General features: G+C 44.9%; 3 protein-coding genes across 7 annotated transcripts; 1 reads left to right on the top strand and 2 right to left on the bottom strand.

The window, feature by feature from the left end:
* Positions 1–12,659: 12,659 nt before the first annotated feature.
* On the bottom strand, positions 12,660–44,382 carry TMEM242 (transmembrane protein 242). The gene is made up of 4 exons (XM_046670057.1): positions 44,233–44,382; positions 43,611–43,711; positions 34,959–35,096; positions 12,660–13,211 (listed from the first exon to the last, which is right to left on the bottom strand). Exons 1-4 carry the CDS (start codon positions 44,318–44,320, stop codon positions 13,113–13,115), a joined length of 426 nt encoding a protein of 141 aa, XP_046526013.1. The 5' UTR covers positions 44,321–44,382; the 3' UTR covers positions 12,660–13,112.
* On the bottom strand, positions 18,096–21,580 carry LDHAL6B (lactate dehydrogenase A like 6B). The gene has a single exon (XM_046670056.1). The coding sequence runs from the start codon at positions 20,285–20,287 to the stop codon at positions 19,166–19,168; it is 1,122 nt and encodes a 373-aa protein (XP_046526012.1). The 5' UTR covers positions 20,288–21,580; the 3' UTR covers positions 18,096–19,165.
* Positions 44,383–88,170: 43,788 nt separating the features above from the next.
* ZDHHC14 (zinc finger DHHC-type palmitoyltransferase 14) lies at positions 88,171–372,158 on the top strand. Of its 5 annotated transcripts, XM_046670053.1 has the most exons (11): positions 152,051–152,425; positions 152,786–152,870; positions 171,123–171,566; positions 255,797–255,957; positions 297,400–297,558; positions 326,876–327,013; positions 330,790–330,838; positions 345,404–345,506; positions 346,640–346,749; positions 351,611–351,713; positions 370,882–372,158. In XM_046670053.1, exons 3-11 carry the CDS (start codon positions 171,520–171,522, stop codon positions 371,278–371,280), a joined length of 1,269 nt encoding a protein of 422 aa, XP_046526009.1. In that variant the 5' UTR covers positions 152,051–152,425; positions 152,786–152,870; positions 171,123–171,519; the 3' UTR covers positions 371,281–372,158. The 5 variants fall into 5 exon arrangements, with proteins under 5 accessions (XP_046526011.1, XP_046526008.1, XP_046526007.1 ...); XM_046670055.1 differs by lacking the exons at positions 152,051–152,425; positions 152,786–152,870 and adding an exon at positions 88,171–88,624; XM_046670054.1 differs by lacking the exons at positions 152,051–152,425; positions 152,786–152,870 and adding an exon at positions 94,772–94,893.
* Positions 372,159–485,443: the final 113,285 nt, after the last annotated feature.

The following is a 485,443-nucleotide window of genomic DNA, read 5'->3' as shown; positions in this document are numbered from 1 at the left end:
AATGGCTCACACATACGCATACACACCCCACAAACACATACAGAAACATTTGCACAATGGATTGACCATTTTTTATGTAAAAATCCCTGTCAAAGCGGAGCTTGAAGAAAGTGAAGAAATAAAATAAAACGGAGAGAGAAAAACATATTAAAATCGTTTAACCAGCTGGGAAACGTAGTGGGGTAATACAATGGGAGCCTAGGGATGTGAATTTGGAGAACTTACATAGAAAATAGGAAGTTTCGAGGTAAAAGAAACATAACCTACCCTAGGTGGGGCCGGAGCAATTCCAGAACAGCTGGAACATGGAGGCCAAACCGTGAATGAGCTGATCCACCGGACACGGAGCGGTTTCTGCCCAAGGGAAGGGGCTGAGGGATGAAGAGCTCAAGGGCAGAAAGCCAGCATGGGGCTTGTAGGCCGCGTTAGCAGCCTTACACAACGTTGATGCTGCCCACACCTGCTTTCAGACACAGCAAATGCCCCCAGGGAAGAGGCCAGCAGCCGAGAGGGGCAGCTGAGGCGGTGGGGGGCGAGGACCCGAGTCACAAGCCAGAGCTTGTTCCAACCAGCCCTGGCTGGGCCCCTCTGAGAGTCCGGCAGCCTCACCCACGAACTGCCAGCCTCGCGCGCGCCTGGCGGGGTGGTTGTGAGGATTGCATGAGATGAGACACGCTCAACTGCTCTGTGTGGCTCACAGTGCCTTCTCACTGAAGGACAAAAATGCAGGCGATATGGCCAACTCCAGGGAAGAAGAGACGGCCTGAAGTTTTATGTAGTTTGTTCCTTTGTCTCAGACTTGAGTCCTGATGGAAAGGTCATTCAAAAAAGTTAAGAAAACTTGGGAAAAGACGCATCAAACCCAAATGGCCAGAAACGCCGCTTGGATCACAAAGAGGCAGTGAGAGGTGGGCCCCTCCGTCGGGAGGAAGAGCCTGTAAGGGACGAGCTCAGGAGCGGCGGGCTGGACCGCGGCCTCGTCTAGGGGGACACAGAACCTCAGCCTTCGAGGGCCTCCGTGGGGGGCTGTCAGTCCCTGGGGCCTGGGGGGACGCGTTGGGGGTCCAGGAGGCGGACACGTCCCTGGGGCGCTGGGGGTGTGTGTGTGTGTGTGTGTGTGTGTGAGTGACAGTCTGCCCACGTGGTGTGGCCACGCCTCTAGGCCGCGGGGTCTGTGAGAGGTGCCGTGGGGTCCCCCAGGAGCCCTGGATGGCCGGGGGTCTAGGGAAGGAGGCGGAAGAAGGAAAGAAAGCAACGCCCCCGGGCGCACCCCGGTGGGGAGACTTCATTTCCGCCCATTTCGTGGACGAGCAAGCGCGGCTGGGGAGCCGGGCGCCCCGTCCCGGCTGCGACGATGCGGACCGTGGTGGCGCCGCCCCTCGCCCTGGCCCCCACGCCGGCGCCCCGATGCTCCCGGGCCCGTCCCTGCACAGACGGCCACGCGCGGCGGCCGAGGGACGCGGGCTCGGCCGCCCTCTGCTGGGCGAAGCGTGAATTGCAGCCTCCTGTCGGTCCCTCCGTGTCCGAGTCCGTCCCGTCCCGTCGCCCCCACCCCCAGCCACGCGCCAGAAATCTACCACAGAAACGTGGGAAATTGTGAAAGGGGGAAATGGTGGCAGTGTCGACTGATCTTAGAAGGAACGGGCCACGTGGTGCAGCAGAGCGCGGGAGAGGGTGACCTCCGCGTCCCATTGGGTCCCCGAGATGGGGACGTTGGCCTGGCATCTACCCCGTGCAGAGTGCTGAGTGCATAGGGGGCACAGGAGGCAGAGGAGCAAGACGTGATGAACCCAACGCCTCCAGGAGCTGGTGCGTTATGAGAGGGACAGTCGGGCAAACGAGTGATGCCACCGCCGCTCAATGGGAGGGGGGCCAGAAGCACAGGGGGCTTCACAAGAAAGGTGACAATGGAAGAGCAGACTCTGGGTCAGCAGGTGGGTGTGGGCAAACAAGAGCGTTGTACCAGTTTCCTGGGGCGGCTTCAAACAACGGAAATTTATTATCTCTCAGAGGAATTGATTCTGGAAGCCGGAAGTCCAAAATCAAGGTGTCAGCAGGGCCATGCTCCCTCAGAAGACCCCAGGAGAGAATCTGTCCCGTGTCTTTCTCTCAGTTTGTGATGTTCCTGAAACCTTTGGTGACACGGCTTGCAGACACGTCCCCCCCCAATCTCTGCCTCCGTGGTCACACGGCTGTCCTTCCCCTATGTGCCTGTGTCTCCTCTTCTTAAAAGGCCACCGGTCATATCTGATCACATCCACAAAGTCCCTATTTCCAAATAAGGTCACAGCCACAGGTTATCGGGTTAGGACTTCATCTTTTCGGGGCACAGGATTCCACCCAACCCCGCATGTTGGGGTGTGCAGGAAAGTTCACAGGGAGCTTTGGACTTCATTCCAGACGCAGAGAGAGCTGGAGAGATCTTGATGATGTAGTCTAGTCTAAGAGGCCCCAGCAGCCGGGACCCCTGGCTGGAGAAATCCACTAGGGTGGTGCGGGCTGTGATTCTGGAGACAGGCAGTGCGGGCATTTCTGCTTCTCCAGGAGGGGTCTTAGATCACCCAATATACTGTAGGCAATGGTTTTTATTCTCAGAATTAAAAAAGAAAATAACTCCATCTCTTTTTCTGGTTGGAAGAGTAATCCATGCTCATTGGAAAAAAAAATCAGAAGAATAAAAAGAAGATTTTAAAAATCACCCAAACCTCAGCACCCAGTGACAGCTGCGTGGAAATAGATGTGTGTATGTATATGTATATACATAAATGATTCGATGACACTGTTCACAGTGAGAATAATGCCTCATGGCCAACCTTTCTGGAGCTCTGACTTTGCTAGCACGTTATAAATTCAGTTTTGTAGATTTCTTTTAAGAGAGCTGTTCATCCCTCTGAATTTGACCTGCCTTTAGGACGTGTTGCCTCTGCAAACGGCACGTGCTGTGCACATGTGGCCCAGAAGACAAGGGAAGTCCTGTCTCCATAGAGGAGCCCTGGGGAGCTTGGTGGAAGGATGACCCATGACCAGGAGACCCCAGGGAGAAGCAGGAGACACAACCAGGGTGAATGACCAGGAGTGTTGCCAGCAGAACAAGCCTGTGGCTGAAGGAGACGGGGGCATTCTGAGCACAAAGTGTCCAGAAAGGACGGGGATGGGAAAAGCGACCCCAGGTCTAGAGGGTCAGAGGCAGGGCCGAGTTGCATGTGGACAACGGATAGAGGCGAGAGGGTCAGAGCAAAGCTCGTGCGTGACTCGTAAGCTCTGAGGTCCCTTTCCAGGTGTTAGGTGGTGGTCGGGACATGTTACAGGGGCAGCCAGGGGGCTGCAAGGAGCCAGGCGGGATGGGGGAGTTTGTGTGTGTGTGTGTGTGTGTTCCCTGCTTCTTTTGAACAACATTTCTCTTCTCTTCACTTCTCTTCTATTCCATTTCATCCCATATTTCTTTCTATTACAACTGCTAAATACTGACAGCATTAGGTAGTAAACTATCTAATCCCTTAGCCTAAAATTTCAAAAAATAAAGGCATGTAACAAAGACGTCCATCATCCCTTCCTCACCCTCCCCAGCCTTAGGTCAGAGGGTGCCTTTGTCCCGACCCTGGGTAGCTCAGGGGTCTCTGCTCAGTTAGAACCAGAACTCCCTTTAGAGTTAAACTAATTACAGAGGTAGTAGCCTCAGTTTACCTCTCTGCACTCTCTATCATATCAGCCAGGACGTCCTGTCTTCCTCTGGTCCCTCTTGCGGCGGAAAGAAAAGGAATGACACAGGAATCTCTGTGCTAAAGCGTAAATTCCCCGAGGCTGTTCTTCACCGAGCAGGACTGCCTCCCACTTCGGCTGTGCCCAGCTAGCTAAGAATAACCCCCAGGTTTTAAACAATGCTTGTTAAGGCTTAAGTGAGGCATTGCAAACAGCCACTGCAGGAAGGAACACTGTTTACAAATTGCTTTTCCTTGAAAAGTTTTCGGTTGTGAGTTCCAGCATTACACCGGCCCAGGATCTTTTACAGAAACAGAAATTTAAAAACGTGTCGGTGCACGAAATGTTTTGTGTTGACTTTATCACAAACGCCAAGTCAGGACTTCAGATAACTCCAGAAATAAGAAAGCCACAGTGGGAAGATTTGAACGGTATTTACTTTTATTTATAATTTATACGCCGTCAGCTTCTAAAAAGGATTGGAGGCAGCTTCCAGTAAAAGACATGTGCACATTAAGTTTGCTAAAATGGGAATAGAAACTTGGAAACTCATGCAGAAGGAGGAGGAAGCAGAGAAGCTGATAAAATTACTATGACGCAATGTTAAACTTCGTGCCGAGCTCTCTGGCAGCTAAAGCGAAGATGGAAACATGAAGACTTGCTGAAGTTTCATTATCTGAATAAAGAAAATGAAGTTGCAGGCAGTGTATTAGCTCTCCAAGGGACATCAGCGCATCTCTGGGACTGTGTTTTCTTTGGTGACAACTGCAAGGGCCTCTGAGGAAGGTGATGGGAGCCTGAAGCTAGAGGGGCAGGTACAAGGGGGACGCAGTGCACAGCTTCAAGAGTCGGGCACATGGGCTACAAGAGGCGACAGCTTGGGCCTGGCCTCCTCCCTGGGGCCACCCTGGCCGGAGAGGCCTCCCTGCAAATGCACGGATTTCAGGCTGAAATTGTCTTTCCCTCCCAGTCTGCGCCTTGACAGATGGAGGGGAGGCCGCTGTGTAAGTTGGATGTGCCTTTGAATCCTGGCTGGGACAGTCATTAGATGTGCGACCTTGGGCGGGTTATTTCTCCTAGTCTGAGTCTGAGTGACCTTGGGAAAAGTTCCTTCGCCTCTCCAGGCCCCAGTGTGCTCCTGTCTCCTGGGCTATTGTGAGGATCAAATGAGTTAATATAGGCAAGTCTTCAGAACAGTTCCTGACATACGGTAAATGCCACACGAGCGCCACTGTTATTATTATGTTTGGACCAGTGACTCTTCCTCCCTAAGTGGGTCTTATCTAACGCTCCCTCCCAAGGAGACCCCGGAATACGGGATCAGACCCCAGAAGTCTCCAGAGGGGGCTTGTGGGGCGGCTGCCAGCAGGACCTGACCCCACTGTCCCTGAACTCGAGTTGATTCCTGCCTTCTCTGATGCTGTTGACAGGAAGGTGGAGTGGCCTGTCCATCTCTCGCCGTCATACTAGGACCGGAGAATGGTGTCGGGGTGGATGCTACGCTCCCATCCACAGCCACCGTGCAGTTCAAACAACATCTCACCCTAGAGAGAGGCCGTGGTCCCGCTCAGTTACACCTCTGCCGTTCGCTCTCATTTTGTCTTGTGAAAAAAGAAAAGTTAGGGGGCTGGCCCTGTGGCCGAGTGGTTAAGTCCATGTGCTCCACTTCAGCGGCCCAGGGTTTTGCCGGTTCGGATCCTGGGCACGGACATGGCACCGCTCATCAGGCCATGCTGAGGCGGCGTCCCACGTAGCACAACTAGAAGGACCCACAACTAAAAATATGCAACTGTGTACCAGGGGGCTTTGGGGAGAAAAAGGGGAAAAAAAAGAAAAGAAAAGTTAGCACCAATGAGACCTATTAATATGCAACCCACAATCCACATTAAGCCATGCAGGGTGGGATCATACAGCTCAGCAATGTTTCCATGGGTGCTGTGTGATTGTGAAGAATTTTTAAATGTTTATAACAGGGTTTGTCGTGAGGGAGTTTGCGCTGCAGAGAAAATGTTCATTGGCGTATCATGGTACTGAATGGAGACTCTTAATAACAAGCGTGAACAAGGATGAGGTTTGGGAAATGACTGCCCCGGAGCCAGGAAGGAGGCTCCCAGCTGAGGAAAGGGCTCTGGGCAGAACTCATGGGCAGAACTTGTGTCCCAGAACACAAGCCTCCGAAGAGCAGACGACCCCTCGAGAACAAATCAAAGAATCTTCAGGACAGAGAAACGTGCCCTGAAGGTTGTTGGCACAGCATAAGAAGAGGTCACAAGATGGAATCAGACGCATTGCATTGCAAAATCACTCATCAACAGGTCCTTGTTCTGAAAGAAAAAAGCAAAAGCCGAGGCTGATTTCACCTGCCAGTCTGCGGCTCACTGAGTCTCCTTTTGGAGAGCTGGGGCTGGTCCTGAGGCAAGATCCGTGCACATGACCCCTGGAGAATGTGTGAAGAGTTTCTGCAGGCGCTGGTGCAGAGCACCCAGAGAAACATGAGAAGTCATCAAAACCCCAAGAACTATTATCCCTGCCTTGACCTGCCAGCCAAGAGGTTGGGAAGACATCCCCAGGCTGGAGGAAATGTTCCTTTGCTTATGAATAGGATTTTCCAGGCATTTGTGAAGAAGGAGGACCTGAAAGACAAAAAGGAGACGGAGAACATCTAGATGAGTCAGAGGACTGAGCCCAAGAGGGAGGTGTGGCATCATCTTCTGGCAGCCTCAGGGGAATGAAGGGGGTGGGGGAAGCTTGGGGAGGGCATGTGTGCTCCACATCAGAACCAGTGATGCTGCTTCTCAACTGGAGGTGCCTTGTGTTTAGCTGGAGTGCACCTGAAGCTGAACACAAGTGGTGTTAGGAATGTTTTGTGGGCCAGATCAAACACACACAGGCATTCAGAGCTACACACCTCCTGGGAGCTCCGCTTAACTCAGGAGTTGATCACTGTCCTTACTGGAGATGCTGCTGTCTTAGAGAAGGCGGCTGCCTCCTGGCCTGCCCTCTCACTGACCTCCACTGGATATGACCAGAGTGGGGTGGCCTAGCTCTCAGGCCGCCGAGCAGCAACTATGAGCGGGTGATTTAGAAGTTTGGAGCCACAGAGAATAAAGTCATTGCACCCGGTCAGGATGGCTCAGGGCCCGTAAGACTCTCAGCCCGTCATGCATTTGAGAGAGCTGTTTTTAATTTTAGTTCTTAAAGCCCAGGCACGGAGTGTGGCACCACACATTGATACCGGAAGGGAGGATATTAACCTGCCAGCCCGAACTTTTCTAATAACTCCCGCTGCCTCCTGGCAGACACAACCAGGGCAAACCAGCTGAGCTGAGGGCTTGTCATGCTAGGTAATTAATGTGTGATGGCACTCAGCTCCAAGTGATTTAGTGACGAGTGAAAGAGTAAGATGTAATGCTGAGGCTTACATCAAAGGCACAAATTGGGTAGATTAGGTAGAATTGTTGGACTTTTTCTAGGGCATGTTAGGTTCACAGGGAAGTGGACAGTGGGTTGGTTTCTGTCTAATTTCTTCAATGGACAGCTCTGTGCCCAGGTGACCCAAGCCCAGGGCTCTTTCTACTCCTCGGTACTCTGAGAGTAAAACTTCCGCTCAGGTTCTCTGGATACAAAATGAAACTCTCCACCCCCAGGGATGGGGAAGGAGCCTTATTTCTAGATGCTATTGACAATATAACAAATGAGAGGACAGTGAGGTTTCTAAAATGAAATGAGAACTGCCAGGAATTTTTTTTTTTTTTTTTTTTTTGAGATCTTGTTTTCAGGGAGAATGCTCCGCCATCGTACCTCTGGGAGCCTGACCAGGTCCTTCACAGCGAGACTGCCCCCTTCTCTTTGGCCGGACACAAGGTCACCCTGAGTAATATTTGTTTGCATGGATCTTCCTCTTACCTGTTTCTTCCTGCTCGGTAGGTCAGAGTTGGCGAATGCGTTAGGATCTGGCTTTTTAAAATTTTTTGGACTATCTACTCATCGGACTGAGAATTAGAAACCCCTGCAAGGGCCCAGGACCCACCTCAGAAACTAACTTTTCATTATTCTGATGTGATTTTTATCTTCTTCAGTTTTGGTGGCTGAGGTCAGTGTGGTCAGCATGGGTGACAAGGTAAATGTCAGTTTCACCAGGAGCCGGGGGTGTGGTCTTGGGCACGTGGATCCTCTTCTCAGTGAGACAGTCCCTCCCTCCTCCTCTCCCTCCCTCTTCTGGTCCTCCCTCTGCCCGCCTCTCCCTTCCTTTCCTCCCTCCCCTCTTTGCTTCCTTATTTCCATCTACACTCTCCCCTTCCCTCCCTATCTCCTTCCTTCTTTTCCTTCCTCCCTCTCACTTTCTCCCTATATTTACTAAGGGTTTATTATGGGCTTGGTCCCAAACCTGAAGAAACTATGCAGGGATGAATGCCCGCCTCTGTCAGCAGTGTGGGTGTTTCTCTAAGGTTTCACCTGACCCTGTGTTTTTAACCCAGCTCTTCACTCCCTGCTCCTTCAGTAACATTTGGAATCTCAGGCAGTTAAAGCTAACTCACTCCTGTGAAGAGTGTGGATTCCACCCCCAACTCATTATTAGTAGACATATCAGAGACGCCAAATTTGGACAACTCCCACGGGAACATCTTTGTGAGAGATATCTGGAAAGACACGGGAAAACCGGGACACAGGTTGATTTACTGAGCTGGAGCCCCACCTTGCAGGTTGAAGTGCCGTCCTCCTCCAGCTCTGGACACGCCTGAGGAAGGGACAGCGAGGCCACTTCCGTGCGTCCTCCACTGCTAGGGTTCAGCCTCTCTCCTCACTTACTACGCTGCAGAAGAGTCTCTCTCTTAAACAGGGAGTTGTTAGACTTGACAATGTGCTGTTTCTACAGACATTTTACCTCAATCATTATTAATAAGAATCTATGAAGAAAGAATCAGGCCTCCCCCACGAGCAAGCTCAGAGCACAGGGTTTCCCCAATCATTCAGGTCTTTTGACAAGAGGTCCTACTTTAGCTTTGCGTGAAATTTACTACACTAGAACTTTCTTAGCTTTGTAACCTCTATCCCAGCTGAAGGATCAGCCACTGAGTAGCGGCGGCCACTATGGACTGAAGACATGGAAGGGTCACAAGCCAGCGGCGGTGATGGCCCACTGTTGGTAACCACCCAATGTTTCCGGATGAGGATGTCTACCCTCTGGGCTTCACTCAGAATAGAAGACAAAGGGATTCAGCCTCTCCAACAGGAACAGTTGAAGAAGACAATAATAAAATAAAATAAACACATTCCCATCACCCAGGTTGGTAGAGCAAAGGGACTCTGCAGAGTTTGGCACAACTGGGTAAGGACTGTCCAGTCCAAGCTTTCTTTTATATTCAGTGCTGTCACCGTGTTCCCTTCAGACAGTGGACCCACGCGTGCAGGAGACCTGGGTCTGCAGGCGGAGCCTCGAGTGCCAGGCAGCCCCCTGCACGTGTCCCGTGGAGTGTCAGTCAGGCTGGAGACTTGGACCCCCACTCTAAGCCCAGGGCTGCAGGGCAGCGTGAAGATGAACTTGGGGAGCGTTTTCCGATGAGCAGGTAGTAGATGTTCTGTAAGTGTGCGAAGCTTCCTCAGTCTGCCTGAGGCGGCGTCTTAGGAGAGTCCATTAAGCATGACCTTGCCCTTCTGTCATTAACAGGCTTTCCTGCCTGTTTTTTACTATTGGTTTTCTTTTTTAGTTAGTGGTCATGCCTCATCAAATGCTAATGAGACTAACGGCCTGACGCAGCTTATGTAAAAAATATAAATTAAGGTCCTGACTCACTCTGCTAATACTGGGCAGAAAAGTAGAATTCTGTGTACTTCTTGGTAACTGTTATTCTAATTTTCTCCAAAACTGAGTTGTCTGCCATCAGACAAAATTTGCTAAAAGCCTCACTCATGATTACAGATTAATGTCACTGCTTGCAAGACATGCTTACCTTCCACTTCTATACTCACAAAAGCACACTCTTTGGATCAATCCTGATAAAACCAATACAGAGACCCAAATGCTTGACGTACTATTCAATGACTCCTGGCAGAAAGGAAAAACATCTCACTTGTCATGATAAAATACTATAAAAGTGTCTATTTTACTATCTTTCCTGAGAAATTTAACTATTTGCAGAAATAATTTTATATTTTATCTGGTTGATTTTCACTGGTACTTAACTATTTACTTCTAAAGAAGATACATGAAAATGAGGTGAAAATATACAACATTCTCCATGAACTAGACCTACAAGAGATTAAATTTTGCCCCAAGTGAAACAGCTAAATTCAGTGGATTTTAATTACTTTTGTCCCCATGGGCTTTTTTTTTTTCTCTTAATTTCTTACATTTTCCCATTAGGTTGCAATGATTAATTTGCAAGTTGAGTCCCATACTATCCACGAAACTAAGCAGAATGTATGACAGATGAGGTGATTAGGTGCCAACTTCTGACCGAGCAGGCCAGGAAAGGTTGTTTCCATCATGAGCCTGTGTCAGGGCGATGGTGTGGGGGTCACCTGTGGTCTCGCCTCAGCTCTGCTGGGCCTCACCAGCCGCTTGCTCCCCATATCGTTAGAATCCACAGTTCTTGTAGAGATAGGCTGCTGGGAATGTAGTTCCCCTGCCCTCGTCTTCATTCACAGGTTGTTCAGGAACCATATTTCATTGACTCTGAAAATAACAGCAACGCATGGAGAAATTTTTCAAGGGCAGCAGTAACTTAGGAGCATACGTGTTTTTTTCCTTCAATGGCACCTGAGGCCTTGGGAGCCGCCCCCTCCCTGCCCACCAGGTTTTCTCTGTATTGCTTTCTCTGATAGCTCTTTGGGGCACTGAGATTCTAAATGTAAAGCTTAACAGTCAGTGTAAGCAACATTCTCATGGAAAGCTGCCTTAATGTTAGCTTACACGTGAAATAGAAATGGCTTGTGTTATCCACCCTTTAAAAAATTTCTAGTGCTCAGCCTCCATGAAATGGATTGCTTATGGGGAGATAATGTCTGTTCTATTCCTTTTTAAGTCTGTGAAAAATGTCATCCTGGTTAATAGGGTGATTAAAACTCGTTATGCTCCAGGAGATAAATGTGATTATGTTTGTCATACTCTACCCAAGATAAAGACAGCAAAGAAGGCAAACTTGAAATTCCATAACATTTCCTCTCTTCCATATCCAGGAACATTCAGAACTCAATATACAGATGGTACTTCACATAAAGAATAACATTATCTGTTAAACATTTTTCCTTCCCATTAACCAATTTAACAATATGCCTCTGGTATAAAAGGAATAGACAAACGACTAAATCTTCCGATATCGGAGTTCCGACTGTAGAAAAATTCTTTAGTTATATTGTTTGTTTTCCTTTTAACTTTCATCCTTATTTCTTCATTTTTGCTTTTCAAATGCAAGTGGAGCCTATGCTTGGTGCCTATTCTACGAATCCGTCCCCATCAACCTTCCCTCAGCAGGTGCTTCACGATCATTCTTATGGGAGCCCCCTGCCATCCCTCAAGGACAAGGGACATGCATGGAAAGGGTGTTGTAGACATCAGGCACGCCACACAAATATTATGCAAACATTCATTTCCTCAGGCCTCCCATGTGGCAGGCCCTGTGGGAACAGGGCGCACCCCTATACCCCTAGACTCAGACTAATAATTGGACAACAATGTGATCAGTTGGGCCATCCTGCCCTTCCTTCCTTCATTTCATTCAAAGGCTGGAAATCTCTTCTTAGCAGGGATTTAGTTAAAAATGAGAGATGAGTGAAGTGCTGCTGCTACTCCACGTACCCTGAGAAATTTCACAATCCTTTCCTGTTTTTAGTCTTGGATTTTTAACAGGTTACATATGAATCCCGATGCTGACCACACCTGTTTCATTAATTAACAACACAGCGATTTTAACAGGGTAATACGGGCCAGAGAAAAATGTTACATTGTGCACTTGACATTTCATTTAAAAAATTTTCCTTAGCACTAAAAGGTTTCATTATAACAGATAAATTTCAAATGTGCTTTATTAAACCTGATTGCTAATTAGAGCCTAAGTAATTATAAAGAAATTGCACACCTGATATTCAACCAGAGGCTATTTTTCTGGACATACTGACATATTAAAGTAGTTTTCTTTAAAAATTTTAATCTCCAGTAAAAATAATTGCATGTAAATATTATTCTGTTTTCCATAAGAGATCATGGAGGACAGGGAAGGGTTGGGTGTATATATAAGAATTTATCAGTAGGGGCCGGCTCGGTGGCCGAGTGGTTAAATTCGTGCACTCCGCTGCGGCGGCCCAGGGTTCGGATCCTGGGCGCGGACATGGCACCGCTCGTCAGGCCACTTTGAGGCGGCATCCCACATCCCACAACTAGAAGGACTTGCAACTAAGATATACAACTATGTACGGGAGGTTTGGGAAGATAAAGCAGAAAAAAAAAAAAAAGATTGGCAACAGTTGTTAGCTCAGGTGCCAATCTTTAAAAAAAAAAAACAATTTACCAGTAGTAATTTCATCAGGAGGCAGTGCTAAATACTTCATATTGAGATTCAAGACTCAGGGCACCTTCTGGTTAAAATATTTTTTAAGATGGGTGATAACTGGGCTATTTTTATATTGACAACTAAGACAAAACTGCCAACTGTTAGTCAATGTTTAGGGACCCAAAACCAACTTCTCAAAAAACTACACTTTATACCCATTCTTATTATTTTAGCAGGACTGTACCTTTTCAAGTTATCATAATCTGTGACTGGCTTCTTGTCTAAGAATTTACAGGGCCTTAAGGTGAGGTCATCAGGTAAATAACTAGCACGTGTGAATCAAAGTGCATTCAGGACAGCCAAGCCACACGACAGCCCAACGCACAGGATTTACCTATTAACCGGTCACTACGGACTCTGCCTAACAGGAGCAAGTCTTTCAAGTTCTGACAATGACATACTGACAAGAAAGGCTGCTGAAACTGATTTAATTAGACACAGTGAAATACTACTGCTGTTCCAAGTCTGTTTATAAAGAGTTTCCATCATATGTTATTTTAAATTTTTTTCAGGTATAAAACTTGGTTTCAACTGTTAGAGCCGAAAACAGAAGTACTTCCCCTGGGATCTCCTCCACATAGAAAAGTTATCCATATAATTATTTTTAAGTAGTCTCCCTCACTTTGGGAAAACTTTACTCTCCCCCCAACACCCACTCACCCCCACACACCCACATCAATTTTAAAGAAAGCCTGTCTGTCAGCCTCCTGTGAGGACACTGAACACCATCCATCCCGCAGGTTCAGTCGACAGTCTGCACGCGCTCCTGAGGAGAAATCAGTTGAGTCCCTGTGCTGTTGTGGTTTGTCTCCAGAGCCACTCTTCCCATCACCATCACTGTGGACTTCCTCCACCACGCTCATCTCATTTGGATTTCAATGCTTCCTCCCACTCAACAGCCGATTCGGCGTTCTTGGGAATTGCTGGAAATATTGATTGCATTTTATTTCGAAAGTCTTTCATCTGAAAGAAGAAAAAAACAAGTCATCAAATGTTAAAGAGGGAAAGAGCCAAAGCAATTAGAGATGGACACCATTACTGATCGGATGAAAATGCATTGCTTATGGGTATGGAGCAAAGCAAGACCAATGAAAGCTAAGGACCGTGTTCTAGCTGCCTTGAAAGAAAATGAGATGCACTTGTTTTCTTCATCCGAGTATAAATCTATTGGGCCTAAAATAACATAAAACTCCACTCTGAATCTGGAAGGCAACATGCTGTAAGTTGTCAACCCCCTGTGACATTTATTCCCTACCAGAAGAACAGTATGTATTGTTGGCTTTCATATATAAAGACGCAGCTGAGAATGGGATTTCAACCCATCGGAATAAATGGATATACTGAGGCCATGCAAAGTTAGGATTTTGGAGCCAGAGGGAAGGAGTGGAGAGAAGAAACTTAGTAGGGGGTAATAAAGAATGAATCCATGAATGGCAGATAAACTAGAATGTTCTTCTGTGCCAGACAGTGCTTAAAGATCTATGCAGAGATTTTACCAGCACAGGTTGATTTGGAATCTGAGAGGCAGAGCGGGGGTCAGCGAGGAGCACCTGGCTCCAGCAAAGGTGTGTGCTGCCCTGAGGGAGGGAACGCTAATTTATGGGAGTTGGATAATCGCAGAGTATACTAATGTACAGTCTTTGGTTCATTCTTTTTAATCTCTACGGTCCTATTATGAAGATATTATTTCAGAAGCACTACAGCACAGAGACAATGTTCTCATGAGCCACATCTCAGCCATATAGCTCAAGGATGCAGCTATCCTCAGTCAAATTTGTGAAGCACCCTGGATTCATCAGCAACATCCAAGTCATCTCTGGAGTGGTTAATTGGAGAGTTGGCTAATCTTTCTTTTATATTGATGCCTACTTATTTCAATTTGAAGCTGAATCATTACCTTGTTTCCAAATTGGGAAATCTTTTTGGGACTTGTAAATTCCTAGGCATTTATCCAGTCATCGTAGCGCTGCTGTTAGCAGCACAGATTCTGGGTATCAGAGAACCTCTCTGTTCAAATTCTAACTCCACTACTTGGGAAAGCTGCTTATTCTAAGTGGTAGTTTCCACGTGTGTAGAATGGAGATAACTACCTGCTTACAGAGTTGTAAGGATTAAGTGAGATAATGCATATAAAGCACAGCACCTAACACACGGGAGTGTTCAATATACATCAGCTATTGTCATCACAGCATCATCAAAATATGTGTTGTGTTCCAAGAACAAAGCTTATAAGGATGTAAATATTATAGTATATTTGTTAAAGCATTATAGTTACATATCACTTGGGTTTAAATATTCTAACACTGGCAGAGACATATGGTTACCCATTATATGTAGTCTGTAGGAGGTCCATGCCAACGTTTGGGTCTCAGACACCAATCTTGACGACACACGTGTCCACGGCACATGTCTCTCCCCAACCCCCTCCTCCATGCAGCTCTGTAGTTGGTACTGTGATGACCCCTTCATGAGAGGTTCTCAACCCCAGGCAGAACTGCATCCCTGGGGAGGGACTGGTCATGCAGTTCCAAATAGCAGTTCTCAAATAGAGTGTCATGCCAACTTGGTGGTCACGACCACTGGTTGCATTTGGGGGGGTGGGGGCGGGGAGAGAACAAATGCTAAACGTCTAGGATGGCCCACAAAAAGAAATGCTTTGACTTGAGGAACCATGCACAGACTTTCTCAGTTGACCAACAGACATCCCTGGCCAGGGTGTGCAATGTGCTGCCTGGTTCTCTCGCTTCACTTTTCTGGTTGAACATCTGTTACAACTAAGCCTAAGCACAGAGTTTTCAAGTGGGGTGTCAGATAGCCAGGTCATGGACAGAACCATTTAGCATTCTGCCTTCTCAGTGACATAGAACATGGTTAGTCACTGAGAAGGGAGAGGCTGGGAAACGCAGACGAGGCCTGGGTAGGAGAGGAAAGGGTGCCTGCTCTTACTTCAGGACGGGGGGTTGTCTTCCCATTTCCTCTTCTTGGCCCAATTTTTTTCCCCTCTCATTTCCCAAGTATTGTATTATTTACTTGTTCCTAGTGTCATATATATTGTATTATTTACTTGTTCCTAGTGTCATAAGTAAGTAAGTGAACCACTAGAAGGGACCTTATCTGAAAAATAGCCAACTCAGAACAGACAGGCTTCAGAGCAAGGTAAAGGAAGGGAGGTAAGTGGGATAAAGACCACCACGTAGCCCTCTTCTGTAATTTCACAGCTGTGGAAATGGAAATGCAAAGTCTACACTGTTATCAACAGGGCCTCAAGTTGCATTAAACAATGGGGCTCCATAGAAGGTTTTTAAGCTTGTACAATTTATGTTATAGGGATAGGAAATGAAAACCTTTGGTTTTTTTCACCTGTGTCAATTTCTGATCTGCAGTTCAGAGGTGTTGGTCTTAGTGATTAGTGATACTCTATCACAGGCCAACAGAACATTTTCCTGCTTAAAAATGAGCTTGCAGAAAGATTTAGCAGTGGAGTATGTCTAAGCAAATTTGGTTATACAATAAATGTACTGAATTCCATGCTAACAATCACAGCTGTTGCCACAGAGCCATCCTCCTACCCTGTACCCCAAAAGTTTGGTGAAGATGGGGCAGGCTGGGAACGAGCATTTTCCAAACGCTGGGTCTCTTCCCTGCAGTCCTCCTCCTCCTCCTCCTCCCTTTCCTCCGACCAGGGAGCGTTTTTCCGGGGCTGTGGGTCACAGGGCCACTGTGCACTGCACAACTCCAGCGGCTGCTCTCCACGAAGACTAAGACACGAATGGCACTCCCTAGGCACCGAGCCCACTGCTCCAAGAACCTCATCCTTAATGCCCCACCAAGAACCTCCCAATGTTTGTGCCCAACCGTGCTGGGCTGTAACAGCATCAGGAAGTAGCACTGTCTAAGGCAGCGGTTCTCAAATAGCGCATCGTGACAACTGGGAAATGTATTACAAGTGATGTGTCACTCATATGGACATTCTGAAGACTGAATACGACTGACTTTTTAGATATTAGAACAGATTCAAGCTTATGTCTCCAATAATTTGACTCTCACTCACACTGCAACAGCCCTGTGAAGGGCCACGTAGCCAGTATGCCAGGAGTGAAACATGGGAGATATTGCTGCACACTTACCATGCGTGTCTTGGCAGGGGAAAAAACATGAAAACTTTTGGTCTAATATATGGTATGCTGAAAAATTACTTAAAAGCTCAGGATATGTCTTTAATTAATCTGAGAAAAGCCTTACAGCATCTATTCTAATAAATAGGCAGTTATTGGAATTAAAAGCTCCAAGTCTTAAAACGTCTTTGCCATTGACTAGCTCATTTGGCTTCAATTTCCTCACTGGCAGGTGCAGGTCTGCCGGCAGCTTTGGTGCTGGGTTAGAATGATGAAAGCTCTATGGGACCGACTGATGAGAAGGCTTCTGGATATATCAATAATTACAGCGCCAGCAGGAATTTTGAAGAACCTGAAAATTCAGCTTTTCATAAAATAAAAGAATAAGACTATAAACGTTACCTGAACAGGAGTAATAATGCCTTTTCAGATCACCTATGTGCCAGGCACTGTACTAAGCTTTAGGCTATTATTTAGTCTTCACAAGTCCATGTGGCAGAAATGAGGACTACCATTTACAAGTGAGGGACCCGAGGTCAGAGAGGTTAACCCATCCACGGTGACAGGGTTTATAAGGCTCTGTCCAGGGTTCTGTCCCCACACATGGCCACTCTGGTTGTGTGACCTGGAAAAACACAGTATCTCTATAACCTCTCCTCATCTACCAGCTTTCACTAAAAGTGACTTTAAAAGCTATAATATATCTCTCTTGCAATGGTGACCATTTTATTTAGAATGGACTGGCAGATTATTACCCACGTCCCCCAGTAGCCAGTACTCATCTACTTCTGGATACGGGGGTTATACTTCTCCACTCTTTTGAAGTCAGGTAACTACATGGCTAGTTCTGGCTAATGAAATGTGAGCAAAAGAAAGGGGCATCACTTCCAGAATGCAGGTGTTTGATTCTCCCAGCCTCTCTTCCCTTTCCATAGCAATCATGTGGGACATCAACATCAGAGCAACATGAGGTACAGAGCCAGCTTGCGGAGGACAGCGTCCCTAGAGAGTGGCGTAAACCCATAATGGATTTACCAGAGAAATCAAGCTTTGCTGTTTTAAGCCACACATCTGGAGATTGTTTTTTTACTGTTGCATAACCCGGCCTATCCCGACTGACACTGATGGTGAAGAGAATTACAAAATAGACATAAGGCATAGTCAGACCCCCTTCAATATTACACTGAATTTGGCTGAAACATGGCTGAATAAAAACTCAAGGGTTGGACAAAGGGGAAGAGGAACTCTGTGTAGTTCAGCTTAAAAAGTGCTTAGAACCACCTGGAACAACCGAACCACCACTCTTCCCACTTTCAGGGAGCTCCGCATACCAATCAGTCCCATTATATGACATTGCTTCCTGAGTAATCAGAACAGCTTCTAAATGTTTTCAATGAAATAGTACGGGAGCTCTGGTCAGCATGGAAAAGGGTCTTCTTGTGGGTGGACTGCTGTCCTGTCTCCTTGATAACATTCAGCTAAGCAGGACTGGCTGAACTTAGCAGATGCTGGCACCTGTCAATTGTGATTAGGCCTGTTGACATTCCCATGGATCCTGAGATGTGTTTGAACACACTGTATTATTTATTTGTCAATTGCATTAGGAAGGCTACCATGAATTTAAAAATCTCAGCTTCTCATTTTCTAAGTTACAGAATTACCATTTAGGTAAAACTCAGACAAGCACCTTCACTTTCTCCCTCACTGTACCACGTGCATAAGGTCTAGAATCTGCAGTAAAGTCAATCGACTTAGGAATAAAAAGTGAATGTGTAACTTTCTGAGAAATACAAGCCCTCAAGCACTCATTAAAATGGCCAATTTTTATGACAGTGATTAACAACAGGGCACAATTCAAAAGCAAAAGCTTTCTGTTGACGTGAAGTAAACTGAGCAACAGGGACGACCCTGGAGCACCTTAGGGCCAGGGCCCATTGTGCTGCTAAGACCCAGCCCAATAAGAGCAATTATGTGATTCTTGACTTCATGTGCCAACAGGTCAGGTTCTCAGAGGTGGTTCTACGATGATTTCACTCAGTCTTTATTTTTAGTAACTGCAAAATTTGGGGACATTTCCTTTCTCTGCCAAAATGACAGTAACTGTACCACCTCTGACTGTCAGGCATCTTTCTAAACGCTTGTATTTTTACTGCACGAAACAGTTTAAAACAGCTACCAACCAGATCAGTATTATTTTCACATTTTAGCCTAATGATCCTGCTTCACTCGTATGTGTGCATGAGTGTGTGCACATCCGTGCACACACGCCTCCCCCACTTGCAGCTCCCTTTCTGCCGCCTTTTTCAAGGCCCAGGTGAGGGACTGTCACCGGGAAATGAAGGCTCCATTACGAACAGTAACTGTGTGTACATTTATTTTTACATTGCACAGAAGCTTCCACTTGTAACAAAGAGTACACAAGCGAACATAGGTATAATCCAGCCAGAACAAAGAGTTAACAGGTACTTAATGAAAAGAATCAGAATTTCTATGGTAAAAGAAACACCTACATCCTCCATTCTTTTGGGCCCAACGGCAACTACATACATGTACAAAGTACTGGCACATCAGTGGTACAAAAACACCTCCTTTGATGCACTTCGGAATTGTAAAAAAAATAAGTATCATCCAGCATCTCGATGCTAAATAGAAGAGCTGGGGGCTAAACAAACAGGAGAGTCACTCTACCCCCCTTCCTGTCTCCAACTTTTATAAATTCAGGTTTATTAAAAATGTGACACATACCACCCCCTAACTACTTCTTCTTCTTCAGTAACTTCAGAAGGGCGGCTCCGCACAACTTCACAGCTCGAGCGCCTCCTGAATTTCCCAGAGCGTCTCTGCGCTCTTCTTCAGACGCGCCTCCTCCTCGGGCGTCAGCTTCACCTTCACGAGGTCGGTGATGCCGCGCTCGCCCAGGACACAGGGGACGCTGAGGAACACCTCCTCCGTGATTCCGTAGAGGCCCTTGACCACGGTGGAGACGGGGTGCACTCTCCGCAGATCCCTCAGGATGCTCTCGGACAGGTCGGCCACCGACAGCCCGATGGCCCAGGACGTGTAGCCCTTCCTTTTGATGATCTCGTAGGCGCTGGCGATCACGTCGCGGTGGACGTCTCTCCACTGCTCGGGGTCTCGGTCGGTCCCCACAGCGGGGTTCAGACCCCTCAGGGAGACACCGGCGACGTTCACGCCGCTCCACACGGGAACGCTGGAGTCCCCGTGCTCCCCCAGGACCCAGCCGTGACAGCTCTCGGGGTGGACGCCAAGCCTCTGCCCAATCAAGAAGCGGAAACGGGCGGTATCCAGGTTGCAACCGCTCCCGATGACGCGGTTCTGGGGAAATTCGCTCAACTTCCAGGCTACGTAACTTAAGATGTCCACCGGATTGGACACGACAATCAGTTTGCAGCCAGGGCTGTAGCGGATAACGTTGGAAATGACCAACTTAAAGATGCTCACGTTTCGCTGGACTAAATTGAGGCGTGACTCGCCCTTCTCCTGGCGCGCACCTGCGGTGACAATCACGAGGCTGGAGTTGGCGGTGACGACGTAGTCCTTGCTGGCCACGATGTGCGGCATCCTCAGGAAGGGGCTGCCGTGCTGAAGGTCCATCGTCTCCCCGCGCAGCCGGCCCTCGTCGAGGTCCACCAGGGCGAGCTCGTCACTCAGGCCCTTCAACAGGATGCTCACGGCACAGGCCATGCCCACCGCGCCGGTGCCCACCACCGAGACCTTGCTGCGGCGCACGGCCTCCTCCGACGAGAAGGGCTCCAGCAGCTCACGCTGGACGGTCGCCACCTTGGCCACGGGAGAGCCGCCTGCCGCCTGGCGGGGACAAGGCGCCATCCTGGGGGACAGGAAACTCGCTCTCGCAGCGTTCACGCTCTGGCCGGCCCGCAGGACGCCCACAGCCCAGCTCATGGCCACTCACTGAACCGGCGCTGGGAGGGAAAGGGGAAGGCGACACGCACACTCCGAGGCGCGAAGACAGGGAGCCCGCGACCGTTGGCCGCCTCCTCAGCCCGCTACTGCGTCTGCGCTAGGCCGGGAACTTTGGACGGCCCCGCGGCCAGCTACTGCGTCTGCGCGAGGCCAGGGACTTCGGCCGCAACCCCCAGCGCACTACTGCGGCTGCGTACGGCGGGCCCAGCTCGCGTGGCCTTGTGAGGGGCTCCACGAGGTCCGCCTCCTGTCTGACCAGCCTGGGGTGGTAAAAGGGCTTCTCTAGCAAATGAATTCTGGAGTTAAAGTTTTACAATCACAAATTCTCTTCAATATTTAACATGTGTCATGGGCCAACCCAGATCCCTGAGATTATTGATTTTCTATTTTTACTACATAATGCCAAGTAAAAATACTTCCATTAAGTACAGATGAAAATAAGGTTAAATTTTCCGAACTGTATCCCTGCTGGGAAGAAGCCGTGTGTGCTCTGTTTCCCAATGGCCTCCTGCACCGTCTCCCTGCATCCTGGGGAAGTGGGGCTTCTGTATTACGTTGCATACCGTTTGAGAACCTTCTATTTGGAAAGGATTTCATTGCTTTTTATGCCAGTCACTACCATGACCCACAAGTGTGGGGAAGTCACAGGAGGTTGACGGCAAGGGGAAGGGGCTGACGGTGAGCTAGTCCAACAGTGGAAACACACGGAGAGGCTGTTACTACTTTCTCATGCCAAAGGAAAGCTCATGATTGACAGGCCTGATTAAAAACGACCTCTCAAGCAGAAAGGTGGCGATGCAGCCTTCTGTTGAAATGAAGACACAGTCACATGTTGCTCAATGACAGAGACATTCTGAGAAATGCTTGTTAGGTGATCATGGTTGTGCAGACATCACAGAGTGTACTTACACAAACCTAGATGGTACATAGCCTACTACACACTAGGCTATATGGTACTAATCTCATGGGAGCACCTTATCTATGTGGTCTGGTGTTGACCGAAATGTTGTTATGTGGTGCATGACTGTGTCTTAAATGTCCTTAAAATGACAAATTTTGACCAACACACAAATCAGATTATTGATTAAAGCAGTAAAATATTAGCTTGTACAACATAACATCAGTATATCTCACCTTCCTCTGCATTTCTCTGGTCAGTCTTATGAACTTTCAAGTTTTCTTTTTCTTGCTGAGGAAGATTCACCCTGATCTAACACCTGTGCCAGTCTTCCTCTATTTTGTGGATGGGTTGCCACCACAGCATGGCTGTCAATAAGTGGCGTAGGTCGACACCTGGGAACTGAACCCGGGCTGCCGAAGTGGAGTGCGTCAAACTTAACCACTAGGCCATGGGGCCAGCCCCTCTTTCAAGTCTTTAAGGAAACAAAAACTTTTCAACTGATGAAATATATACCCTAATAAACCCAATTAACTACAAAAGTCCAAATAAAAATAATGGCACTTTCTCCCCAATTATAAACAGAGTTCTGACCATGTAATGAATCCTCAAAGCTCTCCTTTCCTTCTAAGAGAGCAATATGCTCTCCCCTAGTGGGGCTCTTGGTACATGCAGCCCCCTCACAGTCAGCAAAAAAAAAAAATTTTCAGTTTCAGAATACTGCTATCTTGACCAAATGAACATTTTATAATCAGAACTTGAAAAGCCATTCGTACTCTTCCTGCCTCTGAAATGCAGTCCAGGAAGAGAGGAACAACAAGCAAAGGAGTTGGTGAGGGGTGGGCAAGTGTGGCAAGTAGTGGCGCTTGGCAGTCCCGCTCCAGTGTGATGCGCTGGCGCTCCAGCAGGCACCAGGCACCCTGCGTAGATGCAGCGGAGCCACAAGCTCTGTGACTCACGAAATGATGACAGCGCCACAGGCATGAGTTCTCTCCATTCTGCTGGTCAGATTTATGGTACCCATTTTTCAAATTAAAAACTAGAATTTTTAAAATGTTCTTTGTTTAATAGAGGATCCTTTCAAAAGACTAACTTTGATAGCTATCATTTCTTTTATCCCAGTCGTGACTTGAAATGTTTCGGCCTGATGCCTGTTCCCACCTTCTTCCTCTGTTGCTTCCTTTGACTTATTTTCCAAGATAAGTGTTCTTGAGGATGAAATTCAAGGGCATAAAGACTCTTAGCTAGATGGCTTCTTTCTACAGTAATTTTCCTTCTAGAGTTTCAACCACTTCAGAAATACAATCTCCATGATAGCTGCCTCTTCAGTTTTTCAAACCCTTGGCTACAACTAAATCAATTTTGAGAAAAATAACTCTTCAAAATAAAAATACCTCAAACAAAGCAGCTTTTTATTTACAGTAAGTCTTGAGGTAAGAAGGAGAGAACTGAGAAAGACGAAGAGATGTTCATGACTCCAGAGCAGATTGAGGTCTACCCCAAGATGTGAAAAGCCAAATATAGCCAGACAGCTCCCTAATGACCTTCTATCTTAGGTGGCTCATTATTCCTTTGAATAGAAAACCTATCTCAAATTATCTATTCAAAATGCAGTATAATATTGCACCCGATGGCAGATTTATGCCAGAATACTTTTGGTTACACTACTTAGGAGGGAGGAAACAGGAAATGAAGATGACTAGCAGGTCTCTGGACCAAGCGTGGCCGCAACCAAGTCATTCTACTCCTTCCACCTGGACTCTCAGCCCCAGGCCCCCCTGCCCTTTTTCTATCTAGGAGTCCAGTTCAGATATTCCATCCTCTCCTAAGACTTCTACAATCACCCCAGAAAAACTGACTTTTTAAAAACCCTATGCCACCAGTGTACTTTGTACCTCTATCATAGGATTTATCACCCACAATTAAATATAATTACGAATTTGTTACTCCAAAGGGATCACCTTTTATTTCCCAGCATATCCCTATCCTTTAGAACACAGCTTGGGAAGTGAGCAAGGATTCAGTAAATGTTCGTGGTAGAAAAGTGTGAGTAAATAACTGTAGAACCGAGTTAAGTAAGGCTGGAGGGCTAAACGGTGAGAGAGACCGAAAGGCAGGCCTGGAGAATCCACCTGGAGCTGGAGTTCTGAACAAAGGAAAACGTGTAGGTGCCTGGTTGGAGTTTCTTAGCAAGGCTGATGCATAAATTTCAGATAGAGCTATGGATAAGCTAAAAGCTTAACTATTCCAAAGCCAATATCTACCTTTACCAAGTTAGAACATAGCAAAAAAAACAAACAAAAAGATAATTCTACAGTGCAAGAAACCCAGGAAAACAAATATGCAATGGTAGAAAGAATAGTTTTATCCTTTAAAGTTATTTAAACTGTTTTGTTTTTTTGGAAAGCTTTTAAAAAATAATCAGTGCATGAAACCCTTGATTTGAAAAAAAGAAGATGCAATGAAAGCAGTGTTAATAATATGATAAGCTATAAACTCACTAGCATGCAAAGAGAGCATTATATGAACACAATTATTTTATTTGTTTTTTTTCTTTGTTCTTTTGAGGAAGACTGGCCCTGAGCTAACTACTGCCAATCCTCCTCTTTTTGCTGAGGAAGACTGGCCCTGAGCTAACACTCAGCCCATCTTCCTCTACTTTATATGTGGGACACCTACCACAGCATGACTTTTGCCAAGCGGTGCCATGTCCACACCCAGGATCCGAACCAGAGAACCCCGGGGCAGTGAGAAGTGGAACGTGCGAACTTAACCACTGCGACACCGGGCCGGCCCCTGAACACAATTATTTTAAAAGTCTTCTTTGTGATTTAAAATTCATAAAATGCAAATTGTAGTTTTAAAACAATTTAGTGAGCTGTGATTCTATTGCTCATAGATATTAAAATCTCTATGACTTTGTTTTCCTGTGTGGGGACCTTTACAAATCCCAGCATCTGGAAGTACCGTCCTTTGTCACCAATACTGGGAATGCTGGGGAAGGACAATGCAGGGCCACAAAGGTTTGTCTCCTGAGAAGGCTAAAGGCAGAATGTCAATCCAAAAAGCAACACTGTGATCAACTTCCTATTTATGGTATTCGAATGTGAGAACAATGAATTGGCAAATTCTCCCAATAAATCCCTCAAATCTCATTTTTGTTCTTTAAAGGCATCACATAGTTTGCATGCACTGTAAAATAGCTGCATGTATTAATCATTGAACAGGAAGAAAAGCAAATACTTTAATGTGGGAGAAAACAGGAAAAACAAAAAAATTAAAATTCATTAGTTCGTGTTTAAACAGCCCAAATCATAATAACTGAGACAGTTTAACGCTACGGCTACAGGCTCTCACTGCATAGGTGGTTTTACTAATTCACCCCATTCACTCTCTGCGATTGGATTAATGGAAGTCATGCTGTAGTCCTCAGTAACAGCAGCTTTATTCATCTAAAAAATTGACATGAAAAATACATTTGTGTATGGAAGTTACTTTCAATTTGAGGTAGAAACATAAGTTATCTGTATAAACCCCAAACTGCCAAAACAGATTAACTCCATGTTGTAAAGGTTCAAAGTCAATCTGCCTCAGGACTCCATGGAGGCAGAGAAGAGAGTCAGCAGCGGGGAACAGAAGGCAGAGGAAGGAGGGCTCCGGGTGGGGGATCAGCAAGGACAAGGCTCAGAGGCTAGGAAGAACAGGGCCTTTCCACATGGCTGGGACTCTGAGTGTGACAAGGCTTATGAGAGAAATGGCTCAACTCTCAACTGTAGCACCACTGACATTCGGGACCAGATCATTCTTTGTGGGGGCTGTCTAGGCGTTGTCAGACGCTCAGCAGCATCCCTGGCCTCTACCAGATGCCAGCAGCACCCCGGCAGTTATGACAGGCAAAATGTCTCCAGACATCACCAAATATCTTTCTTCTGGGAAGAGGGGTGGTCAAAATTGTCCCCCGCTGAGACCCAGTGAGTTAAAGAACAAGCAGGGGCCAGATCCCAGAGGGACTCAAACCATTTCGGGAGCTTGGACTCTCTTCTCAAGGGAAGAGGGAGCCACTGAAATGGGAGAAGCAGAGCGGTCAGATTCCCTCCACGAGATGCTCACCAAACACCTCCTCTGCGCTGGGCACTGCTGCAGGAGCTGCGGCTACAAGGAACCAGATAAATGAGGTCTTGACTCTCTCAAAATTTATACTCTTTTTGCAAAGACAATAAAACATGAAAATGGTCAATATAATTTCATTTTGCAATAGCACTGCAAAGAAAAGAAAATAGGATAATGTCAGAGAGGAATGGAGTGGTGGGAGTCAAGAGGCTACTTTATTTTAGACCAGATGGCCTGGGGAAGCTTCTCTGAGGAGGTGAAATCAGTTTGGGGTGAAACTCTGGATGCCACCACAGAGCCAGCCATGTGACCATCTGGGGAGGAGTTTCCTGGGCAAAGCTAGAAGGCCCAAAGTAGGAATAAGCCTGGAGTGCTGAGGGAACAAGGCTGGGGGGTGTGGCCGGGTGAGGTGGGGTGGGGATTGGCATGGGAGGGGGACTGTGGTAGTTCAAGATGAGGTCAGCCAGGTAGGTGGGGCCACATCTTGTCAGACTTCTTCAGCTAGAGCCACTGGGTTTTAAATAAAGGAGTGACAAGATCTGACTTACATTTTAAAAATATCTTCAGCTGCTGTGTGGAGAAAACATTCTAGGGGAAGTAAAGGAGAGGCCAGGATATTAGACAGGAAACTGTTTCAACAGCAGAAGACGAATGGAGGTGGAGAGGGCTGAGAGGAGCCGGGCGGTGTTTAGCCGCAGAGCTAACAAGCAGGACTTGCTCGGGATTAGACGAAGGGAATGAAGGGAACCGAGAGAGTCTAAGATGATTTTCTGCTGGGTTTTTGGCTTGAACAACTCGGGGGATGACAGTGGCATTTACTGAAATGGGAAAGCCTAAGGGAGGAGCAAGTTGCGGCGGAGGTGAGGAAACCAAGAGCTCTGGTTAGGACATGGGCCACTGACACGCCTGGAAGACACACAAGTGAAGCTGTATGACATGCAGTTGCGAGGCAAATCTGAAGGCCAGGCTGGAGCTATACACTGGGGCATCATCAGATTGTCCAGATTGTTTTAAAATGCCAGGGACTAGATGAGAGCCCCGAGGGACTGAGACAGGTGGAGACCAGGAGAGTATGAAGCACTGGGCACTCTGGCGTTTAGAGGTCTGCCCGGGGAGGAGCCAGAAAAGGAGACAGGCAAAAATGGCCAGTGAGGTTGAGGGGACTAAAAGCCAAAACCCAGTGTTTCATGGCGGGGAGAATGCTCAGCTGTGTCAAACACTGCTGAGAGGTGAAGTAACAGAAGGATAAAGATAAGACCGGGATCTGGCAACAAGTAGCACTGGCGACCTGAAACTAGCAGTTTCAGGGGGTGCTGGGAAAGAAGCTGCAGTGAGGAGAGAAAGGGGAGCAAGTGGAGACAGTGACCACAGGCATCTCTTTCAGGAAATCTTTTCTATGAAGAGAAGCAGACAGATGAGCTGGTAGCCGGAGGAGGATGAGAAATATCGAGAGAACTTTGAGAGGTGAGAGAAACTAGAGCACGTCCGTACATGCTGCAGCACAGGGAAAAGCTGACATCAGCAAAGGCTGAGGAAAGTACGGGAGCCAGGTCCGTGGGCAGATACCGGGGGGAGGACTGAATGCCCAGGGGCAGGGGTGGGCCTCTGGGAGCACCGTGGACCCTTCACCCACGGTGACATGCAGAAAGGCAGAGGGAGTGGGGGAGATGCAGGTAGAGGGAAGACGAGGTCTGCGGAAGACGAAGGCCAGAGCACTCTTGCAGTCGTGTGGAGAAAGGACTGTAGAGAGGCAAGGGGGAGGCTGGGAGAAGGAGTGATTGTGATCATCTCGTGATAATAATAATGTGATAAAAAATTGTGATAATCTTGGGGCAGGAAGGTGCCCCAACTATAGTGGCTGTAGGGGTCAGGGAGAGTAAGACTTGGTGATTGATTAGATCCGGGGGTGAGAAAGAGTGCGGTCATGAAGAGAATCCAGCTTTTCTGTCTGGGCGGCTCTGTGGATGATGCTGCCATTCACTGTTAGTGATCCAGGAGCAGGCTGTGGGGTGGGGACAGGGTGGGGGGTAAATGATGGTTCAGGTGGGAACACACGTGATGCCTGCAGGACATCCGAGCATCAGTGTCCACAAGTGGGCCTATGAGCAAGGAGCTCAGGGGTCTGGGCTGGAGACACAGCCCTGGCAGCCTTCTGCATGTGGATGAAGCCTGTGAAGGAGAAAATATAAACGCAAAGGAAGGAACCTCATTATAACTGTGTGTAAAATAAAGCAGCAGTCTTTCAGAAGTAAATGGGAGAGTGGGAAGCAGAAAATAAGAGCCAAACTAGGAACAAGAAAAATTACCAAAAAGAAGAAAGAACTATAAAAAGCCCAGCATCTAATAGCACAAGAGGCAAACAATAACTGATACATCTGAGTCATCAAGAAAAAGCGAAATTATGTTCAGCATAATTTACATTGTGGAAAGATATATATATATAGATACATATATGTTTATAGCACATTAAAAAAATAAGATTTCTTCCTGAAATTGTTAGAAATATTTGTCAGAAAAATTCAATTTGAGAGAACACTGTTTTCTGATATACTGGCAAATGAATAATAATATATATAAATGTATCAACATATACATATAATAATTTTTCCACAGAATTTTAGATATTCCTAAGTGACTAGCCAATAATAGGCACCTTTTAAACAAAGCTTAAGGGGAAAGCATATGCTATCAGGTCTTCACTTCCCAATGCTTTTAGAGAGCTGCTCACGTGAGTCCAATTTTCTATGCTCAGTATGAGAAACAAGGACAGAGGAAGAGAGAACCCAAGTGAAAACAAGGATACCTCTCCTCCAGTGAAGTAAGGCTGGGAACATTCTTGAGGTGATTAAGCCTGATTTGTGTCAGGCCTTGAACAAGCAGGCTTTTATGGCAGAGCTTATCTTTCCTCATAATTGTTGCACATTCCCACTTTATAAAATGCTTGGGGCCCTATTTTATTTATAAAAGGAAACTGGTGGGTTTTTAAAGAGGTATCTTGGCAATATGCCAAAAAAGCTGATTCTCTCCCCCTGCCCCCTTAAAAAGTACACTGATCATTATCTCCGTTCTAAACTGAGCAAGTCCCTGCGATTTGGCCTCTCTGTCACCAAATTGCTCCTCCATATTTGCATGGATTGCTCCTCCCCACCTGGACGCCAAGCCCATTAGAGCTGCAGTGGAATGAGAAATAAGGGTTATAGAGATGTTCTTGTCACCTCAGACCCGAATTTAACTGATGCACAGTGCCACTTCCAATTAACTCACAAATGATTCTAGGAAAATACTCCGCTATGCTTAAGCTGTTTGAAGGCCTGGGAGTCTGACAGGCGAACTATCCCTGCAAGACAGGACGACTCTGTGTTCTGGGGGTTCTAGTGAGGACTACAGGACGAGGGAGCGAGGCTGGGTCTGCTGACGTATGGTGATCAGAATAAGAAAGCGAAGCTTGCTTCCTGGGGGCAGACGCTGGTAGAAGTCTCTGGAAGCACTGAAACCGGATCAGGCAAGAACGCAGAAGGGAAATGTTCCGGCCGCTTTCAGACTCCTGCAGATCACTCACAAGTGGCTATCATTAAACAATTTACCGGGAGACTCAGATTTGTTTTTAATCTGTGACCTAAGCCAATGACAGTATATAGCATAAAGTCTATTTCCTTCTTAGATATCTTGAAGTTAAAAACTTCTAAGCTTTTCCATAGTTTTATTTACATATGGGGTTCAAACATTCACTTACAATTTGTTTCATTTGAGATGAATGAGTAAAAACAGTGTAGAAAAAATTGTACTTAATACGAGATACATCAGAATGTTGGTAAAACTGAAATTAGCAAAAACTCCAAAGGAAGATTTGACTGTAACTAGCACAAACCCTCAAAGCTGGTCATAAATTAAGAAATAAGCCTACATGTTAACATAGAAAGTATACCTAGCAGTGGCTACAAAAAAGAGCTGGAGAAAGAAAATTTTATTTATGTGCATCCAATATTGTCCTAGCAGAAAGGTATAATATTACTTTTCAGGATCTTTCTTAGAATAGGAAAGTCAGATGCCAATTTTTAGAGAAATACTTAACATGAGTTTTGTTTACATGTTTTACTTTTTGCTTTTTAAAGAAAAGGAGGCCTGGACTCTTGAGAAGGAAGCAGATGAGGACGGAAGACTGGGCTGGAGAGGCAGGCGGACTCCAGTCCCGGATTATTTCCATGAAAGCCTTTACAGCAGCAGGGACTCAGAGAGCCGCAGGAAAGGAAGTGAGGGATCATCTTCCATCTATCGGACTGGCAGACATTTCAGAGTAACAGAAGCCACTAACAGCAAGGGCGCTGGGAAACTTTTTTGCATTGTTGATATCTTCTAAATTGTATACACTTTCCACTTAGCAACAGATATCAAAAACATCTGATTCAACAATAACATCTTCTGTCTTTAGTATAAATTTCTTGAGCAAAAAAAGCACAAAAAGATGTATGGCTACAGAGGCTCACTATGGTGTTTAATAGTGAAAAATTACAATCTAAATGCTACTGGCAGGAGACTGATTAAGTAAATTATAATAGAGTACCATGTAGCCATTAAAAGTGATGGAGATTTATATACTCTCCTGTGCAAAGACGTTCCCATGACTATTCAGTGAAAAAAGGTTCCAGAGTAGTATAATAAGCAACATTTACATAGTTATATGAATACTCCTATAGAAGAAGCTCTGACGGGATGTTTCTACTGTAATAAGTGATTACAACTCAGTAGGTTTCTGGTGCCTTTTGTTTCCTTTTTTGTACTTTCTACAGATTTTTTTTTAAAACAAGGAGTATGTATTTTTACAAAAAAAAAAGCCATCTTTGTTTTAAAAAAGATAGGTCCTAAATATATTTTTCTTTAAAAATAAACACCAATATGTAAATAAAAACAAATACCTTTTATCCCATGGTAAAAACAAACAAAACAAAACTTCCTCCATTTACAAGTTAATTTTTACATTTAAATCTCTGAACAATTTAAAGTGTTTCACGATAACTAAGAATGTTCATGGTTTTATTACTATTGAGGTTTTAGCTCCTTTGAGGTTAACAACAGTAAACTGTGTGTAAATTCTAACTCTACCAGGCATCATGAATATATTCTATTTCCAAGCCACAGTAAACACTAGCAATGGGCGATTCTGACCAGGAGTGTGAGACACACTCACCTCAAACAAATGTTGAACATGAGCCCACAGGCATAAAAAGCTAGAAAGTTTCCAATCATAGCAATTAGGAATTATTTATACATCTAATGTATTTCCTTCCAAGGGGAGAAAAAAACAAGATAGTCTAACTGTAAATATGCTCAACCTCTTGAGAAATCCTTTCAAGTATCAATACCTCCTATGAATAATAAAAGGTAAAAAAGTTAACAAGTCCTTGCTCTTGAGTAATATGTAAGTAACTGTGGGTGGCAGGGTTTTTTCTTTGATAATTGGAGAACCACCAGTTGGTATCACTAGAGATCCTTATTTACTCCCTGAAGAATATTTATTTCAACTGCTGTATTCTCTAAACTTAAAACATCTGCCCTAATAAAACAATCTAATCATACTGCCATGGTGAGCACTCACCTGGCCTGAACGTGTCAGTTTCCGAGGATCCTTTGCACAGCTGCATCAGGGGACCATAAACCCATAGTAAATGTTCATTCTTTTCACAGTTAAGTTACTGTGATAAAATTAATGCTGCCTCAGTCATAATCAGGTGATAAAATACCATAATTCAAAGTAACTGATGAACTCATAGTGAGCAATCAGGCCTTGCTTGCTGGCCCACAAGCTGGTCAGCAGGGTGGAGCTGGCGAGGCGATGCCAGGGTGAACCTGTACTGATTCCTACAGGAAGGCAGGCAGGGCCCCATCGTAAAGCCTGGGTGCACCTATCTGCTTTAGTCTGCTGACAAGATAGCTTCTACTAACTCTCCTTTTTCGAATCCTCTGATTAAATGACACACTATTGTGTAAAATTCAAATTTATATTTATATCTGATATATTATACATGTTCTATATGAAACGAAATTCCCTAATAACTATGAACAAAGAGTAAATCCAAAATATTTCTAAGAAACTGAAGGCCTCTGCTTTAAGCATTCTCAGCACGTTCCCTTTTAGGCCAGCAGATGGAGCTGTGAGCTAAAACAGGGAACGTGAGCTGCTCCAGGTCAGCCAGTAGATGGCACCCTTTTGTCTGAACTGGGTTTATGTTGGAGATTTCATACAATTCAAGGTAGTTACCAACAATCATTTGACACTGGAATTGATTTTGATTTACCTGCATTTATCTAGAATGAACATCTCAATTATTTATTGAGTGCAGAGACCTGGACCACTTCTGTTCAACATTTTCTGACTAAGACTGTTTTCCTTAGCCATAAAACGTTAACATTCCCAGTAAGAGGCAGTAAATAGTGGTAAGAGTTCATCCCCGGACAGGGCAACCTCACAGTTATCATCAAAGCTCTCTAAACGCAGGAACTCTCTAAATGCAGAGCTGAAATACACCACACTGCTCTCCACAAGCCTCAGAGCAGGGTCACATAATAAGAATTTCCTTAGAAAGTCTTAAGACCTAAGCCCCCCATAGTAACAGTCTACTGCGGAGCCCTGTCTTAGCACAGTGCCTGGCTCAGGGTGGGCCCACAAATGTCTTTTGAATGAACAAATTAATAAACACTACTGCTTTTAAAAGAAGTGCCCTTGAAAAACTATCAGTGGTTCATTTCTCTGTGAGACTTCTCAGACACGCAGATCAAACGGATGTGCCTTCAGGCAGGGAGAGAGCATCTGCATTCTCTCTTATTAGTTAAAGACATGAAGCTGAAATACAAAAGAATTCCAGATATGCTTATATTCAATAGTGCCAATCAGAAAAGAATTTTTCTCCCTGGAATATTTTATTTAGGCAATAATCCTCTTATCAGTGCCATAAAACAAAGAAGTTCACATTCTAGAAACTAAAATAGTATAGTCTAGTCCACAAAGCCCACGTTCTTGAACATATAATTTAAATAACCTAATTTTGTTGGTCAATGAAAGTTTGGATTGATTCATTATGACTCTTCTAAATCAAAGATTATTCATATTTTCAAATACCTTAAAATTTTACTACTCAGTTTATAGCCTCCATTACTAAACTCTGGGAACATCGCCTATCAATTCCATGCAGTCAATGTAAAGTGCTAATAGACCGTCATTTTTATAGGAACTAAAAGCTTAATAATTTCACTATTATGTATTTCATGCCCCCCACGTGGGTTTCATATGCAGTCAAGGAAGTTTTGTGAACTCCCAGGCAGCTGAGCTTCATTGTCAGCATAAAATCTAGGACTATTTTTTAAAAAGTAGTATTATTATTAAAGCAATATATATTTAAGAAACATAGAAAAGTAAAAAATTCACCCACACACCCATAATTCATTCACATATTTCTACCAGACACATTTCCTCCCAGTTTTTTTCATTTGTTTTCAAATAACTGCTCTCCTATTAATACAGATATGAATCCTGCTGTTCATTTACCATTACATCCTAAGCATTTTCCTGCTAATGAAAGCTAAAAGGAGGTCCTCTCTTTTATGAGAAAATTAAGAGGTTGGGAGATGAGGCCCACACTGAAGATACCCAGTAAAACCTGTCAAGTTTTCAGGAACCCTGTGGACTGCATCACAATCAAAACCAGATTCACTACTTCCTTGCCCTCACCCTGGCCCCTCCACATACTCCTTTCTTTTCCATCTTAGCTAAGGGAGGTAATGTTGGAAAAGCTTCCGAAGACGACCAGATTGGGTTTAATCTTGACTCTACCAATTACAAGCTGTGTGACCTTAGGCAAGTGACTCAACCTCTCTAGGTCCCAGTTTTCTAAGATGGGGAGAATAATATCTGCATCACAGTTATCGTGAAGACTGAGTAATCTGCTATGTCTAAAATGCCTGGTATAACGCCTGAAATGGAAGAAAAGATTTTATACTGATTAAAAGCAAAATTGAGGTAACAACAAAAATCATCTAAAACCTCCAGTCACGAGTTTTCTAACTTCTCCAAGTAATCTCTACTTTATCGTTATAAACAACGACAAATCAGCAAAGTTACTTTAAAAATAAAGGTTAGTCAGACTAGCAGAAAAGCAGTATACTGTCTATCAGTATATTTTGATGAAAAGTACAATGCCGATGTTTAGCTATAATTAAACCCAATGTGAAAAACTCCGTAATGCCTATAGCAATACTGGCAATAATAATAACACCTACTACTCCCCCCACCTCAATTTCCCCCTCTACTGAATCACTCCCATCAGCATTCGCACACGCTGTGTATTCTCCCAACTTAAGAAAAAGAGCTCTCTGACCCCATCCCATCTTCTAGCTAGGAGCCCATTCCTTTCTTTCCCTTTTCAGCAAAATGCAAGGCTTGCCCATACGTAGTGCCTCCAACCTCTCTCCTCCGTTCTCTTTTGCATCCACTCCACTCAGGCTTTTCCCACCAATGACCACAACATTGCTACTCAGTGAACTGTCCGTTCTTATCTTACGTGACCTAGCCCCAGCACACATGTCCTTGAAACTTTTTCTTCCCCTGGCATCCAAGTCACTACCTCCCTCTTCGGTAGGGAAATCTCCTTTGCTACTTTCTCCTCATTCCCCAACTTCTCAACCTTAGGAATGCCTAAAAGCGCCTTCCTTGGACCTCTTTTCTCTCTCCGTTCATTGCTCTGGTGAGCTCCTCTAGTCTCCTGGTTTAAATACTCTCTATATACTGATGAATCTCAAATTCATATCTTTACCTTATACCCTGAATTCAAATCTTCTACGTCTAACTGCTTATTTGACTCTCTGTGTGGCCATCTAACAGATATCTCAAACTCACAAGTCCCAGACTGAATATCTGACATTATCCTGACACCTGCTCCTCTCATGCTGGTCCCTACCCATCTTCTAGCTGCTCAGGTCAAAAGCCGTGGGGATCTTTGACTTTTTCTCTCACCTCTTGCATCCAATCTATGACAAATCCTTGTTGACTTCACTTTCAAAACAAATCCAAAACCTCCTTTCATCAACTCCACTGCGGCCAGCTATTCCAAACCACAATCAATTCTCACCTGTCACGAAGAGCCTGGTCCATTGAACTTTCTACCAGTAGTTTAAAAAAGCAGCAGCCAATCGTTCCAAATGTGTAGCTTTTTAGCTTGGGGTATAAATTATGTACACAAACACACATATGTAGGCTTTTAGGATTTTTTTCCCAGTAATATGTAAACACATTAATAATTTAAAAATGCTTACCTATTTTACAAAGACGTTTATATACATGGATGTCAAACAGCACAGACGGTTGTTCCAAATTAAATAATTTTACTCAACAAGTAGTTAACACCAATTTATACAGAACAAACATTTGCTATGAATTAGTCATTATTTAATATTTGAAATTTTTCAGTTATTTATATGATTTACTAGTAAAAAGAAGTAACCTAGTTATTACTAGGAATTTAGTCACATTCTGTGTCATCACTTCCCAAGACAGTGAACAAACCATATGCAAACTTGAAAGTCAGGAAGATTTAGACCACATACAGTAGAACGAACATTCCAGACACCCATGACAGGACTGCAGTTACTCACACTGTGAACTCCTAAGGCTTTCCAGACTGCGAAGCTGATCACGCCAACCCCACACCACGCGTAAAGGGAGCCCCAGCCCAGGGCTCGCAAGGCAAGGGAAGAGCCGCTCTCCGGTAAGGCGGCAGTGGCCACGCTTCCCTGTAATGAAGACAGGAAGGTTTGGGGGAAAACCATCAGTTTGGAAAGAATAAATATCTGGGAAGTACTTGAAATTAACGACTCTGTGTAAGCACCAAAATATTGGGAAGTCAGACCAACCCAAGTTCAAATGCCAACTTTGCTACTTAATAAATGCATAACTTAAGTCCCGCCTTCTCTGACTGATAGACACTGGAGTCCGCCAGACGCTGGGCCAGGAGCTCTGCTAGGTGCTGGAGAGACAAAGGGAAACAGCAACTTCTCTCTGACAGTAGACTTCAGTCTGGGGCGGAGACACAGACACGGAAAAGTTAACTGTGATTTAAAGGGGAGTGCAACAACAGAACTATCCATACGGGGCCTTATGGGCCCAGAGAAGGACACCTAATCTACTGCTGCAGGAAGGGGAAGCTTCAAGGAGGGGGTCCTGGAAGAGGTGGGCTAAATCTAAATTTGAGAAAAGATGTGATATAAGTCATTGTGAGGATTTTTCAATATATTTGCAAAATATCTGGCACATAGTAGAAATTCAGCTTATGGTAGCTATTAATGAGAAACTAGAAAATAAACAGTGACCCTCCTCCTGAGTTTCAAGGCACAATATTAAGGTAAAAATCTACAATTGTAATAAGTGAACAACTTTCAGACCATCCGCACACGAATTTGACTAGAGAAGAATAAGAATGCAGTGCATGCTTCAGAAAGGAACACCCACCACCACTGTGAGCACCGAGCTGGGCGGGGGAGGAGGAGAGGCTGTAAAAAGATAAAGACACTGGGAGGAATAGTGTACTAGAGTCCTCAAGTCTCTTCCAATTCTATGATTTGGTAAATTAAACTTTAACTTGGCAGTAAGCTGGTAGAGTATTTTTGTTTAAAAATTTAACTCTGAAGTGGAAAATAAACAGAGACTCCTCCATAACACCGGTCAGACACTCCTTAGAGGGCAGTATCTAGGGTTAGCATCCACTAAGGTAGATTAGAAGGAGCTCAGAATAACAAAGACGACAAAATAGTAAAGGTCTGACCAGCATGCAGGGAGTTAAATAAATTTTTCTTTAAGTCTGGTGATATTTTATGGATGTGGTGATATTTTTATTGTTTTATGAATAAAACTGCACAAGTGGGATTCATACTCTACATGTTTCTATTTACTGGTGACATCATGATTAAATTAGACTGATCATAAGGACTAAAGCCAAATACTTCCTTATTACACTGTTACGTGACCACTAATCTTATTTTCAAATAGATTAATCTTTTTTGTGCATGTGAGGAAGATTGGCCCTGAGCTAACATCTGTTGCCAGTCTTCCTCTTTTTGCTTGAAGAAGACTGTCGCTGAGCTAACATCTGTGCCAATCTTCCTCTGTTATGTGGGACGCTGACTCAGCATGGCTTGATAGGCGGTACTAGCTCTGCTCCCAGGATCTGAACCTGCGAACCCCGGGCTGCCAAAGTAGAGCACACGAACTTAACCACTACACCAGCAGGCTGGCCCTTAAACAGGTTACTCTTCAAGTGAGACTGCAGGACTACAATCTCCCAGAGACCCTACATTTCCAAGTACTCTAGCACAGTTAATAATTTATTATAATCTACTGCTCCCTTCCCATGTGACAAGCACTGTCCAAGCATTTTCCATGTATTAATCCATCTGACCTCACCCTGTGACACAGGGACTATTACTATCCTCATTTTACTAATGATGAAACGAATGCAGAGAGAGATGAAGCACCTTGCTCAAGGTGTCGCAGCTCGTAAAAGCTGGAGCACTTCAGCAGTCTGGCTTGACAACTAAGGGGAGGTCGCCATTCAGTCCTTTACCACATATGATTATAAATACAACACAATACAAAATGTAAATGAAAGCATCTTTTTCAATGGAAATGAATCCATGGTGTAAATGAGAATACAAACCATCATTACTTGGGATAATTCAAATACATACCCTACTGGAAGCAGAGAAAGAAGTGACAATACTTAAGGGCCTACGTGAAATTTTAACCTTACCAGATAACCAATTATGGGACATTCATTTAATTTCCATAGTTTGACCTGAATATGAAATGTAATTTATCTTTTTTCTAAAGAACCTGTAGAATTCATAAAATATGAGGAATTTATTATTTGTCCTGGTGAGCCCCTCTGCTAAAACACACTAAACATTGACAAAACAAAAATGCTCAGAAACAATAAAGAACTTAACTTCCTCAAAGGCTGAATCACATTTTTTTTTTCTGATTATAAATCACTGGAAAATTTGCTATGTATGAAGCAGTGTAAGAATGAATGAAAAAAACTCTCACTTTTATTACACAGTCAACCACGGTAAACATTTCGACATATTCTTTCGCTTTTCATTGCTTGTGGATGTTTTAAAAAGTTTAACACCATTTAAAACTTTTAAATTTTCAACATGCATCCTCTTATAACGTGAAGAACTCAAAACATTGTTTACTGGTTACACTGAAGTGATTTATCATAATTTACGTAGCCATTTGTTTTTACTAGCCAACGTATACTAGTTTCAACATTTTCTACATTAGAACCTTCTTTGTGCCTAACAGTTATCTGCAATTCCGACTGAATTCTCAGGAAAAACTCCTCAAAGTGGAATTACTGAGTGGAGAAGAAAGGACATGTTATAAACTGATATATACTCCCAAGCGTTTGTTCAAAAGGCTGTGCTAAGTTACAGCGATGTTTCTTGAGGACCATTTCAAGTTAGCCAGTATTATTAGACAGTCTCGGTTAAAAAAAAAGCAAACACACGAAACCAACCAAAAGGAAACCTTTGAAATTTATATAAAACTATTTATAACTTAGGCTTCTCTTGTTAGTGAGAATGAACATTTTCTCAAGTTAGCATGAGCTAAATGTTTACGCCTTTTGAATTGTATACTCATGTTATTTGCCAATTTAAAGTTTTCTTATTTGTATATTCTTGTTATATATGTTCTTTAGCCCTTATAGCTATCAAATGTGTTACCAAACTTTCCCAGTTTGGTTTACTTTTAATTTCTTTGATCTTGCCTTTTTTTCTTTGTTTTTGGTCAAAGATGCATTCCAATGCTGTCCAAAGTCATAGTCATTTCTCTTTCCTTTAGCTGTGTTTTAAAAATTTGTCTCTTCTTCTCACCCTAACGTTTTTAGGTCATCTGGTATTATTTTGGTTTTGATGGGAGCTGATGACTAAAGGGAGTGACCTCCCAGACAGCTTAGCGCCTGCCCCAGCACCCCTCTCGATTAGTGCCCCCCCCAATTTATCTGAGAAACTTACATAGAGAGAGGTTTCTAAGCTATTTTTGTACTACTAATTTACTATCTACTCTTTATGCCAGAATCACACAGATTTAATTATAGAATCATAACGTCTTCATATCCAGAAAGTACCTCATACTCATTATTTTTTTTTCAAAGTTGTCTTTGCTGTTTTTGCCTATTACTTCCTCCAGAAAAATCTGAGAACATTCTGTCAAGATTTCTCCAACCTTCATTCATTGGCATTTTCATTAGAATGACATAGCTAACCCAGTGATAGCAAATTTATAATGTCCTGTGTTCCACCTGGAAATATACTTCAATTTACCCAAGTCTTTTCTTTTTTAGAATAATTTTCATTATATGACAACTCATTTAATAGATTTTTTTAACGTGTGGATTTGTGATTGTGAATATTATTGGGGGCACACAGAAACATCTGTTTATCTGTATCCCCATGCCCACCACCATGCCGAGACCTAGCAGACACTCAGTATTTGCTGACTTACACTTTTTGTAGATATACCTTAGTCCCAACGAGATTTTTAAGAGAATTTTCTTCAGCTTTTTCTATGATTAAAACAGTATACTCTTATCTTACTCCTTTTCTCATGCTGCTATAATTTCAGAGTGGTTCCCTAGGTACCAGAGATCTTACATAAATGCACTCACTTCTAATTGGCCTGAATTTTCACCCAGAAGCAGTACCATTAACCAAATATTATTAAACTAAGGTTCATTTAAGTGCTTTGGCCTAAATTTTATTTTAGAAACTTAAATGAAAAATTCCTGATTTCCCTGGGAAGGAAAGAAATTATATATGTATTATATCTGTACATATATTTTTAAAAGTCACCTGAGCTTGCATCTTCCTCTGTTTATTCAAAGGACAAAGAAAAATGAACGTTCATTCAGCACTTACTATTGCCTTTCTACTCCCAGTTTTCTAGCATGAGATTCAGCTAACACAATTCAAATAAGACATTTAAGGCATAATGATCATCCTCCTGAATAACAGCAGTGTAGGCAGTCCCCAACTAAATGCTGATCATTTTAAAGTCCTTCTGGGTTGCAATCTGAATCTGTATTATAATTAAAACCTACAGTCCCAGGCTGGTGGACAGAAATCTACTTAAACAACAAATTGCTAAAAATAGTATTATTTATACCCTAGAAGTAATCAATGATGGAGAGAGTACCAGGATGAGCAAGTTGCTTAATCCATCTGTGCCTCAGGATTTTTTTGAGGAAGATTAGCCCTGAGCTAACATCTGCCACCAATCCTCTTTTTGCTGAGGAAGACTGGCCCTGAGCTAATGTCTGTGCCCATCTTCCTCTACTTTATATGTGGGATGCCTGCCACAGCATGGCTTGATACGTGGTGTGTAGGTCCATGCCCGGGATACGAACCAGCGAACCCTGGGCTGCATAAGCAGCATGGGCAAACCTAACCACTATGGCCCCTGGCCGGCCTCCATCTGTGCCTCAGTTTTAAGGGGACAACAGAACAAAAACAGAACCTAATAGGGCTGCGATGGGGTTAAATTAACTCTTACCTCACCCTACAGCAGCAGCAGCTAGCATATGGTAAGCACTTAAAGGTTAGGTGTTATTGTCACTATTAACGTTAGAGTACATGGCCTAAGTGGCATTCTTAAACTGGTGCTTGCTCAGTGTTATCTCATTAACTGCTCCATACCTCTGAGCTCCTCTACCAACCACTTTACCTCTCAGAGTCTGGAGCCGTGGTACTGCTCTAATTCACGTTTCCCCAGGGGCAAGGAACTTTACACAACAGTTAACCATCCAGTGGTTCTCAAACTTTCTGGTCTCAGGGCACATTTATACTTGGATCTCAAAGATTTCTGATCATATGGATTATATTAATCAATATTTAATGTATTAGAAATTAAAACATAGGAATTCTAGAATTGTACTTATTAATTCATTTTGAAAAAATGAACCCATCACAGATTAATATAAAGCTATTTTTATGAAAAATAACCTTACAAAATGAGAAAAAATTTAGTGCAGAGAGGTAGTGTTTTACATTTTTGTTAATCTTTTAAATGTCTGGCTTAATAAAAGACAGCTGGATTTTCATAAACGCTTCTGTTTTCAATCTCTTGCAATGTGCCTTTTGGCTGAAGTATCTGAATAATACTCAGCCTTACACAGATAATGTGGTTCGAAAAGGGAGAATTTTAATAGCCTTCCTTCTTTTTCTTGAGGCAGATTCACCCTGAGCTAACATCTGCCGCCAATCCTCCTCTTTTTGCTGAGGAAGACTGGCCCTGAGCTAACATCCATGCCCATCTTCTTCTACTTTATGTGAGGGACGCCTGCCACAATATGACTTAGTAAGCAGTGCACAGGTCTGCACCCGGGATCCAAACCAGTGAACCCTGGGCCCCAAACTTAATGAGTGAGCAAACTTCACTGCTACCACACGGGGCCAGCCCCCAGCCTTCCTTCCTTGATGTTACACCAAAACTTGACAGCCTTTTTTTTTTTTTTTAAGATTGGCAACTGAGCCAACATCTGTTGTGAGTCTTTTCTCAAATTTCTTCTTCTTCTTCCCCCAAAGCCCCCCAGTACATAGCTGTATATGCCAGTTGTAGGTCCTTCTAGTTGTGGCATGTGGGATACCGCCTCAGCATGGTCTAATGAGGGGTGCCATGTCTGCGCCCAGGATCCAAACCAGTGAAACCCTGGGCTGCCAAAGCAGAGCACGAGAACCCAACCACTCAGCCATGGGGCTGGCCCCAACAAACAGCTTCTTAAACGTTAGCTGCAATATGGAATCTGAAGTTGTATCAATGAATTTTTTGTACTTTCTTACATTAAAATCCACTAGTCTATTTTGCACTTTGAATAGAACTTTTATCCATGCATCATGATCGTTCAGAAAACATTTACGAAGTCATACAGATCTTTCAAACATTGACACCATTTATTAATTATCAAAGAATCACATCATTAATATCAATCCAATCTCATCAGAAAAGCTTGTGAGTACTGAGCAGCTGTCAAGCTCACAAGGGCAGATACAAGATTTCTAAAATCTAGTTTTCACTTGAAAGCTCAAATTTTATCATTGGCAACAAATACTGACAATTGCTTGCTTGCAGAAACAGGCTCATTTTGTTCATTTTGAAGAAAATGTCTGCCAAATACCCACTTTGGCATAACTATAGTTTGTCAGTTATTCTTTCAAGTAAAAATAATATTCTATGAAAAAAAAAATGGCTAGTGCACCGTGCAACTCAATCACATAACTGCTCTTCCTCGAGGAACATATCTTGTTTTGGTATAGAGCAGAAATGCTTTATGTGTACCTTCCATTTCTTCACACAGAATATTCGAGAGGTATATTCAAGGGACAAGATTTAATAAAATTAATAATTTTAGTGCTTCAAGGACATTCTTATCAATGATGGCGTTAGACAATCACTGCTAGGATAGTCTGGTGCCACTGCCCTGATTACACCAAGGCCTCACCAGTTTTACCCCTCATGCTTCTGTACCGTCAGTGCAAACATCTCAGTACTATGATGAAAACAGTTTTGACTTTACAGATCCCCCAAAGGGTCTCAAGGAGACCCAGGGTTCTGTGGACCACAGTTTGAAAGCCACTGTGTTAGAGCATAAAGGGCACGTGTGATAATCAAATCTCAGGTCCATAAAATAGAATGCAAAGTTGTGAATAGTACATGTGCTTTTTTTTTGAGAGATAATCCCTCACTTTCATGAGATTCTCAAAAAGATCTGTGATTCAAAGGTTAACACAGTACTTTAGGCTTAGAAATCAACCAAATTTCCACTGTTAAAGCACCACTGTCAGGCAGGTTTTACTGATTTCTGCCACAGGGTATATTTCTGCTCTGAAAACATTCTCTAATATAGACGGGAAATGACCATGAGGTTCATAGCAGTGAGCTTGTAACCTCCATATAAGCCCTGAGTATTTGGGGGGGGATCCAAACGCACTCTAAATGTGGTCTCTTTCCATGACGTGTTCATAAGGCTTAAGTGTGATTAGATTAATAAACACAAATATAAGTGGAAAGGGAATTCAACTGGTTTATTTTTCACATAACACTGTTCTCCCAAAGCAAACATCAAATAGTAATTATATAGTTATTTGTGTAAATACTTGTTTAATATCTGTCTCCTGCACCAGATGCTAGCTTCTCAAGGCACAGATATGTTTTACCCATTTGTGTATCTCTTGCACCTGCCTAGTACAGTGCCTGACGTATAAAAGATGCTGAGTTAACATTTGTTGAAGCAACGAAGTAATGGATAAATAAGTCATATGAGGCAAGAGGACAGAAACAGGACAATACATAAGAACAGGTAAATACAAGTAAATGTGAAGGAAATTTCCCATCAACTCGGGAAATGAGGTACACGTGAACACGACGGAGTGATTGCCCAATCTTGCACATGAAGTAAGGATTTCCTGCCTTAAGTAGGTTGTAGTCATTCAAGCCAAATTTACTGAGCACCTACTATGCTGCCAGGCACTTTTCCAGGAAGCAGGCTGCAGCAATGCACAAGCAACATATGGTCTCCAGGTTCAAGGAGCTGACCTATGCTTTTCATCAATACTAAGACACACTTTATTTCAACATTTTAACATCTCTGAGACAGAAATGCCTCTTGCAATCAGTGTTGTGTCAAGAATTTAATTGGCATCACTTTTTCTCAGTGACACATAAAATATTGGGGCCTCTTACAACTGAGAGTGAATTGCCTAGATTTAAAGTCACAGTGTGAAGAGGAAATGTACTGGATGAGCTTTCAGAGTCTTGTTCTGTTAACATTTAAGAAAGCACATAATTAAGTACTTCTTTTTAAAAGAAAATAAAGACCATTGATTAATTTGCACACATCTTGAATCTGAGATGAATATAGATTTACTTATTAAAACAATCTGAAAGGGGTTGGCTCTGTGGCCCAGTGGTTAAAAGTTTCACAGGCTCTGCTTCAGTGGCCCAGATTTGCAGGTTCAGATCCCAGGCGCCCACCCACACGGCTCAGCAAGCCAAGCTGTGGCGGTGACCCACATACAAAATAGAGGACGACTGGCACAGATGTTAGCTCAGGAGAATCTTCCCCAGCAAAAGAAAAACAAAAAACCTAATATGAAAGGGCACCAACATTTTCTTTACTTTCCCTTTGCAAAGGAGCTGCCATTGGTTGGTAAACAATAACAATGCTATGAGTGGATTTCAGCGGCACAAACCTTATTGAACCATTCAGGGCTTTTCTTTTTAGCCAATGACAACGTTGTTACAAATCCAGCCAGCATTCCCGCTGCAGCAACAGTACCAAGGAAAATTCCACCTGCCAAGAGTTTTAGGGGTGGGGGGGAGAGAGATTAAAGAAAAACAAAGGCTGAAGTTAAAAAGATGCATACAAGTTAAGTTTCAGATACGATTTAAATTACATTTTAAGCACTTCTGAAATCCCAGAAACGATAGCTAAGCAGCTCTTGCCAAGGGTAAATGAGAGCGGCTGTGAACCCCGCGTGACCTCACGACCTCTGGCACCTGAGATCATTCTGAGGAATGGTTCCCAAGCGTAGAGAAGGGGGCGCGGGGTCCCTGCTCCTCTTCCCCGGGGAGGAAAGACACCGTGGGAGCTAGAGAAGGGACAGCAGAGGGGCTGGGGGAAACGCAGCCCACTCGGAACAGCTCGCTGGCCCAACCCAGCCCATGGGCGACCCCACCCCGGGCCGCCCGACCCCCGGCTCACCCCAGGGCCCACCCACGCCCAGGGCTCCCAGGCCGAGCGCGGGAGAATGCCCCTCCAGCGCAGGCGAGGGCCCCGGGCGGGCTCGCCCCGACAGCCGCGCCTCACCACACCTTTCACCAGGAAAAGCCGGTCCTCGGCGGACCCCGGAGCCTCTAGGCGCGGGGCCGGCTCCCCACTCCCAGCACCCGCCGCCTCCATGTTTACACGCCTGCGCGGCTGCGTCCGGCGCCCACTGGGCCCGGGCGGAAGCGAGAGCGGGGCAGAGAAGAAAGGTTCCGCTGCCGTCTACCCCGTGCATCCTGAACACGGGTCCGGAGAATGGCCGGATCCCCAAGACCCACTCTCCTCCCTAGCCGTCGGGCGGGGAAGGTGTGGTGGCTGCACGCTGCGTCCCCAGCCCAGCCCTGCGGCCGAGGAGGTCTCCCTGGCAGATCCTTTTCCTGCTCCAAGGTGATGATCGCTGCTTTTGAATACTGCGTCTATTTGAAACAATGTCCAGCCCTGTCTCTAGGAGGCAGTGAGGGGTCGCACATCGCGCCAGGAGCCCAGTCCCAGCGGGTCTGAGACCCTGGAGCTCGGTTTCCTAATAAGTCTTACACCATGTCCAAGGGTTTGGCCAGCGCTAACATTTCACGATTCTAAAAGGCAAGCCTCAGTCTTTTCTCTGTACTTTGCTGGGAAATTGCCTAACAGTCGTCAGTTGGGGTGTAAGTAACAGGTTTTATCCCTGGAAGAAGGCCAGCCTACCAGCTCTGCGGTGATGCGCCTCCTTCCCCACGGTTTGATTGATCGGCCTACCGAGGGGAGTGGATGTCTAGCATGCTGAACTGAAGTGGATAACACAACCGCAGCGGGGAGACCCGAGGAGCACGCTAAGAGGTCTCCGACACAGAGCTTCAAGGCTGCCTGGAGCAGTTCCTGCGGGGAAGCGCTGGTGGCCAGCAGACAGGCCTGCTCTTCCGGCTGGGAGGCTGATTTGCAAACGGTGGTGGATTCTGCAAATGGCCATTCAAAGGAGGAGGCTGGTAGTCATAGAAAATCTTTTCAGCCTCCCAAACACAGACACATGACATCGTCTTTTAAAATGAGGCAATCTGTCTGCCATTTGTTCATTCTGAACATCAACAAAAAAAAGCCATGAATTTCTTGAGGTTGGAGATGGAGATCTTTATTCATTTTTATATTCCCTGGCTCTCAGCGTATTACTGGGTCGTGCATAATAAATAAATGCTGGTCAATGAGGAAATGAACGCATCCGTTTTCGCATCAGTTAAATGCAATTAATAGCTAGAAGCTGGGCTCAGGTCGTAAACCACTTCTCCGCTAAGTGAACTTGGTTTGGTTATTTAGGATCTCTATACTTCAGTTTCCTCCTCTATAAAAAAAGAAGCTGATAGTACCTACATCCTAGGGTTGTTGTGAGAATTAAATGAAGCAATGTAAACAAAGAACTTAGCATAGTGCCTGGCACGAATAAATACTCAGTACATGTTGGCTCTACCTTTTATCCTCTTTGATTCCAGGAGTTGTTTTACATCATTTGCCCACGGAGATGTAAAAAATTATAGATGCCCAGGGCCTACGACTGAAGATGATGGCTCTGGGAGTCCAGGCAGGGCAGTTTAAAAACTCCATGGTGGTTCTGATGATCAGCCAGGTTGAGAACTACAGCTCTGTTCAAATTTCTGTGTGGATGAAATCACGCAGAATTTATGTAAACTTTGGATTCCTAGGAAGCACAATGCCAGATTCTGCAAGGGCCCTTCAAACTGGTACATGCTGTGCTCATTTGTTGAGGGTCTTTAGGACTTGTCCTTTTTCCTTCCCTTCATAGGTAATGATGACCACAGCAGCCAACATTTATGGAGTGCTTTCTGTATGTCTGGCATTGTGCTAAATGCTTTGAATATATCTCACTTAATCTTCTCCATAAACTCAGAAAGAGTAACTTTCTTAACTTGTTATGGCACAAAATTGGGGTTCTCTTGCCCAAGACACATTAAAAAAGCCAATTATAACAGCATCAGCTTTTGGGAAAAGAAATGTAGCTTTATTTTTTGATATCGATCTGCAAGGAGACAGCAGGCATGTGCCCTCAGATCTGTCTCCCAGATCCAGGGCTTGGGGGACAATTTACGGGATGAAGGGCAGGGCAGTCTGATGTGTGGAGACAGATGATTGGAAGTAAAGAGAAGTGAGGCAATTGATGATCTGCACAAGCCTAGTCAAGCTTCATCCCTCTTAATAGGACCTGTGTTCACAAAATGGCAGCCTTACCATGATCTGAGGGTAGAGTTTTTAGCTTCTTGACGTCAAAAAGATCACTTACCCAGCACTTGCACAGGCCCACTTGATGGGTTGGTGATCTCAGCAGGCCTGAACTGGACAAGGGGTCTCGGTTCCTGAAAGACAACTCTTAATTACTCTGTTGATCAGCCGGGGTTGGTTGAACTGGTCCTGGAGGGCCCACCGTTACAGAACTCACATACATCTCAAGTGGCAGAGCCAGGATTTAAGAGCAGCTCTTTCAAGTCCTCATTCACTGCCCAGAGGTCCCCAAGCTCAGACTTGATCATTGGAATTACCTGGAAGGGCTTATGAACACGTTGCTGGGCCCCCATCCCGGAGTGTTTGGTTCAGCAGGGCTAAGGTGGGGCCTGAGAACTGGCACCTCTAACCAGTTCCCAGGTGGTGCTGATGCTGCTGGTTCCACTTGAGGAAGGTCTTCTCCCTGCCTTGCTCTCACAGTTTACACCTCTAAAATCCACACCATCCACTTTAACGCTTGGAATTCTGTTCTCCCGAGACTGCTTAGAGAAAAAGAGTGTGGTCGCCTTGATGCTCCTCGTCTTTGCTCTCCCCCTAAAAAGCACAGAAACTTTTTATTTGAAGGATTATGTTATTATTTACTGTAAGGAACAGAGGAGAGATAAAACGTCTGTAAACCTGGAGATGTCACAGCATCCCATACTCTAGAGCCTGTCTCCATTTTGAGACAGTAACTACAAACCCTGTCTGCTTTTATCCCTGAGGATGTAGCTCACAAACCTCTGTCCCCTTTCAAACTCCCAAAAGTAAAGGCCAGCTTTCCTCCTTCCTACATGAAAGCCCACTTTCCTGGTATACAGAAGGCAGAAGAGCAATTAAAGCAAACCAATGGGTGATCCACCCTGGAGAGATGGAACTGAGAGCTCCTTGGCCAAGGCCAGCTTGATTACAGCCCCATTCCTCACCGGCCCCAGGCGCCTGTGACTTGCTCTGTCCCAGGTCCTGGGAGCTGGTGATTCCAGAGCCTGGGAAACCTGCACGTCACAAGGACAGAGAGTCCCTGTCCCTGAGATTAGAACCACATTCCAGGCAGCCCAAATTAGAACGCTTAGAGAAAACATTCTGTAAAGACAATGTGACCCAAGGTCTCATCTCTCTTCGGTGCACACAATTAGGTATGTCAGGTGCAATCTGATTAACGGGCCGGCTCTAGGAACCCCCAAATCCCACCTAGACTGGTTTCTATGGGAACGCATGATGCAAGCTCCAAACAGGTGACTTGCAAACATTTGGAGCACAATGTCTTTGCAAGCCAGGGGCGCTAGTTCTAAATCTGCAAGACAGAGCTGGACCTTGGGCGCTCCGTGCAATGTGAGCAGGACTATCGTTTCAATGTAAGCATGATTCCCTTTTAGGAAAATGCAATAGAAATGTCTTCTAGGCAAAGGAGGCTTCTGGGAAAGCAAGTCCATCTGAGACAGACTGTTGCTATTTTGGTGTTTGTTTTAGTCAGCTGAAAGTCTGTACCAGCGATGCATCTGACCGCATTCTTATTTCCAACCTTTTGGCCCCTGTGTAGATTCTATTTCAAATTTCAACAGCTAGAAACCTGTAAGCATCGCAGTTCCCAGAATTTGGGTAGCTCTGGCTCTTGTGAGTTCCAAACGCTGATGGGCTTTTTTTTTCCCAACTATTTTAAAAATATTTCTTTGGAGCTTCAGTTTCTCCCTGTTTGAAGCATGAGTTTGAATTCTTTTAAAAAATCTGATAAAGGTCACATATTGGTCATTCTTCTCACTACTGCTTGATGTAAGATGGTTGTCAAAAGTATAGTACAGAGATCATTAAAAGTTACTGCCTAATTAAGTGTATGCATAGAAGAAAAGATCTGCTCGACTTTACACTGAGTTATTAACAGAGGTTACCTTAGGGAAAGGAGGGAGGTGAAATTTTCTAATTGTATTCCTTGTGCTTTCTACCTTAATAAGCAAAAAGCAGACCAAAGCAACATGTTTACATATTTCTATAATGTTTGAAAAATTTTTAACAAGGGACTTGTATTACTTTTATGAAACAGAAAGGTAAAAGGAAGGAAAACAATAAACGTACTTTAAAACTGTATCACCTTATTTAAAAGATGGATTTTTCTGTTTAAATAGAAATATTATGTAGGTTTCCAGAGTAACTCACCAAAGTCTCCAGCAGGCTATCCAGTGACAGCGCTCTTGGAAAGCCAGGAAACAGGAGCCAGAAGCACATGCCATAAGGAGGGACTCTGGGCTGGCTGAGAACCTACGTGGTGCTTGCGTCCCCCAGGATGCCACTCTCAGAGCCTCTTGAATTGGTCCCAATATCTGCCTGGATTCCCAGAGTCACAGCTACTTCGAAGTGCCCTGCAATCAATACAGTGCAATATAAACGGTAAGTATGGTAATAATTCCTCTTCAGTGAGCTGAAATTAGACTTCCAAAGCTTGAGTCTGATCACTCACTTCCAGTATCTCATTGACTTATCTCTGAGAATTGGATTCCATCACTGCCTCAGGTTGAATAATATGTCTGTCTTCATCACAGTAAATGAGTTGCCACTGTAGCTTCCTTCCTTTCAATTTTCCTTTATTGTTAAGAGAGTATCTTTTCCATCTCTCTCTATGCTATCGGTTGAATTGTTGCTGTTAGTGATAGACCAGAAATCTTTTTGAAAGCTGTCATATTTCGTAAGCCACTAGATATTTTCTTAAAAAGAGTGATGCATCTAAATTCCTTTAACTACGTTCCTCTATCTTCTTGTGGGGATCAAATATGATCACATATGTTCAAGCGTTTTGTAAATTGTCAAGTATTCTGGCAATACAAAGTATTATTATTTTTAGTCCTATGTGTATCCCGGTCATAGAAAAGCCCTTTAACACTGCCAAAAGTAAAATATATGTCCATTTATGCTTTATCATTTTGTCAGTATTTCATACGCAGGCACATATGTTTCCTTCACATTTACTATTTGGATCCATGATATCAACCACTTGTGTCGTTAATGCCTGTTATGTTTATTGTGTTTATTTTTACTAATTATTCTCTCCTATTCTGATGTATTAAAGATTATAAACTAAAAAATGACTAAAACCAGGTTCTATCACATGTATGATGAGTGACTATATAAACTAATGAAACCTTTCTTGATCAGATCCTGTGTTTAGATTGATCTTCGTTTCCATTCATTCACCAAGTATTAACTGAGTACCAAGTACTAAGTGAGCACCAAGTATTAACTGAGTACCCTTAGGTACTGGGTTTACTGTGATGAAGGGAAGAGGCACAGCCCTTGGCTCGTTGAAGCTTTTGGTTCTATGACTTAATTTTCTAAGCAAGTGAGAATTTCATTAAAGCGTCTTTTTATTTCAACCTTTGTGGTTGATATTCTTTCTAACTGTATTTCTTCTACTTTCCACCTTAATAAGTAAAATGTGGACCTAAACTACATTCTTATTTCTTGCTTACAAGATCTGCAGTGCTTCCAGTCACCCCTCTGAGTATCAACTGTTTTTGTACGTGTGGATCTGGAGGGCCCAGGAGACTGGGCTGCATCTGTGCTGAAGCTGGACTGTTGGGCCTGGGAATTCAGAGGGACTGTGGGCGAAGGGCTGGTTCCCAGAAGTAGGATCAGCAACTGAGTCTCTGGCAAATGACTCAGAAGCAAGTAGCCTTGTTCTGGGGGACAAAGCGCATGCCTAAGGGGTCATGGCAAGAGAGGTCTCCAGTCTGGGTGGTCTCGTGAGATGGAATAGAAGGATTTCTGAATAGATGACATGGCATCATGGAATCCAGGACAAGGGAGGGAGTTCAGAACTTTAGATGGAAGGCTGGCATCACCAAGAGATTTGTCCATGGATAATAGTGTCCCAACCCTGAGCAGAGCTGGAAACCTAGAAATGGTAACTGGTCATTGCAAGGTACAAACCCAGTTAAAATAGCAAGGGTATCAGAAAGAGACCATGGTCAGCAGCCCAGTATCAGACCTGGAGTGCTGTGAGAGGGTCAGCAAGGTGAGTTGAGGCCCGAGGTCTGTATACAGAGCCTGATTCAGGTCAGGGTGAAGGCTGGGTCTACAGGTGGGAACTGGTCCAGCCCTACAGGGGTTGAGGGCTGGAGGAGAGGGAGGGAAGCAGACAGGTCCCCTGCCTTTCATTGTGTGACTTATTCACTTGCATGAGGGCCTCCCTTTGGGGGGGCAGGTGGGCTGGGACCCAGCCTACATTCTGCTCATCAGGCCTTGTGCCCTCATGCAGGGCTGCGACTGTCCCCAGAAGGGGCACTTTTTTCTGGTTCATAAAAAGGTACCACATGGGCCAGTATTGGCTTTGGAAACTTGATATTCAGAGGCTAGAAATCAATTTAAAATATCCCAGATGATAGGTGTATATTTTGTACCTTAAGTGTATTAGGTAGAAAAAATTCTTGACAAAGCTTCCAAAGTACCCAGGACTAAGGTCTCAGAAACAATTCAATGGTTAAAGAAATGCTAAAATTCGTATAGATTCAAAGTGCCTTGGAATTGAGAATGAGTCAGAAAAATGTTGCTTCTGAAGAGTGTCAGCATGCTCAAACTCCTTGAATTTACACTATTAGAAAAAACATTTATGTGGTCTTTGGACAATTTTTTATCATTTTGGCCCTCCAACTATTGCTCTCTGTATTATGAGAGAAGTGTCTATTGTTACTTCTCACTGGGCACTAGTAACATATTTTAGTGAGATTTGACCCCTAGGATTTTCTCTTGCATATAAAAGTAATAACCTCTTAGAATGTGATTATCTAGCATGAGAAAATATTTCACTACATAGTAAATTACATGCCATTTAAAAAATAGCGTTTTATTTAGGTCAACTATACAGGGCCCAATGCCCTTTCTAAAACATTCAAAGTATCTGATGGATTCATTGCCGAGTGCACTATAAATAAACACAATCTCAAATGCCAGACAATGGAAATGTGCTAGGGGATACATCAAGGCTGCACCATTAATGATGCCTCTTTCCAGGTGATGGAAAGAGCCTGGACCAGTTGTCTGGAAGTGATGTTCTAGTTCTCAGTCCTGCTGATGGTGGCAGATGATTGTCTCCAGGTCTCTTAAGATGGGCTTCATTTTCCTCCTCTCAAAATGAGGGAAAGATTGAGTAAGTCAGCGTTCTTTAAAGTACGTTTCATGGCACATGCCATTTCCAGAAGATGTTGGATGTTACTTAGGGGGGAAAAAAGGGGTTTGTGATCAAATAAGTTTGACAAACAAACTATAACAGGTTTCTTTGCTTCGGGACTCTCAAAGTCACAAGAGGAGGACACAGAAAGCAGTGCTTCTGTAAGTTATGTGACCAAGGAACCCTTTATTTTGGAGCATCTCATGCACTTCAGACTGTAGTTTGAGAAATATTGAACTGGTGAGTCACTAGGATTCTTTCTACTCCTCCAAACTCTAGGATTCCAGCTGGGTTTGGAGAACTGAGGCTATTCTGTTTACAGGACAGACAGCAAGGCCTCTCCTTCCTCCTGCAGCTCAAGGTCAAATCTGAAATTTAATGTCTCCGCTCTGCAGCTAGTCTGAACCTAAAGGGCGGTCAGTGTGGGGAAGACCAGATTTCATGAAGGGGGCAAAACTTTAGTTCTCCTTAAGCCAAAAATAATATCTCCCTTTCCCACGTCACATTTAGAGCTATTCTTCACATTCTAAGAGAGAAGAAAGAGAGCTATTTGTTGGTGGAGGAAAAGCCAAAATGGTCATGAATAATCTACTTCATTCCAATCAATTAGGAAGAAAAATGCAGTTCCCAAAGCACATTCTGAATTGGTACAGTTGAGAAACCAAAATAGACCGACTTACAGTAGAATTAGATTTACTATTTCAAGCATCCTATATATTTATCCTTATTTGGTTGCTTTTCACGGAGTCGCATGACTATGGAAATGGGAGTGACCTTCAGAGGTCATGTAGCAGAGCATCTTGTATCCAGGAAGGACTTCGCTCAAATTCTTCTAATTACAGCTTCAGCAGCAGATCCATCTTGACTCCTGATTGTAGAGCAACCACTTGGCTCAGGCATATCCTACCGTATACGTAATTTCTCTTAAAGGAACCAACTCAATGTACTTGTGGTTATGGAAGTAGTATGTACAGGAGAAATTCACTGATGGATGCCAGTCACATCCTTAGCTTCTTAGAAAAATGGCTGTAGGCTGTTCCACTTGCACAGGTTTCTATGTTTCATGTCATATGACCAAGTGGCCCTGAGCAAGCAGATTGGGCCAGGATCACCACCAGACCCAAAGACAGTCATCTGTAGGCCCACAACTGTCCCCACTAGGAGCCCGGTTTATTGCACGGTTCACCAGATCTGCAACATGTATTGTGACATATGTTTTGACTCCTCCCTCTTTCCTGCAACTCTGCTATTCTCTCTCCTCATGTCCTGAAGCTGTTCTTCAAGGACTCCTACTCAGCCCCCCTTCCTCTGTCTGCCATACTGTCATCCAAGTGATCTTTCATGGTGCTGTCACTAGCCGTTACGGCCTCTTTGCTAGAATTGGGAAAATGCACCCCTCTCTCACATACAACTGTTTTAGATTAGGAGATCATTGGACACCTGCACACATGTGCCACGTGCTTTCCCACCCACCCCCTCTCTGGAAGCCAAAGCCCACATGGACACCAGGAGCCGAGTGGCTGGCTATCCTTCCTATTATTACTTGCAGTGGGTTCGAAGACCCCCAACCCCACCCCCAGCCCATTGTGCATTTTACTCCAAGAGTCATACCTTATTCCAGGTCCTGGCTTTTCTCTGTTTGCCCTGCTCCACTGTAGCGCTGTGCCCATAATCGAGCACATCACTGATGGCTCAAACAGAACTCTGGGCAGTGCTGTACTCTTATTTCAGTAGACTTTCAACAAAGTCACTATCTTTATAACTTTATCGGTAAGGTTGGTTGTATTTGAAGCTGATTGAGTACCCATCCCAAAGAGTATTTATTTATGTATCTCCTAGAAGCAAACACTTGAGGCTATGCTGCAGGTCTTTCTCCTCAGCCCTGGCCATTTCAACATATGTGTAAGCAGCTTGCACCTAGACTCTAGAAGACATGCCTATAAAATTTTACAGAAGGTGCAAAATAGGAAAGTTTAATAATAAATGAGAGAAATGTCTCAAAATTACTTAGGCAGACTATAACAAAAGTCAAAAACAAATAAAGTGAACTTTAACTGGGATAAGTCAAATTTTCAGAAAATATACAAGTGCAAGATGGGAGAGATTTGGCCTAAAGCGCTGCCTGTGAAAAAGACACAGACCATTTAGTTGGCAATGATGCTGAGACAGTAAAGGTAGTTGTGTGCCTGCCTGTGAGAGGTCTGCCTGCCCAGCTCCATCACTTCTGGTCCATCTTTGAGGAAGCATCCTCAGAGAGCAGGGCAGGTGTGGCGGACGGTGACTGAGATGGTGGGATATCTTAACCGTGTAATCTACGAAAAAACAGTTGAAGGGAAGTGCTCAAGAAGAGGGTAGAATCTCCCAGAAAGCAGAAAGGAGAAGTTAGACTAGGCACATTTTGTCTGTAAATAAGAACCTTCTAAAAACTTGAAATGTCCCCAAAATGGAATTAGGTACTGTGAATTATGTCGTTTCCTGTCACTAGGACTTTCTGAGCAGAAGTTGGATTAGTATCTGATGGAGATGATGTAGAGGAAATTCCTGTCCTAGTGACAGTTAGAACTTCCAAGAAGGCTTATGTCACAGAACATGAGCCGACTCAGCTCTGCTGTCTCTGAAACTCAGTTTTGTCAGCAGAGCAAGAGCAGATTCATCTCTCGGGGAAGAATCCCATTAATCAGGCTCGTGGGTCTGAATGCCAGCTTAATACTGTGTAGAGAAAAATGTGGAGAGAACCATCAGTGGAAGCCAGAGGACAAGCAGAAAGTTGCATGTGACACCCCTCTTTCAAGCTCTGGCAGATTAAATAGATAATAACAAATCAGGTAAACTTTTCAAATGAATTGAGGGTTCAGTAAGGGGACCAGCGGTAAAGTCAATCTTATGAAAATCTTTGGTTTTCCTATATATTAGCTATAGCTGATTAAAACACAAAACAGAGAGGAAAGATCCCACTATGGGATGATCACAAAAGTCAACAGATACATGAAAGAAGACTTGATGACACCATATCTCTGGTTCAGAAAACTTAACTGTACAAGTTGTCGAGTCTTCTCAGCTTATGAATTTAATGCGATACCTGTTGAAATCCAAATAGGAACATTTTAAAAACTTGACAGAATGATTCAAAATTCATCTGAATAATAAACATTTCAAGAAAGGTCAAGAAATTTTTGAAAAAGCACTATCATGAGGATGCATCGTTGCGCTGCGTTGCCCCACAATGGTAAAACGCATGATAAGTTACATTAATTGCTTAGTGTGTACATAGCACACAAATTACATAGCACACAGCACATTAAATATTTAGCCATAGCACAGAAATAACTAACTAGATCCAGGGAACAGAACAGTAAGTACCAAAATGGATTAAGTGTCTCTAATAGCTTAGTAAACAATTAGGATATTTCAAATCAGCGGAGAAAATTCAGAGACGATTTTGAGACAACTGGCTGATCATCTGGAAAAAAGTTTGATTTCTAACTCATGTTACAATGAAACCATGAAAGTAATGAAAGATAATGTAGATGACTATCTTCTGGAATACATCCTTGAGTTGGGAAAGAACTTTCTAAGCATGAAACCAAAGAAATAAATATAGACCGATTTGACTATATAAACCTTAAAACTGTTCCATACACATGGCGGACAGTGTAAATTTTCTCACTTAATCCCATCTCCTCTTTGCTCCTGCCTGCCCCTCACTTGCTGCTAGGAGTGGCCATGTGACAAGTTCTGACCAATGGGCATAAGCAAGAGTCAGCCGGTGTTGTCTTTTCCTCCACCTCCTCCTTCTGCCTGGAACACAGACTTGATGGCTAGCACTGCAGCAGCCATTTAGTGGCCATAAGATGACAAGCAGGAGGAGGCCAAGAGGGGGCAGGAAAATGTGTGTCACTGTCAACCCTCTGAACCAGTTTCAGCAGCTTCCTCTCTATGAGGTGCTTGTTATGTAAGATAATAAGACCTCTTTATTTAAGTCAGTGGAGTTGGGTTTCCTGTAGCTTAAAAGGCAAATGCAGGTGTAGTGGTTAAGTTCACATGCTCCGCTTCAGTGGCCTGGGGTTCACGGGTTCGGATCCTGGTCATGGGCCTACATACTGCTCATTAAGCCATGCTGTGGCAGCGTCACACATACAAAATAGAGGAAGATTGCCACAAACGTTAGCTCAGTGAAAATCTTCCTCAAGCAAAAAGAAGAAGATTGGCAACAGATGTTAGCTCAGGGCCAATCTTCTTTACCGAAAAATAAAATAAAATAAAAAGTCAAATTCATTCCTAACTGAGTCTGAGCTTAAGGCAAAACACCATATTGCAAAAAAAGGCAAATGAACTGAGAAAAGTATTTGCAATACATATCACAAAAGTTAATATCCCCATTAATATAAATATCTCTATATTAAATAAAAGATAGATACTCTGATAAAAAATGGGCAAAGAATATGAGTAGGGAGATAAAAAATTCAAATGTCTAATAAATTCATGGAAAAATTTTCAGCTTTACTAGTAATCAGAAAAATACAAATTAAAATAATAACCTAATGATTTATCACCTATGAAAATTGGCAAAAACTGCAACAATTATAATATTTTCTGGAAAGTAACCTGGCAAATGTATCGAAAGTCTTGGAATGTCCATGCCCTTTTGGGAATTCACGCAGAGAAATGGTTAATGAAGTGCAAAGATTTGCTATAAGGATGTCTCCTGCAGCATTGTTGGTAATTGCAAAATGATGGAAATGGCAGAAATGTACAATAATAGAGCTCTGGTTAAATAAATAATGGGATTTCCCACTTAAAAAATATATGTATCCATTAACCTTCTCTAGTAGAGGTATATTAGTTGACACAGAGATGTGCATTATTCATTTTTAAGTGAAGAGCAAATTGAAGAACATCTCAATAAGGATGAAACATTTCTATTCTTGTTAATATGTATGTTTGCATACTTATGTGTGTGAAAATGGCATGGAAGAAAATATATCAAGGCATTAACGCCGTCCCTGGGCTTGGTCCACATTTTCTCGTTATTTCCGTAATAAACATGTATTGCTTTTGAAATAAGAAAATCGTTACTATAAAAATGTTTCTTGATAAGCACAGAGTTGACACATGGGGAGTTAGAAGAATCGATTATTTAATGGCATGTGGCTGAGATAAGCTGAGGTGTTTGTCTCACTATAAGAATATTTTGGGTTATTCAAGCTTGTTCTTCTGCAAGGTAATTCATCGAGCACCGTGGATGTGTGTTTCTGCGACCTGCCTTTTGCTGGCCTCTTCTGACTGACGTACTTTTGCTTTAGATAGTTTAATGCATTCAGTCCAGCTAAAGCCAAGCCTTACAGTTCTAAGGGTCTTTCTGCTTTCAAGGTGACTTTGCCTTTCTCTGTTGTGATCCAGTAGAAGTGATTTAAAGTTGAACTCTCCAAGAGTAATCTTATTTCCCTGATTTCCAAGAACCAGAGGGGCGGATGGTAGAAAGAGACGTGGGTATGCCTCATGTAGCCCCTAAATATCGGCTGAGGGGTAAGTATTGGATTCCTATGGAAAGATAATCAGTACTTTGCCTTAAATGGAAAGAGCAGTGAGGAGGCAAATGAGCAATAACAAAATGAGCTTTTGATAGCTCGACTCTGGGAACTCTCATGCTGACTTTGAACTTCCCACTTGCCATATTTCTTAATGCATCAAGCTATGAGCAAGGATTGTATTTTCTTTACTGTATTTCTCAATCTTACTTCCAAGTTATACTAAAAATGACTGTTTCCCTTCAGGCAATTATCATCATGACCTTGCAAAAGCTACGTGTGCCAGTTGGAAATTCTCCAGAATTTCTTTTTCAGTGATGGAAAATATTTTATTAAACTAAGAGCCTGACTGATAGGGAAGTAGATTGCATGGAAAAATATTGAAATTTATTATAACTACATCTATCAACCAGGGTCTCAGCAGGAGATAGAAAACCTCGCAGGTGGCTCAACAGAACATTCTTTAATGAAGGGACTCCTCACAGAGGAGTGGGCAAGGTTAAGGAGACCAATAAGAGAGGCGAGGCGCCCAGACTACAACAGTGGGCAGCTGTTATAAACCCCGGGCCTGAAGGGAAACGGGGGCCCTCTGAGATTCGGAGTCAGGCAGAAGGCGCTCTCCCTGGCAGGAGTTGTAAGTTGTGGGAGACTGTCGTCCCAGAACCAGGCACCAAAGCATGAAGGGAACAGGGAGAAACTCCCCTACTTTCTGCCATGGAACGTCCTCTGGCGCTTCCATTGGCCAAATCATAACAGGAATCAGCTGAAGGGGACCCCCCGCCAGAGCTCTTTGGAGCACGGAGAAAGGCAGGGATGGGGAGGAATTGATCTGAGGGCCCAAGTGGAGAACGAGCAGCTCACTCCCTGAAGGAATGTTCTGCTGTTTGAAAAGAGATAACACATGGAGGACAATTTGGGCAGTGGCTAGCTGTGCTTCCTCAAGGTTCATCTATGTGTGGGTTTCAGGAATGTATCATTTTCAAGAGATAATAAAAAAATCGAGCCCAGTGGAGTCTCAGAGAAACGGACTGGATGTTTGTGTCTCCCCAAAATTCATGTTGGGCCCTAACTGCCAATGTGATGGTACATGGAGGTGAGGCCTGTGGGAGGTGATTAGGTATTTAGGTGGGGCCCTCAGGATGGGATTGGTGTCCTTATAGGAAGAGGAAGAGATCAGAACTTGCTCTCTCTTTTGTCATGTAAGGACACAGTGAGAGGGTAGCCGTCTAAAAACCAGGAAGGGAGGCCTCTCCAGAACCTGACCCTGCCGGCACCCTGATCTTGGACTTCCAGCCTTCAGAACTATGAGAAATAAATTCTCGTTGTTTAAGCCACTCAGTTTGTGGTTTTCTATTACGGCAGCCCGAGCTAAGACACATACTTAATATTTAAAAATGCATATATTGAAGGGGCTGGCCCTGTGGCATAGTGGTTAAGTCCTGCATGTTCCACTTTGGCAGCCTATGTTTGCAAATTTGGATCCTGGGCGGGGAGCTATACCACTGTCAAGCTATGCTGTGGTGGCAACCCACATACAAAATAGAGGAGGACTGGCACAGATGTTGGCTCAGGGCTAATCTTCCTCAAGCAAAAAAAAAAAAAGAGGAAGATTGGCAACAGATGTTAGCTCAGAGCAAATCTTCCTCACCAAAAAACAAAAAAAGCATATATTGAAGACAGTACTAGCTATCATATGGACATGCTTGGTGCCAGGCACCATGCCAAGAGCTTTACCTGCATGAGCTCATTTAAACCCCACACCTGTGGGTAGGTACTAGTGTCTCCACTTGACACAGGAGGAAGCTGTTGTCCATGGAGTTGTGCATCTCTTGCTCCAGGTCACAGAGCCAGCCAGGGCTTTCTATCTCTGGAGGGCAAACCTTTGGAACCAGTGGCAGGTGCTGCCACAAAGTGGGCCCCACTGTGCACACGCCCAGGGTACAGAGGGCAGCTGTTGGGGTCCTCAGCCACAGGAGGGCGGTGTGGATCTGAGCAATGAGGCAGGGTCCAGTGGTTTGCCTGCTTATCATCTGGTTCTTCTCACTGGATGATGGGAGGAACTTGGTGGGTCACGTTCATCACTCTATCCACACTCCCTGGCATACAATAAGTGCTCCATCATGTTTGTGAAATGAATACATGACTGGCACCTGATAGAATCAATGTTTGTAACTTGCATTCTTTCACCCGATCACTCTGTGGTCACTTTCATCGATGGGAAGCCTACCTAACTGTCTTTAGAGCGGTGGTTTGGAGGTGTTTTAAACACAGAGAGGTTGCCACTTCTGGTCTGGATTACTAAGGTCAGCCATCCACTAGGGGAGGCTCTGCCAGGGCGCTGTGAAGGGACACTGGTGCAGCGGGGCCAGCATCATCAGCACGATGACAGCCGGACAATGGCATGAAACATGTGCAGAACCAATCAGGTGTCATCTAAGTGTCTGTAAGAGGTGTGGCCTGACCACACAGGAAGATGGAAAGAATCCAAATTCAAACAGGTGGTGAGAGACTGGAGAAGGTTAACTGAAATCTTAATGGGATGCAGGTTTCCACTGCACTCCATCAGGCAGTAACGAAGAAAAAGTTTTGGAAGATTAGGTCTTGCTACCACTTGAAGCCAGGTGGCAAGGGCTTCAAGATGAACACCCTCCGCGAGGTGAGAACTTGGAGTCCCCCATTGTCCGACTACGAGAAAGGCTCACAGGTCCACCGTTGCTGCAGGTGGGATCGCCCGGGACGAAGGCAGGCTCAGACAAATGCAATCTCCTCTAAGTCTCGGCTGCCCGGCCAATGAGCAATTCCAACACCCTGGGAAGACAACCCAGGTTTCTCGGGGGTGACGAAATTATTCTCTCATTGGGGGAACTGTATTTCTGGCCCTGGGAAAGTTTACAATTAGCCACGGAGATGCTGAAGTAAATCAGATCCTAATATTCATACTTCTGTGCAGTTTGGGAAGACATCTGAAATCACTGAGAAAATCTGAGTGTACTTGGATTTCGTTGTTTGTAATAGAGAATTGGATGTATTAGAACACAGTCTAGTCCTGTGGGTCCAATTTAATGAGTAATTAAGTGACTGATTTTAGACTTGTGATTTAAATTAAGTACAAAAATTTGATTAAATTTATAAACAATATTGGAATGTTTAAGAGAACTTGAGAGTCACAGTATTTATAGGATTAATTTACTAGATTTATTACAGTTGTTTAAGTACTCAGAAAGACTATGCTGCTTAGGATAGGCATTTGAAGTAGTTCAAAAGAAAATTGAATCCATTAAATTTATAACTGCAGTTTAACATATTTGAGGGAATTTAATTAACAAAGATGTAAATGGGAGCGATTGTTTAAGGGAGTTTAGTCTGTTCGACTTGATATAATTGGTCATAAACGAAAGAAAAAGTGAAATTAATTATTGTTGTTTTACTAGATGTATAAGCAGAGTAAGAGCTGTAATTTGAAACCGGAGACGCAAGGAAAACTCAGTTTGAAGATCTGGCATGCCTTCCTCCTTCCTAGCTCCCTAAAGCCTTTCCCCAAGAGGCTCAGGGGTCCTTGTGGCTTTATGAGATTAGTGGAGGGGCTGCCTAAATGGCCTTGGGGACAAGCAGTGGGTGTGCCGCTGCCCCTCTTGAAGGCATCAGGGATTACACTGCCCATAGGGTCAAAAGGAGGTCTGGCTCTGCTTCTGGGGCAGGTGCATTATGAGAAAGCCACACACACTCTTCCTAAAAAGCAATGCCCTTAGTAACAGAGGCCAACATCGGATGGAACCAGACCACACGTGGCAGAGCCCAGGATGGCACCTCCATCCCAAACTCGCCCACTTGATGCTTTTGCCTAGAATGGAAGCTGGTCCTAGAGTAATATCAGTGATTACTATTAGTCCAGTGCTAGACAGACACCATTACCACTTACCTCTACCTCAAGTTCATATGGTAGCTGGTCTAAAGGAACAATAATTCGTGTTTTAAAGATGATAAGCATTACTCAGCTTTCAATAATGCATAGATCTGGGGCCTGGCAGGACAAACAGAAGGTGCACTTATCTGGCTGGCAGTAATTAGAAATGGAATGGCACATTTTGAGCCAAAGAATTAAGTAGCCCCCAAAGAGAAGAGTCAGTACTGTAAGAACAACACACTGGCTGTATCTCCATCATTTACTGGAGTCTCCAGCTACGCTCAAACCTGGATACGTAAACTACAAGCAGCATCTCCAAACAAAGACCCACCACAAGACAGAGGACAAGCATGACATCGATGTGATAGGTACCCAATAAGAAACTCTTGACTCTCATAGACACCCAGAGGTTACATCTGGTGTCTCCGAGCTGACTAGTGATGAAGCAAGCACGATGCCCTTTTTACAGTGATTTTAGTTAAGCTGAGCAAAGGTAAAACCGAAATTATGTGGATTCCATTTAAATGGGATTAGGACTCAGTAAAAGATGCTTTACTCCATGGATAATATGATTTATTCTGGACCAATTGTGTAAACAAAATTGGAGTGGTAAAATTAATATGCATATGAACAGATTTTCCAAAACATGCTCATATCCTTTAGAAGCACCACCTTGCTGTAATTGATATGGAAAGTATCTGTAATTTTCAAAGCTAATCTGAGGATTTCCCATTGTTAGCTTAATTTCTGAAAAATGTTCTTAACAGTAAAAAAAAAAATCTATTAGTGAGACCATTTTTTTCTAACTTAAATTGACCTTTAACTACTAAGACTCATGAGAGAGTTCTTTCACGAGATTTTGATTAAGATGGAAAGGAAGATTTATTTCAGGCAAAGCAAATATGATCAAAGACTCAGAAGTACATTGGGGCCTTTTCTGGGAAAGTTCCCTTATTCCCCCAGGTTAAGATAGAAGCATCTTTTCCAGATTCCCCAAGTGCAGTGTGCACATCTGTGCCACAGCCCTCCCCGACATCATGTGATCATTGGTTGGTATGTTTCTTTCTCTTTCTAGACCAAGAGCACCTCGAGGACAGGAACTATGTCTTTCTTTGTATTCCTGGCATCTAGCTCAATCCCAGGTGCTCAGCAGACACTGAGTAGATATGTGCTGTATGACTGAGGGGATGGTCCAGTTGCGAGAGACAATGGGCTTGTATTATGTGGAAGGACTGTGCGGCGGACAGGGTGAATCGACCCTCAGTACTTATTCCAATCTCCTCTACAGACTTTCCTGTACTGCAGAGGCTAGAAAGTCGAAAGCCACATTCCCAGACCCCCGTGCAGCCAACATTCTGTATGTGAATTACATTCTACCAATTAGATGCACTTTACTGAAATTTGGAAGTGGGAAGTGAGATGGGGGTCATCTTTTCTTACGTTGATTGATGCTGTGGGCAAGCAAGGTTGTGGAGAGACTGGGTTGATCCCCAAGTGTCCAGTCACTCATGTTACAAGTTTTGAGTGCCTGTAGGGTGGCTGAGTAGCTCCCTGATATCTGGATTGCAGCTGTGATGGGGTGTTTTTGAACCCAACACTTGCAGCTGCAGGCTCCTCCCGTCCACCTGCCTGATGGTGACAGACATAGAACTCCACTGGAGATCCAGTTTGGTGGTCTTGCTTTGGGGGTCATTCCTGGAGCTCAGCTTGAAGAATGCGCCTTCAGCCTCCCAATAATTCTGTAAGCCCTGACTTCCCTGTATCAAATCTCTTTCGGCTTAAGATAACTGGGGTGGTCTCTGTCTCTTGCCTCTGAAGTCTGACTGACATAGTGGAAAGAAGAAAGGGAGCCAGTTGAAAGAAAATTCAAAGGAAGACTTGATATGACTTGACAACATGATGTGGAGAACAAGGGAGATAATGCAGGAGAGGTGCCAGACAAGGTGCTTGGAAATGAGAAGCACCACAAACCCTAGTATGTGGGGCAGGAGGGGTTCATTCAGTTGTAGACTTTGCGTTCACCATGTTAATGGATCACGTAAGCACAGATGCCTGCCGAAGGACAGGAGAGCAATAGGGCCTGCAGATAGAGACTTAAGTCCTCAGCAAAAATCTAGAAACTAAAAGTAGGTGGGGTAGATAAGCCTCCTGAAGAAGTCATTGTAGGGAACAGAACTGAGAACCATTTCTTCTTAGTTATTATGCTTTTAAAATAGAAGGATAGTATACAGTAAAGGGTGCATACCTTTAGTACTCAGTTCAATGAATTTTTACAGAGGAAACACGATTGAGTAGATCAAGATATAACATTACCAGCACTAGAAACCTCCCTCATGCTTCGTCCTAGCCAAAAACCTTTCCAAAGGTAACCATTATTCTGATTTGCTGTCGCTGCAGTTTTCCTAGTTTTTGGAATTTATATACATGAAATCGTGCAGTATGTATTCTTTTGTGTCAATGTCTGGGTGTTTTTTTAAACTTAACATGGTATTTGTGAGATTTATCCATGCTAAGCATTTACCAATAGTTCGTTCATATTCATTGCTATATAGTATTCCATTGCATGACTATTCCACTATTTATTTATGTATTCTATTCTTTATTTTTCTTCCCAAAGGCCCCCAGTCCATAGTTGTATATTCTAGTTGTGAGTACCTCTGGTTCTGCTATGTGGGACGCTGCCTCAGCATGGCCTGATGAGTGGTGCCATGTCTGCACCCAGGATCCGAACCCACAAAACCCTGGCCCACTGAAGCAGAGCATGCGAACTTAACCACTTGGCCACAGGGCTGACCCCTATGTATTCTATTCTTTATGGATATTTGTGTTATTTTTAGTTTGGGCTATTGTGAATAGTGCTAAAATGCACAGTGTTCTTGTACATGTCTTTTGACGCATTTCTGTTGGGTATATACCTAAGAGTGGAAATGTTGGATAACAATGTATGTGTTTAGCAGATTCTGCCAGTTTTCCAAAGTGGTTTTTTCAGTTAGCTTTTGCTGCATAACAAACCACCTGAAAATGTAGTGGCTTAAAATAATACCTAGTTGTTCTCTGGATCAGCCTAGTGCACAGGACTTATCTGAGATAGCTTGTCTGTGTTCATGTGTGTGAGCTGGGCTCAGTCCTGTATTTGCAGTCCGCTGGCGGCTGATGGCCTCATTCACTTGTCTGGCAGTTGACTGGTTATCAGAAGGAGTGATGGAGCCGACTAAGTAGTGGGTCATCCATCATCTGGCAAGCTGGCCTGGGCTCATTCACATGGTGGTGGTGGCAGCGTTGCCAAGGGCAGCACAAGAGAGCAACCTCCAACATATCACTCTTTTCAAGCTTCTTCTGATGTCACATTTGCTAATGTCCTATTGACCAGAGCATACCACATGGCCAAGCCCAGATTCAAGGAATGGAGACATAGACCTTTTAGAGGGAGAAACTTCAGAGGCAATTGCAAATTATGTGTATCAGTCACAAAACACTCACACAGATGAGAAGAATTTGTGGCCATTTTTAAATTTGCCACAGTATTTGTACCAATGTACATTCTTACCAGCAATGGTGAGAGACCAATTGCGCATGTCCTCACCGATACTTAGCATTTGTCAGTCCTTTTCACTTCGGCCGTTCTGCTGGGTGAGTGGTGGTGTTTTACTGTGTTCTGAATTTTCATTTTCCTGGTGACTAAGGATATCAAACACCTTTCATGTGCCGATTGCCCATGTGGATGCACTTTTTTCTGAAGAGCCTATTCAAACCTTTTGTCTATTTTTAAATTGGATCATTGACCTCAATTATTTATAGGACACACACATACACATACATATATATTCGTTATTTATGTATTCTCACACTTCGTCGCTTGTCTTTTCATTATTTTCATTATTTTAATGGTGTCTTTTTGATAAACAGAAGTTCTTAATTTTAATAAAGTTCAGTTTTCCACCTTCTCTTTCACATTTAGGGCTTTTTTGTGTCCTGTTTAAGAACTCTTTGCCTACCCCAGGTTATGATGATATTGTCCTAGCTTATCTTCTGTATTATTCTACCTCTCACATTTAGGTCTATGATCCATTTGGAATTGATTTTGGGGTATAGGTAGGGGATTAAGGTTAATTTTTTTCCCATATTGATCCATCACCATCTATTGAAAAGACCACCCTTTTTTTCTGGACTCTCTGTTATATTCCAGTGACCTGTTTTATTTCCTCTCACCGATACCACAGTAATTTAATTTAGATTTCTAATGAATTTTGGTATCTGGTAGTGTAAGTCTTCCAATTTTTTCTTCTTTGTCAAGATTATTTTCACTTTTCTTGGCCCTTTGCATTTCCATATACATTTTAAAATCAATTTGTCAATTTCCAATATCTCAGCGACCTATAGGCATTTGTTAAAATTGGGATTGCATTGAATCTATTGATTTGGGTAGAATTAACCCTTAAAATATTGGGTCTTCTAACCTTTGAACCTGGAATATTCTTTCATTTATTTGGGACTATTTAAAATCCTCTCAGGAATGTTTTGTAGTGCTCAGCAAAGAGAACTTGAACATCATCAATTCAATTTATTCCTATCTATTTGATGATGTTTGCTATTACTGTAAATCTAAATCATTTTCTAATTTTTTTTTTTTGCTAGCATACAGAAATATGGTGTTTGCATCAGAGTTGTCTCATCATTGCCCTTTTGAGGGTAATATGTCTTTTTTCTCTATTTACTATTAGGATTTTTTCCCCTTTTACCCCTGGTTTTCAGTAATCTTACTAGGATGTGCCTAGGTGCTGCTTACTTTAGTATTTATCTCGCTGAGGGGTCACAGAACTTCTTGAATCTGTGGCTTGATGTCTTTTGTCAGTTTTGGGAAATAGTTTCTGCCCCATTCTTTCTCCTCTCCTGGAGTTTTAATTACACATGTTGGAATTTTCCAGCACATCCCAAATAGCTCTTTCACTCTTTTCTCGGTTTTTTTCCCTCTGTGCTTCAATCTGGATTTTTGGACTGACTTATCTCCCAGTTTCTAATTCTCTCTTCCACTCTTAATCTATCATTAAATCCAGTTTTTGAATACTCAGTTCGGTTACTGTATTTTTCAGTTCTCAAATTGCTATTTAATACTTTTTAAATACGCTCCAGTTCTTGGCATAATTCTCCATATTTTTATCTATTTCCACGACCATTTCGATTGTAGTTATTTTAAAGTCTAAGTCTGAGAAGCTCAACACCTGGATCACACGTGATTCTCTTCCTTTTATCTTGGCTTTTATTTCGCTCTTGAATTTTGGTCCTTGGTCATATTTTCTGTCCTCCCTGTTCATGTGGATTGAATGATGGACCTTGTGTATAAAAAATTATAAAGACTTCAGATGACGATTACCTTCCTACGGAGAGGACTCAATTTTATTTCAGCAAGTTGCTCACCTTGATCCAACCAGGGACTGAGCTGGCTGGAGCTGTCTCAGGTTTTGTAAGGGCTATTCTTTCTCCGAGTTATTCACCCTTACTGCTCGGGTGTGGCCCTGCAAACTGTCACCTGAGACAGTTTGGAGTGGGTACCAGGACTCCACATTTTGGGAGGGTCCTGAACTCCCAAGTTTTGTCTTCCTAGCACCATGAGACCAGTAAATCTCTGGTGACCCTTTGAGTCTGAGAAGCTGTCTGTTGTCCGGTTGCTTGGTTTCTTCCTCCTGGACCGTGCCTGCATAGTTTGGGAATAGGTCAATCCTTTGCGGGGGGAAATTGCACAGAGAATGTGGGGCTCCCTTCTGTGGGATGCTGACCTCTCAAGTCCTTTTGGTTTGATACCCCTGAATTCTACTTTTTGTCTCCCCTGTCCAGGAAGACTCCTGAAGCACTAGATTATTTATTTATTAGTTTGTCTGCTTATTTCTCTATCTGTCTGGCCTCTCCACCTCAGCAGATTCCCTGGGGAAAATGGCAATGGCAACTATCTGGTTCACCTCAATGCGTTTCTCTCTCTAGGACCTTGACTCCTTAAGTCCTAGCTCTTTTCGTTACTCTCCGTTGTTTTAGTGGCTGTTTTATTTGGAGGGGGTGTTTTTTATAGCTTTTTGGTGGGAGAGTTAGTCTGATACAAGCTACTCATTTATAGGTACCATAGAAGTTTCCCATTTCTTGGTGTTTAAAGAAGAATAAGACATCATCAGAAATATGCATTATGCGAAGGGAAAGTTCTTTCGCTCGTGTGCAAGCGCGGAAGGCTTCTTGCGATGTTTATGCGTCTTCTGAGCCTCATTGCTTTATTTGACACTTGACCTCAAGCAGATTTGGAGAGTTCTGACAATTTGGTCACAGCTTCTGTAACTTTCCATTAGTCCCAGAGGACCTGAAGTTCCTCAAACTGATCTCTGGGGAAACAGAATGGTTTTTCTTGGCTGCTTCGCAGCTGGGAGTGTGGCTATGGCAGCTGAGATGATTTTCCAAGAGTGAGCAGGAACTGGCTTGCAGAATCCACAGGGATAAAATATGAGTTTGTGTCATCCAATGCTCAACAAGGGAAACCGGCTTAAATAAATAAGTCCCTGTTAAGATATGGTCGCTGCCATGCCTAGGGAAATGGTTTCCATAGAAAACAGTAATAAAAATAGCATTATATATAAACTGGGAAGAAACGACATTAAGGAAATGTTTGAAGATTCAACTATTTTAGTTTTACGGCATCCTTGCTGCATTCTTTAGATTACATTACCTGGGACCACAAAGTGGGTTGTACCTCAAGTGTTCATTTAATGCATTGTAGGAAGGTTGGAATTAAGGATTGTGAGTGGGTGGGTGGTGGTCCATTCTACTCTTAGGAACAATTAAAGCTACAATCATTTTAGTATCTTTTTTTTAAAAAAGATTTGATTTTTCCCTTTTCTCCCCAAAGACCCCGGTACGTAGTTGTGTATTTCTAGTCGTGGGTCCTTCTAGTTGTGGCATGTGGGACGCACCTACGAGCGGTGCCATGTCCACGCGCAGGATCGGAACCAGCGAAACCCTGGGCCGCCGGAGCAGAGCGCACGAACTTAACCACTCGGCCACAGGGCCGGCCCCCCATTTTAGTATCGGATTGCATAATCATAATTCTAGAGATAAGGGTTTTTTTCCAGGTATGTAATCTAAACTGTTCTTAAAACTAAACTCCGCTTCTGAAGAGGTGGAGAAGAGGTGGTTCCTCACATCCTGCACGTGTTTGAAAAAGGTACTGAAACATCTTCAGCCTTTTCTATGGGTTAAAAACGAGAAACTCTGGCACTCCAATCAAATGTTTCAATTTTTTGTCTATTGAGAGCTTGTCTTTTCTTAAGTCAGCAGACTGAGTTATCAACCGTCATGAGCTTTTCTTCCTATAAGAAATAATTTGTTTTTGATAAGAACAAATGACTCTTTCCAATTTTTGCTCAGTATCTTTGAGCTATGTGTATTCAGAAATTACTCCTCGGCTTAAAAAACATTTCTAAAAACATGTCTTCTTCCTTCCGATCACGGAATTGCAGACATCTAATTGTGAGTGATGTGAAAAGTGTTAATATTTTAAAAATTGATTGATTTTAACAATTACTTTCTGCTTTCTGGTGGAGCAACTCAGCCAATTAGAGACGGATTTGGAGCAAGCAAGGTTGATATGGGTACTAGAGCATGCTGGGAGAACGTCGTCCAGACAACGGACTTTCCCATCGAGGCTCATGTCGCAGCCTCACAGATCTGAAACTCACCACTCAGTTCCTCTATCCTCCAACTTTAAAGAGACAAACAATTTTAGAACTTTATTTAACAGACAACAATTAAAGGTAAATTCAAATAACACCTTCCTCATGGGACAGAGCTGTGCTCAGAAATGCTTCCAGGGAGAATCTGACAGCCTCAGACCATGCCTCCCCCAGAAGCTGGTCCACACAGCCTTCAGAGGTACCTGTCCCAAGGGAAGTGCTATTGTCCTTTACCGAAGTCCCTGTAACCAGGTTATCCTTGCCACAGCTGTTTAGCAGTTGGCATTGAGCATCTGAGCATGCCCAGCTCTGTCTGCTATCGCTAAGGAATTTCAGTGATCCTGAAGGAAATACAGGATGATGGGGATCAAAAGATGGTGGTGCTAGCGATGGCTTGCTGTGTAGGGACGGCTTGAAAGGAGCTGGAAAGGAATAACACAAAGAAAGAAAGGTAGAAAAACAGATGTTGTTTTGACTTTGTGGGAAAAGGAATCTCCACTTATGAAAATTCCTCCCACCCTTCAAAGCCAACGTTTCAAGCTACCTCCTTTCATGAATGAACACCTGGCCCCTCTCCTGCAGCATCTGTAAATTGCTTTTAAGTCAGGTTAACTCTGGACGTGCCAAATTTGTTTTAGGAGGCTGCAGGTTCCTCAAAGGGAGACAGAATGTCTAAAGTCACTTTGTGCCCTCCAAGGTAGCCAGGAAATGACCTTAAATCAAATAGTTTGTGTGATCTCAAGCAAGTCACATAACTTTTCTAAGTCTTAGTTTCCTCATCTATAAAAAGGAGTTAATAACAATACCTACCTAATTGGGATTGTGTAAAAATTGAGTAAAATAATTCAAGTAAACTGTGTAGCATGCTGCTTGGTCCTCAATACTCAAATACATATGTCAGTAAATGTATATATATATATATCTCTCTCATAACATTGATGATATCCTATCCAGAGCTGCCTGGCTAAGATGAAGGAAGAAAGAGCAGTGACTGGCACACTTTTAAACCCATGCCCTCTTCCTCTCTCTCTCCTCTCTCTATTTTGTTTTTATTGAGTCCTCAGCCCAAGGGAACCTGGCTAAGAGGTAAGGAAATTAGACAAGAAAGCATGTTCCCCATAGTGAAATGAGTTTATAAAAGCTTTCTTTTCACATTATGGAACCTTTCCAATGACAAATTATGCTGGTTGCTGCCATCACCTTTGTTGTTCCAAAGGGGCTATTAAGTGACTTCATTGTCAAGGCCTTTGGTTTATAGAAGCATCTTTCCCATTAAGAAAAGACTACAGGCTAATTGACAGATGACACTAGAATGGGTCCAAAAACATCTTAGGTGCCGTGCAGAATACAGCGGCTTGGTCCAGGTTGCTAAGGTACTCTTTTGGTTTCTAGGGTAGATGGCATCTCAACCTCCTGGGTTTGCATTCAGGCCATTCCAAGTATGATGATGACAGTATGCTTCTATACACCTGAAGGGCTGTAATTATTTTCACTATTCACGGCTTTGCTGCCTTCCTTCCTCACTGCCCGTTCTTTCCACAGATCTTTTGAAACTGGCCTCATCACTCCTGCAAATTGCTCTCAAAGGACAGCATGACCTCCTAGTTTGCAGATGCAATGCTCTCCTGCCAGACCCCACGTGGCTCTTCTCTGTAGCATTTAATACTGGGTAGCACCTGTTCCTTCTAAAACCTTGCCCTCCATTGGCTTCTCTGCAATTAGACTCCAGGCTTTTCTCCTCTCTGACCCATCGTTCTTCATAGCCTTCGCTCGCTCCCATCTTCTGTCGCTTAAATAACAGCGTTCCCCAAGGTTCTGCCCTGAGCTACATTCTGTGCTTGCTCTATATATTTATTCCCACTTGAATCCATCCACTCACATGCTTATTAAAATAATGGACCAATGCTGAAAAGTCTAATGGAGAAAGTAAAAAATCACACAAAACATCAGAGACAACATTTGTCATCTTTCTATCTATAGTTATGCATATAGTTGCATGATTTGATACAAAATGGATCATTGTATACATGTGTTTGATAGCCTGCTTTTTTTTAACTTGATAATATGGTTTGAATATTATAGGTCAACGCAGGATTTTTACCATCCTTTTCAGTGTACCATATTGTATTCGTTTGCCAGTGCTGCTGTTAACAATGTACCACAGACTGGGGTGCTGAAACAACAGAAATTTATTTTCTTACAAGTCTGGAGGCTAGAAGTCTGAGATCAAGGTGCCAGCAGGGTTGGTTTCTTCTGAGGTCTCTCTCCTTGGCTGGTAGATGGCCATCTTTTCTCCATGTCTTCACATAATCTTCCTCTGTGTGTGTCTGTGAAAACGGATTAGGGCCCACCATCTTTAAGGGCCCGATCTCCAAATACAGTCACATTCTGAGGCAGCGGGGTTCAGGACTGCAACATATGAATTTGAGGGGGAACGGGACATTTCAGCTCATAACACATATTTTTAAAAATAATTCTTCATTCATGCCCTTTTTTCAAATATTTAAACAATGCTGTGATGGTTGTCTTTCATCTTTGGTTTTGGAATTTTCTTTTCATCCCTTTGACTTAGGATGAGTAGAGTTTCAGTAAAGCTCCAGATGAAAGGCCAGCTTCCCTGTGAAACTGTTCACAATAAGTTATTCTTTCATCTGTGGCCCTCTGCTTTATCATGTGCACCATCATTGTGGCAATTATCTGCCCTGTGGGAGTGTCCTTAGTTACCTTTTGGTCACTACAATTAACATCAGAGACTAGTCCTAACTCATCTTTGCATCCGTATAGTCTATAGCACATGCCTGGGTCTCCGTGGATGCATGCATGAGATATAGTTCATCGACATTACTCAACTTTACCTTGGGTACCCAACACTTTTAAGGTTCAAACCTTACATTTTTTAGTATAATTTAGACTCCTTTGCTCTTCTTTTTCCTTCTCAGTTCCCCCCTTGCATAGTCTTTTTCTCAGCCTACAAGAGATTTTTCAAAGCTTTGCTTCAAGCTCACTGAACACCTGTGTTAATTTGAACAGTTAGATTGATTTCACTTTTAAGATACCAAAGCTTAGAAAGTGGAATTTTTATTATCCACTTTCTCCTTTGCTGAGGGGATAGTAAATATTTATCAGAGAAGAGCTGGTTGAGATCAAGTACCATGGTAAACTTTTACTGTGATGATGGTTTCACACGTAGACCGAGTCATCATGGGGCTCCGGCAACATTAATGTCTTAACTTAGCACTTGACCTTATTTGCGTTTTTCTAGTAAATTAAACACGCCTTTCTTCTTTTCTCGGTATTGCTTTTAACCTGTGCTTGATAGCACCCGTGTTTTGCCTAAACCTCAACATTAAACCTTCCTAATAAAGTGCTGTTCTGTGTCTTACTATGCGGACGTCCCTCATCAAGAGAGGACAAGGCCAGAAAAAGAACCACTATGATAGCATAGGAAATGTCAGAAGGGAAACTCCTGGACATTTGGTGGTTTCCAGAGGGTAGACTTTTATTTGAGAAAATACATTGTTTGAAAATGACTTTGTTCATTTCTAAGCAAATTGGGGTAAGGAAATGAAAAGTAATCTTATTCTTCCAAAAACTATTAAGAAATACTGCAGAGGTACAAAAAGATTTAGATAATAATATAACAAAAATATAATAATCTCCCTTGTATCAACTATACAACTTAAACTCTTGATCCTCTTTATCTTCCTTCCTTCCTCCTTCCCTTGCAGAAAGTATAAATATCCTGAATTTTGTGTTTAGCATCCCTTTGAATTTTTTTTTGGAATTTTAGTATACATGTATACAACTATACATAATATATCCTGTTATAATTCATAGGAAAGATATCATATATATGTAACTTTCAGAAAATTTCTCTTTTCATTCAACATCATATTTTTTTGAAATTTATGTTTATTCTATGGTTCTAAATATTCCATTTCATTATCTAGTCTCTTACTAATGGACATACAGATTGTTTCAAGTTTTTATTCTTTTTACTATTAAAAAACCCAATGCTTCAGTGAATGCTTTTGTACCTGTCCTCTTCAGAATAATACCAAAGACCTGGATGGAGGCAGTAGATGAGAGTTCTGCTGTTTCACTTTGTCACCAGCATTTGGCATTTTTTCAAATGTGGGTTTTCATCATCATCAACATTTACTACTGAATGTTGTGCTAGGCAATGGGGAGGCGACTGGAGGACTCTAATCTAAACCCAAGACTGCTTAAATTTCATCTTTAAGTAGGTATTAAAAGACTCAAATATTTAATTATAGGTTTACATAATAAAAGGAATCTTGGCCAGCAGTTTTCTTTGAATGAGCATTGAATAAAAAATATAAACTCATTTTCTGTATTTAAGGCTACTCAACAAACTTTCCTCTTATTCATCTATGGAAGGATTGTAATTAAGTTGAGTTTGGTAGAAAAATGGCAATTTGAGTAAGTCTGCACTGTTCCCTTCCTATTTCAGTTTAACTATCAACTTCTGCTTCTAAGCTGGACACAATAAACTGCTGAGACTTAGTGAATGAGCTAGCCTCTGACCTTGCCAGTGTCCAGACAGGAAGCCAGCATAAGGCTCTTCTCTGGGTGGGAGAGTCTGAAGATCAGGGGTGGAGAACCTGGATGAGCATCAGGAAGGTCCTCCTGGAAGGGGCATGGTCTGAGGAAACCCAGTGATCCATGGGAGAAATGGCAGTCCTGTACTGCATTCATTTCCCTGGTAGGACACAGCTGAGCCTGCATCCACAGAACATTTATAAGAAGCTATCATGAGATTTCCACTACAGGACATGAAAGAGCAATGGGTACCTAACTGACCCTCTCTCCATAAATGGTTAGAGAACTGGTCAAAATATCTGTCAGCTCTTTTTGGATGTTGGACAACAGGCAGAAGGAGGCCACACTACTTTAGTAGTCTGTGGAGGCAGAGAATCTATCTATGGTCTATGTGTATATCATAGATCTAGTGACCTACGGAGGCAGAGGATAGAGTTCAGGGCTGCCAGGGAGCTGGAGTTTGTGGAGCATGGTATCAGAATGAAGGCAGCTGTGCATAAAAGGAGCTCCAAAACCCTGCTTAGAGATCTCCTCACCTCTTTGCTCATATTTTGAACTGTAAATGGAAGGACAAGACCCTACTAGGTCTGGAGGTTTCACAGTCCTGAGAGACATAGGAATTCCAACCATCCACAGTGCAGAGACCTCACTGAGCATCCTGGGCACTCAACATTCCAAAAAGTCAACATTCTATGGATAGGGTTATTCTAACCGTAGAGTGAAGCCTACTCTAGATCACATTACAAAACTTAAAAGCAAACTTTGAAAAGCTCAAGCTGCTCTGTCAGCAAATTAACTGTCTAAAAAAAAAAAATCTAAACTAAGATAACAAAATCCATGCTCTCAACAAAGTAGAATTTACAATGTCCAGCAACAATAAAAAAATACCAGACCTGTGAAGAAGAAAGAAAATGTGACCCATGAAGAAGAAGAAAAGTAAATGAATAGAAACCAACCATGAGATAAGTCAGATGTTGGAATTGGCAAACAAGGACTTTAAGAGTATTTGTAAAAGTGTTGAAGAACTTAAAGGAAAATATGATCATAGTATATCAACAAATGGACAAAGCTCAGCAAGAAAAGAAAACTCTAAAAAGGAACCAAATAGAAATTCCAGGACTGAAATATAAAATAACTGAAACAAAAAATGCATTGGAGAGGTTTAACGGCAATTGGAGATGGCAAAAGAAAGGGTCAGTGAACTTGAAGACGGGTCAATAGAAGTTATCTGATTGAAGAACACACAGGAAAAAGACTTTTTAAAAAGTAAATACACAGAGCCTCATTACCCTGTGGGACAATATCAAGCGGTTTGACATACGTGGAATTGGAGTCCCCGAAGGAGAGGAGGGAGAGAGAGAATGGACCATATAAAAATGTTTGAAAAAATAATGATCAAAATTTTCCCAAATTGTGTGAAGAATGTAAACTTACAGATCTAAGAAGCTCTGAAACTTAAGCAAGATAAATGAAAACAACACTTGGGCACATCACAATCAAATTGAAAAAAGTCTTAAGAGTAGCACTTTTTATGATGTATCACACATTGGGGAACAATAGCACAAATGACAGCTCGCTTCTCATCAGAAACAACAGATACCAGAAGACAATGGAATCACACCTTTATTTTTTTATTTTTTATTGCAGTAACACTGGTTTATAACATTATGTAAATTTCAGGTGTATATCATTATATTTTGATTTCTGTGTAGATTACATCAGGTTTACCACCTAAAGACTAATGACAGTCCATCATCACACACATACGCCTAATCAGCCCTTTGCCTTCCTCTGGTAACCACCAATCCAATTTTTGTCTCTATGTGTTTGTTGTTGTTATCTTCTATTTATGAGTGAGATCATATGATATTTGACTTTCTCCCTCTGATTTATTTCATTTAGCATAATACCCTCAAGGTCCATCCATGTTGTTACAAATGTCCAGATTTCATCCTTTTTTGTGGCTGAGTAGTATTCCATTGTGTATATACCAAATCTTCTTTATCCATTCATCCCTTGATGGGCACTTAGGTTGCTTCCAAGTCTTGGCTACTGTGAATAATGCTGCAGTGCACATAGGGGTGCTTATATCTTTATGCATTCATGTTTTCATGTTCTTTGGATAAATATCCAGCAGTGGAATAGCTGGATGGTATGGTAGTTCTCTTATTAATTTTTTGAGGAATCTCCATACTGTTTTCCACAGTGGCTGTACCAGTTTGCACTCCCACCAGCAGTGTATGAGATTTCCCTCAGCTCCACATCTTCTCCAACATTTATTATTTCCTGTCTTGTTAAGTATAGTCATTCTGATGGCTGTGAGGTGATATCTCATTGTAGTTTTGATTTACATTTCTCTAATGATTAGTGATGTTGGACATCTTTTCATGTGCCTGTTGGCCATCTGTGTATCTTCTTTGGAGAAATGTCTGTTCAGATCTTTTGCTGATTTTTTAATTGGGTTGTTAGTACTTTTGTTATTGAGAAGTATGAGTTCTTTATATATTTTGGATATTAAACCCTATCAGATATATGGCTTGTAAATATCTTCTCCCAATTTTTAGGCTGTCTTTTCATTTTGTTGATGGTTTCCTTTGCTGTGCAGAGGACTTTTAGTTTGATGCAGTCCCATTTGTTTATTTTTCTATTGTTTCCCTTGCCCGGTCAGATGTTGTACTTGAAAATATGCTGTGAAGACTGATGTCAAAGAGTGTATGGCCTGTTTTCCTCTAAAGTTTCATGGTTTCAGGTCTTACATTCAAGTCTTTAATCCATTTTGAGGGTTTTTGTTTGTTTGTTTGCGGGTTTTTTTTGTGAGGAAGATTGTTGCTGAGCCAACATCTGTGCCAATCTTCCTCTATTTTATGTGGGACGCCTGACACAGTACAGCTTGATGAGCGGTGCTAGGTCTGCGCCCAGGATCTGAACCAGTAAACCCCGGGCCGCCAAAGTGGAGCACATGAACTTAACAACTATGCCACTGGGCCAGCCCCATTTTGAGTTAATTTTTTTGTACAGTGTAAGATAATGGTTTGCTTTCATTCTTTTGCATGTGGCTGTCCAGTTTTCCCAACACCATTCGTTGAAGAGGCTTTTCTTTCTCCATTGGATGTTCTAGGCTCCCTTGTCAAAAATTAGCTGTTGACAGATGTGTGGGTTTATTTCTGGGCTATCAATTCTGTTCCATTGATCTGTGTGTCTGTTTTTGTGCCAGTACCATGCTGTTTTGGTTACTATAGCTTTGTAGTATATTTTGAAATCAGGGAGTGTGATATCTCCAGCTTAGTTCTTTTTTCTCAGGATTCCTTTGGCTATTCGGGGTCTTTTGTTGTTCCATATAAATTTAGGATTCTTTGTTCTAGTTCTGTGAAAAATGTCATTGGAACTTTGACAGGCATTGCACTGAATCTATAGATTGCTTTAGGAAGTATGGACATTTTAGCTATGTTAATTCCTCCAATCCAAGAGCACAGAATATCTTTCCATTTCTTAGTGTCTTCTTCAATTTCTTTTAACAATGTTTTATAGTTTTCAATGTACAGGTCTTTCACCTCTTTGGTTGTTTATTCCTAGGTGCTTTATTCTTTTTGTTGCAATTGTAAATGGGATTGTATTCTTAATTTCTCTTTCTGCTACTTCATTGTTAGTGTATAGAAACACAACTGATTTTTGTATGTTGATTTTGTATCCGACAACTTTACGGTCTTCATTTATTATGTCTAATAGTTTTTTGATGGATTCATTAGGGTTTTCCATATATGAAATCATGTCATCTGCAAATAGTGACAGTTTCACTTCTTCCTTTCCAATTTGGATCTCTTTTATTTCTTTTTCTTGTCTGACTGCTCTGGCTAGGACTTCCAATACTATGCTAAACAAGAGTGGTGAAAGTGGGCATCCTTGTCTGGTTCCTGTTCTTAGAGGGATAGCTTTCAGTTTTTCTCCACTGAGAATGACATTAGCTATGGGTTTGTCATATATGGCCTTTATTATGTTGAAGCACTTTCCTTCTATACACATTTTATTCAGTTTTTATCATAAATGGATGATGTATCTTGTTAAGTGCTTTCTCCACATCTATTGAGATGATCGTGTGATTTTTTTTTTTTTGAGGAAGATTAGTCCTGAGCTAACATCCGTGCCCATCTTCCTCCACTTTATATGTGGGACGCCTACCACAGCATGGCTTGCCAAGCGGTGCCATGTCCACACCCGGGATCTGAACCGGTGAACCCCAGGCCGCTGAAGCGGAACATGTGCACTTAACCACTGCACCACTGGGCTGGCCCCTGATCGTGTGACTTTTATTCTTCATTTTGTTAATGTGGTGTATCACATTGATTGATTTGCAGATGTTGAACCATCCCTGCATCTCTGGAATAAATCCCACTTGATCATGGTGTATGACCTTTTTAATGTATTGTTATATTCGATTTGCTAGTATTTTGTTGAGGACTTTTGCACCGATATTCATCAGTGATATTGGCCTGTAATTTTCTTTTTTGTGTTGTCCTTGTCTGGTTTTGGTATCAGGGTAATGTTGGCTTCATAGAACGTGTTCGGAAGCCTCCCCTCCTCTTCAATTTCTGGAAGAGTTTGAGAAGGATAGGTATTAAGTCTTCTTTGAAGGCTTGCTGGAATTCACCAGCAAAGCTGTCTGGTCCTGGACTTTTATTTTTTGGGAGGTTTTTCATTACTGTTTTGATCTCCTTACTGGTGACTGGTCTATTCAAATTCTCTATTTCTTCTTGATTCAGTTTTGGAAGGTTGTATGATTTTAAGAACTTATCCATTTCTTCTAGATTATCCAATTTGTTGGCATATAGCTTTTCATGGTTATTCTCTTATAATCTTTCACATTTCTGAGGTGTCTGTTGCAATATCTCCTCTTTCATTTCTGATTTCATTTATTTGAACCTTCTCTCTTTTTTCCTTGGTGAGTCTAACTAAAGGTTTCTCAATTTTGTTTATCTTTTCAAAGAACCAGCTCTTAGTTTCATTGACTTTTTTCTATTGTTCTTTTAGTCTCTATTTCATTTACTTTGCTCCAATTTTTTTATTTCCCTCCTTATACTGATTTTGGGCTTTGTTTGTTCTTCTTTTTCCAGTTCCTTTAGGTGCACTATTAGATTGCTTATTTGAGATTTTTTTCTTGTTTGCTGAAGTAGGCATGTATTGCTATAAACTTCCCTCTTAGAATGACTTTTGCTGTATCCCATAAATTTTGGCCTGTCATATTCTCATTTTCTTTTTGTCTCTAGATATGTTTTGATTTCTCCTTTGATTTCTTTTTGACCCCATCGTTGTTCAGTAGCATTTTGTTTAATCTCCATATATTCATGGCTTATCTTATTTTCTTCATGTAGTTGATTTCTAGTTTCATACCGGTGTGGTCAGAAATGATGCTTGGTATTATTTCAATCTTCTTAAATTTATTGAGACTTGTTTTGTGGCCTAATTTGTGATCTATCCTGGAGAATGTTCCATGTGCATTTGAAAAGAATGTGTATTCTGTGGTTTTTGATGGAGTGTTTCGTATTTATCTACTAAGTCCATCTGGTCTATGGTGTCATTTAAAGCCAATGTTTCCTTATTTATCTTCTGTATGGATGATCTATCCATTGGTGTAAGTGGAGTGTTAAAGTCCCTTACTATTATTGGGTTGCTGCATATTCACCCCCTTTATGTTAATAATTGCTTTATATATTTAGGTGCTCCTATGCTGGGTGCATAGATATTTACAAGTGTTATATCCTCTTGTTGGATTGTTCCCTTTATCATTATGTAGTGCCCTTCTTTGTCTCTTGTTACAGTTTTTGTTTTAAAGTCTATTTTGTCTGATATAAGTATTGCTACCCTCACTTTCTTTTCTTTGCCATTTGCATGGAGCAACTTTTTTCATCCCTTCACTTAGTTTGTGAGTGTCTTTAGGTCTGAAGTGTGTCTCTTGTATGCAGTATATACATGGGTCTTGTTTTTTTATCCGATTGGCGACCTCTGCATTTTGAGTGGAGCATTTAGTCCATTGACATTTAAAATAGCTATAGATAAGAATGTACTTATTGCCATTTTGTTACTTTTTTCTGGGTGTTTTAGTAGTTCTTCTCTATTCCTTTCTTGTTCTCTTCCCTTGTGGTTTGATGGCTTTAGTATTACGTTTGGGCTCCTTTCTCCTAATTTTTTGTGTATTTATTAGAGGTTTCCTGTTTGTGATTGCAATCTATACTAAGTTGATGCTGTCTTTAGTTTGATCTCTTGCTAAAAGCTCTATTCTTTTACTCCCCTCCTCTCACATTTTATATTTTTGATATCATATCTAACCTCTTTTTTGGTGCATGTGTATCTGCTTCTCTCTTATTATGGAAATAGATAATTTTAGTACATTTTTCTTTTGATCTTCTTATTAGCTTCATAGGTGGTTGATCTGCTACTTTTACTGTATATTTGCCTTTACCTGTGATTTTATTGCTTTTTTTCTTTTTGATAATTTTCTTATTCCTATTTGTGGTCTTCTCTTTTCCACTTAAATAAGTCCTTTTAGCATTTCTTGTAAAGCAGGTTACTTGGTGACAAACTCCTTTAGTTTTTGCTTGTCTGGGAAACTCTTTATCTCTCCTTCCATTCTGACTGATAACCTTGCCAGGTAGAGTATTCTTGACTGTAGGTTTTTTTCCTTTAGCACTTTAAATATACCGTGTCATTCCCTTCTAGCCTGTAAGGTTTCTGCTGATGAATCCGACAGCCTTATGGGGTTTCCTTTGTATGTAACTTGTTGCCTTCCTCTTGCAGCTTTTAGATTTCTTTCTTTATCATTAATTCTTCACATTTTAATTATAATGTGTCTTTGTGTGGGCCTCTTTGGGTTTATCTTGTTTGGTGCTCTCTGGGCTTCCTGTACCTGAATGTCTGTTTCCTTCCTTAGGTTAGGAACATTTTCAGCTATTATTTCTTCAAATAGATTCTCTGCCCCTTTGTCTCTCTCTTCTCCTTCTGGGACACCTATAATACAGATGTTAGTGTGCTTGATGTTGTCCCTGAGGTCCCTTAGGCTGTCCTCATTCTTTTAAATTCTTTTTTCTTTTATCTTTTCAGCTTGGGTGATTTCCTCTAGTCTTTTGTCCAGCTCACTTATCCATTCTTCTTTATCATCTACTCTGCAATTGAGTCCCTCTAGTGAATTTTTCATTTCTGTATTCTTCATTTTTGATTCTTTTTTATATTTTTGAATTCTTTGTTGAAGTTCTCACTGAGTTTATCCATTCTTCTCCCAAGATCAGTGAGCAGCCCTATGACTATTAGTTTGTACTCTTTGTCAGATAGATTGTTTATCTCTGTTTCACTTAGCTCTTTTTCTGGGGTTTTGTTCTGTTCCCTTACTTGGAATGTATTCCTTTGTCTCCTCATTTTGCCTCTTTCTCTGTGTGTATATCTATATATTAGTTAGGTCAGCTACATCTCCTGATTTTGAAGAGGTGGCCTTATGTAAGAGATGGCTTATGAGTCCCAGCAGTGTGCTTCCCTCTTGTCACCAGTTCCAAATGTTCCAGAAGTATTCCCTGTGTGGGCTATGTGTATCCCTCTCTTGTGGCAGGGTTGCTCTTGTTGCAGGTGCCTGGGGGAGGTTAGGCTGTCCTCCTGCCAGCTGGTTGTAATGCTCAGCTGTGTGTGGCTACCATGGACCCTTCAGTCACTTTATTGGGCTTGGGGAGCCCAATCACAGTTGGCTGCAAGGTCTAACAGCACATTCATGCTGCAGCTTTTCTGTTATGTGAGTAGACCCCCAGCATGGCTGGTTGCTATACTCAGGGGCTTAAAATTGCTATATGCCTCCAGCCTGCAAGGCTGTCTCAGGATTGCAGATCAGTGGGGCTGGTCCCAGGCACAGGAGCACCCATTTCTTTCAGGCTTTGGAAGGTGGGGCTGATCCCCTATGTGGCTGTTTGAGAAGCACAAAGCTGCTGCAGCTGATAAGCCCCAGTGCCTGCAGGGCCACCCATCCTGTCAACACAGACCTGCCCCATGTGTGCATCCCAACCCGCTGAAGCGGACTCAGTCACCCCACTGCAGAGACCCCACACACTCCACCAATGCAGGCCTGCTCCTAGCACATGCCTGCCCTACAGAGGTGGCCCCACCCACCTCGCTGCAGAGGTTCCAGGCACCTCGCCTATGTGGGCCCACAAGTTGCCCAAGGCTTGTTGTTGGGTGGCGCCAGTCTTTAGGGTGGGCTGCCTGCCCTGGCTGAGTTGGATTAAGTCAGTGCACTAGTGGGTGGGGCAGACATCTGGGCTAACAGGCCAGGGGAAGAACTCCAATGGCTTCTGCCAGCATCTATGTCAGCACACCTGTACTAGGTCACAATAATAGCTGCCACCAAAGTCTCAGTCCCTGGGGAGGTCTCACCTCTCACCAAGATGCACCCAGAGCCTATCAAGTGAGTCTCTTTTCACCAAAGGACTCTTCACCTTTCTTCCTGGTGATTTTAGGTTGCTTTCTGAAACAAGTGAATTTGTGCATGGGCCCTTTAAAAGCAAGCTTTCTCTTCCCTTATGTCTGATAGCTTTTCTGGAGGTATTCTCCATTGTTGTTAATAGCCAGCAAAGCCAGATATTATGACACTTGTCTCAGTTTTGCTGAGTCCAAAAGCTGCTTATTGTGGTAACACTCCCCCGCTCAGATACCCCACTCCTCCAAGGAAGGCTTCATACCTTAAGAATGCTCCCAGTCAGGTGTGAAGTGCTGTGGGTCAAAGGTGGCATTTTTCTCTCCAGAAAGGAATTTCTGCCTCTTCCACCTCAGTCAGCACTGTCCCTTGTTGTTGGGATTCATTACACTCAGTTTTTGGTTCTCTCTCAGGGGTAATTGTTCCAAGAGTAGTTGTAAATTGGTTGCGTCCATGGGAGAAGGTGAGTTCAGAGTCCACCTATGCTGCCATCTTGACACTGTCTCTGGAATAACACCTTTAAACTACTCAGGAAAAACCACCTACTAACCCAGAATTCAAAATCCAATCAAGATATCCTTAGAAAATGAAAGTAAACTAAGATAATTTCAGATAAAGTAAAGCTGTCTTTAGCAATTCTTTAAGAAAGTGACATCAAGTGGAAATGCAGATCTACAGAAAGGAATAAATAGAGTCTATTTACTATTATTATTAACAGGAATGTTAAGTATGTGGCTGAATATAAAAGACTATTTTTTCTTCTCTTAATATCTTCACATAACATATGATTATTTAAAGCAAAAATTATGTCACTATATTTTTGTGGTTTGTAATACATGTGGTTATATGAGATCAATTGCACAAAAACAGAGGTAAATATAACTATAATATTTCAGGACTTAAAAATTTATACTATATTAACTGTAAATACTGTGACAAGTTAAGTATGCATCTTTCAATCCCTAGAGAAACCACTAAAAAATAAGGAAAAGAGGTATAGTTGAAAAGCCAGTAGAGGAGTTAAAATGAAATATAAATTTTTTTTGAAAAAATCAAAAGAAGGCAGGAAAGGAGTAATAAAGAACTGAAATATCAGATGAGACAAATAGAAAACAAATAAAATGGTAGACCTAAATCCAATCATGTCAATAATTACATTAAATGTAAACGTACTAAATACTCCAATTAAAAACAGAGATTGTCAGACTAGATAAAAAAGCAAGACCTAACTACATGCTGTTTGAAAGAGTTACCCTTGTGTAAAGTATCAGAGGGGTTAAAGGTCAAATAATGGAAAAAGATATACCATGCAAGGAGCACACATTAGAAAGCTGGGCTTGCTAAAATAATACTAGACAAAATTGACTTCAAGACAAGGAATATAAGCAGAGAAAAGAAGAACATTTATAATAATAAAATGGCCAATTCATTGGGCATACACAACAATTACGTAATCATAAATGTGTATGCTCCTAATAACAGGGTTTCAAAAACATGAAGCCAAAACTGACAGAACTAAAGGGAAAAGAGACAAACCCCTAGTCATAGTTGGAGATTTTAACACCTTTCCCTCAGTAACTGATAGAACAACTAGAGGAAAAATTAGTAAGGATATAAAAGACCTGGCAAAATTATCAACCAGCTTGACCTAAGTGACATTTAAAGAACACCACATGCAAGAAGTACAGAAACACGTTCCTTCCAAGGGTACTGGGACCCATGACAGACCAAGTCTATGCTTGAAAAGATAAGTTTTAATAAACTGAAAATAATTGAAATCTTACAGAATATGTTCTCTGACCACAAAATAATTAAATTAGAAATCTGGAATTAATTAAATAACTATAAGATATGTAGAAATTAAACAACTCACTTGTAAATAAAACATGGATAAAAGAAGAAATCACAAGAAAAATCAGAAAATATTTTGAACTCTGATAATGAAGATACAACACATCAAAATTTGTGGGATGCAGCTAAGGTGGTCCATAGAGGGACAGTGGTAGTTTTAAATACTTATATTAAAAAAGAAAAAAGGTTTAAAATCAACCTAAGATTATACCTTAAGAATCTAGAAAAAGATGAGCAAATTCAACTCAAAGTAAATATACGGAAGGTAATTATAAACATGACAGCAGATATCAATGAAATAGAAAATAAGTATCTCAACTAGAAGGACCTACAACTAGAATATACAACTATTTACTGGGGGGCTTTGGGGAGAAGGAAAAAAAAAGAAAAGAAAAGAAGCAATTGCTTAAATTAACAAGGCAAGAAGTTGGTTTTCTGAAAAAATTAATAAATTGATAAACCCTTAGCAAGACTAATTGCAAAAATTGACAATATCCACAATAAATGGTCTTCTAGACATTAAATGGATAATAATAGAATATTATGAACAACTTGAAGCCAACACATCCACCAACTTAAATGAAATAGAAAAATTCCTTGAAAAATATAACTTACCCAAAATGACACAAGATGAAATAGAAAATAATAGTTATATATCTTTTGAAGACATTGAATTTGATATCACAAAGTTTTCCTCAAATAGAACTCCAGGACCAAATCATTGACTGGTGAATTCTATCAAACATGTGATAAAGAAATAATATCAACTATACAAAACTCTCTCAGAAAAACAGACGAAGGAACAGTTCCCATCTCGTTTTATGAGGTCAGGAGAATCCTGACACCAAAACCCAAGAGAAACGTGACCAAAAAAACAGAAAATCTCTAAGCAATAACCCTTGTGAAGATAGATGTAAATTTTTTCACAAAATATTAGTAATTTAAATCCAGCAATATATGAAAAGGACAATTCATTCTGACCAAGTGGGGATTATCTCAGAAATGTGTATTTTTTTTTAGCATTCAATTATCAATTAATATAATAGATCATATTAACACAATAAAGAAAAAAAACCTAAGCATTTCAATAGGTGCAGAAAGAACATCTTACAAAATTCAACATCCATATACATAAAAACTTTCAGCAAACTGGAAATAGAAGGAAACCTCCTTAACCTGATAAAGGGCATCTATAAAAATCCTAAGGGTAACTTCATACTTAATGATGAAATATTTGATGCTTTCCTCCCAAGGTTAGGAACACAGCAAGGCTGTCCACTCTCTCTCTCTTTTTATTTTAAATTATATAAAATTAAAAAGAAAGAGCTTGTAGAGACCTGCCCAGTGGTGCAGTGGTAAAGTTCGCACACTCTGCTTCGGCAGCCCAGGGTTCACTGGTTCAGGTTCTGGGTGGGGACCTGTGCACCGCTTATCAAGCCATGCTGTGGCAGGCATCCCACATATAAAGTAGAGGGAGACGGACACAGATGTTAGCTCAGGGCCAGTCTTCCTCAGCAAAAAGAGGAGGATTGGTGGTGGACGGTAGCTCAGGGCTAATCTTCCTCGGGGGACAAAAAAAAAGGAAAGAACTGTAAATAATTATTTAACTCTAGTTTGCAGGTTTGCTTTTCCTGGTGCCATAAGTTAGCAATTCTGAAATTTTTTTTGTATTTTAGGCTTGAGGAAATGAATAAATGTATTGAGGATAATGGGAGAAAGGTACTACAGACATGGAAAGAGAGAAGCATGCACTATAGCCTGCAGGTTTTGATTAAAATTGCATGCCTCAGTTTAAAAACATGGTTTTTAACATTGAGAAAGATAAATACACGTCTATGTTTTTACAAAGATAGAAATAAAGCTGTAGAAACACATATATATTTTCCACTAAAAGGAACTAGGACCCCTTAGAGAACTGATGGATTCTAGGGCTGGGATGGGGAAGCGCAAAAGGAGCCTGGAACATCTGATTGAGTCAGTTACTGGGGAGGCAAGTGCTCCGAAATGACTGAATCATGTCCAACCACATAGGAGTCAGTCTGAAGGCGCTCTTGATAGCCAAATCTGAAACAATTTGAATACCAAAATAACTATTGATAATAATAGATTATAACCCATGGAATAAGCATCTATGAAGCCATACTGATATAAATAAACCAGTGAATAGATACATAAATGGGGAAGACGGTAAGCTCTCCTCACCCTCATATGCCAAGAAAGGAGGGAGGAACAGAGAGGGAGAGAGAGAGAGAGACAGAGAGAGAGGGAGAGAAAGAGAGAGAGAGGAAGGGGAAAGAAGGGAGGAAGATAGAATTAAGAAATCAATAGATACTAAAATCAGTGGATGAGAGTTTGATAAAGAGCAAGATATTTATAGTCTTTGTATTTATTAATTACAAAAGAAAATAACAACTTCATATTGGGAAAACTGGGGGAACCATCTTACCCTTATGATCCAAACGAACATCACCAATATCGGGACAAAGCAGCATCCTTGACCTTTTGACCTGATGCTGAGAAAGACACAGCGTCACTTCACTGATACTCCTACCAAAAATGCATGACCTGATTTTTTTTCAATGTATCTAAATGACCTAAATAGAAGGGTTGCAAACAATCCTCACTTATTAAAAAAGCTTGCATCTATGTTGTTTCCGAAAAGACACAAAATAGCTAACGTATAAATTACTATGTTATGTTTTGAAATAATTTTAAACCCAGAAATAAGTTGTACTAGAACTAATAAATCTCTTAAGGTGAAATGTTATTATAGGAACAACAGCAAGTTATAAAAATGAGAATTTCTAGAAAATATATTTGTACTCTTTATCTTATTGAATCATTTATAATTAAGAATATCTGAGATTTTTATACGCAAAATAGGAATAGTCCCTAGATTTTACTAATGCATAGCTATGTACATGTTTGTGGGAGAGCAAGGACACACAGTTTTTCTGACGTAGCGATCAGGCTGTTGACTCCCAGAAGAAATCTTCATAAGCAGACACACTCATGAAGGTCTCAATTTCCTTTTGGAAGAAAATGATATAAATAGTGAAGATGGCTGAGAAAAGGGAAAAAGAGTAGAATACAATTAATGGAATTTACTATTTACAAGGTACTTTCATATATTTTTCTGATCTCATAACAACCTTCGAGGTAGGTAGGTTTCAGTTATTCATTCCAATGAGGTTTTTATTTCCCAGAAATGCCAAGGATGCCAAAAAAAGCTTGTTCTTGGATCTGGTTTCCATGCACTCAGAGAATAAAGAAAAGTCAAACAAGTTGTTTCATTGACTAGCTTTAGTTCAGAAATAGCATTGGACATTTCTTGAAATCCATTCTTTACAGAGGAGACAAGAAATTTCTGACATCCACTTTGGATTCTCTTGGAATTCCTTCTGAGTAAGCAGCATTTTCAGCTGAGAGAAGTGTTCCTTTGTTTTACTCATATCCTTTGAGGCGCAAACGGGTGTTGACTGGCCAGATGTAGGTGTTCCGAGAACCAAGGTGGCGCCCTTGCCATTGGAAGCTGACTTGCAGAACTCAGAGCTCTAGTATCCTGTTCTTCCTGCAGTTTAATCTTTGGAGTGGTAGCATTGCTTCTCCTCACTCACAGGAAGTTTCTCCTTTTACCATTATTTTACTGTCTACTGTTCTGTTGCACATTTTACAAGTGATCAACAAAATAGTCCTGGAGCCTTTGCACCTCTTCATAATTTTTGCTTCTTGAAATCGGAGTGCCTACTTTTTTTTGCTTCTCAGTTAACAAGTATCCGTATTCGGGTGTCAGTTTTGGCCTGAGGCACATTCCAGCTTGATCCAGCACCTGCAGCTGGAGGCGGTACAGACTTGCTTCTTCAAAGCCGTGTGAGGAACGGAGAAGCAGCAGCCGTGGATTCGACCCAGGCAGGTGTCTTGTAGATTCAGCAACGCTGCCCGTGTGCACCTGGCTGAAAGCTGGTGAGGGCTCTATCCTGGATTTGATTGTGAAGAAACGCCAGACAATCCCAAATTGAGAGACATCGTACAAAATAAATGGCCCATATGCTTCTAAAAGGTCAAGATCAAGAAACTAAAAGAAAGAATGTGGACTGTTCCACATAGAAGGCAACTCAAGAGACCTGATGACTAAGCATCATTTATGATCCTGGGCTGGATCCTGAACTGGGAAAAATCAACCATAAACGGCATTATTAGACCAATTGATGAAATGTTGTAATACGGGCTGTATACATGTGTGTCTATAATTATTTGAGCCTAGAGAAGGATATATACTAAGTTGTTAACACTGGTTACCTGCGAAAAAGTAGGGATTGGGGATGAAAGGGGAAATTCAACAATCTTAAAAAAGCTTGCATGATATGATTCCATTTTTGTTAAATGCTCTAGATGTATGAGTGTGTGTATACATGTATAAAATGAATTATACAAGGATGGTCAACAAAAGGTTAATGATTGTTATCTTAAGGTGATGGGAATTTGAACAACTTTTACATTTTTCCTATTTACATGTAATATAATTTTTCTTTCTTGTAATATAATTTTTTTCAATGCATACGTGTTATTTTTTATAAAAATACTAAAAAGTAGCATTTTTAGTGTTAAAAAAGGCAAGAAAAAGTCACTTGGGGAAAATTTTGGATTAATTTTTTTCTGTCTCATCCAATTTTTTCTTGTAGCGCTGAGTTTATTACCGTACTTGAAACATTTTACGCGTTTTGACACAAGTCGCTCCCAGATGTGCTGAGCGCGTGTAAAAATGCGAGCAAACTCTGGGTTGGAAGGAATTAGGGTGTTTGATTTTTCTGAACAACTGTTTGGTGTGGGAGCTTTAGCAGGTACTTCCTGCCATCCTAGAACTGTCAAAAGAAATCCTTTCCTAATGATTTCAAATTTCCCCTTCTAGGACCGTGTCCTTTTGACCAGACTGGGTGCATACTGATCCTGGCCCCAAAGGTAAATAAATCATAGAATGCCGTGGGACCTGAATGTCTTCCCCTTTCACCGTGGATGAGACCATTCTGCCTCCTGGCTGCCTGAAGGTATTTTGAGAATTACCGAGGTGGTTTTAGTGGAATGCTTTGAGCTGCTCAGATGAAAGGAACAAAGCTCTAATTTTGTTAATAACATAACCCGTGTTGTCAGCGGACCCACCGAGTCAGATGAGAACAGGGAAAGGAGGCTGGAATCAAAGATACCACCAACAATCAAAGAGGGCCAGTTCAGTGCCCTAAGCGCTCATGGCAGTGATGGCTGTGGTAGGCGGCCTTAGGCGGGTGGTCAAATGTAAAAAAGATAAAGAGTTACTGCTCCCAGAAGGAGCTCTCAACTGATAACAGATGGGCTGGTGGATAAAGTTCAGCTTCCTCGCCCCTCAGGTCGGGTAACTGCAGGCAGGTTCCCTGGAGGATCAGAGCCCACAGTGGTAACCTGCTTCAAAATGCATGTTTTATTCGCTTCTTGCTCCCCCTGTCTCACTTTCTCTCTATCGTAGAGGGGTTTTCTGGAAACCCCTCCCAGGGGAAACGACTTGCTCTTGAATCCTTGTGGATTCTACTCCAACTAGAAAGCTCGTATGTTTTCCCACCATTCCCATTTCCCAGGGATCCTAATCCCTTTTCTTCTGCCTGTCCAAATCCTCAGTCCTGGGGTCCCACTTTGCTACAGTCTAGGCTTTAGAGAGTTCTCTTTCCTCTGAAGTCAAGATCCTCTTCTCTCCTCGGTTGGCAGTTCATGAGACACGATATACTCTTTCCATTGTGTAGTGGGCTGGAATACAAAAGCTGGAATCAGACATACATAGCTGGCCTTGAATTCTGACTCCATCACTCACTAGCTGTGAAATCTCGGTCCAACTTTTAACTTTTCTGACTTTGTTTCCTCCTCTGCGAAATAAATAATCCTTCCTCGTCAGGTTGTCCTCTGGATTTAATGAGCTAGATGTATAAAGTATTAGAATAAAGTATAAGAAGATACTCCAGAAAAGTTACTTGTATTATATTATTTTCTTTCATTATTTACTTTCTCATGTGTGTCCTTTTTTTGCTGAACTAGATCGTAACTTCTTGGCCATATTCAACCTCTTTACCACATATTGCACATGACAGGCGCGAAATAATTATCTGTTATCAGTTTTCTAAAGCCTTAAATTACAGAACGCACTCTCTCAATTCAAGATTCATTTCTGGATTATTTGTTATAGAGAGAGGCATTCTTAAGGAATTCTTGGCAGGTCACTGCTTTTCTGGGCCTCAGTTTCCTCATATGCAAAATGAGGGTCCTGGTCTATAATTCTAGATGGGCTGAGGTCCTCTTAGCATTAAAGTTTGGAATCTGTATCTTCCTTGAGGGCAAGTACTGTATGTTACTCTTCTTTATGATCCCTCAACACTTACTACAATGGTGGCCACAGATAAGTGACTTTCCAGTGCATGCAGAATCAATTCCAGACACCTCACCAGTCATGGTCATGCCACCTCCCAGTCTCAGCTCTTACCACTCACCCTGTCCCTCACACCGTTCCAGCCAGGCTGTCTTTTCTTTATACTCCTAGAGTTTTCCAGGCTTGATCTGCCTTGAGCCCTTTGCGCTTGCAGTTTCTCATAATTTGGTTCTCTGCTCAACTGTCTCCTCCACAGAGGTGTCTCACCCCACCCCAGTCTCTCCGTCCCACAACCCTGCTGTTTTTTCATTCTTGTAATTGCATTCTGAAATTGTCTTATCCTTTAGTCATTTATTTGCTTTTATTGTTTGCACTTTATTTGCATTTATCGTTTGTTCTCTCTACCTCTCCCTCTAGTCTCCAAATGTGAACTTTTATCTTGGATCTTTTTATATCCCTGCCACTAAAATAGTACTTAGCATAAACTAGGCCCTAAATAAAGAATTGTGGAGTGAACGAAGAAATGAACTCTACCGCACCTTATAGAGTAGTTTTTAGGTGGTGAGCTAAAATCCATGGCTGTCATTCCAGGTTCTAGTGAACTTCAAGTATGCATTCTAAGTGAATTAACTGCCATAAGGTCTGAGTAAACATGCAGTGGGAAGAAACAAGGAATTCTTATAAGACAACGGCAAGCAATCCTATCAGCTTATCTAGAAACTTACTTGCAATGGGAAATTTAGATAGAATTTTAAAAGAAATGATTCATTTCTTTTTATTATGAAAAATTTCAAACATAAACATAAGTAGATGTGGCAGATAAGATAATGGACCATCCTGCACACTGTGGTGGACAGATCCTAGGCTGGTCATCCTCCTGTTCACATTCTTGTATAATCCTCTGCCCTGTGTGTACAAAATTAGTGACTTGCTTTTTAACCAATAGAATATGAAACATTTGATGTCACTCCTGTGTGATTACTTTATGTTATATAACAATCCAACTTGCTAGCAGACTCACTCTGGGGGGGGGGGGGGTCTCCTTGCTGGTTTGATGAACTAAGTGGTGGTGTTTGGAAAGCCCCCATGACAATGAACTTCAGGTGCCCTCTAGGAGCTGAGGGCAGTCCCCAGTTGACAGCTAGCAAAAAGCCAGGGTCTTCGGTCCCATACAAGGAAATGAATTCTGCCAGCAACCTGAGTGAGTGTGGATGCTGATTCTTCTCCAGGTGAGCCTCTAAATGAGAATGCAGCCTAGCTGGCACCTTGATGGCTGGTGTGACACCCTAAGCAGAGGACCCCAGGTGCCTAGACACCTGATCCACAGAAGCTGAGATAAATCTGTGTGGATTTAAGCCACTACGTTTGTGGTAATTTTCAGCAACAGATAACTAATACAGATATATTACCCAACGTCAACAATTTTCAACACTTTGCCAATATCATTTCATTTATACTCTCATATTTTTTGAGGGTGGATGGGCTGGAGTATCATGAAGCACATGCAAATACTTTAGTATGTATCTCTACCAGAGAAGCACTTTTTAAAAACATAACCATGATGCCAGAAAAAGTAGGTCTTAACTGAGAACAAGAGTGGGAGTCTTTTTTAAAGCCATCACGTCTATGGAGCTAGTATATTAATGAGACACTCCGAGAAAAGGTGCTTGCAATAAATCAAATAAATATATTTATGCACCCCTATGTTCATTATTCACAATAGCCAAGACGTGGAAGCAACCCAAGTGCCCATCACCAGATGAATGGATAAAGACGATGTGGTATATATACACAATGAAATACTACTCAGCCATAAAAAAGACAAAATTGTTCCATTTCTAACAACAAATGATGGTATTATGCTAAGCAAAATAAGCCAGACAGAGAAAGACAAATACTGTATGATTTCACTCATATGTGGAAGATAAACAAACACATGGATAACAGATTAGTGGTTACCGGAGAGGGGGGTGGGCGGAGGGCGAGAGGGGTAAAGGGGCACATATGTACGGTGATGGATAAAAGCTAGACTATTGGTGGTGAACATGATACAGTCTATAAACTGATATATAACAACGTACACCTGAAATTTATGTTATAAGCCAGCATGACTTAAAAAAAAAAGAAAAAGAATATCCCGTTGATCCCATCAAGGTAAAGGACCGGAAAGCATATGAAAGCTTTCACTTGAAACGTTTGAGTCTTGACGGTAGGTTTTTTAAAAACTGTGCAGCCACAAAGTATTTAACTGTCTCTATCATATGCTCATCTGTCACATAATACCCTAACACCATTGGAACTCGATACTAACCGTATGTTTAAGATCCTACCCATTCCCCTAACCTGTTTTGGAATGGCCCCTGGTAAATTCCATTTTTATTCATAACTTCTTATAAATTCGTATCATACTCTAATTGCCATCCCCACCACTTTCCCCTTACTCCAGGAAGCTCTTCCCAATCGCTTGCTCTTTTTCTCTCCTGGATAAACCAACCTCTCTTCCCTTGACATTGCTCACCCAGGCAGCGCTTTGTAAGGGGAATTCTCCGCGCTCTGGGTTTAATCCTCTCTCTGCCACTGGGGCGCTCTGTGATCTCTGGCAAGTAGCTGAGCGTTCTCTAAGCTGGATACAACTGTGCCTCGCAGGGTTGTTCGGAAGATTAGATAAAGAACGTGCGCAAGGTGTAAAGCGCCCAGCACAGAGAAAGCACGGCTGATCCCCACCATTCCCTTTGTTAGTTCCCATCCCCGATCACCCAGCATCGAACGCCCAGCACCGCGCCTCTCCCGCGCTTGCCGCAAGGAATGCAGGGATTTGCAGTTTTTTGGTCCCCAAGTCGTGGTTCTTCTCCGAGCCGGAAGGCGAGAGGAAGAACTACACATCCCAGTGGGCCGTGAAAGGAAAGTGGGGCTCGGAAAACCGAGCGTCCCCGCCTGGCCACCTCCGCTTTCGGCTGCCCACCAGCTGCGCCCACAACCCGAGGGCTCAGACCCCGCAGCAACGGCAGGGCCGAGCGCACGAGCGGGTCGGCCGGGACTGTTGGGCGGCGTGGGGATGGGAGACGCGGGCGGTCCCCCTGCTGCCGCGGGGAAATAAAGCGAGCAAATTGTGAGCGCCCGTGTCGGAGAAGTAGGAAGAAAGGGCCAGGGAGGCAGCAACCCATGCAGAGCCTGGCCGCCACGAGGCTTGTCCTCTGGGAAGGAGGCAGGGGCCGGGGCCGGGAGACCCAGATCGCTCCCCTCTCCGCGGGAAACCCGGAACCCGGCCGGGCCAGGCCCCGAGACCCCTGCCCGCAGCCCCCCTCCCGGGGTTCGGCCTGCCTCGTGCCCTCCCTCCCCATCCTGTCGCCGGGGCATCCTCACCCCATTCCCGGACAGCAGTAGAGCCCCTCGCAACTCGACCACGCGCCCCGCTGGGGGAGGAAGAGCAGGGGCAGGGCGGCGAGGGTCACCTCTCCGCGCCGCTTCCTCAGGTCCCCGGGAGTCGCAAGAATGGGTTTGCGGGTGGGCAGTGTGAATGTGTGTCCCGAGGCGGCCGCTGTTGCCGGGAATAAACCCGGAGCAGAAACCGGGAGGCGGACAGAAGTCTGTTGGAGAGCGCGCAACGCCGCGAGGCCGCGGGCGCCTGACCCGAGCCGTCCCCGGGCGATGCCAGAGGACTCCAGCACCTTCCCCGGGGCCGCACGGGCCCGCCGGGAGGGGACTGGGGCGGGGGCCCTGCCGAGCATCGCCGGCGAGGAGGAGGAGCCGGAGGAGGAGCCCGGCCCGCGAGGCGCGGGCCACCGCCCACCCGGCCGGGAGGAGGCGGACCTGCTCGGAGCGCCGCGCGCGCGCCGGGCTGAGCCTTGCAAACAAGTGTCTGTGGCGCTCGCCCCGCGGCCCTGAGACGCGCTCCGCCGCCCCCGGCGGCCCTCCTCGCCCGGGCCTGGCTCCTATGGGGCAGGAGGGAGCGGGGAGCCCCCGGCCGCGCAGCCCGCGAGCCGCCCCGCGCCCCTCGGCCCGGGCGGCCCCGGCAGCCTCGCGCGGGGGCTGCGGACTCGGTTCGGCTGCCAGGCGCGCCGGCGCGGGGTCGCAGCGCCCGGGCTGTCGCCGAGCCCGCTCCCGACAGAATAACGTGCTCGGTTTCCCCACCCCTGGGAGGGGTTGCCGGGGCCGCGAGCTGCCTCCCAGTTTCCATCGCTCTCTCCTGGGGAGGATCCGGCGCCCGGAGGAAGGATTAGAATAAACCTGGCCGAGGCGCAGAAGTGGTTCCAGAGGAAGCCGGCGCCGGGGCCGCCGCCTCGTGTCCCCTCGGGGCGCAGCGCTCGGGGGTCGGCGGGGCCGATCGAGCCGCTGTGCGAGGGGGCGGGCGCGCGGCGAGCCGGGGGGCGGCCGGGCGGCCCCCTGCGCCCCGCGGGGCCCCGGAGCCCCGGCACCCGGGCTGGAAGCGACTGAAGACCGGCGCCGCGGGCTGCGGGCAAGCACCGTCCCTCTAGGAAGGGGATCGGGCTATGACAGCTGGGCTCCCCAAAGGGTTAACCTGGGGGTCCTCGGCAAAGTTGTCGCCGACCCAGGAGCCCGCTTAGTGGCCGCGGCGCCAAGGCTCGGGGGGCGGCCGGGCGGCCGGCGGCGGTCGTGGCTCGGCGGGACCCGCACGGCCGGGGGGCTTCTGGGGGTGTGCGCCCCCAGCCGGCTGCCCTCGTGGATGCCTCCCGGCGGCGGCGGGCCCATGAAAGACTGCGAGTACAGTCAGATCAGCACCCACAGCTCCTCCCCCATGGAGTCGCCCCACAAGAAGAAGAAAATCGCGGCCCGGAGGAAATGGGAGGTTTTCCCGGGAAGAAACAAGTTCTTCTGCAACGGGAGGATCATGATGGCCCGGCAGACGGGCGTCTTCTACCTGACTCTCATCCTCATCCTGGTCACTAGCGGACTCTTCTTCGCCTTCGAGTAAGTGGCGGCGAAAGCTCCCCGACGCCGGGCTCCCCCCGCCTCCCCCGACCCCTGGCCCTGCTCTCGCTACTTTCGTTTTCTGGAAGCCTTATCTACTATTGTTATATAATAGACGCCCGCTCTCCCTCTTTTTCTTGGAAAGGTCTGTTTGCTTTTCGGTCCCCAGAGATAATGCAGTTCTGGGTCGGGCTGTGGGCGTAGAGGAGAGGGGACCCTTGTGAGGTGTGCCGGCCTTGCTGTTTCCGGGGGTTGGGTGGCTCCTCGCAGGTGACTCATTCTTGGCGCTGTCTCTTTTGAGTTTGGAGACTAGCAAACCAGCCCCGATGTAGCTTTCTGTGGGAAGGGGGATAGGCAGATTCCAGAGTCAGGGAGAAATAGAATCGCCTCTTTTTCTTGCTCACAAGCTGTAGAGCATCTTAAACTCAGTTTACTGTATCTTCTACATACCTTCGCTGGATGATGAAGAATCTTGGTTATTTTAGGTTTCAAAGTGTAGGCCACCACCCAATGTGGCCTGGAAAGATAATTTCATTTTTCGTTTTCCTTTAGGTTTTCCCTCTTGATCAACAATTTCTGATTTACCATGAAGTTTCTAAAGTCTTCACTTTTAAAAAAGTTTCCATAAAAAATGTTCCAAACAAAGTCTTTCCCCTCCCCCCCAAATATTGGGGAACAGGTGAAAGGAGACTTTAGGCCTGTTGAGGAAAAGTATGACGCTGCGTGCTAACTTTGGATTCCAGAAACAATACCTTGGGAATTTAGAGTTTTTATCTGGGAAAAAGTGCACACAAGTCTTCCCCATTTTCAGGAAAATCAGATTGGCCAGTTGCAACTATCTTCCTGCCAGCTAATGAAAGATCTTATTTACTAATAGTATTAGACAAAGTAGTTTAACCACATTCCAGAATCAATTTCAATTGCTCTTATTGGGCCCAACATTTGCAATGCAGCTTCTTATGTAATTCTTGGTACCTTATGCTCAATGAATATTGTAGCTACTTGATTCTCCACCACCCCCCCCCCCCCCCCCGCCCAAATTTAACAAAAAAGCAGTATATTTATTGGGAGTTCTTTGTGCTTCTGATATCCTGGTTATTATGGGGCGTGATACTCTTTCAGGCTCCATCTGCTTCTTTTGGGTAGGGTTAATTAAATCTTTTGATAAGTATTAATAGGCTCTGATTTTGTGCCTAGCGTTTGATATTCCAAATGCTGTCTCAATCAGAAATGAATGATCTTCCAACAGTGTGATGCTTTTCACTTAAAGCCCTCTGACTCTGGGGGGAAACATCTTTGTATCTGAACATTGTGCTGTGATGAGCAACTTTGACAGGATTGGGTTAGAACAGGTGAGGAGCGACCTCTCAGATCCCACCCAGCCCCTCCGCTTCTATGTGAAATTAATTCTAGGTCTTTCCTAGAAGTTTAACTTTTGTGCACATCTGAGACCAGTTGGTGGAATCTCTTGGGGCACCTGGGGATGGGAGGGGAAGGGTGTAAAGAGGCTTATTGGAATGACGGGAGAAACGCTCTGGTCTTCCTCCTGCTCCCTTTGTCCCCATCCAGGGCCAGCCTCTTGTCCTTACAGTGCTGGGGAACTGGAGGAAGGGGCCCCAGGTTCCGGGTGAGTTTGCATTCTGAGTCATTGCAAATTCAGGCACTGGAATGATGATGCCATATGGTTGAACAGAAATGCCAGCCTTCTAATGGTGGCTTTCATTACAGCTGGTCCTCTAGACAGAGAGTATGCGCTATGTCCTAATGTTAAAAAAGTTTCAAACTGATCTCTATTGGCATCTTTGTTCTTTTTAACAATTTCGAGAGTGGAGAAAAATGGGTTAATTTTGTGATTATGTTGCAGAGCTTCAGCCACAAGTGTGTTTTGTGTGGGAAGACGACTCTTTCATTTTCTATATCCAGCCACATCCCACTGTGTGGTTAGGGGCCCCCCTCCGGTTATTACTTACCATCTTTTGTTTTCTTCTTTCAAACATTGCTTTTAACCAACCACCATAAATTCATTTTCACCTCTTGATCTCTGTGTGTGTTTCTTCCAAGAGTTCCCCAAAGTCCTCACTAGCAGGCTGTTAGGGATCTCTTTCTGCATCAGCATTGTGTTAACTGATGGCCGTAGGAATAAACACGTGCACTGGGATTTTGTTAGCTACTATTGGAAGCTTCATTTGTAGTTCAGCTCTGTGTGTGTGTGTGTGTGTGTGTGTGTGTGTGTGTATGTATGTGTGTGTGTGGTCTCCATGAGTGTTGCTTCAATTACGCAATTTGAAATTTCAAGAAAATAGGCCCATCCTAGCAAGATGCCTCAGTTGAGAAAAATCATAGGGCTGTTCAAACTATAGCATATTATGACCTGGCTAAGAATATTTGTCACTGTGCTGCCTTTCGTTTCTTTATTGTTGCTAATGACAGAGTGAAATTAAATAACATTGGCTAAATTAATTTGATAGAGACTCAGAGAACCAATTAGTTATATGCATAGGAAATGAAATACAACAGACTAAGAGAAATCCAGAGGAAATGCCGGTTTTGTCTGCCTACTGCCTGCCTGCCTTCTGCCCTCCCTTTAGTTCTTTATTGAGCACATACTATGTAGTTGTCTATTTTGGTTCATTTCATGTCTAGATAAATTTAATAGTAGTAGAATTCATTTTCAAACATCAGAGTCCATGTTTCCACATACATTTACACAAAGGCAAATTCAAAATTTAAGATGACCTGTAACTTCTAAACTTAGTTTTAGACCTCCTTTCCTGCAACTCTTCTGCCACCTCGCTTCCCCTTCCCGACCTTGAACAGATGGACAAAGAACTTTGTCCGTGAGAAGTGGACTTCCTGGCACCCACCGACAGGTGCCAATACTGTCTTTTGGGAGCAACGCAGGCTAGAAATTATTATTCCCACATTGAAGTCGAAGTGACAAAGCCTTGGAAAGGTCAAGTGGTCATCTGAGATCACGAACTCAGGATGACAGGGTTTCTGACCACAAAGCCGTGCCGCCTTCTCACCCACTGTGCTGGCTCTTCCTCCGAATATGGAAAAGTGGTTAAAGGTGTGGATTTTGGAAGGACAGACATCAAGACTCTTACCAGCAAATTATTTGACTTTTCTAAGCCTCAGTTTACCGATCTCTAAAATGGGGTTAATAATATCTACCTTTCAATGTTGTGAAGATTAAATGAAAAAGTATGTTTAATACAGTGTCTGATACATAGCAAGTATAGTTAATGTTAGAACAAAGCTTGGAAAGAGGCTTCCAAGTTCCCTGTTTTCTGAGAGCCTTTGAAGGAGGGAGTAGGTCGGGTAATAAGCAAGTGTGATGATGATAGCATGTTAGGGCTGAAAAGATGCAAAACAGAGACCTTTGTATGAATCTGAGGAGCGGCCTCCCTCTTGCCTCTTCAGGGTGGGAGTCCTGCAGGGATGTCCAGACCCCGAGCAGGAGCACTGAGGAAGCCTCCAGGAAGCAGGGACTGGATTTCATTTCCATTTTTGGAGCCACCATCCCAGAACCATGAAGATGGTAAAGAAAGTTCCCGGAAGCAGCTCAGTGCAACCCTATATTCTCTTTCGAGTGGGGTGGGGCTGGTTGTTATCTTTTTGTCTCTCTTATGTTGACATATGCAGTACTGATGCAACGTGACAGCATTTCTTAGCTGTATTTATGAGGGAAGGGAGGAAGCTGGTTGCAAGTGCCGTTGAGGCATCTCCCTGCTCCTTGCAGTTGCTGAGGGGCTGGCGCATCAATGACTCACTGCAAAGTCCTCATTCTCGCATGCCCAGAATTGCAATTTGAAAAGATGAGCGCACATTATCAATTTCTTTCTCTGTGACAAACATACACATACAGCCTGCTTTTGTTTAGAGGTGAAATTTTGAAAGATAAAAAGTCCTTGGCCCTGAAATATTGACATTTCATAGTCTCTTGATCACACGGGCAGAAAGGAGATGAACTGAGAGGTCAGACGGGTTCACGTCTTCAGTAGTATCCCATGAAGTCAGGGGAGGCCAGCTCAGATCTTGGACTTGACTGTCTCCCAATTCTGTGCTATCACCGCAGACAGTTCGGAGCTGTTACTGGGCCTGACACACTTGAGAATGTGGGAACATCCTTAAATTTCTCATCACTAGAAGTCCATTGATGATAAAAAAAAAAAAAAAAAGCCCTGTATTTTCTTCTCTCTTGTCCTCCCCGCTTCCTTCCTCTCTCCTTCCTTCCTTTCATTTCTTCTTCTTCCTCTTCCTCCTCCTTATTTCTTTGGCTTTGGCTAGTTCACTCTGAAATGCTTGATGAATAATTGATACTAGTGGAACTGGGGTCATGTTTGCCTTGAAGATAGAACAAGAGACTGTCCCAAGTAAACAAAAGTACCATTTCCAATAGTAACTTCTCTCTTATAGATTGGCAATCCTGTATTATCTAGTAGAAGGTACTGCCCTTATAACATAGGAGGACCCCATCTTTTCTCAACTGTCCTATTCGGAACTGCATCAGGTTCCCCACCATCTCGAAAACATCTGGAAAATGTCCCATCTTCTTTTGGCCAAATGCTGGCCGTGGTGTGCATCGTGGAACACCATGGATATATAGGTGATCATTGGGACTTTATACTGACATTCCCTATTAACATAGTAAATGGCATCAAGGACACTTTATAACCCACTATGGCTCCACAAGAATTTTAGGTGGCTTCAAAACCTTACTAATGACTTCTTGACATGAGCCTACTTTTGTGTGCATCATCAACACATGTAAGTTCCATGAGGGTCGGGCCTCTCCTTCTTATGTTCTCTGCTGTATTCCTCAGCTCCTAGAGTAGTACCTGGTACATGGAAGCCTATCAGTAAATATTTGTTGTTTAATGAGATAATGGTAGTATTGAAACACTCTGAAAAATAACTTCTTGTGCTTCAGTTTTTCATTTTGTAAAGTTGTGAACATTAATGAAATTTATAATGAATAATGTCTTATAGAACATATTTGCCTGAGAGGCTTTGATTATTTAATATAATTCCTCTGAATTCAGAATCAAGTATCATCCCTCTTCATTTGATTGAAGGAGAGGAAATGAAAGATTTTCTTAGTTACTTAGAAAAGTAGCAGTAGACCTGGGCTGTTCTCTTGGCTAACAAAGACTTCTTTCTAGTTTTTTTTTTTTACTTTTTGACTGAATGCTTTAAGCAAACAGAGTTCTCTGCAGTATATATGAATGTCACCTAGTAACCATCAGCACCTAGAATAATTTTGCATTTTATAGGTTCTTGACTTCGGATACTTGAATTTATCTAATAAATCTCTTCAGGTTACTGTTGGCTACTTACGTTTTATGGCATCCTCTCTCAGCTAGTGGCAAGTGATACCAAATTATGCAGAAAGGACTCCTGTAGCTTCCTATAATAGAGTAGTGATGGTCAATTATTTAATTGACCGTATCTGCATAACCTGGAGATTTTTCTTTTGCAGTACAATGTTACACGTGATTTATTCATGGCAGAATTATTATCTTAGTAAGAGAATTTAAATTAAGGGTTTCAAGCAAGTGTGTTGATTCTTTTGTAGTTTCTTAGGAAGGAGAAAACAGTGGTGGTCAGTAGATACTTAAAATTAGTTACATCCAGGAATTTGGATCTAATAAAATGTCAGTTCAGATAAGGGTTGGGGGCCATCTTAAGTCTTTTATTTAGTTCTTCACTAAATGTAAAAGTTGGTCCCAATTCAAACTGATTTTTATAAACTGGATGATCTTCTATCTATCTCCTCAGTTTCCCCCCCTTTATTGGGTTCATTCAGAAGATTGTATGTAACACATATGCAAATTTTGGAATAAAATACTCCGAAGAGCACCCATGAAACATGAAACTGCCACCAAACTCAAGGACCCCATCAATGCCACAGCTTTTGAATCTGCGTACATCCTCTGTGCGTCAGCCCTGCCCCACCTCCCAGCCCCCCCTGAGGTCAGCACCCCCTCAGCTTAGTCATTATTACTGTGTTGACTTTCTCCTCAAGGTTTTTGAATGCATGCATTCCCAAAGAATAGATTGTTTAGTTTGGCTTATTTTTCTATGTAAAAAAAGTATAAAGAAAATTTTCCTATGTATATAAGAAAATAAATCTTTTATAAAAAATCTCTCCATCTCCTTCCGCTCTCTCTCCCGGAACCATTGAAGAATAAGTTGCAGACATCGTGCCCCTTTATATCCAAGTTTTTCAGCATGTAATTTTTAAGAAAAAGGATGTTATCTTATTTAAACACAGTAATGGTATCGATTTCAGGAAATTTAACATGGATATAAGAGTCCATATTCACATTTTGCTGTTTGTCCCAATATTGTTGGGTTTGAAGTTTGTCATCTTAATATTTGTTTTCTATTTATCTAATATGCATTTTCTCTTTTCCTCCTTCTTGCCTTCTTTTAGGTGAATTGCACATTTTTAGTATTCAGTTTTATTTCCATAAAAGAATTTTAGGCTGTTTCTTTGTATTTTGTTTTAGTAGTTGCTTAAGAAGTTAGAATATGCATCTTTACCCTATTATTGTTGACCTCCAAATTGTAATGTTGTACTTCACAAATAATGTGAGAAACCTAAAACATTATAATTCACTTACTTCTCCCATCCTTTGGACTCTCATTGTCATATATTATATAACTGTATATGCTATAAACCCAGTAATGTTGTTCTTTTAAAGCAGTCAATGGTATTTAAAAGAATTGTAAATATAAATACGTATGTAAAGTAGGCATACATTAAAATAAAACATATACACATATATAAAATCTAAAACACATACATTTGTACATATAAAAATAGAGATAATTTGTGGTGGAGTTTTATATTTATCCTCACATATTTACCATTTCTGGTCATCTTCATTTCTTCCATCTGAGGCATTTCCCTTTGGTCTAAAGTACTTCTTTTAGCATTTCTTGTATGCAGGTCTGCTGGTGACGAGTTCTCTCAGTTTTTGCTTTTTCTGAAAATCTTTATTTTGCCTTCATTTTTAAAGGATATTTTCACTGGATGTAGAATTCTAGTTTGACAGTTTCTTTTCTATCAGAACTTTGAAGATGTTGGCCTGTTGTCTTCTGGCCTCTTTTGTTTCTAATGAGAAGTTAGCTCTTATTTTTAGCATTTCCTCTGGCAGGTAATGGGTGAATTTCCTTCCAGCTGATTTTCTCTTTATCTTTTATGTTTCATTTTCAACAGCTGGACAAGAACAGACCAAGGTGTGGTTTTTTTTTGATACTGATCTAGCAAGGGATTTGCTAAGGCTTCTTGGGTCTGTGGCTTGATATCTCTCATTGGTTTTGGAAAAATTTCATCCATTATTTCTTTTCTCCCCTTTTCTCTCCTCTTCTGGAACTCCATTTATTTGTGTATGAAACCATTGTGTATAGTCTCATGCATCTTGGGTACTTACTCCTTTTTTCTTTTTATAAACCTCTCAACTCTCCTGCCCTGTCTCCAGCCTTGGGTGTACTCTTTCTGTGTGTTTGGTGAAGATCCGTGGGAAAGAGTTGGCTGGTCTGTGGCTGGGGCTCCTTGGAATTCTAATCCATATGGCAGTCCACATGTGGCCATTAAACTTGGTTAGAAATTTACCTGGTTCTCCTGACTCCCATCTATGGTGGATTCCTGTTCTTCCTGCCACTCTGCTAGGAATGAAAGCAGCTATTGGCCTTTTGTTCTCTTAGGAAGGACTTGACATGTTCAGGCTTCTTTGCCTCCTCAGCTCCCTGATATATTTTAAAAACTGTGCTTTTGTAGCTAATCTGGCTTGTTCTCATTGTTAGAGTGGGAGTGATCGCTCTTTACAACTTTCAACTTGTGATTTTTTTAAACTTAATTTTGTGTTTCTCAGATTCGTTTCTGTTGTTGCACATGTATGTAATTAGTTTTTATTGCTATAATATTTTATGTGTGTAAATATGCCCAATTTATTCCTCAGACTCTTCCTAATCTTTCTTTCTTTGACTTTTCACTGATTCTTGGCATTTGCTATCATTTTATAGGGTAGAAGATGAAAGCTGCCTCTTCATAGGTTTTGATTTCATCTTAAGTGTGTCTTCGCAATGACTATGACATCCAGACCCAAATGCTTAGGTCTGGGTAACTGAGAGAGAATTAGCATGGAATTTTAATCCATTATGCTTTTACATGATGATAAAATAGTTGTCCAAATGATAAATCCTGACTATCAACTAGTCATTGAAGTTGTATACAATTAAGAACAAGATTTAAAGAAATACATATCCTTACGATGAGTGAGGTACTTGATTGCAAATTTCATCTTCATCTTCATAGTTGAGTTGGATGCTACTTTTCCATTGATTTTAAAAGAAAGCTTTAACTTTATCCCCCCTCACTTACAATAGTTTGGGGAGCTCTCCTCTGATCTCATGCCTTGCTTAGATACAGCCCTTGACAGTACTTGTAATTAGGGTTCTGTTGCTGACCTCTTCTCGTGTAGCTGGCTTAAGTTGACAGTCCTGATAGAAGGGATTTCTGATGGAACCAGCCAGCCCCCAACTCCTGTAGACTCTTTAGTCTCTCTGGTGCTCTGTGTCAGAGAGAAGATCCCTCTGCCATAATCAGGTCCAGAATGAAGAGAAAGGTGACAGCTCTGTGTGTGTGTGTGTGTGCGTGCGTGTCCATCTTCCTCAGCTCCATCTTTCCGGTCTGTACAAGTTGTACCACCCTTAATTTAGGCCCATTTTTGCCTCTGCCTCCTGGCCCTTCACAGCTGAGAGCCAACAGACCATTGGAATAAACTTCTGTGTTCCTTCTAGAGATTTTTGAAGTAGGCTTGCTTTCAACTGTAAGGAGACGTTTTTCTTTTAGAATAGTTTAAGCCTATTTGGACAGAACTCACCATTTAAAAACAGGAATACGGTAATTTACCTGCCTCTTCAAACTAAGCTTTAGAAACTGCTGACTTCAAAGTCCGTGGGAACTAGTCTTGCTGTTGAGAGCCATCAGAATGTGACAGGGCTGGTCAAGGTGGCTGATAGGGGAGAGCGCAGCCAACGGCCCTCTGGGGCTGGATGTGGTTGCCTTGAGATAGTCCTATCAGTGGTGGAATGGTGGTCTAGCTTGCTTGGGAAGGAATGTGAGCTCCATGGGTCTGCTGTTGGTGGTTTTCAGGCACTTCTCACGCATGCAGAGAAACAGCTTATTTGAACACAAAACACTGGAGTCTGCTAGAGGCCTTCGTTCTACTTGCTGAGATGAGGAATTATTGCCTTTCCTTGTACAATACTAGAAATAAAATGAGTCCCCAAAATATGAGCTCCTGGTGACTTCCCTGACAAAATCCAGTGTCCGTTTTTTTCAGGGTTTGTTTTTCCTTTAGTCTCAGTGGTATAAGAGACTGCAACTACTTTCTCTTTATTTGAAACTTTTTCTTCCTTTAGCTTCTAGGATGTTTGTCTTCTGCCTGCTTTAGTTATTGTTTCTCCTGTGTTGCATCTGTTCTCTCCTCTCTGCCCTCCATTAACTTGCTCATTGCCCTTCTGCCTTGCTTCCTATCCCAGGCAAGTTTGCATCATCGTGGTGGTCAGTCTTGTCTTTCCAGTGTGACTTTCATCTCTCTCTCTCTCCCCTGCTTGGAGCCCCTGCCCTCTAGTCTTGCATTTCCTCTTGCTTGTGGCAGTCTCTACCCAGGTGTCCTCTGATGCCCAGAAAGCGAGTCACTGAAAACTGAATATGTTTTTCATGGCTCCGCCACTCTCAGTAAAGACAACGCGCTCCTTGTCCCCAGAGTTCATCCTGAAATATTCTCCCTTCTCACCCTTTCTCATATACTTTCAGTGATCACACTCTACTAAGCCTTTTCTTAATGTCTCCTAGACTGTATTCTTCTCTGTTTCCATACCTAATGTGGTGGTTTTCAAATATTCACAAAACCTTTAACCCTATTCCCGTAAAAAAAGATGGAGTGTAATTCTTCTCCTCTTGAATATGGGCCAGCCTTAGCGACCCAGTTCTAAAGAGGAGAACATGGCAGAAGTGTTGCTGTGTGATTTCTGAGGTTAGATTAGAAAATGTGATAGAGCTTCCCCCTGGTACATGGGCTCTAGGTTAGAAAATGTGATAGAGCTTCTGCCTGGTACATGGGCTCTAGGTTAGAATATGTGATAGAGCTTCCGCCTGGTACACGGGCTCTAGGTTAGAAAATGCACTGAAGCTTCCCTCTGGTGCAGGGGTTTTCTTTCTCTCTCTTACATGAGACATACACCTTTGGAGCCCTGAGCCGCCACATAAGAAGTCTAACTACATAATACAGAGACCACGTAGAGAGAGTCTGGGCCACACAGAGATAGAGGTGCCCACGGATCTCCCCACTATCCTAGCCTCCAGCTGTTTAAGTCTTGGTGGCCCAGAAGCCAGGGACATGAGTGGGTGAGCCCACGCAGGATTCCATTCCCTTACCTCCCCCAGTGTTTGAGCCACGCCATTCAAAGCTGAATGGTGCTGTCCCTGACACCAGCTGTCCCTGCTGAGCTCTGTCCACATTGCAGATTTGTGAACAAAATAGTGTTATTGTTTTAAGCCACAACGTTTTAGGGAGGTTTATTAGACAGCCATTACCAGAAATTTGCGAACGAAGGGTTGAGACTGGTTTCAAGTACGCAGCAGTTAGCGTGTGGCTAGCAACGCTAAAGGTATAGTGCTGAGGTGGAAGCATTTTTAAAAGAATTACGGTAGATTCAGGTTAGCTCTGCTCACTCCCCGCTTCCATTCCAGTGTGTCCTTGAGTAGGAAGGAAAGGAGGTGCACCTAGGTAAGGCGTCCACAATTGTGCCAAACCCCAGGTCTCCCTTGGAAGAAGTGTCCTTTGTCACGTGTCCTGGTAGGAAGGTAGCTTGAGTCCCCATGGCCTGCGTCCTCATCACCCCACGCCGGGACCACAGTCCCAGCTTCCTTTCTCAGGTTCCCTTCCTGGCTGTGTTTGTTTATATTTGTAGTGATGGACTCACACACCCAGTGTGTGGAAAAGTAAATCCACACAAAACTCTTAAAATCTGGTGATCAAGACCTTTCTGTTTTTCTCACGATTTATTAGGAGTGATAGAGGAGAACCTCTCATTTCTTAGATCTTGGTGCAGAGCAGTTTCGTCTGTTGATTTTGGGGAGAGTAGAATGTGGACATACAGCCCTGGTCAGGATGCCTCCTGGACACTGCTGTGGACGAGGATGTTCACTCTTTCCTGGGTCATTGGGAAGGTCAGGGGTCTGGCTCACCTGCCCAGCACGCCTCTGACCCACCGAAGCCTTTCCAATAACAGCCTAGGGTGGCCTTGTGTCTGCAGAGGCAGGCTGCCCCAGGAGTGGGCACCAGGACAACTGATGGCTGCCAGTGATCTCGTCCTCCGAGGGCTCCTCAGATCTTTTATAATCAATGCAATCTGTCTTCCTGAATGGTACTATTTTGGGGTCTTTTAATGCCATGAATTTCCCATACACACATTCTTGATGGCGATAAGGGTGTTTTTGAACACATAAGCCAAAGTCAAGTTCAATTCTGCAGCTCTATCTAGTCTATTTGTCTTTCTAACCAGGAAGAAGAATTTGTTCCTCAGATTATCTCACACTTACTAACTTGATATAAATTTTCCTGCTGCTCTTTAAGATAGCAACCCATGCAAATTAAATTCCGGAATGGTCCCAGCAACACACATATTCAAATGGTGATTACTAACTCTGTTTAGGAGACATAGTGAGTTTGCGTTTGTGTTCCTATTCCATTAGCTGTAAGCGTATTTTGCACAGACATTTCAAAAGGTGCGCTCTGGTCTTTTGAAAGGTAAATAGATACTAAAAGTTAGAGAAGCCTCTTCTTTGCCATCAAATTATTATTTAGTTAGGATTAACATTGAATAACGTTATATAAACAGAAACGATTTCTTCTTTGGCTCAAAAGAAAAAACAAAAGGTAAGAGGCATTATTTTTAAGCTTATGCCTTTCCTGAGCTAGGGAACTATTAACATTCTTTTTTTATTTAGAAGTTGAAATGGCAACAAAGCAAAGAATCCCACTCATTTATAATTAAACTCTTCTGCCACTTGGCTATGGCCAGTTAGAATAAGACAAGAAATGATGGAGCAGGAAAATGTCTCCTAGAACATGAGGTTAATATTCTTCTTCATTCTTTTTTTTTTTTTTTTTTGAGGAAGATTAGCCCTGAGCTAACATCTGCTGCCAGTCCTCCTCTTTTTCTGCTGAGGAAGCCTGACCCTAAGCTAACATCCATGCCCATCTTCCTCTACTTTCTATGTGGGACGCCTACCACAGCATGGCCTGCCAAGTGGTGCCCTGTCTGCACCCGGGATCCGAACCAGCGAACCCCGGGCCGCTGAGAAGCGGAACGTGCGAACTTAGGAACTGGGCCAGCCCCTCTTCTTCATTCTAAAGAGGATGTGCAATTGTTGATTTTAGAACGTTGTGTGTGTTTGTTCCTATGTTGGGGTTTTCTGGAAAGATCTCGAACTTTCCTGAATGCGAGCCCCAATCAAGCTTAAAAGGGGAGAGTTAAAGTGTGGAAATGAATGAAGAGTTGTTTTCCTTTCTCCTCATTCTCTCTTTCCCCTGGATTAGTTTTATATTGCTGCCATTGCAGACTTCCACACACTTAGTGGCTTAAAATAACATGAACTCATTATGTTATAATGCCATAGGTTAGAAGTTGGACACGGGTCTCCCTGGACTAAAACCCTGCTGTCGGCAGGGCTGCGTTCTCTCCTGGCAGCTCTGGGGGAGAATCCGTTCCCTGGCATTTTCCAGCTTCTAGAGTTGACGTGTGGCCCCCTCTCTTTGTCTTCAAAGCCAGCAACCTTCCTTCTCTCTGGGCCTTTCTTCCATAGTCACATCTCCCTCTGACATAGCCGGGAAAGGCTCTGTCTGCCTTTAAGAACCCATGTGACTAGATAGGGCCTGCCCAGGTCACCCAGGATCATCCCCCATTTCGGGGTCTTTAATTTAATCACAGCCACAATGTTTCTTTTTCAATGTAAGGTCACATGCTCACAAGTTCCAGGGATCGGCATGTGGCCGTCTTTGGGTGGCTGTTATTCTGTCTACCATTCCCCCAATCCTGATAGTTCTCCTTATTAAACTGGATGAAATGCTGAAGACTTTTTCCAGCCCTTTGAGAAGGGCCTGTGCATCAGACATCATAAAATGGGTGCACCAAACGGACCCCTCAGTTATCTGTGGAATTCCAAGGAATCCAGAATGAGATGAGGCAGAGCACCTCAGGCAGAGACTGGACGTGCCTCACCTGCTTAATGTCAGGGGCAGGGGCCCCCGGGAAGCTGACTCTGGACAGAGGGTTGCCTGTAGGACGTTTACCAGAGAGCGCCAGTGGGTCAACACCTGTCGGGGAGTGAAGGGAGCAGCGTTGGGCAGGTGCAGGCACAGTAAAGTCTCTTGCCGATCTGCCAGCAGGTGAAGGAGCAAGCCTTTATACCCCTGCACTAACCAGCCATTGAATGCAGGCTGCCCCAGGAAGGGGGCCACACCTTGAGAAGGCGACTCTCCAATTACGGACAGTTTCCTGGGAGGGACTCAGCTGAAAGCTGGCAGATGCCAACATTCCAGCAGCTGGGGGAGCGAATGCTTCCGTTCTGAAAGAACAGGTGGTGGGCTGGGGGTGGGAGGGCTTATCTCTCTGGCTGATGACAGCGTCCACTACAGTTAGCGGCCAGTGAACGTTGCAGATGGATCAGCTGCCCATTGGGATGACCCGGGCTTGGTGGGGACAAACCAACTGCAGGGAGAGAGAGAGAATCCAGCGTGGCAGGCAACAGAAGGGATCAGGGTGGCCCAGTGACTTAATCTGGTAGAGTTTGGAAACAGACAGGTGTGTCAGTAGAGGGTCTCAGGCCCAAGACTGAGGTTCAGCAAGAAGCTTTGCACCTAGAGGGCTGGGTGGGCCTGAGGTGCCAGGCAAGGCTCCATTCTGGAGGGTTGCAGAACAGGGCCTCAAGCACAGGGAAGCTGTGGAATTCAGGGCAGGGATGTGCTCCTGGGACTAGAGGTGGCATCACGGTGGAGCAGTAGCTTCCTGGCCAGTGGAGAGTCCCTGACGGTTGGGCTATGGCTGCTCTGCCACCTGTGGGTCTGCGTCTTAGGGCCGGCTGAGCCAGCCTGCATTTGCCAGGAGGAAAGAGAAGGCGAGGCTGGAAACCAGGCTGGACCTGACGTCTAACTAAATTTCCTTCGCAGTGCGTGATAGACCCTTCTCCCCTAAAGAAGATTTTAAAATATTTCGTCATTTTCCTCCCCTGTCTCCACCTAAGACAGAATAATGGGAGTAATTAGCGATGCTCTAGAAAAAGCTTGAAGAAGTACTCTCTCTTCTGACTCAGGAAGACTGTGGAGACGTTTTACAGGAACACAGGAGATTGTCTCAAATTAAAATATTTCTTCTTTATTTTAGAGCAAACATTGTCATTCTTGTTTATTTTCCATTTTTTTGGTTTGAGAAAGGCATTGTGTAGTTGTAATGATTCTTCTACCATTAAGGCTGCTCTTGGCATCTCCACTGACCAGCACAAAGAGAGAGGAGAAGCTCTGACTATGTGTCTGTGCAATAAACACCAAGTGCGGCTTTGGCACAGAGCATGCTTGTTTCCACAATATCCACAGTCAGTGAGGGTAATTCAGCCTCCGAAGGAAAATGACTTTACTTGACGTGTCTGGTCTAATACACTGAAAAAAAGAATTAGACATTGATGAACTTTTGCAGTATTCTGGAGGGAACCTGATTGATCTGGTTGACCAGACCTTCCTGCCCTGCCTACAGCACTGAGACAAACGGGTAAAGTCAGCCCCCTGAGCAGGAGCCCCTTTCCCATTCCTTCAGTCCACCTATTTTTTCCACATCTTTCACTCCTTTTTTACTTTTGCTAGTATTTCTTGGTCTCTGTACTCAAGAAATATTTGTTGAGTATTTATTGCGTGCCAAGCACAAGGTGCCATGTATTGGAGATGCAATATATATCAGACACCTCAGTGCTGGGTAAATCGGGGAGCTGTTATTTATGGTCAGGGCCAAGGTCAGTACTTCTGAGCCTCTGAATAAGCACCATGCCATGAGACAAAGGAAGGGTGTTGGCATCACCTCTCATGTATATGCCCTTTCTTCAGATACTCTTAGATCTCATCATTTGCGCCTTTTCCCTCTTACGATTCTTGTTTCAAAGGTACATAAGCGGTTGCTGTTATTGTCACTCATGGGAAGAAATCAGACCCCCCCCTCCCCCCCCCCCCCCCCCCGAAGGTTAATGGGTTCGTGAAGAAGAAAGATCTCGGCTTTAATGCGCTTCCCGCTCCTGGAGCAGGGCTCCCTGCCAGGCTGGAGCCAGCCCAGACAGTGGCTCTTCCATGTGCTCGTTCCTTGCATGTTACAACTTTTTGGAGGCCGTGGTCTGCTCTTCCCTATCCTCCGTGGATCCCTTCCCAGGGTGTCTGATGGCCCTGATCCTGGTGCCACATACCGTGCTCACTGTAGGTACAGGCCCAGGGTGGGCGCCAAGCAAATACTGGTCAGGTTTCTTTGAAAAGGGACAGCGACGGTGACGTTTGGTGCAAGGAGAGTTTTGCTCAGAATCAATTGTATTGGCACCATTAGGGCTGGATTAAAGGCTTTCAAAAGCTGTAAACATTAAGAACTTTACGTGGCTCCCCCTCTTTCCACCACCAAGTGTAATTTATAGACTAAAATAAATGTAAGACACGAACCTTACCTTTTTCCAATTGCAAAATTCTGAATGAGCTCGTTGAAGCTGAACTTTTCTCATTTTTCATGCTCTTGCCCTACAGATGTCCCAGACCGCTGTGTGGTCTGCCCCGGAGGTAGTTCATGGAGGTCTCACTCTAGATGGTTGTTGGCATAAAGCCACAGTGCCAGCCACAGCCTTGAGCCCTGTCTGTGTCCTCCCCCAGGGCTAGTCCAGCTGTCACCACTCTCGTCCGTAGGTGGCTGGAAGGTGGCTTTGGGGATGATGACTGGATAGCTCCTTTTGCGCCTGACCCCCTGAATAGTCTTTTTCAGACTTTGAGAAAATGACCTACACCAAACAGTACATCACTGAGGTCCAGGACACACACACACACACGTACAAATAGAAATGAAAATTTCAAGGAGCAGCATTTCTCTAACCACGTGCAATGAGCTCTATTCTATTCAACTCTATTGTTCTGTTCTAAAGTATTTCACTTAAAAATGTTTCTGACCCACTAAATTGTTCATGACCCACAACTTGCAAACTGAGAAACACTGAACCATAGTCTAGCACCCTAGACCCTGCTGCTGCCCACGGATGCCATGTCCCCACACCTCCTGTCTTCACCCCTGCTGTGTCTTCTGCCCGAACTCCTTCTCCCACTTCCAACCGTGCACCTAGGAGATGCACGCAAACCCATCTTTCCTGGTCTTACTCAAGTGTGCATGTTTCATGAAGCCTTCTTGACACCCCACGTGGTGACCCAGTGGTGTTCTCATGGCATCTCTTCCTGTGTCTCTGGTGCTTGCTGTGTGCCAGAGCTCATGGTGCATCCTTTCTCATCCACTGGCTCTGAGCTCACTGAGTGCATGGCCTGTCCTACTATTCTTTGGCTCCTGGGCATCTGGTACTAATGTGTGGCACACAGTGGGCACTTAATCAATGCTGCTGGAACTGCTTTAAAACAGTGATGCCCTTGAGTGGAGGGGCCAGCCCAAACCTGCCTTTCAAGCCGCACATCCATTTCCAGGTCCCCACGCATGTGGTGTTTGCCTTCTTCATCCTTTTATCCGTCAGATGCGAAAGCCTTTCTAGGAGAGGCATGAAAATAGCTGTTATCAGTAACCCAATGTTTAGACGTAGAGGTCAAAGACTGATGGAAACATGGGTGTTTCAAATAATGGGTTTCTGAAAACTTTTTTTAGAAGCACAAAAATGTAAAAATAGGTGCTTTTCAAAATAATGCTTTTATCATGACTGGTGTGGACTCTAGTCAATCTCTTGGCAAACGGTATTCTACAATTTTACTAGCTACATATGGGGATCTTTTTCTTTTACTTCTGATCATATAATCGTGGAACTAGTAAAAATTCTCCCATTTTCCAGATGAAGAAACGGAGGCCCAGGAGGCTGGGTGACTTACACAAGGTCACACAGAGGCATACCAGCAGGGGCAGGGTGAGAATGTGCATCGTCTCATTGCTACTCTTGGGTTCTCCCCGCTGCCTCATCCCTTCTTTTTTCTTTAAAGTATACTTTTTTTTTTTTTTGGTGAGGAAGATTGGCCCTGAGCGAACATCTGTTGCCAATCTTCCTCTTTTTTTTTTTTTTTGCCCAAAGTCCTACTACATACTTGTATATCCAAGTTGTAGGTCATTCTAGTTCTTCTGTGTGGGATGCTGCCACAGCATGGGCTGATGAGCGGTGTGTAGGTCCATGCCCAGGATCCAAACCCGTGAACCCCATGTCACTGAAACCAAACATGCGAACTTAACCATTCTGCCACGGGGCCAGCTCCTCATCCCTTCCTAATGTAGGAAAGGTAATGCAGGTAGCGAAGTGGGGTGTAATGTTCCCCATGCTCATAACTGTCAACAAAACTTGTCTTTAGTCTAAATTCTTTTGATAATTTCTTGTTTTAAGCTTATATTTCTTCCTTGGGAAAAGCAATGAGCAGGCTGCTATTTCATCCTTCATGTGAAGATATTAATATTCTCAGACTGCAGATGTGTATATACTACTGCTTTCTGAACTTGTTGCGTCGTCAATAAAAACTACTGTTAATCTCCACCTGAGTTTGTAGGTTTGGCTTTCTTTTAGAGCGCCTGCTTTCATTAAAGATTTTAGGACGTACAAAAATGCAAATAGAATTCCTTTTAAGTACTTTTGCACGGAAAAGCAGTTTTCATAAAATTTCTTTGGTTTGTCCCCTTCAGCAAATACCATTTTGATCTGTCATAAGCTGTAGTGAAAGTAAATAATCTTCTAGGTGATGAAGCAAAGAGTATATTTTGTGAAATTTGTGGTCATTTAATTTGGTTAGAAGGGAATAGTCGCTGATACTTCTTTTCTTTTCTTTTTTCCACTTGGGACCCTCAGCCAGCGTGAGCACCTAGGAGGGAGAGGAAAGGCAATTTCTTTCTTCCCTGCTCCTCGGACCCTCAGCGACGAGGACCCAGAACTCCTGCACTACTGTTCCCTCCCTGCCTTGAGGAATAAAAAGGGTGTGGGGCTGGCCTGAGAACTCTGCCTTCATTCATCACGTTATTTCTGCGGGAAAATGCATTCTCAGTTTCCAAGAACCAACATGCGAATTAACTTTGGGGGCTGCCCATTCACCAAAAAAAGAAAGCTCGTTTCTGTGGACTTGATTAGCTCAGCGGAGCTCATTAGCTTAGCTTAGTTTAGCAAGTATGATCTCATTAGCTAATGTGACACCATAACATAGACACCCTCAGCCACCAGCCTCGGGGGAGTGGAAGGAGGCCAAGGAAGGCTGCAGGCCCGTCAGAGGCCCGCAGAGCTCCCGGTCCTGGGCTCCTGCTAGCCCAGCCCCAGCATGCACCCAGACAGGTGCCACACAGAGCGGGCACACAGGTGTGGGGACATCGCCAGTGCGGTCTGCCTGTAACTGTCAGGTGCCTGTGAAGGGCTTTCGTGCGTTATCCTGCTACATCCTCACACAGCTTCTGTAGTATGTACTCTTATTAGTCCCATTTTACAGATGAGAAAACAGATTAAGTTGTATATCATAAGAACCAGTTGTCCATAAAAATGGTATTTGCTGAAAGTGGCAAAGGAGTGTTTTCTAAAAAAAAGGTTTTTTTTAAGGTATGTTTTTTGGTGAGGGAGATTGGCCCTGAGCTAACATCAGTTGTCGATCTTCCTCTTCCTTTTTTTTTTTCCCCTAAAGCCAAGTAAGTAGCTGTATATCCGAGTTGTAGGTCCTTGCAGCTCTTCTATGTGGGACGCTGCCCCAGCATGGCCTGATGAGCGCTGTGTAGGTCTGTGTTCAGGATCCGAACTGGTGAACCCTGGGCAGCTGAAGCAGAACGAGTGAACTCAACCGCTATGCCACCCAGCTGGCCCCTAAAAAATGTTTATTATCCTCCTAAACTAATTAGTAGGTCCATTATCCACTATTCCTTGCTTTGTTGAGATTCCCTAACGCTGACAGAAGCCTTAGGGGATGTTTGTGAGTTGCTTTACTGACAATCTCCCCATTTCCTTCAAAAGCACAGCTGTCTGAGCCTCAGTTTTCTGCTCTAAAAATGGGATCCTAGTAGCTTCCAGCAGTTTCTTGGCAGCAATATGAGGAGAGGACGTACCTGGAGCATTTAGCAGTTTGCTTGGCTCATAGACACTAATTGGAGGTTGGGTCCTTTTCTTTGGTTAGATAGCTTCTTTTTAAATAAACTTTTTTTTAAAGATTTTTAATTTTTTTTCCTTTTTCTCCCCAAATTCCCCCAGTACATAGTTGTATATTCTTAGTTGTGGGTCCTTGTAGTTGTGGCATGTGGGACGCTGCCTCAGCATGGCTTGATGAGTGGTGCCATGTCTGCGCCCAGGATCCAAACTGGCAAAACCCTGGGCCGCCAAAGCAGAGTGCAAGAACTTAACCACTCAGCCACGGGGCCGGCCCCTAAATAAACTTTTAATTTTAGGATATTTTAAATTTACAGAAAAATGGTGAAAATAGGTCGCTTATTACTTTGCTTGTTCATATTTCCCCTCTTCCTCGGAGACTTTTTAGCCATTGGTAGATTTTTCTCATCAGGAATTAAGAGTCAATGACTGAATTCCTTCTGCACTACTGACATTTCAGAAAAAAAGATATAAAGTAAATTAGAAGCAGTGGGTGAAAAAACCGGTTGTCCCAAGTCGGTCGACGCAGTGCGTTTACACTTATGCCATCAGGAGCGGTGTTGGTGAGTGAAGAGCGATGAAGCTGAATCTCCTCTGTTGTTTGTTTATTTTCCCGGCTTATTAAAATAATTTATTTTTTAAATCCATTCATTAAAAATATTCATTTATTAAAAAATAGCTCAGGAATCTATGATCTTAGAGTCTGAATCCAGAAACATGGAACAAGAGAGAAACTCATCTGGGAACATTTTTACATCACCAAGATCCAGCGCAAAACCTTCTTCCAGTAGACTCAAAAATGTTATTTTTTAATTAAAAAAAATTTTTAATGTTCTTTCCTCTTTAGGAGTGTGGAAATTTGGTCAGTAAACCTCTCCAAGAGTCTATGTTAGTGATGATGATGATGATACAGTGGAAAGTATGCTGTCTTGTTAATAATCACAGTACATATTTGCATAAAGAACTGAATTGTGAGCAATGATTTACTCAAATATGAATGATTCTTTATTATGATAGCCTAGCAGTACTTCCAGTTTATAAGTGAGGCTTGGATATAATGACCTGAAGAATAAAACACTGTACCAGCAAAGAAATTTTGCCATGATTTGGCAATAATTCAGTGTCACGGACAGAGGTGTGTGTTGCTACATGAAGATGAAGTCTTAGATGGGGTATCAACCAAGAATTCTGGGTAATGATTCCCCAGCCCCACGCCTACTCTGACCACCCCAATCTTTTCCTCTTTCTTCCTCCTTCTAATGGGGACAGTGCCACCCTTGGTGTCATTTGTTGAGGTAAGCCTTCTCCTTTTGAGGGCATGCTCTTTTAAATATTAATTCCCAGTGGGAGAGGTAGTCCGTTAAGTTGGTATCATACCAGCTCCCCAGTATGGTTTGCTTCTCATCTTATTGCAAGGCCTGAGGCTCTGACCAGGAAGCTGCTGTTGGGGATGCGAGGGGTGCTGCAGAGCTTGGGATCTGGGAGGGAAGGGCGCTGGTAGGTGCACAGAAAGGAGAAAGAAGGTTGAAAGGATTCCAAAGTCAATGGACCCATGTGCCTCTCTGGCCAGTCCTGACCCTGTGATGGGTCACAGGTGTTGCTATAAGCGGGCACATAGTTATCATGTCGAGTTTTTGATGCTGACAGACTACAGCATTGAATTAATATGCCTTTGGTTGACTATGATTTCAGAAAACTTTTGCCCCAAGAGTTGGGTGGAATTTGGCTTACTGAGTTAGTGGAGGGAAGGCTTCCATACTCAGAAAGAGTATCTCTTTAAGCCAGGGGTTCCCCAGCAGAGTCCCGATTGCTCCAACGCTAACTTATGTGGCACCTTTGTGTAAATTTGAGGAAGTCAAATTTCATTCCTTCTTCAAGATGATTCATTTCCAGCTGTCAGAAACTTACCGTGATATAAATATTTTTATTAAAATATGACATTTTGTTCTACTGGAAAATTGTCGAAATAAAGATATAATTCTATGATGTCTACAATGTAGATAGTGCCCCTTGATTGTAATGTCCTTGTTCAGTGCACGAACTGTGCAACCAAACTTTCAGCCCTGCTTCACTTTTCTCCAGTCCTCCCCTCTCTCCATTTCTTCAGGAGTGCTGAGTCCCCACCGAGCTAACTACCTGAAGTGCAGAAGAGCCTGTGCCCGTCTGCAGGTCAGAAAGGAGGCAGGGAGAAGGGAGATGGGGTCTTGCTCATTGGATACCCGGCTATCAGGCGTTAATGTGTGCATTGGCTTTTCATTTTAGCAACGCCATTCCCAACCTTGTGTTAGAAGTGCTCTGGATATATTTCCATAAATGTAATTGGCACCTATCAGAATAGGCCAAAAATTTTGATACATATCACTAGTCGTTACAACCAATGGCCCTATAATATAGGCAGTTCTTGCGGCTCAGAGAGGGTGGGCAAGTAGCCCATAGCCACCCAGCTAGTAAGTGGCAGAACTAAGATGTGGACTTTGGCCAGGGGGCTGCAGAACTGCTCTCACCCCTTGAGGACCTCACCACTCCAAGCCAGCGCCACAAGTCTGGGCTGCCCTGAAGCCCCTCCCCAGGTCTGGGGTGGTGCCTTACCTTCCTCTTTCCTGCATCGCCACTGTGTCCAGGCAGCAGCCCAGGGGTGGTCTCTGGATGGGGAACCTTCTGCCTTATAGGAGTCATTTGGGATAAAGATTCCAGCCATTGTATGTTCTTCCTAGATTTTGCTGGCCTGATTTCCCTTTGTGAAGCCAAAATTTACTGGATGCAGGAAGACGTCCCAGCAAACCCTTAGGAGGAAGACCAACTGTTAGTGTTCTTCCCATGATGAGATTAAATTCCCCAAATCATTGTTTAAGACTGCTCAGACCGAGTCATGCTGCACCCGGGAAGATGCAGTGGCTGTCTCATTCCAAAAGTAAAAGCCAAAAAGATAGTGGATTCTTCTGAAAATGACTGTGGGTGCTTTGGCCACACGGTGATAAAATTGGTGCATCTCATCTTCAAGAAGGGCCCTGGGTGCATGTGTGTTCATTTAATTATGGTTTGATGGGACAGACACTTATTGCCTGTCCCCGGGTTCCATATTTATTTCAGGCTGTTTAGGATGGCATGTGAAGTTAGAATGAAATAAACTTTGGTTGGGTAGGTGGCCTGGCTAGATAAACTCACCATTTACTTCTCAGAAATCGAATAATCAGGAAGCAGCTTGTTTGTGGGTGAACCCTCTGTTCTCTCGTAAGTACTGCCCTGTTGCTAGCAAATCTGGAACTCTTTGCTCAGGAAATGGTAAAGGCCAAATGTAGAAAGAGGCCCAAGAAGGAGTCAGATATGTTAATGATGACCAACCTTTCAGAAGTCAATTTGTTGGTAGGACATGATATTTGCGGTACACCTCTGTTTCATACATCTGTTTCAGCTAGGATTAGGTTTGCCAGAGATAATAGAAAACCCCCAAATAACAGTGGCTTAATCAACATAAAAGTTTGTTTTTCTCCCACATGAAGCGTCAGAGGTTGGCAGTGCAGGCTGGCTTGGTGGCTTTGTCCCACAAGGTCTTCAGAGACCCTGGCTCCTCCTTGCTCATCTTTTCCTTATTCCCTTGGATATGACCCTTGTTCTTGTGGTCAGGGTGGCAGCCAGTGCACTGGCTATTGCATCTGAATTCCGGGCTCCAGGATGGGAAAGAGAAGAAGACAAAGGAGCAAAGAGGACCCTCCAGCTGCCTCCTTAGGAGCTGCTGCATGGCTTTCCCGCTTGCATTCCTTTTGTCAGATCTTAGTCACCGCGGCCTCTGTAGCTGTAAAGGCAGTTGGGAAACGAGTCTTTGTTCAGTACTTCTGAGTGTTCTGCTGTTATTATGGAAGAATTGTATTCTATTCTGTTCTATTATGGAAGAGTTCTATTATTATGGAAGAAGAGGCCAAAAGACCATGAGGAGCAGCCAGCACTTTCTGCCTCTGTGTCCTGGGGGAAGTGGATGTGTTGAATCCACATGGGGGCAAGGGTGCCACGGTCTGCGGCTGGGGCTGGGTGGGACATGGGGTGGGCCCCCTGTGGCATTAATGTGTCAGCTCATCAGGTGTCAGCTTTTGGAAGCTCTGATTGGATCCTGCCTTCTGGAGGTGAGGTAGCAGAGAGTGTCCCACTCTGTGGCTGGGGCAGGCAGCTCTGCTCCCCTCGGGCTTCTCGGCAGAAGCAGTACAGGTGGCATTCTCTGAGGCGACCTTCTTTTATCCTCTGGTGTTTGTCAGGGGACCTGACTGCCCCCTTACGTGCTGGATAGATGTGTTCCTCAATAGATATTCTTTGGGACACCAACCGTAAGTCAAGCCCTGGAGTACAGCGGGGAGGATAGCCCATGTATGGGGCTGACATTCCCGTGAGGAGATTCCGTAATTCATGACCTGGAAGAACGAGTGAGTGAATTGCCCTCAGCCTTTTCATTTCTTCCTTCCTGTTCCTCACGTTCTCCTCACCCCGTGGAAGTGCTTCTCTGTGGTTCCCGTTTCCTCTAAGGGCCGGGTGGCGGCCCCACCGGGCGAGGTTTGTCATCCCCTCCCTGGCAGCTGGTCTAAGAGGGCTTCAAGGCCTTCCCAGGCTGCACTGCACTGGTGGCTTCTGTTTGTGACCAGAGCCTGCCCAGAGCTAGTGGCATCTGTTTTCCATGGCTCCCCTATGTCCCCAAGGTCAGCCGTGCTGTAGTCAAGGATTATATTGTACTTATTTTGTAATCACCTGTCACTGAAGGTGGGAAAACAAGACAGAATGTGCTACATCATGTTAGTGCTTTTTGGGCACAAAGGATACTTGTCTAGTAAAATTGGCTGGATTTATCGTAGTGCATTTTATTTGAAAAGGTGATTTCTGAATGAAAAAGAAAGAATTTATGGATAAAAGCTTGGAGTCCTTGGAGCCAGAAATAATTCTGGAAAGAACCCATCACAAAGTCAATTATTAGGCCCCTAGGAAAGAACAGGCCTTGAAGTAATAGCTTGTGCGACTTTGTAAGGAGTAGTCACGTCAGACTAATCCAGTCCCCTTGGAAGCCCTGTAGGATGTGGCAGATGAAGGAAGTGGCAGATGTAATGTTACCTGCCTTTAGGAAGATATCTGATTCCATCTTTAACACCACAGGCATCCGTTAGCTGGGAGGAAATGGTCCAGGCCAGTGGCCCATACATTGCAGTTGATAAAGATTCCCCAGGAACCTTTTTAAAATGCCGTCTTTTGGGTCCTGCCTTAGACTTAGTGAATCAGAATCCTGGAGTTTGGGTTGGGGTGGTGGGAATCGTGACAAAACTCAGGAGATGCTGTTTATTAAATCCTTCAATGAGTGAAAAAGTTATTTCCAAAATCTCTAAAGGTTATAGACTGTGTGATGCCATTTACATAACATTCTCAAAGTGACAACATTGTCAAGATGGAAAACAGACAAGTAGTTGCCCGAGGTTAAGGATGGGGAGGGAAAGGGAGATTGTATAGGGGAGGAGTTGGGGTTCCTTTGTGTTGGTAGGACAATTCTGTATCTTGATTAATCTACACATGATAAAATGTCATAAAATTATACACAAAGACATAGCAAATAAACCAGTGCATGCGAAAGCTGGTGGAATCCAAGTAAGGTCTATAGTCTGGTTTATGGTACTGTGCCAGCTGACTTCCTTTTGTTCTGTAAGATGTCACTGTTGGGGCAAGTTGGGTGATGGGTACTTTCTTACAGATAAAATAAGATCTGTGAAAAGAAGGTTAAGGTTGAGGAAAATAAGAAAAGGAAGGAAGAGAGGAATGACAGGATTGAGTGCTCTGCACTGTTTTTACAATGTCTTGTGAGTCCACAATTATTTCAAAATGAAAAGTTAGAAAGAACTTTCTAGGTGCCTCTGATTTGCAGTCATTGGATGTGTGTTTTCTTGGTGCCTGTCCATGGTTTAGTGTGAAGCTGGGGAGGAGAGTAGGAAGATTCTCCTTGGACTTGAAGTTTGTTGAGTATTTTGTCAGTGACTGTGTAATGGAATAGGTGGGAACTGTCTTAGCTTGGAGTGGTCATTGCCTTCAAAATTAAGATGAAAATGATGATCCAACTCAAGTGGCTTTGGTCATCTGGAGAGCGCGGAAGCACCATATTTCAGCTGAGGAGGCACAAGAGTCCAGCTAGATACACACGCAGGTTAGCATCAAGGCGAAATAACTTGTCAAATTTTGGACAGTTCTGGGTCTAAGTTTGAAGGAGAACACCAGTGATCATAAAGAGTTGGAAAATAGGTCTATAGGAAAGAAAAAAGGTGACAGAAATTAGTATTTTTGCCCCAGAGGTTACAGACATAACAGCTTTCAAATATACGTGTTTGAGAGAGCTAGTGGGGTGAGCTGTTTGGGATCATCACCCAAGCAAAAGGAGGTTAGTTCACACTACTGAATGATGGATTGAAGTGAGACTTCAGGAATAAAGTCTTGGAAGTGAGGGAGAAAGTGAACGAGGCGGGGGAGATAATCCTTTCCTGTAAAAGTGTCTAAAATGCCAAGAACCATGCATGGAAAAGAGCAGAGACTCATTAAATGTTTGTAGAAGCAGTGGTTATGTGGGGCGCTCCTAGGAGGCTAGGGACAGCCAGGTGGCTGTCCTGGTTTTCTCTGCCTGTCAACTCAAGTCTTCCTCTTTATGACACCAAACATCTGGATGTAAACATCTGAAATACAGAGGTTTTGCTTATGAGATGCCAGCAAAGATTTATATGCAGAGCAAGAACTGATGAGCAACTCGTGTTCTCCTCTCATCGTTTGATATCTTATGGGCGGATACAGTTTCTCTGAGTCTGTTTTACCAATACTCAAAGGTGTGATGTCACTGCCTCAGACAATTTGCCTCAGGAAGGGGAATTTCTTATTTCATAGTTTTAAAATTACCTGAAATAGCATACAATGTTCTCTCAGAATGATGGCTTTTCTTCTTTTTTAGATATCTCTCTTTTAAAGCATTTTTTTAAAGTCAGAAGGCAGCCAAAAATTTCGCACATTCAGATACTTAGTGGGAAGGGTGTGTGGGTGCTGAAAAGCTTTCTACACTGCACTTTCTAAAATGTCTTTTTCTGTCTAAAGCATATCTCCATGGAACCTCAACACGCTTCTCTACCCACAAATTATTCTTTTCTTTCTCTGGGAATTTTGTGCCTGTACTCAGACTTCCATCAATGGTGGTTTCTCATGGATGATCCACTTGCTATGGGGTGCAAGTTTTCTGTCTATTAAATGCCACTGTATTCCTTTCTCTCTGGAAAGGCAAGGAAGTGCTGGCAGGGTGGAATGACACCACGAAGGTTACCCAACGCATTTCTTTTGTACTTACTTACTATTCATAGAAGTTAACACATCACTCACGTTGCAGTGTGACGAATGGATTGGATTCCACTGTAACTCCCTGCCAGTGACTTGGGAACTTGCCCCAACTCAGTGATTACCTTGAGAATTGACTCTCATTTTGTGTACATGTGTGTGGCACCAAGTAAAGGGCGTAAGATCGACAAGAGATTTTGGATGTCTGTATTCTAGGCTCCTTCAAGATGGACATATTAATTGATTAACTAATTAATCCCACAAATATGCATTTGATGTTACTGCATTAGGTGTTGGAAACTTACCGGCAACCCAAACAGACAAGGTTCTTGCACTCCTAGTGGTTGTCCTTTGAGGGTTGTGTTAGTCTGGGTCCTTGGAGAAGCAGGTGCAGAGGGATAAAATGTGCAAGGATTTTGTTAGGGGAGATGCCCTAATAGGGGAGAAAATAGGGAGGAAGCTGGAAACTGGGGAAGAAATTAGACCAGGCAAGGCTGAGCCCCAGTGAAGGTGAGAAGGAGAGAAGTTTGTGTAGAAGCGTCCTGTGTGGTCTAGGGAGGTTTTGAAAGCGTTGAGGGGTCCTTGAGTCAAAGTCAAAGGACAGGGGGTCCCAGGTCTCCCAGGAAAGGGACTGTCTTGGTATTTTCATTGCATTCAGTCATTGTCTGGGGAGCCCCCTAGGTGCTATGGCCTCCAGTGTGCACACACTGAGATGGATTTCCAGGGGTGGCAGCTGGAGCTTTTCTTGGTTCATTATGCTCCTGTAATAGGAGGTGTGGGAGGTGCATTCCCAAGGCTTCCATGGGAGTGGGGATGGGCAAAGATTAAGCAAAAAAATCGCATGAAAAAATGTAAAGTTAGAGCTGTGATGAACTCTAATAAAAGCGAAGTATACAGTGCTAGGACAGTGCAGTGGGCCTATCTCATCAGCTGCTGGTGTTGTGGGGGTGATGGCAGGGTGGGCTTCCCCCAGCAAGCTGAGGTCTGAAGGACTAGGAGGAGTTAACCTGGCAGAGTTGGGGAGAACGTCCCCTGTGGCACTTTGGAGGGACTGAAAGAATGTGGGCCAGCAGGCCTGGAAGATGAACGATAGGAAGCTATCAGATGGGGAGTGTAGAATGCTATCAAAAGTGTGCTTTGAAATAATAACTCAGGCTTAAGTGTGGGGAGCTGATAGAAGGGGCAGGCGTGGAGGCAGGGAGAGAATTAGGAGGCTGTTAAGGAAAACCAAGTGTGGTATGGACCAGGTGTGGCAGAGGAGATGGAGAGAAGTGGGTGGATGTGAGACATCTTGGAGAAGGTAGAGTTGACTGGGCTTGGGTTGGGCATCGGGATGGCGGTGAAGGAGACGGAGGGGCCATGGGTGACTCCAGGTTCCTGGTTTGCAGTGTTGAATGGATGGTGGTGGGAATAAGAGAGAGAGCGTTTGCACTTGGTGAGTTTGAGCTGCTTTTGTTTGACTTGTGAGTTATCTGTCTAGGACAGGTGGTGATTGCATCCAAGGAGAAAGTCGAGGTTGAGCAGGGGAAGACATCACAGATACTGAGAAGCGGCAGAGAGGGAGGAGGAGGCTAAGGAGAGGCTGCTGTTGGGGCTGGGACAAGGGAAGACGATGTTTCAGGGAAGGGATGGTCCATGGAATTGACTGTCATGGCTAAAAACGACTGCCGGGTTTGGAGACGTGGAGGTCACTGGTGACCTTAACAGGGGCTCTTTTGGTGGAATAGTGGTGGGGACACCAGATTGGAGTGGGCTGAGGAATTAGTGGGAGGCAGGAAGCAGGCGGGTCTGGAAAAGTTTGGCCATAAAGGTAGAATAGTGATAGGCCAGCAGCTGGATGGGGGTATGAGGTTAGAGGCTTTTTCGTTTTTTTAAAAAATAATAGTAGAGATTTAAGTAAATGTAAAAGGATCCAGTTGACTCTAAGAGAAAGGGTCGGTTCCTTTGACAGGGCGGGGTTCCTGAGATGGCAGGAGGGGTGGGATCCAGAGCCAGAGAAGGGCTGCGCCTTGGGAAGAGGGATGCTGCTCGTGCACCTGCAGGAGAAGACTGGAGGAAGGAATGTTCTCAGTGTGGAAGTCCGGAGCGTAGCTGACCTTGGTCAAAAGGTTTACTTTAAAATTCCAGTGACGTTCTCCTTTGTCCTCTCTGACGCAGTACGTTTACCTCAGTTTTTAGCCTGGATGATGATAACGGCATTTCATATTTAGTACCGTCGGCCCCGCTGCATATGAGGAAATTATCCTCTGCTTTTTTGGGGACTTCTGTAAATAAACAGTATTTCCTGAAGCATTTAACATTGGCGATGATGCATCAGACAAAATTAAAACTCCAGAGCTATATCTGTAAATACTAAATGCCAATAGTGTTTACCAAAGAAGGGAGAGGTAAGAAAAAGGAGAAAAAAAGGAATGTGGTCAACCATTTCAATGACTGACCGGAGCAGAGAGCAGAGACACCGAGGAACAGCGTCCATTTTCATCCCATTGCTCTTTTAACCCCACCTGCCTGGTTTCAAGCAAGCGGAGTCTGCAGGTGGGAGTGACTATCGAACTTTAAATGAACCTGAGGCCAAGGCTGAATTTCCCTCGCACCTTCTAGAAACTTCTACGGGGAATGAATTCTCTGCACGTTCTCGACAGAGTGGCAGCCAGGCACCGTCATCGGCCTTTGGCGAGGGCCTTTTTGGTGGAAGCTGAGCTGGTATTCTTGTTTGCCTGGGCTGGCTTGACGGCATGAAGAAAAGCCATCACCGGCGATAGAAACTTCCAGTTGCCTTGATCAGCCCATGGATTTCCAAGACCCGAAGACCTGGGCTCGTGAACATGACAGAACTTTGAGCTGGGCCTCTTGCTGTTCTTTCAAAAGTAAGGCAAAAGGTCTGGAGGTTATTTGATAAGCTGGCATGGCAGGCAGTGTGCATGGAACGTTGAGCGTTTGGCTTGTTTCTCTAAGAATAAAATATAAAGCGACTTTAGACACTCAGTTGTATAAACCATCATAGGTTCATGGAGGGAGCTCTGGCTTCTAGTCCTGGCTCTGCTGCTGTCCCACTGTGTGCCCATCGCCAGCTCCCTTCCCATCTGGGCTTCCGTCTCTTCATCTGTAAAAATTACTGAGTGGTCTTTAAGCTTTCTTCCAGCCCCAACCATCTGAGAATCTATAAAACTGGGCCGGCTAACATCCTTGATTATTAGAACCGGTTCCTCATAGTGCCAGATTTCCCTCTCCCACCTTTAAAATGAAACCAAAATGGATATTCTGCATTGGTTCACACTGTGCTAGGGAGGTAGAGAATCTTGCAGGAAGTGCTGGTACTCTACGTTGAGGTTCCCGGGAGGACAATATGTGACCGTGAGAAGCTGATCATCTTGGCTGGGCTGTGGCTGCAGCCTGAGATTTCTGTCCAGGCTGAGAAATCCATCGGCTGTCTATGGACAGGATCATTCTCCTCAAGCCACCGATGGACACGTGGAGCCCTGTGTATTTTCTCTGTGATGTCAGAGAATACTCAACGTCCATACCATACAGTTGTTGGTGATTTTTTCTGAGTTCAAGTGACAGTCTTATGAAATGAAACTCTTTCACAACTTCTTTTCTATTTTTTTTCCTTTGAGGAAGATTGTCACTGAGCTAACATCTGTGCCAATCTTGCTCTATCTTATGTGGGATGCCGCCACAGCGTGGCTTGAGTAGTGGTGCTAGGTCCACGCCCGGGATCTGAACCCACAAACCCTGGGCTACCAAAGCAGAGCGTGTGAACTTGACCACTATGCCACCAGGCCGGCCCCTCTTTCCATTTTTAATGTTTTATTTGAGAAAACTCAATTCTCTACCCTCTTGTTCAAGTTTGCAACTTTTTTACAAATCTCTTACCTCCTGACTGAATCCTGAATTCTTTTCATTCTTCTTGTCTGCCTGAACCACAAGTTTTCTAGATATCTTAATAACATTTGATTGTTTCCCATATATCTTATACCTTCGTTTGGCTCTCTAGTTAACAGCACTAAAGTCACTCTTATGGGCATTCAAGGACTTTAATGGGCCAGACTTCATAGAGAGGATAATAGGAGGATGTTGGCAGGGAAGATGGGGTGCTGGGCTGGTCACTTACTCTCAAGGGAACTGTACCAGTAATATTTTGGACTCATCCAGCTTTTCAGTCAATACAACATTGATAAATCAATGAATTACTACTTTTTTTTTGAAGTTCCTTCTATGTTCTTGGCTGTGCTAGGGTCTAAATAGCTGTTAAGTAATACTACTAAATAATATCATTGTAACAATTCATTGATACTGTCTTTATTGCCAGTTTATCAAAGAGCTTTGCGAAGGGTAGGAAAGTATTATAAAAATCACCACTCTCAGATGAATGGATAGAGCTGGGAAGAACAGGGCAGTGTTGTGTAAGGAATGAACAGAACCATCCGACGTACTTATTGAATAAAGAATGGGAATTGGGTAATATGAGGGCTTTTCTAGAACAGGTGGGATGTGCCCTCTTGAGAGAAAAGCTTTTCGGAAAAGAGCTTTTCAGAATTATGATCTCCATTTTTAAAAATCCTCCAAAGGAGGTATAATTTTCTAACCTGAAAAAAATACCAAAGACAATGTATTCCCTCCGTCCGTGGTTCTGATGACAAGCCAGGCCACGAGGCAGTCCTGGTCCTCAGGGAGCTTGCATCCAGGAGACAAAAAGCCATGAGTATGGGGTCTGAAATTTTAGGCCTCGCCAAAGCAGATGACATTATGGTTTAAAAAAAGTGCATTTTGCTATTTCTTTTCCCTCTTTCCAATTCCTCTTCCCGTCTTTAACATTCAAAATGGTCCTGTTTCCTTGGGAGATTTTTCCCCTTGCATATATTCAGGCACACATTTTCAGTTTTTCAGAACTGCTTATTTTTTGCATCACTCAGGGGTGCTCCGAGCAGTCATGTGATCGCTCTGTACAGTGAACCTGTACAAAGCCGTCAAGTAGGTCACGCTTGCATGTCAGGCACAGCTCTGCCTGCCTTTTCTCAGTTATGGAAATAGCTGATTCCGAATGACCCAAGTGGAGTGTTAAGAATTGCTCCTTCTATTTCTAAAGACCCTATAAGTTAAATAATTTCACCTGGATGGGAGATGGTGCGATAGGAGAGGCAAAGGCTTTAAGTGAAGGAGCTTTTCAAATGAGCTTCTTCCAGGCCTGTGCACATTTCTTTGACTAATGCTAGAGACACAGTTCTTGCCTGTCAGGATGTGGACTCTAAAACCAAGGAAAGGAAAACCAGAACCTGTGCTGAGCCACATGCAAAGCAGGATGCATGGTCCAGGGAACGCGGATCTCTTTGCAGTCGCCCTTCCTCCCTCTCTGTACGGGTCCCCAAAGCCCGCACAAGACACGCTGCTTCCAAGGCGGAGACTAGAACTGCACAGGTGGATACGGTGTGACAGACAGTGTATTATGCAGAATTTAGGGGCTTCAGTATGGATGAGCAGGAAGTCATTTACTTATCATGTGGCCAGGACTGTTTGTTTAAGGAATCTTCAGACTGAACTTGATGTTATATGATGGAACCAGTGGCTGATAGTGGAGCCCAGCTATCTGGGATAACAAGGCGATTCAGCCCAATGAATTCATTGAACATCTATTATTATCTTCATTATTGCCTTTACTACTACTACTGTCACCACCACGGGGACCAACTGTAAACAATGTTGATTACTTCCGTTTGGCAAATGGGGACACCCTGGCTCAGAGTCATGCAGGAACTCATCCAAAGTTACTTGGGCTGTGTTAGGGGCAGAATCAGAGCCCTGTTATAGATTTCTCTCTCTCCAAAATGCCAGACGCTGTGCCAGGTTCCAGGGACACCACAGGGAACAAAACAAGCCCCAGCCCCCCGTGGAGCAGTGTGGGGGTAGAGAAGGTGGGTGGGGACGCAGACAAATGAGCAGTGCAATTCTAGAGATCTAAAAGAGGTGGGGTCAGAGGGAGAGTCTCCTGGGGTGACGGTCTGAAGTCAAAGGAAGTGAGAGAAATTCTCATGATCCAGGAGGCCGATGAGAAAGCCTCAGTCAGGAAAGTTCCCTACGAAGTGGGGACCACAGCCCCAGGAAAGCACAGTGTCTCTGCAATGTTATCACACATTGGGACAGGACTATTTTTTGGGTAGTGAGGTGAACCACTAATAACTAATAACTACACTGGAGCATAATTCAAAACTGGTGTCTGTGCTGAGCAACTGTAGTTATAAATGCCCTGTCTATAAGCTGGCCCTGAAAGTCAATCTGGAAAACCAAATAAAACCTGGATTTTCTTCAAGTTATCCTGAAAGAATTCTAGGCAGCTCTCGTTTCGTGGCAGGTGATAGGGGTGTGGAGTATCAGGAAAAGTTGCATTTGGCTTTGGGATACGTATGAGTGCCTTTAGACTACATCTTTTAAGTTTTATTTTGCTCAGGCTATCTGAAAATTAGTTTGTAGTTCCCTAATCCATACTGACCGTAAGTAGGTAGAAAGATTGTAAGATTTTGGAGTTAAAGGAACAAGAGGGCTAAAAAGCCAACATTTTTCTGTGACTAACCTTTGAATGCATGCGTGAAGTCTGATTTTGGATGAATTTACAGGCAGTAATTTTTTTATATGTATATTTCCCATTTGAACTTCTGTGAATTGGCTGAATGAGTCCTTTGGTCTTTTTGGAAGTATTTTTCATCTTGACTTAAGAAATTGTAAGAGGGGTACATGCTACGGTAAAAAAATCAAATAGTACGAAGGCTATTAGATAACAACTAGCTCAGTTCCCATTTGTTGCTCTTCCCCCGGTTATAACCATTAGCAGTTTTACAGTGTCTTTCCAGAAACATAGGTAAGTGTGTGTACATGCATGTATATGAAAGCATATGTATGTGTATATGTGATGCAAATGAAATCACACCATTCATAGTGTTCTGTACCTTGTTTTTTGTCAGCTAGTCATATACCTTAGGTATCTTTCCATATTGTCACATCTCAAGCCCCTCTCTCTTTTTAGGGGCTGTATAGCATTCCATAGAATGGGTGGACCATAATTTATTTAGCCAGGATGGACTTTTAAGTTTCTAAGTTTTAGCTCTTATTAACTAGGCTGCAGTACACATTCTTGTACATACATGTTGACACGTATGTGTGACTTTATCTGTAGGATTGTATCAGATGACTTCAGCTGCAAGTTACAGAAAATGATGATTAAGAGATTTATTTTCTCCCCAAGAAGCAGCTCAGGATCAGGCAGGCTCTGGGATGTGTTGGTGCATCAGCTCAGTGATGTCTCAAGGGCTCCAGCTCTTTCCTCCTCTGCCCTCCCTCTCTGCGTGCTCCCAGGATGGCCATACTGAGTCCTGGGGACATATCCCGACCCGACAACATCCAGGGGAAAAGTGAGACCATCACTTCCAGAATGTCCTTTGCAGGAGTGAGGAAGCCTTTCCCAGAAGATGCTGCAGCCTGTCCCATTACTCCTTCTTAAACCACTCATGGGCCAGAGGTGGAATGTAGGTTGAGAGATCAACGTTCATACACGCTAAAAGGATAAAGTCCCACATGTGGAATTACTGGATCAGCAAGTTTAAAGCTAAAAGTTAAAATTTGCAGTATATTCCCAAATTGCCTTATGAAGATGTGGCACCAGTTTATATCTCTATGGGTATGAATGGGAGAGAATGAGGGTTACGTGGTTGTTCAGGAAATGATTTATAGGGCTGAGTGTGCTGTGCTTTGCTTTTTGGAGCATGTGTATGAAACATGACATGTTTTTATTAACTGTTTATTATCAAGAGTGTGTGCCCTTTATCTGAAAAGGATGGCCGAAGCAGTGGGGAAAATGATAGAGTTAAAAAATGTAGGACTGAAAACATGGGTGGACAAGACTTGTTTGTATTTTGAGGGCAGAAAGAGTCCTTTCAATTATTAAATTTCTTCATGACTTTGAGGGCACAATGAAAAGGAGATAACTAGATCCTGCTCTCACCTGCTCCCCCATCTCTCAGCATAAAAACAGTTTAGTATTCCAGAAACATCTTAGTGAGAGAATGCACTGCCAAACTTCTTCAAAGAGGCGTATTTCCCAATAATTCACCAGGTGTATGTTTCCTTGTCATTCAGAGTCTCACACATATGGTCCAAGATAAGAGTTCCTAGACTGAGTATGGATGCAGGGGGAACCTTAGTGGCGAGATGATTACATTGGACTATTGAATTTGAGTAATTGAACTATAAAATGCTAGGATGTCATACATAGTATAGTCCTGGTGCTAAATTTAAAATGTTCTCACGGGCTTGGAGGTCATTTTTTGGAGCATCAGGCTGGAAATTCAAGTATTTCTCTGTAGTAGAGGATGTGGGCTCCCCATGTGGGCAAAAATGAGGAGCTTTAATTTTCTAGCTTCTTCCTCCTGAATTGTCCCTCCAGTCTTTGGCCCTGATGACAGTGTGGTTACTACTGGTTACAACTGATCAACTGATTACACTGTTACACTGATAACAACTGATCAACCTATATTGATACATTATTTTTAATAATGTATCAACTGATTAGACTGTTACATAGTTACAACTGATCAACTGGTCAACCTATATTGATACATTATTTTTAACTAAACTCCATAGTTTATGTTAGGGTTCACCCTTTGTGTTGTACAGCTCAATGGGTTGTCACAAGTGCATCATGTCAAACACTCACCATTATAGCCTCAGACTGTTGTTGCTACTGTTATTGCCCAGCCCAGAATAGAAAGGAAGACTGCGTCCCAAGAACTTGGAGTCTAAAAGTTTTCTATAAACCAAGATACAAGCAAGCTGCCTGCTCAGTGGACTGTGGATTATTGGAGTATTTTGGGTTTTGACAGCCTTGATGGAAAAGTATTAAAAGAGTAATGAGAAATAACATTTGGATTGTGTGTTTGACATCATTATCTCATCTGAAAATTCATTCATTCTTTAATTTAGCATTTATTGAACCCCTGCTAGGTTTCAGGAGCCTTGTGACAACTCTCAGGGGCAAGGAACTTACCTCCATTGTGCAGGTGAGAAGACCGATGAGAACAAGGAGGGACTTGAACCCACATGTCTGACTCTCAGTACACAGCCCTTTCCAATGGGCCCCACCGCAGCCTCCAGATTCTGGGCATTCAGCTTAATTAAAGGGGTTGCAGTAGCATAGGAAGATGGGTTGAGGGTAGAACATCAGAAAACTCTCCATGTTGTTAAGATAAATGTGGACGTTGGTCCAAGTGTTCCGATCTGAGAGGCAATGCAAAGTGCATTTTTTTCTCTGCCAGATGTTTCCCATATCTATCCAATGAATGTTCCAGATTTTTTCTTTAACTCCATTTCCATTTCTGGATTCTGCACCTCCATCCCGCCCATCCCAGATTTAAATGAATCGAAGGGGACCAGTCTACTCTTGTGGAGCTAAACTCACTTAGCCTCCTGTGTGGTGTTACCCAGGGAGGCAATTAGCTCTGATTATATGGTGGGAAGACGATCAGTGAAAGGTTACTAGTCTTAATAAAACCCAACTTAATTGAAAACTTCTCATGGGTCATTAATATTTGAGCATACTATGAGTTATATTTTTATTTAATGAGTTTTAAAGATATCTCATGTTTTTCAGTGATTTCCCCCTATTATCAGGGGGAATGCCCTATTCGTGATAACCAGGATGAGGAAAAGATAGTATGTAAAAGGCATTTTCATAGACCTATTCTGTGCTTTTTTTGGGGTATTTTGTATTTTTAAATTTTGTAACTTTTTATTCTGTATTTTGCACATTTCCTTGCAAAACGGGGTAGCTCTTTCCACTTGGCCTTTTGTACGCAGGAGCATGGATCTGTGTAGTTATAGGAAAAACAGCTGAAATGTGTGCACCTATCTTCCCCTCCTTTTAAAAAGCAGTTAATTCAGTCTTTCTTATCCTTTCTACTTTTCAGTTGATAAGGAAAATGTTTTCAAGGCCAAACAACTAGGCTGTGAGATTATGTGTTTGTCAAGAGACACACATACCTTCTCTCAGGCAGCTGGTATTTGAGTGGGTAGAATTTACTGTCATTGACATTCCTTAGCTTAACAAGGTCCCGACAATGGCACTGACCTTGACTTCTACTGACTTTTCCTGTGACTTTAGGCCTTAGTTTTACTACCTCAAAAACGGGTTAAATGAAGCCCACAGACTGGAAAGGTTTCTTATAAATGAACTGACAGTGATATTTAGGTTTTGGAGGCTTTTTATTTTAAATGCAGGAGGACATTTAAAATAAAAATGTTAATAAAATAATATTAAGTAAAATTGTATTAAATAAAATTTTAATAAAAATTAAATTCTGTTTCCTTTTATTTGGAATTTGCGGTAATTCATATAGTGGCTGAGAAGACACAGATTTCTCATTCTTTCATAGACAGCATAAATGAAATAGCATCAACATGGTCCATTGGGAAGTGTATGAAATATTTAAAAGAGCAAACTATTTTTCAAACTCCTGAAGGTTGCTTACCCTGGGAAATTGAAATTCATAAGCCTGATTATATTTTGTTGTTGTTGTTGAGGAAGATTGTTGCTGAGCTAACATCTGTGCCAGTCTTCCTCTATTTTGTATGTGGGTCACCACCACAGTGTGGCTGATGAGTGGTGTAGGTCTGCGCCCAGGATCTGAACCCACAAACCTGGGCCGGCAAAGTGGAGTGTGTGAACTTAACCACTACACCATGGGGCCAGTCCCCGATAAGCCTAATTATATTTTTAAAATTTCATAGTTAAAGCGTCCCTTTTATTTAATCCAAATTGGTGGGGCTTTCCTAAATATTGCAGGATTTTCAAGGTGTAAACCTTTTAGCAAATATAACGTCTAAGTTAGTTTGGGATGGGGTAGTCTGACCTCCAGGTATTTGAAGTCTGAAGAGACTTTAAAACATTCACTTGTTACATCTGAGGTTCTTTGATGTAAGATAGTGGCAGAGTTTCTTTTTTGTGCATCAGGAGAATGAGCCCCAATCTGCAGTGAACCTCTTGGGAAATGTAGCTTCTGAGTTACTGAGCCCATCTCAACTTTTTTTTTTTTTTAAGGAAGATTAGCTCTGAGCTAACATCTGCTGCCAATCCTCCTTTCTTTGCTGAGGAAGATTGGCCCTGAGCTAACATGAGTGCCCATCTTCCTCTGCTTTATATGTGGGACGCCTGCCAAAGCATGGCTTGAGAAGTGGTGCATAGGTCCGTGCCTGGGATCCGAACCGGGGAACCCTGCGCCGCCAGAGTGGAGCGTGCAAACTTAATCACTATGCCACCAGGCCGGCCCCCCATCTCAATTCTTGTTGCTCCAAATGCCATCTTGGCATTTGTGGATTTGTAAGAAGGCTTTACCTTAGAGCTCATTAGAAATGCAGACTCTGAAGTGCCACCCTAGATGTGCAGATTCAGAATCTGCACTTACTAAGACGCCCAGGTGATCTGTGTGCTTGGTCAGCCACCTTGTTAATGCTGTTTGCAGATCCTGGAGAAAGCCCGACCTGATAGACATTTGAGGCAAGCTGGGTCTACACTTGCCTCAGCTCAAGGATTGGCTTATTTCACCGGCATTTTAAGAGACACATGCCTTGTACCCCAAACAAATACACTACTTTTTCATATCAAACAACACATTCGCTACAGTAATTCCCATAGACGTTAGAGAAGCGACCACTGCCTGATATATTTAAACTCACTTTGTTCTGTTTGAAAATGTGTCAGAAAGAGTTCTGAAGAGGAGGGGAAAGGAAGCCTTAAACTGCAGACAGAAGGACAGACTGGGGGAGGGGAGGAGCTGTGTTGAACCCTGAGGATTTATTTGTTTATTAAATAGGAAGAATAAGGGTATTTCAGAGATTTTGTCCAGCCCCAGCTAAAGTAAACACTGAGTCTGATGAGGTCAAACTCAAACAGAATCACTGCCCTATTTTTTTCTAGCACAATTTTGAATCACAAGAGGAAAGAAAAGCACAGAGAGGGAAAGAACTTGGGTCAGCCGGCGCTCTGAGGCTGGAGCTGTTTCCGTCCACCAGAGAGCTACGCCGCGCACCTCATTAACCGAGTCAGAAAGCGAGTGGGGGGCTTCACTTTGCTGTGAACAAATGAGTCAAGAAGCTTTCTGGAGGGCCCTGTTAGATCTGTTGCTAGGCCCGAGGCCCAGAAACACCGCCACGAGCAGTGATTGTAGTAAAAAGGGGCCACGCTGGCAGGAGATTTGATTAATTACCAAATCGGCAAACCTGAAACCAGGAGTCACCACTGGACATCTCTCTCCCGCCTCCCATGTCCAATCAATCACCAGGTCCTATGGATTTCACCAAGTAAATATCTCTTAAATACACCCCCTCCGCTGCGTTCCACCCCCAGGCCCAGCTTTCTTCAGCTGTCACTGAGAACACTGCAAGGTCAAGCTCAAGGTCAACCCCCATCCACTCTCCCCTTTAATGCACAGCCACACTAGAGCCAGAGGGACCATTTCATAAAAACTCTAAAATCATGTTGTTCTAAATTTTTAACAAATCCCATTACTTTTAATGGGTTTGCATGATGTTTAAGGATTAATTTTGGAAGAATTGGCATTGTTATGTTGTCGAATCTTCCTGTCCACAGGCTTTTCAAGTCTTCTTCTGCATCCTCCGGGTTAATTTAACTTCTCTTCATATGGCTCTTGTCTAATTACATGTATTCTTGGGAATTTCCCTCTGTTGTTTCTATCATAAATGGAGGCCTTTGCTTCCAATAACTCTTCTAACTGGTTATTGTTTGTTCACAAGCAAATTAGGGATTGGCTCCTGCCATCTTGCTGAATTCTCTTGTGGTTTGAATACTTTCTTGTGGATTCTTTTGGGGTTTTTAGCTATCTGAGAATATCATATACAATAGTGATAATTTTACCTCTTTTTTCCTGATTTTTAAATCTCTAATTTCTTTCTCTGAAGTGTTTAGCCAGCTCCTCACAGAACAATGATAGTGGACATTTTGTCTGTTTCTGAGCAGTGAAATGCTGCTAGTATTCCCTTCTAGATGCCGGTTTCAGGTTGAGATAGATATATTTTATCATGTTAGGGAGGAATCCATCATTACCTCATTAATTAAGTGCTTTTATAGAGGAATCTTTGAAAACTTCAGACCTGATCATGTCGCTGCCCTGCTTCTCATTGCCCTGAAGAGGAAACTGTTCTCACCTGCATCCCAAGGCCCTGGGCCATCTGGCCCCTGGTCCTCACGAGCCTCATCTAAGCAGATGCTCCATTTTGCTCTCTGGCTCCAGCCACATTGGCTGCCTTACAGCTTCTAAAGCATGCCACGCCCCTTCCAACCTTAGGACGCTTGGGCACCTGTTCCTTCTGCTGGAAGGTTCACCACTCTGCTCCCCACGCCGCCCCAAATTTCTTTGCTTGGACAGCTCCTGCTGTCTTCCTGAGCTCATCTCAATTCTCACTCTCTAATGGGAGGCTCCAAGCAGACTGGATCTCAAGCTAGTGCCCTGCCTTCTTCCAAGAGAGGCAGTCAGAGTCAGATTATGCGGTGCATCTGAGGTGGCCAAACCAGGGTTAGGAGGTCCAAAGGGGGCCATCGTGCTGGCTCACCTTCAAATGATGAGAGCTGGGCAGCAGGTGACGGTCCTGGGGATGGAAGGAGGGAACAGACATGAGAGACATTAAGAAGGTAGAAGCTATATGACTTCACCACTGAATGGAGGCAGGAGTGGGGGACAGAAAAGGGACACCTAGGGTGCCCTGAGGTCTCTTCTTGCGTGATTTGATGATGTCATTCGTTGAGATGGGGATTCCAAGAAGAGGAGCAGGTTTGAGGGAAAAAGCAGTGAATTTGGTTTGGAACATTCATTCAGCAATCTTTTATGAAATGCCTACAATGTGCCAGTCTCTTTGTTAGGGTCTCAGTTTTCAGTGTGACACACAAGACCAACACGGAGCTCTTGACCTGTTGAGTCTGAGGGGCCTGTAGGACTACCCTGGAGAGGAGAACACCGAGTTGTTCATTGTATGGGTCTGGAGCTGAGGAGAGAGTGCGGCTGGGGCTTCAGAGTGGGGAATCCCCCTCTGTGGGTTTGAATGGGGAGAATCCAGGGAGAGTGCAGAAGAGCCAATCAAAAGAGAATTTTGGAGGAAAGCAGCTTTTCAGGTGAAAGAGGAGAAACAGCCTGCAAATGGGACTGGGAAGGACCGGTGAGGAGAGAGGAGGAGAATGAAGAGGATGGGGACCCAGAGACCATGTGAGCAGGGAGTTTCAAGAAGGGAGTGGAAACCAGAGTCAGGTCTTCCAGAGGGGGCAAGAGAAAAAAGGAGTGAAACAGGTCACTGCGTCGGGCGTTTGGAGGTCATCGGTTCCCTTAGGAAGAATATCTTCAGTGGAAATGGGGATGTCATTGTAGTGGGTTGAAGACTAAAAGTTGGGGGCTGAGGGTAGGAAGTGGCAGCATCTGCTGTAGTCTTACTGTTCATAAAAGGGAAGGAGAAATTTAAGACAAGATCTGGAGGGGAAAGGAGGGGAAGAGCCAGTCTGGAGGAAAAGGTAGAAGAAACAGGTGAGAAAGGGAATAATAGCTAGAGATCGAGGGCCCCAAGGAAGAAAGAGAGAGGAGAGGAAAGTGGACAAAGCAAAATGTGTGGGAGTATTAGCTTCAGCCAGGGGCAGGGCCATCCCTGCCCTGAGACAAGAGGAAAGGGAGAAAAGAGAATGGATGGTGGAAGGGCCGTTGAGGGGTGTTCCCGTCTAATGACCTTGAGCTTCTAGTTGTTATCAGAGGCCAAGTGAGAAGAGATGTGAGAGTCAAGGGTTCAAAGTTTGGAAGCGTCACTCAGTGAAATAGGAAGAGAGCTTTACAGAAGTGTGGCAGGATTCCTGGGCCTCTAGGATTGCACACCCTTCATGTTCTGGGGAATCTGCTCCCTGCTCTGATTTTCCCCAGCAGAGCATAGGAGCTTGAGGTTGGTGTGTAGATGGGGCTGGACGATTTAGCAGAGAAAATGCAGGACCAGGAGGCTGGAAAGCCAAAGACAATGGCAAAAGAAAAACCAAAGTGATGAACCATGGTGTCCAGGCCGGCAGAGGGAAGTGAGGAGAACAGAGGGGTCCACAGGCCTGGGGAGGATGTGTATTGAGATCTCAGAGTATAAACTGAATTGGATTTTGCTTCAGAGATAGCAGACGTGCCAGGGTTATTAATCCCCCAGGAGTGAGAATCAGAAATATAATAGGAAATTGACGCACCTTCCATTAAAATGTGGAAACACCTTTTAATCAGGATCCTGTTTGTGACGTTATAGCCCCTAAGGACCATGAATAGTGGGGCTCTAGTCTTCATCTTTTCTCAGGAGTAGTGTAAAGGATGAATCTAATAAAACACTCCCGGGGGCCATGGTGATTAGAGGAACACTGAGTTCCTTCCTAGGGGGTTGTTCCGTCATCAGTGTGCACTGTTTTCAGCACCCTGCTAGAAAACTGTTAAGAAGATGAAGAGACCTCTGCAAGGACAATGTTCTCACGTGACCAGACCCTGAAATAGCCACCGTGGTGTTTGTTTCCTCCCCTTTGAGGGTGGCACAAACACAGTGGGAAGGCTGCACCCCTGCCATGGACGTGGCCCCTCCCACCTCTAGTGCCTCTGGCCCTGCCAGCTCTTCTGTCACAGGGATCTGTAGGGGCAGTGGACTGGATTTGCAAAGCAGGGCAGTGTTTTTCTAAACTAGTGATCTGTGAACCGGTATGAGTCTAAAATTAGCCTGTGAAAAGACGAGCTTTCATACGTGTCATTAGGTGGAATGACAAGTAATTGAGAGTGAAATTTCCCATTTTCTAAAAAATCTCTATGCCAATCAGGCAGTCTTACGTAAAAGGGGGCCGTGACTTTCTCAGCCTCTCTTTATGGCGTGCCCTCTGAAGCTAAGGGCAATGGCACCTAGGGGCGAGCACAGGGAGAGGTCATCCTGCTTAACTTGTTGCCATCAGGACAGGCTGGCCGAGGATGGAGACCAGATCTTCTGCATATTCACTAGGAACCTTCTGGAATGTACTGGGTGATTCCTGAAGTTAATCATAGCACAGTTTTAGTCATTTGGTGTTCTGCTCAAATGTTCTGGGGTTTCTCCTCACACCAAGTCTCGTCTCCTTGCCTCAGTTCCGTCCGAACATCAGAAGTCTCTTTTCAGGCACCATCTTCATTGCCCTGAGCCCTTTGCTATGATGTCGCTAGAGTGACATTTATAGTCACGTACCTGGCTGACAGGAACAGTGAGTCATGGTTTTCCAAACTCAGTGCCTTTCATTCCTTCCCTTCAAGGTGTGATAAGATTGTGTGTGTGTGCCTGAGAGTGGGGTGGGAGAGGTGGTGAGGTTATCATGAAATGAGTGCAATCCACATAGGAGTCTGAGTCATCTCACCCTGTGTGGACGGTGATGGGCAGGGGAGAGGGACGGTCTGGGGTTGACTAATACCTTGAGCAAGTTTCTGAAGTCTCTCCTCCTTGGCTCTCTGCATAGTGAGCATCTAGGCACAGGGATCAAGACTTCTAGGTCACATTTTCCAACTGAGAGGTGTAATCCAAAATTGGGTCATGAAAGCCGTTTAATAGGTTGCTGGTCAGAATTAAGAATAGAATAGAAGAGGGGGCCGGCCCCGTGGCCATGGGGTTAAGTTCGCGCGCTCCGCTTCAGTGGTCCAGGGTTTCACCGGTTCAGATCCTGGGCACAAACCTAGCCTTGCCCATCAGGTCGTGCTGAGGTGGCGTTCCACATAGCAAAGCCAGAGACACCTACATCTAGCATATACGACTATGTACTTGGGGCTTTGGGGAGAAGAAGAAGAAGAAAAAAAGATCAGCAACAGATGTTAGCTCAGGTGCCAATCTTTAAAAAAAAAAAAAAAGAATAGACTAGAATAGAAAAGAAAATAGAGTACATCTGCTTTGGTAAGGGTCAGTATTGTTTTGTAAAATTTTTGTTTCCATTTTGTGTATGTATGTGTTAGACTGGGATGTAATGATGCATTTATTGCTATGGGTAGGGGTCCTAAAAGTTTGAAATCACTGCTCTAGATGGATGGTAAGTCTTCAACGAGCTCCTTGGATAAGGATTGAGGATTGTTTATTCAGTCTTGTATTCCCTTGCTTCTAGCAGTATGTAGCATATATTGGGTACTCAATAACTATTTGAGGAAGGAGGGAAGGCAAGAAGGAAGGCAGCTCTGATTTTAGGGTCTGGAATGAGGTGGACCTGGAGATCCCAGGATCTCAGCAACCATCTCTCTTCTCCTCCCTTTTCAAAACAACTTCCTGAGTGATCTGGAAAGTGACTCGATGAAGACTCCCCTAGAGATGGATAAAGGGAACCAGCTTCAACCCAAAAGCTGAAGATCAGAAGAGTAGAGAATCATCAGGGGTCAAGGAGACTGTCTAAGATGCTCTCACTAAGGGTTTACCTAATCTCTGCTTGAGAGATCTTGATTGGGTGATCCGTGCATTTAGTTTCTTATTGCTGCTACAACAAATTGCCACAAATTTAGTAGCTTAAAACAGCAGAAACTTATTATCTTACACTTCTAGAGGTCAGAAGTTCCAAATGGGCCCTATGGGCTAAAATCAAGATGTCGGCAGGCTGCCTTCCTCCTGGAACCCCAAAGGGAGAATTGTTTTCTTGCCCTTCCCAGCACCCGAAGGCTACTACATTCCTTGGCTTGTAGCTCCTTCTCTGTTTTCAAAGCCATTGACATTGGACTGAATCCTTCTCATTCTGCCTTCTCTCTGGCTTTCTCTTCCAATTTTCTCTTCCATTTTTAAGGACCCTTGAGGTTACATTGGACCCATTGGAATAATCCAAGATAGTCTCTTTATTTTAAGATCAGCTGATTAGCAACCTTAATTCTATCGGCAACTTTCATTCCCCTTTGCCATGTACCTAACATATTCAGAACTCCGGGGGTTAGGATGTGGACATCTTGTGGGGGCCATCATTCTGCCTAGCATGCACAGTTCATCCTCAGACTGGCAATCATTGGTGGCCCCTGCCAAAGCTTTGTATTTATGTGGAGTACAATCGGCTGGGCATGTGTGCTGTGAGCATCTCAGGGATATGATAAATAGTTCCATGCATCCAGAGCTGGCTGGTTGTCCCAGGGGAAAGACTGATTGACAGCTGGTTTGGCTGGGTTCACTGTACAGCCAGGTTGCGATATGCTCTTGTGGAATGCTTTTGCAGAGCTGTTGTAGTGTTGCTGATCTGCTCGATGAAGTTGTCTGTAAATAGCAGCTGTCTTCATCTGGCTCACCTACTCCCATCTGCCAGATTGTATATGGAACTCAGGGTGAAAGGAGAGTGAGCATGGGTAGTAGTAACTGAGTGCCTTCATCAGGCTCTGTGCAGTCTTATTTGAATTTAATCTTCTGAACAGTGGTCAGAGGTGGGTGCCATTACTATCCCTATTTAGAGATGAGCCAAGTGAGGCTTGAGGGGGCTAGTAGTTCATCCAAGAGATGACTCAGCTGGTCTGAGTGGCAGGGCCTGGATTCCAGCCCCAAAATTCTCCTCTCAGGAAGTACACAGAGAGGGGAGATGAGTGCTAGAGTCCTAGCACTGGACAGGAATCTTCGTTGGGCCAACTGGTAGTCAAGTTTCCCACCTCCGTAATGAGGATGATGGTACCGGAATCTACATCCAATGCAAGGGAGTGTGTCAGTGATGGGAGAGAGTGAAAGAGCTGCTCCGTGGACAAGAAGTCTGTTTTGATGGCTGAGGATTATGACCTTAGAATATTGGATGGGCGAGCAAGTTTCTACATTATCGCTAGTGTGGGTCATGTTGAAATCTCTTCCCTGTTGAGGATATGCAGGTTTAGTCTGAACTGATGGTCACAATAAAGCAAACAAGTTACCTGACATTTTCCCTTTTGGTTTTGTCATGAATTGTTGCTTTAATTTTTTCCCCCCGGACTCTTGGAAGTACTCAGCTGGTCACCAGCCACTGAAGTAAGGGGGTCTGTGAGTTGGCCTCATAGAAGGCCATGGGAAGAAGCAGAGTTCGCTCGCAATTTCTTTATACTTGTGGTGAAATTTGTGTAAAGTGCAGTTTGCGGCTTCTTGTGCTGCATAGATTTGATTTTTAAAATAAATGGAAAACACTTAGGGCAAACAAAAGAACCTCATCTTACTCATCTTTATATCTCTGGTACTTGACAGAGTGAATGCTCTACAACTGTGTCGAATGAATAAACACATTATTCATTCCTTTATTGATAAAATATCATTTGAGTAAGAGACTGTGTGGGACAAAGGAGAACAGGGTAGAGCCTTGCTGCGAGGAGCTTCCTGTCTAAGGCAGATGTATTTGCCCAAGGCTTTTTCTAAGGACGTTAGTGGTTGCATAGAAAGTGTAAAGCTATGGAAGTGCTCATGAGTCAACTGAGCTTTGCCTGCATCACTGCTTTCCTGAGCAATTTATTTTCCTTCTCTGGTAGCCATCCAATAGGAGGTGGTTTCTTGGATAATTTCCATTGTAATTTAATTTTCAATTTGACTTCCTGCGAGATAGAATAAAAGGTGTTAACGCTGCATAGAGGCAACCTGTTTTGTACTAGAAATCGAATTAGAGTTATTCACGCATGATTTTATGAATGGCAAAATGGCTTTCATGCCGCTTAAGCCACTGCCGTGAGCCAACTGTTTCAACCGATGGTGACGACTAAAGTAATGTGGAAAAATGAAACAGGAAAAGCAGCTTTCCCGTGCTTCTTGAAGTTGCCGTATACTCTTGACATTTAAGCATGTGCAGATTTTTGGGACCATTTTTATGTTTGGGAATCCAGATGGTTGTTCCAAAAGCAGTGCTTGTCCCTGCTGATCAAGTGGGAACTAAAGAAAAAAGTTTCCTTCTGCATTAAAATCCACAGGAGGGCAGGTCTACTGTGGTTGTCATGCGCCTCCCAAGACGCAGTGTGTCTGTTCCTAATCAAGATTTTAAATGGCCTGTGGTCACTTTTCTTTGAAAATCTTGTCATGTGCCTTAGCAGATGGCAAGTTTGCATTTGGGCATGAAATCAAGCACACGGCTGGCATGATCGCTCCATTTCTTGAGAATTATTTGGGTAATAGGAATTTATAATTGAATTAGGTTGGCCCTTATAACTAATTATTTTAATTTTATGTGGGCCCATGTTTACAAGCCGAATACCAAATACCATTGTGTGTCTTTCCTGATCATGGAAGGAGGGTGGTCTTTGAATAATTATAGTCCCCTGTTGGAGAGTACTTTTTATTTGCCCCAGTGCAGAAACTCACAGATGTTCCTTAAATAAAGGAAGAAAGGTTGCAAAAGTGGCGACTGAGATAAAACCAGAGGCTTAGGGCTCTAGGGGTCTGGCCCGGGGAGAGATGTTGTCTAATTGTAGACTCCTGGGCAACCACCTATCTCCATGGGACTGTTTTGTCCTAGTTACGCTGGGGGCCGTGGCCCCGTGAGCTCCACATGTCTTCCAGCTCTCAAGAGTCTCCGATTGCCTGACTGTGCCACTTGGAAGTTTTGGTAACAGCAGTGGGACAGAGTGGCGTGTGTAAACATGTGCCCAGATGCACCGGCTCGTGATCCAGAGCACAGCTGGTGGCCCTCAGTGAACTTGACAAGCATCCTTTTCCAATGGAGATATTAACAAACTCAGACGTGACATGTGCTGTGAAAATGGAGGATGCTTTCATGTCTTCCAGTTGGCTGGGTTACATCTTTCCCGAAGGAGCACTGGACTTTCGTGCAAAGGAAATAGCTGCAACTGGGGAAAAAGAGATCCACTCCCCTCCACACACACACTTCTTCCCTGGTAACTGCATCAGTATGTGAGTTCACCAAGTGTTGGCATCGTCAACAGCTGTAAGCCCCTGTAATGCCAGAGACAGTGCCTCCAAATGTGGTTTTTGACACTGCCAAGTGGTATGATAGAGGATTTTCGAGAAATCCAGCTCGAGATTATACTAGCTCCAACAACAAAAAGAAAATAGGAAAGAAAAACAGTATTATATCGAATATATAATTAACGGGTGATAATCTAAAAATAAGAGAGGCTAACTTATAAAATATAGATTTATAGGGTGGCGTAGCGGTTAAGTTCACACGTTCTGCTTTGGTGGTCTGGGGTTCTCCGGTTCGGATCCCGGGTGCGGACATGGCACCACTTGTCAAGCCATGCTGTGGTAGGCGTCCCACGTATAAAGTAGAGGACGATGGGCATGGATGTTAGCTCAGGGCCAGCCTTCATCTGCAAAAAGAGAAGGATTGGTGGCAGATGTTAGCTCAGGGCTAATCTTCTTCTTCAAAAACATTTATATATATATTTATAAATTACATATGATTCTATTCTATTTTGAGTTCAGGGTCACGGAGCTATTCTGATGTTCTGGGTAGACTGAGGCCAGGGGAGTGCGGAGTCAGGGCATGGCTAGTCCTTCCTGTTGGGGCCCCCTTGTGGGGTGAGGACCCCCTTGAGAACCAAGGCTTGTTTACACCGGGCTGGCGGGTGTTTCATATCACCCAGACCACGTCTGGGGCGGCCCCAGCCTTCTCGTTTCTTCCGCTCCGTAAGTCTCTCGGAGGACTTGATCTGATAAAATGATTTCACCTCTGCCGCCATTTCCCACTGGTTCCTCATGTAATGCTCCTAAGTGCCCTGAAACATTGTATTTGGGTCACTGAAAACACAAATCTGTGAATTATTTATCCACAGTAATAGCTGCAGCGGGGCTTTCTTTTACTATCCTCTGGATAGTTTCGAAATGGATCTTTCACCCAGTTTTATTCAGTTTATCAAATTTTTGTCAGTGTGGATTGGCCCCTGTGAAGACAAGCACTCAAGAAACTTTACGTTATAGGGAAGAGCCAGGTTTAAAATAAGAGGTGACTCTGCTCTCCTCCCCTCCTTTATGGTGCCCGTGGAGCTATTTGCTTAATGAAACTGGACCTGCTCCTTGACGGAGAGAATCCTTGCGTGACAGGTTTCGTAATCGCCCTGCCTGCGCTGGATCCAGTCTCGGGAGAGGGGACCTGCCCAGGGTTTCCATTCCTGGACTGCCAGCAAAGCCTTTTGAGAATGAGCTTCCTGGGTTTCTCCAGCCGTTTATTTGTTTTGACCTTCACAGAGAGAAATACTGCACGTCATTCGTGGCATCGCTGAACACAGCGGATCTCTGCCATTGTGCGTGTAGGAGTTCCTGTTCATATGGACGAATTGCCGTGTCAGGTCCTGGGGTGTTACGTACGTTTATGTTGCTTCATCCTCATACTGATCTTAAGAGCTTTACAGATGTGGAAACTGAGGCTCTGTGAAGTCACGAGGTAGTAAGAGGTAGGTCTAGGGTTTGAATACATACGCCCCACCCACAGGGAGCTTGCCTCCGGGGAGCTTAGGTAAGGATATAAATGGGGAAGAAGGCAGGAGTAATGGCACTCCAGGGAAAATGCTAGCACGTGTGGAGATGTGAGTGAGAGAGGAGAGGGAAGGGGTGCTTCAGAAAGCTTTCATGGAGTAGATGGTACTGGGGAGAACCTTGAGGAAAGGCTAGGATGTGAGTGAATATGTGCTTGCTTTTTGTTTTGTTTTGTTTTTGCGAGGAAGAGTGGCCCTGAGCTAACATCTGTTGTCAATCTTCCTCTTTTTTTTCCCCTCCCCAAAGCCTGAAGACGTAGTTGTATATCCTAGTTGTAAGTCCTTCTAGTTCTTCTGTGTGGGACACCGCCACAGCATGGCCTGAGGAGTGGTATGTAGGTCGGAGCCCAGGATTCAAACTGGTGAACCTCGGGCCGCCAAAGCGAAGTGTGCAAACTTAACCACTACGCCACCGGGCCGGCCAATATGCACTTTCCTGACCAATGTCTGTCTCTGGCCTTAGACTATAAGTTTAGTAGGGCAGGGGCACTCCCTCCGCCCTCCTTCCATTCCTTCTTTCCTTTCTGCCCTGTAGCCCAAGGGCCTGGAAGAGTGGCAGAGAGCCTGGCACCCCATGGGGGAGTGCTCAGTGTGGACTGTCTGGGTGGATGGTTGGGAGGAATGTGGGCATGGAGGATAGCTTAGGCAGAGAGAAGAGCGTGGGCTTGCAGAACTGGGGCAGAGACTGGTTTATTTTTCCCAGTGTCTTGGGCAAGAAGAGGGCACTGAGTGCTAACTGATGAGGCCGGACCAGGAGGTTGACGTCACACTGTGGGAGGCCATTGGATGCCAAGGGAAATGGTCTGTAGAGAGCAGTTCTCAGAGTCCTGCCAGGTGCTCGCTGTGGGGCCTTGGATAACTTCTTGAGTGTTTCTGATCCTCCATTTCTTCCTTATTTGTGAAATGGAGATAATGAAGGTACAGCCTCATTGTTTGGAAGATTCAATAACGTCAGACCTGTCCAGTGGTTAGCGCCGTGTTGACACACAGTGAAGTAAGCGCTTGATGACGGTTAGCTATGATTTTTATGCTTAATTCACTCCCTAATGCTTTCCTGTGGCAAGGGATAGGATTGGGGCTGGGCTTCAGGTAAACGAGTCTGGCAGCAGTAGGATGGTTTGGATTGGAGGCAGAGACCCCTCAGGAGACGCCAGGATGAGTCAGGGACTGGAGAGGTCCAGGTGAGAAGTCATGGGGACTTGAATTGGGGGGTTGTGAGAAGAATGTAGTGTCAGGTGCAGGTGCGACACACTCGGGGAGGCTGAGTCGGCAGGACTTGGCGACTCCCTAAGGGTGCGGGGGAAGGTTTACCTGAATCCCTGGGGGATGATGATCCTGTTCGTGGAAAGTGGGGATCCGGGCAGGTCTGCTTTGGAAAGATGATGCATTCAGTCTGGGTCATGTTGATTCCATGGTGCCTGTGGGATTTCCAGATGCGGCAGTTCTAGCAAATTAGGACACGCCATTCTAGAACGCTGGAGGGACGTCTAGCGGGCGAGTCCACAGGGAAATCATTTGTATAGAGCTGTCTGGAGGGAGTACCGAGGGGGTGCTGAGGACAGGCCCAAGCTCCCAAGAAGGGGCTGGAGGGGCAGGCGTTGGGGACAAGGGAGCAGAGGAGCCCTTCGTCTGCCAAGTGGGGTTATAAGTGGGGGGGATAATGAGACTCGGCTGCTGCTGAGAAAGGGCAGGGGCTGTGGTTGTGCATGTGACACGGTGACAACAACTGGCCCTGTTTGTATGGGCCTGGCCTGTGACCACAGGTCTTCCCAATGCAACCCTGGCCTTTCCCATGATCGGTGTGGCTTAAAAGAGGGCAATGGGCCTGGGGCGCTGCAGCGGGAACCTCGCCAAGTGCCTTTTGCTGAAGGGTGGCTGTTTTCCGGTCCCATGAAGCTTTACGCTGGACGGCACATTTTCATTTTCAGATGCACCCACGGAGACAATGCGGGAACACCAAATTAGGTTAATGGCTGTGTCCTTCCTTAAGGAGGCCATTTCCCCTCCAGAGGATGCCTAGATTCTCTTTATAATGGTCTCGTGAAAGTGAACAGTGTGCGCTGAGCTGTGCTCATGAGCATCCTGGACAAGCCCTCATTCCATTCCTTCCCCGACCTTGAGAGGGTTTGTCTCTGCCATGAGGTTCTTTTGTTTTGTTTTGTTTAACATCTGGGACTGTCTTCTCGGGCTACAGTCGTTCCTAAAGATACTTGCACTTCCCAGAAAGTTGAAATATTATCCAGTCAATGAAGTAGAAGCAGGTGCTTAGGGAGGTCCTCATAAGTGCTTGCTGAGTGATTAAACCCAAATGGGGTTTGATGCATCTGCTTTGAAGGTTATAGGTCAGACTTTACCATTTACAATTTGTTTTTCAGAAAACGTCTGCTCTAGCAAGAGATGGACCTGAAAGAACACCAGTGCTCATTATTTATACCGACAGAAAAATTAAACAAAGGGAAAGAAAGTTTGGAGGTGGAATTAACAATGAGATTCCTAAGCCCAGCCAGAGATGTGGCGCATGGCTTGTTGTCCTGCGTTTAGGTCAAGTTGACCAGATGGTCCCTCTGATCTACAGTGAAATGAACAGATACTATCAAATGACCTATACTTTAATAAACATTAATGGTTTTCTTATCTTAAAAACGGCAATGCTAATATAATAAGCTCTCCCAGATGTTGAAAAAGCATTCCCAACAGAATATGAAAGAACAATTATATAAGTACAGAGTTTAATGGAACAGAATAGTTATTTATTATCTTTTAATGAATGTGCAATTCCTGGCAGTGTTAACTGCCACCCTTTCTTTCATTTCCCTTTAAAAACTATATGGGAATTTGAGTGACCCATGGAGAGTGAGGTCACGGATAGTCTCAACTCCTTTCCAATGTTTTGTTAGAAGGAAAACTCTGTATGCCCTCTGCAGCTCAAATATTACTTGTTAACTCATAAATTGCTGCACTTTCCCCATGGCTTTTGACATATCTTGGTGCTTTCACACACCCCTGATGGAGAATTGCTGATGCAGGGCAACGTGCAGAGGGAAGTGGCCCAGGTGACAGGGTACTGGCGCCAGGAGCACCTGGGGAAAAGGTCTCTGGGAGAACAGATCGTAATTCACAGCTGTAATTTACGGTTCACATCCATGCGGTTCACATCACAAGGCCTGGTCCTCTTATCGCCACTCACATCACCCAAAACAGGAAGGAGGGGAATTTTCACTTTTGCTTGTGAGGATGGCATTTGAGGAACCACTCCCCACCATCAGTATTACCTTTTCTACTTTTAAATAAAGAGTTTATTTAAAATAAAGCAAAAAACCCCAATTTACAAATTTCTCTCACTCCCCACCCCCCACCTCTTGCAACCATCAATCTATTCTTACTTTTTTAAAAGGGTCAGGTTCTTAATCTTTTTGAAAGGAAGCAATGAGCCCTCTTCCCAGAAAAATTCCTGCCTGTTCCTATATAGAGCACTTGGATCCACTCAGTGGGGTCACGGATCCCTGAAGACCCCAGTTTAAGAATCCTTCCCTTAAAGGCTGGGCCTCAGCATTTTCTTGTTCCTGATAAAATGACCTTCTACATCAGGGTAAAATATGCTTTAATATGTATTATGGAAGGCTACTAACTCTTCGAGGCCTCTATATTGTTGATTGCTGTGGGATCATGAATTTGTATATTTAAAACTGGGGGAAACAGTTCTGTGAATTCTATGATTCATTCTTCCCCGTATGGAATTATGGGGTCACATAGGTCAGATTTTGGTAGAAGAAGGGAAAGCACAAGTTGGTTAAATTTATAGACCTCACTGCTTCTATGGGATGATGGAGTGAAAAAATACATCCAGGTCTGCTTACTCTTTATTTTATAAATTACTTGATTTTCTAAATAGGGACTAAGCGAGCTACAAGTTATGTGTACTGACCTATCATGTCACTTTTTTATTGCAGTAAAATATGCATAACATAAAATTTACCATTTTAACTGTTTTTAAGCGAACACTTCAGTGACATTAAGGATCTCAGGTAATTTTAATTAATCCTGTTGTGAAAATTTTCTAAATCTTCAAAAAGAAATGAGAAAGTGGAAGAGAGTGTAAGAAAGTCTTTACCTGGAAAAATATACTTCTTGAGCTGAATGCGAAGGTGTCACAAATTTGGGCTTTCCTGGGCAAGAAGAAAGCAAGCATTGACGATAAGAGTGCTTTACGGAAAGTTCTCAGAGATTCTAGAAATAGGGTTGTTTTTTATATAGAGTGATTATTTCTATTTTGTCAGAGAAATAAGGAAATCTCTAAGCCAAATTAAGAGAATTTTAGAGATTGTAAGATTAATCTCTTTGAGTTGCATTTGGAAGTACAGAAAATTAGCGAAACTCTTGAAAACAAATGTCAGGTGTAGACAACTGTTTTTCATCAACTGAAGTTAACACATTATCTTCACAGTTATCTAAGTAGAGCACAATGCTCAAATCCCATGTGCGTTTGCGAATGTGAGAATCGCCATAGTAACAGCTATATTAAACTACATTTCAACAGCATTAGCAGAAGAAGCCTGTACCTTTATAAAAGGACTTTCTCAGGGAATAAAAGAAAGTTTTCCTTCTCTCGTACCACAGGATGTTCCTCCCTGATCCCAGGCATTGTTTTCGAGATCCGAAAGTCTGGATGTCACATTGGAAGCAGCCAAAATGTTAGTGTTTGTGTCAGGAAGTTAGAATACTGTTCCAATCACGGTTTGAGCCAAAGCTGTGGAGGTTATGGATGTATCTGGCGATGGGCGGAGTAAGGAAAGCTTAGGACAAATGTATTTTATAAGTGATAAATTCAGGGCATTGTCTAGACTTTAGTGTGTTCCAAGAGCTGAATTCATCTAGAATTGAGCAATCGTGCTGAGTTAGCTGCTTCACTGCTTAAAGAATCGTATTGCCAACAAAGAGTCTTTATGGCAGTGAATTGCAAGGGTCACTGAGTGACTTTTCTTTAACACCCTGTTGCTTAGCGTTGGTGCAGTTCCCTATCCAAAGAATGTTATCTTCCCCATCTAGCGTAGCCATTTACATCTCTTACTTCCTGCTAAAGATTTCCTTTCTTCAGTCTCAAAATATCTTAGGGCCTTAAGAAAATGGTAACTACAATTGCAGAGCATTAGAAGTTAATTTTAAGACTTTGTAGAAGATATGGGGAGTTTTCTAAAGATGGGAGAAGGACTGATTCTAAAATCTCTCTTATTAAAAAGAAAGGATGGGTCAGCCCCAGCAGGCTAGTGGTTATGTTTGGCACGCTCCACTTCAGCCACCCAGTTTGGTTCCCCAGGCGCGGACCTAGCACCACTCATCTATCAGTGGCCATGTTGTAGCTGTGGCTCACATACAAAAGGAAGAAGATTGGCAACAGATGCTAGCTCAGGGTGAATCTTCCTCAGCAAAAAAAAAAAAAAAAGAAGAAGAAGAAGAAGAAAGAAAGAAAAAAAGAGTAGTCTCAGTAGGTATTGATTTATGGCTTAACTTTATTTGGGAAGGCACCAAATTAGATAAATAAGCCATTTGCACACAAGCGCTAAGAAATGCCCAGAGTCCTGAGAGGTAACCACTGGGCCTCCAGGAAGAGATGAATGCGCCAACCTAATGGAGCATCTCCTAGGAGAGTCATGCCGTTTCACTAGAGTCTGAAAATGCTCCTCACTGGACTAAATCCTGTGGAAGGAGCAGGAAGAGGAAAGCACAGTTTTTTCCTAGTCCACTCAAGGAACCATTTTAGAAGACAAGGTATTCGAATCTACTTGGGGTTCGTTAGATCTTTTTAGTCTTCAGAGAGGCAAGATGCGTAGTAGCCAGGAGCATGAGCTCTCCAGCCAGGCTGCCTGGGTTCAAATCCCCGACCCTACCACTTACCAGCTGTGTGACCTCAGGTGAACTACTTAACCTCTCTGGGCCTTAGTTTCCCCATCTTTAAAATGGAGATGGTAAGACCTACCTGAGAGATATCTTGAGGGATGACATTATGTAATAAATATAAAGTGCTCCACTCACAGTATGTGATATATAAATGTTTGCTATAATTATACTTATTCTGTAACCTAATCATGTTCATCAAGAAATCCTGACGACCCACCTAAGAGCCCCTGTTACTAGGAATGTGTTTAGCTTATTGGACTTCAGGGTTCGGTGGCTTCTCCCAGAAAACCTCTGCAAAGCTTGGAGCCAAGTGGAATCAGGAGCCCTGGGAGACTGCCCATCACTCGGAGGGGTCTGGAATTTCTCCATGAAGATTTGCTCCCCCCAACCCTGCATTTGCCACATACCTGTCCTTTCCTTTCTTGAGGGATATTTTCTTACACCTCAAATTTGTGCAAAGGAGGAGCTATTGGAGCAGGCAATCTGATCGGAATCAGAGAGACGGTGTCCCTGTTCTTCCCTCCATATTTTCTTTCCAGTCCCCCTCCACAAGTGTGTAACGTGGTGGGTAATAAAAGTGTGGGTTCTAGAATTCCACTGATTCCTAGCTGTGTGGCCTGGGGCGAGTTATCTCACTTCTTAGGTCTAACTAAGGAAACGCCTTAGTTTCCTCATCAGTCCGTTGGGGCTGATAATGATATTTACCTCATAAATGTGGTTGAAAAAGATGAAGCTGACAGAGACTGGGCGACACTGGGTGAAGGGTGCATGGGACCTCTCTGTACTATTTTTGCAACTTCCTGTGAGTCTGTAATTATTTCAAAATAACGGGTTAAAAAAAATAAGCATGCAAAGAGCTTAGCATTGGTTTTGGTCCACAAATGCTGAGAAATTTATTGAGCATGTGTACAAATTTAATGAGGATGGATATACTGTACTAAATATTTCCTGTGTATTAACTCATTTCGTCCTCAGATCAGCCCTAGGAGGTAGGTACGAGAGTTATCCTCATTTTGGAGATAGGAAATCTGAGTCAAAGAAAGACCAAGCCACTTATCCAAGGTCACACTGAAGTCGGTGGCAGAGCTGGTGGTCTCCCGCGGAGCGCACCTGTTGACCTCTGTGCTGTGTTCCTCTTCCGGCAGAACACAGAAAGGTGAGCTCCTCTGATGCTGGGAGAGCCCTCTCTTTCAGAGGCTGTGGGTGCTTCTTTAGTTTGCACTTCCTGCTGGGAAGACAGCCTTTTCACGTGTCCTGGAATCTGAATGTGCATTAATAGCTATGTTATTTAGTACGTTTTCGGGAACCTGGCTGAAAAAAGGTGAGCATGTTTATAACATTTACGTATCACACAAATTTGGTGGATTTGTTAATATCTTGCAAGAGGGGAGTAGGGTTCCAAGTGGCCTTGAAATCTATGTATTAGAAACGATCCATCAGAACAGCAGAGGCTTGACCAAGACTGGTTCAAACACAGCTCCTATGCAGGGAAAGACGGGCATGGTCATAGGCAAATATGCTCCAAAAGATCTGGGCGTCTTTCTGGATGCCCAAGGAAGTGCTGTGGCGTTTCTTTGAAGCGTATGTACTCCAGTGTATTAATAGCAGCATGACGTGGCTGGATCAGCGACTTGTCTTCCCTCGGGCCATTTATCAGAACCATATCAGAATACTGTGTTCAGGTGTGGCGTTCCATTTCAAAGGTAAAAGGAAGTTGTCTGGAGAAGAGCAGTAAAACAGACTGCGGCTGTGTTCCAGCCTCACAACTGGGGACTCCGAGACCCGTGGGTGCCCCACGCCCCTGCTCGTACCCTGGGTGTCTGAGGATTTCTTCTTTTTCACTTAGTGGCTCGAGCTTTCCTTTAAAGAGCATCTTACTGTTGGCAACGCTGCCTCCTGAGTTACAGTCATCTGAAGCTTGTGCTCAGCGAGAGCCTCCGCGTTTCTCACGGCTGTTTATCAGGCTGCTCTGTCTGGGAAGAATGTGGGTTGTCTAAGGGAGTCATCTCTAGTCGCCCCTGCGTGTCCTCGGCGGCCCGTGGTCATCGTCAGGTCTGATGGCTGTTGTTATGATTGTCCCTGCTTTATAAATGAGGACGTGGGTTCTCCGGGGCTCAGCAACCCTTTCCCTGCTTCTGCATGCTGGCTTCCCAGGGCCTCAGCGCTGAAGCACTTTGTTCCCAGCTCTGGAGAGTGATGGCCCTTGGTCATCCCCCCCGTGCGGCCTTCCTGTTTCACCCTGTGTCAGAGACGTGCGCTTGGATGTGGCTGGACGTGATTCACCCCCTCGGTGGCAGCCTTGCGCCCAGACCTCGATCATTTCCTCCTGCTGGGTCTCCCGCTCCCGCCAGCCCATCTCCAGCCTGTTCTCGACACAGCGACAAGAATGATCTTTTAACACAGAAGTCGGATGAGGTTGCTCCTCTGCTCAGAGTCGTCAGAGCCCTCATGATGGCCGGGACATCTCTGTGTGAGCTTCCCTGGGTGACCTGCCCCGGTCACCTCAGCCCCACCCCTCTCCTCATGCCCATGTGCTCCAGCCACCCCACACCCAGCCGCTTTCCCACATGGTCTGGGCACTGGCTGTTCCCTTTGCTGGGAACTCTTTCCCCTAGATGTACACATGGCTTCTTCCTTCTTTTCCTTCAAGTGTTTACTCAAATGTCACCTTCTGTTGTTCCCCCCTCCCCATGGCCGCCTTATCTAAAGTGGAAATCCCCCTACCCTTCCGGTCCCCCTTTCCTACTTCATTTTTAACCCTTCCTTCTGATCACTATCTAATATAATATGTTTTACTTTTTAATCTTGCTTATTACTTTTTTCTTTCCAGTAAAACGTATCCTTCTCAAGGACAAAATTTTTAAGTCTTTTATTTTCTACTGAATCTTCAGAATCAAGACTTGAGCCTAGGAATGGTAGGTGCTCAATAAACATTTGTCGAATGAATGATTGATTGGTAATACTGTTCATCATCAGTATAAGTCCCCTGAAGGCAGCTTCATGAAGGATTAATGAGACTCACACATTTTTATATCTCTTGCAGAACCTGGCACAATGCCTAGCACGTAGCATGTCCTCAATAAATATTTGGTATCCTCAACCTGCAAAAAGGACTCCTGTTTGAGAAGTTGAGCTGTTTGCAGAGAGGGCAGTGGGCCGTGGGACTTACTGGGTCTTTTCTGGTTCAAGGGTCTTTGACCGTTTCAGTGCTAACCCAGAGTAAACCTAACACTTCCCCATATTTCTCTTTCTGCTCCTTTTTTGGGTCGACAAGTAAGTCACTAGTGGAAGCTGAAAAGAGGGAAGGCCTAGCATGCCTTCTAGGAGGTGATAGATCATGGCAGAGACGGGAAATAGACGGAGCATTTTGTCTGGAAGGATTGCTCGTGGCTCGGATCTTTCTGGGCTTTCCAAATCCTGCATTCTGTTCCAGCAGGTTTTTTCTGATATTTGAGAAGAGAGCTCTTCAACTGGAAGTTGTTTCCAGGCGGACACCAAACACTTGTTCTTATTTCCCAATTTCTGTTAATTTGGTTATTTGTTCTCTGAGGCTGTGGCCTGCTCCTCGCTCACTGCTTCTGCAAGTGTTAGATTGGCAGATGTGTCGTGTGGGAGGAAGGAAGGAAAATTTCCTATGTTAATGTCTCTCTGACAAGCACATGTGCAAATCCAGACACAGCCTCTTGTATAAAAAAGTAAAGGATAAAAGAAGGAAAAAGAAAAAAGTTTCCATTTTCTAGTGTGTGTACGTGTGCCATGTCCATATAGAGAAGATCTCATGTTTCATGGAAACCTATGTTCAAAACATGTATGGGCTTCATTTCCTTCTTCCTCATATGTTGGATTTAATTACGAAAAGATCTCAGTATCTCAACTGCCTTAATGTATTCATTAATGGAGAACATTGGGAGAAGTAAAATTGTTAAGTGAAAAATAAGATGGAATAGCTCTACTATGACCATGGGTACAGAACTAATAATGGTCAATAATAGATAACGAATTCTTACACAATGCCAGGACCTGTGCCTGAAGCTTTCTCTGCGTTTCTCATTCATTCCTCATGACAAGCCAGGGGGAGATGCTCTTACGGATGCAGAAACCGGGCTTAGAGAGGCCTCTGCTCAAGGTCATACAGCCACGTGTTTCAACTGGCTGTCTGATTTCAGAGGCTGTGTTCTTACTACTGTACTAACCGGCCTCCCCAGGAAGTAGAGGAAAGACTGTTAGTGATGTGAAAAAGTATTCTGCAGTTAACACCTCTCCTCCCCGGCCTGCTGGACCACTCTGCACACCTAAAGGCACATTGTACCATTGACTTTGCAACAAATGAAAATAACCTGTGCCTACAGTGAAATGTGTGTATCTTACAGCAATGAAATAGCCTAGCCCAGTTCCTGGCACATAGGTGGTACCTGGTGTGTACTTACGGAAAGAATTTCTGTATGTAAAAGGTTTGTGATGATGACGCCCAGAATGTCCAGGTTAAACTAGAAAGGAAGCGTGGAGAATTCCATTCTGCTTAGCACAAATCAGCCCCAATGATGCAGCAGTGCACCTGTTTAAAGAATATGTCACATCCAACTTTTTAATAATAAATTCCACCAGCTGTTGGCAGTCACTAGTCCTGGTGAGCATCCAGTTGTCTAGGTCATAGAAAATAGCTCAAGGATGTTGGGTGTCACTGTTGGTCACCTGAGCCCTTCCAGTGAGACCTAGCAGGACCACACTGGTGCGGGTGCAAGGAAGTTGAAGATGGAACTCATAAGTCATGTGACCCAGATGACTTAGGGCAATGTATTAGTTGAATTTGCTACTGTAATGCACAATTGCAATGGTTCCGTGGCTTTCAACGACAAATGCTTATTTCTTGCTCCTGTAACACAGGGCTGCAGGTGCCTGCGTGGGTCTTCTCATTCCAGCAGCAGCATTGTCTGGACATACCATTCTTAGGGCAGAGGGCAGAAGGAAGACGCCACACTGACCACAACGTTGAATTTAAAGCTTCTTCTTTGATATGGCAGGTGTCACATTTGTTCACATTCTCTTGGCCAAGGGAAGTCCCATGGCCGGTCTGGACAGTGGGGCTGGAGGTATATGCTATTACCAGCATGCATTTCAGGTCACATGACAAAGGGTGTGGATGTGCATTCTTATTGGGGATGGGGACAGCGGGAGCTGTGTCTATCCCTGGAGAATCCGGCAGTCTGCGCCTTGTCTTTGCCCGTGTAAGGGCGTGATCTGCACTGGCGTCCCCACTGTGGTTTGGGTATTTGATCTTGGCTTGTCAATGTGCTCTGTGCAACTCAGTTTGTAGTTCTTTGCTTTCACTTCCAGATCTGGTCTCTCCTTGAGAACCACTTTAGGAACTGTAAGGAACAGCAAAGTGATGATCTTCAGGTCTCTTGTGTACAAAGCTCTGAGAACTGTCTTGATTTGAGAAGTGTGACCAGGACTTTCCAGATACTTGCAGCCCATGTTTTTGGATAAGTGTGCTCTCACACCATCCTGAGGCATCACGTGGCCCTGGACCAAGAGAGACCCAGAGCTTGGGTAAGGGGAGGTGGGCGTGGCTTGACAAGAGGGAAGCAGGTGGCTGCAGAGCAGCGCCTGGAGCTGTGACTCACGATCTCTGTGTCTCAGTCAGGGTACTGGAGTTACTCGGGTCAACCGGTAGCCAAAGGATGAAACAGGGAAAGTGGGAAGTGAACTCAGCCAGGACATCACAGCTCCGGTGTGTAGATTTTGGCTGCAACCTTCTTTGGGAATAAAGTCATCAGGCACATTCCCATTTAACCTCAGATAAATTTTTCAGAGATATCTGGAGCCAACTTCTTATTTAGAAGAATGTAAATAGCATTATTTATTCATTTATTCAACAGGCACAGCACTCATAATGTTCAAAATTCAAAAGGGATAAAAGAATTGTCAATGGAAAGCTCCCTTCTCTCCCGGTCTCCCAACTTCCTTCAGTTCCACTCACGGGGCCATTACTAGTTTCTCGTGAATCTGTCCTTCCAGAAGCCCTTCATGCATATGCATAAGAAGTGCTCTTTGTTGCTTGAGAAACTTCCTACAGAACAAAAATCACATTAGAAATTAATTGTGCTACACACTTTATTTTGGATCTTCCAACAGGCGTTACATTTGAATCTGTTTCTTACGACGAAGATTTTATTGCTCAATATGCTATAGGAAAAGTATTTTGTGTCAATATGAATAAGTCTTTGCTCTCAAGTTGAATAATATAAGAAAACAAAGTTTATAAAAAGAGGTGGTACAGGCCCAGTGCTGAGTATAGAAAGTTTAGCATTAGCGTTACGGTTAACTCATGATATAAATCTTGTATCCTCTTGGTTCCTCCGCTTTATTAACTGTAAAACTGATGTAGTGATGTTCCTTTTCCAGCCTCGGAATAGTAGAGGCAGCGCTCTGCTGAAGACACCCCTAATATTCATAGAGTTATTTGAAAACATCCTCATGCTGCCTTCACATCTGAGGCAGGAACTATGGCTGTTGTGACGGAATCCATTTGGGAGACGATAAGTGGGTTAGTAATGGCGTACCGGAGCCCTCTGTCCCCTGGCTTTCAAACCCCTCATAGGTTTCTAAGTCCCTTTCTCCTCGCGTGCCTGTTTGTCAGTGGCAAAGTAAATATTATTTCCATTAACTAAAGAGAAGAAAAATGTTTGCACTACGTCATTTCCTGGCGTTTCGCCCAGGGCCCTTTTATCTTGATGTCGAGAGCGTTCCCTGGAGCCCAGGGAACAATGTGCCTTTGTCGCCCTGCAGAAGAAGCTCAAGTCACCCAGGCCCGGAGCCCTCCCGCCAGATGCCTCCCGAGGGGCCATTCGTTCCTCTCTTTCTGGCTTTTGCTCGGCAGGGCACTCGTAGGGGCATCCTCTGCGGCTGCCGTGCTCCTGGTGTTTTCTTTTAAAACAACAATACCAAGACTCTTGCAAGGAAGATTTATCCAGAACTTGGTGAAAGAGTATCAATGGGCAAACGTGAGGTAGTCCTTTCCTCTGTTACTAGTTTGAAGGCAACTCAGGTAACTTTCCACAGGTCGCTCAGGTTAGGGTCCCGCTGCCAGAGTGACGGGAATGCTGTCCCTATGGTCATCTCTTGCTAACCCCACTCCCTCTGCTCTGCTCCCGTCCCTCGTGCCTCAGCCTCGGCATTCACTTGAGGGAGAGGAACATAGAATTTAAAGAAACCAGATTGCGGACTTTTAATATGACCAGGGACCCACGAGAACTGTTCTTCACCGGCCCACAGTGGCTGCTATCAGCAATGGAGAAACCCGTCAATACGGAGAGGATTAACACAGGTCCAGCTTTAATATGAACGACTGAAAGACTTTTCCATCCCAGCACGCTAAGACGAATTAGCTACACATGCATGTTTATGGCTTCCACTGATCTGATAACACTATGACCGATTGCCAGCATATCCCAGTTCTGCCTCTTACTAGCTGTGTGACTTTGGGCAGTGCCCTGACCTCTCTGGGCCCCAGTTATCCTCCTCTGTAAAGTGGAGATGCCTGCCTTTTAGGGTTGTGTATGAGATTAAGTATCTTAATGTAGGTAAAGCTTTTAAAACAGTGCCTGGTATATTGTGAGCGTGCAATAAATGAATATTATTATCTTTCAGAGTCAGCAAACATTTCTAAATGCCTTCTGTGTGCTAGGGCTTTGTCTTCATATAGTATTTCATTTATTCTTCACAAGGATCTCATGAGCTTTATATATATATATCTTCTTCTCCCCAAAGCCCCCAATACATAGTTGTATGTTCTGGTTGTAGGTCCCTCTAGCTCTGCTGTGTGGGACGCCACCCCAGCATGGCCTGAGGAGCAGTGCTAGGTCTGCGCCCAGGATCTGAGCCGGTGAAACCCTGGGTCACTGAAGGGGAGCGTGCAAATGGAACCACTCGGCCACGGGGCCGGCCCCTGAGCTTTATATTTTATAAGTGAGGAAATTGAGGACCAGGAGGTCATGGAACTTACCCAAAGGCAAACAGTTAATAAGTGGCAGAGTGAAGGTTTTAATTTGTCTATCTGACTCCATCTTCCATTATATTCCAAAATATTGTTACAGACAGATTACACATCCACAATGGGACCCACCATTACTGAGTGTGACCTCGCTGACAGTGGAATCTTGGGTACAAGTTTCCATTTCTGCCTTTTGTCATGGGATGGAGTATTTGCTTGTGGGGGTACCGGGAAACTGTTGAGTTAAGTGATGAGAATGGAAGAAGCTCTGAGGTAACCCTCCAGTGAGAAGATGTATTTTTTCCCCGTCTAAATCCAGGAAGGTCAGTGAAAATTCTCCCACCTCAGTTGCAGAAGGCATTTTGTGGGCGGTCTTTGGTAAAAAGGCCTTCACAGGCCATCATTTCCCCGTTGAGAGGCTGGGACTAAAGCAGTGGAGGAAGAGCTGGTGGTCAGAGAAGGGTCTGGCAGGAGGCTGAGTGGAAGGACCGAGGCAAGGTTCTAAAGTGAACACGTGGCCAGAAGCTGGGTCCAACACAGAGGGAACAAGGACCCCAGTGGGAGGAGTCCCTGTGGAGGCCAGAGTTGAGGGCAGCGATTCTGAGCAAGTCAACAGAGGCGGGCTTTGCGGTGGGGACCAGGGGGCAGTCCCAGTGACTCCTAGCAAACGGTATTAGCATTGCTGATACACACACACACACACACACAGAGTTTATATACATTGTTTATATATGTAAAACCATTGAAAATAATAACTCCAAATTCCTGGAGATAAATTACTATCACCCAGAGCGATGGAGGGACTCTAAGAGTTAATTTTGCCTCTGTCTTGTGCCAGTTTCTTGCAGCGTTTTTGATTAGACAGGGGCCATCAGAGTTTATCAAAAATAAACAAAACCAAGCTGGGCCAGAAATAGATGAAACCTTGGTCCATTTGTCTTGCCCCTGTCTTCTTCCTGTTGCAGCTCCATTTCACGCAGTTGTCTGGCCAAAACAGTTTCTATTTTTAAAGCAACAGAGCATGCCTTTGGGCTCAGGTTAGAGAGGGCAGCGCTGGTGTCGGGGTGCAGCGCCCCGCTTTGGCCAGACGCCTCCTCCTGGGGAGTCTCAAGCCCCCTGCGCCATCTTGGGATGGTGAGCGGACCACAGAGGTACAGGGCACCATGCATGGGGATGGAGAGATGTTCTTTTAAGCCTAATGTCCTGTGGAAATTATTTGGGAAGTCTATTAAAATAAAAGTCTGATCTGAAGATGAAACATCTCCCTTCTACTCTTTTTTACCAGGCCCTTAATGTTATTGTTTTTTAAAAACTATATTTAGATGCAGAAAAAAAATTAGTGAGGCAAGATGGTTTTAGTTTGGAAAAAGCTTGAGAGAGAGAGAAGCAGTGGTGGGGGATGGTTAGGGTGTAAACTTCAATGCTGCCAAATGCCTGGAGTTTAATAGTTATGAAACCAAGACATCAAACTTAATATCCTTCTTCCAGCAGTGGCTCCAGCACAGAGCCATCTCTGGGGCAGGCATCTTTTCACCAGCTCAGGCACCGCCCACAGCATTGACCCCGAAGCGTGAGTCAGTTGGGGTGGGAGTGAATTAGGGAGATTGTAGGGTTATTTCGATCTGGTCATACCTCTTGGTTTATAACCTTCTTCCAACATGAATTTCAAGTGGCCATACTTCCCTTTACTTCCTGGAACCCAGCCTGTGTTTAATGATATTTATTATGTTCGGGACGCATGGCGTCTGCCTCGGCCCTTCCTGGATCTAGGTCATCGAGATACCACGTCTGGAAAAAACTCACCTTTTATGCCCTAATGTGCACACTGTGTTCACACTCAGCTTTACAGTTGCCATTTGTCCCCCTTGAGCCTTCTCCACATCTGTCCTTCCTAAAAACCCAGCTCCAGCCCTACCTCATCCCAAATGTTTTTCTTGACCCTTCAGTGGGTATATCTCTTCCTTTTCTCACTCCGTGACATATTGTCTGTATTACGTAATTAGCGACTTGCTGTATCAGAATTATATACTGATCTCTTTGTGTCTCTGTGTATATGTATATAGACACACACATAGATAGATATTTTCATAAATATGTGTTGTCTGAATATAATCCTGTTCTATCTGCTGAAGGTTTTATTTGTGCATGTAGTGTCCAGTATGGGCAAGAAGCGGCCTTGCTCAGGACTGTCTGTTGGTGTCTGTCTCCCCACAGGGTCAGGAAGCTGAGGGCCAAATGGGCGCATCTTCCCATCTTATAGACCACACTCCGGGTACCCAGGACCTGGAATTCCTTGTCCACATGACCTTGAACGACTTACAGAGGCCATGGAGTCCCTTCCCCGTGCTGCGTGGGGCTCTGCACCCCTAGGACTGGCGGGTGGGCCGGGTGGCAGGTGGGGTGAAGAGCTTGGACATGCAGGCTGGACTGTCCCCCCGAGACAGATAGGGAACGGAACCACGGTGGGAAGGAGGATGAGAAAGGCCAGGGCCGGGCGCTGCATGAGCAATGCCTAGGGGTCCAAGAACCCTGCATTGGAACTTGGCCTTCCAGGTCCTGGGGAAATACATTTGTCAAAGGAGGAGGATGGACCCCTTTCCTTAAGTCTCTTCCTTTGATTTGTGACATTTACATGTTTAGGTACAGGGTGAATGGGCCTCTTTTGACTTTTATCCAACATGCCACAAATATTGGGACTTTCCCCCAATGAAACTATAAACTTTTGTCAGCAGTGTTTAAAATTTTTTTTTTTGGAGGATGATTAGCCCTGAGCTAACTGCTGCCAATCCTCCTCTTTTTGCTGAGGAAGCCTCGCCCTGAGCTAACATCTGTGCCCATCTTCCTCTACTGTATATCTGGGAAGCCTACCACAGCATGGCTTGACAAGCAGTGCCATGTCCTCACCCGGGATCCAAACCGGTGAACCCTGGGCCGCCAAAGTGGAACCAGCACACTTAACCACTGCGCTATCAGGCCAGCCCCTAAAAAATATTTTTATTTGATGTCTTTGTAATGATGATGCTTAGATCTGACTTTAAGTAACTGAAAGGATATATTTGGGATAATTGCAGAGCAAAACTTTGTTCTACCATGAATATTTACCTCCACCAAATGAATGTTTTTCCTGCCTAGAGTGTGTGTGTGGGGGATAAAAGTCACTCTATCTGTTAAATATCTGAGTTGAATATGGCAACCTCACAAATAACCATAAAAAATCATTTTGCTCCATATTCGCTTCATTTCAACAAATGATAGTTTTTAAAATCTATGTTGCTTTCGCCTCTACTTGACATACCGATCCTATCCTTTTTCTCTCGGGTTATCATCTTTTACCGGTGATAACCCAGAAATCACTATTAAGTGTGCTGAGCAGGTAACCAGGCACAGTGAACAATACAGGGGGTCCCTTCTCAAATTCTGGTTGTGTGCTTGGAACGATGAGAGGACGAATAAGAAACTTAATAAACTTTAGATTTTATGACTTCAACCATAGAGGCTACAGTAGGCTAGACTGTCAGTTTCTTGAACAGACTATCTTCTTATTTTTGAAAAATGAGACATTTTTAACATATTGAAATAATCAAAATGAAAGTCCTTTTATTTATAATTCACCACTTAGTTCTCATAAACCTTATCCTCATTTTATAAAGGAGAAAATTTAGACTCAGAGAAGTTTAGTGACTTGCCTAAGTTCACACAGCTGTGATGCAGAAGGGCCAGACCAAGAGTAAAAGCCATCTGACTTTGAGGGCGGGCCCCTTTGCATATACCGCCTACCTCTTAGGTGCCCAGGACCACAATCTTATCATAAACGGTCACAAACATTTGTCATCAGTGAAAGATAAATTTCCAATGGGGTGAAGTCAGATTCATAAAGAAATGGGAAGCCTCAAACTCTGAAAGCTTTGGTTCTTCAAATACATTCGAGAGTTTCCCACCAAACATAGGTTTACCTGAAAGTTAGATTAAAAAGTGAATGGAACGAGTATCCATTGTATGTTATATGAATATTATTCAATTTCCTTTTAAGCACACTTAAAAAAAAATCAGATTTATAGAGGTGTAATTTACATAAAATTCACCCATTTTAAGTGTACAGTTGGATGAGTTTGACAAATATCTTCCATTGTGAAAACAGCCCCACAGCTGGGGCTGGCCTGGTGGCGTAGTGGTTAAGTTCACACGCTCTGCTTTGGTGGCCCGGGGTTCAGGGGTTTAGATCCTGGGTGGGGACCTACACAGCGCTCATCAAGCCATGCTGTGGCGGCATCCCACATACAAAATAGAGGAAGACTAGCACAGATGTTAGCTCAGCGACAATCTTCCTCAAGCAAAAAGAAGAAGATTGGCAATGGATGTTAGCTCAGGGCCAATCTTCCTCACCAAAAAAATAAATAAATAAATAACAAAACCAGCTCCACAGTTATAATAAAAAATTTCTATCATCCTTCTATCATCTCTTGTGCCCCTTTGAAGTCCATCCCTTCCCCCGCCTCCTGGCAACCACAGATCTGCTGTCACTATAGTTTTGCCTTTTCAAGAATTTCATACAATGGAATCATACCATCCATAGGCTTTTCTGTCTGGCTTCTTTTACTTACTTTGAGCCCACTTTTAATTGTTTTCATTTATACGCTTAGAGTCCTCGGGGCACATGAACTAACTTTACTCTCCAAGTGGAGTCAGACAGTGCCATAATCCCTTCTGACTTATTATTGATGGGAAAATTCACTCAAAGATGTAGGCACCTCGGGCAAACCACTACTTTGAAATTTTTCCCCTGTGCATTGATGAGCTTTGACATCAGGCAGATTTATGGCTTAAACTGCAGCTTCTCCACTTTCCAGCCATGTGATCTTGAGCAGCTTTCGTTTCTCTGGGCCCTGGTGGTCTCACCTCTGAAGGGGGGATAGCCATGGTATATCTTCATAGGACTGTTTTGAGGACTAAGTGAGATTTTACGTATAAAGCACATAGCAGTGTCTGGCGTATCATAAGAATTAATGAGTATGATGATTCTTTAGGCCCGGCTGTCACATCTGCTTTCTGTCTAATGAGAGGCCCATGCTAGGGACTGACGAGGTGAGATGAAGGAAATTACCCATTTATGGTATTTCTCAATCCAAACTAAGTTGTAGATTTTTCCGTAACACTCATGAGCTTCATCTGATGGTGCTATTGAGACACCTGGCAACAACTTTGGTAAATATTTATAAATGTTAGCAAATAAATGTATTTGAAGAGGAATAGTTCCGAGTCCATGAAATACACCGAGTTAAGCACTAAAGAAAGAAGCAATCACCAGACTGTTTCCCAAACTTCGGGAATTCCTGATCCCTCGGTATTCTTCTCCTTTCATTCTTATGTAGAATATTTTCTTGGCAAACTGAAGGGTCTGGAACTAAGCAGCCCTTGAATGGATCAATCTTATTGCTTCAAGAGGTACATAAAAAACCGAACCAATTTCTAAAAAAGTCCTGTCTTTACTGCAAATCTATTTATGCCTTTTCACAATTGGATTTCAACGCCCCTCCTTGCATCTGTAAACTGGACTCAGGGCAGCTAGTGCAGGTGTGCAAATAGCAGTAAAGAGGACAGCAGCTGTGCTTCCCGTAAATGTTATCCAGGGAGGATCTTCGTCTTAAGTCACATTCTTCAAGGCGCATAGCCATGTGCAGCATTTTATTTTACCCTGATTTTGACTTCGTGTAATATGGTGCATCTCTACATGCAGAAACATGTTAGTGTTTTTATGTAATGATTACCTTCAACTGTTGAGAGATGGTGATGTCAAAAATCTGTTCTTGTGTTTGTGTGTGTCTATAGAGATTGACCGCGTCCTTCTTTACAGGCGAGCTCTGCCTCCTGTCTGGGTGGGATGCTGAGATGGATGAACTAGAATGCCTTTGCCACGCTTCCAATTTCCAAAGAAACCGATTAACCTTTGCTGTGATCTTGACCTTCATCAGAGCTTACAAATGCTAATCCTTGGTGCATCTTCCTTTGGTAAATGTAGCCCAAATCAATATCAGAAATAATAACAGTTTTTGAGGTATTTGGAGAAGTGGCAAATGGAAGAACAATGACCTTGTCCATTTTCTAGGTCATTTGTTGTTGTCAAGGACAGAGAGGTGAAGTCTGGACCTGCTCCTTAATAATAAAAACAGAGTCAGTCTGTGAGTTGAACAATGAGCTCCCAAAGGGCAGTGCATCCCCAGTTGCTAGCACAGTGCCTGGTCCATTGACTTAATAAGTATCTGCTCATTCAGTCAGCATTCACTAATATGTGGAATGATGAAATAATGATTAATCTACTGCTAGACTACAGTAAAAAGAATTATTTAAGAGAGCATTTGGTTCAGGTAAACCAAACTCCATTCTTTACTATAGAAGCATTTCACAGAAATCAAAAAACAAAAAACCCACACTCAGATTATTTTCTGGAAGCCTTGGTTCTTGAATTATTGGAGATGGTATATACTTTTGAGGGGAAGCAAGAAAGCAGGATAAGGGAACAGAAGGTGCCTGCTGAAGTCCCAAGGGATGAATGGGGTCCCCGGAGCTGTGGGGGCCGGCAGAGAATGCTGACAGTCTTGGGGTCCTGCGAGCTCTGGTGGGCAGTCCAGAAAGTCGGGATGGCCCTGGTGGTGCTGGTCAGCGAGTTCTGAGGCTGAGCTCATGGTGCACCACTATCCCCTCCTTCCACCCAAACCTGCCCGTGGACGTGGACAGATTTCCAGTCTCTGACATGTTTTACCAGTATTTCCAAATGCCTACACCTGCACTCTTAATTTCTTAGTGCACTTAGTCTTTTTCTACAGATGGACTCACTTGTAGGGGTTAAGTGTGTCCATGTACCACTTAAACCATCTGCTTGATGAGTCACCTTCAGGAAACACTGGCTTCCCCATCTACAACCTGAAACATACCCCCTTTGCTTAAACTGCTCTGTCTCCAAGCGGTAATATCACTGAGGCAGGATTTCTTTTTGAAAAGTGTGTGTGTGCGTGTGCATGTTGGGTATGTTCCGGTATGGAAATTGCCTAACACAATTACGGATTTTTTTTTAAAGATTCACAGCCTTCTGCTAAATTTAAAATACGGTAGCCCCCACGTTCTGCTCAACTCTGCAATGTCAGCCTTTGCTTTTGGTAGAGTTTATGATGCCTTCATTTTCTGTTCTCTCCAGGAAATTTGGGCTTAGATTTTATAAAGTAAATTAAAAAGAAAAACGTTTGACAAATCTCATAAAGACCGCTGAAACGTGAGAAGTGTTCTTTTTAATAACAAAATGGCAGTTGAGCGGCTAGTGTGGAGGAATAAGCAAGATTCTTGTCTTCTGCATCTGTCTCCCGCTCCCTTTTCCGTTTGGTTTTTTCCATGGTAGAAATCTCCTATTCTGCGAAGCTTCGGTAATGGGCCGGATTGATTGAGCAGAGCAGGAGCTGTTGTTGAAGTTGGGATCTCCAGGATCTTAGGGGCGTTTTCTTCAGACAGGAATCGCACAGGGATCTCGACTTTTCATCTGTGTTCTTTTGATTCAAAAGAGATTCTGTCTGAGTGTTGATCTTTCATGTTTAAGCTTTATGAAATCTGAATGACAAGTAGCAACACACAGAAGCTTTGACAATCCTGAATTCCCTCTTCTCTGATCCCACAGACTCGAGCTTTCAATTCTCATGAACAGAAGTTATTCTGGGCTCTAGTGCCACGCTACCGTGAAACCGGGACCATCCAAGGGCTTTAATTCTAAGGCACGTTTTCACACAGACTTGAAGTTTTGTATTTTCTGATTTTGTTCTGTACTAAAAAGGATCCTCCAGTCGTTGGATCCCTGGGCTCAGATTGATTAGCAATCCTTGACTTCAATTTCTTTAATTCAGTAGAGATTTATTAAACATCTGCTGTGCCCAGACACGGTGTTAGATGTTGGAGGTACAGCATCGTTCCTTCAAAGACCAGGTGGTGACGAGGTGGTCCCCCTGGACTTCTGCTACATTTCATTCGTTTAAGGCTCTTGTTTTCTTTGCGGGGTAAGGGACCACAGGTGACCCCACATAGATACTTCTGGCGGCCGATGCGCTATTTTCAACTCTGGCTCTGAAAATAACCCTGCTTATTAGTTGGCAGCTGGTGTTCCAAATCTTATGCCTATCTCAAGGGCTAAATGTGGAGTATACAACTTAGGTTGGAGTTTGTCTGTGAGCAATAGAAGAAATATCGTCTGCTTAGACAAAACAAATCTTTAATTCTCTCGCATAGGCTAGGATTGGTGTGGCAGTGCTGCTCCTCGAAGTCCTCAAGTCCACAGACTCCTTTTTGTTGCTCGCTGTAGCTGGCTTACATTCCCAAGATTACCTCACAGTCCAAAATGGCTGCTTCAGCTCCAGTCATCATATTTGCATTTCAGCTACCCCAAAAGGGACAAAGAAAGAAAGTCAAAAGATACACATCAGCCATTTTTATGCATTGTCTACTTATTTTCCCTGCCATGACCTCAATCTTTGCTACTTGTGAATGCACTTTTCTTCTATTATCAAAGAGTAATTCTCTGTCATTTCTCTAAAACACTTATGATAGTGGGTCATGCTCTTTGGTTCTAGAAGATCCCTGGCTGTGAAATGTGTTTATCCATCAAATAAAGAAAAAAATGTAACATAATGTTACTGATTTTTAAAATACTTCGAATGCATCTTTAAACGTGAACTAATACAATTAAAAGCAGATAAAGATAAATGCTATTATTTTTCTTCCAGCACATTAAAAAGTCTCTGAAATTACTGATAGTTATCTCCATATTAATGAAGGAGTTATTCGATAGCACCTACAGGCCGACCTGGTGTTTTCTTTTGTTAATGCTATATTTGATGCTGACCTCGTGTTGAAATGCTCGCTAAGCCACAGCCTAAGCACAGTATTGATTTCAGTTGGACCAGAAAGCATCCTTCGCGAGTGCCTTTGACAGCCCTGGGAACCATGCCGTTGGTTACTTTGGGCTGAATACAGGCCTCAGTTTACGCATCACCCATTTAAACCATCTTATTTATCGCGGGTAGAAAAGCCTTGCCCGTGCCGTTCTTCTAGCTGAGTGTCTAGGGCCTCATGTTTCCTGGAAGGTGCTGCCAGGCCACTTTGAAAGGCAGCAAAAAGCTTTTAGAAGGGAACCGAGCAGGGCATTGACCGCAGTATCATTTTCTTCTGAAGTCCTCGAAGCGTTTGCCAGTCTGCGTTGTCAGGAGACGGGAGGACCACAGGGTTTCTGATGGCCCCTGATGCAGACAGTCGTGATCTTCCTAAAGAGGCATCCTCGACAGCAGAAGCGTGCCAGAGATGCCGTAGAGAAAACAGAGTGGTCCATCACCGTGTCGTAGGGGAGAAGGACTCAGGAACCCAAAAGGACAAAAGCGATGGAAGAGAGCATCTGGGCCTCGAAGGTCGCCTTGGTGTGGCGGGCTCACCCTGAGCTGACGCTCCTTTATATCCCCACCCTTCACCCTCCCAACAAAGCAGGTAACTCCCATGTGAAATCCCCTCCAAGCTGTTTGTAGAAAGGGCTTTTACTCCAGGGCTTTTTCCTAAACCTGGAGGCCCTGATAATGCTGGGCTGTTGGTTTTGTTTTCTGGATCTTAGAGTCACAGTGAGGTTGGCGGGGTCCCGCAGGGGGCGTGTAAGAGCTCACAGGAGTGGATACTCTTTTCTGTGGGACTCGGGCCCTGTAGGCCCCGTTGTCATTTTCTTCACGAGGAACAGAATGTAATCTTTCTTACAGTCAGCTGGGGATACAAGCGGCTCTTGTTAGAAAGAGGATGACTGGAACACGGCATTTTCACTCAGATAAAGCAGTTAGTTTTAGCCAGGGAACTAGAGAAACACGTCGGCCTATTGTGTGTCGGAGCAGCGCGCTCCCCAGCGCTTATCTCAGTGTCAAATGACTTGCTTTGATAGCTGCCGTGGACCAGTCCACACCCCCTTGATCTGACTCATCTGGAGGGCAAAGAGAATTAACCGCAGGCATCTGAGAAGCGGGAGTTTCGCTTTTTTGGCGCTGGCTTGGTTTCATTCGAGTTCACTATGTTTGCAGATCACGGCTGCTCTTGTGAAAACGCATCCCCTTCTTCTTCCGGATTTCTACTTCCCAAGGATGCTGCGCGGGCTCGTGGCCCTAGCTTCTGACCCAAGGTGCTGGATTAGGGCTTGAGCAAAGACTGTGCCAACTGTGTGTCTGTCCCATTAGCCTTTCGAGTGTGTAATCAATCTCAAGGGCCTAAAAATACTCTCTTGATATTTTCAGTTCATTTCTCTTAATGCAGGTGCCAATTTTGCAGGTTGTGGCCCAGGCAGCCCGCTCCTTGCTCATCCTGTAGTTGAAAGGGCACTGGGTGGGGTGTGGAGGCCTGGCCGTTAGCCCTGACTCTCCTGAGTCTGTGTGAATGACAATAGGTAAGGCCTCTGCCCTGTGGAACCTTGGCTTTTGCAAAGTGGAAAGGACCACAGCTGCCCAATGCAGTGCCCAGAGTTGTTAGGGGCATGGCATGACGTAACTGATCTGACAGCACTTTTAAAACTGTTGAGAATTAAATAAAGGCAAAGTATTGACATCCCTCCCCTTGGCAATTTATGCCTCTTCAGAGTACAGGTGTGGGTCGAGAAAGGAATTGATCCACGTCAACCTAACTCTTTTAATCACTTTTTTTTAAGTTTAGAAATTTGCCCGGAAAGGAGGAGCTTAAGAAGAGTTCTCCAGTTATTGAGGAGTTCATTTAACCATTTTGTCTGTGTCCATCTCTACTTTAAATTGCTGCGACACTGCGCGTTATCGTTAGTAATTCCGTTGAGGTGCTGGTAAGAACACTGAGTTGTCACCCATGCTGCGTCGGCGCCTGAGTTGGCCACAGATGGCAGGTGGTTGAGGTGTTCGGCATGACTCAGTGTTGGGCCCAGGGGCTTCGTGAGTTTGGTTCCTAGAGCTCAGGGGCAGGAATATTAGTCGGTGCCATAAAATCTGTTTTGTGGATTGGGTTGGTCAAGGTCGTCGTCACCGGAATATGAAATTGGCAATCGGCTCTAAGAATTCTGGGGGTGAACTAGCCTATAATGTTTCCAAATGGGCAAGAAAGCCTGCGCTCTTCTCCTTTTTGCCTTTGTCAGCGAGTAAGAATACATGGAAATTCAATAAAGATCTTACAATATTCGCTGAAATCTTTACCAATCACTTCAATGCTGTTTCCTTGCTTTTTTCATAAACTTGGAATTATGGAAATACGATTTTTTTTGTCAACTTCTAGTAGGTGATATTCATGTCAAAGAAGATGCCTGCAACTGAATTGCCCTTGGCACTGGGATCTTTTTGGGATCCAACTTGTAGATTCTGTATAGACTCTGTGTTCTTGGTTTTGTTATTCCGAGGGGGTCTCATCCAGTGGACACTGCTCGGCCCCTCCTGCTGCCCCCAAGAGGATGCCCCATTGAGAGAGGGTCCCCCAGCTTCCACCGCCATGCTGAGCTTTCATAGTTGTGGGCCTGGGGTTTTCTCTGTCTAAAGAAGAGCAAATTTGGACAAATTAAAACACATGACCGACGAAACCAACTCACAAGACACTTATGAGTACATCTGGCTTTGCAGGAAAGATGAATTCACAGCTGGTGTCTGACCCCAACCCCGCCCCCCATCACTTGAGGCTGTTTTTCCTCTTTCTGCAGTCAGTATATACGAGACTCTGGTTGTTGACATTTATTTAGCTTTAAGCCTGGAGGAGTGTTTTCGTGGGGGGAGAGACGGAGGGAGGACTATTCTGGGTAATTTTATGTGACTGCTAACAAAAGTCTTTTTTCCTCTTCATAGTTCCCATGGTGATTTTTTTCATCCGGCGTGGCATTGATCTTGCGAGTTTTAATTAGATTCTAATAGTCCTGAGGAGCAGACAGTGTTGTGATTCATTGTATCTCCTTTTAGTTAATGTTTGTTGATGATTAGACAACATAAAATGGCGGAAAGCCTGTTGATATCTCTTACATGGCTTGATACCATAACAGGAATCTAAGGGTGCCATGAAAGGAAAAAAAAAAACGCAGAGTAAATGATTTTGCTTTTGTTCCTCTTGAAAATGTCAGATCAAAATTCCTTTGAGATTACCTAGTAAAATTCTAGTTTTTAGAATTCGCAACAGTGGATAGACCACGGGGAGGCTGGGGGCGGCCAGGTGACTGCAGAGGGTCAAGAATCCAGGGTCATCTGTGATAATAAGTGGCATATACCTTATGAGTATATGTGTGTTATTATGTTTTTCCAAGTGCATGTAGCTCCTGTTGTTGCTACTCAAACATAAATTCAAAAGCATTACTAAATTCACAATGGCCTTCTCTAGTTACATATTTTCTCGATAATCGAAAGAGGTAAAATACAGCTACTACTGTATGAGGATGCACATAATTTTTTAACATGAAAAAATAGCCCCTATCCTTGAAATGGTCAGGAAGACTCTTTTGAACTATTTATCAGAGTAGTGTTGACCCATATGTAAACCTAGAGGTAAGTGGGATAAAGGTATCTCTCCAAAGGTGTCTGTGGAAGAACTTTCTGGAAAACAAATTGTTGACTTTCGTTATAATGTAGAACATGTGCCCTATTGCTCCCGCTGTTTCTGTCTAAATGACAGAACTCCAAATTACGGTGCGAAGCCTTATAAGCAGAGTAAGTTAGTCTCTCCTTGGCTTCCCCCTACAGCCCCTTCCCTACCAGCCTTTAAGCTTCTCCCAAGTGTCAGGAGGGAGATGAATTCCTTGTTTCTCTGGTGGTGGCTGGAAGTTTGGAACTTGGTTGGAGGGGTGATATGAGTTAGAGAACATGCGCGTTCCATTCTGCAATAGTGGAGCTTGACAAGCTTTTACTGCGTCTCGGCATCACTCACTGTTGAGTGCTGCCCATCAGCTATGTGGGAAGGATTGGGGTTTCTGGGGAGCAACTGGAGGCAACTGGACAGAGCCTCTGGACTGGATCTCCAGAATGAGCAAGCCTGGAGAACTGGCCTGTGCGTCCCTCAATGGGGTGCAGGGGTGGCTAGGAGAGGGGCCCAGTTAATGGGCTAGGCCTCCACTTCATTCTTCTGAATTGATCCATCAACATAGAACTGTGATGTCTTTGAAAGAAATGTCTTCCTGTGTCTGGTTTTCCAGAGATCACTGTTGATACTCACACAGCAATTCTTGGATTCCTACGTGGAGTTTTGAAGAAGCATGCATTTGAGGAATTAAAAAGTCAACTCTCTAAATTGGAAAAGGATCATTTAGATGTCATCTACTCCAATTTCCCACCCTGCGCAGGAATCCTTCTATAGAAAAGCTTCCTAGAAGTCTGGAATGTGTGTCATTGTAATCAAGATTTCCTGTCTTGCTTGCACACTTGAGTTATACGGAGGCAGAAAAGAACGTGACTAAAATGGGCCTGTGTGTGACTGTGTTCCACTTCCTTTCCCTGGGGATGCTTTAGAAAAACAAATGAAGAGGGGTTTCAAAGGAGAATGGCAGACGTGCACACTGCAGCCCGGAGAACTGGCCATGTGCCTTCTGACCAATGGTCTTCTGGTCAGTACTGCTAGCAGAAGTTGATGACAACAGGAGGTAAGTAAATAATTCTTGTATCTATTTTTTCCTGTTTGGGCCAATCAATAAAATGTGCATGTGGTCCAGAGGCTCCTCTTCCTGTTGGCCACAGTGATTGGCTTAGCAAGAAGCGAAGTAGGGCCTGGATAAAACGCACATGGTTTGTCGTGGAGAATCTGATGTCATTGCTGTGCACTTCTGTTTTGGAGTCTGAAATAACACACGCATTCTGGGGGCCTGGGAAATTCCCAGGTGGCCTCCGCCGTAAACACTATCTCGCTGAATCTTAGTGCACTGTGGCAAGGGTTCCTGGCTTTGAGTGACGGAAGGGAAAAGGGTCTCTATGGGGCAGGATGCCTTTAAAAGGCAGTCCACTGTGGGCGGGGGCTCCAGGGCCTCTGTGAATACATTTGATGTACATTTCTCTTCCTCTTTGTTGAATAATGGCTGTTACTAAAAATAGCTTTAAAAGGGACATCAGGACACAGCTGGAGCGAGACGTAGGAGTCGGGCAGATCGCTGCGGGGTTCAGAACTTTGCCTTCCTGAAGTCACTGTGTGTGCGGTTTGTTACCAGCCTGAGCCCCATTGCTCACGTCATTCCCAAAGGCAAAGACATTGGGATTGGTAAAAAGTATGCTCCTTAGTCATGCCTCCTAGTTATTCTGGAATAGCAGCTATAGTTTGGGTGAGGGTCCTTAAATTAGGGTCCCCTGATAGACGCATTCTCCTTCTGGAAATGAAATAAGAATACAAGGGTATCTGTTGTAGTTTGGGAGTGTGTGTACCAATGGGGGTGCTTATCCGAGGCCTAAGGGTGGGGCAGGGCGATGCTCACCACGGCTGGACACGTTCCCCCCTGCGAAAGGAGGGCAGAGGCAGAAGGCCAGAGAGGGACGGTGTTGGGTGGGGCAAGCAGGTATGTGGCCAGCCACATAGTGACACTCTCTTCCACCCTGTGAAGAGGACACTGGGAAGTTCAGTCCCAGCACTTTCCAGCCAGCCTCTTTGTGCATGGCCATAGTCAGGGCTTCCAGAGTTAGCAATTTATTACTCTTGGAAGCATCTCATGGGGGCACCTAGCCCCTGCCAGAGGAAGAGGGGTTCTGGGTCTTTAGATCCTCATATATTAAGAGTCTGCCACTAGAGGCTGGCCTGGTGGCGTAGTGGTTAAGTTTCCGCCCTCTGCTTCAGTGGCCCGGGGTTTGCAAGCCTGGATCCTGGGTGCAGATCTAGAACCACTTGTCAAACCATGCTGTGGCAGGTGTCCTACATATAAAGTAGAGGAAGATGGGCACGGATGTTAGTCAGGGCCAGTCTTCCTCAGCAAAAAGAGGAGGACTGGTGGCAAATATTAGCTTGGGGCTAATCTTCCTCAAAAAAAAAAAAATAGAGTCTGCTACTAATTTAGGATTATTTTCATGCTTTAGAAAAAATATTAAAAAGCGCTGTTTGGTTGGATCTTGGTCCAGCATGTGACATGGCACCAAGCGATGCCACGTGGTAGGCATTGAGCAGCCTCAATTCCCTTCATACAACTCCCACATTCGTCACGGCACTGCTCCCAATAGCCAAGATATGGAAACAACCTAAATGTCCATTGATGGATGGATGAATTAAAAAAATGTGGTACGTACATCCCATGGAATATTAGTTGGCCTTAAAAAAGAAGGAAATGCTGCCATATGCAACAGCATGGATGCAGCTGGAGAACATTATGCTAAGTGAATGTCAGCCACAGAAGGACAAACACTGTATATCTATCACTTATATGAGGAACCTAAAATAGTCAGACGCAGAGAAGCAGAGAGGAGAATGGTGGTTGCCAGGGGCTGGCGGGAGGGAAACGGGGAGTTGCTGTTCACTGGGTATAAAGTTTCAGTTATGTGAATGAATAAATTCTAGAGCGCCGTGTACAACATTGTGCCTGTAGTTGCCAATACTGTATTGTACACTTAAAAATTTGTTGAGAAGATATCTCACGTTGTGTTCTTACCATAACTAAAAAACAAAGTTAGAGCCAAATTAAAAAAAAAAAATGCAACTCACTATAGATCCCTGACTTTAAATCTCTGAGCCGACCTATGGTTTCTGCCTCTTCAATCTGTCGTGTGGTAAGGTTCACGGTTTTTCTACCACCATGTAAAGTCAGCTCTTCCTCCCATTTTTCTTAAATTTACCTCCTTTGGTTCAAAGTGGTCTCCTTGGCTCCGTGATGTCAGAGCTGCTGGGCACGCCTCGTGCACCCTTCCTCCGCTGTTCCTAGTATATTTCCTAGTGGTGTTCTCTTCGCTTTTCCGCAAAAGGATCTCTGATGCCGCGTGTACGGTTGCGAATCCTTTGTGAACTTCAATAGCAAAATTACCTCAAAGGCTCTGACTTGCAAGAAAGACTCTATTTTTCTTTCTCTTTGTTGTTGCTGCGCTGTCTTCTACCACATCGGGAACGAAAGCTGCACAGTCTCTTCTCAGAATCTTTATCAACAAGGCACAGATTCCCAGGGCTTTTTTCTTTTTTTTCCGTAAATGTCTGGCCCTTTTTGGTTGGGGAAAGAAGTTTTGTTTTCTCTGGCTTCTGAAGATCTTATCGAGAGAGAACTTCTCTGGAGGATTAAGCATAGCCTTGTTTTGCCGTGCATTATAAATCTCAGAAACAAAAATTATTGTGTTTATAAGTCTCCCTGTAGATTTATGGTCTGCTCTCCAAAGCTGCCCCTCACACAGTGGCAGAAGACGACGAGGCGCCAGGTTTAAAGTGCCTGGCCCAGAGCCCGCCAGCCCTGCCCTGCTTTCTCAGGGTGTCCCTCCTCCCTGTCATGCAGATTGGAGCTGAAGTCATTTACCGTGAGCTGTTAGATGAATACTGTACAGTACAGATTTGGTTAGTGTCGTTTAGTTGTTTACCTGTGACCCTCACACAATGACTAAGAAGAAAATGGTCCCATTTCATCACTATTGAAATTTCCTGAAAGCCGTAAATACAAACGCTGCTGGATAGCCATATCTTTTCCAGAAGGATTCTCGTGTCCGCTGAGTTCAAGTGGGTAGATGCACATTATAGGCTAGAACGTTTCTTAGTTGTTAGATATGCCAACACGTACTAGAGCATGTGAGAGAGCTGGAAACGAGACCCTTTGGTGGGAAGTGCTTAGTTTGGAAACTGGATACTTGAGAAAATAAGAAGTGTCACACGCTGCTGTTTCTGGTATCTCTCTGGTGTTTGGAATTTGGCCTAAGTAGGGATGTTGACAATTGAAAATTATTTCTCGCATCCACAGCCTTGCACTTAAATATTGATAGCAATGTTTATAGCTGTGCATTGATAGCCGTGTTTTTTTGTTTTGTTTTGTTTGTTTGTTTTTGGTAAGGAAGATTGGCCCTGAGCTAACATCCATTGCCAATCCTCCTCCTTTTGCTTGAGCAAGATTGTCCCTGAGCCAAGATCTGTGTCAGTCTCCCTCTATTTTGTATGTGGTATGCTGCCACAGCGTGGCTTGATGAGCAGTGTGTAGGTCTGCACCCGGTATCTGAACCCACGAACCCTGGGCCGCCAGAGCAGAGCGCACAAACTCAACTACTACACCACTGGGCCGGCCCCTTGATAGCAATGTTTTACTGAACTCCATCCAGCCCCTCAACACCTCACCAGAAGAAACAGTTACTGAGTCTAGAGGGAGAATCATCCAAAAAGAAAATAATCCAGTGGCTCCATCCAGTATTCCCACTCAAAGAAGGCCCTTCCAGGTGAAGATGGCCATAGTGAATTGATGCACTGCTAGATGGGCAGTAGTTCTCAGGGCCAGCAGACATTGCTGAAGCTTTGTCCCGCTCCCCACCCCCCACAGCCTCTATGGTCAGGTCTAAAAGATCACACTAATGATAAAACTTTCAAACATCGTAGTAAGCAAAGATAAAAGAATAAGCAGTCGTAGAAATTCAGTCCATGCTTAAATATTTCATGGTTACAGCCACAAGCATATGTGAAAAATCCTTGTCTAACCTGGAAGTTCTGAAGTTTCTAGAGATTGATCAGAATCGCTCCCTGCTCCTGAGAAGACTACAACCTGAAATATTCAGTTCGTGTGTCTGTTTTATCACATGTGCTTTCATAACTGTCTTCTTAATTATATATGCTGGATAATTCCTTTTGCCTTTGAAAGAATTCATTTCTTTACCTGTTTCTGCGTAGAGTTCGTTCAGACCAGGAGTTGTTAGATCGTTCTTCTGAATAGATATGTCTCTTCTTAGTTTTGTACATAGTGGGTGTTCAATAAATACTATTGACTGATTTGATGATTAATTCTACCCTTCAAATTCTTCTGTAACTTATGAAGTAGGTTTTAAGGTGAAAGATTTGTCCAAATTGAATAATTTCTTCCTCTTACTGCAAATGAAGATTTATGAAAAATAATCACATTCTCTTTTCCTGCCTATTCCAATTATCTATTATTGATTAATAAGTCACCCGAAAACTTAGTGGCTCAAAACAAGTTTTGTCATACTATCTCATTTGGGTATGACTGTCTCTTTGGGTTGACCAGGTTCGGCTGGCCAGTTTGGGTTAGGATGGTTCATACAGTTTTGGTCTGATATCGACTGGGCTGGAAGCCCATGGCTGCTTCCTACATGTATGTGACTCCCGTGTGGATATGACCGGAACATAGGGAGGCTGGTAGGCATCTCTCTCCAGGTGTCTAGCTTCGACTCCCTCATGGCTTGGTGGTCTTGGGGAGTCAGACTCCAGAGGCAGCATTCCAAGAAACCAAGGCTGAAGCTGTAAGACTTCTTATGAGCCAGCCTTGGACATCCAGGAACAACACATCTGTCACATTTTCTTGGTCAACCAAGTCACTAAGACCGGCCCAAATTCAAGGGGAGGGCAATTAGCTTTTATTTCCCAATGGCAGGAGCAACAAAGAGTGTGCTGCCATCTTTAATCTACCACAAGATATATTAAAAAGTGGCTTCTAAAAAAAATTTTAATGATTACTTATTGGGTTGGACCAATTAACGAAGAAAGACATTGTTTTAGAAAAGCACAAACAATTTTGGTCCTTCCATTATGTCTTTAAGTTTTAGATTATGGTGGTTTCAGATTATATCTAACTTGTCATAAGCCAAGTCGAGCATATTTAGATGCCTACTTTGAAACTAATACCACGAGATCAATTTTGAAGTCCTGACTCACTGTTATTTGTGAGAGCGTTTCTGAGAAATGTCTCCTCAAGAACAGAACTGCTGGGGGTGCAGAAAGTCACAACGAATGCAATGTCCAAGCCCATTGAAACAGTGACCACCCTCATAACAACACATCTTCCCCAGGAACTATGAACATTGTGAGATGAAATAAAACAGGCCCTTCTTTCCGGGAGGAACTGCTTTGAACCATGACATGCAGGTAGTGTCATTCTATTTAGCAACAGAGGATAAGAAAAATAGAAATCTCCCAAGGTCGGCCTTCCATGAGGCCCTTGTTAACCTGTAACCTACTAAGATATTCCATCCCTGAGGACAGGTTGGCCTCTGTGCCTCGGTCTTTCTCCAGAAGTCTGAACTTGGGCGTTTAGGCTTGTTCTGCCCTGGCTCTGGGGGCACTCACACCTCTCTTAGGGAGAACTGGGGAGGGTCCTTTGCAGCCTTCTGGGCCGTTGGCTCCCATCTACCTGTGCGAAGGTGTCTGTCAGCAATACTGGTTCCCCTGGCAGCTCAGGGCCTCCGTGTGCCACACTCTTGGGACAGCTCGGTGCATACCGTGTAGTGCCGTCTGCTCCATAATAGCATGGAAAGAAAGAGAACCCATTCCTTGAGGCCCCGTCATCCATCGCTGCTGTGTCCACCAGCTGAGACTGTGCCTGGCACACAGTAGGCATTCAGGCAATATTTGTTGACTCAATGGTAAAAGGCAGAAGTCATATCCTTGGTGGATTTTTTTTTTCTTTTTGCTGAGGAAGATTCGCCCTGAGCTAACATCTGTTGCCAGTCTTCCTCTATTTTGTATGTGGGTTCCTGCCACAGTGTGGCTGATGAGTTGTGTGTAGGTCCACACCTGGGATATGAACCCATGAACCCCAGGCTGCTGAAGCAGAATGCACCAAACTTAACCACTAGGCCATGGGGCCAGCCCCATGTTTTTGAAAAAAATTGGATTAGTTATAAAAACAAAAATAGGAAAATTTCAACTAAAACTTGAGCATTTTATCTTTTCCTGAAAAATATGAAAACCTGGCACACTGGGCTTGAGGAGCAATAATCAGTGGGAGCTGTGTGGTGGCTGCCCTCTCTGGATTGGCTGGTGTTCTAGGTGGCCAAAGGCCCCCACCGCCTGCCTATCACTTTACACCCAACCTCATCCCTTTTTGAGTTTGCAAACTCCATGAGGCATATTCCCATCTCTGGTTTGGAAACATCCTTAGAATGTTTCCATTTATTTTAGAGGATGTCATAAAATTCTTGCACCTGAAGATATATTCTTTTAAAATAATGGCCTTATTGAGATATAATCCATTTACCATAAGAGTTACCCATTTAAGGCATGAAATTCAGTGGCTTTTAGCATATTCAGAAGTGTATGGCCATCACCACTATCTAATTTTAGCATATTTCACCACCCCAAGAAGAAACCCTATATCCATCAGCAGTCACTCCCCGTATCCTACCCCCTCCAGTCTTAGGAAACCACTAATCTGCTTTCTGTCTCTGTAGATTTGCCTCTTCTGGACATTTTGTATAAATGAGATTGTATGATATGTGACCCTTTGTGTCTGACTTATCTTGTTTAGCATAATGTTTTAAAGATTCATCCATGTTGTAGCATGTATCAGTGTTTCATTCTTTTTGATGACTGAGTAATATTCCACTGTGTGGACATACCGTATTATGTTTATCCATTCATCAGTTGATGGACATTTGGGTTGTTTCCGCTTTTTGGCTATTATGAATAATGTCTGGAAGGCTCGTCCAGTGGTGTAGTGGTTAAGTTTGTGCGTTCTGCTTCGGCAGCCCAGGGTTCACCAGTTCAGATCCTTGGCACGGACCTACACACCACTCATCAAGCCATGCTGTGGTGGCATCCCACATAGAACAACCACATACAACTAGGATATACAATGATGTACTGGGGCTTTGGGGAGAAAAAAGAAAAAGAGGAAGATTGGCAACAGATGTTAGCTCAGGGCCAATCTTCCTCACCAGAAAGCATACGTTTTAAAAAAAATAATGCCTGGAAGATTGTCAATCCTATTTAATAGCTGTATGCTACACAGCACTTCAAGGAAGGGAGGAGGGACCGACCCGGTGGCACAGCAGTGAAGTTCACATGTTCCGCTTCTTGGCGGCCTGGGGTTCGCCAGTTCAGATCCCGGGTGTGGACATGGCACCGCTTGGCACGCCATGCTGTGGTAGGCGTCCCACATATAAAGTAGAGGAAGATGGGCACAGATGTTAGCTCAGGGCCAGCCTTCCTCAGCAAAAAGATGATGATTGGCAGTAGTGAGCTCACTCAAAGAAGAAAAAAAAGAATTAAAAAAAAAGAAGGGAGGAAAAACTTCACATCAGAAAAGCAAGGACAGGTTATCAACATTCCCAAAAGTTTGGGAAATCACTCTGGTAAGGAAAACTATACTAGAAGCTAACAACTCCTGAGTTACAGAGAGCAAAGGGCAGCACGAGGGCAGGTATCGGGGTGAAGGAGAGGCAAGGGGCGGGCAGAGATGACTTTGTGGAATAGTGCACGGGGCACTTGGTGGGAATGGGGCCTGAGGCAAGGCTCAGCTTGCAGCAGCTCCTCTGAGTCATCTAGGAAATCGGAACTCCCAGTGGCTGATCGAGCGCCTCTGGGCGCTGGACACTGAGGCCGCAGGGACGGCAGCCACACATTCTTAAAAGACCATTCATTGCGGTGCTTTAACTCTCTTCGGGGGGCACGGGGCTGCCAGTGGAAAGGGCTTGCACGAACAGCACAAGCCTTGCGCCCGAGTGCCGTGTCCGTGCATCAGCTCTCAAGGGCCTGATGAAGTTAGGCTGCCTGCCCGGTTAGGAAGAGGGTTTGTCTCAAGGATTGTGAGCCACGGGGCATTTCTGTGGCTGCAACAGCAAATAATGCATCCCTGCAAACAGTTATCTTGATAGCAGGAAGCTCCCCTTACCTCTGTCGCCCCGAGAGACAAAGTATGTTTTTAGGATGACTGTCTATGTTTAAGACGAAGCGGATAGAAGGCCTTCTCTTTCGTGACGTCATTTTGCTAAGCCAGGGGAGAATTTCGCCGATTTTCCTGTTCGATGGAGAGAAGGAGCCTGGCAGGATACTTACTTTATACTAAAGACAATAGGCGCAATTTATTGAGGATCTATTATGTGCTGAGCACATTCTTACTCTTTTGATTAGCCCTGCATCCTATGAGGTCGATATTTTTATTCCCATTTAATGGATGAGAAATTTGAGACTCAGATACGTGAGAGGACCCAACGCCATTCAATTGATGAGTGGCAGACCTTGTATCTGAGCCCTGGATGAAGGCTCGAAACCCCAGGTCTCTGTTCCCCTCAGCCCATCTTTCTAGGAGGTGATATATCTGGGAGAGAAGAGATCTTAACATAAATGACAGAATCACGTATTTTGGGGGCAGGATGGCCGAAGGCACCGTTGTTTGGTACGTGAGCCTGGCAACACGGTCTAGCCTCCAGTGGCTGGGGTCAACCGGCAGCTCCCACGTGCCCAGCACTCTCTACTCTGGAGCTCCCTGGGCCTGTCCTCTCTCTGGCCAGCACTCAGGGCTGTAAACCTACCTTCATCCTGCCCCCCAGGACAGTCCACCAGAGCGTTGCCCTCCCAGTGCGAAGGACTGGGGTTGCACGCCGTGTTACCGTCCACAGGCCTTCACCCAAATGAGTGTCCTTCCCAGCAGGTGTTTCGGGCTGTGGTCCCGGGAAGCTGCGCCCTGCTACAACCACCTTCTGAAGGAAGCTAACTATGTTAGGAGAAGCGTGCATGGCAGTCATTTTGGAAGTGGAAAGACATCATCTCAGGCAGGAGAGGCCAGGTTATCGGTGCTAACAGACAACTTCAAAATCTTAGTGACTTAGGACAACAAAAGTGTATTTCCTGCTCAAGCTACGTGACTCCTGCAGGTCAGCTGGGGATTCTGCTTGAAGCTCCTCATCCTGGGACCCAGGCTGATGCAGCAACCTCACATATTGACGGCCATCGTGGCAGAGGGAGGAAGGGTTCTGGAGGATCTCACACCAGCCATTAGATGCTCTGGCCTGGAAGTGACACACACATTACGGCAACTCACAACTCGTTGGCCACAACTAGCTGTGTGGCTCCACCCAACCACAGGGCCTGGAGGTACAGTCCACCCAGGTGCCTGGAAGAGGCGGAGAGCCAGATACGTTTGGCGAGCAGCTCTGATGTCTACCACAGGCATCTTACAGTACCCCTCCCGCCTCCCCTCTCCCTCTCTTCTACTCTCTCTCACTGTGAATTACGACAGGGCTGGGTCTCAGTCAGAGCGACCCAGACCCCCACTCACCAGCTGTGTGAGCTTGGGCATGTCACCTGTGCAAAATGGAGACTAGTATTGCTTTGAAGTGGTTGTTATGAAGATTACACGTGCCTTGCACAGTAGATGCTCAGTAAACGACAACTTGTGAAGCACTAACTTAGGAAAAGTTAGAGTTTCTCCACAGCCCCAAAATGTCCAGTATTCCATCATCTTTTAATTCTATTTTCCCTAGACAAGCCAAGGTCTGGGGTTCTATTCTAAAGGCAGGAAATAAATACATTTTAAAATGGTGTTATTCATGCATGTGAAAAACTGGAAGGAACCCAAATTAAATGTCTAACCACAGGAGAATGATTAAGTAAATAATGATATGTTGACTTTGTGAAATGTCATATAGCCATAAAAATGGATACATTCACTTTATGAAATGTTATATAGCTGTAAAAATAACAAGGAAGGTTATATAACAACATGCCAATGCTCACCATAGTATATTAATTGAAAACAGGTTACAAAGTTGTAGATATTCATTGACCACAAGTTCAAGTATGTGCAGATGGAAAAAAACTGGAAATGAAGATACCAAAAGATGACAGTTGTATTAGAGTTGTAGAATTATGAGTGTTCTTCAATGTTACTTATATGGTTTTAAAAACTTCAGAAAAATATCCTAAATGCATTCATTTATTGATGCACTGAGAAACCATTAAGAAATTTTAAAGTTAGATACCTTAATACCTCAGCATATGTAGATAAAAATACCTCCAGTTTATGAACCCAGCAAAAGAAACTGGGCCAGAGATAAAATAAAACGTTTTTAAAAAGCAAAAGTAGGGGACTGGCCTGGTGGCATGGTGGTTAAGTTCACCTGCTCCGCATGAGGAGCCTGGGGTTCACAGGTTCAGATCCCAGGTGCAAATCTAGCACCGATCGTCGAGCCATGCTGTGGCGACATCCCACATAAAATAGAGGAAAATTGTCACAGATGTTAGCTCAGGGCCAATCTTCCTCACACACACACAAAAAAAATTAAAAAAAGCAAAAATAATGGAACATCATCTTTGGGCAGTAAAGTGTATGCACACACGTATTATGACAACTTCCAAATGTGAGTAGGGCTGAGAAAGTTTTGCAGCCTGAAAAATTCTTTAGGAGTAGAAAGCTCTTCAGACCTGGAGCTGGTTCTGCAGTCGATTGCTCGCTTTTGTTGGTTACTGGGAGTTGCCATTTCAGTCTCCCCCAGAGATGAGAAGGCCTTGTGTATGGGAAATAGGTGTTTTTTGTTTCTGTAATTCTCAGGTCTGTTCCAGCCCCTGACTTGGAGTAGCTCTGTGATCTTCAAAATCTCCGTTGGCCTGATTCAAACCTCAGTTCCTGCGTCCCTACCCCCATGCTTTTGATTCAGAAGGTCTGGAGTGGGGTCCAGGAGTCTGCCTTTATGCTTTCCGTGGGGCTTCTGATGGAGGTGTGTGAGGAGGCACTTTCCACCCACAGGAAGGCCTCCAGGATGTGTTTATAAGATGAAGAAACTAACAAGACTCTACTTTGAATGCGGACTGCCCGTCTGTAATTCTCGCGTTTCCTGGTGATTTCTGGGTCCGCTGGACTCCTGGCCCCCAACCCTGCCTCTCCTGTAGACACCCCCCACTCCCTCCAGACCCTCCTGCTTCTCCCCTGGGACTCCCCAGAAGTGGGATTTCCCTTGCACAACTGGCCTCAGCAGGGGGATTCCTGCGTATGTTCGGAAGCGGGCTTGCGTTGGTTCATGCCGTCTTATTCAAGAAGGAAAAGATTATCACAGGAGGGAGATATCTAAAATTAAGAGTTTGAGGGCTCAAAATAGCTGGGAAAATGGCTGCTTTTGTGCAGAAGACTGGGCCTGTTTTGCTGAGCATAGTGGTTATAAAGCTCCCATGGAGAGAAGACAAGTCTTGGAAGCCCGAGAAGAGGGAACGAAACAAAGGCTTAATCGTTTCAGTCTTTGAAAATGCCCCCTCTGAGCTAGCGCTGCTGACGTTTTGTGGCGGGATACAGGAGAGCTATCTTGAGGATGCTCGAAGAGACCCTCTGTGTCTGTTCCCTCATCTGTAAAATGGGCATTATAGAGCAGCCTCCCAAATAGATCAAAGGAAATGCTGTGGGTAGAGTGCTCCGCATGGTGCTATGATTTTTCTGATTAGAGAATGCATATGGCATTCCTGCAGGTGGCTGCAGGGAAGAGCACTTCTGTCACTGCCCTGCTCACTCTGCCACCAGCGAAGGGGGCCGCCGGTCAGGACAGCTCCTGTCTGCAGCCGGGGTGAGGGACCTGCAGAGGTGCTGGTTTCTCATGTGCTGCAGCCCCAGCTCTCTGACTAGTGGTGGCCGAGTGTGGCTACAGGATCCAGCTGTAAGACAGACGTGTTCCATCAGCCTAGGAGGAGACCTGGGGAAGTCAATACAGGTCCTCGAAACCCTAAACTTACAACGAGGCATGGAGAGCATCCCATCCATATGGGGCTCACCCAGTGATAAGTGTTTATTAAATGAGTGCATGTGTCTGCGAGTCCTGCCTTGACCTCAGACTATACTGCCTGACCTAGCAAATAAGTGGAGGGGAGGCTTGCTTCTGGGAGTAGAAAGCACAATTTTAGTGCCAGCATCCACATTTACTATGTGAATTTTTTTAAACATCAGTCTAGAGGTGGTTGCCTCCTTTTGTTATTCCTGCCTCTTAGCTAGATGATACTTTTCTATGAAAGGCAATTGGAAACATCTTCTAGAAGTAGCATATTTCACAAACATTACAGAAAAGTGGTGCAGGGTCTAATTGGAGAAGCAATTACGTGGTCCTTACAGGTGTTTACAAAGGGCGGCTTTGCTCTTAGGAACTTTTCAAGTGCTCCAGCATTTATTGAACCAGGTACAGACAAAGCAGGTGCCAAGTCTATACCTGACAGCGTTAATTGGAGGTACTGTGCTGGGCCCTCGCGCACTGTGTCACTTTTCTCATTTAAATTAATATTTTGAAGGCACTTTGCTCTGAAAAGCAAAGATAGAAAGATAATTGGTGCTTTTGAAAATCTATGACTCATTTTGAGTTGTATTCACTTTTGATTTTTGAATGTATTCCTTTGAATGCATTAATGTAGAAAGTCCCCACAAACTATTTGTGTTTTGTTTTCCTTGGCCTATATTTCCAAGGCCAAGGGAAAGTTTCTTATATTTTTTTCAATACATATGTTTTTTTCTTTTAAACTTATCCTTATATAAGAAAAAACTTATTTGGCTAAATGGTCTTTATTAGGCAGACATTGGCAAAGATGGATTACAATAAAAATAAAATTCCAAATAATTATTTGACAATCGATTTCAGGCTTATATACAACCATGGCACAGCTCCGGGTCACAAAACTGTGATGTTTGTTTATACCTAACAAATTGTAACACAGTCTTTTGCCTCTAGGATCTTTGTCATTTATTAATGCTGCTGGAACAAAAAAGTAAGAAAGGCTTTTCCCACTCTTTTCATTAACATTTGAGGAGTTTTATCATATTGTAGGAACGATGTTAACTTTCTTTTGACATATGCAAACTAATTAGCACTTTCCCATTGCGTTTAGTGCTGTGATTTTCATCCTAGTAGACTTTAATTAAATACTCTTTGCTGTTCAGTTAATCTATCTGTCTATTTAAATCAATCTGACTGTAACACAGAGCTTCTAGGTAATTAAAACAGTGCAGTGCCACGTCCCGGATTAATGAGGAGGTCCTAATTTAAGAGATCATCGGAGAACTTTGCGTTAACCACGTGCTCAGGGGTTTGCAATATGTTCAGTCCTCAGTAATCTCTAGTTGGAAGCAATCATGATTAAGAAAAGTCGGGCAATTATAGAGTTTTGTATTATTAGGTATTATTTGATAGCGTAGATATAAGTTATGAAGCCAAGTAAGAAGAGGAACACTCGTAAAACCCACCATCTAATCTAAGAACTAGAATGTTCCCGACACTGCTGTGTTCTCATGCAACAATCTCATCTTTTACCTTTGCCCAGAGTTAACCACCATACTGATTTTATATATATATATTTTAAAAATAAGGTAATTATAGTTTCAGATTTGAGGTTTCCATTTTCACATTTCATTCTCCTTACTTCCTCATCAGTTTGCTGAAAGTGACTTTCCATGATACACGCTTTGATCGGACTGGTTTTTACTAGCCTTGGGCTCACACAAGACAGCCAAAGAGTGGTACCTTGACTGTTCCAGAGAGGGCCACAAGGGCACCGTTGGTCCAGATGGTGGTGATGGTCCTGCTGACTGAAGTGCGCTGTTAGTAACTCTCTGAGCATCAGAGCCATAGAAAGTTTCTCCCTGTATCTCTAACCCTTAGAACAGTGCCTGGGACTTCGTGGATGCTCAGCAGATGTCATCATGTTTAATAATTTAATAAATGCTTACAGGAAAAGTTTGGGTGGAAGACTATTTCATACCATTTCATTTAAGATCAGTTTGAGCATGTGAAGTCAAATAAACATATATTTTAAAAGCGTCTTTTTTTTAACCATAATTATGAAGGATCTAGCAACTGAGTTGGATCCATGTCCCCTCGAACTCAGTGGCACCGAGGGGTGATCTGTGGGGAGACATAATGTCAGCCAACTGTGTTGACTTGGAGGCCTCTCCTTCCATAATCTCTCTATAATCTGTCTGTCAGAAAGGCAGCATGGTGTTAGGATTAAGAGAATGGATGTTGGAGCCTAAGGTCCTGAGTTCAGGTCCCAGCTTAGCCACTAACCAACTGTGTGATCTTGGGCAAGTTACTTAACCTCTCTGTGCCTCAGTTTCCTCTTACGGGAAATGGGGATATAGTACCCACCTCCCAGGGGTGTTTTGAAGGTTAAATGAGTGCAGATATGTAAAGCTCTTAGAACTGTGATTGGCGTATTGTAAGTACAGTGTAAGAATTTGCTGCTACTTTGTGTGCCTAAAGATTTTTTTCCCCATGTTCCTATTTTTACTCGACTTTCACTCATCTTTGGGAAATCAGCTCCTCACACACACCCCAGCAGGAGAGAGGATGCGTTCTCCCTCTCAGGGAGCCCCTGTGACTCTAGGAATGCCCTCCACCTGGGACTCAGGGTTTGGAATTGCTTCCCTCTCCCCTCGCCCTTTCTCAGTCTCTCTCGGGCTGTTCACAGAAGACTCTGTCGGCCCTTCAATAGATTTTTAGCCCCTGCTTTCCCCTGAGGCTTCTGAGCTCAGGGAGGTTGGTTCGCCTTCTTGGAGGTGTAAATAGAAATGGCAAAGAGGTGTCTACCTTCGTCGAGGAGAGAATTCACTCCATCCCTGACACCTCGCTGTCCCCTCCCAGCCCAGAGAGCTGGAATCTCAGCGGTGGCCTGATGATGGAGTAACTTCCCTGATTTCCACAGGAATCTGATAAAGCACGGCTTCCCATCTCCAAGAGTCAAAGTAGACGGGCCCTTAGCAAGTTAGGCTGTGCCCAGGAACAGAGGAGAAAGGAGAGGCAGACGGCGTTCTCGAGGGGGCAGGGAGCTTGGTTTAATGACAGCTGCAGGAGGGCCACCTGGACAGAAGCAGCTTGGCTTCTGGGGGCCGGGAAGCAGCCAGAGTGAGGTGTTCCACTGGCCACAGAGGGGCAGTGACGAAATCCCAGGATGCGCCTGCAGCTCCCAGCTCGCTGCACTCTTGCTTCGGGATCCGGAGGAAGTGTTTTGTAGCTGCAGCTTCGTTAGTAAACTGGGGTTCAGTCTGATGATCCCCTCTCTGCCTATGTCACAGGTTGCTGTTAGGAGCAAGTGAACTATGTTAAAAGTGATGGGCTGTTGGGCAATGTGGTGTGCCAAGGAGGGCGCTGGGAGAGGTCAGATTTTATCATTGATGCTCTGTCAAGTCGCCTGCACATAGGGGTGCAAGATAGCAGACAGATTTGGGGGCAGGTTTAGGAATGATTTTTAGTCCCTAACCCGCTCATGGGCTGCACCAGGCTGACGCCCGCAACTCTGTTACCTGAGGTTGACTGTTGTTGGGATCAAGGCTCTTGAAGGACCCTCTAAGGAAAGGGCCTTAAGAAACACCCTCTCTGAGGGTAGTTGTATTGCCGTGTGGACATTAGCCTTCCTCAGAGTGTTAACACGCTCACTTGTGTTCCTGATTCTGGGTTAGAAGCTCAGATGCAAAAGTTACATGTTTGAACGGGCTTCCCCATGCTTTATGAGATGAAATAGACAATATTCATATTACAAGAAGAAAGGTGTAAATATCACATATTCCTTATTCTCCCATCTTGAAAATAAAAGTTTTATAGGAGTTGTTAAAAAATTTGTTTTGCATTGTTTATTTCTATCAGCTCTTTTGAGAGACGGAGAATGATAATATTGTCTACATAAGTTGAAACTGGCTCGTGAAAAACCGTGACAAAGGGCTGTTCCACCTAAAGCATCGTTTTCTGTTTCGGCCTGGAGATGACCTGTGCTGTCTACAGAGCCCCCTCCAGCTCTGAAGTTCTGTGTATACACATGTTTCAACACTCCCACTCGTTTTTTTCATGTGAAACATGGAGAGAGAGTTGATATTTTTATTATGTTTTATCTAGATAATCTCTGGAAATGTGAAGCAATGCCTTCTGTAGATGAGCGACTTGTGTCTCCTAAGGTAGAGTTTTTATCTTGTATTTCCTTCCTTTTCTTTGGAAGTCTACACAGAAAAGGGACCGTTAACTAGAGAGAGTTATGTGTGAGTTGTTTCCACATGTAGGTAAACCAGTTGTACAGTGAAGTGCTGGTCAAGAGCAGGGCCCTGCCTGCCTTCTGGCCTTGTCTCCTGCCCTGCTGCAGACCTGATGCTCTGATGGGCTGTTCTGTCACTGTACTGTGAACACTGCACCTTCCCCCCTTAGGTCACATTGTTCCAACACCTGGAATCATCTCCCCTGTTTCTTTCCTTTTCTCATTCCTGCCAAAACCCTATCACTCCACCTGTAGAAATATACGTCTAGTAATTATACCTAACACAAATGTCATTGCCTCCAGATGTCCTCACTGCTCACTCCAGCTGGGAGTGAGTGAACTTGACTCATTCTTTTTTTTTTTTTTAGAAGTCTCACTCTTTTTTTTTTTTTTTTAGATCGGGAGCTAACATCTGCTGACAATCTTCCTCTTCCCCCGCCCCCAAAGCCCCAGTACATGGTTGTAAGTCATTCTCATTCTTCTATATGGGACGCCACCTCAGCATGGCCTGATGAGCAGTGCTAGGTCTGCGTCCAGGATCCAAACTGGTGAACCCAGGACTGCTGAAGCAGAACGTGAGAACTTAACCACTCAGCCAGGGGGCTGGCTCCTGACCCATTCCTGATAGTCCTTAATTACCTATTTTTTGCACCATTCCTAAAGTGTTGATAGTACCAAATGCCTGGAATTGTTATTATCAATCTATCATCTACCTACCTATCAATTAGCTATCAATCTGTCATCTATCAACTTTCTATCATCTATCTATCTATCATCTGTCAATCATCTATCTATCTATCATCTATCAATCATCTATCTACCTATCATCTATCATCTATCAGTCAGCCATCTCTCTCTCTCTTATTAGATCATAAACAATGAGAGGTACATGGCTTGGTCCTGAAGAGAGGTGTCCTTGATCAAGAGTGGAGCCAAGTTCAGAGGGTAGGGCCAGGACTGGGGCATACCCAGAGGCACATGTCCTGTCTGAGGGGTCTCGAGGGAGTTGCTGCTAATTTGTAATCCAAGATAAAAGCTCCAGAGCCTGCAGCAGCCCTGAGAGACAGGCAGGCAGAACCCCAAGTCCACAGGGCATGGGAGCAGGCAGCTTGATTGGCAGCCACACGCACGCAGGTGGTAGAAAGAAGCTGTGCCAGGGGTCAGGATGTTCTGGGGCATCCCTAGTGGGGTCAGCTTCAGTGTCTTTTCACCTGGGGAAGCTCAGGGTGTTGTGGCTTCCCTTCCATCCCCTACCAGTGTACCCACTGCTTGGCCACGTGTCTGCCCTCTCAGGTGGCAACGAATAACAGGCTCCATCCTCTGGCTGAGTGAGTAGCTTGGGTCTTAGCTGAGGCCTCAGCATCCAGCTCTTTCACCTCGCAGGCAGCTGGACTGTTAGGAGCTCAAGTGTCCTCTTTTGTCCCGTGACTCCATAGCCTCTAGCACCATTCCTTGTAACCGGCAGGAACTCAGTCGGTATCAGTTCAGTCATTACATGTGTTTCGCTGGAGGAGCACGTTTGTTTTGCAGGGGGACTTAGATTCTGTTAACCATGGCTGCTCGTCGCCACGATCCCTGACGAGTCCTCAGGTACAGTCGCAGCTCTGAACCACCTTGTCAAGGGAGAAACTTTTGCTTTTCTCCTCCTGTTTGTTTATTCATTTATTTTCATCCACATAATGGTCTCAGTTGAGTGGGGGTGTAAATGGAAGTAAGATATGGTACCTGACAGTCCCTTGGGCACAGTGCAGGAGCCTTACCTTCTCCTGATGGTCAAGTCTGCCTCCCTCCCCGCCCTGCTCATAAGAAGGAGGAGTCCTGTCTGGGGGTCCTCCTAGCTTCTAGGGTGCCCTTCTGTGAACCCGTGCTCTGAGGGCAGTGGAGGACCTTGGCAGGCTCTGCAAGCCAAAGACAGATTGTGGATAGTGTTTGGGGTCAAAACAACCATTTCAGACAAAGGGGCTAAGCTAGAGGTATTTCTCAATGAGGTGCCATTGGCATTTGGGCTGGTCAGTTCTTCCCTGTGAGGGGCTGGCCAGCTCCTTGCAGGATGTCCAGCATCTCTGGCTCCACCCACCAAATGCCAGTATCCTCTCCCCCCCGAACACTGGGGCATCAGAAAACACTCCTGACACTTCACATGCTGCTTGGAGGAGGGGTGCTGCCCCTAGTTGAAAGCGGCTGCATTGAAGGATCCCCAGAGTGTGTTCTCTGCCCTCTGGAGCGTTATGTGGTGCTTCATAGGTCCTGGATGGACCATTTCTGCCCTGTGTTTTTGTGTGAAGTGAAATGAGGTTAGCAGCAGTTACACACAGGGCAAGAGTCTTGAGACAGCAGCCAGTTCTACTAGAAGTGTGATTCACGGATGCAGTCCAGAAAGATAGAGAGCCAAATACTGTGTGAGGTACCAGGGCTGCTGTGCTGGGAAAGACAGATGGGGTCCCCGCACACATGCTGCTTACACTGTGGTCAGGGAGCCGGTCCCTGAACAATGAAAGAAGCAAGGGCTGTAATTTTAACTTGTGATAAGAGTTACTGAGAAAGGTAACAAGATGCTATAAGAGAACATCCAGGGGACTGTCAGTGTACCCCAAGTCCTCTCGGAAGAGGTGACGTCATTTAGACTGGGTTGTGAAAGAAGAAAAGGACCTGCTGTATGTGGAGTTGGGGGGAGTGTTCTAGGCAGAGTGGATCCCCTGCCCCCAAGGACATGCGGAAATAAAGGACAGTGTGCTGGAGCACTGAGCCCTGGGGTGACATGTGAGAAGGCGTTGGAGTGGGAATCACGGGCGCCATGAGGCCAGGCCTTGTGGGCTGTGGTGGGGCGTTTGTAGGATGGAACGCCATTTAATGGTTTTGAAACCATCGCTCTGGCGACTGTGTGGAGAACAAATTTATAGGTGGGTGCGCTGGGTACTTCCTGTTTGTCTTTCTGGATTCACCCCCCCACCCCCTTCCACTTGGCTGAGCTCTGTGGACGCATCACTAAGCCTACTCATCTGGTGGCTTATGAGTGGATTGGACCAATGGGAAGCACCACTAGCAGAATGCAGGCAGGAGGAGAGGGAAGTTGGGGGGCTTTATTCCTGCGTCTTCTCCCCAGGGGCACCAGTTTGGCAGTAGATGAACATCTGCCCAAGGCCACAGCCCTGATCAGGAGGCCCGCCCCTACGCCTCCACTCACCTGAGCTCCTGTAGTCTCTCCTTCCACCCCAGGGGGTTGTGATGGCTTCTTGCAATTGTCACCCCTGGGATGCTTCACCTCTGGTTGGTTTCTCTTGGTTCTGCCCACACTTAGTTAAGAGCCCCTTTATTCAACTGTCTCCAGTCACCCCTTTTGTGTGCCAGATGTTCCCCTTGGGACCCTGAGCCATATGGGGGCAAGAGTGGCAGAAAGGAGAGAAGTAGGACGCTGTTGCAATAGCCCAGGTGAGAAAAGTTGGCAGCTCCGACCAGGGTGGCGACATTGGAGATACAGGGAGAGAATTTGAGTTTAGGATGCATTTTGAAGGTTGATTTTAGCTCATTGGGTGGTGACAATGGCCACCAGCGCAGGTGACTTTCTCTCCAGGTGTCCTGACCTTGAGATCCAGCAGAACCATCTCTTCCTCTCATGCTGAGTCGTGGCAGGTGTTGCTCTGTTGCTGCGCCTCTCTGCCCTTAGCTTGGTGCCTCAGTTCCTTAAAGCACCATACACTTCTGCACGTCCTTGAAGATCTTTGTTATGTTGATGGGTCTTTCAACACAGGATTATCGTGATTGTGCTATTCAAGTTGCTTCCAATTGATCTCATTGTTTTGAAATAAGAGTGATGAAAAGAATCATGTTTATAAGTTCTGCGTAAGGTTTGTGTGGCTGGTACAAGTTCAAACTGGCCATGTCCTGGTGTTCTGCTCCTGCCTTTTTAATTTCACCTTGCAGACATTGGTTAGTCCCAACAGCTTCCATCGTTGCAATTGAACTGGTCCAATTATAATGTCTGATGAATCTGGGTTCATTGCTCATTTATTTGAGCCCTCCGAGGGCATGGATCTTATCTGTGTTGTTCATTGCTTCAATGCCAGCCCTTAGAACTGTGCCCGGCACATGGTAGGGGCTCAATAAATATTAATTGACTAAATGTATAAATGAGTTGGCCGTGGGGCATCCTCCTGAAGGAGGTTGAACTGCTGTATTCTGTAATGCTCATGTCTGGTCCACATGCTATGCTGAAGCGTTCTGCAGATGGAAGGTGCGGCCAGGGAGGGATCATGAAGAAGTGTTACGGAAACTGCATTTAATAATGACTGCAACCTTGCCACCACATTATAGCCAGTGTCCCCAAATCAGGCATTTGTGTATGTGCCAGCAGAGAAAATTTGAGTTCAGAGAATAAATCTCAACGATAAGGCAGGGCAGACATTTTTTTTTTAAACTTGGTCAGTTCTTGGCACATGACATTCCCATCAGGACTACCTCACTGAGAGAACACTCACGAAAACGTGATCCTATCGAATGCTTCAAGTTCTGGGAGTTGATGTTTTCTGGGCAATTATGCCAAGATATAAACTTGGCCTCTGATAATAGCCCATCGGAAACGTTTGGTTCGAATGGCTGAGGTAGAGTGAGGGCACCGAACAAGTGTGTAGAACATTCTAACTTCTGTGTTTCATTTGCTGTTTCTCCCTGAAAATAATCCACCTTACGTTCAAACTAATCAACACTCTCTTCACAGCCCTTCAGCACCCCGGCTTAATTGGCTGAATTGTTGTTCTCAGTGTGACATTTTGCTCTGTTCTCAAGTCTGGATTTGATGACATTCTAATGATCCTCAAAAGCACATCCAGGCAAAATGAGATAGAGTGTGAGTTTCGGCCCTTGGCCGCGCTGCCATAAGCATGCTGATTGCATTTGCAATCACATTCTTCTCCAAGCAGCGTTTCCAATGTGATTCTCTTGCAGCGCACACCAAACTGTGCTGAAATACAGTGTTGTTGCACAGAAGCAACACAGACCGTGCCATCTCAGCCCTCCTTTAATCACTCGGTTTTGGAAATATTGGTTTTCTCCCTGCTGCTGCTCTGTTTGCATTTCAGAGCAAGCCTTGTTCTTTGCAGGAGGGGATGCCTAACAAAACAGCAGTTCTGATGTACACGTCTGCCTGGGAGCCTCGGGCAGTGCATCGTTCGCCCGTGAAGTTCATCTTGCTAAGAGATCTGCCCTTAACATAGGATGAAATACGTTCTTCCATCTTATTTTTTTTCCCGAACGGGAAACTTGTTTTCTTTTATATAAAATTACTGTGGGAAAATGTCAAAGCAAACAGAGGCTCACAGGAATGGTGATGACGATGGGCCTTGACTGAGATGTAGGCCAACCTTTTAAACCATTTCATGATCCTTACCAGCTAATTGCTAGAGTCTCTTCTGCTGGAAGGGCGATTGTTCTTGTTCCTGCCAAAATTGTGTGTAAGGAGAGCGGGTTGGGAAGTTGGACGGTGGGTAAAGCCCTTCTGTGTCCCTTCAGCTTCCGTGTCGCATGTGTGCTCACACACTTGCTCCACGTGGAGGCCAGTTTCTTTCTTTTGGAGGACTTGACGATGCGTGACTGAGGGTTCTCTTGATTTATTTCTGTTTGTGGTCTGCGGAACTCTTCCTGTGTAATAAAAAATGTAAAGGCATCCAATGGCTTTGGGAGTGCAAACACAATCGGACAAACCTCCCTTTGACAATTCCCCAGGCCGTTATAACTAGGGAGAGTGAAGCTGAGAGAAGCGGGAGGCTGTGCTGCATTTAGAAATGATATAGACATTGGATCAGAGACTCTCAGCCCTAACAGTGAACTTGAGGACTAACCCGCAGTCGGTTTTGAGCTCCTTTCATAGCGTTGGGAGGTGTGAACTTGGGGCAGACCCTTGGAGCCCCGAATATTCCAACAGGGCCGGGTGATCTCCTCTCTGTAGGGAGGGCCTCTCTTTCTGCAAAATGCCCCAGACTCACCCCAGGGAGGCAATTTTGTTTGTAGAAAGGTTTCCACGAGGAAGTGTAGGAACAAGAAAGTTTGGGATATAATTTCCTTTGTCCTGCTGGTACCTTTCCTTTTATTTAAAATTTTCCTTTCTGAGCCTTAGCCAAAATGTTCTTTCTTGAGATTTTTCCCACTTGTTTATGTGGTTAGGCGTTTTGGGTTTGTTTTTGTTCTGGTGTTCTGGCTCTCCCTGGCCTGTTCTGGCCTGAAGAGCATGCTCTTCCCACATTGATTTTGTGTCTCTGGCAGAGACGAACAGAGCTCTGGCAACTGAATCTTAAAAGGCTAAACTTTTTAGAAAATTATAATTTAAAATCCAACTTGTTTCTCCTGTGTTTCTGATTTTCCCCCCATTTTGGCACTTAGGAAATGAGATGACTATATCTGCGTTCCAGGTGGTGGTACCTATTGTTTGATCCTATCAGGCACGTGAGTGGCCCTTGGTCTCTGAGTAACAGACTCCTACGTGTGTTCTTGGTGACTACTAAGAGAAACAAAACTGTCCCATGTGTAAGAGAGTCAACACACTGTTCTGTCCAATGACATCCCTAAGCTTATACCACTAAGCCTGGTCACATGATGATACTCAGCTGTTACTTGAGTATTCTGCATCCTGGTTAAAATTGCCGGACCAAGCATCTCTTACCTGTATTATCTCGGGCAGTTGACAAACTCTAGTTGAGAGATCGTCACAAAAAATGAAGGCAATGGACAACGTGGCCTAGTGGTTAAGCTAAGCATGCTCTGCTCTGGTGGCTGGGGTTCAGTTCCTGGGCACGGACCTACACCACTTGTCAGCACCAATCCGGTGGCCGTGACCCACATACAAAAAGAAGGAAGATTGGTGCAGATGTTAGCTCAGGACGAATCTTCCTCAGCCAAAAGAGGAAGATTGGCAACAGATGTTAGCTCAGGGCGAATCTTCCTCAGCAAAAAAAAAAAAAAAAAAAAAGAAAGCAATGGACAAGATGAATGTGTGTATTCCCTCCAGCCCTGAAATTCTACAATTGTGTTTTTGTGTGTGTGTGTCAATCTTCCTCTATTTTATGTGGGATGTTGCCACAGCATGGCTTGATGAGCGGCGCTAGGTCCGCGCCAGGGATCCAAACCTGTGAACCCTGGGCCGCCAAACCAGAGCACGCAAACTTAACCACTATGCCACCAGGCTGGCCCCTCTACAATTGTGATTCTTGCTCCTGTGTATGTGTTTTAATTCTCCAAGTGATACCTTGAGTCATTTATTTCTATTTTCACTTCAATAAGCACATCGAGAGCACCTACAAAGCTAGGAACTGAGGTCAAAGAGATAGAAGATGCTGATCGCACTCTCAAGGAACAGTCTAGTGGAGGAGATGGGAACAAAACCAGCCTCTGAATAGGGAGATGTGGTCAGTCATCAGATGGCAGCCTGCGGCTGATGCTCTGGGATTCTCAGGGAGCTGGAGGGACCCTCCCCAGAGGAGTCATGCTGGAGGGGAATCTTAAAAGGGAAATGTGATCTAACCAGGTAGAGAAGTAGGGCTGGAAAGGATGGGTGAGGCTCAGGGAACAGGATCTGCAAAGGGAAGAAAACAAGGGAGCGTGGTACGGAGCTGTCCACACGTCAGGGTGAGGTGACCGGGGCAGGAGGGCAGAAGATGGGGCTGGGAGGTAATTATAACTGCTGTTTACTGCATGCCTCAGCTGAGTTAAATAATTGGTGTCATCATTTTGCAAGTGAAGACGTTGAAACTTAGGTTAAGTAACTTCCAGAAGGTCACAGAAGTAGTCATTAAAAGAGCAAAATTTGAGTTCAGTGGTTCCCAGGGGAAAAGGGCTGGGGGGTGGGCACAGGGGGTGAAGGGGAGTGCTTTTATGGTGACAGATGAGAAATAATGTACAAGTGAAATTCACAATGATGTAAACTATCATGAACTCAATAATAAAAAAAAAGTTGAAAATTAAAACAAAAAAGAGCCAAATTTGAACTTGAGTCTTCCCTCCATGAAACTTCTCTCTCCCTTGTTCCCTCCCTCCCTCTTTGTCTCTGTCTGTCTCTGATAGGGGATGCAGAACTATCCCTTTGTCCCCTGGCCCTGGCCGCCTTGCCAGGGAGTGTGGCTTTCATCCTGGAGATGATGGGACCCATCTCAGAAGGATGTCAGGCAGGAGGGCAACACAGTTAGGTAGAGAGGTTGAAGGGAAAATGGCAGCTGGTCTGGGTCAGCTGGTCCATTGGCTGGGGTGGACTCAGTTCCCGCCCTGGAGCCCTGGAGAGAGTGTGAGTGGCATCTGGAGTCCCACAGAGCTTCTCTTGTGTCTTCTGTCCACTATTAGCCTTTCTTGTGGCCTCGGAACTCAATTTCTTTGCAAACCTGTGAGGATTGAAGAAAATCCAAAATAAAGAAAAAAGTAATATCAACTTGTGGTTCTTCAGCCTTTACCACGCATTATACCATTTAATCCTCATAACACCCCATGAGGTAGAAAGGATTAGCATCCCCAGCCTACAGACGCTGACTTGCCTAAGGCCACATGGTTTGCAAATGGTGGAAATGGAATTAAACCCCCAGATCAGAGCATTTACCCTCTAGGCCCACTGCCTTCCAGAAGCATGGGGCCTGGCGCACAGTTGGGAATCAGAGCTTTTAACAATATGATTACAGTTATTGTTGTTATTATTATTAGACAGGGGTCTGAGAGCCAGGTAGGAGCTGGAGGAAGATGGCGGAACCCAGGCTAACGGCTTCCTGACCACCAGCCAAAAATTTTTCTCTTTCCCTGGGCCCTCTTCCACCCCAGGCGGGTGCATCAGAGCTGCTGTCTCCGCCCCATTCCAGGCCTCAGAATCTCTCTCCATCTTTCCCTCTCCCCACCCAGCTATACGGTGCCCTGTGCTGGGAGCCGCGTGCTGGAGGACTGTCCTCTGTCCCTTTTGCTTCTCGGTGGAAGTGGACTCCTCAGGAGTAGATTTTCTCCAGTCGCAGCCCACATTGGGTCCGAGAATCTGCACCATCCCTTCCCAGGGGAAAGGCAGCCAGCTCCACCATGCATTTCTCCTCCTACCTCCCCGGGGTCCTCAGCCCCTGCTTCTCCGTCTGCAATCAGACGTTGCCTGACCTTTGGCAGCTGACTTGCTTCTTAACTGCCAGGGAGAGGGGTATGAAAGGGGGTTTGGTTTGGAGAAAAGGTTTGCTGATCTTCTCTCTTCACCGTGATCAGGCTTCGGACCTGGGACTCTCCCAGCATGGGGTCCAAGGAACCAGGCTCCTTCTTGACTTGAACTCAAGCAAGGATTCCAGGGCATACTCTTTGGGGGGTCTTTGCATCTGAAATCCACTTCCTTTGTGGCCCCAAAACCCCTGAATTTGTGCTGATTCCAGGAGAGAGTGTAGAACTCATGTGTTTATTAGCAGGTGCTCTTGTCCTGTAGAGAAAGCTAGAAAGTTTAATCTGAAACTTAAGAGGTCTGAATAGGGTACCCTTTTTAGGGGTATCTGAGAGCTTAATTTTCAGATCTTCAGTTGTCACAATGCTTCTTTTGTTGCAGTGTGTAGCCTGGCGTTAGGTCCCTGGGTCATCCAATGTCACGTCACCATTCACTACGGGTGTAATAGTCATCTGTCTTTCAGTGGGTAGGGAATGGCAGTTCACAGGCTGTTTGGACCTGGTAAAATGTCTCGGGGGTTCATTCATTATGTGGGTTGAGCTTTAAGAATAGCACAGGGCCGGCCCGGTGGTACAGGGGTTAAGTTCAAACGTTCCGCTTCTCAGAGGCCTGGTTCACTGGTTTGGATCCCAGGTGGGGACATGGCACTGCCTGGCAAAAGCCATGCTGTGGTAGGCGTCCCAAGTATAAAATAGAGGAAGATGGGCAAGGATGTTAGCTCAGGGCCAGTCTTCCTCAGCAAAAAGAGGAGGATTGGCAGTAGTTAGCTCAGGGTTAATCTTCCTCAAAAAAAAAAAAAAAAAGACTAGCACACACCTTTGCCTGGACAGGCATCCGCCAGGCTCGGGGCCACCTCTCCCCTTCCCAGGAGGTTGCAATCCGAGCCTCCATGTGGGGAAGCCTTTGTGTGGCTGGAGCCTCAGCAGCAATCACGCCCTACTTAATTTCTGGAAATTAATCGAGGATGTGTGTTCTGTGAGCACGAGAAAGAGTTGTTACTCGTTCTTAATGGATTTGCAAGATAACCTGACACTATGTTGCATTGTGTACTGTAGTAGCTGTGCGGTGCTTTTTGAGGAAGTGAATGGGCTTGCTGACAGCAAAATTGTGTCTCGAATGGTGAAGATGTTTCAAATTGAGGATGTAAAAAGCCGGCCTCCTCCGATTAACAACTATTCCTTCAAACTTAGAAGGAATCTTACATCGCTTTTTCGGTTTTATTCTCACTCTTCTAAGAGTTGAAATGTTTAGGAAAGGAGAGCTTTGCTGAAGGCTTAAATTGTAACGTTAACCTGACATATAAAACAAAGCACACGCGCAAGTGTAACTGCTTTCTTCGTAAAAGCTATCATAGCATAAAGCTGCCCCCAAGACAATCCCCCGACAAGAAGTGTTGGTTTTTGAAATTTGCAAGGAAAACGGACAAGTTTTTTTAAACACCTTTGTTTTCCTTTCAATTACTTTCATTGACTAGTTTAAAAAATCCTGTAACATTATTCTTATTTCTTAGAAGTTTCATATTTAGAAGCGTTTTCAGGGTAGAATGTAAAGCTTGTTGAGGCATCCTGGCGTGGCTGCCAACTGGATTTTGAAAGGGGCGTGGTGGTTATTCTTATGGAGGGGCCTGAATTTGGTAAGACTAGAAGCCAAAACCCTGCCTGATGGAGCCAAACTCAGCAGGGCACACTGTAGCGAGTCTTAAAATGTCAGGATAAGAACAAGAATACTTTTGCCTTTCTTAAGGCAACGTGTACTTCAAAGCATTGTCATAGACAGGTTTTTTTGTTTTTGCTTTTGCTTTTGGTTTTTTTTTTTTTTTTTTTTTGGTGAGGACAATTTGCCCTGAGCTAACATCCGTTGCCAATCTTCTTCTTCTTCTTTTTTCTTTTTGCTTGAGGAAGATAAGCCCTGAGCTAACATCTGTGCCAATCTTCCTCTGCTTTGTTTGTGGGATGCTGCCACAGCAAGGCTTGATGAGCGGTGTGCAGATCCGCGCCCAGGATCCAAACCCGAGAACCCCAGGCTGCTAAAGTGAACGCGAGGAACTTTAACCACCAGGCTACAGGACCAACCCCCTAGCACAGATGGTTTTTGTCCTTACAACATCCTCAGAAGAACTTGAGAACAGATATTTCTCTGTTTCTATATGTGTTGAATCCTGGTGCAAAGAGGCCAGATGACTCGCACACACCTCCTAGACTGGTAAGTCACAGAATTTGGATGCACTGGTACTTTTCTCCATATTCATTCAACAAACATTTATTGAGCATTTATGCACCAGGAACTCTGCCTGTAAAGAAAGCGGGCCTGTCCCAGTCTGTGAAGGCTGGCTATCTAAATGCCCTGTGCAGCTCCCTAGATCCATGAGGCCACTTTCTAGAACGAGCTCTCATTGTCTGGGCATCTTCATATACTCGACAGATGTTTATTGAGTGCCTGTTGGGTGTTTCATAGGGAACAAGACACATGTGATCCGCTCCCTCATGGAGCCTTCAGTCTATTGGGAAACCCAGACCAAGAGCAAGCAAGTCAACACAATGAACGATTATGAGGAAGGAAACCCACAGCATCCTGAGATGGAGAAAAATATTTGGGGATGGGAGAGGGGACTGATCTCAGATAATTGATAGGAAAAGCCTGAAGCCTGAAGGAGGAGAAGGCTGTGCAAGGTGGCAGCTGGGGTGGCCGAGCAAACTTAGGAGCTAGTGCAGTGGAGGCTGAGAGAGCCAAGGAGACAGGGCGGGAAGACAGGCTCGGAGAGCCAGGCAGGAGCCAGAGCGCAGGCCGTAGAACCAAGAACGTGGATTTTCCTCCCAGTATTGTGGGAAGTCACTGAGGGATTTTTATTGGGAGTGACAGGATCAGACATGTGGTTTTGAAAGCTCGCTCTGGCTGTTGAGTGAGCAATGGGTTGGGTGGGAAGAGTACTGACCAGGATTGGGCGCTGTCAGGGGAGATGAGCAGATGTGGACAGATGTGGGAGGTAGAAGCTCTGTACTGGAGTCAGTGGGATGGGCTTGGGGAGTGAGAGACAGGGAGGGCTCAAAGGTGACCCCTAGGCTTCCAGACAGGGATACAGAGTGGGTGCTTATGCCATTTACTGAAATGGGAAAGCTGCTGGGGGAGAGAAAACAGATCTTTTATGGGCTGGCGGACATGGGGACATGAAGACTTATGAGGATCTCGAAAACTATACTCGGTGTCTCTAAGCAGATATAATCATTGTTTATTCACAGTTTTCCCAATTCTGTTTTTACATGCTTGAATTTGGATCAGGAAAATAACTTGGGTAATTTTATGCACTTAATATTTGAAAAGTAACCAAGCAGGCACATATTCTTCATCTGGAAACATGGCACTATTCAAGGCACCGGGGTCTGTGGGTGATAAAGAAGAGGCAGATGTGATCCTGGGCCTTCAAAACTGTTTAATCTAATTAGAAAGGCAAGGTGTATTTATATGATACCAACAATTAATTTCCACTTGTAGTTATCTAGAAAATTCTAAAGGCAACACATAATCAAGTGCATAATGTCACATGAATTGTATATAAAATGTTGAGAACACGTGTACACACACACACACGAGAGTTTGGGGGGGCACATTCACTAAGTCAAGAGGGGTCTCATGGAAAAGTTGAGCCATGAGGTGGACTTTGGAAGAAATGTTGGCTGTTGCCTTGTACGGAGGACAAGAAGCATAAGCCGCTTGGGTGAGGTGGTGCCGAAGGGAGGAAAAGCGCATGAATAAAGCCACAGAGAAGGGGAGCAAGAAGTGAGGGTAGTAGTGATAAGAATAATAGTCACAGCTACCTTATTGAATGCCTGTAAATACCAAGCACTTTGGTGAGAACTTTACAAAAATTATGCTATTTAAATCTTAAGGTAATACTACAAGATGTGTCTCTATTTTCATATAAGAGAAACAAGGCTTAGAGACATAAGTTAACCAGGATCATGTAACTAATGATTTGGATAACAAGGACTGCAGGCTTCCTCCTTCGTGATTTGGTTCCTTCCTGATGAGATGAGGAGCCACCGTGGAAAGTGCAGGAGGAGGCAAATGCGGGCATCCTCCGGGTACCAGAGGGAGGGGCAGCATCATTGCTGGAGGTCCCAAAGAGCTAGTCTGAGAAGCGTTGAGTGTGGAGTTGATTCAGTGTGTAATCTGAGAACTTGCAGTTTCCAAAGCAGTGCAATAAAACAATGACCTTGCGACCAATAGTATCCATGTAGATAAGGTGGAGAAATCCAGGCTGGATAGTCACCCAGGTGAATTCAAAGGTTCTGGACACATTCCTAGTGTCGAAATTCTCAGTAAAGTTAAGAGCAGGACAAGCATGTTCCCTCAAGCGCTGTCAGTTAGAATTCTTCTGGAAGCAATGGCCAATTCAATTTGACAAGGAAATAAAATAAAAGGTATAATGGAGTGAAAAGAAAGAGGCAAAATTACCATTATTTGCCGAAGATGTGATTGTCTATCTTTTTCCAGGAAAGGAATGAAAAGTCAGAGATCCCAAACTATTAGAAATAATATGAGACATCTCAGATGCTCCTTATAGATTAAAGAAAATGCTTCCTTAATACAATGACCAACTGAAAATATAATAAAAATCATTCAGAATTTTAACCCAATACCTAAATAGTTTATACCTAGGAATAAACTTAACAAGAAATGTACAGTATTCATAAGGGAAAAAAAGTATAAAACCAACTGAGGGATACAAAAGCACATTTGAATAAATAGAGAATCATATAAAGTATCTAGATAGAAAATTCAATATAGTAAAGATGTCAGTTCTGCCCGAAATTAGTCGATATAAATTTAACAATTCCAGTTGAATTACGACACGACTTTTGGGGGGAAGTTTTTGAAATAATTCTTGAGTTCATCTGAAAGAAAAAAATGTACGAATGTATTTGGAATAACTCTGAAAAGTAAGTATTGAAGGGTGGGAGGAGGGGGGCATTTTTGTTTATAAGTAATTGTTATTAATTTAATAATAACAAAAGCCATATGGTTGTGATCCCAAGCTAGACAGAGAAGTTAATGACACAGAATAAGACCTGAGAATATATGAGAATTTAATTCGTTATAAACTCAGATAGGTTTATGGTAAACTTTACATCAAATCTAGATAGAATAAAATTTTATTTTAAATAAGTGAAAACATAAAAGCAGTTGAAAAACTATCAGAGGCTACTTATATAATATTGGATGAAGAAGGACTTACAGGCATTAAATGAAATCCAGAGAAGTTTGGTAAATTTTGCTACATGAAATTTAAAGGTTGGGTGAAAACAAACCCTCTTAAGTTTAAAGACAACAAAGATGGAAAAGTATTTGCAAGACACTTGTTAGACAAAAGATTAACATCCTGAGAACAAGGCAACAAAAACGTTCACTCAGTAGAAAAACTCATTAAGAGTGTATACAGACAATTCACACACAAAAAAGTACAAATGATTCATAAACATAAAAGAAACTGGTCAAACTGTTAATAATCAAAGAAAGGAAAAGGAGCCCATTTTTCGCCTGTTAGATGAACAGGTAACCATTTAATCATAACCATTGTTGACAGGGAAATGGACAACACTGTGTACTGCTTCCGGGTTTGTAAATTGGTGCAAACGTTTTGATCAGCAGTTCAGCAATGCGAATCAAAAGTTTTAGTAGTCTACACAGAAATTGAAATACAATAATGTAGCCCTGAAATTAATATGTTATAAACCAATGCCACCTCAATAAAAAAATTAATTAAAAATAAATTAATTACAAAACAAACAAAAAGTTCTTAAAAAAAAAAAAAAAGCACATCCTTGACCCTAATGTCCCATTCTAGGAATTTCTCCTAAGAAAATACTGGCATTCAACAAAGGAGCAAATAGGTCCAGATGAGGCTTTTGTTAGTTGTAGCAAAAAGGCCAGAACAATACAAATGCTAGTCCAGTGTTTAAATTGCAAACTCCAGAGCAGTAGAGACAGCGGGACCCCCTTATGGTTGCATCCACCTTTCTAAAGGTGTCTTCGCCTGGTGCCCACACAATGTGTCCACTCTCTTCCTCAGCCCCCCAGCACGGTGCCTGCAGCACCCTCCCTGGTCTCTCCCCTCTGAATTTTCCCACATCTGCCTCCCACAATCATGGCCCACTCCCCTAAAATCTTCTAGCACTTTCTATCTCAACCTACCTGGCTCAGTGTGAAAAGATGAATGAGGGAAAGCAGAAATCAGGGGTGTGTGAGGTCAGTAGATCCACGAGTAGAAGTTGGCAATGGGAGGAGGGGATGGAGAGAGGCATGGGGAACAGGACCGGGGTGGGGGGGGGGGGGAGGCAGGGCACCGCATCCCCTGAGGGTGTGTCCTGAGGGTCTGAGCTGCAGCGCCCAGGCCATGGTCCTGAGAGGGTGCCATCTCCTGCACTGCACTTCCTCCTCAGTGCGGGACATTTCTTATTCCCTCATCAGATGGTATCCCCATTTGTCACCTCATCCTGCACTGCCACATTCAAGGGTGTGTGCCCACCCTGCAGGGGGGCTGTGTGAACAAAAGGAGAGGTGTGTTAAGAGGTCCCGTCACCTTCTCTGCTCCTTGGGGTTTTATCTTTTGCTGAAGATAGATCCCACATTCAGAGCTTTTTCTGTCTTCTTAGAATCGAGGGCAGGAACCTCATCCATGCTGTGCTCCCCCACAGCACCTGGCAGTCTCTCTGCGTTCAGTGTGTCCTCAATGAGTATTTATGGAGTGATGGAATGGGCTAGGTCGATGGATGTCCCTGGAAATGGGAAGAGAGGAGATGAAATGCGAAGCTTGGTAAATGGGAAAACTGTAGGACTTGATGAACGCATGTGTGATGAGATCATATAGGTTTCCTCTCAATTTTTTTTCTTCAACTTCTGTGAATGAGCTGCATGTGAATTTCTACACTAAAATTTAATTTGTTATATTCAGAAATCAAACCCAATCAACCATTTTGGTGGGGAGTCCCCAGACCCCTTCATCTCAAGTCTGGTGACAAGGCACTTTATTGACAGGTGGCCTTGGCTGTCCCTCATTAGCAGCTCTGGCTCCGTAAATTGGCAGATAAAAGGGATTGGAATGGATGCAGAATAGGCTGGGAGTGATTGTAATGACAGCCTCCATAAGTGGCAAGCATCTCACTTGTAAGCCTGAGGATTAATTATTTTCATTATTGAATTATCTCTTGGGCTGATTTACCATTTCACAAGCGCGCAGAGCTCCCCGACTTGAGCCGCTGCAGAGGCTCCCGGCTCCACCACAGGGGCTGGCTCGGAGAAGCCGGAGCGCTCCTCCCTGCCAGAACCACCTTCTTAATCATATCAACCGCCAGCGGCGACTGAGCACCAGGCCAAATCACTTATTCCACATAGCAGCCCTCCAGGCAGGCACTATTCTTATTCCCACTTCACAGGGGAAGAAAACCAGCCTCCTCGCTTATGTCCTCTCCCATCACCTTGGTCTAAACCACCAGCACCTCCTTCCTAAGTACAGGTCTGCCCACATCCCCTCCGGGGCCAGGCACATCCTTTCCATATTCAAGCCCCATCTGTCACCTGCCTGCTCAGAACTAGCAGTGGCTCCTTCATGAGAACAACCGGGTCTCACCTGGACCAGCTCCAAGTAGGGGGAGAGCAGGGGACTAAGATGGTCATGAAAAGGCCGGTAGGAGGCCTTGAGTAGGGACCTCTGTGGAATGGGGAATGCTCTGAGTAAGACATTCCAGGAGGGGTGCATCATAAGAGCAAAGGCCTAGCATATTCTCAGAGCAGCGAAAAAGGCAGTGGGAAGGGAAGGAGTGGGGGAAGCTGAAAGGACATAGAGTCATGGCAGGATCGGGTCCTGGGGGTCAGAGTTACAGTGTGGGGTTTTATTCTGAGTGGGATGGGAAGCCATTGGAAGATTTTAAGCAGAGGAGTTACCTTGTAGGTTTTAAAGTTTCCTGCCCCTGCACGTGAAAGGGCAGAAGTGGGGAGACTGACTAAGTTGCTATTGCAATGGTCCAGGCAAACCTGGCGGCACCCGGACCAGGCTGTGTTGGGGTAAATACAGAAGTGGTCCTACAAGAGATGTGATTTTAGATAGAATTGACAGGCTTTCCTGAGGGGTTGGATGTGGGCATGAGAGGAGAGGAGTCCAAGATGAGAGGAACTCCAGATCCCTGATGGTTTGGTCAGGGATTCCACTCTGTGCCTTTCATCGTGATCTTTCATCTGTGAAACGTGCCTTCTTGGAGAAGGTGTTCAGCCCCCTGTGCCCTGAGCCTCCCGTCTGGGTCACTCGTGGTTTCACACTCTGAGAGAAACACTCTTTTCCTGAGGGCGCTGATCTCAGTGCTTGCTTATCCCCTGATTACGTGACTGCTTGACTACGGCTCCTTCACCTACCTGAGCTCCGTCAGAGGGGAGCCTCGGGCCTCCTCCTTCTGCTCTCCTCCCCCTCCTCTCTTCCCCTTCCTGCTGTCCTCACTCCCCTCCCCCCTCCTCCTCCTCCACCTTCTGTGTCTGGCTTTATCCCTCGTGCCTAGCACAGTGTGTGGCACACAGAACATATGCAACAAAAGCTTGAATGAAAGACTGAATGAATGAGGCTTACCCTCATTGGAAAGAGACTTACCCAGGTCTCATAGGCCGTAAGTGGCTTTTGACACTACTCTTGGCTCCAAGGAGCTCTCTTCCCTCCCACCCAACCCTCGGATGGCTTCAGGGAGCATCAGCAGTGGGATTTCAACAGCGGCCATTCGTTTTTGCCCATTATTTGAGTACCCCCAGCAAATGCACACGCTCTGTGTCTCTCTCTCTCTCTTCCCTCCCTCTCTCCCTCCCTCACTCTCCCTCTCTGTCCTGCCCTTCCCTCCCCCCAGCTCCAAATGTTATTTTCTGGAGCACTGAAAATATTCTGATGGAAGTGTTTGTTTTCGTATGTCACCCTGTGACGTGGGATTGCTCTCTTTTTTTGGGAGATCTGCCTGTGTGTTCCGTGCCCCATCACGGCTGTAGACCTTCCAGCTGTGTTTGGGTTTCAGGCGTATTCACGGAAACTTCTATGCCCTTTGCTCCTTCTCTGTGCTCCTGAGCAGCTGCCATGTTGGAGACAGAATTCAGCCTCCCCGAAGCCTCTTGCACGGGGCCTCTGTTCTTTCTCTGCCTCCTCCGAGGGCAGGCCCTTGGGGGACACGGACACTCGTTGTCAGTGAAGGGTTCCACAGAAGGTGGCAGGCAGGCAGGAAGCCCAGCATCAGAGTGGGGGTCGCACAGTCCCACAACCATCATGCTGTAGATGATGCTGTAGATGATGCAATGGGAGGCAGGTACCAGGACCCTGTGGTGAGCGCTGTGTGCAGCGAGAATAAGCTGGACGACCACAGACCAGGAGGACGGTCTGAGTCCTGCCGGGGTGCTCAGGGTAGGGGGAGAATGGAAATCAGACCTGTTACTCCCGGGTGAGGGGCTCTGTAACAGCCAGGACACACAGACAGAAGGGACCTTTGCTCGGAGGGCCTCAGTGATGGAGAAGAGTGACAGAATCCTCCTGGCAGCAGATTGTTTCAACAATCCCTGAAGCCAGAAGCGTGCCCATCAAATACATATTCAGGGGAAAACAGTCAACATAGTATGAAAGCCCTCCCAACCCATGGACCCCCAGCTGTGGGAGACGACTCAGAAAAGCTTGAGCTGTGAACGGGAAGCCGGGGCTAGAGGATGCCCCCAGGAGGGGTTCTGTGTGCATGCGGCTCTGGAAATTCACAGAGTTCTGTGGGGGAACTTCACCCCCTGATCCAGGATGCTGTCCTGGGGTCTTGGGGGTGGAGAAGCCTCTCCCGGGAGGGAGCCACTCAGTGTCTCCAGCCCCAGGTCCCTCCAGCTGGTCTGGGCAATTGGCCAGCACCCACAGTGACTATAGGCCCCTGTCTTTGACCTGGTGAGTGTTTAGAAGTGGTCCTGTCCGTGTCTCTGAGTCTCTCTGAGGCTTCAGCGGCTCCTCTTTCTTCAAGCTTGGCCCTCGGTTCTAATTGTCAGCCCTCCACAGCAACACACTCAGGTATCACAGCTTTCATGCCCGAAAAGAGTGGAGTCCAGGAGTGTGTTTTTACATGGATTTGCGTGCCCTTGTTTGTGAACAAGTGTGGTCCCCCTGGAGCCCTGCAGGGTGCTGGCATGGCCCCAGGTGCTGGAGTGGCATGGACATTTCCTCAGTTGCTTCAGCTCTAAAATGAGTGGGTCGAACCTGATCATCTCTAAGGTACCTTAACGTCTCTAAATTTTTGAAAGGCAGAGGCCAGAGTCCCAGGGAGGTCACTCGTACTGTTTGTGAAGTTCTGGGCCCTGCCTGCGAGCTGTTTGAAATGGGGTGGGAGACCACCTGCCTCTGGATGCTGGTCCTGGGCCTTTCTGACCTCCCTTCTGTCCGCACCCTCCTTGGGGGCTCTGCAGGCCTTCTGTCTAGACATCCTGATGGCAGTGACCCCAATAATATGGAACCATCCTCTCCTCTGAATCTTTCCACCGGGAAGGGTAGACAGGGCGTTTGTTATTATTTCCATTTGAAAGAGGTTTACAGAGGGCAGCCAGGACACACCATGCGGACTGGACTTCAGGGCTCCAGAAGTTCTTTCCAAATCCGTGCAAGAGACCCAACACTGCAGGCAGATCTTCATAGAGAGGAACATAACTTCCTTTTCTGGGAGATTGCTGCCCCTTTGAGAACAGCCATTCTCGTAAAATACTTCGTTGTAATGCGGTTCACTTTGCTTCATTAAGGAAGCTCAAAGGGAAATAACTTTTTAAAAAATCGAATAAATTCAAAGAGAGAAAATGTTCAATTGCATTTTGTAGGCTCAAGGTCTCCAATCCGTTTCATTTCCTGAATGCCTAATCTCAAATCCATTTCATATCCTGAATAATATCCTGTATTTAAATAATACCAGGGATGGCCAATCCAACGGGCAAGTGATAAAATGCTCATTGACAACTTGAAAGTTTCTTCTTGTCTTCTTGGCCACAGAAAGACTGTATTTTCTGATCTTGTGTTTCCCTGGAAATGATGTAACTTGGAATCATCATCAGCTCTTCTTTACAGCTGTGTTACGCTATTAAAAGGGGCTAGGCCCTCTTAAGATTTCTTCTCTGGGTTTGTATTTCTTTCCTTTTAAAATGGATGTAGGAAAACTGTACCCCAAGGAGACTGAGAGTTTTTGCAAACGCCTCCCTGCCCCCGCCCTGTCCAAAGCTTCTTCCATTTGTATATTTCTTGCCAAGCACGGAAGAGATGCAAACGTCTGTATTTTGAAGCCTTTCAATAAGCTCTAACTTTGTTGTCCTATGTAACCGTGAGATTTTTTTTTAAAGTGGTCCAAAATTGGAATAGAATACAAGCTTTCTGCATTTTCTGTTTCACTGGTTTAGCAAACATTTATGATGGACATGTGCTGAGGGTTCAAGGAAGGAGCAGTGGGTGTGCCCTGTGGGGGAGCCAGGGTTTTATAGGAGGAGGAGGCAGCAAAGAATGGCGTCAGTAAAGGTATAGAAGGAGGGCAGTGCAAGCATTTTGGGGAAATGTGGAAAAGTTTGGGTTAATGATTGCATCTCAATTTTGGGATGAGTGAAGGAAAGCTGGTTGGGGCGTAAGGGCAGCCCAGGAGTCCGCGCCTTCTCTGGCAGGGGAGAGTTGGAGGTTTGGAGCAGGAAAATAACAAGTGACGTGGGCGTTAGTGAGAGAAATATGGTTGCAAAGCCCAAGCTGTGAGTTTTCTGCTGCCAGGACCAAGCCCGAGGGAGAGGAAGAGGGGTGCATGGGACCCCAGGCTGGAGGGGCTCAGCTGAACCAGCTGCGAGGGGCTGCTGAGGTCAGAGAACCAGGATGTGGTTGAGAAGAGAGAAGACAATGGAGGGAAACGTTGACAAACATTGGATCCAAATGACAAGGAGAGAATGGAGCAGGATGGTGAGAGGCGAGGCTCCGAGGGGGATGAGGAGGCAAGACGGAAGCCACTGCGAGGAGCAGGTTGGGTCAAGCATGCAGATCTGAGATTGTGGACGTCAGCAGGATGTTCACTAAGCAGGTGAGCTTCTTAGGATAGCTGTGTTGCCTTCGGACCGCTGGTCCCTGCTTCTGTGCTGGCCCCTGGTGGCACTCAGCACACGGCGTTGCGTCAAGCTCTCCTTTGATTGGATGCTTCATGTTTCTGTGGTGTGTGGTGTAGGCAGCCATGGAGGCTCCGGGGGCCTCCCAGGGTGCTGTCCTCTAGCACAGTCCTCCTTATGTTGGGTCTTTGGCTGCTATAAGAAAAATACCATAGACTGGGTGGCTTACAAACAATAGAATTTTCGTGTCTGGTGAGGGCCTCCTTCTTGGGTCACAGACGGACGTCTGTTTGCTGTCTCTTCACATGGCAGAAGGGGGAGGGAGCTCTCTGAGGTCTCTTTTATAAGGGCACTAATCCCATTCATGAGGGCTCCACCCTCATGACCTATCACCTCCCAAAGTCCCCCCCTCCCAGAACTACCGCACTGGGGGGTAAGTTTCAGTATATGAACTTTGAGGGCAGACAGACGTGCAGACTGTAGCATGTTAGGTGGTGAATGAGCTTATGGATGGCTAAGCTGGGTAAGCTTTTCTGAAAAACAGCATTCTATAATTGTAAAGCAGTGTTTTCAGCAAGAAGAAACCAAAAGAGATTTCAACAAAAAACACCAACAAAAGAGAAGCCTGAATTCTTGCTATTCATAATGGACCATGGATTCAGAAATATATCTAATTATGACAAGCTAAACTTTTACATTTTCTTATTCTGAATCTCCAAATACGTCTCGAATTAAATTTAAAATGCTCAAATTCTCAACAGTCATTTTTGTAGATATGTTTGCATAGCTGCTGTGTGTGGAAATGTGGAATGGCCTTAGGCAAGGATAAGCTAATATTCCTTTTCACTCTTTTTTTTAAAGGGGAAATCAGAGAACCTTTAAAATCTTTTGCTTAGGGTGAGCTCTAAGTTTGCATTACTGTTAGAAACTTTCTATAGTGAAGCCACCAAGCAACATTTAAGTGGCTCCATTTTTATTCGAGTATGGCGGGGGGGTGTGCAATAAATGTTTGCTGAATGTCAGTCTAAGATTTGTTTGAAGAACAAATTACGTTTATCAGCATTATTCAGCAAACGTGCATGAACTCAGCAAATAAAATAACCAACATTCTTATTATTTAACCTCTATAACATTCTTATGCCAGTAAAGACTGCACTTCGAGAGGGCAAAACAAGGTTGGGGCTTTCTTCTTGCCTCCTTTTTTTTTTTCTCTTTCAGTAAATGATAAAAGAATGAAATGCCATTTTGATGGTTCCCCACCAGTCAGGCAGTGTGTGGGTGGAGGATGTTTTGAATATTCCCCGCTCAACAGAGAGTCGTGCAAGGGAAGGCGCTGCATAGATCTCTGTGATGCCCGCTGAAGTGGAACAGGTGTAGTCAGGATGGAGCCGCTCCAGTGAGAAAAACTGGAGCATGAGAAAACTCTCCTACCAGGCCAAAGATAAGGATGGATCAAAAAGCATCTGTGGTCCTCTTGCTCACAAAGCACATTTCTTTATATGCTTCATTCCAATTCCACACCTTTCCATGGCCAGGAATGCCTGTTCTGATAAAGCCGATTCCTCTTCCTGCCATATTCTTTCTTGGAGCCAAAAATCACACACCCGTACCCCACAATTCTGGGACTCCAGCTCTAGCTCCCTAGTGAAGTTCTGAGGGGGAAGGTCAAGTCAAGCATAGTGGCCACATAGCTTCACCCAGGACTATCTCTAAGGTCTACGTAGGTAGGGCTTCTGTAGCTCGTAGGCTATGTGGGTTGAAGAGTTCCCTCAAAGGCTGGTTCACTCCCACGTGGGAGAGTAAGTCGTCCCCTCCCATGTTGTTAGGGTTGAATTGTGTCCCGCCCCTCCCCCCCCAAAAGATACGGTGAAGTCCTAACCCTCAGAACATGATCTTATTTGGGAATAGGATTTTTACAGAGGAAGTCAAGTTACAATGAGGTCATTAGGGTGGGCCCTAATCCAATATGACTGGTGTCCTTATAAAAAGGGGAGATTTGAACACAGACACAGACGCACACAGAGAGAAGTCTACATGAAGGCGCATGGGGTGCTGTGGTCTGAATGTGTCCCCCGAAAAACTCATATGTTGAAATCCTAAAGCCCAATGTGATGGTATTAGAAGGGGGGCCCTTTAGGAGGTGTGTAGACCAGTGACTTCTAAAGAAGGCTCCAGGGAGATCCCTAGTCCCTTCCACCAGGTGAGGACACAGCAAGAAGGGGCTGGCTATGAACAAGGAAGTGGGTGGGCGCTCACCAGAATGCGCCCATACTGGTACCTTGACCTTGGACTTCCCAGCCTCCAAAACTGTGAGAAATAAATTCCGGTTGTTGATAAGCTACCCAGTAGGTGGTATTTTGTTACAGCAGCCGGAAGGGACTAAGACACAGGGAGAAGATGGCCGTGTGACAGGCGTGATGCGTCGACAAGCCAAGCCACGCCAAGGATTGCTGGCAAACCCCAGAAGCTAGAAGACGCAAGGAAGCATTCTCAGCCAGAGCCTTCAGAAAGAGCAGGGCCCTGTCACCACCTTAATTCGGGCTTCCAGCCTCCAGAATGTCAGACAATAAACTTCTGTTGTTTTAGGTCACCTGGTTGGTGGGACTTTGTTATGGCTCCACACGCCAACTTACATAAGCCTTCAAAAGGCTTCCTTCGACACAGCTCGCAGAAACTAGGTGTGTTATTTCCTTCCCCGCTTCCTCTTTCTTTCTTCTTCTTATCTGCCTTTCTCGTGAACTCAGTGACATAAAACATTTTGCGGGTACAGAGGTAGGGCGGGGTGGCAAAGCGGAGGCCCAGAGGTTTTTCCATCCACTGTGAGGATGGGTTAGGGAAAGGAGAGAGGAATTGGGGGAAGCCTGCCACCATAATGGAGACTAGACACCAGGGGCCTTGGAGGGGGGAGTCCCCGTGGAGGAGGGATGGAAGGAAGCTGAGAGTCTTCCTGGATAAGGAAGGAGGCTGAGGGCGAAACAAAAAACTTCGCGATTTTGAACTTCAAGGCTCTCTGATTTTGAGAATTGTTCCTTGCTTTGGAGAGTGATGATGATGCTGGTCATGAGAAAAGTGGGAAGGAATTTTCATTTTTGGAACAATTGTGGATCCATTGCCAATGTGATCAACTTCAGGAATTGGAAAAGATGGAGTTTTTTTGTTGTTGTTTTTTTGAGGAAGTTAGCCCTGAGCTAACTACTGCCAGTTCTCCTCTTTTTGCTGAGAAAGCCTGGCCCTGAGCTAACATCGTGCCCATCTTCCTCTACTTTATACATGGGATACCTACCACAGCATGGTGTGCCAAGCGGCGCCGTGTCCGCACCCGGATCCGAACCGGCGAACCCTGGGGTGCTGTGAAGCGGAACGTGCGAACTTAACCGCTGCGCCACCGGACCGGCCCCGGAAAAGACGGAGTTTTTAGGAGGTCTTGGGAAGTTCAGTAGTTATAGAGAGCTTGAAAAGTGTACATTTGAAATGCTGGTGGGATTTTGGCATTCACGGATTAGGATAAAGAGTTTTACTATCTTCTGATTATTCCCCAAGGGAATATACTAAGTGGTAGTGGGTCTAATGACACCACCTCATACTGGGTGTGGTCAGGATTCTGGGTATAATGTGTGTACCACAGTGTGAATCCCCTGAGGAAGGAGTTATCAGGATTAGGTCCCAATGGACCCACAACAGCCCAGAACCTCCATCACATCCACAGGAGTTCTTGAGTTTGGGGAGTTCAAAACTTGAGATTTGTGAAGATCTCATGCCAGTGCTGGGGGAAGGCATCAGCCAAGAAGAAAGAATGTCTGTGAGCATATTGTTTATGAATTATGGGATCAGAGTTAGTGCCAGCTTTCAACCCAACCCGCTCATTTCAACAGATGAGGAATCTGAATCCCACTGATTTGCCATCAATCATACAACTGAAGACAGTCAGAACCAGAATCCAATTTTCTTTTCTTTTCTTTTTTTCTCCCCAAAGCCCCAGTACATAATTGTATATCCTAGCTGTAAGTCTTTCTAGTTCTTCTATGTGGCATGCCATCACAGCATGGCTTGATGTGCGTCGTGTAGGTCTGTGCCCAGGATCAAAACTGGCGAACCCCGGGCCACTGAAACGGAGTGCGCAAACTTAACCACTCGACCACTGGACGGGTCCCCAGAACCAGAGACCAATTTTCAATGGCTTTTGCTACCATCCCAGTCAACGAACACTTTAGCCATAGTTTCTTCTTCTCGTAGCCTATAAGCTAACCAAGGAGGTGAAGCCAATATCCCAGCATTGCGTGATGACGACAGTCAGGCCAGTAGAAGGCAGGAAGGCCTTCCCTAGATCCCTTAACTCAGGAGACTCTCCTTTTTTTCATCTGTAACCTGGAATAATATTTGTCTTGTCTCCTGAGCTAGTTATGTGAAAATGTTTTGAAAACTGCAAAATGCGCTATGAATGGAGAAGTATTATTGAGTTCAGAGAAATGAGAGATGGGTGTAGAGTTGGAGAGGAGAAGATTGAATGCAGCCTCTATCGTGGGTATAATTTGTTTTTTTTTTAAGATTTTATTTTTTCCTTTTTCTCCCCAAAGCCCCCCGGTACATAGTTGTGTATTCTTCGTTGTGGGTTCCTCTAGTTGTGGCATGTGGGACGCTGCCTCAGCGTGGTCTGACGAGCAGTGACATGTCCGCGCCCAGGATTCGAACCGACGAAACACTGGGCCGCCTGCAGCAGAGCGCGCGAACTTAACCACTCGGCCACGGGGCCAGCCCCTATCGTGGATATAATTTTGAGAGAAGACATCTGTGGCTGAAGAGGGTGTCCAGGAAGAGTGAACCCCAGCAGAGGTGGGAAAGCATGAATTGGTGAGCGTATTGACCAGATCAATCAGCTTGGCTGCGGTGGGGAATTACTATGCATCTTCCAGCCGATATTTGAGGTCAAGTCCAAATCAGAGGGGGTCAAGGGATTTGGTGCAGAAAAGTACCACTATAGCTATCATCCTTGCACAGATTATTTTTATTTTATTTATGGAAGGTCTTTGAGGTACATTATCTCTGGAATCTCTTAGCAAATGTCTGTCCCATTGAGCAGGGAGAAAAAAAATCTTCCTGAAACAGATGTTAGCGCTTTATTCATCCTGCCTCCTGTCCTACTTTGTTTATTTCTTCGCGTGTATAAAAGTTAAAATAAAAAATAGCAAATTCAGATAAAGGGGTTAGTATATCCAAAGGGTGGTGCCAAAATGTCTGTTAATTTAAACTTGGGACTTTATTAATAGAAGCTGCCCATCGCTTTTATCTGTGTTTACTTTGTGTTGACTTCAATGGTTGCTGTGCAGGAACAGCCGAGCTGATTTTTGACCCCATATGCTTAACATTAATCCAATTCATATGGGTTCTTAATAGCTTTGGTAAAGTGGAACTGTGTTTGACACTCTTTTTGCTTGTGGTTAGATAATATATTCAGTTCTGAAAACTTGAAAAAAACCCAGAAAATGCTGACAAGCTGCCCGCTTTTAATCCCGTTCGCCTTCTGCAGCTCATTAAACTCTTGTAGCTCAACTTCCGCTGGGGATCAGAGGACACTTCTGGTGTGTGGGCACTGCCATGGTGTCCTTTGTCATAGAGCAGTGTTTGGTCTGAAGCTGTCAGTCCAGACCTGGCTCACCAAGAGGGTTTAGTTACTGATTTCCCCAAGGATGTCTTTAAGGCAGGCTCATGGGATGAAAGCGACATGGAGGCTGTGTGCCATTGTCGCATAATGTCCTAGCTTTTGCTACTTGGGTTGTCCTAAGCATACAAGCGACCACCTGCTTATAGTTATGGTATAATATGTTTTATTTAAGAAGTAGGGATTTGTTTGACTTTTGTAACTCTCAGGTTGCACCTCTTAGGAAACCGACATTCATTCATGCACTCTTCAACAAATATTTGGTGAGCACTAGGCATTTTTCTAGAACAATGTTCTAGCAATGAACAAGACACGGCTCCCCCCTTCAACAGACTTAAGTTCTAGCAGGGGTAATAGACAATAAGCAAATCCACAAATAGGTGTGTAATGTAATATCACATGATAATTATGACTGTTAGAAGAAAATTCAGAAGACAGTAGACCATGATGTGGGGAGATAAGGGTGTTTCGATGGAATAGTCGAGGAAGGCCTCTTTGAAGAGATGACACTGAGCAGAGATATGAAAGAAGTGAGGGACTGAGACTGTTGAAGATCTGCTGGAAGAACCTTCTAGGGAGGGACAGCTAGCACAAAGGCCCTGCAGTGGGATGAAATTGGCACACTTGAGGAATAGTAAGAAGGTCGGTGTGACTGGAGTGCTTTGAACAAAGGGGAAAATGGTAGAAAAGGAGGCCAGAGAGACAGCCAGGGGCCAGATCAGGCAGGGCCTCACCATGGTGAGGATATTAGGTTTTGTTCTAAGGATAGTAGAAAGTCACTGGTAGATAATCACTCTAGCAGCTTTATGGGGAGTGGAGTATGCAGGAGCATGAGAGGAAAGGCGGCAATGCAGAAGTTATTGCAAGATTCCAGATGAGAGACTAGGATGGACTTGACTGGGGCCAGTGATGGAGGACATCAGAAGAAATTGGAACGAGGAACGTTTTGATGGTTGATGTGATTTGTTGATGGATGAACGTGGCGTGTGGTCATGAGGGGAATAACTCAGCTCTTACTCTTCAGTTAGAGATGCCGCCGGCCACAGTCACTAACCCCCACCCCCACTCCATCACCCAGAGTGAAGATGATCCATGGTAGCTGAGCCCATGGCCCCTTTACAAAGGTAAATAAAGATCAAAGCCTTAAATGGCTTTCATAATTTAAAATGAAAATTTAAATTTTAAATGGGATACATTTTTGGTGAAGAATAGAATAAAGATTTTGCTTGCTTTGTATCACCTTTTAAAAAACCTTTCCTTAGCAACCTTTCAAAACCACAGCAGATGTTCCTTAGAAAAATAAAGCAAATTGCAATTTCCAGGAAGAAGAGACCCATTATCGTGGGCTCGTTATTAAGTTGTTCATTATTTAATGTATTGGAAAGACTGGGTTTAATTTACAGTTTCTTTTGCTGGAGAGGAATCCTAGACACAATCAGGACAGTGAATGGTGAAAAGGAGGCAAATAATGAAAATTCAGATTTTTCTCTCTGCAGATCTGGCATTTGGAATTTTACATAATTTTCTTGTAGAAACAATGCTCAGTGTTGGGTGGACTCATTTTGGATTTCCTGTTTCCTTTTGTTCTGTTATTATCCTTTCCTTCCTCCAAGGCTGTTTATCAGATTTTTCCCCTGCAAAAAATAACTCAACATACTTTATATGGTTTCTAAAGTTTTCTAAGACAACTATGCTATTGCTTTAGGCTACTTTTGTAGAAAACAATGTGCATGATTGAAATAATGTGATTTTTTGGGGTGTCAACCATTTCTTGATCTTTTTTTGAATAAATGATCATCCTAGGAATCCATTCTACTCTAAATTGAATATTTTCTTGTTCTTTAAGATTACATTTATAGCCTGTGATTAGATATATTTCACTGCAGTGAAATTTAAAGTTAGATATTAAAATTGTGTCAAGTCTTGTTTCGTATCTCTGAACACACAAAGTTCTTAAAGAGCACATTCGTGTTCAGAGTGCTCTTGCATTTCTAAAGCGAATGTTGTTTTAGTTTGGAGGCATAGACAAGATTATACTGACATAGACAACCCTGGTCACTGATTTCCTCATATGAAGACCATGGGTTTAGTGTTTTACTGGTTCATGGAGCTGGTAGCTTTGCCTGCAGCAAGGTATCAGTGGTTGGTTTTCTGATGAATCTAATTTGATAATAAAATCATCATTCTTCAGCCCACATGAATGTTGCTCAGAGTCTCCTTTCTTGATAAGGATATAGTTTAAAAATGTTTCCTTTTCTAGACTCTTTCGGACCTAGGACTCTATGTTCTGGGCTGGAAGGGATCCTGAAGCTAAAACTCAGCTTCTGACTACCCTGAATGTTGGGCACTTGTGAACTTACTCAACATCATTCAATAACAAGAGTGGCTGCTATTTATTAACCACGTGGTATGTGTTGTTGTAATCCACCCAACAGTCTTGCAATGTTGTTCTTGTAACAAAGAAAGAAATTGCGACTCAGAGATGGCTGTCTCAGGGCCGAAAGGAGTTACCAGCATGACCAATGCTCATATGGACAGAAAAGGGACTCTAAAGTGGAAGACAATGCAATACTTTCCTTTAGAATGTGTACACCCAGAAGGGAAGACCAAGAAGGTAACAGCAAGAAGACAGCTCTATGTAAGCAAGAACACCATGGCTGAATGTGAGTGACTACCTCACATAAGTGCTGAGAGAAAATGGGTTAGAGAACAGTCAGAGTTTGGTGGCAATTGTCAGCTCATTGAGGCGATACTTTGAGTGGAATTTAATTAATAACTATTCTGAATGGTCCTATTCAGTGGGGTTCAAAGTCTGCCTTGGTAATAAAGCTTGTGCTCAGTGGCAATAAGGGGATCTCAGGTTCATGTACAAGCTTCTGCCTTTTGCTGTTGGCTAACTCTCTGCAAGCGTCAGGTATGCTATTCATGGCTCATAGTTTGTTGTTTTTGTTTGTTTGTTTTCAAAGCACATAACTTGTATCAGGATGCTTTTGGTTGAAGTAACAGAAAGCCAGGCTCAGAATGGCTTAAGCAACAAGGAAGTTTATTGGTTTACGTGAATGGAGAGTGGTTCAATGTTGGTTCGTCTGGCAGGTCAGCAGTGTGATCAAGGACCCAGGTTGTTTCCATCTGTCTGCTCTGTCTTCCACACAGACAACTTCTTTCTATAATTGGTTCTCCTGTGGGCATAGGGTGGCTGCTTCTTGTGGACCCACCTTCTTCCTCTTTCACATCTAGTGTCAGATAGACCCTGGCTTCCCATTGCTGCTTGTAAGAGTATGGAAGGATTTTCCCAGAAGGCTCCAGTAGTCCTCTCTTTGTATCTCTTTAGACAGAGTTGGTTCACATCTCCATTCTTGAACTGATTACTGGTAAGGTGGGTGGGAGTCCCTTAGGTCATGCATGCCTACCTTTTGCGCCGAGCTCAAATTCCCAAGCCACAGGCTGCTGCTTAGTGGGGGTGGAGTTGAATGACTGCAGAATCAACAATGATGTCCATTAGACAAAGACTTGGAGCCACTGGTGTTTCCTGATGTGTCTTATTTTCCATCCTCCTAAGCAGGGTTGGGGGCTGATTAATGGTTTGATATGCAGTGCTACAAAATGAATTGCCTAAAATTATTAGGAGCCAGGTGGTAGACAATCTAAAAACGTGAAAACACGCTCAGCCTCATTAGTAATCAGGGAAATGTAAATTAGGATCACAATGACATACTATTTTACTCCCACTAAACTGGCAAAAATTAAGAAGTCTGGTCTTATGAAATATTTGCGATGATGTGTCTAGGGAAACAGAACCTTTCCTGTCCGGCTAGTGGGTGTGTAATTTGGTATCACCACTTTGGAAAAAAATTGGTATTATCTTGTAGAACAGAAAATGCATATATCCTTGGACTTAACATAAGTATATATACTAGATATATACATTTGTAGGTATCTATACTAGAAAAATTTTTGCAGTTTCTTCAAGAGACATCTTTGAGAATGTTTATGACAATACTGTCCATCATAGCAAAAAACTGGAAACAACCTAAATGTCCCAGAACAGGAGAGCAAATAAATGCACTGTGGAATATTGTATGATGTGGACTATCATACAACAGTGAAAATGAAGAAACTACGGCTACATGCAACATGTGTGTATCTTAAAAACTTAACATGCAATAAAGTGAGATGCCAAAGAATACATACAGTAAAATACTATGTTTATGAAACTCACAAGCAAGCACATTTAAGCAATATATTGTTAGGATACACCCATATGTGGTAAAACCATATTTAAAAGCAGGGGTGGTTATCTAGGGGAGGGGTCATCTGGAAGATGAGATCCAGGAAAAGCACCAAGTCATTGTCAGAGGTATTGCTAATGAGACCTAATCTTTAGTTGGGTGGTAGGATTCAGTGTGTTTGTTTTGTTTGGGGCTTCTTGACTTTCTTTTTATCTATCTATCTTTGTACATATCAAATATTGCATAGTAATTTTTAAAGTATAGGCTCACTGTGCTCATAAGCAAATGGGATTGATTGCAGTGAAGCGACAAAGTAATGTGATTCTTGTAGAGGAAGTCATGTCTGATGATTCAATTAATATTCCATGAAGGGACAAATCATCTTGTGGCTGGGGAACCAGTGGCTGTAATCTATTTAGACCTTGAAAAACTCTGATTAAAGGCTGTATCAGAAGTTATTAACCTTGACATCATTGTGGGTTGGAGAAATGTCTGCATCAGACATAAAAAATAAATAGACAGATGGGTAGATAGATTAATTTTTAAAAGGGGGAATTAAATGAGCCTTCTTCCATGTGCAGAAGTGTTCGCTTTTAGATTCTGTAGTATTTAGTCAGTATTTACCTTACGGCATATTTTAATGGATGATTTGAAAGAGGAAGACACAAGCAAGAGAATCCCTTGGTTAGAGGGAATGCTGAGTGCAGCCAGGTGGTGAAACACTGAGAAAATGAGATTTAAGCTGAAGCTCATGGCCTGTTCGACTTAGAAATACAGCAGATGAGCTCAGTGTAGAGGGCACACCTGTTGGGTGATTCCTATTTCTTGTTAAATTCCCCTTTGGGCATTCGTGCTTAAACACTGTAGCTCCTATGCTTAAGGGCTTTTGCCAACTTAGCCTACACAGTACTCCCCCCTATCGATGGGGGATGTGTTCCTAGACACCAAGTGGATGCCTGAAACCTCGGATAATACCAACCCCTATCTATACTATGTTTTTTCCTCTATGTACCTACCTATGATCAAGTTTAGTTTATAAATTAGGCACAGTAAGAGATTAATAACAATAACTAATAATAAAATAGAACAATTATAAAAATTTACTGTAGTAAAAGTTACCATAGATGTTAGCAATCTCAGCATATGATTTTTTTCTTTCCTTACTAAGTTGAGAACTTACCTTTTCACTTAAAGGAAGCACTTTAAAGATGGCTTCTCTTTGGCATATCCGAATTGCCAGCATCACTACTCTTATGCTTTGGGGCCATTATTAAGTAATATAAGGGTTACTTGAGCACAAGCATCGCAGTACTGAGATAGTCAATCTAATAACTGGGACGGCTGCTAAGTAACTAATGGGCGGGTATCGTATACAGCGTGGACACACTGGACAAAGGGATGATTCACATCCTGGGCAGATGGAGTGGATGCCATCGAGATTTCATCACGCTGTTCAGAATGGCATACAATTTAAAACTTATGAATTGCTTACTTCTGGAATTTTCCATTTAATATTTTCAGACCGTGGTTGACCACAGGTAACTGAAACCACAGAAAGCGAAACTGCGGATAAGGGGGACTCCTGTAAAAGAATCTCTTAATGGTTAAATAACAAGTTTTATTTCTGGCGATGGGGAGGTTTCTTGGTGTCACTCACTTGACTCAGCACAATCTTTTAATCTCCCTCTAGAAACTTTCTGTGTCTCACTCCAATGTAAAGCCTAGGCTGAGCCCAGTGTTCAAGTCACTGTGTAACCAGAAGTGACTACACTGGCCAATTGTGATTCTGTCAACCTGTTTCAATTTCCCCAGGAATAAAAGGAAAGGGGTGAACTAGATGATTTCTAAGTTCTCTTTCAGATCCAACATTCTGTGACTCTGGGATTCCATTTGTAAAGATCCACGCGTCCTCCCCACCTCTCGTAGAGTTGGCATGAGGCTAACGTTACCTGCCCTCTTGCTCACACTCTGTGATGTGTGCCCCAGAATTTGGAATGTCTGCATTACCCACGAATGTTATTTCTCTGTCGTCTTAGTTCTGTTACAGGTACTCTTCCTGAGCCATGCAAATGATAGTACACTTGGCAATGACAAACTAGAGCTTTCCAGAGCCAGTCTAGAGTATATTAGGCATAGAACTTAGATGGTGTGTACAGAATGCCCTTCAACTTTAATGAGCCTTCATATACTGACTGTGGATAAGTTTTATACAGATCTAGGAGCAATGTTAATGTGAGCTTTTATCTATAGTTAAAGGAAAACAACCCCTCTACTCATTGCGTAGTAGGTACCTGTGTTTGCACAAATCTTCTTAAACCTCTGGGTCCTCAGACTCAGAGTGAATGAGGCCATTGATAAGTGGCACCTAGGACAGTAGGATCTTCCTTTTTTCTAAAATTTAATTTTTGTGTGTATCAAAGTAGTACATGCACATGATTTAAAAAGCCAAATTGAGCTAAAAGACTTATAACCCAAATCAGCCATCTCCTGTGCCTCCACCCCCTGCTCTGGCTAACATTCGGCACTGTCAACTACTTCTGACATTAACCTTTGTATTTCTAAAGAACATGCATGTATTTCTCTCTGTAGTCGTTCCTGTTAGACCTTAGCTGTGTACTTCTCGTTCTCTTATGATCGGTCAATCCCCCTTCCTCTCTCTCCCCTACATCTCAGTATAGTTATATCATGAGTTTGGATTGAATCCATGTCTGGATTTTTTTATTATATTGAATGTTAATATTGTTCATGTCTGTTCCAGGTAATATACCATGAACATCTCCTTATATAACATTTTATATTTCCTGACTCATTTTTTTTTTATTTGGACTTTTCCACATTCTCCAACAGCTCTGTAAAAGTATGTACACACAATTAGACACACAGTTGAATTTTTTTGATCTACTTGGAGCTTCCTTCTGTTTCAATCTGGACTGGCCTGATGCCCTGCTGTCACTCTGGAATCTCCCTTCATCACCATCCTGGGGATTTTCTTTGCCTCTCTCCGGGCTGAATCACTTGTTCCCAGGTCTTCCTCTTTATAGTTTTCCTCCCTATTTTGGGTAGAGCACACCCCATAATACCTTTAGGAAGCAGACCTTTTTTGTTATTTTAAACAGCTCAAAATATGTTTATTTTAACCTTACACTTGACTTTTCAACTTGATTGTTTAGCTGGGTATAAAAGTCTGAATTGAAAACCATAGTCAGTCAAAATTTTGAAGGAGTTATTCCATTATCTTCTAGCTTCCAAATTTGCTATTCAGAAGTCCAGTGCTATATGTAATAAACCAAATACTTAATCTAACCTACCATTCCTTTGCCCCTCCCAAAGCTTTCAGATTTTGTTCTTTATATCTGGTGTTCTGCAATTTCACCATTGTGTGTCTTTAGGGTTTTTTTTTTTTTTTCAAATTATTACTAGTTATTGTATTGGACATCTTGTTGGTGTAAAGATTTATTTCTTTATTTTATTTGAGTGGTGATGTCTTGTATTAATCCTCTAAGTTTTTGCTTCTCTATTGTCTATCTCTTGATCTTTTTTTGTTGTAAATAAATTCTGGAAAATTTATTTAACTTTATCTTCTAATCTTTTCGATGAATTTTTAATTTAACTGTAATATTTTTGAGTCCTAAGAGCTCTTTCTTATTCTTGTTTCTTTTTAGATTGTCTTGTTCTTACTTTATTTCTCCAAAGATATAAATTATAGTTTCTCTGGAAAATAATAGCTAGTAGACCAGGTGCTCTTCTAAATATTCCATACATATTAACTCATTTGATCCTCATAGAAATTCTTTGAAGCAGATACCATTATGATTCTTATTTTATAGATGGGGAAACTAAGGCACAGAAAGGTTAAGTGCCTTGCACAGGACCCACAGGTAGAGTGACAGGCAGGATTCAAACCAACCAGTCTGGCTTTAGACACCATGCCCTTAACCACTATGCAGTACTGCCTCTGCTCTCTGCATTGTGTTTTTGTTTGCTTGTTTCTGAGTTCTTCATCTCTTTGTTTTTGTCCATCTTTCCTGTTGAAACCTTTCTTCACAAGTCTAGTGATGTTTGGCTATCTGTTCACCTTTGAGAGTGAAGTAAGCTGATTGTGAGCTCTGTTTGACTGGGTAGAGCTTTTTGACTGGTGCATTATGGCATCGTAGGGTGATTGGGTATTCAGCAGCCTTCACCACCAGAGACCTCAAATGACCAAGAGGTCTTTTTTCTAGAGCCCCTAAGTTTCTCAAAAGAAGGTTCTTCTAATCTCCTGCATTGGAGTTGAAGCTTGACGGATGTGTTTCTTAACTGGGTGAGAGAAGGGGTCTGGGGTCTCATTGTTCAGTGTGCGTATCTTTTATTTTGTCTTGTTTTCAGGCTGGTATTCCATCTCTGTCCTTTTCTGGTGTCCCTGAGTATAAAGCCTGCTGGGCTTGATTTTTCTACCCTTCCCATCTCCTGCACAGGGAAATCTGGAGATGGACTCCTTGAACAGACTTTCACACACACGACCTGTTTTGAGCCCCCAGCCTCTCCCTTCTCTTTTGCAATGCCCAATGCCTTCCATTCCTGAGCTTTCTAGGGCCTGCCAGAGGAACTCATCCACCTCTGTCAGCATTACCCTTTCTCCCTAATTCACTTCCCACCCCCTTCAGGCACTTCGTTTTGACCTTCCTTGGCTCGTTGTCATTTACCATCCTTCCATCTGCTTTCAGTTCCAATTGCTTGCTCATCTTTGTGATGTTATCCTTCATAACTTTCGTTTTTTTTTTTCAGTGAGGAAGATTGGCCCTGAGTTAAGATCTGTGCCAATCTTCCTCTATTTTGTGTGTGGCACGCTGCCCAGTGTGTATGTCTGTGCCTGGGATCCAAACCCATGAACTCCAGGCTGCTGAAGTGGAGCACATGAACTTAACCACTATGCCACCAGACCGGCCTCCATTTCCACGTTTTATACACGGCTATTCTATGTTCTGTATTAGACGATTCTAACAGGACAATGTAATCCCTTGTTTCTTGTTTCTCCTCATTCTCGCTAAACTTAGCTTGTGTACTTGGTACTCACTGATCTTTGATTGTGAGCTCATTGCTAGTTCTTTTTCTCTTGAAAATTCTGCAGGCCTAAATTGGCGATGGTTTTCTCCAGAGGATTTGTGTCTGCTTTATAGAGAACCAGGAGCTCAACAGGCCTGAGACCACTTCAGCCTCACTTGAGCTTGACATGGCAGCCCCAAGCTCAGCTTCTCCGCCAGGCAGCTGGCCCAAGACTCAGTATCTCAGCTCACGATGTACCTGTCCATTGGCACCACCTATCAGTGCCATCCTACCCCTGTCCTTTGCCCACCAGTCGTGCTATAGCTCTTCATGCAACTCTTTTTCAGGAAGCTGGCAGGGCCTTGAAGACTTCTCCCATCTTTTGGGAGCCCAGAACTGCATCAAAAAGTGAGTCATACATAAGATCTGGTTGCTGTGCAGTGGGAGGGCCCTTCAGAGAGGTAGTCTGCCATATTATCAGAATCAGTCTTCCTTTGCTTCCCATTTTCAGATATTATTATTTTGGGGAGTTCCCTATGTCTCCTAATTTCACAGAAGATGGAATTTGTTTTTCGATTTCTTGTGCTCCTCATATTTTGAGATATGGATAAAATCTAACAGGTTTGTCCTGAGCTTCCTACTCTTAAAAGGTTCTCATTTGTCAGTGTCCAAAATCCTGCGGGCTCTGGATGCCAATACACACAAGAGCACATATCTGTTGTTTTAGTTTTCTATTGATCTCTCTTCGCCCACCCCAGGATACTTACTAAGTCACATGTTATTTAACCCCTCAGCACTTGACAGTATGGCCACCACCCTGTTCCGGAACGTTCTCCTCTTGTCTTTCTGCTGCTGCTCTGTCAGGTTCTCTTCCTACTTTATGACTACTCTTTTGTAGTCACTTTTCTGATTTTTGTTTCTCTGCCTGCCTTCCAAATTTGGCTGTTTCCAGAGTTCTACCATAGATGACGGAGGCGGAGGGTCACCAGGAATGATGGGCTTGTGCAGACCCCAACAGGCATGCCTGGGGCCAGCCCGGTGGCACAGTGGTTAAGTTCGCACATTCTGCTTCTTGGCGGCCCGGGGTTTGCCGGTTCGGATCCCGGGTGCGGATATGGCACAACTTTGCAAGCCATGCTGTGGTAGATGTCCCACATATAAAGCAGAGGAAGATGGGCACGGATGTTAGCTCAGGGCCAGTCTTCCTCAGCAAAAAGAGGAGGATTGGCAGTAGTTAGCTCAGGGCTAATCTTCCTCAAAAAAAAAAAATGCCAACAGGCACACCTGTGTATGTCATGTCCACTGTGTGACACAGTGCCCTGTCAGGTAGCCACATCCATCTGGAGGTCAGACACAGCCACTAAGTTTCCAGGGGCATCTGTCCTCCTCGGAAACAACTGGCACTTCAGTGGCTTCAGCTTCCACACCCGGGATGCTTGCTGCCCATGTTTTGCTTTTAAATTTTTTTCTTTTTAGTATGAAAAAAATGATGTAAATGATATTTTTCTCATCAAAATTTACCTTTGTGGTTTAGAAATAAAACCAGCGGAAGCAATTGTCCCCAGTTCCACCCTCACCACCCCATCTCCACCTCAGAGCCAAGGCCTCAGCTCTTTTAAGGCAGTGTTGTCTCAATCTGCTTCTAAGGTTTGGGTCTTTTGTGTGTGTGTGATTTCCAGAGCTGCACTGTGGGGGCAGGAAGACCTGGATAAATTACCTAACATTTCCACCTGGATGCTGGTTCTGATTCTTGCTGGGATCGGGCAGAATTTTAAGGTGTGAAGCAGGAAGAGGAATCACCCTGTGCCAGACAGTTCTCTCTTAATATATTTGCTTTCTGGGGCCGTTATCTGCAAAATAGAGCTGATCACCCTGCTCAGAGTAGAGTGGTGGGGTGGAGTGGAATAAGTGGGGGTTAGAGAGTACCTGGGAAAAAGATTTTTCCACAATAGTATGTCCACTTGTAAATACTGTAAACGCTCAGCGTATTCAGTTTCCGCGTTTGTTGAACGCACGTGCTGTGTCATTATCATTTCTTTAAGTGCTGTAAATCTCTAGGGGCCCATATGTGTGTGCTTATTGTAGCACCTCGCTCAATGGCATAAACGAGTAAGCTCTCAACAATGCTTATGCTATTGATGGTATTCACAATAGCTGGTAGAGAAGGTATCGGTCGTGCCTCTTAGTATCTTGATCTATCGAAACAGACGCATAGGCAACATGCTCTAACTTGGGAAGTGAGGAACTGGAACATTTCAAAAGGTGACCAGAACCTACGTTGAGTACGGTGGTGCCAGGCGCTATCTTGAGTGCTTTATACGCGTTATTTAATTCCCATAGTTCCCTCCTGTGGTAGGTTCAATTATTATCCTCATTTTAGAGTTAAGGTAACTCATAGAGTGGGAGGTTGGGTAACTTGCTAATGTCACAAAGTAAGTGTGGAGCCACCGTTTTAATGAGGTCACCCTGATGCAGTATCCATGCCCCCGACTGCCCAGCCACCTCGGGTGGGCTCCATGCCACACTGACCTGCCCCCCGAGAGCCCTTTCCTTAGCTCATGGCTGCAGATTCCTCTGGAATATCAGCAGCTCTGCTCTCCATTTGGCCATTTCCTCCGTTAGGATTTTTATGATCCGTCTTTCAAAGATGGTGCAACAGTTCTGTGCTACATAGAACACAGTTTGTGGTTCATAACACATACCGTAGGCTTCTTTTGGGAAAGAGAGCAATCTTAAATAAATGGCTTATTTAGAAGTGGCTGAACTTGTTGGAACAGATCAAAATATATCCATCTTCCAGAATCTGGATTTTCTAATTTCTGCACTCATCAGAATTTAGGATTCGGGGCCGACCCCATGGCCGAGTGGTTAAGCTCACGTGCTCCACTTCCATGGCCAGGGTTTCACCAGTTCGGACCCTGGGTGCAGACATGGCACCACTCATCAAGCCATGCTGAGGGGGCATCTGTAGGGGAGGAAGACATTTGCTCTACGCACTCTAGGTCCTTCTGGCTGGACTACGAATTAAATTGACACAAGACAGAATAACAGGAGAAAATTAAACAAAGCTTTGTAACATGTATACATGGGAGAGACTCATGAAAACTGAGCAACTCACCAAAATGGTGGAGGCTCTCCCCTTAATACCACCCTCAGCTACAAGCAAAGGAGGACGTTGAGGGTGGGAGGAGTCAGTTATGGGAGATTACCAGAAAAACACAGTAAACAGGGTAAGGTTATTATGCAGACTTAGGTCCTTGCCTTCCTCATTGATAAGAGTTTCTAGAGATAAGGTCATCCCCCTTCCCGGTACAGAGAGGAAGACACCTTTACAGATGGAGATTTCCCTTACAAATGTAAATGTCTCTGAAAAGGGTAACTTGTACTTTTCAGAGTTTCTCTCACTTCTGCAGTTTTTAAAAGTAACCAGCCCAAGGGGCTGGCCCGGTGTCTGAGTGGTTAAGTTCACGCGCTCCGCTGCAGGCGGCCCAGTGTTTCATTGGTTTGAATCCTGGGCGCGGACATGGCACTGCTCATCAAACCACGCTGAGGCAGCGTCCCACATGCTACAACTAGAAGGACCCACAATGAAGAATATACAACTATGTACTTGGGGGCTTTGGGGAGAAAAAGGAAAAAAATAAAATCTTAAAAAAAAAAGTAACCAGCCCAAAATAATCCTCATGCCAAAGAGACATATATTGGGGAGGCCAATTCCAATCCCCCACACATCCCACATAGCAAAACCAGGAGGACCTACAACTGGAAAATACAACTATGTACCGGGGGGCTTTGGGGAGAAGAAGAAGAAGAAAAAAAGAAGATTGGCAACAGATATTAGCTCAGGTCCCAATCTTAAAATAAAAAATTCCTTTAAAAAAAAGAATTTAGGGTTTGACTATACTAAGTATTCTTATGGCGTTGTCACCATCCTTATTAGGGAATTATGTATTTTAGATATTCCAGTTCAATATTTTTCCCAACCTCAGGAGAAGCATGTGTGTCTGCCTTTGGATATAATTAGTATTTCATTATCAATGACAACAAGTTCAAAAAACCCAAAAAGGAAACGAAATGCTAATGTTTAAGAATATTGAACAAGGTGTGTGTAACTGTCATGTCAGCATACCAAAATAAAGTTTATACCGTACTTCATTAAGTAAAGCATCCACAAAGGTGTGGGTGAGGCTGCTGTTCTTAAGGAGATGCTTTAGCTGAGGAGACCAGGAGAGATGGCCCCTGCTTCTTGGTACATCTTGCTGTTAAGCACAGATTGCTCTTAATAGCTTACTGTTCTCAATAAGACGAAAACAAAATAGACTGTTCAGCACCATTCTCCTTCTCTGAGTGTCATCAGCTTCTATCAATGTGCGCTAAAATCTCAGAAGTTGTCCCTGATGTGCCTATAGGAAGGATGTTTCACAGCTGTGAACAGGGTGGTGGCCTCCAATACCTGCCAGTAAAGCCAGTGCTGGTCATTTAAAGAGTCAGGGTCAGATCTGATGGTAATTCAGCCATTTCTGAACACTCACACCATGACCCAAGCTGTTACTGCTTCATTACTTTTTACCTGGTTGCAGTCTGTGTCTCATCTGGGATTCTGTCAATGGAAACACAGACTCATGGCTCTTTTTGCCATTTGCTATTTATTGTTTACACTATACTGGGCACCTTACGAAATACCTTATATGTATTTACTTCATCCAATCTTCATTATTATTATTATACTATGATGGTATTTGTATATTATATGCTATGTTGTCATTATATATGATTATTATTATATGATTAGTATTGCTTTGGTTTTACAAATTAAGAAATGGAGGTTCAGAGAGGGTAGGTAACTTGCCTGAGTCACATGGCTAGTGATGGAATCAGAGATCAGAATCCAGGCCTTTTCTGATCTGAAGACAAGGCTCCTTACCCATCCATCATGGATCTGGAAGAGAACTTAGAAGCATCGATTTCCAGCCCTTTATTTTATGGGTGAGCAGTTGAGGCTCAGAGAAGAGGAATCACCTGCCTGGGGTCTCGCTCCATCGGTGGTCTTCAGACCGCCATGCTCTTCCTGCTGTGACTCTTGAGGTCCCAGCCCTTCTTCTGTCTCTCAGACCGTGGCTGATCACTCACACCTGTCTTCTGAATGAGTTGGCCTCACCAGAGTTGCCTCTGTCGATAGAAACAAAATAAGTTGAGTTTTCATTACCAAGTGTGAAAAATGTAGATGCCGAGATTAAAAGAGAAAAACAGCTGGGATATGACATATTGAAGGCAAGGGGGTATAAATGGATTCCGGGCTCTCGGATTCTTCTGGAACGAGCAAACAAGCAAGCTCCCGGCCGTCTGGTCAGCGCTGACTGCCGCTGCCCTCCCCTCCCGGGGTCCAGAGTAGAATCTCTGGCCTCGTACAAATGGGTCCTGCCTGCCCTGTCCTCTGTAGGGATTTCCCTTCCATCTTCAGAGCTCTGGTGTGACATGAATTTTCCTCTTTTCACCCTGTGGTCACTTTCACCTGTGCTCACAGTCAGCTGTGCAAAGAGCAGACCTCCGAGGCCCCCCTGCGGCTGCTGGGGCTTTGGGCTTCCTGTAGGGGAGGAGGGACGACGACTCTGATCTCACTCAGACGCTGCACAGGAAAGGGTCCCCTGAGCCACAATGTAGGACTTCAGTTTCTACGTTTATTAGTGGACAGTGGGACAGAGACAAGGGAGTTATGACAAATGTCACAGAACTCGAAAGGAACCCCTGAGGCAAGAGACAGACTCTTGACTCTGGCTATTTGAGCCCTGAAGCCTCTTGACCACTGGAAAGTCTCGCTGACCTTGACCTCAGGAGGGCCAACCAGCCTCTCTTCCTGCGGGGCCGTGGGGAGTGGCCGCCAATGATACAGGCACAGAGCTCATGCCTTACGTAACCCGTTCCAAGACCATGGGGGTGTCCGGGGCGTGGGTTTGGGGGAGCTGCTCTTCGGTGGCATCTCCACAGTCCGAGATCTGGTTCTTGACTTGGCAGGTCCAGAGACTCAGTTTTGTCACAGTGTTTTCAGAAGTGTTTGCATCAGGGGCCTGGCAGTATCTAGAGCATCAAAAGGCTGCCAGTTGATGTAGCGTGGCCATTTTACAGTGACCAGAATATTCTTTTCCCCTCTCCAAGATGTCCTGGGGCAGGGAAATTGAATTTGCGGTTGGAAGGTGCTTGGTGAACAGGGGAGGAGAACGAAGGGAGAGACGACCTTACAGGACATATCATCCAAGAATGGTGATGAATGGCCTGATGACTCACCCACAATTGAGTGCATCTCCAGTGACCAGAATATTCCTGCCTTCTTGACAGACAGTGCAGGGCAACTGCTACAGAATTCTCTTTCTCCACCTCTTCTTTCTCTCTGTCTTTTGAGCAGAGCACAGTGTAACTGATTACATTCTGGCTCACATGATCATAATCACATTGGGGCCTTCTTTTCTGAGCTTATGCCAAATCATGCACAATGAACTGGGAGCATCCCAAGTTTCCTTAGCTTCGCGTTTTCAGACAGTCTCTTGCATTATTTCCAAAGCTGCCTGCTGGCAACAACTGCAAATATATATATATTTTTAAGTAAACATTTTATTGATCTATAATATACATACAGAAAGTGTACAAATTGTAAGAGTACAGTTCAATAAATTTTTAAAAAGTGATTGGAATCATAGAGCCAGCTCTCAGAGCAAGAAATAGAATACTATGTGTCCCCACATGTTCCCTTCACATCTCCCTTTTAACCATTGCTCCCTCAAGAGGAACTGTTATCCTGCTCTCTATCTCTAACATCATAAGTTCAATTTTGCCCGTTTTTGAGCATTATATAAATGAAACTCACAGTGTGCTCTTTTTCTCAACAGTGTGTTTGTAAGATGTGTCAATGTTGTTGCACACAGCAAATAGTACCTTGATATAATTGCTGCATAATATTCCATCATAGTGATAGAGAATTTGTTAATACCTTCTGCTGTTGGTGGACATTTGGGTTGTTTTCAGTTTGGGGCTATTATAAATCGTGTTGCTGTGAACATCTTGTATATGCCGTTGGGGTGAATCAACTCTATTTTGACTCTCTCTAAGTTTGCTCTCTTAGATAGTTTTATCTCAGAGTTCTGGGAGTACATCATTGTCACTCCCATGGACAGGCTAGAGGACCCTCAGTGCCCAGTCAGTGCTCTTTCTGCCATATCATGATGCCATTTGTGGAGCTGGCCAATCTTTTCCCGCCAGATTGTAAATCCACATACTGAGTAATCCATAATTATTGGTTGAATGAATGTTTTGATGAAGGAATAGAACCCAAACTACTGGCCTGAAAGGAAAATTGAAAATTAAAGTTGCTTATTTCTGTTTTATGGTTGCAGTACCCCACAATGCTTCAATAGTTGTACAAGGAAGGACAAATCAAGGGGAAAGAAGTTCAAGTTTGAGATGCAACAAAGCAAGAGAATTGAAGGGTTAGGGAGTGGGGAGCCGCCATGGGCCTTCTTGGGGGTGTGTTAGCCACCTGATGTAGTGAGATGCATTGTTAATAAATATCTAGGTGCAACTGTGGTCTTCCAGAAGAAACCTGTTCCCATGATACCCATCCCATTGGTCGTATGTGGACACCACAACATGGTGGTGCCTGGGAGGGAGGGGGCAGGGTTTCTTTCTTTTTTTCCTTTCGGAAAGCTCTAGCAATGATAGTGAGCAGTGAGAGTTCTGAGTGGAGGGTGAAGGGGTCATGTGTGCCCAGGGAGTGGCATCCTTGGGCATCTGGCAACAGCCCTGGTGAACTTCATGTCCAGCCGAGGGCCTCATTCTTCTCACGGGGATCTCTGTTGCCTTAAGCACGGCTTCACTGACCTTTCCTCAGGAAATTGTGAGCCATGAATAGACTTTCCTAGAGGGAGTGACTACTTTCTAGACAGTGTGATGGGGGAGGGGTGTGCCCCGAAGAGCCGGCTGCCCTGAAGTATCTCCCAGGAGTCAGCTGTGTCAGGTACACCCCACACCAGTGACTTCTGATCCTGAGCCGGGCTCAGCCCTGAACCAGGGCTCAGTCGGTGGGATCTGTCCTGCCTCATGCACAGCCCCTCGTCCACACAGCTGCTTGTGGTCTTGGCACTCCGTTTCAGAAACAGTGCTGGCATTTGCTTTTCCTTTTTTATTTTTCGAGAAGATAATGTCATCTAGAGAGAATAGATTTTTTTAAAGTGTTGCTGTAGGCAATGCCCGTGTTCTTCATCAAAGCCCCCACGCTGGCCACAGCTTGAGCTGCTAACTGAGAAAGGGTCAGTCAGGAAAGTTGTCATAGGTTCCTCTGTGGACAATTTGAAAAGATGTGTGTGCGTGTGTGTGTCCATGCATGTCTCTCTGTGTGTGTCCAAGCATGCGTGTGAACATGTGTGTGTGTGTGCGTGCATGAGCACTCATGGATGTGGACACACAATCTGGCAGGAGGATGGGCGGGCCAGTGACACTGTTGGCTTCGTCGCACACCACAGGCTGTTTGCAGCTTTGTTTATTTTCCTGGCATTTGAGGTTCCCCTTCCTGCGTGGGAGGCCTGGTAGAACAAAGACCACCCACCTGCCATTGCTTTTCTTTCTTTTGTTATCTCGGCCACAGCCCCCGGTCTAGTCAGCCCTGAGTCTGGTTGAGCTTCAGTGTTAAAGAATTGGCTCCTCCTGGATCTTTCTCAAGCCAAATTGATGAGTTTGCCACGAGTTACATTTGAGATTTAAGAAAGTGGTCCCCACTGGCAGTCACTTATGGGCATCAGATGGGCGGTGGCCACTGAGCAGCTCAGGGCAGCAGGTGGTGATGGCAGTGGGGGCGTTGTTCTACAGCGAGTTGTGGCCAACCTCAGTGCCCGTAGAGTAAAGACCTGAAAAGCTGCGATGAGGAATGAGTTACAATTTACAAAAGACATTAATGGAATTGGATATCATCCCAGTTGCTGAGAGCCGACTCCTGTGTGTGAGGGACATCAGAGCGCCGTGGCCCGCCAGCTGACACAGCTCTGCACCCCTGCTCCCAGACTCTCCCACTGTCTCTCCTACTCCAGACCCAGTCCGGAAACCTTTGCCGGTTCTCAGGCTGTTCACACGTGTCTGCTTTCGTTTTTAGAATCCACCTCAAAATGGAAAGCTGGAAAGGCCTCGCGTTTGTGGCCCCCTTACCCTGGACTGGTCTCAGTGGTTATTTCCCCAGCGAATTCTGACATTTGCTGTTATTGATCTTTACACCCACAGGATGTGGGGCCCTCCCTTCACGTGAGGGACACACAACAGGAAGAAGGCAACAAGCCACACAGCAGCCGGTGTGAGCAGGTCCATTCAGGTGACAACAGAGCCACCTGAAGTCGCTCCTGTTACTCTCCGCTTAGGCCGCCACACCCAGCATCCTCCTGTGTTAATTACCATGTTCTGTTGGCCCACTCTAGATTCACTCGTTCTCAACGGGAGCAAAGGAGCATTAGTGATCTAGAGACACAGACGGAGGTCAATTGGTTTTTTTTCCCTGAAGAGTGAGGAGCCAAACCCCAAAAAGCAGCAATGAAGTTTCAGTTCTGTTTTTTTTCTAGACTTTTTTCTTTCTTTCTTTCTTTTTGTTTTTTCCCCCGCAGGGGAAGTTTCTCCCTAAGCTTACATCTGTTGCCAATTTTCCTCCTTTTTTCTTATTCCCCCCCCCCCCAAATCCTCAGTACATAGTTGTGTATAGTTGTAAATTCTTCTAGTTCTTGTATGTGAGCCGCTGCCACAGCATGGCTACTGACAGCCGAGTGGTGTGATTCCACAACCAGGAACTGAACCCGGGCCATTGAAGCAGAGCATGCCGAACTTTAACCGCTGGGCCATCAGGGCTGGCTCTTCAGTTCTATTTTTTATTTTGTATTTTTCCAGTTCTGATGTTACTATGATGATAATGTCTTTACTCCAAACTGCAAGCAAAGAGGCAAAGTTTGATATTTATTTTTATTCTTTTATTTATTTTTGCTTTGAAACAATTGTAGGGAATAATAGCTGATTTTAATAAACACCACGGTAAGTAGGGCATTGCATGAGACAGAGATTTTCCTTGTTTGATCTGTTCTCTTAAGATGCTCAGTAAGTGTGTGCTGACCAGCTTTTGTCTACTTACCCAGAGATATGAGCTCACAGGGGAAGAGAGCCTAAAGGAGATAATTTTCTAAAAGTCATGGGCTTGGTTGCTCTACAAACATAATTGCCTTTACATGGATTCTGGAAGCAACTTAAACTGACCCACTGAAGGTTCAGAACCAGCTGTGTCTGGGATGGACCAGCAGGTAAAGGCCTGGGAGCCACGAGACTTGAATTCTAGTCTTAGCTGTGGTCCTGGCAAGTCCCCGGCCCTCTCAACTCCTCCTCTGTAAAAGGAAAGGATTCAGCTGGTTTGTTTCATCAGACAGACATCTACGGCATGTCCACTGGAGCCTGTTGCTTTGTTAGGTCCTGGGGATGAAAAACTATCTGTATCACAACATACGTAAGTCAAATCATTATGCTGTACACCTTAAACCTATACAGTGCTGAATGCCAATTATATCTCAATAAGACTGGGGGGAAAAAAGCTAACCAACCAGTCCCTGCCCCCCAGGACCTCATGGATCCTTGATAAGAAACAGAAATAAGAAAATCAGCAGAGTGCAGTAGGGACTGTGGTGAATGGATGCCCAGGATGCGTTGGTCGCACAGAGGTGGGCACTAATGAGTGCGAGCGGAAAGACTTCTTGGAGAAGGTGGCACTTCAGCCCAGTTGAAGAGAAGGGAAGGGCATTTGTAGGACAGGGGTCATTCCCAAGGTCACTTCCAGATCTAAAATATTGACTCTAATTGAGATGTGTGATCTGTCCAGAACTCTAGGCATATGCATTTCCTTGGGTTCCATCCCAGCCTTGTCCTGTGTTGGGCACTGACCCTTGAAATAGTCCCTTCCCATCGTGATGAGATGGAGGAAGCTGCAGGAAGGCTCAGCTGTTATTTCCCTGGATTCTTGCCCATGTACGCTTTAGCTTTCTTTGCTTCTAGATCTTTCTTCCCCAGCTGTCGTGACATATAAGTCCTACTGGAACATATTTAATCAGAGATTACCTCGTAGTCATAGTTTATGCGAGAGATTTAAAACCCACGTAATTTGAAACTAGTTTTTCCATAGAAATATGTTTATAGAAAGGAGGATGTGGTCTCCAAAGGCATAAATCTACAACTATTAAAGGATATTTTTGCTTGTTTTGAGCAAAGTGTTAAAAATGCATAATAATATACACATAATAACAGTGTTTTATAATCTCTAACTTTCTTTCCAGAGTTATTAAATTTCTAGTGTTTTCCAGTACTAGCCCTAGCACCTACCTCTTAATGAATATGTGAAGGACATTTCTATAGAATGTTTTTTAAAAGATTTTAAATTATAATAGTAGCAAGTATTTAAATAACAACACAATAGTCATCGAAATCACTTGTGTGTTCTGAGACATGAAACAAAAGCGTTGGCCATAGGATGCTGACAGAAAGGATGGTTGGTGTTTCTGCTTACCTGGAAAAGTATCACTGAATACTAGTACTTAGCAGTGGATGGGGCGATGGCGTTACGTAGTTGACAATTCACTTCCTGCCAATTTTGAAATGATATGGTTCTTGATCATTTTTTTTAATTTAGAGGGATTTGGATTTTTGCACATAAAATGAAGCTGTATTAACACTTTTAAATTGTACTATTTCAAATTCTCATAAATTCAAATCCACAGAAAACGTACCTGCAATCTGTTTACCGACGCGTAAGTGAATCAGGGGCTGAGGGAGAGAAGAGATGTCCATGCAGATGTGTGTTTAAAGCCATAGAATGTTTGAACTCAAGGGCCCGTGGGGGGCGGTCAGTCCAACTTCTGCATGCACAGATGGAGAAGCGGACACCCAGGGAGGTCGAGTCAAGAGCCCAGGCAGTGCGCCAGATCTTTCTTTGTTTGGTTTATGGTTTGGAGCCAGGCATCATGGCTAGGTTGGAAGTCACAGTAATCCTGCACAGTGCGTGTCACATAGTATGGACTCAGAAAACTCTGCAGAGCAGCCTTGAGTGCGAGGCTCCGGTGGTTTCCACTCTGAACCTTAGCTTCAGAACAGGAGGCTTCTCCAGTGTGAGGGGAGGCTGCTCCGGTTCCTGGAAAGGTGGAACTCAGGACGAGAAAGGAAGGTGCTGGCCTGGAAACCTCTGGTTGGGCCTCAGCTTGCAGCCACACCTCTCCCCTACCAAGCGCGGGGAGCAGTCTGTTCCCGGGTTGACCTGTCCATAGTGAGGAATGCTTGCTTTAGAAACTCTAAGCCCGCCTAATAAAGGGGCAGCATTTGAGATGGTTGCTTTAACCTAGTTAAGCTGAAAATTGCTGGAGTTATGTGACAAATTGCGTTTTAAAAAGTCACGAAGCTGGGCCACACAAAGATCCCCGACTTTGGCATGAGGTGGTCCTGGATTTGCCCTTTCCACTCACTCCGTAGATGACCTTTAACAAGTAGCTTTGTGACTCGTTTCGTCATCTGTTGCAATACCTACTCATAGGCTTGTGGGGAAAATTAAATGCTGTCTTTGTTCAGGTTCCTGGACCCGCTTGTTCCATATGCTGGCTCTTGCCTTTATAAATACAAATCTATATCAAAAGCCAAATGCATAAAAATGAGAAATTCTACCATCAGATAATTAGAGTTTAGATTTGATGTATAGTCTCAAATTAAATTCAAATGTTCATGAGAAACTGGTAAATCTGGATTCACAGACAGGAACTGATTTGACGTTGTGTCACTGGTGTTCCCCCAGTTCTTTCATTAAGTGTGGAGGAGTGATCTTGTTTATGGGCCCTTTGGGTTTTTTTTTCCCATTTTCTGCTTCTATAATCTTAGAGAAATAACTAACATAAGAAATATAGGCCTAGAAAGGAAATTCAGTAGTCTAATTTTAGGTGGTATGGATTTTAAGGAAATGATTTCTTTTCTGGTCTCATAAAACTATCAAAACCAGTTTTCATAATTTCTTTTTTGGTGAAGAAGATTGGCCCAGAGCTGATATCTTTTGCCTATCTTCCTCTTTTTGCTTGAGGAAGACTGTTGTTGAGCTAACATCGATGCCAATCTTCCTCTATTTTGTGTGTGGAACCCTGCTGCAACATGGTTTGATAAATGGTGCATAGGTCCACTCCCAGGATCCGAACCCACAAACCCCAGGCTGCCAAATTGGAGCATGCGAACTTAACCACTACGCCATCAGGCCAGCCCCTATATATTTTTTTTATGATTTAAAAAATAATTTTTTATGATTTTTAAGTCTTCTCACTGTAAAAATTTTCTTTGTATTTTTCTTTTCTTCTCTTCCATTCCCCCCTACCTTTCTCTCTCTCTCTTTCCTTCCTTCCAAAAAAGGTTTTAAAAAGAAGAAGCCTTAAACCATCAGGTTCTAGGCGCTTGTTTCCAGATTGCCTTCTAAGACAGCTGCGTCCATCTCTATACTCCCACCAGCAGGAGGGAGGCAACACTCTGATGCGCTCTCTCTCGCTTTCTTTCTCTCTCATTTGAAGCCTCAGGGACATTTGTCAATATGAAGCTACACACGGTATTTTTAATTTGCCTCTCTTTGATTACTAGTGAAGTTGATGGCCATTTAAATTTCTTCCTCTGTGTTAAGGTCCTTTCCTGCCCTTTCCGGGCCATCTGCTCTGTTCTGTTTTATGGTTTATATAATGTGTGTGATGCAAAAATGTCTTTCTCAGTTCATCCCCATCAACAATATATTAATGGAAAACCCTTGGACTTTGGCCTGTGCTGTGCTCTTATCTTCAGCCGTCATCGCTATTGAGATTTTTTTTTCTTTTCGTGTCATCGTGAGAGTTCTCATGGGAGGTTGGCAGGAGGGAGAACCGACGTGTCTAGTCAGCTGCTATGCAAACCCCCCCGACAAAGACTTCAGACTGTCTTTCTTTTTTAATGCCACTCACAATAATACCAAACCGCAGGGGCATAAAAGTTGGCATAGCCTGATTCCGGAGAGAATATTCTTTAAAGTGAGTAAAAAACAAAGATTCACTGGTAGATGTTTTTCTCCTACTATTTTGTGTAAAAGACGGAAATATTTTCTTAGGAAATAAAAAGGGGAGGGGGGCGGAATTAGATGTTTGGTGTATCCAGCGCAGGATTAAAGAAATGTAATGAGTAAATAAAGAGATTGAAGAGGATGTTTAGGAAACGCCAGAATGGTTTGTTTGTGCTCACTTGATTGACCTTACTTCTATTTATTTGCAGTTTTTAAACAGGTAGCAGTTTCCAGCTCCCTAGTTTAATTTTAAGGTCTCTTCTGTGGCATATGGTTCTGCAGAAACATATGTTTTCTGTTTCGCTATTAGTTCCTAATATATCGTTTTTTATATATTAAGAAGGCAGATTTTCTTAGTCATTGTTTCGGTAGAATTTTCACATTGCCTTGAACATAGTCATTTGGACCAAAGAGAAGTAACTCAAGCTTCACATAATTAGTGACAGAGCCCAAACTAATAATTTGTAAGTTTTCCTTACATCCAGAAAGATCCCTGGGTACCACTTGGCTAGTCAGAGGAAATTGAAGGGAGAAAGGATGTTCAGAATTTATTCCATCCACTGATTCTGTTCTATTCACTATAGACAGAAGACTATTCCGTTTTATTTGGCATGTGTAATTTCTAAATATAGTTTGTGCCTGGTAGAGCCATGGGTGTTAGTGAGCTATTGCTGTATAACAAATTAGCCCCAGAATTTAGTAGCTTAAAATAACAAACATCTATTTATCTCGTAGTTTCTGGGTCAGAAATCCTGTGCAGCTTCGCCGTGTCCTCTGGCTCTGGGTGTCCCACAGGGCTGCAGGCAAAAGAGGGCTGGGGCTGCCTTCATCTCAAGGCTTGACTGGGGCATCTGCTTCTAAGCTCACTCAGGTGCCTGTTGGCCAGAGCCCACCCTCACGAGCCTTGGCACGGGAGCCCCTCCACAGGACAGTGCACGGCATGACATCAGGCTTTCCTCAGAGGGAGTCAGCAAGAGAGTAAGAATAAGTGATCAAGAGGGAAGCTGAAATCTTTTTTGTAACTTAACCTGGAAGCGATAACCCAACACTTGCCATTTTCCAGAAGTCACTAGCGCCAGCCCCCACCCAAAGTGAGTATGAATACCAGGATACAGAGACCACTGGAGCCATCCAATAGACTACCTACCATATTGGGTAAGGACTTTCTTCGTGGTGTTTCGATTAAAATGACTCTGGGAGTCAGAAGGCGTGAAAATGTTGCCCCCTCTGGTCCCACCGCTGTTTAGTGGCTATGGGGGAATGGAGTTCTCTGCCAGCTAAACCCACAGAGCCAGTTACTGGTTTCAGGCTGATATCAGGCTGCTCCCCTTTCCCCACCACGTTTCCCTCTTCCACAGACCTCTCAGGAAGTGGCTCATTCGCCCTCTCTTCTGTGGCCACCAGTCACTTTTCTGCTTGAATTCCTTCCTGAGCTTTGAAACCAAACTTCTTCCCAACCCAACTGGCTTCTGAAACAAGTGCACAGCTCTCATAGCTTTTACTGTAAGCTGCAGGGAAACCAAGTGGACTAAACCAAAATGAGGAACAACTGGGAAGTGTGGCAAATTACCAGAAATCCACACAAGTGCAAGACGAGTTCTCATAGGAGGAAAGAAATAATATGTAAGCAGCACCTAATAAATACTCAGGGGGCTTGCTAAAGGTCTTCCAACAGTAGCTCGTCAGTTCGCAAACCAACACAACCGTGGGGTTGTCATTACCTAAGATTCACATTATTCCAATTTAATGCATGCAGAAACGAAGACTCAGTGAAAATAAGTAACTTTCTCAAGCTTCCAGAGTAAGTGCCAGATTTAAGATTTGAAGCCAGTGGTCTGATTCCAGTGCCTAGGGCCTTCCCCTGGCACCATGGAACTCTTCATGGTGGCCCTCTGGACCCACCTGCAGATTCTGGTGTGGAAGGGGGTCAGGTTCTTGTCTCAACTGTCACTCTACTCAGCCTTGCCAAGGTGAAGTTCTCAGACTCCAGGCAAGGCTGGGGATAGCATGGTACCCCTCCTCAGTCTCTTCCAGAACCTTCTTCACACTCTTCCATTTACCTTGGTCTGTTTTTCTTCTTCACACAGGAGTTGTTTCAGCTTTTAGGAGTCTTGACCACCCTCAGGCTCACGGCAAGGAAGACTCTTCACCACCTGCCCCTATATTTGCCCCGAAGTGACCCCCTCCCTCCTGTCTATTTCAGTGACCGGGTGAACCCATCTTCTTTGATTGGACCAATCCATACGCACCAAGGGTTGGCTGAGAAGGCTCGTTCCACTCTTAAGACCTACAGCCCGAGCCAGTAACCAAATTATTTAACAACTGCTGGAGCAGAGACTTAGAGGGCTCCAACCTGGGCAAACATTAGCTTTATTAGCTGGACCATGGAGAGGCCCAAGGAATGTGGGGAGAAGGGCTAGGGCAGCGAGCAGTGGCTGGGGACATTGAGGCGCTTGGGGCAGCATCTGCAGCAGCCAGCCCAGGAGAGTACTTCTGTGTGGGTACGTGGTATATGTCCCTTTCGAAGAGTAGTTGGGATCACAAACCCCTTGGAGAATCTATAGATCTTCTCCCCACAGACTGCAAAGCCCATAACCTCCAGATTAAGACACGGTCTAAGGTAAGTCTTGGCCTCTTCTCCCATTGCTGGGCGGCTGTTGAAGCCTCAGCTGAGCCTTCCAACAGCCAGCAGGATACCATCAGCCGGGGCTGGCTGCCTCAGTGCCCCCGCCTCCTCCCAGACTTGCGGCTCCTCCCGTCTACTCTGTAGGAGAGGCTGAGTTCTCAGAGCATTTGTAGAACAGCAGGTATTGCTATTCCTTGGCTCAGTTTACCCATTTTCCTAGGTTCTGACCCAGATGCCCTATTCAAGAGCTCATCTCTTCAAAGAAGTGTTTTTGCAAAGCTTGCTGTTAGATTTAGACAGCACTAAAATCCTTTCATCTTGCACAGGGCAGCAACAGACACACATTCCACTGAGGGAAGAAGAGAAGGCAAAACCCAAACTGATGGAAAATTCTGGATGAAAAAGTCTTCCAGAACCTTCTGGAATAAGCATTACTACCGCAAGATTTTGCCACTGAGCACGGAGGCACAGCTGGAGCCTTTTAAAGCCATTTTTCGTGGCCCTGCCTGGTGACCTCTTCTTTTTGACGCCATTCAGTCTTACAAGTGCTTAAGACATGAAATGGTGATTTTTTGGCAGCCATGTGACAGCCCTCTCAGGCAGTTGTCTCCAGAAATGTCAAACACCATCCTCAGAACTCAACAGTTCTTTCAAACTCCCACGAATTCTACTGACTGTTTCAACCACATAGATGATGTATGGCAAGCCCTAGATGGATGAGGACCTAGTCCTGTGCGTGTTAGCTTTCTGATCTTTTTCCTCCTCCATTGTATCTTTCCCCAGCTTCCCAGTCGGTTCTCCAGCTTCGCCATCTGCTTGGCAAAATTCAAGGAATTTGGCGGGCGTCATTTAATTTATTGTACCTTTCACGGCAGTAACATCTTCCAAAAATTCCATCAGGATAGCCAGGCATGCTTTCCTCTGCCTGAATCCCCATTGGGGATCTCTCATGAACTATGCTTTTCCCAGATGTTGCTCCACCATATCCCTTAAGGTCGTTTCCATGATTTTCCCCAGAACTAACGAACGTTAGTTTTCCCTTTGACCTCCTCTTTTTAAAAATTAACTAATAGTCGTGTTTGCCACTGGGCAGTCCTCAGGAACCTGTTCGATTTAAAAATGAACTGAAAAGATTTTTATTGGAAGTGTGTGGCTTAAAAGAAAACTCAAAGAGAAAATATGAAAGTTTAACCACAGAAGAATATACTTGGAAAGGCGCAATTAGATGAGCGAGGTGGTCAAGGCATTAATTGGTCAACAATACAATGGTAGCTTTTAGTTTGTTTCCAGTAAGTTCAAAGAGTTTCATAAAAAGTTTAGCATTATACTTGTAATATCTAGTAACAATACTCGGACTTCTGGGTGTTTCCTGGCACCTTCCACCGGGATTCTGCTGAGGTTTGTCTCACCTGGTTGGAGTGTCTGTCGGAGCAGTATATTCAGTTCCCCACTGGCTTCTCAGAAGTGGGGGGACTTGAACTTTCTGCACCCCGCCCCCCTTCTCTTGGGAAGCAAGTTACTCCTTGAACATGACTTGGGAATTTAGGAAGCTTCTCTTTTTTCATAAATGAAAGTTTTGCTTTAGTGTTATACCCATCAGAATCTCCCTGCCCCCAATATTGAAGCAAAACTAACCAGTGCTCTTTGTGTGGCTTAAGTGTACTTTGAAATAACAGGAGCCGTCGTCGCTGTTCACTGTCGAGGCTTAGTTAACAGGGACTCTGGGAAGACAAGTGCTCTTCTACATAGAAACTATGGGGCTGCTTATTCATCAAATGGAATTGGGAAGCAGGGCTCAAGAGCAACGTTCTTGACCTTGGACGTTAAGCTTTACTCCTCATTAGCCTTCACCGAAGCTCAGGGGATGTCCTGAGGGGTTTAGGATCCTGTGTGTCCCTGGAGGTGCAGAAACCAAAATGTGTCCCATGCATTAGTGGTTATGGCTCTCTGCCCCTACCAGCTGCCCCATGCCTTTCCTTGGACTGAGTGGCCATCTCCCACTGCTCCACCCCGCCATGTTGGGGCTCCAGCCCACGCTCACAGCAACCAGGATCCGTGCTTAGCTGTCTTTTTGGCAGGTCCACGTATTGTCTCCTTTCCTGCTCATCTGCTGGCAATCCATCATTGAGAGGTGCTATCGCCCGTGATCCTGAGCCCTTCTTCTCCCCAAACTGGGCAAGACACCTTCAAGCTAAGTCAAGTTTCTGGTTTTCCAGGAGTTCTTAGCTACATGTAATGACGGTAATTGAGGTCATTAGGGAAAAGATGACAACAGGTACAACTGTTACTGTATTCTACAGAGAAATTGTAGAGGGTGCACATCAGAAATGCAGACCTGACTGTGCTACAATTGAGAGAACGCGTCACAGGCACATGGGCTATGAAGACAGCACATCTGATTTGATTTCTGCTGTGAACTTTACCAGCTGGGTGGCCCCAGTCAAATTAGCGAACTTCTTAGGACTTAGTTTCCTCGTCTCTAAAATGGTCTCCATGATACCAACGTCATGGACTTTTTGTAGACAGTACATGAAATATAATATGCAAAACCGCTTGAAATATAGGTACTCCATCAAAAAATGTAAATTTTCATCCTCTCCCTGTAATCTTTCTGTCTAGCTACCTGTCACTTGAAAAACTGTGTGACCACATCTGTGTCTCTAGCAAGGGTGGCCCTTCCCTCTGTGTCTGTCTGTTCTGACCTCACCTTCTAATGGGATGGATAATTACGTGGTACGAGACCTCCCCACCATCGGGGAAGAGAACTGCTTTCACCAAAAACACTTTACAAAGGAGAATAGTCAATACCACGGGCAGTGTTTTGGGGGGGGAAAAGGAATCGTGAAGAGGCCAAGTGTTGCCTCTTTAGAGATGGGAAAAATAAATCCACAGCCCCCAACAGCAACCCAGTATCCAAAAACTCTTGGTGAATTCCATTTTGTTCAATTTCTACCAAATTTGTGAGCCTGAAATTGTTCTTACCTGATGGCCTCCAACTTGGTGTCAAAGGGTTCATGGGCTTGTTAACCTTCTCACCTTATTTTCTTTTTATTTCTCTCCTTTTGGGAAATAGAACATTTTTTTCTTAAGTATATGTGTAGCCTTTTTCTTCTCTTGTCAAAAGCACCCTATTTCCATTTTGTATAAGTATCATGTACTATTCTTCAAATGATGGTGTCTCTACTCTGGAAAATGGCATCATTTTGTGCGTTTATCAGTGAAATCGCCTAAGCCTCTGAACTCACATGCATTGCTGTCTCCACAACTGGCTGTTTCTAACCTGTATTTATCCTCTATTATCTACTTCTAAGAGGTTTATGATGATGGGAATGTTAAAAACCCAATCTTCAATTCCTCTTCAATCTCAGGGAAATATAAAGGAAGATTTACTTGGTAATTCTTCTTCCTTTGCAAAAGGAATAGGAGGAAATTAACCATGACATCGGGGTGAGGAGAGCTTCCGCAGAACAGGAGGAGCTGTCAGCAGAAGTAGGGAATACAATGAAGTGAGTGTCTGCTCATCTCCATACACAGTTTCTTTAATTTTCCCAACTGCATGACGATCTTTGCTACCCATCGCCTGCCAGTTCACCGCCCACAGCACGGACCCAGATCTCGCAGGTCGGTTCTGATGATTCTATTCATTTGAATTCAGCGAGGATTTGTCGAGTGCCTGCTCTGCAGTAGGAAGTGTCTGGGCCACTGGGGAGACAGCAGTGACAAAGCCACCTGCAGAGACCCCTTCCTGCTGGACTTGCCGCGGACTCCAGTCCAGGCAGGTCTGATGAGGTTCTGCTTGATCACTCGTCAGTCAGCCGTGGAAGGCCTGGAAGCAGTACATACAGCCGAGGATTTCGTGGCTCCATGTTTCTGCTGGCACCCTTCTTCTTAACTGGTCCCACTACTGCTTAGCTGTTAACACCCCCTCCAGGAAGCCTTCTCTGATTCCATCCAAGCCCACAGAGCTGGTCCCTTTGGTGTCCCCTTTGTACCCCTCTCTCTGTCTCTGTCACCAAACTTGCTATTTCATTTGTAGCTAACTGAGTTGGGTCTGTCTCTCCTATTAGAATGTGAGCTTCTTGAGAGCAAAGATCTTGTCTTGATCTTCTTGTATTCCCTAGCATTTGGTGTAGTGTGTTGGCATGTAGTATGTGCTCAAAAACAAGTGTGTGGAGCGACTGAATGAGGAAATGAATGATGCTCAGCAACGTCAGATATCCACAGTATCCACAGTACTTGCTTTCTCTCCATAGGAACTTTCCAAAACTCACACAAAGGCCAAAAGGTCCTGAGTTAGTGCTTCTTCGTAACACCCAGGACCAATTTTCCACAGCAGTCACTTCTGGACCTTGGTAGGAAAGGACTTTGCCCAGTGTGATGTGGGTGGTGGGGGGCTCGCTCAGGGCAGAGGCCTCAGTTATGCGTAAAGCTAAGTTCACCACTTTAACAAACCTGGGAGAGCAGACTGAAGCCCTGGGGTGGAGCTGCTGAAAGCTGAAGCACTGGGAATAAGAGCTAGCTGGAGGGAGGAGAGAACAGGCCACATAAACAGCAATTATATGCTGAGTGGTACCAGCTGCACCACACCCGAGGGCATCCCTGGGCCACATCCCAGCAGAGAGCCTTCGGTCCCCAAGGGCCTTGGGAATGGAGGAGAAGCCTCCTTGGTGTCCACTGCACAGTCTAAAACAAACAGGGCATTTCCATCCCCAAAAGGTTCTCTTGAGCATATAATGATTAAAGTAATTTGTGTTTAGCTGACAATGTCTCTGTGTTGAACAATCTGTTCCTCAGTGATGCTCATAACTGAGATACCCAGCATTCGGGTTCAACTCCAGGAACATTGCCAGTGTCTGGGAGGTTTAATTTGGGTCGCTTTTCATCCCTTCTCATTCCTGAAGGCCTCCTTCCCCACCCTATGGTCTTGGACCCACCCCCAACCGAAGGAAAGCAAAAGGGAAGCTAGGTGAGTCTGAGACTCCGGATCTCCTGAGGGTTTGCTGGCAAGTGAGAGGCAGAGTGCTCAGGTGCATGTGGCCCTGTACCTCAGGCCTCCTTCTCAACTGGTGCCTTGGGTTGTTTTTTTTTTTTTTCCACTGTGGCATAGGAACACCAAGTGTAGTTGTCCCTGCCTTGAATATAGATGTCCAGCTTAAGATGGAAAATCCACAAGGATAGCAGAAGAACTTCCTCCAGCCATATTCTTGTAGGCAACCGTGTACAAACTAGACCCAAGATGGGAAATAACTTGAGTTTTGCATTCTTAAATATATGATACTTCATTCCTGGAAACACGTCAATCTAACTAGAACAGTCTAAGGCAACCCGCAAAAATCAAGGGCTTCAGCCCTCTGAGGTTGTGATCCAACCTGGAATATACATTATTGTCCAGCATCTTCTTTATTGATAGTTGATCTTTAGAAAGCATTGGCAGATTTTAATATTCTGTCAATCCCACCCTTTTGTCAGTTCAATGAGTATTTATGCATATATTTTTAATCATATATTTTTTCCACTGCAAAAATAAGCTGTGTTTAATTCAGAAAATTTGGAAACCACCAAAAAGCATATATTCACAAAATCACCCTCATAGATTCACCATGGAGAATGACATAATATTATAGGACATATTCTACCAGTTATGAATATAAATGTGTGCTTGAAACAAAAAAAAACCTCTACTCTACTTTGTAGCCTGTGTTTTGTAGATATCTATTCAGTTCAACAAATATTTATCGAAGGCCTACTATGTGCTGGACACAGTTCTAGGTGCTGGGGATTCCATCTGGGTACCAAGCAGGCAAAAGTCCTCATCACTTTGAACGTTTTCCTAGTGGGAGAGTCAGACAGGTAAGAAGTGAATATATATAGGATGCCAAGCAGGGATAAAGGATATGAGGACAAATAAAGCCCAGAAGGGGACCAGGAGTGCAGGGGGTGCTGGTCCCTTGGTACTAGTGGTCAAGAGAAGGCTCTACTGGGAAAGTGGTATTTGAGCAAAGACTGGGAGGAGGTGCAGAGCTTTGTGGCTCTCTGCCGGAAGGGTGTTCCACGCAGAAGGCATGGCACAGGCAAAAGCCCTGTGGAGAGGCACGTCTGGCAGTTTCTAAGAACTGCAAAGAGGCCATGAGGACGGAGCAGAGTGGGCAAGAGGGTGGAGTACAAGATGAGGCCAAAGGCAACAAGCCCGATGGCTGGGTGGCCTCCCAGAGGATGTGGGCTTTAGTGGGCTTTAGTTTTGAGCAGAGGAGTGATGTCATCTGACAAGCTTTCACAGCATCACTCTTGGTGATGTGAGACTATGGGGGGCAGGAAGCGAGGAGAGGAGTCGGAAGCTATCGCTTTGGAGGGCGCCAGGACGATACGCGTGGAAAGCCTCCAACCGTGACACTCTGAGTCAAAAAGCGATTCAGAAAAGCGTGAAGACGTTTTAGGAATCCTTTGGTCGATTTACTGCACTCACTCACATTTTTTTAAACATATGCGCAATAGTGATATAGATTTTAAAATTGGCGTCCAAGTAAGTCCAAAACAGCTCTTTCAATAAGCATAAAACAAAGATTCCAAGTGATTACAGAGCGCTGTCTTGTCTGGCACATATTTCCTTAAATGATACATGTTAAAATTTTGGTACCTTAGATTTGATGAAACACAGAATTATGGGTAGAGCTAGCGTGGTGCTGAGATTTTTCTGTACAGAGTTGCCAAAATGGAAGAAGAGTGGACAGCCTTTCAAATGTAAAACAGGGTCAGAAGCAGCCACACACACCTTGGAATTCTGTTTGGGGCCAGAGCGAACCCCGTATCTCTCCTCTGGCCAATCTGTATGAAGGTATCCTCCAACACACGCTCCCAGCACGCCCTAAGGCTGGGAACTTTCCGCAGGGACCTCTCTTGCCCTGCCAGTTTCTTATGGGCCCAGAATGCACTGAAAGCAAGATGTCCGGATAGTTCATCAGCCATGCAGCACCTGGAAACGACACACTCATTTGAGTCAGGGCTGTCATGGAAATTCTGGGATGTATGGTCGCCATGCCTAAGTAATCGTGTTAGGTCATTTGGGGCAGAGAAATGCTGACTTTCCTCCCTGTGATCCACACACTAGCCAGAAGCCTTTGGCTTCCTGGAATTTTAAACCAAACTCAGAATCACTTGGCAGAAACTTTGAAGCCCCACAATTTTCTCCAACAAGCCCTTGCACCTTCTCAATAGTAGATGGGTGTATTGGGCTGTTTACATGCCGTGATTGGAAGTCTGTGTCTTTAAACAACAGGTCCCCACCTTCCGTGTCTATAACTGGACCTATCTGGGTGGTCTGGGAGGTCCCAAGTAAAAATAAGGGCACTGATTTTGTCACACAGGAGCTCCACAAGCTTCATGCAAGACTGTGCTGTGTTTGAGGACATCCCTGATGTAACTCCATCCAGCTGGGGAGGCCTCCAGGGAGAAAGCAGATTTCTTAGGACTGGCCTCCCCTCCTTCACCTGCCTCTTTCCCTTAGTAAGCCTAAAAGCTACAGTTCTCAGAGAAGAAAGTTGATGGGGAGTGGTGTAACAATGAGCCTGCTGAGTCTTTGATGACACTAGGCGTCATCCTTATAGTCTATAAATTTCTATGTGGAGGTCTAGTCACCTATCCTTTCTCTCTGGCTTTGAACTTTTCCTTCCAGTTTTCTCTTGTTACTAGTTTCCCCTTTGGTCCCTCAGTCCTTCCATATAACATTGGTAGTTTCATCATTATGTGCAACTAGCAAGGTGGGGGCTTTTCAAAAACTGGGTGCTGCCATGGGGTGTCTTGTGGGAGAATGGTACCCTTGGGAGTTTTATGAAATCATCTGTTTGTTTTTTCTCCATCCTAGAGTTATGAATGGGTATTATTCCTGAATCTTTTTTTCTCGTTTTGTCTCCAAGGAATGTGCTTGTCTTCGCCCTGTAGTGGTACATTTATTTCTAAGTATGTGATTAAGGAACAAATCATAAAACTAATGGTGTTTATGTCCCTGCCTATAAATGAAAAATACATTTATTTTACAGTGACTCATATGAAAAGGAGTAAGATCATTTTTATTACAACCCTTACCACCTCCATTCCTCACAATGCTACTCTGTTATTATTTCAGACATGTGAGTCATTGGCTCAGAGGATTTCATTTTATCATCATTTATTTGCTTTAACTATTTATTATTGAAATGCATTGCAATCAAGTCTCTGAAATTTAAAATAAGAAGGTAACTTTGTGATTTCTGAAACATAGAAACCTCTTTTGTTAGACGGCATCGTCGATGAAGCAAGGCCACTTCCCTCTCCTGCCTAAACATTAATTGCATGTCTCATTTCTACATATAAAGAATATTCTCGTGTTTATGTTTTCGTAGGTACAGGACAGAATAAATATATCAAATGTAGGCCCTGCTGTAGTTAGGGGTCATAAGGTACAATTAGCAGGGTATTTTTTTTTTGTATGTGTATCCATTTGCAGGCAAAAATTAAAAGATGACTCGAATTGTTTCCATATGGGAAAAGATTCTCTACTTTTTCTTCCAAAATCCACTTGGTTTTAATCTCTCTGCTACATCTCGTTAATATTGTTTTGTTTTGTTTTTGTTTTTAAGTAAAGCTGATCTTCCTCCAAAGAATGTCCTGTGGAAAAACAGAGAGACCCAGTAATGAAATCCAGGCGTCTTATGTGAAATGTTTCAGAAATTAATTTAGTCCCAGGATTTTTGTCCGAGGAATCAGTTTTATGTCAAATTCTAACCTGTAAGCTAGTCTCTAACTATGAACGCAGAATTAATGACAGTATTGATTCTGGGATGTCAGGATCTGTTTGATGATAAAATAATTTTGTCATAATTAATGGCAAAACACACTCATTGCATAGTCTCAGATAATAAAGCCCCCAGAAAAGAGTTCCGCCCTTCACATGTAAACATCAAAACGCAAGTAATTATTTTTCCTAAAGGTTTGAGCAGATTGCTATTAGAACTGAAAAAATTCCTTCTAATCTTTTGGCCATGCTAAATTCCTAATGATTGCCTGGAAGGACCTTTCTTTGCCTGTAATGTAGAATGAGTTGCCAGTTTGTAATAAGCATTTAATCATCATATTCAAAGTCAAACAGCTCCCACTGATGTATAAGATAGGAGAGGGTGCCTTGTAAAGGATTTCATCATCTTAGCATTTGTTTCGTCTGGTGCTAAATTAGCTCATTTCTTTTAGGTTATGAAAATGCATGCTTTCAGATTCTTATTTTTTTTCTCCTGTCACTTTCCCATTAAGTTTTATGAAGACAAGACACTTGTAGCCTGTTTTCCACATGGGTTGTATGTAGGTCACAATTCTTCAGACAGAAAGAGGACTCCATTTGGTGTTTATATCTTTGGCAGCTGCATCAGCATCTTGTATCCAATCCAGGCCCTCGGGGGAAGGAGTCTTCCTCATCACAGATGGCTCAGAATTCGAGATTCTATCCGCAGTTGCTCAGAAACGTGAAGGAGCCATTTTCAAGTTGTCTGAGCTCCGGCTAAGAATTTCCTTCGCTGCTCACAGTGCTTTAGCTACTAAGCCAAGCCGGTTGCTGTGGGTTGGCTGAGATTTCCCGACAGTCTCGCCTCCTTCCAGATGTCTCGCGATCACTGCCGTGGCAGGGTCTGCGTGTTGCCTCGTCTTTGCCAGAAGGACTGCAGATGCTCTCTGCTTTTTCTGAGCAGCAGTTTGAAGCAATGTGTGTAGCACACTATGTCATTGTTTGCTTTGGGGCGTGACTTCTGCTGCTTTGTAAAGAGTGTTGTCCGAGATTTCAAAGAGAAACTCAATATTGGCCTTTGTCACACAGAGGCTGGTAGGGCAGGGGACTGCCACAGAGCAGCTCATATTGTACAAAGTTGGACCAACACAAGGGGCTTCATCTGCTGGAACTTTAGAACGTGAAGAGGGTAGAGGTTCTAGTTAATGCTTCCAGAATGTGTTCGTATGGCACACTCGACTCAGTGAACTAAGGACAATCTACTTCTCTCAGCCGAGGAAGCCTGGAGGGGGCAGGTCTTCAGACCTGTTTGAAGGAAGTCACAGGACCAGCAAGCTTAGAAGATAAAGAAGTGAGTTCTAGACATGAGGTGTGTGGTTGGTGTTGAGGGTATGGCTGACTTGACTTTCCTCCTCTTTTCTGTGTTGTTGTCAAACTCAGTAAATGGGTCCCATTCATTCACTTACTCAGCAAGTATCTGTCAAATACCTACCATGTATGGGCATTGCCCTAGGTGCTGTAAGGCCACAATGATGACCAGGGCCCAGTCTCACCCTCCGGGACTTCCAATCCAGTGAGGTCCCTGAGCATGGCCACAAATAGCCACACGTACCATAGAGAAGAGCAAACAAAAATATTCCAGAGGTTCAGAGAAAGAGACCATCCCTTCTGCGTGGCGGTGAGCCAAGAACAACTTTTCACAAAGTCTTTATAGGAACTTAAAGTTGGGGGGGCCTTTAAAGAGCTGAGATGGGGCGTGAGGGCATTCCAGACACAAGGGCTGAGTGGGCAGGGGCCTATTTGAGAAGGTCAAGAGGTCAGGATAGCTGAGCTGTCCTTGTCTGTGTGAAAAGGGGGAGTGGGGTGGAGGATGAGCGGGAGAGACTGGCGACCAGGCATATGGGCTATGGAGGCCAGAGAAGGAGCTTGAACTGAATTTGCAGGAAAAGGGGAGCTACCGCAGGCTTTTGAGCAGAGACGTGTATCAGAGCTGGCAGCATGGTTAGGGCCGATGGAATGGGGGCCTGAGGCAGGCAGAGGGCGAGCTGGCTGTTCCAGTTGGCTCCCAGGCGAGGGAAGCTGAGAGGTGAGGAATTCAGGGCAGTACCCCATGAGGTTCCTGAGAAGACAGGAATCGGGGGGCAAAGTGAAGTGGAAGGATGAGCCCTGGGCAGAAGGAAGGCTGCCTGCTCTCTAAGAATGAGGAAGGACAAGGCAGTGTGCAGAGGTTCCCTTGGGGGCTTCTGAAGAACTCACAGACTCTAGGGAACCAGATGTAAACATCTGGCAGACCCAGAGAATGCAAAGCTACCGTGTAACAGAGCCATTGAAATCAGCACCTGGAGGCCCCACTCCTTTCTTGTCCAGCCACAGAGGGGCCAGAAACTGCACTTGACCAGCCGGGGAAGGGGAAGAGGTTTAACCTAAAATCAGGTTAAGAGTTTTCACTATTAACTGGGATTGTTACCCTTTTAATTACTGAAATGAGACTGTTTCCCACTTAAAGTGACTGAAGGCCTTCCTGTCGGCTTCGTCTCATGACCGGAAGAGTCAGGGGACCCAGCTGAGTTTTCACACAGGAGCAGGAGCAGGTTTAAAAGGGAGACTGAGAAAGGCGTGTTTCAGGTTCACGTGTGATTCCTCCACGTTTGCCAACGAGTCACAGAGAAGCAGTCCTGGCAGTTCGGAGACATTCACTTGACTGAGCTCTTCCTCTTCCTCCTTTCCTGGATGGAGCTGATTGAATTAATCAATTCAAGTGCAAATAACTTAAACGACAGTGTACTGTGTCTGCGATAAGAGTGCGCCCGGGGAGAGAAAACTTAAGTTGAAGACACTGATCTCCAATTGTGAATGTCAGATATTAGCAAGGGCAGCAGACGTCCTTGGTGGGAGGTCCGGGGAGGTGATGGAGAGGTGTTCAGAGCCAGCAGCCTGGAGAATGGGTAGCCCCTGAAGACCACAGCCCTGTGTGCAGTGTACTTGGGACAGGAAGCCATCTGGGACATGGTTCACTCATCAGCTGCAGCTGGCTCTAAGGGCGCAATCTTTGCGACTTTGAGCAGACAAACTTTGAGGTCAACCAAGTTACGTTTCAGACCCAAAAGGGAAAAACAGAGACACCATAACCCAAGATCTGCCAAATCACCTTCACAGGAGGGTTCTGACAGCACTGAAGTATCCATCCTTGGAGAAGCCAATGGAGCTAAATAAATCACAGCTCTAAACACCTGATTGCATCCTCCTGACTCGTCCATCCCCGTCATATTGTCCAGCTGCGCCCTGGCTGCTGCTGCTTAACAACTGTCCCAACTGCTTGTTATTTAAAGTCATTAAAAATGAGAAAGAGAAAAATCATTGCCCTGTTTTATTCTCTGCCATTATGCAAAGAGGCATTCTTCTGTTGAATCCTGGATTTAAATTCTGGAAAATTCTCTTCTACACAAGTGGTCATTTCCCTAGCCATTTTGTGAAACAAAACAAGTCCCCCTAGAGTCGATTCTTTAAAAATGTATATATTTAAAAAATATTTAGGGCTAATATATAGAAATTGAAATCTATTAGTACCAGAGTCAGTTTTATGCCTGCGGTATGGACTGTGTTTATTTGTGATTGTGGTACACAAGCAGATTTTTAAGGCTTAATACAATGTAAGGTTGCTTTTTCTATGACAATAAGAGTAACAAAGACAATGGCTTACTTTATGACACAAACACTTTTTAGTGATCTTTGAGAGTTTGAGTTCCTTGATATCAACTCCAGGTTGAATATCACAGTCAGAGATTTAATCAATAGACTTGTAGCAATTGATCTCTATCACCAACTCTTCATAGAAGCTCCATGCCACAGTCCAAATGTGCCCCATTTAACACAATGGACAAGCCCTGCAAAGGCACCTATTTTTGTAACCCGCCGCACTGCGCCATATCATAGAGCTGGAACACAGCTCCCTACGGACATTTTGGCTTCCAAGTTAGATGCAGCAATAAATGCGATTTTGATTGTCCCTTTATGTTGAATCTCTAAAGGGAAGATGGTCATTTCTTAACAAGACTTTCATTCTCTACATGACTCATGTTAAAATAAAAGTTCTGTGCCAGGCCCTAGGGCCCAGGCCCGCAAGAGAGGGAAGCACCCCACGTGGCGCCATCTTTTAAAATCTCTTAATTGTCAAGACTAGTGGATCTCTATTGCAGGAACATATTTCCTTTATAATCCAGGAGCACGCTCGGAGCGCTATTTGCCAGATTATGGTGTCCCCAAGGTTCTTAAGTGTTTATTTAACTTGAAGCTTTTCAGTACCTAAAATCATAAAATCAAATTTTTTACAAAAACTGGAAGCCCACTAAAGGGTATTAATTATGTTAGTATTTGCCTAAAAATACTCGAGGAAAAGCAATGCCTCTTTTTCACACAGCAAAATCGGTTGGATTAAAAAAGTCATTTTCATAATTTAAGCGAATTCTTTCACAAAGGGGGTTTGTTTCTTTACTCCTTTTCTCCACAGCAAGTTCTTTTTATCTTCTTGCTCTCCTTGCCAAATTCACTCTCCTATGAAAATCTCTGACAGTGTTCAAAAAGGCTGAACTGTCTGGCAGTTTGAGCAGGATCACGTCGATGCAGGCATGACGATTAACAGTTTTTATGGTTTCCTGTGAATCCTGTGAAGAGAAGTCGCAACTGGCCATGCGGTCGAAATGTGACCTGGTGCTGTTTTCTGTTGTTGGTTTTGTTCTGCTTCTGCAGGGGAGTTGGTGTGGGAGAGATAAAAGAGATGTTAGAAGTGTCACAGATTTCTGTCTCTCTAAATCAGGTGATTCTCTTGGAGACCACAGTCCACCTGCCTGGCAGGAAATCCCGCCTGGTCATGGGTTAGGTTCTTCCTCCAGCTTCTTAAAGCTGTTGGAAAATCTCTAGGTTTCTGTAGAGCAGGGAATTCAGCAAAGGCCTTTGGTCTCCAGTTCACAGTAACCATTCCATGTAGGCTTGTCCAGCCGCCATGCCTCTTGAAGACCCGGTGCTCGAACATGCCTGTTTCCTGGTCTCAGCAAAGGGCATCGTGGCCTGTGATCCTCGAGGCCTAGACTCTTGCCAACATCCCCTTGCCAACCCATCAGAAACCTCACCACCCCCGCTGCAAGCACTTTACAGGAGTGGGGTGCTGGTCCTCAATACTCCCAGGACTGAGCCTCCATCCACCTCCTTGTCTTGAGCAAAGCTTTCCAATCTTTTCTTCTCTAGCTACTTCTTTGTTTTGTCTTGAGTAGCATCTGGAAGAGTAGCAGCTGATGAAGTGGACCATCTAGGAGATGCTTTCCACTCTAGATGGAAATACAGATGTTTCCACTCTAGATGTTATAATTCCGTGATTCTGTGTTGTGTTCCTCGAAACCCACGATGTTACTGAATGTGGTGACAACAGACTAACCATGGTCATTACAGATCCCATCCTTTACTCAGTTCCAGGCACTGAGCTCTTCTCACTCTGCCTCTCAGCACCTCTGTGGAGTCAAGGGGCAGTGATGGTGGGCCAGGGCATGGTCCTTCAAACTGCCCTGGTTCCTGGATCCCTGGAGCCTGGCCTGGCATAGACTTTAATCTGTCCCCAGGGCACCTCTCCCTGACTCATCACACTCTCTGTTGCATGTCAGCGCATACAACTAAAGGACAATGAAAAGGTTTCAGAGAATTGAGTTGGGTCACGTTCATCAATTGTTAGCTCAAATGCCTTCTGGAAGAGCGTGAGATTATTATATTCCAGCCACCAAAATCCCTTTAATCCTCTTCGGAAACTGGACTGCAAGTTCATTTCCATAGCTCATTAACCTCTTTTGGATCGATTAGCTTCAAAATGTTGAAAATTGGTTTTTCGCCTTTTGAGGGTAAATTTGCAACCCTCAGCGTTTTGCGCTGGCTGAAAGTCCCTGAGTTGCTTGCCCCAGAGGGGAAAGGCTGGGCCTGATGAAGACAGTTCTAAGCTGGTGTCTTCTTAGGTTATACAATTCCAGGGGAGAGTGGGAGGGCCGCAAGGATTCAGGAGCTGCGTTTTCAGCACACTGGGACAAGCTCTGTATATCTTAGATTGATGGTACGCGCAGGATGCTTTTCGTTCTCCTGCCAGTGTCTTTCTTAAGTAGCTCTGTGGCAGCAGAGGACCCTGGGCTATTATGGCTGGAGAGTGGGGGTTAAATTGTCCACAAGAAAGAATTGCAGACCTCCCCAGATGTAAATGCTTAACAGAGATGGATTTTAATGGAAATCAATTTCACTCCTCCTAAGAAGCCTCTGGCTTCTTGGAGAATACAGACTGCTCACTGTTGATTACTGACATGATATTTCCTTTCTTTCTCCCCTCCCTTCCTGCCTTCCCAACCTGTTGGCAGCTGTCCATATCTGGCAGTGAAAATCACTCCTGCCATCCCCGTGGTTGGCGGCATACTGTTCTTCTTTGTGATGGGGACCCTGCTTCGCACCAGCTTCAGTGACCCCGGCGTCCTTCCGCGAGCCACGCCTGATGAAGCCGCCGACCTGGAAAGGCAAATAGGTAACCCTGAAGGTCGGCCCTCAGCCTTTGGCCACTTGCCACCTGTGCGGGGCCACAGTGCGGGAGGACAGGCGGAGGTGGCGGTGCAGGAGGGGCAGGGCGCTGGACGGTGCCACGTAACCCGGGAGGAGTCCCGGCAGCCTGCATCCCCTCGGCGGCAGGATGAGCTGAGGAGGAGGTGGGATGTACAGTGGTCGGAGGTAAGGCCGAGGGGCTGGTGCACGGGAGGCGGGCTGGTGGTGCCATCAAGCAAGGAACCACCCTGAGCCATTTCCTGATGTTTCTTTGAAGCCCGAGTGTCCGAGTCTGTTCTGAGGACCCTCAGTGGTGAGAGACCTGTAGATGTAGGTGACTCTCTCTATTCTCTTTTATAATCATCGTAGCTTAACTCCACTTTCCATAATATAAACCTGGAAAGGTCACATCTTAGACTGCTGTCTTATTTATCCAGCCTGGGATCCAGAATTTCCTTTGTTTTTTTATTTATTTATTTTTGCTGAGGAAGATTGGCCCTGAGCTAACATCTGTGCCAATAGTCCACTATTTTGCATGTGGGTCACCACCACAGCATGGCTAGGGACAAGTGGTGTAAGTCCGCTCCTGAGAACCGAACCTGGCTGCCAAAGCAGAGTGCACGGAACTTAACCACTAGACCACAGGGCCAGCCTCCAGAATTTCCTTTATTATGGCATAAAAAAGGTATATATTGAGATATATTGACATGAATAGCTTTATTTTTCCTTAGGTATTGAAATATTAGGATAACAAGTTTACATCAATCCATTCTAAAGATATTACAACAAATCTTAATTTGTCACACAACAAACTTTTAAAGCTCTTTTTTCTAATTAAAAAGAGAGCTTTCTCTCTCCCTTAAAAATTTGCATTTCAAAGCCTTCCCAGTGGGGTAGTGGTTGAGTTCATGTGCTCCACTTCAGTGGCCTAGGGTCCACGGGTTCAGATCCTGGGTGCGGACATACACACCGCTCATCAAGCCATGCTGTGGTGGTGTCCCACATACAAAGTAGAGGAAGATTGGCACAGATGTTAGCTCAGGGCCAATCTCCCTCACCAAAAATAAAAAAATAAAAAAAAATAAAATTAGTCTTATAAAGCATATTTTTAGAAAAGATGTTTGAATTTGTGAATGTGTAGCTTTGCAGTGGTGCATCAGTTAATTTGACAAGAGTGGCAGAGGTGTTCTGGTGACTCAGTGTGAGCACAAAGTTTAGGCATGAAAAATCCATTGACAGTTAGTTCTCTCCCAGTATTCCTCCCATTCCATGGGCTTCGTTCCCTCCCCAGCCTCACTCAGCCGAGAGACTCTCCCTGCCTTTTCCACAGTGTAAAGAGATACAAGTGTGGGTCTTGATAGGCAGTGTCTGCTCTGGTCTGCCGTCCCTAAGCACTGAAGCACAGTTGTGCCTTTCTCTGAGGATCTGCCTCTATCCTTTGTCCCTGTCGCCTGGGTAGGAGCAGTAAAGGAGTTGATAGCAGGAGTGTATGGTGGGTGGTCTGCTGAGCAGCAGCCTTTTTGTGTCCTGAGGTAGGGGTGGGAAGAAGCAGCAGTGGGGAGACAGTCTCTTTCTTACCACCGCATTTTGGGACATCAAGACAGGACATTAATTCATAATTTAAAGCCTCACATTTATAGCACATTAATAATTTATAAAGACCATCCATGGCGATCATGGAATTTGATCACATCCAAGCAAGTTTGTGAGGAAGACTTTATCATTACACCCACTTTACAGATAAGGAAACTAAGCCCCAAAGAGGCAGATGGGAGAAAGTGGCAGAGCCAGAGCCTCGAACCCACATCAGCTGGATCTCAGCCCTTGTTCTTTCCAGGTTGTCATGTCACAGGGGGGAGAGGGAGACCAGGCCCACTTTCCTTCAAGGACTAGAAGTGGACCTATAGCAAGAACACAGTCTGTGCCCACATCTTTAGCACACAGCTTGAAAATCTTCCACTCCAGCAGTGCGCACAGAGCCCAGCTCCCCACACTGGCCGTTAATCATTTTCCTGCTGTGATCCTGGTTTTTTCCCCTGCCTCCCAGTTAGTGCAAGAAGCATCGGCAAAGTCAGCAAGATTAGGAACCAGTTTTCTGCCTTTCTTAAAAGGGACTATAAAGAGTGACCATGAAACTCTCTATTATAAATGCAGATTCTAACAGGCACAGAGTTCCCATTCATCCTTATTAATATTGAGGAAGTTAAGCAATTCACTCAAGTTTTTTTTTTTCATTTTTCTTTTTTTTTTTTTGCTTAAAGTTGATAACCTTAGAGCAGTATTTTTTTTTTTTTCAGTGAGGAAGACTGGCCCTGAGCTAACATCTGTTGCCAATCTTCCTCTATTTTATATGTGGGTCACCACCACAGCATGGCTTGACGAGCAGTGTGTATGTCCATGCCTAGGATCTGAACCGCAAACCCTGGGCCACTGAAGGAGAGTGCACAAACTTAACCACTACACCAATGAGCTGGCCCCTAGAATAGTGTTTTTTAATATAAGTATTTGTAAAAGGCAGCTCTGCCCTGTGCCGCCCCCCACTCCCACCCCACGGAGACATAGATTGTGTTGAGAGAACGAGATGGGCTAAAGGATAAAACCACGTTTTGTTTCCTGCAAAGGAGAGCAGAGGATCTTCAGAGACAGGACGTCAGTGTGGCAGAAATGAGTAGCTTGTCACATCCTCTCCTCAAAAGTCAACAATAAACCTGAACAAAATAGTGAGAAACAATCATTTCATGGTTCTGGAATTTGACCATGTTGAGAAGCGGTTATTCATGAAAAACTGTAGAACTTTGGGTAAGAGCAGTGAGAGTCTGGGGCCTTCTCACTTGGGGCTGCTCCACTGTCACCCTGAATTCCAAAGGGGAGGAAGCTCTACCTAGACCAGGGCAAGCCCTGAAAACCAGCAGCTTCCCTGTCTGAGGGGCTGTCTTGGTTTGGAGTGGAGTATGGAAAAAATCAGTAACTGAAACTTTCACCTTAAGAAGCTAGATAAAGAAGAGCAAACTAAACTCAAAGCAAGCAGTAGTAAGTTAGCATTAAAGATGAATAGAAATCAATGAAATAGAATACAGAGAAAATCAGTGACACCAAAAGTTAGTTCTTTGAGAAGAGCAGTGAAAGTGGCAAACCTTTCACCATCCTATCCCCTCCCCCCAAGAAAAGACAGAGAGAAGATACAAATTAGCCAAATCAGGAGGCATCACCATCTGCAGAAATTAAAAGGATTTTAACTTTATGCTGCACATTAGACAACTTAGATGAATGAACAAATTCTTAGAATGCCACAATGATCAAAAAGATGACTCAAGAAGAAATAGAAAATCCAAAGAGACCCATAACAAGTAAAGAAATTGGTTGTTTATGTGAAAAAGATCGATTTGAATCCTTACCTCACACCATACATAAAAGTTAATTTCAGAGACCTAAATATAAGAGTTAAAACTACAACACTTCTGGAGAAAACATAGAAGAAAATTTTTGTGATGTTGGGTTAGGCAGAGTTCTTAGATATGACACCAAAAGCATGATTTGTAAAAGAAAAAAATGATAAATTGAATTTCATCAAATTAAAAACTTTTGTGCTTCATGAGACACTATTAAGAAATTGAAAAGACAAGCCACAGACTGAGAGAAAATATTTGCATATTATATATCTGATAAAGTGTCTTGTTCTTGTGTCCTGAATATATAAAGATCTCTTACAACTCAATAATAAGATAAAGAACCCAACTAAAAATGAGAAAAGGATTTGAATAGACATTTTTCCAAAGAAGATATATGAATGGCCAATAAGCACATAAAAAGATGCTCAACATCATTAGTTATTAGGGAAATGCAAATCATAACCAGAGTGAAGCACCATTTCACACCGACTACAGTGACTCTAATCAAAAATACTGACACTAAGGGGCCAGCCCCATGGCCAAGTGGGTAAAGTTCCACACCCTCCTCTTTGGCGGCCCAGGTTCACGGGTTCAGATCCCAGGTGTGGAGCTACTCCACTCATCAGCCATGCTGTGGAGGCGTCCCACATACAAAGTAGAGGAAGATGGGCACAGATGTTAGCTCAGGGCGAATGTTCTTCAAGCAAAAAAAGAGGAAGATTGGCAACAGATGTTAGCTCAGGGAGAATCTTACTCAACAAAAAGGACAAAAACAAAAACGACCCCACAAATACTGACAATCAATAACAAATGTTGATGAGGACATGGAGAAATTGGAACCCTCATGCATTACTGGTGGGAATGTAAAATGGTGCAGCCACCTTGGAAAACAGTTCCTCAAAATTCCTCAAGAAATTAAACATAGAGGTACCATATCACCCAGCAATTCTACTTCTAGGTATATAGCCAAGAGAAATGAAAACATATGTCCTCGAATGTGCGTTATACCTAATAGCCAAAAACCGGAAACAACCCGAATGTCCATCAATGGGTGAGCTGATGGAAAATATGAGGTATACCCACACAATGGAATACTACTGAGCAATAAAAAGGAGTGAAGAGTTGACGTAACATGGATGAACCCAGAAAACATTATGCTAAGTGAAAGAAGCCAGGTCAAAAGGCTGCATATTGTGTGACTGTGTTTATGTGAAATGTTCAGAAAGGGCAACTCTTTAGAGACAGAAAGCTGGTCAGTGATTGCCTGGGCTGGGGGTAGGAGTGAGAACTGACCGGACACGGGCATGAGAGAACTTGTTGGGGCAATGAGAATGGTTGTGATGGTTGCACAATCTAATAAATTTACTAAAAATCATTCTAACGTACACTTATAATGGATTACTGGTATAGTATATAAATTACACCACAATAAAGTGGTCAAAAATAAAAAGGAAGAAGAGAGGAGGGGAGAGAGGAGGAAGATGGAGTGGAAGGAAGGTCCCACCCATCCTGCAGTTGTGTGTCTTAAAGCTGTTGGACACTTTCTAAACCTCATTCCTCCTTGTTCTTACCTGGAGAATGGGAAGAGTGACGCACATCCTGTAAGGTTCTTGTCAGGATTGGCCTAGCTCAGTCACTGGCAGTATTACTTTAAGAAAAATATTCTCCTCTTTTCCCACCCAGCTCTCGCTTCACCTTCTTCAAACATCGATTCTCATAAAAAGCGACCTGAAATGCGATAGGAATAAATGGCAGAGCTGATACAACGTGCGGCTCATGCTTTATCCAGAGTCCTCCCGTTGATTACTTGGCTGCGGAAAATGAGATTATGTCCCAGTGAAATCTTAGCACATTTATTTTCCTATCTAAAGAAGGAAAAAGGAAAAATGAGATTTGGAAACTTTTCGGTATTAGGTAATTAATTCTAATTATCCATAGTGTACCTCTACTTACAGAAGCCCGTAAGAGCCGCTTGAGACCAGCCATCTGAGTCATTTACTGAAGACTCGCCAAGGCCCTGGACAGCGTCGCCCGTCCCCAGCTTTCTGGAGGGGAGCGGGTGGTGAGGAGGAGGCTGTGCGGCTCAGAGTCTGTTAGTCTCTTGAAAGGCCTTCCTCTTCTTTTTTCTGAAAGAATTCTCCCAGTTACTTATGTCGCAGCTAGAAGGACGGCAATGACCAGCACCAGGGGTCCCCAGGGGTGTCGCCGGGTCACTGCAGTCCTGTGTGTAAATTACAGTTGTGGAAGTTCAGTTTTTTCAGTTCACTTGGGGACGATCAGATACTAAGCGACGGATTAGGGGTTGGAAAAAAATTACAAGATGCTGTATCATAAATCATGGGATCAAAGCATTTCATTACAATTAGGGATAGACCTTTGCAGGCATCCAGATGGAGACAAGGGCGGGCCTGCCTCTCCGCTCCCTGTTCCCCATGCGCCCTCTCTTCCCATCCTCTCCACGGTCCTGAGGAGGGAAGTCAGGCCAAATGGGCACCCGGCTTGCTGGGCTCCGAGAGCAAGGCTCCTTATTTAGCAAACTCTCCCCCGGTGTCACGGTGACCTCGACACAGAGGAAGTGATCTCAGGGTCGCTTGGTGGGGGTGGAATCAGATCAAAGGAAGCTGAGTGGTGTTTAGGACATTCCCTCGAGCTGGGCAGCATCTGAAGAACTGTTGCCTTCGCTCTGCGCCTTCTACTGACTGGCTCGAACACCAACCTGTTAGATCAGTGCGCACGTGTCTGCCTCTGTCTCTTTCCCTCCCTCCCTCGTTTCCCTCCCTTTCCTACCCTCCTTTCCTCCCCGCATCGTCCTTCTCCTCTCCTTCCTCCCCCTCCTCCTCTCTCTCATCCCCTTCTTCCTCCTCCCCTCCCCTCCTCCCTCTCCTCTCTCATCTCCTCCTCTCTCCTCCCCCTCCTCCTCCTTTCTCCTCCTCCCCCTCCCCTCCTCCCTCTCCTCTCTCTCCTCCCCCTCCTCCTTCTTTCTCCTCCTCCCCCTCCTCTCCTCCCTCTTTCCCTCTTCCTCCTCTCTCTCCCCCTCCTCTCTCATCTCCTCCTCTCTCTCCTCCCCCTCCTCCTCCTTTCTCCTCCTCCCCCCCTCTTCCTCCTCCTTCTCCTCTCCTCTCCCACCCCCTCCTCCTTCCCTGTCTTCCCTTCCTCTTGCTTCTCCTCCTCCTTGTTCTCTCTCTCATACTCCCTCCTTTGGTCAAATTCTCATCATCCAACAATTTTTCTTATAGTCCACAGAACCAATCACCATTTCTAAGACTCCAGTTTATCTCCCATTATTTCCCGAATTAGCCCTTGGACTGGGTATCCTCTAGAGGAGATATTTGGGAAGCGTGGCCCAGCAGCTTCCCCATCCTGAGGAAACGCAGGCATTCTCAGCGGCTCAGTCTTCCACCATCCCAGACACTGCGACTCCTGGGAAGAGTCCCACGGGAACGGGATGTTTTCGCCACCACTTCCACCTGCTGGAGTCTTTTCCCCGAAGACATCTTCATTCAATGTTTAAGAGCAGAAACATTTTAATTGGAATTTTAACAAGACTGATGGATTTTTGTTAAAGAAAAATACTTTCTGAGGAGAACACTATTAAGCCAATTTAAGACCTCGATCAATTTTGTCTATTGCAAAGCCAAACTATTTCCAATTTTTTCCCATTTCCATTTTTATTTTACTAAAATTATTTTTATTGGAGTAATTTCTTATCTGCATAAAATTTATAACTAAGATTATTTTTATTGATCAGATTTCTTTTAATATCATGAAAGCTGTCATTGTCAATTTTTTTATAGAACTATTATTTCTACGAAGGCAAATTTTCCTGATGATTTGATTTTTTACCATGTGAATTTTTTAAGCCATTATTGGTTGCTTTTTGTGTTGGTTATTCCTATCTTGTAAGATTCACCATGAAATTGCTTTGAAACTTGATGGATTCTTACTCTTTGCCTCGTGATTAATATATTGTCTGTGATGGATCTGTGATAAGATCTTCCATACACTTGGCAGTCACTTTGTGTTCTGTACATCGGATGTCCAGGCTGTTGCGTATATAGGGAAGAAAAAATGCAGGGGTCACAGGTCGTGAATCTGATTGGTTTTTGCCAGTTTTCTTTTCAGAAGGTGACATTTTCTGACCATTTCCCCCAATTCTTATTTGCATCTCCGTATTCACCTCCAAAATTACCACCATTTATCCTTTGTGTAATTGTTATTAGAAGTGGTCATTTCGGCATCTCATGAGCATTCTGCCGGGCCCCAGAACTCGCTCCAGAGTTGAATTATGCCCACCTGTGTGAGATTCCCTTCTGCCTCTACCATTCTCTCTCCTCTGCCCCTTTCTGCCCTGTTCTTTCCAGAATGATTGCGATGCCACTTCATTAGCTTTTGGGCTTTCTTTTCCACGTACCCGCTTAAGCATCTACCGGTGTCTGTTGAAATAAAATCTTCTCTGTGCTTTTCCTGAAATTAGTTTGATGGTCCATGATGAACAGGTAGAATAATATTCATAGCTATTTTTTACTGGGTGCTTCTCTTGTGCCAGGCATCAAGCTGAGCTCTTTCCACGTATGATCTCATTTAATACTCACAACAGCCACTCCATGATGTTGAGACAGTCTTAATGTTCCTGTTTATTTATCAGAAAGCCAGTGCTCAGAAAGGAAAGTGACTTGCCAAAGGCCATCTGGCCAGAGCTGGGAGTCCAGTGCAGGTCCATCTGCCATCACACACATCTGCTCTTCACCACAGCTCGGTCCTGCCCACCATCTTGGGGCCTTGGGGAGCCAGGCCATGAGTGGGAGACTTATGGGCTCACTGGAGCAGAGAGCATAAGTTATTTTCACTCTCCTCCTAGACTGTCAGCATCCTCCAGCCCTCCAACTTTCCTCTCCTGTTGGCTGACCCTTCCCATCACATCCACAGCTCAGAAGAGAGAGCCGTGGCCAGCAGACTGTGGCTAGAGGGCCTGGTTCTCAAATCCTGGGCCCAAGCGGGCAGAGAAGGAAGAACTTCAGGGAAATTCCAGACAATGATGCCCCTCTTGGAGCTGCCTGAAGATAGAGGGGCCTTTATTCCAGTGGGACTCTCACTGATGTCCAGATGTTCTGTGATGTTTGTGAAGGAGCTAAGGAAAGTGGGGAGCGGGGAAGTCCCACCATGTCTGAAGTATCGTCTGAAACAGACAAAGGCTTCTGAAGAAAATGGCATCCTAGGAATAAGAAGAAATAGATTCCTTGCTTGGGGGAAAATGCTAGAATCATCTAGTGTGTACCAACGCCAGGGAAGGGTAGGCAGAGAGTCTCCCACACAGACACAGGGTGGTGGCTCAGAATGTCAAAATTCCTGATTGTCTCTTTAAAAAAAAAAAAAAATCCCAGACAGGGAGATCTGGAAACCAGATGTCACAATTCAAATTATGGTATTTGGGGAAATACCACAAGCTTCTAAGGGTTGAGTTCTGAGGGAAGGAAGGAGCCGGAGATTTTGTTTTTCTGAAGAAATTGGAAGGATGGGTGTTGCCCATCCAGGATGTTCATTGAAAGCTCTCTTATTTCTTCTTCCTATAGAAATCCAGACTTGTCTGAACGTACCCTGTGTTGGAATGGAGGCCAGTTTCTGATGCAAATGTGTTTACTTGTGTGTGAGGTTAGGACACTGTAGGTGTGATGGTTGGAGGGGAGAATTATCATGACATAGAGAAGCACCCTACAGCTCCTCACTTCTGGCGGGTGCCCTTTACAGAGTCGACTTCACGGTCTTCCCGAGAGCTTTGTGGGTGGCGAGTGGTATTTGCCTCCTTCTTCCAGGAAGAGAAATTGAAACAAGGGGGGCTAGTTAACTTGCTGAGATCACTCTTCTCTGCTCCCACTTCACAGAGCCTAGGAATCTAAATACCTACGTCCACATAGGTATTTTAGTGACCTCTGTGTTTCCCATCTTGAATCTGCTGGTCGTCTCTCTTAATGTATTATGTCTTAATAGGTTGAAGATTTGACTTACGTACATGTACGTATGCACAGATTTAGAATCTTTTCTATAGAATTGGTGAACTTCTTCCCAGGAGCAGTGAGATCAGCTCATTTCAGATAAGGGGAGATCTCTTTTCCTCTCTCACTGCACCAATGTCACATTCTTTAAAGAGTTTGTGTTAAATCAGCAAAATGATGGCATAGGGCAATGTTGACATGCTTTGCTAAAAAAAAATGCACTGTAATTATAATCAGTTCCCATATACAAGGCCACGAAAGGGGAAAGGAGGATGAAGCAACGAGGGTGAGAAAAAGGTCAACTTTGAGGGAGCAGGGGAAGCCAGAGGCTGCAAGGAGGGGAAATCAAAGATTAAGTGGCATTAATGGGAAGGAAAAATTGGGACCACATGGCTCAAAAATATGGGCAAAGGAAAGAGCAGGGGGTCTGGAGCATGTCAATGGAAACGAGAGGCCCAACCTCACCCAGCCAGGGGCACTAAGAAAGCTGCTGATACAAGGATCCCATCAATGTCACAAAAAGGCTTTGGGAATCCACCTCTCTGACCCCAGGCTGGCTGGTCCCCTGCAATGCTGAGTCATAGAACATTCCATCTTAAAGGGACCTCAGCAATCCTGGAGATCATCCTGGACAACTCCCTCAGTTTACAGACAAGTAAACTGAGGCTCAGAGAGAGACAGGTACAGATCCGCCCCGCTCACGTAGAGCTAGTCAGTGTCTGGTCCTGGGGTCCCGACTCCCCGTCCAGGTACTGTACCTTTCCTTTGACTTCTCTGCTTCTGAAACGGAATCCCTAAATCCTTGCTACGCAAAGTGAGGTCTGTGGAAGAGCAACGTCAGCAGCACCTGGAGCTTATTAGCAACGCAGACCCTGAGGCCCCGGCCCGAGTACTGGATCAGAATCTGCAGGTTAACAAGATCCATCACAGGTGATTCTCGTGAAAGCTGAGAAGCACAGCCCTAATGCCTTTCCACTCTCCACTCGGTGACAAGTCACCGAACCCAGGCCCTTCCTCTCCAACACTCAGTAAGCTCTCAGGACTGTCATATTTTCAAGAGTTTGGCTAACTAGCAATTCATCTACATTGAGCGCTCAATGTAATAACCTCCCTGCAGTTCCTCTGAGTCAGTGGCGTTTTATTTATTATTATTTATTAATAATAACTGTACTAATAAATACTTTCTGTTTAGATAACGCTTTACAGATTCCAAAGTACATATACATTTTTATTATCAGTAAAGTATATGGTTATGAGCACAGGCTCCATAGCTAAATTGACTGAGCCTGCATCCCAGCTCTTGCACTTGCTGTGTGACCCTGAGAAGCGTTTTAACTTCTCTGGGCCTCGATTTTAGTGAACGTAAAATAGACCCACGGAGTGCAAAGATGCATTCCGGCGTTATCATTCTGTGATTTTTACAAATAAATCTTTTTTCCTCCTTTGCTTGACCATGAAAATCCAGGAACCTAAATGCTTTAGAAGGTTCTTTAGCCTGCTCAGCTAACTACTTAAACAGAAGGAATGACGTATTCTGTTAATAATTTTAGAATGCAAGGCCACACGCACACCCATGTAAATTCAACACGTAAGCTGTTAAGTGCCAAAAAATAAGCGAGATATTTAAATGACTCACTGGAATATTACTATCATTATTACTTTAACTGGCGTGCTTGGGAGGATTAAGCGAGACGATGAAACAATAGCTCTTTTGAGTGAGAAATGAGTCAGTCCATCAATAGGTTTTAGGGGGAAGTGAAAGATAAGGGACTGCCTCCAAGAATCAGCAGGGCGTTTTGGGCAAAATAGCGATCTGGCCACGCTGCTGAGTGCGCCCGGCGGGAGGAGGAGGTGAGGCGAGAAGGGCTTTTCAGGAGAGAGGTCCCCCTGGAGGAGGTTAATCAGAAGAGTGGGCAGGCTTTCTGTGCCGGGAAATGGGAGGCATTTTCTTATTACAAGTGTAGAGCAGCATGAAAGGCAGTGCAGGAATAAAGGGAGAAAAAGAGCTCAATGAGGAGAGAGGAAGTAGACCAGGGCGAGGAGGTGTGGCCGGGCTCCGCTGGGAGGAGACAGGAGGGGCTGGGCAGGTGCGGGCGGGGAAGGGATTACCCCGGCCTCGCTGAGCAGGAGAGATGCTCAGAGAACGTGCGCTGCGGTCAAAGAAGCAGTAGGCGTTCCCTGAAGTTTTCTTGGGAAGGGCTTTTTTAAAAAAGAAACGGACTAAGGAGCCATCCCACGCTCTGCTTCACCATAAACATTTGCTTGTTTTGTAGTTTGGGGTCCAGACCAGGCATCTGATTTAACCAAAAGCCGCTTGCCAAACAACCCACTTTGTGTCTCCGCTTATCCCTTACCTGCCATAGAGGCCCCTGTGTCCTTTGTGTGCTCCCCTCTGTGAACATAGAACTTGGCAGAGGTGTCATCTTTGGGGTCTGTGATATTAATGACACTGTGCCACAATCATCACCCTTTGGAACTTGGTATAATCAAACCAGCTCATTGTTGCCTTTCCACATGACTGTTCTTCTTTCTTTAGAATTTAATTCTGTAGAGTAGGGATTCACAGCCGGTTTTGTGAAGGCTGTATCTCCTTTCCCTTCTAGAAGACTCGGGTGCCCTGGAAAACTCAAGTCTACGTTATGGGAGCTAGATCGACTGTTGTCTTGTGTTTCTTGTAGATAAGCTCTAAGGCTAAGACTCGTTGCCTATGAACATGAGTAGAGTAATGTCTGCTGAGTGTAATCTGAAGTTTGATGTGGTCACTAGGAGTCACTTGTAACCAACATGCAGAGGCTGGAAGGTGCCTGGGAGAAAAGACAGAGAAGGTGTGAGCGGGTGCTCCCCCGGAGGAATGGTGGGGTCCTCCAGCGAGGGCTCTTATGCCACCACGTTTGGCGAGGAAAAACTTCCTCACATTTCCTCACTTGCACCCATACTTGGCAATATGTCCAATGGAAATATACTGCGAGCCACATCTATAATTGCAAACTTTGTGGTAGTGACGTTTTAAAAAGTGGAAAGGAGGGGCCGGCCCAGTGGCTGAGTGGTTAAGTTTGCACGCTCTGCTTTGGCAGCCTGGGGTTCGCTGGTTTGGATCCTGGGCGCGGACCTGGCACCACTCATCAAGCCATGCTGTGGTGGCGTACCACATAGAACTAGAATGACCTACGACTAGGATATATAGCTATGTACTGGGGCTTTGGGGAGGAAAAAAAAAAAGAGGAAAATTGGCAACAGATGTCAGCTCAGGGCCAATATTCCTCACCCAAAAAAAAACAATAATAAAAATAAAAGTGAAAAAGTGAAAAAGGAACAGATGAAATTAACTTTAATAATATTTTTTATTTAACCCAGTATATCCAAAGTATTATCATTTCAACATGTATTCAATATAAAAAAATACTAATGAAATCTTTCACATTCTTTTTTGTTGTTGTTTCTTTGGGTTTTTTATGTATGTGAGGAAGATTGGCCCTGAGCTAATATCTGTTGCCAAACTTCCTCTTTTTGCTTGAGGAAGATTGTCACTGAGCCAACATCTGTGCCGATCTTCCTCTATTTTATGTGGGATGCGCCACAGTGTGGCTTGATGAGCAGTGCTATGTCCGTGCCCGGGATCTGAACCTGTGAATCCCAGGGCGCTGAAGCAGAGCACACAAACTTAACCACTACGCCACCGGGCCAGCCCTGATTCTTCGTTTTTTGTACTGAGTCTTTCCAATTGTGTATTTCACACTTACAGCACATTTCAATTCAGGTTGGCCACATTCCAAGAGCTCAGTAGACACATGTGACAAGTGGCTCTGTATCAGACAGTGCAGATTTACGGGACAAAGAATGAGACCTAAATACTTATTGAAATCGCTCAGAGTTAGTGGTTTTGTTTATCTTGTTTTGGATCATTTGAAAGAAAAGCTGGGGAAAATTTTTTTTTAATGTCATCATTTTTTGTTTGTTTTTGAAGGAGAACTTCAATAATTCATTCGTTCATTCACCCCCTCATTCAATATACAGTCGGCCCCCGGTATCCTTGGGGTCTGCGGTTGGTTGAATCCACGGATGCAGAACCCGCAGATACAGGGGGCCAACCAAAGGACTGGAACATCCATAGATTTCGGCATCCATGGGGGGTCCTGGAGCCAATTGATACCACAGGACCACTGTATATTTATTGAGTGCTTACTGAATACTAGGCACTGTGATAAAGGCAAATTATATTCTTAACTGATATCTTCTTTTTTTGTTGTTTCTATCAATCTAATTCTGAAGTTATAAACAATGGAATCATCTGAGATGCCCGAACAGATTCATTATTATTATTAATTAATATGGTGGAATTCCATGCTATGATTAGGCCCCCGGTTCTTAAACTTGGGCACACGCCATAACCACCTGAAGGGGCTGTTAAAGCAGATGGCTGGGCCCACCTCCAGAGTTTCGGGGTCAGTAGGTCTGGGGTGGGGCCTGATAATTGGCATTTCTGGCAAGTTCCCAGGAGCAGCTGATGGTGCTGGGCTGGAGGCCACACTCTGAGAACCGCTGGGTTAGAGATGTGGTTCCTCCTTTAAGACCCTTCACCTTTTACGTGTTCCACATATCTGCAGGCACAACCCAGCATCTCAGGAGGGCTGAAGAAGCACGAGAGGCACGGGTCTCAAAGGGATTCATTGGGGAATGCGTCAATGACCTTCCAGTGGTCTCTTACCTGAGATGGAGATGTAATGACCCAAATGGGAAATTCTTTGAGAAACTTATTTAAGAACAATACCCAGGGACTGAATGATCTGGTGTGGCCTCATCTGTGGTTGCGTCCCGTGTTTATGCTTTGGGGACCAGCATCACAGATTGTGGCCGAGCTAACCCCTCTCTGCACAGATCTCAGGACAAGGTAGCTATCACTTAACACCTGCCACCGATTTCCAGAGCTCACACTTTGGCTGGGGTGAGGGGGCTGAGAGTAGCCCAAGCTTATCAGAGCTTTGGGTCCCACGTGCTAGCAGAAGGATGATGAAAGCTTTCCTTCCGGTGCCTTGCAGAGGAAGTCTGCCTTTCTCGCTCTGTCAAAGGACTGCTGATACCTGAAGCCAGCTGGAGCTGTCATCTGTCCCAAACAACGTGGGACTGCCCTCCTCATGTGTGTTTTGCCAAGGGCTGCTCCAAAGCTTAAACCCTAGCAGGTAGAGATGGGGGACGTATATTATTTTACAAGATGTAAATCTTCTGCACTCACTCAGGTATAGTGGATCCATCTGGGAGGATAAGAGTTGGGCCATCCCAGGTGTCACTGGGACCAGAACTTTCTAACTGGATCCTGGTAGCATTCCTTATGTCCTACAGTTGATTCAGATTATTTTTTAATTTTTAAAAATTTTTAAGTATTTATGCTTTTTTTTTTTTTTTGCTGGGAAAGATTTACCCTGAGCTAACATCTGTTGCCAAGCTTCCTCTCTCTTTTTTTTTTCCCTCCCCCAAGTCCCAATGCATAGTTGTGTATTCTAGTTGTAAGTCCTTCTACTTCTTCTTTGTGAGCCACAGCCACAGCATGGCTACTGACAGACGGGTGGTGTGGCTCTGTGCCTGGGAACCAAACCTGGGCTGCCACAGCAGAGCGCACTGAAATTTAACACTAGGCTGTCAGGGCTTGCTCTGATTCAGTGTTTGAAAGGAACCAGGGGCCAGCCCCATGGTGCGGTGGTTAAGCTCACACGTTCTGCTTCAGCGGCCCAGGGTTCACCAGTTCGGATCCCAGGTGCTAACATGGCACCACTTGGCAAAAGCCATGCTGTGGTAGGTGTCCCACATATAAAGTAGAGGAAGATGGGCATGGATGTTAGCTCAGGGCCAGTCTTCCTCAGCAAAAAGAGGAGGATTGGCAGCAGATGTTAGCTCAGGGCTAATCTTCCTCAAAAAAATAAATAAGTAAAAAGAAAGCACCCAAAAAAGAGACCCACTCTGAATGGAGGCCTCTGGTCCTTTAGTTTTTAGTTTATGTAATTTTACCAAAGTTCAGGCCCATCTTTTTTGAAGAAGAAGATTAGCCCTGAGCTAACATTTGCTGCCAATCCTCCTCTTTTTGCTGAGAAAGACTGGCCCTGAGCTAACATCCATGCCCATCTTCCTCTACTTTATATGTGGGACACCTACCACAGCATGGCTTGTCAGTCGGTGCCATGTCTGCACCTGGGATCCGAACTGGCGAACCCCAGGCCGTTGAAGCGGAACGCGTGAACTTAACTGCTGCACCACTGGGCCGGCGGCAGGCCCATCTTACTGAATTCAGAATGTCAGCTGAGCCTCATCTAAAATGACAACACATATTCTCACCAAGTCAGAGACCTTTCATCTAATTATTATTACAAATTCCACCCACAATGTGTGCAGGCCTCCTTCATAGGTTGGGATTCTAGGCTTTTCTAGCCAGCGAGTGAAGCATGGGCATTTGGGATGGGGCTGCTCCTCTTTTCTCCACTGCGACGCTGGTGACCCCTGTGCAGAGAGAGAGTTAGTGAGAGAAGCACAAGAATTTCCGTAGCTGCCGCCCACCTTCCCTCAGCTTCCTCACCATGGGTGGGCAGCCGTGGGTCAAGGCTTGGCCACTTGTGCCCTATATAAACCCCCACTGAGTTATGGGGCTGCCACCAGAGCTGCGAATGGGGGGTGGTGGTCTTTTCTCCCTGCTATTCAGTTATCTTTTCAGGAAAGACCTGTGACAGACGAGGGAGCAGTTGCCAGATGTTCTGTGCACCCACAACTTAAACGCCTCGACATCAATTTCAGGTCACTGATACGCCTTCCTCACCTCCACACCCATTCTAGTAAAAAGAAAGACATGATTTCTCTTAGATGCAGGTGACCAGGTTTTGCTTCCGTATATGATGTTAATCCCGTGAATACCAACAAAAAGGTCAAGTTCTTAGAAAAGAATACAGAAATGAAACCTGTCTCGAACAGGTGGCCCATGTTATTGTGGCTGGTGCCGACAGGAGGCTGACTCCGCTCAGCCCATCCCCTCGTTGGACAAACTTTCGGTTGGTGACTACAAAGAGACTTCTGTATTTTCCTGTCAGTGAGCGCAGAATGTTTCAAACATTTATGTGGCTATTTTTTATCTTGTGATGACATGTCCCAGACATTTAATGAAAAATATTCCTGGCTGGCTGTTTGGTTAGAAAATTAATCATTAGCAATTAATCTGTTATAAGCACAGCACTGTCTTAAGTACTGTGGAAGAATCGAAAGAAATCTAGCTGGAGGCTGGCATACACAAGTGAAACCCCAGAAGGCCTTAAAAAGAAAAACCCAGCAATTTATTTTCTCGCAGTTCTGGAGGCTTAGAAGTCCATGATCAAGGTGTCGGCAGGTTTGATTTTACCTGAAGCCTCTCTTTGGTTTGCAGACAGCTAAGAAGGCTTTTTTTTTTTTTTTTTAAAGAGGAACATCAACAAGGACAGATGATGGTGATGCAAGGTTTGCAATCTTTGCACTATTGACAGTTTGGTCCAGAGAATTCTTTTTGGTGGGGGTGGGGGGGTGTGAGGATTGTCCTGTGTTTGCAGCATATTTAACAGCATCCCTCCCTTTTACCCACTAGATGCCACTAGCACCCCCCTCCGCCAGTTATGACAATAAAATTGTCCCCTGACAATGCCCGATGTCCCATGAGAGGCAAACTCCCTCCCATTGAGAGCCACTGCTGTGACGTAAAGGGAGTTTGCGAGGGCCGAGGGAACCATGAGCCGAGGAGAGAATCACAAGAGATTAATCACAGGATCGTCTGAAGAAAACAAACCTGAGCTGGATTTCAAAAGACGCGAGGATAGGGATTGCCTGAGGAGATGGTGTTTCAGGGGCTGGGGGTGACAAAGGCTAGGAGAAGGGAGGCGTTGTTTCAGAAACTAGCGACTGAGAAGGGAATGCAGGGACCCAGCTAGATTTCTTTGGCTGGCATGGGTGGTGCTCAAGAGTGAGGGGTAATAAGGAATGAATTTGGTTAGTGTCATGGCAGATGATAGCTGCTCCAGATTTCGACAGGCCGGAAAACAGAACCAGGAAGCGATGAAAGTGGCCAGTACTTATATAGGACACACTACATCCAGGCATTGTTTGAATGTGTTCCAGATGTTAATTTAATCCTCCCAGCAACCCTAGGAGGCAGGTGCCATTATGATTCCCATTTTACAGCTGGAGAAACTGAGGTGCAGGAAGGACAAAACTTCCCAAAGTCTCTCAACTAGGAAATGGCAGAGTCACCATTTAACGGCCTGTCTGGTGCCAAGTCCCATCTCCTGCCCACTGTGCTGGGGCAGGGGTCCGTTAAGAAGGTGCCAGAGTGATGGGGTGCTCCTCACCCCAAGGCACAAGGGGGTCTGAAATCTAGGCGGTCAAGCAAGGTTTGAAAGGAATAAAACATCTACCCTCGTTTACAAAAACGTCAGGAGTTCGTAGCAAGAGTCAAATAGATTCTCAGAATTCAGAAGCTAGAAATGAAGAGTGCAAGCAGATGACTCAGTTCCGTCGGCCCCAAGAATCGGGACGGGGCCTGTTTGGCTGATGGGGATGCAGGGGCTCTGAACAGGAGGCAACAGGTGAGGCATTGGGGCAGGCCGGGCTTGGGGAGGGTGTGGGAGGAGAAGGCTGCCACCGAGTGAGGAATGGGCCAAGAGTGGGCCCAGGTGGGTCCCTGGTGAACTGAAGAATTTGGACTCTGACGGTGAAGCTAGTGGGAGGTGGGGGTGACTAGAAGGAAAGGTTGGGGGAGGGAGGCTCAAGTTGGAGATGCGGCTGGGCCTGTGTCAGGGAGCTGGAGTCCAGAAGGATGGCTCCGTGAGAGACTCAAGACAGGGCCGCGTCGTGGAAAGGACACCGGCCTGGAGGGGGGAGGCCCGGACCCTGACTCTGGCCATTCACAGTTGTGATCTGGACCAATGGAACAGCCCTCCAGCCTGGGGGTCCTCTTCTCTAGAACAGGGACAACATAATTCCGCCTGTCTTGCAGGTTCTTGGGAGAGTTCAATGAGATGCTGTCTGTGTGGGGCCTCATACAGCTGCTTTCACACCGTAGCAGCAGAGGGAGATTCTCCAGTGGCCATGAGGTCAGTTGGAGAGGGGGAAGCCAGAGCCAAAAAGACTCAAGGAGGCTGTGGCATCAGGGGCGAGGCATGGGAGTCTGGTCCGGACAGTGGCTCTGGGGAAGAACCATGGGGTTATTCGAGTTTGTAGGGGTGTCGTTCTGATGGGAGAAAAAAGAAACTTGGTTTTTGCCACGTTAGGACTTTTTTCTCCAATGGGTCGTCCAGTACATAATGGTCTTTATATAAATGGACAGAAATTGAGCCGTCGGCCTGAAAAGTCGATTTTAAAATTTGATGGGGTTGCGTGGTTAGATGTGTGTCCAGTGTTGTGTTAGGTTGAGGGAGGAAATAAAAGCCAAATTTCATTCTCAGGGCAGGACCTTGGTTGTTCTTATTTGTGAACTTAGCTCTAAAAATAACTAGCGTCAAGACACTTAAAGGGTTTGTGGTATGTCTCTTGTGAGCTGGGCTCATCTCTATCTGCCAGACTTCTTAATTTCATTCCCACACCACTCAGAAAGGTGTGAACAATAAATGGATCTGAGGGTAAATAGACTAGAAAAGAAATGAGAGCTACCCACCCGTATGAGGTCCCGTGCTGTGCAAATCTGGGCAGAGTATTGGGAACTGCCCTCCCCCTCCCACCCCAATAAATGGTATAAATAGAGATTTTCCATTGATTTCCAATGAATGTTTTTGACTGCTTAAACCAGCACCGTCCAATAGAAATTTACTGTAAGCTACAAATGCAAGCCACACATGTCATTTTAGGTTTCCTAGTAGCGGCTTTATAGTAGTAAAAAGAAAACAGGGGAAATTAATTTTAATAATATATTTCATTTCACCCAGTTCTTCACAGTATTATCTTTTGAACATGTAATCAATATTTAGAGAGTATGGAGATATTTTATATTCTCTTTTTTGTATTAAATCTTTCAAATCTGGTATGTATTTCATACATGCAACACATCCCAAGTGAGACCAGCCACATTTTGAGTGCTCAAGAGCCACAAGTGGGAGCTGGCCCAGTGGCATAGTGGTTAAGTTCACTTGCTCCACTTCAGTGGCCCAGGGTTTGCTGGTTCAGATCCTGGGCATGGACCTACAAACCACTCATCAAGTCGTGCTCTGGCAGCATCCCACATAGAAGAACGAGAAGGACTTACAAGTAGGATATACAACCATGTACTGGGGCTTTGGGGAGAATAAAAAAAGAGGAAGATTGGCAACAGATGTTAGCTCAGGGCCAATCTTCCTCACCAAAAAAAAGCAAAACAAAACGAAAACCTTAAAATAAAACAGATCCCCAAGTGGGAGTGGCCACCATATTGGATAGCAGAGGTATAACTCCCCAACTGCAATGCTGCTATTCCAGAAGAAGGCTGATGATCACTCTGAGCTTGATGACATCTGTGTCATCCTGGTTCCCATTTGACCAATGTCTGGTATACAAGAATGCTGGTTTATGGTTCATTTCCCACCTAGTTTGCATTATGAGATGGAAACTGTTTAAGAGCCATCCATCACCCAGAGAGCCCCAGATGGGCCATTTAGTGACAAGAGCGGCCCATCCAGAGGGCTGACATCCAGCCATTACCAGCTCCAGAGGAAAACAAAACTAATAACTTCAGTGCCAAAATGGAATCCAAGTTTGTGGGAAGGAGGAATTTCCAATATAGGAAAGACAGCAGCCCATCAATAAAGGAAGATTGGATGCAGGCTAAAGCAATGAAAGACTCAGAATTTTGTCTCTGGTTTTATTTCTTCTGTCTAAGGTCCTCATTTCGGGTCCTTATGATTCCATTTTTCCACTTGACGGTGCACAGGATGGTTCCAGGGCATCATTACTAAAATAAAAACTATTGGTGTGGCATTTTGCAAAAATTACCAAGTGAACTTTGGGAACAGAAAACAGTATAACAGAGTTCAAATAATGTGGAATGGAGATTTCTCTTCCCTGCTGGAGGCTCCTTTTCTTTCCTGGCCTGGCACAGAGAGAGGGAGGAGCTTGCTAGAGGGGAAAACATCTGGGAATGTGACCTGTGGGGAGGGCTGCCCAGCTCCCAGTCTCTGAGGCTGGATTTCCCCTCCGACTCTTTGAGAGAAATGAAAGTGAGCACTTCTGATTCTAATCCTGCTTCAGAATTATTACAGCTCGAAACACACCAACAGTGTGACGACTGAGGTGTTTTCCAGGCCTCCCCTGAAGCTCTCCCCAGAAGAAAGCAGTTCACAACTGCTCTTCCCTGATGATAAATGGTGGTTGGTTTTCTTTCATCAATATTTTAATAGCTGTTTGCACATTTGGGCGATTATGGATGCCGAGAGTCTGCTGGTGATTACAGGAGCAGATTGCAGAGGTGCGTCACTGGACGCAGTTGGCTGTCAGAGGCGACGCCATCTCTTGGTGACAAGTGGGTTTCAGCCCAGGCACCTGGCTGCCTGGCAACCTGCCATGGCAGGTGTACTGATAGCTGTTAGTGAGCGGCTGATGTGGCCGCTGTTGGCCACCTTCCCTCTGATGCTCTCTCCTTCAAGACAGCTTGGCTCTCCAGAAAGTGCACAGAAAACCTCACTCCAGAACCAGCCACTTGCCTCTTTCTGTACGTACGGTTGGCCATTAAATTCCGAGATGCTTTGGCAGCTGTTCTGTGCCTGGGCTGGTGGAAGGAAGCTGGCAAAGTAGGGACTTGCCTGTCCCTTGTCTATTGGAGAAAGCGAATGCCCCCCGCCATCTGAGAGGGCTCCTTCTTGGAAGAAAAGTACCATCCATGTTTCACAGACACTTCTCATTTCTCAGTTAAATTAATATTCAAATGATTTCTTTCACTGGTTCGTCTTTCCTCATTGCAAGTTTCAGGTTGCCATGAATAGTATTGTGTAGTATACCAGTTATAAATGTTTCACCCAGAAAAGAGTCTGGAAGAAAAGCTTTTAAGGACCTGGAATTTGTTGAAGGAGCATTAAGAGCTTTCTTTCCACAGTGTAGCAAGTTTTAGAAATAAATGTGAGAACCAAAATAACAAAACGATGGAAGAAATCCAATATGAAAGGAAATTGAAATAGGCACCCACTTTACAGTGCCTCAGGAAACAAAATTTAAACCTCACTTGAAAAGTAAAAATGAAGATGTTCATTGTAGAGTAATAGTGTAAAAAATAATAATAATAATCATATAATAGTGTAAAAAATTAGGAGCAACTTAAATATGCAACAATAGAGAAATGGATAAATGAATTATTGTATAATTCTATGATGACTATTGCAAAATCATTAAAATATTGATTTCAGAAATATTTGAGTTGTGGAAATTATTTTCATAATGTCAAATGAAAATATGAACAATACAAAAATGTATTGAATAGCCATCTTAATATATGCATAAGCATAGGAAAATGACTGGAAAGAAATATAAACAGGTTTTTCTTTATGGTTGGACTGACAATTGATTTTAATTTTTTTCTTTGTGTGTTTCTGATATTGCAAATTCTCTATAATGAGCGTGTATTGCTTTTATAAACAGAAAAAAGACCTAGTAAATGTCATTACATAAACTCTAGTAGGCGTTCTTGCAGCAAACATTGCTTAAGCAACAGCACTTAGCAGTCGCCTGGCCTGGGCAAATCACGCGTCATCTCTTGGGGCTTCTTCTCTTTGTCTGGATAATAGGATCCAGCCAATGGCCTTGCCTGCCTCATGGAAGTGTTATGAGGAATGGATGCATTAACCTGGAGAAACTGTGAAAACAGCCAATTACACAGACATGACGTATAGTATCGTGTTCGATACTATGTCTAATCGCAAACACACTGGAACATAAGAAATAAGAAATTGACAAGGCTAGAATGACATGTTTAGAATCAAAGTCCACGAGAAACTAAAAATGGCCAGCGCTTAAATGCACAAAGCAGGAAGACATCTGGGCGGAGCCCAGGTCCTCAGAGCTTGGAAATGTTCACTGGCCTGGTGCAAGGACTATCCTTTCTAGGAAATTGGTCCAGAGCCGTTACTGAGAGCGGCTCTTGAGTTCCTTTAGATTGATATTTACTCTGCTTCACTCGAACAGTATGCCTGTGAGTGGGAGAAGCATGCCGTAGATGGAGGGCCAGGGAGGGAGGGAAAGTGCAGAAGGCTGCACTGCCTGAGTTTTCATTAACACCTACTGAGCATCTGTCAAGTGCCCGGGGTTGGCCTGGGCCAAGGGTGTCCATCACTGGTGCAGATTAAAGGTTTTAATTTTTTTTGTTTTACCAGATGTATATTACTTTTTTCAATACACATGTGAGCGCCTTCTCCTGGACACTCTGATTCCGCAGTTGGATTCCCCACCAAGCACATACATGTCTCAAAGTCCCAAATGTGAGAGCGACTGTCCTTCCCTAGGATGAATAAGGGGAGACTGAAGACAAAGCAGCCACACTCGGTTTATAGTCTAAGGGACACAAACCATACACATGCACCTGGCACAGAGTAGGTGCTCTCGAGCCGTTGGGTGGAATGGAAAAGGTAAATGCATAACATATAGAGGTTCTTGGAGTCTTACTTTCTTCTCTTAGTATCTGAGGGTTCTGTGGGTTAAGCAAGGAACACAGGTGTTAATCATTTATTAAACAAAATAATTTCGATTCCTCAGCTCAGAGAGCCGTTTGCATGGAAAGGTCAGAAGGCTCAGTTTGAAGGGATCCAAAAAAGGCCCGGCCCCAGTTCCGGGGCTCCAAGCTAGAAGAGGAGCTGGAGCAGGTCTGGGTAACAGGAGATCACAGATTGTGCAGCTGTAACCTGGAGCACTGAAGCCTGAAGCCTGAAGCCTGTGGCCGAACAGCACAAGAACAGCGTAGGAGTCCATCGCTGATCGTGAAACCAGAAGGTCCGGGCAGTGAGGGAAGGAAGCGGGGGCCAGCCTCCCCTAACCATGCAAACTATGGGAAGGGCCAGTGAGGCTCCCAGGGCCGACACCTTGCCACCCCACTGGAAGCTCTTGGAGGGAGGGGCCCCGCCTTCGTCCACTGTCTGTGCAGACCCTCAGTTTTCTGTTGCGGGGGGCGGCGACCACCAGGAGCTGCGGCTTGGGCTCTCCCTGCAGCATCTCTAGAGAGCTGTGGGTGGGGGCTCCCACGAGTGGGTCTGTGGAAGCTGTACCGCTGATACACAGCGGTGGGAGGAGCAGTTTTTAAGGCGCTGTCTGCCACTCTGAGGTCTGCAGATTCCCTGGACACGTCACCTAAGCTGCTCCTTAAAATGTGGATTCCCAAGCCCTGGCTGGAACACACAGATCAACATCTCCAGGAGGTGGGGCCTGGGAGTCTGCTTCTAGCACACTCCCCCAGCGATCCTTTTACACAGCAATGCTTGAGAGTCACTGCCTGAAAACGTCACCGAGTGCATATGGAGCATTTTAAACATGTGAGGCACAGACAGCGCCGTGGGATTTGACGGCCTCCTTAGAGAATGGAGGTCATGCCAGCTAGGAAGCCGTCAGGGCAAGAACTGTATCCTTGGTCTCATCCTCCCAGGCACCCACTCTGCCTGTCAGGGAAAAGACTAGAAACCCCATAGGAGCTCCTTGTTTCCCGGCAGGAGGCTGCCCAGGAGGTGAAAGGGAGTGAGGCAGGACAGTCAGACACCAGGACCACTCGGAGGTGAGAAATGGTGGTCTCAGGACTGGCTCCACAAGGAACCACTGGGTGTCTCCCAGGTGCCAAGCTCTGGGCCAGACCGGGGGTTTCTGGGTGAATAGGGCAGAGTCCTCGCCCCCGGCTATAAGCCTGGAGTCTGGAGGGGAAGGCAGCAAGCTGACTCAGAGCCTGGATAGAGCAAGCTCCTGCCCCCAGGGAACAGCATGGCAGCAGCTGGAAGTGCCTTCTGGGAAGGCCCGGCCCCAGTTCCAGGGCTCCAAGCTAGAAGAGGAGCTGGAGCAGGTCTGGATAACAGGAGATCACTGGTTCCTGCATTGTCTGCTCTGATTCTGTGTGTGTGTGTGTTGTGGGAGAGGGGGCCCTCTCCCACCCCCAGCAGAATTTCTTCCGTCTGAGGTAGGAGCATGTGCTCTTGTCTTGTTTCCAGTACCTGCTTCTTGGAAGATGGTTATTAGAGAGACACCCCAGCAAGGAGTTGTCCAGGCTGGGCAGCTTCATTTATCAATGCTGCATGTGTCCAGGACAAATTCAGTCATTCCTTTCCATTGCGTACAACAAAGATGGCGGTGGAGTTGGACTCCGCCTCGGGCCAGCACGGGCGGGCTGGCCAGCACTGTCTGGGACTGAGTACTAACGAGGGCCCAGAGGCTCAGGCCCGAGACAGCCGTGGTCCAGACCTGCAGGGAAGGACGTGGGCAGCAGGTGGGGGAATGTCACCATCCATTGCCCCCTCCGTTTCAAAAACAAGCAGCTGAGGGCCTCTGAAGACCAATCTTCTGGATTAGTCCAGTTGTGGGGCTGCATTGCCGTTCTGGGATTTTTCTAAAAGCCTGAACAAAAGTGAAACACAAGGTACTCTGGTGGGTAAGGGGCTTCAGACCCCCAGACATCCCTGGATGGGGCCATTCCGAGCAGCTCTGTCAGACGGAACCCATTAGTCTGCTGGCCAACTCGAAGGGCTGAGAACAGAAAGGAAAAGCCCACCATGCTTCACTCTGAGAGAATCAGGCCTTTGCAGGATGAAACTGGGCTGGAAACTTGAAGAATTTCTCAGTCATATTTCTTCTAAGTTAACTGACAAAAGAATTGAGAAGCTCCTACCTTGCCGACCAGATGATTAAAAAAAGTATATCAAACATCACATTCTTTACAGTTAAAACTGCTCTTTCATGGTGGTCTCAGCTGGAGTCCGCTGACTGTCACACAATGGGGGTGGGGCCAGGGCCTTGCTTGGATAATCAGAGGCAAAAAGCGTAAAGATTCAGATTCTAATTCACTCTTCATGCCAACCAATCTTGGAATCTGAGCGAGTCACTGTATTTGCCAGAAGGGAAAATAAAAACCTAAAGACATTCAGAGGTATCAATGTGTCTATGTGGCTGGAGAGAGAATAGGCATTTAGAAAGTGTTGTCTTTTATATAATGCGTATGTGTTTTTTTTAAAACATGTAGAAATCGGTGACCAGTTCATGCTAATCTCTAGAACTGGAAACTCAATTTTCTTCTCATCTGGTCCAATACAAGAGACATTTAGTGAGTTGTTGACTAATATTGCAAGTCACGTTGCAAGCGCTGGAAAGAATACAAAGGAAAATGAAATTGTTTTGTTACGTTGTCAAAATCTAGACTTTGCTGCTATTGATCACAAGGTGCTTGCTAATAAATAATTCATCTGGATTCGGTTCCACCCTGACACATTTTTATTTCACAGGGCTTATCATCCTTTATTAAAGTACCAAGGGGCACCAGTAAGGGCAGACGAAGTCACTACCGCCAGTCTTCTGAGCAAGTTTAGATAAAACTCATTCTCATCTGATTTCCTGTCGCCTTGGCCTTTTTCAGACTCAGCACAGGAGAACTCATAGGTCTGGTCCTTGGAGGGCTGCTGTGGGCCCACTGAGGCCAGTGTGGGGCCCTAGGGGCGAGATGCTAGAGATGTGTTGGCGAGCTCTTACAGGTGCTTATACAGATATAATCCAAAGTAAGGTGTTTGAATAATTTCATTTTGATCGCTCTAAGCAGAAAGGTGTTGAAGTGAAGTTAATGGTGGGCTGGAATTAGGTTAACCAGCATTTATTAAGTGCTTACCTACTGTGTGCCTTCCACATATTTACCATCTGCTCATGAGACTAAGGCAAAAATACAAGAAATGAGTTGATGCAGAGATAGGGAAGTTATTCAAGTTTAGTCACACGCACGTTGAAGTGCATAAAGCAACTCATTATCAGTGGAGTCAGAAAGTTGGGGAACATGAGCCCTGCAGAGAATCCTGCACCCCAAAACAAGTAGGAACCTCACTGGTCATCTCTCCAGCCCCCTATTATTCAGATCTGAGAAACCCAGAGAAGTTAAGTCACTCGGTGGTGGCAGAGAGTGGACAATACAACTTGTTTTCCTGACTCCCATGAAAATGCTCTTTCTCCTTGCTTTCTCATGGCGCAAAATCTGGCTGGTCTTTTGGCACATGGAGAATGCAATGCCCAGTAGCATGAAAGGCACTTTCCCAGAGATGAATGTTATGCTGAGATAATCTGTGTTAAGTGAGCTAATTTTGTGACTTGGCCCCATAGAGCACTGTGTGGCTGCCAGAGGGCCAGGAGGAGGACTAAAATTCCAAGAGCTACAAGTGGCCCCCATGAGTCAAATGACCTCCTTCTCATAGTTTCAGGAATGAAAAAGGAATCTAAAAAACGTCTTACTCACTCACAACCAGACTTCAGGAGAAGTGGAGAGGACATATTTTTAAAATTATTGATGAAGCTTATGAATTTATAATTATTTTTCAAAGCAGCAGAAATGGTTCCGTTGACATCTAAATTTACGAAACGTGGGGAGCCAACACTATCTCAATCCCTTTTGCAAATGTTTTATGCCTCTTTCCAAACTCTGTTTTAAAAGTGACATCTTTTGTTCATTACCACATAATTTATGTTGATTGTAGAAACCATGAAAAGCATAAAAAAGAAAATTGAAATAAATTTTAATTTATTAAATTTATTTAATTAATCCTACCAATCAGATATATCCATTGTTAACATTTTGATGTATCCTTCTAATATTTTTTTCTCTGCATAATATATTTTTACACAAATATGGGCTCACATTGTACCTTACTATTTTGAAAACAGATTTTTTTTCCCCTCAATATACTATGAACCATTTTACTCTCATCTATAATAGGTGTATAGCAGTCCATTGTGTGATCATATGTCATAATTCATTTGACAAATCCCCTCTTCTTGACATTTCAGTTGTTCTCAGTTTGTTGTGCGTGTGTGTGTGTGTGTGAAGAAGATTGGCCCTGAGCTAACATCTGTTGCCAATCTTCCTCTTTTTTTTTTTTTTTTTTTGCTTAAGGAAGATTGGCCCTAAGCCAACATCTGTGCCCATCTTCCTCCACTCTGCACGTGGGATGCCGCCACAGCATGGCTCAATGAGTGATATGTAGGTCTGTGCCCGGGACAGAAACCAGTGAACCCCTGGCCGCCAAAGCAGAGCGCGTGAACTTAACCACTTTGCCATGGGGCCAGCCCCTGTTCTCGGTTTTTAGTAATAAAAACAGTGTTGCAATCAAAATTCATGAAAATTTCCTTAGGTCAGATGCCAAAAAGTGCTTTTGCTGGGCCAAAGGATATCTGTGTTAAGGTTTTGAGATATGTAACGAACTTGTTCCTCCAAAGGTTGTATTAATTTATACTCTCACCAAAAGTACATGTGCTTGCCTATTCTCCCTACTCTCACCAAGTCTATATGTTATCACTGAAAATCAATCTTTGACTTTGCTTGTTTGAAATTAGGGGAGCAAATCACAAACTTTTTAAATATAATTACTGGCCATATTTCTTTCTTTGTGTGTGAGAGCCTGTTCATCTCTTTTGCCCATTTTCTTATTGGAATATTTGTCTTTTTCCCAATCATTTGTAAGAGCTCTTTAAAGATATTACCCTTTGTTATATATGAAACAAACATGTTTCTACTTTATCATTTTCATTTTATGGAGTTTTTTGACATACATGTTTAAAATTTTTTATACAGTCAGAACTACTCATCTTTTCTTTATGTATGCTGCCTTGTCATTTATGTTTAGAAAGGGCTTCCCGACCCCCCACATGTGATAAGTTTATGTATATTTTTCTAGTTCTTGTATGTTTTTATTTTTTACATTTAAATCTTTGGTATAAGATTTGAGGTATGGCTCCAACTTTAGATTTTTTCCCCCAAAATGATTAACTGTTTATCCCAATTCCATTTATTGAATAGTCAACACTTTTCCACTGATTTGCAATGCTATGTTTATCAAATACTGCATCTTACAGAGTCTACGCCTATTTGAGAATGTTCTATTTTGTTTCAATGTTTCATTTTTTTTTCCTGAGGACAATTCATTCCCCTCATTATTTTACTTTTGCAAATATTCTCACTCATTTGTTCTTCCAGATGAAGCTTAGAATCATTTTTTCCAGCTTGTCAAAATGGTTTGTCAATATGGTTTGTCAAAACCATATTGGGATTTTGATTATCATAGATGTATAAAGTAATCTAGGAAGAATTGACATATTTAAAATACAGACTCTTCCACTCCAGGATATAGAATGTCTCCCCATGTTTTTCAAAACCTCCTTAAATTCTTTATATTTTTTACAGTTTTCTTGATATGAAACCTACCTATCATTATTTGTTAGGTTTATTCCTAAAGTTTTGTGATTCTCTTTTCTGTTGTAAATGAGAACTTACCCCTTTTTAATTTCCAAATGGTTAGTGCTAATATTATATATTAAAAAAATTTATATCCCACAACTAGAAGGACCTGCAACTAAGATATACAACTGTGTATGGGGGGTGGGGGGGGCAGTTTGGGGAAATAAAGCAGAAAAAAAAGTTTGAAGTTTGTGTACAGATAAATAGATTGATTGATTAATTGATTTATACAATCAGTCACCTTATTGAAGATTCTTATTTTTTTTTCTTTTTTTCTAAAGATTGGCACCTGAGCTAACAACTGTTGCCAATCTTCTTTTTTTTCTTCTTCTTCTTCTTTTTCTCCCCAAAGCCCCCAAGTACATAGTTGTATATTCTAGTTGTGAGTGCCTCTGGTTGTGCTATGTGGGATGCCTCCTCAGCATGGCCTGATGAGTGGTGCCATGTCCGTGCCCAGGATCCCAATGGTGAAACCCTGGGCCGCCGAAGCAGAGCACACAAACTTAACCACTTGGCCATGGGGCCAGCCCAGATTCTTATTCGTTTTAACCAATCTATGTTGATTAAAGAGAAAAGAGTATATGGCCATAAGGGATGGGCATTTCTTTTCCTTTAAGGTATAGTGATTTATAAATAGTATCTGCTAGTTCTGTACTGACATTCTTAATTTTCCTCAGTGCTAAAGATAAAATCTGATAACATTACTGTACAGAATGAAATATAAGCTGGTCCTTGCATCCAGGCCCTTGTTAAGGCCTTCATATGAATGCCACTCAAACTTCAATAACAGCCTATCAGATTTTCCTGGTGATGATGACAAAGCAAGGCCCTCTCCTATCATGATTTCTAGTGCCCAGGTTTTAGCTTTGTTCTCATCTGTTTTTCTCACAATATTGCAAACAGCCCAAGTTGATCTTTGTCATTGTACAATATTTAGTAGTTTCTGACGACGCGGCAACTGTGCCCCATGGAGTAGAAACACACGCAAATATTTCTAGCTTTGACCTTCAATAGAAGAATTGATTTTCATTTATGTAGCACGGCAGTTTTGTGTGTGTGCTCAGAGAACTTGACAAAATTTGAGGGAAATTAAAACTTTGCAAGGACAAAGCCGTCTTTATTGCTTTTACATTGAAGGACAAGGCTTTGGCATCCAGGTGGAAAAAAAGTATGGCAAAAAAAAGAGATAGTCATTAGTTTTCATTTTGCTATATGCATGTTTTGGATTAACTCGGTTAGTTAAACTAAAAAGGTCATAGCTACTGAGTGCTTTCTTTTTCTTCTGTATTTAATTGCATTAATTAGTGCTCTCTCTCTATATTGCCCTACAGGATCTAGGCAGGCCCTCAAAAAAGAGCTTTTGAGAGCTGTGGACACCATAGTATCTGACAGTTCAAAGTCTTTCTGTGAATTACAATACCCCTGAACCACAGGCACCCAAATTATCATAGTTTAAATGCAGAGAAACTGAGACCTATTTTCTCCATCAGATCAAAAAATCACTCTCCTCACCAATGCCATTTTCTGTTCCTATTTTCTTGAATGTATGCTTTCAGAACTATTTTTAGGAATATTTGGGTATATACCCATGAAATTATTTTTGCAACAGAATGAAAATTGGTGTTTCCCACTCCACAGTCACAGTTAAAATTCATGCTCATAGCCACATCCTTGACTCTATGGGAGCCTGCAAATGTGGACAAGATCTCTTTTAATGAAGTTTAATTTAATAGGGCCTTTCTTACCTAAAATTGGCTTCCACTCCAGGCCATAGCTGTTGCCTCCGTGATGTTTTTCAAACTGTGTCCCCTGGAACCAGAGCAGGGCCCGTCCTTGTAAGCCAGCGTCACTCCCTCCTGTCTCTTTTGGAATTGAGGTTCTTTGTAAGATTTTCTTTGAACAAAAAGTTACACTGCTGTAAAAACAATAAAAATGAACAGTTTGAAAACCTAGCCTAGCTATTTCATTAGGCAGACTTTCCATAATTGACTAGATAATAGCAGCTCTTTGAGTAATGTGAGCATCTTATAAATGGTACCCATCTTTCTCTGGAACAGCTCCCTTCTTAGCCAACTGCTTAGATTCTCCAGCTAGTGATAACAGAAACTCAGGCTGAGGGTTTAGCTGCTACATGCAGTGTTTGCCATGAATCCCAAGCCTGTCTGCATCAGATGTACAGGGAGCTTTTCCAAAAATACAGATCCTTAGCCTCTACCAAAGATAAGAATCTCCAGGAGAGAGGAATCTCTATATGACTGAAGCCTTTCTGGTAAGCAAACTTTCACGTGTGTGCTTGTCAGGGTACCTAAAAGGATGAGAGTGGGGACTTCACCAGGCTCTTGTCCTGCTTGCTAACAGGCATTTGCATCTACAGCAGTGCTTCTCAAACTTTCGTGTGCCTCTGAATTGCCCAGGATGATGTTCATTTCTAACAAGCTTCCCGTGATGCTGATACTGCTGGTCCACGGACCACACTTTGAGTAGCAAGGCTCTGGGTCGGACTTTCTCACCCTCAGCACCATTGCTATTTTGGGCTGGATAATTCTTTGCTGTGGGGTCTGCCCTGTGCATTGAAGGATGTTTCAGCAGCATCCCTGGGCTCTACCCACCATAGGCCAGTAGCATTCCATCCAACTTGTGACAGCCACTAATGTCTCCAGATATTTTTGTCTGTAGTCAAATTTCCTCTGGGGGCAAAATACCCCTGGTTGAAAATCACTACCCTAGGTGATCTTGAGCCAAGTTTAAGGTCTGTTATTAAATGTGATTTGTTTGCACACTTAAATTATTAAAAGTCTGTATTCCGGGTTTGTCGGCCCTGCCTAGAGTATAAGCCTCAACTGAACAGAGGACTTATCGTATGTACCACTGTATCCACAGCACCTAGAAGGATGTTTGCCATATGTAGGTACCTAGGAAATATTTGAATGAATGAATGAAACCAGCAAAGTAGCACATGAAGCTCATTCTTTGAAGCTACCTTTTCCTATTTTCTGCTCGCTAGACAGAAAAAGCTGGCTTTGCCCAATTCTCTACAAATCTTCTCATTGTGTCTTTCTCAACTCCTTGTTAAAGCCCTAAGCAGTCAGGGTCTCCTGGGCTTAGAAAGTGCCTATTGAAGTTCTCATCTGACAAATATTTTTTTCTTGACAAAGTTCTCTCCGAAAGGAGATCCAGCCCACGAGCCGTTTAATGACCGAGTTCTGAATGAGCCCAAATCCTTTGTGGTTTCTAAACTAAATGATCTCCTACAATTCAAAGCCAGCTTCATGTTCAGGGAGAGTCAAGGTCAAGCCTGAGCCACTTTGTGGAACATGAGTTTGTCATTAGCACCCACTTTTTCCCCTGTCTCTGCCTGTCACAGTCCCCACTGTCCTTTCACCAGTCCCTCCACTTACACCCTCTCACCATGCTGGTGAGGGGCTTGGGGGCACATCTGCGAGTCAGACACCATCAGCACTTGTCACCTCTTAGTGTCACTCCCTCTCAGAGCCAGAGAGCATGCGTGCCTGTCCCGTTCAGTTCCTCTTTCTGAGGATCTCACAGGCCACCACGGTCCCCATGGCAGGCCTTGTGTGCTCTGCTTTGCTCATGAAGGCAGGACGGCCAGAGTGGGTTGGAGCCTCAGTGGGAAAATGTTTGCAACCCCACCACGCGTGCCTCCAGCCAGGGCAGTAGGCTAATCTCTTTATCTGGGCTATGCACCTGGTCCTCTTCTGGATCCGCACCCCAGGACCTTGTAGCAGGCTCCTCCCCCCCGCCCCCTTCATCCCTGCGTGAAGGATCTCTCTGCAGGTCTACGCATCCTTAGATTATTCTACCCGTTTGAGGGCAAGCCTCCGGTCTCCCCCAGCTCCATCCTCTTCCCATCCCTGTGCCCGCGGTCCAGGCCTCTGGGCATGATGCGTCAATCCTTCTCTCCAGCCGCCAGTCCTGGCTAAGCTTTGTTTCCAGCTCTCTCCGCTGAGCCCAGAGAGAGTGCAGTTTCTTCCTGCTCCACCCTGGCATCCACAACTTCATCAAAGCCATCACTCCCTTTGTCCTGAGGAAACCTAGATTTCCCCGCCAGCTTCCCCCTCTGACATCAACATTTCCCAGGCTGGCCTGTCCCACAGGCTTGGAGTAAATCCTACGATGCTCCGAGAGCCACGCTCGGGTGCACTGGGGAAATACTGGGTTTTCTTCGCTGCTTTATTCCTAGAACCTTTGGTGTGCTGATGCTCAAGGCAGTCTCCCAGAGGGAACCCAGGATTCGGGTTTCCCAAATGTGCTTGACACAGGCTCAGCCACACCATGCCCTCCTTCGCTTCTCCGGCACTCCTTGCTTTTAAACAGAGAAGTGTCTCAAGGCTCAGCCCTTGGCCTCCTCACCTTCTGATGCCTTGGGACGTCAGCCTCTCTCCATGTCATTCCCAAGTAGACGTTTATCTCCATCCTGGGCCCTTCCTCTGAGGTCCCGTTCTGTACATGCGCCTGCCCACGTGATATTTATTCACACTCAATCCCAGCAGGTGAGCTCCTCCCCCAGTGCTCCCGGCCTCGGGGGATGCTGCCATCATGCTCCAATGCTCCAGCCAGAGCCCGAGTCTCATCCTGGTCCCCCGCCTGTGTCTCATCTATGAATAATTGATGCTACCATTTTAATGTTTCTGGAATGTTTCCGGTATCTACTTCTCTCCATTGCCACGGCCACCCCCCTATTTCAGGCTAACATCATCTCTAGCTTGCAGTCCAAACCCCTCCTGACTGGCCCGAAGTCCATTCTTGCCTCCCCCACCCCAGTCCCTCTTTGAGACTTCAGCCAACGTAATATTGTCTAATACTTACCTGATCATATCACTACCCAGCATAGAACCCTTCTTGGCTTCTGTATTAGTCCAAAGAAACAACCAACAGGAGATAGGTAGATTTATTTTAAGAAATTGGCTCCTGCCACTGTGGGGCTGGCAAGTCTGGAATTTGTAGGGCAGGCCAGCAGGCTGGAAAGTCAGGCAAGAGTTGATGCCACAGCCCTGAGTCCACGTTACACAGGGCAGCAGGCTGGAAAGTCAGGCAAGGTTTGTATGCTGCAGTCTTGAAGAGAATTCCTCCTACTTCAGGGAACTTCTGTCTTTATTCTTAAGGCCTTCAACTGATTGGATGAGGCCCACCCACATTTTGGAGGGTAATCTGCTTGACCCAAAGTCTACATATTTAAATTTTACTCACATCTGAAAATGGCCTTGTGGCAAAATCTAGACCGGTATCTGACCAAACAACTGAGTGCGGAGCTTAGCCAAGTTGACATAAAATTAACAACCACAGCTTCTCTTTGCCCTTGCAATGGAAGCCAACATCCCAAAAGTGACTGCAAAGTTCCGTGCCATCTAGCCCCTGCCTTGCTTTTCCCTCCCCGTCTCCTGCTCACTCTGTAGCCCCATCACACTGGCCTCCCTTCAGTTCTTGGATATGCCGTCTGCCTCCTATCCTGGGGCCAGTGCACAAGTTGCTCCCTCTGCCTGAAAGGCCTTGCTCCCAGCTCCCAGCATACATGCATGCATGCACATGGGAACGCCCGCACACACATTGCCTGGGGAAGCCCTACTGAATCATCCCTCAGATTCTGTTCAAATGCTACCGCTTCTGGAAAGAGGCCCCCACCAGGCAGACGCCCCTGCTTCTCTGACTCAAAATAACACAACGCGTACTGATACCCTTAGCTGTGTGATTATTTAATTAGTGTCTGTCTCCACTAGACTGTAAACTCCTCGGAGGCAGAGGCTAGGCCTGTGTTGCCCACTGGAGTCCCGCCAACGCTCATAGACATTGAGTGAGGGAATGATCTGGAAAAGACCAGCTGGGCCCTGAATGTCATGTCTTCCACTCCTTGTAGGACTCATTCCAGCCGACATGGGGCCGCCATTGGGCCGCCATTGTCGTAGCTTCCCGGTATTGTCTTTTCTTGTTTTCTTGCTCCTGGCTTTGCAGACACTCTCTGTTCCTCCTTGAGTGGGTGCCACTAAGCAGAGGAGACCCCCTTGTCTGCCCGCCATGTGGCTCAGATTTGAAACTCTGTCTGCACGAGCCTCACCTCAGGCATCAGTTTCATGCCTTGAAGACAAATATTTAAGACAAACTGACATAACAAAACTTTTAACGGGAGGAAGAGGACTGGGGCCCTCACCCCTCCATGAGCCCTCATGTGCACATTTGTATATAAGTGCTTGTAGAGGTGAAACTACCACCATCCAGGGGCCAGCCCAGTAGCACAGCGGTTCAGTTAACGTGTTCCGCTTCAGCGGCCCGGGGTTCGCTGGTTCAGACCGCGGGTGTGGACCTATGCACCACTTGTCAAGCCATGCTGTGGCAGTGTCCCACATATAAAGTAGAGGAAGATGGGCATGGATGTTAGCTCAGGGCCAGTCTTCCTCAGCAAAAAGAGGAGGATTGGTGGCAGATGTTAGCTCAGGGCTAATCTTCCTCAAAAAAAAAAAAAAAACTACTGCCGTCCAATCTATTAGTGAGGGAGGAGTCACATTTTTACTCTGTTGAGTGGAAACCCAACCAATGTCTGTAGACAGACCAGAATTTGCTCTCCTTTTTTCCTCTAACACTTGAAATAATGATTGACCTGTCTAAGTTCTAATCATTGTTCATATTTTCCTAGGGGCTTGGAAGTTTACAGACTGTAGGCCAAGAGTCCATGTTAAGTGGCTCTTAACCATCTCCCTTCACGATAAAGCAACATCCTGAGGTTGGGTCATTTTGTCCTGGACGCTGTGGAGCACCCATGAAATGAGCCTTCTGGAAGTTTCAGATTTGTTAGCTCCAACAGCACATGCAGGAGATATGGTCATGAAGACTTGAGTATAAAGCGAATCACAGTTTCCTTGTTTCTTATATCCTAATACAGAGATGCTTTATCTTCTTTCCAGCTGAACTCCTATTAGTCAAGGTTCCTCCTGCTCTGGTGGACGCCCTGGCAGCTGGTGAATGGCCTATGAAATGTCAGTGCATGGGGGAATGGCCACTGTTCTGAATTCTTTGGGTAAAGGAAAAGAATCTTAATCCACATCTTTTGTAAATTGGGATTTTTTTCCTTTGCATTTTAAAAAAGCAGAGTCCAGTTACTCTATATGGTGAAGTTCAACCATTTTAAATTTCAATAATTTTGTCCCGGCCTTTGGGGCAGGAATAAATAAGATGGCAGACAAATGGGTCCCTCAGGATGTGGGCGCTCTGTTATTCCTCCAAGAAAAGAAGATGAGAGGGCCAGCCCTGATGGCCTAGTAAAGTTCACTGTACTCCATTTTGGCGGCCCAGGTTCGGTTCCCAGTCACAGAACCACACCATTGTCTGTCAGTAGCCATGCTGTGGTGGCGTCTCACATAGAAGAACCATAAGGATTTACAGCAATACACAACTACGTACTGGGGTTTTGGGACAGGCAGAGGGGAGAGGGAGAGGAAGAACAAAGGAGGAAGATTGGCAACAGATGTTGCCATAGGGCGAATCTTCCCCTGCAAAAAAAAGAAAGAAGAGAAGATGACAACTTTTGGAGAGTGGCTTTGAAATAACTATGTATTAACATACATATACTTGAAATAAGTATACAATAAGTATATACATAACTTACTTAAGACCACTAGCAAGCCTAGGACTTCTCGTTGAGTGAAAACCTTAGTCAACAGGCAGTTTTGGGTCCCTGAACTCATACTGGACAGCCCCCCTCCTGTCCTCAGTTCCCCTAATTCTTTGCCCATAGGCTGATGGTGAGGTTAATTCTAGATGGAGATTCTGTTACTATTTCCTCTGTGCTGACAGCTCCCAACCATTTGGGGGGGGGTTGGGGGGGGCATGTGCTTTATGAAGGAAAAGACCATTCTAAGCTTTTAGGTTTTCTTTCAAAACCCTCGTGTATAAAAGTGTCCTTGAGCTTGAGAAATACTGACTCCTGTGAACTTGCAGAGCTGTTAGAGGTGTCCCCCCCAGATTCTAGTGCTCTTTAACCATGAGCTACTGCAGACTTCAGTTACGCCTTTTCAACAGCTGTGTTTAAACCACAGAGAGCGGCCCTAAGAAACAGCCGCACAAGTGTTGCCAATGACAAAAACCAGAACCAAGAACACAAGTGACTGAAGATTAGAACAGGAGCCCTCCTTCTGTGCCCCGCGACTCGGGCCACAGGTGCTCCTCACCCCCAGGATGTCCATTGGCATCAGCCTGAAGGTCGAAGAGGAACTTCTTTTGTCCTCAGATGAGAATTTGAAGCCCTGGGTTTCAGGGCCCCATTTTCACATCCGCCCTGGATGCAGGCAGGCCTGAAAGCCACTGGTCTGGGGTGGCTGTTGAATTCATATGTGAAAGAAACAGCAACTTCGGGGTGCCCTGAGCTAGACAGCCACCCATCTTACCTGGCTCTCCCAGGTGGTGCTGACCAGCTGTGCGAGACGGTCTCTGGACCAGCAGCCGCTATGGACACATTTAAGAGGAGTTACAGCCTCACAAAGAGCTTGGGAGAGGCATTCCCGGAGAGGGAGGAGTCGCTGGGCAGTGTGACTCTGACAGGTAGGCCTGGAGGGGTGGGGACACTGGTCCTGTGCACCCAGCATCATTCCTCCCTACCTGCCAGGACAATTGGCCTTCCATTCAGCAGGCAGTTCTTGAGGACCTACTGTGTGCTAAGACCCCCCTGCTGGACCCTGGGAACATGAAAGTGGGTAAGGCCTGGTCTCTGCCCTGGAGCATCAGCTGGGGAAGATATGGAAATAAATCCTTGTATTAGATGCACCAACAGAGGTCCCCAGTCTTCCCTCCAGCCTGCGAATACCACCAGCAGAGAACAAGTCTGTTTAGTGCCTGCTGCATCCCCAGCTCCCAGCACAGGGCTGGCACCGAATAGCACAAAACACATCTATTGACTGGATGAATCAACGAGTGTAAGCACGATGAGAGCCCAAAGGAGGAAATAAGAGAAGCTTGAATTGGACCTTAAAGGATGAGGATCATCTACGCAGACAGTGGGATAGGGGGACCCGGGTGGAGAAGACGTCACGAGCTGATGGCTGGAAGGATGAAACAGCATTTCCTGTTCAGGAGATGCAAGGAGACCACTGTGCACTGAGCCCGGGCTCTGTGCAAGACTGGGCTGCAAAAGAGAAGAGCCAGGTGCACGAAGACCTCAGGCGCCTCACAAGAGGCCCGCGTGCCTTTGTCAGGTCTGCACTTAGAAAGCTGGGTCGGGAGATTCATGAGGAGAGCAGACTGGAATGGGGTGGCCACACTGTGGCCAGGAGACTCACTAACAGCCCAGTAGGACCCCTCCCCAGGCGACATCTCTGCTCATTTGTGGATCCCCCATGGCCTCTGGCACAGTATTTTGCATATAGTGAATAATTCATCAATAACGGTTGACTTTTTTTTTCTTTTTTCAGTTCTGTGGTCCTTCTGTCTCTGAGCTCTGAATCCAGGTCTTCTGATTCCTCAACTTCTTTTACATAAAGAGCTCTCCAAATATTTCGTTTAAAGGTTTTTGGGTTGAGTTTAATTCTTAAGCCTCCATTTACCATGTCTGTGGAATTCTAGCCTTCAGCTCACTTTGTATCAAAGGATCAGCCTTTCGAAAATGTACCTTGGAGCTACGAGATGGCTAGAGTTTGTCTGGAGGGCTAGCAAATACTCACTTTGTCAAGCCATTACCACCCAGATAAGTTTTTCATCCTGCATTTTAAAATATTTCCCTTGACAAATCAGTCTTTATACTTTTCTAATTAAATTAACACAAATATTATTGGTTGGATGGTTGTTCTTTTTAAACCTATATCTGACTTTCTAGTTTTCCTAGCCATATTTGCCAGAGCTAAACAGATACAGTTGATTTCACAGCGGACATAAGGCTAGTGAGGCACCGGGTCATAATTAATTTAGGTCTCAATGGCACCCGGTTGGCACCGGTAGAGACGTGACCTTATCTTTGATGTGTTCAAAGCCAGTTATTTTTACCCTGTTGCTTAGGGAAGTCCGCAGCCACGTCGTCTCTGTTTTCTCCTCATTACAGAATCGGCGGAGATGCCGCCCACTGCCCAGGGTGAACGCTTTGGGAGCCCGGGGCCTCTCCAGATGCTGCTGAACTTAACACCGCTTCCTAGGGCAGCCCCCCAGGGTGCCAGGCGGGTGGGCCACAGGCCAAGAAAGGGTGCCCTGCTTGGCAAGGCCACTCAGAGTCCTTGGGATGGCCCCACGCTGTTTATTTATTCTAAGTAGAAGGGTGCCCTCAGCAAAGAGGTGAAGCGGAAGGCCTATTCCTTCCTTTCCGTTTCCCTGCCCTCCTTTCTGCCTTCTCTCTGTGGGGTTGGGATGTTCTCAGATAGCAAAGCCTTAGGCTAAAGGGCTCAGGGCAGATTTCAGGCCCCCCGACAGCCTCTTAAAGAAGATTGGGGTAGGAGCCTGCCCAGTTGCACAGTGGTTAAGTTCACATGCTCTGCTTCACTGGCCCAGGATCATTGGTTCAGATCCTGGGCATGGACCTACACACTGCTCATCAAGCCATGCTGTGGCAGCGTCCCACATAGAACTAGAAGGACTTACAACCAGGATATACAACTATGTACTGGGGCTTTGGGGAGAAAAAAAAAAAGAGGAAGATTGGCAACAGATGTTAGCTCAGGGCCAATCTTCCTCACCAAAAAAAGAGAAAGATTAGGGTAGAGGGAAGGGGCCCCTCAAGTCATGATGGGTGAGTTGTGGGTTCTGTCCATGAGTGACAGTAGCCCTGTGGCGGGGCAGACAGTGCGGCTCTGCACACACCACTGGCTGATCCACATCAGTAAGTTCTCGAGTGAAAATGCTTGGGTGACTGGGTGTGATTTGTGAAGGGGCCGCTTCTTGTGAGCAAAGCTGTGTTCTCTAAGTTTAGCTCTTTATCGTACACGTGAGTACGTTTGGGTCCATAACAAAGAGGAATGTGGAGTAAGAGGCGTGTCTGCCGTGTGGATGGGGAGTATTAACAGGCATCCTAGAGCGGGCTCCTCAAACTTTAAAGTGCACAAAGTCCAGGGGGATCTTGGGAAATGCAGATTCCGTTTCAGTAGTTCCAGGGCCGGGCTGAGGACCTGTTTCTCTGCCAAGCTCTCACATGACGTGGACGCTGCATGGACCACACTTGGAGCAACGAGGCCATGGAGCAGTGGTTCTCAACTTTGGCTGGGCAGCTTTTAAAACCCCTGAGGCCAGACTGTACCCCACCAGTGAAATCAGAATCTCTGAGGGCGGGACTGAAATAGTAGTAGTTTTGAAAGCTCTCCAAGTAACTCCTGCCCAGGTTGAGTTCATCTGGGGGTCTCAGTGGACAATGGGTCTCATTGCTACCACTTTGGAAATTTACCAAAACTATGTTGCAACTGTCGCTGTCTGACAGTGTGTCTTTTAAGTGGGTATGAATTAAAATGAACAGCTCCCTTTAATGTTATCGGCTTTATTTTGAGACAACATCATGCAGTTTCCCAAAATTTCCTCCAGCCACCAGGGTCTGCTCTGCTGTGTTTATCTCAGCTGAAGCCCTCACAGATATTCTTGCCATTCTCAATCCCCCTGTGGCCTCCTGATCTTACTAAACAGCCAGCTCTCCTAAATTCTTTCTGGCTAGCCTAATAGTGAGGCCCTCATGTGAGGAGTCTAGATGAGAATAAAACGGATGTTTTATCCCCCCACAGAGCAAGGGTTCTCAACCCCTGCGGCACGTTAGAATCACCCAGGGCGACTCTGATTTAATGGTCTGGGGCAGGCTCCATGCATCAGAGGAGATGTAACAGCTCCCTGAGTGATCCTACCGTGAACTCAGGGACGAGAACCAGGCTGTAAGACAAAATGAAACTTTAAAAAATATACATATTTATATTTTCTTCAACTTTTTTTTAAACTGGTTCTAAAAAATAATAAAAGATGCTGGTCAAACAATAAAATACAGGAAATTATTTTTTAAATATACGTTTCATGATTTAAAATATATATATGCATTTTAAAATCTATATTTCCCCCATCCAATACTTGGTACTTTTGAGAAGGCCAGTGGGCAAAGTGGGGAGATCCTTGAGCTGGATTTGGAGCACACCGGCAGAGAAAGAAAGTGTGGCTGGTGTAAATATCGGGCTGTATTAATCAAGGCAGCGCTGGCTGCTGTAACAAATGAAACCCAAACCTTCAGCAGTTTAACAGTGGAGGAATTTGGTGCTCATGTCACAGTACAGCCCAGCAAAGAGGTCACAGGGGTGGCCCTCCTGTGTGTTGTCATCCAGACCCCTGGTTTGTGGCTTCACGGTGGGACGGGAGAGAATGGGCGGGGCTAGGGGAGGTTCCCACGGCTGGGCGGGGGGAGGGGGGATGTTCTCCCACTCCATTGGTCAGAGCTCAGTCACGTGGCCACTCCCAGCCTGTGAAATAGTAAGGGCAGCCCCAAGCGCTAGCCAGGAGCACGAAGGTTGGGAGCCAGCCAGTCCTGGGGGGGTCCCAGCACATTTGTGTCTGGTGTCAGAAAGGCGCAGGTGCCTGGAGGCCAGGTGTGGGCAGTGCCCTTGCAAATGCAGACCCTAGGCCGCCCAGGTGCGGGCCCTGCAGAGATCAAGTGCTACGTTAAGGGCGTGTGCTCTTTTTTCTTCTTTTCTCCACAGATATTGCCAACGGCACCAGTTCAGGGGGGTACCGCCCACCTCCCAGAACCAAAGAAGTCATCATCAATGGCCAGACTGTGAAACTTAAATATTGTTTCACCTGCAAGATTTTCCGGCCCCCGCGTGCCTCCCATTGTAGCCTTTGTGATAACTGCGTAGGTGAGTAGCAGCGGAAATTGCCTCTGTTCCACCTCTGACGCTTGTGCTAAACTATCTGCCGCTGATGGAGGAGCTGACTTCCTTTGAATACACCTTGTGCTAAAGAGGGTCGGCACGTGTGTCTCTTTGATGTTTCGAAAACAACTCAATAATAGTTAATATTTTGACGTATTTGCTCCTAATCCCGTTTGCTGAGTCTAGAATTAGCAAACCCCTTCGTTTGTTTTTTATTTTTACGTCCTACAACACCCGCTCTACCAGGACAGTGCCCTCGGCCTTCTCCCACCGAGCATCCCACCAGAGTAGAGGTTCTTTGTTCCCTGGAGCTCCCAGATCAGCAGGCACTTGAAATAAAACCATGTCACCCGCACGTCCCTCCTTTGCCCGACGTGTTGGCCGCAGGTGCTCTGTGAACTTCTCCCAACTCCTCAGGGGCGTTTGCTGTGGGTTGCTGGAGAAGCAGAGAGGCAGACGCCAGCGGACTTCCAGGCCTACGGTTAGGATTGTCACTCCTCCCAGAGACCACCAAGACCTCCCCTCTCTGTCTGCTTGCTCCCTCCACGACAGACTAGGGAAACAGGCGGAGGGAGCGTGGAGCGCAGAGCTCCTCGATTCTAAGACTTGACCCTACGGTTCAGCCACCAGTGACCCAGCACAGGGTTTCCACCATGATGTGGTCCTAGCCCCTTGGGATGATTTGGCAACCGCTTCCTGTCACTTCAGACTGAGAGCTGCTCCCCGCACTCACAGCCCATCTTCTTTCCTGGGCTGATGCCTCTTAGAGATGAGGTTGGCAAGGAGATGGCGGAAGACCCAAGTTACAGGAAGCTAGCGAGAAAAGGATGCAGGTGTTGCCCACCTGCGGAAGACCCATGTTTTTTCCAGAGTACCATATTCTCCCTCTACTAGAAATGACTGAGGATCCTCCTGGGCGAATAGGCACGCAAATCCTCTGTTAGCTCATATCTGAAAGGATAGAACGCTTCAGAACAAATTTGGTTTCCCTTAGCAACACATTATCGATCGCCAACACTTTCTGAGTCTATTAGAATTTGAGGTCTCAATTCTTCTTGAGAAAAATAAGATATTATAATGTCCTTCCTGTTGTGCAAAGCAGTTTTCCTTTTACTTGTCTGAAATTTACTTTGTCCTAAGTTTAGTAATCTACAATTTGGTAGCAAGTCCATGTTTTCCCTATCAGATCTTGTCTTGGTTTTATTAACTTAGAGAAATTACTTTTCGCCTTTGCCTCTCCAGTGGAACAGCGTGGAATTTTGTTTAGTCTTTCCCATGCAGGAAGTAGCCTATGCTTAAGAGCCTGGAGTCTGGCCCACGTGGCCTGGGTGCAGATACTAGCCTTGTGACTTAGAGAGGCTACTCAAGCTCTCTATGCCTCAGTTTTCTCATCCCTGCAGTGGGATCTTTAACAGTATCTCCCTAATGGGATGGGTGAGAGATTAAATGCGTCAACACTCAGAGCACTCAGAATGGTTCCCGGCTTATGGCGAATGCTCTGTAATTGTTGGCTGCTATTACTGTTATTTCTTCTGCCCCCTTCGTATTCTTGATTGGCTTTCTCTGGACAATCTCCTCATCTGCTGTAGCCCTCTGCAGGTGTGATGACCAGCACTACCCCTGGTCCTGTCTGTGTGGCCAACGAGGATTTCCACAAGGACACACGACAGCCTTTGTTTGATTTCTGACACCCTTCCTGGTCACCCTGGCCCCAGTGGCTATCCCATGCCCATCTTAAGGACACTTTTAAACCAAAGCAGTGCAGTTGCTTACATATCTTCAGGGGAACAATCTGTAAGGGTTCTCAGGACCCTTGCTTGGGCTGTAACTTTGATATAACATGGTGGAATATTATATGATGGAATAGTATGTAACTTACACGCTTTCCCATAAAATCTTTTGTTCTTTTGCATGCCTTCTCTTGGAGGCCTAATGACTTATTCTACTTGGCATTTATAGGTAGGAAGCTGTTATCTACAAACCTGAAGAGTCTACTGGGCACCTCCTTCCCTTTGTCATTTATAAAGATGTTTACCCATTAGCAGACACCAGGCTGTTTCTATTCATTCATTTTTGTATGGGTCTCAGTCCTCTGTTTCTTATCTCTAGGCTGATTCCTAATCATCATAAAACTTTCCTCCCCACCTCATAGTGTTTTAAAGTTCCCTTTGGACTATTGTAAAGCGCTCTAAAAGTTCATGTAATTCTCTCATTGGTTCCCTCGATGGCCCATAGGTTTATGTGTTCTTGAAAGAACCCTGATGAATTAGATGTAAAATCCCCTTACTGAAATTATGTGTCAACCCCAGTTAATGGTGTGCTTCTCCTCTCGTGTAACTGTTTCAGGTAGTAGCGTTTCTTAGAGAAACTGCCAGCTGAGAAAATAAGAGCCCTCAGTCTGTAGCATCCAGGGGCCCTTCTGCAACCTTTCTGATACATAAGTCACAGGGGCAATCCAGTAGCCCACAAGCAAGCACCGTGGTGTCCTGTAATTGGGAGGCAGGCGCAGAACAGCGGAGGGAAAGGAGAGGAAGGCGAAAGTTTGGGGGTGGCTCAAGAGGAGAAAAACTGGGCCAAGAGCACATGGCCAGCAGCTGCCTCTAAGCATCGTTTGATGGTCCTAGGGCTGGAGTTTGTCGAACCCTGATCAGAGCCCCGCTCCGTGGAGGACAGGTGAGACACGTAGCATATGGTTGATTGAAAATAAAGCTACTCACAGCACTCCTGGAACAACCACACCGTGATGCAAACGTCCATTGCTCTGCTTTTCCACTTCATTACGCTCCATTTGGGCCTTTGGTGTGACCCATTAGCAGACCAGTGAATTGGACCTTCTGCATTCCAGAAAATAGAGTAGAAAGCAGATGTCTCCAACTGAGAAATGTAATTGCAGAGTTTGCCACTATTTTATTTTTAGAGAGAAAGTTTTATTGGAAGAATTCTCCCTTTTGCAGCGAGGGAAAAAAAAAAAAATGCAATGATGTGCCGAAAGCCGGGGTTAGCATATGTGGCTTCCCCATCCTGGGAATGAATGGGTTTGGGTCAGTACTTCCTAGGAACACCAATAAATGTCACTTTGCCCTGGGAGAGCAGAGAGGAAAAATGCAGTTTCCCAGGCGGCTCCATAGAGTATTTTTCTTTGTTAAATAAGTTTGAAACAAGAGCAAAGCTGGGGCTCAGTATCTTCAGTGGCAGACTGAGGAAATGCTTTCCCGGGGAGGAAACTCTGGTGCAACTATAGAACCAGTTAGAGCCTAGTGGTTGGGGACAGGGCTCTGAGGACACACAGACCCAGGCCTGGATCCTGGTCCTGTCGTTGGATAATGGTGGGCAGGTCGCCTGACCACCCCTGCCTGTTTCCACATCTGTAAAATGGAGTGATGCTGTCCTACCTCACAGGTTTCTTTAAAGGATGAACTGAGATGGTGCCCAGCAAGCCCCCAGGACGGAACTGACTCAGGAAGGGCTCCCCGTTAATGTTGTTACCATGAGTAACCAGAGAAATGGCGCCTTAGCACCCCCAGATAACTAAAGAGAATGAGATCCGTCTTCCCAGAGTGATAGAAGCCACCTTGTTTTTCTTTTTTTTTAAAAGATTTTCTTTATTTTTCCTTTTTCTCCCCAAAGCCCCCTCCCATACATCGTTGTGTATTTTTAGTTGTGGGTCCTTCTAGTTGTGGCATGTGGGATGCCGCCTCAGCATGGCCTGCTGGGTGGTGCCGTGTCCACACCCAGGACTCGAACTGGCAAAACCCTGGGCTGCAGAAGTGGAGCGTGTGAACTTAACCACTCGGCAACAGGGCCAGCCCACCACCTTGTTTTTCTGCAAACCGCAGGATTTGGATGATCTGCAATGCTAGAAGTGAAGATATTCTCTCTGCTGACTTCATCCCTGTTTGTCTGTGTCTGTCTGTCTCTCCCTACTTCTCTCTCCCTGTTGCCATCGAATGCTCCTGCACATTTGAAACTGAGTATTTTGGGTTATTTCTTCACCCAGGCAACCTTCAAAGCTATAAAGTATTTTTAAGCAACCAACAGCTGGGGCTGAGGAGCCGCCTCTGTGGTCTCCCATCTTAAGATCCTTCAGATCATCAAGTGAGAGTAACCGAAGGAGCTGGAAAGCAAAACATGTGCTTGTGAGGTCAACGTACTTACTGTGTTATGCTCCAAAGCCCCAAGGGAGCCCCCTCCACGTTTCCCTGACCAGGGTGGACCCTTTCGGGGAAGTCTGTCCATTGGTGGGCTCTGGTCCACGGTCAGAATAGCCAGCGGCTTTCACTGGAATTGAATATTTTTAGCACAACCTAAACATGTAATAAAAAGGAATTTACTTGAAAGTAACTTAATGGCACTCTGTGGACCAAATTAAGTTTGCCAAACACTGAGATGGAGCATTGCAAGCGTTTGCAAACCGGCTCAACAAGAGGCCGTCTAACCTTGACTAGCTAGGAGGGAGCTTAGCCTGGAGGCCGAGGGGTGACCTCTGGAGGCCACCTGGACTTCAGACTGCTGCCCTGTCTGGGCAGGAAGACCCTCTCTGCACCTGCACTGCCACATCTGGACGTGCTGTGAGGATACAGAAGATGCTGCCTGAAGCCTCAGGCTTTGTCAGTCCCTGGGGAGCTCGGAGCAATGCCAACCTCCTCCGTCACGCGGGAGGTGCCCTGGTTCCATTTTCTTCTGTCCTTTCTGATGTGAGTGACAGAACCTCCAGGTACCCTCTGCAGGGACTCGGTGTCCAGTGACTCTTGTTTTGGAAGGACTTTACCACCGTCTTTAAAATCCTTATAAACTCCCTTTCTCATTCTGTGCCTCTTTCTCGCCGTGGTCCTTCTCCCCCGGGCACCTTGCTGCACACCCTCCCTCCTGTTGACCCAGCTGCTTCCTCTGTGTGGCTTTCTGAGCTCAGACTGCAGATGTCTTGTCTGCTGTGTACACTCTGCTGTGCCCGTTAGAGCTCAGTTACTGCTCCACCGTTTACTTAATATTAAGAGGTTTCGGAATACCTGAGATTTGGAATTGCAGCTGCCTTCTGGTGTGGGTTAGTCCTCTGGAATTTCTTTTTAACTATTTGGGTGTGGTGAGAGGGCTGTTAATTTCCCACAGGAAAGCGTATCGTTTGAGGGGAATGGAGGCAGGTAGCATTTGTATCCTCCCAGGAACCAAAACAAATGGGGCTTTACTGGGCCCCCTAGTTTCCAGTATGCTTGCTTTTCACCAACATTTCGTACGTACCTGTGTGTCAGGCACTGTGCTGGTACCTAGATGCATCAAAATAAAAGACAGTGCTCAGGGTCATTATTAAGAACAGACCAAGCAGAATTCAAGGCAGAAAGCATTGTATTTATCATATTACATTGGTAAAGTGAGTCACTGTACATTGGTAAAGAGTACAATTAAAAATTCAGGGGGCTGGGCTCGTGGCATAGTGGTTAAGTTCACATGCTCCACTTCAGCAGCCTGGATTTGTGGGTTCAAATCCTGGGTGTGGACCTACACACTGATCATCAAGCCATGCTGTGGCAGCATCCCACATACAAAATAAAGGAAAACTGGCACAGATGTTAGTTCAGGGTGAATCTTCCTCAGGCAAAAAAAGAGGAAGGTTGGTACCAGATGTTAGCTCAGGGCGAATCTTCCTCAGGAAAAAAAAAATCAGTCATCAACCTATATGCACCAAATAACATTGCATCAAAACGTATAAAGTAAAAATTGTTAGAAAATGCAAGGATAATTTGGCATAAACAGAATGCTAGTGAGAAACAGTAGTACCTCTGGTTTTAATGGCTCAGGTAAGCAAAATATAAGTAAGAAAATAAAGGATGTCAATATATAATTAATAAATATATACTGAACTTTGTTTCTACAAAGTATACTTACCTTTTTTTTAACTGTTTGTGGAGCATTTACAAAAATCAATCATTCTATGCCACAAAGAAATCCTAACTTCCTAAAAGCAGATATTGCAGAGACCATGTTATTCGATGACACAATAAAACTAGAAATCAGTCACAAAGATATAAATACACAAACCTAACCAAGTGTAACATTTGTTTTAAAGGCTTTTCCCCATAATTCTTGGGTGACAGAAACTTCAGAACTGCAATTGTGGAATGTTTAGAAAATGACGTTAAGAACAATGCAGAATAAAACTCCATGCCAGTCAGGATTCTAAATTTTAAACACAAAATAGCTAACCTAAGCCAAAAGGAATTATTTGGAAAGCTATCAGGTAGCTCATAGAAATGATGGCGAAGGCTCGAGAACCAGGCTTGGAAACCAGGGCAAGGCAGGGGAGGCTGGAGAGCTGAGCACAGACAGTCAACATGCGATAGGATGTCACAGGAGGCACACGCACACAGACAAGATGTCTAACTCTGCTGCTGCCATCAGCTTAAAACCGTGACCTTCTCTGCCTGTGAGATCTGGGTGGGACCCCCTGGACCTGTTTCACTTCCACACCCAAGCAGCCAGCCAGGTGGGAGAGGTAGCTGCCCGCCTTTCAGCTTCTGTAACAGGCGGACGTGGGAGGGTGGGGCCCTGCCTCCCACCTGTTTGAGACTCTCCCCAAACAGGAAGTTTACTTGGCTGGGGGATGGCCGATGAAGTGAAAAGTTTTAAAAAGTCTAATAGAAAACAAAACTGAACTTAGAAGCAAATAAATGAACACAGCCTTCATCTCAAGAAGGGAGGAACAAGGATAGCAAAATAAACCTAAGAAAAACAGGAAGAAAACCATTAATGACCTAGAAAATGGGAAGAGAAATATGATACTAGGTCTAATTCTTTGGAAAATAAACAATAAAAATAAACTTCTGGTAAGACCGAAAGAGAAAATAACAAGAAAGTGGAGATAACAGATGCAAATGAGACAAATATAGGGGAGCTTTTCTTAGTTATTGGGAAATAATTATATTATTTTGTAGATCGTATAACTCTATGCCAATTGATTTGAAAATCGCAAAGAAACATGATTTTATGGGAAATTAGCCAAAGAATAAATGGAAAACTTATTAGGTGACTAACAATGAAAACCGGAAAAGTTTACTGAAGAATTTTCTAAGAAAGATGCTGGACCCAATCTTAGTTCCTATGCTCTGAATAGTATTTCAGAGCTTAGAGTGGGTTGGACAGAGTTCCAGTTCATTTTGCCAAGATAGCGTAACCCTAACCCCAAAGTCTGACAAAAATAACGTGAAGAAAAAAAAAGATTCTCATTTATAAATGTATGTAAAAGCCAACGTGAAGATATAGCATATTTAATCTAGCAGAATAATAAAAGAATTAGTCATGAACGGCCTTGGTTCAGTTCCCGGCAAGGAACCACACCACTCATCTGTTAGCTGCCATGATGTGGGAGCAGCTCACATAAAAAAAAAGAGAAAGATTGGCAACAGATGTTAGCTCAGGGCAAATCTTCCTCAGGAAAAAAAAAATTAATCATTATGACATAGAAAGGTGTATTCCAGGAATACAATTATTTTTAAATGTTACTAGATCTATTAATATATCAATACATCAAAGACCAAAAGTATATGATCATGGTAATACAAACTAAAAAGAGATTTAATAGAATTTGGCACCTATTTCTAACTCTGAAATTCAGTAAACCAAGATTGGGAGGTGTGGTAGGCAGAATTTTGGCCTCCGTGATCTCCATCTCATGGTATTACTCTCATGGTTATGTCATCTTACATGGCAAAGGGACTTTGCAGATGCCATGAAGGTTGCTAATCAACTGACCTTAAATTAGGGAGATTATCCTGGATTATCCAGGTGGGCTCAGGGTAATCACAAGAGCCCTTTAAGAGTGAAGATGGGAGACTACAAGCAGGAGGTCAACGCACTTTGCTGGCTCAGAGATGGAAGAGCTTGAAGGAAGTGAGTCCTCAACTGCACTGAGCTTGGAAGGAAGAGAATCCAGGCCCCCCTGAGACCTGAACCCCCTCCCTTTACCTTGATCTTAGCCTGGTGAAACCCTGAACCTGGCTTAAGAGGAGGACTGGTGGCAGATGTTAGCTCAGAGCTAATATTCCTTGAGAAAAAAAAAAAATTAGGATGTCCACTATCACTGCTGGTATTTAACCTTTTTCTAGCTTTTCTGTTTTTTTCTTGGTGAGGAAGATTGTCCCTGAGCTAACATCTGTGCCAATCTTCCTCTATTTTGTGTGCGGGACGCTGCCACAGCATGGCTTGACGAGCAGTGCTAGGTCTGCACTTGGGGTCCAAACCCACAAACCCCAGGCCACTGAAGCAGATTGTGTGAACTTAACCACTACACCACCGGGCCAGCCCCTAGCTTTTCTAACTAATGCAGTAAGATGACAAAAATAAATATGAACATACAGCTATCAAAAAGGAGCAAGCAAAGTTATCACTTTTTTGTAGATTTAAGAAACCAACAATAACGGTACCAACAAATATTAGAACTAGTTTTTGAAGTTCCGTAGGTTGATTAGTCACTGAACAAATATATTAAAATACGTTACCATAGATCAGGAATCACAGTAGAAATCAAGATCCGCTCTCTCCACAAACTTATTTATAAGTTTAGTGCAATTTGAGGCAGGCACAAGATAAAATAATTGTACAGTTCATGTAAAAGAATAAGCTAGCTGTAATGACCAATAACATTTTGGAAAAAGAAAAACGCAAGGAAACATGCACCGTTAGATGCTATGAAGTCCAAAGCAGGTTAGCAACCCACAGATCAGCGACAGAAAGTGACTCAAGGGCCACACACATGCGCATGTGTGCATACGTACATGTGTGAGTGATTTTTCATTGTTCCTTTCTGTCTTTTCTAAATCTCCAAAGCAATCATTGAAATGCACAGTTCTTGTTAAGAAGGGTCTGACAGTCTGCTGGGGAAGGCAGAGATCGATAAACATGGCACAGTGTGGTACATGCTCTGGGGGGAGACTTGGAGAACCCAGGTTTCACCACGTGGTTGGTCCTTATGCCAAGTCTTACAGCAAAAGTAGGAGTTACTGGATTGAAGAAAAACAGGAGGTCTGACAGGTAGACATCCCTGGCAGAAAGGACCTAGCACAGAGGCCCAGAGACTTGCAGGGAGGAGCAAGGCATTCCACCCAGCAGGGATGTTTGAAAGCATCGAAAAGTCTGATTGCCTGAGATGGTTGGGAACCGTGGACTACTCCTGTGGGGGCTGCCCCTGAGCCTTCTGCAGTGGCACATGGCCTGGGTTCTTCTGCACCTGAGGGTTTCCAGCCCCTTCGTGGTAGCCTGTCAATTTTTTCTTAGTGTCTGGAGTTTCATCCTTTCTTTTTGATTTAAGCAACAGGTCCTGTAACTAACCTTAAAAATATGTCAAGCCATCTAATTCACACTTTTGGATCCAAGCCACCAGTCGTGTCTTCACCCTCTCCCATTCATTGACCTCAGAAAGGCCAGTAATCGTGTCCCCACCTCTGACTCGGAATAAATCAATAGAGTCATGAGATCTTTTAGCTGAAAACACACTTGGAGATTTTTCTTTTCATAGACAGTCTATAGTAGTACACCGAGGGTTTAAGGAGACTCGAAAAATGGCAGATAACTTCAAGGAGTGTTACCATCGTTGTGACGTAACCACACTTCCAAGATCGTAGAGAGAGACTGAGTCCATTTCACAGCTGTGCACAGACTGCCGTTTGTTCCTAAAGGGTTTGGTTCTTTGATAGAAGCAGCTCAGGATCCAGATTTCCCCACCTCTGAGCAACATAAATAAGACGTTGGGGCGTGTATTTTGGCGCTAACATATTCCTGGTTTTCGTATAAGAAGCTCAAGTCCTTTCCAGAAAGAGATGGGTGTTTTAATTAAGTCACTCATTATCAATGATGAGGTGTTATTAGCTTAAGCGACAGATGCCAGAATTCCAAGTAAGCTTTCTGACCCATTTGACCGTAAGACGACATTCTTTCCTGGAAGCCTTTTCACCTCCTCTCATGTCAAATTAAAACTGCTCCTGGTTGTCAGTAAGTTGTTTTTTCTGTCTGTTTCTGCCGGTTCTCATTTCCTGTCGCTTCACTGTTGGTCCTCTTCTTCTGGTTCCCCGGCTGTCCCTCAGTGCTCGTCTCTGGTCCACTCCATCCTGTGTGGAATCTTTCTGCTGTGGCTGGCGCCACCATTTTGTTTCAGCCGGATAAGGCGACCCTTTCTTGCAATCTGTTTCTCAACCTGCTCTCCCCGCAATAAGATCCCTCGTGTTCTGCTACAAAGAATTTCTTCCAAAAGAAATTAAAGTGGAGAAAGAGTCTAGAGGTGCTTTTGAAGTAATAACCAAAATAAAATAAAAGTCCACAGCATCTTTCATCTTTCAGAGGAATTTACTTCATTACATGTTTGTTACGGGTGTCAGTCCATGTAAGAAGATAGAAATTCCTTAAGGTGGAATACCTGGGCCTGGGGATCTGCATTTTGGCAAACTTCCGAGGGGATTCTTATGAACAGTCAAGGTTGAGAGCCATGCGAACAGACTTTCTCTGACTCTCTCTGGTTCCGTCATTGAGATCGGGCCATCTGGATGCGTTGGGAATTGCTCATCTCTCACACAGGGCAGTGGCCAGCTGTGAGGCCTTCTACAGGAGGTGGCCACTTCCAGAAGGACACTGCTAAGGTGACCAGAAAAATTAATATCAATAAATAGCTACTATATTTTGAGGCCTGTTGGAAGCCAAGCCTTATAAGTGTAATTTTACAGATGAAAATTCCTCAATAAGGCTGCATTTCTCCTCTGACTCATCTTCAGGCCATCGCCTCTCTGCATATCTGAGGTGGACATGGACAGGGTTGAAGTCCATGCAGCTGCAGGGCTATGCCAGGGCCCACGGGTGGGTGTTGTGAGTCAAAATGAGGAATCAGGCCATATCTGGAGAATGCTTTGTAAAGCAAGCATTTACAACTAGTCCCAAGGAATTTATTCATTGGCTGTTATGTGCAAGTAGAGAGCCAAGAAGCATAAGACAGGCTTCCTGCCCTTGAGAAGTTGTCTGCCTACTCGTGAAAAGGTAGCTAGCATCATAAGGAAATATTTGACAAGGTTGTAGGACTCGGGATATCTGGTCTGACTTTAGGACAGTCATATTATTAAATTTCCATAAAGGGGAGAAAAGGAAGGAAAGGCTAGAAAAATTACACGGCAGCCACACAGAGGCCCTTGGATGCTATCTAAGAAAGAGGGGCTAGACTCAGCCACTGGTGCGTACTGGTTGAACAGGAAATGGAGATGGTCAAAATTCAGCCTTGGGAGGACTGATCTCACACACAAACGTGAAGTGAGTCAGTGAGACGTATTAGTTAGCTATTGTCTAGTGACGCCGTGTAACAAACACCCTTCGAAATCTCAGTGGCTTTTAACAAATAGCATATCCTTTACTCGTGTGCCTGTGGGTCATCTGGAGCAGGTCTGGGCATGTCGCTGGGCTTGGCTCCAGGCATTGCTCAGGCTCAATTTTCTCCTCAAATTTGATTCTGGGACCCAGGCTCAAGGGACAGCAGCTACCAGGGGCATGATCTCCTCGTGGTGTGTCACTGGACCACATGATGGGGTGCCAAAAACGTGGTATCTCTTATAGCCTCTACTTATGGCACATCTGCCAAGACTCCATTGACCAAATGAGGCACATGACGTTGATCATGACCTGTCGGTGGGGCGGGTCAAGAGGGAGGGAAGTGAATATTTGCTGAAGCAATTCAGCCTATCAAGTGTAAGGAGACTTGAAGACCAAAGCCTAGTTACTTTCTGAGAAGCGGTTGTGTGTCTAATTCATCTTTTTAAAACATACGGTGCCGTGCCGTATCGTAGGTCCCTAATAATCAGTTGGTTATTGATTTGCCTAGAATTTCCTGGAATTGGAATTGGCCTCCAGCCACAGACTTGGAGGCTGGTGAGACAAAGGACGAAGCATACCTCACCAGCCCCGAAGTTCCTCCTTCCAAGATAGTTGCAGCTGTGTCAGCTGATCCGGCTCCTCTCTGTCAGGTGTTAAACAATAAATGTTTCACAGAATTCCGCCCACCATTTGTAGGAGTTGTCAGGCCTGAGCTGTTAAAGGCTGGAAACTGGAATAGTGAACAATAACCTGTGTGCTTTAGTTTTGAAAGCTTAATACAAGTTTGTACATTTAAAAAAAAAAAAGCTATGAAAATAATTTGGTTTGTTGGAATAGGTTATTTTATTTTATTTTTAAAAGGTTGAAATGTCTTTTAAATAAAAGACTAATTGAAATGGAAAGATTATATTGGGATAAAAGAAGAATCATTTATTTAAAAATCTAATAACGTACCTGTGAAAATATAATTATTATCTTTTTTGATTAAAGAAGTGAAATGGATACATAGAAACAATTTATACTAAAATAGCTCTTTTCTTTTTTTGATGCCATCACAGACTTATCTATGGCTTTTTACTCTTGGAGGTAGTTCTATATACGTTATCTCATTCGCTTTTCACAACCAGCCTGAGCATTCGTCTGGGTGGAAAGTGTCACCCCTATTTGAGAGAGAATTCAGCTTCGGAGAAGCCAGGGGCTTGCCCACAATCAGACAAGACTCTAGCAGCTAGAACTACCAGGCAGACTCCCAACCTCCATGTGAAAGTTCGTCAACCACAGACTTAGAGCAGAGAGAAACTCAGCTGGCCTGGAAGCAAGCAGCAGGTGGACCAGTAAGATCTCACACACAGCCTAGTGCAAATGCATTGGTCATCCAATAATTAGTGGCCACCACAAGTGAGGCTCTGTGCTTGGGCCCAGGGCTAGGGGGAAGCGTGCTGGAAGTAGGAAGGTGAACACACATGGTCACTAGCCCTTAATAGCTCATAAAGGCTCCAGGATGAGAAGAGATGGTCAGTGTCTGGCTTGACCTCGTTGGGCCCATGCAAAGTCATTGATAAGCTCAACTTGCTAGTAATTCCCCCAGGATTATCGTGAACTTAACAAGACAACATATATGTGTAAGTACTCTCAATTTTTAAAAGCCTCTCATAGAGGCACGTGAAGATTATGGTCCTCTCCTGAAATGAGACTGCCTGAACATGCTGGCTTCCAGGACAGCGCAGGCTCTCTGGACCTCGAATTGGGCCTTCTCCTCATCAGGGTTCTCACCAGTCCTTTCAGATCCACGGGGAGAGTTGAATGAGGGGAGCTGCATATTTGAAGCAGAAGGTTCCAGAAAGCTGATGGAACGCAGCAGGTTGAGTAGAGGCAGTGAGCCCCGAAGGTGACATGGCCTGGACAGAGTGAGTTCCCCAAAAGGCCCAGAGGGGGTCTCACTTGCTGTGAGGACAGACTGACCAGGACTGCAGTCCTACTGCAGACAGGCCACTTACTCCACCGGCTTGAGTCGCCTCCAAGGGCACGGCCTGACCAGGGACCCAGACCCTTGCTTCCAGGGTTGGCTGAGAGCAGGCATTCCTGACCTGGGTGCCATGGATGGAATTTCGGGGTGTCCATGAACTTGGATGGGAAAAACAATTACATCTTTATTCTCACTAACCTCTAAATGGATTTTAGTGTTTCCTTCCGTTATGAGTACAGGCAACAAACCACGTTAGTACTGTTAGCCACCACTAGAAACCACAGACATTTTCATGTGACATTCCGGTTACTGCAGAGATCTCAGAGTAACACTTACATTTGTCACTACTTCAAAATCACAATAGTTGATAAAGCATAGTTCTTGTTAGTTAGCATATTAATAAATCAGCATGTCATAATTTTAAACTTATTTTGAGAAAATATTTAGTATTGATTTCTTTTGTCACCTCATGTATCTTACGTATTCAAAAACATTCTGGGAAGGGGACCACAGGCTTCAGGAGACTGCTAACGAGGTTCATGGAACACGCAAAAAGTCAAGAACATCTGGTTAAATCTTTTTTTTTCTTGAGGAAGATTGGCCCTGAGCTAACATCTGTTGCCAATCTTCCTCTTTTTTTTTTTCTCCCCAAAGCCCCAGCACATAGTTGTATATCCTAGCTGTAGGTCATTCTAGATCTTCTATGTGGGATGCCGCATCAGCATGGCTTGATGAGCAGTGTGTAGGTCCACACCCAGGATCTGAACCCGAGAACCCCGGGCCACCAAAGTGGAGCACAAAATCTTAACCGCTGTGCCACAGGGCTGGCCCCTCTGGTTAAATCTTGTTTAGACTTTTCACTCGTTAGAAAATAGATTCCTTAAGATGAAAAGTAACGTCTTCTTTCCACCCCACCAGAGAGTTTGTATTGACCTTTTTTTCAAGCAATATGCAACAGCATTTCTTTCAAGAATGCCATTTTTAAAAGCGCTTTTTTTAAAAAACGAAAACAAGCTACACTGGGCTCCTTTGTCTTCCTTCCTCTCTTTCTTCCTCTTTCTCTCTCAACCCAAACACAAGTGTGCAAAACACACATGCACACGGCTTCCTGAGGGAGCGAAGGCAGGCATGGATGCCCACCATGTGGCCTGCTGAGGCTGGTGTTCAGGCTGCTCTGAATTCTTGATTGTTTTTTGGGAGCATTTGCATAATCCTTTCATTACAGACAGGGGAACAGTGAGCTCAGCCGCAGGATGAGACGTGTGTTGCTGGCTCTTCCCGGCTGCTACTTCCCCACCTTTCTCTGTGCTTGGGTAAATAGAACCCATCTTAAAAACTGCTTAAAAATTATTGAGAGTTCATCGTTTCCCATTTTTCTTGTCTCAGTCCCTTTATGCCACTGAGAAATAACGGGAAGAAAAGAACCCTTGGTGTAGTTCAAGAAATTAAAACTTTCCCACAGAGATAATACAATATTGTCTTAAATTTAAAGGAAAGATTGTTTCCATGCCCCACGTGGCTTTTGTAATAGTTTGTATCACACACCTTTCCACTGAAAGTTGGCAAAAATAAGATGGTATTATAAAGTATATTCTTGGCTCTTAGGAGTTAAACTTGTAAAAATATTATAAAAGAATGGTATGCCGTTCATCGTACGTTAAAAGTCACCAGTTTTCTACAAGTGGTTTGTGCCTGAAAAGCCATTGCTTATTACTAACTGATTTATGGGCTTGTTTTTCAGTAAAATGAACCCAAAAAAATGCATTTTTTCCATCTTTGATCACGCTGAAGCTTTGCTGGAGGACAGGAAGTGGCCAGCTTGTGTGCCTGGGATTACTGTCACTCTGAGCTCAGGGGAGCCGTGAGCTTGTAGCCTCACCGTCCTTTCGGGCGCTGCACGTGGCTGGGTCAGCACTCCATTCCTTCACGTGCTGGAGGAATATCTACTGACTGTTGATTGCGTGTCAGGCTCTGGGCTAGGTTGGCGCTGGGGAGACAATGGTGAATGTGATCAGCGTGGTCCTGCCCACCAAGAGTTTACGGGTTCCGACCAGCAACACAGGTAGAGTACCAAACACCCGTGGCACAGGGAGATGAAAGAACATGGGGAAAGTGGAGGGTCACTTGGGAGAGATTCCTCACCCAGAGGAAGGAGCATCCAGCCTGAGCCCTCAAGGAGAGCACTGGTCATCAGCCAAAGGGAGGCAGGCAAGTGGAAAGACATGCTGGGCAGGGAGAACTATGACCTGTGCAGAGGCCCAGGACAGAAGACGGTGGGCAGACCCCAGGGACTGGAAGTGGCTGATGCGGGGACTCCAGGCAGAGATTGAGAAAATGGGAGGCAGAGGTAAGCAGATGCCTTCCAAGCCATTCTAAGGAGCTTCAACCTTATCCTGAGGGCAGGGACAATGGAGTGACCTTATCAACCGTGTGTTTCAGAAACTGCCGTCTGGGGGCTGGCCCCATGGCCCAGTGGTTAAGTTCGTGGGCTCCACTTTCGTGACCTGGGGTTCGCGGGTTCAGATCCTGGGCGTGGACCTACACACCGCTCATCAAGCCATGCTTTGGCAGCGTCCCACATAGAAGAACTAGAATGACCTGCAACTGGGATATACAAATATGTACTGGGGCTTTGGGAAGGGAAAAAAGGGAAAATTGGCAACAGATGTTAGCTCAGGGCCAATTTAAAAAAAAAAGAAAAAGAAGAAGAGAGAGAGAGAAACTGCCCTCTGTCTACATTACAGAGAGCAAACTGGATCGTGGCAAGGTGGAACCAAGGAGATGGGTGGGAAGGCTTGTTGCCCCATGGTGGGGACAGGGCACTGTGGACCAGATTAGGATAGCAGCCATGGAGATGGAAAGACTACATGAATGGATTCTAGGAATATTTCAGAGGAAGAACCAACAAGACTCAGGGCTTCCTTAAATTCTTGGCATTGGGGCAAAGAAGAGTGAGTGTCTGATCCCTCTGTCTCCAGAGAATATGATTATTTCCCCCTGTTAAAAATAATGCTCTTAAAGAAAAATAGAGTTCACATAACTGAACTATGAAGTCAGACGCAGAGAAGGAAAGAAGGAAAGGAGAACAAGAAATGCTAGAAAATAATAGGAAAAGAAGTACAGAAGGGAAGGGAGCAATTCGAACACTGGGGGGAAGCGAGAGCTGGTGAGGCCGATGGAGCAGCAGTTGTCCTGGAGTCAGCCTTCCCGGGCGGAGAGCAGGCGGTGCTGTGACAGAGGAGCTCGCCGTGGGCTGGAGGGAGATGCTCTTCACGTGGGGCAGGGGCCGCCCCAGCAGCTGCTGAGGAGGCAGCGGAAGAGTAGACCCCACAGTAACCCAGCTCCCTTAATCCAGAATGTCTCCCCATTGCTGCCAACACGACCTCTCCTCTCTATTGTGCAGCTCTTTCAAGATTACAAAGTGATGTCGTAAAGAGCATTAGAGGTTTGGGGTGAGTGGGGTGGGTTGGTTAATGGCCTTAAACAAAAAGTGTTATGGTATGCCACTAATGAGCAATCCATTTTCAATCCTACTTTAAGCAGGAAGTGTCTTTCCCCCTCTGCTAGATTTCTTGGATAGAGCACAGAGGCAGTGGACAGGCAGTGCCCAGAGGAGGAAGGGAATCCTTCCAGAAAGCCCACGGATAATGATGGACTGTCCGTGGACAAGGGCTGGACTCTGGGCAAGCACTTAGGCAAACACGGGAGGAATGAGAGCCTTGTCTCAGGATATCAGGGGGCAACCAAGGGGACCCCAGAGGTGGATCCAGGCTGGACCAGGGTCCACTCTCCTAGACTTTCTGACTGAAAGTTACAGCAGTTCCTTGGAGAGAAAAAAACTGGGAAATAACACACTTCTTTAGAACTTTTGCCTGTAACTTTGTAGAGTAGATCATCATAGTTCTCCTTCCAGAGTGGCTTCAGACATTCCCGAGAGTCCTTTGTTGGCATCACAGAGGCCCAAGGAATGACCCCAGCCCCTGCCGTGTTGTTATCCACACACAGCTGAACCGGGTAGATCCCCCCTGAGTCAGGAATCGGGACCCAGAGACGGAACAGTTGTAAAAACTGCCCGCGCCCCAGGAGGTGTTAGTGAGCCTTAGTGTTTCTAGCAGGTCACACATTTCATGTTCATGTCAGTTCATGTCATCACGTGGGCCTTGCAACAGCCCCGAGAGGCAGGCATGGAGGGAGGGCCCGCACACCCATGTGAGAAAAGGCGGGTGAGGTTGGCCTGGGAAGCGGGGGGCTTACCCCCGAGAGGCCGCTCAGAGCATCCTTGCTTGGGACCCTGTACTTAGCAGAATTGGAGTCCTGGTTTCCTTGGTGTGTTGAGGACAGAGCCATCCCTTGGGGACAGACCTTGTTAAGCTGACGTCTCGCACGGAAGGTGCAAAGACAGATGCTGATGTGTTAATTTTCAGTCAATGACTGATGACTCGCTGCCCCAGGGGCCAGCCCTCGCTGCCTACAGTCGAGCTACTTGGGCAGCCATTCGTAATCAGAATGCCAATTTATGAACATGGAATGAGAACTATTACAGTCATAGGAAGCAGAACCCTGCATGGCCCACCCTGTGGGGCTTTCTGCATACCTCACTGTGATACTTTTATACAAGACTGGGAGCCATTTATATGTACACTTTAGAGAAATGCTTTGTTAGAAGACTCTAGTAATTTAAAACAATGCATTTAAAGTAGATTTTAAAACATATGTCTTTTCTTATTCCATGCATTCATTTATTTATTTTAAAATCGTTTTCCACAAAAGAAACAGACCGCATGTCTAATGCAATATTTTGGAAAGTGCATCCCCCACTGACAGGAAAGTCTCAACAGAATTTCTGGGGCCTCCGGGGCACATTTTCAACCTGTCCTGGATTAGTGCCGTGAAATTCAGCCATAGTTCTAAAGCAAGGTAAAATCGGAGCTAGGCCAGAGGAGAACGGTCTCCGGCTGCGGTTTTTGTGTTTCTCTGACCAAGACATGCTTGCCTCCTTTCTGCCTGTAACTGTCAAACTGCAACACCGCTTTAAAAATACTCTTCTTCAATCCCCAGAAAAGCCACAAGCAATTACTTCATGAAAGTCTGTTTCTGTTCGTCTTGCTCTTGCCATGTGTGCATTTTTCTGACTTGCTCTGCCTTGCTTGATCTGTCTGTGGTCTGGGCTTTGAGACCCTGGGGAGTGTGCATGCTCGAGTCTTGCTCCCTTCTGTCTTCCCCAAGTCTGCCTTTCCCTCAAGTTTATGTTCTAGCTCAGACCTCTCCTCAGAGCTCCAGACTTGCAGGTGCACCTGCTTTCCTGACCTCTGCACTTGGGGAGCTCAGAGACATCCCAAGTTACCATTCCCCCGTGCCCCCCACCTCGATGAGTGCCAACACCATTCAGGGGTCGCACAAGACACACATCTAATAAGGAGTCATATTTGACTCCTTGCTCTCCCATCCTTACCTAACCCATCACCAGGTTCAGTATGTTTTCCTACCAGGTGGATCCCAGCTCCATCCATTTCTTTCCCTTTGTACTCCCTTTGCAGCCATGGCCGGCTGCAAGCTACCATCATCTGTCACCTGGCCGGGGCAGGAGCCTCTTAGTGGACCCCCACAATCCACTCCTCCCCCCATCCAATCCACCCTCTAGGATTGCAAGCAGAATCTGATCACAGCGCCTCTCTCCTTAAAAGTGCTGTCCTGCTGGAGGCTAATAGGAAGAAGGCCAAGATCCTTTAAGTGGTTTACCAGATCTGTGCCCTGCCCGCCTCTCCATACCCAGCTGGCACTTGATTCCTCCTTGCTACCTGGGCTCCGGCCCCACCGGCCCCCTCTCAGTTCCTGGAACAAGCCACAGTCCTCTCTGTTAGCCCCTACCCACTTTTGAGGGAGGGCTCTGGCGGGTTCCCCAGGGAAACACACCCCTCCTGTGGCTTCTGTACTCTGCCTTAGAGGTGCTGACAGTTTGTCATAGCATGCTGTGGGCCTATTTGGTGACGATCTCTGCCTGTGGGGGCGTAAGCTACGGGAGAGCAGACCTTGTCTGTTTCCCTCGCTGTGTTTTCCCTGTAATCAGCACCTTGCCTGGCCTCAAGCTGCTCAGTAAATATTTACTGCAAGAGGGAGGGAAGGAAAAAAGGGAGGGCAGGGGGAAAGGTGAAAAAGAGAATTGGATATTCCTCTGGCTGTATCTACCTTGTCTCTCCATTTTACCTTTCTCTCTTAAAAAAAAAGTGTATTGCTTTTTGGGTTCTATAACTAGGTTAGTGTTCTCAACTGGAACAGAAAAGTTTCCTTCCCCAATCTAAACTAAATGAAACTCACAGCCCACACCCTCAAACTTCCCAGCAGTACAAATAAAAAATGTCAGACTCCAAGAGAAATGATAAAAAAATTTTAATTAAATCTGATCAGGAACTAGTAACCTTGATACAATTCTGGGAGGATGGAAATGACATAATTGAAATTATACATATATTTATTCACTCAACAAATATTTGAGGGCCTATCATGTGCCAGCAACAAATTTGAATAAAGCAGTAGCTTTCAAACTTTTTTTCCCTCTGCAACTCACAGTAAGAAATACATTTTACATTGGGATCCAATATACACAAATAGATAAAGTTTTGTGAAGCAGTACTTAAATTGACTACGTGAGATGTCTTGGTATTTTCTATTCTATTCATTTTTTTTTCCTAATGCTGGTCTTGACCAACTAAATTAATTTCATGTCCCACTCCTTGATCACAGCCCTTAGTTTAGAAAAACCCTGAATAAAGCATAGGCCCTTCCTGAAAATAAAGCAGCTCCCGTCCTGTGTGGACAGGTGACTGTAGCATTATGCAGGGTGAGCAGAATGCCACCCTCCAGCGGGGTTGGGATTGTGGGGCATGTGCCTTGAGGACCCAGGTATGGCACACTTAGCAGACTAATCTAGGTAGGCACCTGCCTGCCTGCCTTCTTGGAACAACTCAACTTGAAAATAGTTGTGGAAATTAATTACTTCGATTTCAGCAAACCAAACCCATAAGTCAATCATTGTTAACCCGAGGTTTAAGAACAAGCTTCAGGAAGTCATATGTAAACTGCCGTGTGTGAGTGCATAAGGATGGGGGGACCATAGTTTTCATCAGGTTTTCAGAGCATTAGGGAATAAAAAAAGGTTAAGAACTGCTGTCCTGCAGGTTAAGAAACAGAATTTCTGATATTCATAGAAAACAATACCATTTTAGCCTTTGCTGCCTCTCCGTCTTGTGTCCTCCGTCACTTCCTTCTTCCTTCATTAACTCGTTCCCACCACGCCTTCATCAGGTCAGCCTCACCCAGGCTAGCAGCACCCAAGAGCCCTCTCCCCACCCGGCCAGCTGGTCTGAGCTTGGTAGCCCTAGCAAGTAGCGCCCAGGAGGGTTTGTTCTACTTACCCAAGGCTCACCATAGGCAACGGGATGCTCGCCTGCTGTTAAGTTAACTCCTAGTTAATCACAACTGCCTCACTGTACTTTGCTTTTAGAAGCCCTCTGTCAATCCTTTCAGACAACCCAATGGAACCTCTAGCCATTAATCTGCCACAAATTCGGAAAGCCCGCTCACAGGCCGTAACCTGCAGCAGTTAACACAGCTGGGTTCACGGGTGTGCAGGATCCAAGGTTGATTTCATGCTTTGCTATTGAAATTCTTAATGATTTTTAAATAAGATGCCATATATTTTCATTTCTCAGGGGGCCCCACAAATGACCAATCCTAACCATTACATCGACACTTTGGCCTATGCTTTTTAAGAGCACCTCTGTTTAGAAAAGTCATTAAAGAGCCACTGACTAGACCATAGTGACTCAGTGAAGTGCTTGCATGCTTTATATGAATAACAGCAACAAACAAGGAAACAACACACTATATTTAGTGTCTAAGAAGTCTGTGCTGACCTGACTCTGGTGGCAGGAGTGTGCATATAGTACTTTGTAGTTTCTGAGTGCTCTGGAGGCTGGGCCTACCCGAGGTCTATCAGAGAGCTAGTTCTTATAAAATACTTATAGCGTTTCTACTGCCGAGGCCTGCCAGCATGTCCTAATTTTGTGTAGGGTAGACACAATTGACTTCAATTCTTGAGAAGTTTGATTTAGCCGTACGATCACAGTATTTGAGCTGGGAAGAACCTTTTACAGCATATCCAACTGCGGAGGCCCAGAAACCTGCACAGGTTACATCAGTAAACAGGCCAAAGGGCAGGACCCAAATTCAGGTCCTCTACTTAAGAATCCAACATCCTTTCAAAGTGCACCACCCAGCTACTGTTTCGCGGCAGCGCGATATCACAGATACTAGGAACCTAACTTGGGACTGCTGAGAATAATTACAGTAAATATTTACTAGCTGACTGTAAATCTTTTTTTTTTTTTTTTTGGTGGTTGTAAGCAGTGGGCCATTTTAGAAAATGGAATATAGTGAAGAAACGCAATATGTCCAACAGATATCGGTCTATCTGCTCTAGTTGATGGGGAAGAAAAGGTGAGCAATTGGGGAAAGGGGCGTCCTAGCCCCCAAGGAGCTCAGTTTGGAAATGCATTCGCTCTGCAGACCGTCAAGGCTGTGACCAGTGAAGAGTGAGCCCCAGCAACAGGAGCCACCCAAGGAGTACAAGCAAAGGGCTGATGTGATCTTATTTGCTTTGGGACGTCCCTCTAGCAACAGTGTGGAGGACAGACTCATGGGGCGACCCAGGAAGATTTTGCAGTGGTTCATGAAAGAGATGACAGGGGCGTATGCATTGGAATGGCCTTCAGAGACAGGGAGCAGAAGCATAGAAAAGATAGCAGGAATACAATTAACAATCCTGTTGACCGCCTGGATGTGAGAGATGAGAGCAAAGGGTGAGGAATGAATGCGTTCTCCATCTTGGGCAACTAAGGGCATGGGGGTGCCATTTGCTAAGAAGAGGCAGGTTAGTGAGGAGGAGAGAGTACAGGGGAGCATAATGAATGTGGCTTTGGCCCTGCTGAATGTGAGGTGTCTATGGGACAGGTAGGAAGAAATGTCCAGCCGGCAGTTGGAAAGAGAGCGTGAACTCACCCGAGGAAAATATATCAGTGAGCAGCATCAAGGCCCGAGTGTGGAGCTTAAGGATCAATGACGTCCAAATGTACCCTCAGATAGTGCCCTTGGGTTCCACAGGAATGACTGGGGTCATCCACTCCCAACGACACCCTCCCAGACCTGGATATTTGCAGTCGATCACCAAACCTTGAACCAAAGGGACAAAGGGATTGTAGAATCTTGGGCACGTGCCCTAAAATGTCAATCACACGGGCAGCTGGAGAAGCAGATACTTCATGGGGCCGAATGTCTGTGCAGAGTGACGGTGTGCTATGAGGATTTTGGAAAACCCTACACATGACTTCTGAGCGTCAAACGCCCCTTCTGCCCTTCTGAGTCTGGCTTCGCTTCTATTCTCTGTCGCAAATTGGGGCAGCCAAGACTTGTCCCCAGAGACCTGGACTGAGCCACAAGGACCGCTGCCTCTAAGAGTACTGGACAAGGCAGGGCGCCTTCACCCCAGATCTCCAGAACTTAGAGCAGGAAGGAGCTGAAGGTCTTCTGACCAAGGCCCACCTTTCAGAAATGCGAAACTGAGGACAATTATGAACATTCTAAATATGAATATCAGCACTTGCCCTTCTTTCTCTCTAACATCCATCCACATAATCTTGGAACACGCAGGCATGAGTGGCACGAGACACCACCCCCTACAGGATGTATATAATTGTATTATCAGATGAGATACTATCTGCAAATGCACTGTAAAAATGTTTAAAGCACAATCTTATCTGGTTTTCTAAATTTTTCTGATTTTGGAAGAAAAAAATCCTAAGTTTAAAGAAAAACGAATTTTCCATTTTGTACCTTTCAAAACATTTAACTTAATTTAAATGTAATTAACATTTCAATGAGAAGTTTTAAATTTCAGTTGCATACTTACGTCTTTTATTTTCATATGATGCTCAAGACAGTCTTAGAGAAAGAACTTGAGACATTCCTCTTCTGACCAGGCTGGGACACAGATTGCCCAGAGCCCAGGATCACTGCAGGGAAAATGCAGAATTTTCTGGGCCACCGTGGGTGCCTGGCCTGGGGATTTGATTGTTATCTATCTCTGCATCCCATCTCGAGAGCCTATATTAGAACCCAATTTCTGGGTGATTTCAAATTTTAACATTCTCAGATATTGTATTCTTTTCTCTGACAGCCTTCAAACACAACTTTTGCAAATACTTTTCCCTTAGTGTTTCAGTGGATTTTTCTGTTCCTGTCCGATTTTAATACTTCTCTATTTCTCCTCATTTTTAGGGCCTCTTTTTCACATTCCATCTCTCCTAAATTAAATCTTTCCTCCATCAGAGGGATGGCATAGTCACTCAACACAGCACCTCCAGCTCTTGGTCTGTCACTTCCCTCCACAGTTCCCTCTTCTGTAAAGTGTGGGAACGACACCCATCTCTCGAGGCTGTTGTCAAGAATAAATTAAATAATGATGTCACAGGCACTCGGTGAATGGTGACTTTAATCATCATTAATAATATTATTTTCATTATCATTTAGAGTTTTGGGTTAACTCCTTTTCCTAAGTTGTGTTCCCACTGGCCATTTTAATGGAAGCTTCTTTCCCCACTCAGGATCTGAGGGCAGGTGACTTCTTGAAGTTGCCGCCCCTGACTTGAATTCCACCCATAGCCTCTTGGTTTCCCAGTGGCGCCCTGCGGAGCTTTCAATAAAACCCCCTCTGCCTCTCACTATTAGTGTTACCAAACTGGGTTTGTTTTTGCCCACCGCCCAGAAAGCCAAACACCAAGACGATGAGATTGCAGCAGAGAGAGGGTTTACTCACAAGGCAGCCATGCAACGAAGTCAGAGCATGAGTCTCAAATTCACTTCCCCGAAAATAGGGGCTCAGGGATATTTATGGGATGGGGGCAAGATGGTCTGAAATGTGGAGAGAGGTGATTGGAGGTGAGGAGAGGTGAGGGAATTGATGGTCTGTGCAAGTGCAGTCAGACTTCATGTGTCTTCATAGGACCCATGTTCACAAAATGGCGGCGTGAGCATGATCTGAGGGTGGAGTTTTTAGTCTCTTGACGTCAAAGGTCGCCTATCGGACATCTCCGCGGGCCCAGGTGGTGAGTTGGTGGTCTCAACCGGCCTGAAGTGGACAAGGGGTTCTAATTCCTGAAAAACAGCTCACACACCCATTACCATGGGGACCGAGGCTCCAGGGAGATGTTATCTATAGGAGCCCAGTGGGAGTCAGAGAACATATTGCCTAAACAGCACAGTTAATGATGAGTGGATTAAACAGCTAAAAGCTATAATCAGTAATTGCAAGAAGGAAAAAAAACTTTAGTTCCTAGCTACGGAATCTTCAGTGGCTAACTCTCTGCCGGTTTCATTAGCAGGAGAGGCCAGAGGCCACTTCTCTCCATGAGATGATCCACATTAACAACTGTCTGATCAGCTCTTTTAGCTTCTAGTCAACAACCCTCAGCCTTCTCTGAATGCGTCCAAATTTCCTGGCCCCCTGCCTTTTCCTGTTGGCTTGCTCAAAATCTTATCTTTCAGCAGCATTTTCTCATGTCTCCACCTGGCAACCAGGAGCAGTGATCATTCAAAAACCTACTAAAGGCAATTAAAGGCGTTTCTTCCCTCACTTAGTGCCTAGTTGTTGAGTGTCTGCTACATGCCAGGCGCTTAGGTGCCAGCGCTGTTAGGGTGCCAAGGAAAGATCTCTCACCTCCAGGCGTCCCCTGGGGAAGGAGAGGGAAACAGGTCCACAAATCATCACGGGGCAGCCTGATGCTCCCAGAGCTGCCATCGGTTGGGACCCCCAGCTAGCTAACCCAGATCTCAAGTTATTAGAGAACCTTCTAGGTTTATCAGCCCCCACCCCACCCCCGTGTTCCGTTCTCTTCCCCCCCAGGCTCTGTTCTTGTGCAGCAGCAAGGCTGAGCCCAGATCTACAATAGCCTCCTTTAGGGAACAGCGTCTCGCTCTCTTCAAATGAACCCTCCTGAGATGGTACAGAGTAGAGATCACACCCCTCTGGAAGGATCCAAACTTCAGAACCAAAGGATGTGCAACCACTCCAAAGTGGCTTTTTGAAGAGCTTCTCATCACACACACCACACCCCTACCCCTGCTCCTCCTAGGACGTAGGACACCCCATTCAGTTTTCCCACACGGAAAATATACAAACGGATCTCTAGTAAGAGTTGTTTGAAACCTCTCAGATGCTGTGGCTGTGTGCATCTAGCCCTGCCAGCTGTTGGACTCCCCTCTCCTCCTGCAGATGTTCTCCCTCCCAGCCCATTGCTGCTTCCCTCGGGTCCCTGGGAGCCACGTCGGGTGTCACTTCTCACCAGCACTCGCTCTTGCCCCAGCTCAGCTTGTGCCCAACTCCTGTCTGCTCTTCTTCCCTGGAAACTGAATGGCCCAAGCCTCTCCATTCAAAATGACCCCAGGCAGCTCCTCAGCTTCCTCCACCCCCCTGAGTGAGAGTCACTGCATCCAGAGCAGAGCCTTGCAGGGCAGCGTGAGCCACCGTATCGTCCTCATCTTGTCCCATTTTTATCCTTGACCCATAAAGGAGAATGTTGTATGCTGCCAATGATGGCGAGAGACCAGACTGATTTCAACACTAAATTAGATTTTCCTCTGTTAGGTGTTCATTCTGTGGGTCGGAGGACTGTTTCGAGTTGGAAAATAAAGTGTCCTCACCAAATAGATAAGGAACTCCTGGAAGGCGTGGAGCGTTACGTTGTTGTTTTTCTTGTTTGTGGTCCTAGCCCCTGATGCAGTGCTGGGCACAGCAGTGTGGCATTTAGCAGTCAAGTGTTCTGGGGGCAGATGAAACTGGCGCCATCCCAGCTTTGCTCCTGTTAACCGTGTGACGTTAACGTACTGGCTCGCCTGGACGTCTTTTTGATAGTATGAGGGCTTATTCAGTCTTTTGACAAGTATTTATTAAAGGCTTACAGTAGAGTTGGCAGATAAAAGCATGTTAAAAATAAATAAGATGAGTTTAGATAAAGGTGGGAGTCGAGCTGACAGGACTTGCTCATGGCCCAGATGTAGGGGTGAGGGAAAGATCAGGGTGAAGAATGGTGCCCGGGATTCTGGGGGGTCGGGGGCAGAAGTTAAATGGGAGTCTGAAGAGGAACGTGTTTGGAGGGGGATAAGGGGAAGTTCTCTCTAGGGCATGTCAAGTTTGAGATGTCAGGCAGTTCAGCGTGAGTCTGTTGCTGAAGATGGCACATGGCCATTTTAGCGTCATCAGTGTATAGTTGGCATTTGAACTTGGGATGAAAAGAGACTGCCCAGTGAGAGAGAGAGACCATGGAGAGAGCAGAGGCCCAGCCTGAGCCTGGGGTGCAGCCCACCACCAGAAGTCAGGCAGAGAGGCAAGGTGAGGAAGGAGATGGGAGGAGGGGCCAGGGTCGGGGAGAATGAGAGTGTGAGGCGCCGTTAGACAGACGGCCATGACTCTGAGGCCTCCTGTCCTCCGGAGATGCCCATGGAGTCTCTTAAGCTGATTACCACCGTGTATTCAACAAACACAAAGGAGGACATGGAAAACATCAAATAAAAGAATTTCTCAATGAGACTCCATTTTGAGTGGGATTGTCATCAGCCAAGAAAAAGTTCTCAAAAAGACAAGTTTCCAAACGGAAACTGCTTTCAGCTCAGGACTGCCAGAGAGCCGGGCATTCACACCCGTTCCTGAGACATCGCTGGTTTCCCAAGAAACCCCCCAGACCCCGTGACCGACAGTCTCATACTCATCGTCTATTGCTTTCACTTCTCCGGTTGCTGTGCCTCCCTCAGGAAAGCACAGCATCACAGCTTGGCTAATAGGAAACTTTCTAAGCTAAAAATACAACTACCCCCTGCCCCGCCCCCACAGAAAGCGTCTACAGCGGGCCGCAGAGACCTTGGTGCTTGGGGTGGGGCTTCCATGATGTTAGTTATGCCTCCCAAGCCCACTTGTCTTCTCTGCAGATGGGCAATTCTCACGTCCTTGAAGAGCCTCCGTCCGCCACGTATTTGGGATTTGAAGATGAGCTTTCACAGCTGGCATCCAAGGTTCCAACCTCACGTGTGTTTTTGTGCCCCCAGCCTCCACTTCCCATTCCCATTTTCTATACTCAGGTAGAAAGAAGAAAGGTTTCTCAAAATGGTAGCCTCAAGCTGTTAGGACAATCTGACTGATTCAGATTTTTTTGTTCTCCTTTTGTATTTCTTTGTGTAGATCTCTGTTGTAAAGCCTGTGCAGGTCAGTGACTTGGGGGAAAAGAGGTTGTCTTTATGCAGGGGTTAGTTTTTCCAGCTGGGTTGGGTTGGCAGCACATGTTAACATGTAACTCACATGGATACACCAATAGGAATTACTTTCCTTTGAGTGTCAGCATCTTGGAGGCCATGGGTCGGATGAACTGGCTGTTTCCTGTTAATGTCACTTGCAGATAACAGTGACTCTTACAGTTCCTCTGCCGCCAATATCTCCAGGTGTCCTCGTGCCTGCCCTTTTCAAGAAACAAGCTTGCACTCGACATAAAAGATGAGATGAGGGATTTATAATAGGTGACCAGAAAGCGATGAAATTGACTGCCTCGCATAACTTCATAATGTTTTATTTCCATAGTCACACTTACCATAGCCTTCTCTGTATGTTTTTAAAGCACTTAAAGATAAAATGTGAAAATTGGGTAGAAGCTAGGCTTGGAAAAGAGCCTGAGTGAAAAGCTGAGTCGTATGTCTAGCGTTTTCCAGCCCATGGCGGGGCAGGAGGCCTGGGGGCAGTGGGAGTATGAGAAGGGCCCTCTGGATCGCCCCTCTAAATGGGAGATCAGCTGAGTAGTAGAGAAGAGAAGCACTTTGCCATTAGTTGCAAGGGGAAGAACAAATCACAAACGCACAACGGGTTTCGTGTGAGAGTCCCAAGATGAGAAGACATGGCTTTTGTACTAGGGTTCCGTGGGTGACAGCTTGAGAATGCCCAACCCCAGTGCTCTGACAAAGGGCTAGAAGCAGCATACGCATTGGGGAGACGGGGGCAGCCCTGAAAGACCTGGCCTCAGGTTCTAGTTCCCCATACGGGCAGGCTCCCTTCTCTCTGAGCCTCAGTTCGCTCCTCTGTAACGTAGGGCAGCAGCATCATTTTCCCCTTACGAATGTTTCAAGGCCAAATGGGTTCATGTGTGTGACTTCTCTTGACAAACTATAAAGCATCATGTATTTTTTTTTTAAATGCTTTCCCAGACATTGTTTTGCTTAACCCCACAAGAACTCCTTAAAGTTTTACAGGTCAGGAAGCTGAGAACTGTGGGCTAAAAGATCCAGTGAATTACACTGCTCTCGAAGATCATAGTTCACTTTAAAAAATGATATCAATTCTTCTACAACTATTGAAACAGCAGAGACGTTTCCTAGGAAACAGTTGTAACTGGGATGGAAGAACAAAGCATTGTCCCTCTGGCCTGTCCCAGGTGGCTAGTGACCTCTCTGTGGCCATTTACCATGAGAGGAGATCATTCAACACCACACACCTGTGAAAGGCCCTAGGCCCGCCCAGCCCAGCACTTAACATCAGAGGTGTTGGTACCATCTTAAGGGAAGATTGTTCTGTAAGCTAAAGAGGTTTCTTTTACAAAACAGGAAAATCTTTACTAATTTTAATGAGAATAGAATGCATACTCTATGTTTTTTTCAAAACAGCTAAGCTCTCTTGAAAGAATAATGATGTTCTCGAAATGTTTTAATGTTAAGCATTTCTCTGAGTGGTTAATTTGGAAATACATAGTATGATATTGTTTTACTGTATTATCAGAGGTTGGATAAAGGGTGGTTGGGATATTGGGGAGGAGGGACTCCCTCAAGTAAAAAGCATTAACAAGTAAATAATAAATTAATTCATAAAATCATTTTATTAATTGACTTCCATCTCTTTTTTTCTGCCTCTCATTTCAGAACGGTTTGATCACCACTGTCCCTGGGTAGGCAACTGTGTGGGGAAAAGAAACTACAGATTTTTTTATATGTTTATTTTATCTCTGTCTTTTCTGACAGTCTTTATATTTGCATTCGTTATCACGCACGTCATTCTTCGTAAGTATGCTGGCGAAATCAGATTACGTATGTAACCATTTGCCTGACTTTGGTTTTCTGATTTGATTTCGAGTTAGTATTTTGATCATTTCGGGCTTTCTCTTTCTTCTCTTCCCCCTTCTCACTTCCTACCTTCCTCCATCCCTCGTCATCTCCCTCTCTCCCTTCCGGTCCCCATTCCCGGTCCTTCCAACAGCAGCTGCCGGGTCACACCTGGATCCAGCTGTCTTTCACTTCTAAGACTTTTTCCTTGATATACTCTCCCTCATTCCAACCTAAGTAACGTCACTTTTTCTTCTGCTAAGGGATTCCCTGAAAGAATCATCCCCATATTTTCACAAAGGATAATGTGCTGCCCTGATGGCAGAGCTTTTTTTTTTAATGATATCTACTTATGCAGGAACAGTCACCCTCCCTAGAAAAAAATGTGTAGGATAAAGCCTGGGTTTTCTTACGCACAAGTCTATCTCTTAAAGACATACATTTGATAAGATGTTTGATTCTCTGCTAGAACATTCATAAATGCTTGGCATATGAAAGAAGCAACTTTATTAAAAATGAGACTTAGGGGCCGGCCAGGTGGTGCAGCAGTTAAGTTCACACGTTCTGCTGCTCAGCAACGCGGTGTTCACCAGTTCGGATCCTGGGTGCGGACATGGCACCACTTGGCAAAAGCCATGCTGTGGTAGGCGTCCCACATATAAAGTAGAGGAAGATGGGCACGGATGTTAGCTCAGGGCCAGTCTTCCTCAGCAAAAGAAGAGGACTGGCGGCAGATATTAACTCAGGGCTAATCTTCCTCAAAAAATAAAAAATAAAAAAGAGACTTAGATATAAATGATTTTAATATATATTTGCCTAGGCAAATGGCATTTTTTCATCCCCCATTCTCAGGGTCATCACTTTGAATTTCTCTTGTCTCTGGACCATTCACTTTCCTACAATTGGAAATGATGAGAAGGAAGTTAATTGGTTTTGAACTATATATTTAAGCCTTAAAACTTCCATCACAATGCCATTAGCCCCACTAAAGACCAGCATTGTCTCTTGCCCACGTTCCTGAGGTACAATCACCCATTAGCAACTACAGAGCCTCCCTCTGGAATGTTTCCAGAAGTGTCTGAGCACAGGCCTCGCTCTCTTCACATACAACAGCACCAAAACCACAAATGGAGCCGAGCTGCGCCAGAGTCAGAAATGCATATTCTCCTCCCTTCGCTTCGTGGGATTGGTGAGCTGGCTTGCGGGAGGTGGGGGAGGAGCAGTATGGAACATTTCACACTCATTCTTTTGAAATATTGGTCGATTTTGCGCATTAAATGGACTGTCTCAAATTTTCGTAAGCATTTTAATCCTAGTTCCCATTCTTTCTGACTGAAATCCTTACATCTGCATGTGACACAAATTTGTCATATATGCTTGAGAGCCATAAGTTGGTGGCACTGCAAGAAGAGGATTCACATTCATTAGAGATCTCTTCCCTACTACCTGGGACAGATGCCAATAGTGGCTCTGCAGGGGCATCTCTGCTCTCTGTTTTCAGAGTCTCGGAATGGCCAAAATGTAGCCAGGGTCCCATCTACGTATTAATAGGCAGAAGAAGCAATTGTCTACACTAGAGTAGAAGTAAGTGCTAATATGCCAGCATATCTATGACACTAAAAAATAGCACGTAAACATTACATTTTTCTATCATCTTTAGCAACTTCGAAATGCTTTCAGATATATTTATATATTATTGCATTGTATTTATGGCCTTGCCCCTACATTGTGGATATCAAGGGCCAGTTTTTGCTCACTCGACTGCACGCATAAAGTCTGAGAACACACACAAAGCCACCTGTCACCACAGGTGGGTTGCGATATACATTTCACTTGCATCTTCTCTAAAGTTTTACTCACCCTGGCTCCAGCAAAATGGAGTTTGCTGGAGTTTATGCTTATATGTTGGTAATCCAGTCTTCCATCAAAAAAGCATTCAGAATTTATCTGCCTGCAAGTTACCCAAATATTTTGGACAAAAGCCAATGAAGATTTTCCTCTTCCCTCATTCTGTACTCTCCCCAAAAACTCCCACTAAACGACACCACCCACCCCCAATTTGGCTTGGCATGGGACGCTTTAAGGAGAGCAGAGGTTTTTTTCTCTTTTGAGGAAGATTAGCCCTGAGCTAACATCTGCTGCCAATCCTCCTCCTTCTGCTGAGGAAGACTGGCCCTGAGCTAACATCCATGCCCATCTTCCTCTACTTTCTATGTGGGGCGCCTACCATGTCTGCACCCTGGATCTGAACCGGCGAACCCCGGGCCGAGGAAGAGGAAGGTACGCACTTAACCGCTGAGTCACCACGCAAACCGAGAGCAGAGGTTTTTACATGCTTCCCATAGTCCCACTAAGATTCTGAAAACACTGGCAAAGGCACAGAGCGATTTGAGAGCAGCAGAGAGCTGTTCTGAGCTCTCCCTGCTGCGTAATGGGCTCTGAGAGGGACAACACGACAGGAACCGGGGGTGGGGGGTGGGGGGGGGGGGGCGGCGGGCAGGGAGAGAATTCTGTCATCGCAAAGATTCCTGGGAAGATGACATCTGGATTTCCTTAGAGAGGAAGGAGAGTCTGGGAAAGCAATGCCATTTGGGTTCAGTAGGCAAAGAGAAATTATTTCTTTTGGTCTCCTAATTGTGCCTCCAGATTGTGTTTGTGCTGAGATCTGCAGCATGTCCACTTGCTGGTTTTGCCCTGCTGGCCTAGCAGAGGTGGAAGAGAAAGCCTTAAGCTTGCCTCAGCAGTTCTCCCACCAGTGGGCATCCTAGCACACAGCACATCCTTGTGCCTCAGTGGTGGCCAGTGGGCACAGAGAGGAGGGGAGGACAGCACAGAGGGAGTGAGAACGCAATGAAGAATGTGGAGCCATCCCACTCTTAGCCTTCCCCGTGGCCTGACACGGTTTGCAGTTACACAGACATGTCCAAGACACTGCCTACAACTCCCACGTTGTAGCCACACCAACAGGAAACACCACAGAGACGCACTAGAACCGGCACTTCTCTCCGTATTCATCTCATTGCTGCCCCAGCGCCAGATTATGTCCCCAAACACATGGCTTCCCACAGCACAGCAGGGACCCGGCGTCACCACCCCAAGATCGGAGCACTAAGACTTCCTCCCTGTGGGCTTTTCTTTTTAAAAAGCGTCATGTCAATACATAAAACAGAAATTGCTTCTTGTCAGATCCATCTTCACTCAAGCCCCTAAAGGAATGTTTTTTTGTGTGGACAGTTCATGTCCCGGAAGGAGTCAGTGATAAACTTCAGCTTTATGGGTTTGTTTACGATGGGTGCAGAGAAAGACGTCTTTTATATGTAGCCTAGTTTATAAGACGTCCAGGGTCAAAAGTTAACAAACTTTGGGAAAACAGTCTTTCATAAAAGAAGAGAAAAAATAGCCTACAGTATTCTGGTTTCCTATTAAAATGAGGAAAACAAAGGAGTAATCAGAACTCTAATTTATGGGCCAGTATGCAGACATGCATCTGCTTTTATTGAAAAAATATCCAGCAGATGTTGGGTCTAATTATGAATCTACCATTTTCTTGTTGAATAACTTTAGTGGAAGCTCAATCTTTGTTCAGTATACTGAGTGCCATAGCATGTAGGAAATATACTTATTTAATTGATCTTTAGACCTATGATTTTTAAGTAGATGAGAGAGCTTCCAGCCTGCAGGCTGTGTTCTGGAGGTGAACATTTGAACACTAAATTTTGGTTTCCTTCCCACAGGTTCACAACAAACGGGATTCCTAAATGCCCTGAAGGACAGTCCTGCAAGATATCCTTTCTGGTTGTTCTGGTTTTTCCAACGCGAGCGTATTAAGTATTGGACTGACCTTCTCCGTAACCTCTGCATCTTGTATCTGGTTCTTCTCATAAGCCATATTCTTTTTCTTTCTGTAAAGCACCCAAAGAACTCCCTAATATTCACTTGCATGAATAATTGCGTCTGAAAGCTTGAACCTTTGAGGGACTCATTTAGCCTTGATTAAATCGAAGCGCTCTTTAGCTAGAAAGTCAAGTGTGAATTCTTGCCCAGCCCCGGAAACCAGCGCTGATTTGTATTAAACCAGGTTGGTTTAAGGAGAAGTGAGGTTGCGGAGCCCCAGCTTCATTGTGCTCAGCAGCTGGTCCCTATGGAACATTTATGGATGCCCCTGTGTGGGCCCCCTTCTTGGTATGGTCACCAGTTGGGAATCCTCTGACCCTCATATGGATTCTGTCTAGGGGTGCAGTCCAGCATCTCGCTGGGAGGTACAGATAACCCGTATTTATTTCCAGGAAGAGAACACCTTTTCATAGCCCTGGATGGACTAAAGTTGGTCAATCTCAAGTCTTTTGGGTTAATCCCATCCTGCCGAACAGTATAAATGGGCGTGTACCATAGGATTTTGAACTTCTTGAAAGAAAAATGTTGGCCCATTAAGTGTTTGAATGGGCCCCCGCTCCCTCCCCTGTCCCCCTAGGTTTTACACTAATTAGTGCAGAGTCTGCCAGCTGGACCCACTCACCTGGCTCCATCTGGCACCCAGCTCTCTTTCTTCTTCGTACAACCAGGTACGTTGGACTTTAACTCCTCGTTACTCCCAGGAGTAATCTTCATCTTGTGGTAGAGAATTCTTAAAGAATGAAGGACTTTACTAAGAGGTACATGTCATGCATATCATTTAGTTATTAAAAATAAACTGGCCCGTGTCCCTGGGAGCTAGCATGTGTGTGTGTGTGTGTGTGTGTGCGTGTGTGTGTTGGTGGTATTTAGATAGATCTAAAAGCAAATGTGGTCCTGGATACAGAATTACATAATACGAAGTGTCCCCTTTTTGGTACCCCTGTGTTTATGGGCAGCACAGGATGCTGGTTGCGAGTACAGATTCTGTAGCCAACTAATCTCTTAAAAAGGGGCCAGGGTCATATGGAAGATGTGCAGAGGGGGCTCGGAGATTTCCTTTTACAGGGACGTCCTGTCTTCTGTTAATGATCTGGGAAGCTAGAGTTACTAGCAGTTGGCCAGAAGGAAAGGTGGTCCTGGGAATGAGATCTTCAACATCTGGGCTGCTAGGAACAGTTCCCATGGGAAATGCCATCCTTCCTCCCTCTCCCCAACCCTCCCACCCTCCACGGTCATCACCTCTCTGTGCCCTGCGATTTCCAAGGCCTGTTGCTTTGGCACAGCTTATAGCCAAGCCTTGTCTTTTCTTCCCTGAAGAAGCTCGCCCAAGTCTTTCAGGAAATCACTTACATCATGGAAACATGCTGGTGGTGTTAAGTTTCACCAATGCACCTCAGAACCAGAATTGAGGTCCGGGCTGCCAGCTGGAATGCTTGCTGAAGCCTCAGGTGTGTGGCAGCCTCGGCCGCCTCCCCTCCTCTCTCCCCGGCACCTGGCCTTTCCTGAGACCCTGTGCCTGTGCAGGATGCCCGTTAAGCATTTCAGACAATGGATGTCGATGACAGGGACTCCTCTCATGGGGGCGGGGAGGAGAAAGGCTGACCTGAAGCCTGGGAGATTTCACCTGCTTCTTTCCGGGGCTGCAGGCTACCTGCTGTTCTTCGTGGTTCTCCTTAGGATCACCTTCAGACACAGCACTCCCCACGGGGGCAGAGAGGACCTGTGTGTGGTTGGGTTTGTTGCTACCGATCTTCATCCTATTACTACAGACCTCCCAACTCGTGGATCTTATCGTATCATAATCCCAGAAGGAGTCACAAGGAAGGACGAGGTAGCGAGTCCTGGACTGGGGTAAAAGTCTTTTAACTCTGCTCCACCACAGTTAATTATGAGGTCCTGGGTCATTTCTTTTAACCCTTTTGTGTCTCAATTTTTTGACTCAAAATAGTCGACCCTTCTGTACTTGACAAAGGTATGCTGACAAAATCAACCGTATGGAATATGTGAGAATGCTCAACACAAAGCATTGCTGACGTGCATGTGAGAGTGACTTGAAGGAGGCTTCCTCTTGTGGCCATCTATGTGACAGGCAGGATCTGCCAGAACCTTCTTTTTTGACCGCACAGTCTGCATAATCAAGAGCTTTGTGTTCCCTGTAAGGGGACGAGACAAAGGTTGCTGATAGGGAGAGTGACAGTGTCTTTGAAGTGGGATGCTGACTTTGCTAGAGAAACTATTCATGTGGAGAGGGGAGGAAAGAGAAACGCTCCTATCTGGCCCAGAGCAAATTTTAGTTTCTTTCCCCTGGAAATACCATTCTCAGGGAGAGGTAAAGAGTTTCTCCTATGGCCTCATGAAAATCTCAGCCACTGCCTTTCCAAATAGTGTTGCCGTATGAGATGCTGACCCTCCTTGTGAACAGGCAGATGTTTTTCCCTTTGCTGGTGTTACCCAGGCATGTCCTCCACATTCAGGAGCTCGGCGGCCACAGTTGTGGCAGCCACAACCTGCTCTGACTGCATGCCAGCCTCTCACAGCATCTAGGACATCCTGGTCCATCCAGGCCAGGGCCTTTCCCAGCATGCTCTGGCATGTGCCGGCTGTGTTCACGTCCTGTTGCTGCTTTAACAATTAGCCACAAATGTAGAGGTTTAAAGCAACATCAGCTTATTATCACACAGTTCTGTAGGTCAGAAGTCCAGTAGACTCAGCTGGTTTCTGCTCCAGGTCCCAGAAGGCTGACACCAACATGTCGCCAGCCTGGACCCTTATCTGAAGTCTACAGGGAGAATCTTCTTCCAGGCTCATTCAGGTGGTTGACTAAATTCATGAGGTGTAGGACTCAGGCCCCCTGCTCCATTCGCTGCCTCCTGGCTCCCTTCCTCTTCAAAGCCAGCGCCAGTGGGTCAAGTCGCTCTCATACTTTGAGTCTCTCTTGCTTCTTCTTCCATCCATCTTTCTAACCTCAGCCAGAAAGTCTCTCCACTTTTAAAGATTGGCCCCCACCCTGATAGTTCAGGATGATCTCCCATCTCAACGTCCATAGCCTTCAAGCTACAGACTCCCTTGTGCCGTGTAAGGTGATGGGTTCACAGGTGCATCTTTGGGAGAGGCCGTTGTACTGTTGACCCCACAGGCCTTGAGGTAGGGGTACCCTGGAATCAGCACTCAAGTGCAGGTGGATTTGAGAGGTTTTCTGTCTGAACCCATCCATGAAGCTCACTAGCAGTCCATCACTTCTGAGTCTGTTTCTCCCCTCCCTTCCCTTTCCTGCCCTTTGTGTTAATCTAGGAAAGAGAGGATGGGAGACAAAAAGCGACAGGCTTAATATACATATATACACATACACACACACGTGTGTGTATGTATTTATATTTCCTCCCTGAGTTCAGGTTGAAAATGGTAACGGAATGCCCCATGAGATCCTTGTTGAACTAGCCCACCCTTTGCAATTTACAAGGACGATTATCATCATCGTAACTTTGCTCCTGCTCATTTGGTCCCCACTTAGCTTTGTGGCACCTCCTGATCCACTGTCATTCTGGGCTCCTGCCTGGAAAAAGGCGACCTACAGCTGAGGTCAAAGTCTCTGAGGGCAGCTGCCCCAGCCAACATAAAGGACTGTCTGATAAAACCACCCCATTTCTCTCCTGGAGAAAAGCCAGAGCCAGGAGCGAGATTCAGGAGGAAGCTGACAGCAAACGTGCCCACCCTCAGTAGGGGAAGATGAGCGGGAGGTGACGTGAGCAGTCTGAGCAATGCCCCCAGCTTGGATCTGCTGTATCCTTTTTGGAAGTAGAGGAGAATTTCAGGTTCTCAGACAGATCCATACTCAAAAGTGAGGTGCTGGGTTTTTTCAATTATGAAGCACATAGATTTTTTGTGACACTAATGTCCCTCCCCAGTCAATGGTGTGACAACCTGAAGCCCCTCTGTTCTGATGGAGTGTTTTCTGTTTGAAATAGATGCTTTGGAGAAGATTGCCTCCACTGAGTGAGTCTATTAAGAAATATTGAGTTCTGATGATTTATCGTAAGTTTGTATTCCAGAAGAAAAAGTATGCTTTAGGTTCTAATTGGTTGTGATGTGTTTTTGAAAATGTATCGTGTTGGTTATCACTGATCATATATGTGATAGGAAAGGCTGAGTGCCATCAGGATGCCTGTTCAGCATTTTCGGCTCCTCCGTTCCCTCTGGACACCCTGTGGCTTTGGAGGTGGCCAGGATGGATGGCCAGGTGGATGCTTCTGAGGGGCCACTCTCGCTCTTTGAGAAAGGTGTGCTAACCCCTGGAGCAGCTCAGAAGTGGCATGGCCTGGGGAGGCAATGGGATCACAGGGCTGGGGTGTTTGAAAAGAGGATGGATCCCGTTGTCAGTGTGGTAGGAGATTCTAGCATCAGATAAGTGTTGAACTCCAGAGCTCTAAGCTCCCTCCACTGTGGAGGCCCTGAGAGTTTGGCAGGCTCCTTAGAGGTAGTCTGTTTATGATGGATGAGACCGATCTGTGACATCTCTCACTCATAAAGCTGTCCTCTGATTGAGGGCAGTGCTGCCCACAACTTGTTCTCTCCAGACCTGCAGTCAGTGTGGAGCAAGAATCTGTGAGGTACCAAGTCTTTCAAACATGAGGAGGTTTTTCTGGCTAAATTGCCTGAGCACAGGACTGGAGTCCAGTGTGACCTTGGCAAGGGACCTCTGCAGGGGGTTCTAGGCAAGAAAATAACTTATGTTTAAAATTTCTCAGTGGCCTCCCGTCTGATCCCCTGACCATGGTATAAAAATATTTTGATGAGAAGTGAAGGCCCGAGCAAAGACTTCTCACAGTAGATTTGCTCTGCAAAATAGCCAACAAAAAACAATGTCGTTGATGAAGTGAGAGAGAGTAGAAACAAAGTCGGCTAATTGAAAACCCACCAAGACACCTTATCAGAAATGCTGACACGAATGATGGAAACACTGATGAACAAGAAGCCCTTCATCCGGCCCACATGAAACGCAGCAGGTCTTTGGAAGAAAGGGATCAGCCAGCTCATTCCAGAAGGAAGCCAAGACCGGATGACGTGTAGTTCCAGAGTGTGGCAAAGCCAGGAAGGAGAGGAGAACAGATAAGAAGGATGAGGGAGGAGTGGAAGGAGAGAGCACCATAAATGGCTGTGGGTGCAATGCCTGGCTCGTTTGTGGGCACTTTCTGGGCCCTTCCCTGTCTGCAACTCAGCCTGCCTGTGGTGAGAGAAGGGGAAGGATGCTCAGCCACCGGGGTCACCCTTGGAGGGAGCACTTCCGGCCTCAGAGCCCCAGCCCATCCTCCCTCCTCTTCTCCCTCTTTCCTCTCCACCTCCCATTGCCTGCTACTGTGACCTGAGACTGTTCCCTCTCGTTCCTCTCTGCATCAGAGAGGCAGAAGCAATGGGGTGGGGCCTCTTGGGGGTCAGTGGGCAGTGGGGTGGCTGCCCAGTACTATGAACTCTCAAGAATCCCCTGGGAAAGAGATGAAAGGAGTCTCCTCCAGAAAGGATGGCACTGAGTCTTCAGGCCACACAGCCAGGCAGGTTCCAACAAAAGACGCCTGCTTGGCATCTATTTCCTTCAAAATCAGTTTATTGAATGCCCACCACGTGGGAAACCTGTCGAGGTTACAAAGTCAGGAAGGATCCGCCCAGACCTTGCATGGACAGTCAATCAAAAGGGGGCAGCGTAGTGATGGGGGCAGGGTGATTCATTCTCCTCCTCTACAAACATCTGTTCACGCCAAGAGCTGGGCTGTAACTCTGAGTTCTTAAAAGCAGAATAAGTCTTCAGTGCCATAAAAAAGTCACTGAGTGCACTCCAGGTGGGGGTGGGGTCCAGAAGGAAGCGGTACATCCCGCGGGGAAGGCAGGAAAGGCTTTGGCAGGTGGCATCTGCACAGGGCTTAGAAAGATGGGTGGGATTCTCATAGGGCAGGTGGAGGGGAGACATCCCAGGCAGGGTGCTGTGGGTGTGTTGGGGAAGCGCAGACCCTCCGTTCGCAGGATGCTGGCGCCTGGAGCACGGAGGTGGTCCCAGTCACCAGGCCCTCTATCCTAATGGTGTCCGCACACAGATGCTCTTAAACACTCACACGGTGGGCACAGGGGAGGGCGCTGTGATAGCTAAGCCCTGATAGGGGGTGATCAGGAATGATCGCTCCCAACAAGGGGTGGGGGGTCCTGGCAGCATTAAATACCAGTGAAGCCGTGGGCTGCCTTCTTCCCCTGGACGCTGGGAACCAGCTAAGATTTCTGTCAGATGAATGACATCATCAGAGCTGGTTTTTTGTTCTTGTTTTGTTTTTGAGAATGTTCATCTCCAGCAAGAAACACAATGGAGTGAAATAGGAGCCATTGCGCGGAAAGGCCCCCGAAATTGAGATCAAGTGACAAGGGGACGGCTCAGCTGGGAGAAGCTCTGCCGTCAGATCTGGAGTGGGGGAGGGGGGAGGAGGAGGGGTCAGAACCGAATCCCAGGATCCACCCCTGGGTGGTCTGGGGAAAGAGTGGTACCGAGGAAAAAGGGAGACGGCTGGCGGTGGTTTGGGGAGAAATGAATTCTGTTTAAGGTGTGTTTACCAACAGAACCTAAGAGATCACATGCAGAAACCTCCACAGGAGCCTGGAGTAGCTCTAGGATCCTCTGTAAGTGCTTGCATAAAATACAGAAGGAAGAGAAAAGCATGAGCCTGACCATGATTACGTACAACCTCAGAGGAAATGTTACCAGTCCCACAGTGTCGGTGAGGCCACATGGCCGCGCCACCTCCTCCTGGCAGCCTTCCAGGGTTCTGGGAGGTGGAAGCCCTGAGGAACAGGCAGTGGGCCAGCAGCAGGGCCTCATTTGAGGAAGAGCCGGGAGAGGGAACCCCTGCCCATCAACAACCGTTTCAACACAACAGCATTAACGCCCAATTAAAAGGATTACGGTCATTTTTAATCATGATTTATTGTTCCCAATAAATGCTCCCCAAACGAAAAGAGTTTTCAGTGGTTGGTAAATCAAATGGTAATTGATTCCACATTTGTGGAGGCTTTTACTAGAAAGCCTTTTTATCCCCAATTTGCATTCATTTCGAGGCACAAGTGTCTGAAAGGCAAGGACGGCGTAATGGGTGGTCGTTCCGTTTTAATGGAATTTGGTAGAAGGCTTAGAGTTGGCGTGAGTGCCCACAAAAGGGACACACACTGGGCAGCCTGATGGAAAATGAACGAAGGCAGCACAGGCTTTCACTGAGCTCGGCATTCAAGGCGCGTCCATCCCGATCTCTGTTGATCCTGAGAGGGACCCCGGGAAACAGGTAGGACAGGTGTCCTTAGGTCTCGTACAGCTGGACCTGCACTGAGAAGTTATTTACGCTCCAAGGAGTCACCAGAAGCAGAGCACTTCTCCTAACTAATTACCAGCCAGGGAACAGAGATTCTTTCCCGTCGCCCCTCACCAGTCTGATGGAGGGAATTTCATGAAGAATGCGCATCCGATTATGTCTCATAGTCGGGGATGAGGCTGTTTGGTTTTTTAACTCACCCCAGTGATACAGGAACATATTCGCATTGTAACAAATTTCAAATAGTCAGAAACCCCCCAGTAAGAAGGAAATGTTGCTGTTGACTCTCCCTCCATCATTCTGTAGGAACCCTTGTCAGTTTTCGTGGGTCCTTCCAGATGGTCTTCTGAGAGTTTGAACACGTGTGTGTTCATACCCAGATGCCCATATACAGTTGGCGGGACTGCTTGTACCTCAAAGGGTTACACTCTCTGCATGTCCTAGAGTTTGATTTTTAAATATCTCCTGGAGTTATTTCCGTGTCCACATATAGATGTACCACATTCTTTTTTCAGCCGCTTTATAGGATTCCAGAGTATGGATGAACCTTAGTGTATTCTTCTGTTGATGGATATTTAGATTTCTTAATTTTTTACTGCTCAAAAACTGAGGTGGTAGATTTTCTTGTTTGTACTCTTTGTGCACAAGGGTTGGTTTTTCTCTAGGACTGACAACGAGATGTGGAATCACTGAGTTGAAAGTTAAGCATATTTTAAATGTTGATTGACGTGCCAAATTGTCCCCTAAAGAGATTGTACCAATTCTCCATTTCTCCACACCTTCACCCACACTGGGTGTCATCAGGGCTGTGATTTTTACCAACTTGATGGGGAGAAAAAAATTCATTATTTGGATTTCCATTTTCTGGATAGTAATCGCCTTGCACATATTCTCATGTTGTTGACTTTTTTTTTCTACTCTCAATGTGCTAATTCACACCTTTTCTCCATTTTTCAGTTGGGTTGTTTGTTTTTTTCCTGTTAACATTTTCTTTACGTATTCTCAAGAATAGTCTTGTAAATATCTTTTGCCAATTTTTCCCCCAATCTGTCTCTTAGCCTTTAACTTTACTTTTTTAGACAAAAATGTTTAATTTATTAGCAAAAATCAATCTATAAATCTTATACTACTTGGCTCCTGGGTTATGAGCCTTATAACTTTGCCCCAAAATTATATGAATATTTCCTTTATTTTCCTCTAATACCTTTATATTTTGTTTCTTAAGTGTAGCACAGTAATTTATCTATAATAGAATTTTGTGTTTGTGGTATGAGCTGAAGTTCTGTTTTCCCCAAATGTTTAGTGAAGTGTCGCATACCACTCACTATGCTATTCTAATAATTCTCAAATTTTGGGGTCTTGGACTCCTCTATACTCCTAAAAATTATTGAGGACCCCAAAGAGCTTTTGTTTATATAGATTATATATATATATATTTGTACACATTGTGTTTGAAATTAAAACTGAGAAATTTTTAAAACACAAGAATGAGCAAGCTCTCATGCCATTACCTTAAGACTGCGAACATCATCTTGTAATCACGCAGCCTCCAGCAGAAGCCACTGAATGGCAGAATGAGAGCAAAACTGGTAAATAATGTTCTGGTATTGACAGGAAGATGGTTTTGACCTGGAGGACCCCCTGAAAGGATCTTGGGGACCCTAAGGGTCCACGGGCCATACCTTGAGAACTACCACTTTCAGCTCTAATCTGAAATGTCTGTTTCGGACTCTGTCCTGTCCTCTTGCTGTTCTGGCCCTGTTCTTACCTTGTGTTGCTTGCTAGAAAAGCCTTCTCCCACCCCCACCCCCACCACCATGATGTTCTTTTTCAAAATTTCTTACCTGTTCTTGTACATTTTCTCTTCCTGATGAATTTTAGAGTCAGTTTGTCGAATTCCATTTTAAAAATTCCAGTTGGAATTTTGATTGGAGTTATAGTGACAACATAGATTAATTTGGGACCATGGCACCCCTTTATTGCCTGGTATACAGGCATCTAGGAGAAAGGCATTTGCGAGACGAAACGATGATGGTCAAGTGATCCAGTCTGCAGGGTCTCAGCGACTTTCCATTTTCAAAGCGTCTGCCGTGTCCGTCATCAGGACGTCGACAGCCCCCGCCCCAGATGCAGCGACGGGCTCTCAGGGGACCGGCGCACAAACCGGATTTTCCTATCTCTGTCTGAGGATTGGAGGGTCGTCTAACTGATGAGGAAAATATGCTGACAAGTTCCTGCACCTAAATATCTAGAAGCATTAAATGCTGATGTAGACAGTCTAAAGAACAGGGGGAGCGATGGCCAGTGTCTGCTCTCCCATCAGAGCTCTTCCTGTCAGTGAGCATTGCCTCTTTTCCTGTAGTTTTTTTTGGGGGGGAAGAAATGCTTACCAACAACATCTATTTCTTATGTTTTAAACATCAGAACCCAAGGTGCAGAATAAGATGCATGTCTGGTGCCCACAGAGAAATGCCCCTCAAGGCCGCACGGCAGCCGGGGCCTGGTGGGTCCAGTGCTCAGAAAGGAAAGGGCTGAGGCCGGGCCTTGGACTTCAGCGTTCCCTGGTCTTCTGGAATCTGGGGGATTTGGGTCAATGAGGAAACCCCCATGAAATACAAACTTTTTAAAATAAACTATGATCTGGATTTGGCACTTGGCAAAAAATGCTGTCGCCAGCCTGATTGCTGCAATGTGGCGAGATGGGCGATGACATATTAACAGAGACGAGTTCTTCACCCAGGGGTGGCTCTGAGGCCATAGGGCTGATGAACAAGATTAACATCACAGGCAGTTTCAGCCTTGCTGTCATGAGGTCTGAGGCCCCAAAGTTAGGACCTGTCAAGTGACACTGCCATAGCTTGGGGCCTTGGGAAGGGTTCTTTCTCTCCTGGAGGGTCTGGAAATCAAGTTCTAGTTCTGTTGTGCCATGAACTGCTGTGTGAGCTTTCGTAAGTGGCTTGACTGCTCTGGGCCTCAGCTTCCTACCTATAAATTGAAGGGATTAGAATAAATCAGGACATCTTAACTTGGGGTCCATGTGTATCCGTGGAGGGGCAGCTTGGGAGTTTTTAAGCCTCCTGGAATTATAAGAAAAAAAATGTGTTTGTGTGCATTTTTTCTGAAAAAAAGAGTGAGACCCCAGAAAAGTTAAAAACCTTTGGTTCTGAGCCAGCCCTGATGGCCTAGTGGTTAAAGTTCAGCATTCTCACCACTGCAGGGCCTGGGTTCAGGGTTCACTTCCAGGTCACAGAACCACACCACTCGTCTGTCAGTAGGCATGCTGTGCCGGCAGCTCACAGAGAAGAACTAGAAGGGCTTACAACTAGAAAGTGCAACTATGCACTGGGACTTGGGGGAGGGAAAAAAAGAAAAAAAGAGGGAGATTGGCAACAGATGTTAGTTCAGGGTGAATCTTTCCCTGCAAAAAAAAAAAAAACCTTTGGTTTCATGATCTCTTACCTTTTCTGATTCTCCAGATACTTGGGTGTCCTCACCATTCTGCCCAACATGATTCCCACATCCCTGCAGGGCTGTCTCCCCTTGCTTACCTTCCCTCGGGCAGACGCCCCGTGCCCTTAGGGCAGGGAGCATATCCTTCCCCAGCCTCCCCTGTCCTGAGTGCAGAGCCGGGTGCCCAACAAGGCACAGAGCAAGCTCTTCTGGGAATTATGCAGAAACTCGGTGGAAGCTGCTCTGCCAATCAGCGCTTTTCGAAGTCTCTTTCAATTCCAGAATCATCTAGTGAGTGCCTCGATGTGTGATCTCTTGGGCTAGGGGCTGTGGGGGATTTAAAGCTATACCCCTGGCTACAAAAGGGGTTCACTGTCTTACTGGGGGCTGGGAGGGGACCATAGAGGCTGGCAGTGGTAACTGCTCTAATTTGGAACCCATCTCTGATGAAATAAATGCCCAACTGCTTAGGAAATTGGCTCCTACTGGGGTTGGCGTGTTTCATCTCATTTCTCTTTAAAAAGAAAAGTCAGTAAATGGGTTTTGATACATTTAAGAGAAATCTATGTTTCTTAATGTTATTATGGAGTAGATATTTTCAACATCTAGCTGTTGGTGAGTGAGATGTGTTGTTCACATATTTCACATCAGGCTGAGAGTGAATTTGAAGGGGAATGGATTCCTTAAGTGGCCATACGTTCAAGAGTCCCTGCGGAGGAGGGTCCCCATCACCCCAGCAGAGGTTGGGGTCAGCCTAGAGCCACTTGTCCCTCAGCAAGAATTAGGAAAGGAACCAGCCCGTGGCTTTTCTGTCGTCCTGGTAGAGCCAGACTTCCAGGGTTCAAATCCTAGCTCTGCTGTTTCTTAAGCAAGTTGCTTAACTGCTCTCTGCCTCAGCTTACCCATCAGTTAAGTGGGAACCGCACTTCTTACTGGGTTGGTCTGAGGATTAAGTGAGTTCATCCAAGTGAAGCCGTTAGACTAACAGTGCCTGACACATAGCTAGTGATGCCAGCCACTGTTATGAAGGGCGATGATGATTCCTTAAGACACACTGTGGGAGAAGCGTCAGCTGTGTGGGGGAGGAGCGAAAGTGGGCTGCCTCTTGCATCCTACCTTGAATCATGTCATTTTGACACAGCTGTGTGCTAACAGTGAAACCGCCTTCTGCTATTTATAAAATGTTTCTAAAGCACATGAGATATTAATATAGCAAACTGCATTTTTTGTGTGTTGCTGTAAACCTTTCAGATTCCATGTCTACTGGCAACAATGCCTCTTTAGGGGGGTAATTGTTTTAAGCAGCATTGCAAAAGGGACAGAATCTGGGCAGTAGCCCCTTTAAAGTCTGTGACCCTTCACTTTCCTGTGCCGGATTTTATGTAGTTCGCACGTAGGGATGTTCTGTATATTTTGACATCGCCATCTTTAAAACTGCCTGGATTTGAAACTTTTGATGACATACAGGCATTTCTGAGATGGAAGTTTGACTCTTCATGTGTTGTTCAGAAAATAAAGCTTTTAATCTGTTCTTTATTCTGTCTTTTCTGCCCTTGACCTTTTCTTGCTCCCATTTCGTGGGGCACCTCCTCTTTGATCTTCCTGTCTCTTGACTTTCCCTTCCAGCCTGTGCAAATTCATCGCCAGGGTCATCTCCCTTTATGCAGTTTTTCCGACTCAGTCCTCATCATTTTCCTGGACTCCACTTCACGTCAGCTTTCAAACCAGTGCAGGGCACAAATCCCATGTGGGTTGCCTCCCCTGTCTGTCCCCTCTTGGGTCTGGAATGAGGGTGGGAGGAGGGCATGTGTGATCCTGACCTGTGGGAAGGCAGTTGAGAACAAGACCATCTTTGCTGCCGGGGCCAAAGTCCGTGTGTCCGCACGTACACACAAGGCTTCTCGCCATAACCATTTGCCCACCTTCACTGGAGAAGTGAAGATGTTGCCCAGGCCGCTGGCAGCCCTGGGGAGGGGTCTGCGTCTCTGCATCGTTCTATTGCCCCACTGATTCTCCCTACCCGTCATCTTTATCTGCTTTTCCAAAATACCACCTTAAGTTTTTCTCTTCTCACGAGATATAGCTACTCTCCTCTTCACTCACCTGCTTCCTCCAGGAGGACAGGCCAGAGCCTGCTGAAAGCACCGTGTGCTGGTGATCTCTAAGACCCCAGCTGCTCTGGGCTGTTTTCCTCTTGGCTAGCTGGCAAAGGGCCTCTATTCTTCTGAGAAGTCTTTTTAATTTCAGGGTCATGCTTTTCTGCGACCTTGAAGTTTCTAGAGGTTTAAACTTTAGAAAAGTAAAGTATTTTTTCTACTTCCCCAAGAGCAGACCCAATGGTTTGTCCTAATGCTGAAAGTCAGTCAACAGGCAGGAGCCCAGTCATTTCTCCTGTTTTGTATGCAGCCCCACATGCCCGGGCCACGGCATTCGTTAATAATGACGTGGCAGATGATGGCGCTGCACTGGATAATTTATGCATGTCTCTGGTCTAAAGATGAATTACATCCAATCCAGAAAAAAAATCAATGGTGATGTATTAAAGTATGATCAATGGCTTCCATCCTTGGAAGTAGGAAGAAAGCAGGGCATAGACTTTCTCCAGTCTGTAGTTTATTGTTGAGAGATGCGTCTACGTATTTAAAGCCCCAGACCTACGATGAATGTTGTGTTTCCTCAGAAACATCTGTGTCTTGTAAAGAGAATTTTAGAAACATTTGGGGGCCAGAAGAGTTCTCTAGTCTTTTCAAATTTCGACACTCTTGGTCGATTTATCTTATCTGTTGAAGAATGCCAAGCTTTTCCTCCTCTGAGGACAGCAGGTCTTGTGGAACTCTAGACTTCCCGTCACTCGGTGTCTAGTGAGCAGTGGGGTCTCCCAGTTTCCCATCAGTCAGCTGAGGACAGCCTTATGTGTCAGAGTTGGCTGGGGGGCTGGGAAAATGTCCCCTAAGTAAAAATACCTCTCACCCTGATGCCACTCTGAGAAATGCCCCCAGTGGTTCAGAAGCCCAGTTCAGGTGGGGGTGGGCAGCCACCGGTGGGTGAAAGGGCCGTCCAGGGAGACAGAAAGCATGAACATAAACCCTGTCTGGGCTGCAGCCACTGGCAAACAGCCCTGTGCGTGACCGTCCACTGTTGCTAGCGTGACAAGTTACTGACATCCTCAGCATCAGGCCAGGGGAGAAACCTGGTGTTACTACAGTCCTCAGCATCCTGAAGCCGAAATCAGTCTGTGATTGAAGTGATACTCAGTGTTGTGTTCTTTCATTGAAGGCCTGGGCCGCGGCCAACTCCAGCCAGCGAGCTTCCTGGCTTTGCAGCCACAGTCATTGGCTACACAGCGAGTCACAAGGGCAAGGTGAAGGTCAAGAGGGGAGGACAGCAGAGGAGCTGTCAACCATGAAAAAGCAGACAAGCAATGTCGAGGGAGCCCCCAGTCATTGACCACGCACGAGTGCCGTGAAGGTGAAAGAGAGTGTGGCATGGTGCCTGCCCTGAGGGCTGTCCCTCTGGTTGGGATGAACCCCATGAGGCTGGGTAGACCCAAGAGGCCTGATTAAGTGTCTCTGGGTGTTTTCTGTCCAAACTGCAAGTCATCCCGGCTCCTTGGGGACCTGAAGAGCCTTTCCCGTCCTCCCGGTTCACCTCCTTGACTCCGGGTCACCGTGCTGGAGGCCGTGGTGTGCTTCTTCTCTGTCTGGTCTATCGTGGGGCTCTCGGGTTTCCACACGTACCTGATCAGCTCCAACCAGACGACGAATGAAGATGTAAGTTCCTGGCAGTAGGGGGCGTGGGCATGTTCTTTTGTGCTCAGAAACAGAGGGGAAGAGGGGAAGAAGAGGTCGGGGGCCAAGGTCTTCCACACATCCCATCCCAGACGTGAGTGCCTGGGAGTGAAGAGTGTGCGGTGGAAGCATTTTCATACCCTGTCTCCAGTTTCTCCATTGGGAATCTCTCAAGTGCCTTGCTTTCTGACCACATCAATTAAGAGACTAGAATCGGCCACGTGACACCCAATTCTGAGCCCCGAGGAAGAGATTCTGTTCTATTCCTTTTAAATCATTTTGTAAGCAACTTGTCACACCTCCCCTACTGAAGAGAGACCATGGCAGGCTGACATCTCGGGGTGAGCGCATGAGTCTGCCTTTCATATTTAATATCTTCCTTTCGTTTTTGGAGGAGATTGCCCTGCCCCAAAGTTTCACCTTTGCTCCAGGATTATCTGCCTATACCTAAGGCAGATGGAGAGCGGGGTATAAAAACTGGAAACGGAGTGTTGGAGAATGTTCCTTCATAAGCCTGGTCCTCTTTTCTCTGAATATTTGGGTTCTGACACAAGAATCTATCGATAAATGAATTAAATGTCTCAGAATCAGTCAGGCTGCCTTAAAGTTTTGAGCAAATTGGTGTTGATGAGATATGCAAGTCCAGAGAATATTAAGATACTTATTAGTGTTTAGTAACTATGAATATTAGTATCTATGAAATTATTTTGGCAACCCCGAGGGTGAATTCAGCCAGGCTATAAATTGGGAATTAGGGAGCCGCATTAACTCTTTCGGCCACCATTCAACTAATTACTATTTAGCACATTAAATGTGAGTGTGAAAAAAATCTCCACTTGCTCATGTGAGCTGGCCTTTTATTACCACGTAGGAGAAATCAGAGATTATTGTCCCCAGAGAATGTTACTTTCTCCCTAATCTGACCTGCTGTTTTGGGATATTTCCAAATTTGGGAGTAAAAGCCAGTTTTTCTTGAGAAAAGTATCTCAGTTTCTCCTGCTGAAGAAATGAATAGATTATTTGTATTCTTTACACGCTTCTCATGGTCCCATTTGCCTAAACTGGGGCATCGGTATGAAGGCTATTGTATGTTATTGACTCTCCTTTTCTTGCAGATTAAAGGCTCTTGGTCAAATAAAAGAGGTAAAGAAAATTACAATCCCTACAGCTATGGGAATATCTTTACAAACTGCTGTGTTGCCCTGTGTGGGCCCATCTCTCCCAGGTAAGATTCAGACGGCATCGTGCCCTTGAACTGACCTTGGGAAAGCAGACACCTTAGCTGTCTTAGCACAGGCCCCCGGGGTAGAGAGCTGGCCTCTGCTGGTGGGTTTGCTCACACCCCTGCAAGGATCAGCTCAGCCTTCCACGTTGCGCTGCACAGACATGGCTTCAATGAAATAGAGACCTGGCTCCATTTGTTGTGTTGTGCTCAGCAGCTTTTTGGTTCTTCCACTGAATTTGTCAAGTTTGGGGGAAATCCTCTAAGGATCAATGTAGAGAAACTGACGGATGTGATGCCATTAATTATTGTATGATGTTGCGCATCCGTGATGCGCAGGGAGCTGTGGTTAGCATAGTAAGGGAGCCAGGACACACAGGTAGGAAGCAACTAGAAAACCTGTAGGAATAAGTAAGTGCTAAGGGCTGAGTTGCGCAGAAGATAAATGCTAAAATAGTTCAGAGGGAAAGATAAATGTGGGCCAAAGGAGCCAAGATGTGGTGATGATAAAACAGTAATAATATTAATAATGGCAGCAGCTGACACTTATTGAAGAGCGCTATGTTACGCTCTGCCTTCAGTCCTTTGCGTCTATCAACTTTTCAAAGCCCACTCTGTACCGATAAGGTAGGTACTATTATAGCCCATTGTACAGAAGAGGAAACTGAGGCACAGAGAGGTTAAATAATGTGCCCAAGATCACACAGCCAGTAAATGCTGCCTAGTCAGGACCCAAACCCAGGCATATGACATCAGAACCAGTGTGTGTGTTGACTGGTGCGTGCTGCCTCCGGGTCCAAAATACAGTCGACTCTTGATTATTTGTGCGTTACACCCATGTAGAATATTTCCAACAGATTAATCAAACAATCATCAAAAATATTTATTGCGCAAGTATTCCAGGTCTATAGAATGAGATTCCAAGCCGTTACTGCTTCCTCCCTTTTGTTCTCTAAATGTGTAAAATGGAGAGAAACCACAAAACCACTGAGGCTGGCTCCAGGGCAGCCCCACTCTTCGCCTAGACTTTCAAGGCTGGTCCTCAGGGGTATGTGCTCACGGAATGCAAACTTAATTTTATTATCCGCTTCAGTGAAACATCATTAAAGGGGTAAGAGTGATGCTCCCCTCTAAAAATTCCAGGCATATGTTCCAAGGCCATTTATTGATTGGTCCCGGGTTATGGTTACTGGTGCTATTGGGTAATTAGAAATTGATTATTTTCCAGGTTGAGCCTAGAAAGTTGGGAGCTCAGTGTGCCACTCTCCTCCAGAATTGGGGGCCCTTGTGTTCCCTCTGACCTGCCCCTCAGAGGCTTCCTCCGGGGGGTGCTGGCAAGAAGGGGTACCCAAGGTCTCTGGATGGAGGGGCTGCCTTAGGCCGACGGACAGGCATGCCCAGGCAGGTGCCAGCCAAGGCATGGTGCTCCACCAAGAGACTCTCTCTCTCTCTCTCTCTCTCTGTGTGTGTTTCTCATGAGCACATCGTTACCCCATTTAAGAACATTTTAGAGGCAACGCAAGCGCCAGATTCTGGGCCCACAGGTGGCTCTTAGCCCCTGTCTGAGGTGAGGGACACCGCTCAGCAGGGGCTCAGAGAGCCCCATGACTCTCGAGGAGAGCCCCGGACTCACCCAGGCTGCCTCCTGGGGCTCTGCAGGCCACAAAGACCGTCAGGAAGTGCTTGGTTTTTCCCAAGTTGGCTGGTGTTTCCTGTTGATGTGTTTCTTTGTGGAAAGCGTGGACAGGACATGAAACGCAGACTGGAGGCCTAGGAGGGGCGTAAGAGACAGGAGATCCGAGCCAGCATCTTTCCCTGTATCTAAACCGTGCGCCTGAATCCAGGAAGGGAATCTGGAAGTCTCCAGTTTTGTCCAAATCTCTTCTCTGGTTCCCGAGTCCTCGATCTGCATTTGGCGCCGCTCTGTATTGTTTATAGAACAAGTCTTGTCACAACTGAAATCCTTTCTTCCACAACTGGATTCAGCATGCTGTTTTGGCTGAGTTGGGGCTGTATTCCTTCCAAAATCCATGTCGCTCTGGCTGGGGCACTTCTCAAGGATGGGCCTCCTCTCGGAACCCCTTGACTCGCTCAAGGGTTTGCACGAGGAAGATGGGCCACTGATCCCTCCCGCTCTGCCCATAGGCTCCCCAGGGCCGGTCTGGGCAGAAGTGAGCGGGCGTGGCGTTTGCCTTTGCTCCGCCCTCCCGTGGGCTTCCTTGCCCCCTCCTCCCTCTGCCCCACGTCATTCAGGCCCATCTGCTGAGTGGTGTCCCCCACCTCAGACAGGGGCTAAGAGCCACCTGTGGGCCCAGAATCAGGCACTTGAGTTGCGTCTAAAATGCTCTTAAATGGGGTAACAATGTGCTCCTGAGACAGAGAGAGTGTGTGTCTTTTCACATTTCCCGGTGAGAGCTACAGACCACCAGGGCAAAGACCCACCGTCAGTTCCCTTCACAGTGTCCCCAGCGGGTGGCAGTGAGTGGGAGTGGCCAGGTCTTGGGAAGGGGATCCCCATACAAGTCTGGCAGGAGGAATGGAAAGTTGGAAAGACAGAAATCCCAAGGTGTGGTCAGGGTCAGGCCCTATGAGCTGGTGCTGTGGGTCACAAGTCGTTAAGAACTCACTTGGCCGCTATTATCAGGCATGCACTGTGTGGCAGGCTCCGTGCTGGGTGCTGGGGTTGCCCACGAGAGAGCGTGCATCTCATGGGCGATACAGACCCATCCATGGCAAGTCTGCAGTGAAGGAGGGGCTGTGATGGGGGCAGGCGGGGTGCAGGTTCCGTGGGACACCTGGGAGGGCTCCCCAGAGGAGGAGGGTCTAAGTTGTGATCTCTTCTAAAAGATCAGTAGGAATTGAGGGAAAAGAATTACGGGAGAAGAGACAGAGGGAACAGCATGTGCAAAGGCCCAGAGGTGAGGGGGGAGCCTGACTTGTCAGAGGAGGAACTGAAGCAGTTGTTAGTGTGCAGGAGTGAGGGACACATGGAGGGGCAAGGCAAGAGATGAGATGAGGGGAACGCGACCCACGTGGGCCATTGTGAGGGCCAGAAGGAGACTTGGGGAGGAGTGCCACGGCCCTGGGTGCGTGGCTGGTCCCTTAAACAGGCTGAACTCATAGGATGCAGCCTGACAACTTTGTCTTTTCTCCCTGCGGGCCCGTCAGACTCTCTTGATGACCTAGTTCTTTCTCTGCCCCTGGATGAAATCCCTTGCAAGGCCCTTAATTTCTCCTGTCACTTAGAAAAAAAAAAAAGACTCAGGGCACTTTCATTTCCTCCAAAATAGTGTCATTTCAGTGAATCAGAACTCTGAAGTTGATTGAAAGTGAACACTTTCCACTCCTTCATCCTACCCAGGTTAGGATTTCAATTTGTCTTTTGGGGGAATATAATTCAACCCCCGAGATGCCCCTTCCAGCCAGCTCCACACTGGCTGTGTCCCAGGGGACCTGCGTCTGGCCTCTCAGCCTGGCCTGGCCCAGCTTCCGGCTGCCAGCCTCCTCCCGGGTATCTCATCAGCCAGTGAAGATGACTCCTTTCCCAAGACATCCTTTGCTCTTTTGGCCTTCAATCTTTTATACCCATGAAGGTGGGTCTAACCGGGTCTAAGAACCCCCATTGGTCCTACATGGGGAGTCCAGCGCCTCCCTTTGGAGGATGGGGGTTCTTGTAGCCTGTTGTTTTTTTTCTGAACCTCTGGGGATTTAACTGAAATTGAAGCAGAGAGAGTCCCATTTCGAGATCCTGCCACAAGTATTTTTCAAAAGCTTGTTATTCTGTCACTTGGAGACCTGAAGGTCGTCGTTGCAATGATGGCTCCCGTCCTCTGAGGGCCAGACTGACAAGGAGGAGCATCTTCAGCAGCCTGGCCCTCACCCTCGGGATGGGGGGTGTATGTGGGCATGGGGATGCATTTCGGGCGTTTCACAGAAGGTGCTGAGGACTTCCGGGCAGGTTCTGTGCTGGGAATGTGGTCCCAGCCCCACATAGTGGGAGGCCACACGGGGAGCACCCACGTATTAGCCGAACCTCCTGTTGCCCTTTGCAGTTCTGCCCTTAGACTCAAGGTCAACACTGAGCCCTCACTCAGAGAGACACAAAGGGCAACTCTTTGGATGGCAAGGTGAAGCTTCCCCCTTGCCTTTGTCTTTACAAACGTTATGCAGAAAACTTGCCGTTTTATTCATTCAGTGAACAGGCATTTGCTCAGCTCCTGCTGGATATCAGTCGTGGAGATACAAGGGTTATGAAGACCCAGTTCTTGCCCTCATGGAGTTTGCATTCCACGACAGGTGCAAGTGTGGAAACAGGGGTGCCAACATGATGTGACACGGGTGCCCAGGGGCCTCCAAGGGCACAATGATGTGCCCTGAATCCGGGGACATGGGCCAGGGGCTGTGGGGGAAGAAAGGATGAAGACTGCCCTTGGGAGCTTGCAGGCTGCTGGATGAGATCGTATCAAATCACTGTGACACCAGGCAAGGCTGGACAGGAAAGCTGGGGCAGGTTGTGTGAGGCCTTGAAGCTGAGCTAGCAGGAGGGGTGAATTGAGCGTGATGGTGATGTGGGCCATGGACGGGAGGGGCCAAGGCTGGTGGCAGTGAGGCCAGCGGACGAGGCGGGGCTCTGTAGTGGTGACAGGGAGGGAACAGGTGCTGCAGGCATTGTTAAAAGCAAAAGGAACAGAATTTGATGTTTGATTACGCATGAAGGTGAGCAGAGGTGCATCCCAAGGTGCCTGAGGTGGGGCCCGTCACAGAGAGAGGGGGTCCACAGAGATGGAAATTAAAATAGCCTTGATGGCGTCTTCGGCTTTTTATTCACTCTTTCCCTCCTGTTTTGTTTTGTTCTCTCTTGTAGCCTCATTGACAGAAGAGGGTACATCCTGCCTGACACACCCCAGCCAGCTGCGCCCTCCAATGGGATGGCCGCGTACGGGGCCACGCAGTCTCAGAGCGACATGGTAGGGGCCGCCTGCAGCTGGGGCCGCAGCTCCCTGCAAGGCTTCTCTTCCGCTTCTGTGTTTGCTAACCCAGTAACAGCCAGTCACGTCTAGCAAGCGTCCAGACCGAGCGACTGCAGGGCTCAGATGAGGGGAGGGAAGTGTGAAAGTAAGACAAGGTCCAACCAAGGCTTATGGCCGCCGAGCGGTTGGCTTGTTGAGGGTTGTGTAAGGGGAGGTCCACGTGCAAAACGTCTTCCAGAAACAGCTGTGGCACCTCGTGATGGAAAACCCCTTAACAGAACCAGGGTGTTGCCTGGAGGACAAGATACAGCAACCAATGCAGGGCCGGCTGTTTGGATAGTCCCTTGTCCCATTCTGTTCCTTTGCCTCAATCTGTGCGGACCCTCCCCACCCCCACTTTAAGTGTGCAGTGGAGAATGCTGCCAGTTCTCCCCACTTTCAGCCACATCTTAGATCAGCCATCCGCACCTTAGTGTGAATAATCAGACAAGGTGTTCATTCCTTCACAGCAAGACTCAGCGAGTGCCTCGCAGGTTGTGCGTCCACGGAGTTGTGGACAGCGTGCTTTGTTTCCAGGCTGCACATGGGAGACTTGGGGAATGGGGAGTCTTCCCATGGGCCCCTGAAATCACAGCCTGGCCCGGCCCTGACCCTCAGTGCCTTAAAATTCCTTCCGTGTCTCTAAGGCAATGGCCTTTCTCTATCTGGAACAAATTTCCCTAAAGAAGGTCTGTGTTTCTGAAGGGGACCCGGTCTGTGGCCCCGGGCACTGTTTGCTCCTGTGGACCTGAATCACCCACAACAGAGTTTGTGTGACAAACAGGTCCAAGACCTGCATTTGGGGGCAGAAGTGGGGAATGACAGCCCTCTGGACACCTGGTTTCTCTGTATAAAGAACCACAAGGTGAAAGCCAACAGTCTCAAGAGTCTCTGAGCACTAGGGCCAAGAGAAATGGCTCCATCCCAGGGCCCCTCCGGCCGGGTCACAGCCAGGGTGACAGCTGTGCCACCAGCGGCACCTGGCTGGGTGTGTCTGTTGGCCGTGGTGGTGTCTAGTTTGTGTTGTTTCGTTTTGCTTTGTTAATAATTCATCTTTAAAAGAAAGTATATATACGTACCCGTCCTCGCTGCTCTGCTCCGTAAGTGATCATGCGACATCTTGTTTTGTCCATGCTCGCCCACACAAATGACCCTTAAGGGTCACCCCTCCTTATTTTTTGGAGGAGGAAAGTGAAGACAGAGAGAGTAAATAGACAGGCCCACGGGAAAGGAGATTACATTCATTGAGCCCCAACTGTGTTCAAGGCACTCAATAATCAGTATCCTGTTTAATCCTAAACCAACAGTGGGAAACAGGCATGCTTGCCTCTCACTTTTTTTTTTTTTTTGGTGAGGATGACCCTGAGCTAACATCTGTCGCCAATCTCCCTCTTTTCGCTTGAGGAAGATTGTTGCTGAGCTAACAGCTGTGCCAACCTGCCTCTATTTTTTGTATGTGGGACCCCACCACAGCATGGCTTCATGAGCAGTGGTAGGTCCATGCCCGGGATCTGAACCCATGACCCCTGGGCTGCTGAAGCAGAGTGCGCAAAGTTAACCACTATGCCACTGGACCAGCCCCAATCCTCTCTTCTTTTTTAAGCTAGGAGAGGTGGATCATCTACCCAAGGGCATACAGCCGCTAATTTGCGGATCCAAACCCAGTCTGATGACTCCCACACCCATGCTCACTTCACACACTGCATCCTTCAAGTGCACGGGCGTTAAGGACAAGTGTATCCACACTCAGAAGTCCTACTCACCTACTTGCAGATGCACAGCAAATGTCCCATAAGGACAGAGCTAACCAGGACTCTGACCACAGCATCCACTGATCACCCCTCTGATGTGTGTGTGTGTTTGCACACACTGTGTGCATAACCTCACGTGCATTCAGCAGCTCTTCCCGAGTCCCTACTGTGTGTCAAGGGCTCAACCAGATGCTAGGGATGCAAGGTTGTAGGCTACAGTCCCTCTGCCCTCAAGGTCAGCAGTCGGGGACAGGACATAAACAGCTACGTGAAGGAGCCGTTGCTAACCTTCGCTAGGAGAGACCCCTGAGGGCAGTTGTCCATGTCAGAACCAATGAGCTTCTGCAGGTTTTACCCCGTGACTCTCGTTGTACTGGTCTCACCGTGTTCTATGCTTTCTCTGGATTTAAAAAATAAACAAAGGCCATCTTGAAGGTGTGGACAGCTTTCAGCTACTTTAGTTCCAGATGAGATAGAGGCATTAGTCATTAATGCAACAAACATTTATTGAGCCCCTACTGCGTGCCTCGGTGACAGCCGGAGAGGGCAGGTTTAATGAAGGAAATGGGGAGGTCGTTTCACTCCCCATGGTTAATCAGATACCGAACTGCTGCTGTGCCCTCTGGCGTCCAGTCGGTCTGGACTGCACGCGACTCCAGTCAAGGGTGTGCCCCCGTGGGCACTGGGGTGGCAGAAATGCTTAGGGTGAAATTGCCTTTTCCTGTGGGAAGGCCACCTCCCCAGTAACCAGGGACCCTGAAGGTACTGGTCTATGATGCCATAAGGATTTTTTGCAAAGGACAGTTCCAAGGTCAAGAAGAAGCTAACACCTTATAGGTCAATTCAACGTATGGATTCTTTTTAAGGCGTCCGTTCATCTGTGGCTGGAGCTCTATGTCAGGGAAACATGAGGGTACTCGAAACTCTAAGGCTCCTTGCCCTCCTGTTCTCCTCTGTATCTGGGGATGAGACACGAGTCTGGGCAGCGAAGGAAAGAGCTGCATGTGACATCCACAGGCCACTGAGCACCGGTCAGATCAGAGACGCAGCAAGAGCTCTGCACCCCAAACTGGAGCCTCTTTTGGTCCTGACCAAGGGAGCCATGGCATCCTGAGTCACGATGGGGGATTCAGTGAGGACTGGTGACCCCGGGCGACCTTCCAAGGCTGACAGTGCACTCAGACTTCACACCCTGTCTGCCGTGCTCACCTGAGTGGAGGTGGAAGGTATACCTCTGCCCACAGCACCGCCTCGCCATCAACACACACAAGGAGGGGAAGGCCTTCGTTCCTTCTTTTGTCCGTGCATGCACAGATCTTTTCTGAAGAGCTTCTAGGGCAAGGCTCTGAAAGCATTATGGGATGTAAAGAAATGACGAAGATGCAGGTTCACCCCCAGGAGACTTACAGGACAGGAACACTTCAGTCATCACAACCCTAAAGACATCTATGTCTCCATAAGCTCAGTTACACAACATTTTGCATACAAGTTCAAGATCAGGGTCTCCCCCTGAAGCCCATGGACCCCAAGGTAAAGAAACCCTATATCAGTGAGTGCCGTGGTCCACCTTCTCCCCATCAAAGTCTAAAAATCTGGGAGAGTCTTGGAGACAGGTCCCTGGACCAGGATGTTCCAGCCAGTGATAAAGTGGACAGAGATGTCCTTCCACATGGGGAGCACTTTAAAGTCGGCCACCAGGTTTTAAAGAGGCTTTTCTTATTCTCCCCTTGAAGAGGAAAGCAGGGAATGGGGATTAACTGTGCAAAGAGCCAGACTGCCACGTGCTGGACCGTGACCTTGACAAGTCACTTAGCCACTCTCTGCCTCAGTGTTTTCATCCGTAGCATGGGAACATTGGTATCCTTACTTTGTAGGGTTTCTCTGGGGATTAAGTAAGTTAATGCACACAAAGCACTTAATACCTTGCATAGCACAAGGTAAGCACTGTATAAGTATTATTATCATTATTATTGTCATCTTCCTGATATCCACCAGTGCAAGGTCAGCCAGGTCTATTGTATCCACTCTGAGCAACTGGACAACAATGGATGCAACTGGAGTGAGGGAAAGCTTCCCATGCTGGATGAGAGCGCTCCAGCCCCGGCTCCACCAGTTATCTCCCTGACCATTAGCAAGTCACTCTGCCTCTGTGGTCCTCAATTTTCCTCACCTGCGAAATAGAAGCCAGGACCAATTTGTCTCTAAAGGCCGCCCAGCTCTAAGCTGTTTGAGTCTCTGATCTTTGTAGCTCAACAGATGGGTGAGAAGATCAGAGAACAATTCTCAGTCCGACACACGGGACAGAGCCCCCCTCCTCCTCCTAGAAGAGGGTAAACACTGCAACCCCTGGCTCCTCATTCTCTTCCCACCCTCCCTGACCCACAGACCCAAGACCCAGGAACCCAGCACTTGGTGCAGGATTGGGAGACATGCTGCCGCATGGTCTTCACACCAAAACTTCCCCTGAGAGTAGGATTGTGTGTTGCTTTTCTTATTTGTCTCATATTTCTTGTATTTCTAGAATAAATCCCACTTGGTTATGGTGTGTCATCCTTTTAATGTGTTGTTGACTTCGGTTTACTAGTATTTTGTTGAGGATTTTTCCATCCCTATTCATAAAAGGTATTGGTCTGTAGTTCTCTTCTCTCGCGATGTCTTTGGAGTTGGTATCAGGGCAGTACTGGCCTCGTAAAATGCATTGAGAAGTGTCTCTACCTCTTCTGTTTTTTGGAGGAGTTTGTGAAGAATTGGGGTTAATTCTTCTTTGAAAGTTTGGTAGAACTCACCAATGAGTCATCTGGTCCTGAGCTTTTCTTCGTGGGTAGTTTTTTGACTTCTACTTCACTCATTATTTATTACAGGTCTTTTCAGACTTTGTATTTCTTCTTGAGCCAGTTTTAGTAGTATGTGTCTTCCTCGGGGTTTATCTGTTTCACTAAGTTATCTAATTTTCTGCCATTGTCTCTTCTGTCTTACTCAATATTGTTTTATCATGGAAATAGATGAAAAGAGGAAAACTTAATGACTGAGAAAGTAAACACAAATAGAAAAAGTGAAGGGAGGGACTGGCCCAATGGTGTAGTGGTCAAGTTTGCACACTCCACTTCAGCGGCCCAGGGTTCGCACGCAGGTTCAGATCCCAGGTGTGGACCTATGCACCGCTTATCAAGCCATCCTGTGGTGGCATACCATATACAGAATAGAGGAAAACTACCACAGATGTTAGCTCAGGGCCAATCTTCCTCAAGCAAAAAGAGGAAGATTAGCAACAGATGTTAGCTCAGGACCAATCTTCATCACAAAAAAAAAAAAAAGTGAAGGGAAAGGGAAGAAACAGCCAAGGACCTTTGTGGGAGGGAAGAAACACATGCAGTGGGCCCTGATGGGGGGAAATTGGTGTTTTGTATTTTTCCAACGTGCTATGAAATGCATGTATCTCTCCCAGATGAGTGAGCTGGGAGCCTCTGGCAAAGTGACTCCAGCGTGGGTTGCAGGTCCTGTACTGTTTCCTCTGCTTTCTCCCACTCTGAGTAAAGTTAGGGCCAAGAGAAAAATACGTATCAAGCAGTTTCCAGGAACTGTCAAAATGTGGAAAAAATGGGCTAAAATATTTCAAAACTGACAATGAAACACATTCTTTGTAATATTCCTTTCCTTTGGCTGCTTAGGCTGCCTATAATAGACATCCCAACCAAGACATCATGAGAGGAGCCAGCACATCATGACTAGCAGTGCCTGGCCTAAAGTAACCCCAGACACCTTGGGTTTTCTAGTCTCTGCTGTAGCAACAGACACCCAAGGCACCCACCCTCTGCTCCTTTGAAAGGAGCATCACTAAGCATCATTACTAAGAGCAATTAGTCTGCAATTTACCAAGCAATCCATCATTTTCCTTTTTACTTATTTATTTCATTTTTTGGATATTGTTAGAGCTCACAATCAGTTAAAAAAGTTCTTGTGTTCCAATCCTCGATTAGACAGATATAAAAACGAAAGCACAAATCCTTTAATGATGAATTTGTCAGAGTTGCAAGGTGAATTTCGGGCAGTTCTAAAAATGGAACAAACTTTATTTAATATAGAATTATACTGTGGTCCAGTGCGTCTCTGCTGGGGTTCACCACTCTTTGCAGTTGGCAGGGTCTTGCTAATATTGATACTATTAATGCAAGGATCATCTCATTTAATCCCCACAACAAGCTGCAAGTTATCCCCATTTTACAAAGGATGAAACTGAGGCTTTAAAATATTGAGTGACTTGCTCAAAATCACACAGCAATCACACAGATTCATGTCCTGGGTGCTTTCTACTGCATGCCAGATTTCCATTTAAAAAACCCTCAAGTTGGTGTCAGATGAACCTCTTCAGATCTGGTCCTTGCATCTGGGAGCTGAGTCTACTACAGTCCTGTGGCCTCAGCCTTGGATGTGCATTAGAATCACGATACTGATATCCTGAGCCCAGTTAAGTCCAAATCGCCAGGTTGGGGCCCCAAGAATTGGTCCTGGTGGTGATTTTAATCATCAGCCAGCTTTGAAAACCATCACAATAGCCTTCAAATTCTTGCACAGTCCAAAAGTTTGGGTTACAAGGAGTGATTTTTGAGCCATATTTTGCTTTGGCACAAAGAAAGTTTCCTTTATCTTGAAAAATCTTAGGTCAATTTGGCTCAACTAAGACGTAGTCCATTCAGAGAAACAGGTATATGGAGGATTTCAACAGAATGTGCTAGGATACGCAACGTGGGGGTGGGGGTTGTAGGAACTCCCAAAAGGAGTATCCAGGTTTCAGGCAAAGCTTCCTGGAGGAGATGACACCTGAGCTAAATGTTAAAAGATAAGTTTCGATGAATTAGACACCCAAAGGTGGGAGGGATGTTCCAAGCAGAGCAAATACAGAAGCACAGGCATACATTGGGTGAAAGTGCTTGTGAGTGAAGGAACAGAGAAGACTGCATTACCAAGGCATGGATTGCAAAGCGGGAATTGGAGGGTGCTGAGGTGGGAGAGGAAGGGCATGAAAGGCCTTGGGTGCCTATAACCAGCATGGATTTTGTTCTGTAAGAGACAGACAGCCATTTCAGAGGCTCAGTTCAATGAGTAATACTATCAGATTTTCATTTGGGGTGAATGAGGCTGGCAGTAGTGGAGGAATCCCGGAAAACTGTGTGGGGCACAGAGGGAGGCATGCATGGAGGCAAGGAGAACAGAAGAAGGCCCTCGCAGTAGGCCTGATGACAGAGGGGCAGGACAGCAGAATTGGGTTCAGAAAAGAGGCAACCACAGTCCAGGACTTGGAGACGGAGCCGCTGTAGAGGTCTGGGAGAGGGGAGCCAAGGATTCCTCCCACCCTTCAGCTTGGTGATGAGGTGATCATGCAACTCACCAATGGGAAATACGAGAGAAGGTGCTAGTTGGGGGATGCTGATTCAGACACGTGGAATTTGGGTGCCATGGATCCCGGGAGGTGCCCTGCAGGTAGCTGGACGGAAAACTCAGAGAAACTTTGCTTCCCCAAGCTTATGAAGGAATGACGTGGTTTGTAGAAATTCACTTTGAAGTAGTAGAAATGTGAATCGATTTCATTAGTTATCCTAGAAGTAACAGTCAATCTGGCATTTAAAAAAAAACTAGAAGGCTTGCTCATGTTTGTCATCTCAGAAATTAATCCGATTTCATCTCACATGCTGGAAGATTATTTTTTGAAATCAGTATTTATTATCTTTTCCTGACTTTCTCTTCACCTGCCTTGTCAACTCTGCCCCAACCAAGCCAAATCAAGTTTCTTGGTCTAATTGGATGTTAGTGAAGATAACAGAACAGGGTCATTCTGACAGACAATGGAAGGAAAGGCTTTGCAAATGGACAGATTTAAGTACTCGGCACAGCGGGGAAAGGTAGAAAGAGTAGGATGTGGATCAGAGACCCTGGGCTTGTAGCTTGGACCCTGGGGGCTCATGATCATGGGCAAGTCACTTACTCCCAAGAGCCTTAAATTCCTAAACTAGGAAATGAGGACGGGGATAATGACGTTCACCTCCCTGGATCGTGGTTGGAATTGACTGAGATCCTGTCTCTTTTGCCCTCCCATCACCAGTTTATAACATAGGGCCTGGTACACAGTAGGTGCTTGTTAAGTGTTCAGTTGAATGTATGTGAAAGTTCCCCTCACAGGGTCTTGTTTTTGGGAGGTTCTGAACAAATATTAGTTTGTTCCTGTCTTCCTTTCCTCATTCCTTCCTTCCTTCCTCCAATTTTGTCATGCCCACAAAGGGCTCCACCCTGAATGTGGAACTTGGAACCAGAGGGAAGGAGTTCTCCTTGGTGTAGTGATGTGGCACCATGGCTTCATGAAGTGATGGCCTAGGTAGGATCAATTTCATCCATGGGCCAAGAGACCATAGGTCATGGTCATTTTACCCGTTAGACACTATCAGCAAAGTGCCTACGTGCTTTTTCAGGGACTATGAAAATTTTTAACACCTAAAAAAAAGAAAAAGCTCTAAAACATGAAAAGAACATTGCAAGATCAAAATTAACAAATGTTTAATGTCTATGATGCAAATGAATATGTCAACTTCATTAATTGGTAAATTTAGTATTCGTGAAAATTTCATTACATTTTAGAAATGATTTGTAACTTGGGTTTTTCTCACTTCGTAAGAATCCCCAAACACACAGATGATTACATAAAAATGATAAAGAAGTAAGTGAGCTGCTCATAGACAGATGAATTTTAAAGTTAACTGACGTGGAGCCCCAGGCACTTTCTATCTCGCTGTGCTGCCTTTGTTATAAGAAACCCAGGTTTCCACCCGGCTTAAAGCTGGGAGAAATCTTTTTGGTCCCAAGGCTCCTATCCACTGCTGGGAGTGCCCCTGAATACGTTAGAACATCTTCGGGAGAGGCTGGATCTGAAAGCTCTCGTGGGGAAGATGATGAGATGTGTTCTCTGTGGCCCCAAGGTCAGAACCAGGACAAGAAGGTAGGCCCAAGAGGCGGATCCTGGTCGATACTAGAGGGAAATGCCCAACACCCGGAGCTCCTGGCGGGCAGGACCCCCACCTTGGAAATGTTCAGGCTGTGGGAGTAGAGACCCCCCCAGTAATTTGGACAGAGGAGTTCAGCATTGGTGGGAGGGCTGAACGCTGATCTTTAGGGTCCTTTCCAATGCAGATCCTACCCAGCAGACTCCTCCATCACCCCAGACCTCCAGCCTGTTCAATCTCGCCAACGGGCCAATATCACCATGCCAAATGATGTTCCACTCTCCTGTGCATTTATACTCAAGCACCTAGAGAATGTGCCTTTTTATTATTTCAGTTGCTCTTTCTGGGCTTCTGTGGTGGAAGTACCATATTAACAGGAGTACAGAGAGAGGGGACAGTGACGTGCAGGCAGGGCTGCACTAAGCAGAAAGTGAAACTTGATGTGTCTCCACCCCTCTCTCTTCCTTCCAGTTCACTTACACTCATACTGGCATGGTGTTTGCCATATCCTATACCAGACCAGCATGTGGCCTATCACGTGCTTTTCCAAGGCTTTTATATAGATAACTCATGCTGACACTATAAGGCTACTACTAATAGTATCCCCATTTTACAGGCTAATAAAACTGAAGCACAGAGAACCTCAGTGACTTTGCCTAACTCAGACCTCACAGTTTGACCCCATAGTCCATACTCTTAACCCTACACTGTGTTACATTACATTACACTATAGCTGCATATACTGATGGCGTATAAGATGGTTTCCTCCCACATAATTTCAGTCTCCACAACCCATTATCCTCGCCCTCTCTCCCCTATCAAAATCTACTCTTAGGAAAAGATCTGTTAATAATCCTTTATACCGCAAAGGAAATTTAAGCCAAATTTCAGGCATTTAAAAATTTCAATTGTGAATGAAACATTTTACCCTCAATTAAAAGCATTTCAGGCTTTAATAATAATAATAGTAATAAGAACTGATGCTTTAATGCTGTTTGTTTGGCACTATATCCCCATCGTCTAGAGTAGGTCCTATGGTAGTTGGTTTTGGTAAATGTTGGTTAAATGCGAAAGGGAAAGAAAGAGAGAGAGATTGACTATGTCCTGGGTACAGGACTAAATAAATTCTTTGCATGCATTATGATCTGCTGTAATCCTCAGAAAGCCATCTGATGCGAACCTTCTAATATCCCTTTGAGGAGACTGAGCCTCAGGGATGTTAAGTTTGTGACGTCGCTAACCAGTGACAGCTGAGATTTCATCCTCTGCAGCCTGACTCTAAGAAAAGTGCTCTTCTGAACCATACACCAAAAGTCTCCCAGGTGGGAAGTGGGAGTGGCATGAAGGCTGTCCTCAGGGCTGAGGAAATCCCACCACCCAGGCCTCCCCTGCAGAAGGAAGATTAATTTGCCATGGTCAGTCATAAAACCAGGCTGTGGAACTGACTGTGTAACCGCTCCATAATCTAACCTGCAAGTTGACCTGGCAAACGCCTATGAAGCATCTTTAGTTTCTGCTCTGTTACAAACAACAGTGTTAACCAATAACAAATTACGTTAATTCTTTTTCTCTCCCCTTGCTCCCCTAAGTCCAAACCATTTTGCAGCACTTTTGATTAATCCGATCTATGGGCAAAAGGTTTGTCCAGGTGGAAACATATCGGTACCCAAGTAAGTTATTGACCTGGTCCAGGGGTGATCTCCGCTATTCACCTGCTCGGAGTTCATTCCGTTTCTTGGGTCTGAAAGGTATCATGTTTCATCCGATTAGGACATTTTGGCCATTATGCCTTCAATTCTTTTTTTCCTGCCTCATCTATTCTCTCTCCTCCTAGGACTCCAATTACTAACATGTTAGACCCTTTGATATTGCCCCAAAAGAGAGGTCCCTGAGGCTCTGCGCATTTTTCTTCAAATTTTGTCTCTCAGTGCTTCAAACTGGATGATTTCTTTTGATCTGTCTTCATGTTCGCTGATTCTTTCTTCTGACGTCTCCAATCTACTGTTAAGCTCATCCAGAGAATTTTTCATTTTTATTGTTATATTATAATAATTTATTATTATTAGCTCTAGAATTTTCATTTGGTTCTTTTTGTTTCTTTGCGAAGTTGTATTTCTCTCCTGAGATTCTCTATCCATTTACTCATTGAGACCATTTTTTTCTATAATTATTTGAACACAATTATTATATTGTTTAAAGTCTTTATCTACTAAGTATCTCTGGGGTGTCTTGGGTTTGGTGTCTGCCAGTTCCTTTTTTCTCTTACTCTGGAGCACGTTTTCCTATTTCTTTGTATGACTATTGATATTTTGTTGAATACTGGACATTTTGGATAATGCATCTTACTGTGGATTTTGTTATCTTCTTCTGAAGGTGTTGATTCTTGTCTTAGCAGGCATTTCAATTCTTGGCTAACCATCTTGAGCTTGTGTAGGCTTGCATTATATTTTGTTAGTACAGATCTATGGAAAGTCCACGATTCTTTCTCAGGTCCTTCTAATTTAAGAGGACTCAACTTCCAAATTCTGTCTCCCCTGAAGATCTTGTCAGGATTTGATTTGGGCTTTGTTAGGGCTGGCCAAGGGTCTCACTTTAGGGCATGATTCTTACTCCTCCGGCACAGCCTGCCTAATGCCTAGCTGGATGCCAGGGATACTAAACGATGTTGGAGATGTTAACGAGATCAGTGTTCCCCAGCACTGCTTTTCTCAACCTTTAGTATCTCTATTCCTCTCTCAGCCCCATTGCATCTGCTATCTTGTTAGCTTAGGGAGAGACCCTCATCCTACACATACACGGCCTAGCCCTTGGCTGCAGACTTGTGGAGGACCCCCACTAGGACTTCTGGTCTCCCCTCTCTGCGTAGCATCCTCTTCTCCAATGTCCTGCCCTACAGATCCAGCTGCTTCAGCTTCTTTACACTCTGATCTCTGCTTTCTTCACTCAGCAGAACTGCTGTGCTCTGCTCAGACTCCAGCCCACACTGTGGCTGGAAAATTTTCCCCAAGAAAAGAGCTAGTTGGCTCTGGGGCTTATCTGTGTTTCCCTTCTCTCACAGATTGCAACCTTGCACTGTCTGTTGTGCACTATTGGAAATGATTTGCCACACACATTTTGGCCAGTTTTATATACTCTCTTGTATACAGAGGGAGTAGTAGTCCAGTATCAGTTATCAATCATTCCTGGGGATAGAAGCCTTGTCTCTATGATTAGATACATTCCAGCCAACATTGCCATATGCCCAGACACGATTTTTGTTACCTACTCTACCAACAATAAATACTGAGTTAGCCATAGGACATGCTTACTCTCACTTAAAAGTATTTCCACCTTCATGGAGACATTTAGATTTAGCACCAGACTTGGCATGTTCACTTGCAGAGGAAAGAAAGGCTGGAGGGAAAGAGGTCCTAGATATCTTTGGTCAAATTTTTGCCTATTATTTTATTTTAGGACCAAAATTGGATCAGAAAGGTATTTCCTGAATGATACGAAAGGTGCTCCTAGGGAAATATGTGCTATTTTACAGATTAGAGGTAGAGGTTTTATAAGTTTTAGATAAATACCTTGATATTGCAGGACAGAAAAACTAGGTAAATATTTATAGATGGCCAGTATCAAAGTATCCACTGATGGGGCCAGCCCGGTGCCATAGTGGTTAAATTCATGTGCTCCACTTCAGGGGTCCAGAGTTCCCAGGTTCAGGTCCCGGGCACGGACCTATGCACTGCTCATCAAGCCATGCTGTGGTGGCATCCCGCACACAAAAAATAGAGGAAGTCTGACACAAATGTTAGTTCAGGGACAATCTTCCTCAAGTAAAAAGAGGAAGATTGACAACAGATGTTAGCTCAGTGCTAATCTTCCTCACCAAAAAAAATATATACATATAAAAATATATCCACTGAGGTCTTATTTATTATTTCAAAAATGGAAAAATTCACGTTAACTTAGCATCTCACATAATTTGGGGATGGTGGTGGTTATTTAGTACCCAATGATCTTCACTCTACTACAAATTCCCAAGGAAGAAAATGTTATAGAAGCAATCAAGTGCCATCTAAAATGATAAAATGAGGCATGTAAACCCCAGATACAGCCGTGGTTGTCTGAACACCTAGGAAATTCTGAGGAGCCACACTGGAATTATGTGCAAATAACCCCAGTGCCGTCTGAGGATCATATTTTCATTATTCCTATTTTCTTCATTACTGGCTTTTATTATTACCTAATATTGAAGGTCTTTCCATGACAATATGTGTATGCACAGTCATGACATCCAGTTATGGTCCTGTTTTTAGTGTGCATATCTCATTTGATTTTCCAATAATTTAAGTTCTGCATAGCATCAGAGTCATAGTTTATGTTTATATCTGGCATTATAGCTGCAAAGATCCTTTGGGCTCATGTCACGAAGACAAAGATAATAGCGTAGCACATAGTCGTTGGAAGTTTTTTTCTTTAGAAAATCATTTACCCTACTGACTTAACCTAATTTTTAATCTCTCCTAATCTATTATCAAAATAAGGCTAAACCTAGCTGTTGTATGATTTATTAAACTAGTACTGTAGAAGAACTCTGTATGCATAATCTGAAAAATCACAAAGTAGAAAAAAAACTTAAGCGAACTTAATTGATAATGTTAAATAAAAGAATAAAAAGGAAGCTCTCCTCCTAACCTACATTTTAGGTGGACTTTACAAGTTTGTAGGGTTTTTACAACTGTAAATGAATATTCATAAGACCCCAGAACATGGCTTCACAGCTGAGCAGAAATAAACAATGCCCCCTGCTAATACTTTTGACAGAATTGGAGCAAAAGAAATAAATAATCTTATTCAGTCTTCATTTGTATACAGACCATCTAGAAAATTCCTAGCTTTGCTTTCAGCACCATTTAAATCTGCACACTAGGTTTATTTCAGACAAGCAGTCAGCTAGGGGAGAATAAAATGGATTCCAACATAAGCAGTTTTATTTGAAAATCTGCAGAAACAGGAAGTAAATTATCTCTATGGTGTTCTTAAATTGTAACACTAAGTGATAATGTGTGTGACACCCAAGCATCTGAAGCCATAAACTTCTTTGCGACTTAAATGCCAGCGCTTCATCTGGGCAGTGAATCAGCCAGCAGTCACAATGACTTATTGGAGCTCCAGCAAATGCTCCCACACTCCAGACAGTATTAGTTCGATGCTGCCAACAGAAGGATCTTTTCATAGACACTCATACAAGCGATCAGGTTTCTATTCTATCAGTATTCAGCATTTGGATGATTTTTGACCTTAAAAATGACAATTTCATATGGTCCAACCTAATATTTGATAAATGTGAACCTTAAAATGGTTGTTTTGGAATGAAAACAGGAGTTTCTCAATTTCCTGTTCATAGTAGATGGATTGTCACTGTCCAAGATCTGTGCGCTTGGTTGTTTTTCCTTAAGATTATATAACTGATTAAATAAATTAAAATGTACCTAAAAGGCTTCTTGGTGTTAGGGCTGGAATATAAGCCTTGCTACCAAGTTGTGAGAGGAAAAAGTGAGCAGGGATGTCTCCCTCTACTGGTTGAAGATGGAGGGCCTCGAATGAAAAGCCAGGGAGGCGGGATACTGGCCTAAAACGCGTGAAGCCGAGAGAAACGAGAGAGGTAGGAGGGAAGAGGAGAAAGGGAGAAGAAGAAAAGAGGGGAAAAAAGAGAAGGGGGAGGGCATCCAACGAAAGGAAACGATGGAGAGGAAAGAGGAGAAGAGAACTGACAGGGCCAGAGAGAAAGAAAATTGAGTAGAAAAATCAACAAGAAATGGGCAAATAAGAATTGGAGGCAAAGGTAAAGAGGAAGAGGTGTAAGAACACTGTTTCATGGGTCATCTCCACAGTAACCCTGAAAATATTGGCCGTTCTCTCCCTTGACGTTCTCTGATGGGAATTGCAGCTGCGAAGGTCCATCAACCCATCCTCCTTGGACTTTTGGCAGTGTGCAAAATGAAGACAAGCTCTGACATTCCAAAAAAATCAGATAGCCCCTAGTCATTGAGCTTTTGCCTAGAAGATGTTCAAAACATGCTAAGTTAATATAATGAGAATTATAAATTCCACTGGGTAGAGACATTGCAGTATCCTTGGTTAGAATCTAATAAAACCCATAGTCTCCTGTTCCAGTGTCCTTTTATGAGCCACTAAGAAATTTATATGGTTAATACCTGGTCGCTGGGTACCCCAAAATGGGATTGGTCTTCTAAACAGAAATCAGTTTAAATGTAATGAATTATTTTCAAAGTTATGGGATACACGCAGGATTTAGACACTTAGGTTTGTGGTGCCAGTAATTGTGTTCAAAGATGTCACTGGCACAAGTTAAGCTGGGGAAAGGGACATGGGACAGAGAGTAGGTTAATTATTAATATGAAAGCAGACCCTATCGCAAGGGAAATATCCATAACTATACTCAGAGAAACAGTCATCTTTTAAAATGTTTAAACAAATCTATGCGGAAGAGGTGCTTAAAGTAGGATAACACAAGCCAGGGTTCAAAATAGTCATTCTTAGAAGATTTCTGAGTGACTTACATTTGGATTTTTTTTTAACAAAAGGTTTAGGCTACGTTTTTTCTTTTGTGTATTTAAATGCTTAATCTTCACCCCTGGTAAACTGGAGAGCGTTTTCCGCAGGGTCCTGGCAGGAGGTGAGCACAGATTGGTTACGATTTTAGTGAATTGTTTGAGCAGCCACAGGAAAGCACCCACGGGTGTGTGCAGGAGTGGACCCAGGTTTGGAGGGGTCTGAGTCATGTATTTGGACGCCTTTTTAAGAAAAGAAAACAGTATGCAAAACAAAATAATATGCAAGGGGCTGTGCAAGCAAGGGGCCTTGATCGTGGGCATCAGAGCTTCAAAGTGAGTCCAGCTGCAGGCGTGTTCACGTCAGCACCGTGATGTTTGTAAAGCACGTCAGACTCCTCTGGACCCTCCTGGGGAACATGATCTCTAAAGAACTTGACAGACCCCTGCTGGCAGCCGCTTTACCCCAGAAGGTTCTGGTGGGTGCCCGTGAGCTCTGCTACAGGGCACGGCTTGAGAGGAGTGATGGGGAAGAGGAAAAGGGCACTGGACCAGGAGAGAGGGAGGAAGAGAGAGAGAGAGGGGAGCTCACCTCTCCCAGCAGGCTTGTGCCTCCTGACCTTGAAAGCCTCCAGCTCTGACCTCTAACATATTTCTCTGTGAGTCTGTAAGTGCCCATCAGAAGGACTTGGGCTGATCCCTAAAATAGAATTTGCCAATTAGTTTTCAGTAAAAAAGGCTTTCTTCAGATAACAGAGACAAGCAAATCTAATTTGTGATGTCGTCTTTCCCTCGGGCTAAGGGCATTGTTTGGACAGAAGGTGTCAGGAGGAGCGAGGGCTCCCGAAGGAAGGTGGAGAACAAGGCTCCGTCCTCCAGGAAAGGGCCTACCCCCTGCAGCCGCCTCTCAGCCCTGGGGTCCTTGGCAGGGCCCCGCCTGCTCTGAGGCTGGACGGAGCTCCTCCGAGGAAACGGAGGCAAGGTGAAAGCCCAGCTGTCTCCATCAGTGAGGGGACTAAGTGGTGATTTTCATAAAACGTTCTTTGCAAAGCATAAGATCTCCAAAGCCCTGGATAGTTTGCAGAAGATGAATGTTGAATCAGGAAGCTTGCTCTTCTCCGCCTCTGCACTGTCAAGCCTGAGCCTATGTGCTGAACCCAGCTGACAGCGTTGGAGAGCAGAGCCAAACCTGCGTGGACCGGAGCTGTCTGCAGCCTGACAGCTGTGCTGCCCAGCATCTCCCCGAGAAGGCTCCCTGTCCTGGAGCTGAAATTCCCTACAGGAGCAGAAAGTGGGTGCAGTCGCCCATTAGAAAAGAAATCCTGCGGCAAAATGATATGGGTGATGATTGGGCATGTACATACATGGAATGATAGTTGATGCCCAGCAGTCAGCCCCTTTCAAGCACTTTGTCATTAAAAAGTTTTAATCTCAGGCCAGCCCTGATGGCCTAGTGGTTAAAGGTTGGTGCTCTCGCTGCTTCGGCGGCCCCACTTTGGTTTCCGGTTGCGGAACCACACCACCTGTCTGTCAGTAGCCATGCTGTGTTGGTGGCTCGCATAGAAGAACCAGAAGGATTAGAACTAGAATATACAATGATGCACTGGGGCTTTGGGGAAGGGAAAAAAAGAGGAAGATTGGCAACAGATGTTAGCTCAGGGCCAAAAGAAAAGGAAAAAAAAAGTTTTAATCTCATCTGAGCAGCCTCCACTCACTCCGCAGCCCTTTCCTCGGCTCCCCTGTGTTTCTGAGTTCCCTGGACTAGGATGAAGCAATGATGGAAGAGCCGGGGTCTCCCCTGAGATGCGCCTTCCCTCTCAGAGCTCGCTAGGGAGTCTATTCCGGAAGCCAGGTCTCTGAACTTCTAAAAGCTGAACATTGCTTAGAGACCACGGCTCTTCCACCTCCTCGTGGAGGCTTGGCGGATTCCAGCAGAGGGGAAGGCCCACCCCTTGTGATCTAGGAAAAAACCCATTTGGCTAGGAAGGACACACACACTGGAGAAGATTAAATGAACGCCAAAGGAATTTTGACCCCGGGGTGAACCCTCTCTCTTCCCCTGAAGGCCGGTCTTGCTTGGTTCTGGATGCTTCTGCGCCCGGGGGTGGGTGGGTGAGTGACCGTGGTTCTGGGTGTGCCTCGGGGCGGGAAGACGGTGAAGCACCTCCATCACGGAGCTGTCAGGACTCGGTTCTGCAGTAACGCTAGAGTTCCGAGAAAGAGAGGAGGGGACTTTTTAAAGCACCTGCTATGTGTCAGATGTGCAGTCGTGGAAGGAGGTTTGCAGGAAAGCAATCCCAGCCCCAAATCCTGCATCCAGCCCTTGCTTTTCACCATAAGGTCTTGAGCAAGCCACCACCCATCCCAGTCTCAGGGTCTTCATCTGCAAAGAGGGGAAACATGTTTGTTCTGAGAACTTGTGAAGGAACAGAGTGGAGCGCCTAGCTTATTGCTGGAGCGCAAAGTCACAATATGCTCACCTGCCCTCCACACCTGACCCTCCTCCTTCCCGCAGAAGAGCGGCTCCTGACACCCTCTAACCCGTTACTGCGCAGCCTCCCGTTTAAGGTCTCAGAGCCACAAGACCTTCCAGCTGTTCTGAAACTTGCCCGTAGCTCAAGGGAAGGGGTTACCAAGGTGTCAGAGATCCACGTCCCACCAGCTAGAAATGTGTTTGAGCTGTTTCCTTGGCCCAGTGAGCAAAGCAAAGGACACAGGATGTAATAAGAAAAGAAAAGGAAGTGTCTTCTCAAGTGTTGGCATTCTCTTTCACCAATTAAAAAGTCACAGAAGCTCAGTTAATGGTTCCTGGAGGTGATGAAAATTTAGCAGAGGAGAATTCTAGGATTTTACAAACAGTCTGATCTGACCCTCAGCAGCTTCTATTGCCCCCGAATTTTTCTTTCTTTTTTTGTGTGTGGTAAAATATACATAACATGGAATTTACCATTTTAACCATTTTTTAAGCATACAGTTCAGTGGCTTTAAGTACACTCACATTGTTATGCTTCCATCACTGTCATTCATCTCCAGAACTCTTTTCTTCTTACAAAACTGAAACTCCATGCATTAAACGTAACTCCCCATTCCCCCTCCCTTTAGACCTTAGCAAACACCATTCTACTCTCTGTCTCTATGAATTTGGCTATTCTAGGTGTCTCATAGAGGTAGAATCATGGAGTATTGGTCTTTTTGTGTCTGGTGTATTTCGCTTAACATGGTGTCCTCAGAGTTCATCCATGTTGTAGTCTGTTAGAATGCCTTTCCTTTTCATGGCTCAGTAATATTCCTTTGTCTGTACATAACACATTTTGTTTATCCGTTTGTCTGTCAATGGATGCTTGGGTTGCTTCCACCTTTTAGCTATCGTAAATAATGCTGCCATGAATGTGAGTGTACAGGCTCCTGTATTTTTAAAGCAATTTAGTAAAAGTGGCTTTCAGCACGCAAGAAACAGCCGCCTCGGACTGCTACAAGTCGTGAAGGCTGTGACTGTCCACAGAATTGTTTGTAAATTAGGTCCTGTCTGTGAACAAGGGCCAGGAGCATCGTAGCCTGAGGCTGCGTGTTACTCCCTGGGCATCTGTGGGTGACTGCTAGTTGGAGCAGCTTATGTAGGTGCCGTGTGCTGATATTTATCACATGCTGGGTGTCTCCAAAAGAAGCTGGGCTGCTGTGCATGCTGTCTGCCCTGTCTGACTGAGGTGTCACTAACGAGTTTCTCTCTCTCACACCCCACCCTCTCCCTGCCCCTGTGCCCCCTTCCCTCCCGTCCCCGTGCCATCTTGGCTCACCTTCTCTTTGCTGGCTCCCTCCTGCTCTTCAGTGCGACCAAGACCAGTGCATTCAGAGCACCAAATTCGTTTTGCAGGCCGCGGCCACGCCCCTGCTGCAGAGCGAGCCCAGCCTCACCAGCGACGAGCTGCACCTGCCTGGAAAGCCAGGCCTGGGCACGCCCTGTGCCAGCCTGACGCTCGGGCAGCCCACGCCGCCCTCTTCCATGCCCAACCTCTCCGCCGAGGCCGTGCTCACAGACATACTGCCTCTGAAAGAGGAGCACGTGGGCCACCAGTTCCTGACCCCAGAGGAAGCGCCATCGCCGCCCAGGATGCTGGCAGGCAGCCCCCTGGCGCACAGCCGCACCATGCACGTCCTGGGCCTGGCCAGCCAGGACTCTCTGCATGAGGACTCAGTGCGTGGACTGGTGAAGCTCAGCTCGGTGTGATCATGTGGCCCCCCTGCCCCGTGACTGCAGGCAGTGGGAGGGGCCAGACGGGGTGCCCCCCACAGCAACTTTCTGGTGACCCAATGGCGTGGTGGTGAGGACAACTCCAGGTCCTGAGGCACAGGGGCCACACTGGGAGAGTAAATGGATCCCCTCCGATAACAGAGGTGGGCAGGACCCCCGTGCTGACGGCTTGGTTTTATTGGAATTTTCTTCCCCACCCTGACGGCTTTGATCATATTGAAAATAGAGAAGTAGCTATTTTCAGGCATTTGGAATATGAAGGGTGGGCATGGGGAGGGAGGAGCCTCGGGGGCTGCGATCAGAGTCAGAGCAAAGGACCATGCCTGGATGTTCCACTGTCTGCTTGCTGCTCTTGTGACGGACGTCTGGAAGGTTTACGACGCTCGTGGCCGAACTGAAATTGCACTTGTGTTATGCTACTAATATTTGAAATAGACATGCCATTCCATTTGTTAATTTAAAACAAACAAACAAAAACCTAAAGGGAAAAAGCGGCCAGATGTGGATTTGCATGCCACGCGACAGTCTGTTTACAGTGTTGTTGGTATTCAAAAGGAAGTGCTGCTTTCTTTCTTTCTTTCTTTTACTTTTGTGAATTTTCGAGTGCTGTTTTATGGGGAGACACAGCGACCAACCGCGACTAACAGACAGTGCCGTCTCTCGCCGGCTTCTTCGGCTTAATTACACGTAGTAGGTGGCACCTGGGCTGGAGGGGTTTTATCAGATCCAGGATCAGTTAACCTTCTGTTTAGTAGTCAGCCAAGGTAATGTGTTGTACCACACCCCCCACAGTCTTCACCTCCTTGTGTGACCAAACTTCCTGTGGACAGCCAATAAAATGACGTCCTCTGTTACTTTGGATCTCCGTACAGTTATCCTTAACAGCTTAAATGACAACATCATCATCCTATGGGCTTCGGAGAGTTTGGTTTTATTGAAGTCTCCCTAGTGAGGGATGGTCCCAGACCAGCCAAAAATCAGATCTGTGAATTGTGCGGTATGTATGGAATGATTTCTTAGACAAGAGAGTAGCATTCTATCCTTTTGTTGTTGTTGATTTTCTTTAACCATCTCTTTTTGATCCAGTCTTCACGGAATTTGCTCCACTTTTACAAATGGCCACACGGCAGTTAATCTACGACAGGTGGAGGGGAGGGCGTTCAGGGAGTGGCTGCGCTCCGCTCTGCGTTGCATTAACATGTCACCAAAGTTCAGAAGGGCAACTCAAGGCCCTAGTAAAGGTATCGGAAAATGAGGAGGAGAAACTGGCTTCGAGGTTGGGCTAAGATCAGGTAGCTTGACATTCTTACCTAAACGCTAATCAGAATGGAATTAAGAAAATTACCACTTCATCCGTGTTCATTTATCATCTAGAAGGGAACTGGCTTTGTACTAAGGGACTAAATCACCGTGGAAGCAACTGCAGAGGCTCAGCCAGCTTCTGTCCTTGCTTCTTTCCAGATGATAAATCCAACAGCCGAGTCTACTCAAGTTCAAAATCACGCTCTTGCGCCTCGCAACCACATGAAAAACAGGATGCATTGATCAGTGATCCAGGAAGCCCCAAACAATTTGCATTTATGGAAAAAGGCTGTTTCTCCTGAGAAAGTTGCTATTTGATATAAAAGGAAAGGAAAGGAGGCAGAAAAAGAAAAGCACAATTGCAAGTCTTATTTGGAATAAAGCCAGTTTTTCTTAGGTCAAAAATAATTTCTGCTGAAAATAACCACAGAATTCTTGCATCATAGTATCTTTGAACCATCTTTATTTTTCATATTATATATACAAATAGAAAATGGAAAAGGTAAATTGCGTGTAGCCGTTTTTGATTTTCTGGACCTCCTAACTATTTGTGCTCACTTGGAATTTATAGTAAGGGGGACAGAGCCCCTCATTACACAACCACACACACTCCCAGTCATCAATGCACAGGGATTCTCCTTGCACACACTGCCTCAAAGCAAAGAGCAACAGCCCCACAATGTGCCTTCCACAACTCCCCGAACCAGCCCCGCTCTTTGCCTCCTTCCACCTATCCGTCAGGGACCCCCGGAGAGGGTTGGCCCTGGCGAGAAGAGAAGGACGGCTCAGTTCTCACTCTGGTATCTGTGTGGCCTGGTCCGTTTCAACTTCTTCACCGGGAGGATGAAGACAATGGTCTTTAGAGTCCTTCCATGTCCAACAATTTCCACTTCAATGGTTGCTGATTTCCCACGAGCAGCCCTTTCTCCCACCTCCTTATGAAAAAATCCAAGAAGCAAGGATCATCATTCATTTGTCTTTACATAATGAATATTTCCCTAAAATTTATTATCAGTCCCCCACCCCCACCCTCAACCTGGTCCCCTGGACGCACTTGGCATCATTTATCAAAGAGGGGATTGGGACTTTTGGTAAAATAAATCATGCTATTCAGAGTCCAAGGGGGAGAGTAACTTGAGAGGGCCAATTTGCTAAGATAATTAACTTCTTAAAACCCCAAACCAGAGAAATACCCACAGCCCTTCACTCTGTGTCTGTGGAATGAATGACTGTGCTCCCAGGAGCTCCCTTGTTCCCACTGGGTGGAGGGAGGATCTCTGGACAGTGACTTGCCTGGAGATGGGTCTGCATTTCCCTTTAACAGATACATACTTTTTTAATGTTGAGTGCTTCTGTCTAGCTGTGGATGAGTAGACTTTGATCTAAATTCTCTCAGTGTGTTACAGATTGATTGCATGCTAGCTATAAAAAAAATAAGATAAATATTTTACCATGCTATTAAAGTTTGGACCATTATCAAACATATACACGCACACACTCATTTTGTTATTTAAAAATTCATCTGCCTTCACTCCCCAAGAAATGCTCTGGGGACCGCAGGCTTTCCAGGCACTTGAAGGCTGAATTTCGCCTGAATGCCCTGGTCCCTAGGAAGGATGTTGGAAGGAGCATCGGGGCAGCCAGTAGCCTGCATCTGGGGCACGATGACATGTTGCTCTGTGCCTGGGGATCGGCCAGCATTTGTGCAGTGCCCACTTGAAAAGTGCTCATTCAGCTTTCAAAAGTAATCATTTCAGCCTGTGAGAATGACAGCATATCCCCACCCTGTGCCAGCAAAATGCCTGATACCTGTTCTGATCCAGAATAGCACAAGGGGAGAGTCTTCTCAGAGCGCTGCCCTGCCCCACTAAGTGCACTGCGGTCTTTCTCTGTCGTGTCAAGGATGCGGAGTGGGGTTCGAATCAAGAAGCAAACCCCATTTTATGAGCCGTGCTCCTGTGGAGACCTGAGTGGGTCAGGACCCTTCTCTGGCCTCCCTTAGCTCTTCATACCTTGGGCCTGGGCTTTCAACTGCAAGAAAAATGGATTTGCCAAAGTTGGCAGTAGGTGTCCTGGGAGCAGGGGCTCGTGATGGCATCTCCAAGAAAATGCTGGAACTCAAGCCATTCGGGGCTCACCATTTGGCGGACACGGAGGCTTTCAAAGGGCAGATCTGATCAATCCTCTGTGGGTCTCACACCTCCTTGCTCCCCAGCGCAGTGGACGCTTCTCTGTGACTCGGCTGCCCCTTTCTGGAGCTCAGCCCACAAACCATCCTCTTCACCGGAACCCAATGCGTCGCCATCTTGGCTCGCAGTTTTTGAGTTAGCTAGAACGTATCAGGGGTTCGCATTAATAGCTGAAGAAATGCTTCCAAAATGAGCTGTCTTTCATTCATCCACGTGAGTACACGGTGTAACCCATTGAGTTCTTGATCGGGTAAGAAAAGAGAATAAGTGAAAAAATGTTAAATATACTTTTTTGACTGCTGCCTTAAAACTGTTGGAAGAGGGGCCTAAATCAAATCAATGTTTACATTTTTTAAGTCCCTACGAGTTGTGGGAGTGTAGCATATTCTTGTCCAAATGAGAGAGCCTTTCAAATGGATTCTCATTCCTCCTGGTGCCCTCCACCTGCCCTGGAGGTCTGTGTGTGGCATTGTATGCTGTTTTCCATGTTACCTCGTAAAAAACCCGCCTCTCATTTGTTCCCTTGAAACATGTCTCTCTGTCTTATAAGAATAAGTGATCGTTGAAATATTAAATAAGCTGAAGCGTCACTTTCTTTCAAATAAATGTCAAAGATGCTAACAATTTTGTAAATAAGTAAGTCCTCTGTCTACTTGCCTGTTGTACCTGATCCTGATAATATAGCCAAGATGGGTTTTCAAATACGAGTCAATAGTACATTAACCCAGACATTCAAAATAACGGGGAGGTTGAAGATTACATTGTTTCTGGAGTGACTGAATTTGCAACTGCCACACAACTAGATAAATGGCCTCAAATGGAATTATTTTTTCAATCTCATAAATCCCAGAAATTACATACAGAATGGATTAGAAAACAGGTGAGCATCTCTGCTAATGCAAAGACTTTTCGTCCATCAATTGTTGACTTTTTAAAAGATACTTGGTATTGCTTATGAAGATAGGAACGAACAACTCTCTTAATTGCCCTGGATGTTTTAGGATGGATGGTTAAACCCAGAGGCCAGCTGGCATATCGAAGGAGACATGTTTTCTGGGTTCTGTATGACTGGAGATGGTTTTAGTCTGCAGTAAAAAATAATAATATTAATAAGTTTGAAACCTTACTAACCATTTTCCCAAGGGATTCTGGGTTGGCATTTCACAATAGTCAAAGATTTTGGCATTTTAAAAAAAGGCATTTTAAACTCTAGTGGATTCAAAGTCCTAAGTCTGAGCAATAGTGAACACAACATAACACATAACATTGCATGTTTCCAGAAACAATTATGCTTATTTAAGTGCCTTTCATGTTTTAATCAATGTTTGCAGAATTGATCTTAAAGTTGAAATAAAATATCTTCCTCCTTCAATAAAAACTGCTGATGGCATCAGATATAAACCTCTGTCTTTATAAGAGAGATATTGTCAGGGTCAACAAGGTGTAGGGAAGAGTAAGACCAACTTGCATTCAATGAATTTGCACTGTGTAAACACCCATCTGGATAATAATAGGGTTTTCTGATCACAGACATCCAGACTGGTTTCTTATAACTGTGATTCTCAACTTTTTCAATTCACAAATGACTTTAGAGAAATGCAGAACTTCAAAGCCCCTAATCCACTTGTTCTGTGTTCCACCTCTAACATAAACACACACATGCGCACCGGCCTCCAACCTTACCAGACAGGAATTGTGTTTGGCTTCCAGTAATAAAATCCCCAAATAGCAGTGGCTTAGACAATGAGATGTCTTTTCTGTCATACAAAATAAGTCCAGAGGTAGGCAATCCATGGTCAGTGTGGTGGCTTCACAATGTCATCAATGTCCTGACCTCTTTCTCTCTGTTTTGCCATTCTTAGCACTGGCTTTCATCCTCAAGGTCACTTCATGGTCACAGGATAGCTGCTGCAGCTCCAGCCATCAAAGCTATATTCCAGGAAAGAAAGAAGAAGAAGGGAGGAGGAGCAAAATGGGCACATGATACTTAAGACATTCTCTTTAAAGAGCTTTCCCAGAAAACTCATCTGTGATTTCTCCACGGCCTAAGTTGAGTCACATGACCACCCCTGTCTGTAAAACAGGCTGGGAAATGTGGTGTTTTAACTGGGCACATTGCTGACCTAGACAATACTGGGGTTCTGCTAGTAAGAAAGAAGAGAAAATGAGTATTTACTAGATAATCACAAGAGATAGTCTCGCCTCCTCCTTCATTGAAAAAATGAGACCCTCCCTCTTGAGCTGTCATCCATTCTCCCCACCATCAAAAAAGCTCTGACTTCACCCACTTTTCTCTCCCTTTAGAGAGAGTTCCTACTTGCTAAAGTAGGCTTCACCCCGTCTCTTCCAAGACCTCTGGGATCCAGCCCTGTCTCTTGCATCTTCAATTTCTCTCTTTCCATTAGTAACTTTTCCTACGTCACAAAACCATCTTCCATTTTAAAAACCGAACACAACACCTCTTCCTTGTCCTTCCTCCCAGCTTCCTTTCATGGCACACTTCTGAGACGGCACTCTCCACAGTCTCTGAAGGCCGGATCCAGTGGCCTTGCTCTGCGTTCTCTTTAGCATCTCTGAAGCATCTGGAGCTGCATCTGTGGGCGGTGCTGGAGGAGAAAGGCAAGAACGTGCTTGGGTGATCACGAAGCTTCCTTCTCACGCAAGCTCTGTGCTTCTCCCCGGGGCTCCCACCCTTTGGCTCAGTGACACTGCTGTCTTATTGTCAGGAGTTGGTCTCTCTCTGCATTCTGCCTCCTTCTCGCACCCTCTAAATGAGGACACATGGCAAGGCTGGGTCCTCTGCCCTCTGCCTCCTGCTCTCCTCACTCCATTCCTCTGCAGAGACTCCTCCACTCCCATGCCTTCTACTCTCACCTCGGCTGTGGACTGCAAGCTCGCCGTCTCCATCTCACCTCCCTCCCCAGCGCTAGCCTCGCCTCTGAACCAGCTGCCTGCGAGGCAGAAAGAGCTCCAGGCAGGATTCGGGCTCTGACCTGCCTTCAGCTAGCTCTAAACACTTGGGTAAGAGCCTCTGGGCCTGGTTTCCCGTCCTGTGAATGAATTGCTTCTGGGATGGCCGTGCATGCTACTCTTGGCTCAGTGTCCACTTAGAGGTCCCATCCTTTTCCCAAACCCAGAATGCCTAAAATTGAATTCAACGTCTTCTCCCCTAAACCAACCCCTGGTCTAGTTGCTGCCTCCTTAGTAGAGTCCTGGGCTGAAAACTCTGGAGCGTTCTTTGACGCTCCCTCACTCTCCATGTCCAATCAGGTGTCAAGTCCTGTCTGCTCTTCCTTTACAACATCTATCTAATCTGTCCTGCTTTTCCACTTTACCGCCACCTTAACTGTCTACCCCAGAGTGCTATGATGGCCGCCAAGAGGTCTCCTCCCAAATCCATCCTATATGGCCCGAGCAAATTGATCTTCCTCAGCCGTTGGTAGGCATGTGTCAGATCCCAGATGTAAAACTGTCAAAGGGTTGTTTATTGCCCATATGCTGCTTGAAGCAACATCAAAGCCTGTGTAATCTGGCCCCAACTGCTCTTTCCATCCTTCTGTCCCTTTCTCCCTGTGCTTCCCACCTGACCATCTGGGCTCCTCCTCTTCTAGCAGGACCGTGAGCTTGCCATCCTCCCCATCTTCACTCTGCTCTCCCTGACTCGCTCCTCTGACTCCTTCCTAGCTTTCAAGGTCTTGCTCAAGGACCAACACCTCCGTGAGATGTCTGACAGCCGGAGGGACTCCCTTCATCTGAATTGCTCAAATACTTGGTGCATCACATATTTTCTTAGATTGAGATATAATTCACATACCATAAATTCTCCCTTTTAAAATGTACAACTCGGTGGTTTTTAGTATATTCACAAGGTTGTACCTCCATCCCCACTGTCTGATTTCATCACATTTCCCTCACACATTCGATCCTTTTCCTACACTATCTGTTGTTTATATTTTCATGTGAATGTCCTCTCTCCCCATAAACCATGGGGTCATGCCAAGCAGCACATTCAAATGCTCAGGAAGGCAGGGTGGAGGTGACAAGGGTACAGAGACAACAGTTCAAGAATCAAAGACCCAAACTCTGAGAAGGGATCCCATTCTGAGATCTAATGGCCCTGGAGAAAAGCCACCTTCCCTGTTACTCGCTTCTGTGCCCTGATTGTAAGGAAATGAAGTTGTTGAGATGCAAGGTCATGTATAGAGATCAGCTTGAACCAGGAGCCAGTCCTCCTCAGACATCTGAGCTCTTGAGATGTCTGGCTCACCTCCACAAGCCCAAGGCAAGGCACATATTTTAAGTTGGGATGAAATTGGGGCCTTAAGTCAGTTCTCTCATACAATTCCGATAGAAAAAAAAGTTACAGAACTTGTAAAATATCCCATTTGTGATCACAAGTAAGATAACTTGAATTATTTCGGGATTGCATGCTTTCAAACATGTCTTTAAATAAAAATCTATTAACCAATTCCATTAACAAGCATTAGCTGGGCACAGGACACAGTGTTAGTCATTGAATAACGTGCCTCACTTTCTATACCATAGAAAGTATATACCGTATACTCATATTTTATAATTATTTATCCCTGGATAACAGATCTTTGGTAAAAGCTGCCCTTGAAATAAGACATAAAATAAATATTTCTATCCAACTTCACTAAAATCACATATTTACTTTGAAACAGAAGCATGGGCAATTCAATGAAACGAATGGACAATCAGTATTGGTTTTGCCATTTGACAGAGCAGGAAACATTAAATGACTTGTTCAGAGTCACTCGTAGAATGAGACTGTCAAGATATCATCTAAGGTTCTAACTCTCACCTACAGAATCTAGACTCTAGAAGGACAGAGACACCATTTCTCTTGTGATCACTGCCACCAGCACCTATGACAGCACCATGAACATCACTGGGGTTGATGCCAGTGTCAGCGCACATGCTCCAAACAGGTTCTAGGAAAGCTAACTGTATTTGATGACGGATAAATGGACAGGAGTTCCCTTTCCTATCACAAACCAGGCCAATCTGTAATGAAGAACTGAGAATGATGAGAATATGGCACATACTCATATATGAAAGTATATACCATATAATCAAATGTATTATAGACTATTCTATATTGGTACATACTACTTCTTAAATAGTAATACATATTACGTATACTTTTTACCAACAGATTATATCCCATAAATTGGCTTAAAGCTTGAAATATATTTTCTCATGGACACAAAAATCATAAATGGTATTTAGATGATAGACCAGTATGCAAAATAGTCCGTAAGTTACCTGACATAATACTAATGACAGTCTTAGGATCTAAACACCTCTAAGCATTCCTGAACCCCAAACTTCTCTAAGTTCTGAGTCTTGAGCCTGGGTCTACAACCCTTGGAGCCCTGGGCCCCCTAGAGAATGAATGGACTCCCCATCTGCTGCTATTTCAGTACCGAATAGATTAAATCCATCTTAAACACATGAAACTCACCAGGTTTCTTTAAAATCTCTACTAGAAACAACAATAACAACAGCAAAACCTGAAAGAAATCCTTAAATTTGCTATTTCCAGAGATTCTGAATAGTTAAACTCAATGCTTTAAATTGCTTTAAAAAGCAATGCTTTTAAGGCATCTCTTGGAAACAAACTTTTCCTCTTTCTTTAGAGTATTTGGAATTTCAACTGAGATGATTTTCTGGCAGAAATTCTAGGTGATTCCACAGCTCAATACAACTTGACCAAACATGGACAACTCACTGGAGATTGAAAATTTATTTTTTTTGTTAATATCTTAAATCAAAACTTGCAATGTGCTTTGAGGTGTGTCTAGCTGACGCTGAACATCATGTTGAAAAAATATTGATTGTTTTGTAAAACATCTCAAAAAGATTTCCTTGACCTCATCAACGCTCTGGAAAGGTACAAAGGTGATGACAACATGCAAAGATTCTTCTTAACATCCCTTTTGAGAAATCTGCTCAGCAAATGTATCTGTTGGCAGCATCTGTATTTTCTGACTGAAATCTAGTCTGAGGATTGAAACTTAATTAATCTGTTAGGTCACTCTGGAAGCCGCACTCGAAAACCCAATTTTCTGGGGATAATGAGAACAGATGGATTTAGAGGCCACCAAGGACTGCTCCAAACCCATTTTTCTCATGGAAATACCAAATAGGGCTCTCCATGCCTCTAAACAATGGCTGCAGGTCAGCTGGGTTGAGGCCATAGGAAGGCCCTGTCAATTGATGCTCTGTTATTTCGCTGGACTCCTGGGGTGTCTTGCCTTATACAGTTGGCTTCTCAAGATCTAGATGAAAATTAACTTTCTGCAATAGAACCTAATCCAAGAACATGATGGAACGTCATTGAAAATTTGAATTGAGGAGCCCTTTTCTGAAGCTCGTAACCCTTTCAAATTCACCTGTTACTCTGGTTTGAAGCTCTCTGAGTGCTCCCTCCCTCTTCACAAGGACACCCCCTCGCTTCTGTCATATACAGGATATAAACTAGGGACCTCGTGGAAGGAAGTTGCCCACCTCTGGGCACGTCAGCTTCCCTGGGATTTGGCACTTCCTCATGACCCTTGGACTCCTATACATTTTCAGAAATTCACGTGGGAGCTTCCTGCTGCTGTGGCCGATCTGTTTTTAAAGTCTGCATTATCGAAAGGAAGAGGCTGGCATTTGTTTCTGCCCGACACCTCCTTATCAGTGCATCATCAGGTGGTATCTGTTCTGAGAAAATTCCTTAAACCCTTCCCTCAGCATCCTTCACCCACCAGGAAGGAGACGGAGCCACTGTGAGCCGTGTAGGAGAGCAGGGCTTTTTCTAAGAGAGGAGCAGATCTTTTTCTCTTACGTTTTTTTAACGGAATCTACTTCCATTTTCGTAACCCATGGTAACCAGCTGAACCACTGAATTCACTTCTCAGTGTTTTATAGAAAAGCCAGCGCGTATCCGGATGATCCACAAGAAGACGGCGGAAATTATTTGGCTGTAGACTCGATTCTGAGATGGTTTGCAGTGGTAAGCGAGGGTGATAATGCATTTAAGAGGAGATGGGCTGTCCACAAAGCAAGGACAGTGCCCTCAAGTTATCCCGAATTGAAAATACTTTTCTAAGTGAGACTTGGGCCCACACCAGGAGAGAATCGAGGGTTGACAGTTCCTCGAAATTCACAAACCTGGGAGGTCCCTGACACACATGCACTGGGATAAGCAGTGGAGTCTCCCATGAATAGCTTGGGTTTTTAAATGTTTTTTATTCTAAGAACTAAATTTTTATTCTAAGAACTAATAAATTTTTTTTGTTCTAAGAACTAAGAAAGACTACCCTCTTGGGTAGTCATAGAGAGGTTGTAATTGCTTATGAACACGTTGGTAGTCTGGAGAACTCACCCAGCTGGCCCCAGGGGAGCCACTTCCGGTTTCTTGGCTCACCTGGCCCCAGGTTCAGACACATAGAAATCCTGTTCCAGGGCCGTCGGGGGGCAGGGAGTCATTGTAAAGGCCATCTAATGCAGTGTTTCCCACCTTGAGTTGGGTGCCATGAGCAGGACACAAAATTAACTTAGTGGATCCAGATGTACATTCTTCTTTCAGATGGAATGGAAGAGACTAGAAGGGTTAGAATAGGAAGTGTCCAGTTGCTTTGCCTGTAACAAGAAAAGGCAATGTACGGGACCATGCTCTGAGTAATTTTCTTACCAGGGGCCCCAGAGTGATTCTACAAACCCACCTCGTCCCCACCCACAGGCCATAGCACCTAAAATTCTGTGTTGCAGACATTGAAACCCTCTCTCGCAGAGCAAATATGTCTTCTGAGCGATAGGAGTCACAAGGCGTTAACATTTTTGCAAACTTTTTTTTTTAATTATATTAACTGGCAAAGAGCAAGAAGCAGAGGGCAAGTAAGTTTTGGTAGGAAAATAAAGAGGACCTGGAAGGATCAACTTGTTGGAGGTATAAGATTTCAGGAATTTGGGAGCTTTGAGAAGAAAAACATTTTAAAAATAAATCTGAAACAAGTGTAAATACATCATGCTAACCCTAGGAGCCTCTATAGAGCTAGACTAATTTGTCATCTTAAGAGAAAATGCATGAAATATATTGCATATACCTTGATTGCTCTTTACACTGTCAAGTTTAACATGTTTAGAAATATAAAGATTACAGGAATAAAGGAGGTTGTTAGTTTTTTTACTCCCAATTTTCTAGAGAAAGTGACAAAATCCTTAATTAAAGAAATAGATTGTTGCTGAAAAATGTCAAGGGGTATTGCAGGCCTTGGTGTTTTAAGATGTCGTCTGAGAGGGAGACGCAGAGGTGCGCGGGTCCGGGCAGACCCCAAACCTGAGCAGAAGGAGGCAGCCCTGCAGCCCACCGAGCCTGGGGGCCACAAGTCTGTTCCCTGGATGCTGCTTTTTGAGAACCACACCTGTCTTCTTCCCATTGCTTCAAAACATAGCGGCTTGCTTGGCTGTGAAATGATGGCGCACCTGCACTCGGTGGATGACGCCTCAGAATCTTGCGGAGCACACAGCGGGAAGACCTGTGTGTCATCTGTGTGGATCTGCTTACACAGGGAACTGCTTCTAATTCTGAGGGTCTCCTTTGGGAACTGAAAACTTCTGTCCTGAAGGTCACATGCCAACAATAAGGGACGATAAGGGATACCCCATAGGTAGAGGGCAGGTGAGGCAGGAGTACACGGCGCATTTTGAGAAATCCCTGTGATGGAGAGGAAGAGGCTGCTTAATTACCTCCCATCTGCCTTCTGCCCAACCCTGACGGCAACAGGCCAGAGATGATAGTCCCTTAAACCAGCACATCTCAAATTTTCGGGGGCATCAGAAACACCTGGAGGGCTGGATAGAACAGAGTTTGCTGGGCCCACCCTCAGAGTTTGTGACTCAGTGAATTGGGGGTGGGGCCTGAGAACTTGCATTTCTAGTAAGTTTTCAGTTGATGTTGATGCCACTTTGAGTACCACTGCTCTGACGAGTGGCTGGCTGGTTGTTTCTGGGGAAGACGAGAGGGATGCCAGGAGGTCAGAATGATAAAGAGCTGTGGGAGAGGGGAGAGCTAAGGGGACAGACTCCAAGGCCACTTACACCCACCACCAACGTGGCTTCTGCCAAGGCATCGGACACTTCCTTCGCCAAGTTGGCTAATCATAAATCAGTCCGTCAACTTGTGCTGGGTGAACGGGATTTACACTGACGAGTTCCGAATTTGTGCCCCACTCATTCCCGGAAGAATTGATAGCAAGGGCAGTGATGAGCTATAGGATGGAAAACAAGATATTTCCTCTCAATTCTTTGTTGCACCACCACGCTCCATTCACTGAGTCCGTGGCCCGTCCAGGGGGTCCTGGCACAGCCCAGAAGAAAGAAGTCAATTCTTATCCTGGAACATCTACATCGGCTTTTGTAAGGCCAGGGCAGAGAAAATAACTTGCAGAGAAAAGACCTATTGAGTCCGAGTGTAAACAAAGGTTTGGAAGGATACCAACTGGCCCTTGTTTTCTACCACAGGGAAAACAGTTGAGAATTCTGCCTGCACTGAGGGACAGAGATGTTCAAGCCGCAGAGGGCAAACCTTGGGGTCTCAGCGAGGGACGCCTACCCCTCTCCCTGGGATTTGGAGGAATCTGAGGGCAGAGGGGACCAGGGCTTCACTTCCTGCATCGTCTAAGGAGACAGTCTCTGCCAGGCAGCATGGGAGCAGCTAGTGGAAATCGCAGCAGGTCGTAAAAGCTGAGAGACAGAGAGAGCCCCTTCCCCCTTGCTCCAAGGCCCCAGACAGGCAGAGAGGAACAGCTGGATGTCCTGTGCCCCGACCAGGTGGAGCACCTGTGCACAAATTAGGAAAAGGGTCCTCAAGACTCCTTTCTTCCATCTGTTGGGGAAATTGTTAATAGATTTGTGTTTGCAAGAAGATTGTGCTTAATGCCGTACATCACAACATTTCTGAGCAAACACACAGCTCTGTGATGTTTACGATGTGAGCAGCACCCCAAGGTGGCAGTGGCCCTGCCTGTGGTCAGATGGGGCTGCCACCAGCGGATGCAGCTGGATGCTATGAGCCACAGTCTCACTGCAGCTGATGCAGACACTGAAGACACTGAGAAAGGAGTCACATCTCTGCAGAGGCCACCGAGTAGAGACAGCAGTCATGGACCATAGGCTTGCTCCCAAAGGACACCGTTTGAAACGCCACACAGAGTCTAGAGAAGTCCCCAGTGCGAGGATGAGAGGGAACTCTAACCTGACTGAGGAAATCCTGACTTAGACTGAGTTGACCTGGAAGCACCTAGACTAAGTTTTCAGCTGTGGGGGCTCAGAGTTGGAAATTAAGTAGTTCTCAAAAATTAACTTTTTACACCCCAGTTTGTGACTATGACATTTGTACCTGCTACAAAGAGGTACTTGGTCACGGCCATGTGGAATTTCTACCTCGTGGTCTGTGGGGCCAACACAAGGATGAAATCAGCTCCCTGTCTGTCTCTCCCACCTCCTGGCCTCTCCAGCTACACCGGCCTCTCCTCCTTAGACACCCACCGCCCCCTCCCCTTGCTATGTGGCTGGAACCCCCTTACCCGGCGTCACATGACCCACTCACTCAGCTCAAATCACTGTCTCTAAAACACTCACCCCCTCCCTCAACCTCTAGCCCTTTACTTTGCTTTTTGAATTTTTCAGAGCAGTTTTTGCTGCCTGACATTGTGTTATATGTGATATTAAAGTTATTTATAGCCTGTGTCCTCCAATAGAACACAAATTTCGTAAAAACAGGGACTCCATCTTGCTCACTCCTCTATTCCCAGTGCCTAGAGCGATGCCAGGCACAGCGTAGGCACTCAATGTTTCCTGAATGGATGGAAGATCTTAATTCAGAGGGACTCAACATCACATCGAGCAGGTCCCCCCCCCCCCCTTGGTGCCCATCCTTCAGCAAGCGCACTTGCTGTGTGTCCCCCTGCCCTTGGCTCTGGCATCAGAAGGCCCATCAATGTGTCATTTCTCTACTGACTTCAGGCAAATTCGAGAAATACCAATACCCCGTGTTTGTGGGAAACATCTTATATTTCTCTCTTTGTGGATTTTTAGCACAGTCATCATGATTGCTTGGGCTTAATGGTGTATAAATGCTGCTAGTTTGAGTTCCTTAAAAAAAAAAAAAAAAGACAAGAAGCCAGTGAGGGACTAGAAAGGAATGGCCATCTCCTGTTCCAAAGCAGGAGGAAGCTCCTGTGTCATCACCACCTCCCAAAAAGTGACCTTTGCATAGACACTCACGGGAATGCTGAGCCGACTCTGCAGTTATGACGGGGTGGGGGGGAGGGTGTTAATGGCCATCTGTCAGGCACTCAAGGGTAGAGACAGCACGCGTGGGTCCCTGCCCATCCCTCCCTCCCCTCTCCTGATGTCTGTGCCTGTTTATGGCCATTTCGTGACTCATTGAGCCTCCACTGGAGCGTGAGTCAAGGAGAGGGGAATCAATAAGCTGAATCCAGCCTTTTAGAGTCAGTTTGTCAGCAGCTCGAGTCCCAGCTCCGAAGAGGGAAGAAAGAGGTCAAATTGTCTGTGAAGCAAGATTTTGGATAATCCAGTGCTGGACCAGAGGCCCCCCGGAGGGCTGCACCGGTGCTTCGTGAGCATCTGCAGAAGGAACAGCCGGGCCTGTGGATCTTCAGGCTCCACCCTCCACACCTGCAGTTCCCTCCCTCCTTGTCACTCCCTCCTGTCCATCATCCCCCTGCTGGCACGTGGTCCAGTGGTCCTCCTGAAAAGTAAACCCAGTCACTCCCTTCCCTGTTTGAATCCTTGCTTCTTCGTCCTCAAACCCAAAACCCCAACAACCCTGAAATAGTAACCTCTAACCTCTAACCCCTCATCAGAGGCTCCTGGGTCATCTCCTCGCCAGGTCCGCCCTGTCCCCTCCCCATCTCTCTGGATTAGAGTCCTCTTTTGAGGTTTCCCTCCAGAAGCACAGTACACTCCTGCCACCTGTGAACCCCTATGTGCTAACTGTCCTCCTATTCTGGTCCTTCTCCCCTACTTGGCTGTGTACTCTTTGAAGGCAAGGAGAGCATCTTTTATCTGAGAATCCCCAGTACCTGGTGCATAGTAGCCACTCAAAAAAGTAGTTGACCAGTAAAGGAATGATGAATGTATGAGTTGGTTCTCTTACACTTTTCTTTTATTCAAGATGATCAAACTGCAGCATCCAATGTCGAAACTTGAAATGTTTAGAATGGCCAAAATCGAAGACACTGACAACAGCAAAAGCTGGCAAGGATGTGGAGCAACAGGAACTCTCGTTCACCGCTGGTGAAAGGCAAAATGGTACAGCCACTTTGGAAGACAGTTTGCTGATTTCTTACAAAACTGAACACATTCTTACCATGTGATCCAGCAGCCACACTCCTTGGTATTTACCTGAATGAACTGAAAACTTGTGTCCACACAAAAACCTGCACATGAATGTTTATAGCAGCTTTATCCACAACTGCCAAAACTTGGAAGCAACCAAGATGTCCTTCAGTAGGTGAGTGGATAAATAAACTGTGGGACATCCAGACAATGGACTATTACTTAGTGCTAAAAGGAAATGAGCTATCGAGCCATGAAAAGACACGGAGGAAACTTAAATGCACATTATTAAATGAAAGAAGCCAGTGTGAAAAGTCTACATACTGAGTGATTCCAACTGTATGACATTCTGGAAAAAGCAAAACTATGGAGACAGTAAAAGATCAGTGGTTGCCAGGGGTTGGGCGGGAGGGATGAAGAGGCGGAGCCCAGAGGATTTTCAGGGCAGTGAATCTACTCTGTATCGTATTATAATGATGGATATATGACATTTCACATTTGTCCAAACCCCTAGGATGCACAACACTGAGAGTGAAGCCTAAGGTAAACTATGGACTTTGGGTGATAATGATGCGTCAGCGTAGGTTTATTGATTGTCACAAACGTACCACTTGGTGAGGGATGTTGATAGTGGGGGAGGCTGTGCATGTGGCGGGGGTGGGTGTATATGGGAGCTCTGTACTTTCTGCTCAATTTTGGTATGAACCGAAAACCACTCTAAAAAATAAAACCTATTAATTTTTTATAAAAAGACCATACATTGGCCACATCTTCAAGAAAGCAATGATATGATATTAATGATCAAAGCAAATATGTACAAAGTGGGATAAATCGTGAAGCCAACAGAGGACATTTCCTAAGTCTCTCTCCCATGGAAAGTGACAGCAGGGACAAACGTCCCATGAGATGGCCTTGGTCTTGAGTCTGGCTCCAGCAGGCTCTCTTTCCCATGGATTAGCCCTCCCAGTTAGCGCCTAGTTCCTGTCTGAAGAGGGGGATGTTGAGATGTGACATTTCCATCCATCCATATCTCTGGGGAGCTAGGGACGTTCACAGGATAAGCTGGCAGTCAGGAAAATCGGTTCAGGATTTCCTGGGTTGGGGCTATTTTAGCCTCCCTGTCAGTAGCTTGGTTTCCTTTGCAGAGTAAAAGCCCAGTTTAGGCTTGCACACATCCACCGCCTGATGCAGAAGGACTTCAGGGCATCTTAAGAGGAAATGTGTTTGAAAGATACAAGACCAATTAATTCTACTGCTGTGAGAGGAAGAAGGAACTAAATCCCAAGCCTTCCTTCCCTTGTGCAATTACCTCTGGAGATGCAAGGCCACAAGGGCCTTCCTGCCCCACTCAACGTGCGTCTCCTCAGAACAGTTCTTCTAGAAGCTTTGTAGTTACCAAAAGACATTTTCTTCTACAAATGACTGGGTTTTCCTGATCCCCTAGGGAGAGTAATATTACTACGATGCTGTGTCCCCCCACCATGTCCTGTGGAAGTCCCTGCTTCTCCGAGGCTGCTAGAGAGTGAGGATGGAGCATGAGGGTTCCAGCCCTATATTTATCACCACCCTGTAAATGTTGAGGGCCACTCGTTCCGGGTGCCTCAATTTCCAATACAGTATCTGTGATTTTAAAAGAAGATAAAACGGTTGCGTAGAGTAACAGAAAAACGATGATGAAGAAACTAGACCTTTAAAAGGTGAACGATGATTCCAGCAAACCCCTCTGGGTTAACCCCACACTCCCCCAGGCTCTGCAGAAGACAACTGTAGGGATGAAAAAGGAACTGAAGGAGCAGTGTTGAGCCCCGGATTCCCTGGAATTCACAATTTCTCTCTCCAGTTAATCAGCATGGATATCCAGCAAGGTAGTGATGTTAGTCAGGTAAGTGCATTAGTTAAGACTCGTCTGGTTGCAAGTGACAGAAACCCAAGTCAAAGTAGCTTGAGCAAATCAGAGGATTTACTGCTTCACAGGGATGATCTAGCATTAGACCGGCTTAATCCAGGGGCTCAGCTTAAGTCACGAGGACTCGATCTCCCAATTTCTCTCTCTCTCTCTTTCCATCTCTCAGTTCCACTCTCCTCCAGGTTGGCCTCACACTCTCAGATAGAATCAGCCCTCAAAGTGACAAACCAGTCACTGATGGCTGCTGGGTTACGTCCTCCCAGGTCAGTACCCCCAGTGTGGGAGAGTAGGAGGGGTCCCTCCTCCACGCCACCAAGTCCTGGGACGCAATCTCATGAGGACTACTCGGGTCTGTGCCCAGCCTTGAACCAACCACAGGAGCTCAGAGAACACAAGGGGACCTGCTACATAGACCTACTACCCACTGCTGCAGAGGGCACCCCTCAAACCACGTGGACCGAGAGCAGGACAGGGTGGTTGAGCAAAGGAAAATCAGGGTGGACTGGCTGCGGGGCAGACGAAGCAACACTGGTCCCTCGCGTTTCCCCTACATGCAGCTGTGACTCCAGTGAGTAGAACAACTCTAACAAGGGCTAGCAAAGGCTAACTCTGCGGCTGGAACGAAGAGCAGGAGCGCACGGAGCAGTTGCCAAGCCCGAAACTGGTGGCATCGTCCTGTGCACCTCCCTCTGCCTCATATGCTGTCAGCCACCGAGCTCTCCCAACGTCAGAAACAGCTCTGCTGTCTGTCCTCCCCTCTCCATTCCCCCACTGCTGCCTAGTCAACCCACAATCACCTGAATCAGTTTCCTAGGACTGCTGCAACTACGTACCACAAACTTAGCAGCTTGAGACAACAAAAATTTATTCTCTTGTTCTGGGGGCTACAAGTCCAAAATCAAGGTGTCATCAGAGCCATGCTCCCTCTGAGACCCTGGGCAGAATCCTTCCTTGCCTCTTCCTAGCTTCTGGTGGTGGCCAGGGGTCCTTGGTGTCCCTGGCCTTCCAGCTGCATTGCTCCAGTCCTTGCCTCTGTTGTCACATGGCCCTCCCCTGTGTGCCTGTGTCTCACATGGCATTTTCTTCTTCTTATAAAGACATCAGTCAGATTGCATTAGGTCCCATCTTAATGGCCTCATCTTATTGATTCTATCTACAAAGACTCCATTTCCAAATAAGGTCACATAACCAGGGGTTAGGATTTCAGCATATCTTTTTGGGAAACGCAATTCGACCCACCACATCACCTCTTGCCTAAACCATAGGTGGCAACCTCATAATAGTTCTTTCCAATCTTAATCTTATTCTCTTCCATCTAGCCTCAAACCGTAGGAAGAGCATTTTTCCTAGAATACAGATCCAACCACGTTCCTCCCCTTCTTAAACCGTTCTCTGGCTCCTCATACCATCCACAGGCCAAATCCAAACTCCTTAGGATGACATACGTGGTGGATTGTCTGCCAACATCCTCTCTTCTCTAGTTCACATGCACAGCTCCTCCAACCAGAGGCACAGTCTTTGAATCTGGGCTGGCCCTGTGATTTGCTTTGACCAACACCGTGAGGCAGAAAGGATGCTGGCCGGTTCCAGTCCTTGACCTTGAGAGGCTTGGCAGCTCTGCTTTTGTTCTCTTGGAGCCCTGAGCCACCATATGGGAGACTTCCCTGATGGAGAGAGAGGCCCAGTGGGTCCACAGAGGGCCCAAGCGGTCCAGCCACCCCAGCCAAGGTACCAGACGCATGAGGGAGGCCTCTGAGATGTTTCAGTTCTAACTGAGGTCGCAGCTGAAGGCAGTCAGCATGGAGCAGGAGCACCTCCCCTGTGAGCCCAGCCAACCCACAGAATTATGAGATCTAGTGAATCATAGATATTTTGTGCCACTAAGTGTTGGCATAGACACTGAAACTGAGACAGCATATAAATCCTACTTCTCCAACTTCATCCACTCCCTTGCATTCCAAATGCTCTGCTCTATCCACACATCTTTGAGTGTGTAATGATTTTTCAGTCTCCATTCACTTCCCCCCAGGTACCTCCTCCTGAAGTGCCTGACAAACTCCTATTCATCCCTCAAGACCCAGCTGAAACCTTCACACTATTTGCAGCCCTCCCTACTCACCCCTTCTCATTCCCCCAATCCCGTCTTCTACCCCTTCTCTGGTATGTTCCTCTATTAGAGTCTCTATTCTTAGGTAGTTTGTTTTTTCTTTGTTTTTGTAGTGGCCTCCCCCACTAGCTAGCCTGTGATTCTGTGAGAGCAGAGACAATCTCTTACTCATCTTTGGACCTCCAGTGCCCAGTGAAGTGTCTGGCACCTAACAGATCCTCAAAAATGTTTGAATAAATGGATGATTAAATGTATGAGGGACAATGCAAGAATGCAACATACATTCTTGTTTTTCTTACGAGTCCTCATCTGAGTCTAGGTGGAGACAGGAAAGGCAAGTCGTAGAATTTACCTTCATCCTCATATACAGCTTCTGCTGAGGTCTCTTGAATGCACACTTGTCTACAAGCCTGGGCACATGAGCTGTACCAGCACAGTCCCTGAGCATTCTTCAAGTGGATCATGAACAGCACACTCTCCCAGGGCACTGCTGTCTCTTGCAAAACTATTGCTCCTACCTTGAATTTGCAAGCAGAGGCTGTGTGTAACCCTTGGTAGCTGGCTGAGGGCCAGTGCTTCTGAACTGATCATCGTCTCCTGGGGGCTTGTTTTAAGGGCATCCAGTATTTCTTTTAATCAGGAGTATTAAGATGCAGGCATGACATGACTGTCATGAAGGAAGAAGTTTCTGCTCACAGTTTCCAAGAAGCAGGAGGCAGACCCCACCACGCAGGGCCACACAGGGAAGCACCAGGGTCAGTCAGGAGTGTGGGGCTGGGGAGGAACATACAGGCAAGAGCCTTTGTTGTGGTTTCTGGGAGAAGGAACGGTGAAGCAGGGTAGGCAGATCTAGGATTGGTGAGTTTGAGTAATTTCAGTGGGCTCTAGTGACTGGTACCTGGGCCTGGGCTGACTGGGGCAAGAGTAGCTGGAGTGTGGGAGCCCGATGGAGGAGGTGGTTGGGTGTGTGGGCTCCACACTGGGTAGTTTGCATATGAAAGGCACACTCTCAGGCCAGTTTTTAACTCTAGGAGTTGACCAGCCCTGGGAGGGGCAGTCCCTCAGGGTCAGCAAGGCCCGAATGTCAAAACATCAGAAAGACCCGGTTAATACAGGGCTACACACATCTTGCGTTCTGTGGCCCTGTTGGCCAGAGTCCTTAGTCTGTTGGTTCTGGGTTACATTTACATCAGAAGCTGCCACTTTCATATCGGTGACCTCAAGTGATGCAGGCACCCCAGACAGAGCCTTCCCTGAGGCCAGTCAATGTGCCAAATCTGGTTAATCCAGACGCCCCACTGGAGGACTCCATCCTGCCCTCCATATAAAAGGCAATGTCACTGAAGACATCCTAGCCCTGCGTGAAGTGCAGAGTTGGCCCTCGGCATTTGGAGGAGCAACGTGCTTACTGGGTTTTGAGTCCACGTAGGAATACATGGTGGCAGGTGACAGGAATGTGCTCCAGCCTTCTACAGCTTCTTTACATGCCTTGGTTCAGGTGAATCAGAGCAGTGTAGCAAAAGAATACTGTATATTCTTACCTTATATAATTTTTAAAGAGTAAGCACGCCCCTAACCCGACAATACAATATTATCATAAAATTTATGGGGAGAAAATACCCAAAACCAGTTTAGCAATTTCAGCAAGGGTTCCTCACCTGTCACCCACTGAGATTCCTTTTCTTTGTTTTCTCTCCATGGATCCCGCAGGGTCCATGATGAGATAATAACTATTTTATATTCCCATTTTCTTATAAGTCAAGGACATGTATATCTATTGATCTCAGCTTCTGGTCATCAAGAGATAAGCACTGTTTCCATGGTGAGTTTGTTTAATTCTAGCCAAAAGCAAAGGAACATGATGTGTTGGTTAGCCTGTGGGGAGCATTGTGAGTGACTTCTCACAAAGTTTTCAACATGCTGAAAATAAGTCATGAACTCCCATGGACTTACCCCAACAATGCCCTACAGTCAAACACATCTTTGGGAACCACTGGACTACAGCTGGAAAGACCCAGCGCAATTGAACCCACATATCCCTTGACCAATAAAAAATACCGTTTGCCAGCTCCTTCAGAGAAAGGATAACCTCATAAGGATAACAACATCCTTATATGCTCCACCCATCCTGATAAGCAGTTCCTATGCATTAATTCAGTGCATTATCATATCAATCTTATGACACAGGCTCACGGAAGTACAGTGAAACCCAAGGTCCCTGCCAAACGGGAAGTCAGGATGAATCTCAGATCCCCTGACTTCAGAGCCTGCCTTATGTTGAAATGTGGGCTTTGAGGATCTCTAAAAAAAAATTGTCTTGGTCTGCTTGGGCTGCCATAACAAAATGCCACAGGCTGGGTGGCCTAAATGGGCACATATTCTCACAGTTCTGGAGTCTGGAAGTCTAAGTTAAAGGTGACATCAGGGTTGGTTTCTGGTGAGGCCTCTCTTCCTGGCTTGTAGATGGCCACCTTCTTGCTGCATCCTCACATGGCCTCTTCTGTGTCTGCACTTGGAGAGAGAGAGCTCTCAGGTGTCTCTTCCTCTTCGTAGAGGACACTAGTCCTATCAGATTAGGGCCCCACCTCATTTAACCTTAATTACCTCCCTAAACGCCCTTTCTCCAAATATAGTTATACTTTGGGGGGGCAGCGGTTAGGGCTTCTACATATGAATTTGGGGAACATAGTTCAGTCCATAGCAGAAATTGCTGGACGTTTTGTGGATCCACTTGAAAGCCACCACCTGGGGGGCAGGTGAGATATCTAGGTTCTGTCCCCTTCCAGGTGGATCAGACTCACCTGAGAGGTCTGAGCACCTGGTATCCAGGCTTATCAATACAGAAAAAAGTGATTTTCTAATCATCATTCAGATCTTTCTGGGGGTAGCCTTCTTTGTTCTTCCGGCTTCCAGAAAAACACGAGTTTGCAAGCAGAAAAGTCCTCTGCGTTGAGGCGTTGGGAGAAAGGTAAAGAACGTGGCTGTTGAATTCAGGCAGCTCTGAATTCAAGTGCTGGTTCAATTGCCTATAAACTGCATGACCTTAGGGAAGTCACTCAGTCTTTGCGATGGTCACTTTTTCCATCTTCAAAATGGCACTGCCAGCCCCTACTTCACAGGGTTGTTGTGGCAGAAGCATAGATGAGACAGCTTATATCATGTGACTGACCCACAATAAGAACTCAAAAAACATTGGCGATAAGCTAGATTGTCAGTTGCCCCCCGGCCCCTGATGTGGAGGCCTGGAAGGAAACCTTCTCTCACTTGGCCATATGCTTCTATAAACGCCAACGGCATCTCTGGGTCCCCTCCTTAGAGTCACCAAGGCCTTGCTATAAATGCAACCCCTGGCCATTTTATGAGCCTCTGGTTGTCAACATTCAGTTAAATCAGAGCCACATTTGTCCCCCAGGACCTTCGGGTGTTGGTAGAAGTACCACCTCTTGGGAGCTGGTCTACACTGGGGCCCTGATGTGGCCGGACTGGCCTGAGAGACTACACTGTCACCAGGGCAGGAGCAGAAGCTCTGAGCTGAATAGCTGGTCCTGCCACGGCCCTGAGCAGTTCGAATCTGGCCCTTTCCATCTCTGGGCTTCTGCTTCGTCAGCTGTCAAATGGCACTGAGGCACTTGGTCCCCAGGTACGCATGTGGCTATAGACACTGTTCCCCATCCCCTGGGTCTGAGAGCCGGCTGGGGAACTGGCTGACTGACAAAGTCCAGCTTCTCCACTCTCCCGCAGCCCAGGTGAGACCTCACTGAAGAGCAGCAGCTGGAGGTGGGCTGGCAGGCAAGGGTGGCCCCCGGCATGCTGGGAGGCGGTGCTGCCCAGTGAGAGGGGGTGTGACTCACGGACCGCCCAACCTCTGATGGACTCTGAGCCTTCCTTCTTACTAACTGTGTGCGCTTGGGTGAACTCCTCTGTGTCTACAGGCCTCCGTGTTCCCTGTGTGTAAAGCGGGCCCCATATCCACTCCTCTGCAGTGTCACTCAAGGAGTGGAGATGGTCCACGCAGAGCATGTAGCTAATATGTAGCTCTACATAAGGAGCAGTGATTTTTATCTCTGCCTTTGTGATTTTTTGGTTCTTAGGGAGGTAGGCTATCAGATGAGAAGAAAACTAAAGCCTGGTCCTTGGGAATGTTCTAGGATTTCAGGCTGGAGAGGAGAACGAGGGCTTAACATTCCCAGGGTGGTGGCTTCTCTGAGCTGGCATCTCCTAGCACATGATGACGGGATCCTCTCCAACAAAGGATCCGATTCTCGAAATTCCTGGTCACAGACCCAGAACAGGCCAACACACTGGCTGGATGAGACTTTCCCTTTCGTAATTGCTATGTTTCCCTCAGTAAGAGGGGACTTTCCAGCATCCCAGTCCCCCTCTGTTGGTTCCTCCACTGGAGAGCACGAGGTAACTGGAGGAGGAAGGAGATGTTTCTCTTACCCATTTCTTCCCGACCTCTGCTGGACTCCACGATGTTTCCTTAACTCCTACAGATTTAAAAGAATCTAAAGGAACCTCTGAGACCTGGAAACTAGGTTAGGGTGGGAGCTGCCCACACCATGGCAAAGAGAAATAGGTTGTCTGGTGGCCATTTCTTGCTGCTGGATGGAGGGGGAAAGAAAGACACAGCAAGTATGAGGCATAGTGGGGAAACTTTGCTCAATAACAGCTCACCCCAAAACATTCTCCCACTAGAGGAGCATCTAACTGGATGGTGCACCCTGATTGGCTTAGCCTGAATTGAGGAACCAATCACTGACAAGCAGTGTGGGGTTAAAGCGATTGGTTAGGCTTATTGGAATCCCCCTCTGAGACTGGATTCTGTTAGGAAGGAGGAAGGGAGCATGCATGGCTGTTGGGCAGGTGACTGACAGTGTCCATTGCCCAGTCATGGAAACTTAAAGCTGAAGGGCATCGCCTTCTGTAGCCCCTTTGTGGGAGGGTAGTCCATGCCTAGGAGAAGTAGTCAGATCCAGGTAATTTGCACCCGTGGACAGGAATGCAAGGTCAGAGTTGGAGAGCGATCTGGCAGGCTCTTGAGACTAAGCCTATTATCATCACCCATAATGCAGAACACCTGCTCTGCCTCGAGGGGCATGGAATCAGCCCTGGCCCCACCCACCTTTCCCTCATCTCTCATTCCACCCAGTCACCCTTCCCCTCACCTCTGATTGCTTATTGAAAGCTCGGCCCTCGAAGGGAAGTTCTGCCTGCCAGGGGCTCTGTCGGATCAGCCTCAATCTGGAAAAGGTCCCAGAGGACAAGATTCTCCCTCAAGAGGACCCTAAACCACCCTAATCATCCCCAATGACAGCAGATGCCTGCTTCCTGCCTGCATGAGCTTGTTCTGCTCAGAAACACAATACCTCATTGACCTGTATTATCTTTGGAATTACAGTGGCCTAAGTCATTGGGGAATGCACGGCTTCAGAAAACAATTTCTCTGACTCCTCTCTTTAAAATGGCTTTCTGGGTCAACCACTATGTGAGAAGCAGCTGGTGGTTTATGTTTTAGGAGAGAACAGGTCATTCTCTATCCCAAGATAGCTGACAACATCTCATAACTCCAGGCTCACATGATAGTCTGACCTTCATGATGGTGAGTAAAATTCATCCCTTGTGTCTACACCGATGGATTGCTGATGACTATCCAGAGTATTGGGTTGAGGATTCAGAGGCTGCCCCAGAAAGAGTACCATGTGCCATTCGCAATGTCAGCCTTAAGTAAAGCATAAGAATGACACATATACTAAGAACTTGATAGACTAGTCTGACCTGCCCCTCGTCAGTGCGCCTCCATTGTCTATTCCAAGGTAAATAGGCATTCATATACCAGCTGGATGGAGGTTTCCATGGAAACAAATCTTTGCCCAGGCTAAAGGAACTGTGGCAATGAATAGATGTTCTCTCTTCCTTATGTTTTTCTCATGCTCAATGTCTGAGTCAAGAATGCTTTTCTGAATTAAGCCTCTTTCTAAGCCCTAGGGTCCTACTGGCATGAAGACGCCAACTTAACCCGTATCTGTTTTTTTATTCTCTTCTGTAAAGATTATGGGATAAATGACCCATAAACAGGAAAAAGGAAAATCAAGATACAGTCTAAAAAATAAGAGTCCTGGCTCAGTTTGGTCAACTCTTTTGTGTCCTTGCCATGTGACTCATCTGTGAGAAAAACTCAAATTACATTAAATTTATGACCAAGTTGATGGTGTGCAACCAAGGAATGAAGAAATCTTGCAACACAGCTTTGTTTTCCAGGGTTCAGTTTCCCAAGCGACGGGAGAGAATAATCCTCATGACCAAACTGGCAGGCTCTGGAATCCTGGCCCAGGCCCTGCAGGGAGAACCCTGGGCTCCGAGCAGCAAGGGTGGGCCTCTGTGATTTCAGCTAGAAAACAGCCCCACCCAGCCGAGGGAATGAATAGCCAGCCATTCTCGAAAGATGAAACTGGGGTGCTGGGAACCCCTCCCCTGTCTGAAGCTTAAGTGAAACCTAGCACTGGGTGGATTCCCTACTCACCAGGAATATCTTCCAGAACGACAGGAGGTCACGGTGTGTTTGGCTATTTAATGAAGCAAGGACATTCCTATGTGGTGGGTTTTGTCCTGCTAGTAGGTAGAAAGGAGGGACAGCCAGGTAAGAATAAGGCAGCAATGGCTGCCACTGTCCCCTCAGCCCGATATGAGGAGGCAGTGGGTAAGGGGGCAGGGGTTGTAAATTTAAAAATAACCATTGTGATGGCTGCCATGTTTCAAGGAACCACTCTAAGACAAGAGCTGTCTGAAGTCCTCTGTCACCTTTGTTCATTTATCATCACAATAGCCCTGTAGAGGTCCTAGGATGGATGAGAAACTGTGGCTCAGAGACGGATGTTATTCGCCAGTGGTCCCACAGCTGGAAGGGCAGAGCTGGGTTCAAGGCAAGGCAGCCGTGTTCGTCCCTCTGCTCTCAGAGGCGGGCTCCGAATCTGATGGAGAGGCCAGCAGACAGCGGTCAAGACCTTCCAACAAAGAGGAAGGAAAGCTTTTAGCTTGAAGGATTTTACTTCGAACATGTTCAAGCTTGTGTGCTTTGCTGGAGGCTTTTTGTCTTTTTGGTTTTTTTCCTGATGCGTTACATTCGAAATTCAATGCCCTAGAAGATATTGAACAGACAGGACAAAATCCATTAGGCTTGTTGAGTTATAGCTTCTCAGCGTTTAGAAGGAGCGGCTTTCAATGTGAAATTGGTTGCATGCTGCAGCCCATTTTAGAAATTTGTCTCATTCTGCCAGCAAGTGATTTATGCCGTGCTTCCATTATTGCCTCTTTTTGGAAGGAGGAAAAAAATATCAACACAAAGCAAATTCAATGTCCAATATCTTTGTGAATCCTGCTCAGTGCTCTCATGGCCCATCTCTGCATTTTATCGACTGAACAGTAATAGCCGTGGCATCTGGTGCACAGGTCAAACAGAAGGCTCTGGCTGGGGTCCATCCACCAACGCACACTTTTAGAATTAACGAGGAGAGCCATTGGGATTGAACAGGGCTTAGCTAGAATAGCCCTTCATCCTCCCTGCTTATTTGGCCAAAGCAGCTTGTGCTCTGCCAGGCAGGCCTTCCTCGGTTCTGTAAGCACACCCTGTTCTTCTCTCCCTTCCCAGCCTGGAGAGGGGTGGTCCCCCTCTCCCCTACTCCGGACTTTTCCCACCTCCCTGTCAGTTCTCAGTGGTCGCTCCATCCTTGCATTGTTGTTCTATTTCCTGTTCCCAGCTCCCCAGATAAGAAGCACCCAGAAAGGCAGCAGGTTTGTAATGAACGGCCTTGCTTCTCAGCGCCTGACACAAGGTCTTGCACACAGTAGATGCTCCCTAAATGTTTTGCTGAAACAACAGTTGACATGCAAGTAACTGAGGCTGAGCGGGCGTGTTGTGGGCGGCAGCCCAGTGCTGCAGCCATGGAGATGCCTCTTGAGCCCGTCACGGGCCTCTTTGAACTCAACTCCTGTGTCACTGCGTCTCTGTGTATTCTAAAGACACCGCGGCATGAAAGATCCGAAAGCTGTTGCCATCATAAGGAAACTCTACGTCCGTGAGCTCAGAAGTCCTGAATTCAAAAGTAAAGCTGGATCTGTTTGGCATAATTCATACTAGATGTGTATAGCTAACTGCTTAACTGAACAAGCGTAACTTGGTATCAAATGCTAAATAGTGTATGAAATAGCTTGATCTTTCTCATACATTTCCAGTCCTTTAGTGATCCTATACTGATTCTGTATTTCTTTGGTGACACAGGATTATTAAAAAAAAAACACAGCTCTTGTCCAGTCCATGTTATTCCATTTCTGTTTCATATGCGCACCTCCTGCCAGTGGTGACAAGGCCCTGGCTTCAGAGATCTGGCGTGAGGAGGGCAGTGTTGACTCTCTCACCGTCCTCTCTGCGTCTCTCACCGTCTTCTCCGCTTTGCCCCTTCTTCCAACATGCTGTGAAGAGGAGAGGAGGTCGGCCGGTGCCACTGTAGTCTTCCCTGGGCTGTTGGTGTCACCGGGTGACAGGTGCTTTTTCTGAGGTCCTGCACGGGCCTCCTCACCCACAGCTCCCTGGTTGGCCCACTTGGACCCCACTCCCAGGTCCTTCCCCCAGGGTGCATCCCACAGCCTCCTGCTTCTGGGATGCTGGCATATGAGTTTAGGTATGGCTACCGCCCAGGTGTCCCTTAACCTGCTACAAATGCCCACGTCTTGGTGCGATAGCAGTACTCCACCACGGACCTCTCCTCCAGCCATTTCTTTCAAGTGGCCACAGCTGGGATGATAACAGAACAAGATCTTCCGGAGTGGCTCCAGAATGAAGAAAAAAACGTCGCCTCCACCCTTTTCCAAGCTCAGGGCAAGACTGTCTGAGTCTTTCACAAAAATGATGAGGTTAGCTGTTATGTTACTGGAGGAGAGCCAAAAGTCAGAAAACACAAAATAATGGTCAATCCTAAAACACTCACACTTCGTTTTGGAATTAAGCCAAGGATTCAAACACAGAGGCAAACACATTTAGATGCTGAGACAAACTTGGCTCAGGTTTGTCTTTTCCAGACTCAGTCCCAGCCTCTGTTGGGACTGTGTGAAGATAACTCATTGAAGATGACGTCGCAAAGGCAGAGTCACCATTAGGGAAAAAATATATATACCATGGCATGAGCTCAGTGATGCCAAAACAATCAAAAGAAAAATATAGAGGTAAATTTGAGCTTCCAAAATGAATCGAAAGAGCCAGTACTTAAGTCTCCTGGTTCTTGAGTGTTCTTGAATATTCTTGAGTATGTCTGGTCACAAAGATTTGCTCATGAGATATAAGCCATGAGGAAATTTGTTCTCCTTTAAAGGTAAAGAGCTCTCCCCTTCCAAAATGCTACAATGGATGTGAGGGTGATCTGGCGGTGACATCTGTCACCCCATTGATCTCCAGGGTTGATTCAGCTGATGTAAGTGACTAGGCAGGTGTCCCCTCTCTCTCTCATCACTCCACCTGCATCCCTACTGAAGCTGTGCACTCCATCAAAGAGAACAACCTTCCCCGAAGAAGAGGACCATTCTTCTGACCAACAAGCTCCCTAAAACTTGTCACCAGCAGAAGAATCCTAATGTCCTGTGACGATTACATCTAGAATCCGTCCACCCCTCTTGCTTTCCTAAGGGAATCCAGATTTTCATTGAGAAGCTTCCCCAACCTCATGCAGCCCAAGGACTTGGCTGGAGGCGGACCCATCAATCGAGAGGGACTTGATTAGGACAGAGAATGGGGTCATTCTGCCTCACGCCCTACAGCACTGGGTGCAGGCAAGGAGTACGGCATCCAGACAATTACAGCATTGGCTCAGCAGTGGCCTGTCACCCCGTGTGGGCTAATGAGACACAAGCAGAGATTTGCTAGAAGAGACCGTCTCTCCCTCTGGATGATGTGTTTTTGGATGCAAGCTCTGGGGCTGCTGAGACAATGTCATCAACAGGAGAGAAGCCAGGCTCAGGATGACGCTGGCCCTGTGGGAGGCAGAGTAGAGAAACAAGGAGAACCCAGAGTCGTGAAGACACTGTGGAGCCAGGTAACCAGCCTTTCTAGGAAGGAAAGCCAGAAATCGTCTTTACCAGCAAGCCAGTCTGTTTGGGGTTCTGTGACAGGGCATATTTAAAAACATCCTAACAAGAGCGATTTTATAATTCATTCCCTGAACCCAGCCACTTTTGAAAAGGGCATTGTTAATAATCATACAAGGACCATAAATGGACTGTTCTGGGCAAACTGGAACGCAAGGTCACTCTGGTTTCCATGATGGAAACTGTAGCATTATCCAAATTAATCGCCTAAGCTTGGAGCAAAAGGAAAATCAGAGTTACTCCAAGGGATCAAGTAACCTGATTCGGGCCCTTCTCTAATCCCTTCTCTGAGCTACAGCCAAAGGGACCCTTTCAAAACCCAGATCTGATCATATCCTCCCCTGCTTACAACACTCCAATGGCGTCCCGTTTCTCTTGCGATGAAGCCTATAAGCCTTTGTGGGGCCTCTAGCCTCTCCAGCCTCCCCGGGGACTTTGCGTGCCCTCTGCAGGGAATGCCCTTCCCTCCCCCACTCACTTCCTTCTTGTTTACCAGCTACCCACCTGCTCCAGTGCCTCACTCACCCCCTGGGAAGTTTGCCCATCGCCCCTCCAGCCTCCACCCCAACCCGGAGGCCGGGTCAGGCTCCTTCGATGAAGAACTAGGCAGACCCCACTCTTGCCCTTCCTAACGCTTCTCCAGGCTCTTCAGTGTGATTCCAAGTGAGCAGAGGTGTGTCTGCTCTTGTTCTCTGTGGCTGCAAGTCCCTGGCACAATGCCTGGCTACATGGAGATGCTCAAAACGTATATGTGAAACCAGTAAACAGCTAGCCATTGATGAGTAGGTGGCTAGGAACTAGGAGGTTTTTTTCTTTTTTGCAATTACTGCTTATAGCTTTTAGTTCTTTCCCTGCCCATTGTTAACTGTGCTCGTTCAGCAGTATGCTCTCTGACTCCCACTGGGCTCCTACAGATGACATCTCCCTGGAGCCTGCGTCACCATGGGAATGGGTGTGTGAGCTGTTTTTCAGGAATTAGAACCCCTTGTCCAGTTTGGGCTGCTTAAGACCACCAACCCATCAACGGGCCTGCACAGATGCCCGATAAATGACCTTTTGACCTCAAGAAGCTAAGAACTCCACCCTCAGATCATGCTAACACTGCCATTTTGTGAGCATGCGTCTTACGAAGAGATGTTAAGTCTGATTACACTTGCGCAGATCATCAATTACCTCACCTCTCCTCACTTCCCATCATCTATTCCCACACTTCAGACCACCTCCCCCCTACCCCATAAATGCTCCTGAGGCCCCATTTTCGGGGGGGGCAGATTTGAGACCCATTCTCCCGTTTCCTCACTTGGCTGCCTTGTGATTAAACCCTCTCTCTGCTGCAATCTCATCATCTCAGTGTTTGGCTTTCCAGGCAACAAGCAAAAATGAATCTGGTTCGGTAATGTATGTTGGTTGAATGAATGAGTCCTAGGAATGCAAAGATTCAGGCAGAAGTCCTGGAAGACCATTCTTCAGAGTTCAAAGTGGCCCCTTCTCTGTTCAGTGGAGTCTTTCCAAGTTCTCAAGGAAGACAGACCAGCTCTCCCTAACGATGCCCTGGACTCTGGGCACTAAGGTTTGCAGCTCGTTTCCCTGAAGCCAGGGCCTGTGGAGCACACACTTTCAAAGGCTCCCGTGCGAGGTGAGCAGGGCGCTGGTGGAAGTCCTTTATAACCATCCCATCTGATGCAGATGCTCGTGGCTCCAGAGGTAAAGTGTTTTGATGTTTTCTTCCTGAACACTAAGCCGCAAAGGGGTCATTTTTCTGGTGCTTTCAGTTATCCAAAGGTCAAATCTATTTCTCCAATAATAACCTTCTTGTTTTGGCTGGTATAGGCAAAGGGAAAAATCATGTCTTTTGTTATCTCAGTCTGATAATGAGCTAACCACGATTCCTTTAGTGTGTGGGTACCAAGCTGTGGATGAAAGACAAGAGGAAAACTCTTTGTCTCGCCTGAGTCTGTGGTCACATGATCTTAAATCTGTATTAGGGTAGTAACAGGGCTTCTCACCCTCCATGATTATTTTTGTTGCAAATTCATGTTTCTCTCCACATTCTCTTAACTCCAGTGATTACTGTCAGTTCCTCCTGCAGCCATATTTTGCTCTATTATACAGCAATTTTAGCAAAGCCTGTCTCTTTGCCTTTAGTTACCTTGTGAAATTCGCAGCGGGTGAATGAATCGAGGCTGAGAGAAGGTACAAGACTCCAGTCATCCCACAAGTGAACACTGATGCTCGCTCAAATTTTCTTAGTCTATTTTTTTAAGTTTTTACACCTTTTATGAAATCACTGCAAAGACATTGTTGGAAGGTACTCCACTAGGCACCTCATATGAGGGTTCACACAAAAAAATCCTGCATAAAATTCCGTACTAGAAAATCTCCACTTCTCTGGAAGGTTTGCTCTACTCAGGCAACATGAACTGTATAATCCTCCTCAACCACCTTTATGTCCTGAATTAGAAACTTCTAGAATGAGCACTAAATTTATCTACCTTGCCCTTAGCTCCTGGCTTCTGAGCTCCTTCTTATCTCTGTTTTCACTGTCCTACTTTGTACATGCTTTAATATTTTAAGCCACTTCAAAACCCTTTTTAAAGTCGGCAGGGCATAAATGATAAAAATTCTTTTTCCCAATATTAAAAGTTTCCTTAATCTCATGAAACCGCATTCTCTTAAAAGAGTGGTTCAGAATCACATTAAAAAAAAAAGACCCCTGAGAGAGCTGAACTCTGCCTGTGAACTAATAACTTCAGGTCTGTCACGCAGCCAACTCGGTTTCCTGTCATTTAATTTCCTCGGACTCTGGATTTGTCCCTCCTGTGCCAGATCTATCATTCAGGCTCAGCCCTCGGAAGTTTCCTCCAGGCACCAAGAAAACCAGCCTTCCAGAGGCTGCTGAGAGCCTGGCAGGCTTTTCCTGTTTTGGTTTGAATTAATATTTTATATGAAACCTCTGAATACCCTCCAAAAATGGAGCCCAAGGACTCAAAGTTGAAGGAGAGAAGAGATTTAGCCCCCAATACCCCCAAATAGCAAGGATATCTGTAGCCTTGGGAAGCTTCAAGCCATGTCAGGGCCAAGTGCCCAATTTGACTTCCTCCGTTGGGGATGGGAGCCAGGCCTCCCACCTGCTGATCAGAGCCTTGTGGGTGAGGCCTTCCAGGATACTGAAACATCTCCAGCTGGTGGGAGTTGCCATACTTAGTACATCCCATCAATTCTCAACACTATTACCTCGAATTTTCAAAGTTGTGTTGGGATGATCACACCACAGGGGCAAAAGAAGATGGATTACATTCAATCAGAGCTTGTTATAATCAAAGCTTTAAATTAACAGCATGGTACTGTGATACAGAATCATTGCATGCTTTCAGTCCTACTGGATTGGAAGCTCCATAAAGAGAAGATTCATGCATGGCACCTTGCAAACAATACATGATCCATGTGTGTTTGCCAGAAAAGTAATGGTGCTCATCAACAGAAATAGGCATTGCTTCTCATATACATGAACATGACCCTCACCCTGTGCATTCCCCAGAGTCTGAAAGGAATACTAGGTCTCCAAGCACACGTGGAAGAGGGGTACAAGTCAGTTTCACTCAAAACCTAAAGGACAAGGTCATCTCCAGTTGACAGTAGGTTAAACATAATCAATTCTCAAATTAGTGACGTCGACAGGTGGTAAGAGTTCAGAGGAGAGAGTCTGTCCATATAACATGGTTTAGCTGCCTTAACCTGTGTCTGAGCTAAAGTTCCAGCTTTGCCTTCACATCTACCCTTGGAATGATTATTTTTGGCATTTGCAGAATATAATTCACAATGTTATCTCTTCGCCACAGCAATATGACATCATGGGGTAGCCCAGAAGCAATGTTACATTTTCCCCTCAAGGTTAGATTGTACCTGTGATTCCTCGCTTCAGTCTCAGAGTCGAGGATTCACTGAGATTTGCTTAGAATGTTGAGCTGCTATTTATAGCAGGCAGAACAGTTTCTCCTAAAAGGGGCCCCGGTTATCTCCCTCAGTGTCCCTTAATGTCCTAAGGAAGACACAGCTGACACCGGGATTCAAGCGGGTTTTAAAGATCTTCCTGCCTGTCAATCAACGACCCTAGGGACAAATTTTCGACTGCATCCTTGGTTATTTTTCCTGGTGAAGATGAAGGATGTTGAGGCTATTTCTTCTTGCCCACTGCCTTCCCACCTCCTCCAAAGGTGATTTCTTCCAAATGCTCTATGAGAAACCAGAGGTTAAAATTTCCAGTCACTTCAGTGTTCACTGAGCCTGAACAATCACATTCAAAGTCAAGGGCAGCTGTGCCTCCCACGTCTTCATGCTGAAGTAGGATGGAAATCAAATCCCAGCAGAGAAGACGCTGTGCAAACACCTCCTGTGCTTTGCCTCCCTGATTTTAAATTGGAGACTCTCTTCAAGTGGCAGCACAGAGTGCATATATATATATATATATATACACACACAGGAATTTAGAATATGATAAAGATAGAATTCCCATCAGGAAGGAAGCCGAGGTGCTAGGAAAATGGGTGGTGACTTAGAATGAAACAAAGCTGCATACCTAAGTCACTTCTTACTTCTGTCAAAGTCAAGTCCAAAACAAAAGTTTAGGGGCCGGCCCCGTGGCCGAGTGGTCAAGTTCACGTGCTCCACTTCGGCAGCCCAGGGTTTCGCCAGTTCGGATCCTGGGAGCAGACATGGCACTGCTCATCAGGCCATGCTGAGGCGACATCCCACATAGCACAGCCAGAGACACTCACAGCTAGAATATACAACTGTGTACCAGGGGGCTTCGGAGAGAAGAAGAAAAAAGAAAAAAGATCAACAACAGATGTTGGCTCAGGGCTAATCTTTAAAAAAACAAACAAAAAATCCCAAAAGTTTAAACAGTAAAAATTAAGCCATAAAAGGATTAGAAGAAAATATCATAAAGGAAGATCTTTCTAAGCATAACCTAACTACGCCACCCCATGCTACAATAAGGATAACCCTCAAACACGTTAAACTTAGTGGAAGAAGCTACTCACAAAGGAGAACATCATGTAGGATTCCATTTATATGAAATGCCCAGAACAAGCAAACTATAAGGACAGGAAGGAGATCAGTGGTTGCCTAGGCATGGGGTAGGGCTGGGGATTGGAAGGTGAGGGCTAGAGGGTATGGGGGTTTTTTTGGAGGAATGAAAATATTCTAAAATTTATTGTAGTGATGGGTACACAACTCTGTGAATACACTAGAAGCATTTGAATTGTATATTTTAAATGAGTCAACTGTATAGTGTGTGAATTATGTCTCAATAAAAAAAAATTTTTAAAGAAGGGATATAAATCAAATTGTCAATAGTGGTTACCTTGGGGTAGAGGATTAGTGGATGATTTTCATTTTCCTTTTACTTATCAGTATTTTCAAAATTTTCTCTAATAAAGAAATGTTACTTTAGGAAGGAAAGAGAAAGGAAGGGAGGGAGAAAGAAGGAGAGAAGGAGGGAAAGAGGGAAGGAAGGAGACAAAGAAGGAAGGAGAAAGGGGAGGAAGAGAGGAGGGAAGGGAGGAAAGAGGGAACAAGGAAAGGAAGGGGGAAAGGATGGAGGGAAGGTGGTTTCTTTTCCTGAGAAGCCGGAGATGGAAACCGTGCTCTCTGGTTGTGGTACAATGTTGATTGGGTTTCTCTATTCACGAATGGTGTCCGTTTAACGAAGACGGTTGAGGGGTCCCCTGAAGACGCAGATACACGCTGCCGGTCCTTGGCTGTCACTGTACCACCTGGGGTCTCTTTGAAGGTGGAGACTCCTGCAGTATTCCAGGTCCCCCTGGGGGCAGGGACCACCCCATGCTGACAGAAGAGACTTGGGACGGTGCCCTGTCCCTTCCTGAGCCTGTGGAAAAATTTAGAAGCCTGGATTCAGGCTAAGAAACCACAGCTGTTTGCCTGAGGCCTGCCAGGAAGTTGAGGGTCAACTGGGTTGGGGAAACTTCTGGCAATGGAGTCAGGAGAGACAGAGATTCCCAGAGTTCTCTGTCATGACAAACTGACAGACAGAGCCTGAGGAGGAAGCTGGCTTCTCAATACCAACATCCCGAGGAAGTCGCCAATTCAAGGCCAAGGGGAAAGGAAGAAAGCGGAGAGCTGAGGCTTTGTGAGTCTGAGGTAGAAGCTGAGCTCATGGCCAGAAGGAGCCGGGTCAGCTGGGGCCCGGCCGCTCCCTTCCCAGCCCCTGTGGCCTGGAACTGCTCCGCCAAAGCTGCCAAAGTCCTCGGCAGCCAAGATCACTCCTGATCCTCCCTGAGATTCCAGACTGAAGATGTTGATCCTCTCAGGAGAGCTTCAGTGTGAACCGACTTCAGCAGACTCTAGAATTTGGCTTTGGTTAAACAGGGAACAATGCAATTTACCCAGAAAGCCTACTATGCCTGGCCAGTTCTGTGTTTGCAACTCTTTATTCAATCGACGTCAACATGTAAACACGGGCTTGGAAATTCAGTGGGTGACGGTGAAACCCTCTCTCCACGCACGGCTGGGTCGCCCAGCTCCAGGGGGCACCCTTCACCTCGCTTTCTGCGTGAACAGTATCCCTCATGCAATTCAAGGGGCTCTGTCCACATAGACTCCAATGTGCGGGCGCCCCCTAGAGTTGTGCGTGTGTTAGCCTGGCCTCTTCCCACAGCTTGGACACCTCTTGATAAGGAAGGAACCCCTCTCAGAAACTTCCCAGCAGACTTTCTCTCACATCTCATTGACAAGAATGGGGCCATTGCCCACTGCTGAATCCCTGGCCAGCAGAATGGAATTCCCAGTGTAATTTAGCCAATTAGGGATCACACGCCAGGGCCCATAGTGGAGCACAGGCCCTCTTTGAAGCGCACAGTTACTCAGTACTGGGAGAGGAACAAGTGAGTGTTGGGTGAGTTGCAAATAGCATCCACCACACTTTGCTTCTAATGTCAGTTTCCAAAAAGATGTGTGTCCATGGTCAGCTAAAGCACTGTGCACAGTAGGAAGCATGGACTTCTAGGAGCTGTGAGCCCCCCACCATTAAAAGGGGAGTAAATACAGCAATTGTCAGAGAAGAGAGTTCACAACGGCCATGGGTTTCCCACAAAGTTAGGGCCTCTGCCAGGGGCTTTCCCACACCCGTTCAGTGCTGTCTCAGTGACCACACATGTCACAGGCTGTTTCGATGGCCTGGCAGACATGGGGACCTCTGCAGGAATGGGGGGTAATTTGGAAAGGGCACAGGCTTCAGAGTTAGATGGACCTGAGTTTGAATCCTGGCTTTGCCATTTACTACCCGTGTGACCTTAGAAATGTTACCCAGCTTCTGGAAGCTTCAGTGTAAAAGTGGAGATGATCATTTCTACTTCATAAGGTTGTTGTGAAGATTTTCTTCTAATCAGAGAGTCTCTAGCACTTTCGAGGTACTCATTCATTCGATGCCTCTTAAACTTTGGAATTCTTGAGAATCATTTGAGGGTCTAGCTAAGCGTGCAGATTCCCCGGCCTCACTCCCCACACATCCTGACTGCTTGCATCTGAGCCCAATACTCTGCATTTTCAACAACCACCCCCAGGTGATTCTGGTGTAAATGGATCCCTGGCCACACGCTGAGAAACACTACAATGAAGTCTGGTGCTGGTGGTATTGCTTATTGTGCTGTTATTAGGCAAAGTCTGAGCATGGCGAATATCTCACGCAACGAGAACACTCACCTTAATTTTAATTATCTATCTATAATTAGCTGCATTCTGTTAACAATAATTAAATCTGCCGTTTTTGAGGTATGCCACAGGCCTGTTGGTAAATGCCGAATCCTGCCGGTGGCATTCTCCTTGCACAAATCGACTAAGCGCAGGGACCTTGAGAAGGGAAGGCTTCCCCCGGGGAGGAAGGCAGCTATCTCTACCTTTGCAGCCAAAAAAAGACTCATAAGATAGCCAAGTGTCACATTTCCAGCAGACATCCTCCTTCCAACTTCCGGTCTGGATTAGAGAAGAGTCGGGCCCCATCTGGCTCCATAATTCTGTCCATCCGATTGACTGCCTGCCCCAGGAAAGGTGAAGTGCCAGAAGAACAAAGGTTAACCTCTCTCTTCCCCTTCCGCCTCCCCCCACCCCAGCTTTGGCTCTGCTGACACCTCAGGAGGATGTAACTCTGCTGATTTCCTAGTTCCAGTCTCTTGACCTCCATCGGTGACTACTCTTACTCTGAAATCCCTGGGACTGCCTGTTATTGCAAAACTAGAAGAGAAAACATTTTGCAGAAGCTGTAACTTGGAACGAAAGAGCAGGGAAGAGAAAAGACGTTCCAGCTAGCGTCTGAGAGTTGAGAAAGAAATTTAAGGACAGTGCAAAGGTTGATATTTAGTCAGTGGGAAGGTGTGTTGGGAAGTCCGTCCTTCTGGATGGGCAGAGGCTTGAGAAGGAATGGGCGGAAGATGAAGCCGTGTTTGACTGTATTGGGAACAGCATTGGGCTTATCCTGCCAGGCTGAGAAAGACTTGGGAGTGGTCAAGTTCATGAAGAAATGTGGTCTAGACGAGAGCGATCAGCTGTTCTTTTCCAAAAGGGCAAACCAAGGACAAAATGAAACGAAATGAAATGAGAGGAGCTGTGATTAAAGTCCAGTGGTTCCCACATCTGGCTGGTGGTCAGATTCATTTGGAGTGCTGGTTGAAAGACACATTCCCGCGCCCCCACCCTGCTCCATTTTCCAGCAATTTGAAAGATCCAATAGATTGAGAAACCACTGTTTTAGTGGTTCCCAGAGGTTTCTGGCTGACGGCCTTTTGGGGCAATGGCATTTCTTCTGTAGATTTTGCCAAGTAGTTAATGCATTTTTCTACAATTCACTAATCACATATGTAAAAGCTTTTCATCCTCACAGCCAGGGCCATTTTAAGATCTCCTTGGGTCCTAGCACTCCAACTTTGGGGCCGCCTACACCACAGCAGACCCTACTGAAATGCTCATGCATCCCACTTTAAATAGAATTTTATGGTATTACTTTGATTTATTTGTTTGTTTTTCTCAAGTAACACTTAATTTAGGATCAGCAATCATTTCTTGGAGATCATCTAGAGCCTCAGGAATTTTTGCAAAGTAAAAAAATTTAATCCACAAATAATTTTCTAACATAATGAAAGTTTCATAAATACTAAATTTAACAACGAAAGGAGTGGGTCTAATGTTGTATTTTTCAGACATTTATTTAAATTCTTGTTAATTTTGACTTTGAAGCTTTATCTGTATAATTTGGGCTTAGTTGTCTGCCCCAGGTCTCCATGACTTTTGTGGAGGCCAGCACTGTGCTGGTAATGTCTATTGAACCAAACACCCCACCAAGAAAAGCGCTGTGAGGCAATATTACTCTGGAGATGAGGTAAGCTGCCAGCCACCGAAAGTGATTTCTCTACAATCACACAGCTACTGAGGGGCAGAGCCAGGACAAAAAGCTAAGTTCTAATTCCAAAAGCCACACACATGGAAAATTGGCAACAGAGACTATGCTAGATGGCTTCTGAGCACACTCACTTCCTTAGACAGCTATTATTTTCTAATCATACAAGGCTCATGGGAGGTGGTGTCAGAGGCCTAAGGTCTAGACAAAAGGTAGGCTTGAAAATGGAGAGAAGTCAAAGACTCAGTGAAAACAATAGCAGATGAACTCAGAGCTCACTCCTCAATTGGTTTTGACCAATATATATTGATTCATTATATTTTCAAAGCACGTCATACATTGTCTACAATAGATATTGATTTCACTGTATCCACAACTGAAAGTGCGCACAATTGAAAGTTTGTTAGAAATGGAAAAGTTACAGTCTAACTAAGACACCCACGAAAAATAAAGTAAAATGAAAAACAAGGAAGAAGGAAACACAACTTGAGAGACACGTTGTGCCTTTCTTGGATGGGGACGAGATGTGGATGGTAGGAATATGGATGGGGGACAGTGTGAGAGCATAAAGGAGGAGGTGGTCCTGTTTTCTGTGAGAGGGCCAGAAGGGGCTTCAGACCCTACCTGAGCTGAGCCTTCATGGGTGAGAGTGCACCCCCAGGTGGCTGGGCAGGGGGCAGCATGAGTTCTGGATAAGTGACCTACCCAGGTTCCAAGAGAAAGCCCCATGGAGATGTCCAGTAGATAGTAGGTTATAAGGCTGGGATCTTGCCTCCAGAGTCATGGACTCCATGCTCTCTTGGGGGCATCACAGAGAAAACAGAGCATTCTAGTCTCTCCTCTTAGAATCTATTTACGGCATGGTCCCCGTTAGCATCATGAGAATATGAGACATAGAATCCCAGGCTAATCTCCATGCAGAAATCTGACTGATGTTGACATGTGGTAAGCATTCCCCTCTTTGAAATATCTTTTCACAATTCTCTCCAGGTTCGGCAAACCCCCACCCTCACCCCAAGTAACCCATCCCATAATAAGTAGAAGGAACCTCATGCAGGGCAAACCTGCAAATGAGAATTTCATCACCAGTTTGGAGGCGTTTGTTTTAGGAGTCACATCCAACAAGGACTCTGATAAGCACCAACCCATCAACCTTTGAAACGTCTTGAGAGGAATCCAGGTTCACCTGAGATGTGGGGAACAAGAATTTCACCTAAATCCTTTGAATCCCAGCTCAGACTTCTAACAAAACCTTGCTTTCCAGAGGAGACTGAAAGGTGGTAGGCCTGGGTTGGTTTTGTTCATGGTTAAGGAGATGCCAGGTAGTAGAGTGCACTGAGAGCACAGGGACCGGGAAGACTGGGGAGTCATGGCAGAAAGATGGCAGTTAACTCAGTGGGAATGCATGGGTTGCCCAGGGAGAGTCTGTGCAGTGAGAAGTAAAGATCCAACCCTGAGAACACTAGCATTTCAGTAAGGAGAGGCCAGACACAGAGGGTACCTCCTCAAAGGAGAGTCGAGAGAATTGCTCAGACACTAGGTAGGAGACAAGGAGAGAGGATTTTTTTAAGTTGAAGTTAAAGTTTCAAAGAAAATCTGTTTCTTATCCTCACTATCTGTTCTTCTTTCTTCCATTGCAATTAGGTTTTTAACAAGGCGCATTGCCACCCAGAATAAAGACTGCATTTCCAAGCTTCTGTTACAGCTAACTACTCCCTTATGATTGAGTTCTGGCCAACGAGATAGAAGCGATTGTGATGACTTAGCAATCAGTAATATCTATCAAATCGAAAACACATAAATCCATTGATCTTGTCTGTTTTCAATAATATAAAATTGGGAACAACCTAAATATATGCATCATTAGGGGACTGGATAAACAAATTATGGCACATCCACACAAAAACATACTTTATAGCAATTTTTTAAAAACTGAAGTAGGTCCATATGGACTAATGTGGAAGGATTGCCAAGCATCAATGTTTAAATGGAAAAGCAAGAGCCTGAAGAAGATGTATACTGTGCCAACATTTACATATAAATGTGAGTATTTGGAAAAAACCTAAGTGCCCATCAATGGATGAATGGATAAAGAAGATGTGGTATATATACAATGGAATACTACTCAGCCATAAAAAAAGAAGAAATCTTACCATTTGTGACAACATGGATGGACCTTGAGGGTATTATGCTAAGTGAAATAAGTCAGATGGAGAAAGTCAAATACTGTACAATTTCACTCATAAGTAGAAGATAAAAACAACAACAAACAAGCATGTAGATACAGAGATTAGATTGGTGATTACCAGAGGGGAAGCAGGGAGGGGAGAGAGGAGAGGACAAAAGGGCTGACAGGGCCCATGTGTGTGGTGATGGATGGTAATGAGTCTTTGGGTGGTGAACATGACGTAGTCTACACAGAAATCAAAATATGATGATGTACACCTGAAATTTGTATAATGTTATTAACCAATGTTACCCAAAAAAAATTTTAAAAAGAAAAAAATGTGAGTATATATGTACTTATATGGTTGGATATGTATTAAAAATCTCTGAAAGGACTCACGACAAAGAGTGGGAGAGGGATACTTGGAGGCCGAGGGACCAGAGTGGAAGGAAACTTACTTTTCATTCTATATGCTTTTGTGCTGTTTGATTTCTTTTCTGCCATGGACCTGAATCACCTATTCTATTTTACTTTATTCATTTTATTTTATAGCAGCTTTATTAAGATATAATTTATACACCATAAAAAACACTCTTTTACAATGTGTGCAACTCAATGGTCTTTAGTCTATTCACAGAGTTTGCAACCATTGTCACCATCTAATTTCAGAACATTTACACTATCCCAAAAAGTAAGGCCATGCCCGTTGACAGTCACTCCCATTACTCCTGACCCCCAGGCCCTGTCAGCATGTAATCTACTTTCTGTCTCTATGTATTTGCCTATCCCGGACATTTCACATAGATGGAACCATACGATGCGTGGCCTTTTGTGTTTGGCTTCCTTCACTTGGCACGTTTTCAAGGTTCACCAATGTCTTCGTTCCTTTTTAGGGCTAAATAAGATGCCGTTGTATGGATAGAGCACATTTTCACAGCTATGGTAGCTGCGAGTCTATTGATTTTCAAGGCTGCTGGGGAGCTGGAGGCTCAGGTCTTTGAACAGGACTAGTTACAACTCCACAGAGCTCACTGCTCTTACCAAGATTTGGCCATTTTTCTTGAATCGATGCTCCTGGTATTGTTGCAAGTCTTTGGCTAACTTCCAGAGTTCTGAAAAAGTTGATTTTCACAATTGTTGACAGTGTTCTTGCTGCTTTTAAGAAGACTGGATTTTCAGAGGTCCTTACCCTGCCCTCCAAAGTGTTTCCTGAAATTACCTATTTTAATCATAAATAGACCTTTTTCTTGTAAGAGTGAATTAGAGGAGGAATCATGAAACTTAAACAGTGTATTATATATGAAACAGCTAATCTAATGCCTGCAATGTTATAAATGCTCAATACTGAAAACAGTAGCTATTCTTTTTGTGTTATCATGATTTCTCCTGGCTGGCACTGAGTGGATGAGTGACAGACCGGGGACTAGCCCACCTGTCTTGTGACTTCCAGCCCAACACCTTTGTTCATGAAACACCCTGCCTCTCCCACCTCTCCAGAATGATCTACATGTTTAAGAGGCTCTTGTGGCCTCTTAAGCATGTCAGTGCAATCTCCAGGTATAGCATTTGAGACAATTTTAAGATGCAACTCATGGAACGTGTAAGAAAATTTAACACCAGTGATCTCATGTAGATTAGTAGAGGCAATAATCAGCAAAAAGAGCATTTATTTTCTCCTGCTTCCAGTATTCACTCCAATGCAATCGACTCCCCCTTTGAACCACTCCCGACATGCTGATTTTTCGCTCCGTCTTCCCACCCTATGGAAGATGCATGGCGCTGCCAGGGGTGCATCTCCCCACCACCTGAGACCAAGGAGGGCCTGGAAAACTGCGCTTCATTCCCTTGGATCCTCACTAGGGTCCCAGTGAAGTGACAATGGCACTTTCCTGGTTCCATCTGGACTCGTCATTTTTTATAACTTTAAGGAGAACAGGGCCTCTGCAACAAGCAAAGGTAAACGGTAAACAGAAGGAATACGTTTGGAGTCAAGTAGAGCTAAGTTCAAGACCCAATTTGTAGGTGCTCAATTAATAGCAGCAATTATTACAGCTGCAGCCAGGTGTCAGTGAAGGCAGCAAGACTCAGGAAGAGAAGCCATTTGGGGCTAACCTGAGCATCCACGTCTGGATTTTTCTATTTGGCTTCAGAAACTTTTCTTCTTTCTCTTCTGTTATCCAAACCTAATAAACTCCTCTGCAGGCACGGAAACCTTCCCCATGCATTAAAATGACTTTGTTGTGACTCCCTCTATGATTTGTTGATCCAGGAAAAGAGGACTTGATCCTTCACAGCCTCTGTTTGGTTTTAATTTGGGAAAAGTTGACTTGGAAAGCTTGGCATTTTCATTCTGCCTGGGGTGGTTTTAGCCTCAAGTTTCACTTGCCTGAGCTAAGGAAGGGCGAGTCACTGAACGAACACATGTTTTTTGTCCTTTTAATGAATCCAAGAAAAAGAATATGAAAGATTGACTTATAAGGGGAAAGTGGAGTGAGCACATGCGTGACAGAGCGTGTCTGTGGTTAGATGCTTGTCCTGGGTGGGGAGTGACTCAGGCTCTTTAAAATCTGAACTGCTCCAACCTAACCCACTTCCTCATGTACTACCTTCATCCAAAATTGCTCTTTCTTCCTTCTCCAACTGTGCTTTGAAAGCATGGAAACAGAAATAAATTTAGGGAAGATTTTTCAATCTTGCTGTTTAAATAGAATGTTACATAAATACTTGGATATTCTTCATTAAAATCCACTAGTCCTGGAATTTTGGTTCTCCTGGAGCACAAAAAGACAGAGAATTCAAAACAGGAGTCAATAAAAATGCACGGAATATTGAAATTAACAAATGGCATCCTGCAGGTCGAACCCAGGAATCCAAGGCACTGTAGGGTACTTTTTGAATTCATAATTAATTATCATTTTCTTTTTCATAATCCTCTGCAAAAGCCTGAAACATTTGAGGAGCATTGCACCTAGATGTTGAAATATTCTAAGATTGAGCTTGTATATATTTACAGCACAGTTGTCTCTCTTTTTAAAGAAAGCTGAGCCTCTGATGCCAGGCAGAATGCTTCCTAGCGCCCTTAAATATTAAGTGTCAAAGGGCCAGGTTTCTGCCCAGTGGGGTAATCTGTTTTCAGGAAGTTACTCTTCCCGCCAAATAAAGAGCAACAAAACTCCTTCCCATCCTGGACCCAGGGCGGATGCAGAATGAGGAAGAGGCAATCGAAAGAAGAAGGCACCTCTCCAGATGAAAGCACAGGGAGCAGCAGACATTTCTGCAGAGCTCTTTGGAGGGGACCAAAGGCTCTTTAGAGATGAGATTAATGAAGATCGTTATTTGAAATACGAACTTTGAGAAAATGTATTCTCCAAATACAAAATAAAGACCAGCCTACAAGAACGCACATGCGCGCGTGCACACACACACACAGACATTTGTCCTGAACAAAAACAGTCTATTTCTTAGCCAAACTTGATCAAATAATGCCTTATAGGCATAGTTTGCATTCATTTATTTACTTATTTTTTTTGGTGAGGAAGATTGTCGCTGAGCTAACATCCATGCCAATCTTCCTCTGTTTTGTATGTGGGATGCCACCACAGCATGGCATTGATGAGCAGTGCGTAGGTCCATGCCGAGGATCCAAACCCTGGGCCACCGAAGTGGAGCATGCAAAACTAACCACTACGCCATCAGGCTGGCCCCAATAGTTTGCATTTTTCAAAAAGCACAATGAATTGAGCCTTCTCAAGCATAGAGTAGAATTCAGCAGCCAGTGTCCCTAACCTTGGGAGCTGCCAGGTTGTTTGTTCCATCTTCATTCCTATCAGCTTGCACTAAATACAGAGTAAACGTAACAGAAAGTGATTCTTTGATTAAGTCCAGCAATAATTGTTTTAGCTATGTGAGACAAATTTCAATACTGCCTCAAATTTAGCTTATCTTCAAATGTCAAGGCTGTTTTATACGAAGTGACACCTCATCGCCACTGACTTTCAAGGATTGCTCACTAACAAAGTTTGCTTCAATGCAGGGGTTGGTCATCTTGAATTTGAAAACAAAGTATTGGAATTATTAATCGCATACAAAGCACACTTAGGGAAAATAATCCTCTTAATTAGTGCTAATGGAATAAAACAAGTAATCTAATTAATAACAGCTAACGTTTATTAAGGCTCTATGATGTAGTAGGCACTTTGCTAAATAAATGATAGCTATCATCATCTTTAATCTTTATTAAACCTCTTTGAGATGAGTGGTACTGTTATCTCCACTTTCCTATTAGGAAATGGAGTTTCAGACAGCTTACATAACTTGCCCACAGTGACACAGCTGATAAGAAGGAGAGCTGGCATTTTAACCCAAAAGCCTGAGTCTAGAACTGAAACTCTTAAACATGTAGAACCAAACAAGAGTTTTGCTCTTTATACTGTTAAACCCAGCTTATTTCATTTCAACCAAACAGCATCATCCATCATATTAAATTAATGTTATTAGGCCGCATTTTGTTGGTTTCGTCATTTTGTTTTTATCTAATTTGTAAATTTATCTTGGTTTTATAATTCTATTAGATCTACCAGGATAGGGACTCTGTACCTAGTTTCAGTTTATTCATATTTAAGTAACATAATAAAAAATAATTTAGGTTGACATTGGATATTTGTAAGAAATTTTTCCTTTAAAAAAGGGTCCACCCTTTCCATGTGTTTTACAAACGTCGCTGTAAAATAAAAACAGCCTCATACTTAACACAACCTTGCCTTCTGTCCAGTGTAAAATCTTGAGCATTAAACCCCGTGGCCGAGTGGTTAAGTTCCCACGCTCTGCTTCGGCGGCCCAGGGTTTCACCGGTTCCGATCCTGGGCATGGACATGGCACCGCTCATCAGGCCACGGTGAGGCGGTGTCCCACGTAGCACAACCGGAAGGACCGACAACTAGAATATTCAACTATGTACAGGGGGGCTTTGGGGAGAAGAAGGGAAAAAAAAAAAGATTGGCAACAGATATTAGCTCAGCGCCAATCTTTAAAGAAAAAATTTTTTTAAAAGGGACATTCGACTGACAACTGATAATTCACCAATTTCTCATTTTCATTTTCACAGAGGCTTTTCTCCTGAGAGTTTAAGCAGCACTCTGAAAAATCTTCAACAAATTAAGATATTCCGTTACACTATCAACATCCTAAGAGCTGGAGGAGTTACCAACAGGACGTCAACAGTAGCCTGGCTTTCTGTGGTATTTTTCCTCTCAATATTGCAGAATGCCTTTAGATACATTATCGCATTTATCTCCCCATATGCCGAGGAAGGTGATGGAAAGTCACTTCGTCACAACCTCACAAATAGAGAATGTGAAGTACAGAGAGATTAAATAAAACTCACAAGAGAATTCATGTCAAGCAGTGAAGTCTAGGTACTCAGTAACTTCTAGAGTTTAATTAGATTTCCCGTCCCGGGGAACTCACATATGGATTCTGAGAAACCATCGGGTAAAGAGGTCTCTGACCCTGTGTGTCCACGTTCCCGTGATTAATGGGGGGAAGAGTTCAGGGTGATGGTCAAGGGCGTCGCCAGAGCCTTCTTTGACCCTCAGCTCTATCACTGACTACCTTTGAGACCTTGGGGCTATGACTTAACTTTTGTGGGCCTCAGTTTCCTCATCTATGAAATGGGAGTAATTATAGTCCCTACCTCATGGAGTCATTTTGATAATTAAATAAGATAGTGTATGCCAAGGGCTTAGCACTGGCCTCACTGGAGCTTATGCTGTAAAAGTGACAGCAGTTACCATCAGTGGTGGCGATCGTGCTAATGTGTTTCTGCTCTTCAAAGGGGCTTCAGGCGGAGACCCCCCAAATCTTAGAAGAACTCCTGCTGCGATGGAGGGTGGAAGAACTGATGGAGGGGCAAGGGGACACAGCAGCCTGTGAAGGGAGACAGTAGCCCATTATGCATTACTGTTAAGGATGCTTTCAGATTTAACTCGGTATGGTCTAAATGACGGGATTTAATCTCATATGACAAGAAGTTCAGAGATAAAGCCACTTCACGGTTGACTAATTCTACAGCTCAAAATCTTCAAGCATCCAAGCAATGTAAATTTCTTCAGTCCGCCACACTCAATAGGTCAGTTTTGCCCTCTGGCTGGTTCCTTTCATCATCACAGGCTGGTTGTCACATCCCAAGATTACCAACAGCTCTGACAAAGTCCAGAGGACGATAAGGGGCTGTTTCTTTCTTCTCTATATATTTTTTAAGAAACAAAGAAACCTTTGCCAGTATGCCTCCAGATATCCCCCCATGTCCCATTGGCCACAACTGGGTCATATATTCACTCTAAACCGGTCACTGGGACCACCATAAGTGGCCCAGAATCACCAAGGTTCTGCTTCTAGGGCTGAAAGGGGAAACACAGAGAGGACAAGGACTTGGACAAAATCAGGGTTCTGTTAGCAAGGAAGAAGTTGGAGTGGCTATTGGGTAGGTTACTAACAGTGTCTGCGTTTATCAGATGCCTACTATGATTTGAGACACTAAAGTGCTATCTGGGGCTATACGTACATGACATTGTGTGAAATGGGCATGCAGGTATGTTGTCAAAGTAGACATTAACCCATCATAACTCTACCCTGTACCTTTGGGTTTCTGTGCCAAAATTTCTGAATAAGAGCTCTCCCTCATAACTGTAAAGAAATAACAACCTCAAAGCGTCAAATGCTTTGGTCGGAAGAAGAGTACGGGGAGAAAGGGGATACATAGCCACCTGAGATGGCAGACAACTGTCAGAGACTCGCTTTAAAGGCTCGTCCTTTGGTAGATGGGAACCAAAGCCAGAGACGTGACTGAGGGGATTTCTTGCCCGTCTCCCAACTGGGCTCCTAACAAGCCTCATTTTTGCCCAACATTAAACATCCCCGCTAGTCTGACTGTTCTCCAGTTACAACTTCCGGGAACCTATTTCAGGAGCTAAGTTATTTCCGGAAAGAGCAACACCTCAGGGAAAGGAAGTGATGCCCGGTACCTGATGCTTCGGAGCCTTGGCGACCCCGCTGGTCTCCCAGGGCACATGGATCCTGCAGAAAGCAAACTCTAATCGCCCTGCATTCAGGGGCTGCCCCTCTGCAAGTAAGGTCAAAAGATTCTGTTCTTCTGATCCCAAATCAGAGGACTTTAATTTTCGCTAAAAGTAAATTGCTGGGGGTTGAGGTCGTTCAGGTAATATCGTTATGAGCCCAGGGGTGCTGAGATGCCCTGAGAGGGTCTCTCTGCTGTCTTGGGGAGAGTCACGTCATGGAGAGAGACCCAACAAGCATTCCCTCTCTTGCGTGTTGATGGGAGGGTTCGTAGAATTGAAGTTTTTCCCACGAGACCACAAATCGTCCACAGGTACGTAACAGGTATGTGCTGCTCTTCAAGTTTGGGGTACAAATGTAATTGCATCTCTTTTTTGCTCTCATTTAAATCACCAAAGACCCTCACTAGTTCAGGGGAGGAAGAGCTTTTCCTCTACCCTTTAGGTCCTTCTGGCTGGTCCAAGCATGAAATTGACATTAGACAGAATAACAGGAGAAAATCAAACACAGTTTAATAACATGTATACATGGGAGAAAGCCAAGAAAACTGAGTAACTTGCCAAAATGACCAAAGCCACCACCTTAAATACCCATTTTCAGCTAAAGACATAGCAGGATGTTGGGGGGCTGTGGTTTGGGACTTCAAAGGGGAGGAAGGGAATTCACATGGAAATGGAAAAGCAAATGTTAGTTAAACAAATGTTTGCTGGGTTATCTGTAGACAATGTGACCCAAGAGAGAGAAATTTGATAAAAATGGGCTTAGGGAGGACCCTCCCGGTCTACCACACCCAGAATTATCTATGACGATGGACTGTCCTGAGACAGGCCTTCTATCTTCAATTCTTTTAGGCAGTTAGAAGGAAGGTCAAATTTTCTCTCAGAGTTTTTTGTTCTTAAAAATAATCAAGCCAAAGAGACACATTTTGGGGTGGCAAATTCTGATCCCCCACAATAAGAAGCAGAAAGACCTCTAAAAAAAGAACAGCAGCTCTAGCTATCGAACTTTCCAGACACAGTATCCAAAATGGTGGTTACGTCCCCACTATCCAGTCTCCCCAAAAGAATGGTCCAAACCACTTGTGGTAACCCATTTTTCCCGGCCAGTGGGCAGCTTAGCAATGTACATGAAATCAACAAGCGACCTAGCCCTGGCCACCCAGATGTCAGAGGAAGCTGGAGGGCTCCTGGGAAAGACGCTTTCTGTCCTGAAAAAGAGTATTTCGCAATTTCCAGGGAGAAATTCTCTCTCTCAGCTGTCTCTCGTTCCTAGTGGCCTCCCTGGCACCATATTCCTGAGTGTTAGTCACTCTTCCCTTCCTGGTGGGGAAGAGAATGCATCTGGCATAGAAAAACACCAGCTCTGAGTTTGTGGACATTTCTCTTTGAACGTGTTGAGCAATAAAAACTACCGATACACTATCTGGCATAATTTTGAAGTTTGCCCTTTTTTCTCAAAGATTAAAGGAGGAAAGGAACCCTTTCCCACTATTCAATTTAACTCACTCAGATTATAAAGTGACAATGTCATGTGATTTAAGGTTGAAGGGGAGGGATTTAAAAGCAATTGTTTAAAAGTCTTGTTTCTTAAAAAGAAAAAAACCTTCAGAATGATTTTGATTCTCCATTCCTATGAAGAAATGGAGCCAAATGCTTTTAATACTAAAAGTGCCCTTTCATAATTTCTATGATCATGGTTGCAAGACAGAAATTGAAAATTACCCATAAGATGCTTTTTCTGGTAATCGCATCTGTCTGCCTCAAGCTTTAATTTTCTCAGATATCACTGGTGAGGCAGGGGTCAGAAGCTCAGGTGCTATGGAAAGATAATGCTGGTGAGTCATACTTAGGGGTTTTTTTCCTCTGAAACTAGACTTTGTTTCAAGTGTGACCTTCGAGAGGAGACATAACGTCAGCTGACTGACAAGACAGTTGTCAATAGTCACATCTGCTGACAGCAAGGGCTAGTCTCCCAACAAAATGTCTATCTTATTTCATTAATATCATCCTCACTGGTGTGGTTGAAAGGTTAAATCAGAAAATGCATGTTGCAATGCTCTGTAAATTGCAAAACTCTATGTAAATATGACTTGTTGCCGTCATTCATTACAATCCATGTCCGGGCACAATGACCGCTGCATCACTGTATACGTAGAGTTCTTCCGATTTTCGATCCTGGTTTGCACTTGTCCAAGATGATCACTTTCCAGCCCTTGAACGCGGACATCATACCTTGAGGACAGGAATCACTTCTGTATGCCTGTAGTTTCTAACCTAGCACACGGGTAGGAGGTACTCCAGCTGGCAAGGGAAAATTCATTGAAAATTGGGCCTGATCCCTAGGGGGCAACATAGTCAAACACATTGGGAGGGTCTGACTGCAGCCAGCAGAGGGCAGTGGTGACAGGAAGCAGAGCATCTCAGCGATGGAGGAGGTGGTGCCAAAATGCAAATGAGGCCAGCTTCCAAACCCTAGAGCGGTTGGGAATAGCCAGATAACCCAGAGGGTTTTGACAGCCTTTCCTTGGATTTTAGCTGGCACGTATGTGTGTTACATTACCTAAACATCACCACACTAAATCTCGGAACAGCAATCCACCTTTTACACCCAATCTCCCCCCACACACCCCACCCGTGCCCCAAGAGCTGGTGCTTAAAAACACCCAAGACATCAGGATTATGCCATTTCTCTAGTAAAAATCAGGAAGACGAAAATAATAATAAAGAAACTGATGAAGGGCGTCCAAAAAAGTGGACTGTGAAGCACAACGTGGAAGCAAATGACCTAAAAATATTCGGTCATTATAATAGTTACCGTTTATTACCTGTGCCCCCAGGGCTTCACAGCCACTTTTCTCTCTTAAGCTTCGCACTCATCGGATGGAGTAGCTGCTTTGTGGAGTTGATGTGCCCAAGTCACAGTACAGGGGAGAGGAAGCGCCAGGATTCACGCAGTCTCGAGCCCTTGGCCACCTCACTGTATTACTATTTATACAGACATTCATTCAACAACAGTTTATTGACCACTTACTTAGGGCCCTGCCCTTGCAGTCCTTGTTGTCTGGGATACAAAGATAAAAAACACAGCCTCCTCCTTTAAGAGCTCATTTTCCAAAGAAGCTTGCAGACGGACAGAGAAGAGTCACCAAACGCAGACTGGGAGGGCCAGCAAACACTTGCAGGAGGAGGTGACAGGAGCAGCCCTGTTTGACGGCTTTAATGGCACCGTTCACTTTACCACCATGTGCCAGAAAATCGTTACCATAACCTGCAATGACTACAGATGCAAATGGTGCCCCTCCTTTGCTCTGCAATGCCTACTGCACAGCCAGACTGCAAACTGGCATCGGAGCAAGTTTGGAAGGATGGATAGGAGGCACAGGCAATCAAAGAAGGGAATGAGGATGGGGTGGCACGGGAGGGTGGAGTGACTCCAGGCAGAGGGAAAGGTGGAGACTGAGAAAGGTCCCTGGGGCTGGAGCATACGTCCCAAGTGGAATGGGGACAAGAAGACTGAGAGGTAGCCGGGGGACAGGTTCCAGAGAAGTCCTTTTATATCCTGCCAAGCAGCATAGATTTTGTTCTGAAGGCTAAGAGAGTGCTTGGGAGATTTCAGACAGGGCAATGGTAATATCGGAAATGTTATTATGCCAACCTTGTGGAGAATGGATTAGAAGGCAGCAAAGCTCTAAATGGAAAGACCAGTGAGGGGCTTCCTGTGTAATCCAGGAGAGAAAGGACAACCCTCTAAGAAAAGACAGTCACGGTGGGGGTGGACGAAGAGGAAGGACTCTAGACTTGCTTAGGAAGTAGAATAGCTCAGATTGACTGACCAAATGATTGTAAATAAGTAATGTGGGAGAGGTGCGAGGCAAGGATGACACCAGGGTTCTGGCTTAGGTCACCAGGTGGATGATGACACCATTTCCTTTGAAGAAGCTCCGTGAGGACTGGGTCTGTGGCTTATTCAGTGCCACACTATCAGCATGTAACACTGTGACTAGCACGTAGTCGGTGATCAGTAAATATTTATGGCCTGAATGATTGCATGAATGCCTGAGCAGGCAATATAAATAAAGAACAAGCGGGAGGAGGTTGGAGTGATGGTACGTGTTGAGTATGAGCTGCGTATGAGAAAGTTAAAGGAAGCTGGGCTGCAGGGAGTTGCACATATGAGACGGGAGTTCAAAAGAGAGATCTGGGCCACAGGTATAGACGGAGGAAACGTCCATGTTCACATTCAGAGTAAGGAGAAGAGAAGACCGAAAGAAATCACGGTCAGATGCTGGGGAACAGCAACAGTTAAAGGGCCAGCAGAGGGACAGGAGCCCTCAGAAGAGATTTCAAAATAATGGAAGAAAGAATGATACTGTAGAGTTTCAAGGAGGAGGTGTCATGGGCCCCTGAAAGGCCAAGCAGAATAGGGACTGGAATTTATGCATTGAATTTAGCAACTGGGAGAACAGAAGTCACATGGCCCTGGCTAGAGGAACACTGAGATCCTGCAGACTGCTGGCAGGGTGAGACGAAGTGTAGCTGAAGCGTGGGAGGATGGGGCCTGAGGGACACCAGGCAGCGATGTGCGGGAGTGGCACGGACAGGCTCAAGAGAAGCAATTGTTAAACTTTGGGGAATTTTGCAAGCTGCTGTTCAACACAGCTATTATTAAAAATTAAATTATACCAACTTACAAATGGAAGACATTATACCAAAAACAAAAGTCATAAACACCTGGAGCTCATCACTTCCTGATTATTTACATTTTGCTATTTCCTATGCTGTCGATGTTATTTACATCTATTATATCTGTGTGGCGGAAGTACCATACAACCATGCGCTGCTGTGCCACTCTTCCCAACTCGGCCTTGGGTGACATCTTGGTGATAGCTTGAGATTGGCCGTGGTGGGAGTATTCGCGTCATGGAGCAAATGCCACAATTCAGGGCTCTTTTCTTCCAGAGAGCCAGTTGTTGACATTTACCAGCACACAGCTGAAACCAGGCTGGAGGGTGCCACCTTCCATGTTTCTCCCCAGAGGGTGGCATTGATCTCAATCCATCTGTGGGGCCGGTATAGGAGAGGTGCTGACAGCAGAGGACTTAGACAAGGGTAGTTCTTAGTTTCAGGGGATATTGCCATTCTAGAGAGCTCTGTCCAGGTTCACAGAGGGGCCAGCCAGTGAGGAAAGAATGGATTTGGGGAGAGGGAAGCAGTAGGTGCAGGGAGTGGGGTGCCAGAAGAAACCCAGGATCTAGGCAGAGGCCAGCCTAGTAGAGTGGTCACCTGCACTGTGGGTGAGTGGGGGCAGGGCGGCAGCAGACTCATCCCAGTCTCCACTCCCTAATGCGGATGGGGTTTTCAGTTCTCATCGTCTCAGGCCTGGCTGACCAGAGCCTGCAGGCAGCTGAGGGGGTGGGGCAATGGGGGACCACACGAGACACACAGATCGGGCTGGGGAAGGCAGGATCCGACAGTCAAGCCGTGGGAAGTGAGATTTTTTTTTTTTTTTAAAGACCAATGAAAGTAATTTTGAAAAGGTCTGATCTGATGGGTAACATGTGTCCCTGGTTACACTTGATGGTGTACTTGAGGGGGAGGATGGAGCCACGAGAGCCGGGGCACGTGGTCAGTAGAGAATTCAAGAAAGAAGAAAGCCAACTAATTGGGCTGCTTTTTATTATCACCACATGTGGCAGTTCCAAACAACGGCAGGGATAAAATACTTCTTGGGGCAGACTAGTCTCTCTGCCACCCTCCGCACAGATGTGCTTTCTGACAACGTTCTACGTAATCAGTTGATTGTATTCGAACAGCTGACACATTCTTCTTTAGTTCCTTTTTGTGGTGGTAGTTTCATAGAATCACTTATTTTTAGAGTGTTGAAAGCAGGTCCTGTTTTTCCACTCATTTATCAAGAGTCCCTGATGTCCTGTCTGTCAGTTACGCTTGGCATTGAAGAGCCTTCTGAAAGATGTAGCATGTCCTTTGGAAAAATCGGTAGAGAGCTTTGTTTCGTAGCTGATTATGAGTCACCACTTTCCTATTATTCTAGCATTGAGCCCTGCAGAGCAGAAAGAGGTTTTAAGCTAAAAACGGCTTTTTAAAAAGACCTAAGCATGTAGGATGTGAAAGGGTTGACCTAGAAGCAGGGCCTGTCGCACATCAACTGTATGAGCTTAGAAATATTCTACTCAATTGCTCTGAGCCCCAGTTTCTCCATTTGTAAAACGGGGCTAACCATACCTAACCAGCTGCTTCCCAGGTTACCATGAGTCCATGGAACCAGGTATAGGATGGGGGGATGCATGTTATAAAGCTTGGTGCTGCTTCACTTCCTCAGGATCCAAGAAGGGAGAACCTGGAGCCCAGAAAGAGCACATCTGAGGAGGTTAAATGTAGCTTTTGATCTGGAACTTCCATTTCCACTGCAGACACAGCGTGTTTAGGAAAAGTTTGAGGACATCAAAGTGAAAATTAGAACTTAGAAACTGGGGAAACAGCTCAGTGGGAAAAAGAGCCAGGCCTTGGCTCTCCCGGAATGGGGCTCACCCCAGGAAGCCAAGTGACAAAAGAAGATTCCAGAAAGCAGACGCCCCAACACTACTTGCCAATTGGTAGATTCGATTTGTAACCAGAAGCCTTCTCTCTTCCTTGCCTTTTTTGAAGAACAGATGTTTCTTCTATAAAGGAGGGTGGTAGGCATCCTATGAACCCCACCGAATCTCCCAAATCAGATGGAAAAATAAAACAAACACATAAAAACACCCTCCGTCCTCTTTTGGACTCACTCTACATGGATTATCCGTGGCAATATAAAACGAGAGTTTTTCTTTACTACCGAAAACGGATGGAAAGTGGTTTCTAGAGGGTGCTGATGTTGGCATCGTGATGAGGGGCTGTCAGCCCTCGCAGGCATGGTCCACCTGCCTTCTCTGATGCTGAGTGGGGGTTGGGGCTCCCCTGCCATAGGGCGGGGAGGGAGGGAGTGGGGTAGCTGCCCTGTGCTTCCTGGCCAGACCCTCCCAGAATGAAAGGAGCTTTTCCATGAAGATCGCCAGGCCTTCTCCATGGAATTTACTTAACTGAAGGTAGAGACAGGTGTCTACGAACTAATGCTTAATAAACAGGGTGAGGCTGGGAAGAGAACAGGACAGATCAGACTTGGAGAAACAAGCCATGGAGATGGTCCTGGGATTCAGAGTGTTGACTCAGGAGCCAGTCAGGCAGGGAGCCAGGAATCTAGTGACTCAGTTTACCTACCTGGAGAGACACAGTGAGCTTCCATCCCAGGTGGAACCCCGCCTTCTCCCTGAGTCACCCCCTGTCTATGTACCTGCCCAATCCTGGCGGCCCAACTCACCGTGCCAATTAACAGCTTTATGTTTCCCACAGGCTTGACAATCTGTTTTATTGGCAATTCCTCAAAACACTGAGATGAGGTAGTATGAAATTTTATCCTGGAAAACTTTGCAGGTTAGGAAACATAGCCAAGTGCTCCCAATTAATTACTGGCAAATCTAGAATCAGCCTCATTATGTTTCTAGCGTGTTGCACAAACTGCCCAGCCACACTGCTTCTCGTTCTCCAAATATAGTGTCTAGGAGGTACGCCAGAATCTCACCAGGCAGAATTTCTACAGCGGAGGAAGAAAGCAAAGCAGGTGTCAAGGTTCATCAACCTCACCTTGATGTCTTTCTGAAAATTGACAAACCGAGATGTCCAGGCTGCCTTTTACAGCTCTATGTGCATGTGATGCAAATTTATACCTACTTTCTACATGCATTTTTAGGTCTCTTTTGGATCCACTTGCTGCACGGAATCAAGGTAATTTTGACTCTGATATTCTGGATCTAAAATAATCTTCTGTGGTGTTTTCCATCCCTGTGCCCTCTCTGAATGTATTTCCAAATCATTATTCTTTGCATACTCATTGGCTTTCACGTTGGAATGGCCAACAGAAGCAGAGAAACACAATCTTCACATTTAATTGAGGCCACGAAGGCCTTTTCTTCGGGAAAACTGAAGGGAAAGTATAAATTAAAGAAGCAGGAATCAGCAAAGAGAGCTTCTATCAGAAGCTGGCTCTCTCCACCAGCCATGTCCAAAAGCCTGGGCTATAAATGGGTAGAGGAAGTAAACCTTAACCACACTGAGACTTAGAAATTACACTGGTTTCTGTATGTGGCTTTTGTAAATCAGTTTAATTACGTCACATTTCCACCTCGAACGTGTGGTGATAAGGTCAGAGTCACCCAGTAGAAGGCAGGAAAAACCCCGGATGTATCACCATATGGCACCTTCCTACGCAGTCTGTTTTTCCCTCCGAGCTGACGATGAATCATTTGTTGACATCGGCAGGGCTGTCACATGGCAGACATGAAATGGGGCTCAGGGAGCGAAGCTGTGCCGAGCAGGAATGTTGCTGGAGTGGAGTGGCTCTGACACTTCCTTGTGGAGGCCAGATGTGGCTACGTCTCTTTCTCTGTACTGTATGGAACAAAATCACCATGTGTCAGGGTTACAGCTACTGCTGTGCGACACTCAACTGGAAAATGTGCTGGCCGAGATTAATACCTCTTGCAAAATGTAACTACAGATACCAATGCTTAGAGAGTTTGCATGGAAATAATTCACATCAACTTAAAATAGTAACAGAGGCTGAGTATAAACCTGTTATACAGATTCTCTGAAAAGGGACCAGGAGTAAAGTAAGGCCCAGAGTTATAAGCCCTTTAGGATCAGAAGGAGATTGCTCCATTCAGTGATGGATGTTACCCTCCCAGATAGCCAACCCCCCAACTCTGACCCTCCTCTCCTCCACAGAGAATTAGATCTGAAATCCTTAAGGGCGAGTGTTTATACACTAACATTGCCAGTCCCACTGCATTGCAGAAATGAACTGAGGCACACAGCAACAAAGGTGGAGGCTTTGAAGTGTTCGTGTTTTTAATTTATTTGTTTTATCATTAAAACGTAGTTCAGTAATTTTCCAGAGAGAAAGGCCCTGGGGTAGACTGGACAGCATCCACCCTCACGAGCCAAAAATGTCACATCTGCTAATCTTCTATCCCCATTCTCTTACAAAAAGACCGTAATATTTATTCACAAGGGAGCTTCAGGAACAAGGAGGATGTCAGCCAGGAAAATCTATTGTGGCAGGCTCCTTTGTACCAAAACACTTATAAAAGCTCTTGGGCCCATCAGCAGTTGATTGGGAGTTATATTAGCACATTTTCCACTGAATTATCATTACAAAAAAATTTTTTAAACATTTAATTGCAACAGTAAAGACAATACTTATAGTACATACATATTTTCCAGAAGATTTTAATGAATAAATAATTGGCTAAGCATCTATTCATTAATTCAGGCACTGTTTAACTCTATCAGGATTTTTGCCAAGTGTTGTTATAATGCTTTATTCTAACTTATTTTGAATTCTGACACCTGGACACGTACCGGGTCATCTGTCCAGCTTGTGATGATTCCCAGTTGTCTGGTAACCCTCGTCCCTCTGCTCCAAGGGGTTGGGCTGCCCTCATTTGTCCTATGCCGCCTGCCTCCTGGCTACAGCAGTGTGGACCAGGGGTGCACACCCCACCCAGACTTAGCCACTTATAGGCCCTTCTCCCGGAAAATGAAATGGAAGAAAGAAATCTTTCCCGTTCGCTGGAAATGTGCAAACGTGGGTGCAGCCAGCTCCACGTTCCAGCCCTCACACCGAGGAACAGGGGAAGTCGTTCTACAGAAACCAGAGAGAAAGCGCTGATTTCTTCCCAGGGTTACGTCTGGTCTCTCCCCTGGGCCCAGCTGCAGGCTCATTCCTGGTTCTGTTGGACACTTCTGAAAACTCACATTTCTCGTTTGTTTAACTCAGCATTTTCTCTCCCATACAACCAAGAGATCTCTAACGAGTGCATATTCTTATCTCAGAATCACATTCTTCCTTGGGGCTCTGGGCTCCAGGCTGAGTTGACATCGAAAGCCTGGCAGCTTCCCACGGGCACAGGCTCTGAGTTCTCTATGCAGAGGCTTCTGGTGACCTGGTGTGAGCTCTGACCCTGTTCATTCTAAGGATGTGAACTTAGCAAGTCCTTTAGCCTCAATGATTCTTAATTTTCTAAACCGTAAAATGAGAGAAACTAACTAAAATCTGATGATGTGACAAAGTGCAAAAAGCTGGTACTTTGGGGTTAGCGTGGGGATAATGTCGCAGCTCAGTCCTCTCTCAGAGCCTCAGGGTTCTCACTGGATGGTTTTAAAAATTAGAAAAGGGGCTGGCCCCATGGCCGAGTGGTTAAGTTCCCGCACTCCACTTGGGCATCCCAGCATTTCACTGGTTCGGATCCTGGGCTCGGACATGACCCGGCTCATCAGGCCGTGCTGAGGCAGCGTCCCACATAGCACAATCAGAAGGACCTACAACTAGAATATACAACTATGTACTGGGGGGCTTTGGGGAGAAGAAGGTAAAAAAAAGAGAGAGAAAAGATTGGCGACAGATGTTAGCTCAGGCGCCAATCTTTAACAACAACAAAAAAAATTAGAAAAAATATAGGTCAATGCGCTTGGCATGTGACGCGTCCTACAAAAAAGGCTCTAATATTGTAATTGCTCCTGCTGCTCCTCTTCCCAATGAATGTGACAGTTCTTCATAATGCAGAAAGAACAATTCCCTGAATAAAACATCTACTTAGAGAATCTTTCTTAAAAATAAAAAGCGGCTTCTGTTTCATCTCTCTTACTCAGCTGGAGGTGTTCGCTCTCTGGCAATATCACTTCCCAGCTCTGTTTTATTGATCAGCATGAGAGCTAGAAGACAGGTAGAAAATAGACTTTTTCCCCCTCTTTGAAGAAAAGGACATGCAGACTGGCCATGATGGGACTGCTGCTGGTTCTGGAGAAGACCAGACCTGAAGGCCTGTCCTCAGGCTGCTTAACCTCCATTTCCTCTCTGTAAAGCCAGGATGACGATGTTACCTACTCCATGGGATGCTGGAAACACCAGAAGTAGTATGTGTAAGGTGGTGCCCAACACGAATTATTTTTACGACAGCCCTTACTTAGAACTTAGCCCCTCTCTCCTGTCTTCCACCCACTGCAGCAAATAGAATAACCGTTCTGACAGCTGTGTGGTGTGTCCCTGTATTCGCGTGAACCCCAACGTGTTTCTCCTCAATCAGCAATTTTCCCCCTAGGTCATCATTTTAGGAAAACGGATAAATCAGACCTCCTTCCCTTAACATTTATGACCCTATTTGGTTTTTTTAGGAACTGAAATTCGCATTCAGTGCAACTTAGGACAACTGCAACAGTTCTAATGTACCACAATCTCAGTTCATACCACGAGCCTGTTTTCTTTTGAATCACAAATCACTTTAAAACAAGAGTCAAAGGGATTTCAGCCTAGAAAATTAAAAAAAAATGAAATGACATGCTGAAGATAAAATTATGGTCTGGGTTCCCAATTTCAGGCCAGGGTTGATTCTCAAAGTGCCCTGGACAATGGTGATGCTATGAGGTCCTCAGGTGGAGTCTCCCTTAAGGGAGAGGTGCTGAGCCACGTGGCATCACACTGGGGCCTGTGTCAGGGGCCAGGCCTGGGAGAGGCACTGCTGAAACCACGGCTGCCGTCTCACAGGCTGGCACGTGATACAGTGATCAGCTCACCCTGGTTTGTCCAGGACCATCTCAGTTTTGAGTCCTGGGTCCAGGTGACTCCTCAGACCCAGGCAAACTGGGGCCGTTGGTCACCCCATCAGGTGCTGATCTGACCTGCCTCATGTTCATCTAATCTTTCAGCCTTTCTAGACATTCTGCTCCTTACCTGGTCTATTCCATAGACTTTTCTTGAATTTCTTTCTTTTCTGTTCTTGTCTATATAACAGAAGACAAATACAAGGAGACGAAGTGAGGACCATCCAGCAGGGCTAGAAACCAGTGCTTGTACGGACATGGCTTTGGAGGAGAAGGCAGTTGCCCTACTTTTCTTATAGCTCAGGGCCTCAAAGTAGGAAACACCATTCCTGGTGATCAGCAGAACGCCTGGCTTAGCTCTATGGCTGTGTTTGCTTTCTTACTTTTACACAAATTTTTTGTAAGAATAGTAATTGACACCATGCTTAACTTCCTCTTCATTTCTTCTATGGTGTGTGGAGCAGGGGAGGAAGATGTTTCCTCTTTCCAGCCAGAGGAAATACATTTGCAAAGAAAATCAACCCTAAGAGGAAATTCCTCTTACCTCGTACTTTTTTTTAAAGCAAAATTTGCTGGGGAGAGATGAGTCATCATGGTTATCAAAATAATACCTGCATATTATCACAAACTAGAAAAATAGAGAAGGAACCAAAAATCACACATAATCCCAGAATGGTACCATTTAAAACACACTGAAGACCGACACAGGCAGTGGGCATCTCCACTGAGCTGAACTTGTTCAGATGGGTTACACTATCATTTAACAGGGCCGCTAGCTGCTCAGAACATCCCACATTCTACTGCCTTTTAGGCCATAGCGGCAAGAGCAAACACGTTTTCCTCATTAGGTCTCTTTTCTCCTTAGTTCTCTTTCTCCGAGATGCTGAATTTGCGACAGAGCCTTGAATCAATGAACACACCCACCAACAAATACTTGTAGAGTTTCTACTATGGTGCCAGCACCCTGGGAACAAGGCAGGGTGGGACCCCACCTTCATGGACAGGAAATACACTGGGCAAGTGTCATGAGTTGTATCAATGAGCTGAGAGAGAAGGCCAAGGAGTGGGGAGCCTGGGGAACGATGCTAGTCTGGGAGGCAAGGAAAGCTTCCTGAGGACATTATACTTAAGCCAAGATCTGAGAGCCGACTGTCAGTGAGCCAGGTGAAGACAGAGAGAAAAAGACACCAGGCCAAAGGGGCAGCCTGCGAGAAGGCTCAGAGGCTGGGAGGCCAGGGTGACTAAAACACCCAGGGCCATGGAGAGCGAGGCATGAGCTGAAGAGGCAGGACAGAAAGGGTGAGGTCTGGAGGTCCATGTTCTGGTTTTTGGCCTTCCACCAAGGGCAATGAGAAGCCTCCCAAGGCTCGTCCACAGGGATGGGACGGGACCTCTACTGTGAGCAGGGTGGGTGTGACAGAGAGTAACTGGAGGTGAGACATCCGAGAGGGAGAGGGTGAATGGGTGGGTTTGCAAGGTATCCAGGTGACGGGATCAGTAGAACTTGGTGACTGATGAAATATGGAGGTGAGAGAGAGGGCCCAGACAACAGGCTGCAGAAGGAGAATACCAGTGGTCTCAAACCTGGAAGGACAGCCCCCAAGGGCAAGGACGCCTTCACGGGCATGTGGCCTGTGCTCAGAAAAGCCCACCACTTGGTTAAAGCCCTGCTCTGTCTCAAAATGCTTACTCACTTTCAAACACTTTCACATTTTCATTTTGCACGAGGCCTGCAAATTACATAGCTGGTCCTGCCCGGGGCTAAATGTCTTCTACGTGATTATCTAGAATCCTCGCCTGGCTAACGGGACTTGGATTCCATCCAAGGCCTTGAGATTGTGGATTTATCCCATCTGACAGGACACGGATGTAAAGGCGGCCCAGCTCAGTGCATTTGTATCTGAAAGCATATCAAGGATGATCTGTGATGAAAGATCATGAGAACAGGAAGAAGACAGAAGCCTTACTGTTTACTAGCTTTAGAGACAGTCAGGAGACTGAGGGCATTTTAATAACATGAGCTGTGAGGTTGCCGCTTGAGTAAAGCAGGAATTTCCCTCACCCAGGTTTCGTTTAGTATAGTAATTCAAGCTAAGAAATTCTTTCAATTCAAGCCAAGATTAAACGAGTATGCCATTTGTCAGAAACGACTTTTCAAAAATGAGTGATTTATTATTTTATTTGGCTAAGAATTTCATAGGCTGCCTGAAGCTCATGCAACACAAAATTTGCTTTTAAAAAAAATTATTATTGTAAGGGTTTAAAAGAAAATCTGTGAACATTCCTATGCTTGAACTTCAGGGGAGGAAAAAAGAGATGGTCATTTCCCAAAGCTTAAGGTATAACATAATAAACTGGCTATTCAAGGAGCTGTCTACAAATTTACTAGAATTGTTATGCAGATTTGTAGGCTCCGGATCAAATAATAAGCATTATTTTCATTATTAAACTAGAAAATAAACTATTTAGAATAACTGAGATATGTATCACCATTCTGTCTTAAATCCACTTACAGCAGCCAGATCTGTAAAATACTAAAATTATAGGAAGAATAGGGGAAACGTGGCAAGCCCTTCCAAATTGTCACATCTTTTGAAGTCGATTTAGTAACGCAGTTAAAAGGAACAGCTTTGAGGGGCTGGCCCCGTGGCCCAGTGGTTAAGTTCGCGCACTCTGCTGCAGGCAGCCCAGTGTTTTGTTGGTTTGAATCCTGGTCCCGGACATGGCACTGCTCATCAGGCCATGCTGAGGCAGCGTCCCACATGCCACAACTAGAAGGACCCACAACGAAGAATATACAACTATGTACCAGGCGGCTTTGGGGAGAAAAAGGAAAAAAATAAAATCTTTAAAAAAAGGAAGGGCTTTGAGGTCAATTTTAAGTTCAAACCTCAGATCTATCTTGGGCAAGTTGCTCACCTCAGTTTCCCCATATGTAAATGGAGGTAATCCCTACTTTCTGTTTGTAATCTGCATGTTACAATCCTTCGATAACTTGTGCTTTTTTAATCACTTCTAAGGACAATTAAATGCACAGTTATCTGTGTGGCTCTTTGTCAATTTCCTTAAAAATAAGCCTCCCCTCCTATTGATAAGTTACTCAAGTGACTCTGAGGGTGGGGCCAGTTGTTACTAAACTGCTCTGTGTCTGAGAAAGAGGTGAAGGAATTGGTGTTTTCCCCTCAAAAGAGAAGAGGTAAAGAGAGGGAGGATGGGGAGAGAAGGGTCAGTGAGCTAGTGTCACCCGAGGGGGCCACGTGGGACATATCCAGAGGAGTAGTTTATCACAGATAAAGTGATACTATTTGTACAGTGATGAGGATTTTAGGCTGGTTACTTTTAAAACTACAGATGAGAAGCAGGCTCCGAGGACTGGAATTTTGCTTGCCCTTCTGAGAGACATTTGAGTTTGTGAAGGAAGGGGGGGTGACCTTGTAGGGACCCGAAATTGGCCACCCCAGGATATGTCTCTTTGGCATCAGGATTGTTTGGGGCTGATTGCTTTCGAGAAACTGGGACAGGGAAGGAGGCTCTGGGGAATGGAACTTGCCCTTGTTGGGACACATTTACATTTGTAAGGTAAATCTCTGTCTTTAAAAGGTGCCTCCCTCTCTGTACCAGGAAGAAGAGGAGAGATGACCTTATCCCTAGAAACTCTTAATGGGGAAGGCAAGAACTTAAGTTGGTTGCTGTCTGGCAATCTCATGTAACTGGTTTAGGGTGGTGGCGTCTAACCTTTCTAACCTTTACTTAATCTGATTTGATTCTTATCTAAAAGTTGTGGGACCGCCCAATGGCCAGACCCCACCTGCACTGATACCATTTTAACTTTTTTTCATGCTCTTTCCTTTGTCTTGTAAAGAGATGATTCACATACCCATGCCTTATAAAATTAGCCCTAACCCTCAACTCGGGGCAGCAGCAGGAGCTCTGACTGCCCGTGGGTCCTGTCCCCACGCACCAGCTCTGCCTGCCCATGGGTCCTGTCCCCATGCCAGCGGGGGCAGCAGCAGCAGCTCTGCCTGCCCATGGGCTCTGTCCCCATGCCAGCGGGGGCAGCAGAAGCAGCAGCAGCAGAAGCTCTGACTGCCCATGGGTCCTTTCCCCATGCTATTCTATACTATTCTCTAAATAAAAGAGCACTACTGCCAGATCTTGAGAGTTTAAGAAATCTTTCTTTCGACTCCTCGGCTCACCAACCCCACATCATACAGCATTTGTCCCAGTTTACTGGGGCTGCTGCAACAAGGTACAGTAGTCCCCCCTTATCCTTAGAGGGTACGTGCCAAGACCCCCAGTGGACGCCTGAGACCACGGATAGTACTGAACCCTATATAGACCATATTTATTCCTATACATACATACCTATAAGAAAGTCTAATTCATAAATTAGGGCCTCATTTTCCTTGGCAAATTCCTCCTAATACAACAATTAAGGCTCTAGAGGCACAAATGAAAGACACTTAATTCAGCCTGCGGGTCAGGAAAGCATCCAAGAGCAGGCTAACAAGCCAGGCGGAGAAGGGCAGAGGGAGCTTCGGCAGCGGGAACAATGCCTGCGAAGGGACAGGGCCCTGAGGGTGTGGGTGGCTTGGGGGACAGCGGGTGTTCCTGCAACTGGAGTGTAGTGGATATGAGGACAGGCCAGGATGTTAGTCTGCAGAGGAAATCAGGCTGCTTGTGCGCTCTGCAAAGGAGCTGGGTCTCAGTCCCAAAGGCTCTGGGAACCACTTGAGATTCTAGGCAGCCAGCAGGGCATGACCAGATTCACCCTTGACCAGGCTCACTGAGTCCCCCGGTGGAAGAATGGATTGGAAGGAAACCAAAAGGGCAGAGAGGAAGAGTGAGGAAACCATCGTGGTCATCTAGCTCGATTGGGGCCAGAACCAAGACTATGGGATGGAGGTGAGGAGAAAATGAGAGATGTTGAGGAAACACGATAAACAGCCTAGAAGATGGGAAGCGAAGGAGCGGACGGGGAAGAGTCCGGGATTTCTGGTGCGGAGAAGCTAGCAGACTAAAGTGAGTGGAACCGTATCCCCCAGACAGATGTTCAAATCCTAACCCCCAGGACCTGTGACCTTATTTGGAAACAGGGTCTATGCGGATGTAATCAAGTTAAGATGAGGTCATACTGGAATAGACCCTAAGTGGGTCCAATGGCTAGTGTCCTTATAAGAAGAGGGAAATTTGGGCACAAACACATAGACACATAGGGAAAACACCCTGTGACAATGGAGGCAGAGAGTGGAGTGATGCACCCTTTTTTTTATTGCGGTCACATTGGTTTATAACATTATATACATTTCGGGTTTACATCACTGTTTTTTGACTTCTATAGAGCGTGCATTGTGGTGACCACCAATAGTCTAGTTTTCCCTGTCACTGTAGACATGTGCCCCTTTACCCCTTTCGCCCTCCCCACTTCCTCTTCCCCTCTGGTAACCACCAATCTGTTCTCTGCAGCTATGTGTTTGTTTGTTTATTTTCCACATATGAGAGAAATCCTATGGTAATTATCCTTCTCTATCTGACTTATTTCTCTTAGCGTATCACCCTCCAGGTCCATCCATATTGTTGCAAATGGCAAGATTTCACCTTTTTATGGCCGAGTAGTATTCCATTGTGTATATACACCACATCTTCTCTATCCATTCATCCCTTGATGGGCACTTAGGTTGCTTCCAAGTCTTGGCTATTGGAAATAATGCTGCAATGAACATAGGAGTGCATGTATCTTTTCAAATTAGTGTTTTACTAGTCTTTGGATTGACAAATAAAAATGGCAAGCAATAGGATACATTGGAGAATATGAGGAAGCCATTTGGTATAAACCTAATTCGGCCTGACCTTGTCTTTCCAAAAGGGCCTGACCAAGGCCATTGAGCATGCGTTGTATACCTGCTTTAGATATTCCCTATGGCAAGAACAAAGGCCCTTGAAATAAAGGTGCAACTTCCCTCCCCTCCCAAGGTTGGCATCTCCTTAAGGATTAAGCATCTTTCCTTAGGCTAGAAACTGATTGCTGCACTCACCTGTGACCACCCAGCTCAAGACAATAGACTTGCCTCCTGCTGCACCCACCAAGATAGCAGACCCACTACCTGCTGTGTCCATCAAGTGCTGTGCCGACAGGGCAATCTTGTGACTATTGTGGGAGGGACATTTCAGCCATATGTGAAACACCTTCCTTTGGGAAGAAAGGCCCCGGGCCATGGTCCTCAGATTTCAGCTCAGAATAAACTCACCCAAATTTTCATTTATAGATTGGTTATGGATTATTTTCGTCAGCAGGATACATACCCAGAAGTGGTACAGCTGGATCATATGGTATTTATATTTTTAACTTTTTGAGAAATTCGAGTGATGCATCTTCAAGCCAAGGAACACCAAGGTTGCCGGCAACCACCAGGAGCTGGAATGAGGCAAGGAAGTGCCCTCCCTTAGGGCCTTCAAAGAGAACATGATCTTAATAACACCTCTGCTTTGGACTTCTGGCCTCTAGAACAGTAAGAGAACAAATTTCTGTTTCGTAAAGCCACCCAGTTTGTGGTACATTGTTACAGCAGCCCCAGAAAACTACTGATGTGGGGTCGGTGAGCCGAGGAGTCGACAGAAAGATTTCTTTAGACTCTTAAGATCTGGCAGTAGTGCTCTTCTATTTAGAGAATAGTATAGAATAGCATGGGGACAGGACCCATGGGCAGTCAGAGCTTCTGCTGCTGCCGCTTCTGCTGCCCCCGCTGGCATGGGGACAGGACCCATGGGCAGGCAGAACTGGTGCGTGGGGACAGGACCCACGGGCAGTCAGAGCTCCTGCTGCTGCCCCCGCTGGCATGGGGACAGGACCCATGGGCAGGCAGAGCTGGTGTGTGGGGACAAGACCCACGGGCAGTCAGAGCTCCTGCTGCTGCCCGAGTTGAGGGTTAGGGCTAAATTTAAGGAATAGGTATATGATTCATCTCTTTACAAGACAAAGGAAAGAACATGAAAAAAAGTTAAAATGGTATCAGTGCAGGTGGGGTCTGGCCATTGGGTGATCCCATGACTTTTAGACAAGAATCAAATCGGATTAAGTAAAGGTTAGAAAGGTTAGATGCCACCACCCTAAACCAGTTACATGAGATTGCCAGACAGCAACCAACTTAAGTTCTTGCCTTCCCCATTAAGAGCTTCTAGGGACAAGGCCATCTCTCCTCTTCTTCCTGGTACAGAGAGGGAGGCACCTTCACAGATAGAGGTTTCCCTTAGAAATGTAAATGTTTCCCAACAAAGGGGCAAACAAATTCCACTCCTTGGAGCCTGAATCTCATCTGTAGTTTTAAAACTAACCAGCCTAAAAATCCTCATCATAAGCCATTTTAAAATTAAGCAGCCTAAAAATCCTCATCACTACTACAGAGACTTTCGCTGAGATAGAGAAAATGGTAGACGGGTAAGGTAAAAGGAACTAGGTTTAGGCATATCGCGCTGAGGTGGCCCAATATGGGAAAGATTTGTGTGGAAATGTGTGTGGGCAACTGGGAGAGTCTGGAGCTTAGGAACTAATCTGGGCTAGCAACACAGATTTGGGACTCTTGGAGGAATAAGTGGTAAATTAAAGTGAGCATAGATAAACCCACCCAGGGAGAACCACAGAGTGAGACAGGAAGGCAGAAGATGGAATCTTCTCTGTGCAGTTCTTGGAGTTACAAACGTAGATGAGGATCTGAAGGAAACACTGACCACATAATCACTAAAGCGATTGCAGTTCAGGGACTGGTTTGTATAGTTATTCTTTAAAACATACTAAGCATCCACACAACTCCACCAGCCTCTCACATCGTTTCGTGTATCTTTCCTAAGAAATTACATTTCCAGTAATTTCTCATGTCACACTTTCCTTAATATTATATTTTTTTATTAAGTAAAAGCCAAGAGGAAAAAGCACATTCACATATTCCTCAAATACTTATTGGGTCCCTACTAGGTCAGGGCCAAGGTGACAAGCACTGGAGGCAGAATGTGGACACTGCGGGTGTGGTCTCACCCTCCCCCTGCAGGCTGTGTAGGTGCAGAGGTCACGTGTCCAGAAGCAGGAAAGAGCAGGGCTTCTAGTGGGGGGTGGAGGAGGCAGCCGAGGCAAGCAGCTTAAGCAGGAGCCAGAAGGAGAAGGGCCTTGTGCACTGAGTAAAAGTCTCAGCCCACATTAGCCTAACGGCAAGGAGAAGCCATTGAAAGGTTGAAAGCACAAGTCACATGATGAGATTTGCCCTTTAGAAAACCTAACTCTGAGTGTGGTATGAAGAGTAAAATTGAAAGGGAGCCAGATGTATTGCAAGGAGACCAGTTAAGAGGCTTTTGCTGTGATCTAGGCAAGAGACTACGGTGGATGGGTTGGGACAATCCCGGCAGAGCCTAGATTTTTCCGGAGCGTACTTGATAGTGATGAGGACTTTAGGCCAGTTAAATTTAAAACTGCAGATGAGAAGCAGGCTCGGAGGAGTGGAATTTGCTTGCGCTTTGTTGGGAGGCATTTGCATTTGTGGGGGGAACCTCCATGTGTGGAGATGCCTCCCTCTCTGTGCCGGGGGTGGGGGGGGGGGGGGGGGGGGGGAGACCTTGTCTCTGGAAACTCTTAATGGGGAAGGCAAGAACTTAAGTTGGTTACTGTCTGGCAACCTCATGGAACTGATTTAGGGTGGTGGCTTCTGGCCTTTACTTAATCCGATTTGATTCTTATCTAAAAGTTGTGGGACCACCCAATGGCCAGACTCCACCTGCACTGATATCATTTTAACTTTTTTCCATGTTCTTTCCTTTGTCTTGTAAAGAGATGGCTCACATGCCTATGCCTTAAATTTAGCATTACTCTCCACCCATGTTTGCAGCAGAAGTGGTGGCAGCAGCACCTCCTCCTGCCCGTGGGCCCTGTCCACACGCAGCAGCTCTGACTGCCCATGGGTCCTGTCCCCATGCTATTCCACACTACTCCCTAAATAAAAGAGCCCTACTGCCAGATCTTGAGAGTCCAAGAAATCTTTCTTTCAACTCCTCGGCTCACCGACCCCGCATCACTAGGACGTGCTGCTTAGCTGGATTGGAGGAATGAGGGTGTCCAGAGGCCAAGGACAGCACCCCAGTGCACAAGGGGCTGTTGACAGAGCAGGAGAGGAGGAGCAGTTTCAGTGGCAGGTGGTGAGCTCAGCTTGCACGTATTGAACGTGTTGAACGTGGGATGCTTGTGGGACAATTAATTGGAGATGCTGAGTGAGCTATTTGATATTCCTGGATATTTACGCCAGAGTTTGGAGAACTGACAGTCGAGAAGGCCCCTTATGGAAAGTGTTTAGGGTGAGAACAGAGCAGAGCAACCCCCAATGAAGGCCCGACGAGGGAAGAGGGGTCCCCAGGGAGGCTGGGAAGGAGGGGCCAGAGGGCGAAGCCCAACCACAAGGGTGCAGGGTCCTGGAGAAAGAAACAGCTTCCAGAAGAGCATGGGCAACAGGGCCAAATGCAGCCCGAGGCCCAGCAGGAGCCCAGGAGACTGTCCACAAGGAGGGAATTTGGAGAGAAGCTTTCAGGGGAGCAGTGGAGGAGCAAGTCTGGGTGCAGCTGTGGGAGAGCGGGTGGGGAGGAGCGGGAGAAAGCAGACGACTCCCTTCAAGAAGTTTGGCTGGAAGCGGGAGGAGGGAGATAAGACATAGCTGGAGGAGGATGCCCGTTTAAGGAGGGGATGACTGATGGACTGAGCGTCCAGGGCAGAGATGGGTCCAGAGCACAGACGGAATTAACCCCAGGCAGGGGAAGGAAGGCCCTGCCACAGTGTGACCCGGGTCTGCCATGTGAGTAGCCCCTGTGCAACAGAGTCTAGCATGACCCTGCGGGGGTCGCCTTCCTCTAGGATATTTGGGGAAAGCTGAGGGCCAGGCAGGGGCATCGTGTTACACTGTGTCTTGCATCCATGCTGCAACCCACACCTGGCTCCAAACCTTGTCAAATCTGCTTGGCTCTCTGATCTCTCTCTTTTTTTTTTGAGGAAGATTAGCCCTGAGCTCACATCTGCCACCAACCCTCCTCTTTTTGCTGAGGAAGACTGGCCCTGAGCTAACATCTGTACCCATCTTCCTCTACTTTATGTGTGGGACGCCTACCACAGCATGGCTTGCCAAGCAGTGCCATGTCCGCACCCGGGATCCAAACGGCGAACCCGGTGCTGCCGAAGTGGAATGTGTGCACTTAACCTCTGCACCACCAGGCCAGCCCCTTAGCTCTATGATCTCTTCGTTGCTTCTCTCCCCCGGGAAACCCAGGACTACCATCCTCCTCTGAAATGTACTCTACAACCTCAATGGCCTCGGAAGAGGGGAGGGAGGGGTCCCCCGGTGCCTGGCATTGTCTTGTCCCGAACAGGTGTAAGGTCCATCTTTTAATTTCGCTCAGTACCAGGAACCCAAGGCTGCCTGTGGAACAGCGTGGGGATGAGACACAGCACAGAGCGGGACACGACTTAAAATGGAACGTCACGCTTCCCTGGCCCACAGCTCAGCCACCCAGTCTCAGGGAAGTCGCACTGGTGCTTTGCCACAACCACAGAACGGGGTGGGGAACACCAGTACAAGGGCTCCCCTGTGTTGCTGGTCAATACAAATGCCATGCACAGACTTCCAGCTGGTTGGCTTGTACTGGGTACCTTGAAAATTTTTTTAAAATGAGGACCAAAACAGGGCTTTCAGTGGCCCCAATCTTTCTCCTCCAGGCCAGGCTGACGTCATGAAGCTTGGGCCCACTCTCCAGGTCTGTACTCCAATGGCTATTCTTCTCGTTTCTTACCACCCGGGGACTTTATTGTGCTCCGGAAGTGACCTTTATGTTTCCCTCAATTGCACAGTCCAAAGGGCAAAAAGTTTTCTGAAAGTAAAGAGCAGTTCTCTCCCTAAGAGGAATTCTGCCTCCCTCTTAGAACAATTGGTTCAAATGTAAGCACCTTTCATTTTCACAGATTTACCACCTGCTACAATTGGGGAGAGATATCAAAGAGATTGTCCTCCTGTGGCTTGTTTTCTCTGTTGAGCAGGAAGAAAGGTCATTTGCTGAAGGGAGGAGAGAAGTGGAGAGTCAGAGTTCGAGGAGGGTGGAGAAAGTTCCAGGTAGCTGCTCCTGAGAACGGAAGAGAGAATGAAATGAGGAAAGTTGGGGACCATGACTTTACAGTGGTGTTGTCTGTTCGAGGTGAGCTCGGCACCCAGGTGTAAGAACAGAGCAAGTGAATTTACCTTGAGTTAAGGCTTTTCGAGGTGAATGAACAGAAGGAAAATGGGGAAATGGAATTTAAGGTTTGACAAGAAAGAAGTTGAGATACCGGCCCCACTGAATGTAACTGGATTTGTGAATTGGGATCCTTTGTCTCGGATAACAGAAACCGTCTCATGCTAGTACAAACAAAGAGGGACTTTTTAGCTAATAGTTGGGAGACACAGGGGTGACTGGATCCAGGGTCTCAAATGACATCAGTAGGCCTCTCAGTCTTTCATTCCAGCACCCTTGGTGGCAGAACGAGAAGAGGCTGTGGTCACAAGAACTCCTGATCCATCACCCCAGGACAACCACCACAGAGAAGTGATGTTCTCTTCTCCTTTCTGGTATAAAAAAGTCTTAGGGAAAAACTCTCATTGGTCTGGGTCGGGTCATGTGATTGTTCTGGTGGCCAGGAAGAGGGAACACCCTAATTAGCAACCTACAGGGTCATAAATTGCCAGTGAGAAAGAAACTTTCCCATCACATCCTGAAGGAAGGGAGTGTCATTACCAGAAGTTATCAAAAAGAAACAACAGATATCTACCTCAGGAGAGAGAAAATGAAAGCAGGAGGAAGCTAATAACTGGATAGAAAATAGAGAGTGAAGGGCCTAATGAAGGTTCCTGGTGGCTTAGGGTGGCCACCTGTCCCACAGGTCTCTTGAGATTTCACCTGGTCCCCATGGGTTGTGTTGCTGAGAGACGCCTGGTCTCTGGTGGATGAAAGGATTGTGAAGTCCTTGTGAGAGCAATGACGTTGGGATCAGATGGAGCCAGACTGGAATTTCAGGTCTGATGTTTACTGGTTGTTTGACTAAGACAAGTCCTTTGATACTGTGAGGCCTTGACTCTTTATCTATAAAGTGGAAATCAAAACAATTACCTCACAGATGATCAGAAGATCTGGCTGAAGTCATACACTAAGGTTTCTACCACAGTGCCTCCGTGCAAATACTCAATGAATTTCAGTGTCCTGCCCCACTATAAACTTGAAATGGCCCAGCCCATGAGTTTCTTTAAGTTTCATTATATAATACTCTTGCCAAAGGTGACATAAAGCACCTAGTAAATACTCAAGAAATATCAAAGTGAATGACAAAGGAAGATTAACATAAAATGAGGCCTCTGTTAGAGTCACCACGTCATTAACAGAAGACATATGGTTCTCTTAACTGAATGTTTGAGTTTTTAGATGTCTTTCTTTAACACTGAAATAACAATACAGTAACGTCCTTGTCTAATGAAATCATCAGTTTCTAATGGTTCAATGTACAGTGCCTATCATCATGCTTTCTCTCCACACTTTAGGAACTATTTTACTGCTAAAATAGGGAATTGAAAACTGCTTAGTGAATTTCTCCTGCTGCTGTTATTGTCAGCAGAGTGAACCTGAAGGACTCTGGGGGCACTGGGGCTGCACTGAAGTGGGATGGGCTCCCAGGGCAGCCTCTTGGGTGGTAAGAAGAGCTGAAGAGGTACTCAGGACCCAGCAGTCAGGGTCCTGACTCCCATTTCACCAGTGTTCTGAGGTGTGCTGAGCACGGACCCCACGTGAGCAGGCCGGTCCCTGACCTCATCCAGGAGCCTATTACCTAGCTGCGGAGAAAAAAGAAATATCTCCATGTATTAGTTTACTATTAGTGCTGTAACAAATTACCAACCAACTGGGTGGCTTGAAACAACAGAAACTGATTCTCTCACAGTTCTGAGGTCAGAAGTCCAAAATCAAGGTGTTGTTAGGTCCACTCTTTCTCTGAAGGCTCCAGGGGAGGACCCTTCCTTGCCTCATCCCAGCTTCTGGTGGTTGCCGGCAATCCCTGGCGTTCCTTGACTTGAAGATGCATCACTCCATCTGCCTCCATCACCACATGGCCTTCTCCCTGGCCTTCTCCCTGTGTATCTATGGGTTTGTGTTCAAATTTCCCTCTTCTTATAAGGACACCGGTCATCAGATTAAGGCCCACCCTCATCCAGAATGACCTCATCTTAATTTGATTACATCCACAAAGACCCTATTTCCAAATAAGGTCACATTTACGGGTACCAGGGGTTAAACTTGAACATATCTTTCTGGGGTACACAATTCAACCCACAGCACTCCCTAGGGAATATTTCTTGTGTTTATGAAAAGAATACAAGAGAGCAAGACCTGGGTGCCATCAGAGTAAAATTCATTCTAAGTCCAGAGAAGGGAGAAATTACCTTGAGCTGGTTGCGGGAGTAGGGAATCTTGAAGAATGGTTAGGAATAAACAGAGTTGAGGATAAAGACATGTCAGAATAATAGCCATTGATTGATCACCTGCTCTGCACTAGGCTCTGAACTGGATGCTTTAAATACTTGATCTCTAATCCCCCGTTTTCTATAATCTATTAGAAAATGGATTCTCCAGATGTAGCATCTTTCCCAAGTCACACAGGTGGGCAGGGATAAAGAGAGAATTGGAACCCAGGTTCGACTGATGCAAAAGCAATCCAGCTTCAAACCCAGTCCACTGCACTGTATGGGTTCCTAAGAGGAAACCAAGGAGATGAAGATATGGAGGTGGGTACCATGGCAGGTGGCAGAGGACGAACATCACCTGTCTGGCCTGAATGAGAGCTGCCTGCAGGGAGGGTAGGGGACGAGGCTAGAGAGGTGAGTCAGAGCCAGGTGATGGAGAGCTTCCATGTCACATCACGAGCTGCCAGAACAAGGGAGCCCCTGAAAGTGAATTAGCAGGGAGTCCTGTCTGAGACTGCCGGTCATGGGACAAGGGGTGGAAAATACTTGTGAAGGAAAAATGCGTATTACTCAGATTGCAGATTGGGGACTTTTTTTGACAATTTCCTCAATCTTTTGGCAAGGATAATAGAAAGAGTCAAAAGATGTGTTCTGGTCCCATCTCTGGCCCTGTGTGACCCTAAGCAACTCCCTTTCCCCTTCTGCAAATCAGTTCCTTATCTTCCAAAGGAAGAAAATGACACCTGAACAACCCTTTCATTGTTGTTGGGAGACCTGTGGGGTACGTTTTAGGGAGTGTCATTAGAGCCAGGAGCCTTGGCAAGACTCTGTCGTGGCTGTGCATGGCTCTTGTCCTGAGATTGCTTTGGAATTCATGAAAGAGACAAAATAGACAAAAAGCTAATTTAAATGGTATTTGAAAAGATAAATAATTTAGTTGGCTTTGGGTGTGCTGGATCTTTTCCCGTGTGTGGGTGGAAGGGGCTGTGCAGGAAATGGTCTATGTAACTGAGTCAGGCAGGATCCGGGTCTGAATCTCGCCTCCTCCTCCACTTAGCAGCACTGTGCATCTCGGAGGTGTCCTGGGCCCTCCAAGCTTACACTTTCCCATCAGTAAAATGGGGACAGTCAGTACACGTAGACTTGTTATGCAGATTAAATTTGACCAAATATGTAAATTGCCTGATATGGAAGATATTAAATTCATGTCCCTCACGGTTATTACAGAATGGAACAATTTTGCTTCTCTTACTGTCTTCTTTTTCCAGGCACAGACAAGAAAATTCACTTTTGCTCAGAAGAAACAAAGGGTGGGTAAGCTATTCTCTCCTTTGGGGGAAAAAAATCTGTCTTCAATAGTTCCCTTTCTACATATTTTTGTTCTGGTCTATTTCACGGACCAATAACGGAGCTGTTCAGAATGGGGGGTTTTCGGGCGTTTCAGGGCATCTTCTTTACTCCTCTTCTCTGATTTTTATTTAGGTGTGCTAGGGCGGCCTGGGGCGAGCCTGCCTGTCGTCTCTGGCCTGCTGGGCTGCCCCATGAGTCAGCCTCTTCCTCTGTCCTGTTTACTTTATTGCACAATGAGGATAGTAGAAACATTTATCAACCTCAACAGGATGTTGTGGCAATTAACAAATGAATAATTACAGAGCAAACTCACATAAAAAGCTCCTGATAAAGCTAAATATTATTTTTATAGGAGCTCTCAAAAGGAAGATTTTCTTTATGAGCATCCAACTGGTGACTGACTCTCAGGGTGGCTTGTGCACTTGGCCTCCCAGTGGGAAGTACCTTCTTCCTCCCAAGGATGGGATCCTGAACATCCCAACCAAAGGCCCGTTTCCCTATAATTGAGGACTTCCAGAGCCAGAATCCTGTCCTCTTTGGCAGAACTGAATGCAGACCATGGAGGTGTCAGTTAAATTTTCCAGGTAAATCTGAATTTCTGATCAATAGCAAATAATTTTTTAGCTCAAGTATGTTTTATGCAATAATTGTAAGAGAAGCAAAACATACTTAGAATAAAAAAATTATTCATTGTTTATCCGAAATTCAAATTTAATTGGGCATCCTGTTTTTATTTGTTTATTTGTTTTTGCTAAGTCTGGAGATGCTAGGGTCCACAGTGTTCTAGCAGCACCATCTCAGGACCATGACATTTCAACCTCACAATGATCAACTCTTGCCTTCAAGAAAGTTGGACACAGTACTGGTGTTAAGGTCAATGTATAATATGTAGGGCTGCGCCCACACCAGGTAACACTCCTCATTGAGGCAGAATCCTTTAAATGGGGGTGCTCATCTAGTTTTATCTTCAAGAGTTGTGACTCCAATAGTCAGGTGGTGTCCATCCTGTCTGTGTGTCTATGTATAACAACACAGAGAGTGTTTCCTTAGCTCTAGGACTTGGTGAAGATGAGAAAATGTTCAAGATGGATTGGAATCCACACTCTGTAAGAGACCATTTGGTTGAACCTACAACAGCCATGTTTTTCAAGGGCAAAAAAACAGTCAACAGTGGCCATTTCACATGGTTCATCTATCTATACAGGCCATCATTCAAGAAACCGTGGAAGAAATAGGCCAGGCTCTACTGTCAGGAGCCAGTAACTCAGTACCCACTTTGGATGCACTTCTGTATGGCCACGTGTTCTCATCTCTATTAGGGTATTTGCCTGTTGCATTAGGCCCTGAAGTCGAAGTCTCAGCCTGAGCACATGCATCTTTCCCAGGCAGTGAGTGTTCACTGACCGATTTCACAGAAACCTTTAATTTCTTACAAAATTCTCTGAGAAAGGTTGACTGTGCAGAGCAGGTTCTGATAATGACACAACGGCTTGGTGAGACTAAACCACTGTGATAATAAGGGGAAATGTTTTTTAAAAAAATATTTGAAAGCAGTGGAGAGTGACCAAAAGGGGTAGAAACTGGAGTGGAGTTTACCCTTGAAAGAGGAAAATTGTACCCCATGAGATTTGGAAGTTTGCAGCTTTTTTTTTCCCCTTGAGGAAAATTCTTGAACTCCCATGCCCCTTATAGACAGAAAACATCAGCCTTACTGGCTTGAGGTAGACGTAGTATATATATGAAAACAGTAGCACAAAGTGTGTGTGTGTGTGTGCGTGCGTGCAGCTTATGGACCTGTACTGCTTTCAGGTTCCTATGGGGTCTGTGAAGCAGTAGAATGTTAGCTCTAAGTGGATTGTGATAAAGTAAAAATATATATTGTAATCACTAGAGCAACTAATAGCTAAAGAGTTGTTAGAGGATTAAAATGAAATGTTAAAAGTATGAATGCAGAAGAAGGTAGGAAAGGAAAAACAGAGGAAAGAAAAACAGATGGGACAATTGAAAAACAAAGATGAAGGTGGGAGGCTTAGACTCAACCATATTAGACAAGCAAGACCTAAGTGCATGCTGCCTTCAGACGAGGCATGTTAAACACAGATGCGCAAATAGGATGAAAGTAAGAAGATGAAAAGGTTCATTGTGCAAATGATAAGCATGAGAAAGCTGGGGGACCTATATTAATTTTAGACAAAATAGACTCAAAATAGAGTTCAAGGCAAGAAGTATTACTAAAGAGAAAGAGGGACATCTCATAATTACAAAAGCATCTGTACATCTGGAAGACACGACAACATACAGTGTTTCAAACTGCAGACAGAAATAAAGGGAGAAGGAGACAGACCTCCAATCACGGTTGGAGATTTTGATGCTGCCTTCTCAGAAATGGATAGAACAACTAGACGAAAAAAAAATCATTAGGAATTTAGAAGATTCGGGGCCAGCCCAGTGGTGTAGCGGTTAAGTTCACGCATTCTGCTTCAGCAGCCCAGAGTTCACCACTTTGGATCCTGGGTGTGGACCTACGCACTGCTCATCAAGCCATGCTGTGGCTGGTGTCCCATACATAAAGTAGAGGAAGATGGGCACAGATGTTAGCTCAGGGCCAGTCTTCCTCAGCAAAAAGAGGAGAATTGGCGGTGGACGTTAGCTCAGGGCTAATCTTCCTCAAAAAAAAGAAAAAAGAATTTAGAAGATTTAAGCAACAATATCAACCACCTTGACTTAATAGACACTTGTAAAACATCACACCTGTAGAATAACAGCTTCAGAAGAACCATTCTTGGCAGGTGTGCACAAAACATTAGCCAAAGTAGGCCACATGCTGAGTCCTAACACATCTCAATAAATTTCAAAAGACTGAAAATTTAGAGTAGGTTCTCACTGTCCACAAGTGAATTAAATTAGAAATCAGTAACAATAAGATATCTAGAAAAGCCTCCAATATTTGGAAATTAAGTGAAACATTCTCCTAAATAACTCCTGAGTCAAAGAAGAAATCACAAGGTGAACTGGAAAACATTTCAAACTGAATGATAATGGAAATATGACATATCAAAATTTGGGGCTGTGGCCAAAGCAGTGATTAGAGGAAAATTTATAACTTTAAATGTTTATCTCAGAAAGAAAAGTATAAAGTCAATTATCTAAGTATCAAATATCCAACTTAAGAAGCTAGGAAAAGATGAGCAAGATAATCCAAAGTCAGCAAAGGAAAGAAATAAAAATTAGAACAGAAATCAGTGAAATTGGAAACAAATAAAAATAGGGGTCAGCCCAGTGGCGCAGTGGTTAAGTGCATACATTCTGCTTTGGCGGCTGGGGGTTTGCCAGTTCGGATCCCAGGTGTGGACATGGCACCGCTTGGCACGCCACGCTGTGGTAGGCATCCCACATATAAAGTAGAGGAAGACGGGCATAGATGTTAGCTCAGGGCCAGCCTTCCTCAGCAAAAAGAGGAGGATTGGCAGCAGTTAGCTCAGGGTTAATCTTCCTAAAAAATAAATAAATAAATAAATAAAAATAGAAAAATTTAACAAAGCCAAAAGTTGATTCTTTGAAAAGATTAATTAAATCAATAAACTCCAACAAGATTGATGAGGAAAAAAAGAAGGAAAAGACAACTTTTCAATATCAGAAATGAAAGAATGGTATATAACGTCAAACCCTACAGTTATCAAAAGGGAAAATTATGAACAGCTTTAGGCCAATAAGTTTGAAAACAGATGAAATTGACAAATTCCTTGAAAAATACAACTTACAAAAACAGATGAAATAGAAAATATAAATAGCCTTATATCTATCAAAGAAATTGAATTCACACTCAAAAACCTTCTCACATGGTTTCTCTGGTGAATTCTGTTAAATATTTCAGGAAGAAATAATACTCATCTTACACAAACTCTCAAAAAAATAGAAAAAAAAGCACACACTTCCCAATTCATTTTAGGCAGTCAATATAACTCTGATATCAAAAGCTGTCAGAGAGATTACAAAAAATAAAAATCACAGACCAATATTCCTTATGAACAAAATCTTTACTAAAATATTAGCAAAGTAAATCCAACAATATATAAAAAAGATGATAGATTCTGACCACATAGGGTTTATTCGAGGATTGCAAAACTGGTTTAACATGCATAAAACAAACAATGAAATCAATATATTAACAGAATAAAGGATAAAAATTGTATGATCCTTTCATAGATGCAGAAAAGGCATTCAACAAAAATCAGTACTCATTCATGATTTTTTTTTAAAAAATCTCAGTAAACTAGGAATAGAAGGTTCTCAAACTAATGAAGAGATCTAAGGAAAACCTACAGCCTACACCATACCTGATGATGCTATACTGAACACTCTCCTCACCCATAAGACGAGGAAAAAGGTAAAGGTGCCCACTCTCAACACTTCTATTAAACATTGTACTGGGGTTCAGTGGTGGCCATGAGAACATACTTTGCAGATCTCCCACCAAAGAAAATGTAATTGACCAAGGACCCCAGCCACTGAGCCTGAAATTGATCATAGTCACCGGACTCTCACGGCTGACCGGGGATAAATTTAGCAAACCATATGCAAAGACTTCTGCTGTAACAAACTATAAGACATTGCTGAGAGAAAAGTTAACTGTGGCCGTTGAGTCTGCAGCTCTCTGTGTCTCTACTCTGAGCTCTGTGCCCTATAACAAAGAGGAGGCTAGAAAAATCCCTAATGGTTGAATCTAAAAAATGACCCCCCATTCCACTAACCCATGGATACCCTGATGCTTCCCACGAAACATCATTAAATATCCCCACCTTGTCCTCCAAAGGCAGAAGCATCTCAGGGGCTTATTCTGTCATCACTTGCTGCTGAAGACTGTGACCTGCTCAATGCACATTAGTCACTAATGTCATCATCCTGAAAACATGCGAAATAGTCTATAAATACTAATTTCCAAGAAAGTTCAATTTCACTAATAGAATGCTAATTATTTTTATAAATTATTAATTCCTTAGATATTCTTAAGTCATAAATTCTATAGCATAATTGAATGACCCGTGGTTTTATGAGGTTTTGATATCACCTACAAATTCTAGCACAGTGCTAAATATAAGCAACGATCAGTGAGTCCTCATCAGTGGGAACTGAGCCTTTGGTCATAACATTATAAAGTTAGGAAACAGATAAACTCACTCTAATAACCATAGTTAATATTTATTGAATGCTTATTATGTGACGGACATATGCTCAGCACTTTACGTGAATTATCTCATTTTCACAATAATCTTGTAAATATTATTACTCCTCCTATACAGATGAATAAATTGATGCTTAATAAGGTTAAGTAATTTGTCCAAAGTCATATTGTTAACAACAACATAGAGATGATATTAGAGCTAATACAGAAGCTCATAACTTGGGGATCTGGGGAACTAAGATGTTGCCAATAAGATTCCAAAGGCCTGGAAAATTGTTCAGTATATATATTAATTTTTCCAAAGGAAAACATCTAGAGGTTCTCTTAGAGGTTTCTAATCCTTAGAAGATTAAAAGTCATCGCCTGGCTAAGTGATCAATGACTCATTGCCAGACTAAGGCATCAACAATGAACTATGTCTGGACTGGCTTATCTGGAAAGATTCCCATGTTTTGTTTTTGTCATTCAAAGGCAATCTCATTTATACTTGACGTGCAGTTCCAAAGATGGTTCATCTCTTTTGCAACCTAGAAAAATCAGAATTCTAAAAGGATGTTCTAGAACTGGTTTTCCCAGAGCTTCTCGGTAGGCGTACATTAGCCCAAAACTCACTAAAGACCAGTTTGATGTGGAATCATCACCCTATAATGAAGGCTTAAATAACTCTTCACTGAAGTTTGCCATACAGTCAAGATTTTATAGTAAGAGTTATGACATATGAATATGATTTGTCTTCCTGTAAATTAAATTACATTTTAAATGTTTTGATGGCATGAGAGTGGATGGAAACTAGGACTGGAATAAAAAATTGGGGTTAAATCCTAGCTTGCCCACTTAATAGCTGGGAAACTGTGGGCAAATTCCTAATCCGCTGGGCCTCAGTTTCCTCATCTTCAAAATGAGGCTAAGAATATTTCCCTTGGGGGTGGTTGTAAAGAATAAACAAAATCATTTTGTAAAGGGCTACTGCTGTACCTGGTACAGAAGGGGCTCTCAAAATAATTTTTTTTTGTTAGTATTTAGGAAATCCTATTGTTGACTACTTCCCAAAGTAAAAAATCACCCCTGGTTTACCTTTTATATAAATTCACGTTTTTCCAAGTCAGGTTTAGAGGCAGTATATTGTACATAGAAGAAGGGTCTGCAGAGCTTTTCTGTAAAGTGGCAGGCAATAAATATTTTCGACTTTGGGCCAACTGGTCCCTGTTGAAACTACTCAACTCTGCCGTTATACGGTGAAAGCAGCTATAGACAATCCATAAACGAATGAGCATGGCTGTGTGCCAATAAAACTTTATTTACAAAAAGAGGCATTGGGCTAGATTTGACCCACGGCCATAGTTTGCTAACCTCGTTGAAGAAGATAAGACTGCGCAGGCCCAGGAGTCACACCACCTCCATGTTCAAGTTCTGACTGCCATTTACTAGCTGCGTGCCCTTGGGCAAGTGAGCATCACTATTTCCCCTCATCCCTAAAATGGGCCCAGTAACAATACTGCTTCATAGGAGTTAATGAACCGACAACTCGCAAAACATTGCCTGGAACAGAGTAAGAGCTCGAACGATGTTAGTTATTATTTTAACAGTGCAAGTTACAGCTCTTATATCAGTTAGAAGTCGGTCTGAGTAACAGAAAACTCAAAATAACAAAGCCTTGACCCAGAGAGACTTTATCTGGCGCTCCCGGCAGGTATGCAGAGTTGCTAGGGCGGCTCCTTCTGTCTTGTTGCTTCACCACCCTCACCATCTGGCTCCCACTCCTGGGTCCCAGCTGGTGCCTGAATTCCTGCCATGACCCCCTCATTCTACACTGCCACCAGCAGGAAGGAGGAAAGCAGGGAGAAAGGGTGTGCCCTCTCCCTTTAGAGATACCTCCCAGGAGTTGCACACCACCCCTCCCCCCGCTGATTCTCCATTGGCCAGAACTTAGTCACGTGGCCACAGCCAGCTGCAAGGGGTCCTGGGAGATGTAGTCCTTATTCTGAGTTTCCTGCTGGAGTTCTATTACTAAGAGGGAAAACAGGAATCGGGGAAACCAGCAGTCTCTAACACAACTCTGCTTTGCAAAACCTGCTCTATTCAAATCAAAGCCCTTCGTAATAAGTGTAAAGAAAGGTGGCTGATAGAGAAGGGGGAATTTGAAACAGGAAGAGCAAGACAAAGAAGGACAAGAGGGAGAGTAAGGCCGCACAAATGAGTTCTTAGATTTTGTTCGCTTCTGGTCAGCTTGTTATGAGGTTGACAAGGAGGGTAGGGGCACAGGAATCACGGCCAGCGGGCTTCCTTCTCTGTCGCCATTTACAAAGGAGTGCGAGATACTGGCATCTCCCTTTCCGCGCTCTCTCTGCTCAGCCTAATGCAGGGCACCAACAGCTAAGTAGGAGTGGGTGGGGCCACTGGAAGGATTCACCAGGGACAGTCCCGGGATCTCAGAGGAGCCGCCTGGCATTGCTTCTGAGCTCTGCTTAGACGGTGCAGTTGGATCTTGTCTCTGCAGCCACACCCCGTCCCCAGCCGATGGTCCCCTCTGTCCCAGATAACTTTGCCCTCCCCCCATCTTCTCCTCCAGCACTCGAGGGTGGGGCGTGGGAAGGAAAAGGCCTTTCTGCCTCTCTCTTGGCTCCCTGAGCAGCAGCAGCAGCTGCAGTTTTCCGAGTTAGGTGCTTGGAAGGGTGGAACACCTGGCTCAGCTTAAACCCTTTGGGTCTAGCCCCTAACCCTTTTGAGAGACGTGGTCGGATCCCTTTGGGAAACTATAGGATCAGAACAAATTTTATCTGAGTCACTTTGGTGCATTTTAAGTCAGTGATTGTGGGGTTTTCAGTGAGATTGTTTTTGCTGTTTCATGTGGTTTTGTTTATAAACAGACTGTATTCGAGAGTTTTTAAATCAAGTATCTGTTAGACTATCGCAGTTCTAGCTTAGGTTGCTGAATTACTTTGATGTCATCTATAATTCTTCACCTTCCCAGAGTGCATATGCACGTTGAATTAATTCAGTGAGTCTAAATTACTGATGATAATCTTCTATTACTATTATCTGTCCTATTCAGAAGAAATTTTTACAGGCTTACTACATACAATGGAAATTATTTTCTTACTAGCAAAGCAAAGAATGAATGTCATCTCTGTCTTTGAATGTCCATCAGTCTTCTCCGGGACCAGGCAGCCAGTCTGCTGTTTGGATCACTGAGAATACCTGAAATAACCATAAACCATAGCACCCAGGCCTGGTCCCTAGAAGGTTTTCAATACTATTTCTTGAATAAATAAATGAGGATCATGATTATGCTAATTAATGTTTTTGAAAAGCTGTGCCCAGCTTTTCAAGCAATAAGAGATACTTATTGATAGGATTGTGAAGGAATCGTTTAACAAGAGGTCTGGAGAAAAATAATCCAGCAGAAAAAACCCCATTGAAAACACCTGAACTCTAGAATATTTAATTGGATTATCTGGAAACACAAAAGTAGCAAAATTCCTTCATAGTGCTATAAACCCTTTGATGTCCTCACTTCTTAAAAGAGTTATTTAGTCATTATTTAAATTATTGGGTGTGTTTGTTTTGGCTTTGAGCTTGCCAAAAGGATGCTCTGAACTTTTTAACTTCCAGCTATTGTTCATATTTCCACCCAGTGCTAGCCTGATGACACGACAATCACTTTTGACAAATGTCAAGTGGGAGTCACTTTCTTAACCTGGAAACATAAGTTAAGGTCTTCATAGCCAAGGAGGTCCCCGCTTCTCAAACCCAAGGATCTTGGCTTTGTTGATGCTATGCTGAAGATATTCCCATCCCCCCAAGTTTTTATTCATTCCCTTCAGTTGTTTTCTGTATGTGCCAGCCTCCCCGCTCCAACCAGATCACCAATTCCATGGCAGGCAGGAACTTCTTTCATCTTTGTACCCACCTTTGCCTTGGCAACCCCAACACCTGGCCCGATTCTTCATGTAAGTAGCAAATCTGCAATAAATGCTTATTAAATAAAAGGGGAGACATGGCCATCAAGTAGTAGTACTTATTTTCTTGTATGGCTTGTACACTGATTCTGAAAGTATTTACAAAAACGTTTTAAGGGGTGACCGCATCAGGGGAATTAGTTCACGGCTTCAAAGGACCTGCTATGAAGAACAACCCTCATCCGGAAGCCTTAGACCTGGTATATTTGTTGCAAGGAGGAAAACAGGTTTCATTGTTTTCAGTCACATCGCATTATGAAGTTCTGGAATGTTCCAAGTATATCTTGTCCATCAACTAGGCCAACCTTTCTCATGAAGAAACCGAGACACAGACAACTTACAGGACTTATTCAAATCATTAGTTTATCATCAAGGCATAACTGAACTCACGTCTTCTGATTCCCTCAATCTTCAGCTAGTATTTTTTTTTTCTACTACCGTACTGCATTGCCTCTAGAGACTGCTAAAAACAAGCAAAGAAACAATGCCTTATTGATTGATTGATTGATTGATTAGGAGACTTCTTTGACGAATGAGTAAAAAAAGTCAATTCCGAGAGGTGGCCATTACACTTAAAGATTTGTAATAAAAGAGTTTCTTTTTCTGACCCAGATGAACTTTGTAAAAATGAACAATATAAAACTTAACTCATATCATCCAAAAAATTTTGGCTCTTACTCTCTAGCACCTTAGTAGCTAGGTATTTTCAATGATTTAACTTAGAAAAATAGCGTCTGGGGGCCGGCCTCGTGGCCAAGTGCTTAAGTTCACATGCTCCGCTTCGGCGGCCCAGGGTTTCGCAGGTTCGGATCCTGGGCGCAGACCTAGCACTGCTCATCAGGCCATGCTGAGGTGGCATCCCACGTAGTAGAACCAGAAGGACCTACGACTAGAATATACAACTATGTACTGGGGGCTTTGGGGTAGAGAAGAAAAAAAATGAAAAATATAGCATTTGGCTAATGTATATATTTAAGAAAACAGAGATATAAGATACTTTTTAAAAATACTAGGTTTTCCCAGATGCAAAGTGAGAATATAGTCTTGCTCAAACTTCCCCCACCAAAAAAAAGAAAGATTTGGCAAAGCAGAATTAAAAAATATAGAAGAAAAGTGGAAGGAAACAAATCAGGATGAATTTTTAAATTAAGTAAATTAGTTAGCAGAGACTAGAAACTGAGCAATCAAATGCAATATGTGACCTAGTTTAGATCCTAAATCAAACTAAATATAAAAATACATCTTGGGAACATTTGGGATAATTTGAATGTGGAGTGGGTATCAGATATTATGAAGGAATATATTATTAGATGGTATCATGGTTGTGTAAGAAAATATCCTTCTTTTTGAGAGATATACAGTGAAGTACTTAAGGATGAAATGTTGGGGGGACAAAAAGGTTTCATTGTCTTTCTTTCTGACACTAGCTTTAAAATACTTCAGCAAAGGGAAAAAATAAAGCATGTATGACAAAATGCTAGCAATTAAAAATCGAAATGACAGTTTTATGAGAATTATGTTATTCTCTCTACTTTTATACATAAAATTGTTATAATAAGTTTTTATATGAATAGTACTAAAAAGCACATTGAGTGAACGAAATAGTCTTCCTAATTTAACCTCAAATGCCATTTCAATTTTGGAATGACTTTTGGTATTAATGTTAACAGTAATAATATCTTTGATGGAGAAATTCTAAGCTAACCAGTTGCTGGACAAAATTGTACTTCTCACCTTCCTATATGCAAAAAAGATGTCAGATCTTAAAAAAGAAAAAGACAACTCTATGAAGAAAATCAGTATTTTCTTTAAAGAGGAAGTGTGACTTGAAGAATTGACATTGTAGAAATAGAGGATGTTAGAGTCCAAAGTCATGCTCAAGAATGATTCACATGAGATTCGAGGCAAGTGGGTCAGTCAGGATACCTTGAATTCCAGGAATTTGCTTGAGGAAGATTGCCGCTGAGCTAACGTCCGTGCCAATCTTCCCCTATTTTGTGTGCGATGCTGCCTCAGCATGGCTTGACGAGCAGTGCTTCCTCTGTGCCCTGGATCCGAAACTGCGAACCCCAGGCTGCTGAAGCGGAGTGCATGAACTTAACCACTGTGCCGCTGGGCTGGCCGCTGAATTTTTTTTAATTGATGTTTCTACACTCCTCAGTGCTTCCCTTTTCGCGAATATTCTCACAATGCTGTTTCTATCATAAATCTCACAGCTGGCATTTGGTCACATTGACAACTCAATTGTGTTCAGACTGTTCAAGGGGAATGTAACTTTTTTTCTATTTAAATTGTATCTCTGAAACTAGAGAAGAGACGTATGAGTCAGGATAGGCTAGGTTATGCTGCAGAAACAAGTCAACCTCAAAATCTCAGTGGCTTCAAAGGTTCATTTCTCACACAAAAATCTCCTGTGGGTCAGCAAGGCGGTGGCGGGTGCGGGATAGATTTTGGGGGGTGGAGCCTTCTCCACCTTGCAGCTGCGCCATCTGGAACTTGCCTCCAGTACAAGGGTGACTAAGGCATACCACAGGGGCTTTTCACAGGACTTCTCACATTCCTTCGACCAGAACTGGTCACAAGATCCCACCTAACTGCAAAGGGGCAGGATAGTGTGGCCTCCTTGATGTCAACGAAGGAAAAGGGACCAAGTTTTGGTGAGCACTGTTTCTACCTCATGATCACTACATGCTTCATAGATGCATACGTACATCGTTCATTCATCCACACAAAGGCTGTTCACTGAGTACCCACTGTACACAGTCACTAGTCTAGGCAGTGATGATGCTCAGAGGCTTAAATAAGTGGCGGCACTCCATAAAGGAGCTCAGTTATCCTGAGAAGATAGTAAGCTCTGCTTTTTATTGCTCACCAGAATACAAAGTGTAAACTCAAAGGACACGGATGAAAATTTGCTTGCTGATGTATAGATGACACAGGTTTAGAAGGTATTATATATTGGAAATACTTAAATTTTTAAAAATTAAGATCAAGGATGATCTTTGGAGTATGACACATTAGGTTCCCACCCTAGCGGTGCCACCTACCGTGAAACCTTCCTGAGACCCAGTTGTCTCCTTTGTAACATGAATAAAGGAATAATATTACATTCCTCCAAGAGTGGCTGCAAGGATTCAGTGAGGTGACACATGCAAAGTGCACACAGCATCTGGCATGCCGCAGGTGCTCTGTGGTGTGAAACACATAAATAATTTCTAACTTGAATGTTAAATAATTTAAGATAGCACAAAAATGGAACTGAAGTTATTAGGAAGCTTCTTTCCTGCCTGCTCCCCCGCTATGCTTCCTCCCTGAATAATTTGGTTCAGAAGCCACTAAGTCGGAGGCAAACAAGGCCGCATCCACATCTGGGATCCTGGGACGGTGTGTTGGAGCCTGGGGTGTGGGAGCCTGAGAGGGGGTGTTAGAACTTGGGACAGGGTTTTAGAGCCTGGGACGGGGTGTCAGAGCTTGGGACAGGGTGTCAGAGCCTGGGATGGGGTGTCAGAGCCTGGGAGGAGTTCTTGGAGCCTGGGACAGGGTGTCGGAGCCTGGGAGGAGGTCTTGGAGCCTGGGATGGGGTGTCGGAGCCTGGGACGGGGTGTCGGAGCCTGGGACAGGGTGTTGGAGCCTGGGGCTCAGTGCCCCACCAGACACTCATAAGGTGGGAAACACTTTTTATAAATATCTGAGCCTAGAACTGCATTTTACATATAAATGCGAAGTATGTTTTTTCACAGTGTTCACATCCACCGAATTTTCCAGGAATGCAACTACCACGTAACTTGAGAGAAGACTGTACTTCGTTTTGTTTGAAACTTTACCAAGAAACTGCTCACTACTTAGGAAAAATCAGGTCACCTGTAGCAATGCTGCCTGCCCGCTGTATTTGAGCGGGCAACATTCAGGCTTTCATCACTCTGCTTTTGCAGTTTTTTTCAGATGCAACTGTGTAACAGAGCTGTTTCGAGTCTCCTTTTAACTGCTTTACAACCAAAAAATTATTAAACTAGCAAAGAGACATGAAGACAGAGATCTAGTGTAATTTCATTAAAAGAATTATTTTACAATATTTCATATGATTGTTAAATGTATATTGATTTTGCCACTCAGCGATAAGAAATACACTGTGAAATTGCATATTGAAGTTATTTATTCTTTAACTGCTTATTATTTTTTTTAAAAAAATTTTATTTTTTTTCCTTTTTCTCCCCAAAGCCCCCCGGTACATAGTTGTATATTCTTCGTTGTGGGTCCTTCTAGTTGTGGCATGTGGGACGCTGCCTCAGCGTGGTTTGATGAGCAGTGCCATGTCCGCGCCCAGGATTCGAACGAACGAAACGCTGGGCCGCCTGCAGCAGAGCGGGCAAACTTAACCACTCGGCCACGGGGCCAGCCCCTAACTGCTTATTATTTTCCCGTCTTCCTCTGACACTGCTCTAGGCGTCCACCACAGGGCCTGTCTGTCCCGCCTCTACGTTTCTCTTTCCAATCCAGTCTCTCCGCGCATGGCCTATGAAAGCCCAAGGCCTCCAAAGCTTAGTTACTACAGAGTGAATTTAAGGAGATCAGCATAGAAGACATGTTTTTGGCAGGAAATTATTTTGACAGCACGCTTCCAGGTGAATTCACATCTTGCCTGTGAGGATATCATACTTCCTCAGATTTAACTGTCTATAATTTGCTTTGGCACATGTCATGATTTTAAAGAAGGTTTTTTTCCTCTTTCTCTCATCATATATAGATCATTTTGGCCTGTCACTTATCTGGTGCACACTTGTACCTTTATGCTTTCATTTTCTGTACATCTTCTGCAGAGGGGCTTCTGATCTTCTTGTGAATAGGAACATTTATTCTAAGTAGGTGCAAATAACCATTTCATCATGTCTTCTAATGTCTCTCTGCCTGGGCATTTACAGATTACTTTTTCATACTTTCCTTTTATTCCTCTTTAATTTAATTTTATTATTTTTTTAAGATTTAATTTTTCCTTTTTCTCCCCAAAGCCCCCCAGTACATAGTTGTATATTTTAGTTGTGGGTCCTTCTAGTTGTGGCATGTGGGATGCCGCCTCAGCATGGCTTGATGAGCGGTGCCATGTCCACGCCCAGGATCTGAACTGGTGAAACCCCGGGCTGCCGCAGCGGAGAGCGCGAGCTCAACCACTCGGCCACAGAGTGGCCCCTCTTTTTAATTTTATAGTTAAGACGTTATATTTGTTTTTAGATGACGTGTGTAGGTAGTTGCATGTATATTCATATCTACATACATCAAAGGTGGCTCACACCATCTGAGGCACATCGTGAAGATGGGAAGCAGGATGATGGGGACACTTGAAAATCCTGGGGAACAGTTGAAGGAATGGAGGATGTTAAGTCCAAAGCAGCCACCACCTTAGGTCCTCAAATACCTCAAAGGCAGTCGTGCAGACTGAGGTTTACATGGGTTCAGGGTGGCCCCACAGGACAGACACCTGGCCAGTGGAAACATTTTCAAGAGGCAGATTTGAGCTCAATATAGGGAGTGATTTGCTTCATTACCTTGGCCCCAAATGGGATCATCTTCCCCTCCCTACGCACCATTGAAAGTGTTCCAACAGATGCCGGATACCGTAGAGGGGGTGACCTCTGAGATGTCGTCCTAATCTGGACCCGCCTGAGTATGGGAGAGGTTAGGGATACCAGCTCTGAAACCAGGTTGCTGAGGTCCAAACTCTGTGCCTACAACCTCCAAAGGGGGTGACAGTGGGGCAAATTAATTTCTCTGTGTCTCAGCTTCCCCTATGTATAATAGAAATGGTAAAAAATACCTTTCTCCAAGGGTTCTTGTGACATAGGCGTCTACTCAGTAGACGTCAGTGATTTCTATTAATCTTTATGAAGCACTGCAAAGAAAAACCAAAACAAGAAATGAGAGTCCTAAGAACTCTCCACTTCCCCATTAAGAGCCAGTGACATTTTTACTCTTGGGTTCCATGAAACTTGCCTGTGCTCTTCTATCATAGTTCCTTTTTCCGTTTACTCTAAGCCAAGTTACTTTCAGTTACCTGCAACCCAAGAAGCTTGATGAGTATAGATGAAGAAAGTCTAAGAATCTAAAACAGCTGCTGAACCCAAGGCTGAGAAATCAAGAAGAGCTGGCCAACACAGGGCCAGCCTTTGGGGGCAATATGGCGGCAGATCCCAGTGCTTGCTTGGTAGGCCCTCTCTGAACTTCCCCCCCAGAACACCTACGAGTGTACACAAAAGTGTGTGAGCGTGCAACACCACTGGCCATTAGAGAAGGGGAGAGACACCCTGTGCCAGAATGGGGGGACTTTCCACTAACTTGGGAGTGGATGAGGTTGGGATGAAAGCTACTCTTCTGAATCATACCTGCCTGTCCTCTAAACCAGCACAGGGATGGATGGCTGGAAAGAAGGGAGGGAGCCTCTGACTCATCTCTGTAAGGAGTGCCTATTAATATCTTGAGAGCACTTCTCTGAGCAAGCCAACCTGCCATTCATGTGTGAAAGTAACAAAGATGGTCTCAAGTAGGCAAGGGCTCAAATACCACACCATCATACACCTTCCGAAAACATCATTCAAAGAATAGGAGAACGTCATGCCATGAATATTGCAGCCAATGGAACCTATGCAGAATGTTTGGGATACAGTTTCAAAATTGACTCAGCAAAAAATAGTTCTTTGAAAAATTTATATGAGCAAATACTTAACATGTGTTATAATTTAACACAAAAACCGGGGAGAGAGTCGAGGGAAAAGAGATCTGTACTTAAGGGCAAATGTTGTTCTTAACTTTAACAACTAGAGAAATTGACTCTAACCATGTTAATGGTTAGGCTCTTAAACCTAAAGATCACTTCAAACAGACTTAAACAGGATGTCCATGTCCAAATCACTTTAGGAGATTAAAGCAAATAAAATACAGCATAGATGACGAGAGATGCACGCAAAGAAAATAAGAAGGAAGCATAACGAACAGAAAGCATCCATCAGGAGGGCTGAAACAGGACTAAGATTATCAGTAAGATTATTAGTAGTTAATGACATGTCAAAATGTTTTATCATGGAACACTAAATGAACAAATAGGATAAAACAGCATATACATGAACGCAATTGTGTAAAACCTGTACAGAAGAATCTGGAAGGAAAGTGGAAAAGTGTCTAAATTAGTTGTATCAGGGAGAGTATATGTGAATTTCTTCTATTTCTTGGTCCTTTTCTAGTGTTTGCAATTTGTCAAGATGAACATGTATTATTGTAGTAGACAAGGCTCATTATTGCAAGCAACAGAAACCGACTGGCTCTCTCTAGTTTTCAGGGTGGGTGGGCAGGCTGGAGACTCGGGGAAGAATGGATGTTGCAGCTGGCAGAATTCCTCTGCTTCAGGGGTATGTCGGTTTTTTCCTCTTAAGGCCTTCAACTGATTGTGTGAGGCCCACCCACATTATGCGGGGTAACCTGGTTTTCTCAATGTTTACTGATTCAAATGTTAATCTCATCTAAAAATACCTTCAGGGCAACATCTAGACTAGTATTTGACCAAATATCTGGATACCGTGGCGTAGCCAAGTTGACACGTAAAATGAACCGTCACAGCATCCAAGGGGTTGAACCCCCGGCGTGTGCCAGAGTCCTGGCAGCCAGAATCCTGGCAGCCAGAATGCGTGGGGAGGGAGGAGCCACCTTCACTCCCACAGTGAGAAGCAGTGTCCTGTGCTCCACCAGCACTATCGTTGCTGGGGGTGTGTGGGTGCCCAGAAGCAGGCAGTGGAGCCAGGTGCCGCACAGCCTTCAAAAAACAGACGAACGTTTGGCCCAGTTATATTTATAAATGACAAAATCCATCCATTTTTCCTTACAAAGGTAGTGCAAGTTCAGCAGCAGGCCCTCACTGAGGTTTAGAGACCGTGAGTCATACCAGCATGGTCTGGAGGCTTCATCCGGGAACCCAGCAGCTCCTGCACCCCCAGTGGTTTCCTCTGCCCGGCTTTTCTATGTTGAGTCACCGAGTCACAACCCACCCAGTCACCCACACCAGGATCCTTGACTCTCCCTGTGTCTCACTCCCCACATCTGATCAGTCCCGCGTCCTATCATTTCAGATGGCCCTCCTCTCTGTCCCTGTGGCCACCATCCCAACCCAGGTTTCCATCGTCTCTTGCCTGGACTGTGACCTGAACTTCCCAGGTGATCCCTGTCCGTCCACCTGCGTCCAGGTGGGTTCAGGCGGCGCCTGCTCCAATTTGCCAGACATCGGGGACTCTGGACACAATTTTCTCGTGTTTCGTGATAGACAGAGGTGCTAAGTGACATTGTATCCCACCACAAATGAGGACAGAACACGTGACGCGAATAAAAAGATGGAAACTACAGAATTTTAAATAAATCGACTTTCCCCCCCGAGGAGGTCAAATAAAGCTCAGGTTCGCTCATCTTTGCTCAAAGTGTCCCACTGGGTAAAATTTTCACTCAGTTGACAGCCCCTGTTGTATAACCTATTATCTCAACATATGTTTACGTTACCCTGTCCTATCTTTTCATGGGTTCATTTGCACATAGATTCATTGAGAAAGCTTCGTTGAGTGTCTACCCTCTGTCAGGCGCCATGTCAGCCTCTGAATATACCCAGATGTGTAAGAAAAGGCCTGTATGTTGTAATTTACCACATACATCAGTTTTTCCTGGCCAAAGGCCTGGTACTCGGCTAAGATTATTAAGTGCCTGCCACAGTAATAGACACTCATCCCACTGGTAGTCTGCGAGTTGAAAGTTGTTATTGGAACATTTTATTGGAACTCCATACACAAAAACCTAATAAAAAGTATGTTTATTTCTTTTATGAGGCTATTAAGAAGGATAAACAGCCAAAACAGTGTTGGCCTAAAATTGAGCTACTCTGTAACTGTTCATCATTTTAAAAAGAAAAAAAGAAAAGAGGTATCTTTCTCTTGGCTTCTTTTTCTGCTCTGTCTGGTAAATCCATCATCTAGGCTTTTCCCTCTGTCCTTATTTCCATTTCTCCATTTCTGCATATGCCATAGGTTACTGAGTCACATGTCTGCAACAGATGTAACAGTTACTCAGATTCTCCAAAATATTTGATAATTATGGAGAGAAGCAGTGGTGAAACATTATTCCATGGGTATAATTTTGGCCATGCAATTTTTAGTGGGAAAAATAAAACATCCTAAAGTTTCTCTATAAACAACCGTCAATCTCATTTTTTAAATAAAGCAAATTAAACATCCATCTGTATATCCTGCTGTCTCCTAAATAATCTTAAAATCAAGTGAAAAATGGCAACTGGTAGCAACCAAACCAACAAACACTGTTCGTTTCGATGTAGTCGGAAGTAGATGATTTTAAATCAATTGTCAAACATTTACTTTCTTTCTGAAATTTAAACTCAGACTGTCACGGGATTGGACGTTTTTGGCCCCAACTGGCTTCATATGTCAATCTAAACAAAATATCCTTTTTGGTTTCTGCAATGGCTAAGCCCAGTACAGTATTTGCAAAAAATGCTGTTAATAACCATCAACAATGAGAATGTCTATAGGGGATTAAATGGCCTCCCCAGTCAGGTTCCATTGCTTCTTCCGTTTCCTCCCTGCTTGGCCTCTCTTTCTCCCCAATCCTTTTCTAAGTCATGTGCATTGCTACTACTTTCCTTTCTTGACCCCATTCTGTGCCTGTCCACTCTAAAAGAAGGCTCGGGGCCAGCTCCGTGGCCAAGTGGTTATGGTCGCGTGCTCCACTTTGGGGACCCAGGTTCTCCAGTTCCGATCTTGGGCGCAGACATGGCACCACTCATCAGGCCACGTTGAAGCGGCGTCCCACACAGCACACAGAGGGACCTACAACTAGAATATACAACTATGTACCAGGGGGCCTTGGGGAGAAGAAGAAAAAGCAGAAGATTGGCAACAGATGTGAGCTCGGGTGCCAATCTTAAATAAAAAGAAAAAATAAAAGAAGACTCTTTTCTCTTCTCACTGCCACCAATAATTCCTCTTACCAATAAGTCTCCATGCTTCAAAGATGGGAACAGTTGTCACCTCCTTCTTGAAGCCTCTCTTGCGTATACAAGTTCACAGTCTTCTCTTCTCAATTAAAGGACAAGGACTCTCCTTGAGTGGGATAGGGGAGCGGGACCCTTCAGGATCGAATCATCTTCAGATCTTGGCTCTTGCAATAGCATTCTAACTGATCCTCCAGTCATGGATCACTTTCTTCTAAAATTCAGTCTCACATCAACCAGAGTTACGGTAAAATAAATTTGATCAAGTTCCTCTCCTGATTAAAATCTTCAGTTGTAAATTCTAGGATGATGGAAGATCTAAAACTCAGGTTCCAGAAACATGGCACATCAAGCTAATGCAGACTCCACTCCCACCTCACGACATTTCCACAAACATGTAGAAACATTAGGTAAAATATAACAAAAATGACTTCAAAGGCATAGCTGAGCTCAAAAGCTCCAGGTGTCAGAGTGAGTAGTAAACTTATAATTTGAGGTCTCAGATGTCTAGTAAGGGCAGGAATTAGATCTGGATATAGGCCCCAAAGACCAGGGCCGGGATTTTAACACTCAAGCAAGGGCAGGAGAAGTAGTCTTGGGTCCACATGAAGCAAGGAGCTGGAATTGAGACCCTGAAATGTACTAAGACCCTAGGTGAGCCATCCTTTCACTAAAAGGGGCCTAAAAACTCTCCCTATTTTCCCAAAAAGCAACAACAAAGTGTACCCTGCCCAGGACCCTAGGAGGAAAAAACACCTCCCATGAACTATTGGAGTCCAAAGCTACGCCATGCAGGGGTGTGGAGTTGAAATTAACAATGCCTTCATTGTGGGAGAATTCCCAAACTCAACTGTTAGCGTGAAAATTAGTCTCAGGCTGATGAAATCTTTAGTTGCCTAGGAGAATCTCCAGGGGTATTTTCTTAGTTGAAGATACAAGTGACTTTCTCAGAAAAATATCCTAAAGAAATGAGCTCACAAACAAAAATTATAAACCGCAGGAGGAAACAACTGGTCACAGATACAACAAATGGAGGGTTAGCATGAACTTGAGATAATAACAGAATTGGAAATAGAAGATAAAACAGCAGTGTTTAAAATTATATTTCAAAAGATGTAGAAATCATTGTAAAAAAAAAAAACAGGACTGTGTAACAAGATAAGATCCAAATAACTCCTCTGGAAATAGAAAAATATGTAGTTTTTAAAATTTAAAATTCAAGGGGGAGGTTACCAACAGGTTGGGCAGAGCTGAGGAAAGACTTGAGTCTGTAAGAAATTTCCCAGATTGTGACATAGAGAGATAAAGAGAAGGAAAAAGTGAAATGGGATTTAAGAGACTTGGAAGAGAAACCAAAAAAGTCTAACATCCACCTCCTTCAGTTAGCTTTTGTTGCCTAACAAATCAGCCTGTGCTGGCTTATGATTAATCGCCTCTTGGCTCCAAATTCACCCTTTTTGCCAGCTCTGTGCAATGGATCTGGGCCCTTTAAATATTTTCCTTTGCCAGATGGTTTGATGTTAAGCTTTGTCAGTAGAGGGCACTGGGGAAACACTGCAGAAGGGAAGCGTTCTTCTTCCTGGTTCTGGTGTGCTCACAGTATACATGGCTTCCCCAGGACTGAGCCCCTGAAGTGTGGCCATTTGCCCAGCCCCAGGAACCCACAGGGCCTGCCTCTTCTCCCGTGACCAGCTCCTGCGGTGCACAGTGACCAGCAGCACCAGAAAACAATGGAGAATACCTATGCTAACAATCATAAGAATGAAAGAGAGGACATCACCAAAGATTTTAGACATTAAAAGGATAACAGGGGAATATTATGAACAACTTCACGCAAACTAACTTGACAATTTAGATGAAATGGAAAAATTCCTTCAAAGACACACGTTATCAAAACTGACTCAAGGAAAAAAGGATGAATAAGCCTATATCAACTGAAGAAATTGAATCTGTAATTAAAAATCTTCCCACAAAGAAAACCCCAGATTTAGGCCTTCGACTTTACAAATGAATTCTATCAAACATTTAAGGAAGAAGTAATACCAAGTCTGCATAAACTCTTCCAGAAAGCAGAGGAGGAAAGAACCCTTTGTAACTCACCCTATGAGGCTGGCACAACTCTGCTGCAAAAGTCAGTCAATGACACTACAAGGAAGGAAAATCCATGCCAGTCGTGAGCAAAGATGCAAAAAATCCTCAGAAAATGTGATCACATTGAATCCACCAATGTAGACAAAGAATAAGATATTCATAATGAAGTGGAGTTTATCCCAGGAATGCAAGTTTGGTTTAACACTTTAAAAAATTCATGGCATTCACCACATCAACAGACTGGAAAACTAAATGTAGGATCATGTCAATAGACGTAAAGGAAAAAAAGCATTTGACATAATTCAGTAGCTAGTTATGATTTTTAAAAGACAAACAATTTTTGACAAATGAAGAATAGAAGGAAACTTCCTCAACCTAATAAAGAACATTTATGAAAAACCTTTGGCTAATATCATACCAAATGGCGAAAGAGTGAGAGCTTTCTATCTAGGGTAGTGAGCAAGTCATATATTTCCACATTCATCATTTCTAGTCATCCTCCTGGAGCTCCCAATGAGTGTGATAATATAAGAAAAAGAAACAAAAGACATACAGATTAGAAAGGAATAAACAAAATTGTCTTTATTTATAAACATGATTGTCTATGTAGAAAATGTTGAGTGATCTTTAAAAATATCCCAGGGCTAGCCCCAGTGTCCTAGTGGTTAAGTTCGATGCCCTCCAATTTTGGTAGCCCCAGTTTGGTTCCCAGGTGTGGACTTACACCACTCTGTTAGGGGTCATGCTGTACTGGTGGCCCACATACTAAAAAATAGAGGAAGATTGGCATGGATATTAGGTCAGGGTGAATCTTCCTCAGCAAAAAAAATAATAAAATTATAGAACTAATAAGTGAATTTAGCAAGGTTGTTAGATATAAAGTTAGTAAACAAAAATCAATTGTGTTTCCATATACTCACAATGAATAATTGGAAGGTAAAATTTAAAACATTTTTATCTGCAATAGCATCAAAAAACACAGGAATAAATTTAATGGACAATGTGTAAGACCTCAACACTGAATGTTTCAAAACATTTGAGAGAAGTTATGGAAAACCTAAATAAATGGAGAGAGAGCCATTCTTATATTGGAAGTCTCAAGATTAAGATGGCAATTCTCCTTAAATTGATCTACAGATTAAAACATTTCCAATCACAATCCCAGAAAGTACATTTTCTAGAAATCGACTAGCTGATTCTCAAATTTATATGAAAGTGTGAAGACCTTAGAATAGACAAAACAGTTATTTAAAAGAAGAAAGTTAAAAGGCTTACATTCCTGATTTCAAAACTTAACATTGACAGTATTCCAGACAATGTGCTATTGGCAGAAGATTAGACTTATAATCTAATACAGACGTATAGACATGCCATAACTTGGGTGGACCTTGAAAACATCATGCTGAGTGAAATAAGCCAAACACAAAAGGACAAATATTGTATGATTCCAGTTTCATAGAATATCTAGACTAGGGAAATTTACGCAGGCAGAAAGTAGATTACGCAGAAAGCAGATTAAGTTTGTGCGCTCTGCTTCGTGGCCCAGCGTTTCACCATTTGGATCCTGGGCGCAGACATGGCGCTGCTCATCAGGTCACGCTGAGGAGGCGTCCCACATTGCACAACCAGAGGCACTCACAACTAGAATATACAACTATGTGCTGGGGGGCTTTGGGGAGAAGAAGAAGAAAAAAAAAAAGAAGATTGGCAACAGATGTTAGCTCTGGGCCGATGTTCCTCTCACACACACAAAAAATTACAATGGTAAATATTATGTTAGATCTATATTTTACCACAATAAAAAAACATTAAAAAAAGGAATTTCTGCATATAAGTAGTTTGTACAGAGGAAAGAAGAGATTAAGAAATCTGGAAGGACACATGCCAAAATGCTAGTAGTAGTTTTGCTTTCATTTATTTATTCTAATCTTTTACAATGTATATGTATTATTTCTAAAACTTAAGAATGAAAGGATATTTTTTAAAGAGAGCATGAGACAGAGTGGTCAAGAGGTAGATGGAGAACACTGAGGAGCCCAGGAGCCCAGGAAGGAGCCGGTCAACATCCCCATGCAGGGGAGAGGGGCAAGTAGAAGAAGGTTTGCAAGAAGATCACTCTCTGTGAGGGGTTGAATCGTGTCCTCCCCAAAATGCTTATGCTGGAGTCCTAACCCCCAGTAACTCAGAATGTGACTTTATTTGGAAACAGGACGTTTGTAGATATAAGTAGTTAAGACAAGGTCATATGGAGTAGGGTGGGCCCCTAATCTAATATGACTGTTGTCCTGGGAAAACTTGGGGGGAAAACTGGGGAAAAGGGTAAAGTTGGACGCAGACAGACACACCGAGGCAGAGATTAGGGTAATGCACGTATAAGTCAGAGAATACCAAAGATTGCCGGTAAACCACCAGAAGCTGGGTGTGGTGATTAATTTTATGTGTTGACTTGGCCGGGCCATGGTGCCCAGATATTTGGTCAAACATTATTCTGGATGTTTCTTTGAAGGTGTTTTTTGGATGATGTTAATGTTGATATTAGTGGACTTTTAAGTAAAGCAGATTACCCTCCATAATGTGGGTGGGCCTCATCCAATCAGTTGAAGGCCTGAAGAGAACAAAGACTGACCTCTCCCAGGAAGAAGGAATTCTGCCAGCAGACTGTCTTTGGACTCGAACTGCAACTCTTCCCTGGGTCTCCACACAGTCAGCTCACCCCATCAGATTTTGGACTCAGCAAGCCCACAATGGCGTGAGCAAATTCCTTAAAGTAAATCTCTCTCTTAATATATACACATCCTGTTGGTCCTGTTCCTCTGGAGAGCCCTAACTAATACACTAAGGAGAGGCCTGGGACAGATTCTCCCTCACAGCCTTTGGAGGGGACCAACCAACTCTGCTCTCAGACTTCCAGCCTCTAGAATGACAAAACAATAAAGATGTGTTGTGTGAGCCACTCAGTCTGTGGTGCTTTGTCACAGGGCCGGAGCTGACTCATACACCTTCTGAATGCAGTGGGAGCTTCTCCCTCCCATGACAGAAAGGCCAGGTCTTTGCGTGGCATCTGCTTTCCATTCCTCATACTCCGTTTTCTGTAACATGTGAAAAAAATTAGTCTCTATTGGGAAATCCTCCTCACACTCTCAAGAAATACAATACCCTGTGGAAGGGCAGAGAGCCTAACAACCATCCTTGTGAAAATAGTTTCCAGAAGTCAGCAGAATCCTTTAGAAAAGATCACGGAGAAAGACACCAGAAGCTGAAGCAATGCTGACGGCCGTATCAAAGGATGTGACGGAGAAGGTGACAGCTAGAGAGGCTTGGGGTGTTTGTTTCTCTTTTACTCATCTTAGATTCTCGAAATTGTTTTTTTTCTCCTTGTCTACTTGACGTTATAGTGAATACCAAGGGAAAAAAAAAACTCTTTTGTTGTTTACGTTGATAAGTTTTCGTTTCTGAAGTTTTCAGGTGATTTTAAGAAGCTGGTAATGACTAAAAAACCTAAAACAATGTTCATTTTTAACATTGGTTAACATGGTTAGAACATTTTTAACCATGCTGTTATTAAACTATACATGCAGGTTTAGTATCTTAAATGTAGCCATTTTATGTTCAAAGTAAATGATTATTCTGTTGCTAATTAAGTGACTTTAGGTCCGTAAAAGAGCCTTACAAATATAAGATTTTTATTTCAGTTAAAAATTTGTAACTAAAAAAATTGATTTCCCTATGGCATTAAAATGTTCAAAATTTTGCATCTTTGATTAAATGTTCTTGTTCCCAAATCGTGTGGCACAGGAAAAAGCTAGGATCCTTTCTCTCCATCATTTCCCGTGTTAGAGTCTGTACCACACCCAGCTTGCTCTTCAGTCCTGGCTGCAATGCCTCCACAGTTGTTCCCTCGAATATATCTCACCTCTTTTCACTGCTCTGTTATTTCTAAGTCTTCATTTTCAGGCTTATCCTTTCTCCAGAGCCCTATTCTCCTTTCTAATATCTGCCAAGTATTTCCACCCAGATATCAGCTCTTAAAGCTCAGTCAGGTTCAGCTCGGCCAACTTCGGGGAGCTGGAGGCAAGACTCTGACCCCTCCTCGGGGTGGAGGAGACCCCAGCCAGGACAGATGGGGCTACCCACCGCAGGCGGAAGCCTGCTTACATACACGGGTAAAGGGTGAGCCACAGACAACAGCAGTGGGCGCAAATATCCAGCATCAGAGTAGGAGGGACTTAAGGAAATGGTCTAACAGAGGTTGCAAATCTAGTCCGTACACCCTCTGATGATCATTAACATTTACACTTTTGCCATCACTGCCCCTTACTGGACATAAGTGCTGCCCCCACTTCTGAGAATCTCCCTTAAGGGATGTTGGCCCCATGGCCACTAAAATTTCGCTTTTCAAGAATCATGTTAATCCCAGAGGTGCTGGAGCCCAGCCGTGGAAGAAAGAAGAAAGAAGTCAGACCCAGGCTCCTCCCTAGCACCTCATTTCTATCAATGGCTTCACCCTTCTCTGGAAGACCTAATACGAAACATGCCACCAACAGTCCCTGGCACCCAGTGTGTGCTAAGAAAATGTTAGCAATTGCTATTATCCAGCATTAGAAGCATCATTACCTTCATTTTTTTTTCTCTTCCACATGCATATAATTGGCCACCAAGTCTTGCATGTTCTTCATTCCAAATGTCTCTTACATTCATTTCCTGAAATATCTACTGATGAAATATGATGGCTAGTACTTTATTCAATATAATATGGGAGGGAGATGTGGGTGGGTGTAGGAATGAGAGGACTGGCATGAATTGATGGCTCCTGGGGCTGGATAAGGGGTACATGGAAGTTCATTTTACCATTCTATCTACTTCTGAATGTTTGAAATTCTCCATCATAGAAATTAAAACAACAACAACAACAAAATTATCTCTCATGTGATTCTTTCCTTTCCATCCCATTGTATAGACATTTGAAGAAGCAAGAAGATACTGATGAGCAGCCATGCTGAGGAGCGTGTCCCTGTCACACAAGAGGGGCACAGTGGCATGTTCCCTCAATGCACCTGCCTGACTCCTTTGTAGCCACCCACCTGGCAGGCTCAGAAATGGATTTGTCACCACCTTAATTGTGCCTCTGCATCAGAGGGGCAGACTCACATGAACCAGGCTCAGGAGAGTGACGGCGACTTCACGATGCCAATTTATCCTCCTGTAAGGGAACCTGTAACTGCCAAAGGCTTGGGACACTTGAGTCCTTGGCCAGCAGCTTCTCTCCCTCCAGGCAAGCTAGATGGAGTGCTTTATGAGCTTGGAATCAGAGCACTGGGAGACAATCATGCTCTGCATATGTTTACCGGCATCAGGCCAAGGTAGGCTGATCCTTCCTCACAAGGCCGGGACAGGGAAGGCACCAGAGTCCTGCGTAGGTGCTCGTGGGCACGGCCACGTTGCCCTCTGGACTCTCCTTTTCTCTGCTTCCAAGGCAAGTCAAACACCCTCTACTGAAAGGCACTCCTTTCTTCAAATATGTTAATACCTTTAATCTAATTATTCATCAACTTCACATGCCAAAGAGCCATTTTATCTCTTCAAGGTGACTTTGGATATTTCTTCTCTTATCAAGGTTGTCTTGATCATTAAGAATGATGGCCAGGTGGCGCAGCGGTTAAGTTCACACGTTCCGCTTCTCGGCGGCCCCGGGTTCGGATCCTGGGTGCAGACACGGCACCGCTTGGCAAGCCATGCTGTGGTAGGCATCCCATGTATAAAGTAGAGGAAGATGGCATGGATGTTAGCTCAGGGCCAGGCTTCCTCAGCAAAAAGAGGAGGACTGGCAGTAGTTAGCTCAGGGCTAATCTTCCTCAAAAAAAAAAAGAATGATGGCCATATTCTTTGTCTTAGTCCCAAGTTCCTGGAGAAGAGAAGAGAGAAGGACATTTCAAAATGGTGTGGCCATGACTGCTATACAAATGATGCCTTCAATACAGAAGGGCCTTCTCACCTGCCTCCTTCCGTCTCGGGTCTATCTGCTCCAATGCCTTCTACACACCACTGCCAGGTTCACTTTCCAGAGACATCATTTTAAGATCCCTTCTAATGGTTTCCCATGGCCTCTCAAGCTATAATCTGCTCTCTATCTTTCTAGCTCTATTTCCCACATGACACATGTCCCCAGTAACCTTGGTCTAGCTGACATCAGGGGAATACAGCCTGAACTGTTTCATTGTTGTGTCTTTGCTCACACCATTCCTTCTACCTTGAAAAATTACATTTTAACTGTCTTTCAAGATATAGCTCAAATTCCACCTAGTTTTGAAGTTTCCTGATTATCCCTTTAATCTCTTTCCTTGACTTACTTTGAAATATTTTATTACTCCCTTGATCCCTCTATAAACTCGTTAGTGATAATCCCACACAAATCATTGTGCAGTTACACTAATGATTAAATCATCCATACTTTACTTAATTAGCCTAATAAAAAAATTACTTTTACCACATCCCCCAAATGCTGACACCTTAGAACACTTTCAATTCTACTGTTATCCTTACTGACTTTTGCATTACTCTTATCATGCATTTTAATTCTGCATGTATTTTAATCTCCATGACACACTTCTAGTATAGCTTCTTAAAACAATATTCATTTATTCTTATCTATATATTATCCTTTTTGTTAATCTCCATTCCTTCCTGCATTTCCAGTTTTCAATCTGGGATTATATTCCTTTGGACTTAAGAACTCAGTTTAGTATTATTTCTAATTCAAAGCTGCTAATGACAAAATGTTTTATCTTAAGCTTTTCTTAAATCTTCATTTTGGGGCAGTATTGCTGCTGGGCATAGAATTCTGTCTTAACAGATTTCTTGACCTCTTTAAAAATGGTGTTCCACTGATGTCAGTCTTTATTTCTGTTGAGACCTCGGCTGTCAGCCTTTTTCTTGTTATTTGGCCTCTGTATTCTCTAAAATCTTTCTCATTATCTTCAGTTTTTAGGCCATAGTGCAGCTCATTATGGTTTCCTGTGTATTTTCTTTGCTTAGGGGATGTTGAGTTAATCAAATCTATAAGATTGCTGTCATTCATCAGTTTGGAACATGCTTGTGTAGTTTCATTTCTGATATGAATTCCATCTCAAATTCTACCTCCCTTTTAATCACATTCCACTTGTCTTTTAACTCTGTCCTGAATTTTCAATGTTTTTCACCTTGTGCTTTTGTTGGGATGTTTGCTCTTTTTTATTTTTCAGCTTTATTTTTAAATTTCTTTATTTTTTTCCACTTTATTGAGGTATATTTGACAAATAGAAATTATTTATATTTAGGGTATACAAAGTGATGATTTAATATATGTATACATTGTGAAATGATTTACCTCGATCAAGTTAATTAACACATCCATCACCTCACATAGTTACCACTCTGTGCATGGGGAGAACACTTAAGATTTATTCTTTTAGCAAATTTTAAGTATACAATACAGTATTATTAATTACAGTCACTATACTCTACATTAGATCCCCAGAACTTATTCATCTTGTAACTGAAAGTTTGTACCCCATGACCAACATCTCCCCGTTTTCCCCACCCCTCAGCTCCTGGCAACCACCATCCTACTCTCTGTTTCTATGAGCTTGGCTTGTTAAAATTCCACATATAGGTGAGATCACACACTATTTGTCTTTCTGTGTCTGGTTTATTTTACTTAATGTTCTCCAAGTTCATCCACGTTGTCACAAACATCAGGATTTCCTTCTTTCTTACGACTGAAGAATGTTCTATCACGTCACCTTTTCTTTATCCATTCATCTGTCAAAGGACATTTAGGTTGTTCCCATATCTTGGCTATTTCAAATAATGCTGCAATGAATGCGGAAATGCAGATATCTGTTCAAGATAGTGATTTTCATTCCTTTGGTTCTGTTCCTAGAAGTGGGATTGCTGCATCATACAATAGTCCTATTTTTAATCTTCTGAGGAACCTCCATACTGTTTTCCATAATGGTTGTATCAATTTACATTGCCACCAACAGTGTACAAGGGTTCCCTTTTCTCTACACCCTTATCTCTTGTCTCTTTGATAATAGCCAGCCCAACAGGTGTGAAGTAATATCTCATTGTGGTTTTGATATGAATTTCCCTGATGATTAGCAATGTTGAACACTTTCCCAAATACCTGTGGGCAATTTGTATATCTTCTTTAGGAAAATGTCTTTCCAGATCATTTGCCCATTTTTAAATCAGGTCATTTGCTTTTTTGCTAAGGAGTCGTATGAATTCCTTATATATCTTGAATATCAACCCCTTATCAGATATATGGTTTGCAAATATTTTCTCCCACTCTGTACTTTGGCTTTGCATTTCGTTGATGGTTTCCTTTGCTGCACAGAGCTTTTCCATTTGATGGAGCCCCACTGGTTTATTTTTGCTTTTGTTGCCCATGCTGTTGGTGGCATATCCAAAAGAATCAATGTCAAAGAGCTTTTCTGCCATGTTTTCTTCTAGGAGTTTTCTGGTTTCAGGTCTTACATTTAAATCTTTAATCCATTTCGAGTTAATTTTTGTGTATGGTATAAGATAAAGTTCTCATTTATTGTTCTGAAATTCTTAATCATTTTTGAGTAAGAGTTCCTATATTTTCATTTTGCTCTGGGACCTGCAAATTATGGAACTGGGCGCATAACCGTGCCCACTGAGGCAAGAACTTGGATCCCCTCCTCAGTGACCCAGGTCAGCTCAGAGCGTAAGTATCTGATTACAAAGTTAGTAGTGGTGTCACAAAATTATTCACTTCCCGTTCATTTCAATAAACTCAACTACTGCATATTTATCAGGACAATTTTATACAAAGGACCAATAGTTCCTTTAGCCTTCCAAAAAACAATTAGATTTTCAAAAGAACGTGTGAAGTTAGTCTCTACTTGTCACATTCCCGTGAGAGACATTTGAGGTGGGGGATGGTAGGGAGGCATGCTAGCCCTGGGGCCAGTGTGTTGGGGTTTGAGGTCCAGGCAGTGTGGTTTGACTGCCTCCCTTAAATTGTTCTGCTTTTCACAGCTTTTTCCCTCTCTTTACTTCTGAAACCACAGGTTCTCTAAAACATAGGCATTTCTCCCAGTGGTTCTGATGGCAAGACCATGAGAGTTTTGTTTCCAGGAAAGAGCAGAGGACATTTGTCTAGTAAGAGGGAACAGCCAGCCAGGACTGTCCTCAGGGCCTTGGAATGTGGTAGCAGGAGCGATGTCTTATTTTCCCGATGACCTTTTAAATTCTGGGAGAGCACAAAATGCGTTTTTCAAGACTTTGAGTGTACGTACCGTAGCTCTTTGCACATGGTAAGCTCTCAAATATTTTGTGAATGAAATAAAAAGCAGCTAATAAACCATACTAGCTCTAATATGAGCCACTGCTCCTTGAATGCCTAATGTGTGCCAAGTGGTGGGCCAGGCCTCTTGCGTGCATCACTCCGGTCAATGAACAACCACCACCTGAAAACTACACCTTTACTTTCCAAGTATCAACATTCACAGCGAACTGGTAGCTAGGGATTGTTTATAAGAACCATGTGTTTCTGAGCAGTTATTTACTTAATACTTTTTTTTTTTAAGTATGCTCTTTGGTGAGGAAGATTGGCCCTGAGGTAATATCTGTCGCCAATCTTCCTCTTTTATCTTTTTTCTCCCCAAAGCCCCAGTACATAGTTGTATATCCTAGTTGCAGGTCATTCTAGTTCTCCTATGTGGGACACTGCCACAGCATGGCTTGATAAGTGGTGCGTATGTCCACCCCCAGGATCCGAGCCAGCAAACTCTGGGCCGCCAAAGCAGAGCATATGAACTTAATCACTTGGTGTGGGGCCAGCCCCCTATTTAATACCTTTTAAAAATTAAGCTTAGAATTTCTCTATTTCTACAAAGTATAACAATAAACTTGTAACCTATTTTGAAATTAATGCACAGTTTATGTTTATAAGAATTGTGAGTTCCTATGCATTTATTTACTTAAAAGAATATTTTGCATTTTCACATTTCCTGACTTAAAGGCTTAATGATCTTGAGAAGCAGAAAAATTGCTGAGGTGCCTGTGAAAATTCCGAGAAACTACAGTAGACACGCTAGACACATTCGAGAAGAGATTAAATATATCAAGGGGCTGAAATGAAACACAATGAGGAGGAAGAAAGAGAAGAATGACTGGAAAGGGAAAGAAGTGAGAAATGCCATAGGAGTGAGCAAATTTGTTCACTGGATGTGAACCATAAAAAAGCTATAATCAGGGCCGTCTGGGTGGTGTAGTGGTCGGGTTTGCGTGCTCCACCTCAGCAGCCCAGGGTTCATGGGTTCAGATTCCAGGCGTGGACCCTCACACTACTTATCAAGCCATGCTGTGGTCATGTCCCACTCACAAAACAGAAGATTGGCAGAGATGTTAGCTCAGGGTCAATCTTCCTCACCAAAAAAGAAAAAAGAAAAAAGCTGCAATCATTGTGGGACAGCATATTAGGCAATTTGTTATAGACCTGAAAACTGCAACGAGAAATTGGCACCCAGAGTGAAGCCCACCAAGTAGACAGTTATTGATCACTATTAAGATCTGTTAGAACAGCATCCTACTCCAGTTAAAGGCAGTTGTGCTGAATCTTCTAAACAAGCTTCAGGGGAGTCTCCCTATAAATGAGAAAATGGAGGATCAAGATTAAATAACCTGCTCAAATTCACACAGGTGGTAGCAGCAGAAATGAGTTTCAAGACGAGGACTGTCCAACTCGATGGGCACGTGGTCACCATTCAGCACTCAGCTGTGGGTGGCCTTTCTGATCCAAAGCCTGGGCAGGAACAGGACTCCAAGGGATGGAGGCCGTCATTCACACTGCCCACTCTAAAGCATGGCAGGTGCAGTAAATGTCCTGTACTTGTGTTTAGCAAGCACTGTCATTAGAATTGCTCTCCACGAAGAAGGATCAGAAGTGTGTGTTTGTGTGTGCTAGTGTGTTAGGTGGGACATTAGCTTTAAAAGTAACACTCTATAGCCTGTGACTTGAGCAATGACACATGAGCTAGCAAACTGTCCTTTGCTACCCAACCATTCACTATTATTCACTTCGTTGTGTCCAATCACTGACTGTAAATTATGTATCTGAGGACTCGCACCAGAGTCTGTCCATAACAGGTCAGAGAGTCAAAGTAATGTCCTAGGGTAGCATTTTAGGGGACATCAGGGATCCTGGAGGCTGGAATCTCCTCTGGGAAGCCAACTGGTTAGCCAATCTTACCATCACTGCCCTGATCTCAATCTCCTAACCCAGTCTTCCTTCTAGGATGAGCAAACAGGCTAGTACGGAACCCAGCGCCAACAGTCTCTGTTGCAGCCTAACCCTGCCTGCCTGTGCCACCTCTGCCATCTGTGCAACCTCACCAACCTCCAGCCTCTTCCCGCCATTACCTACTGCCCCTTCCTGCCTGCTCAGCTCCTAGCAATCAGATTCCCACTAAATCTCCAGTTCTGGATCCTATGTCCCATTACTATTCACGGCTTGTGTTTCCCAGACAGCAGAGAGAGAAAAGTGACTTAGTCAAAATGGAGCAAAACTTAAAATCAACCAGTTAGCCAACCGACCAAAACAGAGAACCGTACACTTTTCTACATATCATCAGCCATCCGAAAGCCAAGGGAAAGACTTCTGTAAAATAACCTCTCCCGGGGAGCCTGCCCAGTGGCACAGCCGTTAGGTTCGCACATTCCGCTTCGGCGGCCCGGGGTGCACCGGTTCAGATCCCAGGTGCGGACATGGCACTGCTTGGCAAGCCATTCTTTGGCAGGCGTCCCACATATAAAGTAGAGGACGATGGGCATGAATGTTAGCTCCGGGCCAGTCTTCTTCAGCAAAAAGAGGAGGATGGCAGCAGTTAGCTCAGGGCTAATCTTCCTCAAGAAAAATAAAAATAAAAATAACCTCTCGGGCTTCTCTTCATTCCTCTGCTCTGCCTGATTTTCCTGCAGAGCATTGCTGAGACACCTGGTGCATTATATCTGTGATTGTAGTTTATTGTCTTCCCCCACCCTCTGAAGGTTGTAAGTGCTAAGGGAGCAGGAACTGTTATCTCCAACACCTGTACCACTGCCAGGTACAAGGGGAGGACTTCATACGTTTATTGAGATTGGCAAGGCACCTGTCGCACCCCTTTCTGCTATTTATTTTCAAGGCCACTCCTGAGGTTCACTTTAACCTCATTTAACTCATAAATCGAGAGCTGAAGATATATCTGGACCCAGGCTGACTCGGGGATCCGTACCATTCCCCACTCTTCCCATCCCCCAACACGTATTGTAAGTGACCATCACACATTTTCATTCCATTTCACATTACTTTTCATATTCCCACATTAGCTTCACATTAGTTGACCTAGCATTTAATTGGGCTCTGAGCTGTTGGAACATAAGGGCAACCTGATTTTGACTGGAAGAAGAAGCAAGAACCATAACTAATATGGATTGAGTGCTTATTATGTATGAAACATCATGCTAAGTCCTTTGAGCTCATCATCTGGTTTAACTCACCAACAAACCCATGAGACAGGTACTATTATCATCCTCATCTTGCCGTTCAGGAAACCGAGGATGAGAGAAGCTAAGTAATGTACCTAAGGTCACATGGTTTGTAAGTAACAGAATCCAGATTGGTCAACGGGAAAGGCTGTGCTTCTAAGGAAGGAAAGAGGGAAAAAGGAAAGAGTCTGCATTTGTGTTTTGCTGAACCATTATAGCCATATCTAAGAAACTTCAAGTTTTTAAAAGACGAATTTTAAAAACTATCATTTCAATGTGGAAAAATGAGTTGGGGCTAGAGAGTTTCTGAGTCATGATGATGAAGTTATTAATTTCTGCAGTTAAAACAAAGTGCTTTAACTTTGTAAGTGTATAGTCATAACACCTAACCGTCACTAACCGAACCAAGGGCAAGAGTTAAGGGCCATTCTTCTCCTAGCGCCACCAGCTGTCACTAGTCCAGGCTTCCTGGGAATCTTTATCACTCCATCTGCCTCCGCTTGATAAAAAGAGGGCAAAGCCTAAACAGAGCAGCTCTGTTGCCCTGGCTGCAGCTCTTTTTTCTTTTGAAAGTGCAATCTAGGTATAACCAAAAGCAGTCTGTCAATGCAGATCAAATTTCTCAGCCAATCAGTTGTGTTCTCGCCAACGGGAGTAATGGAAACTCAGGCTGTAGAGGAAGTAACTGAACTGGGCGTGTGCTTGGCTCCGTGCCCGGGTTCTGGGTTCTGAGGGCAGCCCACGTAGGGCACCACCCCTGAGGATGCCTGTCAAAGGAAGGAGATGGATGGGAGGGGAGAAGGAGGTGTGAACAGGTGATCAAATGGAAGCACCGACTCCCCAGCTTTGCCCAGGGCTCTTCATGATTATCTGAGCAAAGTCAACTTTCTCGTTTGGGAGAAGCCACTGTTCCACTGGGCAGGTGGACTCCGTGAGACGACACAAAAGCATGTCATGCTCCTTCTGTTCTTCTAGTGTGGGTGGGTGGCTCCTAGCGCAGTTCAGGACAAGAATCCTTGTCCTGTTTTAGCAATGACTGTCTTGACTGTCACAAAACTCCTCTCCAACTTCTCACCTAACATATTTTTAGTTTGAAAATGAAATGTTTTGGAGAACTGTGATAAGAGAAGTGGGCTCTTGTCCCTGCTCTGCCTTAATTCGTGGCCATGGGTAAGTCATTTAACTCCCTCGGTCTCATTTCTGCCCCTATAAACGAGGGGACTGGCATTTTATAATCCCACGTACTTGGTAATTACATGCAAGACAAACAAATGCCAATCAATAACTATAAAGTACATGAGATGTGCACGTCAATAAGTCACACTAAAGAGATCTTGAACACAATGAAAATCTTCATTTACTGCATTTTTAAATAATGAATGGGCACTACATTTCCAGTAAACACTGCTACATTTAGGAGTTTTATTTTCGATTTTCCAGTCTAAATCAACATTATTTTATAAAATGTTATCATAAGGGAATGACACTTCTGAAAAATACTTTTAAAAAACGGGATATTAGGGCTGCTCGGTGGCATAGCGGTTAAGTTAGCACGCTCCACTTTGGGCCAGGGGTTTGCAAGTTCAAAGCCTGGGCACCGACTTAGCATGGCTCCTCAAGCCATGCTGTGGTGGCATCCCACATAAAATAGAGGAAGATTGGGACAGATGTTAGCTCAGGGCCAATCTTCCTTACCAAAAGACAAGAAAACAGAAACCAAAAAAATAAAAATAAAAAACAGCATATTGTTGAGTAAACGTGCAACATTTCACATTACCTTAGATAATGACAGACAGTGGTTTTCAAATGTGTTCCTCAGAATCCTGCGAGTTGCTTGAAAGCAGACTCGGCAAATGCCCTATTGCTTAATTCGTGATTTGCAACGCCTCTTGTTCATTCATTTCCTCATTCATTTCACAAAGAATTAGTGGTGGCTTACTCGGAGCTAAGTGTGGCGCTAGGAGCAGGTGCGAGAGGGGCCCAGAGCCTCCTCCCCTTAACTTACTTACAGTCTGATGGGGGAGGCAGGCAAATGGTCTCTCCAGTGAATAAGAAACTGAGCTAAGTTTCCAAGGTCAAGGAAACCAGTACTCGGAGACCTTCTATCAATAACCTTGACTTAGACTGGGGGCAGGAACTGGACAGTGCCGGGAAGCTCTGAAGGACGTGTGGGAGGTTAGCTGGTGTGTGAGTGTGGTGGGGGGGAGTGCATGGGCTCCTGCGTATTGGGTATTTCAGACCAAGAAACAACTTAAGCAATGTAATTTGCAAGTCCCCATGCAAAAGGAAAATGGGAGGCCCCTTGTTCAAAACCATTAAGAATTTACTGATGGTGAGAGCAGAGCATTAAAGCAAGAGCAGGGTGCCGCTAAGCACGAGGCCCTGCACGACTGCACAGGTCACGGACCCAAGAAGCCAGTCCTGGCCCTCTGCAAGGAAGGGAGTGTGATGCTCAGGAGGCAGGAGGAAGTGAGAGGCCAGTGGAAGCAGAGCTCTGAGAGGGAGTTGGGGATCAGGCTCACCTGAGGTGTGTGTCATTGACTGCTCTCCTGGGCTCTATAAAACAATGCTGCGATATTTTTACCACCTCAAAAATATAGGTAGTGACTTTTATTTATATATGTAGTGACGTTTACTTAACTATTTATATAGATTTGCATTAGTCATTCTGAGTTCATTGTCTCCACAGTTACTTCTGAAAAATGGAGCCAGAGCTACATAAATTGTTCTAGAAGGAAAAGCTTGGACTCTGGTCTTCTGTCTGTCTTGGTGCCAGGGGCACAGGCTTATTGGTTACCCAGAACTTGTCAACTGAGCATGCAGAAAGGCACAGGTCAAAGGAGGAACTCCAACTGTGTACCTTCCTGTCAAACACGAGTTGTTGAACTGCTTCAGGGAGCTGTACCCAGCTTTCAAATTTAAAAGAATACAGAAAACTCATTATTTATAGTACTACTGTTGCCACACAAAATTAGGGTTCTTTTGCCTGGTGAGCATAAAAAAAGCCAATGATTATGGCATCAGCTTTTGGGGAAAGAAATGTAGCTTTATTTCGCGAGATTAATCTGCAAGGAGACAGGCAGCATGTGCCCTCAGATCTGGGTAAAATTTATGGGATGAAAGGCAGGGTGGTCTGAAGTGTGGAGATAGATGATTGGAGGTGAGGAGAAGTGAGGTAACTGATCTGTGCAAGCGTCGTCAAGCTTCATGGCTCTTCATAGGACGGGTGTTCACAAAATGGCGCCTCACCATGATCTGAGGTCATGAGCTTAGCTCCTTGACGGCAAAACGGTCACTTATGGAGCATTTGCACAGGCTCAGTTGATGGGTTAGAGGTCTCAACCAGCCTGAACTGGACAAGGGAGGGCTCAGCTCCTGAAAGACAACTCTTAATTACCCTGTTGATAAGATGGGGTTAGTTGAACTGGTCCTGGAGGGCCCATGGTTATATTACCCAGGTTCAAATCCTGGCTTTTCCACATATTATTGTGTGCTCTTAGTCAAGATAATTAATTGTTAAAGTGTAGACTCATTTTTAAAATAAAGTAATACATATACATACTCAAAAATCCTGACAGTAGCATTTGGAGAATCTTTTCAGGAATCTTTTAGGTATATACAATATATTTTCATATTTTTTACACAAATAGATTGTACTATACATAATGTTCTTTTTACCTTTGTTAATACTTCTTAAAATATCACCTTTTTTTAATGGGCTTCCTAGTATTTCATTTGTATGGATGTACCATTTTTATTGAAACAGTCCTATTAACAAACATATAGGTTGCTTTCTGTTTGGGGTATCACAGAACAACACTTTATTGAACATCTTTGCTCTTTTGTGCAAGTCTGACAGCAAGATAAATTCCTAGAAGAGCTGCTAGGTCTAAGGTTATGGTCATTTTCAGTCTTGGTGACTATTATTCCATCAGCCAAGTTATTTCAGTGAGCCTTGATTTCTTCATGCCTGTAAATAGTGGACAACAAGGACTTTCTCAAGGGTTTCTTAACAGGATAAAATGAGATTAAGGCATGGAAAAGCCTAATATACAGCAAGTGGGCTGTCATCGAACGTCAGTCTCCAACTCTCCTTTTACTTAGCAAGGCAGCTATTTATAAATGTTATGACTACAGCCTTAGCCACGAGCTCAGCAAACACAGAAATCCACAGAAAATTCTATAGCACCATATCCATTTTAAACCTCATTGTTAAAGGTAACTAGTGAACTCTCTGGAGGTGAAATAGAATATTTTCGAGAGGACACAAATTTGACATTAACTCTAAATAAAGTTACTGCTTTCCTAGACTAATAAAGCTGATTTGATTTGCTAGTTGCCCCCTGATATACATAGATATATATATCCCTGATGATAAAAACAAAATGCGCTAGGTTAATAATTAGGATAGATCTCTGTGCTCCCTTCCGCAGCACATACACTAAAATATATTTTCCAGTGGTGTTTTTTGTAGGTGAGTGAAAATCTTGCTGCTCAATTGAAGTCAGTTACCAATAAAACCCATATATCCAACTCTGAAGACAAGCATTTGACGAAAAAAAGGGCAAATTTGAGATCTCTCATTTCCACTGTGGAAGCCTGTTTTGTCTCCCCCAAAACTCTGGGGCCCTGAGGCATTCTGAAACCCATCAGGCGTCCAGAAGCAGCTTAATGGGACATCTCAGAATGAAATCCCCGGGCGTCGGGGCCCAGGCGCTCCAGCCGGGATCCCAGCCTGCGGCCACTCCAGGCCGGAGGCAGGACCTCCTGGAAGGGCCGGTCGGGCCAGGCAGCCATGGCTCCACTCCGTCGCGGCTGTTTATTGAGCACTCATTTGACTCGGCCCAGCAGCCATCCCGAGCCGGGACAGAGATGCCCGGCCCGGGGACGGGCCCGGGTTAGGCTCGCACCTCGTGCACCGCGCACGCAGACCGCCCGCCGTGCGCGGCCTGGGGGCCCGGGGGACGCGGCCCCCCGGCAGGGCGCTCCCGCAAAGCGTGTCCCCCCTGCCCCGGAACGGGCAGCCATGCGGGGCGCGGCCGCGGATCGTGACCCGGGCCGCCGCTCGGGGAGGCGCGGGGACAAAGGGCGCCCGGCGGCGGCGGCGGCGGCGGGGCCCGGGGCGGAGGCTCGGGGCG

The sequence above is a fragment of the Equus quagga genome, chromosome 8 (genome assembly GCF_021613505.1).
Source record: "Equus quagga isolate Etosha38 chromosome 8, UCLA_HA_Equagga_1.0, whole genome shotgun sequence".
Taxonomy (NCBI): Eukaryota; Metazoa; Chordata; class Mammalia; order Perissodactyla; family Equidae; genus Equus; species Equus quagga.
This window is presented reverse-complemented; position numbering and strand designations above follow the sequence as displayed.

Coding starts and splice junctions, on each gene's coding strand:
- LDHAL6B (XM_046670056.1), bottom strand. CDS start 20,287: ATGAGCTGGGCTGTGGGCGTCCTGCGGGCCGGCCAGAGCGTGAACGCT.
- TMEM242 (XM_046670057.1), bottom strand. CDS start 44,320: ATGGAGGCGGCGGGTGCTGGGAGTGGGGAGCCGGCCCCGCGCCTAGAG. Junction 43,712..44,232: donor CCGGCTTTTCCTGGTGAAAG/GTGTGGTGAGGC, acceptor AACTCTTGGCAG/GTGGAATTTTCCTTGGTACT. Junction 35,097..43,610: donor GCCCTGAATGGTTCAATAAG/GTTTGTGCCGCT, acceptor TCTTCATTACAG/GGAAGCGTGGCCACTGCCGC.
- ZDHHC14 (XM_046670051.1), top strand. CDS start 94,649: ATGCCTCCCGGCGGCGGCGGGCCCATGAAAGACTGCGAGTACAGTCAG. Junction 327,014..330,789: donor TATCACGCACGTCATTCTTC/GTAAGTATGCTG, acceptor TCCTTCCCACAG/GTTCACAACAAACGGGATTC. Junction 345,507..346,639: donor ACCAGACGACGAATGAAGAT/GTAAGTTCCTGG, acceptor CTTTTCTTGCAG/ATTAAAGGCTCTTGGTCAAA.